Below are 515583 nucleotides of genomic sequence, written 5' to 3'. Positions count from 1 at the left end.
ATTATAATTCATAAATTATTCTTCTTGTTGCATTACCTCCTTTCGAAGGTTGGCAATCCAAATAGCAATAATAATGAAACTCAGCCAGAAACCACTTTGTTTGACAGCACCTGACTGAGGTAACCATACCACTTGCTGCCACGTGACCAGCAGTGAATGGGTCAACTAGCTTTTTTATGTATAAGGTCCCTTGATAACCACAAAGTAAACTATTTGTGAAGGAAACTTCATTCTCTCTGATTTAACTGATACTTACATAGTAAAAAACATTCCTTGTTGAAGAAAGATTTTTCAGTTGAAGCATTGACATCCAATGATTACTATTGCTCTTTTAAAATTGGTATTCGTCAATCTTTCTTTGAAGCTATGCTGCAGCCAGATGCATGGCCTGCTAGGGTCACAGCTAGAGAATTTGTGTCAAGACCTCCTCGACTGTCTCGCAATGCAGGCGGTTCACATAGTACAAATGAATGACTTTTAGGTAGTGTCAATTCTGACGAACTGAATATTTGTGGTCAAAATGTTGGAGGCCCACGTGCCAAGCTGTCTATACTAAAGCCCAGCATTTCCACAACAAATTATAATGCATCAAATGGCTATTACAGTGTCTATTATCAAAATGTTAGAGGACTACGGACCAAATTATCTATATTGAAGCGCAACATTTCCACAACAAATTATAATATTATTATTTTTACTGAAACTTGGTTAAATGGTGAATTTCATGATGGAGAATTAGGTTTCGATGACTATAATGTATACAGAAGAGATCGTTCCGCAGATACGAGTACCTACCTTACAGAGGCGGTGGATAGGTAGTGTTTATATACCGCCAAAGGCATCATTAGATGTATTTGAAACATTTTGTCAGGATGTAGACACATTTACCGAAGAATATTTTAAAGTGTTTGTTTTCATATATTTGGCGATTTTAATGTTCCTAATTGTGACTGGCGAATGAATAATCTGGCATCTGAAGCTACACCTTATGTACAAGCTAATCTTCTTGAAACTAATGCTATTGATTTATTATCAAATATGGTTGCATTCAATAATCTTTTTCAGTGCTCGAATATTGTGAATGAGAGAGGTGTTCTGTTGGATTTAGTATTTTCTCAAAGTCTTCTCATAGTCTCAAAATCAATAGATGATTTCATTACCCCCGATAATCACCACCCTCCACTTGTAACTTCTTTAAGATTTAAAAATACTAACACTGATAACATTCCTGAACAATATTATTACGATTTTAAAAATGCAAACTTTGAAGTTATTACCATTTCCAATGTGATTACCATTGTGAAGTGATTACCATTTTCAATGAGTCTTTTTATTAATGATTGTTTAGGTGCAGTTTTGTGGGATGATTTGCTGTTGGGTAAGTCTTTAGATGAAATGATTAATATATTTTACGATGTCTTATATTCAATAATCAAGATTCATGTCCCTATCAAAAAGAAAATTCTGCTAAGAAATTTCCTCCGTGGTTTACACCTGAATTAAGGGAACTAGTTATTCGGAAAAAAATGGCACCAAGAACACAAGACACTGTTGAATTTGGACAGTTACGACAAATTTTCGTGTCTTAGATCTCAGTATAAAGTACTCTCTAAACAATGCTATAATCAGTTTGTGAGTGATGCCCAGTGTTCTATACAGGCTGACAGTAGGTTGTTTTGGAAATTTGCAAATGCCAAAAAGGACCAGAATTCTCTACCTTCTGAAATGTTCCTTGATAATGTTAGGTCCAATTCTATGTCTGAACCTGCCAATCTGTTTGCTTCTCATTTTCTATCCGTGTATTGTAAGGATAATATAACTCAACATTAAATACTCGTAAATGATAGTGATCAGAATGTTTCTAATTATTCTGTTAGCATCTCCGAAGTCTATCAACATCTAACTAATCTGAAACCACTGAAAGGTCCAGGTCCTGATGCAGTACCTCCTATCTTATTGAAATACTGTAGTTTTGTATTAGCTCGTCCCTTATATTATATATTCAATGAGTCATTATCATCAGGTCAATTCCCAAGTTACTGGAAATTGAGTTATATAACAATAACACCAATTTATAAAAACGGTAATAAGCATGATATAAAGAACTATCATCCTATATCTATATTAAGCACCATTCCCAAACTGTTTGAAGCCATATTAACAGAACATCTATCATTAGTATTTAGGCACAAAATAGCATCTCAACAATATGGATTTTGCAGTGGTAGATCTACAGAAGTCAACCTTCTATATTTTATTAGTTATATAACACAAGCAATGGAGGCAGGTCATCAAGTTGATGCTATTTATACAGACTTATCAAAAGCATTTGACAGAGTTAATCATGAGCTCCTATTAACTAAACTTGAAAGTTTTGGTATCACTGGATCGTCACTAAAATGGTTTGCAGATTATATTTCCAACAGAAAACAAATTGTATGTTTTAACAGTATTAAATCCAATGAAATTTCTGTAACTTCTGGCGTACCACAAGGATCCCACTTGGGACCTTTATTGTTTAATTTGTTTATTAATGATATAGTTAAAAGTTTTCACCATGGTGTGGTACTCATATTTGCTGATGATTTAAAGGTATTTTCTGTAATAAGGTCAAGTGAAGATGCTGAAAAATTACAAGACGACTTGACTAAACTTCAAAGTTGGTGCATCAATAATGGTATGGAACTGAATACAAGTAAGTGTCATGTCCTGAGTTTTTATCAAACTAATAACCCTTTACTATATGATTACAGTATTAATACATCGGTTCTTTCATCACGAACTGTTATCAAAGATCTTGGAATATGGCTAGATACCTCACTAACTTTTCATGAGCACTTTAAAACCATCACTAACAAATCTTTGAGGCTTCTTGGATATATCAAACGAGTTACTTCTGATTTTATGTCCATCCAACCATTAAAGATTCTATATTGTTCGTTGGTTAGACCTCATCTGGAATATTGCTCTTCGGTGTGGTCTCCCTATTATCAGTTGTATAGTGATAAAATTGAGAATGTGCAACATAAATTCCTTAGACATGTTGCGTTTAAACTGGGCCAGTATATGCATTATGACGATATTTTACAGATGCTAAATATTACTACATTAAAAAGCCGTTGATTACATCACGACTTAATTCTATTATTTAAGCTGGTTAACTCACAAATTGACTGCCCAGATATGTTAGCCAAAATTAATTTCGCAGTTCCCAACCGCCAGACAAGACAATTTTTTTCATTTTCTGTACCAGTGCATAGAACAAATTATGCTCATTATTCGTTCTTATCGCGAAGCCAAAGAATTGCAGATCAATTTCAGGAACTCGACTTTTCCTACAGCTTAAACAGATTCAAGGCCGTATTGTCAAATATCACTTGACGACGGTTATTATTAGATGTAGGTACCTACTTTTTATGTTTATTATTTATATTATGTCTGTGTACTTTCATGTATAATTGTCTTGTAATTTTTAGCTTATAAATGTTTTATTTTGTTTTAAACCTTTAACATGTTAATTGTATTTTTTTTAAATTTACTATTTGACTACCATCTTCTATGGAATTAATATTATTCTGGAATATCAAAAGGTTAGTAACAGTGGGCCTACTAGATGCAAAACTGATTTTGTAGTTCCTATATCACATAGATTTTTAATGTTGATATAATAAAAACTATTGTATATGTAGTGTAGATTTTATTTAAAATCTAGTAAAATATTGTCAATTAATCACAGTCTTCTTGTAGTATATCATCCTCATTCAAGCTCACTTGTAAACCCCTAGCCCAAACTGCAGGCAGTGTGGCAAACGTAAGGTATCCTGTATGGCCAGGAAGCGTTGCAGGAGGTACAGATACTACAGTTTTTGAATATTCCTTCTGCTTTTTCTCCCGTTCATTTTCATCCCCTTCAGTTTTCAAAAAATCCAAACTAACTATTGGAATAGTTCTTTGTTGTACAGACAACTGTGTTTGTAGCACTTCCATAGTTTGAATTTCCTGAAAATTAATACTATATAATCCACATAAGTTAAAATAAAAGAATTATGAGCAATTAAAAAAGAATAGGAGCAAATACTTACTTGAAAGCCTAGCTTCAATAATATAAGACAGCTCTTTTGAACTTGCTCTATACATGGTGAGAAAGAGCAAATTCTTCCTCCAGTCATTTTGATACTTTTAAGTGCATGTGTTATGGCAAACCACGGATGAGGTAAATCTAAAAACACGGCATCAGCTTTACCATCCAAATCTTCCCCAAAACCATTTTCACAAACGTCTCGATGTTTAACTGTAACATACTCCGAAAACCCATGCTCTGAAAATTCGTCTGAGGCTGTTTTCGCTCTATCTTCATGAAAATCGAAAGTGTATAGATGTCCATGAGGTTTCACTGCCCTTATCAAAGCATGCGAAAGGGATCCACTTCCTGTACCGCTCTCAATAACTACACTACCGGGGGATAGCTCTAATTGTAAAATAATCATACTTATGTCGGGTGTATAAATAATTTGTGTCCTGTGTGGTAAAGTTATTGTCCATAGTTCAGGAGTAGGTTGCAGAGCATATCCCCAACCTTTACTAAGGGATATTTTAGTTCCGTAATTTTTACCGATGAGATCTGCACATTTTAGGGCCCCATAAGAGGTTTGGAACACATTTTCTACTTCTACACCTTTCTTGTTTATAGTCTTAGATTGCGCTTTTATTGGATATACCTGGCTTATTGTGAGATACAATATAACTGTATCACCCTCTTTGATTATATTTTGATACCCGTTAAAACTCATATTCAAATTATTTGATTATATTTTTAGACATGTGTTTACTTTTTTAAATAAAGTTTCTTAACATGTTTCTAAATTCTAACCTACACTGACAATTGACACTGACAAGGAGTAAACAAATTTACTAAAAAAGAAGAAGAATTAACCTGAAAAAACATTTTTTGGGAAATATTCAAATGTTAGAAATCCAAGATTTGCGTGATTTTTCAATTCAAAATTGGTACGACAAGCTTAAAGATGTAACTATAAAAACAATTATACTAGAGCTACCTGAGCAACTCTTGAAGAAAATTCAAAATGAAGAAATTCAAGACTCTGAAGAAGAAAACGTTTGTGACCAAAGAGAGGAAGAACTACCTGAAAAATTTATTCAAGATTTTAAAAATGCAATAAACACGCTTGAAAATAACGCCTTTGTTAGAAATAACTGGCATGCACCAGTCGACGCTAGAGTGTTTAGTTTTGGTAATGCTTTAAAAGTAGTAAATCTGGATGATGTAATAACTTATTTTATGAGTTCAAGCAAAATTCAGGAAGATTTTTCTGTCGCCAAAAACATTCCATTCTGTATAGCTTTACGCAAATGGATAAGCATCCATCCAGCAGCTGAATTCAGATGCATTGTCATTAATAACATTCTACGAGGAATCACCCCACGAGACTGGCCAACTTTTTATGCGCATTTCAAGGAAGAAGGGCCGCAGATTATTGAAGAACTAACACAGTTTTACAATGAAAATGTCAAGCTTAAATTTCCGAGGAAAAATTATATTTTTGATATTGTTTTTCAGTACCCAGAAAAACCGTACTTGCTAGACTTAGAACCTTTAAACTCCAAAACGAACTTACATGCATTTAGTTGGAAAGAGATCCAACCTCTTTTAAGTCAAGAAGCTCCAGAAGATATTGCACCAGTGTTCAGGTACTTGGAAACTGATATTGGGATTATGACTAAAGCCGATGCCTTAAAAACATTTGCTAGATGTAATTAATATTACAATTTTGTATTCCATTTTGTGTACCATACTTACTTATTAAATTACCATAATATATTCTGCGGTTTATTATCTGCGTTACCATTTGTCTTTGTAGTTCTGACACTTCTTTTGGCTTCATTTTGCCATGAACAACCTATAAGATGCTTCCTTTTGTGCAACAGTAGTATAATTAATTTTAGGGCTGCAGTAACATGGTAAAATACATAAAAAAAAAACATTGTAATACAAAATTATATACAGAATTCTAAATTCTTTAACCTACATCTAAGGGTAATAGGGGTCACCCATTATTTCGTTCTTGTTCAAAATAATCTATTACTTAGCTTAAAGATGTAACTATAAAAACAATATACTAGAGCTACCTGAACAACTCTTCACGAAAATTCAAAATGAAGAAATTCAAGACTCTGAAGAAGAAAATGTTTGTGAGGAAACTGGAAGAAATACCCGACAAATTCCTTCAAGATTTTAAAAATGCAATGAGTAATAGTACAACAAGTGAGAAAATGACATATTTTTCTAGAGCACAAAAATTTTTTGGCACAAGACGAGTAGGACCTTCAGTAATTCGCCTAGAAAATATTTATAACATATTAAAACAGTAGGGAAATCTGGGTAACAGTGAGACACTTGAAATATTTTCCCTTTTTTTCGCGTTTTTGTCATGTGTAGATATCATTACTTGTGCGTGCTTGCTGTATTCAAGGTTACTTATTTCTAATATGTTCGGGGCCGTGCAGTTTCAGTTTAGCATTTATCATGATGAGTGTGTTTGGCGGGCAGTAAGTAAAATAATACAGGTGCTTTGAGAATTTTTTATAAAAGCATTTTAATTATTAGGATTTTTCTAGTATTACTAATATGACATTGTGTGTAGATTAGTAAACATGATGCCATAGTTTAGTAATACAATGTAAGTTTTATAATAATAAAAATAATATTTTTTAAATTATATGGCAAATGGGTAACAGCGAGACGGGGTACATTGAGACATGTCTAAATGTTGCCCAGATGTTATAAAAAATTACATTTTGTATTATTTTTTCTAAAATTTTTAGTAAAAGACATGATAATATTGCCAAGGCTAGTTTGTTATGGCCATACTAAACGGCAAAATTCATTTTTCTCATTCGGGATAAATTTCAATTTAATAAATTTAAAGTAATTCGGATCACTATTTTTTTAATAAATAAGTACTTTGTAACTTAAATTTGTTTTTTTATTTGTTTTTTTATATATATAAATAAGTAAATATTTTGCAACTTTTTTATTTTTTCAATTTTTTTTGTTTTCTTTCATATAAATATTATATTGTCTCACTGTTACTGAGACAAATGACAACTTGACCTTATGTGTCGAATACAAACTAAACAAACCAAAGTATAGTATTTTTACTACAAAAGCGATATTACATAGGTCAAAAGTTTTGACGTAAGAGAACTGTCAAAACATTAGAATGTGACTTTTCATTACTGCCATGTTTATTGTAAACATGGCAATAATGAAAAGTCACAATCTAATGTTTTGACAGTTCTCTTACGTCAAAAATTTTAACCTACGTAATATCGCTTTTGTAGTAAAAATACTATATTTCCAAATGTGACTTTTTCTTGTATAATGAATTCATGTGAGAGTACAATCCTGAAGAAATTTTGGTTATACATATCATAGTAGTGGACTTATTGTTAAATGAAAAAAAAGTGTTTCACTGTTACCCAGTTTTCTCTACACGAAATTTCAGTAAAATCGATTTAATATATTTCGCATAGGTAATATGTATGTATTCCAATTTTTTTTAAATCTTGCACAACAAAAACTATATCATGTTTCTAGATATTTGCCAATTCTTTGGAAACTTTCTCTTTTTGGTAATAATGTTTAAATGTTAGGTGTAAACAATTTTTTGGTTTATAAACAATATAGAAGATCTCGGTAAATCTTTTAGTAAATTTCAATTTCCGACTTATTTCGTATGCTTTAAATGATGACGCACGGGTAAAGATTCGCGGACTCAACTGTATAATAAATTAATTTATAATGAAATTTATTATAACAAAATAAAACTACAGGGTGATTGATTATTTCGGTGAAGCTCAATAGATCCGCTATAGTAATAGATAGCAATAAAAGTTAATAACAAAAATTGTAGCCACCTTTGAGCTTTACATTACAAAATTAGTTAGAATGTTACAGGGTGTTCGATAACACAGTGACAGGCCAAATTTATGTTTTTTTTTTAATGGAACACTCTATATTTTATTTTAAATTCGGAATCCTGTTAAGTTCTCCATCACAAAAATATAAAGGTTTGTTATGTTTTACAGGGTATTTACAAAGTTATAACCAATTTTGTATGAAAATCGGAAGAAGTTCAACTCCCTGTATAAATAGAAAAAAGCACAACAGTAATGGTTTATTAATGCCATATTTTTTTACTTATTGTCAAAATTTTCAAGAATGATTGATATTGCTAATTTTCTTTATATCAAATACAGGGTGAGTCAAAACGCAAGTACATTATTTTCTCAGTAATGTTAAATGGAACACCCTGTATTTTATATCATTATTGAAAAGTAACATTACCATACTTTAATTTGTATATAACATTCCCTATGTCGAAATTTATTAGTTTTCGAGATATTTTCATTTTTCAATGCAAATTATTTTAGGTGTCTAAAATCTAAATTTTAAGTAAGCCATGACGGAATTGACAATTGACGATTACTGATTACCAATCCGGTAATCAAGGTAACAATGTAGCAAATAAAGAAATAAAAATAATTTATTAGTAATACATTTTACAAAAAAAAAACACAACCACAACATGCAAAATTTTTGAAACAATTAAAAACTACTTTTTATGTAAATGTAACAAATAAAGAAAGAAAATTAGTAATAAATTTTACAAAAAAACACAAAAACCCAAAATACAACATTTTGTGGAGACAATTTAACACTACTTTTGTATGCAAATGTAATAAATAAAGAATGAAAAATAATTTATCAGTTATAAATTTTGCAAAAAACATGTTTGAAAAAATTAGAAGCTACTTTTAATAAAATATTTTTAATATTTAATTACATAAGGTGTTCAAAATTACCTCCCTAACACATTTATGCACGCCTAAGAACGATCATTGAATGAGCTACTTACTCTATGAAGCATTTGTAAATTAACACATCGAAATACACTTTGTATTCTATTTTTCATCTCATCCCTTGTTGTTAAAGGTATTTCATAAACTTTTATTAACGTAACCCCAAAAAAATCAGTCCAGTTTATTAAATTCTGGTGATTTGGTTGGCCACGCTAATGGTCCATTGAAAAATGAAAATATTTTGAAAACTAATAAATTTAGACATAGGGAATGTTATTTAAAAATTAAAGTACGATAATGGTACTTTTCAATAGTGGTATAAAATACAGGGTGTTCCATTTAAAATTGCTGAGAAAATAATGTACTTGCGTTTTGACTCACCCTGTATTTGATATAAAGAAAATTAGCAATATCAATCATTCTTGAAAGTTTTGACAATAAATAAAAAAATATGGCATTAATAAACCATTGCTGTTGTGCTTATTTTTATTTATACAGGGAATTGAACTTGTTACGATTTGCATACAAAATTGCTTATAACTTTGTAAATACCCTGTATAACATAACAAAACTTTATATTTTTGTGATGGAGAAGTTAACAGGATTTCGAATTTAAAATAAAATATAGGGTGTTCCATTTAAAAAAAAACATAAGTTTGGTCTGCCACTGTGTTATCGAACACCCTGTAACATTCTAACTAATTTTTTAATGTGAAGCTCAAAGGTGGCTAAAATTTTTGTTATTAACTTTTATTGCTATCTATTACTATAGCGGATCTATTGAGCTTTACCCCACTAATCAATCACCCTGTATATTTCCTAGAATTATGTTGTGAAGTTTATTTTTTTGAAATATCTGAAAATACGCATTTAAGTTTCATTTAATTTTTCTAATTAGCGGGTTTATTGGTTTGAATTTGCCTGTCTATTCCATTTTATATTTTTATGTTTCAACAATTTTTTCTTTAATTTTGGACCTTGTTGGAAAATCTCCCCTATTTATTATGCAACCAATTATACATGAAATAACAAAATTTTGACATTGACATGTTTTTAATCTAACCACAAAAATGAAAAATATTGAAAATAACTCAAAATAAATGATGGAAACCCAAATAAAAGTTTCTGTAATTGTGAACAGTTTTTCATCAATCTGCAGACTTTGTCTTCGATCTGAAGACTTGTTACCATTATCCACTGTAGACGCCATTCAGATTTTTAAAGAAATTACAAAAATTGAGGTAAATGATGATGATATACTACCAAAAAATATTTGCAAGACTTGCATCAGTCGTCTGCAAGAAATTAAACAATTTGTAGACCTATGTAAAGCTAATAACACATTGTTTCTCACTGCTGTAAAAAGCTATGGTGTTAAAAATGTATCTGGCCAAGTAGGCACAATAATAATAACAGATAATGTGGAAGTGGAACAGATTTGGATAAAAGAAGAACCTGAATTAAAGAAAGAGGAAGAAGAAGCAGAGTTCTTTCAGTGTTGCATTTGTAATAATACTTTTAAAGAAAAACAATTACTTATTGCTCATAAAATTAAAGAACATAGAATTGTAGTAGAACATAGCTATACTAAAGAAATTAACAAAAAGATACATATGACAAAGAATAATTTAAAAACAAATAATAAAATTGTGAAAACAAGTGACACAGGTATCAATTTTCAATACAAAAAATTTTTGTTTTTCTATGATATTCAGCATTTTTGACAAAAATGTATATTTATTTTTCTGCTGTTTCAGTAAGTTCAACAAAACAAAAAAAAAGTTTGGTGTCCCGTAAGAAATTGCTGAAAAGTAGAAAAGAATCAGTAGGGCCATTCAAATGTACAATATGTGATCGTTCGTTGTCTTCATACAAAGTGCTGCATGAACATAAGAAAATCCATAGTGGAGTTAGACCATACAAGTGCCCCCATTGTCCAAAAGATTTCTTATGTTCAACTAGCCTTAAGATTCATATAAGGGTGCATACAGGTGAATGTTTTGGTTTTATTTATAAAATTGAGTTAGGTGAACTGACTAAATGACCAACAACGATTATAATTCAATTCACTCAATTACAGGACAATAGGAAAACATTTTACTTGAATATGACTGACATTATATTTTCTAATTTTCTTGACATTACATTACAACTTCTATACTATCAATACTGTCAATACATAGAGTATGTACAACTATAGAATAATATCTACTTTTGACGTTGTATATTGTGACACTCTCCCTCAACGTGAAAAGTAGATAAGCCAAACAATTTTGGTTTCTTTCTAACACACATATTGTAACGCTTAGATACTTGAACACCATCATCGCTTCTTTCTTCTCTATTCACTTCTTGATTTTCAATCGCACTTTCTGAACTTTCCATATTCTTAGATTTCACAATTTCATTGATACCACTTTTCACTTTTTCGGAGTTTTCAGTTCCACTAAAACATTCCGACTGATTCTGGTTCACTAATTCGGCTTACTTCAGAAATTCGCAAATTGCCTGTAACCTCAGGTTTAAATCGCACGTCGTGGCTCGATACGATTCTTCTTTCAGATGAAATCCATATTCTAAAACCATCCCTATCATTCACATAACTAACTAAATAACCATGTATCACCTTATATCATCAAATTTACTGCGAAAATTCTTGTTTACGTGAACATAACATTCAGTGCCAAATATTCTTAAATGTTTCAACTCCCAACTGGCTTTCCATACCACAGTTCATAGGGACTTTTATTCTCGATTGATGACTTTCCTGTGCGATTCAGAAGATACACTGCAGTATTTCATGCTCCTGCCCACAATTCTTTGGACAACTTGCATAGGTTTAACATGGAACGAGCACACTCTATAATGGTACGGTTTTCCCTTTCAGCAACACCATTCTGCTGAGGTGTGTAGGGTGGAGTGATACAATGCTCTATACCTCTACTCGCAAGAAGTTCAGATACTTTTCTATTGTCAAACTCTCTCCCTCCATCACATCTCAGTTGCTTTACTACATGGCCGAATATTTATTTTGCCGAAGCGATGACGGTACCTAATTTGTGTTTGCTTCATTTAAAAATTTTTCTAAGAAGGCACATACCTCACATTTGTGTTTCATAAAGAAAACTTTCCGAAACTTACTAAAGTCATCTTTAAAATATACATAATAACATGCTCTTCCCAGTGATTATATCGACGTCGGTCCATTCACATTTGCATGGATCTGCTCACCAGTGACTTGTGGCTGATTGATCCTAGTTTTAAATGGCAATCAATGCATTTTTCCAATTGTACATCCATCGCAAAAGCTTTCTTTGCACCCATCAATGCCTATATTCATTTTCTTCACGACTTTCTTTACGTGTTGCTTATGCTGATGACCAAATCTTTCATGATACACTTGTAACATATCTGTTGACTCTACTAAATCATGTTCCAACAAAAAAAAATTTAAGGCACTCGTGGGAGTGCCGATAGAAGTGAAAACTTCTTATAGTATATAAATTACGAGCTCAATGCTTTTACCCCATCCTAAAAGACGTGGTATACCTATATCATATACGATGTACGCGATGCATATCACCTATGCTATTTATGTATACATACACATAATTTATATACCTATGTACAAAATTTATTTCAACGAAGTGATGACGGTCGCAAATTCAATACTTTTTCCCCATCCAAGAAGTGCACAACGTCCCTAAAGAAGTTTCACTTTAAATATTTATTTCGCCGAAGCGATGACGGTACCTAATTCAATACTTTTCCCCCATTTAAAAAGTGCACAGCGTCTAAAGAAGTTTTCACTTCAACAATTTATTTCGTCGAAGCGATGACGATCGCTAATTTAATACTTTTTTCCATCGAAAAAGTGCACAACGTCCCTAAAGAAGTTTCACTTCAAATATTTGTTTCGTCGAAGCGATGACGGTCCCTAATTCAATACTTTTCCCCTATCCAAAAAGTGCACAACGTCCCTAAAGAAGTTTTCACTTCAAAAATTTATTTCGTCGAAGCGGTGAAGGTCGCTAATTTATTATTTTTCCCTGTCCAAAAAGTGCACAACATCCCTCAAGAAGTTTTTACTTCAAAAATGTATTTCATCGAAGCGATGACGGTCGCTAATTTAATACTTTTTTCCATTGAAAAAGTGCACAACGTCCCTAAAGAAGTTTCACTTCAAATACTTATTTCATCGAAGCGATGACGGTCCCTAATTTAATACTTTTCCCCCATCCAAAAAGTGCACAACGCTCCTTAAGAAGTTTTCACTTCAAATATTTATTTCGTTGAAGCGATGACGGTCCCTAATTCAATACTTTTCCCCCATCCAAAAAGTGCACAACGTCCCTCAAGAAGTTTTCACTTCAAAAATGTATTTCATCGAAGCGGTGAAGGTCGCTAATTTATTATTTTTCCCTATCCAAAAAGTGCACAACGTCCCTCAAGAAGTTTTTACTTCAAAAATGTATTTCATCGAAGCGATGACGGTCGCTAATTTAATACTTTTTTCCATTGAAAAAGTGCACAACGTCCCTAAAGAAGTTTCACTTCAAATATTTATTTCGTCGAAACGATGACGGTCCCTAATTCAATACTTTTCCCCCATCCAAAAAGTGCACAACGTCCCTCAAGAAGTTTTCACTTCAAAAATTTATTTCATCGAAGCGATGATGGTCGATAATTTAATACTTTTTTCCATCCAATAAGAGCACAACGTCACTAAAGAAGTTTTCACTTCAAATGTTTATTTCGCCGAAGTGATGATGGTCGCTTATTTATTACTTTCTCCCCATTCAAATTTAATAATTTTTCCCCATCCAAAAAGTGTACAACGTCCCTAAAGAAGTTTTCAATTCAAAAATTTATTTCGCCGAAGCGATGACGGTCGCTAATTCAATACTTCTTCCCCATCTAAAAAGTGCACAACGTCCCCAAAAGAAGTTTTCACTTTAAAAATTTATTTTTGCCAAAGCGATGACGGTCGCGATGACGTTCGCTAATTCAATACTTTTTCCCTATCTAAAAAGTGCACAACGTCCCTAAAGAAATTTTCACTTCAAAAATTTATTTCGTCGAAACGATGACCGTCGCTAATTTAATACTTTTCCCCCGTCCAAAAAGTGCACAGCAACCCTCAAGAAGTTTTCACATCAAAAATTTATTTCTTAGAAGCGATGACGGTCGCGATGATGGTCGCGATGACGGTCGCGATGACGGTCGCGAATTCATTGCTTTTCCCCTATCCAAAAATCGCACAACGTCCCTAAAGAAGTTTTCACTTCAAAAATGATCATTCATCGCTTCATCCTTCCGATTATTGTAACAAAAATTATAATTGTTCAGTGACAGTTTTGTGACAATTATTTCAGTAATCGGATAAATGCAATTACTAGTTGGGCTGACCTGCGCACTACGATCGCTTTTTACATATTTACATACAAATAAATTGATATTTTTTTGGCGGTCTTTTCAAAGTGTGCATTAAATAAGGGGTTAAAGAGAAAGATGATGTGGCCACACAAATTAATAGACGATTGGATCAGGTACATACACAAACGCCTTTCAGGTGGTAGATGTGGTGGCAAACTTGAATGTGTTAAATATAAATAATAATTATTTATACTTATAATCCGACAAACGATAGCTGTCGAGTGACTTTGAGCGAAAATACACAATACGAGAAGGTCAGCCGTCTGTTCTCGCTTGTCAGATTGTACATATTTATGTTAAAGATGGTCTACGCCCCAGGAAACGGAGCATTTAAAAAAAGTAAAAACTTCAACTGGAATACTTGGGAAGGGGTCTACTACTTCGTGGGTATGGGATTTTTTACTGCGTCAATGGTTTTTTTTAACATTCAAGCAAAAAAAGTAACTTTTTTCGTTTGTTTCAATATTGTGAAAAAACTACACAATGTAGATAACATTCAATAGACAGCTTTCTTGAAAATATTTACTTTTTAAAATGAGACTTTCTACATTAAAAAATGTTTATAAACAAATATTTATTGAAAATTAAACCCAAAAGTAAGCATATTTTTTTTTTTCAATTGTATCTGATTATTAAAATAAATAATAAAAATATTTTTCCACCTATCTCCACCGAAAGTATACTTTTCCGGACCTGATTGTAGGGAGCAAAGTTGTACTTTTCCTCCCTAGGGAGGAAAAGTAAAAGTGACGTCATGGTATTTCATTCATGAAATATAACTTATTGACGCCCTGTACAATATCTATTTTCTATTACGTAAGTATCTATACATTTTAACGTTTATTTATAAAACACCCTGTATTTTGCAGAATGGTAAAAACAATATAAATTGTTATTTTAATTTAACAATGTTTACATTAATAATTTGACTTACTTTGACAGTTGACAGTTATATTGTACCTACTTGTTAGTTTTAGTTTTAATAAATTTTGTTGGTTAGTTACATAAATAAATTAAGTAAAAATGAAAAAATGACTTGTTATTTGAGGAAGGTGGAAAAACCATATGTATAACATGGGAGTAAAGTGCCTTTTCCTCCCTTGAATGATTACTGCCCTCCGCTACGCGTCGGGCAGTAAACTTCATTCTCGGGAGGAAAAGTAGCACTTTCCTCCCTTGTTATACAAATAGCTATAAAACACATTTTTCAATGTGAGTTGCTGTGTTGTTACGATATGTGCAAACGATGGGCGCAATCAGTCTAGTAGTTTTTAAAAAATTATATTTGAAGTGTCACTACGAAAAACGATCAATGTAAATTTTGACCAAAATTAGGATATATGCTCCATGTTGTAGAGGTTGCCAGTTGGTTTCGAACTATAAATAGCTAGGACAAGAAGAGATTAAGGTTTGTGAGAAAATAAGGGAAATAGATATAAGCTACCGCCTTAAACAATGCGAGTTGCAACCTTAAAATCATGATTTTACAGAAACTATTAAAAATGACTATGATCGTTTTTCGTAGTGACCCTTCATTTGTTTATTCCGTTTGAGAAAAAAAGGTCAGTTTCAAGGTGCTTTGTCAATATTTTTTTTTTGTTTTGGTTTATTGGCATTGGGAAGAACCCGTTTTGCCACGAAAATTTATAACATTTTAAAGTCTAGTCTATACATATAACTGAACACAATTTGGTACAAATACAATTTTTACAAATCTATACATATAAATACAGTAACTGAATACAATTATTTGGTACAAATGCAGTTTTTACAAATCTATTGTTTACAGGCATTTTGTTTATAAACATTTTTTCATTTAGAAAATCTCATTTTCAAGAATTTCAGTCGTCTGTTGAACGTTTTTATCTACAATGTATAATTTTTTCACAATATCTAATTTACTTTTTTTTGTTTAAATGTTAATAAAAAACCATGAAGAAATAATAATTTAAGGGGCTATCCTAGTGTAAAAGTATGAAATTCATATGCCTACTTTTTTTGGGAATTTCTAAAATAAAAAGTATTTTACCAGTTGTTTTGAAAATTTGTATGAGCATTTACTATAAAAATAAGTGTATGTAAAAAAAATTCATAAGAAAATTTTTGAAATTACAGTTCACCAAGAATAGCTGAAAGTCTGAAATTCTAACTGCCTGCGCGAACAATGAAGTGAGAACGCACTCGGAAGGAAAAAGATAGCCTGTACGCGCGGGTGAACTTTAAAATATAGGTACAATCGGAGACACAAATATAGAAACGTAAAGTTTGAATAGTTTCTAATAGGTCCCGTACACAATTATTATTACTGTCATTACTTTTCTTCAGTATATTTGTAGTATTTTTTTACAAAGTGAGATGCAATAAAATAGACCCAACAAAAACCGCTTGTGTTGCTATAAATGATGGCATTATAAACCAAAAATTATATTTTTATATTGACTATTTATACTTTATATTACCATTATATTGATCAAAAGGTCTCGGAGAAAAAGGGCGTAAGCAGTAGGGTAATAAATAGAAATTAGATGTTCGGTCCCGGTGAAGCATAAATATGGTGTCTTTGTACCAGTACCTTTTGTTAAAAGAGATATTTATAACCTTTCTCGTATTTATTTCCATAGCATTTGTCGTCATGGTTTTATTCAGTCCACACAAACTTTTCACTAATTTAAAATCAAAACTGACATTTTTTTCAGCGACATATTGCTTCATAGAAGCCCATACTAACTCTATAGGATTCAAATCCGGATATCTTGGGTAACCGTAAAACTGAATGTCCTTTATCCTCGAGTATTTTGTCAATTTCTTAGGTTTTAAACAGAGGTTTGTCTAATTTTATAATGTCGTATAATTCAAATTTCAACATGTCATCTGTAAAGGAAATATTTCGCGTTGTCAGCCACTGCTGCATTTCTGCTTTCCTGGAAGACATAGTTGGACATTTCTCAGTTTGTACGTTGTGATACGGTGCATTATCAATCACTAAAACGCTGTTCGGTGGCAAATTTGGTATCAGTTTATCCTGAAGCCAGTTTTTGTAATTGTCGTAGTTCATTGCATCATGATAATCTCCTGTTTTTATAGTAGGTTTGTAGCGCAGATAAGCGTTTTTAACAAAACCACTTTCACCTCCAGCATGCACTATCACAAGCATCTGTCCTTTAGATACTGGTTTTTGTATGCCCTTGTTTGAACTATCAGACCAGCTCTTTTGGTGGGTATGAGATGACAGGACGTATGTTTCATCCATGTATATAATTGGGCGATTTTCGTTCCTGTAACGTTTCATACTACGTAAGAAATTCAGTCTAAGATGTTGAATATTGGGCTTTTCCATTAATAATTTTCTATTTAGTTCTGGTTTTTCGCCAACGAAATCCCATCTTTCTAATTACTGTTCGTAGGCTTTCTATGGAACCTGAGTAGTTGTACTCCTCTGCAAATGTTCTGTGTATGCGTTTCACAGTTGGGACTTGTTTTTTGTGTTATACAAAAATCCATTATATAACGTCGAAGACGCCCTATATCAAAATCGTCCAAGCACGTTTTTGAAGCGCTTTTTTTTCTCTTTTTGTTTGGAGTTACAAATGAGGAATATTCGCCATCTTCAATTAATTGCATTTCCCGAGCAATTTTTTGAACGCTGCTTAAACTAACACCTGTTGCCAATACCACACGTTCCTGCACTTTTTTCAAATCTCTACACGGTTCATTGTTTTTCGCTTCATTTATCATAAAATGAATCACGTTTGCTATCACTTCCCGGTCTGATTATTTAAAACTTTTCCCTTCAGATTCGATTTAAACAAAATTTGCAAATTTTAAATTGATTCTCCTTTGCGGTTCGTACTTACAAAAAATGTTTCGCAGACTGTACCGACTTGTTCACGTTACAAACGGTAGATATTAAGTGAACGCTCAGTGCGAGATCCGTCGGATGACGAATGCGCATCATGGGCGTGGTTATTTTCAGACTTTCAGCTATTCTTGGTGAACTGTAAATGATTTATGCGATTTAAAAACATAGCTCCACTGCTGCAGTGATTGGAACTAATAGAGATCCTGAAATATAAAATTCCAAAGTGATTATTTAAATATAAGTTAAATTTCTATACCATTAACTAGGAGTTTTTTGATTGGATAAAAAAGACGGTTTTTGAAATTGAGAATTTTGTAGCTAATTTCGAAAAAAATTTATCGCTTCGTCATTTTTCCAAATTTTAATATTTTTTAAAAATCCTAATTTATATTATAGAAAATAACTTATATTTCAATAATCACTTTGAAATTTTATATTCCAGGATCTCTATTGGTCCGAATCACTACAACAGTGGTGCTATCTTTTTTCACGGTCACGCATAAATCATTAAATTTTAATATTTTTACAGGTACTTACTTATGCTCTTTATAGTAAATGCTCATGCAAAGGACCCCGCAGAAACCTTATGGGAAATGGCTATCTGTCAAATGCTCTGAAACTTTGGGTTCTGGTAGTCCTTGATGTGTAGAACAAAAGACACAATGGGCGCATAGCTCCAAAAAATCATGGTTTTAAGATATAAGCCTCTGAAGTTATAGGTACAGTGAGGACGTTTGAGTTGGAATAAATTCATTTTCTCGAGAATGGGCGACTCTGGAGATAAATTACAAATCAGGTCGATTTTTTTTAATTATAATTTTTTGGCATATACAGCGTGTCTACTTAAGTTGGAAACATATGAGAAACTTTTTCGTTATTCATTTTACGAAAAAAAGTTATTCTTTATAAAAAGTTCTGCATGCTCTAAAACCTAAGGTTTAATTACAGTACAACCTGCCATATTCGGACCTGTCATATCCGGACCTCCCTATATCCGGACGGATCTACGCCATACGGATCTACCGAAATCTACCGAGAAAGGCAGTCTTGCTGTTGGACAACGCACTAAAAGAAGAACTAAAAGATTGCAAAATAATGCATTATAGAACCTATAAAACGTGTCTATCGAAGAAAGTTATTGACGGCGTTGATTACTGGAATGTATGAAGGAGAAAACGTTTCAGAGACTGTAAAAGAACGTGTAGACTGTAGTGGTCTTGATATCCGGATTTTTTCATATCCGGATCGGTCTGTCGCCACATTGATCCGGATATGACAGGTTTTACTGTATAAGATATCAAATTTTGTCAATATTATACGAGGTATGTCAAAAAATATGAACTTCGATCAAGAGTAAAGTACCTTTATTTCTCTCAATATCGAAAATTCTTATTATGAAAAGTTGTTTGGAAATAAAAACTAAGATGAAATATGCTTCTAATTGGAAAAAAAATATTTTCCAAATTTTTCTCAAATTTATTGATACCAAGTTCGTTTTTATTTATTACACATACGATAAATCTTTTATTACTTTTACGAAAAAAAGGTATTCTTTATAAAAAGCTCTGTATGTCCTAAGACCGAAGATGCAACCATCAGATATCACATTTTATTAATTTTATACGAGGTATGTCAAAAAATATGAATTTCACTCAAGAGTAACCTTTATTTTTCACAATATTGAAAACGGTTATTAAAAAAGTTGCTTAGAATTAAAAACTATGTTTCAATATGCAATTACATCCTTCTTATTGAAATATTGTGAAATATAAAGGTATGTACTAGAATCTTAAGCGAATTTCATATTTTTTGACACACCTCGTATAAAATTAATAAAAGTTGATATATCATGGTTGTGTCTTAGATTTTAGACCATGCAAAGCTTTTTATGAAGAATAACTGTTTTTCGTAAAATGAATAATAAACGAGTTATCATATTTGTAATAATTAAAAACGACGTTGGGTATCCATAAATTTGAGAAAAAAATTTTGTTTTCAATTAGAAGCATGTAATTTTATATTTGATCTTAGTTTTTAATTCCAAACAACTTTTTATCATAAGAATTTTCGATATTGAGAGAAATAAAGGTACTTTACCCTTAACCGAAATTCATATTTTTTGACATACCTCGTATAATATTGCGAAAATTTGATATCTGATGATTGAATCTTAGGTTTTGGGGCATGCATAACTTTTTATAAAGAGTAACTTTTTTTCGTAAAATTAATAATAAACAAGTTTCCCATATGTTTCCAACTTAAGTAGACACGCTGTATATCATACTAGTGACGTCATCCATCTGGGCGTAATGGCTCAATCGATGATTTTTTAATAAGAATAGGGGTCGTGTGATAGCTCATTTGAAAGGTTATTCAAATCTATATTTAATAATATAAACATTAACATAATTATTTATACAGGGTGCCAAACAATTTTTTTGAATTCAATTAATTTGAGACAAAAAGATGAATGTATATAATTTATTTAATTCGAAATACATTTTACTGTTGTCCGAAAACAGGAAAAAAATGTTTATTTGATAAATAAATATTGTTTTTCGCTTAAATTCAATATTAAAGCTGCCACCCACCTGCCTCTTAGCAGTTTGAACATTTAATTTAAGCGAAAAGCAATGTTTATTTTTCAAATTAACATTTTTTCTGTTTTCTGACAGCAGTAAAATGTATTTCGAAATAAATAAATTATATACATTCTTCTTTTTGTCTCAATTAATTTAATTCAAAAAAATTTTTGGGCACCCTGTATAAATAATTATGTTAATGTTTATATTAGTGAATAGATAATTAAATAACCTTTCAAATGAGCTATCACACGACCCCGTTCGCTTAAATTAAATGTTCAAACTGCTAAGAGGCAGGAGGGTGGCAGCTTTAATATTGAATTTATATACATTCTTCTTTTTGTCTCAATTAATTTAAAACATTTTTTGGGCACCCTGTATAAATAATATTATTAATGTTTATATTATTGAATAGAGAATTTAATAACATTTCAAATGAGCTATTACACGACCCCTATTCGTATTTAAAAAAAAATCATCGATTGCGTCATCACGCCCAGATGGATGAAGTCACTAGTATGATATATTTGCCAAAAAATTATAATTTAAAAATGAAAATCGACCTGATTTGTAATTTATCTCCAGAGTCGCCCATTCGCGAGGAAATGAATTTATTCCAACTCAAACATCCTCACTGTACCTATAACTTCAGAGGCTTATATCTTTAAAACAAGAATTTTTGGAGCTACGCGCCCATGAGTCTTTTGTTCTACACATCAAGGACTACCAGAACCCAAAGTTTCAGATCATTTGACAGAGAGCCATTTCCCATAAGGTTTCTGCGGGGTCCTTTTCAAAACAACTGGTACAGTATTTTTATTTTAGAAATTGCCAAAAAAGTATATGAATTTCGTACTTTTACACTATAATAGACCCGTAAGATACCCACGAGATGACACGCCTTTTCTATCGACTTCCCCTGGATATTCCAGTTAATAAATTGCGGGCAGCAATTTTTCAAGGGCTTTTTCTGCTTCGTTTTTCTGTGGTGCTATAGTGAGTATTGAAATGTCTTGTTGAAACTGGCAAAAATCATTTAGTATCTTTTTTCTTTTTAGGAGAAACACCATACATTTGTAAAATTTGCAATAAGGGCTTTCGCCGTGCTGGCTATCTAACTGTACACAAAAGAAATGCACATTTTGTCATTGAAGACAACACAGCCCAGTGTCCAATTTGTAACAAATTGCTTAGTAAAGTTGGGTTGAATGGACATCTAAGAACCCATAATGAGAAGAAGATACCCAAATGCTCTTTATGCAACAAGGTTTTCAAGAGAAATGAAATCTTGCATAGACATATGATAACGCATACAGGTATGTAAGTAAAATCGCCATGTAGTCCATTAAAATGTTACATTTTTTAGGCCCTAACCTTGCATTTGTTAGAGGAGTCAATTTTATTTTTTAATGTGTAGGGGGGATCAGTAGAAGCTTAAGTTCAAGTGTTTGGGGTCGCAGCCCTTGTCCCCCGGCCGCCATCTTGGAAAAGGGGTGCAAAGGGTTCTCGCGCTGTATCTCGTAAACTACCAACCCTACAGAAAATCTAATAAAACATAAAATGTTCCAAATTAAATTTTCTACAATTTTGCTTCTATTGCTTTTTATAGTCAATTGACCAACAAAAAAGATATCGCTCATTTACCAGTACAACGTGATATCACAAAAAGTACACTTTTGCAGGAGAGCACTTTTTATGTTTCAAAAAATCATAAACTGGTAATGACTAAATTAATTTGCTTGAAATTGTAATTGGAGTATAGATTAACTATTAGCTTTGAATAAAATTAGTCATTTTACCTAGATTTTATCATACCACATGTATAATACCACAGAACCGGTTTGTATACTGGAAGATGACTAAAAAACTATTTGTATTTGTATTCGTACATATTTGCCAATTCGTATTTTTGTGTAAATAAATGTTTTTGTAATTCTTTAATTCTACTTTTTTTCTGTATAGATCTATTAAAATATCTACTTATAAAAACTGTAATGTTATTAAGAGTGGTTTTTAAGGGTTGAAATATTATTATATTATATCCTAAAGTATAAAACAATCATTATTTAACCAATCAAAACCAAATTTTACCCATATTAAAGTTTACAATGTTTTTATATAATTTTTGACAATAAAGGGTAGTTTACACCCCTAAAAATAATCAACGCCCTTAAGCATGATATAGAATATGAAGTACAGGGTGAGATCATCTTAATCCCAAATTTTTATGTAAATCGATGCAAGCCGAAATTATTCTTTTAGGATAAGTAATTTTTTTATATATAGCTCCAACAAGGGTGGTTTTAAGAGTTGAAATATTATGATAGTATATCTTAAAGCATAAAACAATCATTATGTAACCAAGAAGTTCTTCTAACCAAATGTTGACAATATTAAAGTTTAAAATGTTATTTTATAATTTTTTACAATTAGGGGTAGTTTTCACCCTTAAAAAACCAAAAGCGTACAACAGCTCAATATAGAAAATAAACTAGAGGGTGTAATGTGCCTAATCCCAAATTTTTGTACAGATTGATGCTGGACGAAAAAATTGCGAGGTTTTGCCATTTTTTCAGCTTCATTTCCTCGACTAGTTTAGTCTCAACTAGAATTAACTGAAAATATTTGATAGTTCTAGTTTTCACTAGTTAAAACTAGAATTGTCTAAAGCTCATAGTTAAAACTAGTTTTTCCTAGTAAATTCGGGTTTTAACTGAAATCGGGTTTTTACGGTAGCATATACACATAATATGGCATATCCTGTTAAAATTGTATGTACATATTTGATTTTAGGTGAGCGTCCCTTTTCTTGCAGCAAATGTGGCAAAACTTTTGGCCGAGAAAGTGATGTTAAAAGACACGAAAGAGATATTCACAGTGATAAACAAGATCAGTTGCCAAAGGAATCATTTTTGTGTCCCTTCTGTGGAAAGCTATTTGCAGGAAATAACAGTCTTAAGGTAAAATATAAGAAAATAAATTGAATGAAAAATGTTTTCTTTATAAAAGGTATATTTATTTAAAAACCCCTTAAAAGTCCACAAATATCACCGAACGTTTTCGCTCTCTAAAAAGAGCATCATCAGTGTTACCTAAAATAAGTGTAACCTTATTAGTGAAGACAAAAGTTAAAGTTAAAATGTTGATCAAGGTAAAATAACAAAGTTTGGTTATACTTACAGACGTCTTACATTGCAAAATTAGTTATGAAATCCAAAGGACGGATATAATCCCTAAGGATAAGGCTTTGGGACACTATACAGTTTGGATCTTAAGTCTTACCCCCCTAGTAAACTCCGTTATTTAAGACAAATATGAAAAATGCTCGGACCCGTCAATTTTTAATTTTAATAGAGGTATTTTATAACATAAAAGATGGTCACCCCTTTCATCCCCTTCACTTGACAGCTACCCCCTCAGATTTTTTAAATAGCAATGGTGGTCGTGCGATAGTTCGTTGGAAAGGGTTTGAAAAGAAGAATTCAAAAATGTATCACACTTTACTTTAACCTCAAGGATATGTTTGTTAATAACGATTTATTGTTTGGAGATACACTTTGCGATACAACAATACAAAAGTAGGTACACTGGTTTTGCTTTAATATGGGACATTCGGTATAACAAAATTTATTTAATTTTTATTCTTAAACGTTTATACCGAATTATTTTTTTGCAGAATAAATACTTTTGTGTCCTTAAAAGATATCGTGGTTAGAACAATTTTTTAAATAATCTAGTTGGCGTGTCTAGTTTTTGACAACTGTCATAAAAACCAAGCAATTAACACTGTTGATTGTAAAGAATATTGACAAGAACTTGAGATTTGGTGTGCTTTAGTGGTAACCTGTAAATTTTTAGTATTCAAAAGTCAAAACAATCAAAATGGCACCACCTCGTATATTAGTAGACAAATGTGAAGCAATTTTAATATTTAGTGAAGCAGGCCGTAACTACCATGAAGCTGTGAGAATATTGAATGAACGTTTTCCGGATCGTCCAATTGATCGACGTTATTATAGACTGCTTGTCACCAAATTTTTTGAAACTGGTTCTGTCGAAAACAAGAAACGGGATGGTAGAAAAAAGATTTCTGAGGAAAAGCAAGTAGATATTTTGTCTCAATTTGTAGTAAATCCATCCAGTTCAACTAGAAATGTTGCTCGCGAATGCGAAGTAAGTCACAGGACCGTTTTAAACATTTTAGAAAAGCAAAAATTTCATCCCTATAAGATGAAAATGGTGCACGAATTGACAGAGGATGATCCAGATCGACGACTGCAATATTGTGAAACTATGGACAATAATATTTCACAAGATCCAAATTATTTAAGACATATTTGTTTTTCCGATGAAGCTACATTCTATTTAAATGGTCATGTACATCGACAAAACGTAAGATATTGGTCTGACGAAAACCCTCGATTGTTTCGAGAGTGTCATACTCAATTTCCAACTAAATTAAATGTTTGGGCAGGTATACTAGGGGATCACATTATAGGCCCTTTTTTTATCGAAGGCAATTTAATGGGGGAAAGCTATCTTAATCTGTTGGAGACACAAATAATTCCTGGAATTAATGATGTGCTTAGAAACAATCTAGGCAAATTCACCCAAGATATTGTTTTCCAACAAGATGGAGCTCCGCTTCATTACGCTGCTCGCGTTCGAAATTTTTTAGATAATTTGTATCCGAGAAAATGGATTGGACGTCATGGATTTATTGAATGGCCACCAAGATCACCAGATCTTACTCCTCTAGATTTTTACCTATGGGATTACCGTAAATCCAAACTGTATGGGAGCCAGTTGACGACACTTGATGAACTCCGTCAAAGAATAATCGAAGAATGTAATAGGATTGATATGCAGACCCTACAAAGGGTTAGGGAGGCAACGAAACAAAGATCTACTTCTGCCAGGAAGTAAATGGAGAACATTTCGAGCATCTCCTGCAGTAATTTAAATTTTCTTTAGGATAATTTGGCAGTTCCTTTAATTTTAAAGATGTAATTTAATACATTATTTTTTGTAATAATTTTAAATAAAACCATACAAAGTTTCAAACTTATACATTTTTGAATTCTTCTTTTCAAATCCTTTCCAACGAACTATCGCACGACCCCCATTGCTATTTAAAAAATCTGAGGGGTAGCTGTCAAGTGAAGGGGATGAAAGGGGTGACAATTTTTTTATGTTATAAAATACCTCTATTAAAATAAAAATTGACGGGTCCGAGCATTTTTCATATTTGTCTTAAATAACGGAGTTTACTAGGGGGGGTAAGACCACACACTGTATGACTCCCACGAGGCACGTGTGTTGCTAAGTAATAAATTAATGTATTAATTATATATTATATTAATGCATGTATTGTTGTTTGCCTATCCATACTCTATCCATTCATGTGTACCTTATTGATAATTAAAAAAAAATGTTGTGTGTCCATGGAACTGGCAAGAACCACACGTTCTATTCGAGCAGAGAACCATGTTGTCCTTTGAGCACTATTAGGCCCGATCTTTTCACCTCCGAATAAATAGTTAACGGGAAGTTTATCTGACATAAAAAAAGTAGCGTCTTTTCACTCTGGAATAAAGTTATCCAGCAGATAAATTGACGTTAAATATCAAATATTTAACTGCCGAATAAAGTACCGAATAAGAAGTTATCTGGAAGGTAAACTTTGCTTTTTGTATATTTCATGGTTTTTGGTTACCGCGAAACTAATAATATAACCTAAAATCTTGTAGGTCTGATGTCTGATTGAATTTATTGCAAAAGTAAAATTTTGTTCTTTCTAAAAATTCGCAATCACAAATTTTATGTTATTTTGTTTTTATACATACATACCTACTGTAATTTTTTGAGCAGAGTTATTAGATATTAAATTAAAGATGGGTTATAATTTGAGAAAATTATAATAGGTATGTATTATTGTATACCTACCCAACTATATTCATTTACAAAGGAAAACAAGTTGTAAAAAATAAAAATAGAATAGTTTTTTATGCCATCTTGCATAAGTAGGTACCTATCTTAAAGTTACCCACCAGAATATTCTGTGAAATTGGTAAAAGTTTTACCTCTAGTTTTGTTAAAAAATTGTTTATTTTTCTCATTTTTAAAAGAATGGTTTCTTTGAATTGCCAAATATTTTACAATTCCAAAATGAAAGGTATTGATATAGTAACTAGAATTATGTATGCACATGGTTCTCAAAAACAGTAGATACCTACCTTGAAAAAAAAGCTACAGAGTTCTAAGTAAGTAAGTATCCAAAAAATACTGGGTGTATCATGAAATTCTCAAAATTTTCAATAAATCTATAGAATATATTAGCAAGATTGATTTTATATTCTGACAATTTCGTAATACTCCCTGGATATGTTTTCAATGAGTACCTTCTTACTAATATAAAATTGTTGTGTTAAGCTTGTCACGCACGGGGAGCTATACTAAAATATATCTCATATCACTCACTATAGTAATGAGTGAGGCTGTATACACAGAACTATAATGTATATTATGGTTTCGTTTATGCAGGCTCACTCATTATTATAGCGAGCAATATGAGATGTAATATATCTATTATAGTATACCTCCTGGTCAGTAACAAGCTTTATGGGGAAATAGAAGGATCATTAATATACATGTATCATTTTTTATTCTTTATTTAATTGTCCTTTGTATAATTTAGTTTTTAAATTTAATTAATCAATGAATTTTTGTGTCTTTCTTCTGCCCTTTCATTTTCTCTGGCACGCTTGTGTTGTACCCTTTCCTCCTATTTCTCTATCTGAAGCGATGTTGAGTATTAGCGTTGTTCTTTCTTGTAATACGTTCTCTAGTTTATTATTGGTAGCTTACTTCTGGAACTAGCTTTTTTCTTTAAAAACGCAGGATTCCATCTTCTAGATGTTTGTCATATCTGTAACTAATTTTTTTATTTAGAAAAGTGCAAGGTATCTACTAACAAATATTAAAATTAGGTTTTATTCTTGTTATTGGGATTCTTCAATTTACCATGTAAATTATCCAATCTTTAAAAATATTGTGTTTTGATATACATAGTTGGTTTATCCCTAGTTTACTATTCAATATACCAGTTGGATGGATTATAAATCTGTAGCGTTTTGACAATGATTGATATGTCCATCTTGCCTAATTTTTCAGGAGAGCATTTTGAAAGTTTGAATCATGTTTGAGTCTCTCTTTCGTCATATAGAGTTTCCGTCAAGTGATTTACGATGACGCCATTTTAATAAAACCTCAAAAATGCAACTTGAGTAATAGAAAATCATAGCACGGATAATCCCCATCCAGATAATCGGGGTTCTACTGTAAGTTAAAAGGGGACATATCTTTTATACAAAAGCTATGTGGAACCAAGAGGGTTTTACCTTCATCATACACATACCAAACTCTACCAACTTAAAGAAATGTTACTAAATAGCATATCAAGCAAATAATCTCATTCTGGGTAAAATCAGACATAATATCAAGTTTTGCCATACCACTACAGAATAAATATAGTATTGAATTTAAATAAAAGTTTTCCTCACATTAACAAATTTTTACATCATTGAACAGTTAATAGATATTAATCATAATATGTACATATAATTATGTAAACAAAATTACCACTGCATCTGTTTCGCTAGCTAGCTCGTCTTTATTTAAACTTGTCTTTGTCTTCTTTACATACAAATCAACAGTTTTCCACTAATTTAAAATTGATTTACCTCTTGTTCAAGCTCTCCAGTAAACTTTTTCACCATAATCAATGTTTTCTTTCTAAAACAATATTGTTGTCTGATTAAAATATGGAAATATATTTCTAAACCTTAGGACTTTATATACTTATTTGTTTAAGTTTTAATTCTTTGATTTACTTACATTTCCTTCTTCCAAAATGGAAATAAAATCATCTTGATTTTGTGAATCTATTATGCTAGGTTAGGTTAAAGCTGAAATTATAAAAATAAACATAAATATCAGGTGTGTTCCGAATCCAAACTTACTTTTAAGCTTATCTACCGGATAACTAACTGGAACATAAATTGACGTGAAAAGACGGGTACATTGTATCTGGCGAATAAATATTTATCCTCCAGATAGCTAACTGCCAGATAAGAGCATATTTATTCGGAGGTGAAAAGACGGGGCCTTAATATGATATAATCTTTTAACATCGACTTAAAGTCGCTATATTTTTCATAATCTTAATATGTAAATCATATATCTCGATGTTACCACTTTTAATACCACAATCCATTTGGATGACATTTTAATAGTTTTTAATAAACTTTTTATACCATTATGCAAACGATACGGGACACATTTTTACGGTACATACATCTGTCATTTGTCAACCCCCTCCCTTCCATTTTCCCCACCCCTTATTTTTAAATAGAGAATACGGGTCGTGTGCTACCTCATTTGAAAGGTTATTCAATTCTCTATTCAGTAATATTATTTACACAATTATTTATACCAAGTAAAATTATTGTGAATTAAATTAATTGACACAAAAAGAAGAATGTATGCAATTTATTTAAATCAAAATACATTCTACTACTGACAGAAAACAGAGAAAAATGTTTATTTGACAAATAAATATTGTTTTTCGCTTAAATTCAATATTCAACCTACCAAGAGGCAGATGGGTGGCAGCTTGAATATTGAAATTAAGCGAAGAGCAATGTTTATTTATCAAAAAACATTTTTTTCTGTTTTGTGACAGCAGTAGAATATATTTTGAAATAAATAAATTACATACATTCTTCTTTTGGTGTCAATTAATTTAATTAAAATATATTTTTCTTGAACTTCTTCTTAACGTGCCCTATCAAGTCCCCTTGACGTTGGCGATTAACATGGCGAAACTGTCTCTGTGTCGAGCTATTCTAAATAGGTGTTCTGCTTTCTTTATTCCTGTCCACTCCCGGATATTCTTCAATCAAGAGGCCATTATACTAAGTTGAAGAATATTATACCGGTCTCCCCTTACTACGTGTCCAAAATAGGCCATCTTTCTATATTTGATGTTATCAAGCAGCTCGCGGGTAGCATTTGCTCTCTTAAGGACTGCCACATTTGTCAGCATAGCCGTCCATGGTATTTTCAGAATACATCTGTGCAGCCACATTTCAAAGGCCTCCAAACGGTTAATGGTGGATATTTTTAATGTCCATGCTTCGACACCATACAAGAGGACTGACCAAATGTAGCATTTAATCATGCGCTTTCGAAGTTGAAGTTGCAAGGTATCATTACAGAAGAATGACCTCATTCTTAAAAATGTCGTGCGGGCTATCTCGATTCTACATTTTATCTCTTTATCTGCATCTAGTTGTTCAGTAATATGGCAACCAAGATATTTAAAACTGGGTACTCTTTGAATTATATGACCATCAACATATAACCATGAATCTTGATGGGCAAGGGCTAAATACCATGTATTTTGTTTTTGAACAGTTTATATTTAGGCCAAACTCTCTTCCCACTGTGTCAATGGCATTTAAAAGGTGTTGTAATCCATTCATATAATCACTTAAAATAACTGTATCGTCTGCATATCTGATTGTATTTATCAGAATTCCATTAACTTTCACACCCCATTCCAAATTATGCAGCGCTTCCTTAAATATTCTATCTGAATATAAATTGAATAACAGTGGGGACAGTATACAACCCTGTTTGACACCTCTTTGTATATTGCATATTTCTGTTGATTTTCCATTTATGCAAGCTGTCGCTGTTTGACGCCAGTATAATTTTTCTATGATTCGTACATCTTGACTATCAACTCCTTTATCCTTTAATATTTTAATTAATTTTTCTTGAACATCCTGTATAAATAATTATGTTAATGTTTATATTACTGAATATAGAATCGAGTAACCTTTTAAATGAGCTAGCACACGACCCCTATTCCCTATTTAAAAATAAGGGGTGGGGGAAGTGGAAGGGAGGGGGTTAACAAATGACAAATGTATGTACCGTAAAAATGTGTCCCACTTAGATCAAAAATCGACCTGTTTCGTCATTTCCTTAAAATCTAATAAATACTGCCAAATATCGAGTTGGACTGTTTTCTTTGGCCCACTCTGTATATGTATGTATATTACAGTCTAATAAAATGTTCGCTCTTGAAATTTTTAGATTCCTAACCTGGTTTAACTTAAAATCAACCTTTTTCTAAAATGAATAACCATTTTCAATTTCGTTGCAAAACGAAAATACAGCCGAACCATATTCCAGTCCAATCAGAGAGTGCTGCAAGCACCTCTACCGGTTTCGAAACTTATTAGTCTCTCATCAGGAGGCACATATGCTGCTCTCCCTGATCCAACCAAAACAAACCCCAGCGTGCAGTCCCGAATTGCAACGAACGAAATGGCATAGATGCCCTAGCGGCAACTGCTAGCAAAAGACTAAGTTTTCACTCTAATGGCATATAACATATCCCACCAGAATGAAAACAATGGGAACCTTCTCTGGTTACACCTCCGAGGCTTCTACAATTTGCAAGCCATACGGATGCTGAGACTAAGGAAGATGAGGGAATTCTACAATTTACAATTCACGTCACATCTGCTCAGCGCGGTAAAGTTCCAACGAGAGTTTCGTTCGTTGCAATTCGGGACTGCACGCTGGGGTTTGTTTTGGTTGGATCAGGGAGAGCAGCATATGTGCCTCCTGATGAGAGACTAATAAGTTTCGAAACCGGTAGAGGTGCTTGCAGCACTCTCTGATTGGACTGGAATATGGTTCGGCTGTATTTTCGTTTTGCAACGAAATTGAAAATGGTTATTCATTTTTGATTTACATTTACTCTGTGTGGAGTATGAAGGGAACCAGTCTCGTTGGAACTTTACCGCGCTGAGCAGATGTGACGTGAATTGTAAATTGTAGAATTCCCTCATCTTCCTTAGTCTCAGCATCCGTATGGCTTGCAAATTGTAGAAGCCTCGGAGGTGTAACCAGAGAAGGTTCCCATTGTTTTCATTCTGGTGGGATATGTTATATGCCATTAGAGTGAAAACTTAGTCTCTCAACCTTTTTCTATTTTGTAAATAAAATTTGAAAGTCATCAGCTAATTGGTACCTTATCTAAAACTTAAAATTTCTTAATTGATTTAGTCTTTATTTTTAGTCAAATATTTTTCAACAATTTAGAATAACAGTAAGTAGACACAATTTTATGTAAAACCTTTTTGACAGACCCAGAAGTAAAGTGAATGTTTATATTATTTCTGTTTTATTTTTTTAATATACTATGGTAAATGTATATTGGACAACAGATACATACTTAAAATCTTTATTTTTCAATGGAAATTCATGTTTAAATGAAATACATATTAGAAAATGGCAGTAAAAAGAATGTAGAATACAATTTCTTATTTAAAAACGATAGTCCATTAAAATGTTACATTTTTTAGGCCGTACCTTGCATTTCTTAGAGGAGTCAATTTTATTTCTTTAATGTGTAGGGGGGATCAGTAGAAGCTTAAGTTCAAGTTTTTGGGGTCGCCATCCTTGTCCCCCGGTCGCCATCTTGGAAATGGGGTGCAAAGGGGTTTCGCGATATATCTCGTAAACTACCAACCCTACGGAAAATCTAATTAAACACAAAATGTAGGAAATTAAATTTTCCACAATTTTGTTTCTATTACTTTTTATCGTCAAGTGACCAACAAAAAAGATATAACCAAAAATATGTAAAATTTTTTTAACAAGTTTCCTTTTGGATGTTATAACTTTTTTTCAGTTCATTTTAAAATAAAATAACATTATAGCAATTTTGTAGAGGGTTTTTCAGCGAACAATTTCCACTATAAAGTTGTTTAATTCTAATTATTTATATAGGTTTTACAGCGCTCCAAACTTGACCAGATTCTCGAATGCTCATAGGGATACAATAAAAACAAAAGTTAGGCTTACTTTTCTATCTATATATATTTTTTATTCATACAATTTATTATGATTTTAACATTCCTATGCTATTATTAATCTGTTTTTGACCTTTCTTCCCACTATAAAACTTATAACTCTAAGCATATATAGAAAAGGCCCAAGAAGTTGTTTGATGACAAATTCGCCGCTTCAGAAGAAGAATGACGCAACCGCAAAATGCAAAATTCTTAAGCAGAGCAAAAAAACGATTTTTGATATCAAAATCATAAAGTATGATAAAAATTAGCCATTCACCACACCGTGGTCAGGATCTCGATATATAAGCGTTTTTTGGGGTGTGCCGCTTGTATATGAAGTAACATAACTTTTTTCCTATTAAATATTTTGACTTAAAATTTTCCAAAAAACCTCTTCATGAACTATATTTTATTGTTGTGTTGATTAAAATTATAAACTAAAAAGTTTGTCACTCAACTTTTTTAAGTAAACATGAAACTAACGAAATATGATGACAAAATGTTAATAAATTAACAACTCCTTTTTTAATGTGTTTAAACATTTTGGACAAATTTCATTGTTATCTACATACTTCAAAGATGACACAGTAAAATTTTTAAAAGGAAATATTTACAGCGACCAAAGATACAGCGAGGTAAATTTGAAAAATCATTAAAATTGATTTTTGGCATTTTTGTATAAAATTTATTTTTTTTAACATGTTCCACCAACTCTAGATAAAAATAAACTTCATATTCAGATTCAGCGACATCGAAAACATAAAAATATACCAAAATTGATCATTCACCTTAAATTTGATTTTCGTTGTTGGCATAACGGTTAATGCCGCTCGTCTAATATATAGATAGAAAAGCATTATTTTTCTACGAGAATTCGAGAATCTGGTCAAGTTTGGAGCGCTGTAAAACCTAGATAATAAATAAAATTAAACAACTTTATAGTGAAAATTGTTTATTGAAAAATCCTCTACAAAATCGCTATGATGTTATTTTATTGTGAAATAAACGTAAAAAAAGTTATAATATCCAAAAGGAAATTTCTTATAAAATTTTCTCTTATTTTTGTTTATAACTTTTTTGTTGGTCACTTTACGATAAAAAGTAATAGATATAAAATTGTAGAAAATTTACTTTGCTACATTTTATGTTTAATTAGATTTTCCGTAGGGTTGGTAGTTTACGAGATATAGTGCGAAACCCTTTTGCACTCCATTTCCAAGATGGCGGCCGGGGGACAAGGGTGTCGACCCCAAAAACTTGAACTTAAGCTTCTACTGAACCCCCCTACACATTAAAAAAATAAAATTGACTCCTCTAAGAAATGCACACCAAATGTAACATTTCAATGGACTACGATGATAGATACATAATTTTAAAATTCGAACAATATTACCGCTTCATTTAGCATTGCCGGATGAAAATTAAGGTTCCCATATGACGTCACGCGTTCGCCTTCCATACGTGCGAACATACCGGTTCTCGGTGTACCGTGGTTGCACTGAAGTTTCGTTCTGACATCAGATGGAAATGCTCTTAAACTTTTACTTTGTGTGCAATGTGAAGACTTGATTTTTCACTTAGCAGCCCACGTGCCTCGTGGGAGTCATATAGGGCCCCAGGGCCTTACTCTTAGGGATTATATCCTTCCTTTGGATTTCATAATTAATTTTAGAATGTAAAACATTTAGTCAACATTTAAAAGGTTTTAACCTCTTTTTTGGTGGCTCAGCATGTCAAGCCTGTAAGTATAACCAAACTTTGTTCTTTTTACCTTGGTCAACATTTTACTTTTACTTTTGTCTTCACTAATACGGTTACACTTATTTTAGGTAACACTGATGATACGTTCGGTGATATTTGTAGCCCTTTTCGGGGTTTATAAATAAATATACCTTTTATAAACAAGAAAAAATGTTTCATTAAATTTACTTGTAATTAATGTTATACAGCCAGCTACAGGAAATTCTTGTTTTTGGCAAATTTTGGCAAAATTGGCAAAAAACAAAAAAAAATTACTTACTAAAATCACTAGACAGTTGTGTCTGAGTTTAGCGAACCGGCATATCTGCTAATACTTCAAGTATGTACTACATTTTTGAAGTTTTTACTACAGTTACAAAGCATTTTTACAAATTTGCTATGCTTTTTCTCATGAGGATCTTTCAGTGCGTCACAGTTTTTCGATTTCTTTCTAACGCATTAAATTGTATGTGACAGAAAAAACGCACGTCGGTGATTACATTTCGTCGGTGACATTTATAACATTTATTCTAGTTGTCAATAGATGGCGCCATAATCGAAAATAAAATAATTTGCGAATTATATAATATATCTACGAATATAATCTGAACAATTTAAAAGACTATACAAATCAAAGAAAGAATTAGAAAAGTGGTGGGAGCAAGAAGATTAGACAAAAGAAGAAACGAAGATATAAGACATGAATTACAGGTAAAATCGCTCAACGAAAAAGTTGAAGAAAAGAAGTTAAAATGGGCTGGACACATGATAAGAATGAGTGGTGAGAGACAAGTGAAAATGACATGGGAGGCCAAAGCAGTGGGTAAAAGCAGGAGGGGCAGACCAAGGAAAAGCTGGAACACTAGTGTAAACGAAATACTCAAGAAAAGAGGAACATCGTGGCAAGAAGCAAAAGTTTTAGCAGCAGATAGGAAGAAGTGGCGTAAATTTGCAGAGAGTATTATATAAAGGAGGAATCCTCGACACCTAATATGGTAAAAGAGGCAACCGATTATGTATGTATGTACAAATCAAAGAAAATACCATTTTATAAATGCAATAAACACAATTTATTTCCAAATTGCAAATAAAATTTGACAACTGTCAGATTTAACTAAAATGTCGTGTCACTAAAATGTATATTATCATGGACTTACCTTTTTTTTCTATCATTTGTGTCGCACTGAAAAATGCTCATGAAAAGAAGAATAGTTTCGTATTATTTGCTTCGGTTTGAGTGAAGTTGGTGGATGGACGACTTCGGCGTAGGTGTTTTTTGTTACAACATGAATTCATTTATGAATGTGCATCGTAGAAAAATCTACAAACTAGGAAGAAGATACTAATGTTTTGGGGTCATTCTTTTATCAAAAAAAAATTAGTAATTCTCAAGAAGATTAACAAATAACAATAAAACGTTTTTATATACTTGGCTTGGTCTTTGTCATTATTTCACTATGTCCGCAAATTTTGAATAGCTCAGAACTAGCTAACAATGCAATATTTAACTGCTATTTTATGGATAAATCGATTTTTTTTTAAGTTCAAACTATTTTAAAAATGTGATTAATGCAATGACATTTAGATTCCATTTTTTAAAGTACAATAAAACGTCCGTTAACCGAAACCCTTTTAACCGAAACATCGCTTAACCGAAATGGCTGACAGTTACAAAAAGTTCGTGAATAAAAAGTGAATTTAAAAAAAGCAATAAAATTAAGGAAAATGAACATGTTAGAGTGTTTTTTAAAGAAATTTGCTATTTTCGTCTGTGTTTTTTTTTGATAAAGATGTTTTGCAGCTATATCTCTCCAATATCGTGTAATTTGATATAAGAAGAATACAAAAAAAAATGATATTTTTAACCGAAATTCTTGTTATCCGAAACGGCCTTCCCCCCAATTATTTCGGTTAACGGAGGTTTCACTGTATGTCAATTGTTGCGTATCTTGTTTTTATCAGACTGTTGCGTATAATTTTTTAATATTTTTAATAAATAATTAAAAGTTAATATGTTTAAAATTCATATTTTATAAGTTAATTATTATACAGTGTGTTCCAACGCGAAAATTTGACCCCCCCCCCCCCCCCGTCAACCAGAAACTCAGAAACCAAGAGTTTTTTCACAATTTAAAAAAACACGTCAATTGGAAGGGGGACGAATTTTCATGCAAAATTCATGCCCTCAAATATAACCCCCTACTGCACCCCGCCGCCGCCCCCCAGTTTTTTAAATAGCAAGTCTAGTCGAGTTGCACATCATTTTAAAGGTATTTTTTTCTGTACACGGCCCTCTAGTTTTGGATTTAACTAATTTATAATACATTTGTTAAGTTCAAAATTATCAACATTACCTTTGAAATGATGTGCCACTCGACCACACTTGCTATTTAAAAAAAAAAGTGGGGTTGATGCGGGGCAGTAGGACTTTACATTTGAGGGCATGAATTTCGCATGGAAATTCGTCCCCCTTTCATTATCAAATGACGTGTTTTTTTAATTTTGAAGAAGCTCTTAGTTTCTGAGTTTCTGGGTGGGTCAAATTTTCGTTGGAACAGACTATATGAATATTATATACAGTCCTTCTAATTTACTTACCGTTGCACGTCATTATTTACGTTAGAGATCTAAGTTGTCATTGTTGCCCAATTACAAAAAATTCTTGAATTCATTTTAAATCAAATACATCACACAATTTTTGCGGAAGTGAATTATACAGCAAAACAAATTAATATTCAATGTAAATAAATAAAAACTTTAGAAATAGAAAACAATAATTAAGTTATAATCGTTATAAACGTTAAAGTACATAATAAAAACAGTAAATATAATGAAACAAATAGATACTTATAGTAAAGAATATAAACAAATATGAAGTGTCATCACCGCAATTGTCAAATAAATGTTACCAATTTATGCCAAAATATCACCTTCGTTCGATTATAGTTGACAGTGTATTCCGAACAAATGTGCTTCATAAAAGCGCTTTATAATCCATTTATACAAATTAAATGAAACATATTATTGTGTATTTCTTTAAGTAAACATTAATTGAAATCTTTAAATATTATTTCTACGCGTATATAATAAAATATGCCTAGTGGCTGTAACGCCAGTATACTCGGCAAAGTGATTCTAAAAAAGAACACACCTACCGCCTAAATATTTCGTGTTGGTATCATGTGACGTCTCGGGCTATGACGCGGATGACGTGCAACGGTAAGTAAATTAGATGGAGTATATACCATTTTAAATATTTTCTTTAACGACGTAACCAGGATGATTCTAAGGGGGGTTACAACTACTGGATGGTCTCTACTGGGTATGGAATAGTAAGGGTATTAAGCATATAGAGCTCAAAACCCCCATGGTTACGCCTATGATGAATTTAAGGGGAACGGAGCAAAATGCAGAATTTTGACGCATGTCGAAATTTTCAATGTGTTTTAAATTTATTAATTATTTTCGAATCCTGAGAAAACTAATAAGTATTTTTGAACCGTTTAAACGCAGAATGAAAGACTACTTTATTACCGACGGCCGAAGAAATAAAGAGTTTTTTTTTTAATGAAATATTTGCAATTGAAAATTACACTAAATTGTCTCTTTTATTTTTACCCCTGTAACTTATTAAAATAAACATTATAGAAGTTTTCAGGTACTTTCGGTCCTCGATAATAATGTAATCTTTCATTCGGCGTGAAAACTTTTAAAATACATTGAAAATTTTGACATGCGTCAAAATTTTGCATTTTGCTCCGTTCCCCTTAAATCCGCTGGAGAAAATATTTCTCTAAAAAAGTCGATTACAAAATTATTTTATGACACAAAAATTTAAACAAAATAGTTTATAATTTTATATTGGCCGCTATAAATAATGAAAACGATTTATTATAATAGTTATTTATGATATAAGTGTTAAAAGTACACGTTTAAGGCACGCATGTGAAAGTTTGCAGAATGAGCGATAGCGAGTTCTGCAATTCACATGAGTGCCTTAAAAATGTACTTTTTAACACACATATCATACAATATTTTTTCTACAAACGTAATTACAGGACAATATCTACAAAAACTTTTACTTGGACATTTCATTTTTATATTTTTTTGACATTACATCAAAATTGTCTATACGGTCAATACGAACTGCAGTGGCTTAAAAATATTTTAAAGCACTAGTGCCTTAAAGTAGCATTTTTAACGCTCGTATGGAGTGCTAAAAATTGCATTTTTAACACGGTTCTAGAAAAAAAGTTATTTTTTATAAAAGTGTAATTATTTATCCTAGCTTAACTCTTATGTCTCTTCGGAATCTGAGTCACCCATTTTTACTCATGTACAATAAAATTCTAATAATTAGGTATGTAAAAAATGTGAATTCACAAATCACAAGCACATGGAAAACTAGTTCCATGATAGATTGGTGTATAGACGAAGCAACAAAGCACTAAAAAGCCCAAAACCTAGAAATGTTGTGCAGTAAGATGAATCGTCATGCAACTTTTTGCATTCAATTCGAGAGAGTGTCAGGCAATTTTGTGAACTAAATTGATCTCCGACAAAAAAATTTGTGCATGAGAAAATGCATTTTCAAAGTGCATCTCGAAGATATGTGTGTGTGTGTGTGTTTGAGCATTATTGGCTTCGGAGTCAATGTCCATTCGCCATCTTACCTTTTTGGAATTATTTGTATTATTTATGCGGAAGCTCTAAAGGAGTGCTTCCTGCTTTCTACTGATTTGTTTAGGTAGGTATCCAATCACAATCCTGCTCCAATTTTACAAAGAACTATTTTACATACCTATATCTAATTTTCAACGATTTTTGTTTTTATTTGGAATTATTTCCTTTCGTTGTGATTTTTTTTTAATCATTTTTTTATGTATTTTTTTTATTTACTTATTTTTTTTATTATTATTTTTTTGATATTATTTTTTTTTTTTAATTTTTCATTGTCTTTTTTTTCAATATAGATTGGGATATTAGACTAGGACACAATTTGACGCTCAGGGGTCGATCAGAGCATTTAGACGAGACAGGTGGACCTCGGATAGACATAGGGCTTAACACGAAGGGAAAAAACATAGGTTATAAACTTAATCTAATACATAAAATATGTTTGTACAAAATTTGATAAACATTGTAATCTTCTGCTCTTAATAGTTGAGTTAGGTTATATGGTCTGGTGATTTTGGGTATTTTGGCCATTTCTTCATTTAATAATTTAACCTCGTTTATTATTCTAGAACAGCCTAGGATCATGTGCTCCGCTGTACCTTCTTCTCCACATGAACAATTAGGAGAATCACTCAATTTTATTTTATATTTGTACTGGGGAGTTAAAACATGGTTGAACCTTAATCTGCACAAAACAGAGAAAAACCGCTTGCTTCCCGACAGTCTTGAGAACCAAGACTGACCAGGAAGCTTGATAACTATGTTTTTATAAAATTTTCCTTTTGGACTGTTACTATACATTTCTCTCCATTCTGCTAGTATTATGGGTTTTACGTGGCAGGCAATTTCACTGTGGGGACATTTATAACTTAAAAGCTCTCCTGTTCTACTTCCTTTCTTAGCATCTTCGTCCACTTCTTCATTCTCTTTTATTCCACAATGTCCTTTAATCCAAACTAATGATACATTGATTTTTTTGTTTGTAATTCATGAATTTTTATAATTATATTGGTCAAAATATAATTACGACTGACTTGGTGGATATTTTTTATTTTCATAATAGCACTTTTACTATCAGAACAAATTGCAAATGATCCTGCTGTAATTTTCATATTACTTATATACAGGAGAGCTTCTAATATGGCGATTAATTCTGCAGTATATATTGTAAGCTTTTCATTTAATTTAAAAGATCTTTTATGATTATTATGTGGATCAAATATAGCGCAACCTACTTTCTTGTTGTTCTTTGATGCATCCGTGAATATATATTGACATCTGGGAAGATACTTTTCTAAATCCTCCTCAAATATGTATTGTCTAATCCTTGGGTGAAATTTTGAATAGTCTTGGAGAAATACACAGTTAATTGGATAAATGTTATAAATATTTATGCTATATAATGGATCTATATCTGAAGAGTATATTTCTTCTATTACGCTATTTATTACATAATATGACTCAGTAATAGTTAAACTTTTTTTCGACTTCCAATAACTATGGGTAAGATCCGATGTAAACAGTATATTGATTTTTTGGACTAAGTTGCTATTTTTAGAACTTAATTTAGCTATAAAATTGGAAATCTCGAAGAGATGGAAAATGAAAAATTTAGAACTCAGGAAATATTGACGAAAATGAGTTCAATTTGTATATTTGGGGGTTTTGGAAGTCAGTGAACACAAATTTCATGACGGCGATGGTCTCCGAGGTACCTGGTGCCCAGGGTGGAGCTCGTCGCCTGGTATGTACTATCGAGTACATAATTCGCGGGACGATCGAATAATTCGCAAAATGAAGATTGAATCGAAAAACTGAAAAAAACATATATTCAATATTTTTGAAAAATCTTTCGAATGACACTAAAGACGACCCTCCACTCCACCCCCTGGAGGTGGGGTGGGGGTAAATTTAAACTCTTAAACGGAAACGGCCATTTTTTTTGTTACAGATTTGGATTGCTTGCGTAAAAATAAGCAACTTTTATTCAAAAATTTTTTTCGAATTGTCGATAGATGGCGCTATAATCAGAAAAAACGATTTATCGTGATACCATAGGTAAATTATAGAAACGGTCTAATATCTCGAGAAATACACTTCCAAATAAAAGATCAAAAAATTAATATTTTTCAAGAACCTATCGAATAACATCAAACACGACTCTCCACTCCACCCGCTGGAGGTTTGGTGGGGGTTAACTTTAAAATCTTAAATGGGAATCCCATGTTTTATTGCAAATTTGGATTCCTCATGAAAAAATAAGTATATTTATTCGAAATATTTTTTAGAATTGTTAATCGACGGCGCTAATAAATAGTGTTTTTCCGATTATAGCGCCATCTATCCATAATTCGAAAAAATGTTTCGAACAAAAGTTACTTATTTTTATGTAAGGAATCCAAATCTGCAATAAAAGATGGGGGCTCCTATTTAAGATTTTAAAGTTACACCCCACCCCACATCCAGGGGGTGGAGTGGAGGGTCGTGTTATGTGTTATTCGATAGGTTCTTAAAAAAATATAAAAGACGTATTTTTTGGTTTTTTATTAGGAAGTGTATTTCTCGAGATATTAGACCGTTTCTATAATTTACGTATGGTATCACGAAAAAATCGTTTTTCCGATTATAGCGCCATCTATCAACAATTCTAAAAAATGTCTCGAATAAGAGTTGCTTACTTTTACGTAAGCAATCCAAATCTGCAATAACAAATGGGGTTTCTATTTAAGATTTTAAAGTTACCTCCACCCCACCTCCATGGGGTGGAGTGGGGTGGTCGTGTTTAGTGTCATTCGATAGATTTTTGAAAAATATTGAATACATATTTTTCAATTTTTCGATCCAATCTTCATTTTACGAATTATTCGATCGTCCCGTGAATTATTCGGTCGTCCCAGTCGACGAGTTCCACCCTGGGCACCAGGTACCTCGGAGACCATAGCCGTCATGAAATTCGTATTCAGTGATCTCCAAAACCCCCAAGTATAAGAATTGAACTCATTTTCGTCTTCTAAATTTTTTATTTTCCATCTCTTAGAGATGCACTTTAAAGATGCTTTTTCTCATGCACAAAAATTTTTGCCGGAGATTAATTTAGTTCACGTCATGACGATTCATCTTACTGCACAAAATTTCTAGGTTTAATGCTTTGTTGCCTCGTCTAGTAACGCAGACACGGCTAACGCTACGCTTAGTAGTAAATACTTCAAGACAGTAGTAGGTACTTCTGTTTTGTAGTATGTGCTTCTCAACAAAAGCACATACTTTTATATAAACGAAAATGCTACAAAGTAGTTACTATTTGCTGAAGCAATAGTATCTACTACGTGTTATGCATTCCATCCAATGTTTATTATTTTTTGCTTTTAGATTCATCTTAGATACCATACTGGGGAAAATCCCTATAAGTGCCAACATTGCAATAAAGGGTTTAAATCCAGCGGAGTTCTAATGAACCATGTGAGAAAGGCTCATATTAGAGAAAGACGTTATACATGTTCAATATGTCCAAAGCGATTTTTACATCCTCAGGGCTTAAATAGACATACCAAAAGAGCACATCTAATCTGAATATGAAGCATGAAATTTTTGGAGTTAAAAATGTTGAAGCAATTTTACATAATTGAATTATTATTCATTAATTTGTAAACATTTTTTATTTTTTTAGGATTTTCTGAAAACGATTCTCAAATTGTCATTACAATCTATTGTGGTTTAATCCCGTATAAAATATTTCAAATGATCAATTTGGTCTTTTCTCTCTTTGCCTTTTGATCATATGGGTCATTCAACGAATATACGACTCTTGGATTATCTCGACAACGAATATTTTACTGTGCAACATAAGAAGTACGAAAGTAAATGGCTCTAATAATCAGTGGCGTAGCTAGCCTCACAGGGCCTCATATCAAAGTTTGTCGCGGGGCCCTTTTCCACGACTGATAAGGGGTAGTGCTAAAAAAATGTTCAACAAAAGAAGCAAAAACGCTCGTATAGAATAGAATCGAAATATGCTTTATTGTCACTGAAAATTTTACAATTTTATGGACAAAGCTTACAAAGAGTCGAAAAAAAAACAATAACAAATACAGTTTACTGAAATTACATAAATCGTCAATATTATTACAAACTAAAAGAATAAAATCTAAAAAACCAAAGTAGAAAAATAGATTTGAATTGTTGAGACTCATTGTTTGAACTCAGATTCAGTTTTTTCAAGCCAAGGGTCAATGGACATTGAAATTGAGCTTGTAAAATTTGTAGGGGTCATTATTCGATTATTACTCCTAGGTATTTAAAATATTTCACTTGCTCTAGTTGTTTCCCGTCTAATTCTATTGCGTGTGTCTTCCTCGTATTTGAAATTATCATTGTTTTTGTTTTCTCTGTATTAATTTTCATATTTATTAGAGCTGAGACTTCTGAGCTTCACCGATGAGGCATAAGGATGCTGAAATAGCTATATGGAGATGGTGGTCCAACTCTGAATCAAATATAAACAAAACCTGTCTTGATCTTTTTTATCTTTTTCATATTTATGTTTGATAGTTCTTCTTCTAGGATTTCAAGATTGTTCTGTAAGTCTTCTCTGTTTTCTGCTATCAATACCATGTCGTCTGCAAATAGTAGCTCCAATAGTTGAGTATATTTTAGTATATTTCAGATTAATCGAATTAAAAAAACAAAGATTTGCATGTTGAATGTGAACGCATTGTTTCAAAAATGAATATACTTGAATGACTGATAATTCAACTGTTTCGAGAATTCATGAATTAATAAATGTTTATTATCGCAGTGTTCTCTGCATTTCAAAATCACGAATACTATCAATAAATATCTGAACGGCCAACATTTCCATCATGTTTTCGGGAGCTGTTGGATAAGCAAATCGTACTAACCTGGCAATATCTAGCTGATATTCTTGAAGAATATTTAATATTCAAAATACGTTTTTAATATTCAAAATAACTCCATTTCAAATCACTCAATTTTGGAGCAAAAAAAATTTTGGACCTCCGATTTGTCTGAAAATTGGTATATAGCTTCTGCGGGACGTAAAAATAAGATATTTAAGGTCAAAAAATCTTCTTCTTCTTTTTTTCTCAAAATGTTATTTTATGCGATTTTACAGTGATTTGGTGTTTATTTATACAAATTTGCATTTTCTATCGTAAAGTATCAATGGAAAACATAATATTTTAATAGAAGGGGCTCAAAAATGTCATTATATGGCATAATAACAAGTTACTTTGATTCAAAACAAGCTTTTGATTAAATTTTATAGTGTAGAAAACGTTAAAATACCGTTTTTTACATTTTTCTCCATTCCCAAAATACATCTTAATCGATTTGGCTGAAAATTTGCCCACAGATAGACAAAACATAGGACTTTAAGTGGTGAGAAGGATTTGAATTATATTACAATACCAAAAAAGTTACATGCAATATTATAGTCAAAAATATAGGCGTCTACTGTAAGTACAATTAACTCGAAAATATCGACCTCACGACAAAAATTGTTAAAAAGAAATTGTAATAATTGTAAATACGATTTATTTGGAACAATTTCAGTTCCTACCATTTTTGTCGAAAAGTTAAAAATGGCGGAGATATTGAGCAAAAAAGGTTCTCCTTTAAAATCAAGATGGCGGCTAACGTAACGGAGGAATTCATTCGTGATTTTAAATTTAGGCTACTATTGACTCCCCTAAAGATCAGAAAAATAAAATTTTGGGCAGCTCGGCATTCAAGGTCAAATGCTATCCCGACTGGACTGATATATACTTTTGAGTCTGATATTACTGCATGTAACTTTTTTGGTATTGAAATATAATTTAAATCCTTCTAACCACTTAAAGTCCTATCTGTGGGCAAATTTTCAGCCAAATCGATGATAATGTATTTTGGGAATGGAGGAAAATGTAAAAAACGGTATTTTAACGTTTTTTACACTATAAAATTTGATCAAAAACTTGTTTTGATTCAAAATAACTTGTTATAATGCCATATAATGACATTTTTGAGTTCTTTCTATTAAACTATTATGTTTTTCATTGATACTTTACGACAGAAAATGCAAATTTGTTTAAATAAAAACCAAATCACTGTAAAATCGCATAAAATAACATTTTGAGAAAAAAAGAAGAAAAAGATTTTTTGACTTTAAATATCTTATTTTTACGTCCCGCAGAAGCTATATACCAATTTTCAGACAAATCGGAGATCCAAAATTTTTTGCCTGAGTGATTTGACATGGAATGTACCGTAGATAAAGAACAATTACACGAAAATATACCCAAACAATACACACTATTGCAAGTATTCAAAGGTAAAGCGATTACAAAATTGCAATTTGGCATTATACATTATACAACATCTCAAACACAGCCAACTGTGAATGGACAATGAAAAGTAGCTTGAAAAAAAAAGCTCGGTTGTTACGGAATAAAGGCGAGCGGCAGAAAATAGATACTTGTACATAAATAAAATTAAGATAAAGAATCCATTATTCCATTACACGAGAATGTCGATATACAAATAATATACACTGTTTCAAAGCGTTTTAATAGTGAAATAATTTTCGAATATTTTGTTCAAATTTTTTAAATGGAATTTTGCTTTGACATGCTGCTCTGGGGCCCCTGAATGTCGGGGACCCCGTATAATTGATACGGCTGATACGACGGTAGCTACGCCCCTGCTAATAATTATACTTTCATTCTTCATATTTTGCACAGTAAAATATTCGTTGTCGTCGAGATAATCCAAGAGAGTCATATATTCAAAAAAAACGCCTCTCTGATGATGACTCCAATTAGAGTCGAAAATCGTCGATTTAGAGTGCTGGTTTGCGCTGTCTGTACTAGGTGAAAAATAAGATAGTTTTGCCTTCTAGTCCTGTCGCCAGGGGGGGTACAACGGCCTCCTTAATTCAGATGGACTTACCCAAGTTTTCTTTATGTATTTTGACCCGTAGAACACGAATTTTTTGGATAACAGTTGATCCGGATGTCGATAAGTTTGTTATAAACAAAGTACTTGAGGAATTACATAACAGCGATTTTTCGCAAAACAAAACATTTTTTTGTATTTTTTGGGTGATTCTCAGCAAAAAATGGTTTTACAAGTTTTTTTTGTAGGATGCATAGTTTTAGAGATAAACGCGGTTGAACTTTCAAAAAATTGAAAAAGTGCAATTTTTGAACCCTAATAACTTTTGATTAAAAAATAAAATAGCAATTCTGCTTACTGCATTTGAAAGTTCAAGTCAATATCGGTTTTGATTATTTGCATTGCTAAAAATTAAGTTTTTATTTGTTAAAAAAAGCCATAAACACATAGTGTTTCCCGTGCCCAATGCATGCGTTTTAATGTACGTAATCTACGTAGAAATGGTTTGTATGCGCGCCTACTCGTTCGATTTTAATGGGATATGCATTGAAAACATCATTCAATCACTATGTGTTTATAGCTTTGTTTAACAATAAAAAAATTAATTTTTAGCAATGATAGTAATCAAAACCGATAGAATTGGACTTAAACTTTCAAATGCGGTAAGCAGAATTGCTATTTTATTTTTCAATCAAAAGTTATTCGGGTTCAAAAATTGCAATTTTTCGATTTTTTGAAAGTTCAACCGCGTTTATGTCGAAAACTATACATCCTACGAAAAAACTTGTAAAAACATTTTTTGCTTAGAATGACCCAAAAAATACAAAAAGATGTTTTGTTTTCCTCAAGTTCTTTGTTTATAACAATCTTATCGACATCCGGATCGACTGTTACCCAAAAAATTCGTGTTCTACGGGTCAAAATACATAAAAAAAACTTGGGTAAGTCCATCTGAATTAAGGAGGCCGTTGTACCCTCACTGGCGACAGGACTATTCGCATTGCAACTGAATAAAAATGGTATACATTTTTATGTTAAGTCACATTCGTTGAATGATCCATATTTACCTATTACAGACGACTTACTAACTAAAGGGTGATTCATTTAGAGGTACTATTTTCAAAAAGAAAAAACAAAGAAAAAAAAAATGAATTTTATTTGAAAATATTTATTATCATACAAAAGAACCATTCTTTACAATTACTTCTTACGCCTCTTTCATACTTTACGATTTTGGTCGTCACGACAAACGGTCGTACGACCGTTTGTCGTGCTCATCGGACTTTCACACTTAACGACAGTATTCATCTTATTGTCATAGAGACCACAAGGCGTAGAATGAATCGGGCAAAAATTTTGGCTTTATGGTTAATTTATCGCCGTAAAAAAAGACAGAGACGTAATCGCCTACATTGGGTGCATCCAATCAATGGAAGAAGAGAAGAAGTAGGTTTATATCATACACTTTTTGGAGATTTAAGAAATGACCAAAATAAATTTTTTAATTATTATTTCCGCATGTCAGTGACAAAGAGTTTCCTCGCCCTTCTTATACAGGGTGTCCAGAAACTCTACCGACAAACGAAGACAGGAGATTCTTCAGATAATTTTAAGATAATTTAACCCAATTCACTTAGACTTAGTCCGAAAATGCGTCAAAGGTATTCAGAGGTATATATATTGTCTGCCATTATGTAGGTACGTGCCACTGGATTCACTGGTTTTACACGACTAACTGTCGTTAAGTATGGAAGCACTGATTTATGCCCGTGGTTCACTGATAGCACGGCACGACACGACCGTCGTCCATTGCAGTGACATTGGACGACAGCCGAAGAGCAACGGCACGACAGTTAGTCGTGGTCGTCCTGTGTGAAAGGCTTCGTACATTGCTGTATTGGACTAATGGAATGTACGACAAACTGTCGTTACGACCGTTTGTCGTGACGACCGAAGTCGTAAAGTATGAAATAGGCCTTAAAGATAATTTCTTTTAAATGCTGGCCGTGACTGCCGTTAAGGTGTTTCATTCTGAAGTCCAATTCTCGATGTGATATTGGTCTCCAGTGCCTCAATTGTAGCTGGTTTATTCATGTAGACTTTAATCTTTAGGTAGCCCCAAAAGAAAAAGTCTAGAGGTGTGATGTCACAGGATCTAGACTGCCAATTCACTGGTCCGAAGCGTGAAATAGTTATTTTCCTAACTAGTGCGGAAAGTGATACTTTTACGCACGAGACTGCCGTTGACCCGAACGACGTGATAACGGAGTTCGGGCAAGCAGTCGAATGCGGGGAAGACACTTTCCGCATGAGTTAGGAACAATGTTTTTTCTAGGGCCGTACGTTTGGAAAAAAGCCACAAAAAATACGAGTTATATCAATTTTTATTTAGAAGTGAAAATACACAAATTAATTCTTTGACAAGGTTGTCAAAACCAAACTTTCAATATAATGGGTTACCACGACGACGATATTGGTTTCCATGACGACGATTCAAAACCATTGTAAATGGGTCTATTGAATAAAAGAAGTATTTGCTTTTACTTCCTCGTATTTAAGTATTTACTTAATGGTAATGGAATAAAGGATTAAAGAAATTACTTTATTCAATTACTATTAACTAAATACTTGATTTCGTGTAAGTAAAAGCAAACACTTCTTTTTATTCAATAGACCCATTGTCTACTGATCTGACTTTTAAATATAATGTCAAACTAATTTTATTTCATCGAATTATCGCGCTAATTTCATTAAAACATGAACACAATAGATAAATTTAAAATAAATTAGTAAATAATATCTAAATATTAGTTTATTGCATGTATTATATTATATTAAAATGCCATATTACAAGGTATTTTACTTTCCCGCATGCCGTGCGGGAAAGTGCAACTTTCGGAAACGAAATACGTGCGGGAAAGTGGCTCTTTTAGCACGGCCGTAGAAAAAATATTGTTCACCTAATCGTTCTTGCAGTAAAGCCATGCTTTCACGGGCTGTATGGCAAGTGGCGCCATCTTGTTGGAACCAAATGTTCCAGTTCAGCCGAAATCCACGAGAGGTGGTCATTGTGACTTTACGTCGCGAATAGGACTTTTCAACGCTTCTTATTTGTTTCGAGCTTGTGTCATATGTCGTATATTAATAGTATACACGGATTATACGACATATGACAGAAGCTCGAAACAAATGAGAACCGTTAAAAAGTCCTATTCGCGATGTAAAGTCACAATGACCACCTCTCGTGGATTTCGGCTGAACTAGTTTTCAGGCTGTTTTCAATGTCAAACGCACATGCATTTGAAACAAGTAGGTAATATTCAAATATGTCCGAGTTCGGGCATCGCATGACGTAACTGGAGACTTGAATTTGAATCCTTGTGGTTAGCTTTACAACCGGGAACAATTCAAACTAATCGGACATTACGAATTTGCAGGTCTCCAATTACGTCACGACTCCCCTTTCTTCAGGATGCGCAATATATTATCTTGTTTATGAAAAAAAAAACAAAAGATGTAGATTTTTGAAACACACTCAGTGATCAAAAGATCCACAGGTACTGGTTTAACGACCACTCGTACGAAATCAAACAAATGAAATAGAGAATGTGGAAAAATCCCCTTACGAATAACTCACACATCCACTATTTCTGGCTGGGAAAAATTTTTCGAATAGAATCAAAGATCCAAACACCAGTTCTTAGAAATGTGTTTCGCCCTCTTCAACCTCCGTGGGCTCATCGGTAAAGATGAGAGGTTGAATATCTTTAGACACATTCCATCAAAAAACAACATCCGAGACATAGACGTAACAGGAGCGTAAATCTACGCCCAACCTGAAAATGACAGTCTCAAGTTTTAATTCCCTAATTACTTTAGAGTAAGTAAGATAATGTTTATGAAAAAAAACAAAAGATGTAGATTTTTGAAACACACTCAGTGATCAAAAGATCCACAGGTACTGGTTTAACGACCACTCGTACGAAATCAAACAAATGAAATAGAGAATGTGGAAAAATCCCCTTACGAATAACTCACACATCCACTATTTCTGGCTGGGAAAAATTTTTCGAATAGAATCAAAGATCCAAACACCAGTTCTTAGAAATGTGTTTCGCCCTCTTCAACCTCCGTGGGCTCATCGGTAAAGATGAGAGGTTGAATATCTTTAGACACATTCCATCAAAAAAGAACATCCGAGACATAGACGTAACAGGAGCGTAAATCTACGCCCAACCTGAAAATGACAGTCTCAAGTTTTAATTCCCTAATTACTTTAGAGTAAGTAAGATAATGTTTATGAAAAAACAAAAGATGTAGATTTTTGAAACACACTCAGTGATCAAAAGATCCACAGGTACTGGTTTAACGACCACTCGTACGAAATCAAACAAATGAAATAGAGAATGTGGAAAAATCCCCTTACGAATAACTCACACATCCACTATTTCTGGCTGGGAAAAATTTTTCGAATAGAATCAAAGATCCAAACACCAGTTCTTAGAAATGTGTTTCGCCCTCTTCAACCTCCGTGGGCTCATCGGTAAAGATGAGAGGTTGAATATCTTTAGACACATTCCATCAAAAAACAACATCCGAGACATAGACGTAACAGGAGCGTAAATCTACGCCCAACCTGAAAATGACAGTCTCAAGTTTTAATTCCCTAATTACTTTAGAGTAAGTAAGATAATGTTTATGAAAAAACAAAAGATGTAGATTTTTGAAACACACTCAGTGATCAAAAGATCCACAGGTACTGGTTTAACAACCACTCGTACGAAATCAAACAAATGAAATAGAGAATGTGGAAAAATCTCCTTACGAATAACTCACACATCCACTATTTCTGGCTGGGAAAAATGTTTCGAATAGAATCAAAGATCCAAACACCAGTTCTTAGAAATGTGTTTCGCCCTCTTCAACCTCCGTGGGCTCATCGGTAAAGATGAGAGGTTGAATATCTTTAGACACATTCCATCAAAAAACAACATCCGAGACATAGACGTAACAGGAGCGTAAATCTACGCCCAACCTGAAAATGACAGTCTCAAGTTTTAATTCCCTAATTACTTTAGAGTATATAAGATACTTATACTTTAGAGTAATTAGGGAATTAAAACTTGAGACTGTCATTTTCAGGTTGGGCGTAGATTTACGCTCCTGTTACGTCTATGTCTCGGATGTTGTTTTTTGATGGAATGTGTCTAAAGATATTCAACCTCTCATCTTTACCGATGAGCCCACGGAGGTTGAAGAGGGCGAAACACATTTCTAAGAACTGGTGTTTGGATCTTTGATTCTATTCGAAAAATTTTTCCCAGCCAGAAATAGTGGATGTGTGAGTTATTCGTAAGGGGATTTTTCCACATTCTCTATTTCATTTGTTTGATTTCGTACGAGTGGTCGTTAAACCAGTACCTGTGGATCTTTTGATCACTGAGTGTGTTTCAAAAATCTACATCTTTTGTTTTTTCATAAACATTATCTTACTTACTCTAAAGTAATTAGGGAATTAAAACTTGAGACTGTCATTTTCAGGTTGAGCGTAGATTTACGCTCCTGTTACGTCTATGTCTCGGATGTTGTTTTTTGATGGAATGTGTCTAAAGATATTCAACCTCTCATCTTTACCGATGAGCCCACGGAGGTTGAAGAGGGCGAAACACATTTCTAAGAACTGGTGTTTGGATCTTTGATTCTATTCGAAAAAATTTTTCCCAGCCAGAAATAGTGGATGTGTGAGTTATTCGTAAGGGGATTTTTCCACATTCTCTATTTCATTTGTTTTTATATTATCTTGTTATCATGATTGAAAACGGGCCGCGGACGTTTCTCCAACTGTCATCAATACGACTAACTTCACGCGTAATTTTGATACGAGAATTATAAAAAAATATATGCATTGAAATCCAGATCCCGCAATTCGTTAAGCGTCATAAAGTGAGTACAAAGACATACATATTTCTTTCTTTGTAATCTTTGTAATTACAGCTTCAATTTACCGTACAATTCTCGTAAACTCTGCCGATAAGATAGAGTCGTGTTGGGGAAAAGTCACGCGCCCATTTTTATGGAGCACGCCAGGTTTACTCAACACGACTCGACTTTATAGGTCTGCATCCCGCGTATGAAAAAAAAGTTGATTAATAGCAAGCTGAAAATTTGTTAATAGCTTAAGGGTGTCTAGTCGGATAAACTTTGATATATGGGAACACTGTAACAGGGGCAGTTTTAATTGTGGTACAGGTTAAAAATTTGAAACGGCCAGACCACGAAAACGGCACATTTATTTTGTCCGACAGAACAGACTTAAACTCTCCGAATAGAGATTAAACTCTCATCCAAAAATCAGACTGCTATTTAACTCCTGTCATTTGACATATTATACATGTTCCACTCGTTAAAACAAATAAAACTTCCCCTGTTCCAGTGTTCCCATATATCAAAGTTTGTCCGAGTAGACACCCTTAAGCTATTAACAAATTTTCAGCTTGCTATTAATAAATTTTTTTTCATACGCGGGATCCAGACCTATTATCGGCAGAGTCTACGAGAAGTGTACGGTAAATTGATCACAAAAAAAGAAATATGTATGTCTTTGTCCTCACTTTACAGTGCTAGTCAAAAGTCCGTACCCCCCTCGTATCTTTTGAACGGTTATACCTATAATAGTGAAATTTGGAGGAAGAAAATAAACGGACGTAAGCTTCTTAACTAGTCATGACAGGTGACGTAATAGTGACAGATGACGTTACAGAGCCACTGTGACCGATAATTTTAAATGGGACCTTATGGCAAGTGATACCTCGTTTGAAAGGTATTGAAAATACCTATTCAGTCATACTAATTTTGTTTGAGTTTAAGCTAATTTTGATGAACAAATGAAATAAATATAAAATTGTAGTTTCGCATTTAATGAATAAAAATTCAAAATTCCGCCTATGATTACTTGTCAAACAGGTTGACGTTAACGTAAAAACTACTAGAGAATTAAAAAACGTCAACTTTTTTGCCAAAAAATTCATAGGCGGACATTTGAATTTTTATTAATTAAATTCGAAACTACAATATTATTTTTTTTTTTTTTTGGTTTATTGGCTTTGGGAAGAACCCGTTTTGCCACGAAAATTTATAACATTTAAAAGTCTATACATATAACTGAACAAAATTTGGTACAAATACAATTTTTACAAATCTGTACATATAAATACAGTAACTGAATACAATTATTTGGTACAAATACAGTTTTTACAAATCTATACATATATATTTAATACCTAACTGAATACAATTTGGATTGGTTGATACAGACCTAAAAGTTGAGGAAATTATAAGCGTCTCCTCGTACGACCCAAAAAGTTACAAAAAATAGCTCTTACTTCGGGATTATGGATGCACTCCAGCATAATGGAAAGATAATTTTGAGGAAACGGGATTTTTAATTTAGTTAATTCCGCAATAAGGTAAGAGGTGGCATTAGAATTATGACTGCATTGAAAAATCCAGTGATTAAAGTCGTCAAAACTGTCACTGCAGTCACAGAGGGGGGATGTGGCCAATTTCATCTTATAAAGCTTGGAGTTGACTGCTCCGTGTCCAAAGAGGCACCTAATGTATTTGGTGTTAATTTTTCTATTGGGATGGCTTCTTTTAGCAAGCTTTGTAGAAGGAAGTGTTGGAAAAAGCGTGCAGTACTGAAATGCATTGTTAGATCTAATTGTTGTCCATTTGTCTGCCCATTTAGTTCTTAAGTTTTGCTTACATATAGATAATGCGTCTTGTAGCGTTAATTCGGGGGCTTGTTTGCCATCAGTGATAGCTCTTTTTGCCAGTTTGTCAGCTGTTTCGTTTCCCGTTATGGAGGAATGCCCTTTGGCCCATATGAAGAATGTATTTATCTGTTTATAATCTAAGGCTCTTAAGGTTGTCAAAATTTCCACGATTATTGAGTTATTGTATATGGAGGTAACCGGGTACACCAGAGCTGATAAAACAGATTTCGAATCCGATATTATAGCCAAGTTTGACAAGGGTAGCAGTGAATTGTTTGCCCAATCCAAAGCCTTAAATATAGCAAGTGCCTCTGCTGTAAAGATTGTAGAGTTTTTGTTTAGTTTAAACAACAAACTTTCGTTTGTGTTTTCCCTGTACACTGCACATCCTGTTCCAGTAGGGGATTTGGATCCGTCTGTAAAAAATTTATGTACATTACCTAATTTCTCTAATTCTATTTGCATAGATATGTTATTAATTGCTGGGTTATCATTATATTCTGGAAAAATAATATTTGGTTGTGTAAGACATATATCGAATTTAGCCGTGAAGAACGGCAAACCAGAATCATCACGTAGTTCGATGTTTGAGACTGTTGCAAATGCATCAGCTAGAGGGGGACAGTTTCTGTTGTGCCAGTATTTATTAGTGTAGCTATATGCAGTTAAGATGCCTAAATTTTTAATAAGGTCGTTGTGTGTAAATCGTTTTTGTTTAACGACGAATTTTTCAGCTAGTAACTGTCGTCGAAGTTGCATGGGGGGTTCGCCACACTCTGCAAGGAGAGCAGCTGTGGGAGTGGATTTAAATGCACCAAGAACAATGCGTAGAGCCTTGAACTGTACCCTATCTATTTGTGAAAGTCTGGAATTAGTGGCTGATCCATACAAGAAACAACCATAATCTAGGATAGATCGAGTGTACGCTCGGTAGAAAATCAAGTTAATGTTAGGGTCAGCGCCCCAATGATATCTGTTAATTGCTCTTAGGATATTAAGACTTTTTTCACTTTTCTTAATGCATCTTGATATGTGATCGGACCAGGTCAGTTTGCAATCAAATGTGATACCCAAATATGTGTATGTTTTGCAAACAGGTATAGTGTGATTTTGAATTGTAAGGCTATTAAGTTCTGGCAATTGGTGTCTGGTAAAAAATACAATAGCAGATTTATGAGGTGATATTTCAAATCCCTGTTCAGGAAAGTATTTAAAGCAGCAATGTACTATATACTTAAGATTACTAACACATTGAGAGTAGTTTTTATGAGTAGTGTATATAGAAAAATCGTCAGCATATTGTAAAATTCTTGCGTTCATACCAAGGTTGTGAACATCGAGGGTATAGATATTAAATAGAAGCGGGCTCAACACCGACCCCTGTGGCAGACCCGAGTTAACCTCTCTAGGACCTAGAGTATTTGTATTGCATTTTATAAAGATCTGTCGTCTGAGGAACATATTAATAAGAACAAATGCAAATTGTGGTGGTATATGGATGTATGTTAACTTTTCATATAAACAATCCAACAGCACACTTTCATAAGCACTAGAGATATCTAAAAATAAGGCAGCTGAATAATGGTTTTCTGAAAAAGCCAACTGAATTTCCGTTGCAAGATTGGCTGCACAGTCGAGAGTACCTTTACCTCGCCGAAAACCAAACTGGGATTGGGGGAGGATGTTATTATTTTCTAACCACCATTCTAATCTGAGTTTGATAATTCTTTCCAAAGTTTTTAATACACAAGACATTAGAGAAATGGGTCGCAGAGCTTTGTTGTCACTGGCCTTAGGAATAGGAATAATTAGACACTGTTTTAGTGAGGGGTAATCCGTATCTCCTGAAAGTATATTGTTATATATTTTGCAAAGAAAGTGTTTCGCCGAGTCAGGGAGCTTTTTAATCATCATATAATTGATGCCATCTAAGCCTGGAGCAGTAAGTTTTGACGATTTGATATTAAGTTCTAACTCTCTTAGTGTAACTGGGGCTAGAAGAGAATGATCATGATTACTGGTGGGTGTGTAGTGAATGTAAGGACTAACAAAACTTGGAGCCAATTTATGAAAAAGTATTTCCGCCTCATTTTCTTCACATGGTTGGATATCATTTTTCTTCTTTTGAAATCTATTAATCCGGCGCCAAATTTCCGAGGGATTTGAATTCCTATTGAGTTGAGTACAATAGTCTGCCCAAGCCTGTTTGGCTTTAAATTTGAAGGTTCTTTTGCAGAGCGCATCTATTTTTTTTACATTGATATAATTTGAAGTTATCATATTGCGCTTGTACGTTTTGTAAGCTTCCTTCCTTTGGGTAACTAACTGTTGACATTCCTCATCCCACCAAGGGGGATGAGGAGCCTTTTTAGGAGAGAAGGGGTAAGTTTTTTTAAGAGCTGAATCCGCCGAGGATGTCATTGAATTGGTGATAAAGTTAATCATTTCGTTAGTATTGTTGAAAAGCGGAATCTCGGAGAAATCTTTATCAATTTTTGTTTGAAACAATGCCCAATCAGCTTCTCGCATAGACCATTTATGAATGGGGGTAATATTAATATTATCAATTCTGAGTTGTTGTAACACAAATGTGATAGCATAATGGTCAGAGCCATACGTATCTGCTTTAACAGACCAAGAGAATTGTGAGCTAAAGTTGGACGAAATGAGGGTAAGATCAACACATGATGGAGGAGAGCCAGGGGCAGATACTCTGGTAGGAGATCCGTCATTTGCAATGATAAAGTTGTCGAAGTATTCTAAAGCTTCCATGAGTATGTTACCGCTATGATCATTGTTTATAGAGCCCCAGGCTCCATGATGGGCGTTAAAGTCGCCACCAATAATAAAATTATGCGGAATTTGTTGAAAAAGAGAAACATAGTCGTTCACTGTGACTGCAATGCTACCTGGACGATAAATACTAACCACAGATATTTTGGTGCCATTGACATCAATATCAATGCCACAAACTTCAATATTTTTATTAAATGTTTGGTTGAATACTATATTATTGTATTTAATATTATTAGAGATAATTATGCTAACACCTCCACCTCGTTTATTACGTCTATCTTTTCTAACAATATTAAATCCCTGTAAGGACATTTCATACTTAGGTTTGTACCAAGTTTCCGAAATAAGAGCTATATCAAAGTGTTCTTCTGTAAAAAGTTGCGTAATAGAGTTTTTATTAGAGTACGCTGATCTAGCGTTCCACTGGACAATTTTTAAACCGGCCATATCAGGTAAAGAAATGTTTAATCACGCTGTTAATTATATTTTCTACATCTTGTATAGAGGGAACTGAACTATTAATCGCAGGGTTTCGAGCAGGAATGTCTGAAAAGAAATTATTGATTGAATCCTTCAAAGTAGTAGCGAATTCATTTTTAAGATGTTCATCGTTATTTTTAGATACATTTTTATTATAGTTTCCGAACTGGAATACGGGGCTAGCACAAAAGCTAAATTCGCTTGGAGCGGTAATAAGCGTAGGAGACGATGGGTGTATTTTTCGTTTTTTTCTAGTAGAAGCTGCAGTATTTGAAATATTTGCAATGGAAGGCAAATGTTTTGATGAGCTTTGAGCAATATTGGAATAGGTATTTGGCCTGGAAACTAATGAAGGGAATTCAGTAGTGGATGACAGTAACGGAGCAAATCTGTTTTTTTGAACAATACTAGTGTAAGCAGGATTGTCAATAACTTTTTCGGCCTCTTTGAAAGAAATATTAAGGTGTGCCATTGCTTCCTTAGTTCGTTTTTGTTTTTTATACTCTGAACAATCTCGATTTGTCGAGTTATGTGAATTAGAGTTACAAAAAATGCAGAAGTTATCACATTGAGTGCATTCGTTATCATTTTCTTTGCCGCAGTTTCGGCATTTCTTTTTTCCTTTACATTGAGATGCAGAGTGACCGTAACGAAGACAATTGTAACACTGCATAACAGGATGAACGTACGTGTCTACAGGACATCTCACTTTATTTATATAAATAAATTGGGGAATTTTGTTCCCTGCAAATGTGACAATTATCATTTGACGGGGGATTTTTTCAATCACTCCGTCTTTTATTACTTTTCGAAACATTCTTTGCACCTTACGAACAGAACACTCTGATTTTATAACTTTAACAAGATCATTTTCAGTCAGATATGTATCGACCGATCTCACAATACCTTTTTTTTCAGTTAAATGTGAGGGGATATAAGCTATCAGTTTATTGTCTTTGAATACCGAATTTTCCACTAATTTGTTCGCAACTAACCCTGAATTAACTTCAATTTTAAGTCTATTACGACCCACGCTACTAATTTCTAAGATCGATTTTTCGTAATCCGAAAGTGCTAACAGTTTTTCACCAAGTCTCATTGGATGCAATCTTCCCACATTCAAAACTTCGTGTTCCACAAAAATTAAGTACGGACCTGTATCTCTTGACGTAAATCGATTATTAATGGAAATATCGCGTTTGAAAGACTGGTTTGGCTGGTCTAAATTACTTGCTGTTGTTGTTAATGAGCTTTTATTGTTATCATTATCTGCTGGAAAAACTTGATTTTTGTCCCCTGTTGCAATATTATTCTTATCGGCTTCTGTAAATCCGCGAAAACCATCTTGATTAATATTTACATTTGAATCGTCGAGTTCCATGCCATCCAGAACCCTGATATCCTCGATTCTTATATTTGAAGATCGCGGCGGCTTCCCGCCGCCAGGTGAAGTTCCCGACATCCGTCCCAGACAGATGTCGGATTTTTAAGTATAATTTCCCAGGATAAATTAAGTAATGAATCGACTTACTTGTAGAAATCCAAAAAACTTAACCAAATAAATGAGTAAAAGGTAAACAAACTGTGTATTTTTTGCGGCAATTAGTGAATCGACTTTTAAATCAAACACGTCTAATCACTAAGAGACTTGACAGACAACTGAACTACAATATTATATTTATTTAATTTATTCACCAAAATCAAAATCAACCTAAACTCAAAAAAATTAGTATGACTGAATAGGTATTCTAAATACCTTTCAAACGAGGTATCACTTACCATAAGGTCCTATTTAAAATTATCGGTCACAGTGGCTCTGTAACGTCATCTGTCACTATTACGTCACCTGTCATAACTAGTTAAGAAGCTTACGTCCGTTTATTTCCTTCCTCCAAATTTCACTATTATAGGTATAACCGTTCAAAAGATACGAGGGGGGGTACGGACTTTTGACTAGCACTGTATAATTTTATAACGCTCAAAACATTACGGGATCTGGATTTGTTACTCGTGAAGTTAGTCGTATTGATGACAATTCTAAACAAATGTGGAAACATCTCAAACAGTTAGTAGGAACTAATAAAACTATATCACAATTTCAAAGTCTTGAACATGAAGGTGTAACATATAGTGTAAATTTGGCAAACATATTAAATCAATATTATGTTGATAGTATTAAAGATATTATTGTAAGTTTTGATCAAAATAGTGATATTAATTTAAATTTGCAGACAGTTGTTTCATCTGATGTAAATTTTGAAACTTTTGAGAGCATATCACTAAACCAACTATATGATATAATCAAATTACAATATAAAAAAAATAGTACGGATGAAGTAGGTCTTGATATTATCAAAAATCTATTTCATGTGTTAGGTTATCCTTTATTAAATTTAATTAATATGAGTTTAGAGAAGGGCCTGGTGCCCAAGCAATTTAAAATATCAACTATAGTTCCTGTTCCAAAAGTTCCTAATACTAATAAACTTGATCAATTACGTCCAATAAATATGCTCCCATTTTGTGAAAAAGTTTTAGAAATTGTGGTGTACAATCAGCTGATTAAATTTATTACTTCAAATAATATCCTGTATAATTACCAGTCTGGATTTAGAAATTCTCATTCATGTGAGACCGCATTACAGTTAGTTGTCTCAGATATGTGGTATATTATGAACCCTCTGTATAAATCATAATTTAAATATGATGTTATTAACCTTTAGGGTATTGAACATACATAAAAACATTAGCTTATAGTTTGTATCACATGTTTATTACGAGTGAACTTGAACTATATTTGTTATGGTTCAGATAGGTATAAAAACACGCTGAGCAATCAGTATGGATATAGATATACAAATAATTATTAGAAGTTAGTATGTAGTAAGGCGAGGCGCTATGAATCATTAATGTTATTGTTTAGATATTGGATACCAGTGAATAAAATATAGTGTATAGTAAGACGTGTTTAGTCTTTTTAATTAATTAGAACCAGAAGGCAGTAACAACACACTATTTAATACATGGCTGATCCTGCAGATTAGAGGAGATCTTCTGAAAGGAGCAGAGATGGCGGCAACAAATTGGAAACGGAGACGGCGAAGATGGACCAGGACGAAGATGGACAGGAAACCCAGAAAAAAGACACAAGTGTTAAAATGTAAGTAAGAAATTTCGTCTATCTTTATGGAAAATGCTTCCCTCGTTTTTATATTATTATTGAACATTGAATATTTATCTTTGCTGATTTTTGAATAATTTATGAAGTATCGATTTTTTTTAAGAATATCTATGAATTTTGAAACATGAAGTGATTTTTGAATTGAATATTTTTATCGAAGTTTATTATATATGCTATTCTTGAATTTTTATTGAATTTTGAATTTTTATTGAATTTATTTGAAAAATCTCTATCCGATTTCGATTTTTAGTACGGTTATTTTTGAATATTTTATGGAATATCGAATTTTTTCCAAAAATTTCTATCGAAGTTTGAGATATAAACTTTTGAATATTTTTATCTAACTTTTGCAAATGCTATTTTTTTTATTGACGAATATGTATACTATTATTGAATTTTTATTAGCCAGTTGTTTTTATTATTGATATTTATTGATTCTATAGATACATTTTCATCGATTTTTTTGTTAAATTTTATATGAGATGAACCTGAATTAATAATTTTTGTGTGACTAATGATATATAAATGATTTTTTTTTAATGAATAATGATTAGAGATGACATACAACAAACATTGCTATAAGCAAGAGATATATTTTTAACGAACCGATCTGATGAGTCGAGATAAGGAATTTGAAGAAGAACTATATAGATAAGAAGAATAACTAACAATATTATAAGCTAAATATTATGAGGCAACTAGAGACAATAAGAAACCCACTGCTCTTGTCAAATTAGGAAGGTACTAAGTGATTTATAGAAGCTTGAAAGCTTATTAGAGACCCATACTCTGTGTTTTGAAGGGTACCTATTTTATTCATGATTATTCGTGAATAAACAACGGCCTCAAAGCAAGGGATTGAGGTTGTGATATTTTTAGAAGAATTTGAACCGCATAAAATACCTATTTCGTGTTTTGAGTTAACTATACCACCTAAATGGTGCGTACAGATCAGGGCGAAAATTCGGGTTAATATTGGCGGAGAACTAAGACATCCGAGTGAAACCTCTTTTAGTAAGGTAAAACGAAGGTATCGGAGCTAGTATATGAAGTGATGATTATGATGTTATATGAAATGATATATGAGATAAATGATATATGATTGTTATATGAAATATGTATATGAAGATGAATTATGTACACTGTAGAAGTGTTATTATGTGGAGAAAATGAAGAAATATAGTTGTAGTACCAGACAAGAAGAAGAAGAGAAAAAAAGATAATTTTTTTTATTAAAATATGTGGGAAAAATGAAAGAAGACACATAAAAATTGCAAGAAAAGAAGCAAAATTAAGAAGATACTAAGCAAATAAGTAGCTAATCATTGAATTATGTCTAAGAATTAAAGTTGTAAATTTTTTTTGCTCTAAAGTAATGTAAATTATAAATAACTTATTTTTAAATGTAGATAATGAATTCAGGTTAAATTTTCGCGGAAAATGGAAGTGTTTGAATTAAGGATAGACAATATCTTACAATAGTGTTAGTAGATAGTAAGCAAAGGGACACAAAAAGTGAAATTTTTAGACATTCAGCAACAGAGATTAAATCTTTATTATAGCTACAAAAGAGTTATTAGAAGTTTAGAGAAATATTAGAAATGTTTAGAGATATTACATTTTTATTATAGGTACATTATTTTAAAGTTAGTAAGACATATATAAATAAATCAAAAGAAGACTGAAATAGGAATTATTAATAGAGTAAAGGATACATTTTTTTACTTATTCGAGTAATATTAGCTTAGCTTAGGACTTTTAGTTAGATACGAGATTTTTAGTTAGGTAGATTAGATTATTCCCCTGCTTATAGGAGATGCATATAGGCACTAAAAGACTATATTAAAAATCCCGATAGGTTTAGTCACTGTTTTTATGTGGACACTGTTTTGTGAATGGAGAAAAGACTAAAAAGCAAGACGGAACAGAAAGTGAATTAGTGATAATAATAAACAATTTTTAGGATTAAAAACAAAACTCTGAAACATACCATGTTACAGTTAGTTAGCATAGTTAGGAAATTTAATTGTTGAAAGTAGTATTAGGTAACCATAAACATTTTGTAAAAGGGAAAGAGGAATATACCGTCAGATATTCTTCTTCTCTTCTTAGGACTTTCTTTTTTAAAAACGGCGGAGATGTGGTATATTATGAACCCTCTGTATAAATCATAATTTAAATATGATGTTATTAACCTTTAGGGTATTGAACATACATAAAAACAATAGCTTATAGTTTGTATCACATGTTTATTACGAGTGAACTTGAACTATATTTGTTATGGTTCAGATAGGTATAAAAACACGCTGAGCAATCAGTATGGATATAGATATACAAATAATTATTAGAAGTTAGTATGTAGTAAGGCGAGGCGCTATGAATCATTAATGTTATTGTTTAGATATTGGATACCAGTGAATAAAATATAGTGTATAGTAAGACGTGTTTAGTCTTTTTAATTAATTAGAACCAGAAGACAGTAACAACACACTATTTAATACAAAAAGTATTTTAGATACGACAGGGGTCGGTATATGCGCAGTTTTTATAGATCTCAAAAGAGCATTTGAAACAATAGATTGTCATATACTTCTTTTGAAATTAAAGAAATATGGTTTTAACGGGACAGTTTTTAATTGGCTGGAAAATTATCTGTCAAATAGGTACCAAAGGACTAAATTAAATAGTGAAATGTCAAATCCAAAGTTAAATGATATTGGTGTGCCGCAAGGCAGTGTACTTGGACCTCTACTTTTCATATTATACATTAACTAGCTATAATACCCGGCTTCGCCCGGGAGTTGATATGAGATTACGCGGTAGTTGCAATAAAAAAATAAACTATGACGTAATAGTAAAAAAATTTATTGAAAACATTCGCTTATTTTTTACACTATTTGCTTATAAACAACGTTTTTCATTTTATTGTCTGGAGTATATATATATATATATATATATATATATATATATATATATATAGATTTTTCGGATTTCCTACCCTTGAGCAAGCTACATATAGCTGACCGTGAGAGAAGCAGGGTTCTTTGAGGTTAATGTCACAATATTTTAAAGTTTGTCCTTGCGCTTTGTTAATTGTAAAACTAAAAGCTAATTTAATTGGAAATTGCAATCTTTTAAATTGAAATGGCAATTCAGAAGAGATCAGTGGTATTCTAGGTATAAATACTGTTTGTCCTTTGTTCTTTCCAGAAATAAGTTCAGCTTCAATAATATTATTCGATAGCTGTTTTACGATCATCCTCGTTCCATTACATAGTTTTGGAGAGCTGAGATTTCTCAGTAGTATGATTGGAGATCCAATTTTCAGACGAAGGCAGTGTAATGGCATTCCTGGTACTTGTAAAGAGTTCAGAAATTCTGTGGGGAAGTTGACACTTTCCTCGCTGGATACCATCGTGTCCATCGATTTTTATATTCTCTCTTCACCAGGTATTTTCTTTAGAATATTAAAATTGATATCGTCAACAACATTATTTTTAGTAGCCAAAATTGCTCTTTGAAATAACCACTCTACGTTGGTATAGTTCTGAACAAAATTTGGATAAATTTTGTCGATTAGATCAGTGGTTCTCAATCTTTTTGAGTCATGTACCACCAAATACTTTTTATTATTTTTGGTACCACCTAACTGAAATACCTATCTAGCTCGGTGATCTAATAAACTATAATATTGGTGCTTATTTTGGCTGTTTTTGCGTTTTGTGTACCACCTCAAATAATGAAATGTACCACCAGTGGTACATGTACCACAGATTGAGAACCGCTGGATTAGATCGTTTTCAGTAGTGGCTATGTTACAGAAATCACTATTGAGTTCAATGAGGCCGGTCGTTTGGTTAGTAGGATATGTGTCTTCACCTATTTGTAAAAGTATTTTAGCAAAATGTGCTGTTGTTTCATCTTTTGATCTATTTTGTGATAAATTTGCCCCTGAATTGAAAATACATATTCAAATTTATTTCTATTAGTGTTGGTCGAAGTAACACCGAAAGAAGTCATTTGAAAGCAGGAGTTATATGATCTTATATTTTGAAGAAAGTGTTTTGATTCTTGTGTTTCCCCGGTCATGTAATGTAGAAATTCCTGTGGAGGTGCTTCCAGTGGTGGTAGTCGAATTTTTCCATTCATGCAACAGAGACCTGCTGTTTCTTTACTGAATTTTTTCGCGTGGCAAAATTGGCAAATGTTATCCATTTTTCCGGCCACAACATGTTTATGATTGTAATATTTTTTCGTCGGTTCGTAGTGGAATGCTTCCTTTGTTAAATTATCTTTTAAAATTCTCGATTCTTCTATACTTTCGTTCTCTTTTCTTTCTTCATTTTTTGTGCTTCTCAGAGTTCTCATCCTAGTTCGTTGATTTTGTAAACGTGCTTCGCGCTCTTCTTCCGTTTCATTTCTTCTATGTTCTTTTTGTTTCCGCCGTTTCGCTGCAGAACTGGCAAGATCTCCTCCTTTTTTACGTCTAGGCATTGTATTCTGTAAAATATAAATTAAATAAACATTTTATAGACAAACAATTAAAAGAAAAAGAAAAACAACCATTAGAATTAATTAAATACACTATTAATTATCTTTTCAAAAATAATTATTTTTTCAAAAATAATTAATATAAATAATTAATAATCAAACTGAGAACTTCCTTTTTCTGAAGTCGGTTAAAAATACTTACATTTGATATTTCACAATAAAGGCTCACAGACGACTTTTTTCTTCTCGGCTTCAAAATCGAGAATTAATTAAACACACTATTAAAAATACTGACACGTGATACTTCAAAATAAATGCTCACAGATAACTTCTTTCAGTTCCTTTCGCAATCGCTTTTCAAATCGAACTAACTCTGGCGGGTGATACCGGGCCCTTATATATTCAGAGAGCTAGGCTCTAGCATATTCGGAAAAGTTCGAGAGTATTTTCTTTTACACATTCTAGAATGTACTCGACATTATCGATTATCGTCCGCCGTAACAATAAGTTCTGCAGCTATAGCATAAGTAGTAAAGGCGCGAAATTTGAAAACTTAAATTTTTAAATATTTTCAGAATTAATAATTAATAATTTGAATAACTAAACTTATCTCGCTTCAACTCCAAAATAAAAGCTACTTAATGCTGTATAAATACACAAAATTTAATAACTTTATTATAGAAACAAATGTAATTTAAGACTTTGTTGAAATTGGAATTTCAAATTTCGCGTCATTGCTACACATGCTGTAATTGCCCGCAGCGCCATTCGAAACGCAACTCAAATAATCGTTGTTCTGAATGGAGTTCAACTACTCGACAACAGATGGCGCCACTACTTCACTTAATTTTCAAGTTGAGGAATTGGAAAAGCCCTTATATCTTTAAAAATACGCCCTTTAAGTTAAAACGGGAACTTACTTGTTCGAGGGGGATAAAGGGCTACGATAAAGTCCCTTTATCGTATCGGGAATCCTTTTTAAGTTTTATCGGCACACACATTTTATCAACTTAGTTTTATTATATATAATAATGATAATGATGTTAATACCGGAATATTTAAAAGTTTGGCGAAGGGGCGAAATTGGGAATATTTAAAAATTTGGTGGAGGAGCCAGGTCTAGGGCTAGCCAAGCTTGCTAGGAAAAGCCCTTATATCTTTAAAAATACGCCCTTTAAGTTAAAACGGGAACTTACTTGTTCGAGGGGGGATAAAGGGCTATTGCACTATATAAGTCCCTTTATCGTATCGGGAATCCTTTTTAAGTTTTATCGGCACACACATTTTATCAACTTAGTTTTATTATATATAATGATGATTTGGGAAACGTATTAAGCAAATGTAAAATTCATCTTTTTGCTGATGACACATTAATATATTTTTATGGGGAAGATTTTGTTGATGTAGTGGACACGATGAATCGTGAATTGCATTTATTAACTGGAAGATTTAAGTTAAACAAATTGAAAGTCAATGAGTTAATATCCAAATACATGTTTATTGGTAATAATACTCTTTTCGGGAAATTCTTAAGTTTGGATGTTCACATTAAATTAAATAATGAAAAAATTGAAATGGTTCAGGAAATAAAGTATTTGGGATTCATATTGGATAGGGAACTAACTTTTAGTAAACATGTTGATTACATTTGCAGAAAGATAGGGAAAAAATAGGTTTTTTTCGAAGAGTATCACCATTTTTGACCTTTCAAACTAAATTAACAATTTATAATTCGTTAATATTACCTCACTTTTTATATTGTTGTTCATTGATTTATACAGGATGTTCTAATTATGACAGGCTTCAAATTCTCCAAAATAAGGCTATGCGAGTAATATTGAGATGCAATCGATATACTCGAATTCAAGATATGCTGAAAACTTTAAATTGGTTAAAAGTTGAACATTTTATGTATGTCCAATCTATGACATTCTTATTTAAGATGGTAAACCATTTATTGCCTGAGTATTTGAACAGTCAGTTGGTCCCGATAGCAAATGTTCATGAGCATAGCACTAGAGCTGCAAATTCAATAAATTTTTATGTTAGAACAACCAACAAGTCCAGTTCAATGAAAAGCTTGTTTCATAAAGGAATTGTACAGTTCAATAATATACCTTATCACATTAAAAATAGCCATAATGCAACTATCTTTAAGAGATTATTAGTCCATTATATTAAAACTAAGACCTAGAAACCAATTGGCAATGTTTGTTGTACTTCCAGTGTTTTTATTTTTATTTTATTTTTTCTTTTTTTTATTTATATATTGAATGTTTCTGATTAATTTAATTTGACAATGCTTATTTCTTTATTTGTTTAGTCTCATGTTTTTAATTTTTGTAAAAATTTTTTGTAATACTTTATGATAATTATACAGCGCTCCTTGCCTTGACAATTCTTATGTAATTTGTACAGGTGTGGAGTGCAATGTTTCTGTTTTGTGTATTATCTATTATGATAAATAAATAAATATCTAATCTAGTTGAGAAAACGTGGGCGACCCATTTTTATGTGGGCACGCGAGCTTTCCCCTACACGACTCTGCCTTATCGGCAGAGTCTACGGAAAGTGTACGGTAAATTGAAGCTGTAATTATAAAAAAAAAATATGTATGTCTTTGTACTCACTTTATAACGCTCAAAAAATTAGGGGATCTGGATTTCAATGCATATTTTTTTTTTATAATTCTCGTATCAAAGTTACGCGTGAAGTTAGTCGTATTGATGACAGTTGGGGAAACGTCCGCGACCCTTTTTATGTTTCCACGTAGGTCTCCATAGTTTCCACAATTTTTTTAGTTGAAAAGCAGTGCTTCCCAAAGTTGTCTATATCGACCCCCGAGGCCGGCACAAGGAAACGGCGAGGCTCAAAAATTGCAAAAAACAGTATAAATTAATATAATTCTGATATTAAAAAAAGTACAAAAATATATTATGAAAATAATTAATATGGTTTTGTCCGAAACTGAAGGATCTAAATAGGAGGGGATCGATCTAAATTGGAAATCCTTGACTATAGCAAAGAATACATATCTCCCACTATTCGCTCCGAGCGTTAACAAAGTGTCAAAGCAAAATCGACCGACCTGCTCATGGTGGCGGTTTTTTGAAATTTTATAAGGACGCTTTGTGTATGTTTAAATGAGACATTTAAAAAAATGTCGTGTCACGCTAGTGATATTATGTATTGATATAAACAGAAAATAAAAACGCACTATAAATTCTTCACTTTCCAATATTGATTATCAGTTTGATTTTGTATGCATAACCTCACTATCGCAGTTTATGTCAATAAATATTTATTAACGAAAAAGAAAATATTTTGTTGCACTATAAATTACAGTATAAATTAATAACTAATGAATTCTAACAATTGTATTCGGTTATTATCACTACAAAATAAAATATTCAAGTTAAACAAAATAATCCCATAAGACTCAATGTTAAAACGTCCTTACAAAATCTGACAGCGTATCACGTGACTGTACGTAGAGGGGAGACGCACGGAGCCAATACGCTGTGAGCTCGTACGTAGAGGGGATATTTACAAATTCGCGAACGCCAGTAGTGGCAAGTCTGTAAACGTTTACCGGAAATTTGACATAAATGTCAAAGTGATTAATTTAAAATTAAAATTCAAAAAATTAATATTAAAAAAGATTAGTTGGTCAAAGCTGTGGTATATATTTTTACCTTAAATATACTTACGTCTTAAATAATGAATTTAAGTTTTTTTAATGTTCCGTAATATGTAATTAGGCATTCCAAATCATAGAAAAAAGTGTTGTGTGATTTGGTAGAATGCGATCTTACCCTTCAAAAAATATGTCACGTATTTCAGCACCCTGGAAAATTGGAAGGATACTACAAATCTGGCCTCCACATAAGTGGTCTGTAGCTTCAACATGATAGGTGTGAAATTTTAAACGTTCTTGCTGTTGATTGGATAGGAAGGGTAGCGTTATCTAGCCTCCACGCTAGGTACACCATAGCCTCCATACGGTACTTCCAATATTTAATATTATTTTATTCAAGTGGACAATAAAGGTAAAACACAAACAACTTTTGTTTCTTAATTATTTATTTATACAATAATGTGACATTTTACATAGAAATATGAGTATTTAATTTCGATTAAATATATGTTTACTTGTTGAATTTATCGGCTGCACACAACAGCTGATCGGCCATTAGACCCAACAACAAAACGCGAAATAAAATGTGTATTTTAAAACTGTTGGATAAACAGTACCTACAATCAGAAAAACTTACCTTTAAAAAGGTACTCGATTATGAAATAACAAAAATATCAAAAAACACGACTGAATATCAGCTTTTTATGGTGACAAACTAAACACAAACACCAAACCAACACATCACATAACCGACCATATAAAATAAGTGAACGACAACGAACGAACGAACACGAACACAGATTCACAGATAGCCCAAGATTTGTCAAAAGTCATGTTCCACCAATCACAATGCCGACATCAGCGCCTCTGACTAAACGGAAGGAAAATAAATACGATTACATGTTTTTTATTAGAGTTAGCGGGGCATGTTCCAAATCACGTGATATAATATGGCTGCTGGATGGCGAAACTGTCATCCATAGGCGTATCCAATGTTTAAACCACTTCATATTTAATTTGCTATCACAATTTCACAAATTTCGCTACACAATTAACAAAAAAACAAAACCAAACAGGATATTCTTTACAAATTTGTCAATATTCAATGTAAACATTAGATACGCCATGACCACCCCCCTTAACTATGTCTATGGCCATGTCAGTTTAGCCATCCACCGACCACCACTGACAGTTCATTGGAATCCCTAATTAGGTCATGGTCATGGCGTATCTAATGTTTACATTGAATATTGACAAATTTGTAAAGAATATCCTGTTTGGTTTTGTTTTTTTGTTAATTGTGTACCGAAATTTGTGAAATTGTGATAGCAAATTAAATATGAAGTGGTTTAAATATTGGATACGCCTATGGATGACAGTTTCGCCATCCAGCAGCCATATTATATCACGTGATTTGGAATGACTAATTATAAATTAATCTTAGCGCCATCTACACGATAATTGTGAAAGTATCCGAAGTAAGAAATTCATATTTTATCAATAGAACGTCAAAATGATTAGCAAAATCTTAAAAAAATCGATTACAATTTAATTACTTTTTTGCGTTGTAAATATTAAGCGATAACAATTAAATAATAAATTTAAAAATTACCGGTAAAAGTTGAATTAATAACCGCTAGGAGCGACACCAGCGAAGCTCACAGCGTATAGGGATGTTTAGGGGTCTTAAAAATGGAAAATAGTTTGGGAATCTCTGCTTTTGGATCATGCTGTGGGAAATTTCCCCTATTTAGTATGCAACCAATAATACATTTAATAACAAATTAGGCAATCCAAACCACGTGATTTTTAATGACAGGACGTATGGCAGGCAATTCAGCGTTGCCAGAGTTGTTAAAATTGTACCAATTTGATACAATTAACAACCAAACTTTTGATACTAAAGTCTCCTAAAGTAAAAACCTAAAATTTTGTGACATAAGAAATTTGCTTCAAATAATATTAAACGACGTTTTTTTAAGTTTTTGTACAAAATGTGTTGGTTTAGTACTTTGTGTCACTATTCCAGTCATTCCGGTGCATTTACAAAAATTTCTCTGGCAACACTGCACACAAGCGATTTTATTGGATACTTTATTTAAATTAAAATTTCAAATTTAAGATACAATGTGGTATTACTAAGTACCTAAAATAATAAAATATATATTACCCCGATGATTTTACCTAAAATCTATTTTAGGGATGCTCAATATTATTTTTTATTAAACTTATAAAACATAAAATTTGTTAACCTAGCTTTCTTCAATCTTCCAAATTACTTAGTTAAAACTTTTTAACTACTTATTAAAGTTTATTGACGTAAGCAATATTTGTTACTATGTCACAGAAGTATTTAGCAATACTTACATGGACATAAAATACGAAAATTACTTTAAAATACTAAAATAACACTATACTATCATATGCCTTCAATGTATTGCATGCCAATCGCCAGACATATTGGAATAGTTTGACAGATCGTTGGATTCCCTAATTTTGACATTTTTAACTTAACCACAAAATAAACATGAAAAATAACAAATAATATAACACAAAAAAGAAATAAATGGAAACCCAAATAAGAGTTTCTGTAAACAATTTTTCATCAATTTGCAGACTTTGTCTTCGATCTGAAGATTTGTTACCACTATGCACTGTAGGTGCCATTCAGATTTTTAAAGAAATTACAAAAATTGAGGTAAATGAAGATGATCTACTACCAAAAAATATTTGCAAGACTTGTGCCAGTCGCCTGCAAGAAATTAAACAATTTATAGACCTATGTGTAGCTAATAATTCCTTATTTCTCAAGGCTTTAAAACATCCCTGTGTTAAAAATGAAGTATCCATTGAAATACCTTGCCAAGTAGATGCAATAATAACAGAGGATAATGTGCAACATATCACACTAAAAGAACAAACGGAATCGAAGATAGATGAAGAAAATGCAGAGTTTTTTCAGTGTGGTATTTGTAATAATAGTTTTAAAGAAAAACAATTACTTATTGCTCATTTAAAAGAGCATAGAACTAGTAAAGAAATTAACAAAAATATAAATAGCACAAAGAACGATTTAATAGTAAATAATAAAATTGGAAAAACAAGTGACAAAGGTATCAATTTTCAATACAAAAAATTTCGTTTTTCTGTGATATTCAGCATCTTTGCTGACAAAAATGTGTACTTATTTTTCTGCTGTTTTAGTAAGTTCAACAACACAAAACAAAAGTTTGGTGTGCCGTAAGAAAGTGCTTAGAAGTAGAAAAAAACTAGTAGCACCATTCAAATGTACAAAATGTGATCGTTCACTAACTTCACAAAATGCGCTAAATGAACATATGAAAACTCATACTGGAGCTAAACCGTTTAAGTGCCCCCACTGCCAAAAAGATTTTTCATATATAAGTAGCTATACAGTACATATAAGGTTACATACAGGTGAATGTTTTGATTTAACTAGTTTGTAGTTTACTTCTCTAAATAAGACGGACTATCTGGGGAAGTCAATAAAAAGACTTACCATCTTGTGGCTATCGGAATTTTTACTGTGTCTTCGTTTTTTTTCATGTTCAAGCAAAAAATTTTAGCACTAGATAAAAAGTTCAACAAACTACATACTTTCTTGAAAATCCTTGCTCTTTAACCCGGCATTGGTCGCTAGGTAGGTTGTTATGCGAGTGGTCTTACATGGGATTTTCTCTCACATATTTAACTTTTACCTTTACAAAATTTTACAAAAAAGATGAGGTTTCATCAATGATAAAGCCATTTGCTTTTAAAAGACACAACATTTTTCTGTTTTATTATTATTATCTTTAAATAAAATGTGACTATTGATGCCGCCAATATTTAACATTGAAAAATATTAGGTCTGGATCCGGCGTATGAAAAAAAAGTTGATTAATAGCAAGCTGAAAATTTGTAAATAGCTTAAGGGTGTCTAGTCGGATATATATTTTAACAATATGAATAGGTTTTAACACCATGGCTGTGTTTAGAGATATTTATAAACTTATTTTGATTCTGTTACAAGGCATATATGTCCCGTAGTGAATCTTTGCTACAGTGAGTAATGATACAGTCGACGCAGCTAACCATTAGTGTAATAAGAGGTCTATTTGTCTCGTAATGCAACCAAGGTGTTACACAATTCTATTTGTTTATCCCCTTTAAGATAAAAGTATCATTTTTAAACTGCTATACAGGTGCTTTGTCAATACTTAGAAAGGCTTTTCTGGTCTCATTGTCTTCATGTCTCATTCTCTTCATGTCTCCTTCTCTTCATGAGATCTCAAATTTTCAAATTATAAACAATTAAAAAAAAAATACTTGTTTAATTTGCATAACTTTTTTGTTTATTAACATTTTTAATTTAGAAAATTTCCTTTTAAATATCAAGTATTTTCAGGAAATTAATCTGTTGAATGTTTTCATCTAAAATGCATATAGTGGAGTCACTGAAGGTTTTCACCCCCGATTTCGTTGAACCTCCATCGATTTTCATGAAATTTGGTGAGTAGTTAGAGGATACTTCAAGCAACAAAGGTGACATGATGCAAACTTGCGCTTTTACCATGGGGGTGGAAGCCACCCCTACTCGGGGGTGAAAATTATTTTATTAAAAATAATACCATAAATCGATTTAAGTGCAAATTACAAGCAAAATTTGTATATAAAGTTATTAATATAAAGCAATGCTTTTTGAGTTATTGAGGATCAAAGATTTTATTTTTTCATAAAAAAATGCATGCTTTACTTTAAAGCTGTTTTTCACGTATAACTCAAAAACTATAAGCTTTAAAAAAAGTTATTATTACCAAAATTAAAGATAATAAAAAATTGAACACACTCCTCACTTAAAGAACTAAACTAATGTTAAGTCAAAGTGAGTCATGGGTAATTTAATGTAAATTTTTTTCGACGAGTACTCAAATCTTAAGTATTCAAGCTCAAATAACGGGAAAACGGTGCATTTTATAACATTGACCTGTCAAACACTTGTCAAAGCACTTCGGATTGCCTATCAATTGAGCTTCAGAAGAAGTTAATAGCATTAAAATTAAGCAAGGTATGATGAAAATAAGAGAACCCTTTTAACATAGACTTAGATTACTAATTAGATAATTTAGGTAAGCTATATTAGGTTTGTTCTAGCATCAGTTTCAAACGGTTTGAAACCATCAGCGAATAGTGGACCAGCGCGAGTAGAGGGGATAGCACTGTTGACTGTATTATGTTCTCTCACTGACCAACTGTTTGCTGACGGTTTCTGACTAGTTTGACTGTTTAGTAGAACAAACCTATTGTTATTATGTTTATGTATGTACTACTTACTTTATTTCTGGCCGCATGGTCTTATCCTAAAGCCAATATAAAAAAAAAAGAACTTTCGAATTTTTTAGGAAAAAGTGAAAAATAAAACATCGCCATTTCCACAAAAATTAAAATTTATAGTAATCCTTGCAATAGTTTCTTTATATTAGCATAAGTAATTATTTCAACAATTTTGACCGGTTTATATTGAAAATTTTTGGAAAAAGGTATAATTTAAAAAATCTGAATTTTTAAAATGATTTTCATTTTCGTAATTTTCATTTTCTTTTGATAATATGTAACTCCAAAAATACTCAATATACGTAAAAAATTATTTATAACCAAATTTTAGTTTTTTCTGTATCAAATATTTTACCTTCTTTATTATTTCTGTAGGGTAAAAAATAACCCAGATAGAAACGTTAAAAGCTTAAATTTTAACCAGGATCATTCAGGGCCGGTTGTTCGAACGCTAATCAACAATGATCACTATCAAATATTTAAGTACTGTCACCAAAACTGTCAAAGTCAACTTTTATTGGGTTGCTGAAAACATAATTGCTTATAATTATGAGATTAGTTAATCAATTAACATAACAATTATTAACATAATTGATTTAGTAATTTCATAATTGTAATCAATTATGTTTTCAGCAACCCAAACAACAGTAATTAAATATTTGATAATGATCATTGTTGATTAGCGTTCGAACAACCGGCCCTTATTTTATTTTTAAAAAAGTAATAGTACATTCTTTCACGGTTTTTGCTCTACATTTTAAAGAACCGCTTGGATTGACATGAAATTTGGCATACGCATAGCTTACATGTCAAAGAAAAAAAGTGAGATTGTGCCGATGTGTGCTTTTGCCCTGGGGGTGACTTTCACCCCCTCTTGGGGGTGAAAAAATATATGTCCAAAATAAGTCTGGAAATAGATAAACTGACTAATTTTAAGTAACTTTTGTTCTATAGAGCTTTTTCGCCAAGTAAACAATTTTCGAGTTATTTGCGAGTGAATATGTTCATTTTTCAACAAAATAACTACATTTTTAGACGGTTTTCGCAAATAACTCGAAAAGTAAGTATTTTGTCGAAAAAAACGTTCTTAACAAAAATATAGCCTGTAAAAAAGTAAAAAAAATTGGTGTACGCGTTAGGTCTCTGGACCTCGTAGAACCAGAGGTATAGCCAATGAAAAATAGATTCATATTCACCAAATTTCAAATAGAATATTTCGCAGTGAAATATCCAAAAAATTAAGCACTTTTTGGGGGAAAATCCATTATAACTTTTTTAAAGTGTTTAAAAAAAGCTTTATTTCTGTTTTTATAAAAAGTTTCTAGCATTAAATTTAAGTAAGTTACGCTCAAAATAAAGTTGGTCCCTTTTGTTTTGGCAAAAAAAAAATCGGGAAGACCACCCCCTAATTAGCAACTTAAATGAAATTAATCGTTACCGCTCCACAAATTATTTTACTTATGTTGTGTTTATATGATCTGTAAGTTTCATCTATTCAAAGTGCTTATTTTTGAAAAAAAAATTGGTTTTAAAGTAAAATTTTTAAAAATTACTTAAAAATTGTTAGAGATAGCAAAAATCTCGAATAACAAAAAAAGTCAGCATTGCTCTTCTGAATATAATGTATTTTTTTGTTTTTCTGTTAGACAAAAATTGATTAAGATTTGGTGCTTCTAAATTTGCATACATTCGTGATCAGTGACTCGTTCAACCACTTTTAACTACAGCTGTTTCAAAAATAAGGATTTTGAACCGATGAAACTTTCAGATCATATAATGAATACATACACGAGTCAAAAAACTTGTGAAGTCGTAACGATTAAGTTCATCTGAGATACTAATTAGGGAGTGATTTTCCCGATTTTTTTACCAAAAAAAAAGGGACTAACTTTATTTAGAGCGTAACTTGTTTACTTTTGATGCTAAAATTTTTTTTTATAAAACAAAAATGAAGCTTTTTTTAAACACTTTAAATAAGTTTTAATGAGTTTTCCCCGAAATGTGCTTCATTTTTGGTTATTTCACGTTAAAGTATTCCATTTGGAATTTGACGAATATGAACCTATTTTTAATTAGCTATAACTCTGCTTCTGCTAGGTATAGAGACGTGATATAATATACACCATTTTTTTTCCAATTTTTTACAGCCTATATTTTTGCTAATAATGTTTTTTTCGAGAAGATACTTACTATTTGAGTTATTTGCAAAAAACCGTCTAAAAGCTTGGTTATTTTGTTGAGAAAATACGTATTCACTGGCAAATAACTCGAAAAGTATTGACTTAGTGAAAAAACTCTATAGAACAAAAGTTACTTAAAATTAGTCAGTTTATCCATTTCCGGACTTACTTTGGAAGAATATTTTTCACCCCCCAAAAGGGGGGGAAAACCACCCACGGGGCAAAAGAACATATCAGCACAATATCACTTTTTTCTTTGACTTGTTAGCTATGTGTATGCCAAATTTCATGTCAATCCAAGCGGTTCTTTAAAATTTAGAGGTTTTGCAATATTTTACCGCTAAAGAACGTGCTATAAGGAGTTCAAAAGATTAAATTCAACGTCGTTTATTTGCCCTTGGAATTATGTTTCAAAGGGTTTTTAGGTGAACTTGATATCCTAAAAATTAATAGAGTTATTTAAACAGAAACAATAACATTTTTTGGAAAAAATTTTAAAAGATAAATTTTGAAAAATTAGTGGAGGATAAATTTTAATGCTATCAACTTTAATGCAATCGGTGACTCATTTGATAGATATTTCTAAGTACTTTGATACATGTTTTATAAGTTTATGTTATAAAATGCATCATTTTCCCGTTATTTAAGCTTGAATACGTAGATTTGGGTACTCGCCGAAAAAAATATACATTCAATTACCTATAACTCACTTTCAGTTGCCATTAAAAGGTTTTTTTAGTAAGAGGTTTATTTCATATTTTATTAGCTTCAATTTTGGTAATAATAACTTTTTTGTAAAAACTTCTAGTTTTTGAGTTATTTATGAAAAATCGGTTAAAAACATACATTTTTCTCACGAAAAATTAAAATCTTTGATCTTTAATAACTTTTTTTTTTTTTTTTTTTTTTTTTTTTTTTTTTTTTTTTTTTTTTTTTTTTTTATGCTTTATTTAACAATCAGAATACATTAGCATCCTATAAGTTAAAGTGTTGGCTTAGGAGCTGGGCCCCTCATTGGCGTGAAGGGACTCCCTCCAATGAAGGAGTCCTAGATAGTCTTCATGTCAGCTGGCCATAATCTCTTCAACCTTCTGGCAATTGGAGCTTGTACTAGCGGCTGTAATACTGCGTTGGGGTGTGTTTCCATTTTCTCGTGGTGTTTGTTGTACCTATCTTTAATGACATCTGTGATGAATGGAACCTTCAGATCTTCATGTAATGTTAAATTCGACACGAACCAAGGTGCATCTGTGATCATGCGTAGTATTTTTGACTGGCTCCTTTGCATGATAGCAATATTAGATTTGCTTGCACATCCCCAGACTTCGATACCATACATCCATATTGGTTTGATTATGGTGTTGTATATCAGCAGTTTATTTTCCAAACTTAGTTTAGATTTTCTACCTATCAACCAGTAGAGTTCTTTGACTTTCATGTCTATTTGTTTTCTCTTCTTTGTTATGTGCACTTTCCAAGTAAGTTTAGAGTCTAGATGTATGCCGAGGTATTTGGAAGAGTTGTTTTTAGCAATAATTTTGTTATTTATGTATAGTGATGGACACTGATCTTTTCTTGTAGTAAAGTTGACATGGACGGATTTAGCCTCATTTATCTTAATTTTCCATTTTTTTACCCAATTTTCTAGGTTTGCTAAGTCATTTTGTAGGATGTTGGAAGCTTCTACTGGATCTTGGTGAATTGCTAAGATGACGGTGTCATCCGCAAAGGTTCCTATGACAGTGTGTGGAGACGTAGGAATATCTGATGTGAATAATACATATAGAATGGGACCCAGGACACTGCCTTGCGGAACTCCGGCCTTGATTGGGAATTTTTGCGAATATTCATCATTCACTTTTACAAGAAACTGTCTGTCGTGAAGATATGATTCGAGCAGTCGATAGAAGGATAGTGGAAAGATTTTAGATATTTTGTATAAAAGTCCATCATGCCAAACCTTGTCAAAGGCTTGGCTAACATCCAAGAATACTGAGGGGCAGTATTGTTTTTGTTCTATTGCTAAATTTATTGAATGTGTTATTCTGTGTATTTGCTGAACTGTTGAGTGGCCTTGTCGAAAACCAAATTGGTGTGATGGAATCCAATCCTCAGGGAGTACTTCCTTATTTATTCTTTGAAGTATGAGCCTTTCTAGTAGTTTTGACATAACTGGCAATAAGCTGATTGGCCGATAAGATGAAACTTCGTTTGGGTTTTTGCCTGCCTTCAGTATTAAAATTATTTCTGCTGTTTTGAGTTGCGTCGGCCAGTAGTTTAGTCTCAGGATAGCATTGAAAATGTACATCATGAGTATGACTCCTCTGCGTGGCAGTTCTTTTAACATTTTGGAGGTTATTTTATCGATCCCTGGAGATTTTCTTGGATTTAGGAAGTTTAGTTCATTTTGAACTTCCTTTACAGAAAGTTGTTTGGTTGCGGGTATGTTGTTTGGGATATTTGAGAGATGTCTAGCTATTTCGTCATCAACTACATCACAGTTCGGTGTGAATACATTGGATAAGTATGCACCAAATAGTGAAGCCTTTTCTTTATCGCTTCTTGCCCATATAGCTGCAGGATTGCTGGAGTCACGTACAGGAGAATTCTGCATTTGAGGCTTGTTTTTGAATTTGCATGGTTTCCAGATGGAGTTATCACTTCGGTTAAGACCCTTCAAATATTCATTAAATGAACATTCACGCAATTCTTTAATTTTTGCTTTTAGTCGACTACTGGCTCGGTTGTACACTGTTCTGTCAACAGGGGCTTGCGTGCGTTGTAATCTAGCTCTTGCTTTTCGTTTTAGAGCTATGAGTTCCTTCACTTCTTTAGGTACAGAAATGTCTTTCTTTTGGATGGTGGGACGAGGAGTGGCTTGTTGTACTGATTCTATTAGGAGGTCATTAAAAGCTGTGATCGCCCCTTCGATTTCATTGGGTTCCTTTAGTCTGATGTCGAGTTTTACTTTTTCTTCAATTCTGGTACGATATTCTTCCCATTTGGTTTTCTTATTATGTAGTCTTGTGGGAGTTTTTCTATGTAACGCTGCTGTTCCTATTGAAGCTATTATCGGAGAGTGGTCAGAAGAAAGATCATAGCTTGGTATTACGTCTAAGTAAGGAGCTGGTAACCCATTTGTCACAAAAAAGTCAAGCAAGTCAGGAGTTTTAGCAGGATCAGTTGGCCAGTAAGTTGGAGTTCCTGTTGACAGGTATGCGTAATGCTTCTCTTGAATCACTGATGCCAATTCTCTACCTTTGGTTGTTGTAAGCCTAGACCCCCATAAAATGTGTTTGCTATTGTAATCACCGCCCGCAATAAATTTGGATCCTAGTGTATCGAAAAAATCACTGAAATGTTCCTTTTTTATGTTGTGTCGTGGTGGACAGTAGACGGCGGCAACTTTTAGATTATATGAGTCCATGCAGACGTTGACAGTTGTGGCTTGTAGAAAATTTTCAGCATATTTTGGCATTTCATGGTGCTTTATTGTGTTTTTTATTAGGATAGCAGTACCAGCATGTGCAGTGTTGTCTGGGTGATTGCTGTGATATGTTGTGTAATGTGGAATGTAAAAGTAGGATCTGTCAGTGAAGTGTGTTTCGCTGATGAGAAGCAGGTCTATGGAATTGTGTTTTAGAAATATTTCAACTTCTTGTTTGTGATGTAGAATGCCGTTGGCATTCCACAGTGCTATTCTAATGAACTTAATGAATTTTATTTATTAACGTAGTAAGCATATTCATCACCATGGTGTTTTGATGAATAAGTTGCTGAAACATGGCTTTGAATTCGTCTAAGAATCTATGTAGCATATCTGTTGTGGTGTCACATTGATTCTGCTGAGTATAATTGTTGGATGCTACATTTGCATAGGTCACATTATTTCTTACCGGCGTTGTTGTTGGCTTGGTGGTAAGATTAGGATGGGCATTTGGGCAACCCTGACTGCTGACTGGCTGTACATTTTGCCTATTATTTTGATTATTAGGGCGTCTCATTATGTTGTGATAGTAGCTACAACCTTTATAGTTGGCTGTATGGGCACCTCCACAAAGTGCACATGTTGCTGGAGTGTTCCTTGTTTTTGTGCAGGTTGATGTACTATGGGCTCCCCCACACTTAACGCAGACAAAAGGTTTATAACAGTAACCCTTGGTGTGTCCATATTGTTGGCATCGCGTGCATTGAGCTGGTCCATAGTTAGGTTTTGGAGGTTCTACCTGTATGATTAAATTTTGCATTTTTTGTATTTTATATACGTCTTTGTTATTTACCGCAGGCTCTAAATCCACAAAGAACAGATTAAGAGGCTCCTTAGTTCTTTTGTCCTTGGCATTGAGGATATTTCTGACTTGATGGCCTTTTGCGTTGAGTTCTTTCACTATTTCTTTTGTATCCATAGTGTGGTGAAGGTGTCTGATCACTACTCGGAATGCACGTTCTTCTTTGAGTTGGTATGTGTGGTGTACAATTTTTTTCTCACGCATATACGTTACTAGATGCCTGTAAGACTCAACAGTATCACTAATTATTTTAATTGTATTATCTGCAAGTGTTTTTGTACTGTAGTGCACATCATCAATGGCATCTCTTAAACTTAGTATCATTTTCTGGTAATCTGTTACTCCGTACACAAATATTGGAGGAGGTTTTATAGTTTTAGCTTCGGTGATATCTATTTGTTGGTCTGTTTGACTCTCTTCTACAGTTTCTTCTACAGGAAGCTGACTATATCTATTGCTTATATCTATGTCGGAGTTTTGTGAGTTGCTTCTTCTGATCTTCCTTCTTTTTGTATTCGTTACTTGTTGCCATTCGTTCTCGTTGGCTGCGTGTTGTTCTAGCTGCTCATCGTCACTTGTAGAGGACAATCTGTGATAATATTTCTGACTGGTTGATGGTATATGTTGTGATTTTTGGATCATTGGTACCTGATGTATGTAATTTTGTTGATTAATTGGTACCTGCTGAGTGGAATTTGCTTGAGAAGCATCAAAATGTTGTTGAGATAAACAAGAATTATTATTATTCAATGCTGCTTGAGTTATTGGTTGAGAATTAATAAATTGTTGTACTTGCATATTTGTATCTGCTACACCCTGTATGTTGGTTTGCGAAACTGGCTGGCTATAAGAATCTCCAGGTCCATTACTAGCTGGTAACACATTCATGTTTTTATTTCACTTAAATTAGCACTGGGTTCAAAAACTCATTAAATTTCAATGTAAATGAAAATAAATATTTCATTAATTGTTTTTAAATTGTAGGTATCGGTTTTTAACAAAAATTCCGGTTCGAAATTTTTATCGTGGCGTACGTTGCTTGATGATTAAGGTAATACATCCGCACAGCACGAGAGGCGATTCGGTACTGATCTTTAATAACTCAAAAAGTTTTGATTTATTTTAATAACAATAATATAGCAAATTTTGATTAGAATTTGTCCCTCTATCGAATTATGGGATTAGTTTTAATAAAATAATCTTCACCCTCGAGAAGGGGTGGCACCCACCCAAGGGTAAAAGCGCAAGTTGGCACCATGTCAACTTTGTTCCTTGAGATATCTGCTAACCACTCACCAATTTTCCAGCAAATCGATGGAGGTTCAACGAAATCGGAGGTAATAGCTGATATCCACCTTCAGTGATATGCACCAATAGCTTTTTCACATTATCGAAATTAATGAAAAAATTCGCTTTTTTGCTTAAATGTTAATAAAAACCCATGACGAAATAAAAATTTTCGACACTTGCGAGATGGTACTTCTTTTCTATTGACTTCACCCGGACATTCCAGTTGAAAAATAGCATGCAGTAATTTTTCAAGTGCTTTTTCTGCTTTGTTTCATAGGGTACTATTGAAGTGTCGTATTGACACTGGCAAATCTTTTTTCTTTTTAGGAGAAACTCCATACATTTGTTCAATTTGCAATAAGGGATACCGCAGTTCTACCAGCCTAAACAAGCACAAAAGAGTTAAACATTTTGTCTTTCAAGACAATGACGGTCTGAACAATTCAAACAAAACCCAGTGTCCATTTTGTAGCAAATTTTTTGGTAAATTTGGGTTCGGTGCACATTTAAGAACCCATATTAATCAGAAGAAGATAATCAAATGCCTTTTATGCAACAAGGTTTTCCAGAAAAACTCACACTTGGAAAGACATATCAGGATACATACAGGTAAGTTCAATCGTTTTAACCCTCGTAAGACGGTGCCAACGGTTGCAAAAAAACTGTGGAATTCAACCGGACTAGTATTTGCTGACTACAAGAAAGCCTTTGACTCTATCGAGATGGTAGCCATCTTAGGAGCTTTGGGAGATTGTAGAATCGACTACCGATATTCCAACATTATTTAACATATATATGCAAATGCCACAACAGCAGTAAACCTCCATACCCAAACTCAAAAAATAAAACTAAAAAGGGGAGTTAGACAAGGAGACAACATATCACCAAAGCTATTCAATGCCGTAATGCAGCATGCATTCCAGATGTTAGAATGGAACAACAGAGGTTTGAATGTCGATGGCGAAAGGCTGAACCACCTACGATTTGCAGATGACATAGTTGTAATAACCGATGACTTAAAGGAAGCCCATGAAATGCTGCAAGAACTGCAGCGAGTTTCTCAAAAAGTAGGGTTGGAAATAAACTTTGGGAAAACTAAAATGATGACCAATTTAGTACCAGGGCCGTCTTAACCCGGGGGTGCAAGGGGTGCGTGGAACCCGGGCGCCAAGTCCAAGGGGCGCAAGCCGAACACTTGCTAGACTCAAATTTGCGCATTTTGTACATAAAAAACTACATAATAATATAACAAAAGCATACAAGTGCACTTTCGGTATTTTTTACAAGCGCTATTAAGGCCATGGGTACATAATTCGCAAATATTTTACGGCTATCCCTACTTTTTGTGTCTTTACACGGCAAATTACGTGTAGTAAAATTCACACTGGTCTGGATATGTAAACATTACTAGAATGTCATTCTACTTGAAAATGTCATCATTAACTTAAAGAGATGGCTTTTGAATTGTCTTGGATAACTGTTATTTATATAATTGCAAATTATTAATTCAGTTAATAAATGTGATTACATATTTCATTCATATGAGATTCTGACCAATAGAAAGCTACAGAAATCTGAATTAAATCGATAATTTTTGATAATTGCCCGTCGTTAAGTATATTACGTCAGATGCCCTTCGTTGCTACGAAAAAATACATTCAGTGACATTAATGACAATTAATGTTTTAAAAATTATAAAAGTGATGACTTTCAATCGTCAAATATTTATAAAAACTTTGTGTTTAATTGTACTAATTTGTACTTACATAAATAAATTACAATAAAATTTTGGTTTTGAACAGTTTTATTCATGAAATAATCGCAACAAATTGCACTCGAACTCTAAAATTAATATAGAATTTTAGAGCTCTTGTGCAATTACTACTGATAATCTTTTCACTAACTATGTATTCAGTGATTGTAATAATTTATATGTACAACAAAAACTAATACTCAATGGAGATAAGAGGAAAAGTGTTAAAGTGATTTTTTAATAATATATTGTTACTATGGAACGCTTACAATTTTGAACATCTTTAACAACAAAATACTTGGATCACAGAATATATATTATCCTGATGTATTCTCTGCTTGGATCTTCCACAAATAATACACAATAAATAACTTTTTATTAAGTTCACGTCTTAAATCAATTATTTATCAAATACACTATATATCAATATTATTTAATCAACAACTCAAAATATTCCCGATGCCATGTCAAATATTTAAAATTGTCACTGATTGTCAATGTCTGACTGGCAATATGCTGACAATATTCTATTCGACTGAGTGCGTTGTAAGACAAAGATAGATTTGGAAAATATTACCACGGACATGGTGTCCATTTTTTGCGAATCCTGAAAAAACTAATATATACTTTTAAAAAATTTAAACGCAGAATGAAAGACTAAATTATTACCGAGGGCCGAACGTTATTCAGTATTATTTTCTGCCATCCATTGTTGAAATTCAGCGTATTCCTTGTCTTACGTTTTTTTGTATCTTTTCCGTAACAGATTTTCAGTCGCTTTTTTGGCTTTTTTACTATTTCTTCAGAAATATCGAATTTCTCTTGCATTCTGACTTTTTTTTGAACAATGGGTCTATTGAATAAAAAGAAGTATTTACTTTTACTTACTCGTATTTAAGTATTTACTTAATAGTAATTGAATAAAGGATTAAAGAAATGACTTTAATTGATTACTATTAAGTAAATATTTAAATACGTGTAAGTAAAAGCAAATACTTCTTTTTATTCAATAGATCCATTGTCACAGAAAAACTTTGTTTACGTTAATAACAAATTGCTAACCAACATCACTGTGCTAGCAACGGTACTAAATACCTGCTGCGATACAATATTGCTTCTAATTAATATAAAATAAAATTAAAACTTTAATTGATGCTTCAACCGGTATGACATAAAGTTTTGTATAAGCTTGTCGCCCTTAGGGTATAAACATCTATTTAATGTCCTTGATACATAAATAACTATTTTAGCATGACAAAATTTACCAGTGAGAGGAACCTGTCAAAGGTTGTATAAATGCCTCTGCCTTGACATGGTACAATATTTTAGCAAATTTTAATATTATCAGCAGAACTGTGCAAACGAGCGATATTATTATTTCGGAAGCTGTTAAGATGCTTGATCAAGTTAGTAAAGATTTAACCAACAATCGCACTGGCACTGTGTTTGAGCAGATATCAATTGACTCGGTATCAGTTCCTAAAGAACTAGATTGCAAAGCTAAATTTTCTAAAGCTGTTCGTCCACGTCCCCGAAAAAGTCATTTCAATTAAAAGGCTGCAGACGAGCCTCTTTTTAGACCCAAAACAAAATTTTAGGGTTAACTTCTATTATTACTTATTGGACATTGCCATTGCAAAATTAAGTGAAAGATTTGAAATGTTGAGGGAACATAATTATAATTTTTCTTTCTTGGAAAGTATATTGAGCTGGAGAAACTCAGAAGAAAACTTAAAAAAACCAATGTTTACATTTACAAAAAAGAACTAGCGTATGGAAATAGATCTGATATAGATGGTGAATATCTATTCATGAGTTAGAATTGTCATACCAATATTTTTTATAAATATAGACACAACTCCACTCGATATTTTAAGTTATGTAGGGATTCCTTTAAAGACAATCGTAATAAAAGTCCGTTTGATGTTTAACAGTTTTAATTAATAAAATAGATGACTAAATTATTGATACTATTAAATTGACGAAATGTAAAAGTGTTGTGTAATTGCGACTAAAATCTTACGTGTTCTTATTCTTACAAAAAAGAAATGTATTTATAGATAATTTGCGTCTAATCAATATAATACCCGTCTTAATTCGTCTTTTTACGTCTTATTAACCCTAAGAGCACGTCTGTCGTCGCTGTGATGTTATAATCAACTGCCTGTATTCGTTCTAGTTCCCTACGCTAAAACCAACCCTTTTAGGCTAATCTCCTTTTTCCTGTGAAACAACTCAATTAAAATTGGTTCAAAGCATATACCGACATCTTCCAATAACCCAAAACTACAAAAATTAGTCAAGCTAGCTACTTCGCTACTTGTTGATCTTTAACGATCGAAAATAACCACAACGACTAGATACGCCCACACAGCTGCCCTAAGGGACGGCCGTTCGTTTCGTATTTCTACTAATAATCAAGGAAAAATGATATACAGGGAAATTTAAAATATCAGGTAAACTATTTACAATCCTACAGTTATATATTCTAATAATTTAGTCTCTGTTTTCCCAAATCTTTCTACATGTCTAAACATATATTTAACACTTCCAGTAACAATAGCTGAAGGAGAAAGGTTTTTTTCTAAACATACACTGATCAAAAATTATCTGAGCTCAACAATGGACCAAAACAGATTAACAAACAATCTATCTATTTACGGGTACAATTGTACAATATTTATTCAATTGTTAACAGCCATGGGCGCCCATACCCATGAGCAGGGGGGCCGTGGCCCCCCACTAGCTTTTCGGGTGCTTTAAACTATATTTGGTTATCCAAAGTATACAAAATATAATGTGCAACATTTTCACGTCTGACCCCCCCCCCCCCCTGAAATTTTTATATGGGCGCCGGTGTTAACAGCATCTTGCCGTATTCCCGTCATCCTTTGCCAAACCTCTCTGTTCAAGGCATCGTCTTCTTATAAATTGCGGTCATACATTGATCTCCTGATGCTCTCATTCCATGACCTTCGCGGTCTACCCCGCTTTCTTCTTCGTGGTGTCACGCTTTCTTCCAACAGATTAACAAACATGGCTTTAATAAGTATAGAAAAGCAAGTAAAAATAGATATCACCGAAGCAATAAAAACTTTTGCCAACTTAAAAGCTAGAAAAGTTGACTTTGATATACATACTTTAAAAAGTATGGTATAGTGTTATAAGGTTGATCTTTTTTGAATACTGAAACCATGTTTTTTAATACAAAATATAAAAGCAAACATACCTAATTAGTTTTAATTTTAGCGTACCTGTATAATCTTATGACAAAAGGGGGCGCAAGATGAGTCTTGCACCCCGGCGCCGTATATGGTTAAGACGGCCCTGTTTAGTACCATTGAAACTAGAAAACTGCCATATTGAAACAGTTCACAAATACATCTATCTGGGCCACGAAATATAAATAAGTAGACACAACCAAACATGAGAATTATCTATCGGCCCCACCTTGACTTTACAGTATAGGGAACATAGGAAATGCAGTCCTTGTCCTTATGAGAGTTTTTAGCGCGGTAATGCCGATTTTATTAAAAGGAATTTGTAATCGAACATTATAGAGATTAAATTAAAACTGTTTTAGAAAGAGACAATCTAAAATTTTAAGATTCGTATGAGTTTAACTTTATTTGATATACTATAGTTATTACTAAAATTGTAGATTGCCTTTCTAAAACAGTTTTAATTTAATCTCTCTAATGTTCGATTACAAATTATTTTTGATAAAATCGGCATCACCGCGCTAAAAACTCTCATAAAGACTGCATTGCCTATGTTCCCTATACTGTAAAGTCAAGGTGAGACGGACTATAGAAAAATAGCTTTAGGATGGGCAGCGTATGGCAAACTAAGAGACGTGTTCAAGGAAAACATCCCAATAAAGCTAAAAGGAAAAGCATTTAACCAGTGCGTACTTTCGGTGCTTACTTATGGAGCTGAAACACTGACATTGACTAAAGCATCAATAAGAAAATTACAAGTAGCACAACGAAAAATGGAAAGATCCATGCTTGGCCTAACTTTGAGAGACAGAATACGAAATGATGAGTTACAGTGAAGAATTGGAGTGGAAGACATCATAAAACGCATTACGAAGTTGAAGTGGAAGGACACGTCGCAAGACAGAGAGACAACAGATGGACAAAGAAGATTTTAGAGTGGCGGCCAAGGGCAGACCGGCGAAGTCGTGGAAGACTACCTACCAGATGGACCGACGACATTAAAAGAATAGCGACAAACTGGATTGCAGCTGCGCAGGACAGAGAAGGGTGGAGACATCTTGAGGGAGGAGGCCTATGTCCGCCAGTGGACAAATTTGGCTGTGTGATGCTGATGATGATGAAGACGGTGCCTAGATTCTTACATAAACAATGGTGCAGGGTGCATTTGCACCCCATCCTCATATCCATCTTTTTATATGTGAAAGTACACCCCCTCTGTGGCTCAGTGGTAAGAGCGCCTACCTTTGGATCGAAAGGTACGAATGGTCGTGAGTTCGAATCTCACCAGGGTCAGAAATTTTTCATTTATTATAAATTATTAATAAATGAAAATAGTTTCTATCCTTGTGGGATCGGTACTCACCGAAGGAACCGCAGACGTATACAATTAGCGTCTCTTTGCAAAGACAACGACATCGACTTTGCAAAGTAACAAGACACTTACTCAACACACACACTACACATTACTCCCCTGAGTTAGTGATAAGTTATAGTCTAAAAAATCATTATGAAATTGACTGGCCAGTTGGTTGTGAAAACCAGTGCCAATAAAACACAAAACACACACATATGTGAAAGTCGGGGAAATTGATATGAAAGGTAATTAAAACTTGTTTATTATTCGCTCTGTGCGTTGCCAGTATGGGGGCTACATAAAACGATGCCTGCCTGCAGGAGTAGCGGCGAAATATGACAATATTGGGGATTCTTTGTAATGTCAGTGTCATTGTTTGTATGGTGCTTCTCAGAGCATTCTTTCAGAGCGTCATTAATTATGACGCCATATAGAATGTCTTGTATACGCTCCGAGCTTCGCTGGTATCGCCACCTACCTAACGGATTACTAGTATAAATTTCGCTGGAAAGAAAAAAGTGTTGCCTATCCTCTGTGAGTTTCGCTGCTATGGCTGGTATCGCCGTCTAACGGATGACTAGTGTTCCTGTTTCGGCCGGAAATTTAAAGAGGATAGGGGAAAAGCAAGTAATTGTTTCAAACTTATTATTTAATTCTTATCGTGTAATATTTACAACGTAAAGAAGTAATTGGATTGTAATCAATAATTAATATCAGTAAGAACAGAATTTTTTTTTCATTATGATTATTTTTAAGATTTTGCTTATGGTTTTGAAGTTTATGTTCACAGTTTTTTTTTCTCTGATTCTGGCTTTGGTTTAGAACTAGAACCTTTAGCCACGTAATTGTATAACTTATCACTAAGTCAGGGGAGTAATGTGTAGTGTGTGTGTTGAGTAAGTGTCTTGTTACTTTGCAAAGTCGACGTCATTGTCTTTGCAAAGAGACGCTAATTGTTTCCGAACGTCGCGGTTGTTACAGTTAATATTAGAAATGTTGACAGTTAATATTAGAAAAAATTTATTCTGCAAAAAAGTATAATAATTTAATATAATTATAGTATAATACTTCTTAAATATTAACTTATGCATTTGTTGCACTTAAATAATTAATTAAGAGCGTAAACGTAAAATTTCGGGCCAACTCTTTTTAAATGCATTACTTTTTTTCGAATCCTGAGAGAACCAATAAGTATATTTGAAAAATTTTAACGCAGAATGAAAGACTACATTATTATAGAGGTTCAAAAGTCCCTGAAAATTTCTGTTTATTTTAATCAGTTACAGGGGTGAAAAAAGAGAAAATTTAGTGTGATTTTTAATTTCAAATACATATCTCATTCAGAAGAAACTTTTTGTTTATTCTAAGGAACTTCGGCCCTCGCAAATAATGTAACTTTATGCTTAGCGACAGGAAATCTGTCGAATACACAGTTAACATTGTAACCAGTATTTTGGCAGTCTTTAATGCAACAACTTTCGTGAGACATTTAGTAAAAATTATATGCAACTCTTAATGCAGATCGTCAAATTTCCAGTAAAAATTTACAGACTTGTCACTACTGGCGCTCGCGAATTTTTAATTATCCCCTCTACCTACGAGCTCATAGCGTATATGCCAAGAATTATTTAAGGCTATCGGTACATAATTCGCAAATATTTTACGGCTATTCCTACTTTTTCTGTCTTTACACGGCAAATTACGTGTAGTAAAATTCACACTGGTATGGATATGTAAACATTACTAGAATGTCATTCTACTTGAAAATGTCATCAATAACTTAAAGAGATGGCTTTTGAATGTTCTTGGATAACTGTTATTTGTATAATTGCAAATTATTAATTCAGTTAATAAATGTGATAACTATGTATTCAGTGATTGTAATAATTTATATGTACAAAAAAAACTAATACTCAATAGAGAAAAGAGGAAAAGTGTTAAAGTGATTTTTTAATAATATATTGTTACTATGGAACGCTTACAATTTTGAACATCTTTAACAACAAAATACTTGGATTTGGATCACAGAATATAATTATCCTGTTGTATTCTCTGCTTGGATCTTCCACAAATAATACACAATAAATAACTTTTTATTAAGTTCACGTCTTAAATCAATTATTTATCAAATACACTATATATTAATATTATTTTTCTACAACCCTGTTAAAAATGCAATTTTTAGCACTTCATACGAGCGTTAAAAATGCTACTTTAAGGCACTAGTGCTTTAAAATTTTTATGGCACTGCAGTTTGTATTGACCGTATAGGCAATTTTGATGTAATGTCAAAGAAATATAAAAATGGAATGAAAATGGGAGTGGAACTCGCTTCGCTCATTCTGCAAACTTTCACATGCGTGCCTTAAACGTGTACTTTTAACACTTATATCATAAATAACTATTGATCAGCATTCAAAATATTCCCGATGCCATGTCAAACATTTAAAATTGTCACTGCATGATTGTCACTGTGTGACTGACATTATATTCGACTGAGTGCGTTGTAAGACAAAGATAGATTTGGAAAATATTACCACAGACATTGTGTTCATTTTTTTCGAATCCTGAAAAAAACCAATAAATATTTTTGAAAAATTTAAACGTAGAATGAAAAGTTTATTTTGAATGAGATATTTGAACTTAAAAATCACACTAAATTTTCTTTTAGTTTTTCACCCCTGTAACTTATTAAAATAGACATTATAGAAGTTCTCAGGAACTTTCGGCCCTCGCTAATAACGTAATCTTTCATTCTGCGTTTAAATTTTTCAAAAATACCTATTGGTTTTCTCAGGATTCGAAGAAAATGAATCCCTATTTGAATAGCATCTATTAATGTAATTATTGATGAATCTGACAGATGCCAGGATTGTACTTAGCCACAGGTGAAAAAATTGTGGCATTAAACTAGTACATACTTTTATTGCAAGGTGGATTTTTAGTGATATTAGTAGATTTGATTTTTACACTTTTATGTTAACATTATATATTTTTTTGTAATAGGGGTAAGCCCACATATTAATAAAAATAAAAAGTAAACAATATAGTTTATCAAATTTATATATTAGTGGAGTCAATGAAGGTTTTCACCTCCGATTTCGTTGAACCTCCACCGATTTTCATGAAAATTGGTAAGTATGTAGAGGATACCTCAAGAAACAAAGGTGACATGGTGCCAACTTGCGCTTTTGCCCTGGGGGGATGCCACCCCTTCTCGGGGGTGGAAATTATTTTATTAAAAATAATACCACTAATCGATAGAGGGACAAATTATAAGTAAAATTTGTTATATAAAGTTATTCCAATAAATCAATAGTTTTTGAGTTATTAAAGATAAAAAGTTTTGATTTTTCCTGAAAAAAATCCATGTTTTAAAGCAGTTTTTCATAAATAACTCAAAAACCATAAGTTTCTTCAAAAAAGTTGTTGTACCAAAATCGAAGATAATATAAAAATAAATAAGCTCCTTATTCGAAAAATCCTTTATTACATATACAAAGTGAGTTATATGCAATTGAATGTATATTTTTTTTTCCGCGAGTACTCAAATCTTAGTATTCAAGCTTAAATAACAGGAAAACGATGCACTTTGTTAAATATAGATACTAAACATTTTAATAAAGTACTTAAAGGTAACTATCAAAAAGCTATATAAGAAGTCGATAGCATCAAAATTAAGCAAGTTATGATGGAAATAAGAGGACCCTTTCAGATTTTTTTAGGGAAGAATGAAAAATGAAACTTACGTCATTTCCACAAAAATTAAAATTTATAGTAACCCATTCAATACTTTATTTATTTTAACATAAGTAATACCTTCAACAATTTTGACCGGTTTAAAATGCATATTTTTGAAAAAAAAATACGATTAAAAAAAATTAGAATTTTTCAAATTTTCGTGAATTTCATTTTCTTTTGATAATAACTCCAAAAATACTCGATATACTTAAAAATTGGTAGAGAACAAAATTTTAGTTTTAACTTTATTTAAGCTTTTTATTTTTTTAATATTTTTTACGACAAAAAATAACCGAGATAGAAACATTTAAAACCTAAATTTTACTGCGAGAACCATGTAACCGGGGCCCTTTCACCTTGTATTTAAAAAAAAAATAAAGGATTTAGAAAATTATGTTTAATACAGTGTTATAGTCCTTTTATTTAGCTTTGTAATGGTTTTTGGATAAATCTCATATTTCAAAAATTAACGGAGTTATTTAAAAAAAACCAATAACATTTTCTTTGAAAAAATTTTATAGCGGAGATTTTGTATGTGTACAGGTTCTGGGAAGTCCAATTAGTCGTTTGTTGTAGGAGATACGAAAAAAGTTTATTTAGGTGAGATTGGGGCATAGATAATATCAGAATTTAAATACATTTCCAAATATACAGGGCCACCCATATTGACAGGGTGAAACAAAATTATCTTTTGTTTAATGGAACACCCTGTATATTTTTACATTTTTGGATTCTCCTCTATGTTTTATTTCTTAAAATATCAGGTTTTGTGATGTTATACGAAGTAGTTTAAAAGATAATTACGTTTTTTTTTCAAATTTCATAGCAATATTCACCCCCTGTATAATTGTAGTGATTTGACATCAGAAAATCAATTTATGTTCAAGTGATTTTTAATATATTATTGTCAAAACTTATTAATCTAGCAAAACGTTTAATTTTAGCTAATACAGGGTTGGTCGAAACTCAATGAGTGTTTTCTCAAAGTTTGAGAGTATGAGTTTTCTCAAACGGAGCAGCCTGTAATGTCTGTAATGAGCATTGTAATGAAATGCTATTGTATGGCACTTTATTATTTCCCACCCTGCCAGTGAGAACTGAATTTATTTTTGAAATCCCTAACTTTATATATTTAATTATTTTAAATATTGTAAGCGATTAAAAAACAATCAAATTAAATTGAAATTGAATAACCAGTGTATATCTTCCACATTTACTTCATATTTAACGTAGCCTGTACCATAACATTGCACAGATTATTATCCCTGTATATTAGCAACGATATACCATGAATGTGAATTCATACTTGAGAAATGTCCTATATCCAGTCTCGCAAAAAAAAAGGGATTCCTCAAACATAATATATACGTATGCAGACAAAATCAGCCAAAATGATTTGCGATATCTAATGAAAGGTATGTTCCGTTTGTTTGTAGAATTATATTTAATTAGATTTGCTTTAATTACTAAAATAAATAAATTTTCAATTATATTTTATGTATTTGTGGAAAAGGAAACCTAGAATTAGCGGCCACATTTCTATAACGGCCAATTGTTTTCTATTTTTAGCGGCCGTTATTGACAGGTTTTACTGTACCAATATTTTATTAAATTATGAAACATTATTTAAATAAAAAATTTATAAACTTGATAAAAGAAAGTTTGCTTAGAATTTACTCCTCTATCTAATTATGGGGTTATTTTTCATAAAATAGTGTTCACCCATGAGAAGGGGTAACATCCACCCCCAGGATAAAAGCGCAAGTTGGTACCACATCATTTTTGTTTCTTGAGGTATCCTCTAACTACTTATCAATTTTCATGAAAATTGATGGAGGTTCAACGAAATTAGGGGTGAAAACCTTCAGTGACTGCCTTTTTGGAAATATAAAAGAATAATTTTTTTCGTGATTGTCGATTTGCTAATTTTCTGATTTTTGGTTGCTATAAGGTTTGAAAAATTAATAAAAATTATAAATCATGCACATAAATGTAAAAAAATATTTATTTTACTTAATTAAACGAGATTGCTTGAGCCAGAATGCTGAAATCTGCATTTTTATCATTAAAAAAAAGGTGGATTTCACCCCTAAAATGCAGAAAGCGCAACTTGGTGCCATATCACTTTTGTTTTTGAGGTATCCTCTAACTACTCAACAATTTTCATGAAAATCGATGAAGGTTCAAAGAAATCGTGGGTGAAAACATTCAGTGACTACACTTTCAGAAATATAGAAGAATAAGGTTTTCGTGATTTTCGACTTGTTAATTTTCGGATTTTTGGTTGCTATAAGGTTTGAAAAATTAAAAAAAAATGTAATTCATGCACATAAATATAAAAAAATATTTATTTTTCTTAATTAAACGATATTACTTGCGCCATAATGCGGAAATCTGCATTTTTTACAATTTAAAAAGTAGGGGTGTATTGCACCCCTAAAATGCAAAAGCGCAAGTTGATGCTATATAACTTTTATTGCGTGAGGTATTCTCTAACCACTTACCGATTTTCATGAAAATCGATGAAGGTTCAACGAAATAGGAAGTGAAAACTTAAAGTGACTGCACTTTCAGAAATCTAAAAAATAATTTTAAAAAAAGGGGTGTATTTCACCCCTAAAATGCAAAAAGCGCAAGTTGGCACTATGTCACCTTTGTTCCTTGAGGTATCCTTTAACCACTCACCAATTTTTATGAAAATCGATGGAGGTTCAACGAAATCTGAGGTAATAACTCATATCCACCTTCATTGACTCCACTATATCTTATGTTTATATTCTTCTTTGGCAGCTCTAAATAATTCGTTGTTATTACATCCAAGCCATTCCCTAAGGTTCTTCAGCCATGAGTTATCGATATGATCGATGATCATTAACGCCAAAAAAAATATAACACTTTTCTCCCAGTCTACATCTCCTGATCCATCTCAGCCAATCACAGAAAAGTTATCAAACGCATCTTCCTTAATCTCAATGCAGATCAGCAATTTTCGGAATCAATTTCAAACAAGTGGAACAAAAACATGCTCAAGGCAATTAAGTAACTTCAACATTTAAGTATATTTTATCTCTCCCAGGTTCGTATTAATGACAAATGATTCAATTCCATTATGAAATCAAAATAGAAGATTAGTTATTGTTTATATTAAACGAAACAAAACTGAAGTGTTTCTCACGGCGTAGTCAAGATCTTATAAGCGTTTTGCGATCAAGATGGGTAAATAAACACATGAAAGAACACACTAGAACTCTATGGTATACAGGGTTGAATGAAAGTTAATACTTTCTGCATAAGATGATATTTAAAAAAAAATTGAAATCTTTTCGTATCGTTACAACATAATATGGCATATCCTATTAAAATTGTATGTATTTTATTTTAGGTGAACGTCCCTTTGCTTGCAGTTCCTGTAGCAAAACTTTTACCCAAGAAAGTGATCTTAAAAGACACAGCCTTATTCATGGTGATAAAAAAGATTTCCAGTGTCAACATTGTGGTAAGATGTTCTTTACTACAAGTTCTCTGGCTTCTCATATGCTCAAACATGAAGCATTCGCTCAGGATGTCAAGTGTAATGCATGTGAGTCCTCTGTTTGTTCATGTATTCCTCCAAAACGATCAAAGAAAGAGAATATTCCAAAGAAATCATTTTTGTGTACCATTTGTGGAAAGGTATTTACAGCAAATAGCAGTCTTCAGGTGAGATATAAGAAAATCTGTTTTAACCTTTCATTACTCGCTGCAAAATTTAGGATTAAGTGCTCGCACACAGTCTAGAATTCCGGGTTCGCTTTTTTCAGTTTCTGACTTAAATAATTTTATGAATAGAAAAAGACTGTTTGACTTGTACACACTTCTATATAAATCAAAACGGGAACTGGTGTATGTTTTCAATGACTGATAGTGTGTAAATAAATTTATTAAAATCAGCTAAGTACTTTATATACTATACTATAAAAAGACTAAGTTGAAGAATCTTATTCATAAAAAATTGTAAAGTGAAACTTACGTCTTATAGTTGTAAATACCTCAAATGAAGAGAAAACTTCGAACAAACACATTCTACTATTAAAAATTAACCCAGGGATCTAACCACTGGTCAGGGTAAAAACCCTTGAATGTATAAAATATCACATTTTTTAAAAAACGCATTAAATAATATAAAAGTAAATAGTATAAAATATCACATTTTTTAAAAAACACATTAAATTTGATATTTTATACATTCAAGGGTTTTTACCCTGACCCGTGGTTAGATCCCTGGGTTAATTTTTAATAGTAGAATGTGATTGTTCGAAGTTTTCTCTTCATTTGAGGTATTTACAACTATAAGACGTAAGTTTCACTTTATAATTTTTTATGAATAAGATTCTTCAACTTAGTCTTTTTATAGGATAGCTCTGATGATGGCATTAAAAATGCTGAAAGTACTTAGCTGATTTTAATAAATTTATTTACACACTATCAGTCTTTGAAAACATACACCAGTTCCCGTTTTGATTTAAATAATTTTAATTTTTGTCATTTTTTGTTGACTGTGCTATCTTTTTTAATTATATTAACTAAATACAAACACGAAGTAAAAATACTCTGTTATGCAGACGACTCAATACTGATAGTCCAAGATGAAGAGAGTCTGCAAAGATTAGTCCACAGATTCAGATTTACCATGAGAGCAAAATAATTCAATATGACAATTTCATCTCAGAAAACTATATAAAACAATAGTAATCAGTAAAGAACCAATCAGATGTACCTACCAATAAAAATTGATGGCATCATTATTGAGCAACTCCATCCATCCAATGGTACTACAGCCCAAATCGAGCCTTGGCCTCCTTCAATAAGCTTCTCCAATCATTTCGATTTACCGCTGTTCTTTTCCATGAACGCGTTCCCAGGAAGTTCCTGGTATCCTCATCGACTTCGTCTTCCCATCTCTTTTTAGGTCTTCCAACAGGTCTTCTTCCCTGCATTCTTGCATTCAGCAATTTTCTGGGGATTCTATTCTCATGAGTATTGAGCAACTAATGGAAATAAAATACATACCTTAAAATCCAGGTCTCCAGCTATAGAGACCTAGACAAAGAAGTGAGAAATCAAGTACAAAAAACAAATAGACTGGCAGACAGTGCCGGATTAACCATTAGGCAAAGGAGGCAGCTGCCTAGGGGCCTCGGCCCAAAAGGGGGCCTTGTAGGGCCCAAAATGAAAAAGGAATAATTAGAATTAAATAAAAACTATAAATCACATAAGTTGAAAAATTCAAATATCGCGCAATACAAATACAATACAATACAAATCCACAGCTAGTGAAAGCTGCCACCAATGAAAATGCACGTGATGAAATAGAAATAGCTGAGGGAAACATAGCCTTCGTGACTGAAGAAGATGAAAAAACATACAATGACAGTTATATACTAAGTTGGAAATTAAAGTTAAAGGTAAATTGAGCCCAGAATTCGGAAACAACATAGGAATATGGAATACCATAACTGAAGAAATTTGGAAATTTTGGATTGGGAAAAGTTCTTCAGAATGTAAAAATCTTGATGTAAGTTATTCAGCATCAAACAGAAATTTTGAGGGCATTACAAGATTTTTTACACAATCTATGGTATTTCTAAAATATACCAGTGTAACAAAAATTAAAAGCGATTGGCTAACGTACTCTCCCTCAAATGGAAATGTTTACTGCTTTCCATGTATACTTTTTTACGAACATGGCAAATATTTGGCGAACACTTGGCGAACACTCATCGATAGGCAGCGCCTTCATGGTCGAATTGACAGCTCTTTAGAAATTTAATTTAATCAAGAACGAGATTACTGGATTCACGTTCTGAAAATAGTAGTCTCCGTGGTTAAGTTTCTATTTTCTCTCGGATTAGCGTTTAGAAGTGATACAGAGATCCTTCGTTCACAAAATAATGGGAACTACTTAGGCATTTTAGAGCTATTTGCAGAGTACGATCCTCTTTAAGCTCTCATTTAGCTAAGTATGGCATAACGGTGTTGGAAAGCCTTCTTACTTATCTTTAAAGATCTGGGAAGAAATAATAGAAATAATGGGAAAACATGTTTTAAATACAATTGCTAAAGAAATTAAGGAAACCAAATACTACCCCTTAAGTGTCGATTCAATACCAGATTTGTCTCATATTGACCAGTTAACGTAAAGTGTATGATGGTAAAGTGTATGAGGGTTTTTTCACATTCATACCCATAAGTAGCCATACTGGAGAAAATCTTTCTTTTGCTGTTTTAATCATTTAAAAAGACTGTGACATTGATGTAAACGACATGAGCGGACAATCATTCAGCAAACATGTCAGGCAAATGTAATGGTATCCAGGCTGATTTATCTAAGATTAATAAACTTGCAATTTACATTCCTTTTGCCGCACACTCGCTTAATTTAGTTGGAGTAAGTGCTGCTGAAAGTTACGTTGGAGCAATATCGTATATATCTCTACCCACCGTTGGAAGCTATGATCAAATGCTTAAATGAAACTTCACTAAGAGATCCCATTCGCCACGATCTAGTCATTAAAAGAACAAGCAGCATTAGGTGGAGTGCAAGGGCTGACGCAACAAGAGCTTTGTCTAAAGGTTACAACGTCTTTAAGTCTGATGTGCATTCTCTTGCTGAAAACACTAATCCAAAGGATGAAACAGTTTAAGAGGCTAAGTGTTTGTTAAAAGAAATGTCAACAAAAAGAAACATTCGTAATAAATGAGTTTCGGGTAACATTTTAGAACGCATCAACTCTGTCAGTAAATCATTACAGAGAGAAGAGATTGAACTTAAAACTGCAAATGGAGGATGGAGATGGAGGGGTTAATCGAGGTGGTTTTGGAGGGAGAGGCGGAGGCCTTAAGGGGCCTCATAGCTTGGGTTGCCTAGGTACCTCAAGATTATTAATCCGGAACTGGGCAGGATGCCCCTTAATAACACTACATGGCGAAACGTGAAAACTAGCAAAAGCGAAAAGAGACTTGTCCAATATAACTTAACAATTTTTAGACAAAATAATAACATGAGTACTCGCACCCGGTCTACCCAACCGTGTGAGTGAGTTACTCGTACAATTTTATTTGTCACTCGTTGCCACTCGTTGATTTTCCATTTCTTGTCGGTAAAAATGACCCAAGTCAAAGGGATCACAATGATTCGCACACTTTCCACGTAAACACTTGTCCATATTTCCAACTTTGCAAATTGATGCAAACAGATTACCCGGAGGTTTTTGTGGTTGCTTAAAGTGAATACGCCACCGGAACCGACACCCATAGCACCTGGTCTCTAGGGTCACGTTATCTTCTAAATTTTCGAGGGATTTTGGCACTAAATTACTGCAAACGGATTACACGGGGGTTTTTGGTGTTGCTGAACACGAAAACTCCATCAGAACCAACCCCCGGAGCACCTCGTGCCCCTGATAACTTCTAAGGCTAAGACACGTCATCTTCTGACATTTCGAAGGTTTTCGGCACTGAGTGCATGCAAATAAATTACCAGGTGATTTTTGGGGTCGCTGAATACGAGTACGCCACCAGAACCGACCGCCGACTACCTGGTGCACATGGTCACTGCTAAGACATGTTATCTTCTGGAGTTTGGACGATTTTTGGGCACCAAGTGCACCGGGGGTTCGGTTTTGATGGCGTATTCTTGTTCAGCGACTCCAAAAACCCCCGTGTTATCTGTTTGCATCAATTTAGTGCTGAAAACCCTGGACACCAAGTGCTCCGATTGGCCTTTCTGATGGGGTAGTCGTCCTCAGCGACCCCAACAAACCCCGAATAACAAAATCTGCCCTTAATACACTTATTTTGACATGTTTATGCACTTTTGGATGCATATTATGCACTTTAAAATGCAACTGCGCATTTCCAACCATTTTTCTATTGTAGACTTTTTTCCTGCCATCATCCTGAACACAATGCAAAAAGTTGTAGCTTTCTAGGTGCTGTATTTAAAAATCGATTTATTTTATCCTGAATGCCCTGGTATATGTATTAAAAATTATACCACTGATTCATTTGTCAAAGTCGTTAAGCCAAATGTTTACGCTCGTATACTTGCCAAGTAGCCGAATAATTTTGTACTTGCCAAGTACACGAGTCGTTTGAACCCGTCTTAACATCAATCAGCCTTAAGGCTGATTTATGTTACACCCGGACGTGGACGGCACGGCGCGCAGAACAATAGAAATCGCACGTCCTCGTCTCTTCCCAGTGTCGGCCCGTTCCGTTGTAAGATAAACCAGTCAATGCTTTTCATATCAGACGACTCTTCAACGTGCCCCGTCCCGTCCACGTCCCCGTTGTAACATAGATCCGACTTAAATCTGTTTCCAGCCGGTCTCCGTGCGCGAGTACTGGAAGGTTAATAATAACTGACAATGACAATGTTTATTAAGATAAAGATAAAGGCAGGTTTTGTTTTTATTTGATTCAGAGTTGGACCACCATCTCCATATAGCTATTTCAGCATCTATGCATCTCAGCTCAGTGAAGCTATGCAGTCACAATTCTGATAGTCCAGAGAAATAATAGGTCTGGATCCCGCGTATAAAAAAAAGTTGATTAATAGCAAGCTGAAAATTTGTTAATGGCTTAAGGGTGTCTAGTCAGATAAACTTTGATATATGGGAACACTGGAACAGGGGCAGTTTTAATTGTGGAACAGGTTAAAAATTTGGAACGGTCACACCACGAAAACGGCACCTCTATTTTGTCCGACAGAACAGACTTAAACTCTTTGAACAGAGATTAAACTCTCATGCAAAAATCAGACTGCTATTTATCACCAAATGGGCGTTTTAATGAGTGGAACATGTAGAATATGTCAAATGACAGGAATTATGACAGGTGATAAATAGCAGTCTGATTTTTGCATGAGAGTTTAATCTTTGTTCGGAGAGTTTAAGTCTGTTCTGTCGGACAAAATAAATGTGCCGTTTTCGTGGTGTGACCGTTCCAAATTTTTAACCTGTTCCACAATTAAAACTGCCCCTGTTCCAGTGTTCCCATATATCAAAGTTTATCTGACTAGACACCCTTAAGCCATTAACAAATTTTGAGCTTGCTATTAATCAACTTTTTTTTCATACGCGGGATCCAGACCTATAAGATTTTTCTTGTGACACCAGGCCGAGACCAAATTTTTTGAGTAGTATGGGCATTGTATAATCCTAGGGCTCAGTGGAGGCTGTTCTTCAGATAAGGGAAACACCAATAGCAATAAAAGAATTTATTTATAAAACCGACACTAGGGTAATTACCCCGGGAGAACTTTGAGTAACGACTTGTTACTTGTACACGTTTAGTTGAAGACTCTTTGATGCTACATATTGACTGAAGTTAAAGGCACATCTGGCCTGGTTGAAGTGATTCTTGAGAATGATTCTAAAAATGTGTATTCTTTCTCAGCGGTGGCACTTAGTATTGGTGTCAAGCCACGCGCTGAGTATATTTACAAATATTGAGAACAAAGAAATATATTTGATCATCAAATTAAATAATGCAATTGCCCGAATTATTGTTTACAATTTACAATTCGTGAACTAAATTAGAAACCCGTACATGTACTATACCATAACAAATTGGCTCATGTGATATACGGGGTGATAAAAATATACTGTTCAATAGCGGATATGATGATATGAATAATGAATGTTTGATATTGGACAGGCATCTATATTAATAAGCTATATGTTTCCTGCAGCCGATTTTGATGTAATAGTTATAAACAAATTAAGATCAAAAAACGGTAAATTTTCGCTTTTTTCGTCTATTACCAAAAAGTTAAGCATTTTAAACAAATTTGAGAGTAATAAACTCATAAATCGTATAAGAAACTTCAGTATGGCGTTCGCTGAATATGTCTATCCTAATTGGTTGCTTAGAAAATTGCAAAATAAATAATAAATTTTGAGTTTTTATAAATATTCATAACTTCTGTAAAAATTAACTTAGAACCTTCTTATTACACGGAATGCTGAGACTTCTTGTGCTTAAATTATATTTTAAATTTCAAAGCAATTGGTCAAATATAAAAGTTATTTAATTTGTTTATCCCAAATTCATTTTTTTTGCAACACTGTAAGTCAGAAAATTATGAGGTTACAGTAATACTTTGGACAGTTTATGAAAGAAGAACATTCATACTATTAACTTAATTAAAAAAAATGACAAAAAGTCATTTTAAACAGTGTAAAATTATTTTGCAAAAACATGTTGATTTTTTACTTACTTATAGACAATTAAAATAACTTTTTAACCGTTACCCGTAGAAAAATTATTTTTTCATATTTAGAAAGACTGAATTTTTATACACATTTAGAAACAAAAACAATTGTCCTAGGACAATTAGGGAAGAAGTTAGCCCCCCCCTTTTTTTAATTCACATGTTCTTGCAAAATAATTTTGTAATATTTAGAAATATTTTTTGGCATTTTTTCTTAATTAAATTAATAGTGTAAATCTTCTTCTTTCATAAACTATCCAAAGTATTACTGTAACTTCATCATGTTCTGACTTATAGTGTTGCAAAAAAATGAATTTGGGATAAACAAATTAAATAACTTTTAAACTATTTGACCAATTGCTTTGAAATTTAGGGTATGATTTAAGACCAGAAGTCTCAGCATTCCGTGTAATAAGAAGGTTCTAAGTTAATTTTTACATAAGTTATAAATATTTATAAAAATTCAAAATTTATGATTTATTTTGCAATTTTCTAAGCAACCAATAAGGATAGATATATTCAGCGAACGCCATATTGAATTTTTTTTATACGATTTATAAGTTTCTTACTCTCAAACTTGTTTGAAATGCTTAATTTTTTGGTAATAGACGAAAAAGGCGAAAATTTACCGTTTTTTGATCTTCATTTGTGTTCCGTCCCTCCACATATTTTTTCTTTTATATATGTAATTATTAATTAATATTGTAAATTTTTTTTATTTGTTGTTTAATCATGTGTGTGTATGTTACGTACCAATACGGTCCTGCAGTACCCCCAGGCTCAAAGGTCACTTAAGACAGCCTGTGGAAGCGATACACATACGCGCATCCCTCAGATTCGTATAGACGTTGAGTGCGAAACCACAGTTTATCTAGTTTTAAATAAAACAAGTGCCAAACCGCCCCCCAGCCTTAGTCGACTAAGAAGAAGAAAAAGACATCATTCAAGGTACTGTACATATACATCACACACATTTTAATTGATTAATTTTACTTTTAACCCCTTTTTCACCTTTTCAAATTATCATATGACACCAGCACCTGTTTTAATTAAGTGTCTTATTTCTGATTACCTAAATAGAATCTTTAAGTATACAATTTGTTTATAACTATGTATATCATCAAAATCGGCTGCAGGAAACATATAGGTTATACTCTGGGCTAATTAGCAAAATTCATGGAAAAGTTATTTACCAGCAATTTTATTGCTGGAATCGAATTATAAGATCCTATATATTAATAATATAGGTATGCAAAGTCCGCAGATAGTGTGCTACTTTTTTTATAAACAAAATGGCGCCGACAAATCGTATTTTTTTTCAATTATTTCTCTATAACTCCAAAGATTTTAACTTTACAACAAAAACACCCAAATAAAAATTCACCGCAATTAAATTCTGCATAGAGATATGTTTTTCACGATTTGCTCCGACGAAAATTTTCCTCGGAAAATGTGGGTTTTCCTAACAAAAACTTTAATTTTCAAATAAAGTTTTAGGTAAGTAATTATTAATCAATAATTAAATAACTTAGTGACATCAAAGCTTTCTTGGTATAGATTGTAATTCCAGAAGCCGGTGAAAATTAAACGAATATTTTAGCAACAATTCAATTGTTAATTAACAGTTTACGATCGCAATAATAACCAAAATAATCATGATACAATGATCAAACTTATAAAGATTATAAAGATGAGATGCTTATTTAATATTTTATCGACAAAATATAAATTTTTCTTTTTTTTGCATAATCTTTAAATTTTGAAAAAAAAATAGTTATAATACGCTGGTATTCTTAGTAAAGTACAAAGAAAGGTTATTTACCAGCAATTTTATTGCTGGAATGGAATTATAAGATCCTATATATTATTATAATAGGTATTCAAAGTCCGCAGATAGTGTGCTACTTTTTTTATAAACAAAATGGCGCCAACAAATCTTATTTTTTTCAATTATGGCTCTATAACTCCGAAGATTTTAACTTTACGCCAAAAACACTCAAATAAAAATTCACCCCAATTTAATTCTACATAGAAGTATGTTTTTTCCGATTTGCTCCGACGAAAATTTTCCTCGGAAAATGTGGGTTTTCCCAACAAAATCTCGAATTTTCAAATAAATTTTTTGGGCCAGTAATTATTTATGAATAATTATATAGCTTTGTGAAATAAAAGCTTTCTTGGTATAGATTATAAATTCAGAAGCCGGTGAAAATAAAACGAATATTTTAGCAACAATTCAATTGTTAATTAACAATTTACAGTCGCAATAACAACCAAAATAATCATGAGACATTGATTAAACTTAGAAAGATTATAAAGGTGTGATGCCTATTTAATATTTTGTCGACAAAATATAAATTTTTCATTTTTTTGCATAATCTTTAAATGTTTAAAAAAAATTGTTATAAAAAAATGAACATTTCTCGGAAATTGTTTATTATATTCTAATTTTATAAAATACTTAAAATGCGTATTTCATAGGTCTTGAAAATGAATGCTTTAAAAAAAATTTCCAACCATTTGCAAAAAAGTTATGAAACAGCAAAGTAAATATACGTTTTCTCCGTTGTTTATAATTTGTTTTAATTGTTTCAAAGCTTAAAAGTGAGTCTATGGTATAATATAATTACTCACAAAGAATGTCAAAAATTAGTGCAATGGTTATATTTTAATCAAAGATTAAAAATACTTTTTTTTGTAATTTTTAGCGCAAAAGTAGGCCTGATACAGAGTCGGAGCTTAAATGTTCACTCGAAGCGACTGACACGCAGCATGCATTATTTATAAAAGTGTACGTCTCGCGCGGCCCGTCGTCGCTCCGAGTGAAAATTTTAGTTACAGTGCTGTATTATTCTACTTTCGCGCGTGTAAATTACAAAAAAATATGTTTATAATATTTAATTAAAATATAAGCATTAAACTGATAATCGGTATTTTTTTGTAAATAATTAGCTTGTACTTTAAACTCACTTCTACGCTTTGAAAGAATTAAAAAAAATTATAAACACCGTAGAAATCGTATGTTTATTTGCTATTTCATAACTTTTTTGCAAATGGTTGCAAAAAAGTATTAAAGCATTCATTTTCAAGATATTTAAAATGCGCATTTTAGCTATTTTTTAAAATTACAATATAATAAAAACTTTCTGAGAAACGTTAATTTGTTTATAACTATTTTTTTTTTAAACATTTAAAGATAATGCAAAAAAATAAAAAATTTATATTTTGTCGACAAAATGTTAAATAGGCATCTCATCTTTATAAGATTTCAAAGTTTGATCAGTGTATCATAGTTATTTTGGTTATTATTGCGGCCGTAAATTATTAATTAACAATTGAATTGTTGCTAAAATATTCGTTTAATTTTCATCAGCTTCTGGAACTATAATCTAAGCTAAGAAGGCTTTTAAGTCACTAAATTATTTAATTATTGGTAGATAATTACTTATCTAAAACTTTATTTGAAAATTAAAGATTTTGTTGGGAAAACCCGCATTTTCCGAGGAAAATTTTCATCCGAGCAGATCGGGAAAAACACGTCTCTATGCAGAATTTAATCACGGTGAATTTTTATTTGGGTGTTTTTGTTGTAAAATTAAAATCTTCGGAGTTATAGAGCAATAATTGAAAAAAACACGATTTTCGGGCGCCATTTTGTTTATAAAAAAAGTAGCACACTATCTGAGGACTTTGCATACCTATATTATTAATGTATAGGATCTTATAATTCGATTCCAGCAATAAAATTGCTGGTAAATAACTTTTCCCAAAAATGGCCTATTCTCCGATAATCAGCCCAGACTATTATTAATATAGATGTCCATACTACTCAAAAAATTTGGTTTCGGCCTGGAGGGGGTTGTGTCACCAACAGGATATTTTTTTCCTTATTTATCTGAACTATGAAACAAAAATCAACAATCCTGCCTATTTAAGGGAAAACATTGCGATGCAATGATTCCACCTTTTGAGACGCAAAACAGCGACATCTCTCGTAATACGAGGAAGACGAAAAGCCCTAGATACAAAGTTTACTACTTTTATACAATTAGAATAATTGAAATAAAAATATAATAAACAATATTTTAAATCCAAGACTTTTCATTAACAAACTGATTTCTGGCTGCATCCTGTATCTCCGGCTTTTACAATATATGTTTGATTCCGACAATGTTTATTATTTGCTTTTAGATTCATCATAGAATCCACACTGGGGAAAATCCCTTCAAGTGTCAACAGTGTAATAAAGGGTATAAAGCCAGCACAGCACTAAAATTGCATGTAAGAAGGGCACACACTGGAGAAAAACGTTACACATGTCCAATATGTCCAAACCGATATTTCGATTCCACAAATTTAAAGAGACATACCAAAAGAGTGCATGCTAATCTGGATATTAAGCATGAACTTTTTGGAGTTGAAAATGTTGAAGCAAATATATAATTTATTAAAATATTGAATGGGTTGCATGTGTGAGTTCATACTAAGTAAGTAATGAAGTAACAGACGTTCTGACAATCATTTATTTACATGGGACGACCGGTTTCGCTGTCTACAATGTGCACAGTATCTTCAGGTCCCCGGTAAAAGTAAATTACAAGATGCCGGTATAAGGAATGATTTCAGAGGTAAACAATGTCATACTTTTGCTCAGTTATTGCTAACAGAAGGTCAGCTCTACATCAACCAAAACCCTGTAGAAAGAGTGAGGCACTACAACTACCTCGGCACCATAATAAATGAAGAATGGACCAACAACCAAAAAACGAGGATTAGTTCGACGAAGAGTGTAGACATATTAACCAACAAAAAAATGAAGCATATAAGAGACTCCAACAGCGCAGAACGAGATCAACTCTCGAATATTATGAAAATCTTAGAAGGGAAGAAAAGAGAATGTTCAGATGAAAAAAGAGAGAATAATACGAACACGCTCTAAACGAAATTGTTAACTACCATAATGGAAAGACACACGAAAATTCTACCAACAGATAAATAGCTGCAGAAAATACTTCAAACCCAGAATAATAGCCTGTAAAAATAGGGACGGCTCTATAATTAGTAACAAGGAACAGATACTAAACAGATATTCGCAACATTTTGAAGAACTGCTTAGTGGCAATTATGAAGATGGCGAGATGGAGGATCCCATCCTTCAAATTAATGAAGATGATCGGCAGCCACTCCCCACCGAAGAAGAAATTAGAGAAGCCATCTTAACACTTAAAAATAACAAAGCCCCCGGTTCGGATAATCTCCCTGCTGATCTCTTCAAAAACGGCGGCGACACCCTCTTGAAACACATGCATAAACTGATAACTGCAATTTGACAACAGAAAGAAACACCCACAGACTGGAAGTTGGGTGTACTGTGTCCTCTACACAAAAAGGGAGACATGATGGTGTGTGATAATTATAGAGGCATCACTCTACTCAATATGGCATATAAAGTGTTGTCCAACGTATTGTACAAAAGACTTCTCCCCTACGCTGAAGAAATAGTAGGAGGATATCAGTGCGGTTTCCGTCCTAATAAATCAACAGCAGACCAGATATTTACTTTATATTCGTGGACTTCAAAGCCGCATACGACTCAGTTAATAGAGGTAAACTTCTACTTGCTATGGTAGAATTTAAAATACTGCTTCATCTTGTTCAATTAATTAAACTTGCGCTCACAGGAGCAGAGAACGTGGTAAAGATCCAGAACGATCTCTCAAGACCCTTCCATTGCAAAAATGGACTAAGACAGGGTGATGGACTATCGTGTCTCTTATTTAACCTGGCATTAGAAAAAATAATTCGAGAGTCCCAAATTAATACGAATGGTACTATCTTTAACAAATCAGTACAAATTGTCGGATACGCAGATGACATAGACATCATAGGTAGATCGAAAGAATCTCTGACTGAAGCATTTCGGACGTTAAGAGCATCTGTTAATTTTTTACCCTCAGGAGGTTTCGAATTCAAGTACAAACTTCCCAATGAGTTTTCAATTTTCTCTGCGGAATCATTGGCCATACTCGAAGCGTTGAAATATATTAAAAACTCTTATACTAAAAAAACGTTAATTCTTTCAGACTGCCTATCAGTTTTACAGAATATCAAAAATACTTTTTTGCCCAAAACATTTAGTAATCCTTACATATTTTTAATAAAGGATATGTTAAAGCAGTTAGAAGACTCTGGCTTCAATATAAAATTTATTTGGGTTAAGGCACATATTGGACTCAAAGATAATGAGTATGTAGACTACTTAGCCAAATCCAGTATAACATCAGGCACTTTATTGTCATATTCTTTATGTGTATCAGATGTTATTACTATTTTTAAAAGAAACCAACTATCGATATGGAAAGATCAATGGAATCTTTACTGCTTAACAAACCCCACAAGCTACACCACTTTACAACCAGTGATTCCACAAAATACATGGTTTAAGAGTTTTAAAGCTTCACGTAAATATATAACAACTATAAATCGATTACGTTTTGGGCATGCTTGCTATCCAAGTCATTTATATAAAATAAATGTGATTGAAGACAATAATTGCAAACATTGCGGAAAGCAGGGTGATCTTGATCATATCTTTTTTGAATGTACTAAGTTTCAACAGCATTCAAACTCTCTCTATAAAAATTTAATTCAACTTAATATGCATGCACCATTCAATATACAGTCATTGCTGGCTACAGGCTCACAACAAATATACAATATCATTATAGATTTCTTGTCAGATACACGCACAGTCCTATAAGATTTGTATGCGGGCATGAGATTTTTTATGATTTAAGTTCAGATTTGCATTTTTTTTTTGTCATAAATGTTTTATCACTTTATCAGAGTTCCATTATTGTTTTTATTGTATTATTATTGTATTGTATTATTTATTGTGTTACTATATTGTTTCTGTTTATTTTGTATTAGGATTAGGATTGTATTTTGTTTATTGCAACTGGCTGAATGACTAATGTCTATGCCATTAAATAAAAAAAAAAGAGCATCTGCACAGAGAATGGGGCTAAATATAAATGTTCAAAAGACCAAATATATGTGTTGCACTAGGTCAAGCAACCCGACACCTACAAGAATAATGATTGACGACCTAGAACTGGAAGGTATCGACACCTTCATATATTTAGGCTCGCTGCTAACTAAAGATAACAATGTCAGTGAAGAGATTAAAAGAAGAATAGTGCTCGCCAATAAGTGCTACTATGGCTTAAGAAGGCAGATGGCCTCAAAAATACCTAGAAAAATTAAATTGACTGCCTACAAAACACTAATAAGACCAGTGCTAACATATGACTCAGAAACTTAGTCACTTACTCAGAATGACCAAGAACTGCTCAAACGAAAAATTAAATTGACTGCCTACAAAACACTAATAAGACCAGTGCTAACATATGACTCAGAAACTTAGTCACTTACTCAGAATGACCAAGAACTGCTCAACTTTGAGTTGTATAGAAGTTTTGGAGAACCTGACGTTGTAAAATTCATTAAGGTAGCACGCTTTAGATGGATAGGTCATGTAATCAGACGAGAGGAAGATGCCATAGTCAGAAAAGTTTTTGACCGAAGAGGGCCGATGGGACAACGAGCAAGAGGAAGACCGAGACTTAAATGCCAAGACAACTTGGAAAATGATTTGAAATCTATTGGAATTAGAGCATGGAGAAGAGTTGGCAGAGACAGGGGCGAATGGAGGATTGTTCTGAAGAAGGCTTTGGCTCATAAAGAGCTGTAACGCCACTGATGATGATGATGACCAACAACCAAGAGATAAGAGCGCGCATCGCAAAAGCTAGATCAACCTTCAACCGTATGGGGGCCTTTTTCAAGAGCCACAACCTTTCTTTTGGTATAATAGTAAGAATGCTGAGGTGCTACGTCTTCTCTGTCCTTTTTTATGGTGTTGAATCATGGACCTTGAACGAAGATATGTACCGAAAATTTTTTGGTTGACCTTCTATTATTGTGTGCAAGTAGTAAAATTTATTAAAACCTTCGCCTGAATAGTACTAATTTTGAGGATTGAGAATTTAGTTTGGTTTTAGCTAAAAACAACACAGACCAGACTAAAGCAGACACATATTAGACAAACATAACAAATTGTTTAAAATGATGTGGAAAATTGGCAGACCAAAACACTATATTTTGCTTTTTTTTTGTAATATTTTAAGAGGACTTATAAAGTCACTTAGTTTTTTTTTATAAATTTACTTTTACCGGTGACCTGAAGCTGTTGTGTACATTGTAGACAGCGAAACTGGTCGTTCCATGTAAATAAATGATTGTGAGAACGTCTGTTATTTCATTACATACATAATTTATTAAATTAATCATTAATTTGTAAAAGATTGTTTATTTTTGGAGGATAAATTTGTATTATTTTTTTATTTAAGGATTTTTTGAAAACGGTTCTAAAACAAATAAAAATGTTAAAAAAATGTAATTTCAATTTCTCATTACAATCTATTTTGATTTAATCCCATATAAAATATTTAAAATAAATGATCAATTTAGTTTTTTCTCTCTTTGCCTTTTAATCATATTTACCTATTAAAGAAGACTTAATAATTATGATCTCCGTTTATCATATATATATTGTAAAAAGGTTAGGACGGCACGTCAAGTGGAAATGCAATTTGTCCGGGACGATAACTCCTAGCGCCACCTAGGAAAGAAACCTGAACTATCAACTGACAAACATGACTTGTCAAACTCGAGTTACGCTGGTTTTTGTACGTATACCGATTTCATAATACGAATTGGCGCAAAATTTGAACGATAGAACTTTTCAACGCTTCTCATTTGTTTCGAGCTGCTGTCATATGTCGTATATATAGGGCTTTTCATTCACAGTCATTTGTTTCGAGCTTCTGTCATGTGTCACATAATATTAATATATCTACAACATACGTTATTGGTATATACAAGAATACAAACCAAAGACGTATGACGTAGATATATTAATATTATGTGACACATGACAGAAGCTCGAAACAAATGACAATCAATGAAAAGCCCTATAGGAAAAGTCAAACAATAAATGCACGTAATTTTCCCCTTGTTGCCATATTCTCAATTTTAAAAAATATATAGGGAATAATCGGATTTTTTTGACACGCCATTCCTATTACGGCGAGAATTTCATTGGCTAGAATTAATGACGAGTTTATATGACGTTATTATTATGTGATTGTAAATGGTTATTTTTATTTAGCGTATGGCTCAATACATGGAATAAATACAATTGTAAATGGTAACTGACGTCTGACATAATATTGGAGGTTAAATATAATGTCAAATTATTTACTGTTTTCACAAACTAAGTTCTCACTCTAATAATTTATAAACTGACAATAAATATCATTCTACATGCCACCAAACTGAAAACAGGTGGAAATTGGTTTCAAATTATATTTTATTTATTTAGTTTATTTTTAACCAACTTCCCTTTTCATTCCTTATCCTTGATTGGTCGATTAGGTTTATAATAATCTTGTTCTATGGTAATTTTAAGAAATGTTGTTGGCTAAAAGGGCACAGATCCGAAAGGCCATAAAAGAAGAAGAAAAAAATCAACAAACAAAAATCTTACATAACCTTCTATGGGACAATGTCAGTTTGACACTTATAGTACAGATAGTTATCTTTGTTTCACACTCGTAAAAGACAAAGACAACGGTAGCTGCTTTGATATGTTTTTTATTTGACTACAGCGGTCTCCTGTTAAACTTGCGGTAGCGAAAAACTAATATGTGAGGAAAAATTTGTTAAATTTGTTTGCCTTCAAGTTTATACCGTTGGATTATGATGTCATTAAATCTATGAAGTGCATCCCTAATTGTTTGACTTCCAAGTTTATTAATATTATCCACGGATTATACGACATATGACAGAAACCTTGAAAAGTCCTATTATCCGAAAGTGAACTTGATCTTCACAAACAAAACCCGAGCTTTTCCTACAAATGATTTGCCAAACTCGAGCTACGCTGGCTTTTGTACGCATACCGATTTCATAATTCGCGGTGTGCGAGTACTTGGAGGGGATACGAGAAACGATCGTGGGAAAATATCGGAGAAATCTTGAAACTCTTAAATAATTCATATTGTCAATTGATTTATGATAAGATAGAAGAAGAGATGGAAAAATACCCAAAGAAGATGTTATAATTATACTAGGAGACCTCAATGCCCAGATTGGAAAAGAAGATTTTTTTACAGCAAATTGCAGGAAAACACACCGTACACAAAAACACTAATGATAGTGGTCTAAGACTATGTAACCTAGCAACAAGAACAAACATGATAATAAGCTCAACAAAATTTGAACACCCTAAAATGCATAAAGTAACATGGAGGTCACCTGATCAGAAAACGTATAGCCAAATTGATCACATACTAATAAACAAAAGAAAACAATCTTCAATGAAGGACGTGAGAACTTTCAGAGGTGCGTGTGCGGATTCAGACCACTATATGGTCGCAGCCACCATAAGACAAAAAGTTAAAATCAAAACTAAACAGAAAAATCAACAGAAAAAATGGAATGTCAATAAATTGCAGAATGCAGATATTAGAAAAAAATATGAAGAAGAAGTAACAGTGCAAATAAGAGAGAAATATAAAGCAGAGGACATCAAATCAGAATGGGACATGATCAAAAAGTCAATAGAAGAAGCTGCAAAAAAGCAGGTAGGCAAACACCAGAAGAAAACAAAAAACGAATGGTATAACAACGAATGTAAAGAACTAACAGCACAAAAGGTGCAAGCAAGAATTAAATGGCTGAGAACGGATAAAGAGGAAGACAGAGAAAGTTATGAAAAATTAAGAAAGGACGCTAAGAAAATTATAAGACAAAATAAAAGAAGATGGGCAGATGAAAAGATGCAAGAAATAGAACAGGAAAGAACAAATAGAAACACGAAACATTTCTATAAAAATATTAAAGAACAAACCAAAAAATACAAAGGTAAAACAAACGGAATAAAAAATAAAGAGGGAATAGTCATTGTAAAAGACAATGAATATGGGCAGATCACTACAGAGAACTCTTGACGGAGGAATACACTGGAGAAGAAATGCACGAAGAAGAGGAAACGGTGGACGAAGAAGCAGACGAAATACACATTGCAGTCTCAAAAGAGCCAACAATAGATGAACTCGAGGAAGTAATACAGAAGAGCAAAAATGGAAAAGCTCCAGGAAAAGACGAAATTAACATGGAACTTATAAAATATGGAGGAAAGGAACTGAAGGAAAAAATACTATCACTATTGAAAAATATATGGAAGGAAGAGAAGATGCCAGAAGACTGGGAGATAGGGCAGGTAATAACAATACATAAAAAGGGAGACCAACAAATTTGTGAAAATTATAGAGGAATAACACTACTAAGCACAACATATAAAATATTGACTTCGATAATAAGAAAAAGATTGTCAAAGATCACGAAGAAGAGAGTGGGACAGTACCAATGTGGATTCACAGAAGGAAGATCAACAATAGATGCTATACACACAATAAAACAAATAATGGAAAAAGCAAATGAATACAAACTGCAATTAGAAATGCTATTCATCGATTTCAAACAGGCATTTGATTCGATTAAGAGAAAACAACTAATGATTGCCCTGGAAAAATTAAAAATCCCACATAAACTCAGAAAATTAATAAATATGACAATGAGAACTACCAAAATTAGCATAAAGACGCAAAGAGGCGAGACAGATGAATTCATTATAAATAAAGGAGTGAAACAAGGGGATGCCTTATCCACGACACTGTTTAATCTAGCTTTAGAATATGTACTACGAAATATAAACAAAGGAAACCTAAGAACAAGAGGTGGACAAATAATCGCATATGCAGACGACATTGTTATTATTGCAAAAAATAGAAACATAATGAAAGAAATGCTAGAAGAAATAAAAGAGAAAGGGGAGACAATGGGACTCACATTAAATGAAGAAAAGACGAAAATATTAAGACTAGGGAAACCAGCAATAAAAGGAAAAACCAAAATAGGAAATTCAGAGTTTGAAGATGTAGAACATTTCAAATACCTAGGAGTGACAATAAGCAAAACGGGTGAAAGAATACCAGAAATAAAAGAAAAAATATTGGCAGCGAATAAAGCTTATTTTGCAAATAAAACACTACTGAAAAGCAAAATACTGTCTATTAAAACCAAGATGAGAATGTATAACACCATAATTAGACCAATATTATTATACGCAGCAGAAACAATGACGATGACTAACAAAGATGAAGAAAACTTAAGAATAGTGGAGAGAAAGATCATGAGAACCATACTGGGACCAATCAGAACAGAGCAAAATGATTAATTATTTATATGGGAAATAAGCCACAATTAAAATGAAAAAAATAATTTTATTAACGTTTCGACGCCCAAATCGGGTGCCGTTGTCAAAATACAAAATATTACTGTATATTTTGTATTTTGACAACGGCACCCGATTTGGGCGTCGAAACGTTAATAAAATTATTTTTTTCATTTTAATTGTGGCTTATTTCCCATATAAATAATTAATCATAAAAATGCCACAAGGAAATAGCTTCAGAACAACATTAGAGCAAAATGAATATCGAAGCCGAACAAATGCAGAGATTAAGAAAGTACTAAAAGAAGATATCGTGACCAAAATAAAGCAATGCAGAGTTAGATGTAGATGGTTAGGTCACATCTGGCGGGCAGGAGATGAAGCAGTGACATATGCTATGATAGTAGAATGGAATCCAGGAGGAAGAAAGAAAAGAGGAAGACCAAGATCAAAGTGGTTGCAAGAAGTTGAAGAAGACTTAAAAAACGCAGGAGTCAGAGAATGGCGGGGAAAAACTAGAGATAGGAAAAATGGAGAGAAATCGTTAAGAAGATAACATAAGCAAAAGGGACTGATCCTCCTAAGAAATAGGATCTAGAAAGCTTACGCGACTTAGCCCCATATCGGGGTGTACAGTCACTATATATATTGTCAATTGAAATTGTCAAATTGATGTATATTTCATACTTATTGTCATTGAAGAAGAAAAATTATATGTTGCTCCACAATGTTGATATGATATACAAATATTAGATAAAATTAAATTTAATTAATTGTATTTTGCCTGCAGTATTGCATTTTAATAATTAATTTTATTTACTACATACAATAGGGAACTTGCACATTTTTTTATTACATAATAATGTTCAGTTTTGTATAAAAACGAGATTTCCAAAATTTCACGCTTCAAAAACTCATCATAACTTACGGCCGGTTTCACAAAGTAAAGTTAACTTGTGGTTAAGAGATAACCTCAAAATTACCCCAAAATATGCGTTTCAGTTTCATAATTGTTACCCTTTCTGGCTATACCCATAAGGGCAACCCACTCCAACCTGTGTGGTTAAAAATTCTGTGAGTTAACCATACTTCGCCGTTGACCTGAAACTAAAACGCATATTTTGAGGTAACCTCTGGTTATCTCTTAACCACAAGTTAACTTTACTTTGTGAAACCGGCCGTTAGAAGTACAAATTTAAAGTCTTCTTTATCTTAAAATAGTTCAAACGACCCGTGAGGTCACAGAGTTTAACTATGTGGTTCCGTTTATGGTTATATTTACGTATATTCTTCTTCTTTAGTTTATTGGCCTCCACCTACTTGGGTATTTGCGCAGCTCGTCGTCGGGGAATAAAGGAAAACTATTTATATTCTAATGACATTTATCGTTTGTCGTTGTAATAATATATACCAGTTTGTTGAGATTGGAGTTTGATACAGTTTTTGAATTAAAGGAAAGAAGGTTTACTATTGAAAATAAAACCATTTTGTAAAAGTACTAATTTTCTATGCATAGTTCAAACGATCAAAAACACTTTTAACGTCACATAACTGTATTTTTTACTGACGTTTATAATGTCTAATTTAAAATTATATATACAATTGGTGTAGAATTAAACGAAAAGATTTCTCTGGTATACAGAAGAAATCTTTTCCGTAGCGGACGCGAAAATGTAAATTTCAAAGTCTTCATAAAAGACGATGAACGACAAAAGACACCTCTTTGTGTCACAGATTTGTCTACAAAGCCACGTTATTCGCTACACATTCGTCAATAACGGAGGAAAACCGTGATATGAAAGGAAACGGCGATTGCATTTTATTTCACTTCGACCACCACCGATATTCTACACGACGTGTTTCGAGCTCATGTCAAGCCCTCGTCAGGAACATCTAGGTGGATGGTCGAGGTGTAACAAAATGCTTTTGGCCTTTCTGGTAATAATAAAATAACCAGACTTCAGTACACTTGGTACGACATCTATATGAATTAAACGAAAAGATTTCTCTGGTGTACAGAAGAAATCTTTTCCGTAGCGGACGCGAAAATGTAAATTTCAAAGTCTTCATAAAAGACGATGAACGACAATAGATGAACGACACATATATGTCGTACCAAGTGTACTGAAGTCTGGTTATTTTATTATTACCAGAAAGGCCAAAAGCATTTTGTTACACCTCGACCATCCACCTAGATGTTCCTGACGAGGGCTTGACATGAGCTCGAAACACGTCGTGTAGAATATCGGTGGTGGTCGAAGTGAAATAAAATGCAATCGCCGTTTCCTTTCATATCACGGTTTTTCTCCGTTATTGACGAATGTGTAGCGAATAACGTGGCTTTGTAGACAAATCTGTGACACAAAGAGGTGTCTTTTGTCGTTCATCGTCTTTTATGAAGACTTTGAAATTTACATTTTCGCGTCCGCTACGGAAAAGATTTCTTCTGTATACCAGAGAAATCTTTTCGTTTAATTCATATAGATGTCGTACCAAGTGTACTGAAGTCTGGTTATTTTATTATTACCAGAAAGGCCAAAAGCATTTTGTTACACCTCGATCATCCACCTAGATGTTCCTGACGAGGGCTTGACATGAGCTCGAAACACGTCGTGTAGAATATCGGTGGTGGTCGAAGTGAAATAAAATGCAATCGCCGTTTCCTTTCATATCACGGTTTTTCTCCGTTATTGACGAATGTGTAGCGAATAACGTGGCTTTGTAGACAAATCTGTGACACAAAGAGGTGTCTTTTGTCGTTCATCGTCTTTTATGAAGACTTTGAAATTTACATTTTCGCGTCCGCTACGGAAAAGATTTCTTCTGTATACCAGAGAAATCTTTTCGTTTAATTCATATAGATGTCGTACCAAGTGTACTGAAGTCTGGTTATTTTATTATTACCAGAAAGGCCAAAAGCATTTTGTTACACCTCGATCATCCACCTAGATGTTCCTGACGAGGGCTTGACATGAGCTCGAAACACGTCGTGTAGAATATCGGTGGTGGTCGAAGTGAAATAAAATGCAATCGCCGTTTCCTTTCAATTGGTGTAGAATGTAAACATACAACCCCGTGACGTCACGACGCGTTTTGGGGTGGCTGCTATAAGTTTAATTTTTAGTCGTCTTTAGGGGCCAAACGAAAGAAAAACAAAACTTTTTTATCTTTGATACATGTTCTAAATTATGTTCTGTTATGATTTATACCATTTTTTTTTCGAAAACCTCAGTCTTACTTTTTCTTCTCATATTTTTTTGGGGACTGTTGCCTTGACGATTATCCAGCAACCAGGACTAATATAATTGGCCAATACAATTAAAAGTGCGAAAAATGTTGCTGAGCTATGAAACCAGGTGTCGCTTTTCCGAACTTGCACGGTCCCAATACGACTTGACGCAGACGTTGAGTGATTCTCCGAAAGTGACTTCAATCTACCGAGTCTTCATCAATCATATTTTGTTCTTGAAACTTGAAACGATATGGTTGATTTATTGCTAATTTACTCTACAAATTATGATGTAGATACCTACTACAAATGATATTCTTACTCGGAAATTTGACTCATCATCATCAACCCGTACGCGTCCACTGCTGGACATAGGTCTCCCTCAGCTCTTTCCATTCATCTCTATTTTGTGCGGCTTGCATCCAGTTACCGACAACATGTTTCAAATCATCGGCCCATCTGGTTAGTGGGCGTCCTCTGCTCCGTAGTGCTTCTTCTCGCGGCCTCCACTCGACAATACGTTTTGTCCATCGGTTGTCTGGCAATCTGGCGACGTGTCCTGCCCAATTCCACTTAAGCGACGCGATTTTTTCGACAGCGTCTGTTGTTTTTGTACTACGGCGTATTTCTTCGTTTGGGATTCGGTCTCTCAGGGAGACACCCAACATCTGGCGCTCCATAGCCCTCTGAGTTACGCGAATCTTGTTCACTACCTTTTTTGTTAGTGTTAATGTTTCGGCTCCATAAGTGAGTACAGGCAACACACATTGGTCAAAGATTTTCCTTTTGAGGCATATGGGCAAGTCCGATTTAAATACATAGTTAAGTTTACCAAACGCTGCCCAGGCTAATCCTATGCGACGTGGGAGTTCGCACGTCTGGTTATCTCGTCCCAACCGAATTTCATGTCCTAAGTACTTATAAGATGCAGTCTGCTCAATATCCATTCCATCAACAACAATATTACGATTTAGCACCAGATTAGTCATTATTTGCGTCTTGTTGATATTAATCTTTAGTCCGACCTCTAAGGAAGCGTAATATAATTTGTTCAACATTATTATTGCATCATCCATACGATCGGCTATAAGGACAATGTCATCTGCGAATCTCAAATGACTGAGCTTCTCTCCATTTATATTGATACCATATTCGTTTAGATCTGCCTTCTTAAATGTGTGTTCTAAAAGGGTTGTGAACAGCTTTGGTGAGATGGTGTCTCCCTGCCGTACTCCTCGCTGTATACAGAATGTATTTGTTTGTTGTTCAGACAGTCTTACGCTAGCCGTTGCCGTTTGGTAGATATATTTGATCATGTTAATGTAGCGATGGTCTATTCGGCATTCTGTCAATGCTTTTAACATTTTCTGCTGGCTTATGGTATCAAATGCTTTCTCGTAGTCCACGAATATCAGTGCCAATGGTTTGTTGTATTCCGCAGACTTCTCTATTAGATTTTTTATTACCAGTAAGTGCGGTCGTTAGTGCTATATCCAGATCTAAAAATAAAAATATCCAGAAATTTGACTACTTCATCAATAATCCATTTTTGTCGCGAAATTGCCAAAAATATTGGTTACTGTAATTTTATGGCAAAATTTATGAAGGGGTAGGCGCAAAATCTTGGTCCAATGCTATTTAAATGCATTCATTTTTTTCGAATCCTGAGAAAACTAATAAGTATTTTTGAAAAATTTAAACGCAGAATTAAAAGATTACATTATTACCAATGGCCGAAATTCCCTGAAAACTTCTGTAATGTTTATTTGAATAAGTTACAGGGATAAAAAAAAAGAGAAAATTTAGTGTGATTTTTAATTTCAAATATTTCATTCAAAAGAAACTTTGTTTATTCTAAGGAACTTTCGACCCTCGGTAATAATATATTCTTTCATTTTGCGTTTAAATTTTTAAAAAATATTTTCATTTTCACAGGATTTGAAAAAAATGAATGCATTTAAATAGCATTGGACCAAGATTTCGCGCCTGCCCCCTTAAGCAAAATAATTTAAAGTTTTATGTACCTATGTACTAAAATGAATGAGGAAGTCAGAAAAAATTAGAGAGAGAGACACGATAATAATTACACTTTTATAAAAAATAACTTTTTATAATAAAATGTTTTTATAATTTATAGGAGAAAATATAAAATAATTTGACGATATAAAATGCTTAAAATTCCAAAAATTACACTAGTACAAAAAAGTACTTTTTATGATACCACGGTTGTGTTATATGTATAGACACAATATAAAATTATTAACTATAAATATTGTTGTTTCAATCCCTTTGTCATAAAAGATTTTTGATAAAATTTATTATATTTTACAAAATTTTGGAATGTGTTTAATTCGTAGAACAATTTTAACAATTGTTTTTAATAAAGATTTCATGCCTCTATAAATAGTTTCTCATGTCTTTCGATGTAGAATAATTAGGAAAGCAGGAATTCAACAGTTTAGAATTTTACATTGAGTTTCCTATGGCCCGTTTTCCAATTCACCACCCTGTATATAATATTTATATATAATAATTAACTTATAAAATATGAATTTTAAGTATATTAACTTTTAATTATTTATTAAAAAAAGATACGAAACAGCCGGGTTTCGAACTCGGGACCTCTCGAACTGCAGTCTAATGCTCTACCACTGAGCCACCATTAATTTGTAGATATCTATTTATTAACGTACTTTAAAATGGAAACTAAATGTCATTGCATTAGTCACATTTTTAAAATAGTTTGAAATTAAAAAAAAATCGATTTATCCATATAACAGTAGCGCACCTAGAATTTTCTTCTGGGAGGGGTTGACTTGTGCCCCGAAATTTTTTTGTATTGCTTGTGAAAGACAAGTTACATTTTCCTACTATTCTTTATATATTTTGCATATGTCCTGGGAGGGGTTTTAACCCCCAAAACCCCCTGGGTGCGCCACTGCCATATAATAGCAGTTAAATGATTGATTACTTATTGAAAAGCTAAGCAAATTTGATTTTGATTGAGAAGCATGTATGTTTCTGAGGTCATACCTTTCTGTTAGGTTAAATCAAGTCAAAGTAGGGAACAGTTTATCTAAGCTATTTATGTCGACATCAGGGGTACCACAAGGTAGCAACTTGGGTCCTCTTCTGTTCGCTATATTTATTAACGATTTGCCTCAATGTGTGAAGTTTTCGACAAGCCTACTATTTGCAGATGATTTTAAGATTTTTCGAGAAATTTCAATTCTACAGGACTCTGAGATGCTGCAATGTGATCTGAACTCAGTAAGTCAATGGTTTGATGACAACAAAATGTTTCTAAACACTTCTAAATGTCATGTTTTTACTATCACTCGAAAAACACAATACGTGGAGAACCAAAACAAAATTTCTAACACTGTACTTGGAAGAAAGAACACTTGCAAAGATCTTGGAGTAATGTTTCAGCAAAATTTGAGATTTAGTGAACATTATCGGATCATCATTGGAAAGGCATACAGAACTCTTGGCTTCATAATTCGTAATTAAAATTTTTTTAAAAGAACTGAAACTCTAATATCATTATACAATGCACTGGTAAGACCTCACTTGGAGTATGCCTCTATTATATGGGCACCACAAGCCGAATTCAATGTTGATCTGATTGAAAAGGTTCAAAAACGATTCTTGAGGTTTCTTTATGTCAGAAAGTTTGGTATCTATCCCTACATGATTTCCTATAATGCTATGCTAACTTGTTTTAAAGTTCAGCGACTGGATAATAGAAGACATTTTCATTCAGCCCTTTTTATATACTATGTTGTAAATCACATTAAATATAAAGATTGCTTTTTTATAAATAATATTAAATTTCATGTTCCAAAAACACATTTAAGAATTAATAACAAACGACTGTTCTCAACTAATAAGACTGATTGTTCACCCATAAATAAGATGTTAGAAGAATGTAACCATATGATAATTAACTGTGATATAGACTTTTTAAATTCTTCTGTGAAATAAATAAAAGTTGCTTCTGAAACAAATTTCTAGTCTACAAAAGTTGTCGTAAAATTTTATTTAGATGTATTTATTTGTCTAGATGTATTTGTAGTGTTTTTTTTTACTTGTTTTTACTTGTTCTATTCTGTTTAGGTTTAGTACTTAATATAGGAATTAGTTTTTAGCAGTAGTAAGCAGTAGTTTTAATGTAATAACAATTATTTTGTGTATTAAAGGAGGTTAAATAAATAAATAAATAAAAAAATATTGCATTGTTAGCTAGCTCTGAGCTAGTCTGAAAATGTCAGGTGCCTAGGTAGCCTAGAACTATTTTTAAAATTGATTACAAAATTTATTGCTTATAGCGCCATCTATCCATAATTCGAAAAAATGTCTCGAATAAAAGTTACTTATTTTTACGATAATGGTAACATGTAGTTACAAAGACCAAGCCAAGTATATAAAAACGTTTTAAAATAGCTGGAAGTCAGAAAAAATTGAGTGGAGTGACTGTAGATGACAATTGATTGGATCTCCAGTCCTATCATCATCATTCGCACTACAACCCATGGTGGGTCTTGGCCTGTTCCAGAATCAGTTTCCATTCCTTCCAAATCATGCTCTGGGCCTGCTTCTTTTCCTCACTCCATCCGGTCTCTGGCTATAAATGTGTTTCGACGGCTCCACCTCATTCATTCACTCTAAGTGGCCTAGCCACTGCAGCCTGTTTATTTTCATAGATCTAGTAACTAGGCTCATTAATATAAAGGTGGTAAAGCTTATAGCGTCTACGCTATAATAATTCATTTTCCTGCACACCTTTATAGATATGTCTAAGGATTTTACGTTCAGGGCGTATGGAAATGGGAGAGTCACAAAGTTTCGCAAGAAAAAAGCGAATATTTCGAGAAATAAACGTCAGACCTAAAAATACGTTTTCAATGTTTTTCAAAAATCTATCGAATGATACCAAACATGACCCCCACAGAGAGGGGTGGGTGGTAAATTTAAAATTCTAACTAGGAACCCCGCGATAATTCGTGAAATGAACATCAGGATCGAAAAACTGCAAAATACACGTATTCAATATTTTTGAACAATCTATCGAATGACACCAAACACGACCCCCCTACGGAAGTGGGATGGGGGGTTACTTTAAAACATTAAATAGGAGCCCCAATTTTTTATTGCAGGTTTGGATTTCTTGGCGACCCGTTAGCAATAAATCTACAGGTCGAGCAAGTCTCGTAAATTTCACGATTGCGAGCCACGCTTCACGCAACCGTGTTTGCGTACTTGTGTTTCGAGTTGCGTGGTCGTGCGGAGTTATATTTACCAATTCGCGCAATCGTACTTGAGACGCTGTGTCAGGTGAGGTGTTTGAAAATTTGTGTAACTTGATTCTGTGGTTAAACTTTTGTTTTATTTTTTTTTCGCAGAAAATTTTTAGATGAAGTAATTGTATGATGATATGATGAAGATAACACAGAAAATACAAGAGGGCAGCATACTTTGCAAAACAACTGTTACAATTTGAAATCAACAAGTTGTTGTCTTGCAGGTAAAAAAAGTGACTTTTTAAAAAAATTATATCTTGGAAACTAAAAATTATTTTTATTTATAATTGAAACATGTAAAAGTATAGTACTCTCAAAAAAATTTCAGCCAAAAATATTCATTTTTGTAGAGTTGACTGCAATTTTTCGACAACAGCCCTTTTTTAGGGTGAGCAGCATAACAAGTCCAGTCTCATCTGAAATCAAAGTTTCTTGTAGTTTATACCTCTGGCTAGTGAATGAACAAAGGATTTTTTATTAGATGAGGTCATTTTTGTTTTATAAAAAAAAACTACTTTAAAAATGAGAAAAATTGGGGTCAAAAATGTGTTTAAACTTATGTAAAATCTTCAAATTTAATTTTTTTTAATTCCTTCGTTCATATTCTAGCCAGAGGTATAAACTACAAGAAACTTTTTGATTTCAGATGAGACTGGACTTAGTTATGCTGCCAACGCAAAAAAAACTTAAACTCTACAAAAATGAATATTTTTGGCTGAAACTTTTTTTGAGATTACCTTAAGTACTATACTTTTACATGTTCCAATTATAAATAAAAATAAATTTTAGTTTTCGAGATATATTTTTTTTAAAAAGTCACTTTTTTTACCCACAAGACCTATGTAACCCCTTAAAAAAATGTTTCGAAGAATATGTTTGATGGCCAAGATGCATACATATATTTAGAAGGAAAGTTCCTGATTTCTGTAGTATAATACATAATACCAAAGAGGAAGTAGCCCTAAGCGCCAGACTCCACTTGCGATTTGTAGTTGTGAAGATTGAACACATTCTTTCAAATAGAAGTCAATCTATGATTATTTAGTCACAAATGGATTGACTTGTATTTGAAACAATGTGTTCAATCTTCCTGATTACAAATCGCAAGTGGAGTGCGGCGGTAATAACACCAAAATATTCCATATAGGTCCATAGAAGGTACACAGACATTGAAAAATTCCTGGAATATCCCCGAAAACATGTTCCCTGAACATCCCAGGAAAATCCTGTGTCAGCATTTTAAACATTACCTGAATGTCTTATTGGAACATTCCATGAATGTCCACGAATGTTCTCTGGACATTCAAAATATATTTTGTAGACATTCCCTGGATATACCAGAAATACAGTGATGAGCGCTCTAATAACCGGCAAAATAGCACAAAAGATGTATTAAGTAGTGAGATAAAAAGACATGAAACTAGTCGAGCTGGGAAATTTAGCGATATTAACTTATACATTTAGATTGTATTGATTGTGTACCACCTTCAGACATATCAGACGAGTTTGGAAACTACCACTGTCACAGTGACAGTTTTAGTTGACATACTCCTCCGATATGTGTAAAGGTGGGATCAATATAACGTAAATTTAAAGGTTAATTTCGCTAAATTTCCCAGCTCGACTAGTTTCATTTCTTTTTATCTCACAACTAAATATGTTGCCCATATTTTGCCGGTTATTAGGGCACTCATCACTGTACATCCTTGCTGATGTGACAATACCTCCTATCTGTTTTTTCATGAGTTTTGTATGAGAGATGGAAAAACATGTTTTAAGGTCACCTCCTGTGTTCATATGTAAGTTTTGACTTGTTTTGTAGTTCATAGATAGTTTAATTTACTACAAAACAAATATCATATGAAAACAGGAGGTGACCCTAAGACAAGTTTTTAGTCTCTCTTACAAAACTCATGAAAAAAAACAGATAGGATGTATTATTACATCACTGACGATATGTGGCCATACCAAATAATACATCCTTGATAAATATAAACATTTTTATTGAACAAAATCTTTTCATACATTTTTTAATGCAATTTACTGATATTCCTAAATATTTTAAAAAAATGTGTCACATTTGCTTTGTAAACCTTTCTTTTGCCTTTCGTAGCCACATATTCCGTTTCCTTCCTGGTTTTTTGTAGACCACTTCTCTCAGCTGATTCTAAAAAAAAATAAAATAAATGGTAATTTTTCTATCCTTTACAATTAACAATCAGAAGAAATATTATTTACAGATAATGATATGCATAATAATAATAGGTTTGTTTTAGCATCAGTTTAAAACAGTTTGAAATCATCAGCGAATAGTGGACCAGCGCGAGTAGAGGGGATCGCACTGGTGACTGTATTATGTTCTTTTACCGACCAACTGTTTGCTGACGGTTTTTGACTAGTTTGACTGTTTGCTAGAATAAACCTAATAATAATGAATATTTTGTATTTTGACAATGACATCTGATGTGGAAGTCAAAACATTAATAAAATTATTTTTTCAAGTTAACTTTCACATGCGCGTCTTAAAATTGTACTTTTAATACTTATATCATAAATAACTATTAAAACTATCTTAAGAGGAAACAGTATCGATCAACAGGTAGCGAAAAGGTGTTCCAAGATTGCGGCTGTAATTTTGAATATTTTTTCGAGATATTTGGCACACATATTCTTAATATAATAAAGAATGGTGGTACAGAGCCCAATTTGAAAAATATATTAATATGTGGAAATTACTTTGTAATTAAATACAATATAAAAAAACGAGCTTGTACCGCCATTAAGAAGAACAAAAAAATACACTTTCTTCAAATACAACTTTTTTATCCGATTTTGTGTTATTTTGGAACTACTAAAATTTTTTATTTCATTAGTAGTTCCAAAATTACACAAAATCTAGGCATCGGATAAAAAAGTTTATTTGAAGAAAGTGTATTTTTTTGTTCTTCTTAATGGCGGTACAGGCTCGTTTTTTAAATATTGTATAATTACAGAGTAATTTCCACATATTAATATATTTTTCAAATTGGGCTCTGTACCGCCATTCTTTATTATTTTACGAATACGTGTGCCAAATACCTCGAAAAAATATTCAAAATTACAGTGGCAATCTTGGAACACGTTTTGGCTACCTGTTGATCGCTACTGTATTAACTTAAAACATTGTAATTTGCTAATCCAGTATATTTTACTCTACTACTACTCTACTAGCTACCTCATTTTCCACTGTTTCTAAAGACTTGTTTACATGGGTAGAGTTTTGAGGAGAGTAGAGTAGCGGTAGTACTCTACCAAAAATGGCTTGATACCATTCACATGAGGAGAGTACAAGTATAGTACTGATGCTAGTATAGTGAAACCGATTTTTGTATTTTTAAACACTCTTGATTATAAGTGCACCTTAAATTCTTAATTTTTTGCTTAAGCTCGTTTACTCCAAAGCCTCCTTTGCCATTCTTTAGACGATTTCATCCTCCGCAGCTTGCTGCAAACTTTTATTTCTGTAGTATACACTACCTAAATTCCATAAACACTGGTATTCGCCGTATTATAGCTCTACAAGTTTTAAAGTTTCATCTTCGGTGAACTTCATTTTCACTATTTACACAAAACACAATTCCAGCCAGAATGACAGCGCCCCCATGTACTCTCCTACCTACTCTATTCTGCCATAACTGAGCGTGTTCCATGGGTAGAGTGTGCAGCCGAGTAGACATTTTGGCAGTAGTGGTGGTCATAGAGTAGTTACTTTGCCATAGGTTGCTAGTCACTCTACTTTAACTCCAACTATACACTCTACCAGCTATTCTACTGTGCTGAGCATTTTTACAGGTAGAGTTACTCTACTCTATCAAGTACTTGCATCATTACTCTACCCGTGTAAGCAAGTCTTAAATCTACTGAATGAAAATCTACTTCTACTCTTAATGAAAAATGTCTAAAATCATTTACCCACCTAGTATTATTGTAGAATTTAAGACAGTCCAGTGCCTTATAAATAATTTCAATATGAATATTATTTCCTTTAATTCTCCTTTGATACCACTCCATTTTAGATTTTGGGGAACTTATTTCATTGTGTTTATAGCCCATATTTATTGAAGGAACCCAATCTGGAGATTGTTATTATCGATTAAGTCGGCTGGTTTTCCTATTTTCCTATAAGATTAAAATGTTAACATCTTCAAAAATCGTTACTGTTGTAATTGTAACTTACCAGATATAAAATGATTACAGCAGACAGGACAGGAAAATTTTCATTTCGCTAGTAAAACCTGTACATTGTATTGCATTTAACCATTGTTGTCTCTCAGATACCTTATTTAGTTCAGTTTAAAAGTGAACTTTATCTTGACTTCACAATTACTTTGCATTTCACACTTCAAAACACAACACCAATGAAGCATATTATCTTTCTAAATTAATACTTCCAGAGAAAATGTTAAATTAATCTTTGTACAACACAAAATTACAAAGAAATACAACTAAAATTATCTAAAACTCATGAAGAACAGATAGAATAAGATTTATCTTTTACACCCAGTAGCCATATTGAGAATAGTATATTATTATCAGTAGAAACGATTACATTTAAATTTGGTAAATATAACTCCGCACGACCACGCAACTCGAAACACAAGTACGCAAACACGGTTGCGTGAAGCGTGGCTCGCAATCGTGAAATTTACGAGACTTGCTCGACCTGTAGATTCTTGTTTAGCAATATCTAGTTATGCAACCAAGAATACAAGAAAATTGTAAATAAACAATGTGACCTAACCAAAAAATTCAAAAGTTAAAAATTACCGGAAATAAATAATGGAAACTCAATTGAGACTTTCTGTAAATAATTTTTCATCCATTTGCAGGCTTTGTCTTCAACCCAAAGATTTGTTACCTCTAAGCAATCTAGAGGTAATGCAGGTTTTTAAAGAAATTACCAAAATACAGGTAGGTATTTAAAAATATACTTAGTTCTACTACATCAACTCACCAATTTGTTAAATTTTGCAGATAACTGAAGATGATCTACTACCAAAAAATATTTGCAAGACTTGTGTCAGTCGTCTACAAGAAATTAAACAATTTATAGAACTATGTACAGCTAATAATAATTTGTTTCTTATGGCTTTAAAACATCCCTATGTTGAAATTGAAGTATCTATTGAAATACCTTGCCAAGTAGATAAAATAGTAACGAAGGGAACAGTGGAACATATTTCACTAGAAGAAACTGAGCCAAAAAAACATGAAGAGAACACAGAGTTTTTACAGTTAGACATTTGTAATAATAATTTTAAACAGACACAAGTATGCATTCCTCATTTAGAAGAACGTAAAATTAGTAAACAAATTAACAAGAACATGTGTACAAAAGAGGTTGATGTAATACTAAATAGTGAAATTAAGAAAACTTGTGAAGTATGTAACAAAGGTATAAATTTCATTCAAAAACTATGCTTACAGCACAATTAACTGCCCACCTCTATGAGTCTTCCACTTGTTTACATTAACTATAGCTTATCAACTGTTTTGTGTTCTGTCGAGTGGGTACGCTGGTAATAAATTGAACACTAATACTCTCATGTTCTTTCCCTAAATTTGTGTCACCAAAGGGTTTTTGGAATTTAGTCATTGTTCTACATTGTTGTTGTAGTGTTATTGTGTTAAAACCTTGACTGCGTTACGGGACAAATAGACCTCGTACTACACTAACGCTTGGCTGAGTCAACTGGGTCATAACACATGGTGGCAAATGAGGTATACGAGACATAATATATGCCTCGTAACGTAACACACCCAACGTAGGTTTATAAATATCTCTAAATGCAACCAGGGTGTTAAGTGTTAACTGTTAAAACATTTCCTGTTATTTCATCATAGTAAGCAAATATTTGTTTAATTTGAAATGTTAGTGATGATTATTTTTGTGACTATAAAAAAGCCACTCGTTGAAACTGATGCAACTAGGGCAGTGGCTTTAGCTGATGATGGGTACAGGTACAGCCAACATCATATCGATTGTACACGTGATATACCCCTAACTACGGTATTCTGGGATTCTTGGATTTTGTCAGACGATTTCAGGAGAGAGATTCATACATCCACATTGATGCACTACAATTCAAGATCAAGATTCAAGAGAATTCGCTTTTGCACCAGTCCTGAAGCTCATATGCATCTTTTTGAGGTGAGAAATGTTAGTGTGAGCGAAAGTATCATTAGAAAAAGAATGGCAGAAAGAAATTTGGGGCTTAAAATATGCTGATCGGCGTGTGGAGGAATGGAAGAACATTAGAACATCAGATAAGAGCAGAATAGCCCTAAGGGGTCCAGATGGATGTCAGTGTGTCTACAGGTGTCAAAATGAAAGGTTTGCTTTGTGCACTCTAACCGAAACAGTGGCTTACCGAGGAGGATCAATAATAATTTGGGTAGGTATCTCTGACGAAGCTCATATTGATCTTGTTGTGTTTGATAGAAGCAGTGTGAATGCTCAAACGTATGTGTAACTAGTTCTCCAAGACCATGTCATGCCTTTCGCACCATTCATTGATGATAACTTTAGACATTAGATTAATCCATGACAATGCACATTTCCATGCTGCAAGATCCACCCAATTGAATACATTTGAGACAGCCTCAAAAGATAAGTAAGAGTAGTACCAGTACCTACATCCTCAGAGAGCTCAAGATGTCTGAGGAGTGGAGTGGCACAATATCTCCTAATCAGATATCCAGGATACCATAATATAATACCAAGATTTTTAAACATATAATTTTTGCTAAGCGCATCCCTTGATAAACGACATTTATTTGATTTTATTGTTTTCTTTTTCCCAAAATCGTACCTTTCATAAAATATGGTCCGAGATTAACAATTTCTGCAAATTGAAAAAAATACAAGGTGAGCGGTTAATTGAGGGGGTTAGAAGTAAAAGGGTTTAAGTGCACTTTTCTAAAAATATGCTTGAAGTACATATTCACATACTTACTTAAATGGTATTATAACTTGGTGATAAAAGGATTCAAGCATATTTCGCCCTGCAGTCGCCATTTATCGCCATTACATTTAATTTAATGAAAATAATTGCAGTTTGCATTGGTAGTAAACGGGTGTAAGTACGCTTGAACTGTTTTAACTCAAAACTATTTTTAGTATTCTGTAAAAACAAGTAGTAGTAAACGGGTTTAAGTGCGCTTGAATCATTTTACCACAAAATTATTTTTAGTATTCTGTAAAACCCCCATGTTAATACAGGATTAATTTCAAGTAAATAAATATTAGACTTGTACCGAATTTTGAAGACTGATTATGCAACTTGTCAGTTGTAGTTACACTGTGGATAACAACTGGGATCAAAATGATTAGTAATAGTCAAAATCTGCACTTGAAACGTTTTACCAGTAACATTTTTATCAACACCATGTACCGATTCAAGTACATTTTTTTTAATAATTGAAAACAGGAAGGATATAGTAAGAGTACCTAATAATATATTTTTACTATTTTCTAGAACATGTACACTAGACATATTTTAGTTTAATGAATCCTAGAATTTATAAAACTCAAACAAATTGAAGCTGATTATCTCAGAACTATCATTACTGCACTTAAACCCTTTTACGTCTGACCCCCTCAATTGTGCCAGTTAGTTTATTTTTGATACCAAAAAATTAATCTTTATGATATCTTTTCTGTTTTAGTATTTCCAACTAAGTTAAGTTTGCTGCGTCACAAAAAACGACATAGAAATAGAAAAAAACCACCATTTAAATGTACAAAATGTGACCGGTTGCTAACATCACGAAACTCACTAAGCAAACACATGAAAATTCACACTGGAATTAAGCCATTTAGATGCTCCTACTGCTTAAAAAGTTTCTTATATATGCGTAGCTTAACAGTTCATTTAACGTTGCATACAGGTGAATTTTTTGATTTAACTATATACAGTAGAACCTCGATTATCCATGCTCCAACAGGACCGGATCTGACACAGACAATTGAAAAGCATGGATAATCGGAACATGTATTTCTTATGGTACTTAGATGTATACACACATACATTAGAGATGCGGTCGCTGAAAAGTTTACACCTTCATTTTTATATTGTAATACTATAAAATCGCAGTGTCATATGAATTGACTAAATGTCAAAGTGCTTGGCAAAAATTTTGCGTGTATGGAAAAGCAATGTAAAAAGCTATTAAACGTGTCCAAAATACCTAGAATACATTTTAATGGCGCGCAAAAAACAAGAGCCAATCATTTTTACTCAATTTTATTCAAAAATACTTCTTTCTATAATTTTCATCTTGTTATATTTTATAAAATAGATTTAGTTTATTTTCATTTTTCATAAGCACCTTGAACCGATGAAACTTACAGATCATATAAAAAATACATAAGTAAAGTAACTTGTGAAGCGGTACCTATCAACTAATTTCATTTGGGATGCTAATTAGGGGGTGATTTTTACGATTTTTTTCCCAAGAAAAAGGGACTAACTTTAATTTTGAGCGTAACATACTTACTAATTTTGGTGCTAGAAACTTTTTTAAAAACAAAAATAAAGCTTTTCTTAAGCACTTTAAAAAAGTTCTAATGGGTTTTCTCCGGAAAGTGCTTCATTTTTTCATCTTTTGGTTATTTCACGTTGAAATATTCGATTTGGAATTTAATTTAACGAATTTGACGAAAAAGAACCTATTATTCATTAGCTGCAACTCTGCTTCTGCTGGTTCTACATAATTCACACATACACAATTTTTTATGAACTGTATTTTTGCTAAGAATATTTTTTTCGGCTTACTTTTTTGAGTTATTTACGAAAATCCGTCTGAAAACGTGGTTTTTTTTGAAAAATGAACATATTTACTCGAAAAGTATTGACTTTAGTGAAAAAACTCTATAGAACAAACGTTGCTTAAAATTAGCCAGTTTACGCACTTCCGGACTTATTTTGAACGTATATTTTTTCACCTCCTACAAGAGGCACCCACCCCCGGGACAAAAGCACATATCGGCACAGTATCACTTTTTTCTTTGACATGTTAGCTACGTATATGCCAAATTTCATCTCAATCTATGCATTATTTAAAAATTTATAGGTTTTTCAATATTTTACCGTGAGTGAATAGACTAATAACCAATAGCCTATGTTGTAATAATAACTTAGTGTCTTTTTAGGAGAAACCCCATATGTTTGCTCAATTTGTAATAAACGATACCACAGTGCTAGGAGTTTACAAAAACATAAAAATATTAAGCATTTTATCCAAGAAAACAATAAACTAGACAATGACATTCTAAATAATTCAAACAAAACTCATTGTCCATATTGTAACAAATATTTTGGTAGTTTTGGATTTGGTAGACACATAAAAACTCATGTTAATGAGAAGAAGGTATTCGAATGTCCTTTGTGCTATAAGGTTTTCCAGAAAAATTCACATTTAGAGAGACATCTCAGGATACATACAGGTAGGTAGTGGTCCCGTTATTTGGGATGGCACTAATTTGCATATTATGACGCATCTAAAAATGATCTAAGAACCGCCTTTAAAGTTGGTGATTGGTTACTGACATTGAATTTTGCTACTGAGTATTGAAATTATTTAATGCCAATGCGTGGCTTAGGAAAAGACTTTAAAGTAGGACTTCTATACATAGGTCTGGATCCCGCGTATGAAAAAAAAGTTGATTAATAGCAAGCTGAGAATTTGTTAATAGCTTAAGGGTGTCTAGTCGGATAAACTTTGACATATGAGAACACTGGAACAGGGCAGTTTTAATTGTGGAACAGGTTAATAATTTGGAACGGTCACACCACGAAAACGGCACATTTATTTTGTCCGACAGAACAGACTTAAACTCTCCGAACAGAGATTAAACTCTCATGCAAAAATCAGACTGATATTTATCACCTGTCATAATTCCTGTTAGTTGACATATTCTACATGTTCCACTCATTAAAACGCCCATTTGGCCATGAGAGTTTTCGTGGTGTGATCGTTCCAAATTTTTAACCTGTTCCACAATTAAAACGGCCCCTGTTCCAGTGTTTCCATATATCAAAGTTTATCCGACTAGACACCCTTAAGCTATTAACAAATTTTCAGCTTGCTATTAATCAACTTTTTTTTCATACGCGGATCCAGACCTAACAGTGCAATAATATGCAAATTAGTGCCATCCCAAATGACGGGACCTCTAAAACCATTTTAATTTAACATATTTAGATATATGCATACATCAAACAATTAGAACTATTTATGTGAAAATACTTTAAGTATATCAGTATCATTTTTACAGTTTTCTAGCAATAATTAAGCTTTACAGACTGTAAATTATAATATGGTCTTAGATACCTAGCTGCTTCTTCTTTTTCTTGTAGGGCATATCCGTTTCGCCTGTTGGCGACCATCATGACAATCTGTACTTTGCACACTGCTGCTCTAAAAAGGTTTGTGGTTGTTGTGTTGAACCATGTACCGGGTGTCCCAATCAGAATGGCTCTCGGCCATATCTCAGGAACCGTTTATAGTACAGCTTTGAGAAAAAAATATTTATAACAAAAGTTGCCTCGGGAAAAGCCTGAAAATTATTTTCATAATTGTAGGTCCACCGCTAGAGGGCGTAATTGAATATCAAAAATCAAAATTTTACAAGATTTACCTAATGAAAGGGCACTAGAAATCCAATGATCGTATTCTTCATAAAATTCTGCGCATATTTGATTTCACAAGTTTAAGTCTACCTTTGCAAATAAGGGGTGGGGGTGAGTGGGAACCTTTTTATGAAAAGATGACTGTAAGTCCGGTTCAGCTAAATCGAATTTTGCATACATGATCTTGTTGAAAACAGCTCTTTTTCGTCAATGTAATTGTCTTATTTTCGAAATAGCCTAATAAGTAATATGCAAGCTAGGAGGCGTTATTTAATTATTTTCAGAAATCTTCTTTGGAAAATATTAAATATAAGTACCTATGCATTTTTAATCCTGTATTACAAAATTAGACCAAATTAGCAACATAATACCGAAAATCGCATGCCGATACCTTTTTTTTATCTCGAGATATCTTAAGAAATGTGTAAATGAGGTTAAAGAAAAGTAGTGTGCTATGGAAAAACAAAAAAAAACATTTTCCAGATGTAATTAAATCAAACAAGACAACACTATAAAATATAACAAAGAAATAAAAGCAACTACTTACTTAGTCTTAGTGACTGCCTAAATGTTCAAATTGTTTCCCATAATTTTCGATGCAAGCATTTACTTTTTCAAGAGTAGATTGAATAGCAACAGATTTAACTGTTTTAGACTTTTATTTATGGGGACGGATTAAAGACCTTGTTTTTGCCGCTAGGCCCACTACTCGAGAAAACATGATCTAGAATCTGGAGGACCTCTTTTCCCATGCACTTTACCTTGAAATATGGTCAGAAGTAGGTCATATCGTTGTTCATTGCGCATTATATGGCCTAGGTATTCCAGCTTGCGACGTTTTATGGTTACGACTAGTTCGCGCTCTTTACCCATTCTATGTAGAACTTCTTCGTTGGTAACTCTGTCTATCCAGGAAATCCTCAACATGCGTCTATAGCACCACATTTAAATGCTTCGAGTCTCTTCAGTGATGCTTCAGTTAAGGTCTATGACTCCACGCCATATAAAAGAACGGAGAATAATATAATTGGCCATTATAATTAAAAGTGCTAAAAATGTTGCTGAGCTATGAAATCAGGTGTCGCTCTTCCGGACTTGCACGGTCATAATTGTATTTTACTGTTATTGGGGATATTCCGTTTATAATTGAATAAATGAAAATTAATAAAATTGTATGCATTGTACCGTAGGTGAGCGTCCTTATGCTTGCAACTCCTGTAGGAAAACTTTTACCCAAGAGAGTGATCTTAAAAGACACATACTCATTCACAATGGCAAGAAAGATTTCCAGTGTCAACATTGTGGTAAGATGTTCTCCAGTGCACGTTCCTTGGCTGCTCATAATATGCTCAAACATGAAGCATCGGTGCAGAATGTTAAATTATGTAATGTTTGTGAGAGCTCTGTTTGTTCAGGCCATCATGACAAACAATTAAAGAATGATAATATTCCAAAGGAATCGTTATTCTTATGTACTATTTGTGGGAAAATTTTTAAAACAAATAGCAATCTTCAGGTGAGATATAAGAAAATCTATTTTAACAACATCATTAATGCTTTTTAGTCTAGCAGTCAAGGCTGTTTGGTGGCCTATCAAAGTTTATACGGAGTTTCAGAATTAACCCAGTCGGGTTAGACGAATAACAGGCCTAACCTTGCATTAGGAGCTGCCCCAAATTTTATTTTTTAATCTTTAGGGGGGGGTCAACAGTAGTGTAAATTTAAAATCTCGACTGAATTCCGCCATTGCGTTAGCCGCCATCGTGATTTTAAATGAGAACAGTTTTTGCTCAATATCTCCGCCATTTTCAACTTTTCGACAAAAAGGTTAACAAGCAAAATTGTTGAGAATGTAATTTTCTATCATTTCTATTTTAACAATTTTTTCGTGCCATCGATATTTTCCGAGTTATAGCGGAAAATAGTGACAGTTATATATAAATATAGAGCATAATTATTGAATTATCTCGTTTATTGTTAGTTTTACGACAAAAATGTTCCTATACAAAAATAGAGAGAATTGAATTCTACACAATTTTAGTTTCTTTCATTTTTTTGCTAAAGTTAATATTTAAGGTAGTATGTATGCGATAATGGCGCGAGCGTAAGACCTGATTGATTTTGTAGCAATTGTTTTTGTTGAATATCTACGCCATTTTCAACTTAAATTGTTCCAAATATGATTTCCTACAATTTCTTTTTAACAATTTTTTTCATGCGGTTGATACTTTTCGAGTTAAGTGGGAAAATAGTAAAAAGTGGTGGGGGGAGCATAATTACTGAATTGAATCTTTTTTCCGAGCTGCCCCAAATTTTATAATTCTATCCTTTAGGGGAGATCAATAGTAGTGTAAATTTAAAATCTCGACTGAATTCCACGGTTGCATTAGCCGCCATATTGATTTTAAAGGAGAACCGTTGTTGCTTAATATCTCCGCCATTTTAAACTTTTCGACAAAAACGGTAGGAACTAAAATTGTTGGAAACGCAATTTCCTACAATTTTTTTTCCACAATTTTTTTATGCGATCAATATTCTCCGAGTTAAGGAAGAAAATAGTGGAAGCGGAGGGGAAGCATAATTGTACATAAACAAAAATAAAGAGAATTATATTTTATACAATTTTTGAAACTTCCAATGAAACACCAACCAAACTAAGTACATAAAAGACATAAATAATAACTTATATGCATTAAGTTCACTGAATTTTATTAACCAGCGGGTTTTATTGGTTGAATTTGTCTGTCGATAATTAAGTTTCATGTCAGCTAACATATTTTAATATTTCAACAATTTTTTTTTCATTTTGAACCCTGTTAGGGGGAATTTTCCCATTCTCCCCTCTAAGACCCACCACTGGTTCTCTCAAAAATTGTAGTAAAACTTAATTGCAACAATTTCGGTCCTTACACTTTTTGTCGAAAAGTTGAAAATGGGGAAGATATTGAACAAAAACAATTGCTTTAAAATCAATGGGGTCTTACGCTCGCGCCTTTACCGCATACGTACTACCTTAAATATTGATTTTATCAAAAAAATGAAAGAGATCAAAATTGTACAAAATTTAATTCTTTTTATTTTTGTATAGGTTAAAATTTGTTGTAAAAGTAATAATAAACGAGATAATTCAATAAATCAATAATTGTGCTTTAACTGTCACTGTTTTTCCCCATAACTCGGAAAGTATGGACCGCATGAAAAAAATTGTAATAAACGAAATTATAGAAAATCGCATTTTCAACAATTTCAGTTTGTATATTTTTTGTCGAAAAGTTGAAAATGGCGGAGATATTGAGAAAAAACGGTTGTCGTTTAAAATCAAGATGGCAGCTAACGCAACGGTCAAATTCAGTCGAAATTTTAAATTTATACTACTATTGATCCCTCTAAAGATTAGAAAAATAAAATTTGGGGCAGCTCTTAATGCAAGTTCAAATGGTATCCCGACTGGGCTAAATGATTGCTTGTATACAATATGTATATGTTACGGTCAATGATGTAAATTGGACATTGACGTTAATGGCCGGGCATTGTCGTGAATGTCCATTTTCCTTGCATGGTAGTATGATAGAATTGATTCAAAAGATGACATAACCCAGACATCCAAAGTGAAAGTTATCCTCCAACACCAAATTGTTCTATGTGGTCCAAATAATGTTCAGAAAAAAGTCACACCTTTTTGAGCGTCGGGTTTGGGGGGGATAGGGGGGAGAAGTCGGTAAATTCGTAGTTTTTTACGTTTTTTGTCAATATTTCTAAAACTATGAGGTTTAGCATGAACAACCTTCTATACAAAAATGTTCTACATTAAATTTGAAACAAAAAAGTCCTATGCGTAATCCTTCTAAAATGAACGGTTCCAAAGTTACGGAGGTAGTATAGTATAATTGATCCAAAAAAGGCCTAACCCAGACATCCAAAGTAAATTGTTCAGTAAAAAAACACCATTTTAAACTTCCGGTTTGGGGGGCAGATGGGGGAGAAGTCGGTAAATTAGTAGTTTCTTTACGTTTTTCGTCAATATTTCTGAAACTATGTTTAAGCGTAAACAATGTTCTATACGAAAACGTTCTACATAAAATTTAAAACAAAAATGGTCCTATCTATAATTGTTATCAAATCAACGGTTCCAGAGTTACGGAGGGTGAAATGAGGAGGTTTTCGATACTTTTTATATTATTTGGGCAATTGATGATGATATTTTTGGGTGGTGGGGTTGACGTTTCTTCAAGGGCTTATCACTAGCATACCATCGGCCACTGAAATAGCAAATCCTGTTAAAGAAAATTTCTTTCAATCAGTAAAAATATTATAAATTGCCCAAACAATATAAAAAGTATCGAAAACCTCCACTTTTCACCCTCCGTCACTCTGGAATTGTTGAATTTATAACAATTATGGATAGGACCTTTTTTTGTTTTAAATTTGATGTAGAACATTTTTGTTTAGAACATTGTTTACGCTAAAGCATATTTTTAGAAATATTGACGAAAAACATAAAAAACTACTAATTTACCGATTTCTCCCCCCCCCCCCCAACCGGACGCTCAAAATGGTGTAACTTTTTACTGAACAATATCTGGACCATATAGAACAATTTGGTGTTGGAGAAAAACTTTTACTTTTAATGTCTGGGTTAGGCCTTTATTGGACCAATTATACTATACTGTTTACCTCCGTAACTTTGGAACCGTTCATTTTAGAAGGATTATGCATAGGACCTTTTGTTTCAAATTTAATGTAGAACATTTTTGTATAGAAGGTTGTTCATGCTAAATCGCATAGTTTTAGAAATATTGAAGAAAAACGTAAACACTACGAATTTACGGATTTCTCCCCCCTCTCGCCCCCCCCCCAAACCCGACGCTTAAAATGGTGTGGCTTTTTTCTGAACATTATGTGGACCCTATAGAACAATTTGGAGTTTGAGGATAACTTTCACTTTGGATGTCTGGGTTTGGATCTAGTTATACCATACTATGGTTATTAACGGCAATGCCCGGCCATTATTAACGACAATAACCTTAAATATTGGCCAATATTGTAAAAACTTAACGTAAAATTAGATTTTTCATCAATAACCGGTCAATAACGACAGTGGCCAGAAGCAAATGGCCAATGTTGATAAATCGATGCCGCAGAAGCCAATCGGTGTAAGTCAATAAGTGTTTAAAATGAGATACTAAGATATTTCTGAAAGTAGTTGCAGAAATATAAGTAGTTACTAAAAACAAATAAAACATCTTTATTTATCATAATATGGGTAACATATTCATAAATACAAACAAGGAAATAATAATATTTTTATATACAGTATGGTGCAAATGAAAGGAATAAATTCGTTATTTCGTAAACCGGCGACTTTAAGGAAAAATCTCGAAACAGGTCGATTTTTATTTTTAAGTTATATTTTGGCATATATGGCATACTAGTGACGTCTTCCATCTGGGTGTGATGACATAATCGATGATTTTTTTAAATGGCATAATAGGGGTCGTGTGCTTAATTTAATTTATTTAATTCAAAGTACATTTTACTGCTGTCATGAATCAGACAAAAATGTTTATTTCACAAATAAACAATGGTTTTTCGCTTAAATTAATGTTTAAACTTCCAAGAGGCAGGTGACTGGTGGGAGCTGGCTTGATCATTGAATTTCATTCTATAGTGCTTTGTTGTTTTTTTAGCACCTGGTGTTCTCAAAATATTTTTCGCTTCTTTAATTTCACTTATTCGGCTATTGTATTCGTCACAGTTTAAAAATGATTTATTGTCATTACGTTTTCACTTGACTATTAGGTTTATATAATTATTAAAACGAGTGCGCACATCGTTGATATCCATGATAACACTTATTAAATAAATTTACGAGTAATTTCAGCACGAAAACAATACATACACAATATACACACATTATGTAAACAATAGTAAACAGTAAACCTACACATAACCTATCTTTTAGTTAAAATTTCAACATTGACCGATTAACAACGGGCATTGTCGACATTGGCCGGGCAATGATAGAAATGTTGTCAAGAATTTAAAAGTATCCTCAATGTCCAGTTTCTATGGACAATAACGTTAATATCCAGCCATTGTCCACATAATGACCAATTCAACCGGCCATTGTCGATATTGTCCGGCCAATAACGTTATTGGCCGGATTTACTACGTCATTTTCCATAACATATACACTGAGCAGCAAAATTAACGCACCACCTTAAAAATGGGACATTTTTGATATGTCGAATTTCTTATACCTGTTGTCCGGTTTGAGTGATTTTTTTAGTATGTTGTAGCTTTATTCTTCAAGAATATCGATGTAATAATATTGTTGCTAAACAGGTAAGCGTCATTGCATACCGAGTGTAACAATCATAGTGTGTTTTTTCCTTAAAGTTCGGAACAGCCTGTGGAATATTCTAGCGTATTTAAAATATTGAAATTGAAATACTTAACTGTAGTCTTAGGCTTTCCTAACATTTTGCTTTTAGATTCATTCGCTTATTGTTGGATAATAAAAAAGTTAGGTACTTTAACAACTAGTAACGTTTTTCATCAATACAGGGTGTTTCTAAATAAGTGCGACAAACTTTAAGGGGTAATTCTGCATGAAAAAATAATGACCGTTTGCTTTATAAAGATATGTCCGCAAATGCTTCGTTTCCTAGATACGGGATGTTGAATTTTTTCTTACAAACTGACTATTTATTTATTGCTCTAAAATCGGTTGATATATGCAAATGAAATTTGGTAGGTTTTAAGAGGTAGTTATTGCGCATTTTTTGACATACAATTAAGAATTTTATATTCATCATTGGCGTGCATACGGGTCATATTTCCCGGTTATGTTTCCATTGATAGTTTTACACCTCCACTATAGTTTCATCTCTTTTTATTTCACAATGCTTTCCGTCTTTTCCGTTATTTTGCCGGTTGTTAGTGCACTCATTATTGTATATGAATAAACACCGAAACTCCGTAGACATTGATCAGCCAGTAAACAGCCCTGGCTTGTAGACTATTATTTTAAAGACATTCCTGTAATTTTTGGTGTCTTATTTGTCATTTGTTTTTAGACTCATTATAGAATCCATACAGGAGAAAATCCCTTTGTTTGTAAACTATGTAATAAAGGGTATAAAGCCAGTACAGCTCTAAAATATCACGTGAGAAGGGCTCACACTGGAGAAAAACTTTATAAATGTCAGATATGTACAAAGGAATATTATGATTTAACAAATTTGAAGAGACATACCAAAAGAGTGCATTCTAATCTGGATATTAAGGATCAAAGTTTTGATCGTGAAAATATGGATGAAAATATATAAAAATATTAAAATGAACATGTTGGTTTTTCTGTCTTTGCCTTTATCACATCTATCAGTCAGAGTACAATTTTGGGTGTCACAGGAATAATATATTTGATACCTATTTATACAGGGTGTCCAGAAACTCTACCGACAAACGAATACAGGAGATTCCTTAGATAATTTTAAGACAATTTAACCCAATTCACTTAGTCCGAAAATGCTTCCTAAGGGAGCTAGATCTATTTGAAGATGGCGTCTGGTAATTAGTTTTTCTTAAATACCTCCGGAACGCTTTTATTTAGAAAAACAAAAATTGGTATGCTTTTTATCTTCCAGAGATAAATCGATTCCATCCATTGCAAATTTCTAGTACCGGTCATAGGCGTCCGTTTTGGGTAGGGCAACGGTTACTTTATTGCATAACTTTTTTGTCTTTAACTTTTAACCTTTTCACTGCGGGAACCGGACATATACGTAAAATAATTTCGTGTCCGTACAACGGGAACCGGATAAATACGCGTAACCTTTTTCGGCATTCGCTGCGGCAACCGTATGAATCAGATATTGTTTGCGTATTGTATGTTGCCTATAGAAGAGAGTTAGGCATATTCATAGAGGTATATATTAACATACAGGGAGCCTACCTTCCGCGCTTCCTGACGACAAGATCTCATGGACTGGTTTGCTGCATCTCTTTCTAACACATTGTATCGAAAATCTATGATGACATTCAGTGTGAAGATAGGCACGGAAGAGGAGGACAACTGTAACAGCTTTACTATGCGTAAGAGTGAAACAGCACTAATCCAAATAAAAAAGATGGTGTCGTCACTTCGCTCTAAATGACACTCCCTCTATGCTAATATTTACCTCTATGGGCATATTAGGTAATTTGATAAATAATCTAATAAAAATAATAGTAAATAATCTGAGATTTTTGGGTTGCATTTTCAAGAAATTGTGTTTGTAAAACATGTTTGAAAAACATGTATCCGGTTTTGCCACTCCTAATAAAAGTCGGAAAAATCTTCAAAAACAAAATTACAAACAGTTGAACAAGGTCTGTTACGTTGGCAAATTATTAATTTTCAAGAATCTAATATCAACAAATGACAACAACAACAACAGTTACTTCTACAAAATTGCAATTACAGTCCTGAATACACTGTATTGATACACTGCGCGAACCGTATTTATTCGCCATAGTACTGCATCGACTGACTGCGGCAACCGGATTGATCATCACAGGCATGAAACAGCCGTACTAAAGACCATACTACTCTTATAACTAGCCGCAGTGAAAAGGTTAAGCATTTTTGACTCTGGATTATTAAATTGTGAGGTATTCTTGTACTATAAGGTACTCTTGTTTTAAGTCGATAGGATACATCGTTTTCTAGAAAAATGGATTTGAAAATTTTTCGTTTTTTAAATTTAAAAAAAAAATTATTTAGAAAAACGAAAATTTGTACGTTCAATTATATTCCAGAGATGGATCGATTTCATTAATTGCGAATTTTTAGCATCGGTCATATGCGTCGGTTTTGGGTAGGTCAACGGTTATTTTATCGCGTAACTTTTTTGTCTTTAATTTTTAAGAATTTTTGACACTAGATTATTAAGTTATGAGGTATTCTAGTAGTAAAAGTTCCTCTTTCTTCAAGTTGGTAAAATACACCGTTTTTTTTTTCAATTTTTGTTTCAAATTCAAGAAACGAAAAATTTTCAATTCGATTTTTCTAGAAACGGTGTGTCCTACCGACTTTAAATCAAGAGTACCTTTTAGTACTAGCATACCTCACAATTTAATAATCCTAAGTGAAAGATGCTTAAAATGTAAAGATATAAAAGTTATGCGATAAAATAACCGTTACCCTACCCAAAACGGACGCCTATGACCGGTACTATAAATTTGCAATGGATGGAATCGATGATTTATCTCTGGAAGATAAATATGCGTACACATTTTTGTTTTTCTAGCTAGAAGCGTTCTGGAGGTATTTAAGAAAAACTAGTTACAAGACGCCATTTTCAAAGAGCTCTAGCTCCCTTAGGTTAGGAAGCACTTTCGGACTAGGTGAATTTGATTAAATTGTCTTAAAATTACGTGAGGAATCTCCTGTCTTCGTTTGTCGGTAGAGTTTCTGGACACCCTGTATATTGCATCTGATGGACTATCTATAGAAAGTGTGTGGTTCTCTTTTGAGGTAAATTTTGTTTTATTTCTCTTTATTGATTGAGCCCTACGTTTAACAAAAACAAGATAGATTGAAAAACTAGGCATCTTTTTTAACGCTTTCGCGACGGGAGTTTTTAAACGTGCCGTGCCCCATATACGGGAGACGCATATACTCACTTACATTAAAATGTACTTCAGAGCAGGAAACGTTATATTCATTTTTATAAATAATTAATAAAACGTTTATCTTGTGTGCCTGTTTATTCAATTTTGCACTAACGAACTTGTGTGCCATAAAAGTCGGGAAATGGATAGTAGTGCAGTTATATGAAGGTGGATATGAGCTATTACCTCCGATTTCGGTGTACCTCCATCGATTTGCATGAAAATTGGTGAGTGGTTAGAGGATATCTCAAGGAACAAAGGTGACATGGTGCCAACTTGCGCTTTTACCCTGGGGGTGGATGCCACCCCTCCTCGGGGGTGAAAATTATTTTATTAAAAATAACCCCACAATTCGATAGAGAGACAAATTATAAGCAAAATTTGTTATATAAATTTATTAAAATAAATCAAAACTTTTTTGAGTTATTAAAGATCAAAGATTTTAATTTTTCGTGACAAAAATGTATGTTTTTAACCGAGTTTTCATAAATAACTTAAAAACTATAAGTTTTTGCAAAAAAGTTATCAAAATGGAGCTAATAAAAAATGAAATAAACTTCTTACTAGAAAAACCTTTCAATGTTAACTAAAAGTGAGTTATAGGTAATTGAATGTATATTTTTTTCGTTGAGTACCCAAATCTAAGTATTCAAGCTTAAATACCGGGGAAATGGTGCATTTTATAAAATAAACTTATAAAACATTTGTCAAAGTTCATAGATAACGAGAGATATATAAATCAATTATATTACAATTTACGACAAACACAAGTTCATTTTCCAATTAGTATAGAATATCTACTAAGTTGTCATAAAATGGAAATATTTAAATTACTCATAAATTACTTGAAAGAAACAAATATAATCATTTAAGTGAAATACGTAAAAATATAACAAAACTAATAAATTGAGGTAAAAATAAAATAAAAATCTGTGGCTAACTGACTCGCATCCAAGCCATTTTTTCACACACACACACACACACAAAGTTCATAGAAATATCTATCAAATAAGCCCTCGAGCAAGTTGATAGCATTAAAATTTATGCACCAAAAATGTTTCAAAATGTATCTTTTAAAAATTTTTCCAAAAAATGTTATTGTTTTTTTTTGTAAATAACTCCGTTAATTTTTAAGATAAAAGGTTCGCCTAAAAACTATTTAAAAGTTGATTCCAATAAGAGCTATTAAAAAACGTCAATTAAAAATTAGTCTTTTAAACATCTTACTTTTTAAAAATAAAAGGTTAAATGGCCCCGGTTACATGGTTCTCGCAGCAAAATTGAAATATTAAACGTTTCTATCTCGGTTATTTTTTACTCTGCGGAAATAGTAAAATGGATAAAGTATTTGGAACAAAAAAAACTAAAATTTAGTTATATTTGATTTTTTACGTATATTGAGTATTTTTGGAGTTATTATCAAAAGAAAATGAAAAGTACGATAATTTTAAAAATTCTGATTTTTTTAAATTATATCTTTTTTTCAAAAATATGCATTCTAAACCGGTCAAAATTGTTGAAGTCATTAACTATGCTAACCGAAAGAAATTCTTGTGAGGATTGCTACATATTTTAATTTTTGTATCGATTGTTAGGATATGTTATCGATTGTAATCGTCAAAATGATTTTTTGGTTCCCTCCATACCACTGGAAAACCAAATTTAAACATTTTCGTTGTCGTTTCGTCCACTGTCGCAAGTTTTCAATACAAGTTTTGCACACTACATATGTGGAGCTCAGGATTTATCTTAATCTCCTAAATGAACACCAAAATATGCCCTTTTGTTCATTTGTCCATTTGTCTTAGAATTTGTTAAGTTTGTTTATAAACATATTGCAATAGGGCTTTTCATTCACAGTCATTTGTTTCGAGCTTCTGTCATGTGTCACATAATATTAATATATCTACGTCGTACGTTATTGGTATTACCAATGATACAAACCGAAGACGTATGACGTAGATATATTAATATTATGTGACACATGACAGAAGCTCGAAACAAATGACAATCGATGAAAAGCCCTATTAGGCATTCCAAATCACGTGATATAATATGGCTGCTGGATGGCGAAACTGTCATCCATAGGCGTATCCAATGTTTAAACCACTTCATATTTAATTTGCTATCACAATTTCACAAATTTCGCTACACAATTAACAAAAAAAACAAAACCAAACAGGATATTCTTTACAAATTTGTCAATATTCAAGGTAAACATTATAGATACGCCATGACCACCCCCCTTAACTATGTCTATGGCCATGTCAGTTTAGCCATCCACCGGCCACCACTGACAGTTCATTGGAATCCCTAATTATGGTGCTGGAATATACAGAAATGTAAGAATATTGAAGTATCTGATAGTATGTTATATCTCGAAAACTAGAGCTGCTACAAAGAAAAGGTTTGTATTTTTGGAATCAGCACAGATGAATTAACTAAAATCAGTTGATATTTTTTCGGCAGCAAGACAAAAATTTTTTTTTGTTGGGCTGTGTTATTAATTAATACATAAAAAAGTTATTTTTATTATTAAAATATATATAGGTGCCCCAAAATTATGTAGTGCCTCATCGGGCCTGGGTTGAAGTAAAATAGGCTCTGGTCGTTAGAGATTTGACCTTTAAAAGTCATACGAACAAGCTGAATTTTGCTGAGAATGTTAATTTTGGGACCGCGAAAAGGATGCAAAAAGTTTGCCACTCCTATTCTGGGCTTCCCCTAGAACTGCACTATGAGGACGATTTTTATGAACGAAAAACATAGATTTACGAAGAATCTGTAAGCCGTAGAAAAAAAAAATTAAACAAAAAATGTAGCTGAGATAATTTTGAACAAAAATGTTATTAGCACTTTTTGTATAGAATGATGATGATGAATATTTCGGTGTCCAAGCCAACCCCTTAGTGGAAAATTCTCGGTGTGCCACTGTTTTTAACCAGGATATTTATAGTCTACTAGGACCCCTTTACCCTTCATACTTCATAATCAGCTGTAATAATAACTCGTTATCCTTTCTAAGAATGTGTTTTTCTCTTTTTAATGGCAGTCAAAAGTTCTCTGTGTTTTTCAATTCTGTTTCTGTGCAACATCATTTCGTTCCTAATATGATCGGTCCACGGTATTTTTAAAATTCTCCTAAAAAGGCACATCTCAAAATCTTCCAACTTTCTCATTAAGTCAACACTAACAGTCCAACCTTCGACACCGTAAAGAGGAATAGAGTTTAACATTTTGCCATCCGATATCGGATTTGTAGATTGAGTCTTTGGTTACTCAGAAATTTCCTCATCTTCAAAAAGGCCGCTCTAGACTGCTCTATTCTTGATCGAATTTCTGAACGGATTTCATTCGCGGCAAAATGCAAAAATTGTATACAAAAGTTGCACTCTTCATCATTAAAATGCATTTTGATTTTTGTCGATATCTGATCAAAGGATATCGAATTTTTACCGACGAGTTGATACAAATTTGGTTTTAAATAGATTTCGCGTGCGTTATGACATTAAAAATCGCAGGTCGTTTCAAACGTTGTTTCTGAGAAAACGGTTCATTCTATACAAAAAGTGCTAATAAACGTTTTTGTTTAAAATGATCTCAGCTCCATTTCAATTGTTTGAAACATTTTGTTCTAAGGCGTACAGATTCTTGGTAAATCGATGTTTTGCATTTTTTTTGGGGTCCCAAAGTTGACACTCTCAGAAAAATTCGGCATTTTCGTCTCTGAAGACTGGAGTATTACTAGAAAAACAGAACTTGTCATTCACGGAGGTATATTGGGTATATCATATTTTATCACCTCTTCCATTTTATAATCTTTAATAAATGCCCGTTTGCTCGGATACTTAGTCACTACCTGGGTAAACATCTGTCAAAAAAACAAAACACTTTCATAACCTTCATAAACAAACAAATAAAATGAAAATCATAGATGAGGATGAAAATCATTGAAAATGGAAGAAATTACTTTATATTATACAGATTTCCCACAAATATGTCGTATTTGTTTAATAAAACAAAACTTGCAACCATTTCCTCAAAACTTGTATGACTTTTACGTTAACTTCGTAGCAAGCGAGGTAAGTTTCCATGGCCTTTCACCTACAACTTGATAACTAAAAAATTGGAGTTTTTGAGATAACTAGTTCACAGGTTGTATTTTATGTGCCTCCATATTCCATATTGTGTAAAATCTTGGTAACTCGCTCCAAACGGGTTAAGTATTTATTTATAATTATATAAAACTTAAATGCCCCTAACATTCAGTGCTAAAAGTTGACAATCTGAGTTATCAAATTATTGTTTAATCGAAATAAGCGTGAATGCTACATACACTGAATACTACAACTAGCTAACTTTGAGCCTACTTGCCTACTACGTAATTAGTATCTGTTAATTAGGTTCATGTTAATGCAAAAATTCGAGAATTATTAGCAGATCTGGTAACCTCAAACAGGTTGTCGTTAAACAGACTAAGCACAAATTAAAGCATTGGCTTTGGCTTTAGTGAACGATAAGAGTGAGAGTGTATAATGAAGTGTTTGTTCTTGTGTCTAGAAACAATGTGGTTATGTAAACGTTATGATAAACAATAGCAATGAAGAAAAGCACTCGGCCATACTGAGAAGAACAAAAGAGGTAAACACATTAAAAAATTACTGATCCTCTTTTAGTTGAAGCAGTGAAGTGCCACATTGAAAGTTTTCCTGCATTGCTCTTCCATTATTGTGGACCAACTTCTAAATGCCAGTACCTCATCCCATCGTTAAACATAACTGTTATATACAAATGGTACAGTGACAACCGTGATGAGAGATCAGAAACTAAAGTTCCATTAAACATGTACAGGAAAATCTTTAACTGAAATTATAATTATAGTTCCACCATCCCAAAAAGGATCATTGCCGTATTTAAATGCACTGCCAGTGAAAAAAAGGAATTAACAAATGATAATAATAGTTAACATCCATAATAATCCATGGTGGAGGGCTATTTTTCACCAAAATAATGCTTAAAATATTAGTTTTGTTAAAAAGTTCACTTAGATGCAACTTGGCACAACTTGCGACATTTCCAAATGTTAACATTATTTATTTATTTAATAAGCTCAACAGAGGGCTAAAAATACAATTGATATAATACAATAGTACTATTACACATTATGGTAGTACGTAGTGCTAAAAGTTGATAGCTTTACTTTTTCATATTTTTTCCATATTGGAAAACAAATTTGCATCGTATTTCTAAATAAAACAGTAGTCAAAAGTTAAGGAGCAATATTTTAGAGCTGCAGATTGAATTTCATAATTACCAACATATTGGTAGCAGTACAAATAGCTTTAAAATCTTTAGACCGGTTTATCTCAGAACTACTAATTCCGTGTTATCAAGTTATAGTATTTAGATGACGATTTGATCAAGAATACATTTATACAGGAATTAACTTATTTTAGACAGTAAAAAATGAAGATTTTCCTCAAAATATTTGTCTTGAATGCAGTTTCAAGTTGGAAGAAATGTATTCATTCATCGAAAAATCTAAAATCCGAGAGATGATGCTGCATAAGATATCTGAAGAGAGACTTATAAAAGCCTGCAGTTCGGACCAAGATATAGCAGATAATGATACAGATACAGTAGAAGAATCTAACATAAAAAATGAACAAAGAAGGGATATCTCAAAAAAGCGGTATAAAAGTAAATTCAAAATGAAGGAACACAGTCCCTTTGAGTGTAAAATGTGTAATAAAATATACCACAGCAAATCGTCCTTTGCTAATCACTGTAGAATACACAAAAGCAAAAGAGAACCCAAAACGTTTTTGTGTAATTACTGTGGTAAACATTTTATGAAGAGTTCACATTTAGAGAGACATACACGAAGTCATACTGGAATTAAGCCGTTTAAGTGTGATAAATGTGAAAAAGATTTTGGTGATAAATGTGATTTAAAAAGGCATCTTTTAACACATACTCGGGAGAAAATCTTTCAAGTGAGTAATATTCTGAAATACACTCCTTCAATAAACATACCCGGACACTTGTGTTTTGTATGTTTTTTTTTTAATTCTGAAGGTGTAGTGGTTTAAATGGGGAGGAGGTAAGCAATAATAGAAATCTTTTATTTAAAACACTAAAAAAATAATAGGAACAATAAGTAAACCAAAAAGAAAGTAATAGCATTGTTTATATAGGGAGATAGTTGGTCAGCCCAATAGGAAAATTTGTTTGATTCAAATTGAGACAGTCACCAGATGTCCCCACAATTTCTGTCAGGGTCGCAACGTAAAAATGCATATACAGCAAGTTGGATACAATCCTATTCATAACACCACAACTCACATAATATTAAGAAAAATAAATATGCAGGGTGTCCCCGAAAATAGCGCGTTCCTTTAAGGTATGGATATAATACACCATGTAGAACAAAAAAGTCCTATAACATTTTTTTCTAAAGTTAACTGTTTCCAAAAAAAATTACATTGTTCTCCATATAAGCGAACTTTTATTTTCATAAAATTAACCAATCTGACATCACTGTACAAGAACTGTTTGTTACTTGGGTTATTGACACCATAAATGTAGGTCAGACAGGTACACCTGTAAAATAATTATACCACCCCATGTTTGAAATTCAAACAAAACAAGAATTTGTTTGTTTAGGATGACGACAGGGTCTAATGTAAACACTTAAGGCTAATGCTGCAACTATTTTTGAATTGTGATTGTCTAATTTTAGCTTTTTGTATACATAGTTGTCAGATTTCAATTTGCATACCAAAATGTATTTTGGTTTTCTGGCCAACGGTTGAATTTAGAAAAAAATGTTATAAGACTTTTTTGCTCTACATGGTGCCTTCTACCTATAGCTTTAAGGAACGCACTATTTTCGGGGACACCCTGTATATGGAAGAATATCTGTATTTAGAAATTGAATTAATGATGTTATGCTACTATGCATTATATATTATATAATAGCATGACATCCTTAATTCAATTTCTAAATATATTCTTCCATATATATTTATTTTTCTTAATATGTATGCGAGTTGGGGTGTTATGAATAGGATCGTATCCAACTTGGTGTCTATGCATTTTGACGTTGCGACCCTGACAGAAATTGTGGGGACATCTGGTGACTATCTCAATTTGAATCAAACAAATTTTCCTATCGGGCTGACCAACTATTCCTATATAAACAATGGTAATAGATAAGGCAAAAAAACTAACATTGTTTGAAAAATTCAACAAAAGAAAAAATAAAATTTTACTTGTCCATGCTTGGCTGTTCTCTAGGTTTAATATTGGGTATTGCCTCTCCTACATCTGGGAAGGATTTCAATACGCCTGTGCATATCTTCTTGCATTAAGTTGCTGAATTTTTTCTTGCAGTACCTATATGTTCCTATTCTTCATTGAACACTATTTTCAGCTCTTGAATTGTTTCTGGCAATGGTTGCCTCTTTTTTTTTATTTACGGGCAAGCCCAATTCAGTAAATATTATTACAAAAAGAAAATATTACAAAGACAAAAGTAAAACCATAAACAGTGTCAACACAAAGAACAAACATTATAATATGTATTGGATAACAAAGCTAATAAGTTAAAAGAAAAAAAGAACATTATGATATAAAAAACAAACAAAGTTTAAGCTTAAAAAATTGCTGATAGAAATTATATCACTAACATTGTATGTTCAACAAATGATTTTTAAATCTATACAAGGAATTGCAGAATATATTTTTAGGTGAAGTCGAGTTCGCTCCACTTCGTTCAGGTATATTTTAGAAGGGTACGAATTGGCTCCTGCATGAATGCGGGTAGGCTCTCATATAATCACGGAAACATTAGACATTGTTGCCAAATCGTGTAATATTTATACTGCTTAGGAAATTTACATAGTGATATAGACTTTTTATAGGAAAATTATACTTTTAGACAAATACTTTTAGAGTTTGTTTTAGTTCAACATCGGCATATGTGGCAATTTTAACACAAATTATCGGTGTCGGCCGGTATGCGCTCGACCGTTTTGCGCTCTTACCTGAAATCGGCCGGTTTGCACTCTACACTCTAATACCCGAAAGTTAAGTTAGGACCGAAGGGTTAGGTCTTCCTCCTTTCCCATAGATATTTCTAGGAAGGTACCTGTTTCTAACAAAAAGAGAAAATTTGAAAGAAGTGACAACGCTGGGTGATATTTTTGACATGTTTAGGTAAAATAAATTTTGTCTATGGGAGCCAATTCGGACTCTACCTTTTTTAGTTCAGGTAAAATTCTTACCATTGGGAGCGAACTCGACCCCGTCCATATTTTTTAATATATATAATGTCAATGCAGTGGTTTTCAATCTTTTTGAGTCATGTATCACAAAATACTTTTTAATATTTTGGGTACCACCTAACTGAAATACACTTCTAATTAGGTAATGTAATTAACTATTATAGTGGTGCTGATTTTTGCTGTTTTTGCGTTTTGTGTTCCACTGCAAATGATGACATTATGTACCACTGATTGAGAACCGCTATTGTAATGGATTCATGTCAGGATAACAAGCAGGCCAATCCAAAACGGGAATTCCAATAGAATTTAGGTAGTCCATGACAATTAGTAATCCAACAGTAATCATTTGTAAATCTCCTCCTGATACCTCAATGAGCTGCTGTTAATTTAGGGCATGCGGCATGCTACTGGCTTATGAGAATGTAATCCACTTTAATTCAGGCTTCTTTTTACAGTTCATGCAGAAATATGAGTTTCTCAAGGCAATAAAAGATACAAAATATCTGTTAATAGTAAATAAGATAAATTATCATTTTTTAATAATATTTTGTTTTTATGGTAATGCGATCATTTAAAAACATTAAAAGAACCGTTTTTATTGTTATGAATGAACGTTTTTATTATTAATGTTTATTTTCTCCCCATTAAGAGCATAGGCGCAAAATTTGCTTGCAATGCATTTTAAATGCATTCATTTTTTTCGAATCCTGAAAAAATTAATAAATATTTTTGAAAATTTTAAACGCAGTTTGAAATATTGCATTATTACCGAGGGCTGAAAGGCCCTTAGAATAAACAAAAGGTTTCTTTTGAATAATATATTTGAAATTAAAAATTACACTCAATTTTCTCTTTTTTTCGCCCCTGTGACTTATTCAAATAAACATTATAGAGATTTTTAGAGACTTTCGTCCCTCGGTAATAATTCAATCTTTCATTCTGCATTTAAATTTTTTTAAAATACTAACTAGTTTTCTCAGCATTCGAAAAAAATTAATCCATTTAAAAAGCATAGCAAGCAAATTTTGCGCCTTCCCACTAAACACTGACAAAATTAAAAAAACATACACATTACAGGTGTTCAGAAGTGTAACTTTGTGCTGATGTTAATTTTATTTTATTTGTTGAGGAAGCCAATTTGATCATCTAACTTTCGTGTTGCAGTGGATTTAATAAAAACGCAGTACCTTCAATGTCAGCTTAATTTTTTTTATGTTTTAGTGTACCCATTGCAATAAAGGTTTTCATCAGAAATCTTGTTTGGCCAATCACATTATGACTCATAGCAATGAAAGAAATTATTCTTGTAATTTTTGTGATAAAAGATTTACATTAAAGACTTATCTTAATGTTCACTTGAGGATACACAGGACAAAAATGGTTTCAGGTAGGCATTATGTTAAAGGAAATATATCTTATGGTGCTACTATAGTATGCGGTGTACCTATCCCTATCTATTATAGTGTGCAAAATAAGCCAATTTTGTGCTTTATTCCCAACTAAAATAGTAAATTGATATAAAAAAGTAATAATTTATAAAATTAAAATAATAATTCTTCTGATTTAAGTATTCCTTTTATTCACTTTGTAAAGATTGTTTTGCTGGCACTGTATACCTACCTATGTGGCTAACCAATACCAAAATCTTTTTAATCTTTTCTCAGAAGGGTTTGCAAACTATAATGAAAATCTAAATCTTTACAAAGTAAATAAAATGCAAAGTCAGAAGAATAACTTTTTTTTAATTTACAAGTTAATCCTTTGTCATATCAGTTTATTATTTTAATTGGGAAAATAAGTCACAAAATTGGCTTACTCCCAACTAAAATAGATAGTAAATAAACATATAACAAAGGATTATGTATTTGTAAAATTAAAATAATCATTCTTCTTATTTATGAGTTTATAAATTGCGTACTATAGTAGCATCTATTTTTGCTACTAAAAGTGAATTAAATTGATATTGATGAATATATTTAATTTCAAAATTAAAGTCATTAAATTTCCTTCACAAAAAATTAAAGTAAACCGATAAACTCAGATTTTTGTGGTCTTTTCAAATGTGCAAACAAATTTTGAAAATTTCAATATACAGGGTGTTGTTTCAAGATCACAATTACCTACTTTATGTTTTTTTGTAAAATAGCGTACAATTTTTGTAAAGCGCTATAAAACCTAGATAAATAAATAAAATTAAACAACTTTATAGTGGAAATTGTTCGTTGAAAAACCTTCTACAAAATTACTGTGATATTATTTTATTGTAAAATAACTGAAAATGTTATATTCTAAAAAGGAACAGTTGGTATCATGTGACGTCACTTGCTATGATGCGGATGACGTGCAACGGTATTTTATACTGTACGTATCGGATTTATTATTTGTCATTTGTTTTAGATTCATCATAGAATCCACACAGGAGAAAATCCCTTTGTGTGCCAATTGTGTAATAAAGGGTACAAAGCCAGCACAGCTCTAAAGTACCATGTGAGAAGGGCTCATACTGAAGAAAAACTTTATAAATGTCAGATATATCCAAAGGAATATTATGATTTAACAAATTTGAAGAGACATGCCAAAAGAGTGCATTCCAATCTGGGCATTAGGTATAAAAGTTTTGATTCGGAAAATATTGATAAAAATATATAAATATTAAAATAAATGTTTGTTTTTCTTTCTTTACCTTTATCGTTTCTATCAGTGTACGATTTTCGGTGTCACAGGAATATATATTTGATATTTATATATTGCAGCTGATGGACTATCATAGGCGGTGTGTGGTTCGCTTTTGAGGTACATTTTTTTCTTCCTGTCGCTCTATTGATTGGGCCCTACGTTTAACAAAAGTAAGATAGATTGAGGAACCGGGCATCTTTTTTAAATTAGGAGCTGTAAAATGGAAGATGCAGTATATTGCGACACACTGAATTTTGCTGAGAGTGTCAATTTTGGGTCTTCAGAAAACATGCAATAAAGTTTGTTACTCCTACCCCAGGTTTCCCTCTAAAACTCCTCTACCAGGACGGATTTACTCCCGGGGAAATTTTATGAACGGATAACATCGATTTACTAAGAAATCGTACGCCGTAGAAAAAATGTTGCAAACAACAATATTTATTATGGTGTATTCCACGAATATACGACTGTTATTTTGGATTATCGCGACAACGAATATTTTAGTGTGCAACATAAGAAGTACGTATTTTGCTCTAATAATTACTCCAATAAACAACTACATCATTTGCAATTTACTTTCGTTCTTCATATTTTACACAGTAAAATATTCGTTGTCGCGATAATCCAACAGGGTCGTATATTCGTGGAATGGGGTATAGCACCTTTTGTGTAGTGTGAACCATTTTCTCATAAACAACTGTTGAAATGACCAGCGATTTTGAATGTCGTCTTAACTTTCACATTGAAAGTGATCTAATAAGGCATTTAAAAATGTGGAAGCATAATGCTTCGTGCAGTGGCAGATACGGGGGGGGGCAATCAGCCCCCCTCCCAAACCAACTTTTATAAAAACATTTATTTTTTATAGAAATTTAGCCAATCAGCCCCCCTTTTGACAATGCCGGATTCGCCACTGGCTTCGTGGAAGAATTTTGCGTGACGAGAGATCATTTGAGTAATAATATTTCATTGTGTTTAAAAACACATGACAATTTGTAATGTGAAAGTTTAAATTCAGCGTTTTTAGGCATATTTCAAATGCCCCAATATTTGTTGAAAAAAAAACTTAAAATCCAAATCCCAATTACGAGTTTTGAAGATTATAGGCTCTATCATAACACTACAAATTCTATAGCGACCATAAAAAGAATCGTAAAAAATGGCAAAAATCACGCAAGGTTTATTTATTTTAACAACTTTATTGAAACTGACCTCATTTTGCAGCAAAATGTAAAAATTGCATATGCAATGCTTCACTCTTCATTTTTTAAATGCGTTTTTATTTTTGGCGGTAGACATTCTGATCAAAGCATATCTATCGAATTTTTACCGTCGAGTTTATACAAATTTTATTGATTGCGCGCGTAGCTGACGTTCAAAATCACCGGTCGTTTCAAGCGTTGTTTTTGAGAAAACGGTTCATTCTCATTTTACACAAAAGTGCTAATAAACGTTTTTGTTTAAAATGATCTCAGCTACATTTCTTGTTTGAAACATGTTTTTGTACAGCGTACATATTCTTGGTAAATCGATGTTTTGCATATTTTTTGGGCTCCCAAAATTGACATTCTCAGAAAAATTCGGCATTTTCGTCTCTGAAGACTGGAGTATTACTACAAAATTTATAGAAGTTGTAATTCGCGTAGGTATTTTATCACCTCTTCCATATCACTGACACAGAATAGGTAACAAGGTAACAATATAATAGGGAACTTGCATAAATTTTTAAATTAGAAAAAAATGTTATAAATCACAACACAACATAATTTAAAACATGTATCAAAGATAAAAAAGTTTTGTTTGTCTTTCGTTTGGCCCCTAAAGACGATTAAAAATTTAAATTAAAACAGGTGGTCCAAAACGCTTAGTGACGTCACTTGGTTTTACATTTACATTTTTCCAATAAAGTAAACAGAATTTTAAATTAGACGTTATAAACGTCAATAGAAAATACATTTATGTGACGTTACAAGTGTTTTTGATCGTTTGAACTATTCATAGAAAAATTCGTACTTTTACAAAATGGTTTTATTTTCAATAGTAAACCTTCATTCCTTTCCTTCAAAAACAGTATAAATTAACTACAATTTTAACACTGGTATATTATTATTACAATGACATACGATAAATGTCATTAGAGTATAAATATTTTTGACTTATTCCACGACGATGAGCTTGCCAAATACCCAAGTAGGTGGAGGCCAATAAACTAAAGAAGGAGAAGAAGAATATACCTAAATATAAGGTTGTGTCTAGGTATACGTTACCGTGGACGCAAATAAAAAAGAGTGTCAGTGATTTCTAATATTTTTTATTTGTTTAGTGTTTGTTTTTAAATTAACTACGGAGTGTGGACATTTATTTAGTTCTTTAATGAGTTTAAGAACATTTAAAAACAGTACGAAAAAGATAAGAGACTATAAATTAATATATATTTTTTTAGTTATAAATGAAATAGTATGTATTCCCGTAAAAGATTAAAATAAAAAGAAGACCTAAAGCTTTCACAATAATAATTAACTTGTTCTGAAGCTATTATTCTTGTGGCATTTTTTAATCAACTATTCTAAATGGGAACTAAGCCACAATTTAACCAAAAAATGATTTTATTAACGTTTCGACGTCGTTGTTAAAATACAAAATATTATTAAATTAAACAAAAATGGTGTTGCTTAGTAAAATATTTTTCTAATAATTTATTTAATCTGACTAATTTTTGTATTTTGACAATGACATCCGATTTGGACGTCGAAACGTTAATAAAATCATTTTTTTAGTTAAATTGTGGCTTATTTCCCATTTAGAATAGTTGATTATAATAATAAACTTACGTATAAAAATTATTTTAACAATATTTTGTACGTGTTATGTCAACTAAATACATATATTTATTTTGCTAACCTAAATATATACTTTAATATATACATTGATTTATTACAATTAAGTTTGAAACATCTGAATAGTTCTGCTTCCCTTCCTTTAACAAATATTTTTCTAAATATCAAACACACGCTAAACATATCAAAATAGCATGTACCAAAATATACAGTCACTGCGCCCGCTAAATAATAACGTCACTGGCTTGATGAAGTTTAATTCGCATGTACATACCTAACTTTTTTAATTGCGTACACGTTAGCGTGTACCTAGACACAGCGAAATATAACCATAATATTATAATAACTAATGTAAAACTATGTGACGTCACGGGTCGTTTGAACTATTTTATACCGCTGAAGACTTTAAATTTATTTATTTATTTCTACGGTAGAACCATTTACAAAATACAAAAACAAAAAAAAAATAGAATAAGTAAGATCATGTATAAAAAACAATGAATATAAGACAATTAACCAATAAAATTTGTAAAATAACACAGTACATATATCAAATCACAGTTAGAAAATGAAAAATATACATATTTAACTCATCAAATTCTCAAGTTGCCTCTTGAAGTCATTAATGCCTAGACAGAATGGATCAAGTTTCATGTCATTGCAAAAACTGAGCATTCTCGACAAGGGAAAATGACGAGAATACTCAGTTCTATGAAAAGGAATATGAAAGAGTGCAGTGTGTCGAGTTCTATGAATTGTATTGAAGTACACATTATCCAACAACGAGGGACAATTAATCCCTAATAGCACAAGGACGTCCAATGGACGTCCATTGGACGTCCTTCACGGACTTTAGGGACGTCCGTTTTCGTCCGAGGAACGTCCTTTATACGTCCTATTTTGGTCCAAATGTCGCGCTACCGAACGTCCATTGGACGTCCATCTAAGGTCCGAGGGGACGTATATTGGACCTTAATCGGACGTAATTTGGACCTTGATCGGACGTCCTAGGGGACGTAAATTGGACCTTAATCGGACGTAAATTGGACTTTAATCGGACATAAATTGGACCTTAATCGGACGTAAATTGGACCTTAATCGGACATAAATTGGACCTTAATCGGACGTAAATTGGACCTTAATCGGACGTAAATTGGACCTTAATAGGACGTAAATTGGACCTTAATGGGACGTAAATGGGACCTTAATCGGACGTAAATTGGACCTTAATCGGACGTAAATTGGACCTTAATCGGACGTAAATTGGACCTTAATAGGACGTAAATTGGACCTTAATGGGACGTAAATGGGACCTTAATCGGACGTAAATTGGACCTTAACCGGACGTAAATTGGACTTTAATAGGACGTAAATTGGACCTTAATCGGACGTAAATGGGACCTTAATCGGACGTAAATTGGACCTTAATCGGACGTAAATTGGACCTTAATCGGACGTAAATTGGACCTTAATAGGACGTAAATTGGACCTTAATCGGACGTAAAGGGGACCTTAATCGGACGTAAATTGGACCTTAATCGGAAGTAAATTGGACCTTAACCGGACGTTCTAGGGGACGTGAATTGGACCTTAACAGGACATCCAATTTTGGTCCAAATGCAACGTTGCCAAACGCCCAATGGAGGTCCACTTAACATCCGAAGGGACGTTCGGTGGACGTCAATTGGGCCTTCATAGGACGTCCCAGTTTGGTCCAATGTCTTGCTGCCGAACATCCATCTAATGTCGTGGGAAATAAAAAATATATTTTTTAAGGAACTTATATTACATCTTATATTAAATTACAATTATTGGATATTACATTATTTACATTAAATTACAATACACTTCTCCAAGAAATTAACGCACCACCTTAAATATGGGGTATTTTTGATGTCTCGTATTTCCTAAACCTGTTGTTTCATCTAAGTGATTTTTTTATAATATTATAGCCTAGGCTATAGGTTACCTCCTTAAGCTTGTCATGCACAGGGAGCTATGCTGTAATATATGTACATTATATCATATCGCTCTCTATAGTAATGAGTGAGCCTGCAGACGGAAAACAAATGGTTCCATATGTGCAGGCTCACTCATTACTATAGAGTGCGATGTGATATAATATATATTACAGTATAGCTCCCCATGCATGACAAGCATAAGGAGGTACTTAACCTATAGCCTAGGGCCTAGGCTAGAATATTATAAAAAAATCACTTAGATGCAACAACAGGTTTAGGAAATTCGAGACATCAAAAATGCCCAATTTTTAAGGTGGTGCGTAATCGGCTGTATATAGAGGGTGTAACAAAAATACACGTCATAAATTAAATCACATATTCTGGGACCAAAAATAGTTTGAATGAACCTAACTTACCTTAGTACAAATATGCACATAAAAAAAGTTACAGCCCTTTGAAATTACAAAATGAAAATCGATTTTTTCGATTATATCGAAAACTATTAGCGATTTTTTATTGAAAATGGACATGTGGCAGTATTATGGCAGGAATATCTTAAAGAAAAATTATGGTGAAATTTGTGCACCCCATAAAAATTTTATGGGGGTTTTGATCCCTTAGATCCTCCCAAACTTTTGTGTATGTTCCAATTCAATTTTATTATTGTGGTACCATTAGTTAAATTCAATATTTTTGTTTCTTAGTATTTTTCAGATAAGGCAGTTTTTATCGAGTTGCGACTTCTTTTTTAACATGTCTACATAAAAATTTTATGGGGGTTTTGTTCCTTTAAACCCCCCAAATGTTTGTGTATGTTCCAATTAAACTATTACTGAGGTACCATTAGTTAAACAGAATGTTTTTAAAACTTTTTTGCCTCTTTGTATTTTTTCGATAAGGCACATTTTATCGAGATCTGGCTTCTTTTTTCTGGCTTCTTTAAAATGTAAAGCATAAATAAGTCTGCATATTATTACCAAGTCTCCATAATCATACTTAACCATATACAAATATGTGGTGGATTTGACAAATATTCAAAATATTTCGATAAAAATTGAAAGAGGCAAAAAAGTTTTTAAAACGTTGTGTTTAAATGGTACTACAATAATAATTAAATTGAAACGTGCACAAAAGTTTGGGGGGGTTTAAAGGAACAAAACCCCCATAAAATTTTTATGGGGTGTCCAAATTTTACTATAGTTTTTTCGTAAGATACTGCTGCCATAATAATGCCACATGTCCATTTTCAATAAAAAATCTCTAATAGTTTTCGATATATTGGAAAAAATCACTTCATCTTGTAACTTCAAATGAATGATAAAGGCACAGAGACTTAGATGGCGAGGTCACATTGAAAGGATGCCAAACACGAGGACTCCAAAAATGGTACTAAACTACACTACAGCTTCAAGAAAGAGAAGAGGAAGGCCGAAAAATAGATGGAAGCAAGAGGTCGAAAAAGATTTGGAAAGAATGGTGCTACAGGGTCAGAAAAGAAAAATGAATAACAGGAAGGAATGGAGAAAAATCACATATCAAGCCAGAGAAGATCTCAGTACATAAAGAAACGTGAAAATGAAGAAAAAAAAACAAACTTTTCAAGCCATGGGCCTCTAAGACCCTTGGTGCTATTATATATATATAACTTCAAAGGGCTGTAACTTTTCTTGTGTGCACATTTGTACTAAGGTAAGTTAGGTCCAATCAAACTATTTTTGGTCCCAGAATATGTGATTAAATTTATGACCTGTATTTTTGTTACACCCTGTATATATCTACATACTTCGTCTAATTTACTAACTGTTGCGCGTCATCCGCGTCGTAGCCTGTGAGGTTGCATGATACCAACACGAAATATTTAGGCGGTAGGTGTGTTCTTTTTTAGAATCACTTTGCCGAGTACACTGGAATTACAGCCACTAGACATATTTTATTATATACGCGTAGAAATAATATTTGAAGATTTCTATTAATGTTAACCTAAAGAAATACACAATAATATGTTTCATTTAATTTGTATAAATGGATTATAAAGCGTTTTTATGAAGCAGATTTGTTCGGATCACACTGTAACTGTAATCGAACGAAGGTGACATTTTAGAATAAATAGGGCTTTTCATCGACTGTCATTTGTTTCGAGCTTCTGTCATGTGTCACATAATATTAATATATCTACGCCATACGTCTTTGGTTTGTATCATTGGTATATATCAATAACGTATGACTTAGATATATTAATATTATGTGACACAAGACAGCAGCTCGAAACAAATGACTGTGAATGAAAAGCCCTATTGGTAACATTTATTTGACAGTTACGGTGATGACACTTCATATTTGTTTATATTCTTTACTATAAGTATCTGTTTTATTTATTATATTTACTGTTTTTATTATTTACTTTACTATAAAAAGATCCTCTACTATAAAAATATAAATTTCACCTAATTTTATAACGACTTGGAATAATCGAGGTATCTGACAACTTTTTTAGTTGTTATTGTAGACATACTTATACAAAGAAACCTACCGGCTTTTTGCCAAGAGTTCGGAGCCGTTTTTTAATTATTAACAATGCAGTGCAAAAACTCTTGCACTGCAAATCTTAAACGATTATAACTTAATTCTTGTTCTCTATTTCTTAAGTTTTTACTTATTTACATTGAATATTAATTTGTTTTGTTGTATAATCCACGTTTACAATAATTATGTGACATATTTGATTTAAAATGGATTCAGGATCTTTTTATACTTTGGCAACTATGTCAACTTAGATCTCTGGCGTAGATAATGACGTGCAACAGTAAGTAAATTAGATGGACTGTAGGTTATATTTGGTTCTTGGGACATCAAAGTATATTTTTTAGACATTCTTAGTCACTGATGTGACATACCTCCGATTTGTTTTTTCATGAGTTTTGTAAGAGAGACTAAAAACTTTTTTTATAGTCACCTCCTGTTTTCATATATTTTTTGACATGTTTTGTAGTAAATTCAACTATCTATTTACTACAAAACATGTCAAAATTTACATGTGAAAGCAGATGATCCTAAAAATGGTTTTTCGTCTCCTACAAAATTCATGAAAAAGCAGATAGGAGAATTATTGTACATTACAATTCTCTGATGTTTGGGAAAAAGGGCTTAAGTCAGAATTGCACATCGATAATGTTTGGATGATTTCTACAGTACTGTAGTAGATTCTACTGTACATACAGTTTACATCTACAACAGTTTTTTTCTGGTCCAGAAATCATCAAAACATTATCAATGTGCAATTCTGACAAGTCCTTTTTGCCAAACATAAAAAAACAATCTGGTCATAACTGACCAATGAGCAATTTTAATTTAACCTAAATTACTACTGTTTCTTAAAATGAAGAGCTTACCCCATAGCGTCTCTTATCTAATCAAACAAGATCTAGCACTATTCTAACATACACAGGCACAGCACACAAGCACTATGCTCCGTTTTTCACTATCACCTATCACTCAAACTAGTTCAAAAGGATTTGTCCTCTTCAATCTTCTAGTTTGCCCAGTAGTATCGAGGAGCTGGATTTCCTCGATATTCTTGAACTTATGAAGTTGATGCTCGTGACCCTGCTATCTTCTTGATATTTGTTGATAAAGTAATAACTTATTATGCATGGACAATGTGGACTTTCTTCCAACTAGCCAATACACTTTTTATATCTCTCTTTTGCCTTTCATAGCCACAAGGCTATACATTTCCTTCTTGGTTTTTTTTTGTAGGCCACTTTCAGCTGATTCTAAAAAAAATTAAAATGAAGGGTAATTTTTCTATTCTTTACAATTAAAAATCAAAAGAAATAGGTACCTATTTACAGGTAATAATATGCATGTATAAATGATTCGTTTCATAAAGAATAAAGAAAATTGAAAACAGATTTTATAATACTTACAAAATTGTTTAAACAAGAGATCTAGCCAGAGCCCAGAGCAAAAACTAGCAGACAGTACAGCAAAAAAGCCACTAATTTCCATTTCCCACACCCCCTTATCGATGCATTTTTTTCCAATCAAAATTTTTACTTTACTAAATTTTTAGGTTATCGGTTATGTTATGAAAATGAAATGTGATGACCAATGACAATGACCACGAGACCCTACATAGATACTCGCGCGGCAAATTTGAAAATGAACGCAAATTGAACAGTACAATAAATGGCCTCTCTTAAAATCTTGTAATGGAAAATTTTACCCCTCCAGGAAGACATTGTACTATGTTCATAGAATATCTTGTGGTAACTTTCCACCCATAATTTAATCAGATAGATGTTCACGGAATAGAACGGTAGTACCTACATTCCTGGAATGTTTTGTGTTGTTAGGATTAAACTTTTATTTTATTTATTCTTGAATATTTCCTATTGTTAAACATTGTAACCAATAATTTACAAATAAGATTTTCATTACATTACATAAAATCAAAAACATTTTTTGGATATTAAACTATATAGTTTGTTTATAATTGTAATAATTGTATATACAATTTTGAATTAAGATTTAATCTTTTCGATTTAAACTACAGTAAAACCTGTGTTACCGGCCCCCTGCAAACACCGGCCACCTGTACTAACGGTCAGTTTAAAAATTCCCCAAACCAATTACAGTAAAACCTGTCAGTAACGGCCACTAAAAATGAAAAAGCTATTGGCCGATATAGAAAGGTGACCGGTATTGCCAGTTTTTGTAGTCTAGATATAATTGGTTTGGGGAATATTTAAACTGGCCGTTAGTACAGGTGGCCGATTTTATCAGGTGGCCAGTAACACAAGTTTTACTGTATATCTAGACTACAAAAACTGGCAATAACGGCCACCTTTCTATATCGGCCAATAGTTCTTTCATTTTAGTGGCCGTTACTGACAGGTTTGACTGTATTTCATTAACGTAAAGTTAACGCGTAAGTTAATATTTTATTGAATTATTTTGCTATTTGATCCCGTAATTGGTATAATGTGTCCAATATAATATATACGCGTTCATAAAACGTCCGTATTTCGTCCAGTATGGACGTCCAAAGGACGTTCAACGTCGGACGTCCAAAGGACGTCCATATTTATTCCGTCCGAAGGACGTCCAACGTCGGACGTCCAAAGGACGTCCATATTTATTCCTTCCGAAGGACGTCCAAAATGGGACGTCCAAAGGACGTCCGTTTATAGTCCATGGACGTAAGGACCAAAAATGGACCTATTTTGGACGTCCAAAGGACGTCGTGTGCTATTAGGGATATCATTGTTTAGAAGTTTAAATAAAAACAACATATCAGCTCTCAACCTGCGGTTCTTCAGTGTAGCAATGTTAAATTGAGACATTATTCCAGAATAATCTATGACAAAATTTTCAGTATTTCTTATATTAGTATGTGCTTTATAAGCCAAAGATCTTAGAAACTTCCGCTGAATGCTCTCCAATCCATCAATGTAGACTTGATGAAATGGAGACCAAACAACAGAGCAGTATTCAAGTCCTGAGCGCACTAGAGAGCAGTACAGTAATTATTTGAATACAGTAGGTGAGAGATCATGACTGTTGCGATAAATAAACCCAAGATTGCGAAATCCTGTTTCCTTAATTTTAAGATAATGGCTTCTAAATGTCAATGCACAATCCAATAATACACCCAAATCTTTAATCTCAGTAACTGAATTCAATGATGTACATCATTAAGAACATATCTATTAGCTGTTAGATTATTTATACGACCAAATGAAATACAAGAACATTTAGTCGGGTTTAGGCTTAAACCATTTTGTTTCGACCATAAACATATATTATTAACATCATCTTGCAGTATGTAACGAAATGACTTAAGATCATCAGCAAATAGTAGAAAGTGTGATACGTAAATACGTATTTCTAAGTTATTACGAGTTTTTGAAGCGTGAAATTTTGGAAATCTCATTTTTAAACAAAACTGAAAATTATTATGCAATAAAAAAAAATTGTGCAAGTTCCCTATTCCTATTCTGTGGCACTGGTTTTTAATAAATGTCCGTTTGCTCGGATACTTAGCCACTACCTGGGTACACATCTGTCAAAAAAACAAAGCATTTTCCTAACCTTCATAAACAAACAAATAAAATGAAAATGGAAGAAATTACTTTACATTATACAGATTTCCCACAGATATGTCGGATTTGTTTAATAAAACAAAACTTACAACCATTTTCTCAAAACTTGTATGATTTTTACGTTAACTTAGTAACAAGTGAGGTAAGTTTCTATTTGATCAGGAATACATTTATATTATACAGGAATTAACTTATTTTAGATAGTAAAAAATGAAGATTTTCCTCAAAAGATATGTCTTGAATGCAGTTTCAAGCTGGAAGAAATGTATTCATTCATCAAAAAATCTAAAATCCGAGAGATGATGCTGCATAAAATATTTGAAGAGAGACTTATAAAAACCTCCAGTTCAGACCAAGATATAGCAGATAATGATACAGATACAGTAGAAGAATCTAACATAAAAAGTGAACAAAGAAGAGATATCTCAAAAAAGCGGTATAAAAGTAAATTCAAAATGAAGGAACGTAGTCCCTTTGAGTGTAAAATGTGTAATAAAGTATACCACAGCAAATCGTCCTTTGCTAATCACTGTCGAATGCACAAAAGCAAAAGAGAACCCAAAACGTTTTTGTGTAATTACTGTGGTAAACATTTTATGAAGAGTTCACATTTAGAGAGGCATATACGAAGTCATACTGGAATAAAGCCGTTTAAGTGTGATAAATGTGAAAAGTGTTTTGGACAAGGCAATGATTTAAAAAGGCATCTTTTAACACATACACGGGAGAAAATCTTTCAAGTAAGTAATATTCTGAAATACATTCATTCGATAAACAAATCCGGACACTTGTGTTTTGTATGTTTTTCTAAATTCTGAAAGTGTAGTGGTTTAAATGGGGTGGAAGTAAGCAATAATTTTTGAAGTTATACTTCTTTACGGGCGTAATGACGGTGAAATTTTATATGGGAAAACCTAGCGACCGGGCGCATGCGCATTATAACTTTGTTCTGATTGGATGTTCAAATGACATGACAAAAATTATCCGATATGGCAGCTGTGACACAGCTGTGGGACTGTGCATGGTTTGGTTATAATGTATGCTTGTTGCGTTTTAAAATTTGTAGGAAGAGAAACAACAAACAAAAAGTTAGTTAATGGTTATACTGCCTTTTTAAATAGTTTTCATATTATATTTTTGGACTTATTTACATAGAAGAGATGATTGTTGCATGCCAATGTGAAAGCTCATCAAACTGTGCCTAGTATGAGTGCCGCAGATCTCGCTTATTCAAAGCTAAATAATCTTTCACTGGTAAGTGTTTTATAAATAGTTGATCAAATTTTGTTATGATATTTGAACATAGCCACTTCGCACGACGCAATTGATTGCGAAATTTATTAGTCGTTATACGGGCTCCGATACCTACCTTGAACCTACCAAAATACATAAGTAGTATGTAATACTTTTATTTTACACCTTAATATTCACCTAATATATTGTCTTCTTACCCTATGTTTTGTTGTATTTTTTCAATTCTAAATCATTTCAATTCAAAATCAAAATAATTTGATTTACATAAGTTAAAAATGTCAAAAGGTTAATCTGTTTAGTTAGACGATCTTCGCACATAATGACAAGCTGTGTCTGTAGCGCAGTTTTAATGCGGGTGAATCCCAATACAACGCAAATACCAGCCGCGTGGTAAGTTGGTTCGAATCCCAATAGAAACTTTTATTTTTTTATTTTTTTTTTATACATTTTATGATTGTAAGTATATTTATTATATAATTTTATTTTCAGAAAATACGTATTTAGTTAAAAAATTTTCCGACAATTAATGTTCAGAAATCATTTGTGGCATTTTTAATGTGTTTGTGTGTGTTTTATTTTTTTATTATTTTAATTTTTGGCACTGTTTTAATAAAAATGTTTGAGAAGTATTAAGTATAAATTAATTTAATATTTAAATAAAATATAAATAAAAAGTATATTAATTTCGTTTATAATCATATAATCATATAATAGAAGTATAACTTCTTACGTGCGTACAAAGTACACACACATTCTTTTTTTTTTATTAACTCCATTGAGTACAACAATCTGCCCATTGGGCATTAAGCATTTGTTATGGTAAAAAAATACAGACATGTAGAGAGTTACTCCAGTGAGTAACCTCTTTACAAATAAGCAATAATAGAAATCTTTTATTTAAAACACTAAAAAAAAATTAATAGGAACAATAAGTAAACCAAAAAGAAAGTAATAGATAAGGCAAAAAAAACTAACATTGTTTGAAAAATTAAACAAAAGAAAAAATAAAATTTTACTTGCCCACGGTTGGCTGTTCTTTAAGTTTAATATTGGGTATTGCGTATTGCCTCTCCTACATCTGGGAAGGATTTCAATATGCCTAGGCATACCTACTTGCACTAAGTTGCTGAATCTTTTCTTGCAGTACCTATATGTTCCTATTCTTCATTGAACACTATTTTCAGCTCTTGAATTGTTTCTGGCAATGGTTGCCTCTCTTTAATATATACAGTGAAACCTCGATTATCCGTCAGGGCACCAGACCAAGGGTATGATGGATAATCGAAAAGATGGTTAACAGAACATTAAAAAAAAATAAAAATTCATAGTACAACTCTCAAATTTCATTTGTATGGTTTGTTTGACAATATAAGAGGGATTTGTGTTCATACAATCAAATCAATTTAAAATATTCTGAAATCTTTCTTTGTTTTACTGTTGCTTCACATTTTGCGACGGCTGAATTTCTTAATCAGCATCAGATCATGCAATCTACTTTATTGGCTTCTTCTTGTTGAGAATACCACTCAATGAATTATTGCATATGCGATGCAGCTTTTCTAGATTATTTACGCAAATCTTTGTCAGTTACAATAGGTTCATCAACATAGCTACAATCAAATTCCAAATATGTGTCAGCTTCTGAATCTGTTTGGTCCCCCTTTGTTGCCATTTCAACAATTTATTTATCTGTCAGCAATGGATAGCCGTTTGTGTCCTCATCACAAATTAAATTAACTTTTTTTTTATTTTTTTCCATTAAAATTTTTGCTTATGTAGTCAATACAATGTCTGTATGTACCCTGACAGTTAACAGAGGTGACGGTTAATAGAGAGATGAATAATCAAGGTTCCACTGTATACCTAAAATGTTCTAATGCAGTGGTTTTCAATCTTTTTGAATCATGTACCACAAAATACTTTTTAATATTTTGGGTACCACCTAACTGAAATACCTATCTAACTAGGTAATGTAATTAACTATTATAGTGGTGCTGATTTTTGCTGTTTTTGTGTTTTGTGTACCACCGCAAATGATGATATGTATCACAGATTGAGAACCGCTGTTCTAATGGATTCATGTCAGGATAACAAGCAGGCCAATCCAAAACGGGAATTCCAATAGTATTTAGGTAGTCCATGACAATTTACACAGTATATGGATGCTCATTCTTCTTCTTCTAATGGCGCTACAATCCTTTGTGCGTCTTGGCCTGCTTAACAATGTTCTTCCATTCTGCCCTGTCGGATACTTTCCTTTGCCACTGCCTGATGTTCATGGTTTTAAGATCCCTTCTACTTGTCTGTCCATCTTTTAAGGGGCCTTCCTCTTGTCCTATTTCCTTAGGTGCATGTGGATGCTCATTATTCTACATAAATAAGAAATTATCGCCAACGAAAGTACTGTAGGGCACAACAGTGTCTGGAGGACACTGTCATAATAATATGTATCTATCTCCTGTTAGAGTTGCATGTTTGATAAAAATTAGTTCGGCGCATCTGTTGATGCTCGCCCATACCTTAAGTGCCGGATTCCACTTGTGATTTGTAGTCGCGCGATTGTTTTGTCGCGAAAATTGAACACATTTTTTCAAATACAAGTCAATCCATTTGCAACTAAATAATCGTGGATTGACTTGTATTGAAACAATGTGTTCAATCTTCGCGACTACAACATCGCAAGTGGAGTCCGGTGCTAACACCTTTGCAACCAAACAGCATCTGGGTGAAATACAGCAAGGTGCAAATCGTTCTCCGGGTTTCCTCCCTACACGTTCGCATCTGTCAGGAGATCATAAACAAAAACGAGACATCAGAAAACATTACAACACTACATTGCTGAACAGCCCAGTGATCATTTGTAAATCTCGTCCTGTTACCTCAATGAGCTGCTGTTAATTTAGGGCATGCAGCATGCTACTGGCTTATGAGAATGTAATCCACTTTAATTCAGGCTTCTTTTTACAGTTCATGCAGAAATATGAATTTCTCAAGCTCCTGACAAATAACTAGTGGTAGGGGAGCAAAGTATGCTAAATGTGCAGTCACTCAAGCGTTATGGGGACCTATTGGGTTGTGAAGAGTAGGTCCTAAAACCAAAAAAAGTTAAGTAAAGTTTATCATTTTAGTGGGGACTTTCCATTTTTAATTTAATTTTCCATTTCCAACAATCGTTTTTTTAAATTATAGCACCATCTATCCATAATTCGAAAAAATGTCTCGAATAAAAGTTACCTATTTTTACGTAAGGAATCCAAATCTGCAATAAAAAATGGGGGCTCCCATTTAAGATTTTAAAGTAACGCCCCACCCCACCTCCGTGGGGGGGGGGGGTCGTGTTTGGTGCCATTCGATAGATTTTTCAAAAATATTGAATAAGTGTATTTTTCAGTTTTTCGAGTTGGTGTTCATTTCGCGAAATATCGCGGGATTGGTATTTAAAATTTTAAATTTACCCCACACTCCTCTCCTTGGGAAGTCATGTTTGGTATCATTCGATAGATTTTTGAATATTTGAATATTAAGCACGTATTTTTTAGTTTTTCAATCTGTCATTCATTTCGCGAAATATTCGCTTTTTTCTTGTGATACTTTGGGACTCGCCCATTTCCTTACTCCCCGCTCAAATCGTCAGATTTTTGAAATATACACTGTTTTGCATGTACTTAACTTACCAAATCTTACGATTTCGAGTTTTTTTAAGGATAGATTTTTTTTCGGCCCCCCTTAACGAACTCCCCTGCATTAAGAGCCAATATGGTAGAGGTACATTTTCAGGGTACAAGGATTCTCCACATGTAATAATCTGACGCGCTCGAGTAATTGCAAAAATCTCCGCTTGGGCTCCCCTACCATGGCAAGTTGCTTGTTAACTTAAGGAGATCTTAATAAAAACGTTGATCACGCTGCTTTCTCTGCCTGATACTGGTCTTCTAGTGTATTCTCCAGTCCGACGATAATTCGTAAGAGCATCATGGACGGTACTTTTGGCAATATTCAAATGATTTGCAGTACAATTTATACTGCAACCATCTTCACGTAATGCCACAACGTTTGCATTATTTTCGGGAGTCATACTAACACGATTTGAAAACGCCATCTAATGAACAATGATCTGAATTTATCAGAATAGATGTAAAACTTAACGTAAATGCAATAAAAAATACAAAATATCTGTTAATAGTAAATAAGATAAAGTATAATTTTTTGCTGAATGCTTTTAAACATTCAGCAAAATTTTGTTTTTATGGTAATGCGATGTTGTTCTGAAGCTATTTTCTTGTGGCATTTTTACAATTTTAACTATTTAGAATGGGAAATAAGCCACAATATTATTAAAAAATGATTTTTATTAACGTTTCGACGCCCAAATCGGGTGCCGTTGTCAAAATACAAAATAGTATTTTGTATTTTGACAACGGCACCCGATTTGGGCGTCGAAACGTTAATAAAAATCATTTTTTAATAATATTGTGGCTTATATCCCATTCTAAATAGTTAAAATGGTAATGCGATCATTTAAAAACATTTAGGGCCGGTTGTTCGAACGCTAATCAACAATGATCACTATCAAATATTTAATTACTGTCACAACTGTCAATGTCAACTTTGGTTGGGTTGCTGAAAACATAATTGATTATAATTATGAGATTAGTTAATCAATTAACGTAACAATTATTAACATAATTGATTAACTAATTTTATAATTGTAATCAATAATTATGTTTTCAGCAACCCAATCAAAGTTGACATTGACAGTTATGACAGTAATTAAATATTTTGATAATGATCATTTTTGATTAGCGTTCGAACAACCGGCCCTAAAAGAACTGTTGGTATTGTTATAAATGAACGTTTTTATTATTAATGTTTATTTCCTCCCCATTAAGAGCATAGGCGCAAAATTTGCTTGCAATGCATTTTAAATGCATTCATTTTTTTCGAATCCTGAAAAAACTAATAAATATTTTTGATTATTTCATTCATAGGAGTTTTGACCAATAGAAAGCTACAGAAATCTAAATTAAACATAATTTTTGATAATTGCCCGTCGTCAAGTATATTACGTCAGATGCCCTTCGTTGCTACGAAAAAATACATTCAGTGACATTAATGACAATTAATGTTTTAAAAATTATAAAAGTGATGACTTTCAACCGTCAAATCCATATTTATAACAACTGTGTGTTTAATTGTACTAATTTGTACTTACATAAATAAATTACAATAAAATTTTGATTTTGAACAGTTTTATTCATGAAATAATCGCAACAAATTGCAGAATTAATATAGAATTTTGGCCCTCGTGACACTTTTGACATAATTTCACTCGCCTTCGGCCAACGAACTGTCAATACTGATGGAATAGGCATGAAGAAAATTAATGCCGCAAACATACAAGAGAGAGGTCCTAGAGAGACAGAGAATTTTTCAGGTAAAATTTGACAGGCCGTGTAATTTCAGTTGCCTATATCAACTTAAATCGGGAAAATAGACCTCATATTTTTTTAACTTTATTAACTTAACTTCATTTTTAAATACTGCCTATCAGCCCTGATACCAAGTTAAAAAAATATGAGGTCCATTTCCCCGATTTAAGTTGATATATTATACGGCCTGTCAAATTTTACCTGATTCTTTTCTGTCTCTCTCAGGACCTCTCTCTTGTATGTTGGCGTCAATCTTGCTTCACTATTTGAATGGGACGGGGCCATTCCATCCGTATTGACAGTTCATTGCCTTCGGCTCGTGAAATTAAAACTGTCAAAGTGTCACTCGGGTAAAATTCAATAATGTTAGAGCTCTTGTGCAATTACTACTGAAAATTTTAAACGCAGTTTGAAATATTGCATTATTACCGAGGGCTGAAAGGCCCTTAGAATAAACAAAAGCTTTCTTTTGAATAATATATTTGAAATTAAAAATTACACTCAATTTTCTCTTTTTTTCACCCCATTGACTTATTCAAATAAACATTATAGAGGTTTTCAGGAACTTTCGTCCCTCGCTAATAATTCAATCTTTCATTCTGCATTTAAATTTTTCAAAAATACTAATTAGTTTTCTCAGCATTCGAAAACAATGAATCCATTTAAAAAGCAAAGCAAATTTTGTGCCTACCCACTAAACACTGACAAAATTAAAAAAAACATACACAATACAGGTGTTCAGAAGTGTAACTTTGTGCTGATGTTAATTTTATTTTATTTGTTGAAGATGCCAATATTTGATCATCTAACATTGTGTTGCAGTAGATTTAATAAATACGCAGTACCTTCAATGTTAGCTTAATTTTATTTTTTTATGTTTTAGTGTACCCACTGCAATAAAGGTTTTCATCAGAAATCTTGTTTGGCCAATCACATTATGACTCATAGCAATGAAAGAAATTATTCTTGTAATTTTTGTGATAAAAGATTTACATTAAAGACATATCTTAATGTCCACTTGAGGATACACACAGGACAAAAATTGTTTCAGGTAGGCATTGTGTTAAAGGAAATATAGCTTTTGGTGCTACTATAGTATGCGGTCTACCTGTCCCTATCTATTATAGTGTGCAAAATAAGCCAATTTTGTGACTTATTCCCAACTAAAATAGTAAATTGATATGAAAAAGTAATAATTTATAAAATTAAAATAATAATTCTTCTGATTTAAGTATTCGTTTTATTCACTTTGTAAAGATTTTTTTTTGCTGGCACTCTATACCTACCTATGTGGCTAACCAATACCAAAATCTTTTTAATCTTTTCTCAGAAGGGTTTGCATACTATAATGAAAATCTAAATCTTTACAAAGTAAATAAAATGCAAAGTCAGAAGAATTACTGTTTTAAATTTACAAGTTAATCCTTTGTCATATCAATTTATTATTTTAATTGGGAAAATAAGCCACAAAATTGGCTTACTCTCAACTAAAATAGGTAGTAAATAGACATATAACAAAGGATTATTTGTAAAATTAAAATAATCATTCTTCTTATGTATGCGTTTATAAATTACGTACTATAGTAGCACCTATTTTTTCTACTAAAAGTGAATTAAATTGATATTTATCTTTTTCAAATTATGAATTCTGTCTCAAAATTTCTTTAATATTGCAACAACAAAATTACTTCTTGCGATTTTTCAAATGGAATATCTGGAGGAAATCAATAAATAGGCGTACCTCAAGTATGCTGAAGTATCTTTTAAAGACATATTTAATATTTTACGATAATTACTACATTTCACATTAAGAACGGAATGTCTGGTTTATGCAGATCAGTGTTGCCAAAAATCTCAGTCACGTGTTGCTAATAGACTGCCGATATACGATTCATTCTCGAAACGATAGAAGCGGCATCAGCGCGCTTCTATCGTCCATAAGAAATATGTAGCCCTATCTACGTAATGTTCCGTTCTTAACGTGAAACGCTGTATAGTTTTTTTATTTAGTACTGTTTTACTTTTTAGTGTCCACATTGTGATAAACAGTTCCCTCAAAAAGGTGGACTGAACAACCACATTCTGACGCATACTGGTGAAAAACCTTTCAAATGTAGTCAATGTGAGAAAACTTTTGTTCAATCCAATCATCTAAAAGAGCATGAAAGAATCCACAGCGGTGAAAAGCCATACATTTGCTCGTTTTGTGGTAAAACTTTCGCTTATAGTAGTACTTTAAAAGTCCATCTGAGGCAGCATACAGGTGAAACGCCACACATTTGCTCATACTGCGGGAAAGGGTACAGGGATGCTAGTAATCTGAGGCGGCATGTTACAAGACATCATGCTAGCAACAACAAAGTTGTGAAAAAGGAGATTAAGATTATTAAAGCAGAAAATATCGTCAGTCAATACTGATAAATTAGAGATTGTGCATTTTAATTTATTAATATAGGTGTATATTATTTTATATATAAATACAAATCCTCAAACAGCAGGATTAGAAAAGACATAATAACAGCAAAAGAAAGATGGTTAACTGAACAGTGTCACGAAATAGAGGAATATGAAGAGAAATATGATAGTTTCAATATTCATCGGAAAGTGAAGGAAATGACGTCGGGAAAACAAAATAATATACATGTTATAAATGACTAAAACGGTAATATTCTCACAGATATAAAACAACAACTAAACAGATAGACAGAATACGTAAGAACTATTCGGGGATGACAGACAACAAATCATAGCTGAGGAATCTGAAGAATCGGGACCAAAAATTTTAAAACAAAGGGGAAAACGGGGAAAATGCTACAAGTCCGGATGAAATACCGATTGAGTTTCTTAAACTGATCGATGAAGAAATGATAGACATTTTAGTAGAACTATATGATCATATTATATATCAAACAGGTATTTTACCAAAAGAATGGTTAGTGTCCGCATTCAAAATTATTCGTAAGTAGCAAAATGCAAAATAATGCTCAGAACACCGTACAATTACATTAATGAGCCAGCTTTGAAAGTATTTCTACAAGTAATCCACAACAGAAAGCTGAATGATGAAATTAGTGATAACCAATTAGGGGAGGAAAAGTACTTTCTCTCCCTAGGGAGGAAAGTACGACTTTGCTCCCTACAATCAGGTCAGGAAAAGTATACTTTCGGTAGAGGTAGGTGGAAAACATATTTACCTATTGGGCTGACCAACTATCTCCCTATATAAACAAGGGTAGAACTATATGATCATATTATTTATCAAACAGGTATTTTACCAAAAGAATGGTTAGTGTCCACATTCGTAATTATTCCTAAGTAGAAAAATTCAAAATAATGATCAGAACACCGTACAATTGCATTAATGAGCCATGCTTTGAAAGTATTTCTACAAGTAATCCACAACAGAATTTACAGAAAGCTGGATGATGAAATTAGTGATAACCAATTAGGCTTCAAAAAATGGCATGGGAACCAGGGAAGCATTATTCGATGTAAATGTGCTCATGCAAAGAAATCTAGACATGTACACATGCTTTATTGATTTTGAGAAAGCATTTGATAAGGTGCAGCACGATAAACTAATTAATGTATTAAAACTGAAAAACATCGACAGCTGCGACATCATGGTAATTTCAAACCTAAATTGAGGATCCACTGCTGTTTAATATATATAGCGAAGCCGTCTTCCATGAAGCTTTAGGAGGGTGTAAGGATGGAATGATCATAAATGGTGAAATTCTTAAAAATATAAGACATGCCGATGACACTGTCATATTGACTTCAACTCTACAAAGTCTGACAAACATACTGGAACGGCTGAACGAAAAGTGTACCATATATGGTATTAAAATGAACCTAAAGAAAAAAAATTTCATGGTCATTACAAAACATCCAAAAAAATAACGAGACACTCCATATTAATAATATCCCGATAGAAAGGGTAAATAAATACAAATATCTAGGAACATTGCTTAGTCAAAACGCAGAACAAACAAGAGATTAAAAGCCGTATAGAAATAGCAAGGACAAAATTTGTGAAAATGAAACATCTATATTAGGTTTGTTCCAACATGAACTTTTGGACGGTACAGAAACCGTCACGAAACTGCTTGTACCATTTATTGTGCGCATGTTCGTAATTGTATCGCCCAGTTATCGTCCCATGACGGTAATTTGGAAACCGATGTTGGAACGGTTATCTGACTGATAACTGATTTATCTATCATTATCATTTGTCAATTTTGTTGGTGACAGCTTGTGTGCTTTTAGTCGATCACGATTCCCGCTTTCGATTTGCAAAAAGGCTCAAAAAATTTAAAGAATTAAATCCTAGTGCGCTGGTCAGTCCAACCAGCACATGTATTTGCCCGATTATGGTCCGATTACTGAAATGGTCATCACGAAACCGTCACTGAAAGACCACAATTCTTGTTGGAACAGTGGGAAGGACGATCCGATGACGATCATATTTTTGTTGGAACGGATTTTGTTTACTGCGCAGGAGCGTTACCGTTTCGTGACGGTTCTCGGTCGTGTTGGAACAAACCATATGTAGTAGAGACCTAAGAATGGATCTAAGGATACGGTTGTTGCGCTATTACGTTCTTACAACTTTGCTCTACGGATCTGAGGCCTGGACATTGAAGCAATTAGAGATTAAGAACTTGGAAGGTTTCGAGCGTTGGTGTTATCGAAGAATGCTGGAAATATCATGGGTAGACAAAACTGACACTATTGAAAGAAATACAGACAATTAATGAGGCGCAAGCTTGATTGTTTGGGTCATATAGTAAGAAGTCCTCTTTATAGTCTGCTGTGTTTGATTATAGAGGACAAATTAAAAGAGATGTAGAAAGAACTCTAACCTCCTTGTTACGAAATCTAAAGGCTCTGATCGACAGGCGAGTAAAACCGCGGTTTTGTGGCTCGTCGGTAAAGCTCGCCAGTGTATCATTGCAATACCGCGGTTTTATTTACCGACAAGCCTGGCTCGCGGCTCGTCAGTTTGGTTTATTTTTTTACTTTGGTCGTTCAAAACTGCGCGTGTATCACGGCTGGCGAGCTAAGCCGGCAGTTTTCGGCGACCGTTGAAGTGAAAAGACCAGTTTTTAATCATGGATATGCGAACTCTCAGCCACAATTTTTTATTAGAATTTATATATTGCTTACGAGACTGTTATGGAAATGTACATCCCCAGAGTACAAAAAGAAAGCAATTCGACTTACTGTATAATATGTTAAACTCTTAAATATCGTAAAAAACATAAACCCAACTCAACTAGAGCCGATTTCAAGAAAACAATTCAATCATTGCGAGCTTCCTACAGGAAAGAAGGTTACGATATGTTGGCTGTGGACGGTTGACACGACTGTTTTGATCGCTAGTCGATCAGTACCAACGAGCCGCAAGTAAAACCGTCGTTCTTAAAAGGCGCTTTACAGCTTGCAATTCTACCTGCAAGACGCAAGAAAGTTGCCTAAAGGCATGCGCAGTATGTCGTCAGTTGATTATTGCATGCAACTTCTTGCAATTGAGCGATAATCGGTTTGGTGCCATTTTTTCTGCAAGTTTTCATGCAAGTCTAGGGAATTTGATTTTTCCACAATATCAAATGTCATTGACGACACGGATTCACGAATACATGGCGATCAGCTGTTTTCTGTTTGTGAAATATATCAACGATGGAAATGAATGAATAATGAAATGGCACTTTCTGAGATTCTATAATTATTGTAAATTGTATATTAAGCTACGGAAGCTCTCTCTCCTCTAGCTAAGTACCTTAGGATAATAATTAATTTGTGTTTCGCAGAAATAGTATTTCAAATATAGATTTCTTTGTAATTGTTCAATTTTTCCCAAGGGTTTATTAAAATGTACATTCATTCCTAGAAAATTAGAGTCATTTTCATCATCTACTTGGATAAATTCTTCTGTTGGAGATACATTATTACCCCTCTTCTTGTTCACCATCTCCGATCTCGGCGTTCTAAATTAGTGACTAAAAGGCTGGCTGCAGCAATAATAATACTTAAAGTTGCTGCTACCGTCTTTTTCCTTTTATATTTGGTTATTTCTGATAGTCTTGGCATTTCGAAATTTACCAAGTTAAATAAACAGCAATAAAATAATTAAAAAAACAAAAGTTTATCAGTTAGGTTAAGGGTAAAACTTTCAAATTGCATATAATAGACTTGCATGAAAGTCTTGCATGCAAGAAATTGCAGCAAGTTTTCTTGCAAGCTGTAAAGCGGTCTTGCAATTATACCTGCAAGACGCAAGAAAGTTGCACAAAGGCATGCGCAGTATGTCGTCAGTTGATTATTGCATTCTTCATTGCAACTTCTTGCAATTGCGCCATAATCGGTTTGGTGCCATTTTCTCTGCAAGTTTTCATGCAAGTCTAGGGAATTTAAATTTTTTCCACAATATCAAATGTCATTGACACGGATTCACGAATACATGCCGATCAGCTGTTTTCTGTTTGTGAAATTAAAATATATCAACAATGGAAATGAATGACTAATGAAATGGCACTTTCTGAGATTCTATAATTGTAAATTGTATATTAAGCTACGGAAGCACCTTCCTCTAGCTAAGTACCTTAGGATAATAATTAATTTGTGTTTCGCAGAAATAGTAGGTATCTTTAATTTTAGATTTCTTTGTGATTATTTGTTCAATTTTTCCCAAGAGTTTATTAAAATGTACATTCATTCCTAGAAAATTAGAATCATTTTCATCGTCTACTTGGATAAATTCTTGTGTTAGAGATACATTATTACCCCTCTTCTTGTTCAACTAAGGTCTTACCCACCATCTCCAATCTCGGAGTTCTAAATTAGTAACTAAAAGGCTGGCTACAGCAATAATAATACTTAAAGTTGCTGCTACCGCCTTTTTCCTTTTATATTTGGCTATTTCTGATAGTCTTGGCATTTCGAAATTTACCAAGTTAAATAAAGAGCAGTAATAAAGTAATTAAAAAAAAACAAAAGTTTATAAGTTAGGTTAAGGGTAAAACTTTCAACATTAATTGCATGCAATGCAAGCCGGTTTGCAAGCTGTAAAAGACCATGCAATAGACTTGCATGAAAGTCTTGCATGCAATAAATTGCAGCAAGTTTTCTTGCAAACTGTAAAGCACCCATTAAAATCGCGGTATTATGGCTCGCACGTCGATCACCCACTTAAGGGAATGGTTTAGTCTGAAATCTAACCAACTATTTAGAGCTGCTGTAAGTAAGATAAGAATTGCCATGTTGATATCCAACCTTCGATGGAACCTTAAGAAAAATGTTAGATCTTAAAAAAAAACGGTTTATTTGATATCCGTTAGAAGGTGCATTAGACACGTCTAATCTATTCTTTTTCTCATGATCATCTTTCAGTGCGTCACAGTTTTTCGATTTCTCTCTAACGCATTAAATTGTATGTGACAGAAAAAAAGGCACGTCTGGGAATACTTCGGTAATTATTCTAGTTCGGTGATTATTCTAGTTGTCGATAGATGGCGCCATAATCAAAAAAGAATTATTTATTAAATAAAATAATAATATTATCAATATAATCTGTACAATTTATAAGACTATACAAATGAAAGAAAATACCATTTTATAAATGCAATAGACACAATTGATTTGGTTTTATTCCAAATTGAAAATAAAATTTGACAACTGTCAGATTTAACTAAAATGTCACGTTAGAATAAATGTCATAAATGTGTATTATCACGGACTTACCTTTTTTTCTATAATTTGTGACGCACTGAAAAATGTTCATGAAAAGGAGAATAGCAAGTTTTCCAGCTCATAAATGACAATTGACAATATAACGTCATAACTTTGTAAAAGACGACAGCGCAAGCACATTCTGTCAAATATACAAAAGTGTGGACATTTTGAGGCGTATTTTCTTTATTAGTGAGGTATTCGCCTATTCTTAAAAAATCGACTCACTGAAACAATTTTTGGCGCAGATTAGAAATTTCAAAATTTAAATCCGTGTGTTGATAAAAATTATGCCCAGGCCAAGGAATGTGTACCAAGAAGGGACAAAACTTAAGTTAATGTGCAGGGTTTGTTTGACTCAAAGTAAAAGTGTAATGTATAAATTAACTGATTATATGGAAAGCTCAAATATTCCTGACGCAGAGACTTATTTAGAGGCATTGCAGAAAACGACTTTTTGTGAAGTAAGTAGTTTGGAGTATTGGATTTTGATATCAATAGTTTTAAATACTTAAATCTAATTTTAAGGTTAAAATGGAAGAAAACTATCCTGAAAGTATTTGTCCAGTTTGCGTTAGTATCTTAAAAATGTGCTATCAATTTGTAACACAATTCGAAGAATCCCAAAGAAAACTGGAACTAATGTTCAAAAAATCTACTGTTGCTTATTTTGACTCTGAAAAACTTGAAAAGGAAAAAGTAGTTGAAGCTGTAAATCTAGCTAGAAAACAAGGGGGATTTAAAGAATCAAATGTTCAAATTATTATTAAGAATGAAAAATATAGTCTGACTGATTTAGTTGTTGTGGAAGATCCAGAATCTGAGGAACATAATTATGAAGGTTTTATGAGTAAACTAGGTAACGAACTTTCAGCTTCTGTTATAGATCCATCAGAAGAAGAGATGTTTAGTTCGGACAAAGTTGAAAATATTAAAATTGAAGTAGAAGACATTGATTATGAGATTGAACATTTAGAAAATGAATTTAATACAGTCAATGAAAGAAGTGACAGTCACACTGAAACCATAAGTAGCAACAATGGTCACAATGAAACTATAAGTAGCAATATTGAATCACTTGCCACTTCCGAGCCACAAATAAAGGATAATGCATGTGAAATAATTTTTGAAACTGATAAAGAAACCAATGATTCCCAGGGTTCACTAGAGGATATTAATGGAATGATAGATAATGGTAGAGTTGAATTTATCATAGAAGATTTTATCAACATTGAAGGTGATACTGAAGAATGTGATAATGTTGAAGATAATACTGAGGAATCTATAGAGACAAATAGTGATGGAACTTGTGAAGCACCAGAGGATGAAGGTAAATTCCTTTTATACATTATTTCCTAACATTTTTATTTTTCTTTTAAAGTTGCCTCCATATTTCTATCACTCATCCAAAAAGGGTCAGTATACATCTTTGGTACATATAAATGGGCACGTTCACTAGACCAGTGTGCTGTGTCAGCACTTTGAAACTGTTTAAGTTTTTCTGGTAAATGTCACTGTCAATTTAAGCTAAACTTCAACATGTTGACTAAGTGGTCACCATTTTATTCAGCATAGGATTTACATCACTTAATAGTGAATGTGTTTAGGAAATATATTGTAATGGCGTGCTTATTTGAAAATATTTACTTTTACAATGGATTTAATTATAAAGTGATTGAAACTGAGGAGATATAATTGTATGTGCTCACGAAATTGTAAATCTGTGTATTAAGGAACAATATTTTCAACATAATTCATATTTCTAGTGACATCATTTATTTCCTTCTGGTGGGAATACATCATCCAACGGTTCTGCCAAGTCCAGCACAGCATTAACAGCACCAAAAATTATTTCTTGTTCATTATTAGACAACAATAAAGATAGTATATTATCCATTTTTGAATTAAATTTGTTTAAGACACATCCAAGTTATCATTGAACGATTGCACGATAGTTATAATTTGTTATAAACAAAAACAACGAATCTCGTTTTAGGTTAAGTTCATAGAACAGGTGAGAACACAAAACAAAACCAACTATCAAAGTGTCGAATGGAATAATACCATTCACCAGACTGAAACGCAGTTTTAAAGAGCTGAAACACAGCTGTTTAGTTGAAATGTAAACCGATTATTTCTGGTGAACACACGTGATTATTTCTTGTGAAACATCATTAACGTAATTATTTATACAAGGCGTTACAAGAAAAAAAATTATTAAATCAATTGACACAAAAAGAAGAAGGTATGTATTTTATTTAATTCAACATATATTTTACAGCTGTCAGACGATATTAAAAAAATGTTTGTTTTACAAATAAACATTGCTTTTCGCTTCAATTAAATCTTTAAACTGCCACCCACCTGCCTCTTGACAGTTTAAACATTTAATCTAAGCGAAAATCAATGTTTATTTGGACGGCGTTATGCATAACTCAACCAAGCGCCATTTCTTTAATATCGAGATAACAGCGGATTCTGGTGACACATAGCTAAAACTATCTTGGAAAAAATCCCTGTTATTGTCACGTTAACGGTTACTAAGAAAAACAAAATTAAAGCAAGCGACATTAATCCACTTACCATTAAGCGACCATTAAGCAACCAAGAAACGAAAAACTTTGAAGCCATTTATCTCAAAACTATGTTTTGGCGCTTGGTCGAGTTATGCATAACGCCGTCCATTTGTCATATATTTTTTTTTCTGTTTTCTGACAGCTGTAGTGTATTTTGAATTAAATAAATTACATACATTCTTCTTTTTGTGTGAAGTAATTTAATTAAAAAATTATTTTTTTGGCCACCCTGTATAAATAATTATGGTAATGTTTATATTACTGAAAAGAGAATTAATGCCTGGTTGCAACAACAAATCTTCAGCGTCAGTTTAGCTTAGCCCAGCTCAGCTTATAGATCCATAATTTCCAATTTTTATCTAAGCATGTCTTAACTGAGATGAAGTTTAAGATGCAATTTACATGGCAATCCATTGTGGCAAGCTGAAAATTGATCTAAGACTCAAAAGTGCAAAGCGTATGTTTAGTAAGCTGAGCTTAAGGCACGTCTTAAGCTTAAGATCTGGTGGTGCAACCAGGCATAAATAACCTTTCAAATGAAATATCAATTGACCCCTATTCTCATTAAAAAAAATCATCAATGACATCATCACATCTAGATGGATGACCTCACTAGTATGATATATATCGCTGCTTCGCAAGAACCTAGGCGTAAGTAAAAAAATACGATTTTAGAGGAGAGCCATTTTAAAATTTAATAGACATGATTATGGGCATCTCCGAATAAGTTGGTACTTTAAAGAAATTACCTATACAATTTTGTTGAAAATATATCTAAATACAAACTGTGATAACTAGATAAATTTATAAAGTGTTAAAATGGTTAAATTTTATCATTGTGTTACCCCTATTAGAGTTGAGTATTTTTTCCTAAGAAACATTTACTTCAACTTTGTTAAAACGCTGACGTAACTACAAAAGGGTCCTTATTTTAGAGAGAATTTTCACAAAAACTAATCGTAAATATAAGAGCAGTCGTCCTTGACAAGAAGTAAACACACAAATTGGTTTACATTCAGCAGCATAACTAACTTGGGTCTGTATTCATACGAAAATGTTAAGTATTTAACTAGTTTCGCGCCAAACAAATATAGACAATTGTGCCATCTTTTAGCAACTATTATTAATTATTATTAACGTCATAGGTCTTTATTCACGCATAGATAGATACTTTTATTTTTAGTAGATCTGCATTAATAAATTAATTTCGTCAAATTTTGACTTAAGCCACGTTCTTGCGAAGCGGCGATATTTACATGCCAGAAAATTATAATTTAAAAATAAAAATCAACCTGTTTTGAGATTTCTCTCCAAAATCTCCCATTCTTGAAAAAAATGAATTTATTCCATAATTTTGCCCCTCGCTATTTAAAACTTGCAATAGGCTCAACTATGGAGACCTGTAAGAAGGAGTGGAAACGCATTGAATTGTTTGTGGGCTAACTTTTTAACATCTAATTCAGCTACCAGCAATCGCCGTTAGAGGCGCAAGTGTTCGAATAGGTGCTACAAATACATTAGTTCTTATGGACTACCCTGTATAATATTATAAAATCTCATATTTTAAGAAAGAAGACATCGAGCAGAAAGCAAAAATGTAAAAATATACAGGGTGTCCCATTTAAAAAACGAAGTTACAATCAACTTCCGGTATAACCGGAAGTAGTAAAGAGACCAAAATATTTTCATTAAATAGTTCATACCTCAAAATCCCTGTATTCCAATTTTCATGATTTTCTTACCTTTAGTTCTCGAGATATTTCTAATAGGCCCTTTATCTGCCTCACCCTATATACAATATATGTTCCCTATGTCCAGATGAATGATTTACATAGTGTATATGTTACAGTTCAAGTTGATTATCCAGTTGGAGTTGACTTTTCCTAGCTATAGTCGACTCAAACGGCTGGTTTTAGTAAAAGTTGATTATAAATATAAAATGAAGATTTTTATTCAACATTTACTAGTAAAAGTAGACTCCAACTAGTTAAAGTATACTCTTCCCAATGCCATTTAGTAAAGGTTGATTCACACAAACAACCGATTCTAGAAATTAAATGTTACTGTATATTATGTTCAAATCGTGATATTTATAGTCCAGGCTGTATCGTCGCCCCCGTTAGGTAAATTATTCCAGTTCGATTTTTTTGCACAAACTTACTCAAAAAGAGTTCCTTATAACGAATCCACAGGGTGTCAGGTGGTCGTAATCGAAAAATTGTTTAAACAATTTTTTTAAACAAATTCACAAAAAAAATTCACTTCGGACATTTTTTTACATCATTAATTTGGGTCATTCGGAGCAAAATGTCTTTTGTGATTTTTCTGTAAAATTTATTGTTCTCGAGTTATACGCGATTTAAAATTTGAAAAATGCGAAATTGACCATTTTCAAGGCTTAATAACTCAGTTAAAAATTATTATGAAAGTCAGAAAGTCACCAAATCAAATTTTAACGACCCCCCTACAAGGTACTGAAGAAATATTTGTCATTATTGTATTATTAAGCTGTTATTTATTTACTAGGCTGTCAATGTGAGTGCGACTGAGATGCACCATTGGACGGTCGGAATGGAGGATCTTACTCGCACTCACATTGATGGCCGCCTCAATACGCTTTTAGCGCTCATTGTTGATAATTAAAAATAACAGCTTAGTAATAAAATAATGACAAACATTTCTTCAGGATCTTGTAGGGAGGCTTTAAACTTTGATTAGGTGACTTTCTGACTTTCATAATAATAGTTATTAAGCTTTAAAAATGGTCATTTCGCATTTTTCAAATTTTAAATCGCGTATAATTCGAAAACTATCAATTCAAGAGAAAAATCACAAGAGACCTTTTTTGCTCCGAATGACCAAAATAATCTAAAAAAAATTGTCCGGAGTGAAATACTTAGTTATTTATAAAACAGTTCGTGAAGTATGCTTTTTGCGCACGCACGCGATGTTTAGAGCACGAGCGGCCCGAGTGCTATACATCGCCTAAGTGCGCAAAAAGTACTTCACGCACAGTTTCATACAATATTTTATCTACCAAAAAACAAATAAAAAAAACTGCAACTCTTCGTCACTGGAATACATTCCTATTTTACAATTTTTTAGAACTTTGACATTTAAAAATTGAAATTTCTGTCAAACCACAAAACTGTCAAAACTTTTTTTGCAGTTAAGGATATTTGATTATATGAAAGTGTGCGAAAAAGTAAATCCCATTTAAAATACATTATTACTTCAGGCACACTTTAAACCCTTCATGTATGCTATCTATATTTACAATTTTCACACAATAAAAACTTATACATAATATGAGGTAGAGTAGATAAGAATTATTTTTGTGAATTTGGTTAACAAAAATTGGTAAAACAATTTTTCGACCGCGGTACCGCCTGACACTGTGTATTTGTTATAAGGATGTATTTGTTTGAGTAAGTTTGTGCAAAAAAATCGAATCAGAATAATTTACCTAACGGGGGCAACGGCGACGTTACAGCCTGGACTAATAAGTAGTTGAAACGGTCAAAACAAAGAGACGCACACTCATCAAAAATGCATGTGAGATTATACTCGTATAAATTGTATAATCTACTTTTACTAACAAGAGTTAGGAAGAGTCAACTTCAACTAGTAAAAGTTGATTTAAATTTTTCAAATCAACTTTTACTGCTCGTTTCAGTTGGAGTTGACTCGAACTAGGAAAAGTCAACTCTAACTGAGAATCAACTTGAACTGTAACATATACGACAAGTCCAATTAAGTCGGCATCATATGGGAAACTTTTTTATTCTTAGTTTTAGGAAAAAAGTTATTCTTTATAAAAAGTTGTGCATGGTCTAAAACTTAAAATACAACCATCAGTTATCAATGTTTTTAAGCTGTATACGAGGTATGTCAAAAAATATGAATTTTACTCAAGAGTAAAGTAGCTTTATTTTTCACAATATTGAAAATTGTTATAAAAAAAAGTTGTTTGGAATTAAGAACTATATTCTAATATGCAATTTCATCCTTCTAATTGAAAAAAAAATTGAATTTTTTTAAATTATGGATAAAACCAACATTATTTTCAGTTATTTCAATTATGATAACTGTTTTATTATTAATTTTACGAAAAACACTTATTCTTTGTAAAAAGTTATGCATGGTTAAAAACCTTAAATACAACAATCTAATATCAAATTTGATAATTTTATACGAGGTACGTCAAAAAAGATGAATTTCCATCAAGAATAAAGTACCTTTACAGCTCAGAATATTTCAATAAGAAGGATGGAATTACATATTAGAACATGGTTTTTAATTCTAAACAACTTTACATAAACACAATTTTCAATATTGTAAAAAATAAAGGTATTTTATTTAAGCACTCTTGAGCAAATTCATATTTTTTTATATACCTCGTATAAAATGGACAAAATTTGATATAAGATGGTTGTTTTTTAGGTGTTAGACCCTGCAGAACATTTTATAAAGAATAACTGTTTTTCTTAAAATTAATAATAAAGGAGTTATCATAATTCAAATAAATAACTAAAAATAATGTTGGTTAGTCAAATTTTCAATTTTTTTTTTCTATTAGAAGTATGAAATTGCATATTAGAATATAGTTCTTAATTCCAAACAACTTTTTATTATAACAATTTTCAATATTGTGAAAAATAAAGCTACTTTACTCTTGAGTAAAATTCATATTTTCTGACATACCTCGTATACGGCTTAAAAAAATTGATAACTGATGGTTGTATTTTAAGTTTTAGACCAGGCACAACTTTTTATAAAGAATAACTTTTTTCCATAAAACTAAGAATAATAAAATTTCCCATATGATGCCGACTTAATTGGACACGCTTCGAATTTCGTAGAAATTTCGTTTGTACCTTTATATTATTGTTTCACTAATCCACTTTTTTTCATTTAAAACTTGAAAATTATTTAATCTTAATTATTATTCTATTACGATAAATATTTATTGTAGGAAATGAAGACAGTGAATCGGAAAATTTTCCTCTAGAACATATAGATATAGACATACTTGACAAAGACACAATTGAATCACTTATTATAGATAGAGAAGAAAATGAAGATGATCTCGAAGAAACTTCACAGCCAAGGAAAAGAGGGAGGAAGAGAAAAATCGTGGATACTCCCAGAGAGGAATTCAACCAGGAAATCAGTTTGCCTTGTGGCATTTGTACAAAGATTTTTTCTAGTCAGCGTGCATTAAAACATCATATAAAGAGGAGCCACATCAGTGCATATGATCATGCTTTTACTTGTGAGATATGTGGGCATGTTTCTGGAACTAAGTCAAGTATGTTTTTTACAAACTATGATAATTTTTTTTATTGTCGTTAAGGGGCTATCCTAGTGTAAAAGTACGAAATTCATATATTTTTTTGGGAATTTCTAAAATAAAAAGTACTGTACCAATTGTTTTGAAAACTTGCATGAGCATTTATTATAAAAAGAAGTACATATAAAACAATTTTCATAAAAAATGTTGAAAATTAAACGATTTATGCGCCATCCACTGGCACCGTGAAAATAAAAACATTGCTCCACCGCTGCAGTGATTTGGACTAATGGAGATTCTGAAACATAAAATGGCGAAGTTATTATTGAAATATAAGTTATTTTCTATACCATCAACTGGGGGTTTTTGGATCGGATAAAAAAATGTCAATTTGGCTATTTTTGAAACTGAAAATATTTTAGCTAAGTAATTTTTAAAAAAAATTTCAACTATTCGTCATTTTTCCAAATTTTATATTTTTAAAAAATCCTAGTTGATGGAATAGGAAATATCATATTTCAATAATCATTTTGACATATTATGTTTCAGGATCTCTGTTAGTCCCAATCACTGCAGCAGTGGAGCCATGTTTTTATTTCACGGTGCCAGTAGATGTCGTATAGATCGTTTAATTTTCAAAACAATTGGTACAGCACTTTTTATTTTAGAAATTCCCAAAAAATATATATGAATTTTGTAATTTTACACTTAGACAAGGCGAAAACGGCGGGTTCGAAGGGAAAAATATTCCCATGAGATTTTTTTGCATAATCACATTCGTGAGACATACCAGAATAAGGTTCAAGAAGTCGCCCACTTGAAAAGTGGGCCAATTTTTTTTTAACAATTTTTTTTTTTAATCAAATTGCAAGAATCAATATTTTCGAACAATTTTTTCTTTAATTTTTTGGACCATTCTGGACAAAAAAGGTCTCTTATAATTTTTCTCTAAAGTTGATCGTTTTCGACTTATAAGCAATTTAAAATTGAAAAAAACAAAAAATGGCGATTTTCAAGGCTTAATAACTCGGTTAAAATTTATTATTATGAAAGTCAATACATGACTAAATCAAAGTTTAAAGCCTCCCCTACAAGATCCTGAAGAAATTTTTGTCATTATTGTATTACTAAGCTGTTATTTTTAAGTAATAATAATAAGCGCCATGCACGTGTGCGGCGATTGTAAATGCTGAGTGCGAGAGAGAAGCCATTCTAGCAGTCCAATTGTGTATCTTACTCGCACTCACATTTACAGCCGCTTCAATGCGATCTAACCGCTCATTGTTATTAATTAAAAATAACAGCTTAGTAGTAAATTAATGATACAGATTTCTAGTCACTTTCTGACTTTCATAATAATAATTTTTAACCGAGTTATTAAGTCTTAAAAATGGCCATTTTCGCGTTTTTCAAATTTTAAAATGCTGATAACTCGAAAAAGATCAACTTTAGAGAAAAATTATAAGAGACCTTTTTTGTCCAGAATGGTCCAAAAAATCTAAAAAAAATTAGCCCGGGCCAAAAATATTGATTTTTGCAATTTGATTAAAAAAAAATTGGCCCACTTTTCACGTGGGCGACTTCTTGAACCTTATTCTGGGATGTCTCACGAATGTGATTATGCAAAAATATCTCATGGGAATATTTTTCCCAACGAACCCGCCGTTTCCGCCTTGTCTAACTAGGATAGTCCCTTAAGTAATTTTTATTTTATTGTCATTAATTTTTTCGGATTTTACCTACTTCTTGCGTGTTCATTTTTGTTTTAAGAGCTTAGGCGCAAAATTTCGGGCCAAATGCTTTTAAAATGCATTCATTTTTCTTTTCGAAAACTAATCATTATTTTTGAAAAATTTAAACGCAGAATGAAAGATTATTACCGGGGGCCGAGAGTCCCTTAGAATAAACAAAAAGGTTCTTTTGAATGAGATATTTGAAATTGAAAATCACACTCAATTTTCTCTTCTTTTTCACCCCTGTAACTTATTAAAATAAACATTATAGAAGCTTTCAGGAACTTTCGACCCTCGGTAATAATGTAATATTTCATTATGCATTTAAATTTAAAAAAAAATACTTATAGACTAAGAGCCGCTATAGATAGGTGAAAATTCTTAATCATTTTAGGCACGACGGGATCCTATAACTTAAATAGTAGAACCTAAAAGAAAACGTTTGAGCACTGTGCCGTCACTTTTCAGTGGCACATGCGTCTACAGTGGCGCATCAAACTTTCCACTTATGGACGGGGTACATAAATTAAAAAATACCCTCCCTCATTACCAGAATTTAATTTTTTTCATTTTTTTTTAAGTTTTTTGTGATTAAGACATAAGATTCATCGTAATTTTAACCCACCACCCCCTTCTCCCTGCCCCCACCATCAAAAACTTTATTTTTCGATTTTATTTTTTTTTGGTGGGATGCAATCAATTTTAAAATTTCAAAAAATTTACACGCATAGTTAAGGCTTTTATAAAACACGTCTATTTTTTATAGACCTGTAGGTTGAGTGTACATAACCTCAAAAAAAATTTAAATTTTTTTTTTTTAAAAGTATATAACTTTTTTTTGGGGATAGCTGCAGATCTAATTTTTTCTTAGTCTTGTGTATTTTATCAAACACTATATTTCTAATTTTTTTCAGATTTTTCTGTAACGTTAGTCACCTTCAAAAATCCAAAAAACTGTTTTTTAAGGGGGTTTTGGGGGGTTTGAACGTGTTTTTCTGATTTTTAAATATTCTAAAGAACTCAGTTACTTCAAGTTACATATAACCTATAAAAACAAAATTGATTTGATATATTATGAAGTCTATAAAATAGGGAAAATCCCCCAAAACCCCCCAAAAACAGTATTTCGGATTTTTGAAGGTGGGGAAACTTACGTAAAAATCTGAAAAAAATTAAAAATATAGTGTTTGATAAAACACACAAGATTAAGAAAAATTAGACCTGCAGCTATTCCTCAAAAAAAGTTATACGCTTTTTTGAAAAAAAAAATTTCTTTTAATCTTTTGAGGTTATGTACACTCTACCTATGGGTCTATAAAAAATAGGCATGTTTTATAAAAGCCTCAACTATGCGTGTGAATTTTTTGAAATTTTAAAATTGATTGCATCCCACCAAAAAACAATAAAAACGAAAAATGAAGTTTTTGATGCTGGGGGCAGGGGGAAGGGGGTGGTGGGTTAAAATCACGATGAATCCTATGTGTTAATCACATAGAACTTAAAAAAAATAAAAAAAAAATTAATTCTGTTAGTAAGTTCTGTTAACTTTTAATTTATTTATCCCGTCCATAAGTGGAAATTTGATGCGCCACTGTCGACGCATGTGCCACTGAAAAGTGACGGCACAGTGTTCAAACTTTTCTTTTAGGTTCTACTATTTAAGTTATAGGGTCCCATCGTGCCTAAAATGATTAAGAAATTTCACCTATAGCGGCTCTTAGTCTATTACTAGTTTTCTGAGGATTAAAAAAAATGAAGGCATTTAAAAAATTGCATTGGCCCTAAATTTTGCACCTACGCTTTTAAATGTTAATTTTTTAAAGCAATACTTACTTTCTATTGGCGACGTTAAGTCACAATGACGACCTCTCGTGGATTTCGGCGGAACTAAAATTGAGGCCTTTTTTCTTTTTATTGCCCTGCTATAATGGGGGTTTTTAATGTCAAATCGTTGTCAGTATTTTCGAAAATAAATAAAGTGAAAAATTTAGTAGTCCCATCGATTAATCTAGCAGCATCAGTAGAATCAAAAAGAATGTGTTCCTCCTAAATTTACTCCAAATCTTCTGCAACACAACATACAAATAAGAACACTTTTGATAAAAGGTTTGTAAGCTTTTAATCAAATCTTTTGTATTAAAATTTATTAATTATATTGATTTTCGAAAATACTGACAACGATTTTAACATTAAAAATTCCCATTATAGCAGGGCAATAAAAAGAAAAAAGGCCTCAATTTTAGTTCCGCCGAAATCCAAGAGAGGTCGTCATTGTGACTTAACATCGCAATGTTTCCAACACCAACTTTAAATTCTCTACTTCCAATAGTTGGCCACATATCAGGTCACAATTAGGCCTTCTTCAGGTCTCTCTCATCTCTCTGAATGATAGTAGATTATGACTATTCTGAACCGCGTCATGGTCACAGGTACCATCCTCCTGGTATCCCCATTTTTTCAGGTTACTAGCCAAACGTGAAATGCCAGTCCGTTATCTGTTTAGCACTTTCCATGTCAGATATAGCAAATTGTGTCCAGCAGTCATTTCCTCGTATGTTCAGCGACAAGAAGATACGAGAACGACAAAGAAGATATTACAGTGGAAGCCGGTAGGAAGGCGAAAAAAAGGAAGGCCCAGGACAAGATGGTTGGATGACGTGGAAGACGACCTGAAAACCATGAATATAAGACAATAGAGAAGAAGGGCTCAAGAGAGATCTGAATGGAATGACATAGCCAGACAGGCAAAGACCCATCCAGGGTTATGATACCAAAAGAAGAAATCATTTCCTCTCAGGGGCAAAATGTATTGTGGTAGCTGATGCTTGCCATAGGCGCTTCGGAGTGGATATTAATTCTTTCAGAAACCTTTTCTGAGATCTTAGTCTACTGGCTGAGCCTGCTGGTCATACAAGGCGTGTATTCTATCCATCCCCTGTTTCTTTCGTTCTAACTCTGATGTGAACTGTCTTCAGATAGGTGGTGGAACGATTCCAACTATAGGTTAGACCTCTTTGATAGTAGTATCTTTTATTTATGTATTTATTTTTTTTTAGTTATACCTCTTTAGGCGCGATTGGAAAAAATGTTGATATTGAGAGTAAATGTATGATTTGTAAGCGAATTCATCAAAAATTGTTAGCCCTACGCGCAGATGCGTTATAGGTTCGCTCTGATTGGGCATTCCAATGACATGTCAAAAATTATTCAATATGGCGGCTGTTGTTAATGAATGTGTTGTTCTCATTTTTATTTATACTTATGGTTATTAAGTTGTGTTTTAAACGTTGTGAGAACAGAGACAAAAGTGCGTTTATAGTTGTACTGACTTTTTAAATACATAGTTGTTATATATATTTTTGGACTTATTAATATAGAAAAAAAAGAGTGTGTGTACTTTGTACGCACGTAAGAACTTACACTTCTATTATTATGATTTCAACGAAACAACTACCTATATTTTAAACATTTTAATTGTATTTTTATTTAAATATTAAACTAATTTTAATACTTAAAGTAATAACAAAAATTAAAAATAACGTTAATACGTCATTTTTATGAACTGTATCCTCCCCGCAATTGCTTTTGCCTTGAGAAATCGTAGGAAATCTAAAAAAACGTCAGATTTTGTACACAAATGATTAATTTTAATAGAAGTATAACTTCTTACGTACGTACAAAGTACACACACATTCTATTTTTTCGTCTTTTTACTTTAACTTATTGATGTTTCTTCCCTGAGCTCCTAGCATCAATGTAAATAAATTGTCTTGTTGTTGGTTTATGTGTTGGTCGTTGGATTATATAATGTTGTGTAGAATAGGCACACTTCCCCATGGTAATCCATTTTTCCGTCCCTCAACCAACTGTTCTTGGACTGGAGCATTACGTAGAAGCGTCTATTCTGGAGAAGACATTTCACTTACATTGTAAGTCAGAAATCCTTTGTAGAGTTTTGCCAGCAGCTGTTGATGGTTAACTGTGTCATAGGTGGCAGATCGGCCCATGAACGCCTTTCTTTCTGTACAAAACCATCTTCAATATGTTGGGTGAGATTAAGGATTTGACTGCAGCAGCACTTTCCGGATCTGAATCCTGCATCCTGCTTGTTCTGGAATATTAGACCTGGATCCCGCGTACCAAAAAAAGTTGATTAATAGGAAGCTGAAAATTGGTTAATAGCTTAACGGTGTCTAGTCTGGCAAACTTTGATGTATGGGAACACTGGAAATTTAATTGTGGAACAGGTTAAAAATTTGGAACGTCAGACTAAGAAAACGTTCCATGTATTTTGTCAGACAGAATTTCCAATTGATTTGTTACCATTTCATTAAACTTTCATTTCAACCAGTCTCATTAAAAATCAGACGGGTGTTTATCACCAACTGGGCATTTTAATGAGTGGAATACGAAGAACATGTCAAATGACAGGAATCATGTTGGTTAGTAATAGCAGTCTGATTTTTGCATGATAGTTTAATGAAAGGGTAACAAATCAGTTGGATGTTCTGTCCGACAAAATACATGGGACGTTTTCGTAATCTAACGTTCCAAATTTTTAAACTGTTCCACAATTAAAACTTGCCCTGTTCCAGTGTTCCCGTACAAGTTTGTCCGAGTAGACACCGTTATAGACCAGGGCGGATCTGTTTTGAGGTGGATGTGAGAGGTGGCTTTCCGATTTTTGCAGATAAAGTTAGGTGACAACTTCAATAATTATAATTGACTAACAGCCGGTTTCCGAAACGTTATTCAAATCTCCGATCGTCTAATCGGCTGTCAGATTTGATACTGTTAACCAGTGATGGGTTTCTCAAACGCCAATTATTGTAAAATTACACGATCATAGATCATGTAATCGATGATCTGACATACAATTTGTTATCGATACTGTCACAATTGACTGTTATCCTTCAAAATTTCAATTATATTAACCTCTAAATCCAAACTTGTATCTTTGTATCTCTAAAGGTGCATTCTCTCTTACGTACTGTCACTTTTGTTTGGAGCAAGAATTGAATGATAGCATTTTAAAAATGAGGCTAGATAATTTCAAAAAGAATAAAACGCATTAAATTTATGTGATGAGATTTGGAGATATAAAACAGTTTATTTATGATCTATAATATTTTATACTCATATTTTTATTTTTGGTCTATATAATTACTTTTTGTATTTATTTTTAATTTATTTACCGGCTGTTTTATTGTCTTCAAAGTTAGCTGCTATAATTTCACACACGTTTTCCCTCTTATTTACATCGCTATTATCATTATGTTCTGCTTTTTAGAGCTCTGGCCTCTCAAAAAATAGCTCTATGAGTCTAGCATCGTTGTTATCTTACATTTTTAAACGAAAAAAATATAAATTATATAATCAAATATACAAAAATGTCCGAGATATCCATGTTCTGCAAGTTAAATAAATTTTTTAAATGATTTCTTCCATAAAAAAACTTATGTTTATTGAATAATATGATTTATCTCATTTATATAATATGTGTTATTTGACAATTTTTTCCCGGTATTTGTTAACTACAGTAATTAAAAAACTAAAAAAACTCTTAACAGCCCGTTAATCGACGGATAATCTCATATTAGGTAACAGTACATTTTTACCGCCGTTTGACAAGCGAAACTGGTTAATCGACCTTTCAGAGACTCAAAACACTTATGATCGGCTGTTATAACAAGCGATTAATCTTTTGTCAGGTGATCTACTGTTGTTAAAACTAGTTTGTTTGACGTTTCTGACGCATTTAATCCATTGTTAATCGTCGATTACATAATTTTTGAGATGATCATCCTTTCGGAAACCGGGCGTTATGCTTGCTCCTTCTCAAGTATGCTTGGAACATTAATAAAAAAATTTAAATACTTAAAAATTTCGAAAAATATCGATTTATTTTCTACTTTCATTGCTTATAACTTTAAAAACGATTCATTTTGAAAAAAAGTTGTAGGGAAAGAAAATAAAGATAATTGAATTTTGTATAATATACAACTTGTTTAAAATGTCTTAAATTATTACCCCTTCTGCAAAATAGCAATAAATACAAAATAAGGGGGAAAAATAAGCCTGTTTTTATTCAATGTTTTTCAACCACTTTGGTTGCACTTAGAACCTTCATAATTCGCTTAGAAAATTCTTACAACATACTTAAACCGTCCACCAAATTTCATTCAAATCGACCTTATCAGATTTTCCATAATAATTTTGCAATCTAAATTTTTTTAAAAAAGTTAAAAATTTTTAAATATTTTCTGAACAAAAAGTAGACCATTTAGAAGTTTGCTAATTTTTTACATATATAGAGGTTCTCTACCTATCTAATACACTTTACAGAATTAAAATCGGAATATTTAAGCGGCCTCAGCACTGTTTTAAAGTTATAAACAATGTTTTGGCTTATAAACAAATACAGTGAGGACATTTGAGTTGGAATAAATTCATTTTCTTGAGAATGGGCGACTCGTGGAGATAAATCCCGAAACAGATCGATTTTTATTTTTAAATTATAATTTTTTGGCATAAATATCATATTAGTGACGTCATCCATCTGGGTGTGATGACGTAATCTAAATATTAGAATTAATTTAATTCAAAATTGTTTTTTTAATTCAAACCCTGTATAAATAATTATGTTAATGTTTATATTAGTGAATACAAAAACCTTTCGATTGAGCTATCACACGGCACCTATTCTCATTTAAAAAAATCATCGATTACGTCATCACGCCCAGATGGATGACGTCACTAGTATGATATATATACCAAAAAATTAGAATTTAAAATTAAAAATCGACCTGTTTCGGGATTTATCTCCAGAGACGCCTATTCTCGAGAAAATGGATTTATGCCAACTCAAACGTCCTCACTGTATTTGTTTATAAGCCAAAAAATTGTTTATAACTGTAAAACAGTGCTGAGGCTGTTTAAATAATCCGATTTTAATTCTGTAAAGCAGCGGTTCTCAAACTTTTTGAGTCATGTACCACCTACAGTTCTTTTTATTATTTTTGGTAAAACATATACAGGGTGTAACAAAAATACAGGTCGTTAATTAAATCACATATTCTGGAACCAAAAATAGTTCGATTGAACCTAACTTACCCTAGTACAAATATGCACACAAAAAAGGTTACAGCCCTCTGAAGTTACAAAATGAAAATCGATTTTTTCCGATATATCGAAAACTATTGGAGATTTTTTAATGAAAATGGACATGTGGCATTACTATGGCAGGAAATTATAGTGAAATTTGTGCACCCATAAAAATTTTATGGGGGTTTTGTTCCCTTTAATCCCCCCCCCCCAAAACTTTTATGTACGTTCCAATTAAATTATTATTGTGGTACCGTTAGTTAAACACAATGTTTTTGAAACTTTTTTGCCTCCTAGTATTTTTTCGATAAACCCGTTTTAATTAAGATGCGACTTCTTTTTTAATATGTTACAAAACAATTTTATGGAGGTTTTGTGCCTTTAAACCCCCCAAATGTTTGTGTGCGTTCCAATTAAACTATTATTGCGGTACCATTAGTTGAACACCGTGTTTTTAAAACTTTTTTGCCTCTTAGTATTTTTCCGATAAGGCACCTTTTATCGAGATGTGGCTTCTTTTTTAACATGGTTAAAAATATACCTCAATCTGTAATTTACAAATAAATTTTCATATTATTATCGGGTCTCTATATAATAATCGTACTTAACAATATACAAATAATAATATGTGGTAGATTTGACAAATATTCAAAATATCTCGATAAAAACTAGCTTTTCGAAAAATTACTAAGAGGCAAAAAAGTTTTAAAAATATTGTGTTTAACTAGTGGTGCCACAATGATACTTTAATTGGAACGTACACAAAAGTTTGGGGGGGGGGGTTTAAAGGAACAAAACCCCATAAAATTTTTATGGGGTGCACAAATTTCACTATATATTTTTTAAGATTTTCGTATGTCCGTTTTCAATAAGAAAACTCAAATAGTTTTCGATATATTGGAAAAAATCGATTTTTATTTTGTAACTTCAAAGGGCTGTAACTTTTTTTATGTGCCCATTTGTACTAAGGTAAGTTAGGTTCAATCGAACTATTTTTGGTCCCAGAATATGTGATTTAATTTATGACCTGTATTTTGTTACACCCTGTATTTTTATAATGTATTATGAAGGCTTACTAAGTACTACTATTTTAATTTTTTTTGTGTTTTGTGTACCACCGCAAGTAATGAAATGTACCACCAGTGGTACATGTACCACAGATTGAGAATCGCTGCTGTAAAGTGTATTAGATAGGTAGAGAACCTTTTTATCTTCTAAATGGTCTCCTTTTTCTTCAGAAAGTTTTTAAAAAAATTAGATTGCAAAATTATTCCGCAAAATCTATCAGGTCAATTTAAATGAAATTTGGAGAACGATTTAAGTATATTGTAAGAATTTGCTAGGCGAATTACGAAAATTCTAAGTACAACCAAAGTGGTTGAAAAACATTGAATAAAAACAGGCCTATTTTGCCCCCTTATTTTGTATTTATTGGTATTTTGCAGAAAGGGTAATAATTTAAGACATTTTTAACCATCATATTTCCCTACGACTTTGTTCCAAAAAGAATCGTTTTAAAGTTATAAGCAAAGAAAATAGAAAAAAAAAATCGATGTTTTTCGAAATTTTTAAATATTTTAATTTTTTTATTAATGTTTCGGGCATATTTGAGAAGGAGCATAAGTCAATTATTATTGTTGAAGTTGTCACCTAACTTTATCTGCAAAAATCCGAATGCCACCTCGCACATCCAAAAATAGACGTTTTTCACAGATTCGCACTGGTCTATTAAGCTATTAACAAATTTTCAGCTTGCTATTAATCAACTTTTTTTAGTACGCGGGATCCAGGCCTATCTTCACAGATTCAGCAATTTGGTTCAATGTCATTCTTTCGAACGCATTTAAAAGTTGACATATGATGATGACTGATTAAAAGAGAGACAGGTCTAAAACTTTGTATCCGCCGGATTCTTCCCTGGTTTTAAGAGGGCCACCACTCTAGCTTTCCTTCAGATGTTGGGGTTTTGTAATGTACGGATACAGTAATAGGTCTGGATCCCGCGTATGAAAAAAAAAAGTTGATTAATAGCAAGCTGAAAATTTGTTAATAGCTTAAGGGTGTCTAGTCGAATAAACTTTGATATATAGGAACACTGAAACAGGGGAAGTTTTAATTGTGGAACAGGTTAAAAATTTGGAACGGTCACAGCACGAAAACGGCACATTTATTTTGTCCGACAGAACAGACTTAAACTCTCCGAACAGAGATTAAACTCTCATGAAAAAATCAGACTGCTATTTATTACCTGTCATAATTCCTGTCATTTGACATATTCTACATGTTCCACTCATTAAAACGCCCATTTGGTGATAAATAGCAGTCTGATTTTTGCATGAGAGTTTAATCTCTGTTCGAAGAGTTTAAGTCTGTTGTGTCGGACAAAATAAATGTGCCGTTTTCGTGCTGTGACCGTTCCAAATTTTTAACCTGTTCCACAATTAAAACTGCCCCTGTTCCAGTGTTCCCATATATCAAAGTTTATTCGACTAGACACCCTTAAGCTATTAACAAATTTTCAGCTTGCTATTAATCAACTTTTTTTTCATACGCGGGATCCAGACCTATAATTCTTTATTTTTACAAGTCCCTCTACGGTTTTCACAAGCCACTCTATGAATGATAAAATTAATATCATTTTCAGTTATTAGTGAAACTTTTTTTTGGTAATTAACAATGTTTTTCTAGAATTTATCACCCACAAGTTGCGCCATATGGAAAAGCAATTCAAGTGCAAATTGTGTAATAAAGCCTACGCTACAAAAGCACATCTGAAAGTTCACATGAGTATACACGAAAACAACAGACCTTTTCTCTGTAATGTATGTGGTAAAGATTTCAATTATGCGAATGCTCTAACATATCATATGCGACTGCACACAGGAGAGAAGAATTACCATTGTGAATATTGCCCTAAAAGATTTAGAATGATCAATTCCCTCAACAGGCATGTCAGGACACACACTGGAGAGAAACCGTATAAATGTCAATATTGTGGAAGACAGTTTTCTTCAAAAGGAGAGGTAAATAATCTTTTTAAAACGTTTTTATATACTTCACTTGTAGTCCAGGGTAATAAGGTTTTTTCCATGACACTTCAGCAGCCAGGGTACTGATGCGTTTTTTCGGTAGGTAATACCTATATAAGCAGATCACTTTTTTTTCAAATCAATGGAAAATAGGAAAACTTATGGTTTTTTTAGTACAAATATCTTCGAGATTATGGAAAAAGCTTTAAAATGACGTATACAGAGAGCATTTTTTTGCAATAACATAAGTCAGAAGAAAATGACGTTAGAACCATTCCACAGGTGTTAAATGAAAGGGCATGAGCTATATTTTCAACTTGGTTTAAAAAAAAGAAAATAAAAAATGCATTTATTAGTAATAAATAATTATGCAAAAGTATCGTAAATATTTCCTTATAAACTTTTTATTTTATTATATAAGAAATTATACATATTTATTACAATTTTTTATCAATTATGATATAGATAACATTACTTGGTAGTTGTGCACTTAAAACAGGGTAAAAAAGTTAATTTTTTTGGAAAAAGTTATTCAAAAAGTTTATAAAGAAAAATTGACGCTACTTTTGCATAATTATTTATTACTAATAAATGCATTTTTCTTCACTTTTTTAAACCATGTTGAAAATGTAGCTCATGCTCTTTCATTTGACAAATGAGGAATGGTTCTAAGGTCATTTTTTTCTGACTTATGTTATTGCAAAAAAAATGCTCTCTGGGATAAACAATTTGGATAAAATTTAAACAATTGAATGAATCGCTTTGAAATTTTTATCACACATTAAGCACCCAAGAACCCTCATTTGACAAAAATTTCAAAGCTGTACACTAATTTTTACAACAATTATTGAGAAAATATGTTTTTTTGCAATTATGACCTTTTTTCGCAATTATATTAACAATAAATCAGTATATCAAACTTTGTAATACGTCATTTTAAAGCTTTTTCCCATAATCTCGAAGATATTTGTACTAAAAAAATCATAAGTTTCACTTTTTTTCGTTGATTTAAAAAAAGGGGAAAATACCATTTTTTGACAGTTAATTGTTTATAAATAAAAATGGCCGCCAGCTCCTACGCAGGAAATAGTTATAATTTGTTCCTATAGGTATTACCTGTCGAAAAAACGCTTCAGTACCCTGGCTGCTGAAGTGTCACGAACAGGGTATATTTTTGTCTTATTACCCTGGCCTATTGTTCTTTGTCTGTCTCTTTGTCACTGTGTCCGAAAAATCTTGTAATCGATTTTAAACATATGTACACTTCGCGTCATATAAAACTGGTACACTTTTTTTTCCCAATGTAAACCTGTATTCAGACTGACAATTATTGTTCGTGAATCACTTCGTTGTTGCCATCACAGATAACGGAATTGCACTAAATCTAAATACAAAAAAATAACGTTTAAAATGTATACATACATATATTTAAATTCCATACTTGTTCAATGTAAAAGTTATTAATTTTGTATTAATTTCAAATAAAATTTTTAATTTTTCCAGTGTGTTTTATTTATTCTACACAACTGAATTCAGTTTTGTCCTGCACTTTACGAGAAACCAATCACACCTCTCGATTTGACATTAAACATAATATTTTAAAGTCATGTCAAGATTTATATCTATCATTATTTTTGAATTGAAATATTTTCATAAATTATAATAAAACACGAATCAATGTATGGATACTTAATTGAGATGACGGAAAATTATCATTGTTTTAGTTTTTAGTATATTAAAAAATGCAGTATGTCGCTCAGTCCCGTTTTTACCTAGTTTGATATATTTTCGTTGAACTGGCAACGTTGCCCTAGAAATTAGAATGACACTTGTGACAAGATCAACTTACACAACTTGAAAAACACGATTTTCGGTTATAAGAGTTGTACCAGTTTTTTTTGACGCGAAGTGTACTTCCCGACTAGCTACAGACCTGAAAAGACCCCGCAACACTCCTTATGGAAAAGTAGTACCCCGGTCAAATTTAACGAAACTTTAATCAATGATAGTTCTCAGTGAGTAGATTAAAAGAGTCCATGGCACCTAGGTCTGAAAAACTATTATTCTCGAGTTACAGCCTACTGAAGTTCTTAAATTCAGGTATAATACTCAGTTTACGTTAAGTGCACTAATTCACGGTCAAATGAATGAAAATATCTATTATATTCTCATCATCATTGATGATTTCTTTATTAATTTTCCATTTTTTTTTTGGTGTTTCCGGGGAAAATATGGGGGTGCATTATACAAATTTGTAAATAACACATGGATAATCGCTGGAAGTTTTTTTACTCTAGCATAGGCGGTTCAGATGTTATAAAAAGGGGTTTTTTTAAAATGTAACTCACTGTAATTAAAAAATTTGCAATTTCCCTTAAATCCCTTTATCAAAAAATAAGCCACTTATTTGTGATTAATTGCCACAGGGTTTCTTCTTAATTTTCATTACAGTTAGGGGGAAAATATTTTTTTTAAACATCTTTTTTTAAAATTTGTCAACTTTGGGGCGCCACCCCCGCTAAACGGTTGGTAATAGACATATGCTGTCGGGAAATAAATAGTAGGAAATATGGTCTTTTTCATTTTACTATTAAGCAAATTTTTTGCAAAACGTACAGGGGTTCCGGGGCGAAATTTTTTAAGAAAAAGTTAGTATCATAACAAGCACCCCTTGATATACCAGAAAAAAAATAAAACTGGACTTGTGAGGTTCCATTTTGTGAGGTTCAACTTCTGTTACCTACACTAATAGTTAATAATCACTAAATAGTTAGTAATTTTGCCAATTTTGGTAAAATTGGCCAAAAACAAAAAAATTACCTACTAAAATCACTAGCCAGTTGTGTCATGAGTTTAGCGAACCGACTATAGTATAATTTTGTTGCACCCTGCTATTTATTTCTGGTTCAATAATTCCTTGTCCATTCATTGCTGATATAGATACTTGAAGTCCTCTACTTGTCTAATGATCTCATTATTTAGAAGACTGAGTTTTCAATCCAATGGTATATAAAGACCGCGTCCCACCATCAAATAATTTGATCAAACTGGTTTGAGCAAACTGAAAGTGACAGTTAGTGACGTCACATCCTGAGTGTTCATTGTGGATAATAATGAAAAATTTTAATTTTAAATAAAGTACAAACAAGTTAGACAACTCAATACAAAAAATTTGATCAAACTAGACTGATAGTGAGAGCACAGATTTTTAGAATTTCAAAAAAACTGCAATTGTGACGTCACTTTGACGTACTTCCTCAAGTACGTCAAGTTTGCTGAAACTGTTTGATCAAATTATTTGATGGTGAGACGCGGCCTTAAAAGAACATAATGCTATTCTACATCCCACCAGACTGAAAACAATGGGAAACTTCTCTGTTTACACCTTCGAGGCTTCTACAATTTGCAAGCCATAACGGATGCTGAGACTAAGGAAGATGAGGGAATTTTACAATTTATAATTCACGTCACATCCTCATCTTCCTTAGTCTCAGCGTCCGTTATGGCTTGCAAATTGTAGAAGTCTCGGAGGTGTAACCAGAGAAGGTTCCCATTGTTTTCATTCTGCTGGGATGTAGAATAGCATTATGTTCTTTTATATACCATTGGATTGAAAACTTAGTCTTTTGCTAGCAGTTGCCGCTGGGGCATCTATGCCATTTCGTTAGTTGCAATCCGTGACTGCACGACGCGGTTTGTTTTGGTTGGATCAGAGAGAGCAGCATATGTGCCTCCTGATGAGAGACTAATAAGTTTCGAAACCGGTAGAGGCGCTTGCTGTACTCTCTGATTGGACTAGAATATGATGCGGCTGTATTTTCGTTTTGCAACGAAATTGAAAATGGTTATTCATTTTTGACTCATTATTTAGCTTCACATTTATATTTTCTTGAGTTTTCGATATTACTAAAACCTCTGTTTTTTCAATATTTATTTTCATCTCGAATTTCCCGAAGTTAAGCGATTAGGTATACAAGTAACGGTTATCCAAGAACATTCAAAAACTGAACGAAATAGTCATCTCTATGTTAATGATGACAGTGTCATTGTCAACTAATCTTTACATCTCCAGACCAGTGAGAATTTTACTACAAGTAATTTGTCGTATAAAGAAAGAAAAAGTTGGGATAGCCGTAAAATATTTACACTAAATCCTAATTAAAAAAATATACAGTGCGTCCATAAAGTAACGCATAAATTCATTATTTCGTAAACCTGCGATATTAAGGAAAAATCCCGAAACAGGTCGATTTTTATTTTTAAATTCCGATTTTTTGGCATATATATTATACTAGTGACGTCATCCATCTGGGCATGATGACGTAATCGATGATTTTTTTAAATGAGAATAGGGGTCATGTGATAGCTCATTTGAAAGGGTATTCAATTCTCTATTCACTAATATAAACATTAACATATTTATTTATACAAGGTGTTCAAAAAACATTTTTTTAATTAAAATAATTGAGACAAAAAGAAGAATGTATGTTATTTATTTAATTCAAAATACGTTTTACTGTTGTCAGAAAACAGGAAAAAAATGTTTATTTGACAAATAAATATTGTTTTTCGCTTAAATTCAATGTTAAAGCTGCCACCCACCTGTCTCTTGGCAGTTTGAACATTTCGTTTAAACGAAAATCAATGTTTATTTGTCAAATAAAATTTTTTTCTCTTTACTGACAGCAGTAAAATGCATTTTGATTTAAAGTAAATGATATATATTCTTCTTTTTGTCTCACTTATTTTAATTAAAAAACGTTTTTTAAACACCCTGTATAAATAATTATGTTAATGTTTATATTATTGGATAGAGAATTAAATACCCTTTCAAATGAGCTATCACACGACCCCTGTTCCCATTTAAAAAAATCATCGATTACGTCATCACGCCCAGATGGATGACGTCACGAGGATGACATATATGTCAAAAAATCGTAATACAAAAATAAAAATCGACCTGTTTCGGGATTTTTCCTTGAAGTCGCCGGTTTACGAAATAACGAATTTATGCGTTACTTTATGGACGCTCTGTATATAAGCAGAGGGGTTCCTACGGTCTCCTCCGCATCCCACATTTCGCACGCCATCATTTTGTATCCACCCACTTGTTTTCTTCTATAGCTCTACCTGCCATATATTGTTCTATGCCTTTCTTCCATGTTTCTGTAGGCCTTCCTCTTCTTCTATTTATGGGTGTGTAATTTAATGCTCTTTTTAGCCATCTTTGCTCTGACATTCTCATAACATGACCATACCTTAGCAATTTATTTGTTTCTATATATGGTCAACCGTGGAATATAAACTCTTTGTCCGTCGTCTATTTCCTCATTTGGTACGTGTTCTAATCTAGATGCCGTGCATGCTCTACGTAAGTAATGCATTTCCGCTACTTCTATATTTTTTCTTTCCTTTCCTGCAAGTTGCCAACACTTTGTCTCATAAGTTATAATAGGTTCCACAATTGTTCTGTAGATTGTTAATTTTGTGTTCATCTTCACCTTATTAGACCATTTAAAATACGAGTTGCTTTCCTTCCCTGCGGTATCCTGTATCCTATGCTGTATGTCTCTTTTTGTAGTTCCTTCTTTTGATATTATGTTTCCTAAATATCTATATTCCTTACATTTTCTTATACTTCTTAACTCTAATTCTGGATCTTCGGTTTCCTCTTCTATTCTCAAATATTTCGTTAAAATAATAATACTAATAATAATAATAAAAAACGACGAGATCTCCGAAGAAAACGTATATGTTTTCTTTTTATAGATCTATAATATCCTCATCATTTTATAGACCTATAAAAACAATCATATGCCTAGATTTGTCACAGTACCGAAAGAAATCTTATTTTCCCGAGCTACTTGTAATAACAATTGTTATGTTTCAATTTGTTTTAGGTTGTTTGTCACGAGTATATTCACACAGGCTATCGCCCCTATCACTGCAGCTACTGCAAAAAGGGTTTCTCAAAAACACACAATCTAAAAATACACTTACTGTCCCACAGAGGCCCTCATCAATGTACATTTTGTAATAGGAATTTTATAGAACTGGAAATTTTGAATATGCACCTAAGAATAGCTCATAAAGATCAAATAACTGAAGGGATTCAATACTATGGAAATAGCGAGAGTAACGATGGCAGTCAAGATGAGGCATTTCCCGAATATTTCGAGTTTGTTCAAACTGAAGCGGATGAAGACTTGACTGAAGACTTCACACTTCAGCCTGAAGAATTTACACTGAAGACTGAAGCAGAGTGTATTCGAGGCGACTGATTAATATAAGTTCTAATAAAAACAATGTTTGTTACACAAATTATTAATGATGCATGTTTTTAAATAATTAAATTGATAAATATACAGTTTTTACTTAATGCATGATTTGAGTACATCTGTATTTTTCTATTAAAAGTCTTCCTTTGTTTTTCCGTTTTTAACTATACTACTACCCCTACCTAAAGGACGCATTTTTCATTCATTTCAATATTGTGAAATGTAAGCATTTTTTAAGTGTTTATAATTATTAAAATAAACAAAATCTAAACGGTACAGTCGGAAACAACAACAGCGGAATAGAGGAGTGCATGGGAAAAGAAGGAGAAGAAATACTAAACAGAAATGGTGAAAGAATAATAGAAATATGTATGGAGAACAAACTAGTTATAACAAATACAAAATTTAAACATAAAGAAGTACACAAATACACGAGAGTACAAGACAGCAGAAACGAAAAATCAATCATAGATTACATACTTTTTGGTAAGCAGCAACAAATGGAAAAGAGTACAGGATACAAAAGTGAAAAGAGGCTAAGAGATTGGCAGTGACCACCATCTAGTAATAATGAGAATGAGAACAACAGGAAAAAGAAGAAAAAAGAAGAAAGGTAGTAAACGAAAAAATAAAAAGTTACAAATTAAAAGAGGAAAGATATAAGAAGAAATTCCAAGAAAAATTAGATAATACTATGAAAGGTAGGGCAAAAAATACAAATATAGAAGAAAAATGGGAATATCTAAAAACCAGTATAATCGAAGCAGCTGAGGACACTTGCGGGAAAGCAAAAATAGCAAATTAATACTAACATGAGGAGAACGGAATGGTGGACGGAAGAAATACGAGAGAAAATAAAGAACAAAAAAGACAAATGGAAGAGATACCTAAGCACAAAACACCCGGAAGATTACGAGGCATATAAAGGAAAGGTCATGGGAGAGATTTGGACAAAAAATTATGGGGAAAACCAAAAACTCTTCTGCGGCGCATTAAAACAACTCGGACAAAAGAAAGAGCAAACGATGCCGAATATAAAAGACAAGAATGAAAACGTACTAACAGAACAAAAACAAATAATGGAAAGATGGAGAGAACATTTCAAAGAGCTAACTCATGTAGACACGAACAACATAGGGGAGATACAAGAAAGGAATGAAGAACAAGTGGAATCCATAACAAGAGAGGAATTAGAAAAAGCAATAGAAAGTAAAGTTGGGCAAAGCACCAGGCAAGAATCATATCACCCCGGAAATGATAAAATTCATGGAGACAGAGGGAATGGATAGCATGAAAGAACTAATGAATTATATCATAAATAGAGCAGAATTACCAAAGGACTGGAAGAAAGACATGATTACCAATACACAAAAAGGGAGACAAGAGAAACTGTAATAATTACCGAGGTATCACCATATCAAGTATCCCTGGGAAGGTATTCGCAAGAATAATAGAGACAAGAATAAAAACCCAAATAGAAACAACTATGGAAGACACACAGTGTGGATTCAGGAAGGACAGAAGCACGCAAGACCTAATATTCACATTAAGACAAGTAAGTGAGAAGGTAATCAAGAAGAATAGAGAGATACATAATATGTGCTTCATTGACCTGGAAAAGGCGTTTGACAGAATCCGAAGGACGTATGGAAGACACTAAAAGAAAGGGGAGTCGACAGACACATAATAGAAGTAATAAAAGGATATGTACAAAAATAATACAAATAAAGTAAGAACCAATAACGAGGAATCCAGAGAATTTACTACAAGTCAAGGCGTCAAACAGGGATGCGTGCTGAGTCCACTGCTATTTTCAGTGGTACTGGATGAAGCGATAAAGAAAGCCAAGAGAAGAATGAGAAAACTAACATTAGGATACTGGCAAATGAAACGGACTCGACTATCGGAGCTACTATTTGCAGACGACATGGTATTGACAGCAGAAAACAGAGAAGACTTACAGAACAATCTGGAAATCCTAGAAGAAGAACTATCAAACATAAATATTAAAATTAATACAGAGAAAACAAAAACAATGATAATTTCAAACAAGGGAAAGACACACGCAATAGAATTAGACGGGAAACAACTAGAGCAAGTGGAATATTTTAAATACCTAGGAGTAATAATCGAATCAAATGGTAAACAAGACATGGAAATAAACGAGAGAATGGGACGAACAGGAAGCTTATTTAACACTATGAAAACAACATTTTTGGGTAAAAAAGAGAAACCGGAGAAAGTAAAAACGGCAGTCGTTAAATCAGTAGTTAGACCAACAATCATAGGCAGCTATATAGCAGCGAGACATGGACATTGACGGGAAGACAAAAATCCAGAGTCAATGCTATGGAAATGAGGTTCCTTGAGGAAAATAGCAAACAGAAAGAGGACAGACAAAATACGAAACGAAACAATTAGACAAAACCTAAAAAACTAGAACCAATCAATGAAAAAATATTAGGGGGACAACTTAGATGGTTCGGGCACGTGTGTAGAATATCGAACGAGAGGCTAACAAAGCGAGAGTGCAGGGGAAAAACAAAAGAGGAAGACCAAGAGTTATGTGGGTAGATGAAATCAGGAAAGAAGTCGAGAAGAAGGGATTGACATTGGAAAGTGCAAGAAACCTAACGCAAGATCGGAAAGCTTGGAGACTACAATGCCAAACTCAACTCTACCAGCCTTACACCTAAATGTAGAAAGGCTTAGGACTAAGTAAGTAAAATAAACAATAAAGATATTTAGATAATAACTTGATAAAAACACCTTTCACAATATTGTCATGTTCATATTAAAGTCATTTCCAAATGTCAACATTGGACCAAGAAACAAATTCAACACAACACCGCTAACATCAACACGGCGAGCATGAGACTTTTATGGGTCCTTATATTCTACTGTGCATAGGGTACACAATCAGTAAAAAGGAATGCTATAAATGCTTTATTTTTTCATTTATTATTCACAGTTCAAGATCTACATTTTAGTATTTTTGAAGTTACTTTATATAAAAATAATCCGTCTCTGTTGACCGTCAAGTAAAAGGTTTTAAGAAATTTAGCTGGTGGTCTGCAGGATTCTTTCTGGTGCTGTCCTAGGTTATTTACAGCTTAAGATATTCGGGAGGCGTCAGGTGGTAGTTCCTAATAATGTACTGCAGCAATTTAGTACTCTGGTTGTTGCCTCTGGAACTGTTAACCTTTTATTGAACCCATTCGGGTGATTGTTTGGGGAACTGGTAGCTTTTCATGGATCCATCGGGTGGTTGTTTTGGGGAACTGCTACTTTATAATTGAATATGTGGTTATTTATCTGGGGAACAAACTCGACATGTTAAGGCTAGGGCCACGCCCTTCTCCTGGGTGCCAACTAGGTCTGTATTTAGGTTCTACGTTATAAAATTGAAAATGTATATACCGGGCGGACAAAGAAAGTATAAATGGGCTGAGTAACAAATATTTACTAAAATGAAAATCAACACAGCTAAATGAGAGGACTTCTAAATGCAGAGTGGGTCTATGAAAATAAATTATAAAAAGTAGCGGATTTGCACGCTACAATATGAGTTTTTATTAGTCCAGAAAGCCACTGATGCGCATCCGCTAGGAAAAATATTCTGATTCGGGATTTTTTGCACAATCTTACTCAAAAAGGACCCCTTTTAACAAATTTGCATGTTGTCAGGTCCAAAACTGAGTCAACAAATTTTTAAACGTTTTTTTTCCTAAAACTATTTTTTTTTGCATCAAACAAAGTTTTTTAGGTTTCTTGGATCATTCCAAACAGAAAAGGTCTTTAGTGACTTTTCTCTAAAGTTGATAGTCTTTGACATATAAGCGATTAAAAATTGCGAAATCGGTAATTTTTAACCATCAAAACTATGTGAAAAACTGAAAATTTCAATGTTGCCAAAGTAGATAGATATTCTTTAAACATCGACTGATAAAATCCCGAAGAGCATTTTGCAATACAGTATCGAAAACCCCTTTGTTTTTTAATTGGTAATCAAGCGGGCGCGATAATAATATGTGCGGAAAAATATTCTAATTCAATTTTTTTTCACCATCTTGCTTGAAATGTCTCCTTTTAACAAATTTTTATGTTGCCAGGATCAAAAGGCAGTCAAAAATTTTTTAAACGTTTTTTTTTTGTTTTTTCCTAAAACTAATTTTTTTGCGTCGGACAATCATTTTTGGTTTTCTGGATCATTCCAAATCGAAAAGATCTTAAGTGACTTTTCTCTAAATGTGACAATTTTCGAGATATAAGCGATTGAAAATTTAAAAATTGCAAAATCGGCCATTTTTAACCATCAAAAACTATGTGAATAACCGAAAATTTCAATGTTACCAAGGTACGTAGATTGAGCATCGCTTGATAAAATCCCGAAGAGCTTTTTGCAATACAATATCGAAAACCCCTTTGTTTTTTATTTGCTAATCAAGCGGGCGCGACACTATTTTCAACCGTTGCATGTAGATGTGATCGAAAAACATTATTTGAAATTAAAAAAAAATTGTTTAAAAAATATTTTTACCCATTTTTGACTCTGGCAACATGCAAATTTGTTAATAGGAAATCTTTTCAAGCAAGATGGTGAAAAAAAATTGAATCCGAATATTTTTCAACAGATATTTACGCATATTACATATACAGTGGAACCCCGATAAGTCGACCCCCGATAACCCGGATCCGGCTAACCCAGACCGATTTTCATCAGATAAACATTTTGATTTTCAGTACATATTTTGTATTTTGACAATGACACCCGTTCTGGGCGTTGAAATGTTAATAAAATTATTTTTCCACCTACCTCTACCGAAAGTATACTTTTCCGGACCTGATTGTAGGGAGCAAAGTTGTACTTTTCCTCCCTAGGGAGGAAAAGTAAAAGTGACGTCATGGTATTTCATTCATGAAATATAACTTATTGACGCCCTGTACAATACATATTTTCTATTACGTAAGTATCTATACATTTTAAAGTTTATTTAAAAACACTCTGTATTTTGCAGAATGGTAAAAAACAGTAAATTGTTATTCTGATTTAACAATGTTTATATTAATAATTTGACTTATATTTGACAGTTGACAGTTATATTGTACCTACTTGTTAGTTTTAGTTCTAATAAATTTTGTTGGTTAGTTACATAAATAAATTAAGTAAAAATGAAAAAATAACTTGTTATTTGAGGAAGGTGGAAAAACCATATGTATAACATGGGAGTAAAGTGCCTTTTCCTCCCTTGAATGATTACTGCCGGCACATAATACTTGAATAAAAATGACTCATGGCACAAGCCGGCAGAAACAACAGGCACCTGTCTGTAGTATTCCTTTATTTTTTATTTCAAACTGTGTTAGCATTGTTTAAGAAAGACTATTTAAAAAATTCTTTTTTAATCAATGGTCTTAGTTTTCACTGTTCTTAATACATAATAACAAAAGATCGCTCCGATTGTGACTGTAAGAATACAGTATTGTATTGTTCGCTTCCGTTTGCTTAGGTTTGTGTTTGCGTGTTTTTAGTAATTTAGATGTGTAGATACTGTGCATATTTAGATATATTTCATGTTATTTCAATTCTAACGGAGTTTATCTGTAAGTATACCGTATTTTATTAATTTTTACCATATTCTCCGGCTAACCCGGATCGGCCGCGGTCCCGATTACTCCGAGTTATCGAGGTTCCACTGTACATGCAACGGTTGGAAATAGGGTCGCGCCCGCTTGATTAGCAATTAAAAAACAAAGGAGTTTTCAATATTGAATTGCAAAAAACTCTTAGGGATTTCATTAATCGATATTTAAACGATATCTACCTACCTTGGCAACATTGAAATTTTCAGTTTTTCACATAGTTTATGAGGATTAAAAATGGCCGATTTCGCAATTTTTAATCGCGTATATGTTAAAAACTATCAACTTTAGAGAAAAGTCACTTAAGACCTTTTCTGTTTGGAATGATGTGGAATCCAAAAAACTTAAAAAACTTTGTTCGACGTAAAAGAAATAATTTTAGGAAAAAAACAAAAAAAAAAGTTTAAAAAATTTTTGATCCACTTTTGGACCTGGCAACATGCAAATTTATTAAAAGGGGTCCTTTTTGAGTAAGATTGTGCAAAAAATCCGAATCAGAATATTTTTCCTAGCGGATGCGCAGTGGCTTTCTGGACTATATGTAGTTGTCACATATGAGAAACAAAGGTCATTTTCAAATGGCGATACAGGTGCTTTGTCAATATTTATAAGGGCTTGATTTAAAATCAAGTTTAGAAAAACAGATAGTTGAGTAAAGAGAGAAAAGTTAATGCCCCAACTTCTTTATCTAACATTGTTTCAGTAACTAATATCAAATCTGAACAACCAGCCCCATCATCTTTCATAGTTGAACCAAGCACCATCAGAACTAGCAAAATTTTAGAACTGCACCCACATTTGTTGGTCAAACAACACGGGAAACATCGTTTTCAGTTAGAAGCTACACCTAGAGCAAATGGGTGGAATGAGAAAGAAAAGCAGCTTCCTCAGTGGTGTCGCTTCGAGGACAGGCATCAACCGTCTTGCAATTTCTTCCCCAGGATGCACCCAATTATAGCTCTCTTGTTCAAGATATGGCCAGTAGCATCTAAGTATAGGTTTAAGTCAGCTGAAAGTTAGATGTCAAAAACATAATGAAAGCCTGCAATAATTTGAAGCTGATATTAAAAGATTATTGGATTTTGGCGTACCCTCAGGAACCTAAACATTTTCTGGAACAAATTAATTGGTATACACTATACTGCTTTCCGATTACAACACCATAATTGGCGAGGAACCGCAAAATGGGCGACGCCTGGTGGCGAATTTCAAAAGCATCACCTCAAGGAAAACATTGAATTTGTCATTAATTTGTGTACATATTTGCGGTTGTCAGTTTATATTGTAATTAACAATGATTTCGACTTAAAAAAACAGTGTTCCTCACTATGCATTCCTATTTTATACTCTACGTAATGAAGTAAACTAACCAATGCCAAATTACACATTTTGTTAATTTAATGTTTGTATTAAACGTAGTATTTTTTAATGTTTAAACGACTAAAATTAAATAAATAAAATGTAGCACCTATACATGAGACCACCTCATAATAATTTCCAAAACAATTATTATTCACCTGTGTAGTTTACAGTTATTTAATTAAAAATTGTTATCTATTATGGTAAAATAAATTGTAGTGTACCTATTAATTAAATTAAAAAACAATATTAGAAATTGTAAGATAGATTCATAATTTTTAAAACGCTGTGTAATTATCGGGAAGATCTTTTGTTGGACTCTATCGAGCAGGATAACCAGTAATGGCGACTTTAATTTTATAAAATGTTTCTTTATAAAGAAATTGAACAAATATATCGATAGCTTAATATGAAAGCATTGTAAGAGTTCCTTACATTAAATTATAATTATCACAGATGCAAATATTTGAATTGTTGATAGTTTCTAGTTAATAAAAAAAAAAGGTACAAGCAAATCGGTAGTTACCATCAAATTTTAAAGAATGCATACAGATGAAACATAATTTGAGTCTTCTTTAACCTATAAGATGTTTTGGTGCGGTGGTAAAACTTAGTGGTTACTTTGGCAAAAAAACCGTGTACTTAAATGATTTATATTCAACGTTTAACGACTTCAAAATCAAATGACAAGTTCATTGATTTCCTTTGGTTATCGTCAATCTTTGAGATTTTGCGCGCCCTCTGTCGGAATTTAATTTTGCGAATACGCTGGATGAAGCACTAATCTCAGCCCAGGAGTATGAAGCGGCAAAAAGTATTTTCATATCGGTCAAATGTTACAGTAAAAAGTTTACCACGGGAACCTGATTATTACAAACGAAAGAATAAATTAGTTTCAAATAAAAAAGAAACTTTTTATTTGTTGAAAAATTGTTATAAATAAGCAGGTCAACTGTGGGAAAAAATTGTTGCTGTAATGTTGAAGTATCATATTCTTTCGATTAAAATAAGAGCACGGTGCTCTTTTACGGGGGTTCTACTGTATAAGTAAACAAGTTATCAAATATTTTATACATTCCTAATATGTACTTACTCCGGGGCGTCACCCTTGCCTCCATTCTTCTGTCTTGAGCAATATCCATTCAGTTCTCCACGCCCATAGCTTTCAGGTCTCCTGCTATATTTTCTCGCCACCAGAGTCGAAAGCGTCCACGTAGTGTTGTTCCAGTTAGGACTTCTTCCAGTACCAGCCTTTCTGTTCTTTCGTTAAAATGTCTTTTGAGGTGTCCTGCCCATTGGAGTCTTCTGAACTTTATTTCTTTTATTGTGTTCTAGTTCTTCGAGCTCTGTTAGTTCTTATCCTATATTGTCCTGCAGCTTCTTCAAGCACAGGCCCAAAGATCATCGTTAGAATTTTTCTTTCCCGTTTGCCTTTGTTATTGTCCACGTCTTGCTACCATACATCACTACAGGTTGTATGGTTGTTTTATATGGTTGTATCTTTGTACGTCTTGTTAAGTTTTTTTCGGAATTTAATAGATTCCTAATCCTTCAGATTATTGTAGTGCAACAGATTAATGTATTAATACTGCAACAACTGTAATTTGTCTATACCGGGTTGGGATAAAGTATGGAACCAAGCAAATATCTTTGAAACGAAAAGAACAATATTTATGAAACTTTTCATGCAAGTACAGTGACTCAAAAGGCATCTGTTGCCATATTTTTGTTACTATTCCATTTCCGGTTTCACCGTAAATACCCCTAACTTATTTAATTTAAATGGGACACCCTATATATTTTTGTGGACTTTAAAAGAACTTGTTATTTTTAATTCATACATACCAAATTTGGTAGAGAAAATTTGTTAAAAAGTGTCTGTAGATAATTTTTCGTATTAATAAAACGTAATAGGAAATAAACGAGTACCATCTATACTGTAGACTAAAATTGTTGTTTACATGCACTGCATGACTTATTTGAATTTAGTATAGTAGGTAAAACTGTTACTGAACTAATTGACAGAAATAAGTTGTATTAAAAATGGTTCATTTAAGTGGAAAAGATCGTATTGAAATATTAACGATAATAGGTTATGGTGAATTTTCATTTTTTGGAAGTGAATTATCCAAATCCATGGATTGGACGTAGAGGATTCATAGAGTGGCCCACTCGTTCTCCGGACCTCAACCCGTTAGATTTTTTTCTTTGGGTTATCTAAAATTACGTGTTTACGTTAGGCGACCAACATGCTTGCAGGATTTGAGACAAAGAATAATAATTGATGAATGTGAACTAATACGTGGAGAAATCTTGCAAAAAGTGACTCACGAATTTATTTATAGGCTTCCACGTTGTCAGGAGGTGAACAGCAAACATTTTCAACATTTGAAATTATTTTTTTTATTTTTAATATCATTGGTCTAACGTAAAAATAAATGAACCTATTTTTTAACTGTAGAGATTTATTTCTTGTTTTAATAGTTTTTTCTTCCAAACTTGGTATGTTTGAATTAAAAATAACAAGTTCTTTTAAATCTGCAAAAATATACAGGGTGTCCCATTTAAAGTAAATAAGTTAAGGGTATTTTCGGTGAAACCGGAAGTGGAGTAGTAACAAAAACATTTGCTTGGTTCCATTCTTTATCCCAACTCTGTATATGGCGCAACCGAGTCCAAAATGATATTGCTGTTTTTTTTTTATAAAATATTGAGCTTTTGAAGGAACAACAATGTATAAAGTGATAACAGTTTATCTGTCTGCAAAACTAAAATGTAAAACTTACTGGCAATAACATTTTGCGCATTGAATAAACACAAGAATATTAGTTCCTCATGACCAAATAGAAGGAGCAACATTAAACAAGTTAAAAGGTAAAAATATTTATTTAAAACTACCGACATATATACAACAAAAAAATAAATAACATTTTCATGATAAATATACAATCTTCAAATTATATATTTCTAATATAAGTACATACATACAATGTTATTGAAATGAATGCTAAATTTCATAAATCACAAAATCTCTACACCTCAAGTTTTATTATTTCATAATAAAAAAATGAAGGATTCGAATTCATACAACTTTTCATAGTGTACTGTTAAAAATAAAATTAATTTACATCATTTTTTTTTCTCTGGTTCTGGCTTTGGTTTAGAACTAGAACCTTTAGCCACGTAATTGTATAACTTATCACTAAGTCAGGGGAGTAATGTGTAGTGTGTGTTGAGTAAGTGTCTTGTTACTTTGCAAAGTCGACGACATTGTCTTTGCAAAGAGACGCTAATTGTTTCCGAACGTCTGCGGTCCCTCCGGTGTGGCTAAAGGTTCTAGTTCTAAACCAAAGCCAGAATCAGAGAAAAAACAATTTACATCATGGAGCCTTTAGGCGCCACAAAGCAATGAATCAGTGGTAGTTAAATTGCAAATTAAATATTATGGATCTGACCAAGTGGTGATATTATAAATATTGGCATCATTGTACAGAATATATCAGTACAGTTTATCCCAAACCCTTAATGCAGGGGTGTCCAACTTGCAATGCCTCAAGGGCCAAAACTAAAACCTTTGATGTTTTCGCGGGCCATATAATAATTTTGTTACAAGTAATAACAAAATAAAGTGAGGTATAAAAATAATCAAAACAAAAAAGAGTATTATTTCTTTTATTGCTCAACAACTACATTTTTTTATAAACGGAAAATTTATTGATAACACTTTTCAATAATCAAGACAAACATTGCAAAAGCAACGAAAAAGATGTATCCAATTAATGTGGTCGATCGGCTTTATCCACCAATGAAGAAATGTCCACCTCCAGTTCAGTTGTAGACAGTCTCATAAGATGACGTAAGGAAGAATCGGTAAGGTTGCTTCTGTTTTTGTTTTTTTATGTATTTCATGGAGGAAAAGGCACTTTCACATGTATATGTGCTTCCGAACATTGACGTCATTTTCAGTCCAAAATCTCGCAGGTTTGGGAATTTCGCCTTTGACAGTAATTTGAAAAATTCAGGTCCCTTTTCTTGTCTGGTGATTAGGAACATGTCTGCTTGAAGATCACATAACTCAAGCTGTAAGTTGGGTGGTTGATCATCAATGGTTGCTCCAAGAGGGTTATTATAAAGTAGTACACTGCTTTTGAGACTTTCAATTTCTTCAAATCTTGTATTGAATTCATCAATAACTTGTTCAATTTGTGAAATGCAGGATGAAAACTCAATATTTTCCTCACCGTTGAATTCTTCTGCTATTTGCAGACAGCTAGGGAACTGTGTCAGGTTGTTCTTTTCCAAAGCACGTTTAAACACTTTCAGCTTATTCCGGAATCCGTTTATCATTCCGATCAAATCTGAAACCGTCTGGTTTCTTCCTTGAAGACTCAAGTTTAACATGTTAAGATGATTAGTCAGATCTGTTATAAAAGCTAACTGTCTTAAGAATTCTGGATCCTTAAACTTTTCTTCCAGTTCAGTTGTGTCAGATGAAACGTATTTGTTGAGGAATGCAGGGATTTCCTTTCTTATGGCAAAAAATCGTTCCATGCACTTTCCTGCACTCAGCCACCTTACATGGTTGTACATTAGCAAGTCTCCATACTCAGCCTCTGTTTCCACTAAAAACTGCTTAAGTTGCCTGTGTAAAAGAGATCGATTTCTACCTCTAATCATATTTATAATCTTAATCACGGTTTGGAAAACTTGATCTTCCTTAACTGATTTTCCACATAAAGCTCCCTGATGTATAATACAATGAATTATTGGGCCAGTGACACCATTCTCTCGAAGCAGACCCACTAATCCAATTTTATTACCTGTCATTGATGGGGCCCCGTCTGTTGCTATGGCTGAACATTTATCAAAGCCTCCGATTCTGTTTTCTTCACAGCCTCATAGATGTCTTTTCCTTTTGTTGTTCCATAAAGAGGACAAATATCAAATAACTCCTCTTTACTGGTAAAATCATCAAAAGTAGTGCGCACAAATATTAACAGCTGACTAATATCGGTTTGATCAGTGCTTTCATCCAAACAAAGTGAGAAATATGAACTTTTCTTAACCAGGCTAAGCATAGATTTTTGTACTTGCTCACCCATAGCAACAATCCTTCTTTGTATGGTTTGATGTGAAAGTGGCACTGATTCAAATTTCTCCGCCATTTTAGAATCATCGAAAGCTTTGGCCATTTCAACAGCACATTTTTTTTTATCAAATTGCCATCAGTGAAAGGTTTTTTTGCCTTTGCCAGCTCAAGCGACACGGCATAAGATGCATGCAACGAATGCGTTTGAGAGTGTAATATTTTACTGAACATATCAGTTTGCTGTTTAAGCTTTTTCTTCAAATCTGCAACTAGGGCACGCCGACTTTCATTTGTGTACGTAGCATACTTATTTTCATGCACTGTTGTGTAATGTCTTCTCACATTATATTCTTTAGGCACTGAAACGACATTCATGCACACTAAGCACTGCAACTTTCCATTATTGTTAGCAATCAAGTAATCACTCTCCCAACTTACTTTGTAAATTCTGTTCTAATTATCAATTTTCCGTTTTACTGGTTTTACACTCATTATTGTATAAGAGGAATCAAGACAAAGAATTAATCAAGTTCACTGTTCACTAGCAACGTAATAGATTAGCCGACTAGCCTACGTGTCAGTAGCACACTGGCACGATGGCGGCTTGCGACGGATGGTAAGCAGTGGGAGGTGTGGCCTGCGTGAACTGTGATGCGCAGTAATCAGTGCAGTTCTCATAGTGGTGGAGGACGATTGTGTTCGTTACACGTCCGCGAAGCGGCACGCGGTACAGTACTTGTGATGTAAAAACACTGCTAAACCATAAAACATAAATTAAAAAATCTTTTTTCACAGTGGCAGCATTTAAAGAAAATATATGCTTTTCGAAAATCTTACGTGGGCCACAACAAATAGCCTCGCGGGCCAGATGCGGCCCGCGGGCCGCCTGTTGGACAACCCTGCCTTAATGCGTCATTGTTTGTCGATTTCGCTCTAACGCATTAAGCTCGAAGTAACAGAAAAACGTACATCAGTGATTATTATACATAGAACTTCGAAAATTATGTATTTGTTGAAGGGTATTTCCATATTAAAGCGACTTATACTTCTGGACCTCGGATGTAACCTAAACTATGTCGACATGGTGTTTTTTTGAATAAGTTTCTTTAATCCACTTATTTTATTAGTTGGATTATACAAATTGGTTATACATTATCATTAAAAGATAGTCATATTGTCGTTCAACCAATTATGGGATATATCAGATTTTTATTAACATCCTAAGTGCTCTAAACTTTTTTGCAAACACACGCTAAACACAGTTGCTAGAAATGACATAGTGTAGTTTACCTCCGAGGTCCAGACTTGTAGATATATAATTGGTTGATAATTACACAATACTCTAAATAGATAACCAATCCATGATACGAATAAAGATAATGTGAAACAAAAGTAATCTATCGTGACAGTACTTTCACAATGTTAACGGATAAAATGACAATTGTAATTCTAGGTTAGAAATTTGTCAACGACGTAAATATAAAATATTTTATGACATTAGTATATTCGGACAAACATATACAATCGAACCCGCTTATTAGAGTACCGGTTATAGGAATATCCCGGTTTATGGAATATAAATTCGAGGTCCCGAAACGTTTCCATTTACCCTTTAATAAATTTATCCGTTTATTGGAATATGGTTTAGTAACCCAATACCGCTTTTTAGAATAATTTTTTCAGGTCAACAAATAAATTTTTACATACAATTTCCTAAAAATTTCAAATTTGCCTGATATAATGGTTTATCAGTAAGAGCTTCGAAAGCCTGCTGTTTTGGATATTATTACGGTTTGTCAGGTACCTAATAAACACTTTATTACTGTTGAGTAAACGCTCCTTTCCCACATAAAATTCAATCCTGTGCCGACAAGGTCATAAAATAATTTCATTTGTCTACAAATTTCTATAGGTACATTGCCACACACTTGGCTGTTTGTAGAAACAGCATTTTTCTGTAAAATTATTTATTACCAAGCATTTTCGGTAAAATGAGAAACAAAGTTACATATTTGTTGTGAAAACAACATTTAAATTAATTCGCTTTTATGTACATATTTTGCCGATGTCCAATTAGACAAAAGGGAATAATTAACCCCTTTTCGCCACGGTGGGGTGAGATTTAAAATAAAATACCTCCCCAATATTCATTGTTTTCCCCCTTGCGTCCAATCTTGTGACGTGTTTTTAAAACAATTCCCATCGTTATTTCCCCTTGGCCATTCACATGTTGATAGTGCTCTTTCTAAGCTAACATATTGCACAAAAATCGCAAAATGACCAAAAATTGACATTCATCGTTTTTCCCTCTGACCCTTCATATATTATGTATTTATTTTTTCCTTAAAATATTTTAAGTAAGTATTAATATTCTGGCAAATATTTATATGATGTATTGATATAAACATAAATATAAATAAAGTAAGTTATCAATGGAAATAGCACAGAAAACGACAAGAAATATCGTTCCCATAACACCAGATTGACAACAGGTGGAATACTTTCTTTGGTTACAACCTCCCGAGATTTTCAAAAATTATAAATCATACAGGATGCCGAGGAAATTAAGATGAGAGATTTTAAATAATTCACAACCCATCTGCTCAGCGTGGTAAAAGTTCTAACAAGAAAGATTCCTTATTAGTACTCAACAAAAGAGTAAATGAATTAAAATGTATAAACATTTTCAATTTCTTTGCAACACGAAAATGCAGCAGCTGCATAATACTCTGGTTAAATCGGTGAGTGTAGGAAGAGTCTATACCGGTTTCGGAGGTTTTCCCCCTCATCAGTAGTCCCATATCCTCTTCTCTCCGATTTTCCCAGGTCTTATACTTTGGGCCTTTCCGAATTGCAAAGAACGAAATGTCACGGATGTACTAGAGCCATCTACCGAAAATCAAAGTAAGTTATCAATCGAAGTAGCACAGAAAACGACAATAAATATCGTTCCCATACTACCAGATTGACAAGAGGTGGAATACTTTCTTTGGTTACAACCTCCCGAGATTTTCGAAAATTATAAATCATACAGGATGCCGAGGAAATTAAGATGAGAGAATTTTAAATAATTCACAACCAATCTGCTCAGCGTGGTAAAAGTTCCAACAAGAAAGATTCCTTAGTACTCAACAAAAGAGTAAATGAATTAAAATGTATAAACATTTTCAATTTCTTTGCAACACGAAAATGCAGCAGCTGCATAATACTCTGGTTAAATCGGTGAGTGCAGGAAGAGTCTATAGCGGTTTCGGAGGTTTTTTTCCTCCTCATCAGTAGTCCCATATCCTCTTCTCTCCGATTTCCCCAGATCTCATACTTTGGGCCTTTCCTAAATATAAATATAAATACCTATTCTGACCACTGTCAGATTTAACTAAAATGTCATGCAGTGATTCGCGTCATTCTTAAAATCTTATATGACGTCAAAATTAATGACGCACTGGAAAAAGGGTTTGGGATAAACTGTTAGAGTATTTTGAGTAATTTAAACCCAGTTTCACAAAAACACGGATTTTTTTAGACATTTAACGAACACAATAGATGATTGACAACTAAAAAAAACAAAACAATATACAAGATAATGAAACCAGTACTTTAAAACATTTGCCGTCTTGCCTCTGTACATGCGAGCTAATATGAAAAGTAATATGAACTATATAGATTTGATTAACATTGCTTTAGTATGAGCCAATCAAAGACCAATAGGAAACTTGCATAAAATTTTAAATTCGAAAAAAATGTTATAAATCACAAGAGAACATAATTTAAAACATGTATCAAAGATAAAAAAAAGTTTTGTTTGTCTTTCGTTTGGCCCCTAAAGACGATTAAAAATTCAAATTATACCAACAAGCCCAAAACGCGTCGTGACGTCATCCGGTTATATGTTTACATTCTGCACCAACAAAGTAAACAAAATTGTATATAATTTTAAATTAGACATTATAGACATCAGTAGAAAATACAGTTATGTGACGTTACAAGTGTTTTTGATCGTTTGAACTATTCATAGAAAATTTGTACTTTTACAAAATGGTTTTATTTTCCACAGTAAACCTTCTTTCCTTTCCTTCAATAGCTATATCAAACTTCAATCTCAACAAACTGGTATATATTGACATATATACCATAATGTATAATGACATTTATCGTATGTCATTGTAATATAAATACAGGGTGTCCCGGAAAATAGTGCATTCCTTAAAGGTGTGGGTAGAATGCACCATTTAAAAGAAAACTTTCTTATAATTTTTTTTTCTAAAGTCATCTGTTGCCTCAAAAAAAATAAAATAATGTCTTTTTTACTAAAATTTACATTTAGCAACCCGGCATTTTTATTTATTGTGACATAGCGAAGATATTTAAAATTGTAAACACAAACAGTCATATCATAATTACCTGTAACCCGAGAATACATCGTATTGTTGTGGTATTGTCATGATTTCGATCGCAAGTATCATGTTAATTACGTACCTATAGCGTATAATTAGTGCAAGATTTAGGTACACCAAGGCGATTTACCTCTAAGTTTAAGGATTTGTAGATGGTTTCAAAACAAAATGTGTAAAGAGTTGTGTGCAAATAAAGCTTGTTTTACGAGAAATGGTGTGTGTGTGTTTTACTTTAATAATGCCAAAAGTATTAATGTATGGGCTGGGATTATTAGTAATAATCTGATTGAACTTCCCAGAAGATTGAATGGAGAAATGTAATACTCAAATTTGTTGTAACATGTTCTACCGATAGGTAGATACTTCTGGAAGACGTAGCTTGATTCTGATTGTAATAAAAATGTTTCATGTAAGTTAAAACACTATACAAATTTTATTTATTAGATATTTAATAAACACAAATATTATGCTGTTTTTCTATCACTGTTATCAGTATTTTATCAATACATAATATTATGCCTAATGGTCGATGATTCATGATAGTTGAGTTACAGCAAAATTATTTTTACACAGAAGAAGAAACGCAGCGTTGCCGGCTGTATTTGCATTTCTGTGGACATTAATCAAATGCATTAAAATGAATAAATTATTTTTTTGAAAACGTTGACTGTACAAAAAAATTTTATCACTCTTTTTTGGTCTAAATGGTGCACTTAGCCCGTACCTTAAAGGAACGCACTATTTTCCGGGAGACCCTGTATTTTTCCTTTATTTTGCGACGACAAGCTGGCCAAATACCCAAGTAGGTAGAGGCCAATAAACTAAAGAAGAAGAAGAATATACCTCAATATAACCATAAACGGAACCATATAGTTAAACTATGTGACGTCACGGGTCGTTTGAACTATTTTAAAATACAGAAGACTTTAAATTTGTACTTCTGTTATTATGCGTTTTTGAAGCGTGAAATTTTGGAAATCTCGTTTTTATACAAAACTGAACATTATTATATAATAAAAAAAATGTGCAAGTTCCCTATTGTACAAATTTTAGTTTTACTGCGTCTTAGTAAAAACATGGTGCAAATTATATGTGTCAATGTGTGGTATGCAAACTCAAAGAGTTCTCTATACCGCCAGTTTCCTTACTAAGTTCAGAAGTGGTTAAAAAGTTCTGCATATCTCCCCCCAACATATTTACTGGAAAGTCATTGGCTACATTTACATATTTAAAATTATTCTCACTAGAGCTCATATTTACACCTACGGATACTAGATTTGCACTACTGCTATTGCTGTTTTTCCCTCCGGTGTGAACCAGAACGTGGTTGGTAAGAGACTGTTTCCTGTTGAACTGTTTGCCGCAGTGTTGGCATTGAAATGGTTTTTCTCCACTGTGAATTAACATATGGTCTCTGAGAGTGGTGCTGCGAACAAACTGCTTACCACATAAACTGCATTCATAGGGTTTGACTCCTGGAAATAAATACTCATTATAAAATGTTTATATGAAAAGAAACTACACTTGCAAGCAAAAAATCGACTCACTCGATGAATTGTAGTTTACGCCTAGGAATTTAATGTTGTCTTCTTTGCAACTGAAGACACAAGTGCATGAAGGGTCTATGTGACAAATTTTTCAAAACATGTTTGTTATGTTAAAAGTAAGTTGTTCGAACCTAAAAATCTTTCAAACAAGCCAAACACGTTTTAAAATTAATATTTTCTAAGTTACTAGAGTGCAAAGGATCTATGTACACAGTAAATTTTAAAATGTAAGTGCATCAAGGATCTATGTACACTTTTTATATATATAGGGTGTCCCAAAAGTAGCGGAACGATCGAATATTTCTCGAAATAAACATAGTATCGAAAAACTGAAAAATAATTGTTCAATAATTTTCAAAAATCTATCGAATGGCAAAAACACGACCCCCACTACACCCCATAGAGGTGGGGTGGGGGATAACTTTGAAATCTTAAATGGAAACCCCCAGTTTTTATAATTGAAAAAACCATTTATCCTGATGTTTTTTTTTTCTTCCTTATTGGCTTTGGATTACTTGATCCATTCAGCCACGATAGATAATAAATTACTGTTTGCTACAATATTCCAAATATAATACATTGCATTACATAATACATTAGGTACATGTGCGCACATATAATACTTATGCACGCACATACATACATACATATGTAGAAGTGGAAACATTTAATTGACCAGTAGGTATACTCCTCATTCATGGCCCTAACCAACTTAAATTAATTTACAAATAATTAAATCGACAAAAAAAACTACATGCTAATACTAAATACTAATACTAAATGCTAATAAATATATGTTTTTTTTACACAGCGATAAGGCTTCAACCCGGATCAACCCCGCGGAGGTTTACACCCTCTTTGTGTTTTTAATTTTTTTTTTCTCTTTTTTATTTTTTTTATAATTTATTATACTTTTTTTTATTTATTTATTTTTTTTTTTAATAAGATTTAATTTTTTTTATACATTTTTTTGTATACATATTTTTTTGTATATTTTTTTTTTTTTTTTTTTTTTTAATTTTTTCAATATAAACTTTTATACAATTCTATTCTTATTACCTCCCTGCAAAATCTACTTAATGAACTTTCACAGGGAGACAATATTACATAATAAGGATAAACATAAAAAAACAATAATTATTGCTAAACTCATTCAACCGGACTCATTCAGTGCAAGTTAAATTTTCCTCTTAGTCCTTTTTAAAAACTCCCAGATGATTTGTTTAATTTTAGAATTTCTACGAGACAAATATAAAAGAGAAGCATTATTTTGTGGGAAAGGTATTTCTTCTTGAACCAGATTGTTCATCAAAAACTTAATTGCAACATCATTATGTTTGCATCCAAACAACCAATGATTAATATCGTCAACATATCCATTGCAATCGCAAAGATCTGATTCGGATAGGTTAAATCTATAGAGGTATGACTTGACAGTGGCATGATTAAAGAGACATCTAATAAACATGGCATATATATTTCTATTGGGATAACTTCTGATAGCAAAAGGCTCAGTAGGTAAACTAGGATGAATTTTGGTGTAGAAATTGTTGCTTCGATTGCAGAAAGCGTGCCACTCAATATCCCAATTTTGTTTCAAACTTTTCTTGCGAGTAGCTGTTAGATCGCTTCTATCTAGCCAAGTTATTTCCGATCCTTTTAAGAGTGCCTCTTTAGCAAAAAAATCTGCTTTTATGTTACTGGAAATACCAATATGTCCTTTTACCCAGACGATCCTGATGTCATAGGTAAATAATAGAAACGGTCTAATATCTCGAGAAATACACTTCCAAATGAGATACAAAAAAATACGTGTTTAATATTTTTCAAAAACCTATCGAATGGCACCAAACACGACCCTTTACTCCACAACCCGGAGGCGGGGTGGGGGTAACTCTTAAATAGCAACTTCCAGTTTTTATTGCAGATTTGGATTCGTCATGAAAAACTAAGCAACATTTATTCGAAACAATTTTTAGAATTGTTGATAGATGGCGCTAATAAATCGTCTTTTTCCAATTATAGCGCCATCTATCAACAATTCTAAAAATGTTTCAAATAAATGTTGCTTAGTTTTTCATGATTAATCCAAATCTGCAATAAAAAATATAGGTTGTCGTTTAACATTTTTAAAGTTTACCCCCACCCCACATGTAGGGTGTGGGGTGGAGGATCATGTTTGGTGTTATTCGATAGGTTTTTGAAAAATATTAAACATGTGTTTTTTCGTTTTTCATTTGAAAATGTATTTCTCGGGATATTAGAGCGTTTCTATAATTTCACTATGGTATCACAATAAATTGTTTTTTCCGATTATAGCGGCATCTATCCAGAATTCGAAAAAATGTCTCAAATAAGAGTTGCTTACTTTTACATACAGTCGGAAAAATGAAAGAATACCCATGAATTTGTATTTGCTATCTTTTTCTATAACAAACGTTTGTTATTTATAGAAAAAGACAGCAAATACAAAATAAGTGATTGATGTGATGTTCATGGTATTCTTTCATTTTTCCGGTTGTCAGGAATCCAAATCTGCAATAAATACTGCGGGTTTCTATTTAAGATTTTAAATTTACTCCCCACCCCACCTCCAGGGGGTGGAGTGGGGGATCGCGTTTGGTGTCATTGGATAGATTTTTAAAAACTATTGAAAACATGTTTTTCAGTTTTTCGATCCGATGTTTAGTTCGCGAAATTTTCGACCGTTCCGCTACTTTTGGGACACGCTGTATAAAAATATATAATAAATATTTTTTTAAGTTTTTTTTAAGTGTTAATAAATATATTAGTTTTAGCTATAAATTTAGTCCATTTAGATCTTGTAGTAAAAAAGTTCTAGTATAAAACTTTAACTTCATTTTTCTCAATAACTTGCAAATGTCACATAGACTGATAGACCCTTCATGCACTTGTGTCTTCAATTAAAACAACTAATGCAAAAAAATTGGCATTATAGAGCTTCTAAAAAATAGTTGTTTTATGCAAATTGGCAAGGTGTTGTAAAATTTTCCTACTTCTGTATGGCATAGGGAATGCAGCAAACACTGCAAGGGACATGTTCTACGTAATTTAGACTCTATGAATTTGCCGGTGGTTGTCTCAGTCGCTTTTCAAACATTCACATGCATGCACACTTCGAAGTGCAGTAAGTGAATATTTTATAAATAGATGCTTCACCAGTGAAGGCGGCCCAGGTAATTGCATAATTACGAGAGAGCTATATGTAATCAGAGGACTGTCGCCCGTCGCCTCCTTATGACGCAGTCTGTAGTCTCAAGGGCTTACCGTCGATACCAGGAGAGCGGTGGCTATAGTCGACGACCAGGTTCGGGTCAGCGCGCCGTATAATACCAGAGTCGATTCATTGTCTAAGTGCCTTGCGGAATCGGCACGAGACAGGAGTTGAGCTTCAACAATCCGTGAGGAATGTTCGACGTGTCAATGTCACTCAGTGGATAGTTAGGAGAACACTTAAGGCTGTGACCTTCAACTCCCAGACAAGCTAACATAGGGCACAAATTGAACGCACGTCAGAAACAAGCTTGTAAAGTAATGACAGAAGACGACGCCTCCATCGGAAGCCCTGAGAACCATTTGCTCAGTGCTGCAGTGTCAAAACAGTGAACTATAGAGGTGGTTCGTGTATGTTTTGGGGTGGAATATCTTTGTAAGGAAAAACACAGCTTGTGTTCGTGCCCGGTGAGGGTCGCGGAGAGGGTTTGGCAGCGGATCGTTACATTATGAATATTCTATAAGATCATGTTGTTGCTTACGCCGATCCGGCTACATAAGCTAGACGGCTTCATGCTAATGCATGATAATGCTCGATGTCACCAACACCAATATTACAACAATGGGCTGGCTTTTTGAATTGGCATTAACTGTGGATATGAATTCCATCGAGCACCTATAGGATGAGCTCAAACGCAGGGTTTGGGTCCGAAATCTGGCATCAGCAACAGTGACGGAGCTAAAAACTGCATTAAATGAAGAGTAGGAAGCTATTCTTCACGAATCAGTCACAAACTTAATAAGCTTCTTAAAATCTCGCATGGAAAGGGTTATACAACGCAGAGGAGGAAATACCCAGTATTAATTTTGATTTTTTATGTTAATTTACTTTTATATTCATTACATACAGACTTTAATTCATAATATGTTTTCTCGACTACAATATTAAGTTGTCTTTGTTATGTTCTTTAGTTACTAACTTTACAAATATTGGTGTCATTGAAAGGACCCCGCAGAAACCTTATTAGTCCAGGGCGCATCTGTTTTGAGATGGACGTTGAGAGGTGACTCAATTTTTTTTGCAGAAATTGCTTGAAAATAAATAAAATAATAATATTTGAGTTACCTTTCTCTCAAAAAGGTCCGGAACATTGTTTAAATAATCAAAATGTCAAAAATTAAGGAAAAATTCGATTTTTTTCTTCGTTTTTTGATTATAACTTTAAAAGTATTCATTTCCGAGAAAAGTTGTACTGATATAAAAGTTGCGTAATTAAATTTCCTACAATATAGATTTGGTTAAAAATTTAAAAAATAGTCACCCTAGTTGCAAAATAGCAATAATTGCGAAAAAAACCATACAAAAACAAGTATTCGCATTTTACGTTTTCAACCATTTATGCTAAACTTAGGACCTTCATATTTCACCCAGAAAAACTGTATAATACAGTTAAATAATACTGTAAATTTCATTAAGACCGGTTCAATAGATTTTGAAATCCAGCTGTCGCAAAAAAATTCATTTTTTCAAAATGTTACAGGACTGAAAATAAAGCAGATAGTAAGTTGAAATTTTTTTTGCTTATAGAAGTTTACTGTACCTTTCATTTGCAATTTACAAAATTAAAATCGATTAATTACCACGGCGTCAGGAAATTTTTTAAATAAACATTAATTTTTGGTGCTACGCGCAGGACAGCGGTGTTCGATTCACACAAGTTGATTTCCACCAAAATTTCTTCCAATCTGTATCTAATATATTATTTTCTTACTCTATATTTTGTTGTATTTTAATATTTTAATTCCAGAAAAATCAGACTAATTTTATTACTGTTTGTGAAATATTGTTTAAACAATTGCATATGCTTAAAAATAATAAACTTTTATTCTCTAAGTTAAAATATGTGAACAAAAAAAGGTTTTGCTAATAAAGTTATTTCAAAGGATAGAGTATGTGTTTTTATTTTGCGATAAACAAATTTATTTATTTATATCGAAATGTAATAAAAATTAAAATGTATCAATCATTATCAATATGCCCAATCAGAGCAAATTATCCGCTGTCCTGCGCGTAGCACCAATAATTAATGTTTATTTAAAAAAATTCCTGACGCCGTCGTGTTAATCGATTTTAATTTTGCAAAATTGCAAATGAAAGGTACAGTGCACTTCTATACGCACATAAAATTTCAACTTGCTATTTGCTTAATTTTCAGTCGTAACATTTTGAAAAAATGAATTTTTTTTGCGAAAGCTGGATTGCAAAATTTATTTTGCAAAATGTATTGAACCGATCTTAATAAAATTTACAGTATTGTTTTACTGTATCATAAAGTTTTTCTGGGTGTAATATGAAGGTCCTAAGTGTAGCATAAATGGTTGAAAAACGTAAAATGCGAATACTTGTTTTTGTATCGTTTTTTTCGCAATTATTGCTATTTTGCAACAAGGGTGACTATTTTTTAAATTTTTAACCAATTCTATATTGTAGGAAATTTAATTACGCAACTTTTATGTCAGTACAACATTTTTCGGAAATGAATACTTTTAAAGTTATAATCAAAAAACCAAGAAAAAAATCGAATTTTTCCTTAATCTTTTGACATTTTGATTATTTAAACAATGTTCCGGATCTTTTTGAGAGGGAGGATAACTCAAATATTATTATTTGATTTATTTTCAAGCAATTTCTGCAAAAAAATTTGACTCACCTCTCAACGTCCAAAGGTACTAATATTTTTACAGATGCGCCCTGGTCTATATGTGAAATGGCTCTCTGTCGAATGCTCTGAAACTTTGGGTTATGGTAGTCCTTGATGTATAGAACGAAAGACTCAATGGGCACGTAGCTCCAAAAAATCATGGTTTTAAGATATAAGCCTCTGAAGTTATAGGTACAGTGAGGACGTTTGAGTTGGAATAAATTCATTTTATCGAGAATGGGCGACTCTGGAGATAAGTTACAAATTAAGTCGATTTTTATTTTTAAATTATAATTTTTTGGCATATATTATATCATACTAGTGACGTCATTCATCTGGGCGTAATGGCGCAATCGATGATTTTTTAAAATACGAACAGGGGTCATGTGATAGCTCATTTGAAAGGTTATTAAATTCCCTATTCAATAATATAAACATTAAAAATATTATTTATACAGGGTGACCAAAAGATTTTATTAAATTAAATTAATTGAGACAAAAAGAAGAATGTATCACACGACCCCTCTCGCTTTTAAATGTTCAAACTGCTAAGAGGCAGGTGGGTGGCAGCTTTAATATTGAATTTAAGCGAAAAACAATATTTATTTATCAAATAAACATTTTTTTCTGGTTTCGGACAACAGTAAAATGTATTTCGAATTATATAATTTATTTAATTCGAAATACATTAGTAAAATGGACTTGGATTCGAAATACATTAGGACAACAGTAAAATGTATTTCGAATTAAATAAATTATAATATAATTATAATATATAATATAATTTATTTAATTCGAAATACATTTTACTGTTGTCCGAAACGAGAAAAAAATGTTTATTTGATATTTATCAAATAAACATTTAATAATTTAATGTAATTAATAATAATTTAAAATAATAACAAATTATAATATAATTTATTTAATTCGAAATACATTTTACTGTTGTCCGAAACCAGAAAAAAATGTTTATTTGATAAATAAATATTGTTTTTCGTTTAAATTCAATATTAAAGCTGCCACCCACCTGCCTCTTAGCAGTTTGAACATTTAATTTAAGCGAGAGGGGTCGTGTGATAACTCATTTGAAAGGTTATTTAATTCTCTATTCACTAATATAAACATTAACATAATTATTTATACAGGGTGCCCAAAATTTTTTTGAATTAAATTAATTGAGACAAAAAGAAGAATGTATATAATTTTAATTCGAAATACATTTTACTGCTGTCAGAAAACAGAAAAGATGTTAATTTGAAAAATATTGCTTTTTGCTTAAATTAAATATTCAAACTGCTAAGAGGCAGGTGGGGGCAGCTTTCGGACAACATTAAAATGTATTTCGAATTAAATAAATTATATACATTCTTCTTTTTGTCTCAATTAATTTAATTCAAAAAATTTCTTTGGGCACCCTGTATAAATAACTATGTTAACGTTTACATTATTGAATAGAGAATTGAATCACCTTTCAAATGAGCTATCACATGAACCTCTATTCTTGTTTAAAAAAAATCATCGATTGCGCCATCACACCCAGATGGATGACGTCACTAGTATGATATATATGTCAAAAAATTATAATTTAAAAATAAAAATCGACCTGATTTGTAATTTATCTCCAGAGTCGCCCATCCTCGAGAAAATGAATTAATTCCAACTCAAACGTCCTCACTGTACCTATAACTTCAGAGGCTTATATCTTAAAACCATGATTTTTGGAGCTATGCGCCCATTGAGTCTTTTTTTTCTACACATCAAGGACTACCAGAACCCAAAGTTTCAGCGCATTTGACAGAGAGCCATTTCCCATAAGGTTTCTGCGGGGTCCTTTGGTAGGTGACTTCAATGTTAAATTTTGTACAAATGATATTAATACAACTAGGGTACTGTGACTGTGGGGTTACAATTTAAATCGAGCAATTTTTGAGCATACTCGAGGAGAAAACTGTCGATAATATTTCCCTGGATTCTGGAACACAGTGGGAGATGGCCGGAATATGTGAACTGAGTTTCTCTGACCACAGAGGACAACAGGTTTTTCATTGCATCAAGTAGATAAGTATTAGGAAGAAAACATTACTTTCAGGCCAATTACACATGGCGGTCTCTTTCTGTTTCATAATAAAATGTCTGAGACTTTGTGAATGTTAGAGAAATGGGCTCGAATGAGAAGTTTAATAACAGATTTATGAAAGTTCTTAACGAAAAAAATTCCTGTAGCTGGCTGTATACCATTAATTACAAAAATTGAAGAAAAAATCTTCTGTGTAAAAGGTACATTTATTTGAAAACCCCAATAAAGGGCTACATTAAGAAAACAGAACGTTTTCGCTCTAAAGAGAGCATCATCAGTGTTCTAAGCAAGCTCTACATGTTAAGCCACTAAAATGTCGACTAAAATCCTTACACTAACGTGTTGTTTATTAAATCCTGGCGATGGATGAAATTTAGAGAGATACCTCAAAGCATCATATGACTATACCCTAAGCACGTGGGTGATTGAGTCGATTTCTCTGTCTTCACAAAGAGAAAGGTGAAAGCCAACTTCAGCAACTCTAAATTTCATCCATCGCCAGGATTTAATATACAACACGTCAATGTAAGAATTTTAGTCGACATGTTAAGGGTTTTAACCCATGTATTTTTGGTGGCTTAACATGTAGAGCTTGCTTAGAACACTGATGATGCTCTCTTTAGAGGAAAAACGTTCTGTTTTTTTAATGCAGCCCTTTATTGGGGTTTTCAAATAAATATACCTTTTACACAGAAGATTTTTTCTTCAATTTCTGGAAGAAACTTATTCAGAATATTTCCCAGAGAAACGGTGTAAGTTAAGGTTCAATCAAATTAATAAAATTAATTGGTTTAACAATGACTTAAAAATTATCAAAAAAATTCCTAGAAAATTCTTGAAAAAATGTTTATTTTTGGCTTTCTAAAGTGTACGATAAAAGAAGGCAACTGAGAAAAAAAAGTGATTACCTGTGTGCATTAGTTTGTGCCTTTCCAGATGATAGCTAGACAAAAATGCTTTTCCACAAAAAGTACATGTGTGTGGCTTTTCACCTTTATGCCTCCTCATATGATAACTTAAGTGACTTGATTGTGTAAACGATTTTTGACAGACCGTACACTTATGTGCTTTGATACCTGTATGGGTTAAAAGATGTGTCTTTAATGTATCCTTTGTTATATAACATTTGCCACATTCCTTGCATTCAAAAGGTTTTATTCCTAAAATATATCAAATTTATACATATTTGTTAGTAAAGAACCCGATATAAGATCGACCTGCACTCATCTAGTTAATGGATAAAAATTATTTGATATGTAATTTAGTATGTTAAAAAACATAAAACACAGGGGTGCTCGATATAATCTTGCCTGACTATAATTAATTAATAATTAAAAAATTACATTTTTATAAATGAAAACAAAATCGGCCTGGGTAGATATTATTCTGGCAGGACCTGGAAAAACTGAAGGTCCAGGAATGTAAAGAGAAGTTCGAACAAGAAGTCGTAAATGAGTTAAGGACGCTAGAACTGCACCCATAGGGCTTTTCATTCACAGTCATTTGTTTCAAGCTTCTGTCAAGTGTCACATAATATTAATATATTTACGTCGTACGTTATTGGTATTACCAATGATACAAACCGAAGACGTATGACGTAGATATATTAATATTATGTGACACATGACGGAAGCTCGAAACAAATGACAATCGATGAAAAGCCCTATAGAGGGCAAATGGAGTAATATCAAAACAGCAGTACTGACAGCAGCAGCGTCCACCCTAGGAAACAAGAAAAAGAAGAGAAAAGGAGCATGGTTTGATGACGAGTGCAGACAAGCAATAGAGGAAAGAAATGAAGCACACAAAATGTACATAACAAGAAGAACACGGGAAAGACGAACATTATTTGAAGTCGCAAGAGGGAAAGCAGACAAGATATGTAGAAAGAAAAAGAGAGCCTATGAAAATAGACAAATTGAAAAAATGGAAGAAAATTTCAAAAACAACGAAATTAGAGGGGCATACGAATACCTAAAAAAGATAAGAAGTGGGTATAAACCTCAAACAAATCTATGTTAAGATGAAAGTGGGCAAATAATCAGTGACCAACAGAAAGTCACAGAACGCTGGAAGCATTATTTTCAGACCCTACTTGGAACACAAGTAGACATGGAAGATGAAATGGGTATGAACTACGTAGAAGAGAATGAAGTAGATAATGGAGTAGAAGCTCCAACTATAGAGGAAGTTCTCGAAGCTATTAAGGCCCAGAAAAACAATAATGCTCCGGTAGTTGACGAAATACCAGCAGAACTGTATAAGGTAGGTGGCGACCACCTAGCAAGTCACATCAACGTGCTCATCAAAGACATATGGCAAGAAGAGAAAATACCCGACGACTGGAAGAAAAGTATAGTATGCCCGATCTATAAAAAGGGAGACAAACTCCAGTGCAAAAACTACCGTGGAATCTCTCTACTATGTACAGCATATTATAAAGTCCTCACGTATATTATAAACCAGTGGCTCCAACCACTAGCAGAAAATATTATTGGAGAGTACAGACGGGCTTCCGACGGGAAAGATCGACACTGGATCAAATATTTACAGTCTAAACAGATCTTGAGCAAATCATGGGAACACGATATTGATGTTCACAACGTGTTTGTAGACTTCAAACAGGCATACGACTCAGTCAAAAGGAACAAACTATACTATATATTGGCTGAATTGACAATACCACACAAGCTAATAAGACTCATTAAAGCCACAAAGGATGAAACTCAGGCATGTGTACGAATACAAAACCACCGGACAGACTTTTTCAAAATTTCGCAGGGACTAAAGCAGGGAGATGGGCTGGCCCCAACATTGTTTAACCTGGCACTGGAGTATGCGGTTAGGCAAATGCAAACTGGACGAGGAAATTTACTGACCAACCGAACGGTTCAACTGGCCGCTTATGCTGATGATATTAATATTATGAGTAGAACATCAACAGGAGCACAGGAAACATACGCAGAGTTAAAAGCACAAACAAAAATGCTAGGTCTGGAAATTAACACAGAAAAAACAAAAATAATGACTCAGACGAGAAGAAATATAGTTCCACAAAACATTATACATGAAGATGACATTGAAACGGTTGAAAAGTTTACATACCTGGGAGTAGAAATATATGCCGACGGATCAGAAGATGGAGAAATACGGAAGAGAATAACGTAGGCAAACAGAGCTTATTTTGCCCTCTCCCATATATTTCGGTCTAAAAGTGTCCACCGAAATACACAGATGAGAATCTATAAAACTTTAATTCGACCAATAACATGCTATGGCAGTGAAGCCTGGGTCCTGAAAGAAACATCCAAAAACAAACCGACACATTCGAAAAGAAAGTACTGAGGAGAATACTAGGACCTGTGAGGGAAAACGGAATCTTCAGAAGTTGCTACAACAACGAACTTTATCAACTTTATAAGGAAGCACCCTTGTCAGACTTCATTAGAAGACAAAGATTGCAATGGGCTGGACATGTGATAAGAATGGGAGAGGATAGGCTACCAAAAAGAGCACTGAATGGTAGAATGCAGGGAAAGGGACCGGTTGGAAAGCCAAGAAAGCGCTGGGAAGACACAGTAAACAGCGACGCACAAGCCCTTTTAGGAGTCTATGTATGGAGAAGAGCAGCCACAGACAAGCAAGGGTGGAGGCAAAAAATAAAAGAGGCCAAGGATCAATTTGGGCTGTAGTGGCGTGGAAGAAGAAGAAGATATTATTCTACGTTTTTTGTGTCGTTCGAAACAAAAAAGGTCTTTTGTAATTTTTCTCTTAAGATGATCGTTTTCGAGTTAATAAACAATTTAAAATGAAAAAATAATGAAAGATGACGATTTTCAAGGCTCAAAAACACAAGTAAAAAATATTATTCAATATGTTACTACTGTCAAAGACTTGGGGATTATATTTGATGAGATATTGACATTTATAAATCATATTAATTCATTAGCTGTAAAGAGTAGTAAAATGCTTGGTTTCGTTCTAAGGAATTGCCAACACTTTTCAGTTCATACTGTAAGGGTTGTTTATTGTTCTTTGGTCAGATCAATTTTGGAATACTGTTCAATAGTTTGGTCTCTTTACTTTCAAAATCACATGATTTATTTAGAAAGAGTTCAACATAGATTTTTAAATCTGCGTTGACATTAGTCAACTGACTTGATCAACTCACTTAAATATAAGTGAATTGGACGCTTTTTGAACGTTAAAACCCCCAATTCATCTGAGTTGGGGATTTCAAAAGTAGTTTCATAGTTTCAATTGAGTACATACTTCGTAATTTCAAAAATTGTATTTTTTACTTATGTTTTGGAGCCTTAAAAATCGTCATCTATCTTTCTTTTTTCAGTTTTAAATTGCTTATAACTCGAAAACGATCAACTTAAAAGAAAAATTGAATCAGTTGTTTCAGAAAACCGACATATCCAAAAAAGCAAAGTTGTGGAAAAGGACAAAAACATCTTGAGGTTGGCGGGTTTCTCTTGATACAGAAAAATTTTCTACACTCTTTAGGTTCATTTATAATGTTAAATCGGGTCGGGTTTTTCTTGAAACATGTGACTAGGTATCTCAGGGTAGTAAAAATGCAAAAAACGAAAATCGATTTTTTTGGACATATGTATAGGGTTTCTGAAACGACCGATTCAATTACAAAACACCTTTTTTGTTTCGAGTTATCCAAAAAATCTAAAATAATATCTGTCCGGTCCGAAATTTTTTTTAATTCATAAAAAATGTCATTTTTTAATTAAGTATTACTGAATTATAATCAGGACAAAATTATATCTGACACCGCTTATTTTTTATAATTTTTAACATACTAAATTACACATCAAATAATTTATATCCATTAAACAGATCAGTGCAGGTCAACCTTATATTGTATCTTAGACTATATGATTTGTACTATAAAAAGAATTAGCAATATACCTGAATGACTTAAAATATGCCTTTCTAACCCATTTTTTCTTGTGTAATTCTTTCCGCAGTAGTTACATAAAAACCTACGCTTTCCTTTCAGTACCCTTCCTTTAACAATCTCCACCTCTCCATCACTTTCTTCTTTTATTTTCTTTTTCCCCCTTCTTGTTTTCGGTTTTTTTAAATACTCAACAATATTACAAACTTCCTTTTTCTTTGAATCCTTTGGATTACAATTAGGAAACTCTTTGTAATGTTCATTTAAAGCTGCCACAGAATTAAAGTTCTCACTGCAGTTCTCACACAGCAAAGAAACTTCTTTGTTTATCTAAAGAAAAAAATGTGTTAGTAGTTGTTAAAATAATAGAGCAAGATATACAGGGTTGCTAGATGTTCCTCATTTCCTCACAATAGAATACCAGCTAGCTTGGTCTGACGGCCCATTCATAGTTACCAGATGCTAAAGGTAAGATAAGCAGTCCTAACTTTTCTTATAGTCTCAGAACTTATTTTGACATTTTTTTTAGAAAATATCGTTAAAAATTAATAACCAACACTGCTAGTCTCATTTCATTTGCGGTAATTTTTAGCAGATACTTTAAAGCTTTAAAAAAAAATAATGTACCTTTCCTTATTTTCTCAAGGTTGATTTATATATGATATTCAGGGAACAATAATATTCCAATAATGTATGAGATATGAGAAAAATTGATCCTCTTGATACTCTATTAGTATAAATTTTTTTCTTGATCTAGGCAAAAACCCTCCGTTAGCCACGTCTCATAAAGTTACATGAGTGGACACACTGCGGTACTTAATGCCACACATATAAAAACGGTATTAGATGGTAAAAATATCCAAAATTTGTTAGAATAACAAAAGAAAAGCGTTATTTTTAACATTATATTCTATGACTTCAACATAATGTAACGACTTGGGCACAGAATAAAAAATACAGTAGTCAGTCTTACAATGCAATCTGAACAAAGAAAACGTTTACTACAAAAAAAATTTCACAAACATCCCAAAAGTAAAATGTCTAAATACAAAATAATTGAATTAGTCTTATAAACACACATTTCACTGATTTTTTTTTCACCTTGATTTGCAAAAAGATATTGAACAACTCTCACTTCAATGCTCAATATCAAACTGATAAACACTTCAAAAAATGCAATAGCCGCAGGTAGTATTTTAAAGTTAGTCACTTGCACATATCTAAATCAAAAGTGGTTTGTACAAAAAAAAAAAGGTAAAACTTATTAAAACTTTAAAATGCCACACAGTGTGACCACCGGAGGGTTAAATAGCACGTTAAGCACTAGACAAAGTATTGAAAAAATGCCAGTTGGGCCAAGTAGCAGTTTCATCAATATGGGGTCATATTTCGTGTATGGGGAACTTCCTATACTGGTCTAACCGGTCCCTGTAGGGACCGCCATGCAGCTTAACGTGTTAAGGTTTACGAACATTTAAGACCATCATTAAATCATCACTTGCCAGGATTTCATGCAATCACCGGATGTGATTACAATCCTGCTTTTTTGAGAAAAGCTAAGTAAAGGTCATTCAACATACTGAAAAAGTGAAAAATAAAAAGTACCACTAAGTTCCACAACTAAACAAAAGCAACTATTAACAAAAGCAGTAAAAGCACTCTACAAGAATAACAAAGTAGCTATCAAAACGGGAAATAAACTGTGTATGCAGTCCATTTAAAATACCAAAGGAACTACTACAGCATTGCTCCACATCTAGCCTATTCAAAATATTACTGGAAAAAACCCTGAAACTATGGAAAAAATAAAGTGTGAAGGATTGGTTAAATAGTGGTTACACAAGACGAAGATGACCTCAGCTTTATGACAAGATAACTGGAACAGGAATATACAAACAATGGAATGAAAATAAACCTAAAAAAACTGAACACCTAACAACAGAGAATACAGAAATAAAACAGCTAGAAATAGACGAAGATAAACAAATCAAAGGAACAGGCACGTAAAAATATTTAGGTTTCATACTATCAAAGAAAGGAATAACTGAAGAAGATATAAAAAATAGACTAGATAGTGTTGGAAAATTCTCGAGAATGAAAAATCAGAGAATATTCTCAAGAATATTCTCAAGAATATTCTCGAGAATATTCTCAATATCGAGAATTTTCTGAGAATGAACTGTACGATACACTTAGGGATATTGTTGAAGATGAAATAGGGTATTAAAAATCATGAAATCATATATAAAATTATGAGACAATAATGTTCTTTATATATAAACAAAATACAAAAACAACAGAGAACACAAAATTTATTTGATAAAAAAATGAAAGTTTCTTCTTAACAAATAATGCAAGTAATGGATGTGGCGATTTAATCAGAAAAACATGAGGTCTCAGGTTCAGAATCTATTTCTATCATTAGCTCATCCTGGTCATCTACATTCTGCATTTCAATGTACTGATGAGAAGTTGTGGGATTTTATTTTTCACAAGTCGTCAGGTCAGTCATGGTCTACGTCTAAAGGGGCATTTAGACGGGCTAGTTTTTGAAGTAATATGTTGCCGAAAATATATATTTGGTATGTTTCTGGCAACATTACAGCCATCTAATAAAAATATCGCGGTTTGGCTGAGCCAGGTGGCCGAAATTTTACTGGTATTTGGACACTATTGCAGTGTCTGATGTGTTGCCGATAAAGTCAAACAGCTGTCGAAAATTTTGCATGTTGCTCTGTATTTCCTCTTTATTTCCTGTACTCTGTTGAAATTTAATTTGATTTTGTCAAAACATACAAAGAAAAGATGAATATGTGGTCAAATGAAATCGCAATAAGGTTTATTAATGCAGTACATTTACGTCCAGAGTTGTGGAACTTGGCATACTTCTGGAACTATGAGACAAATGGAAAAGTAGTGCACCCTGAATAAATACATTAAACTAAAACTGTTAGTATATATAAATAACAATTGCTAATCTTGTTGAGATTGGTATTGCATTTCTCATGGTTGATATTTCTTCTCTATTCTTGGACCTATCATTATTTATTAATAGTAGAATATCGAAATAACTTTTTGACATTCTTGTAAAATTCTTAAACAAATAATTGTCTAGCATTATTTCCATAGTTAAATTACTCATTGTTTTGTGTTTACTTAGAAAAGCCGTATCCACATTTTCCATTTTTATGTATCGTCTTAGCACGATTAAGGACGCAGCAATTCTCAAGAGAATATTCTCTTCTTACATCACTAAGACTAGGACAAACAAGAGACTGCATAAGAAAATTGAACCTGGTCCTGTGGGATAAGAATATCAGTATAAAGACAAAAAGAAGGATATATGACAAGAAGTGTTCTGACTTATGGGTGTGAAAATTGGATAATAAATAAGAAATCTAAAAACAAAATAAGAGCAACAGAGATGTGTGTGTGTGTTCACAAAGAGGGGATGGCATTAGATGAACTTTTTGCCACAGATATTTGGAAGTTGAAGATTGAAGATGTCATATTAAATTTTTATTTTAAAATCTTGTAAGAAATTGTATGATAATATCATTAATAGTTTTGGTGTTGAAGCTTAGTAGGTGTGAAATATTCAGCGGTAAATTACATTCTGCTCCTGAAGTCTAGCAATTAGTGCTTTCGTATGGTATTTATTAAGTTCACAATTAAAGATTATATGATTTAAATCTGCAGTAGAGTAGTTATCACATGAACAGAGAGAGTTGATATGTATTCCTATTTTAGCTAAATGTGCAGGAAAATTGCCATGGTTTAATCTTAAGTGACTTAGGGATGTGGAATAAAATCGAGTAACGTGATAATCAAATATATGTGGGATATTTTGTGGAAGTTGTGGGTATATGTAAGTGTATGGATTCCTCGAAGTTTGTACAAACTTAAACCAAATAGTTTCTTTCCTGATACCATTTCTTTCTTAATTTATTATGCAATTCTGGAATGTAATCGCTGGAGATTGTTAAATCTACTATTTCATTTAAAGTTGCTGAATTCTTTGCCATTTCATCTACTATCTCATTTTCTTTGATTCCGGCATGCCCTTTTACCCAGATAAATACCAAGTCACTGCTATTATTTTTAAATCGAGCGATTGTCTTTTTAATATGGCATAACAACTCATTGTTGTATTTTTTGGTTATTGGTTGTGATATTGCCTCAAGAGCAGATAAATAATCTGATAGTATAACCGTGTCTCTAAAGTTCTGTTCAACCACGTAAGTTAGAGCTCTTTCAATAGCATAAAGTTTGGCAGTAAAGATAGATGTAAATTTAGGTAGTCTAAAAAAATTACCACTTTTTATATTAGAAACATAATAAGCGCTACCTACACTATTACATGTTTTTGAACCATCTGTATAGATAGATGTATTTATAATTAGAAAATTCAGATAAAATTAATTTTATAATTTTATTGTTTTGGCATGGTAAGTTTCTGTATGTACTGCAGGGGCGTCCAGGGGGGCATTTGCCCCCCCTGGCCCTTAAAAATGACTGAAATTTACAAAAAATACATCAATATTCATCATAACATCATATATAATGTATTGTATATATAGTGCTTGCCCCCCCCCCCCAAACAAAATTTCAAATGATGCTCCTGGTATGATGTAGGTTTTATGAAATTCCTAAGGAAGAGAAGCTGCAGAGTAACAAGAGATAGAATAACATGGATATTAAGAGAAGAATGGGAATGCATTCAAAACAGACTACATAGAACAGAAGAGATTAACATGGTACAGACATGTCAGAAGAACAAATAAAAAACATTGGATAAACAGAGTGGAGCCCAATAGGAAGAGGGAAGGTAAGTAAGGTATGCTTTATTGTCATAAAATTTTGCCAATTTGGGGACAAAGCTTAAACAAAATAAAAAATATAATAAAAAACAAAAAATAATAAAAAACTACAGACAAAACAAAAACAGAAACAGACACCAAGTAAATGGCGTGAGTTATACTACTTAATATAATTTTAGTTATTAAGTCCACATTAAAAAATTAAAAATTTTGCAAACAATATGTATACAACGGCAGAGCAAAAAGAAGGCGAACAAGGAAAAGGGAAAGGGAAAGTAAATCAAAAGTTCTATGCCGCTGCAAATATGTACAAAAGTACTCGAAAGTAATAATCCTGCAAGCAAGTCAATTTGCTGAATTCAAATCGTTTATAAAAAAGTCATTCACTGTATAAAAAGCTCTCTCTAGCAAATAAGCTTTCAAGACCTTGCGAAAAGCGGGAAATGCTGTAATGGATTTGATGTTAGATGGCAGGTGATTGTGCATTTTTCTCGAATTGTATAGTATAGAGCACTTAACCAGCTCAGACCGTGGGATTGGCAGATAAAGATTATGCTCCACGTTTCTAAGGGGATAGTTGTGAGTGGGTCTCTCTGGACCTTCTGATGCATGTTTGCGGATCAAACAAACGGATTCAAAAACAAACAAAGAAGGAAGAGTTAATATTTTAAATTTTTTAAAGAATTCTTGGCAATGAACTCTGCTATTGAGTCTCAGGGAGTAGTCTCTAGACTGTTGTTATTAAGTACTAAAGGTTGCATCATACTGTTGTAAGGTAGGACTTTGGTTTTAGAAACGTTAAATAACAGGAGATTCGAATCGCACCACGATTTAATGGTGACTAGGTCTGTAGCTGTGGTATTGCGAAGATCAATAATATCCGTGTTACTCCAAGTAATACTAGTATCATCTGCAAAGAGACATATTTTACCTTTAATGGTCAGACTAGAGATATCATTTATGTATATCAGAAACAATATAGGGCCTAGAACTGAACCCTGAGGTACCCCACATTCTAATGGCATGCAAGAAGATGTCTTCGTGTCAACCCTTACAAACTGACTTATTTTATTAAGATATGATTTAAGCCATTTAAGAGCCTTTCCCCTAAATCCATAGTGCTGTAATTTGTCAGTCAAGATGTTATGGTTTACACAATCGAATGCTTTAGAGAAATCACAGAAAATTGTTGCTGTAGAGTGATGGTTGTTTAGACTGGAGTAAACATGATCAAAAAGGAAGAACATAGCATCATTTGTGCATTTGTCACTCAGGAATCCAAATTGATGTGGAGTAAGCAATTTGTATTTCAACAGAAAAGATAAGATTCTTTTTTTTACCAGACTTTCAATTATCTTCGACAACGTGGGCAGGAGTGCAATAGGGCGATAATTCGAAGCAAGATCTTTATCGCCTCCTTTGTGTATAGGAATAATTATCGCTGTCTTAAGGCAGCTTGGAAAAACTCCAGTTTCGAATGACCTGTTTATTAAGGTAGTAAGATGGTTTAAAGTGCAATCAGGTAGAGCAGAAAACATTTTAAGAGTGAGGCCATCAGTCCCAGATGACGATTTATTTTTAATGTCATTTATTGTAGAGCGTAGTTCACCTAATACTATGGGTGTAAAAAAGAAACTATTTACATTCTTATGCCTGAGAAGGAGGTATAGTATTTGTTAAATTTTTTGCCACATTTACAAAGTAATTGTTCAGGGTCTCAGGAGAAGTCGGGATTGTGGTGGGAGAAGAAGTCTTATCTCTCAGTTCATTTACGATAGACCACGTTTCCTTAGCAACATTACCTGATTTAGCCAGCCTCGCATTATAATAAATTTCCTTGGCGGCCTTTATGGCTTTATGGTAAATTATCCTGTAAAGCCTAACGTAATCATTGAAGGATATGTTGTCCAAGAATTTTTTTAGGTACGATAATGGGCGCATGTTCTTTGCAGATATACGTAGACCTCTAGTTGACCAGGGTTTACGATATTTAGTTTTGATGGGCCTAAGAGGAAAGGATTCGTATGCCAGACCAGACAATAGCTTTATGAATCTAGAAAACTCGATGTCGACATCAACAGAGCGGAAGCCCCAGTCAGTTGTTTGACATAGGTGTTTAAATGTTAGAAAATTTTGTTCTCCAAAGATACGGAACAATTTTCTTTGCATGTTTTCACTATTATTTTTTGATTTTAACCAAAATGTAGTCAATACTGCTTCATGATCAGAGAAACCTGAGTTGAAAACAGTACAGTCAGTAGAATAGAAGGGAGGGCAGACCTCAAAAATTCTTTCAGAGATGAAGTAGAAGAAGCAAGGGAAAGAAAAAATCAACAGGAGGACTGTCAAAACAAAAAGGACTGGAGAGAATGGTCGAGTGAAGGAATACAGTGAAAATTGTGGAAATCCTTAGTATATATACGTTTGTATGAATTGTCGTTTGATTGAATGAAGTTTGTTTGAATGTATGGGATCTTGCTATAGCCGTGTTCGTGCTGCATGCCCCGAGTATGCCCAGAGGGAGAACGCCTGCGCATTACGTTTTCGGAGGGCAATATTCGACCTTATTGAACGTCCAATTTTGTAATGTGGGCATGCTCGGGGCGTGCTCGGGGCATGCTGCACGAACACGGCTTATATTACAATAACTATCTAAATATTACTTAATACCTACCTCTAAAAGTATATCTGGTTCTAATTCGACAATTTCTTCTTTAACATCCTTTAAGTAGAAATCGTCTTCATCTTTCACATCATCGTTATCGTAACCATCACTCACTACATCCTCTTGTTCTACATTTTCCTTTTTTTCTAATTCTTTTGAAACCACTAATTTCAAGGCTTCCTCATTTATTTTACACTTCGCTATAAAGTTATATATATCCTCTAATTGTTCAATACATTTCAGGCACACATTATCTGGCATTTTAACTTCCTCTTTTACCTACAATACAAAAATAATCATGATTTTCTGTTTTCTATTCAAATGTAAACACTGAATATACCTTAATGTCCATAAGTAACCTAAACAATTCTAATTGTTTTAATTCCTGTATGGGTTTTAACTCTCCATGGGCTAAACATAATCGGCAAATTTTCGGAAAATCTTTCAAAACCACTTTAATACTCATGTTTAAAATTGTTACAAAATAAGGTAAACAATTTCAACATGGAGGTTAATTACACCTGTCACGTTGGCAGTTGTTCTGGGAGTAGCTACAAGTCCGACGAGTAGGAAAATTATTTAATGACAAATGTGATTAATAACCATGAACATGAAATTCTTTTCTTGTAGGAGAGTTAAAAAGATGTACGTATTTATATTTATAAAGATAAAAACGGTTTATTAAAAAATTTTCCTTATAGAAACTGCTGCACTTAATTATTCCTTGGACTTTGGACCGACTTCCTAAACATTTCACTAAAATTCGGAAAAATTGATTAAAAGAGGTAGCACCTACGAACAAAAGCATGCTTTAGGCAACTGGCGAAGCGTCCATATAACCACTGTTAATACCATTGGTAACAGTTAAAAATCTTGCAAATAAATATTTTATGACGATGAATAATTCCATTTATCTATATTTATCAATAGAAATATATTGTTATATTATGTGTTAATAGTATCTAATTCAGTAAATAGCCAACTAGTCGTAGACACATGAAAATATTGGCGAGTATATGTGACTCACTTGCACTTTATTATATTCTGTTACCAGTCTCATTTGTGGTTACAATGAATGGTTATCTCGCTGTCGCTCGGGCGGCTCGGGACCGGCTATAATATTAGTGGCTATTATTGGCTATAATAGTGTCTGAAAATTTTGAATGAGCGACGGGCGTAAGCACGCTGTGTATATCAGTAGGGCTGTTATCAGATTTAAATTTGGTTACAGTACCTGTAAAGAGTGTTCACCACGGATGAGTGTCGCTGCGTAATCGATCAACTGCTTGAAAAGTAATTCCGATTGAAAAAAAAATGAGATTATTGAAAATGAAAGACCTATTTTAAACAATTTAAAAAAGGAATCAAAAAAAGTAGTTCGATATTTTAAATTTAGTTGGTACAGTGAAAATCCTTGGTTATGTGGTTGCAAGAAAAATAGACTGTATTGTTGGCCATTTGGCCATGTCTTCTGGTTTCTACAGAAAAATGGGTGGACCAGGTTCACGATTTAAATAGTTTTAGAGTTGTAAAAAAGAGACATGAAATTTCTCCGTTACCTACATGTAAGATGTATACCTAATTTGATTCAGTTTGGCAAAACAAGAATCGAAAATTCTCTTAACCAAGCTTTTAAAGCAAATATTGCTAAACATAATGAGTGTTCGAGCCATTTTAAATATCATATTAAGTGTTGCTTGTTTTGTGTGACCCTGTATACAAAACCATTAGTTATTATATTAGGAGTTTCAAAAACGCTGAATGGACACATTCTTCTACTCAGATATATACGTTCTGTTTTGATAATAATTACGTCAGATACATATCATATTGTTTTATTGAATCAGCAGAATCGCTTGTATGATGGGAAGAATTTACCCTTGAAATGCGTAACGAGAATTTCAGAATCAGAGATCAGAGCGTCGTAAAAGATTTTAGTATTCAGAAGAATATCACTGATATCGGTTAGATGTGCGTGGTTTTTTTTGCACCGCCGGTAAATAGGGAACCTTTTTAAGATACCGTGTAGTGGTAATAATAAGTTCGACAAGAATTACTGTAATGCACGTTTGACATTCCGGATTATGGTATTAACTAACAATTTAATTATACACGGTGTGTTAGAACTATCCATTTTAGAGATATACGGTTAATTTTTCGTCATTTAATAATTTTGCAAGCTGTTAACTATTTTAATTTAAAGCTAATTTTAGAAGATAAAAGTACAAAGGCTTCTATTTCATTTCGAATCTCGGGGGTTTGTCTTAAGATCGGGGAGATTTTTAGAGGCCCCCACAATGAGTTTGTTAAAAAATAGATGGGTATTATGGGGTTAGCTTACTTATAATAGATACCGTATGTTTTTTGGCCAAACAAGAATTAGCGTTTCGTGGTCATTTTAAAGGGCGACGGCTCTGACATTCGAGGTAATTACAGGGAATTGTTAACATTAATTGCCAAAAAAGATCAAAAATTTTGCCAACATCTAGAAACATCAACTGTTTTTTCGAGAGTTTCAAGTGATATACAAAATGATATTATTGAAGCTATAATATACATTTAGCCATATCTTCATTTTTTTAAATAAGATTTTTTGCATCTGGTTTTGGTAACACTTTAGAAAAAGTCACGCGTCGCCACTGCTTTAGGCTTTAGTATTCTAAACAAAACTATATTAATATTCATCCTGCGTCCTATTCGCGGTGTGCAAGTACTTGGAAGGGAAACGAGAAACGACCGTGCGCGAGTCGCGGAGAAATATTGCAACTATCTTAAATAATTCATATTGTCAATTGAAATTGTCAAATTGACGTATATTTCATACCTTCTGTCATTGAAGCAGAAAAATTATATATTGCTCCACAATATTGATATGATAAGCAATTATTATATAAAGGTAAATTTAATTAATTGTATTTTGCTTGCAGTACTGCATTTTAATAACTAATTTTATTTATTACATACAATAATTTACGTTTGCATAACATAACCTGCATCTTATTTTTTCTTCTTATTATTTTTTTGGACTATGGCCTTGACAATTATCCAGCAACCAGGACTAATGTTATTGGCCCATATAATTAAAAGTGCGAATAAAAGTACAGAGCGTAGAAATAGAGGTCGCTTTGCCGAACTTGCACGGTCCCAATATTTGACAGGCTGATGTCTTTGAAACTTCTAATATTCCGGTCAGGAGATTTAGTGAGCCATGAATTAATAATTTATTTTAAAGTCGTGGCATATTATCATTGCCGAATCGTTTCCAGCACGTAGCGTTTATTTTCCGAAAAATATTGATTTTAATGGTTTTAAATATGTCTGGAACGTATCGTATCGATCGTATCAGACATCTCTTTGTAAAATCAGGTATTTCGGAGACTACACTACGTGCTGGAAACGATTCGTGCATGAAAATATGCCGCGACCTTAACAACTAAAACTAAGGATTTCTAAGAAATAAGAAATATAACTATATACAATATAATATAACATAATATAATATATAACTATAATTAGTCCAGAAAGCCACTGTGCATCCGCTAGGAAAAATATTCTGATTCAGATTTTTTGCACAATCTTACTCAAAAAGTACTTCTTTTAACAAATTTGCATGTTGCCAGGACCAAAAGGTGGTCAAAAATTTTTTAAACGTTTTTTTTTTTGTTTTTTCCTAAAATTATTTTTTTTGCATGGAACGAAGTTTTTTTTAGGTTTTTTGGATCATTCCAAACAGAAAAGGTCTTTAGTGACATTTCTCTTAAGTTGATGAGTTGAACCCTCAAAAACTATGTGAAAAACTGAAAATTTGAGTATTGCCAAGGTAGGTAGATATTCTTTAAACATCGATTGATGAAATCCCGAAGAGTTTTTTGCAATACAATATTCAAAACTCCTTTGTTTTTTAATTGCTAATCAAGCGTGCGCGACACTATTTTCTACCTACAGTATGGTGCCAATGAAAGGAATAAATTCGTTATTTCGTAAACCGGCGACTTTAAGGAAAAATCCCGAAACAGGTCGATTTTTATTTTTAAGTTATGATATTGTGGCATATATGGTATACTAGTGACGTCATCCATCTGGGCGTGATGACGTAATCGATGATTTTTGTAAATGAGAATAGGGGTCGTGTGCTAGCTAATTTGAAAGGTTCTTCAATTCTCTATTCCCTAATATAAACATTTATATAATTATGTATACAGGGTGTCCTTCAACTTCTTTTTTTGTCAAATAATTTAATTTAATAAAAATTTTTTTGGACACCCTGTATAAATAATTATGTAATTGTTTACATTACTGAATAGAGAATTGAAGAGCCTTTCAAATGAGCTGCCACACGACCCCTATTCTCATTTAAAAAAATCATCGATTACGTCATCACGCCCAGACGGATGACGTCACTAGTATACCATATATGCCACAATATCATAACTTAAAAATAAAAATCGACCTGTTTCGGTTTTTTTCCTTAAAGTCGCCGGTTTACGAAATAACGAATTTATTTCTTTCATTTGCACCATACTGTATACCCATGCAACGGTGGAAAATAGTGTCGCGCACGCGTGATTAGAAATTAAAAAACAAAGGAGTTTTGAATAGTGTATTGCAAGAAACTCTTTGGGATTTCATCAACCGATGTTCAAAGAATATCTACCTACCTTGGCAACATTCAAATTTTCAGTTTTTCACATAGTTTTTGAGGGTTAAAAATGGCCGATTTCGCAATTTTTCAATTTTTAATCGCTTATATGTCAAAAACTATCAACTTTAGAGAAAAGTCACTAAAGACCTTTTCTGTTTGGAATGATCCAAAAAACCTAAAAAAACTTTGTTCCATGCAAAAAAAAATAATTTTAGAAAAAAAAACAAAAAAAAAACGTTTAAAAAATTTTTGATCACCTTTGGGTCCTGGCAACATGCAAATTTGTTAAAAGGAGTCCTGTTTGAGTAAGATTGTGTAAAAAATCCGAATCCGAATATTTTTCCTAGCGGATGCGCAGTGACTTTCTGGACTAAATATAACTTATGTATTGTGTATTTGTAACTATTATAAGTAAACGGAAGGTTGGTTTCGTAAGAACTTCTTTTTAAAGAATTTTAGCCATTTTTAGGCAATACTTTATACAGCAAAGTAGTTAATGACAGAAGTGACACTGACACATTTGATGTCTGAGTCATAAATTTTGACAGGTGGTACCAAAACAATTTAGATAATTTTGCCATTTGCGAAATTTATTAATATTATTTTATAAAAATGGACGTATTTAACAAAGTAATTAATCAAGTCAGTAGTTCTGTTCATAGTACGGTATCCCAGTTATCAGGTGTTCTACCAGGTAATCCAGTAACTAGAGAATTTGAGTCTTCTGCACATATTGCCTCTGCAGGTCCAGGTAATAGGTAAAATCTTATCAACTATTTCTAGAATAATAATGTATGATTATGTTTAAGGGTTGCTTTGGAAAATTTATAAAGGAAATAAACGATCTACTAGACAAGAAGCTTCAATATTTGTATTTGAAAAGCGCCAGCTAGATAGATACAGTAAAACAGACAGGGAGTTAATTTTAGAAGTACTGCGAAGAGGAGTAGTACAGTTAACAAAGATACGCCATCCGAAAATTCTGACTGTTCAACATCCTCTAGAAGAAAGCAGAGACAGTTTAGCTTTTGCTGCTGAACCAGTGTTTGCTAGTCTAGCAAATGTCCTGGGACAAACAACCAACATGCCTCAACCAGCAAATATGTCAGACTATAAATTATTCGATATAGAAATTAAGTATGGAATACTGCAATTAGCTGAAGGTTTAGCATTTTTACATAACGATGTTAAACTTCTTCACAAGAATATCAGTCCAGAAAGTGTAATAATTAATACGCAAGGGGCGTGGAAGGTTTTTGGCTTTGATTTTTGCGTGATTAATACCAATCCTGCTAATATGCCGCCTAGTTATGTATTTGAAGAATACAGTGCTACTGTACCACCAGTTTGCCAACCAAATTTGGACTACCTAGCTCCTGAACATGTATTGTCTTTGGTACAATCCCAAGCTAGTGATATGTTTTCTCTAGGAATGTTAATCTATACGTTATACTCCCCAGATAGGAAATGCTATAAACCAGTGAGGGATCTTCAGCAATTCAGAGCAAGAGCCCAAGACTTAAAGAAATTTACCACAGGAAAGATTCAGTTTGTTCCAGAAGAACTCAGGGAGTTCATCAAATTGCTATTAAATGGTACTCCAGAAGTGAGGCCAGATGCTCATCAGTTTGTTAAGGTAAAATACAAAATCATTGTACTGGTTATATAAAATTAATAAAACAATAATTGTTAAAATGAAATAAAAATGTAAATAGTTAGCAATGGAATGTTCACGTAGATAAAGTTAACATATCTATTGTATAAGGCCAACTTCAGACCAATACTCAAATTTATTGCTAATTTAATAAAGAAAGAAAAAGATTATTGCTGTAGCCATTTTTGAAAAACAATACTTACATAATATGCTAACTTTATCGTAAATCTAAAATAGCCATGGTTATATCTTAGCAATGAAAAGAGCTACAGGGCCCATCTTGGCACCATATTTTATTTATTTATTTATTAACGGGCCTTTCCCACTTTTAGTACAATTTACAGTTTAAAAACCTCAATAGAATTAGTCAAATAATAAAATCCTAACATAAAATCAGTCTAAATACAGTCTAAAAAGTGCTTAGAAAAATAAAGTTAAAATAATAAAACAATACAACATTGATAGATGAAACTGACAGGCACAAAATCATTAGTTACACGTTATTACAATATTGCTACACAATTACGTTGAAAATTTTATATCACAGTTTGCTTTAACAGGCTGACAAATTTACTAAAGCTTTCATTAAAAAAATCCAAACTGTCAGCATAAGAGTTAGCCATTCGTGCCACTCTAGGTATATGAGAATTAAGGCCAACATTGGTTCTCCTAAATGGCTGATGAAATATGTTAACTAATCCGGTGTTTCTAATTGGAACTTTCATAGTAGGCAGGAAAAATGTATTTGTAATAATGCAAAATCATATGAAAACTCATTTACATGAGGTATATTGGATTGATATGCTATGTACCTAAGGAACTTTCTCTGCACCTGCTCAATTCTGTGAATATGTGAAGTATAATGGGGGCTCCAAACTGAAGAACAATATTCCAACAAAGGCCTGACAAGACTAGAGTACAGCAATCTAATAGCATTAATACTCCTAAAGTCATGTGTGCTTCGCTTAATGAATCCAAGCATCCTAAGTGCTCTAGAAACTATGATGTCAATGTGATTGACAAAAGATAGTGTGGAGTCCATTGTGACTCCAAGGTCCCTAATAGATGAGACTTGGGACAATGGTGTCCCTTTAATACTGTATTCAAAATTCATTTTATTAAGTTTTTTAGTAAAAGTTATGGAGTTGCACTTAGTGATGTTTAGATCCATGGCATTGATCTCACACCACTCATCAAGTCTGGCCAGATCTGACATAAGTTTAAGACAGTCCTCTGGGGAGGAAATTATAAGGTAGCATTTCAGGTCATCTGCAAAACACAAGAATTCGGCAAATCTAAAATAGTCCAAAATATCATTGACAAATAATACAAATAATAAGGGTCCCAGGTGGTACCCTTGTGGTATTCCAGAAGGATTGGGAATATTTTTAGACATGTAATTATTTACCTTTACAGTTTGACATCTTTCAGTTAGATAACTGGCTAGCCATTCCAATATTGTTCCCTGAATACCAGCAGTTTCTAGTTTGTTGAGCAAGATTTTGTGATTTACCCTGTCGAATGCCTTGGAAAAGTCTGTGTAGATCGCATTAACCTCCCCGCCCCCCATCCAAGACGTCTGACAGATAGTTAGCAAAAGTAATTAAATTTAATTCTGCAGATTTTTTGCTAAGAAACCCAAACTGCTCTTCTATTACTGTCAAACTTAATTTTGATCTTAAATAAGCCGCTACTTTTTTCTCGATTAATTTTGGCTGGAATGGAATTAAGACTGCATACTGGTCTATAGTTGGATATATCAGCTCTGTTACCAGACTTATAGATAGGCGTAAGATAACTCGCTTTCCAGAAATCTGGAAAGATACCTGAAGCAAGAGATTTATTGAATATCACATGAAGTGGATGTGAAAGAACAACAACATTTTAGATGGAAATCATGCTGCTGATGATGAGAATTTTCAAATTATTGACAATGAAACAATAATATTTTTCAATGAAAAGTAAATTGTATATTAAGTATTTAATACGTCTTTATAAAAGTAATTATTAGAAATACATTTTTTCTTAAAAAATTGCAAAATATTTTTATTGAATGTTTTAAAGTAAACAACGATTTCACATTTAGTGGTAGACAGCTCAAAAGGCATATTCGAAATATTTCGAAAGAAAAAGTGTTTAATTCAATGAGATACGCCTTGCCTAAAAGTGATTTTCGAAGAGATTCAGTGAAATTGGTTTTCTGTATATAAATTATTTGTTAATAGCAATTGCCGGCACACTTGGAGATATTAAAAAAATTAAACTTAGAACATGGTAAAAAAGGTTTGGTGAAAAAAAGGTTTGGTGCATTAGAAATGAAAAAAGGAATTTGATTGACGGATTCAACCATTGTTTGATGTAAGTTCATTTTATCTAACAATGAAACACTGAAAACTTTTGTTTTCAATACCTCCACAAAATTTATTTTAATTATGATTTATTATTATTTTTATTACTCTGCCGAAACAGCTGCAGTGACACTAATTTGTAATAAATTTTGTGGAAGTTTTGAAAGCAAAAGTAGGTATTCAGTGTTTTATTGTAGATAAAAAAGTTGGTATACAGTGATGAGCGTGCTATTAACTGGCAAAATAGCGCAAAAGATGGAAAACATATTAAATTAGCGTTAGAGTTGTTAAATTTAGCGATAGTAACCTATAAATTTATATTATATTGATTGTCTCCCACCTTTAGACCTATCAAAGGAGTATATCAACTAAAACTGTCACTGTGACAGTGGCATTGCTCAAATTCGTCCGATACGTCTAAAGGTGGGAAACAATCAATATAATGTCAATCTATAAGTTACTATCGCTAAATTTAACACCTCCACTAGGTTCATCTCTTTTTATCTCACAACTTAATATGTTTTCCATCTTTTGCGTTATTTTGCCGGTTATTAGTGCGCGCTAATAACCGGTAAAATAGCACAAAAATGGAAAACGTATTAAGTTGTGAGATAAAAAAAATGAAACTAGTCGAGCTGGGATATTTAGCGATATTAACCTCTAAATTTACATTATATTGATTGTTTCCACCTTTACACATATCAGAGAAGTATGTCAACTAAAACTGTCACTGTGACAGTGGTAGTTGCCAAACTCGTGCGATACGTCTAAATGTGGGAAACAATCAATATAATGTAAATTTATAGGTTAATATCGCTAAATATCCCAGCTCGACTAGTTTCATTTCTTTTTATCTCAAATCTTAATACGTTTTCCATCTTTTGTGCTATTTTGCCGGTTATTAGCACGCTCATCACTGTATATTCTGTTTCTAAACATCTTATGAGGGGTTACCCGCCTATTTTACTCTATTTTTTTATGTATTCTCCTAGTTCATCAACTGCTTTCAAGGTAAACTTGAACATTAATTTAATTGGACAGTAGGTATAATAAACCAAAATTCTTTCATCTGTTTACCACCATAAATTTCATTACATCCAAAAAAGGTTTAAATGTTGATATAACCAGTTTGATCTCAAAAGTGTTTATAATAAAAATGTTTATTTGGTCTTCTTCTTTTAGACATGATGCATTTCTGGTATTGTTGACACCTATAGGTATACATTAAATTTGTTTTGTTTGTTTGAAAACCAGAACTGTTTATTACTTACAATAATTACTTTTAAGTATGCGATATAAAAATAAAGCATTTTTTATAAAATAAGTTTTAACAAATAGTAGATATTTTTAACACAGCTTTAATTTATTTATAGCCATTTAGTCTTTAAAAACATCTTTGCTAATTTATGTAATTTCGGTAACTTATTAATTAAGAAGATTCCCACCTCCAAAAAAAAACTTATTAATACAGAGAAATAAGCAAAAAAGACTGTCCAGGACCGTGATATATCCACGTATCTGAAATTTTGATTAGCGATTACAGGCCTTATAAAACAACCTATATTTATGTTCTCTGCAGATATTTCGACGTCTTTTTTAATTATTAACAATTTAGTGTAAAAAATGAAACCTTTTCGATTTTTTTTGCTTACCATTAAAAAGCTTGATATTCAAGGTAAAATTACAAAACTTTATTTTTTAAAAGATATACCTAAAAGCTTTCGAATGCCTTTGCTAAAAGTTTGCTATTACTCATAGCAGAAATATTTTTAGGCCATGAACCGAAGCTTTTCACCTCGCAATTTTTACAGAATGGATCGATTTGCTTGAAAATTTGAAAATAAATAGTGGATAGTCCAAGGATCAACATCTATATGATGCCGAAAGGCGCTTTTACCATGGGGGTGGTTGCCACCCCATCTCGGGGGTGGAAATTTTTTATTATATTTTGACCGCAAAAGTTGATAAAAACATTCATTCTAAGCAAAACATATTCTATACATTTTTTTGATAAAATGAATAGTTTTCGATTTATTCGCTATCGAAATTGTTAGTTTTGTATAGAAAAAATCAATGTTTTTTGATATACTCATTTACGATTCACTCAATTTTTGCCGTAGAAAAATTTTTTCAAACCAAGTTGTTGGGAATTAAATACCCTACAATTTTATATTGAAACATTTTTTCATATCTCTGATGCTAATCTTTCTACTCTGAAGAAAATGGCATTTTTTACCAAACTACAAAAATTCGTTATTCGCTTAACTCCAGTTTTTTAAAAACTAATCATTCTAAGCCCGTCAAACTTTTAGAATCTATTAATAATAGGTACATAAATAAATAAGAATGAATAAGGCCAAGGACTAAAAACACCGTCAACTTACATTATTATGCTTCCAATTGGATTTCTCCTTTTTTTTTTCAAAAAAATATATTGATTTTTTAACCGTAACTTTTTTACATTATATCTTAGAAAGTTTGGTAAAAAATAATTTTGTAGGTTTTTGCAAGATCTATAAGCCTATTAGTATTAAATCTTTGTAAAACCCTCAGTCGCAAAAAGAAGTGACTTTGAAAGGGTTTGTAAAGGTGGTTTTTGCATGTTATTACAAGTTTTAATTCTCAATAGCTCACTCAATTTTTGCCGTAAAATAAATTTTAGCAAACCAGGTTCTTGGTAATTAAATAAGCTACGATTTCACATGTAAACATTTTTTCGTATCTCTGATGCTAATCTTGCTATTCTGAAGAAAAAGCCATTTTTTCCAAACTACAAAAATTCATTATTAATTAGCTTTTAACTCCATTTTTTTAAAAACTAATTATTCTAAGCGGGTCAAACTTCTAGAACCTATTAATAATACATGAATAAAAAAGACCAAATAAGCTTAATGGCTAATTTTAATTAGGGTGGTGATTAGGGGGTTCCTTGCGATCACTTTTTCGCTGAAAAAAAATGGGGACTGACATTATTTTCATTATAATTCACTAGATTTTTGAGCTACAGACTTTTTTTATTTCTGGAGATAGATATTTATAAGTACTTTAAATTAGTTTGAACAAGTTGTCCTCGAAAAATGCATAGTTTTCCCGTCTTTTGACTTTGAAACTACAATATTTAGCATTTGACGAAGAAGAGCCAACATATAAAAAACTGTTTTGTTTATTTTTTCAAAAGGTACATTTTTTTTTAATTAAAGTTGTTTTAATAAAACGAAAACTTTTGGAGTTATTAGCAGAAAACTCATTAAAAACATTAATTTTTTCGATATAAAGCTAACACTTTCGATAGCAAATAAATCGAAAACTATTAATTTTATCAAAAAAATGTATAGAACGTTTATTGCTTAGAATGAACGTTTTTACCAACTTTTGTGATTAAAATATAATAAAAAATTTCCACCCCCGAGATGGGATGGCAACCACCCCCATGGTAAAAGCTCCTTTCGACATGATATAGATTTTGATCCTTGGACTATTCACTACTTATTCTCAAATTTTGAAGCAAATCAATCCATTCTGTAAAAATTGCGAGGTTTTGTCCTATTTTAAGCTTCATTACTTGAACTATTTTTCATATTTAAAAAGCTGACAGTTTTACAGGAATTTAAACAAAAATCCATTAGGAACAACAGAGGCGGCTCTAGCCCATGTAGCGCCCGTGTGCAGTCGATGCCCTGGCGCCCTTTGGTAGACGCGCAGTCAAAATGGAATAGTTGAATAGGTACCTACCTAGTACTTGTACATAGGGTATTAGGTACTCTTATAATGTAAACAAAAATCCAGATGCAAATAGTGCAATATTAAATGATGTCGGGAGCCAATAGATATTCACAGCGTCAGAACAAAATCTGTTAAAATCCCAAATCTGATTTAATTAAATCAGATTTGGGATATATATTTATCTTTATTTGATTTTATTTAATATTTAATTAAAAATGAACTTTTTATATATGAAGTAAGGTTGAAAATTGGTTGAGGTTGTTAAAATGATGAACTACATACTACGTATTTTCAGTATGACTTAAAACACCAACAACAAATTGCTAAAAAGGATAATTTTTGAGGAGCTGTGACTCCGCTGAAAGTCGCAATAATTGTAGTAGTCTTCTTCTTAGGGTGCCTGTCCGTTCCGAACGTTGGTGATCATTCTGGCTATGATGACTTTGTTGGTTGCTATACGGAATAGTTGTGTTGAGGTCTTTCTATACCATGCTCTCAGGTTAGCAATCCAGGATATTCTTCTTCGTCCTGGGGCCCTTTTTCCTTCAATTTTACCTTTTAAAATGCATTGGAGTATCTCGTATCTGCCTCGATTTCTCATTATATGTCCCAAGTACTGCAGCTTACGGGCCTTCACGATATTGACTAAATCTGCGGTTGTGTTCATCCTCCGTACTACTTCTTTATTGGTGAATTTGTCTGTGTCCATGGTATCTTCAGGATCCTTCTATACAACCATAGCTCGCAAGTCTGAAGTTTCGATAGAGTTTCTGCCTTCAATGTCCACGTCTCTATTCCGTATAGACGCACTGAGTACGCATAACATTCAAGGAGCCTTATTTTTGTTTTTGGGTGAGGTCATGGCTCTTGAACACAGAGCTCATAGTCAAGAATGCACTTTTTTCCTTTCCGGTGCGACATCTAATCTCTTGAGTATTGTCCCATGACTCATTGATTATAGTTCTAAAGTAGTTGTATTGTGAGACACGTTAAATTCTCATTTGGTTCATACAGATTTGCTCCAGTTATGTTTTGCTTGCTGATGATCATTAGCTTGGATTTGCTGGTTTTTATATCTAGTCCATATTATTATGTTCTACTTGTTTCCGTTATTTTGTTCATTAAGTTTTGCAGTTCTATGGTATTGGAAAACACTCTTGTATCATCTGCATACCGCAGGTTACTCAGCTTGATTCCATTTTTATTGAGATGCCTTCATCAATATCTTTTAGAGTTTAGAGCCTCTTCAAAAATGTGCTTTGAGTACAGATTGAACATCAGCGGTGAAATTATGCCTCCCTGTCTTACTCCCCTTAAGATTTTGACCTGATCTGTATATTCTCCATCTATTCGAAACACTGCTGATTAATTCCAATACAGGTTAGCTATTATTTTCAGATCTCTTCCGTCAATCTCTGTCCTCTTCAGCACTTCCATCATTTGTTCATGCCTGAATCTATCGAAAGCCTTCTTGTAGTCAATCACGCATGCAAAAACATCACAGCTGACGTCCCTACATTTCTTAAAAATAACAACTGCACGCTAAATAAAGCCTCCCTCGTACCAAAAGCGTTCACAAATCCAAACTGATTGTGCGCAATTTGTTCTTCGCATCTTCGGTAAATTGTGGTAGTAATAAAAGAAAATCTTCCTTGTAAATAATTTTAATCAAATGAAAAGCCGCTTTACTTTATTATATTTACATGTTAACTTAAATAAAATACTTAATCCATTCCGTCAAAGCTTATTTCGCAAAGTTATCCCGCGACACCTGTACAAACGCCTTTGAAAAGTCCCAAGCAATACGACCTTTATAGGTTCCACAACAGATTTCGGAACCATTGTCGGTATGTCTTTAAACGAATCAAAAGATCGCCGTCCGTTCGTTGGACGGACAGTCGGGCGGGCGGCAATCTATAAATCGCGCTTAAGTGCCAATGTAATTTTTCATTAATCGTTTTAAAGCATATTTTATGTTGAAACAAAGTAAAGGACCCGCTCTTTGGCGATCGGCGCCCCCAACATCCCGGCGCCCGTGTGCACCGCACACCCTGCACAATAGGTAAAGCCGCCTCTGAGGAACAATTAGGTAACAGTAGGGATACGATTAAACTTAGACAGCATTGCCTGTGAGTGTTAAAAATAATAGGTCTGGATTCCGGGTAAGAAAAAAAAGTTGGTTAATAGCAAGCTGAAAATTTGTTAATAGCTTGACTGTGTCTAGTCGGACAAACTTTGTTATATGAGAACACTGAAACAGGGGAAGTTTTAATGGTGGAACAGTTTAAAATTTGGAATGTCAGATTACGAAAACGTCCCATTTATTTTGTCGGACCGAACATCCAATTGATTTGTTGCCTTTCATTAAACTCTCATGCAAAAATCAGACTGCTATCTATCACAAATCATCATCATTATCTTTGTCTTATCCCTATGCGGGGTCGGTTTCCCTAATTGCATTTCTCCACACAATTCTATCTTTGGTCATATCAATGCTAATCCCCTTTACCAACATGTCCTGCCTTATCGTCTCCCCCCAGGTATTCTTTGGTCTTTCTCTCCTACTCCTTCCAGGAATCTGCACTTCAGCTATTCTTCGTATTGGGTGATTAACGTCTCGACGTTGAACATGACCAAATCATCTTAACCTATGCTCTCTCATTTTGGCATCAATTGGTGCCACACCTAGACTTCCCCTAATATACTCATTTCTAATTTTATCCTTCTTTGTCACTCCACTCATCCATCTAAGCAGTCTCATTTCTGCCACATGCATTCGTTGTTCCTCTTTCTTTTTCACTGCCCAACATTCAGTTCCGTACATTAGTGATGTTGATTATAGTTACTTTCGAGTAATCGTTACAAATCGTTACTTTTGTATAAAGTAATCATTTACAGTATTCGTTACTTTGATTACTTTTGTATTTGAGTACCGGTAATCATATCGAGAATTGCATTTCTCAGTATTTTGTATAAGATCCGATATAACAACGACCTTCACCGATCTATTTAATGGATAGAAATTAAATGATAAGTAATCTATTATGTTAAAAATTATTAAAAACAAGGGGTGACCGACATAATTTTTCCAGACTAATTAATAATTAATAATGAATTTTTTTTTATAAATTCTACTAATTTTTTGGCCCGGGCAGATATTATTTTAGATTTTTGGATCATAACAATAAAATAGACATAGCCAAGTCATTTAGGAAAAAATAAATGATTTTTAGGGAAATAGTGAAACAGGAAAAAGTTTTCAATAAAAAAATGGGTGGAAATGCATAATTGCAGTATGAAATGCATGCAAAAGTACATAAACATTCATCCATGATTGAATTGAAGAGCATAGGACTCAATGAGTCTCCTTGTCTTATTCCGCTGCCTATATCTATAGATTCTGTAAGTTGTTCATCTATACTGACTTCCATTTTGTTGTTATGGTAGATTTTTTCAATAGTTTTTATGATATCTAAGGGATGAAATTCTCTATTATACAGAAGATGGATTACATCTGTGAGTCTTAACTCTACTCTGTCAAATGCTTTCTTCAAGTCAATCAGACATAGAAATTCTGGTCTATTATACTCTATTGATTTCTAAGTAATTCGCTTTATGACGAATATTGCATCGTTACACGATCTTCCAGTACGAAAACCCTGTTGTTCATCTGCTAAACTTATCCTCTGATTCATTAGGTCTTGTAAAAATTTAGTTGTTAGTTTTAGGGTAGTATTTAACAAGTTGATACCTCTGTAGTTTTCTTGCTGCTTTTATCTCCTTTTTGAATAGTAGAATTAGTTCGCTTGTTCTCCATTATTCCGGTATTTTATTGTGTTCTGTCATTGTCTGTTATTGTTCTGTCATTGCTGCTCCACAATATCAGTAATCTCGAGTAATCTGTTTGCATCAATTAAGTGCCAAAAACAAACCCTCGAAACTCTAGATGACGTACCTTAGCAGTAACCCTAGGCACCCAGGTGCTTCGGAGGTCTGTTCTGTTTGCATATTCGTGTTCAGTGACCCCAAATAGCACGAAATAAGAAAATCTGGCCCTTAATATATTGATTTTAACGTATTTATGCATTTTTCGATGCGTTTTATATACTTTAAAATGTAATAATGCATTTCCACCCATTTTTCCATTGTAGACTCTTTTCCAGACGTCATCCTAATCCTAAATACAATGCAAAAATTGCAAGTCTCTAGGTACCTACTATATTTTAAAATATATTTATTCCTGTGTTTTTAGTGTTAAATGCCCTGGTCTAATAAAAACAATGCCATACCTACATGTAAAATTAAAGTTGATGATCACAGTCTAAAATATTATCATTTCTACATTTTTTCCGGTCAAGCTAGGTATTTTTTTCTAGGCCTGATAAGAATAGTGTGTATTTATTATTAAAATCTAATGTGTTGCATTTTTATTTTCAGAGGAACAAACATCTGTGAATTATCTACCTCGACAAATCGTATTTTATCGTATAGACAGACATCTGTTTCTGTTTCTGGGTACATGCTTTGTTACATGATTTACCTCCCTATGTTTCAGCTACTTCTCAGCGCCCTGTAATCCTGTAAAACTCTTCATAGCCTTCGCCCTTCATAGATAAAATTTTAGTTAACTGTACTGATACTGAACACTCGTGGAATACCGGTCCGATTCCGATATCAATCGATTGTAGATACAATACTCAAATAGGTACTCGCTCTGATACGACTGGTACGAAGTAACGAAGTAATCAGAGTAATCAAAGTAATCAAAGTAATCAAAGTAACGATTTGCCTCTCTGTATAGTAATCGTTACTTTCGGTTTTCGTAAGTAACGAGTACTTTGTAACGAATAGTTACTTTTTCAACATGACTACCGTACATCTTAGCCGGTCTTATGGCTGTTTTATAGAATTTTCCATTCAGCTTCATTGGAATTTTTCTGTCACACAACACACCACTCGCTTATTTACACTTCATCCATACAGCCCTAATTCTACTGCATGCATCTCCATTTATTTCTTCATTACTCTGTAATACCGATCCTAGGTACTTAAAACTATTGCTTTTCACAATCATTTCACCATCCAAAGATACCATTTTATTAGTAGTAACTCCATCGTTAACTGAACATTCCAAATACATACTCTGTTTTTGTCCTACTAAGTTTTAAACCTTTTTCCTCCAGAGCTTGTCTCCACTGTTCCAGTTTTTGTTCCACGTCTCTTTCACTATTTCCTATTAACACTATGTACATTAGGCACCATGGAATGCTAAATGCTACCCTGTAGTTTCGCTGTTATCTGGTCCAAAACTAATGAGAATAAATAAGGACTGAGCACCGAACCTTATTTTTAATATTTGCTATCTATCATAAATATTTTTTTATTCTGTTCTAATTATTTTTCTACTGTATAATAAAACTTTGCGTGTTTCTTTGAAATGAAATTAATTTAAACAAATTAGCCGGGAATTTAAAAAAATCCTACTTTTTATCTAATCGTTACAGAATAACTATCTATTTCTTATTTCTTTCAAATTTGTGTAAAAATTATCAGCTTTTCGAATATGAAAAAAGATTTTATCTACGAGGAATAGTTTAAATGTTTATAAATTAAAAGTAACCGGCATTTTGCAGAAAGGTTTTGCGTTGTAAAAAATTGTTTTCACTTTTTTTTTACACAAATTGATAGTTTAACTCTTAAATTTTCATTTTGTGTGCCTATAAATATCGTATCTTCATTATTTTCTGACTCATATTATTACAAAAAAATAAGAATTCTTATTTCTCCCTACACTTGAGTCCAGGGATCTTTACCCGTGCGTCATTAATACCTGGCGAGATAAAACACATACTTTTTATCTAGCATCATTCTCTTCCACACATGAAACTAAAGACAAACTAGCTACCGCCTGTTATTAAGTAAAAACATATGTTTTCATTTTATGAACGTTCTAGACTCAGTGCATTGGAAAGAGATGGGTACAGAAAAATACGTTTGGGCAAGTTTTCAGATTTTGAGTACAATTTGTGACGTTTCTGGTTTGTTTACTTTTGTGGCTGTCAGTCTGTTGAATTTTTTGCTGTTATTTTTTTTGTGGAATTTTTCGCATTTTGAAGTTTATTATATTACACAAACAGTTGTTTTCACAAGTAATTTTATATTGGAGTTTGAAATTTTATGGTAAGTTTTGCCATTCATTTTTACAACATACAAAGCTAACCTCATTCACACAGTTAAGAAATGGCTGTGTTTAAGTTTCCGCCAAAGTGAATAAAATTACAAAAAGAAAATATGTTACTGAATTTTTTTATAAATTATTTATTTAGTAAAAAAAATTCTTCTAATAATTTATTTAATTTGACTCATTCATATCGGCAATTCAGATATTTTCTTGTGGCATTTTTATAATCAAGTATATTCAAATGGGAAATAAGCCACAACTTTACCTAAAAATGATTTTATTAACGTTTCGACGCCCAAGTCGGGTGTCGTTGTCAAAATACAAAATAATATTAAATAAACAAAAATGTTGTTGCTTAGTAAAAAATTCTTCTAATAATTTATTTAATCTGACTCATTTATATCGGCAATTCAGACACGTATTATACATTTTAAAGTAGACGACTTTAAAAATGATATTGCGAATATTGATGAGTTGCGTTCCTGAGACGACTTTACTAAAAGATAGTTCATTCGATTACATGAAATCAATCCCAACTCAAGAATAGCCGCCACAAAAAATCATAGCATGTGATCTGTCTTTAAAAAGACAACCAAATGCAACGGTGGTACTGAAATTCTCGCGTTAGAGATTCCATAGTAAATCACGAGGGAAAACCAGGAAAAACCTCGTGATACTATCCCGACATCGCAAGTATTTGGGTTTACATTTAGTTTACTCTCAAAACTAATACCAAATTCTGACTTGATATTTTAAATTTTAAATAATACTAAAATACTAAATATGTACTAACTCGATATGTTACTGATTTACTAATTGTGGTATTTTCTTTCTATTGACTTCCTCCTTTAGTATGGGTAACCACATCCTACTGCATTCTACCGAGGAATTTGCGACACAATTGGTTTCATTTAGCATAATTAGAGCCGCTTCTTTGATTTTTCTCTTTTTACTATCTGCTTCTTTTATATGGTTACCCATACTAAAGGAGGAAGTCAATAGAAAGAAAATACCACAATTAGTAAATCAGTAACATATCGAGTTAGTACATATTTAGTATTTTAGTATTATTTAAAATTTAAAATATCAAGTCAGAATTTGGTATTAGTTTTGAGAGTAAACTAAATGTAAACCCAAATACTTGCGATGTCGGGATAGTATCACGAGGTTTTTCCTGGTTTTCCCTCGTGATTTACTATGGAATCTCTAACGCGAGAATTTCAGTACCACCGTTGCATTTGGTTGTCTTTTTAAAGACAGATCACATGCTATGATTTTTTGTGGCGGCTATTCTTGAGTTGGGATTGATTTCATGTAATCGAATGAACTATCTTTTAGTAAAGTCGTCCCAGGAACGCAACTCATCAATATTCGCAATATCATTTTTAAAGTCGTCTACTTTAAAATGTATAATACGTGTCTGAATTGCCGATATAAATGAGTCAGATTAAATAAATTATTAGAAGAATTTTTTACTAAGCAATAACATTTTTGTTTATTTAATATTATTTTGTATTTTGACAACGACACCCGACTTGGGCGTCGAAACGTTAATAAAATCATTTTTAGGTAAAATTGTGGCTTATTTCCCATTTGAATATACTTAAGCAATTCAGATACATATGATATATTTTAAAGTAGAAGACTTTAAAATGATATTGCCATAATTATTTATTTATTTAATATTGTAATAAACAAAAGCAAGACCAAAGTACTACAGATCGGTGAAGAGAGACAGGAGCTAAGAATAGAAATAGAAGGAACACAAATTGAACAAGTGAAAACTTTCTCTTATCTAGGTGTAATAATTGACCAGGCAGGCACTCAAGATGCTGAAGTTAACAATAGAATAGATAAAACAATACAGCTGTACCACGCAATGAATAAAAAATTTATCAGTAGAAAAGAAATCTCAAGAGAAACAAAAATAAAAGCATTCAAATCAATTTATAGACCAGTACTAACCTTCGGCAGCGAATCTTGGGTCTTAACAAAGCGACAAAAAAGCAAGATCCAAGCCATGGAAATGAAGTTCCTGAGAAGAGTAAAAGGCGTCACAAAATTAGACCGACTGCGAAATGAAGACATAAGAAGTGAGTTAAAAATAGCATCTATATTGGAGTATATAGAGCAAAGACAATTATGTTGGTGGGGACATCTACAACGAATGAAAGAAACTAGACCAGTTCGAAGAGTATGGGAAGCAAAAATATCAAAAAACAGGAAGAGAGGAAGACCCAGACAAACATGGGATAAAGCAATAGGAGCCATTCTGCAAAAGAAAAGATCAAACTGGATAGATGCCAAAGCGATAGCACAAGACAGAAAAGAGTGGAAAAAATTTTTGTATAGATAACTGATATTTTATAGAATTAATGAAATTAATTAGAAATGTAGAATTAGATGTAAAGGTGTAATTTGAATATTTGTAATAGTCCAGGGTAATAAGGTTTTTTTCCATGACACTTGAATAGCCAGGGTACTGAAGCGTTTTTTCGACAGGTAATACCTATAAGAGCAAATTGTAACTATTTCCTGCGTAGGATCTGGCGGCTATTTTTATTTATAAACAATTAAGTGTCAAAAAATGGCATTTTTCATTTTTTTTTTCAAATCAATGGAAAACGGAAACTTATGGTTTTTTAGTACAAATATCTTCGAGATTATGGAAAAAGCTTTAAAATGACGTATTACAAAGTGTCAATTGCGAATTGTGACGTATAATTGCGAAAAAAGGTCGGAATTGCAAAAAATAGCTATTTGTATAACAAGGGAGGAAAGTGCTACTTTTCCTCCCTAGAATGAAGTTTACTGCCCGACGCGTAGCGGAGGGCAGTAATCATTCAAGGGAGGAAAAGGCACTTTACTCCCATGTTATACATATGGTTTTTCCACCTTCCTCAAATTAATAACAAGTCATTTTTCATTTTTACTTAATTTATTTATGTAACTAACGCAACAAAATTTATTAAAACTAAAACTAACAAGTAGGTACAATATAACTGTCAACTGTCAAATATAAGTCAAATTATTAATGTAAACATTGTTAAATCAAAAACAATTTACTGTTTTTACCATTCTGCAAAATACTGGGTGTTTTATAAATAAACGTTAAAATGTATAGATACTTACTTAATAGAAAATAGATATTGTACAGGGCGTCAATAAGTTATATTTTATGAATTTCACTTTTACTTTTCCTCCCTAGGGAGGAAAAGTACAACTTTGCTCCCTACAATCAGGTCCGAAAAAGTATACTTTCGGTAGAGGTAGGTGGAAATAGTACATTGTTTACCGGGTAGGAAAAGCTTAACATTCCTGGACGACTGTGAAGATTGCTAAGTCGAGGCGCAAGCCGAGACTTAGCAACACAGAGTCCAGGAATGTGGCTTTTCCTACGAGGTAAACATACTATTTTTCCGCAAATCGTTTAAAATTCGACAGATATTGATTGATTTAAAAAAAACGCGATAATTTTATTCCCAAATAAATGGTGCTTTGAAATTCCTAATAAAATTACTTGGGTTACTATGGAAACGTATTGAGGTTGAATTATCATTTATGTAGAACACTAACAACTGTACGGAAATATCATTTCCTTACAGTAAGGAAATGAAATTTCCTTACAGTAAGGAAGTCCTGACTTTTTCTTCAAGAAATTTTGACAGGAATGTCAAAATTTCCTGGCGATTTGCGGAAAAAATATTTTCGCAATAACTGTTATAAAAATTAGTGTACAGCTTTGAAATGTTTGTCAAATAAGGGTTCTTTGGTGCTTAATATGTGATAAAAATTTCAAAGCGATTCATTCAATTGTTTAAATTTTATTCAACTTGTTTATCCCAGAGAGCATTTTTTTTGCAACAACATAAGTCAGAAGAAAATGACGTTAGAACCATTCCACAGGTGTCAAATGAAAGAGCATGAGCTATGTTTTCAACTTGGTTTAAAAAAAGTGAATAAAAAAATGCATTTATTAGTAATAAATAATTATGCAAAAGTATCGTAAATCTTTCCTTATAAACTTTTTATTTTGTTATATAAGAAATTATACATATTTATTACAATTTTTTATCAATTATAATATAGATAACATTACTTGGTAGTTGTTCACTTAAAACAGGGTAAAAAAGTTAATTTTTTTGAAAAAAGTTATTCAAAACGTTTATAAAGAAAAATTGACGATACTTTTGCATAATTATTTATTACTAATAAATGCATTTTTTATTCACTTTTTTAAACCACGTTGAAAATGTAGCTCATGCTCTTTCATTTGACACCTGTGGAATGGTTCTAAGGTCATTTTTTTCTGACTTATGTTATTGCAAAAAGATGCTCTCTGGGAGAAACAATTTGAATAAAATTTAAACAATTGAATGAATCGCTTTGAAATTTTTATCACATATTAAGCACAAAAGAACCCTCATTTGACAAATATTTCAAAGCTGTACGCTGTACACTAATTTTTACAACAGTTATTGAGAAAATATTTTTTTTTTGGCAATTCCGACCTTTTTTCGCAATTATATTAACAATAAATGAGTATATCCAACTTTGCACTAAAAAAATCATAAGTTTCACTGTTTTCCGTTGATTTAAAAAAAAAGGGAAAATGCCATTTTTTGACAGTTAATTGTTTATAAATAAAAATGGCCGCCAGATCCTACGCAGGAAATAGTTATAATTTGTTCCTATAGGTATTACCTGTCGAAAAAACGCTTCAGTACCCTGGCTGCTGAAGTGTCACGAACAGGGTATATTTTTGTTTTATTACCCTGGCCTAAAGTACCTATGCAAAACTAGATATGTTAAGTTGGTAGATTAAAGTTGTAACCTTACACCATTGTATAATAGATGGAATATGATTATAAAAAAATAAATATTTATTTATTAATTACTAAGGATATTAAAATTATTTATTAAGCTACTTTAAATGTAGCTGTAATTCTACACCAAAATTTTAAAGCAAAACTTACATTTTTTGACATTATATTTATTTGATAACGTCAAATTTTATATATGTATAATGTATAACCCGTGATCGGAGCAGTAGCAACTTTCTGTCACTTGCTGTTGCGTTTATTAAATTTCCGACATATTTCGTATACTTTAAATGATGACGCACGGGTAAAGAACCCTGGACTTAACTGTATATATGTTTAAGAAATTTTAAATTTCTGGTGTAATAATTTACACTTTTCTATTTTAGATCCCGTTTTTTGATGACATTGGCATAAAAACTCTTACATACCTAGACTCCGTCCTCCAATGGGACAATCTTCAAAAATCGCAATTTTATAAAGGACTACCAGAGGCTTTGACCAAACTACCCCACAGAGTGAAGCTTCAAAGGGTGGTAGCTTGTCTAGCCCATGATCTAGGTCAGCCTGCAATGGTGCCTTTTATTTTACCCAGTTTACTAGAAATTGCCCAAGGCTGTACTCAAAAGGAATTTTGTAGTTACATTTTGCCACTGATTAAGCCTCTTATGACTCTTTTGGAACCTGTTCAGGTGAGTTTATTTATGTTTACTATTCATTTTCTTCATTACTGTTATTATTGTAAAGATACTACTTAGTGTAGTCACTGCAGGTGGATATGAGCTATTACCTCCGATTTCGTTGAACATCCATAGTTTTGCATGAAATTTGGTGAACAGTTAGAGGATACCTCAAGAAACAAAAGTGACATGGTGCCAATTTTTATGAAAATCGATGAAGATTCAACGAAATCAGAGGTGAAAACCTTCAGTGACTGCACTAACTAGAATTTTTTAGATTTTGTTAGCAATTTGCGTTAATTGTTCCAGGTATTGTTAATAATGCTGCAACATATGGAACTACTACTAAAACTTACTCCTGCAGAGGATATCCAGCGACATGTACTACCAATGCTCTACAGAGGTCTCGACTCTGATACTCCTCAAATTCATGAACTTTGTCTATCAGTTCTACCAACATTTGCTGGTCTTTTAGACCACTCAAATGTCAAGAACAGTCTTTTACCTCGCATCAAGAAACTTTGCCTTAATACTTCTACTCTCTCTGTTAGAGTGAATTGTTTACTTTGTGTTGGTAGGTTATTGGAACACCTTGATAAATGGTTAGTGCTTGATGAGGTATTACCTTTTTTGCCGCAGATACCTTCAAGAGAACCAGCTGTTTTAATGGGAATTTTGGGTATTTATAAGCTTGCCTTAACTCACAAAAAATTAGGTATTACTAAAGAAATAATAGCGTCTAGGGTACTACCATTCCTGATCCCTCTATGTATAGAAAACGGACTAACAATTCCCCAGTTCAATGCTTTGACTGCTCTGGTCAAAGATATGTTCCAGATAGTAGAGACTGAACACAGAACGAAATTAGAACAGCTTAATTCAGTCAAAGATGAACAGAAAACATTGGCAAGCACTACACCAATTGTAATGCCAAAGTCCAAGCCTATAGAATTAGATTCTGCATTCTCTGGATTGGGTCTAGATAACTATGTGCCTGGTATGAGTCTTAAGCAAAAGCAACAATTGGCGCAACAACAAGATTCGTTGAAAGTGTTTAGCAGTCAGCCTAGTATAGAACCTAAAAAGGTGGATAATGCTCCTAAGAGTGTCCCTAAAGATTTATCTTCGTCTTTGCTTGACGATTGGGTCAGTAGCACTGCAACAAGTTCTAAAAATCAATCTTTTAATGCTTCGAATACACAGAATCTGAGTTCAACTGACCAAACTTCGAAGAACAGTCCCTCTAATACATCTACATTTGTGGGAAACACTGGATTTAATCAAACGGCGCTTATGTCTTCAAATTCTAACACACAATGGCAAATGGGCAAACAAAACAACTCGACGCCAAATTATTCCCCTTTTACTACACAAAATCAAAATTTCATGAACAACAATTTAAGTACAGCAGGTTCCAATCCATGGTCAAGTTCTCATAACGCAATAACTTACAATAAACCCCAAAATGACACTTCTCAAAACTGGAGCGCTTTCGATAATCTGCTCCCTGGCACCAACTCTAATATTAACACAGGTAAAGTACCCATGAATAAAATGATGTCTCATAATGTACCCTTGCTGCCAAGTTCAAATACAAACAGTGGAGCAAAGTCAGGCGGTTTGTCCAATGACGATATTATGGATCTTTTAAGTTAAAATAAATGTTTTTTTGTAGGTGCATATGTATACATAATTTTCGTTTAAGCCCCTTGCATGTTTTCAATGACATTTCTATGTCGTCGCAGTATAACCAACTGCTTAAAAATTCATAACATTCATTTTGGAATTATTATATGACATAAATATAATATTTACAAACATGTTTAAATTTAGAATTCAAAAAACAATAATTTAAATCAAGTATCATTTAAAAACAGTATACTAATTAATCTTTAATTTATGAAGTGTAAATGATTGTTAGTCGTCTTCTTTTCAGAGTTGCCAAATCTATAACATGAACTGGCTCATACTTTTAAGTCATATCTTTCAAGTCTGTCATATCCTATAGAATACAAATGATATAGAGATGTATAGGACTTTTCAGCTCTTCTCATTTGTTTCGAGCTTCTGTCATATGTCGTATAATCCTTGTATAATAATAAATATAACATAATATAACAGAAGCTCGAAACAAATGAGAAGCGTTGAAAAGTCCTATTAATTGAAAGTGGTATCTTCAATTTATCAATGAATTTGTCATATAATTGTACGTTGTCAGTAGCAGTTATGTCAATATTGGATGATGAGCCATCCGCTGTGAGCTCGTACGTAGAGGGGATATTTACAAATTCTCGAGCGCCAGTAGTGGCAAGTCTGTAAACGTTTACCGGAAATTTGACATAAATGTCAAAGTGATTAATGTAAAATTAAAATTAAAAACATTAATTATAAAAAATATTAGTTGGTCAAAGCTGTGGTATATATTTTTACCTTAAATATACTTACGTTTTAAATACTGAATTTAAGTTTTTTTAATGTTCCGTAATATGTAATTATAATTTAATCTAAAAATCTTAGCGCCATCTACACGATAATTGTGAAAGTATCCGAAGTAAGAAATTCATATTTTATCAATAGAACGTCAAAATGATTAGCAAAATCTTAAAAAAATCGATTACAATTTAATTAATTTTTTGCGTTGTAAATGTTAAGCGATAACAATTAAATAATAAATTTAAAAATTACCGGTGAAAGATAATTCCAGTAATCCGCTAGGAGCGCCACCAGCGAAGCTCAGAGCGTATAGACATATTAAGGATAGACAAGGCATACTGAACAAAAAAGCGTAACGCGCGGGCAGTCGGTCGTTGGTCTGTCTATCTCTTTTTACAAAGCGATCCCAAGCATGTGACAGACAAAGATGGCTAGACCACTCAAAGTGAATTGATATTGATATTGATATGACATTGATATTGGCGTTACACCTTGATGCACAGAGCGGCCATACCTTGCCTGGTCTACCCTTTATTATGTCTATGTGATGAGCAAGGGGTTTATTTGGAAATAATTTATGTAACATAGAGTTATATATTAGCATGGAGAGAGTGTCATTCAGAGCGAAGTGACGACACCATCTTTTTTATTTGGATTAGTACTGTTTCACTCTTACGCATAGTAAAGCTGCGACAGTTGTCCTCTCCTTCCGTACCTATACTCACACTTAATGTCATCTTAGTTTCTCGATACAATGTGTTAGAAAGAGATGCCGCAAACCAGTCCATGAGATCTTGTCGTCAGGAAGCGCGGAAGGTAGGCTCACTCTATGTTAATATATACCTCAATGTTATGTAATAGGGCTTTTCATTCACAGTCATTTGTTTCGAGCTTCTGTCATGTGTCACATAATATTAATATATCTACGTCATACGTTATTGATATAACCATAGAGTTATATATTAGCATAGAGAGAGTGTCATTCAGAGCGAAGTGACGACACCATCTTTTTTATTTGGATTAGTGCTTTTTCACTCTTACGCTTAGTAAAGCTGCTACAGTTGTCCTCCCCTTCCGTGCCTATATTCACACTGAATGTCATCATAGATTTTCGATACAATGTGTTAGAAAGAGATGCCGCAAACCAGTCCATGAGATCTTGTCGTCAGGAAGCGCGGAAGGTAGGCTCCCTCTATGTTAATATATACCTCTATGGATATAACCAATGATACAAACTAAATAGGTATGACGTAGATATATTAATATTATGTGACACATGACAGAAGCTCGAAACAAATGACAATTGATGAAAAGCCCTATTGTTTATGTAAATGGCGTACTAAATCTCCAGGCCGGAAAGTTAGATGGGGCAGTTTATACTACTTGTAGAGATCATATCACTCGAAGAAATCGCATATTAATCTACTCAAAGTTACACGAGGGGTTCAAATATGGACTTTCGGTCAGGTTGGATGAGTCCAATTGCTTGTTTTGTTCAAAATCATTCCAGAATTAAAAAGTTCGGACACTATAAACCTGTATATGACATTTAGAACACATGATATGTTATAAATATGTGTTCACACATATGTTCATTAAAATCACTTGTTCTGATCGTAGTCGCTGTTGCCAAATTTTAGTGTTCTGGCCTGGATGTAAAGAAAACCATGTAAATGTAAAAATTAAGTGATATAATATTAGAGCACGAAAAACGAGTTAAAAATTTGTTTTTATCAATACAAATGTACAAGGATTGCAAGAAAACTACATTATCTCAAAGAAAGCTTCTGGACTTGTCGCATTTGTAGAAGTAAATATTTAAAATTAGGCCAGTGACTGTTATTAATTATAAATAATAAATATCAACTAATTAGGTCCGTTATCAAGCAAATTTTTAGCTCAAATAACTCCTCTAACAATTAAAAATCCTAGGAGTATAATGTAGTTTGGTTTAAATTAAAAATGAGTGTTTTTTCGAATAGGGTATTTAGTGTAGATTTTTTATTGATCGTGTAGATGTTCGAAAATTCTAGTCTTTTGCGAAAACATTTGAGTAGGTATTTGAGAAAAATTGAGTATTCCATTCTTTCATTTTGTTAAGCCAGGGGCAAGGGCTTGTTTAGTGGTTCACGGGGTTTCAGAGTGTATTCTTTTGTATTTTGGCCCCCTGAATTCGAACTTGCTTTTGGTATAATTCGTGAACTAACAAATAAAAATCATTTTTACAAAATGCAATTAGTTCCGTTACAAAAATCTACAAAAGTGATTCCAATTGCCAAAAGGGAAAAGACGAAATTTTTCTAGACGAAAAGAAAGTGGATAGGTGACCGTGTCCTTTCCGCTTTCTTCTATAATCGTCGTCTGTTGTGCTTATGGGTGATTCCATTTCAAATCACTCAATTTTGGATCAAAAAAACTTTTGGATCTCCGATTTGTCTGAAAATTGGTATATAGCATCTACGGGACGTAAAAATAAGATATTTAAGGTCAAAAATCTTCTTCTTTTTTTTCTCAAAATGTTATTTTATGCGATTTTACAGTAATTTGGTGTTTATTTAAACAAATTTGCATTTTCTATCGTAAAGTATCAATGGAAAACATAATATTTTAATAGAAGGGACTCAAAAATGTCATTATATGGCATTGTAACAAGTTATTTTTATTCAAAACACGTTTTTGATCAAATTTTATAGTGTAGATAACGTTAAAATACCGTTTTTACATTTTACTCCAATCCCAAAATCCATCATAATCGATTTGGCTGAAAATTTGCCCGCAGATAGCCAAAACATAGGACTTTGAGTGGTTAGAAGGATTTGAATTATATTACAATACCAAAAAAGTTACATGCAATATCATAATCAAAAATATAGGCGTTTACTGTAAGTACAATTAACTCGAAAATATCGACCTCACGACAAAAATTGTTAAAAAGAAATTGTAATAATTCATTGTATCATTGTTTTTGTTTTCTCTGTATTAATTTTCATATTTATTAGAGCTGAGACTTCTGAGCTTCACCTATGAGGCATAAGGATGCTGAAATAGCTATATGAAGATGGTGGTCCAACTCTGAATGAAATATAAACAAAACCTGCCTTGATCTTTTTTATATTTTTCATATTTATGTTTGATAGTTCTTCTTCTAGGATTTCAAGATTGTTCTGTAAGTCTTCTCTGTTTTCTGCTATCAATACCATGTCGTCTGCAAATAGTAGCTCCAATAGTTGAGTGTATTTTAGTATATTTCAGATTAATCGAATTAAAAAAACAAAGATTTGCATGTTGAATGTGAACGCATTGTTTCAAAAATGAATATACTTGAATGACTGATAATTCAACTGTTTCGAGTATTCATGAATTAATAAATGTTTATTATCGCAGTGTTCTATATTGTTTCAAAAATGAATATACTTGAATGACTGATAATTCAACTGTTTCGAGAATTCATGAATTAATAAATGTTTATTATCGCAGTGTTCTCTGCATTTCAAAATCACGAATACTATCAATAAATATCTGAACGGCCAACATTTCCATCATGTTTTCGGGAGCTGTTGGATAAGCAAATCGTACTAACCTGGCAATATCTAGCTGATATTCTTGAAGAATATTTAATATTCAAAATACGTTTTTAATATTCAAAATAACTCCATTTCAAATCACTCAATTTTGGAGCAAAAAAAATTTTGGACCTCCGATTTGTCTGAAAATTGGTATATAGCTTCTGCGGGACGTAAAAATAAGATATTTAAGGTCAAAAAATCTTCTTCTTCTTTTTTTCTCAAAATGTTATTTTATGCGATTTTACAGTGATTTGGTGTTTATTTATACAAATTTGCATTTTCTATCGTAAAGTATCAATGGAAAACATAATATTTTAATAGAAGGGGCTCAAAAATGTCATTATATGGCATTATAACAAGTTACTTTGATTCAAAACAAGCTTTTGATTAAATTTTATAGTGTAGAAAACGTTAAAATGCCGTTTTTTACATTTTTCTCCATTCCCAAAATACATCATAATCGATTTGGCTGAAAATTTGCCCACAGATAGACAAAACATAGGACTTTAAGTGGTGAGAAGGATTTGAATTATATTACAATACCAAAAAAGTTACATGCAATATTATAGTCAAAAATATAGGCGTCTACTGTAAGTACAATTAACTCGAAAATATCGACCTCACGACAAAAATTGTTAAAAAGAAATTGTAATAATTGTAAATACGATTTATCTGGAACAATTTCAGTTCCTACCATTTTTGTCGAAAAGTTAAAAATGGAGGAGATATTGAGCAAAAACGGTTCTTCTTTAAACTCAATATGGCGGTTAACGTAACGGAGGAATTCATTCGAGATTTTAAATTTAGGCTACTATTGACCCCACTAAAGATTAGAAAAATAAAATTTTGGGCAGCTCGGCATGCAAGGTCAAATGCTATCCCGACTGAACTAATATACTATTGAGTCTGATATTATTGCATGTACCTTTTTTTAGTATTGTAATATAATTCAAATCCTTCTAACCACTTAAAGCCCAATGTTTTGGCTATCTGCGGGCAAATTTTCAGCCAAATCGATTGTGATGTATTTTGGGAATGGAGGAAAATGTAAAAAACGGTATTTTAACGTTTTCTACACTATAAAATTTGATCAAAAACTTGTTTTGAATGAAAATAACTTGTTATAATGCCATTTAATGACTTTTTGAGTCCCTTACATTAAAATATTATGTTTTCCATTGATACTTTACGATAGAAAATGCAAATTTGTTTAAATAAACACCAAATTACTGTAAAATCGCATAAAATAATATTTTGAGAAAAAAAAAAAGACGAAGATTTTTCGACCTTAAATATCTTATTTTTACGTCCCGCAGAAGCTATACACCAAGTTTCAGAAAAATCGGAGATCCAAAAGTTTTTGCCTGAGTGATTTGACATGGAATGTACCTTATAAGTTGTAAAAGTCGGGGATTTTGGATGCTGCCAGAACCAGAAAGCAGTATCTTTTAACGAAAAGTCTTAGATTTAAAATATTGTTTATTATCTTGATTTCAGTTATTTTTAATTGTTTAATTATAGTAAACTTTGTATCTGTAGCTTTTCGTCTTCCTCTTTTTATAAGTTTCGTCTTCCTCTTGATTCAATTACCCTTGATCCAATAATTAAAACCGGAGATATTGCAAAATTACTGCAAAAACTTTGCAAAATTACGGAATTGCAGCTTATGAATATCGGGAGCATACAGTCCCTAATGTATAATGTTCAATTTATAATTTTTCGTCATACTGGAACTATTTTGGAAATCTCAATTTATCAGCTTTGTCATTTAATGCATTTATTCATTTCGACTGTTGTTTAACCCGGCACCTGCCACGTGGGGTGCTACCAGCACCCCATAACACATTTTTATCAAATATTTGGTACTTCAAGTTTGGTAACCGAGCTGTGCGTCATAGTAGCTTTCTATAATATTATATAGCATATATGTATTAGTGTTTGAAGTGGTAATTTAGTGTCATTCTGAACTTATAGCTCTAAAGTCGAATTGGGGTGTCATCATCTGGCACTTTAAGTTTTAATTTTTTTTTGTATTTTTGATAAACAGGTCAAATTTAGATTTTTTATTGAAATACCTGATTTAAATTATTAATATAGACTCTATATTTACTAAATCTTAATTTTTTTAGATATTTTACTTGACTTCATTTATTATGGCTTGGTACTTGCTAATTTGCTTATAACACCTTTTTCATTTTATTTTTTAACTTTTATAACATATTAGTGGCTAATAAGTTAATAAATCATGTTTATTTATATTCTTGTGTTACTCAACACATTATTTTGTTTTTTAAACAAGTAGATCACAGAACATTTTTAAGGGGTGCTGTGAGCACCCCACGTGGCAGTTGGCGCCTTGCGAAGCCACGTGGCAGGTGCCGGGTTAAAGACTATCATTCCATTTTTATTGACATATATATTTTAAATCGTTGTTAATTTTATTGTAATTTGTTACTTAGGTTGTTAATTAAATATGTATGAATAAAAAAGGCTGCAATAAATTTTCTTAATTATTATTGTTTATTTAATACAACTATTGAATTAAAAGTAGATGAAACAATAGTAAGATAGTTGCAACAGAAGTGGAATACTTTCAAAAAATATTTAAAGCAATGTTTTTCGATCTATCTATGGAATTATTACTGCCATCTAGGACACTAGCGACAAGTTTTTAAATTTGTTCCACTACGTGTAATATCAATTTGAAATCACACACGTTTCACAATAACACAAAAAACAAACAATACGATTAGTCTCGCAATAAGTGCTCTTCAAAAGTTAGGGATATAGAAAATTATGCTCATTTTCATAATTGATTTTTTCGTTAACAAATTAACGGATTCCGGTATTTTTTTTTATTTTATATTTTTCTTAAGTATATATTTATACAGTTGTGCAAGGGTTTACTCACACTTCGTTTTTTGTACTTATACCGGGTGGAAGAAAAGAAATGTTTTTGTTATATAGTGCGAAAGGAATAAACTCGTGTTCAAAGAAAAAAATTTGTGTAATGTACCTCTCGCTATTTAAAGAGCCTCCACCCACATAGACACCAAATCCGTATTATTCTCAAGAAAATTCCACCCCAAACATCACACAGCCTCCATTAAACAATCTCGTCTCTCTTATGTTGCAATGTGCATACCGCTTACCTGGTCGACAAATAACTCTTATAGGTGTCAATAAGAACTGCTTACCATATGTGCCTTTCTGTTTTTAAAGTTTTGTTAACTGTTATTTTTTCTTGTTAATTTAGTTTTGTTTCAGTTAAAACACATCTTAAAGAGTAAAACCACATATTTTCTTTATTTCTAAAGATATCAGGGATATTTAAAAAACAAAATTTTCACAAAACGTAAAACTACAATACGATTCCGGTGTATACTAACATTTTTGTACCTCGTCCGCCTTACAGGTAGGGATGGCAAAAACAAATTATACATCGATATATCGTATCATATGATACATCGAATGAAGATATCGATATACGATATATATTCATCATCATCATCATCATTTGGCTCTACAACTCTATGTGAGTCTTGGCCGCGTTTACTATTTCCCTCCATTGTTGTCGGTCCTGAGCAGCTATTTTCCATTGCTGTACTCCCATTTTGCGTATTGGAAAAATATATCGATATATCCTTGTGTAATTGATTAACAAATAAACTAACTCTTGTGAAGATTATTTTCTTGTGGCATTTTATGCAATTTACTACGTTCGTCTAATATACTTACCGCTGCACGTCATTATCTAAGTCAGAGATCTAAGTTGACATTGTTGCCCAATTACAAAAAATTCTTGAATTAATTTTAAATCAAATATATCACATAATTTTTGAGGAAGTGGATTGTACAACAAAACAAATTAATATTCAATGTAAATAAATAAAAACTTAGAAAACAAGAAATAGAAAACAAGAATTAAGTTATAATCTTACGTTAAAGTAAATAATAAAAAGAGTAAATATAATAAAACAAATACTTATAGCAAAGAATAAAAACAAATATGAAGTGTCATCACCGCAACTGTCAAATAAATGTTACCAATTTATGCCAAAATGTCACCTTCGTTCGATTACAGTTACAGTGTCTTCCGAACAAATGTGCTTCATAAAAACGCTTTATAATCCATTTATACAAATTAAATGAAACATATTATTGTGTATTTCTTTAAGTTAACATTAATAGAAATCTTCAAATATTATTTCTACGCGTATATAATAAAATATGTCTAGTGGCTGTAATTCCAGTGTATTCGGCAAAATTATTCTAAAAAAGAACACACCTACTGCCTAAATATTTCGTGTTGGTATCATGTGACGTCACTGGCTATGACGTACTGGATGACGTACAACGGTAAGTATTTAGACGGAGTATATTTTAGTTGGGAACAAGCCACAATTTAAGTTGAAAATTAAATTTATTTGACTTTTCGGTTTCCAAATCGGAAATCGTTATCAAAATACAAAACATTAATATATTAAACAAATTTTGTTTTTGTTGCTGATTAAAAAAAATCGTCTCTAATTATTTAATTTTATCTGATTCATTCATATTGACAATTCAGACATTATATTGTACATTATAAAGTAGATTTATTTATTAAGTTTATTAAAATGCAACCAAACATTATTGCAAGCATTAAATAAAATGCAGTTATAAAATTTCACAGAAATGTGAATTTTATGATGGTTCAGATAGACAGTTTGTCATATTGTACTACAACGGTACTATAGTCCTTTTCATGACCATTTTTCAGTGCGTAACAGTTTTTCGATTTCTCTCTAACGCATTAAATTGTATGACAGAAAAAAAAGGCACGTCGGTGATTACTTTGGTAATTATTCTAGTTCGCTGATTATTCTAGTTGTCGATAGATGGCGAATAATCAAAAAAGAATTATTTATTAAATAAAATAATAATATTATCAATATAATCTGTACAATTTATAAGACTATACAAATCAAAGAAAATACCATTTTATAAATGCAATAGACAAAATTGATTTGTTTTTATTCCAAATTGAAAATAAAATGTGACAACTGTCAGATTTAACTAAAGTGTCATGTTAGAATAAATGTCATAAATGTGTCTTATCACGGACTTACCTTTTTTTCTATAATTTGTGACGCACTGAAAAATGGTCATTAAAAGGGGAATACATGTATATATGTATTTTACTACTTGAAATTTCGGAAACCATCTTAAGGGTTATACAGGGTGTCCCGAAAAGATTGGTCATAAATTATACCACAGATTCTGGGGTCAAAAATAGTTCGATTGAACCTAACTTACCTTAGTACAAATGTGCTCATAAAAAAAGTTACAGCCCTTTGAAGTTACAAAATGAAAATCGATTTTTTTCAATATATCGAAAACTATTAAAGATTTTTTATTGAAAATGGACATGTATCATTCTTATAGCAGGAGCATAATTATAGTGAGATTTTTCCACCCCATAAAAAATTTATGGGGATTTTGTTCCCTTAAACCCTCCAAACTTTTGTATACGTTCCAATTAATTCATTATTGTGGTACCATTAGTTAAACAGAACGTTTTAAAAACTTTTTTGCCTCCTAGTATTTTTTCGATAAGCCATTTTTTTAATCGAGATGCGGCTTCTTTTTCAATATATTTACGTAAAAATTGTATGGGGGTTTTGTTCCTTTAAACCCCCTAAATGTTTGTGTACGTTCCAATTAAACTATTATTGTGGTACCATTAGTTAAACACAGTGTTTTTAAAACTTTTTCCTCTTAGTCTTTTTTTCATAAGTCACCTTTTATCGAGATGTAGCTTCTTTTTCAAAATATACCTAAAAATGTAAATTATAAATAAATTTTCAGATTATTAACAAGTCTCTATAATCGTACTTAACCATATACAAATACGCGGTGGATTCGACAAAAATTCAAAATATCTCGATAAACACTGGCTTATCAAAAAAGTACTAAAAGGCAAAAAAATTTTAAAAACATTGTGTTTAACTAATGGTGCCACAATAATAATTTAATTGGAACGTACGCAAAAGTTTCGGGGGGTTTAAGGGAACCAAACCCCCATAAAATTTTTATGGGGTGCACAAATTTCACTATAATTTTGTTTTAAGATGCTCCTGCTATAAGAATGATACATTTACATTTTCAATAAAAAATCTCTAATAGTTTTCGATATATTGAAAAAAATCGATTTTCATTTTGTAACTTCAAAGGGCTGTAACTTTTTTTGTATGCACTATTGTATATAGGTAAGTGAGGTTTTTTTTTGAGTGAATTTGATGGCCTTGGCCGGGCCAATTAGCCAGACATTTTGTTATTTTAAAAACAAACAAATTTGATTTTTCAATCAGAGGAATTTTTTCTGTATTTCTAACTCTAAATACATAACAAACTAACATTATTATCTACAATTATTAGCTAAATAATACTCTGTTTTGGTTGTTCATTTTTATTTGTAAATTTTTATTTTTTTTTGTATTTTTTTGCATTTTTTTTTGCATTTTTTTATATTGTTAATTTGTTTTTTTTTATTAATTTTTTATAAATTGTTTTTTTTTACTACGCTAAGACGTAAACCCGATTCATCCTCGCGGAGGTTTACATCTTCTTAGTTTTTTTTTATTTTTTCTGTTTTTTTCTTTTTTTTTTTTCTTTTCTTTTTCTCTTTTTTTTTTGTTCTTTTTTCAATTATAATATACAATAATTACTTAAATCTACAGGATTTAAAACAAAATAACAACAAAACAAACATGTTTGTTTTGTTTTAACAAACATGCCTGCTTTGTTTTAACAAAATTTCTTAAATACAGGGTAAATTTTATTGTGAGGTTCAATCAACCTATTTTTGACCCCAGAATCTATGTGGTATAATTTATGACCAATCTTTTCGGGACACCCTGTATTATTCAAATTATGTAGATACAACTGGTCGAAACATCTTGTTTGTAACGATAGTATACAGGGCATTCCAAAAATGTAAGGATTTAATTTATATTTTAAGATTTTATTATAATAATTGTATATCGTGACAATATGGTATATAATAGGTCTGGATCCCGCGTATGAAAAAAAAGTTGATTAATAGCAAGCTGAAAATTTGTTAATAGCTTAAGGGTGTCTAGTCGGATAAACTTTGATATATGGGAACACTAGGACAGGGGCAGTTTTAATTGTGGAACAGGTTAAAAATTTGGAACGGTCAGACCACGAAAACGGCACATTTATTTTGTCCGACAGAATAGACTTAAACTCTCCGAACAGAGATTAAACTCTCATGCAAAAGTTAGACTGCTATTTATCACCTGTCATAATTCCTGTCATTTGACATATTCTACATGTTCCACTCATTAAAACGCCCATTTGTTGATAAATAGCAGTCTGATTTTTGCATGAGAGTTTAATCTTTGTTCGGAGAGTTTAAGTCTGTTCTGTCGGACAAAATACATGTGCCGTTTTCGTGGTCTGACCGTTCCAAATTTTTAACCTGTTCCACAATTAAAACTTCCCCTGTTCCAGTGTTCGCATATATCAAAGTTTGTCTGACTAGACACCCTTAAGCTATTACCTAACAAATTTTCAGCTTGCTATTAATCAACTTTTTTTTCATACGCGGGATCCAGACCTATAATATATCCTATGTGGGCGATACATTGAATCTCAAATATCGATATATGTTCCGATATATCGAAAGTTGAATATCGATATAAAAATATCGATTAACTTTTAAAATATATCGATATATTTAATAAAAACATTTATTTTATTCCACCCGGTATAAGTAAAAAAAAGAAGATTGAGTAAACGTTTGCACAACTGTGTAAATACTAAAGAAAAATATAAAATAATAAAAAAAATTTAGCGGAATTCGTTAATCTGTTCACGAAAAAATCAACTATGAAAATGAGCATAATTTTCTATATCCCTAACTTTTGGCGAGCATTGTCAATGACGATTAAATTAGTCTGAAGTGAGAAAAGTATACCTATGTCAATTTGTTCATTTTTTTTAGTGCAAGGATCACTAAAGGTCGGGAAAGCACTTGGGCCCGAGTTATACCAGAAATTGTGAAGATAATCATAGAGGAAAAGCATCGTGGGTGAAAGAAATCATGAATGACCTGAGAAAGCAAAAATTCTCAGAAGCACCTTTTACGTATTCCCAAACCCGGGAAAGAACTTAGGGAACCTGGAGCTTTTAGACATATCTGCCTATTAAACACAATGGGCAAGATCTTGGAAGTACTTATAAAGACGAGACTAGAAAAAGAGGGCTTGTCTGAACGCCAATATGTGTTTCTTCTTCGTCCTATCCGTTTCGGATATTGGAAATGATATTGGCAATCATAACCTTGCTCGCTGCGGCTCAAAACAGTTCCGTTGAGGATGTCTTAAACCATGTTCTCAAATTCCTCAGCCATGACATTCTCCTTCTACCGGGTCCTCGCTTACCTTTGACTTTACCTTGCAATACGCCCAGCAGCACGGAGTAACGGTGCTGATTTCTCATAACATGTCCCAGATACTGCAATTTTATGCGTTTGATGGTAAACACAACTTCCGGTTTTTTCTTCATTCTTCCTAGAACTTTCTTGTTCGTGATCCTTGCAGTCCATGATATTCTCAGCATTCGTCTATAAAGCCACACCTTATATTCTTCCGTTGACTGTACTCGTTGATTCTGTCCATTATCCTCTGAAGTCCCTCTAAACTATGTGCTATCACCATGGTGTCGTCGGCATATCTAATATTGTTTACTCTTTTTCCATTTAGGAGGATGCCCTCGTCTACTCCGTATAGAGCCTCGTTAAAAATTCCCTCTGAGTATCTACATATTAAATATCAACGGCGATAGGATACATGCCTGTCTAACTCCACGTAGTATTTTTATGTGATCTGTTTCTTCTCCGTTAATTTTCATATATGCGGTCTGATTCCAGTAGAGTTATGAATTTATTCTGAGGTCTTTGTCATCCAAGTCTGCTTCTTTTAAAATGTTAATCATCTTTTGGTGTTGAACTCCACCTTGAATTTAGAATATGTGTTAAGGTAAGAGAAATTTGCAATAGGCGCAGTTAATTGGATTACATAATTAACTGCCACATGTAGAATGTCGTTGGTGGCCTTCCTTCTGGACATAAATAATGTCATCAACTATGCGAGCTGGATAGTAATAACTGATGGTCTAAGTCTAAGAGCTATAGCAACGTTTTCGAGAAAGTATTTTAAGACAGCTGATTCTTTAATATATTGTTCCCTATGCTTCCTCGAACACCGTACCGGCCATCTGGCTGCTGATACAGGTTGCGTTGATTACTGTGCAGCACACCTGTACAGGTAAATACAAAATCAGGGTGATTGATTAGTGTGATAAAGCTTAGTAGATCCGATATAGTAATAGATAGCAATAAAAGTTAATAACAAAAATTGGAGCCAACTTTGAGCTTCACATTACAAAATTAGTTAGAATGTTACAGGGTGTTCGATAACATAGTGGCAGACCAAACTTTTGTTTTTTTGAATGGAACACCCTATATTTTATTTTATATTCGAAATCTTATTAACTTCCCTATCACAAAAATATAAAGGTTTGTTATGTTACATAGGGCTTTTACAAAGTTATAACCAATTTTCTATGAAAATCGTAACAAGTTCAGCTCCCTGTATAAATAAAAATAAGCACAACAGCAATGGTTTATTGGTGCCACATTTTTTTGTTGATTGTCAAAATTTATAAAAATGGTTGATATTGCTAATTTTCTTTATATCGAATACAGGGTGAGTCAAAACGCAAGTACATTATTTTCTCAGTAATTTTAAATAGAACAGTCTAATTAATAACTTGCTCTGAAAAATGAAAATACATATCTCGAAAACTAACAAATTTAGACATAACGTAAAAAGTTAAAAAAATTAAAGTACGGTAATGGTACTTTTCGATAGTGGTATAAAATATTTAAATTTCTGAGAAAAGAATGTACTTGCGTTTTGACTCACCCTGTATTCGATATAAAGAAAATTAGCAATATCAACAATTCTTAAAAATTTTGACAATAAATAAAAAAATATGGCACCAATAAACCATTGCTGTTGTATCTTTATGTTGTATTTTTATTTATACAGGGAGCTGAACTTGTTACGATTTTCATAGAAAATTGGTTATAACTTTGTAAAAGCCCTATGTAACATAACAAACCTTTATATTTTTGTGATAGGGAAGTTAAGAGGATTTCGAACAAAAAAATAAAATGTAGGGTGTTCCATTAAAAAAAACATAAGTTTGGTCTGCCACTATGTTATCGAACACCCTGTAACATTCTAACTAATTTTATAATGTGAAGCTCAAAGTTGGCTACAATTTTTGTTATTAACTTTTATTGCTATCTATTACTATAGCGGATCTACTGAGCTTTATCACACTAATCAATCACTCTGTCATCAATTATTTAAAATTATTTTAAGACGAAAAATTTTTTTGTCATTACTTTTTAAACCACAGAAATGTCTGGCAATTATAATTCATATTTCTAATAATGTTTAAAGAGTAATGATAAAAAAAATTTTCGTTTAAAATAATTTTAAATTCGATATAGTTATCTGTACAAGTGTGCTGCGTAGTAATGAACGCAACTTGTATCAGTAGCCAGATGGCCGGTACGGTGTTCGAGGAAGCATAGGGAATAATATATATTAAAGAACCAGTTGTCTTAAAATACTTGTTTTTCCGACGTTGCTAGCTCTTGGTCCATGATATACTTGAGAAATGGGTCTAGGACGTTTCATCGCCGCCGTTTCGATGCCGCCAGTTCGATGCCGATGCCGGCCGATTCATCGCCAGTCAATTAATCGCTATCTGATATATTTCCGAATTTTCGACAGTTACAATTATTATTTATTTTTAGTATTAATTAAGAATTCTAGGAAATGCGAGATATGACGGCGATGAAATGGACTGGCGATGAACCGGCGGCATCGAAACGGCGGCGATGAAACGTCCCATTCCGTGAGAAATTGGAAGTATTCTCACATCTACAAAACTTTCAAGGAATAGATACTTTCAAGTAGGCGTATTAACATAGCGAGTGGAGATGTTATGCAGACATCGGCAGGATGCCACAGGGCTAGGTCCTAGAATGTTGCTCTGGAGCATCCTGTACACTGTACAGTGATATACCAGGAGATTTAGGAGACGGGACACAGGCTATAGCTTACGCGGATGACCTGGACTTCCTAGTAGAGCACAATGAAAACAGGCTTATAATGAACATAGCCAATTCTGCACTACAACAATAATTATGCCAACTGTAGGCGGCCTACAACAATAATTATGCCAACTGTAGGCGGCCTAGGTGCAAGAAAAAGAAGAATTCTGATGAAAGTGGTACACTCCACAATTCTATATGCGGCATCAAGTAACGAACAAACAAAAGTACAAACAAAGTTTAGAGAAGGGCTAAAGGTACCCCCTTCATGTTTAGCTGGGATACCATCAATACATCTGCGCAGATAAAAGAGAGAGCCAAAACATAGGCTGCATAATATTCACCAATGGACTGGAACTCACAGAGTAGGTATCTAGTTATAAAATTCTTCGCTTGCTGCTAAAAATAGAATTATTTAATCCTGACTATCTAACATCTCTATGTACTAAGAAGACAGCGTACGGTGGATGTTTGCACAGAAATGCACGACACCCTAGAAGAATATCACTTTTATATTATGTAGGTAAAGTCCTTTTCATGAGCATTTTTCAGTGCGTCACAAATGATAGAAAAAAAGGTAAGTCCGTGATAATACACATTTATAACATTTATTCTAACATGACATTTTAGTGAAATCTGACAGTTTTCACATTTTATTTGATTTGTATAGTCACAGAATAAATAACCACATCTGGTTATTTATTCTGTGGTATAGTCTTATAAATTGTACAGATTATATTCGTAGATATATTATATAATTCGTCGTTAATTTTTTTTTATTATAGCGCCATCTATCGACAACTAGAATAAATGTTATAAATGTCTCTAATCACAGACGTGCCTTTTTTTCTGTCACATACAATTTAATGCGTTAGAAGGAAATCGAAAAACTGTGACGCACTGAAATATGCTCATGAGAAAAAGAATAGAGTCCTTTTCGTTCGTGAGCATTTTTCAGTGCGTCACAGTTTTTCGATTTCTTTCGAACGCATTAAATTGTATGTGACAGAAAAAAGGCACGTTTGTGATTACAGACATTTTTTATAACATTTATTCTAGTTGTCGATAGATGGCGCTATAATCGAAAAAAAATATTTACGAATTATATATAATATATCTACGAATATAATCTGTACAATTTATAAGACTATACAAATCAAAGAAAATACCATTTTATAAATGCAATAAACACAATTGATTTGTTTTTATGCCAAATTGCAAATAAAATGTGACAACTGTCAGATTTAACTAAAATGTCACGTTAGCATAAATGTTATAAATGTGTATTATCACGGACTTACCTTTTTTTCTATCATTTGTGACGCCCTGAAAAATGCTCATGAAAAGGACTTTATCTTGCATACCTACTACATTTTGAGATAGGTACATAATTTTATATTTTTAATTATATGGTATTTCGATTAGGTAGTCACGATCATTCAAAACTATGTGACACCATTTCACTTTGTGGCAATTTGTTTGTGGTGATTGATACCTACAAGTAATTTCATTCGTGACTTGAAATTAATTTTGGGTACATATACATAGGTACATTGTTTCTAAAACAAACTCTGAAAGATAAATTTTAGTCCATATACGGTTAGTGGGTAGTCTTTCACAAGTATTTTAACAGTTTCTCTGGTAAAGTTTAATATTTTAAACAGTTTTGTTTGTTCCATAAAAGAACACAATACCTATAATTAAGAAATTAAGTACCTAGGTTCTTGAAGTTATTTTCAATAAAAGAAACAATCTATTTTTTCCGAAACCATGAATCAACAAATTTTTTTGTCATATTTATATATTGATTTTTATGTTATAAAAATCCCCTTTAGACCTGAATAAAAGCGACACACATATTAAAATTGTTTATTAAAAGGATAACTGGTTAATTTGTTTGATGAAGACAGGTTTCACTAAGACAGGTTTAAATAACATGAATTATCAATATTTTATTTTAATTTTTAAATATTAAACGTGAGGAAAATAAATTCAATTTGAATTTACTAATCATAATGGTTGATTAGTGAATATATCTACCTAATCTCCCAATCTATGAAATAAGAGACAGACAAACACAAGTTGCAAATATATATAAAAACGAAATAAGAAATGCGCTAAAAAGAAAGCAGAACTGCTAAAACACGCTCTTATTCGACCTCAATGAAAGATATAAAGCAAATATTTAACAAATGTTTATTTAATTGAAAAATATCGAAGGAATGAAAAATGACCATTATTGATTGTATGATTGCTTTTATTATTTCTTCCTTTACAATAACAATATTTCAGGTATCTTTCATTGAGATTCATGTAAACCACTCTTTTTATATAGACTTCTTGTAATATAAGATAATTAGTTATCAAATGACGACTGAAAAAAAACATTTTCGTAAATAAAACCTATTAATCTTATTTATGGTTCTTCTCATTAAAGATTAACATCTTCAGCAGGTAAAATACATTCCAACGAATTCTTCTTGTTATATCTAAAACAAGTTTGGTATTCGCACTGCTTTTTTGGGGATTTTTGCTGACGTAGGAGATGCAGTTTTTCGGGTCAGCCGTGACCTACAAAAGATTCACTTTTAATGCAGGCAGGTAACTATGTACCTATATTTAACTGAAGAGATAGGGGAGCAGGGGGCTAGTTGTAACAATTTTCATAAAATCAAATATATCTTAACAGCCATTTTCCCAATTTTCACTAATTAAACACTAAACGCTAGTTTAACTCTTTCTGAATAAAATTGAACTGAAGAAAAGTTAAGAAGACTGTTATTTTTTAATCAACTAGCATTTTACCAAAAAAAGTGCATTGTTATAACTTACCCCGCGCTTGGGGCTAGTTGTAACATCTATTGGGGCAGGCACAGAATAAATAACCACACAGAAGCGAAACTCCTGCCGAAAACGTAGCATAATTTTTCATGCTCATGTTGTCAACGTAACTGGTGCAACCTCACTTTTGCGACTGACGTGACAGTAGTTGTTTATAGTTAAATTTTATATTTATATATGTTTTATGTTATATTTTATAGTTAAATTTTATATTTCATATTTAATTAATAACTACTTGTCAAAAATATTACCTAATTTGGAATGGTCTATTCCTTAGAACATCAATTTCTATTCTGTGACTGTGCACAAGGTCAAATATTTCGGTCCCAACAAAATCAATGGAAACGACAGTCAGATTCGCTTCTGTGTGGTTATTTATTCTGTGGGGCAGGTTGTAACATTATGAAAATTCGAATTTTTTGGAATATTTCGAAGAAAATACCAACGTTGGTCGTGTTGAAAGATGTTGCTCGACTTAATAAGGTGGCTTCTGGTGTTCTTAAATATAAATATAGATTTCTACGCATAAAATTTTAGACCCAATCTGGACCAACTGTATAATTTTGATACCAAGGAGAAGGAAGTTGCTTAGCACTGAGTTTCACAGCATATTGGTAAGGCAGTTTTCGCATCTTCATGGGAATTAGTCCAAAATATACTTCGGTGCACTTCAGAATATACGAAGCCATTGTACTTTCTTCTTCGGCTGTAAAAACTATCCCTGGTTTAGTACAGCCTACTTAATGTTTTCCTTTTTTTCTATATCGTTATAAAGATACATGACACAGTCCGTGTTGTTTTACTTGATTGCTTTATGCTACATTGATTATCTAAAATTTCCGCTGAACCTAACTAGTAGACTTCACTTCCTGGCTTTGAGTTGCTCTTTCTGATTTTCTTTTATGTTGTCTCGTTCTGAACTATTACTAAACTAAATGATACGTTTTTATATTGTAGAAATAAATTTAGTAAGATTCGGCGCAATTTGTAATATGTTACAACAAGCCCCAACGTTTTGTTACAACATACCCCGTAGCACACTTTTGTATATTTATTAAAATAACTGTTACCCGTTATTTTAATAAATAAACTGTAAAAATATCTTGTTAATCGTAAAATCGTTAAGCAACATCAAAGTATAACTAAATTTAGAAAAGAAATGAACACCGAAAGATTCATTTCCGTTTAAAACAATAGCGATAACCAAAAATTTTATGAGAGTCAAATTTTAAATTACCTCATCCAAATGAAGCACGGTGCACAAAACTACTATTTGCAACTATCGGAGGATGGTTGGCTAGACGGTGTCATTTGCAGGGCGATAAGAGAATAAAATTGAGTCAGCTGAATTAGTTAAAAACGGTCAAATAACCTATGAAAAAGCCGTGTAACTACTTACCCCTGTTACAACAAGCCCCTTGTTCCCCTACTTAATCGATCCTCTGTGACAGAATAACTCTTTTAGATATAAAATTTCAAGTTGTTTTCGTTTAATATTTATAAGACTGATACGAAATTCACAGTAATCACAGAGACACGTTGTTTCTCTTACGTCGCGTCTTTTTTGTTGTTGGAGGATCTCAAATTTTTTATTGCCAATCTCGTATAAAAAAGGTTTTAAATTCTATCTGTCCAGTTCATAGACCTTATTTTATTTAGCGTATGGCATTTTGACATATTTAAAAGTATAACAAGTATCAAAACTTTATTATTCAGCCAATCACGTTCACTGTTGGACGTAGGCCTCTCTCAGTTTCTTCCAATGTTCTCCACACTGCACAACTTTTTTTTATTAAATTTTGCAAATTTACAATCTGCTATTAAAAGCTATTAGTAAATGTGAGTATTGCAAATACATGAGAGGAGAAATCCCAGGCAACCAAATAACGTTTACAAAACGTTAAAAAGACGTCATAATTATTACCAAAACACGTGAATTTGTCACACCATAATTGACGTCATTTTAACCGTTTTAAATACGTGATATCAAAAACGTAGTTTTTAGGTCGTTTTTTAGATTTGTTTTTCATTTTATAGTTTTTAAAAATACACATTAATTATTCGTATGGGCATTGTTGGCATTGCAATTTTTCCATTTAACTGTTTTAAATTTAGCGCATAGGCTAAAAACCAAATGGAAAACTCTAAAATGCATACAATTATACAATTACAAAATACCCACAATGCAATATTTTACATTTTTGATATAGGTATACTTACTGTATAAAACTGAAACAACATATAAACTAATAAATAATTTATTAACAAATTATCCAGCATAATATCTTAATTAAATGCTGTACATTAAATCAAAAAGAATAATGAACAAATTGTTGGGAATACCTACATACAGTAGTACATGAGCATCATTTTTCTTCACCATCTCATAGCTATATCTTGTAGACTGCTAAAGCAATCTTAGACGGCTAAAAATTAATTTAATTAGACTCGGTAACACATAATTAGTTCATTAACAGAAAATAACCCAAACACATAACCTCAAAAGTTAGCAAGAAGAATTACCTACTGCGTGTATTAAACTAACTCACCTGAGCAAAACGAATTAACATCTCTTAATTAACACGCTTCTTCAACTACATAATTATCTAAATGAAACGTCTTATTTTACCAAACAAAGTACGTAAACAATTAATGAAAAATTTCTTATAACCATTTCACGCTATAAACGAAATCGTTTGGAGTCAAAGTCAATAAGCTCCTCCCAATTTTGTGACGACAGATTAGGCTGTCTGAAGAAAACGTTTTTTTAAAACGTATTTTAATGTCATTAATCTTACGTATTTAAAATCACCTACAAAAGACGGCTATATGACGCAATTCAAACACGTGTATATATTCAACCAAAAACTGACGTTTCCTCGACGTTATTGACGTCACTTGGTTGCATGGGATCCACTGATAACACTCCCAATACTAACATACTAACAGCAAGTTAAATTAATGTTTGATTATAATTTGAAAGGAAAATTGAAATGAAAATTAAAATTAAAGAATAAAATCTGTTGGCCAATGTCTTTGCAATCTTCGTCTGACTTCTGGTTGGAGATGTAGTTGTCTTGCTTCCTCGTTGGGGTGGGCTGGCAGATGTTCTAAATAATTTCTTGTTAGTCTGCTGATTTCGTTAGCATCAACTTGTAGCCAGTTTCCCGCTACTTTTTTCACGTGTCGATTCATCTAGTCTGTGGTTGTCATCGGCCCCTTCTATAGTTTCTGGGATTCCATGATTCTTCTTTTCCATCGTATATCTTGTGTTTTACTAAGTGCTCTGTCCAGTTCCACTTAAGCGTCGTGGTTTTCCGATGACGTCTTGATGATTCCTGATTTGTTGGTTTGTTATGTGGTCTCGAAGGCTCAGGTACGTCTTGATGATTCCTGATTTGTTGGTTTGTTATGTGGTCTCGAAGGCTCAGGTACGTTCAGACCTTGTAGGTACGTTCCACGGCTCTAATTACCTACTGCATGTGACAATGGAGATCCCATGGAATGGAGATCACATAGAACATGTGCATTGAGGCTTACAAGAATCGAGCTCTGTATGATTCACAGATGCAGCTAGGTTTTCTCTCAATCCTAATTCAAGAAGAGTGAGAGTTTGGAGGGAACATGGTTGACAAAAGAGAGTCAGACATGTGCACTGTGCAGGGTGTTCGTTCATATAGTGGTTTACAAGTTATGATGTGGGATGGACTAATTTTTTATATTCTCTAACTGTTCCCGTTTGTGTCGAAGACACTTTCTTCTTCTTCTTTTGTATAGACATGACTCTGTTCCTTCAATGTGCCTCTAGTAAGTTGTCGTTCCATCATTTCCGTGGTCTTCCTACTGATCGTCTTCCTATTGGGGAACCGTCTCTTGCCGTCCTTACTACTTTATTTGTTGACATTCGGCTTATATGGTCATTCCATTCTATTCTTCTGTTTCTTACCCAGTTATTAATGTTGTCCACCTTGCATCTCCGTCGTATATCTGTACTTCTAGCTCTGTCCCATAGAGTCTTACCATCGATTTTTCGGAGGGATTTCATCTCCGCTGTCTCGAGCAATATTTTTGTCCTCTCTGTGTCGGGTCGTGTTTCTGCCGCGTAGGGCGTAGGTATGTCATTTGGTCTGATGACTCTTTTGTAAATTCTGCCTTTCATTTCTTTTTCGGTATTTTTATTTCTCCATATTGTGTCATTCAGGCAACCTACGGCTCTGTTTGCTCTATTCAGTTGATCTTCCACTTCTATTTCGAGCCTTCCGTAGCTAGATAGTGTGATGCTTAGATATTTAAACTGTAACGATACGAAAACACTTCAATTTTTTATTAGCTTTCAGCTGTTGCAGAAAGCATTATCTTTCATTTTACCCTGTATATCATACACGTAATATTCGTTAAAAAATTACGCCGTCAAAAATTCCTAAGTAAGAATCGTAATGTTCCTGCGCTTTAGCGTAGATTGATTTGTGTGTCATTTTTCTTACAGTCTCAAGAATGTTTATGCGATATGGACTATTCGAGAATTTAGGTGTTTACACAAGTGTCTGTTCCCTTGCGGTAAACAAAAAATACGACTGAACCTTGAGTGGGTCATTAGTGTTCACCATAAATCTGATCGACTTTAAGATTCTCTTTAGAGTTAATTCGTTTTCCGTGTCAACTCGCATCCAAAGTAAACATTGAGAAATTGATCGAGGTTATCCAATAGCTCTGTTTGTTGTTCGTATTACTTAAGTCAGCTTAATTAGGAATGAATTATGATCAATCTTTTGGCGTGATCTAATGGAAACATCTAGCAAATGTAAACACTTTAAAACTTATTTATTTTCCAAACTAATAATTCGCATACTCAGGATTTAACCAAAAGAATGACGACGCAAAAATATAAATCGTCGTATTCTGTTCTGATTTGCTAAACATTGTGTCATGCAAAACCACAGGGCTTAGCATTGGTTAATATTTGTCATCTGGAATCACGGTATCTCATTTTTGATTGGCTGGACTAACGTTTTATGATATATTTGGGAGAGATGGTGCTTTTCAGGGCTGTTCTTGTTTCTGTAATTGGTTTTGGATTCGTCAATTATTTTGTCATGAAAAGGACAATATTTTCTTGATTGGTTGATCGGATCATGAGTGTGGGCTGGAGGAAAGGTGGTATGTTTTCTGGGGTAGGAGCGTTGAGGAGGTAGCTAGGATGATCATTATCGATCAGCCAACGATGTAGAGAGGTCGAACTTCTGATTGTGCAGTGTCCAGTGATGTCTTCGTAAAACACTGGGAGAGTTTGCACTTAGGTGCAATTATGGAGATCGTCGATTTAGCTACAAAGTTTGATGGTCGGTAGTCAACGACCTTCATTTCGGTCTGGAGGACGCCCCTGTTCCTTTTGGAACACATTTCATATTGGTCAAGCAGTTCTTATTAGTAATCATGATGAAATGAAGTCGTGCTTTTACGTCACAACAAGTTATATAAGTTACAAAAACAAGTAAAGCATTGCTGAACTTTTCAAACTAAATACTCCTGTAAATTCGAGATTGTACCACATCAGTATTGTATTTTTGTAGTAGTAAAGTGAAAAGTGCTACGACCGTATATCTGGACTTTGCGTTGGAAGCTGCAGAACATTAAAGCAGAGACACAATGGTACCTACTTAATATTGTATTTATTTGTATTTGTGGACAATACCTCTTAAAAATGTAAAAACCAGAAAGAGGTCAACCTTAATTTCTTTTTTTATAATTTTGTTTGTTTAATAAATAGCATTAATTTTTAATCATGTTGGCTTGTTACTAATTATCCATCTCCCTTCTCTCTGGTCAACTGAGTGGGAAATAATAAGGTAGGTTTTATTTATCTTTTTTATCTTTATTACATATCTTTATATGAATTTATATTTATCTTGAAATGATTATTTTTATTTAGTTACCTTTTAATTTGTTTGGTTTATTTAAAGAGTTTTTCTTTGTCTTCCCTTTCAAAACTAAAAGATCAAAGTAGCGCCCTTTCGGCTTTATATTGATTAATTTTTTTATTAAATTTTTTTGTCCATTGTGTCCTAGTTTAGCTCTAGTAGCTATTTGCCTTTTTTTTTGTGTTTGTCTATTTTTTGTCTCTATTTCCCAGCTAATAAGAAAATGTAAAGAACCACACCCACATATCTACCCGATTCTGAGCAACGGAGCCTTCGTTCATCCCTTATGTGTTGACAACTTCTTCTTCTTTCCATTTTATTGCCACACATATTTATGGCACCCAACTTTAGGGCTTTGCCTTCTTTTATTTGTCCACCTTGTTCCTTGTTAATGTCACACATAAATATGTCGCCCAAGCTAGGGGCCTTAAGCATAGTCTTATTAGCTTTATTGTAGTTAATTTTTTATACAAATTTCTGTCTATTTATGTTACGAGGGGATATCGGAGTTATACAGTTTCGTTGGATTTAATTTAACAATAAATCTCTGTTTCCTCTACTTCTTTGCTTTCTGTTTGTGAAAATAGTTATTATTTTCAAAATTTACTGTTTTTTAATGCTACCTTAATTATTTATTTCTTACGACTAAGAGAAGGGATAATAAATATTTGTTTTTAATTGTCTTTCATATTTACTTTTATAATGTTGTACACATGTTTGGTTTAATTGTTTAAATTTATTATGCGTAACAAAGAATTTTTGTAAATGGCTTGTACATTGTTATGCATCTTATAAGGTATATTGAAAATTTCAGCAAATTTTAATTCTGGATTTACTGTCAATTTATACCGAGATTTTTTTAAAACCTTTTTATTGCTAAAGACTGCTTAATTATTAATTTTTTAATTAAATTTTTCAAAAAACTGAAACGGTTTTTCAGATTTAATTTTTTGTCTCCCTTTGTCAATCCCAATTGACATTTGATTTCGTCTTGTTACTTTATTGTTTTTAATCTTTTGATATACTAATATGAGGTTCATTATTTGTTTGTGCTTTTACCGAACTAAATTAACGTTTCGTTTAGAGATCGTGTATTACCTTTTAGTAGGTCTATTTTTATTCTAATATGTTTGCTTTTGTCAATTAGTTCAATGTGTAGATATATAAATATTTCGTCACTTACGTAAATTGACCCCTGTTTATGATATCATCAGAATTCGTAGACTCTCATTGATAGTACGAGAGCTTGGGAGAAATTTTTGGAATTTATTTTACATCCGTATGTTTTTCAATTATTTTGTTGATACAAGAATCTGACGATAATTGTCGTTTATTTCATTGTTTTAGTTGCAATTTGTTAACTAATTACAACGGTGAAACCCCTATGATTTTTCTATCAGTTAATTTAGTGTCTTTTTTGGGTCATATATCGTGGTAGATGTTTGTTAATTGGTGCTTGAATATTTCTTTGTGGTTTAATTTTTTTTGTTTTCTTGAGATGCTCTCTGAAACATACAGGGGCCGTGACTCTCTGATTTGTTGTATCTCAGGATATATTTGTTGTTGATTGATGTTGTTGATTTGAGTTGACATTTTTTTTGTGGTCCTAATTATATTTATTAGACCAATTTTTTTTGGGTATAGCCCATTTTGAGTTTGTTTTTTTGTCAACCCAGTTTTTAGACCACTTTGATAGTTCTAGTATGACAGCCCTGGGCACTAAGGCTATCTTCTCCCGGTGAGGGTGGTTATCCCTTATCCGAGGGGTGGAATAATTGATACGCTTACTTGTTGAGTTGGTTTATTTACACTCGCATTAGTATAAGCTGGTAGCACCGCACCCAAAGAACATCTCGTGTAGGAAGAGACACTATCTTTAATGTCGAAATATTACGTCTGATCACCAAAATAGAATGACGAATGTCTCATATAATAATAAAGAATTCCCTTGTTATAGTTTAACTGTTTATATATTTAGAATTGCCTATTCAGCATCGACCATGAAAAGTGTTTATAATTGACTCTGCAATTATTAGTGAATCGTGATCTTGGCTAACAATATTTATATAATCGAATGAAGGTTGTAATGTTGTTATGGTGACATAAATACTGAAAGTAATTATCGTAGATAATTACAGGGTGTTTTTAAGATATATCTACTGAGTACAGATGAATTCTTGTACACCTTCCCTTTTTAGGAATTTTCCGACTACGGGGAGGGAAATTTGCAAGTCGTACTACCAACCCATACTGTGTTGTAATCAATACAAAAAATTTATTTTATATACAAACTTCCTAAGCCTACGCAAATACATAAATAATATAAAATGTTCGTTTAACAACATTGTTTCGTAACACTTGTCACTCACTGTGTTTTCGGATTGTAAGCATATAATCTATTCTTATGTATTTCCTTGATTTTATTGTTTTCTATTCTGATTTTACAATTAACGTTATTTACTTCTGTTATTGTGAAAGGACCTACATAAAGACTATCAAACTTACCATTCTCTTCCCTTTTTACAAGGACTAGGTCTCCTATTTTAAAGTGTTGTGGTGTCGCTTTGAGCTTATTCTTTTCTTGCCGCTCTTTTTTGTGTTTTAATAAGAAGGTTCTGGCTCTCTCGTGTGCGCTTTGTAGTTTGTATCGTAACTCATTGTAGTAGGCATCTATATTGTAACATGGTTGAATCTCCTGTGTAAGGTCTTCCGGTAGATTAACCTTCCTGCCATATAACAGTTCGAACGGTGTGTATCCATGATACGCGTTAGGGGTTGTATTGTAGCAGTATGTGAACATTCTGCAACACACATCCCAATTTTCTCTGTCTTCGTCTATGAATGCTCTTACGTACTCGTTCAACGTTCTGTGTAGTTTTTCACAACTTCCAATGGACTGTGGGTGGTATGCCGTTGAAAAGTTGTGTTCTATTTTTAATAGCTTTGTTAATTCCTGCATTACTTCGTTCTTATACTCTGTGCCTTGGTCTGTTCTTATTTGCTTCATGAGTCCGTATGTTGGTATGAAATGATCAAAGATTCCTCTTGCTATTGTCTCTGCTTCTTTATTGCACACTGGTATGCTGACCGCGTATTTTGTCAGTTCGCACAACATTGTGATACAGTATTTATTACCTTCATTACTTCTCGTGAATGGACCTATTGTATCTATGTATACTATGTCCCATGGTTTGGAAGATGTGTCCGATATCACGAACTCTTCGACATGTGTTCTTTTCGGTTTGTTAATTTGACATTTGTGGCATTGTTTTACGTATTTTCTTACGTCTTTTTCCAAATTTTTCCATCGGAATCTTGCCTTTAGCTTCTTAATTAGTCTGTTATTCCCTACGTGTCCTCCGAACATCGGGTGATTATGGTATTCTTCTATCAATCTGTGTTTTTCTTTGTCATCTTTTATTGTTTCTGGTACTTCACATATGTATATTTCTATATTCTTCAATTTTTTATTTCCTTCTTTAATAAATTCATCAATTGTGCACATTTTAAAAATAATATCATTTACGTATATTTTTACTTTACGTACTGCATTCTCTACCGCCAGCTTATCAAGCTGTACCAACGCTTGGTTTAAATCGAAACGATTCAATCCTGTGGCTATGCTTTTGCTGCATTTTATTTTGTTTTTGGCCCTAATGCTCAGTCTTGGTGAGATTAGTTCTGCTCCAAAGGACAAAATTGGTAGTCTATGCGCCTCTAAATTATTTAGTACCTTCCTTACTGTCTGTTTGGTGGCTTCTGGCTGTAGTGCGAGTTCACTTTCAGCCTTTGTTTGTCTTGCTTCTTTCTCCTTTTCTTTTGCTTGAGCTCTTGTTATAGCTAGTATATGGGCGTTGTCTATGTATAGGTTTTTTAGTTAATGCAATGTTATTCTTGAAAGGCTGTCTGCGTAGTTACTTTTCCCTGTTATATACTCTATTTCGAAGTCATATTCTTCTAGGTCTAATCTGATCCTCGTGAGTTTTGAGGTTGGTTCTTTCATTGCAAATAGGTGTGTCAAAGGTTTATGGTCTGTTTTTACTTTGAATGTTGGTGCTCCATATAGATAACATTTAAAATAATTAATTCCCCAATGAATCGCTAGTAATTCCTTAACGATTATAGGTTTATTACATTCTCCTTTACTAAAACTTCTTGATGCATATGCTATAGGTAGGTCAATTCCGTTGTAATCTTGACTTAGGATTGCTGAACAACTCTCATTGGATGCGTCTGTTGTTAAGATAAACTGTTTGTTGAAATCAGGATATTTTAAAATTGGTGGTTTCGTCAGAGATGCTTTAAGCTTTTTGAATGCTTTTTCACACTCCTCGGTCCACGAAAATTCTACTCCTTTCCTCGATAATTTGTTGAGTGGTCTGCATATTTCCGCAAAATTTTTAATAAAACGTCTGTAATAGTTGCAAAATGCTACAAATCTCTTTGTTTCTTCCGCTGTCTTAGGTGTCGGATATTGTTCAATTGCTGCATACTTCGCTTTGTCTGGTGATACTCCCTCTTGAGAAAGATCATGTCCTAAATATGTTACTTCCCTTCTAAAGAATTGACATTTTCCTGGGTTAAGTTTCAAATTGAATTTTCGACATGTCTCGAATGTCTTTTTCAGGTTGTCTAAGTGATGTTTTTCGGATATTCCAATTACTACGATATCGTCCATGTAAAGAAATGCTTTGTCTGGTGTTAATCCTGAAAATGCTATTGACATCATTCTTGAAAAGCTATTTGGGCTTACATTTAATCCAAAAGGTAATCTGGTAAATTGAAATGCTCCATTTTCTGTGCTGAACGATGTGTATTTTCTCGATGATTTTTCTAATGGTATCTGGTGAAAGCCTGACATTAAGTCTATAACTGAAAACCATTTTGCTCTTCCTAGTTGATCTAATATCGAATCTATTCTTGGTAATGGAAATTTGTCTGTAACTATCTTCTTGTTCAGTTGTCTAAAATCTATGCATAATCTCCATGCTTTTCCTCCATCTATAGCTTTTTTCGGTACCAGTACTACTGGGCTGTTGTACTCGGATGTAGATGGTTCTATGATTCCTTGGTCTCTTAGGTTTTGTACTTGTCGATTTAATTCCTCTGTTTGCGCATGAGGTGTCCTATAATTCTTGATATATACCGGAGTTTGGTTTTTAACTCTTAGTTTTTGTTCGTAGAAATTGTTACAGGTTAACATATCATGCCTTAGGGCGAATATGTCTGAATATTCTTCGCATAACGATACTAAGTTGTCTCGTATGTATTCTGGTATGTCTAATTTCAGTGATTCTCGTAATTCTTTTTTTCTGTCCTTGCTGTCGTTGACTAGCCTATATATATTGAATAGTTTAATATCCAACGTCCTGATTGTGCTTGCGTCTACATTTACTGTTTCGTACGTTGTGTTCAAAATTTTGATGTATGGATTATTACTTGAAATAATTGCTCTTGCTATGAATATTCCTGGTTGTATTTCTTGCTGTTCCACTATCCTGTCTTTCTTTAACGTTTGAAAAATTTTTACGATTCTGTAAATTTCACATCTAGGCGGTATTATTATGGTGTCATTGTCTATATTATCCAGAATTTTCGTACTAATGTAACAATCGTTGTCCTCTTTAATGTGCATTTTAAGGTTTGCGTAATCTAGTATACATTGAAAGTTAGAAATAAAGTCTCTCCCAATGATTCCGTCTGTTGGAATTGGAAAGTTAGGTTCTACCAATTGAAAGATGTGTTCGAATCGAGTTCCTTTTACTTCGAGTGTTGTCTCAACTTCTCCCATTGTTTGCAACTCTCCTTTAGTGACTCCTTTTATTTTCGCCTTTGTGTTTGGTTTCACCTGTTCCTTCATAAAATCTTGTGAACATTTTAGTATTGAAATGTCAGCTCCTGTGTCTATGATAAAAGTGCTTGTGTTTTCAAGAATTCCTGTTTTCATTCGTACAAAGTTCGTTAGGTTTAGGTCGAAGTTGTAAATGTTATATTTTATTTCTGCCTGTGTGCTTCCAACTTGTTGTTCATTCAAAACCCCAACTGCTGGTTTTCTTGCTCTTCTTGACTGTCCTCTATTTCTAGTAATCTTACGTTCCTGTTACGTCCGCCTCTCTGGTTTCCTCTGTATGTTTGATTGTTAAATTGTCTGTATCCTCTGTTCGAATAATTTCGTTGATTGTCCGTTGCTTCTCCTTCGTTCCGTTGTCCGAAGTTATTTCTTCTTCCTCTGTCATATTTGTTATGGTATCCTCTTCTGTATTGCTGCTGTCCTCTCCTATTCTCGTAGTTTGTCCTATAATTTAAGACTCTTCCTTGTGCATTTTCTTCAGTCGTATCGATCGACAAAAATTTAGATACTACTTCCTGCGGTGATGTAAAGTTACCTGCTTCCAGTATTATCTTAGCTTTCTCTGCATTAGCGTTTCGTTTCATTGTTGTTACTACAGCTTCCGTCGTATATTTCTTTGCTAAGTCAAGTGGCATTCCTTCCGCTATGTATGCTACTTTTAATTGTTCTGCTAACTCTTCCACTTCAGATGCGTACACTGCTGCATCTCTATGCCCTTGCCTTTTTTTGGCTAATTTGGCTATTAAATTCTTCGGATTATCACCTTTTAATTCTTTCTTTAGTACTTCAGCTATCCGTGGAATTGTATCTTCTGTGGTTATTAGGTTCCTAGCCTTATTGGTGAGTCGCGTTTTTATTAGCGTTACAGCTGTGTCTTCATGACCTTCTGCCAATTTTCCAAGTAGTTCTAATGCGTCTAAAAATGGTTGTAATTTCCCTGCGCTTCCATCGAACTCGTTGGGCAATATCTTGCTTGCGATATTCAAAAATTCATTGATTGTCAAAGCCATGTTTAATATTGTTATATCTTGTTTTATGTCACCTTTTTTCTCTTTTATTTCGTCGTTAATTATTTCTTCTTCTCCTTCCTCGTCGCTTTTTCCTTCTTCTATTTCCTCATCGCTTTGTTCCTCTTCAACTTCCTTGTCGATTGGTTGATGTATTGAACTTGGAACCACTGTTCTCACATTTACTGCTTGAAATGATCGTATAACTTTGTCTCTGATTTTTCCAAAATATTTGTTGCACGATTCCCTTTGTTTGTCCGAAATTGCTTCCCAGTTTTTCCTAGTCAATTGTGTGAACTTGTTATAAGCTTTAATTAGCTGTGTCGTTACTTCTTCCTTTATGTCCTTAGATTTCGGAACTTTTTTCTTTAAGACTCTTCTGCTTTGCCTGTCTATTTCTTGTGCAATTTCCTCAACTATTTTGACAAAATCTTCCCAAGTAACTTTGTTGCTACTCATTTATACATAATTTTTTTCTTTCTTTTTTTTTCAGCTTCTGCACTTCTTAGCGAAAATATAAATTCGATAGTCTTACGGTGTATATAGATATGTAGTATATAGATATATAGTAAAAAATATATAGAGATAAAATAATACGTCAATATATGGTAAAAATATGTAAAAATTGCAGTAGTAATAAAAATTCAAAAATAAATAACGTTATATTAACCCTTGTAAATAAGTAGTTAGAATAATAATTTAAATGTATTATGCATATAGCGTATATTTGTTATATCGTATATTTATTTTGATAGGTATATTTACGATAGCAAATATTAAGATCATAAAAATTGCAAAAATGTACTGAAAATCAGTAGTCAAATAATAAATGAATAAAAGTCAGCAAGGATAAAGTATACGTTGATAAATATGTAAAAAATCATATAAAATTGTATCATTGCGTCCTATAATAACTTAATAGGAGGGTAAAAAAATCTTTTTATATTGATAAATATTGGTAATAGAATAGAATAATTAAGTAAAAATAGGTAAACTTGAAACATATATTAATGTAATTAAGGTAGCACATAATGTTTATACTTTATACTTTATATTAATCAGGAAATACCATAAAAATAGCTAATATGGACTTACCACTTTTACGCGTCTTTGTTCGTATCACAAGTCCTCGCTGCACGTTCCATAGCATTGTCCATTTTCCATTGTCCCACGATGTTCCATCTCCATACTATTCCATTTTCAGCTCCGCGTCGGCCTGATGTCTCCATCCATTTTACATATACCACACTGTTGTCTAAGGTGGTCTAGGTGCCTGAACATTGACGTGTTTCTTCATACCTGTCCTGTTCACCAGTCCTGAGTTCTTCCCTGATCCTGGCAGGGTCGCCATATGACAGCCCTGGGCACTAAGGCTATCTTCTCCCGGTGAGGGTGGTTATCCCTTATCCGAGGGGTGGAATAATTGATACGCTTACTTGTTGAGTTGGTTTATTTACACTCGCATTAGTATAAGCTGGTAGCACCGCACCCAAAGAACATCTCGTGTAGGAAGAGACACTATCTTTAATGTCGAAATATTACGTCTGATCACCAAAATAGAATGACGAATGTCTCATATAATAATAAAGAATTCCCTTGTTATAGTTTAACTGTTTATATATTTAGAATTGCCTATTCAGCATCGACCATGAAAAGTGTTTATAATTGACTCTGCAATTATTAGTGAATCGTGATCTTGGCTAACAATATTTATATAATCGAATGAAGGTTGTAATGTTGTTATGGTGACATAAATACTGAAAGTAATTATCGTAGATAATTACAGGGTGTTTTTAAGATATATCTACTGAGTACAGATGAATTCTTGTACACTAGTACTACAGTTGAATGACCCAATAAGAATTTTTATTATTCTTTATTTTATTTTTATCTCTTGTGTAGTTTTGCTGATGAATGGTAAATATTTTTCTTTGTTATTTGGTAGCGACCGTATTGGATTCAATTATCATCTGTAGAGTGATAGTCAATTTCTTAATGGTTTCTTATTTTCTTGTCCATCTGTGTTTTGACCTTATTAGTTCTCATGGCTAGGATGATGAGTTGGGATTCGTCCGCCATGGGGTAAGCTTATGAGAGGAACGGCTAGGGCAATGAACTGGGATTTGCCCGCTAGGTGACCTGTTGAGCTTATGAGAGGGACGGCTAGGTCGATGAGGTTTGGATTCGTCCCCTGGTAAACTCTTAACTTTTAAGGAAGATAAACATTAGTTCTCTTTTGTAAATATTTTTCTTCTCTTTTGACTATCTTCTTGCCATTGAGATTGAGATTTGTTTTTTTGCAAGTTGAATTCAATCAGGTACTGAGAATTTTTTACTATTCAGTCTGTACTACTATATTTTTGGTATGTTTTACGTCCAAAATCACCTTTTTTTTTTTATTAAACTACGGATTGTAATGACTTTTCTTTTCCTTTGGAGGATGTTAAGGATTTTTCTCTTCCTTTGTGAAGACTTTTTGCTTTTGTTTTTGAGAAAGACTGCTTACATATTTCTTTTTTTTTGTTTATTCCCGTTGGAATATCCGTTCATCTTTGACTAATGAACTATTTATGTGTCGATTATGGCTGTAAGCCATAATGTCTTTGTTTATTTTCGGTTTTCAACCTTCGAGTTGATTTGTTTGAGTCTAGAGATGGCAATATTTTTCTGTTACTTTTTCCTCTTCTTATTCGTGTTGAGTCTCGCTATCTCGCTGACTTTTTTGTTTACTCTATTCCCATACAAGTGGTGTTGGTGGGAGTAGCATTTGTTTTTTTTAATTGCGTGTAACGTATTCGCATTATCATTTTTGAGCGTACATCTCCTCGTTATACGTAGTTCGGTTGAGTTTATGTTGGTTGTTCCCATACAAGTGGCGTTGGTGGGAATATACCCTTTATGTTGGTTATTTCCATACAAATGGTGTTGGTGGAAATATACCCTTTATGTTGGTTATTTCCATACAAATGGTGTTGGTGGGAGATATACACTTTATCTTGGTTGTTCCCGTACAAGTGGTGTTGTTGGGAATAGGCCTTTGTTTGGAATTACTGGTAACAAATTCGCCTTAAAATATTTGAACGTACATTCGTGTACTTGTTATACAGTAAGTTCCCTTTATGTTGTGTTGATGTACTTGATTAAAAAATGCTTCGTCCTGATCAGACAAAGTAAATCAAGTCAGCATACCACTAGCTATGACTAGTGCGTGTGTATTTGTTGGATCCGTTGTGTTGATTTTGTCGATTAGCACACCGCTGGTGTGTGAGTCACGTGATACAAAAATAAATCCGTGACATTGTTGATTTCGACTGTGTTGCTTAGCATACCTCTGGTATACTGGTATGTATGTCCCGGACCGAAAATCCGTGACATTGTTGATTGTGGCTTATGTAAGTCCCGGATGAGATACTCCGAGGCATTTTTGTTTTTAATTTTCGAGAATGTAGTCTTTGTGTCAAATTCGTTTGCACATTGCTTTGTGATTTTCGAAAATTATTTTATTTGTCCTGGATGAAATATTCCATGGTACTTTTGTATATAGTTGATATAGTTGATTTGGTTTGAGTTCTTTTGTTATTAGTGGACGCACTATAACAAATGTTTTTTGTATTATGTTAGCTTTTGTTAAGCTTTCTTTTGTATTTAGTTTGCTTTGATTGAGTTTGCTTTTGTTGATTTTATTTTAGTTAGGTAACTTTGTATCTTGAGATTGCAAGGAATTGGTCTTCTTCTTTTTTTGTATCGTTCCATTTTTTTGTATGGTTCCTATTCCGATTTCAAGCTGTGGTTTACACCAAGTTAAAATCGTGGGGGAGGCTGTGTAACGATACGAAAACACTTCAATTTTTTATTAGCTTTCAGCTGTTGCAGAAAGCATTATCTTTCATTTTACCCTGTATATCATACACGTAATATTCGTTAAAAAATTACGCCGTCAAAAATTCCTAAGTAAGAATCGTAATGTTCCTGCGCTTTAGCGTAGATTGATTTGTGTGTCATTTTTCTTACAGTCTCAAGAATGTTTATGCGATATGGACTATTCGAGAATTTAGGTGTTTACACAAGTGTCTGTTCCCTTGCGGTAAACAAAAAATACGACTGAACCTTGAGTGGGTCATTAGTGTTCACCATAAATCTGATCGACTTTAAGATTCTCTTTAGAGTTAATTCGTTTTCCGTGTCAACTCGCATCCAAAGTAAACATTGAGAAATTGATCGAGGTTATCCAATAGCTCTGTTTGTTGTTCGTATTACTTAAGTCAGCTTAATTAGGAATGAATTATGATCAATCTTTTGGCGTGATCTAATGGAAACATCTAGCAAATGTAAACACTTTAAAACTTATTTATTTTCCAAACTAATAATTCGCATACTCAGGATTTAACCAAAAGAATGACGACGCAAAAATATAAATCGTCGTATTCTGTTCTGATTTGCTAAACATTGTGTCATGCAAAACCACAGGGCTTAGCATTGGTTAATATTTGTCATCTGGAATCACGGTATCTCATTTTTGATTGGCTGGACTAACGTTTTATGATATATTTGGGAGAGATGGTGCTTTTCAGGGCTGTTCTTGTTTCTGTAATTGGTTTTGGATTCGTCAATTATTTTGTCATGAAAAGGACAATATTTTCTTGATTGGTTGATCGGATCATGAGTGTGGGCTGGAGGAAAGGTGGTATGTTTTCTGGGGTAGGAGCGTTGAGGAGGTAGCTAGGATGATCATTATCGATCAGCCAACGATGTAGAGAGGTCGAACTTCTGATTGTGCAGTGTCCAGTGATGTCTTCGTAAAACACTGGGAGAGTTTGCACTTAGGTGCAATTATGGAGATCGTCGATTTAGCTACAAAGTTTGATGGTCGGTAGTCAACGACCTTCATTTCGGTCTGGAGGACGCCCCTGTTCCTTTTGGAACACATTTCATATTGGTCAAGCAGTTCTTATTAGTAATCATGATGAAATGAAGTCGTGCTTTTACGTCACAACAAGTTATATAAGTTACAAAAACAAGTAAAGCATTGCTGAACTTTTCAAACTAAATACTCCTGTAAATTCGAGATTGTACCACATCAGTATTGTATTTTTGTAGTAGTAAAGTGAAAAGTGCTACGACCGTATATCTGGACTTTGCGTTGGAAGCTGCAGAACATTAAAGCAGAGACACAATGGTACCTACTTAATATTGTATTTATTTGTATTTGTGGACAATACCTCTTAAAAATGTAAAAACCAGAAAGAGGTCAACCTTAATTTCTTTTTTTATAATTTTGTTTGTTTAATAAATAGCATTAATTTTTAATCATGTTGGCTTGTTACTAATTATCCATCTCCCTTCTCTCTGGTCAACTGAGTGGGAAATAATAAGGTAGGTTTTATTTATCTTTTTTATCTTTATTACATATCTTTATATGAATTTATATTTATCTTGAAATGATTATTTTTATTTAGTTACCTTTTAATTTGTTTGGTTTATTTAAAGAGTTTTTCTTTGTCTTCCCTTTCAAAACTAAAAGATCAAAGTAGCGCCCTTTCGGCTTTATATTGATTAATTTTTTTATTAAATTTTTTTGTCCATTGTGTCCTAGTTTAGCTCTAGTAGCTATTTGCCTTTTTTTTTGTGTTTGTCTATTTTTTGTCTCTATTTCCCAGCTAATAAGAAAATGTAAAGAACCACACCCACATATCTACCCGATTCTGAGCAACGGAGCCTTCGTTCATCCCTTATGTGTTGACAACTTCTTCTTCTTTCCATTTTATTGCCACACATATTTATGGCACCCAACTTTAGGGCTTTGCCTTCTTTTATTTGTCCACCTTGTTCCTTGTTAATGTCACAAAACTCCATCACTTGTTCTATAATCTGGCCCTCCAGCCTAATTTATATCTTATTGGATTTTCTGTTATAACCATGCATTTTGTCTTTTTTGGGGAAATTCTTCTTCTTCTTCTTTCTCGAAACTCCTGATGCCCCTCAGGGGCGTCGGAGGTTTTATTCATCTTCTATCCATCTCTTCCATTTCTTGCGGTCCTTTGCTAACTCTTTCATTTGTTGATGTGTTTTTCCTTTTTCCTGTCCAATTTTTTAATCTGATCGATCCATCTCTTCCTTGGCCTCCCTTTCCTTCTTTTACCATTTTTTTTTCGATTCCATCACCTGCTTTGGTAGTCTTCCCTGATCCATTCTGTTAATGTGTCCATACCATGTTAATTTTCTTTTTTGTATCTTGGTTATTATTGATTCCTGTTTCAGTCTTTGTCTAAAAATCTTCATTTCTTATTCTGTCCAATTTCGTTTTTCCTGCTATTTTTCTTAGCTGCTTCATCTCCGCTGCGTTTATTGTACTGACTATTTTTGCATTGTTTACCCATGTCTCACTTGCATATATTAAAGTTGGTACAGAGATTGCGTTGTATACCTTCAGTTTTATTTCTTTATCTATTTCTTCCTTTCCAAATATTGTTTTATTTAGTGCATAGTAGATCTTATTTGCTTTTTTCGCTCTGTATGAGATTTCTTGATCTATCTTTCCATCCTCTGATATTATTACTCCAAGGTATTCAAACGTCGAGACTGCTTCTATTATTTCGTTTTTGCACCTAAATATCGTTTGGTTTATTTCTTCCCTTTTCTTTTGGGTTACTATCATGGTCTTCGTTTTCTTTACATTTACCTCCATTTTCAAATTTTCTATTTCGTCCACCCAGATATCGATTAATTTTTGCATTTTCTCTTTATTGTCTGCTATTATTACTAAGTCATCTGCATATTAGTAATCCCTCCATTCTCACTGGTACTAAATTCCTGTACCCTATTATCGACTGTAATTGCCTTCACCTTCTTTTAGCGCTCTTCATTACTCTATCCATTACTAATATAAACAAAACTGGGCTGAGACTGTCCCCTTGTTTTATTCCTTTCCTTAGGTTTATTATTGGCGATCTGTTTCCGTTTATTTGTACTTTAGCTAGTACGTTTCTACAGTGCTAGTCAAAAGTCCGTACCCCCCTCGTATCTTTTGAACGGTTACACCTATAATAGTGAAATTTGGAGGGAGGAAATAAACGGACGTAAGCTTCTTAACTAGTTATGACAGGTGACGTAATAAGTGACAGATGACGTTACAGATCCGCTGTGACCGATAATTTTAAATGGGACCTTATGGCAAGTGATACCTCGTTTGAAAGGTAATCAAAATACCTATTCAGTCACACTAATTTTTTTGGGTTTAAGTTAATTTTGATTTTGGTGAATAAATTAAATAAATATAATATTGTAGTTTTGAATTTAATTAATAAAAATTCAAATGTCCGCCTATGGTTTTTTTGTCAAAAAAGTTGACGTTTTTTAATTCTCTCGTAGTTTTTACGTCAACGTCAACCTGTTTGACAAGTAACCATAGGCGGAATTTTGAATTTTTATTAATTAAATGCGAAACTACAATTTTATATTTATTTCATTTACTCATCAAAATTAGCTTAAACTCAAAAAAATTAGTATGACTGAATAGGTATTTTCAATACCTTTTAAACGAGGTATCACTTGCCATAAGGTCCCATTTAAAATTATCGGTCACAGTGGTTCTGTAACGTCATCTGTCACTATTACGTCACCTGTCATGACTAGTTAAGAAGCTTACGTCCGTTTATTTCCTCCCTCAAAATTTCACTATTATAGGTTTAACCGTTCAAAAGATACGAGGGGGGTACGGACTTTTGACTAGCACTGTATATGTATTTTTTACCACGCTTACTATCTTTTGCGGGATTTGCAGATCTTCCATTATTGATCATATTACTTCTCTATTTATAGAATCAAAAGCAGCTTTAATATCTATAAACGTAATATATAAGTCTTCTCCTATTTCGTTTTTCCTTTCAATTATATTTCTCAGTATGTATATATTATCTGTTGTTCCTCTTTCTTTCCTAAAAGCCGCTTTTTCTTCTTCTAGTTTTCCTTCCATTTCTTTCCTGAGCTTCCTTTCTATTATCCCGGTGTAGACTTTATATGCCACTGATGATAAGCATATAGCCCTATAGTTATCACATTCCGCTTCATCTCCTTTCTTGTGTATTAGTATCAATAAATTTTCTTCCCAGTCTTCCGGTATCTTTTCTGTTCTCCATGCTTCTCTCATTATTTCCAGTAGCCAAAGCTTGCCTCGTTCTCCCACTTACTTCATCATCTCCGGATCTATGTCATCGGCACCTCCCGCTTTTCCAATCTTTATTCTTGCCAATCCTTCTTCAATATCTTTGATATGAATTTCGTCTACTCGATTGTCTCTATCCACTTCTCTTGCCTGCTGTCCTCTCTCCTCATTTTGTTGGTTACTTGCCTCGAATTTTTCTTTATAGTGCTTATTCCATATGGTTAGTATGTCTTGTATGTTTGTTTTCAATTCATTTCGCTCATTTCTAATTCCTCTTATTTGTTTATATTTTGTTCCTTTCATGCTTCTTATTTTATTCCAAAACTGTTTATTGTTATTCCCAAAACCTTCGTTCAATTCTTCACCGAATTCCTTCCAGCTCTTCTTCTTCGCATCTTTTACTAGTTCTTTCACTATATTTCTCTGTCTTCTGTATTCGTCTCTGTCTTGCTCTTCATTTGTGTTTATGTATCGCTTCCACATTTCTTTCTTCTTTTTTACAGCTTGCTTTATTTCCTTATTTCACCATCCAGTTCTTTTATTATTCTTCCCATTCTTTCTTATTCCACATACTTGTTTTGCAGTGTTCCATAACGTGTCTCTCAATTTTTTCCAGCTCTCTTCCATATTCCATATTTCCTCATTGTTTTCATGCTGTTCCAGTATTTTATCTGTCTCTCTTTGGTATAACTTCCTCATTTCCATATTTTTCATCTTATGTATTGCTATTCTTGTATATTGAGGACTAATTTTTGGGGAAATTAACATGTTATTTTAAGTTGTTTTTCTCCCGTTTGGTATCATTTTTTAGTTATTACTTTTTTTATTATTTCATCCATGATCAGGTTGAACAATAAAGGACTCGAGGAATCCCCCTATTTTATCCCATTGCCTACTTCAATTGGGTCAGTTAGTTCATCTTCTACTTTTACTTTTATTGTGTTGTTAATTATTCCTAGAGGTACCTCTCATGAGTATACCAAATGGATAAAGTCCTTTAATTTGACCCTGTCAAATAATAAACATAAATACAATATAGATAAATTATAAACATAAATAATAAACATAAATACAATATAGACAAAATATAAATATGCTGGTTTGTTGTATTCTAACGATTTCTCTTGAACCTGCCTCATTATAAATATAGCATCAGTGCATGATCTTCTTCTGGAAGACACTTTGAATCAATATATTGATCATATCTTAGAACCTGTTGTCCTTTCATTTTCCACTGCTGCAAGTCATGATTTATGTTAGACGCAGGATAGTACAGGACAGAGTTACATACTGCAGCAACGGTCAGAGATTTGTTTCATAATAAGGATATTACATTTTTACAGTGACCAGCTCAATCGCCAGACAGGGCCCCCGCAAGGCTGAGCGGGACCCGCGTGCGGGGCATATTTTAGCGCTCTTTAAATCTGCCACCTATAATCTAATTATAAAATAAACCTATCATTTTTTATTTTTTACTCGTAATAAAACAACAGAAATTGCAAGAACATTTGTTATTTTTCTTGTAACTAATTTACGGGTGATGGCAAAAAAAAAACAAACAAAAACGTTAATACATATATTAGTTAAAACTAGAAATCGATATCTTAAATCTAAATTGAATTAAATGGGTGTTTTTCTAGATTTGACTGCAGCAAATTTTTTGATAACATCTTCAAAGTCAATTTTATTGACGAGCTCTTGCTCTACAGCTAATATTGCCAAACCAGATAATATTTTCTGTGTCATAGTAGACCTCAAATAATTTTTAATTAACTTTAATTTTGAAAATGATCTCTCACCAGAAGCAAGATACTCACTCATAAGGATGATTCTTCACGAAATAGTGATATTTGGTAAAGATGAAGTTAGATTATTTTCAAATATACACATATTGAAGAATATCAAGAGAATTGATGAGTTAGGGAATAAAAGTACATATGTACATAATTATATAGCTTTTATTTCGCTAAATAAATCAGTTGCATCAATCTTTACCCTCGCCTCCGACTTTACTAGATCAGTTATCTTTTGTTGAAGGGCAAGACAGTTTTTTAAAATATCATTGTCATTTAATGTAAAAATATCTCTAACAAAACCAAAAAAATCATAATCTAACATCATATCAAATCGACTATTTAACGAACTTGATCAATTTTATTCAAAAAAAAAGATAATATTTTAAACGCGGTTTTTGGATCTCTCATCTCTATGTTCATAATCGAAAGATCTTGGTTTATATTTTCGTCTCACAATATTTAACGAAGGAAAATCTTGTTCCATTTCAAGATCAGCTGATAATTTTTCCGCTTGAGCAATGTTTCCCTCAAAAACATTTTCATCTCTGAAATGTTTAAAATGATATGTGTTTTAAATAGTTCTGGCATAAGTACTTTAATGTTAATTGTTACACTTTGCGTCATTTTGCTTACAATATAAATCTGTAATAAACATACCAAATAATCACACTATTTACAAATAAATTTAAATGATTAGATATTTAATAGTAACGAACTTGCTTTAGAATTGTTCTGCTCTAGAAGTCTACTTGCTTATAGAATTTAACAAATGGTAGTTAGTTTAGAAATTAATATAGTGGTACCTACATAATATTTTTATATTATTTTCTATAACTTTTTATACAAATACGCCATCAATTATTTATCAAATTGGGTGTTTCTATTAAACTACAATTTATTTCACCCAAAACCCAACCTAACCACCGTTAGGTTTTTGAAAATTTAATGTTCAAAATTTTAATTTCTCCCCTCGAAAAAAAACCCAATGCCAAATGTTTATGAAATTATTTCATTTTCAAAAATCCACGAAAGATTCCAATCTGGACAGAATATTACAATCCAAAAAGTTTTGACCTCTAAACAAATTATAACAATTTACAGATACCTACTGCAAAATAGGTATTCGCATATTATATTGTTTTAAAAATACAATAATAGGTAATTATTAACACCAAGTATAAAATAAGATTTTAATTTTTTTTCAGTAATAACGGAATATTTTATTTTTGAGATTTCTCTAGGTGTTCATCAAAAATTTAAAATTAAAATTGTATAAAAAATTAATATCTGGTTAAAATAAATACTTCTTGTTTTGCCAAACCTTCGGTTTTGGCGCCCTTTTGGGGTTGCGCCCACGTGCGTCGCACGCGTTGCACGCACGGTTACGGGGGCCCTGTCGCCAGATACCTACATACATGAGAAAAAAACATTGTGTTCCTTACACATTTAAATGAAAGTTTAATGTTTTGTATAAACGATGTCATTTTTCAATAAAGTTTGTAAATTATGCGTTAAACTATGCCCAAATAAAAACGGTCGTCCTCGAAAACTCTTCCTTTCTCTTTAGGTACACTCTTTAGGTACTGGTTTTTCGAGAGGACATCGATTATTATAAGTAATTTTCCTACAATTACTTTCCCTTTCTTGTATCCTCGAAGTTAAAGTGACAATGACGAAATAGAGATAAATTAATTAGTCTATGTTGTGAGACCGTTCCCGTATGAAAAAATTTTCTGACTAGGTTTCTTTGTAGATTCCTGTTCAAAAATGTCCAATTTTTGGGACATTTAAACTTTTTTGGGACTTTCATTTAAACAAATCAGAAGGATGCGGGTGAAATTTTTAAGCCCACAAATAATCGTTCTTCTTCTCTCGTTAAGTGTCGAGGGAGATACCTACTAGCCTTTTGATGAATGTTCTCCATTCTTTCCTGTTCTTCGCTATTTGTGAGCCCGAGTTCAATCTCGGTATTTGCGGGACTACCAATTTTCAATTCCGCGGGATCTCGGTATTTGCGAGATCCCGCATATTGAAAATAGTCATATTTGTACAAGGTAAATAAAACAATGAATTAATCAACTCACTCCACATTTATGTATCTAAGTATTACTATTAGTAGATATGAGATCAATCAAATTACACCATTTATTCTTCACAAAAAACAGTAACAAACACTGAAAAACCAAAAAATCTATCTTCTTCAAAAAACACACCAAGTTTTAAAAATCAACAAAAAAAAACATATTTTCAACTGAAAATTGACATAGTTTACTTATTTAGTTGCTATATTACTTTAAAGTACGAGTCTGGCTGGGTTGACATACCTAATATCTAATTACATGTAAACAACAATGCATGAGGATGCCATGCTAATATGAAAGTAGTTCGCGCATGAGTGTAATAATTCTTCGGTGCGCGCGCACCTTGGATTGATAGTCAGAGAGCTGGATACATTTCACTCCTCCCTCCTAAATGAATTTACTCATCATAGTCCTCCAAATACTTTGGAGGTTTTCTTATTCGAGCGGGTGGCTTCTTGACTTCAGAGACCTGCTCTCCAAGTTCTGGTTCTGGATCTACCAAATCGTTAGGATGCGGGAAAAGCTGTTGCGGAGTTTCGCGTATTCCCGCTTCCATCGAGGTTGACGGTGTAACTTCGTCTGTGGTTTCCTGGTCACATACACGAGTTCTTATTTGGTCAGAATGACGACGTAAAATTTTACCATCAGGTGTTTGAACTTTGTAGCTTAATAGTCCGGTGGTTTCAATTATTTTGGAAGGAAGCCACTTTTGACCAGGAGTAAATGACCTTGAAAATACAGTCTCGTTTTCGTGAAAAACTCTGGGCCTTGCTTCCTAAGGATATTTGATCTCTTGTTTGGATAGCATCTCTTCCCTAAAATCAGGCTGTAGACGATCAAAAAGTGAGCCTAACTTCCGCCCCATTAATATTTCGGATGGGCATCTCCCTGTCGCACAATGGGGTGTAATGTGCTGAGTAAGGAGATATCTGTGCAATGCTACTTGTATGTTGGTTTGTTCATTGCTATCTGTCATTTTCTTAAGTGCATTTTTTACATTTTGTACCATGCGTTCTTCTTCTTCTTCTACGGCACTACAGTCCAAATTGAGCCTTGGCCTCCTTTATTTTTTGCCTCCACACTTACCTGTCTGTGGTTGCTCTTCTCCATACACGGACTCCTAAAAGGGCTTGTGCGTCGCTGTTTACTGTGTCTTCCCAGCGCTTTCGTGGCTTATCTCTTATCTTGCATTCTAGCATTCAGTGCTCGTTTTGGTAGCCTATCCTCTCCCATTCTTATCACATGTCCGGCCCATTGCAATCTTTGTATTCTAATGAAGTCTGACAGGGGCGTTTCCTTATAAAGTTGATAAAGCTCGTTGTTGTATCGACTTCTGAAGATTCCGTTTTCCCTCACAGGTCCTAGTATTCTCCTAAGTACTTTCCTTTCGAATGTGTCGAGTTTGTTTTTGGATGTTTCTTTCAGGACCCAGGCTTCACTGCCATAGCATGTTATTGGTCGAATTAATGTTTTATAGATTCTCATCTTTGTATTTCGGTGGACACTTTTAGACCGAAATATATGGGAGAGGGCAAAATAAGCTCTGTTTGCCTGCGTTATTCTCTTCCGTATTTTTCCATCTTCTGATCCGTCAGCATATATTTCTACTCCCAGGTATGTAAGCTTTTCAACCGTTTCAATGTCATATTCATGTATAATGTTTTCTGGGACTATATTTCTTCTCGTCTGAGTCATTATCTTTGTTTTTTCTGTGTTAATTTCCAGACCTAGCATTTTTGTTTGTGTTTTTAACTCTGCATATGTTTTCTGTGCTCCTGTTGATGTTCTACTCATAATATTAATATCATCAGCATAAGCGGCCAGTTGAACCGTTCGGTTGGTCAGTAGATTTCCTCGTCTAGTTTGCATTTGTCTAACCGCATACTCCAGTGCCAGGTTAAACAATGTTGGGGCCAGCCCATCTCCCTGCTTTAGTCCCTGCGAAATGTTGAAAAAGTCTGTCCGGTGGTTTTGTATTCGTACACATGCCTGAGTTTCATCAATTGTGGCTTTAATGAGTCTTATTAGCTTGTGTGGTATTGCCAATTTAGCCAATATATAGTCTGTTCCTTTTGACTGAGTCGTATGCCTATTTGAAGTCTACAAACACGTTGTGAACATCAACATCGTGTTCCCATGCTTTGCTCAAGATCTGTTTGACTGTAAATATTTGATCCAGTATCGATCTTCCCCGTCGGAAGCCCGTCTGATACTCTCCAATAATATTTTCTGCTAGTGGTTGGAGCCGCTGGTTTATAATATACGTGAGGACTTTATATGCTGTACATAGAAGAGAGATTCCACGGTAGTTTTTGCACTGGAGTTTGTCTCCTTTTTTATAGATCGGGCATACTATACTTTTCTTCCAGTCGTCGGGTATTTTCTCTTCTTGCCATACGTCTTTGATGAGCGCGTGGATGTGACTTGCTAGGTGGTCGCCACCTACCTTATATGTATAGTACCATGCGTTCCGCTTGCCCATTACTACTTGGATGGTACGGTGCAACCAATGCTTGTCTAATAAGGTTTTTCTTTAAAAAATCTTGGAACTCAGTCGACGTAAAACTAGTTCCGTTATCCGATACGACAACATCTGGGATGACATGAGTGGCAAATAAACCGCGTAAAATGACTATGGTCACAGTACTAGAGGTATTTGGAACGATTTTTACCTCCAACCACTTTGAATATGACTCTATGATTACCAGAAACATTTTCCCTTTAAATGGACCGGCAAAATCGAGGTGTATCCTTGTCAATGGAGCTTTGGTCCACTCCCAAGGATGAATTGGAGCCTTTTTTTGGCATATTTCTAGACTCCTGGCACTCGTTGCATGTATTTACTAGGTGTTCAATTTGCTTGTCGAGATTTGGCCACCAAACATATGAGCGTGCCAGTGACTTCATTTTTACGATTCCAGGGTGTGCTGAGTGTAGCAAATTCAGTATTGTTTTCCTCACTCCAAGTGGAACTATTACCCTTGTACCCCATAACAGGCAGTCTTGATAACAGCTAATTTCGTGTTTACCTTGTAGATAAGGAGTATATTCGTCTGACAATTTAATTTTCTCCTCAGGCCAGCCTTTCCATGCCCACTGCAAAACTTTAGATAACACTGGGTCTTTCTTAGTTTCACTAGCGATGTCTTTGACACAGATTAGTTTTTCTGGGATGTTCTCGAGCATCAAAACGTCATCTGAGTTTGGCGGTTCTGGCGCATTTACCTTTTGTGGCAACCTGCTCAGAGCATCTGCATTTTGAATTTTTACACCCGGTATGTAGCATAATTCGTAATCATACGCAGATAACATAAGAGCCCATCTAAGCTTTCTGGGTGACAGTATATCTGGAACACCTTTTTTTGGATTAAAAATACCCAGTATGGGTATCACTGTATTTTGATAATCGCGTAGAATAACACTGGATTGATTTAATTTAGGTCGATTTTTACTAAATATTTTATGGTAGGTCGATTTGCTAATCACTGAGAAACTTGCGCCCGAATCAACCTCCATTTTCACATTTTGGTCATTGAGTAGCACGTCTACTAAATATTTACCGGTAATGCTATCAGACGTCACGTTAAATAACGAAAAATTATAGTCGCTACTTAGATAACAAACACTTTGAGTATTTCCCGAAACCGGCTCGGTATTTTTTATCGATTCCTCGGTAGTCTGATGCACTTTGCGTCTTCGATTTTGGCTTTTCTGTGGCGAGCAACTTTTGCTGTAAGGTGTCATCCAATAAACCACAGACTAATCTATCTCGTAGCATTGCGTACAGGCCATTTCCGAAACCACATGGTTCTGCCAATTTTCGCAATTCTCTTAGATACACAGAAATTGTTTCACCAGTTTGCTGATTTCGCCTATAAAATTTGAATCTGCAGACAATTTCAGACGTTTTTGGCGCAAAATGTTTTTTCAACTCGGCAGTGATCTGTTCGTAGCTCGAATCACAAACTTTTGCTGGTGTAACCAAAGACCTTATAATTTCATAAGTACTTGCCCCACACAAACTCAGAAATGTAGCTCTTTTCTTCTCTGTGTCCGTGATATTATTGGCCGTGAAGAAAAAATCCATTCGTTTGGAGTTTACTAACTTTGTCTTATTATTTATCTCCGGGATGAATAAAGAACAAAGCACTTAAATCCCATATTCGTCGCCAGTTTAAAGTACAAGTCTGGGTTGACATAATATCTAATTATATGTAAACAACAATGCATAATGCATGAGGATGCCATGCTAATATGAAAATGGTTCGCGCATGAGTGTAATAATTCTTCGGTGCGCGCGCACCTTGGATTGATAGGCAGATAACTGGATACATTGCAATTACTTAGCTATAAGTTACTGATATTTAGCTAAAACTTTCAATTCGAAATGTTTGCGAAGGAAACACAACATATATAAACTGCCATTTGCCAAACTACTGCGTGTTTTACAGGGAATATAGCCGGCAGCAGAAAATGTTCTTTCGGCTTCCACACTTGTCGACGGTATTCCTTTTAAGGGTTTATATCTAAATGTAAGATATTTTCCCATGGACCGCCCAGATTCATCGAGTCATTTCTTTGTTTATAATGGACTCGAATGTATTAGCTCGATATGGTGACGGGCAAAGTACATTACATGCTGGCGATAAAGTTAACTCTAACTCCTTTTGCAATGTAAGATCAGGATTCCCCATGACGGAACCTCTACATTGACGTTTCTTACTTGATCAGCCTCTTCGTCATCAATCAGTTCTACGTTGTTGTAAAATATGTCGGCGCAAAGACAAATCTAATTCTGAAGCTAACGTTGAATGATTATCTTCCAGTTTCTTTGCAATAAATTTGAGCGTAGCTTCAGCAGTAATGAGATTGGCATCTTGACGGCAAAGGAGTTCGACAGCAAGTTTTACTGGCTTCAAGATATTTTTTAGATTTACTAAAGTACGCTTTTTTCAGTCCCGCGCCTGTAATAAATCTTAAGAATGCGAAATATGATAAGATACCTATGAATATGAAAATGACAAGATACCTGTTATGATTGAAATGACCCAAAAAATTTGAAAAAAGTATTTTTCCGGAGCAAAAAGAGGTGATCTTTTAACTTATTTAAAAAAAATTGTTTAAGGGTGCCCGGCACCCTTCTTATTTGTTTAAACGGGACCTTTTTGAATAAGAATCCGTAATGAAACCGAATCATAAAATGTTTCATACGAGAACGGCCTCACAACATGGACTAAATGACCTTACAGCTTAAGTAAGTACATACCTTATCAATAACGGTAATGTTATGAGTATTGTATTATATAATATATTTTTCACTGATCATTCAGAAAACTTTTTTTACATAATTTGTTTATATTTACATATTTTAGTGTGTATAAATATATGTAAATAAGGCAACAGATTAACTGACGACGTCTAACAATACTTAAAAAATAATTGACTCCATTTTAGTAAACTTCTTTATATTTTGACATAAGTAGATCAATAATTATATTTTTAATACACAATACTTTATTAAAAAAAAACATATTTTGAAATGTTTTATTTCACAGATATCAGATATAGCGCCACGGTTAAATATAATGGATTATTTTAATATAATTTAAACTTATAAAACTATTGTGTTCTTCCTGGAAGAAATAGACAGAACAGTAAAAAAATATGCAGTAAACGATCTTTAAAAATGGCCATCAATGTATAGCATTCGCAGACGATCTAACAAAGGAAAGGACAACATGCATACATGATAATGAGAGAAACAGATACCCAATTAGAAAGAGGAACCGAAGCTTTTCACCTCGCAATTTTTACAGAATAACCGTTTTACAGATTTGACCGTTTCGAGGCCTTTGAAATGTGGCTGCACAGACGTATACTGAAAATACCATGGACGGCTATGCTGACAAATGTGGCAGTCCTTAAGAGAACAAATGCTACCCGCGAGCTGCTTGATAACATCAAATATAGAAAGATGGCCCATTTTGGACACGTAGTAAGGGGAGACCGGTATAATATTCTTCAACTTATTATGATGGGTAAAATCGAAGGACGCAGAGGAATTGGTAGAAAGCAGGCCTCTTGGTTGAAGAATATCCGGGAGTGGACAGGAATAAAGAAAGCAGAACACCTATTTAGAATAGCTCGAGACAGAGACAGTTTCGCCATGTTAATCGCCAACGTCAAGGGGACTTGATAGGGCACGTTAAGAAGAAGAAGGATCGATTTGCTTGAAAATTTAAGAATAAGTAGTGGATAGTCCAAGGATCAAAATCTATATGACGCCGAAAGGCGCTTTTACCATGGGGGTGGTTGCCACCCCATCTCGGGGGTGGAAATTACCGCAAAAGTTGATAAAAACATTCTAAGCAAAAATGTTCTATAATTTTTTTGATAAAACGTAGATAAAACTAATAGTTTTCGATTTATTCGCTATCGAAAGTGTTAGTTTTATATCGAAAAAATCAATGTTTTTCGGTAATACTCATTTATGATTCACTCAATTTTTGCAGTAGAAAAAATTTTTTCAAACCAAGTTCTTGGAAATTAAATAACCTACAATTTCATATTTAAACATTTTTTTCGTATCTCTGATGCTAATCTTTCTATTCTGAAGATAAGGCCATTTTTTCCAAACAACAAAAATTCGTCATTCGCTTTTAACTCCATTTTTTTAAAAACTAATCTTTCTAAGCCGGTTAAACTTCTAGAACCTATTAATAATTCATAAATAAAGAAGACCAAATAAGGTCAATGATTAATTTTAATTAGGGTGGTGATTAGGAGGTTGCTTCCGATCACTTTTTCGCTGAAAAAAAATAGGGACTGACATTATTTTCATTGTAAAGTCACTTAATTTTTGAGCAAAAAATTTTTTTTATTTCTAGAGATAGATGTTTTTAAATACTTTATATTAGTTTGAACAAATTATCCTTGAAAAATGCATAGTTTTCCCGTCTTTTGACTTACTACAATATTCAGCATTTGGCGAAGAAGAACTAACATATCATAAAGTATAGCTCGATTACTATTGGTTTTAAAGAAAATTAAAAAAGACGGTTTTGTTTATTTTTTTAAAAGGTACATTTTTGTTAAGTAAAGTTGTTTTGATAAAACGTAAACTATTAATTTTATCAAAAAAAATGTATAGAACGTTTCTTGCTTAGAATGAATGTTTTTACCAACTTTTGCGGTCAGAATATAATAAAAAAATTTCCGCTACCGAGATGGGGTGGCAACCACCCCCATGGTAAAAACGCCTTTCGGCATCATATAGATTTTGATCCTTGGACTATCCACTACTTATTCTCAAAATTTCAAGCAAATCGATCCATTCTGTAAAAATTGCGAGGTTTTGTCCTATTTTAAGCTTTATTACTTGGACTAATGAGACAACTTCACATTAGAGATACCTAAAAGGAGAAAATATTTACATACATATTCAACAATAGTCTCCCTTTTTAAACCGCTCACGCGGCTTTGGGATTGTAGCAGGGTAATCTGCTATATCTAGGACCTACGGCATACAAGGGAGGTAACAGGGCCAGTGCTACGCTTCAACCGCCTATTATTACCCAAGGTACCTACTCATTTTATTTAGGCTGAATTGACATGGGGCCTATAGATATTTTAAAAATGTTAAGATGTTCTCACGCGGCGCTGAGATTCGATCCCCGGCTTACTTGTGTGGAATTCAGGATTTATTTTTTCTAATCTCCCAGAAAATGTCTTAGAAGTTCTCATCTCACTAATTAATGATCCCTTTGAGAAAGGTAAATTTCCAGAGTGCCTGAAGACAGCCATCATTATTCCTCTTCATAAGGGTCGTGAAATATTTAATACCTGCAATTATAGACCTATTGCACTACTACCGGTACTCTCCAAAATTATTGAGAGACTCATAAAAGCCCGACTTATGTCCTTTCTAGTTGAAAACAACATTTTACCACAAAATCAGTTCGGCTTTTTAAATAATAAATGCACCACCGATGCCATGTTTTCTGTACTACATGAGGTTTATCAAGCACTGAATAATAATCTTCACACTGCCACCGTATTTTGTGACTACGCCAAAGCTTTTGATTGTGTAAATCACAACATTTTGATAAAAAAACTAAATTTCTACGGAATTCGAGGTATTTCTTTAGATTGGTTCCAATCTTACTTGGATGATTGGAAACAACTGGTTAGAGCAAATGATACAGACTCTAGTCTCAAAAACATTGTATGTGGGGTACCTAAAGCAAAGAATACATTTGATTCTGTAAAATTTCTTGGTATTTTTTTAGACAGCAACCTTAAATGGTCCCACCATATCGATTTGTTAAGGAAGAAACTAGCCTCAGCTTGCTATGCTATAAGATCTGTTTCGAATGAACTCAATTTAGCATCTTCCAAAATAACATATTTTTCTTTGTTCGAGTCACATCTTCGTTATGGTCTTCCTTTTTGGGGTTCTGGTACAGCTGCCCAATTCGATGTTATTTTCAAATTACAAAAAAGAGCAATTAAGATATCTGTTTGGCCTCAGAAGAACAACTCATTGCAAAAGTTACTTCAAAGATCACGGAATTTTAACCCTTTCATCTTTGTATATTTTAGAATCTGTTTGCTTAATTCGTAAACATCTACATATCTTTCCACCAAGACCTAATCATTACTTCACGAGAAATTCTACGTTTGACGTCTATTTGCCGACCCGTCCTCTGAGTTAGTAAAGAAATCCATATTCCGCAAAAAAACTTTACAACCATCTCCCTCTACAACTTAAATCTGCAGCATCTTTTCCCAAATTCCGTAAAATGACAAAAGCCTACTTATCTGAAAGACCATATTATTCAGTAGATTTTCTTAATAAATAACTAAGAAATTACAGTACCCTTTGCACAAGTAGTATTTTTATTATTATTTTTTGTCTATATTTGGGTGTCATATGCAGCAGCTTAACTTTTAAACTTACTAAGTAGGTAGACTATGCATTTGCAATTTATTTAAATTTTGCAATTGATTATATTCTGTTTAACTTCATTATTATTATTATTGTAAATATATTGACGATTTATGTAATTTTAGTAAATTGGATTGTTATTGTTTTGTTTTCTTGACTTTTTATAAGCATTGTCGATAAAATTGTACAATTTTTCATGACAATAAAGCATATTTCGGACATCCTCCCGCCTGAGCTACCCGGTCTTATAAATATTCAAGAGTTTCAGAATTTACTGGGTATAAAATTAGATGAAAAGGGACATGGGGAAGGGGAGATAAAGGCAAGAATAGCAAAAGGAAACAAAAGCATGGAGCATCGCGATCATTAGTGAAGTCCAAAAATGTCTCAAAAAAAAAACAAAAAATAGATTCTACTCGTATAAAACAGTTAACAGTCCTAAGGCTACCTACATATTATGCATGCGAAACACGGTTGCTTAAGAAATCAGAAATAGACCTTTTAGAAATATGGGAGATAGCCCGACAGGGAACACAAAATTTTACGAAAACCTCCAAAAAAATAAAGGAAAGATGAAAATTTGGAAATAGGTAGTTGAAATTGTCTATTATTATATAAGAAAAAGTTTACAATTCTACATCCCCTCCATTTTACAAAAATTGGGAAATACGGGGTGAAAAATATTTTCTCGTGAGTGAAAAAATATACGTTCAAAATAGGCCCGGAATTGGATAAAATGACTAATTCTAAGCACCTTTTGTTCTATAGAGTTTTTTCACTAAGTCAATACTTTTCGAGTTATTTGTGAGTGAATATGTTCATTTTTAACAAAAAAAACATGTTTCTGGACGGTTTTTCGCAGATAACTCAAAAAGTAAGTACTCTAGCGAAAAAAGTATTCTTAGTAAAAAATATAGCTTATAAAAAATTGAAAAAAATGGTGTACGCGTGAGGTCTGCAGACCCAGTATAAGCAGAGTTGTAGCTAATTAAAAGTAGGTTCTTCTTCGTCAAATTCCAAATCGAATGAGAAATAACCAAAAAACAGAGCACTTTTCGGGGAAAATTAATTACAACTTTTTTAAAGTGTTTAAAAAAGGTTTATTTTTGTTTTTTAAAAAAATTTCTAACATTAAAAATAAGTGAGTTCGCTCAAAATATTGTTGGTCCCTTTTATTTTTTGGTACAAAAACCGCAAAAATCACCCTCTAATTAGCTTCCCAAATAAAATTAATCGTAACCGCTTCACAAGTTACTTTACTTATGTATTGTTTATATTATCTATAAGTTTCATTGGTTCAAAGTACTCAGTTTTGAAAAAAATTGGGTTTAAAATAAAACATTTTTTTTAATTTTGAAAAAAAAAGTAATTGTTCATGGAATTAACTTAAAAATTATTAGTAATACCAAAAATCTCAAAGAGTAATAAAATGTACGTTTTGCTTTTCGGAATATTTTTCCTTTTTTGTTTTCTTGTTATAGTAAAATTGATTATGCTATGGCTGTTCAAAATTTGCCTAAACTCGTGATTAGTTACTCGTTCAAGCCATTTTAACTACAGCTTTTTTAAAAATAAGCACTTTGAACCGATGAAACTTACAGATCATATAAATAATACATAAGCAAAGTAACTTGTGAAGTGGTATATAATGATAAAATTTATTTGTGATACTAATTAGGGGGGTGGGGGTGATTTTCGCGATTTTTTTACCAAAAAATAAAAGGGACCAACAATATTTTGAGCGTAACTCACTTACTTTTAATGTTAAGTTATTTTAAAAAACAAAAATAATCCTTTTTTTAAACACTAGTATTGACTTAGGGAAAAAACTCTATAGAACAAACGTTGCTTAGAATTAGTAATTTTATCCAATTCCGGACTTATTTTGAATGTAAATTTTTCACCTTCGAGAGGGGGTATTCCCCTCTATTTTTGAAAAATGGAGGGGATGTAGAATTGTAAACTTTTTCTTATATAATAATAGACAATTTCAACTACCTATTCCCAAATTTTCATTCTTCCTTTATTTTTTTTGGGGTCAGATTGTTCTTTGATCGGGCTAAGAGGGAAATACAACTAGCAATATATGGAGGTATGAAAATAGTTGGTCAATGGGGAAGAAGGAATAATAAAAAACTTGAATATACAACGAACCAAAAGTAAACAGGACAATCAAAGCACAGAGACTAGGATAGTTACGACATTTGAAATAATGGGAAAGGAAAGAACGCCGAAAATGGTATGATCACCAAAGCCAATACAAAAAAAGAAGAAAACGCAGACAAAGAAAGAGGTGGAAGTACAGCGTATTCAGCCTGACAAAAAAGTAATGCTGAGAATTTGGAAGGAAAAAGCATTGGACAGAAAACAATGGAAGAAAGTGGTTAAGATATGGAAAGACTATAGGAAATATTAAATGTATTTAATATAGACTGGGGTGCAAAATTAACCGGACACCTTAAAAATGGGTCATTTTTGATGTCTGGAATTTCCTAAACCTGTTGTCCGATTTAAGTGATTTTTTTAATATATTATAGCCTTATTCTTTAACAATATCGCTGTAATAGTATTGTTGCTAAACAGTTAAATTTTCATTGTATACCGGGTGTATCAATCAAACTGTGTTTTTTTCTAAAAGTTCGCACCACCCTGTGGAACATTCTCTAGCATTTTTAAAATACTGAAATTAAATTCCAACTATAGCCTCATGTTTTCTCAACATTTTGTTTTTTTATTCATTCGCTTACATTGGACCATAAAAATGTTAGGTACTTTAACAACTAGCCATGTTTTTCACCAATACAGGGTGTTTTAAATAAGTATGGACAACTTTAAGGGGATATTCTGCAAAAAAAAAATAATGAGAGTTTGCTTTATAAACGGTATGTCCGAAAATGCTTCGTTTCCGAGTTAGGGGTTGTTGAAATTTTTATTACAAAATTACGATTTATTTATTGCTTTAAAACCGGTTGAGATATGCAAATGAAATTTGGTCGGTTTTAAGACGTAGTTATTGCACATTTTTTGACATACAATTAAACATTTAATATTCACCATTGGCGCGCATACGGGTAATATAACCGCTCATATTACCCGTATGCGCGCCAATGGTGAATATTAAATTCTTACTTGTATGTCAAGAAATGTACAATAACTACGTCTTAAAACCCACCAAATTTTATTTGCATATCTCAAGCAGTTTTAAAGCAATAAATAAATCGTCAGTTTGTAAGAAAAATTTTAACACCCTCTATCTCAGAAACAAAGCATTTGCGGACATAGGTTTATAAAGCAAACTGTTATTATTTTTTTATGTAGAATTACCCCTTGAGTTTGCCACACTTGTTTAAAAACACCCTGTATTCATGAAAAACATGGGTAATTGTTAAAGTACCTAACTTTTTTATGGTACAACATAGCGAATAAAACAAAAAACAGAATGTTGAGAAAACATGAATCTATAGTTGGGTTTTAATTACAGTATTTTATAGATGCTAGAATATTCCACAGGGTGATGCGATTTCCGAGAAAAAAACACACTGTCATTGGTACACCCGGTATACAATGAAAATTTACCCGTTTAGTAACAATATTATTACAGCGATATTGTTAACGAATAAGGCTATGATATATTAAAAAATTACTTAAATCGGACAACAGGTTTAGGAAATTCGAGACATCAAAAATGACCCATTTTTAAGGTGTCCGGTTAATTTTGCACCCCAGTGTAAATAAATGTAAATAGTAATTGTAGTGACCACCAAATTATAGAGCTAACAAAAATTCTTTAAGTAATCTCTTTAACCAACTTGGTAACCGTTTCCTGGCAGGTGGAGACTATAACGCCAAACATACTAGTTGGGGTTCAAGACTGTGCGCTCCTGGAAGAGGCAGGGTACTACTACATCAAATCATATCAGAACAACACTTGGACCATTTGTCTACGTATCAGCCTACATACTGGCCATCAGACCAGCAGAAAGTTCCCGACTGTTTAGATTTCTTTGTTACAAAAGGGTTCTCAAGGGGGTATCTAAGTATCGAATCAAATTTTGATATAGAGTCTGATCATACTCCTGTAGTAGCAACTGTACATTCAGGAATTAAAGAAAAGAGCCTCTGCCCAAGTTGCACAATTACAAAACCAACTGGCAAGCTTTCAGAGAAAAGGTTGAAGCAAATATTGAACTAAACGTATCACTAAAGTCACCAGAAGAACTAGAAAAAGAAATCCAAAATTACACAACAACGATTCAGGAAGCTGCATGGAAATCAACACCTCCACCAACAAAAGCAAAACAAAAAATTAATTGTCCAATAAATGTCAGAGAAAAAATAATTGAAAAAAGGTATCTGAGTAGAACTTGGAAGCAAACTAGACATCCAGATGACAAGTTAAGGCTCAATAGAGCAGCACGACAATTGAAGGAACTACTAAAACAACTAAAAAATAACAGCGTTCAAGAATACCTAGAAAATTTAACGCCGTCAGATGCCAGCGATTATGCGCTATGGAAGGCTACAAAAAAATTAAAACAGCAACATCGTCATATCCCACCAATTAGAAAATCCAACGGAACATGGGCCAGAACAAACAATGAAAAGGCAGAAACTTTCGGCGAATACCTAGAAGAAGTTTTCAAACCTATACCAGCTGCTGCAACAAATAACGATCAAGAAATCTACACTTTCCTACAGAACCAAACCCCGACAGGAGAAAACACACTACACGCTTCACCCAAAGAAGTTCAAAACATAATCAACAATAATCTAATAAAAAAGAAGGCACCTGGCTATGACTTAATCACAGGTGAGGTAATTAAAAATCTATCTACCAAAGCAATTAAAATGCTAACTCAATTGTGTAATGCGGTACTAAGGCTAAAACACTTCCCAATGCAATGGAAAATTGCGGAAATTATCCTTATACAAAAATCAGGAAAACCTCCAAATGAGCCCACTTCATATCGGCCAATTAGTTTAATGCCAGTAATGTCTAAGATCATGGAAAAAATAGTAGAAAAAAGACTTCTACAAATACTAACCGACAGAAATATGATACCCGACCACCAATTTGGCTTTAGGAAAGAGCATGGCACCGTTGAACAAGTTCACAGAGTGGTCAACGTTATAAATAAAACATTTGAAGAAAAAAGTTACTGTTCAGCAGCATTCCTCGATGTTAGCCAGGCTTTTGATACAGTTTGGCATCAAGGACTGTTGTATAAACTGAAAAAGAACTTATCAGAGGAACTATATACACTCCTTAAGTCGTATTTATCAGAAAGATACTTTCGAGTGAAGTTTGAGTCAGCCTATACAAAACTATATCCCATCAGATCAGGGGTACCGCAAGGAAGTGTTCTGGGACCGCAACTGTATCTGATTTACACAGCCGACTTACCCACAAATCGTGATACAACGACCACCACCTTTGCAGACGATACTGCAATCCTAGCAGTACACAAAAATCCCGTCGAAGCTGCTGCAAAACTCCAGAGAGTATTAAATCAAATAAATACATGGGCACAAAATTGGAGAATTAAACTGAATGAACAAAAATCAAACCATATTGTTTTTACAAAATGTCACGGTGAATCACCTACAGTAACAATAAATAATAAGGTAATTCCCTCTGTTACCTCTGTAAAATATCTGGGCATGCACTTGGACAGGGGATTAACCTGGAGAACCCATATATGGAACAAACGGAAACAACTGGGCATAAAATTTAGTAAGCATTATTGGCTTCTAGGGCGTAAGTCTAAGCTCACGACAAGAAATAAACTGCTAGTCTACAACACAATATTCAAATCAGTCTGGGCATATGGTCTGCAGCTCTGGGGAACAGCGTCCAAGTCGAATGTATCCATAATTGAGAGATTCCAGTCCAAGGTGTTACGTTCAATAATCGATGCTCCGTGGTTTGTTACTAACGGGGATATTTACAATGATCTGGAAACCAAAACCGTCAGTGAAGTGATAGTGGAGTTAAGTGCAAAATACATCGTACGTCTTGAAAGCCACGCGAATGTGCTTGCAATTAATTTGTTAGACAACAGTCAGGAAACAAAACGGTTAAAGAGACAGACACCATTAGATTTACCGCACAGACATTAATATTGTTACAGTAGCTAAGTTAATATATGTAATACAGTAATTTAATATTATCTCTATAGAGATGTGTGGCGCTGGTCACAATCTCTTCATGTCATTATTTCTCAGATAAAATGTGCCTATTGTTATATGTTATAACAGATTGCCTAATAAACATTAAAAAAAAATTGTAGTGAAAAATTAAACTTTTCAGCCCTAGGCCTTCAAGGCCTGTTCAGATTTATAAATAAATAAATAGTGTTCTCAAATTTTTATGCCTTTCCCTTCTTATTTTCATATAATGATATCTTTTCCCCCATTGTGAGGCGTGGTAAGGAGCGTCCCCCTAGTAAGGAGTGAGGTCCTGGAGGGCTGTAAATAAAACAAAAAATAATTCTTTACAATTTCATTTAATTTTCTTAATAATAAAGATAACCAAAACAAAAACAGTTTTTTATAAAACAATTATTTTCCCACCCTCTGTTCACATTTGCTGTACTTTTCCAATTTTTCCACAAACACTGGGAATGTGATGTTGTTGACTTTGTTGACTTTAAAGAATTCTGTGAGTCTTAACTGCCAAGGAGGATAATTATAAATGTTCAGTTTCTTTCCACAAATAATAGCCATTTCTGGATCTGGAAATTCATACTGCCTTAATAGTAATTCACTAATTTTTTCTTTACTAATGTCTTTTTCTTTATTTAGAGCTAATTTTTTAGTAACATTTACTATACTTTGCTTTCCGTCCGCGTGTGTTAACACTTTTACGTGGATTTTTGGACCCAAAAATCCATTTTTATGCCTTTGTTCTGCATGGGTGTGCCAAATTATGTTGATATTCTCTGATTTTCTGGATTCTACAATTTGTTGCAACTTCTCTTCATGCTTTTTTAAATTACCTAAAACAAAATATTAGGATTAGCAAATTCCATAAATAAAATATTAGCATTTATCGTTCATCAAAGAATCAACAATATAATAGACAAAACTCTCAGAAAAGAACAAGCGGGTTTCAGAAGGGGAAGATCCTGTATAGATAGGGTTACCATAATTTATTAAGGCCAAATCCGGACAGGGGTAGTCCAAGGGGTTGTAGAAAATGTAAAATGTGAATTTGACTGTGTTGCTACCTCTACATTGTAATATATTCTAAATGCTTAGTCTGTACTGGGCCCAAGGATAGGATGTTCTTCAACTGTTATTCTTTCGTACTTTTCAGAAGACATAATTTTTCTCAAAAGTGGCTTGTCATTTTTTATTTTGTCATGGGAGTCGGAGCATGACATTACAGAATTTGCTTTAATATTGAGAAGCTTCTTTACAACAGGCAGAGATAATGTTCCTCTTTCAGCCGTCCATATAAAATGCATCATCGAAAAGATACGTTCAGTAGGAGCCGAAGTACTAGGCAGACAAAAGATGAATTCTACCATTTTAAAAATATTTGTAAAGGAAACGCTGCTTTTAGAAAATGCTGCAAATATTTCTTGCCATTTTTAATGAGTGTTTGGGGTTTCTTCTTTAGGTAGTAATTCCATTTAGGTTTCAGCTTTTTTAGAACTTGAAGAAGTGACGAGCGCTCATCAAATAATTCATCCACATCGACAGAATTCGGTACAACGCTGACTATAGTTAAAGCACTCTCTTCCATCTCTTTTCAGGTAGGATCACCTTGTAGCCTTAACCATTTGATTTAGCGCAGAATGAAATTTCCCACCGTTGGGCCAAGTGTTTTCCATTTTTTTTTTGTAAAGAAAAAATCCGGACGCCAATCCGGACATGTCTTTCAAATCCGGACTGTCCGGACGAAATCCGGACGTATGGTAACCCTATGTATAGACCAAATTTCGACGGCAAGAATCATCATAGACGAAACTATAGAGAAGAACGTGTGACGTTCCGCCCCTTATAGAATCGATTATTGATGGGAAGATATTATTTAACTATCCAAAATATTATTTAATTATTTTCAGAATTATTTTCTTTCAATGTTTATTCAAATAGAACTTAAACCCATCTCAGAATTTTTAAATGCTTGATGACGTCACATTTAAAACGTGGCAACATTGGTTTCCCCACTTTGACAGCCAATGCTTAGTAGAGGGGTACGAAGGATTCAGCTGTGAACGTGAGCCTTGGATTGCCATTGTTTCTCGAGTGTTCGGTCTGAATCGTAGTGTGCGGGGTCATTAGACTCAATTATTCACCTCTAATTCTCAGTTCCAAATTGATTAAATATTACAATAAAAGTATAGTGAAGTTATCCAGCAGCAGTGGATTTGAAGAATTTTAGAGCATACTATATCCAATGAGTTCTACCCCGGTAAATACACATTTTATTAAGTATTTTATTCAGCCATTTTGGAAGTCCTTGACATTTGCTAACTAAGTTTCACATAGTCTATTTTCATGGTTTTTATGTTTTATTTTCATGGATCAAACTCATCTAGAGATAATTCAATATTCGTTGTTAATTTGTGCTTCCAGTTGGAAAATAGAGCTAATTTAAACTCCATTTTTTATATTCCTTTCAAGTCTACAGAACTCCTATCTTTTGAACGATGATCAAATAAGTATCCATCGCTTAGTCTTACTATATTTCATCCTTGTATAATATATCTATATACCGGTGTATATATTATAATAAAATATTCTTTCACAGTAATTATATTTTGTATTTCAATTGGAAATTACTTGTGTTATTTGACCAAGGTCATCTGATAGCAACCTGATAAAAGGTCAAGCTGTCTAGTCATTCAAGTTTTTGGACTTAATGACCTATTTCTTCTTATTCCCATAGGAATAAAAACACCTCCTCGTATCTCTTGCTTCTTTTTTTTGACATTGGTAGATTGGTAGTAACACCACACTGTGTTTTTTTTAGCACCTACCATGAAATCTTAAAGCCACCCTACAACAACACCAAGGCCAGACCACACAGAGAGAAACAATCAATAGGCGACCAGCCTGGATTATTTCCACATTTTCTTTTTTTGAGTACCTCCAGCTGCTTTCCAACAGTTTTGAGTACCTTCAGCTGCTTTCTACCAGTCTTCCTCTCCTGTACCTCCAGCAGGACAGCTGCTAGCGAGAGTTAGCACCCTTGGGTGCTCATTACATCAACTTCAAGATTAGGAAAGAGTGGTTTGTTTGGGAACATTTACTGTGCTCTTATTAAAGACAGACTGGTTTTGTGATATTTAGTACATTTTTTTTTATAGTTCAATTGCACACACATTTTTCCTGCTTTATATTTTTTATAGGGTTTTTTTTTCTTTACAACATAATATTTAATTGATAGCGTTCCCCAACACTCTGCAATCTATAAAGGTATAAATTTCTGAGCTCAGATATTTTCCCTGATAATAGTAGTCGGTACTCTTATCTTGATTATTTTTAGGCTGTGTTCCACTTTTGTATAATTATTTAAACTCATTCCATTATTTTAGTATATGTTTAATTAAATTTTTAAAAATTAACTTCACATATTAGTCAAAATTGTAATTATTAACTTTATTTAACTTGAACTTATTAACTTTACTTAACTTTAACTTATTAACTTTATTTAACTTTAACTTTAATTTATTAAATTCATATGAACTTCTGGATTCTAATCCCTCAGATTAGTTTTTGGTTTCACTTGTTATTATTACTATTATAAACCACGAGTTAGGAAAAGGATCTGTGTATCCACTCGTAGGTTTATTTATTCAATAAGGCTTGTGCCTGTCCCACTCACAGTGAGGTATTTATATGTTATATATAGTATCAGGTAGTATTTAATTAAGGTGTACGTATTATAAACGTACAATTATTATTTGGTGAGGGTTCTACTAACCTAGTTGTAAGTTGTACTTCCTGTATTAGAGGTACCCGTAGTCAGTTTTTCTAACCTTATAAAGAGTATTCTTAGATCATAGTTGTATGATGATTTTGTAATTGACTTTCACTAGTATCACTTTTTCCTGTCATGTTAGAGTTACACACTAGTTACTTGTCCTAACTCAGAGATTGTTAAAAAGATCTAGTAGTTACATTCAATAAATATACATTTATTGTGATTTTTTTTTTCTTATTACTCCTTTATTTTTAGTAGTATATTTTATAATTTAATAATCTTTAATAACTTTTCACATACTTGTACTACAAATTTAACATACTCTATAGCAGCGTAGAATACCTGGAAGAGCGTTAACCTAGTTATCCTTCTTCTGGCGCCCAAAAATTCATTCTATTTTCAGTATATTATTATATTTACTCTATCTATTTTCTGAACATTATCTTCATATCTTCTTTTCGAGCCATCATTGTCACTTCCTTTAATCTATTGTCTGGCCAAAAATAGCCGTGCAAATTGGCCGAATCCTTCCTTGAGTGTCAAGTGGCCCTTCTCATACATATTTAGCTAGCCATTCAAGTTATATCTATCTATTAATGATTTCTCATCTCTAGTCCTGTATCAATTCGATATTCTTTGTCTTGGCATCCTTCCATACAAATACTACTACAAAGTTGTATTTTAGTTACTCCAGCTTCTTCAACGGAGAAGCCACACATTTTTGTCCTTTGGCTACATTAAGTAGATCTTCTTCTTTTTACTACTTCTGTTGGAGTTTACCACTCCCTTTTCATTCACTCCAACAGAAAATCATCAGCTAGTTGTTACATCGGCTTTCCAACGTGGTGGCTTTATTTTTGGTCTGAGACAGTATTCATTTAGGTCAATTCTTCTCTTTTATCTGAAATCTCTTTGTTATTTCCGTTTGGTATCCTATACACATATTGTTACTTATTTATTTTATTTTTAATTTCTGATACATATCAGGTATTCTTAAACGCTGTTTTGATTTTTGTTTATATTTTGGGACCTCATTATAGTATATGTTTGTGCAGCTTACATTCTGGGTTAGATTTTGAATTTTTATTGGGAACTTATATTTAATATTGCTATTAATAATATAATTCATATAACAATTTTATTTCTTCAGTCAATAGTGGTATAGTTGGAGGTACAACTAAGTGTTGATTATTATTATTATTATTATAGATATATATTTTTTCTAGAGTGGTGGTAAGTTACATATAAATAAAAAAATTTACTTCCAGTATTTAGGTAGTAGGTTTACTTGAGTATACAATATTTATTGGATTATTTATCCATTTATTTGATCTTATATATTTATTTGATCTTATTTATTAGATTATATACTGCATTATATATATATTTTTTTTTTGCTGGCTATTTTGATTTTGTTGGTGTGTTGCTGATATTTTCTCGGTTTATATTATATATATTTTGCGTGCAAACTTTCATATTTTCATATTTTTCATATTTCTGTTCTTTGGACTATTTGTCAATAACTTTGCTCTCATCATGTGTGCTTTTAAAGCTGAACATCTTCTGGTGGATGAATTGGATTATGAATTAAAGATTCGGGACATAATGCCAGAGGAGTCGACAACTGTCGATAAAAAACGCAATCTTTTGAGAGGTGCTTTGAAACAAGAAGCTGGCAATAGAAGTTTTCTCCAAATTTCAGCTGTATCCCTTCCTTTTGAGGAACAACAAAAAGGAATCACTGAAACATTGGACAGCTTGTCTAAAAAAATCGAAAAGTTTAGGGGAACTGTAAAGGATACAGAGTATGCGCGATTAACATCTCGTCTAGGCCATATTTCTGCCCGTGTACACTTGCTACACTGTCCTTCTGAAGAACAGGAACCGTTCAAGAGGTCTGTTTCTCTTAAAATATTAACACTAGAGGGTGAACTTGATTCTAGAGTTAACCCCATTGCTACCTCTACTCCTAATGCTTCAGTCAATGTACCTAGCTTTACGTACTCCAAACCTGTTCAAGTACACAAATGGGGTATTTCATTTTCAGGTGAAAAACAGCACACTGATGTGATGTCATTTTTAGAAAGGGTTGAATGTCTTCGAATATCTAGAGGTGTTTCTGAAGAGGATTTGTTTGCTGCTTCTGCTGAGTTGTTCACCGGGACCGCTTTTACATGGTTTATGAATAACAGGGGTAATTTTTCTTGTTGGTCTGATCTGATTAAAAAGTTGAAGTCGGATTTTCTTCCGTATTCATTCCAGGATGATTTATTAGATCAAATTAAGAATCATAAGCAGAAACCTGGGGAATCTGTTACTATGTTTATTAATACTATATTAGGTATGTGTAGTCGTTTAGACACTCCTTTGTCAGATTTAGCTAAAATTAAAATCATCCTTAAATGTCTATTGCCCTTTTATCATCAACAATTAGCTCTTATGGACATTCAGAACATTGATGACCTTACTATAAAATGCAAACGTTTGGAGGAAACGTTATCCTGGTCTTCTCAACCTCCATCCACATCTCGATCCTCTTCTAACTCTTCTTCTCAGCCAACTTCCTTTAGGCAACGTTCTTGGCTAAATAAGGGTCATGAACATAATGTTTCGGTTGTTAGTTCTCTTGTCTGCTGGAATTGTGATCAGCCTGGTCACCCATTTTACAATTGTGGGATTCCTCAAAATCGTATTTTCTGCCATGGTTGTGGCCGAGAGAACACCCTTAAAAGAAACTGTTCTAAGTGTTCGGGAAACGACACGTCGGAGGTCCGTCCCCTGAACGTTTCTCCGTCCAACATCCAATCAGGGAATCAAACCCCATCGTCAAACGAAACTGCTGGACCCAGCACATCCAGCAACCCAAACCCATCTTCACGAAAAGGGAAAGGGGTGTCGTTCAAGAAAGCAGCACACACCACAAAACAAAATTAAACCAGAAATTTATTTCTATAGATAATACGTTAGATTCGCTTGATTCAAATGATCACAGATGGTCATTTACAAACGCTTCTTTGATTGGTAGTGTTCAACGTAACAATAATAATTGTGATAGTAATGTGGTTCCATTATCTATATTAGATTCTAGTTTTGTTAATGATGATGATACGTCTGGGTTAGTTCCATATAACGGTTGTAGACAACCAAATACTTTAGATCTAGATATTAATTCGTTATTAGTTAGGAAACAAAATGATAATAGGCCATATCTTCCTATTCAAATTTTAGGACAATCGTGTTTAGCTTTGTTAGATAGTGGCTCTAATATTTCATTGATAGGGGCACATTCGTTAAATTTATTGAAAAATTCTAGTATTCCCATTATGCCCATTTCATCTTTGCAAGTATCTACTGCAGATGGTACAGTTCAGTCCATTACGGGCAAACTCCAAATTAAAATCACAGTGGCAGATTTATGTAGGGAAATTACATTTTATGTTATTCCTTCCGTGCAGAATTCTATAATTTTAGGTATGGACTTTTTCAATGCTTTCAATAGTACCTTAAGTTGTTCTGATTTTTCTTTTTCCATATCTGAATTTAATTTATCTACCCTTAGTGCTATTCACGATTTTGCTAGTTTATCAAGCTCTGAACAAAGGCAATTAGAGAGTATGATCTCTAAATTTACTACTCTTTCTTCAAAAGACAAACTAGGTCGTACGTCGTTAATCTCTCACACTATCGAAGTGGGAAATCCCACTCCTTTCAGATTATATCAGTACCCCATACCTCAAGCCTGGCAGGCAGATTTAGAAAAGGAAGTAGATTCGATGCTTGCTTTAAATATCATAGAACCTTCAACATCGTCCTACTGTTCTCCGCTCTGGTTAACGAAGAAGAAGGATGGATCCTTCAGGATCTGCTTTGACGGTCGAAAACTAAACAGTATCACAACTAACAGGGATGCTTATCCTATCCCCAGAATAGATGTGATTTTGAGCAAACTTCAGAATGCCAAATACATCTCTTCTATTGATTTGTCTAAGGCCTTCCTACAGATCCCACTGAGTGAAGAGAGCAAGAAGTATACTGCTTTTGCTGTCAGTGGTAAAGGATTATTCCAGTTTGTCACCATGCCTTTCGGTCTTGTTTCTGCTCCTCAGACAATGTGTCGTCTGATGGATTTAGTCATTGGTCCACCGTTAGAGCCCTATGTTTTCTATTATTTAGACGATATTTTGGTTGTCACTCCTGATTTTTCCCTTCATATGGAAATTTTAGATAAGTTATTTTTACGTCTTAAGGAAGCTAATCTAACGGTCAATCTGGATAAATGTCAGTTTTGTCGCCCTAGTCTTAAGTTCTTGGGTTATGTTGTGGATAACCAGGGGCTGAGGACTGATCCTGAGAAAATAGTTGCTATCAAAAATTTTCCTATACCAAAGACCACCACCCAAGTCCGTAGGATATTGGGAATGTGTGGCTATTATCGGCGATTTGTACCGTCCTACTCCACTTTGTTGTCACCTCTTACTGATCTTTTGAAGAAAAGGAAAAAGGGACAGACCATTACTTGGACTCCTGAGGCTGACGAAGCTTTTAGGCGCGTTAAAGATGCTTTAACGAGCGCTCCGGTTATGATGTCACCTAATTTTGATGAGCATTTTTATCTAATGACAGATTGCTCTAATACAGCTTCTGGAGGCGTATTATTTCAGTTGAAAGATGGCTCCGAACACCCCATAGCGTACACTAGTAAGAAGTTGAACAAGGCCCAGAAAAACTATTCAACTACGGAGAAAGAACTCTTAGCTATCATCCATGGGTTAGAAGCTTTTCGTTATTATCTGGAAGGTCGTAATTTCACTATAATTACTGATCATAGTTCCTTAGTATGGCTTCATAGTATGAAAAACCCTTCACAGAGGCTTTCTCGATGGATATGCAAACTGGCTGCCTATTCATATAAGATTGTCCATAGAAAGGCAAACGGGGTAGTGGTCGCAGATGCTCTTTCACGTGTCCATGATATTAATGTCCTAGATCTGTCCTCTTTAAGTCCTGATATGTGGTATCAGAATATGATTGATAGGGTCACTCAAGACCCACAAAAATATCCTGATTTTAAGGTAGAGAATAATATTCTGTACAAACACATCTTAAGTCCGATAGAGTCCTTATCCAATATGTCGGAGTGGAAAATAGTTGTACCTACGCCAAATAGGGAAAATATTCTGCATATGTTTCATGATGAAGTTACGGCGGGTCATTTTGGTTTTTATAAGACTTATCACCGTATTGCCGAATTATATTATTGGCCTGGTATGCGGAAGTCTATAAAAAGGTACATTTCTAAATGCATGGTTTGTGCTACTTGTAAACCAAGTAACCTACCACAGGCTGGACTTATGGGTTCCTTCAGGAACATAAATTTTCCTTGGCAGATGATCTCAATGGATCTCATTGGACCTTATCCTCGGAGTTACAAGGGTAATACCTATTGCCTGGTAGTTGTGGATTATTTCACTAAATTTCCTTTAGTTTGTCCCCTTCGCCAGGCCACAACTCCAGCAATTTTAAAATATTTGGAGGAACAAGTCTTTTTGGTGTATGGTGTTCCTCAAATTGTGTCATGTGACAACGGTCCTCAGTTTGTATCGAAGGCCTTTAAAGATCTTCTAGCTAAATATAAGGTTCAAAAGACCTTTTATAATGCTGCCTACCATCCACAAGCAAATCATACTGAGAGAGTAAATCGCAGTATTGTCACAGCTCTAAGGTCCTATACTTACCCTGATCACAGAGCTTGGGATCAATATATTCATTCCATAGCTCAAGCCATAAGGACTTCTGTCCATGAAGTTACCCAGTGCTCTCCAGCATATTTGAATTTTGGTAGGAATGTGGCTTTATCAGGTGATTATTTTGGTGTAATTTCAGACAATTCCGAAAATCTTCCTCAAATATCTGAGAAACTTCATCGCTTAGATGATCTCCAGACGTTACCTCATATTTTCGCAGACATTAGGAAGAAGTTAAAAACTTCTTACCTAAGGAACCAGCAGCACTATAATTTGAGGAAACGAGATCTGCGATTCTTTGTTGGTGATCGAGTCTTAAAGCGCAATTTTGTCAAATCCAATAAGGGTGATGCCATTTCTGCAAAGTTTTGCCAGAAATATGTCCCATGTACTGTCTCAAGGGTAATATCTCCTTTGATTTATGAATTAAAGGACAATTCGACTAATAAGCGAATTGGTCAATTTCATGTAAAGGATTTACTGCCTGACAACACCATGGACGATGTGGATTCTTCAACTTCATCGGAAGAAGATTAGCTTAACAGGGTTGTTTAAGCTAATATCTTCCTGTGTTTGCCTTTAATTAGTTTTATTATGGTATAGTATTTTAGTTTAAATTGTTAATCACCAGATAATGCCTGACCATAGCAATTTTTATCCTTCGGCATGGCTTGATGATTTCTCACGTATTAGTTATTAGGTACCGAATTCTTGTGTAATACCGCTTGTATGAGTTTATTATTATTTTTTTGTATTATAGATTGCATTTGAGTCATTATCGACAAATATTCTCAAATACTAATCCAGCCAGTAGTATTACCAAGTTAATAACCTCCACTTGTACTCTTAGTTTTGTACTCAACCTCTCAGAATAAAAGGGCTGTTGATTATTATATATTAAGATATTTGGATGTGTGGGCTCATACAAGTATTCTTGCTTAATATAGATGGAGCTATGTTACACTACCATATCTTAGATTATGTGTTATATCTTGGATATTTGATTACATACCTATTATTTTTTTTTATTGTTTTTATATCATGTCATTGGATTTGCCATATTGGAAAGAAGTTGTGGTTGTTAATTTGTTATTGGGTTACTTTATTGATATTTGTCACAGGTACCTTAAATACTTTATATTAATTCGGATTCTTACTTCCTCCACAGGATGATTCTGGAATGAATTTGGAATTTTGATTTATAAATGAATTCTTGAGTCCTTCATATTTCTTCTTATGAACTAGTCTGTTAATGCTCAAAGTTGGTGAATACGTGGGTTCGAAGTTCAGCAACTGATCACTGCTATCCGATTTCGTAATCCATGTCTTTCTTGTCAGAGTAGGCAGATGTTTATCCATGATAATATTTCTGGTTGGGAAATGGTGTACAACACTTCCTAACCATTCTTGTGCAATTGTTCCAAATATTCCAGGCACATTTTCACACGATAATAGGGAAGTCTAGTTTGCTTATTTTATGTCTCTTAGTTCATAGTATATAGATGCTTGACTTTCCATAGACGTAGAGTCGTAATGTTAGTGATTAACCCACTGGGACAAATTATTGATTTTCTTTTTAGTAGATTCCCTCTTCTTTCCTTAGGCATTAATTGTTGCTTAGATTCAGGAATATCTCCTGGATAATCCTATGTATGTTCACATGAATATACAGTCTTATGAAAGATTGGGAGCTCGTTCCCGTCATATTTTGTATTTACCATGGAGTCATAGAACTTATAAGTTCATCCTTTATTTTTACTATTTAGTTTCGATAGGCTCATATTACCGGATGAGGGTAGATCTAGAGCTAATTTAGTTAGTTATTTAGTATTAGTGAGAATTGGTCCATAAATCTTCCTGATCGTTCTTCTTTGGATATGCTCCTATAAATCTGGTGTCCATTGCTAGTCCGATTTTGGATTAAGTGTCCGATTCTTCACTTATTTTGTTTATTTGGTTGTATAGGTTCGTATTACCGGATGTGGGTGTACGTAGACCTAATTTATTTATATGATTTAGTATGGATGTGAATTGGTCCATAAATCTTCCTGGTCGTTCTTCATTGGATATGCTTTTGTGAATCTGTTGTCCATTGATAGTCTGACTTTGGATTGAGTGTCTGATTCCACATTTATTTTGGTTAATGTGTTTGCATTCCTTTGGTATGTTCACTATTTATATTAGTTGGTATTGGTGAAAATTATTCTATAAATATTCCTAGTTGTTCTTCTCTGGATATGCTATTACGAATCTGGTGTCCATTGCTAGTCCAATTTAGGATTGAGTGTTTGATTCTTCACTTATTATAGTTATTGATTTCATTGGTGACTTTAGTATATGTACTTGCGTTATGGTATGAATTGGCTCTCACCTTTGCCTGGTTGTTCGTCCTTGGATATACTCCTTATAAATCTGATGTCCATGGATAGTTCAACTTTGGATTTACTGCCAATTCGACACTTATTTGTCATTATAAATTATGTCTCATCTTTAGCACTTTTACTAGGACTTCGGGTCATATTTTGCAATTTCCGTTATTTGCTGCAGTGACCATCCTACTTTCCCTTGATTATTAGTGGTGATTATTTGTAATCTTGCGAATCAACGGGGAATGATACACTAAGCACTACTACTCTAGTTTAATATTTTGAAAAAAAAAAAAAAAAAATTTTTTTAAATAAAATTTTTTTTTCTGGTGGTTGAAAGGGAATGTGACGTTCCGCCCCTTATAGAATCGATTATTGATGGGAAGATATTATTTAACTATCCAAAATATTATTTAATTATTTTCAGAATTATTTTCTTTCAATGTTTATTCAAATAGAACTTAAACCCATCTCAGAATTTTTAAATGCTTGATGACGTCACATTTAAAACGTGGCAACATTGGTTTCCCCACTTTGACAGCCAATGCTTAGTAGAGGGGTACGAAGGATTCAGCTGTGAACGTGAGCCTTGGATTGCCATTGTTTCTCGAGTGTTCGGTCTGAATCGTAGTGTGCGGGGTCATTAGACTCAATTATTCACCTCTAATTCTCAGTTCCAAATTGATTAAATATTACAATAAAAGTATAGTGAAGTTATCCAGCAGCAGTGGATTTGAAGAATTTTAGAGCATACTATATCCAATGAGTTCTACCCCGGTAAATACACATTTTATTAAGTATTTTATTCAGCCATTTTGGAAGTCCTTGACATTTGCTAACTAAGTTTCACATAGTCTATTTTCATGGTTTTTATGTTTTATTTTCATGGATCAAACTCATCTAGAGATAATTCAATATTCGTTGTTAATTTGTGCTTCCAGTTGGAAAATAGAGCTAATTTAAACTCCATTTTTTATATTCCTTTCAAGTCTACAGAACTCCTATCTTTTGAACGATGATCAAATAAGTATCCATCGCTTAGTCTTACTATATTTCATCCTTGTATAATATATCTATATACCGGTGTATATATTATAATAAAATATTCTTTCACAGTAATTATATTTTGTATTTCAATTGGAAATTACTTGTGTTATTTGACCAAGGTCATCTGATAGCAACCTGATAAAAGGTCAAGCTGTCTAGTCATTCAAGTTTTTGGACTTAATGACCTATTTCTTCTTATTCCCATAGGAATAAAAACACCTCCTCGTATCTCTTGCTTCTTTTTTTTGACATTGGTAGATTGGTAGTAACACCACACTGTGTTTTTTTTAGCACCTACCATGAAATCTTAAAGCCACCCTACAACAACACCAAGGCCAGACCACACAGAGAGAAACAATCAATAGGCGACCAGCCTGGATTATTTCCACATTTTCTTTTTTTGAGTACCTCCAGCTGCTTTCCAACAGTTTTGAGTACCTTCAGCTGCTTTCTACCAGTCTTCCTCTCCTGTACCTCCAGCAGGACAGCTGCTAGCGAGAGTTAGCACCCTTGGGTGCTCATTACATCAACTTCAAGATTAGGAAAGAGTGGTTTGTTTGGGAACATTTACTGTGCTCTTATTAAAGACAGACTGGTTTTGTGATATTTAGTACATTTTTTTTTATAGTTCAATTGCACACACATTTTTCCTGCTTTATATTTTTTATAGGGTTTTTTTTTCTTTACAACATAATATTTAATTGATAGCGTTCCCCAACACTCTGCAATCTATAAAGGTATAAATTTCTGAGCTCAGATATTTTCCCTGATAATAGTAGTCGGTACTCTTATCTTGATTATTTTTAGGCTGTGTTCCACTTTTGTATAATTATTTAAACTCATTCCATTATTTTAGTATATGTTTAATTAAATTTTTAAAAATTAACTTCACATATTAGTCAAAATTGTAATTATTAACTTTATTTAACTTGAACTTATTAACTTTACTTAACTTTAACTTATTAACTTTATTTAACTTTAACTTTAATTTATTAAATTCATATGAACTTCTGGATTCTAATCCCTCAGATTAGTTTTTGGTTTCACTTGTTATTATTACTATTATAAACCACGAGTTAGGAAAAGGATCTGTGTATCCACTCGTAGGTTTATTTATTCAATAAGGCTTGTGCCTGTCCCACTCACAGTGAGGTATTTATATGTTATATATAGTATCAGGTAGTATTTAATTAAGGTGTACGTATTATAAACGTACAATTATTATTTGGTGAGGGTTCTACTAACCTAGTTGTAAGTTGTACTTCCTGTATTAGAGGTACCCGTAGTCAGTTTTTCTAACCTTATAAAGAGTATTCTTAGATCATAGTTGTATGATGATTTTGTAATTGACTTTCACTAGTATCACTTTTTCCTGTCATGTTAGAGTTACACACTAGTTACTTGTCCTAACTCAGAGATTGTTAAAAAGATCTAGTAGTTACATTCAATAAATATACATTTATTGTGATTTTTTTTTTCTTATTACTCCTTTATTTTTAGTAGTATATTTTATAATTTAATAATCTTTAATAACTTTTCACATACTTGTACTACAAATTTAACATACTCTATAGCAGCGTAGAATACCTGGAAGAGCGTTAACCTAGTTATCCTTCTTCTGGCGCCCAAAAATTCATTCTATTTTCAGTATATTATTATATTTACTCTATCTATTTTCTGAACATTATCTTCATATCTTCTTTTCGAGCCATCATTGTCACTTCCTTTAATCTATTGTCTGGCCAAAAATAGCCGTGCAAATTGGCCGAATCCTTCCTTGAGTGTCAAGTGGCCCTTCTCATACATATTTAGCTAGCCATTCAAGTTATATCTATCTATTAATGATTTCTCATCTCTAGTCCTGTATCAATTCGATATTCTTTGTCTTGGCATCCTTCCATACAAATACTACTACAAAGTTGTATTTTAGTTACTCCAGCTTCTTCAACGGAGAAGCCACACATTTTTGTCCTTTGGCTACATTAAGTAGATCTTCTTCTTTTTACTACTTCTGTTGGAGTTTACCACTCCCTTTTCATTCACTCCAACAGAAAATCATCAGCTAGTTGTTACAAACGCAGCCTTGATAATGGCCTTTATAGACTTTGCTAAAGCCTTCGACAGCATAAAACATACAGACCTGTGGAAAATCTTAAGGCTAAATAAATTACCTCCTAAGATCATTGGAATAATCAAAATGATGTATCAGAAAACAACATGTCAGGTATTGCATAAAGGGCAAATGACAGATAAAATACCAATTGAAGTAGGTTTAAAACAAGGTTGCATACTGTCACCTTTGCTCTTCAATATATGTCTTAATCATATAATGGAAAAAACAATTGAAAGAAAAAATGGAATCACTTGGAACTACCTTCAGAACAAGAAACTAGCAGATATGGAATACGCAGATGATATCTGTTTCGTAGCGAACACAAAAGATGATATGAAGAGCATGCTGCTAAGGAAGCTAGAGGTAAAATCGGCAGAAGTGGGTCTTAAAATCAACACGAATAAGACAGTAGAGATGAGAATAGGAGTAACTAACTGTGATAAACTATACATCAACCAACAAGAAATAAAACAGGTTCAAGAATTTTGCTTCCTAGGCAGTATAATCGGTGCAAAAGGTGGAGCTCAAGCAGATATTAAACAGAGAATCCGAAAAGCACAACAAGCCTTTGGAACCCTCTCAAATATATGGAGATCAACACAGATCAGCCAAAATACTAAAATAAGACTATTTAATAGTAACGTGAAAACTGTGCTACTTTATGGGAGTGAAACATGGGCAATAACTGACGGAAATGTAAATAAAATCCAAGTTTTTGTAAATAGATGTCTACGTAAAATTCTAAAGGTATATTGGCCCAATACCATAACAAATGTAGCACTATGGAGGAAAACCAAACAAGAACCCATCAGAACCACAATAAAGAGGAAAAGATGGAACTGGCTGGGACACACCCTGAGGAAAGAAAATGCAGACATAACAAAACAGGCACTCAAATGGAATGCAGTTGGACGAAGAAGCAGAGGACGCCCGACCAAAACATGGAGGAGTACCATTGAAGAAGACCACAAAATTATGAAGAAAACCTGGGGAGAAATAGCAACCATGGCCAGAAATAGAGGAGAATGGAGAAGCTTCTTGGATGCCCTATGCTCCTTACATGCTTTATATCCTCATCATGTAAATAAAATAAAGAAACTACTGTTATGAATTTGTGAAAAACAGAAGACTTGTTTCAAAGCCAAAATATTTTTTGCGTGCAGTATACTTCAGTAAGTCTTTGGACCCACCATTTTAAAAAAATTATTGCCTCAACTTTTTGGGAGGGGGGCATTTCGTAAATATAGAGGGTTCTAACTTTGGTGCATCCGACAACTGGAGTACCCTTAAAAATTTGTCGGACAATATTATCGTTAAATTTTAAGTATTTTTATCAAACAGTCCTGTGTCCCCCATAGGGGGCACACTTTATGACACATTTTATGACTCTTTACAAAATTGCGACTCCAATGCTTTTTAAATGCATTCATTTTTTTCAAATCCTGAAAAAACTAATAAGTATTTTTGAAAAATTTAAACGCAGAATGAAATATTACGTTATTACCGAGGGTCTAAAGTCCCTGAAAACTTCTGTAATGTTTATTTTAATAAGTTACAGAGATGAAAAAAAAAGAGAATATTTAGTGATTTTTAATTTCAAATATCTCATTCAAATAAAACTTTTTGTTTTATTCTAAGGGACTTTCATAATTCGGTAACAATGTAATCTTTCATTCTGCGTTTAAATTTTTTAAAAATATTTATTAGTTTTCTCAGGATTCGAAAAAAATTAATGCATTTAAAAAGCATTGGAACAGAAATTTTGTGCCTACGCCCTTAATAAATTGTTGTTAGGTATCAATATTTCGTATGATGGGACATTAGACAAAGCCATAATAGAAAGAAATATGTCAGTTAGAAAAACATCACAAAGTTAAACATCATTTTATGGGACCAATCCATCAGCAAAGAAAATAAAAAGAGATATATCAGACTATAGTGAAAAGTGCCACTCTATTCAGCATTGAGGTATGGCCACTGAAAGAAAGAACACTCGCAACGCTGAGAGCAACGGAAATGGATTTTTGGAGAAGACCAGCAGAAAGACCTAGAAGAGAAAGGATTACCAACGAATGCATTAAAGAAATAATGGGAATCCAACGAACAATCGCAGGTGACTTATCAACAAAAGACCTTATCTGGTTCGGACATATACAAATAATAGATGAACACTGAATACCAATAGAAATACTAAAATGCCAACCAGAAGGAAAGAGAAAACAAGGTAGACCGAGAAAAAGTTGGAGCGAAAGGAATAGATAAAGAGCTGAGAGAAAGAAACGTAGAAGAGGACATATGGAGCAACCTGACAAAGTGGCAATTGGAAGTTGGAAAACAGCAGAGAATGTTATAAACCGATATGTAGTACCTAGTAATAAATTGTTATCAGTCTTAAAATGATAGAAAAAATAAACCAAGGGTTTATAGTCCTGTCGCCAGTGGGGCACAACGGCCTCCTTAATTCAGATGGACTTACCCAAGTTTTTTTATGTATTTTGATCCGTAGAAACAAAGAACTTGAGGAATCACATAACAGCGATTTTTCGCAAAACAAAACATTGTTTTTTGTATTTTTTGGGTTATTCTAAGCAAAAAATGTTTTTACAAGTTTTTTCGTAGGATGCATAGTTTTCGACATAAACGCGGTTGAACTTTCAAAAAATCGAAAAATTGCAATTTTTAAACCCGAATAACTACTTTTGATTGAAAAATAAAATAGCAATTCTGCTTACCGCACTTGAAAGTTCAAGTCAAATTCTATCGGTTTTGATTACTTTCATTGCTAAAAATTAATTTTTTTATTGTTAAACAAAGCTATAAACACATAGTGATTGAATGATATTTTCAATGCATTTCTCATTTGAAATCCAACGAGTAGGCGCGCATACAGACAATTTCTACGTAGATTACGTACATTAAAACGCATGCATTGGGCACGGGAAACACTATGTGCTTATGGCTTTGTTTAACAAATAAAAACTTAATTTTTAGCAATGCAAATAATCAAAACCGATAGAATTTGACTTTAACTTTCAAATGCAGTAAGCAGAATTGCTATTTTATTTTTTAATCAGCAGTTATTCGGTTTCAAAAATTGCACTTTTTCCATTTTTTGAAAGTTCAACGGCGTTTACAGTAGGAAAAATGAAAGAATACCCATGCGTCATCGATGATATGCATACGAATTAAATAAAAAATTTCTAGTCAAAACTACGTCTAAACGAAGTTAATACTGTAAAAAAACGGATGTGACTACTACCCCACCAGACGATTTTTCGCTGCGTAAATGTGTCAAAAAATTTTTGTGATGTTATACTTTTTCTGATAATACCTATATATTTATTGGTAATACTTGTTACTTTTACTACCGTAATTAATTATTTGATATAGATTAATAATACAAAAATAATGAGTAAATGTTAAAGTTGCCGGACGTAAATAGTAACAGGAATTTAAAAAATGTCGTTTATGTCAGCTGCATTAAGTGACTTAAATGAAAGTAAACTTAATGAATTCGGATCATTAGGTTTCCAGACATTGTCTGCAAATAAATGTACATTCGTAAAAATATACTAATCTGTAATTTTATACACTGTGATTGAAAAGTCAGAGTAATATGTACACGTTTGGCAAACTCATAGACAGAAGTTAACCATATTACTTACAAATTTTATTGACTTATTTTAATTAAATAAATACTTACCAAACCAAAAATATAATATATGTAATATCAAAATAGCTTTTAAAAGAACTGAGTTTATTCAAGTAAATACGACTGATTATTAAAATTTATAAAATCTACCGAACCTAACCCAGTTTCACTGTCAAAGTGACAGAAATCGAATCAGTCAGATTATAGTTGACCAGCACGATTACTCGAATAGTAGTTTATACAATCATTATCCATACATACTGATGTTGAATGTTTTTCTAAGAATGACATTAGAAGTACAGAAATAGTCAAGTGCGAGTTTAAATTTTCTACTCAATTAATATAACTACGTTGAACAATTGAATCGCCGTCTCACTCTGCCAATTATAAATATGTAACTGCGTATGTCTTGGATAACGTTTTTGTTAGTAGACAACACTTAATAATCTATCTCTCCCGTTTGTTATTTATAGAAAAAGGCAGCGAATCCAAAATATGTGCTTGATATGATCGTTCATGGGTATTCTTTCATTTTTCCGACTGTATCTCGAAAACTATGCATCGTACGAAAAAACTTGTAGTAAGACCATTTTTGCTGAGAATCACCCAAGAAATACAAAAATAAAGTTTTGTTTTGCGAAAAATCGCTGTTATGTAATTCCTCAAGTTCTTTGTTTATAACAATCTTATCGACATCCGTATCAACTGTTACCCAAAAAATTCGTGTTCTACGGGTCAAAATACATAAAAAATGTGTGTGTACTTTGTACGCCCGTAAGAAGTTATACTTCTATTATATGATTTCAACGAAATAAATATACTTTCAACAGGTTATTTGTATTTTATTTAAAGATTAAACTAATTTTTACTTACTATTTTCCAAAAATTTTTATTAAAACAATATCTACCAAAAATAAAAAAATAAAGTTAGATAACACACGGATTTGAACTGGGGATCTCTCGATCTCCGGACGAACGCTCTTCCACTGAGCTATACTCCCTTTGTTTTGACAGGTTACAAGATTTCTCATACATACTGACAAATTTAATAGACCCAGTGAAGTATAAAAATACTTTAAAATTTAAAGTAAATATACTTACTATTAAACTGCTCGTCAAAAGTTAGGGATATAGAAAATTCTGCTGATTTTAATAGTTGATTTTTTCGCAAACAGACGGATTCCGCTATTTTTTTTTTATTTTAGCCTTTTCTTTAGTATTTACACAGTTGTGTAAAGGTTTACTCAAACTTATTTTTTGTACTTATATCGGGTGGAAGAAAAAATATGTTTTTCTTGTGTTAAGTTTGAGACACCCTGTAGGGAGAACGAGGTACAAATGTGAGTATATATCAGAATAATATTGTAGTCTTATGTTTTGTGAACATGCTGTTGTTTGAATGTCCCTGATATCTTTAGAAACAAAAAAAAATAGACGGTTTTGTAATTTAACATGTGTTTTAACCGAAACAAAAGTTTGAGACACCTTGTAGGGAGAAAAGGCAAAAAGGTGAATATACCCCGATATTATGTTGTAGTCTCATATTTTTTGAATATTTTATTTTTTAATTTCTCTGATATCTTTAATAACAAAGAAACTAGACGGTATTACTCTTTAATATGTTTTTCTGTTTCACACATGTCGTCAGTTAAAGCACATATTAAAGAGTAATATCGTCTAGTTTCATTGTTATCAAAGATATCAGAGAAATTAAAAAAATAAAATATTCACAAAATATGAGACTACAACAAAATATCGAGGTATACTCACCTTTGTGCCTTTTTCTCCCTACAAGGTGTCTCAAACTTTTGTTTCGGTTAAAACACATGTTAAATTACAAAACCGTCTATTTTTTTTTATTTCTAAAGATATCAGGGACATTCAAAAAACAAAATGTTCACAAAACATAAGACTACAATACGATTTCGATATATACTGCATTTGTACCTCGTCCTCCCTACAGGGCGTCTCAAACTTAACATAAGAAAAACATTTCTTTTCTTCCACCCGGTATAAGTACAAAAAAAAGTTTGAGTAAACCTTTGCATAACTGTGTAAATACTAAAGAAAAGTCTAAAATAATAAAAAAAATTAGCGGAATCCGTTAATCTGTTCTCGAAAAAATCTACTATAAAAATTCAGCAGAATTTTCTATATCCCTAACTTTTGACGAGTTGTTTATTATAAAATATTTTATTCCAGAGGAAGACAAATCCAAAGACACAAAAATTATGATAAATAATACATTTACTAAAAACACTAATATATTCTTTTAATGTCTTATTTGCGCTGATACATACATAATTTGGAAGATTAGCAACGAACTACATACTTTCTGTCTGCGCATGCGCCAGGGAATTATAAAATTTCACTCTCGTTCTTAAAGAAGTATAGCTTCAAAAACTTGGGTAAGTTCATCTGAATTAAGGAGGCCGTTGTACCCCCCTGGCGACAGGACTATTATACAGAATAAAAACATACAGAACAATATTTTCCAAAAACAAAAAACGATTTTATTGGAAAACAATGAGTAGTAAGAAATAAATTTTTTATCGTAAATTAATTGGTTTTTATTACTTATTATCTATTGTAACAAAGGGAAAAATAATAGACATAAAAAGATAATTAAAATTATTTTGCCATGACTTAAAATTAGGAAAAATATTAACCCTTTAACGTTGGGAACCGCATAAACGCGCAAAAAAGTTTTCTTGCCTCATATACGGGGGCTTTTGGGCATTGCGCTTCTGTTTAACACTTCCGCGCATCTATACATTTCCCGACTTTTGTGGTAAACAACTTCGTTAGTGCAAAACTGAATAAACAAGCCCACAAGATAAAAGTTTTGTTAATTATTTATAAAAATGAATATAACATTTCCTGCTCTGAAGTCAAGTGAATATATGCGTCTCCCATATGGACCAAGAGCTAGCAACGTCGGAAAAAAATCATTTTAAGACGGCTGATTCTTTCATATATTGTTCCCTGTTCTTCCTCGAACACCGTACCGGCCATCTGGCTACTGATACAGGTTGCGTTCATTACTGCGCAGCACACTTGTATAGGTAAACATATCGAATTTAAAATTATTATAAGACGAAAAATTTTTTTGTCATTACTTTTTAAACATTATTAGAAATATGAACTGTAATTGCCAGACATTTCTGTGGTTTAAAAAGTAATGACAAAAAAATTTTCGTCCCAAAATAATTTAAATTCAATATACAGGGTGATTGATGAGTGTGATAAAGCTCAGTAGATCCGCTATAGTAATAGATAGCAATAAAAGTTAATAATAAAAATTGTGGCCAACTTTCAGCTTCACATTACGAAATTAGTTAGATTGTTACAGGGTGTTCGATAACATAGTGGCAGACCAAACTTATGTTTTTTTTAAATGGAACACCCTATATTTTATTTTATATTCGAAATCCTCTTAACTTCCCCATCACAAAAATATAAAGGTGTGTTATGTTATATAGGGCTTTTACAAAGTTATAACCAATGTTCTATGAAAATCGTAATAAGTTCAGCTCCCTGTATAAATCAAAATAAGCACAACAGCGATGGTTTATTGGTGGCATATTTTTTTGTTGATTGTGAAACTTTTTAAGAATTGTTGATATTGCTAATTTTCCTTATATAAAATACAGGGTGAGTCAAAACGCAAGTACATTCTTTTCTCAGAAATTTTAAATGGTACCCTGTATTACACCCTGTATTTTATATTATTACTATTGAAAAATATCATTACAGTACTTTAATTTTTGTATAACATTCCCTATGCCTAAATTTGTCAGTTTTCGAGATATGTATTTTCATTTTTCAGAGTAAGTTATTAATTAGGGTGTTCTATTTAACCTTTAACTACCCGCGCATCAAGTTATAACATAACTACACGCGTGGCGTACTTTGTACGCCACAAGAAAATACACTTAAAAACAGCGGATTTGTTTAATTTTTTTTGAAAAAATACACTTAGTTGTTTGTTATAAACCTTATTCGGCATCAGTGAATACTTGCGAGTTCCTTTTCAGTAAGCCAATTGGGATTTATAACTGGAATCATGGAATAACTGGATTCCATGATAAATAAAATTACTAATAAAAAATTTTTTTATATGTGATTTTTTACAGGAGAAAAAGTATTGTTTACAAAGAAAAATATATTTTTTGCCATAATGACTAAAAAACAATTAAAATATGTACTTATATTACGACTTATAGTAATATAATCCTGGGGTATATTGTCTACCACCGGAAGCAACAAATAATAAAATGTAAATTACGATCTTTCCAGAACGCCGATTATAACGAAACTAAAACCAAATTGTAAAGCACATTCCAGTGATAGGTTAGAAAAATAAGCAAGGTCAAAAATTAAATTTTTAAATATATTTCCAGTAGAATTCTTATATCTGGCGTACAAAGTACGCCAGCGCGTGTAGTTAAAGGTTAAAATCACTGTGAAAATAATGTACTTGCGTTTTGACTCACCCTGTATTCGATATAAAGAAAATTAGCAATATCAACCATTTTTATAAATTTTGAGAATTAACAAAAAAATATGGCACCAATAAACCATTGCTGTTGTGGTTATTTTTATTTATACAGGGAGCTGAACTTATTACGATTTTCATAGAACATTGGTTATAACGTTGTAAATACCCTGTATAACATAACAAATCTTTATATTTTTGTAATGGGGAAGTTAAGAAGATTTCGAATATAAAATAAAATATAGGGTGTTCCATTCAAAAAAACAAAAGTTTGGTCTGCCACTAAGTTATCGAAAACCCTGTAACATTCTAACTAATTTTGTAATGTGAAGCGGAAAGTTAGCTACAATTTTTGTTATTAACTTGTATTGCTATCTATTACTATAGCGGATCAACTAAGCTTTTTAACACAAATCAATCACCCTGATTTTGTGTTTACCTGTACAGGTGTGCTGCACAGTAATGAACGCAACCTGTATCAGCAGCCAGATGGCCGGTACGGTGTTCGAGGAAGCATAGGGAACAATATATGAAAGAATCAGCCGTCTTAAAATGATTTCTCGAAAACGTTGCTAGCTCTTAGACCAATATATGGGTCACGGCACGTTTAAAAACTCCCGTCGCGAAAGCGTTAATAAGCAATTATATCGTCGCCTTAGTATGTACTATAACTTGATAACTACAAAATTTAAGGTTTTGGGATAACTAGTTCACAAGATGTATTTTGTTTGCCTCCATATTGCGTAAAAACTTGATAACTCGCTCCAAACTGGTTAAGTATTTATTTATGATTGACGAAAGTTGATAAAACTCAAATGCCCCTAATATTCACTGCTAAAACTTGACAAGATTAGTTATCAAGTTATTGTTTAATCGAAATAATCGTGAATGCGACATACACTGAATGTTACAACTAGCTAACTCTAGTTATCTAGTTCTAGCACGTGTTTTTCTAAAAACATTGAGCCTACCACGTAATTGCTATCTGTTAATTTGGTTCATGTTAATGCAAAAATTCGAGAATAGGGAACTTGCACATTTTTTTTATTAGATAATAATGTTCAGTTTTGTTTAAAAATGAGATTTCCAAAAGTTCACGCTTCAAAAACTCGTAATAACTTAGAAATACATATTTAAAGTCTTCAGCGGTATAAAATAGTTCAAACGGCACGTGACGTCACATAGTTTTGCATTAGTTTTTATTATGGTTATATTTCGCTGTGTCTAGGTACACGCTAACGTGTACGCAAATAAAAAAGTTAGGTAGACGCGAATTAAACTTCATCAAGCCAGTGACGTCATTATTTAGCTTGCGCAGTGACTATATATTTTGGTACATGCTATTTTGATATGTTTAGTGTTTGTTTGATGGAAACATATTTGTTAAGGGAAGGGAAGCAGAACTATGCAGATGTTTCAAACTTAATTGTAATAAATCAATGTGTATATATAAAAGTATATATTTAGGTTAGCAAAATAATTATATGTATTTAGTTGACATGACATGTAGGTACAAAATATTGTTAAAATAATTTTTATACGTAAGTGAATTATTATAATCAACTATTCTAAATGCAAAATAAGCCACAATTTAACTAAAAAAATTATTTTATTAACGTTTAGACGTCCAAATCGGACGTCATTGTCAAAATAAAAAATTAGTCAGATTAAATAAATTATTAGAAAAAATTTTTTACTAAGCAACAACATTTTTGTTTAATTTAATAATATTTTGTATTTTGACAACGACATCCGGTTTAGAAGTCGAAACGTTAATAAAATCAATTTTTTAGTTAAATTGTGGCTTAGTTCCGATTTAGAATAGTTGATTACAAAAATGCCACAAGGATAATAGCTTCAAAACAAGTTAATTATTATTGTGAAAGCTTTAGGTCTTCCTTTTATTTTAATCTTTTACGGTAATACTATTTCATTTATAACTAAAAAAATACATATTAATTTATAGTCTCTTATCTTTTGCGTACTGTTTTAAAATGTTCTTAAACTCATTAAAAGAACTAAATAATTGTCCGCACTCCTTAGTTAATTTAAAAACAAACACTAAACAAATAAAAAATAAGAAACCACTGACACACTAACTTTTTTATTTGCGTACACGTTAGCGTATACCTAGACACAACCTTATATTTAGGTATATTCTTCTTCTCATTCTTTAGTTTATTGGCCTCCACCTACTTGGGTATTTGGCAAGCTCATCGTCGTGGAATAAGTCAAAAATATTTATATTCTAATGACATTTATCGTATGTCATTGTAATAATATATACCAGTTTGTTAAAATTGTAGTTTTATACTGTTTTTGAAGGAAAGGAACGAAGGTTTACTATTGAAAATAAAACCATTTTGTAAAAGTACAAATTTCCTATGAATAGGTCAAACGATCAAAAACACTTGTAACGTCACATAAATGTATTTTCTACTGACGTTTATAACGTCTAATTTAAAATTCTGTTTACTTTATTGGAAAAATGTAAATGTAAAACCAAGTGACGTCACGATGCGTTTTGGACCACCTGTTTTAATTTGAATTTTTAATCGTCTTTAGGGGCCAAACGAAAGACAAACAAAACTTTTTTATCTTTGATACATGTTTTAAATTATGTTCTGTTGTGATTTATAACATTTTTTTCGAATTTAAAAATTTATGCAAGTTCCCTATTGTTAGCAGATCTGGCAACCTTCATGGCGGAGGGCTAATTTTCACCAAAATAATGCTTAAAATATTAGTTTTGTTAAAAAGTTCACTTAGATGCAACTAGGCACGACATGCGACATAACCAAAATATTAACATTATGTTAACTTTACTTTTTTTATTTTATTTTCCATATTGGAGAACAAATTTGCATCGTATTACTAAATAGATCAGTAGCCAAAAAGTTATGGAACAGTATTTAAGAGCTGCAGAGTGAATTCCGTATTTACCAACATCATGGTAGCAGCACAAATACCTTTAAAACCTTTAAACCCGTTTATCTCAGAACTACTAATTTCGAGTTATAAAGTTATAGTATTGAGGCGACAATATGTAAATGTGTAACTATAGTGAATATTAGAGCAATAAATATTTTTCACATACAAAATATTTTAACTTGAAATAACATGTTTAAGCTTAGTAGTCTGATTTATTTCGAGGACCTACATCACCCTTCTTTTAAGGGTGCAGGGGGGTCATGGTTTGAAATCAACATTTCAAGCACATTTTTGTGAATTTTTATTTATGGTAGTTTTATTTAATTTTTAAATTAAATAAACATATTCAATACAATTCAGAGAATATTCAAAAAAAAAATTCAAGGCAAAATATGCCAACACTGGCGGATTTTTACAGACACCTCCAAAAAAATTGATTTTGCTGTGGACATCAGGACTCATCATTGGTTCATTGCGAAACAAAAAATTCAATGTTCTGAAGCTATTTTCTTGTGGCATTTTTGCAATTAACTAGTTGTGATGGGAAATAAGCCACAATTTTACGAATGAACTATCTTTCAATAAAGTCGTCCCAGGAACGCAACTCATAAATATTGGCAATATCATTTTAAAGGCTTCTACTTTAAAATGTATAATATATGTCTGAATTTCCGATATAAATGAGTCAGATTAAATTAATTATTAGAAGAATTTTTTTACTAAGCAACAACATTTTTGTCTAATTCATTTATATTTTTTGTATTTTGACAACGACACCCGATTATTGTTCCTTGTTTAATAAACATCATTAATAATAAAATCATTTTTTAGTAAAATTGTGGCTTATTTCCCATCAAAACTAGTTAAAAAATTCAATAACATTTTATTAGCTCATTAGTTTGTCAAGGTAATGCTGTCAAGTTTTTTTAGTTTTATTTATTTATTTATTTATCAACAGGCAATCACCCAATTAAAATACAGTGTAAACATTAATCATAGGAGATTTATAACCTAACCTAAAGTAAATTTAAAATTTTAATCATACAAACTAGGAACATTAAATAACAAACATTAACAAAAAATGTACAAAACACAAGGACATCAAGTTATCACACACAGTTTTTAAGCTGAGCTTTAAATTCTTTTGGAAAACTATAACAATCTAAACCTTCCGAATTTTGGTTAGCAAACCTAGGTGTTCTGGACATAAAGGAGTTGTGTCCCTAGTTAGTGCAATGGGGTCTAATGTAAAAGGGTTGATTTAGCCTCGTTTGTCTACTGGGAACATGGAGGCTAATTTTCTCCAATAGTTGAGGACCAAAATTATTGGTGTGAAGTATATTATAAAACATTGTGAGATACTTATGCATGTGTCGGATTTGAAGAGAGGTTATGTTGAGAGACTTTTCCATATTAGAATAGTTAATTTCATCAACCCTCTGGTTTTGTTTAAATGCAACAAATCTTAAGAACTTGTGCTGAACTCTCTCAATAGCTAGAATATGGGTGTTATAGTGTGGAGACCAAACACATGAACAGTAATCTAGGTGAGGTCTCACAAGTGAACAATACAATATTTTTATGGATGGGATATTTAGAAAGTCTTTAGCACAACGTTTGATAAACCCTAAAACTTTAAGTGATTTTGAGACCATAGATGAGATATGGGGGATGTAGGATAAGCTGGAATCGAGCACAACACCTAGGTCTTTTATCTGAGATACAGAGTCTAAAGAACAATCCTTAATAGTATAGATATGATTTGTAGAAGTTCTATTTCGACCAAAAACCATTAAGTGACGCTTTTTAACATTAAGTTCTATTCCGTCGCTATCACACCAATAGCTCAACTGATACAAGTCAGATTGTAATTTTTGATAGTCACCATCATTCTCGATTTTCAAATATAATTTTAAATCACCAGCAAACATTAGGAAAAAAAGCAAAGTGGAAACAGGAGGTAATATCATTAACATAAATATTGAATAGAAGGGGTCCCAGATGTGACCCTTGTGGCACTCCTGAAGGTACCTTAATTTCAAGCGATTGAAAACCCTGAACACATACTACCTATTTGTATTCTTTCAGATAGGTAGGATAACAACCATTCTAAAAGTTCACCCTGGATACCCAAACCTATCAACTTATTGATTAAAATCTTGTGATTTACCCAGTCAAACGCCTTTGTAAAGTCTGTGTATACAGCATGAACCTGGAAGCCACCTTCAAGAGATTCCACAAGTCGGTAAATGTCAATAAATCAAGTTCAGTTGAAGAAATCCAAATTGCTGGTCGATAAAACAGCCTTTTAATTGCTGACAAATAGTCACAAACAAGGTTCTCAAAAACTTTGGGAATACAACTCGGAATGCTAATTGGACGATAATTGTTCACTTGAGACATCTCCAGATTTTAGTATTGGGGTAATAAAGCTAGTTTTCCAGTAGGCTGGGAACATCCCTGTCTTTAATGACAGGTTAAAAATGTGAAAAAGAGGTCTAGAAAGTAAAAAGCTTAAGTGTTTAAGAAAAGAGGGTGGAAGATCATCTGGACCTGGCCCCTTGTTGCTATCCAAAATGGAAAGTTTTTCATATATAGATGAAATAGAAATGCCAAATTGAGATATAGTAAATTGTGATAAGTTGATGTCACCAAAACTAAAATATTATCATGCAAAAAACAATTTCTATCACTGTAAGTTTTTGAAAAGTTTTAACAATTTTTGAGATTTTGGCATCACTCAGAAGTTAAAATCTAGACAAAAAATATCTAGACATTGATACCTCACGAAATGTCTAAAGAAAAGCTATGCAAAACTTCAGATGGATCAGTCAAGTAGTTTTTGAGTTACAAAGTCCCCACATTTAAAAAAAGCAGTTTTGAGAAAAATGTATTTAAAGTTGTGACAACTTTATTTTCAATTTCTCTTTTGTCTTTCAAATCGTAAAGTGATGCACACAGGAATATACTTTTAAATCACGGAGTAGTTTACAAAAGAGCAAGGGAACAGCTGTTGAATGTTTCTCACTATGCTTAAGCGTGCTTGAGTGAAGTTGCTACAATGTGAGTCAAAGGTATATTCAACATGCTGTATTTCTAGTAATTTTGCTCTGATTAATCTGAAATTTTCGGAGAGTATTCTTGAAGTTATGTACTCTCATTTAAAATAATTAAAAAATAAAAAATTTCAAAATTTTAAAACTACATATACCAACCAACCATTTTCAATTTAAAGCAATTAGGTAATAAATTGTTGTCAGTCTTAAAATGATAGAAAAAAATAAGCCACCTGTTTATAAGGAATAAAAACATGCAAAACAATATTGTTCAAAAACAATGTATGTATTGTAAAACAATGGGTGGTTCTTTATCGTAAATTAATTGTTTTTTATTGCTTATTTATGTTACCTATTTTATTATCAATACTATTATAACAATAGAACAAATAATGTATTTAAAAAGATGATTAAATAGTTTTGTCATAACTTGACAAAGTAAATTTTAATTTATAAAAACTAGAAAACATATTGATAAGCAACTATACATTTATAAGTATGGTGAATATATTGATAATTAGAGCAATAATTATTTTTTTTTCTACAAACGTGTTAAAAATGTAACTTTTAGCACTCCATAGGAGCGTTATAAATGTTACTTTAATGCACTAGTGCTTTAAAATTTTTAAGGCATTGCAGTTAAAATTGAAATGTCAAATTTTTAAAACAAACGGTCAAAATATTTTTTATATTTCATTTATTAACATTAATATTAACAGTATTAACATATTAATATTAACAGTACAACTTGCGCAATTTGAAAAAGGTTTTTTAAAATTTAATTTAAACTGTATTATTGCATTTTTAACACGCTTGTAGAAAAAAACTATTAAAATTTGTTAGAATATACAACAATAAAAGTAGATGTTATTCTATAGTTGTTATGATTTACGTATTGACAGTATAGGCAGTTTGGATGTAATGTCAAGAAAAATATAAAAATGGAATGTCAGTCAAGTTCAAGTAAAAGTTTTTGTAGGTATTGTCCTGTAATTGAGAATGAATAAATTATAATTGTTGATATACAGTGAGCACTTAAAGGTTGGAATAAATTCATTTTCCTAAGAATGGACGATTTTGGACAAAAATTCCGGTCAATTTTTATTTTTAAATTACGACTTTTTGGCATATATATCATACTAGTGATGTCACCCATTGGGCGTGATGACGTCATCGACGACTTTTTTAAATGGGAATAGGGGTCGTGTGATAGCTCATTTCAAAGGTAATTTAATTCTCTATTCAGTAATATAAACATTTACATAATTATTTGTACAGAGTGTCCAAAAAAAATTTTTTTTAATTAAATTTATTAAATAAAAAGGAGAATGCATGTAATTTATTGAGTCCAAAATACATTTTACTGCTCTCAAAAAACAGAAAAAATGTTTATTTGAAAAATAATCATTGCTTTTCGCTTAAATGAAATGTTTAAACTGTCAAGAGAAAGGTGGGTGGTGGCTTTAATTTTGAATTTAAGCAAAAAACAATATTTATTCATCAAATAAACATTTAAAAAACATTTTGAGTTAAATAAATTACACACATTCTTCTTTTATGTCAATAAATTTAATTAAAAAATTTTTTTTTGACACGCTGTATAAATAATTATGTTAATGTTTATATTACTGAATAGAGAATTGAATTACCTTTCAAATGAGTTATCACACGACCCCTATTCTCATTTAAAAAAATTATAGATGACGTCACTTGTATGATACATATGCCAAAAAGTCGCAATTTAAAAATAAAAATTGACCTGTTTCGGGATTTTTTTTTTCAGAGTTGTCCATTCTCGAGAAAATGAATTTATTCCACCCTTTACGTGCACACTGTATAAGACCTTTGTAGAAAAAATATTGTATGATACACATGTTAAAATTACATTTTTAAGGCACTCATGTGAATTGCAGAATTCGCTTCACTCATTCTGCAAACCTTCACATGTGTGCCTTAAAAGTGTATTTTTAACACTTATATCATAAATAACTATTACACATGTAAAATATTTCAATTTAAAATAAAACTTTGGACTCAAGCATGTCATTTGCTTTAAAAATGCTTGGGTTGTTATAATTAACTAGCAAAGAAAATTAAAATTAAAAGTTAACATTGATACCTAACAATAAAAACTAATGTACAAAATATTAAATGTTTATGATAAAATCATGCCGATAATACTTAATTTTCTAAAAAAAAATTATTTTGTTTTCATTATTTTACAAAATACAGCCCAGTATACAGGGTGCAGCATTAGCATGAGGAAGTCCAATTAATCAATCTTTTTGCAAATTTTTGAACAACAGAGGTTTTTTAGGTTTCTTTAATTGGGCTATACTTAGTATGTTTATTATTTGTTAAGCTGTTAATATTAAACATTTTACTGTTTGTTCTAATATTTAAATTCACAAAAATGTTAAGTACCTACTTAAATTTTATAATACGATGTAATAATGTTCACTCATTTATATAAAATAAATGTGATTGAAGACGATAATTGCAAACATTGCGGAAAGCAGGGTGATCTTGATCATATCTTTTTTGAATGTACTAAGTTTCAACAGCATTCAAACTCTATAAAAATTTAATTAAACTTGATATGCATGCACCACTCAATATCCAGTCTCTGCTCGCTACAGGCTCACAACAAATATACAATATCATTATAGATTTCTTGTCAGATACAAGCAAGGTCCTATAAGATTTGTACGCGGGCATGATATTTTTTATGATTTAAGTTCAGATTTGCATCCTTTTTCATCATAAATGTTATATCACTTTATCAGGAATCTATTATTGTATTTATTGTATGGTATTATTTATTGTATTACTATATTGATTCTGTTTAATTTTATATTAGGGATAGAATTGTATATTCTTTATTGCAACTGGCTGAATGACTAATGTCTATGCCATTAAATAATAAAAAAAATAATGTTCACTATTTCTTTTGGCTTGTCAAAAACAAAACTATTTGGTATGTTAGTCAACAAATAAATTTGGTCAACACATAAATTCTATTCTATTATGTTACCTTCTTATATAGAGGAAATCTGATTTGTTTTGAAGACCTACAACATCACTAGCAACTTTTCTTTCAATTATCACAAGGCATTTATTTGAACTCAATCAGTCTGGATTAACAAGAAAATGTTGAGAGATGGTTTAGATTAGAGCAATTAATAAATTGTTCTCAGTCTAAATCATAGAAAAAATAAACCACCTGTTAATATAGAATAAAAACATACAAACAATATTTTTCAAAAACAATGTATTGAAAAACTTTTGAAAAAGTTTTATCGTAAATTAATTGTTGTTATTGCTTACTTAGGTTATTGTATTATTAATACTATTAAAACAATAGGACAAATGTACCTATTTAAAAAGATGGTTAAAATTGTTTTGTCATGACTTACCTACAGTAAAATTTGATCAATAATAAATAGAAAAAATATTATTAAGCAACTATAAATGTACCTATAACTGTGGTGAATATTATTAGAGCAATAGTTGTTATTTTTTACCCTTAAAATATTTAAATTTGAAATAAAACTTTGAACTCAAGCATGCACTTAAATCTTGCACAATAAAAATGCTTGTGTCGTTATAATTAACCTGACAAAGAAAAAATAAAGTAAAAAAGCTTACCTTTATAATCATAGAAACTAACGTACGGAATATTAAGACCTAAACACCAATATACGAGGTTAGCCAAATCTACCAATGAACATTCTTCCACACCAATAATGATAGTTAAATGTTGAGGCTTTTTTGTTAGTCTAGACAGTCTTTTCTTTAACTGGTCAGCATCATCGAATGTAGATTCAGGGTTTATAACCCTTATACAATTTTGATAAATAAATAAAAGAGTCCTCCAAATATTTTCAAAAATTGTATATAAACTGTGTAATAAAATGTAAAGTACTTTATAACCATCAATGACCGGCATTTTGATGCTATTTTGACTGACTAACACGTTCACATTTTACGAAAAAAATCTGTTTTTGTTGGAAGTTGCATTAGCACCTGATGAAACTCATGATTCTCATTACTCCACACCTCACCGTGAACTCACTGACAGATGAACACCAAATAAAATTGTTCTTTTCATCACTTCTTTTATGTCAGTTTCATTGGTTGCAAAGTTCAAGTGTAAATTTCTGATTGGTGGATTGATTGGGTGTTCCATGCCATGGTGTAACTTGACAAAAAAGAAGAAAGTAAGGCATGTTTTAACGTTAAATCTTTACATTATTTCAAAAGTCCAAAGTTTACATAGAGCCTATGCTAGAAAATAACTGTCGAAACAATTGTAAATCCATCTAAAAGTGTAATTTAAACAAAGTATACTTGTTATTTGTCCCTCTTTGTTTTTGAAACATAACAAACTAAATTGTTACAAAATAATTTAAATTGTAATTTAAACAAAACATACTTGTTATTTGTCCTTCTTGGTTTTTGAAACATCACAAACTAAATTCTTACAATATAATCAAATCAAATAATATGACATCATTCACAATAGTCCCGGATGAAGATAGCCTCAAATGAAGCTGCATAGAACGAAATATTGGTGTTTGGCGGTGTTGCCATTTACTGGAATGTAATTTGTGTACAATGTTCCGTCCTGGAATATGCAGTCCGTGTAGTCGGCTTCGCAAAAGCACAGAAGGGCTTTTCATCGACTGTCATTTGTTTCGAGCTTCTGTCATGTGTCACATAATATTAATATATCTACGCCATACGTCTTTGGTTTGTATCATTGGTATATATCAATAACGTATGACGTAGATATATTAATATTATGTGACACATGACAGAAGCTCGAAACACATGACTGTGAATGAAAATCCCTATAAGGAACAACTTGTTTCCTATTCTGTGGCAAAAGTTTTGAGCTTTGACTTTGAGTTTGAGTTGAGCAGAGGATTTGACAGACAATTAAATGTCACTCACATAACCTTAAAATTTGTTTTGATTTTTGAATAACTATTTTTTAATCCCAAATGCCCAACAATTATGGATAAAACTACTATTCCAGAAATAAATTCTCAACATGATCTGTATTTACAAGAAATCGAAGGAATAGATGACTACTGGGGTCCTACTTTTAGGTATAGATAATGATCCACCCATTTTTTAGACTAATATATTTCTTATATTTATAGGGCGATTTTCGATAATGAAGAACATGATGAATTTAAAAAGAAATTAAACGAACGCATTAAACATCACGATAAGGACATCGAAAGACTCTGCAATGTGTATTATCAGGGTTTTATCGAATCTGTAAGGGAACTTTTAGAAGTTAGATCTCAAGCTAACAAGTTAAATGTAAGTGTAATCTATTTTACAAGAAGTAATAGTCATCATCATTTCATTGCCATTATCCCTATGCAGGGTCGGCTTCCCTAATTGCATTTCTCCATAAGTTTCTATATTGGGTCATATCAATATCAAACCACTTTACTGACATGCCCTGCCTAAGCGTCTCTCCCCAGATCTTCTTTGATCTTCCTCTTGTGCTTTTTCCAGGAACTCATAGTTCAGCAATTCTTTGTATTGGATGATCAACATCTTGACGTTAAACATGACCAAACCATTTTAACCTATGCACCCTCATTTTGGCATCTATTGGTGCCACCCCTAGACTTCGTCTAATATACTCATTCCTAATTTTATCCTTTTTTATTACTCCACTCGTTCATTTAAGCATTCTCATCCCTACCACATTCCTGCCTTGTTCTTTTTAACTGCCCAGTATTTAGTTCCGTACATCATAGCTGGTCTTATGGCTGTTTTATAGAATTTTCCCTTCGGCTTCATGGGAATTTTTCTGTCACACAACTCACTACTCGTTTCCTTCCATTTCATCCATCCAACCCTAATTATATTGCATGCATCCCCATTACTCTGTAAGACCCATGCCCATACTATGAATTTAAAACTCTCACTTTTCACAATAATTTCGCCATCCAAAGATATCATTTTATTTGTAGTACCTAACTCCATCTTTAAACCAACATTCCAAATACTCTGTCTTTGTCCTATTAAGTTTTAAATGTTTTTCCTCAAGAGCTTTCCTCCACTGTTACAGTTTTTGTTCTAAGTAGCCTTCACTATTTCCCACCAACACCACATCATCAGCATACATTAATCACCAGGGAATGTTACCCAGTAGTTTTGCTGTTATCTGATCTAAAACTAATGAGAATAAATAAGGACTAAGCACCGAGCCTTGGTGAAATCCTACTTTCACATGAAAATCAGTCTCTCCCACACTTGTCCTAACACTAGTTGTTACTCCCTCATACATATCTCTCACAATCGTTACTTATTCACTTGGGACTCCTTTCTTATTTAGTGTTCACCACAAAATCTCTTGAGGAACTCTATCATATACTTTCTCAAGATCAATAAATACTGTATGAACGTTTGTTTCTTCATTCCTGTATTTTTCCATCAAATGCCTTATAATAAAAATTGCATCTGTGGTTGATTTGCCCTATATAAAACTAAATTGATTATCGGATATTTCCGTTTCTTCACATATCCGTCTATGAATTACTCTTTCCCATATTTTCATGGTGTGTCGTAAGTAGTTTTATGGACCTGTAGTTTGTACATTGTTGTATATATCCCTTGTTTATGTAAACAGATACTAATATACTACTTCTTCATTTGTCTGGCAATAGTCCAGACCTTCTCCTACAAAAATTAATAGTAGTAATCTAGTAATGATGAAAATTTTTGTAGAGTCAAGTTATTACATTAGATAAACAAGTGCATGATGCAGCAGAAGGTATTACAAAGTCTGGATCTGATTTGCTTCAAGCTAGGAAAGTGCAAAGTAATATAGCTGTTGTTATCGCACAGCTTAATTTATGTCTACCAGTTTTTACAACGTATTCCAAACTACAGAAACAGATTGCAGAAAAAAGGTAATTGCCCACATATGTATTAATGACATAATAATTCATTAAATAGATCTAGAATGATGTTATGGTGTTTGTATATTGTAAAATAGTGTCTTAACATCGTACAGACCACTTTTTGGTAACAATAAAAAGGCATATGCTCTGATGGAAAAAAGACATCAAACTAAAACAAACTAATAAATGGAACCTAAAAGCATTAAAGAAACGGAAATAAGAGACAAATTTGAACAACTGAATTAAGATATGTATATATATATATATATATATATATATATATATATATATATATATATATATATATATATATATATATATATAAACTTATGAATTAACCTATAAACATAAATCATAAAGGGGTAGAATTAAAAAGCAAAATATATCAGAATAACCTAGTTGAGTCCCAGAATTTATAATCCGTCTTTCCAATAGCCGAGTTGAGTCCCGAAGATGGGTAAATTGAGTCCCGTGTCTACCTGGGGCTTAGTGTACGTAATGATTTCTAGGAATGAGAAAACAATAATTTATTTTATAACATATAATTTTATTACAAAAATGTATACCTAAAATATTTACAGTAAACAATATAACATACATTTACATGCTAAGTAAGGTATTTAAATGCCAATCTATGTACATGTATGTTTTTGTTTTCAAATAAATGTGTAATGTAATATTCAAAAGTTCCATATAAGTATATAAATGGTGTCCAAACCTGCTAAAAATTGTAAATTGTTGTTGTAGGAAAACATAATAATTTGGTTTTCTATGTCGTTTACCATTAGAAAATCCTCGTTTTTTGTTGGTTTTCACTGAAAATGTTTTAATGTTCATGAGCTTCTTCCATACTTTTTGGCAATTTAAGCAGAAGAGATCGTCGGGCGTTATACACATATTTTTCAGACCAATTCCACATCTTTGGTAGTCAACGTACTAATATCGCCATTTCGTAATTCCTCATGCAAAATTTTCATATCACCCATTTTTATAGGTCGTTCACTGATATCTTTTACGGTCTTTCGCTTCAAGAAGTTACTTAACATTTGACAATTGAGTACATCTTCGTTTAATTCACTATGATTGTGGTCATTCATAATTTCCGTCACTAAGTTGTCCCCTTGGGTTTTAAAAATGCTTTACAGTTACATTTTTCTTTCGTCTGCGCACAACAAATCCAACGCTTGTCGTCATTTTTGAAAGATTTGTGAAAACGATATTTGAAGCCAAGCCATTCAACATAATCAATTGTTGTTTTCCTTTTTCACTAAGAACAATTATCACATAACTCATTTTGACAATCAACTTAACACCGTATCGTATATGTACAGATACATCGCACTCTAATAAATATTTTGTGGTGTACATATTACTTTTTGTATTTGATTACCATAAATGCAGAACCAATAAAATACTTACAAATTAAAAAGCTATTAAAAGGTAATTAGAAGGATTACGATGCCCGGGACTCAATTCGACCATCTAAATATTTTGACCCTTCTTAATTCAGGTATACGGGACTCAATTTACCTATGCCCAAATATATTAAACAAGTGAAGGAATAGAAAAAAAAAATAACAAAAAGAAGTAAAGACTAGTACTTACAATCAAGGGAACAGAGAGAACACTAAAAAACTCTGCCAGAATGACCATGATCAATAATCCGTTAGAACAAAACAGGGAAGAAGATGGAAAAAATCATAAAATAAAACAATTTAATAAAAGTCAGAGCAACAAAGAATATGCCCAGCATTAAAACAAAATAACTAAAAAACCAAAAAGGAGAAACCATACTTGAAGATAAACAGATCAGCAAAATATGGTAAGAATAAGAAGATGCCACTTATAAGATAAATTGAAACATTAGATAAAGAAGCAAAGAGAATAAATAGGGCTAGAGATAAACCAGCACAAATCAAAATACATGACTATAGGGAAGGACAACACAGCTCAGAAATATCTAATAACACAGACCCATAAATTTTAAACTGTACCCACATTTAACTACTTGGGAGTAACAATAGGGAAAACCAAAAAATATAGAACAGAGGAAAGAATTCTTAAAGACAAAAAATATGGAATGAATAGAAATTTGCTGAAATTCAAGACTAAGTAAGAGAACAAAGATGAATCTATATGACCTTAATAAAATCTGTTGTTACATTTTGGATGGAAACAAGAAAAATTAATGGGTAGGCACAAAATCTTATAAGAACTCATAAATATTTTTGCAAAATTTAAATGTAGAATGAAAGATTATATTATTAACGAGGGCCGAAAGTCCCTTAGAATAAACAAAAAGTTTCTTTTGAATGAAATATTTGAAATTAAAAATCACACTAAATTTTCTCTTTTTTTTCATCCCTGTAACTTATTAAGATAAACATTATAGAAGCTTTCAGGGACTTACGGCCCTCTGTAATAATGTAATCTTTCATTCTGCATTTAAATTTTTAAAAAGTAGGTACTTATTAGCTTTCTCAGGATTCGAAAAAAATTAATGCATTTAAATAGCATTGGACCAAGATTTTGCGCCTACCCCTTAACAAGAAAGAGGAAGACAGCCTTCTAAAATTTGAAAGAAAAATAATGAGAACGATACTGGACCCCAAAGTAACAAGATAGGGAGAAAGAAAAATGTAAACAAATGGCGAAATTGAAGAATGATTAACCTTCTGATGACCAACCTTTTTTTGTTACACGGATGACCAACGGGGGTAAAAAATGACCCCAGGCCAAAAATGACCTGGAATGAATGTTTTCAGCTAACAATACATCTAACAATACATCCTCGTTTTCTGATACTATTTCGTCTTCTATATCATCATAAAAATCACTAGCAGAACAATTTCCTGTAACTCAGCCTCAGTAAGATATTTGCGGGCCATATCTTATATGTACACGAAATAGTAAGAAACTATAATAATATACGCCAGGAAATAATAATAATGACTAACTGTAGCAGACAGGAATGTCATGATTCGTACATAACGGGCACCACAGTCTAAAAATAGATTTTGATAACGCAGTGTAAAACTACTTGGAATTCCACATAATAGACGGTATTTTACTAAACATCAACTTCAGAATATATTTTTTATTCGTAAAATATAGGGAATTTTTTTGTTTTAAAATATGAGGATATCTAGAATGATATTAAAGTCAAATAAAAAAATAATGAGTTAAAAATTGAAAATACTTTTGAATTTATTAAAGAAAAACATACGCTGGGGTCCAAATTTACCCCCCTTGATCATCCGAAGGTTAAAGGGAGAATCTTAGTCAGAAACATAAAATATCTTTGCTTAGAATGGATAGGACATATACAGAGATACCCACATCAGATATGCTGAGAAGGATAACTAACTAGAACTCACTATGGCACTATGATGGCCCAGGTGTAGAGGAAGGCCTAGAAGAAGATGGCTGGATAATGTAGAAGAAGACATAAGAGCAATGAATGTGAAAGACTGGAAAGTTCAGTGCAAGGACAGGAAGAAATGGAAAAGAGTCACAACAGCAGCAAAGACACACAGTAAGCTATAAATGACAGAGCAATAATCCACCTCCCCCAAGAATAGGGTTTTGAATGATGGCATTTGCTATAATCCCTAGGGATTTTAACGCTTAACAGGTTGACTGTCGACGCAGTGTGTCAGCCTCCATCGGTAACGCCTACTACTCGGTGAGTCTTACTTTGATTATGAGATTGGTAGTCCGATCGGAGTAGCCGGCATCAGCTAAGGAGGGCGGTACACTCCGATCGGAGTATGTGGCAGTCAACCTGTTAATGAATGAAGAATATAGTAAACTAGTGTTTATAATTTTGATAAACAAATTGTAGATGGTAGGGAACAAATAGGGAACTTGCATAAAATTTTAAATTCGAAAAAAAATGGTATAAATCACAAAAGAACCTAATTTAAAACATGTATCAAAGATAAAAAAATTTTGTTTGTCTTTCGTTTGGCCCCTAAAGACGATTAAAAATTCAAATTATACCAGCCAGCCCAAAACGCGTCGTGACGTCATCGGGTTATATGTTTACATTTAGCACCAACAAAGCAAACAAAATTGTATATAATTTTAAATTAGACGTTATAAATGTCAGTAGAAAATGCAGTTATGTGACGTTACAAGTATTTTTGATCGTTTGAACTATTCATAGAAAATTTGTACTTTTACAAAATTGTTTTATTTTCCATAGTAAACCGTCTTTCCTTTCCTTCAATAACTGTATCAAACTTCAATCTCAAAAAACTGGTATATATTATTACAATGACATACGATAAATGTCCTTAGAACATAACGCTGGTAAATATGATTAATGTGATACTTAATACATTTCCAGTGAAAATAATAACTCTTTGATAAGTATTGGCGATTACAATTTTTTTTATTTGCGTGTCCGCGAAGATTATAACTCCCAAAATATTTATAATGAAAAGATTTAGTTCATAATAGATGCCGACGAAAACAATTATTTCCCTTTCTGTTTCTGCCGACGAAAAGAATTATTTCTGAGAACGTTTTACTAATTATAATTTTCGTGGACCCACAAACAGAAATGATATTTTTTGCCGATACTCCTCAAAAAATAAATTTTTTCGCTAACACTTTATTAGGGATTATAATTTTCACAATCATATAATCGAAAATAATATTTTTCGCGGCGTTCATTGAAAGTTCTACTCTTAACGGCATTTTTCGGAGTTATACTTTTCGTAGGCGGCGGCGATAAATATTTTTCCTTTATTCCGCGACGACGAGCTGGCCAAATACCCAAGTAGGTGGAGGCCAATAAACTAAAGAAGAAGTAGAAGAATATACCTAAATATAACCATAAACGAAACCATATAGTTAAACTATGTGACGTCACGGGTCGTTTGAACTATTTTAAAATACAGAAGACTTTAAATTTGTACTTCTAAGTTATTATGAGTTTTTGAAGCGTGAAATTTTAGAAATCTCATTTTTATACAAAACTGAACATTATTATGTAATAAAAAAATGTGCAAGTTCAATATTATGTAGATCAAGTAGATATTTTATGAGAAATATTGCAGTTTGGGGAAAATGCTTTGTTTAATTCTAGATACTATCCTGCTTTAAAAACTCTTGAGGAATTAGAACATCTACATTTACCCCATGTGGCAAACTACAGGTTTTCTAAGCAGTTGCAAGAAAATATTCCAAAGTAAGTAAATACTTCAGTTTTAAAATAATATCTTCTGGTATTTAATCTATGTATTTCATACTGTTAGTATGTGCATCTTTGTATTTTAAAGATTGATTTGTTACTTTGAATGTATTTTTATTCAGAATTTATATCTAGAGATCTTAATAATCAGTTGTTTGTAATAACCAGGGCCGTAACTACCAGGTGCCCCTTTTTTGACCGTGCATAGAGTTTAACGAGAAAAATAAAAATATGTATTTTAAATGTGAATCGCAACGAAATATTTTCAAATGACACAATTTTAAAAAGACCTTACAGGGGCACCCTAGAACTGAACATAAAATTTTAATTTTTCACTGGAGAAATTAGTATTTTCGACTAAAATGCAATTGGAACAGAACCCTTAGAAGGGGCCCCTGAGGCCTGAGCTGAGCTGTGGCTCCTAAGACCTTAACATAAAAATTTAAATAATACTTAGAAATTAGTTATTTCGGCGTAATAAAACCTAAAATGCCATTGGAAGAGGGCCCCCATAATATATTTATATAATAAAAGCTGCCTTTCGTTAAGATATACAGTGCGTCCATAAAGTAACGCATAAATTCATTATTTCGTAAACCGGCGATTTTAAGAAAAAATCCCGAAAGAGGTCGATTTTAATTTTTATTTTCCGATTTTTTGGCATATTATCATTTTAGCGACGTCATCCATATGGGCGTGATGACGTAATCGATGACTTTTTTAAATGAGAATAGGGGTCATGTGATAGCTTATTTGAAAGGGTATTCAATTCTCTATTCTCTAATATAAACATTAACATAATTATTTATACAAAGTGTTCAAAAAAACATTTTTTAATTAAAATAATTGAGACAAAACGAAGAATGTATGTAATTTATTTAATTTAAAATACGTTTTAATGTTGTCAGAAAACAGGAAAAAATGTTTATTTGACAAATACATATTGTTTTTCGCTTAAATTCAATGTTAAAGCTGCCACCCACCAGCTTCTTGCCAGTTTGAACATTTCGTTTATGCGATAATCAATGTTTATTTGTCAAATACATTTTTTTTTCTGTTTTCTGATAGTAGTAAAACGCATTTTGAATTAAATAAATTACATACATTCTTCGTTTTGTCTCAATTATTTTAATTAAATAAATGTTTTTTTGAACACCCTGTATAAATAATTATGTTAATGTTTACATTCTTGAATAGAGAATTGAATACCCTTTCAATTGAGCTATCACATTACCCCTATTCTCATTTTAAAAAAATCATCGATTACGTCATCACGCCCAGATAGATGACGTCACTAGTATGATATATATGCCATAAAATCGGAAATTAAAAATAAAAATCGACCTGTTTCGGGATTTTTTCTTAAAGTTGCCGGTTTACGAAATAATGAATTTATGCTCTACTTTATGGACGCATTGTATATTGTTACTGAGGAAATTAGTTATTTTGGTGAAATAAAAACTAAAATGCAACCGGAATAGCGACCCCCCGGTCCCAGCTACTTTGTCTTAACTTTAACCAGTTTACCCAGACCACATCTTGGTACGTGAACGAAACCACATGGTACCACATATTGAAAAGAAAGGTAAGGATAAGATGGAATGAGCACATTGGAATTAGCCCTACCAGTACCACAGCATAATAAAACAGCAGTGACGGTATTTGCCTTCGAGAGTGTCACTGCTGAAGGTACCGGATATCGTTTTCTAATATCCTCGTAAATAGGATTCTGCTCTCATTAGAGCTGTATACAATTACTTCCTGGCGGTCTCCTCATTTTTGACATTTTCCTATCTCCGTCAATTTTTCTTCCACTTTTTCCATATCGAATTTTACCGCATTCTTGAATTTTTCTTCCACCTTTTCAATTTTCTGTATCTCCTCAGCAATCTGATTTTCCTCTTCCTGTCTTTTCTCTAAATATCTTCATATTTTTCCATTCGGTTTTGAAGTTTCAAGAAATTTTCCTTTTATTGTTTCATTATATTATCTCATTTTGTTTTACTATCTGTTCATTTTGTTGTTTTTCTTTTAAATTTTTTAAAGCTAATAAAAAATAAAGTGATTTCAAAACTTTTTTGTGTTGGTCAACTAAAATAGCAATATAATATGTAGGTTCAAGAAACTTCAGTCATAAAATCCATTAAAATGCGTTTTCAAGGTGTTAAATATCAAACATTTTTCCGGACCCCGCCTTCCGCTGGGGGGTAAAGCCCCAGACCCCCGGCAGGGGGCCCCCAGATCACCTTTGCCCCGGGGCCCCTAACATCGTAGTTACGGCCCTGGTAATAACAGTATCATTGTTCTATGGAACACTCTTTTCACAGTCCTTTGGATGTTAACTATAAGTTAGGTAGAATGTTAGTTAAATTTCACTGAGTTCAATTAGTTTATCATCAACAGATGATTAATTACAAAAACAGTGTGGCTATGTTTTTAATTCTCTCTAAGAGCCTTTTTAAATGTATTCAAAATAATATGCATACTAACTTACTGCTACTAACTAACTAACTGATACTAACTGATACTAACTTACTGCTTACTAACATAGAGGCAGAAATGTTAAAACTGAACTTTGAAGCAACAAAACAAAGGAAAACAATAACTGTAGTGTGAATTAAAGGGCACTCAGGAATAAAAGGTAATGATGCAGTGGATACACTAGCCAAATCAGCCACTGACACAGGCTACCATCTAACCACCAATATTGTTCCATATACAGATCTTACCTCCAAGTTTACTTCACATTTAAAACAATTGTGGCAGCAAGAATATAATTCATCAGTCACAGGGCTTAACTATGTCGGCCACCAAAATAACATACCATTGAAAAGCTGGTTTCATGAATTAACCAAACGAAACTTCATTGTTACAATAAACAGAATAAGATCCAATCATGCTATGACTCCTTTGTACAAATATAAAATAGGACTGGATGAAAACCCATATTGTCCATGCGGAGAAGTTGGTGATATGAACCATGTAATCCTAGAATGTTCAAGAAATAAGAAGAGCATTGAATCATTTTTCGAAGAAATGGTAAATCTCAAATTCTGTTTGCCAACCAGTCTAAATTGTATAATTTTTAGTAATAATATTAACTTATATCAATGTTTGTATAATCATTTAATTCGTTGCAAAATGAAATTGTAAAAAACTAACACCATTGTAAGCAATTCTGCGATACAAAATATTATTGTAAGTGTGTTCACGAAAAAATTAACATAAAAAAAATAATTAAAAAAAAGTTAAAAAAAAAGTAAAATAATGATAAACAAATAAAAAAAAAACAAAAAAAAAACAATGAAAAAAAAGGAAATAAAACTAAATAACAAAAGACTACATAAATAAAGCATTAAAAAAAACAAAAATATAATTAAAAAAAATAATCATATAAAAAAATGCACTAAACAGAAACACACACACATTTTACTAACACAATAACATTTATCGTAGGGTGTGAGAATTTGAAAAATCAATTTATTTATATTGGATCAAAAAATGCTCCCTTTATATTTCATAAATAAAAAATAAGTCTGGCTAATTGGTTCATGCCGAAGCCAATTATATATATAAAAAAAATAATATGCATTTTCAAACATTAGTTTGTGTGTGAATTTAAGGAACTATGTTTAGTAGATAACTTTGTTATTAACAGTAATTAATATAACTACACCTATTATCTGTTTCGATCATATCTATTAACTGGCTATCTTTTGTTTACTTCAATAATAACCTTCAGTTTGTTTAAAAAGTATATATTTCAATTCATATTGTTTTGAAGCTATTTCTTTGTGGCATCTTATACAATTTGCTATTTTATTTGGGAAATAAGCCACAATTTAAGTTGGAAATTAAATTTATTGACGTTTCGATTTACACTTCAGAAATCGTTATCGAAATACAAAACGATTTATTAGTTTATTTATTTATTTATTTATTTATTTATTGAAAAATTAGTCTTATCTAATGTCATATTTGTAAATAAACTGTTTATGTCAAAATTTACTAAAATAATTATTTGTATTAAATTCAACATTTAATAGATTATTTAAAAAATGTTGTGTATTTTTTATAAATATATCACTATTATTTGCAAATGGAAAATTCATTGCACTACAAATTGGCCATAAAAGTCCATAAAATGGGGTGTCTTACTGTAATGAAGTGTAATTAATTTTCTTTGATAATATATGTTAAATCATTTTTAAACTTAATTAAAGTTCTATATATCTTGTTTTCCAAAATTTTCGTTGGATCCTTCGTTAATGTGGTATAAAATATTAGATATGTAATTTTATCCTCATATTGTATTTCGATAACGATTTCCAAAGTGAAAGTAGAAACGTCATTCAATTTAATTTCCAACTTAATTGTGGCTTATTTCCCAAATAAAATAGTAAATTTCAATTCATGGTTCACAATGAAACTTATTTCAATGTATAAACATTTTCAATTTCTTTGCAACACGAAAATGCAGCAGCTGCATGATACTCTGGTTAACCTGCAGTTTAGTCTAGTTAACCTAATACTCTGGTTAACCTCTGTATTGTGTAGCTGCTGCATTTTCGTGTTGCAAAGAAATTGAAAATGTTTATACATTTTAATTCATTTACTCTTTTGTTGAGTACTAAGGAATCTTTCTTGTTGGAACTTTTACCACGCTGGACAGATGGGTTGTGAATTATTTAAAATTCTCTCATCTTAATTTCCTCGGCATCCTGTATGGTTTATAATTTTTGAAAATCTCGGGAGGTTGTCACCAAAGAAAGTATCCCATCTGTTTGTCAATCCCATCTGTTTGTCAAAAAATTTTGTATGGGAACGATATTTATTGTCGTTTTTTGTGCTACTTCGATTGATGACTTACTTTAAACTTATTTCACTTAAAAATATTTCTGATAGGTACAGAGAAAAAATCGAAGCCGCTTCCATGTCAGACTTGAAAGATTTTTTGGAAAACATAAGAAAATTCTCACCAAAAGTGGGAGAAGTTGCAATGAAGCATGTGAGTTCATATTTATTTTTCAAAGTTTCTGACAAAATATAACGATTATCTTAATTTTTAGACCAGTGAACAATTGGCCAGTGATCCTACAGTGGTGGGAAGGAAAAAGAAAAGAATTGCGCCACAACCACCAGGTGAGATGTTGAGTCTTTTTTTACATATTTTCTTCTACATTTTTCTAGGTTATATTTCTATATTCAACAGGTAACAAATTAGAATGCCTAGTCATTACCAAGTTAATAAACAAGTATAGCTTGCTGCGTTAAACATTTACTAATATTTTCCTCAAAATTATTGCACAATCACCAATTCTAGTCACTATATAAGACCTTTATACAAAACGTAAACAAACATATACAGTATGGTGCAAATGAAAGGAATAAATTCGTTATTTCGCAATCCGGCTACTAACCTTTAATAGAGAGTCACATGTTTCAGGAGAAATCCAACCCTGTTTAACATTTTAAATGAACCTAGAGAGTTGCGAAATTGTTCTGAATCAAGAGAAATCCGGCAACCCCGAGATGTTTCTTGTATTTTTCCACAGCTTTGCTTTTGTGGACATGTCCGGTTTCTCAAACGACCGATTCATTTATATTGCTTAATAGAGAATTGAATAACCTTTTAAATGAGCTATCACACAACCCCTATTCTCATTAAAAAAAATAATCGGTTACTTCATCACGCCAAGATGGATCATCGCCATCTTAGGGACCTGGGTCTTAGGGAACCAGATTCCCACTTGACGTCTTTACCTCGTGAAGTCCAAGACAGCGTGAGACGCGGTCTTTTTTTATTATACACTTCATGTATTTTGTATGTCCATTGCTGTAGTTATAGCCAATATTTAGTAATGGAGAAGGCACCTTAAGAAGATTGCCTGGCTTTTATAACGTTTTGTTAGTATTACAGCATGAGATAACCAAACATGCGAAATAAAAAGAAGATTAAACACTTGCTTGGGCAGCCTAAAAATATGACTGGGGGTAACCCTACGGGATAAAATAAGCAATGAAGATCTCAGACAAAGAACTGGTATTACAGATGTGATACCTGTTCGGTATCGGCCATCAGCCGAGGTCATTAGTATGATATATGTGACAAACAATAGTAATTTAAAAATAAAAATCGACCTTTTTTAGGACTTTTTCTTAAACGCCGGCGTACGAAATAACGAATTTATTCCTTTCATTTGCATCATACTGTATATTAACTGTTTATATCAATCTTATATGTTTCCTGAGGCCCATGATACACATCCTTGTGTCCATCCATATTGTAAATTTTTACTTTTTGCAGGTCAGTTTTCTGATGAAGATCGTAGTGCTCAAGAGCTCATAGATTTCTCTCCAATATACAGGGGATTACACATAGCTCATGTCCTTGGCAGATCATCAACTTTTGAAACTTACTACAGAGCCGAACGAACAAAACAAGTCAGACTTGTTCTGCAACCTCCTACAAATATGGTAAATATTGTTTGTTTTTTAATTTTACACTAATTGTCTATGTTCTTATTTGTTTAGCACGAATCAGAAGAAAGTTATCGAGCCTACATACACGCAGTACTTGGTTTTTTCATACTAGAAGATCACGTGTTAAATACTGGAAGAGGTTTGATAACAAGAGCATTTTTAGATGAGATGTGGGCGATGGCATTGTCGAAGATTGTTACTGCTTTGCAAACTAATTCGGTAAATATATTCATATTGCGATAGTGTTTTTAATCTCATTTGTTGTTATCATTAGCACAGTATAAAGAGGGACAGTAGAACCACTCTCCGAAAAATTTTAAGTAAAATCTGTAGTCGCGCATGGCGACCGCGCAATGTTGGCAGTCGCTTTTGCCCCACTCTCGCATTGCTATGCGCATAGAAACGTACGGCTTTTAACAGGGAAAACCCGCATCCACCACTGGTGAATTACCAATTGCGTACTGCCGGTATTACTTCCTGAGATCAAAGCGCCGACAGAAGAGTGATTTTACTGTGGAACCTCTATATACTGTTTCATTAGTAAGAATTTTATTTACTCTTTTTTTACTACTATTTCATTTACTCTTTTGTTTTACTTTTTAAGGGGACTCTTTACTTTCTAAATTGGAAAAAAGACAATTTTTAAATATTTTAAAGAAAAAACTGTATAAACTAAAAGTCAAACAATTAGGTATGCACGTCATAGATTTAATGACATCACAACCCAATGGTACAGACTTAGGGGCAAACAAATTCAACAAATTTTTTCTCACATGTTAGTTTTTTTCGTTACCGTCAAGTTTAGCAGGAAAGCGCTGTTGCCAAATAAAAACATATATGTATTTACCACAGTAACTACCGGCTACACTGTTTCTCTTTGTCTTCAAGAGTGTGAAACAAAAAGAACTATCTGTAATATAAGTCATGTTGTCCTATAGAAAGTTATGTAATATTTTTGTTTGTTTATTTTTTTCTTTTTCTTTTATAGCCTTTGAGAGCTGTGCCCATTTGGCCAGCAACATTTCCTAAATTTAACCCCTTTGGTACGGTGATGCACCCGTGTGCATCATGCTTGACTGTCCACTCAGTACGGTGATGCACACGGGTGCATCATGAGTTTTCGTTCGCCATATACGGCGGGCCACCATCTGAATCATATTTCAGGTATTTTTGTTCCGTCCGAATTACCTTATTCAAATCTAAAAGTGGGGAAACCACGCCCAAAAGTGGGTGATGTACAGGAGATTAGATTTAGTTAATTTGATTGGTGATTAAGTGATAAGGTTGTTTGGATGTTTGACTGATGGGATTGTGTGGGAGGTGAAGTTACTGTGCTGCTGTTTACAACTTACCTTACTATCCCTTGCAAGATAATTCGGATGGAATTTCTCAGATTAGGAGACTGGGGCGATATCAAGCACAAAATAATGTAATAAAAGGGGAATTCCATCCGAATTATCTTATTTATTATCTTTTTTAATAATTTTTGTTTAAAATAGTATTTTATGGATAAAATTTAATTTAATTCACATACTATGTAGAATAATACAAAAAATAGTTTTATTTCTAAAATTAGTGTTATTATTCCATTAACTTTAATTAGTTGTACTGTGATACTGTATTTTAACCGACCGCGCGAAGCCGCCCGGCATGCGCTTGAATCCGTATATAGGTGCCGACTTGTCGAATGACGATCCGACACGAAGGGGTTAACGCCTTATTATTAAACCTACCATATAAGAATATTACGAACCTAAACGACCAATCAAGGATAGGGAAGGGAAAGTGAAATTGGTTAACAAATAACCTGTGGTTAAAATATAAACTAAATAAATTCGACAAATATAATTTGACAACAATAATTTGACATTATATTTAACCTCCAATTTAGTTACCATTTACCATCTCACCAAATATAATAATGATGTCTTGTCATATATACTCGTCACTACTTCTATCCAATGAATAGGGAACTTGCACATTTTTTTATTACATAATAATGTTCAGTTTTGTATACAGATGAGATTTCCAAAATTTCACGCTTCAAAAACTCATAATAACTTTGAAGTACAAATTTAAAGTCTTCTGTATCTTAAAATAGTTCAAACGACCCGTGACGTCACAGAGTTTAACTATATGGTTCCGTTTATGGTTATATTTACGTATATTCTTCTTCTTCAGTTTATTGGCCTCCACCTACTTGGGTATTTGGCCAGCTCGTCGTCAGGGAATAAAGGAAAAATATTTATATTCTAATGACTTTTATCGTATGTCATTGTAATAATATATACCACTTTGTTGAGATTGGAGTTTGATACAGTTTTTGAAGGAAAGGAAAGAAGGTTTACTATTGAAAATAAAACCATTTTGTAAAAGTACAAGTTTTACATACATTTCTATGTATAGTTCAAACGATCAAAAACACTTGTAACGTCACATAACTGTATTTTCTACCGACGTTTATAATGTCTAATTTAAAATTATATATACAATTGGTGTAGAATGTAAACATATAACCCCGTGACGTCACGACGCGTTTTGGGCTGGCTGGTATGAGTTGAATTTTTAGTCGTCTTTAGGAGCCAAACGAAAGACAAACAAAACTTTTTTATCTTTGATACACGTTCTAAATTATGTTCTGTTGTGATTTATACCATTTTTTTTTCGAATTTAAAATTTTATGCAAGTTCCCTGTTGCTCGCTGTAATAGTTATGGCATGTAAAGAAAATCTGATGATTCTCTATATATTTTTTCAATTTTAGAATATGGCAACAAGAGGAAAATTGCGTGCGAGCCTTATTGTTTGACTTCGACCATATTTATGTCTCTCTGTCTGTATATTCTCTGTCTCTTCCCATTCTGTGCAACACCATTAGATCTTGCGTAATCCTGACTCGAAAAGTATTTCAATTTGTCCACTTGTTCAATATCTTCATTTTTTATGTGGATTTTTGTTATGACTTAATATAATGGACCATATTTCTTTAAATATTACGTGACATATTTTACTGGACACAAATTGTTCGCATGTACATCAAAGTAAGACAATTTATTATTACTATTATCTATTATTAACAGTCAAATTTCTTTCTCTAAATGCTTTAAAATAATACCAGTATTTTTGTCAAAAACATTTTTTTCAGGGAAAAAATTCCACCAAAAATATTCGCGTATGCAGAATGAATTTTCCATCGAATTACATGGTTAAAATGTAATAAAAAATTCTCACCCCCGAGATGGGGTGGCAACCACCACCAAGGTTTTAGCGTATGATAGCGGCATGATATAGAAAATGATCCTTGGACTATTCCCTACCTTCTGTGAAAATTTCAAGTAAATCCATGCTGGACGAAAAAATTGCGAGCCAAAATGCTTCATTTCCTCAATCGACTATTGGGGCCGACCGACCGGCTCTGTCCCGTCATACAGCTGACCGACTATAATAACTTTTATTTATATTTAATTTAGAATGTGTGTACTAATTTTCAGCCTTAGTAAATGGAAATAATTACCTTCGTAGGAAAGAAACTTTGATACCCTCTCAGTAACCCCTGTTCTACGTTTCGCTTGACCGACCGCAGTATTTTTCTCTACACACTCACAGTAATCCACTGTGAGAAATCTAGCTTTAGTAAATTCAAATAGATTTTTCAGCGCTGCCTCTCCGTCTATAAGGGATGTTTTTACGTAATAAAACAAATATTGATTTTTTAATTTAGAAAGTAACAGTTCCCTCAAATAAAGCTTCAAAAATATACATTGTTTAGTATATTCTCACTTCGTTTATGATTTTAGGCGTATTGCACGGACGCTACATTAATATTAAGAATAAAAGACTTGATTATGTTGTTCTGTACAACATTAAGAAACTACGGATACTCAGTAAAGCCGCTGTGGGAGTTAGTAAGAGAGCTGAGAGATCATTACACGGAAGTTTTGATGCAAAGATGGGTGCAGGTGTTTAGAAAGATTTTAGCTGAGGAAGATTTTCAACCTGTACAGGTAATTGAACGCCTCACTATTTTCTGGTATCATAAGTATCAAGAATATAATACTTTTTGGAAATATTTATTTGTTTTTGGAATTATTATTGTAGGTTGAAAATCCAGAAGAACTAAACGAACTGTTATTGTCTTTTCCTTGGGAAGGTGACCTACCAGACGACATGGACTATCCTTATAGCTTTCCCTTTTCCAGCATGGTACCGAAAATTTACAGAGAAGTCAAAGAATTCATTTATGCTTGCGTTAAATTTTCTGAAGATCTTAATTTAAGGTGAGGTTAAAACCTGCAGGACATCAGAATTTTTTACTTTTTAGCAATTTTGGCAATGCGTGGTTAAACCACTATGATCCAATTCAAACCATTAGGAGTGCATGTCATAAATTTAATATCTTCATAACCCAATGGTACAAGCTGGACGGCAAACAAATTGAACACATTTTTCCTCATATATTAGTTTTTTCGCTACTGTCAAGTTTAGCAGGAAAGCGCTGTTGCCAAATAAAAACCGTATATTTATACAGCAGCTACCGGCTATACTGTTTCTCTTTATCTTTATGAGTGTGAAACAAAGATCTGCACTATAAATGTCAAACTCATGTGATCCTATAGAAATTTATGTAAGATTTTTGTTTATAGATATGATGTTAGTTAAAATATAAGCTGTGCCATGAAACTGTCTACACACTAAATTCTGTTACTTTATTTTCTCTATTATTGATATTGATTCAAATTGTTGGATATTTCTTTATCTGTATTTCATCTTCCCCGATTATAATTTGAAAAGAATATTTTGACATTATATTTACCTTCCAATATTATGACAGACGTCAGTTACCATTTCCAATTGACCGTTCCTGGTCACGTGACTTTGACAGCATCGCTGAGAGACAAGCAAACATTTCTTTGAAGTTTTCATTGTTCGTTACGTGTTTCAGTATTCTTTTTGCCTTTTCTAGTTTTATTAATAAAAATTTGTGGTTTTAACTGCAAAAATATCAAATATTGGATATTATGACACCCTCAGAGTGATGTAAAGACCAAGTATAATCAGAAAATCGGTATTCTTAAAGATAATCTTTCTTAGGTTTATTTAGTACAATTTTGTGTGCTTACCTTTCATAAAATTTCTGGAACATATTCTCGCATTCTTCAAGAAACGTTCGGACAAGACAAAGGGCCCCTTTTTAGAGCTTTGAGCCACAACTCTCGTCGTTCTTTTGACAGTGCATTTAAAACATGTCATCGATCTTTAAATGCGGCAGTTATTGTAAAAAAACTCACTTTATCTCTTTCACCTCTACTAGAACACTTTGCAACTGAACAAAACGCTTGCATTTTAATGATATTCTTAAATTAAACACTGGTTTTCTGCACTAAACGTACTTGTTTACAAATGATGTTTGCCCCTCAGACGCTGTCAAATGACGTCACCCTGGAATATTATGCCTATCCATAGACATAATAAGAATAGACCAGGCATACTGTGCAAAATAGCGTAACGATCGGGCGCAGTCGATCAGTGGTCTATCTATCTCTTTTTACCAAGCGATTCCGCGCATGTGACAGACAAAGATAGCTAGACCACTCAAAGTGAATATTGCCCAATGACGACCTTGATATTAGCGTTACTCCTCGATGCACAGAACGGTCCACACCTTACCTGGTCTGTTTTTATTATATCTATGGGTATATCTCACCAAATGTAATAATGTCATATAAACTCGTCACTAACTCTAGCCAATGAAATGCTTGTAATAGTCATGGCATGCCAAAAAATCGGATTAGTCCCTATATTTTTTTTTTCAAATTTAGAATATGGCAACAAGGGAAACATTACATGCAACCTTTATTGTTTGACTTTTCCTTTATCTTAACTATTTTTTCCTTTCAGTCAAGTTGAAGTGGACGAGATGATTAGAAAATCCATGAATTTGCTGCTGACCAGAACGTTTAACGGTTGTTTGTCTTCCACGTTTCGCAGTCCTCATGTCAACTTAAAAGAAATCATTCAAATTATTGTGGATACCGGTTACCTAGAAGAAGCCAATGTATATTTAGATGAATTTATATCGAATATTACAGGGTGAGTTTCGTTTAATATATTCTATTCTGCTGCTTTTTTACGGTATGCGGCAATATAAACAGAACTGAAATGAAAACGACTGAAATTCTTTATAAAAGGTATATTTGTTAAAATCCATAAAAAGGGCTACATCACGGAACTACACTCCTGGCCAAAGAAATTGGGACACCTTAAAAACGGGTCATTTTTGATGTCTCGAATCTCCTAAACCTGTTGTCCGATTTTAGTCATTTTTTTTAATACGTTATAGCCTTATTCTCTAAGAATATGGATGTAGTAATAGTGTTGCTGAACAGGTAAATGTCATTGTATACCGAGTGTAACAATAATACTGTGTTTTTTCCTGAAAGTTCGTAAGACCCTATGGAATATTCTAGCATTTAAAAAATATTGAAATTAAAACTCAATTGTAGCCTTAGCCTTTCTTAATATGCTGCTTTTTGACTCATTCACTTATGTTGGATAATGAAAAAGTTAGGTACTTTAACAACTAGCCATGTTCTTCATCAATACAGGGTGTTTCTAAATAAGTGCGACAAACTTTAAGGGGTAATCTGCATGAAAAAATAATGACCGTTTGATTTATAAACATATGTCTGCAAATGCTTCGTTTCCGAGATACCGGATGTTGCATTTTTCTTAAATACTGACGATTTACTTATTGCTCTAAAACCGGTTGAGGTATGCAAATGAAATTTGGTGGGTTTTAAGAGGTAGTTATTGCGCATTTTCTGACATACAATTATGTATTTTATATTTACCCTTGGCGTGCATACGGGTCATATTACCCGGTTATATTACCTGTATGCACGCCAATGGCGAATATAAAATTTTTAGTTGTATGTCAAAAAATGTGAAATAACTACCTCTTAAAACCTACCAAATTTCATTTGCATATCTCAACCGGTTTTAGAGCAATAAATAAATCGTCAGTTTGTAAGAAAAAATTCAACATCCCCTATCTCGGAAACGAAGCATTTGCAGACATATGTTTATAAAGCAAACTGTCATTATTTTTTCATGTAGAATTAACCCTTACAGTTTGTCGCACTTATTTAGAAACACCCTGTATTGATGAAGAACATGGCTAGTTGTCAAATACCTAACTTTTTCATTATCCAACATAAGTGAATGAGTCAAAAAGCAGAATGTTAAGAAAGGCTAAGGCTACAATTGAGTGTTAATTTCAATATTTTTTAAATGCTAGAATATTCCACAGGGTGTTACGAACTTTCAGGAAAAAACACAGTATTATTGTTACTCCCGGTATACAATGATATTTACCTGTTCATCAACACTATTACTCCATCCATATTCTTAGAGAATAAGGCTATAACATATTAAAAAAATCACTAAAATCGGACAACAGGTTTAGGAGATTCGAGACATCAAGAATGACCCATTTTTAAGGTGTCCCGATTTTTTTGGCCAGGAGTGTAGTTTTCGATCGGTTGACCGATCATCATCAGTGCTTACGTGATTCTAACATGCTAACCACCAAAATGCAAAAATAGGTGGGTAAAACCGTTTAAAATTGCCCCGAGGAAAAAATTTTCCTGTAGTTGACTGTATACCATTACAAAAACATAAAATCCTTTATAAAAGGTATATTTGTTAAAATAAAGGATTTTATGCTTTAAAATTGATCCGTCATGGAAACATAGATAAAATATGTGAACTTAAACATGGATGTACAAAATATCCCATGTATTATGCTTCAGGTCAATTTGTGCCCAAAATTGACTTGTTCACATGTTGACTATATGGTGGCAAGTGGGATTTTAGTCGTTTTTTGTAATATATGGTATACAGTCAACTACAGGAAAACTTTTTCCTCGTGGAGAACTGAAATGAGTATGCGCCTTTGTATGTGTCATGCGCCGAAACATACAGAATGGTTTCCGAACGTCGTTATAACGTATATGAATGGCGTGTTAATGTTAGGTGCTTAAGGATGGTTCTCACTGTTGCAGACAAATTTTTATCGTCGAGTATTATTTCGTCATATGGAAAAGGTCGCAAAAACGGTCCAAGGCAAGGCCGGATTTACCACTAGGCCAACAAGGCACTGGCCTAGAGCGCCAAATTTGTTAGGGCGCGGAACGGGCAGATTTTGTTCGCATTGCCTTGCTCCAAGTACCTACACGCTGGAACAGTTTACCACACATTAAAAGTTTAAAAAATATAAGAGCGATGATTTAACATACCACTTTTAAGCATAACCGTGACAATATATTATTTACTAATTCTGTTACTAATTCTGTCTTTCTTTACGTTGTACCTGTAGACCATGTCACAGCACAGGTAAGATCTATCCCTCTCGCTTTGCTATTTTTCGCCTATTATCTGTCTCATTAGTCATCGCCCCCTCCAACCCCCCGTTAATCAACATGTCACTGCCTGCAGCTCAGGAAATGGACTTAGGACAGTGTACGTGAATGATCTTGAAGAGTCACGCATTTAGGCTTAAGTTTATGAAACAGCCTCCGAATCAGTGGCGGCTCGTGACCTCAGTATGCGGGTAGGCTACACATATACTTCGGGTAGGCGACAAAAAATATCCTACAATTTGTAATACATTTTGAGCCGTCTTGCAATACTAAATGTAATCTATGAGCGCAACAATGTGTAAAAATTGCTTTTGGAGCATCTACTTTAATTTTTGATTGTAATCCGTTTAAAGAGCCAGTCATTACACTTGCACCATCGTAAAATTGAGCAATTAATTTATTTTGTAATCATATGGCTCAAGCACGTTTGAAATTAAACTATATAGAGCGTCTGCAGATCTATTCTCGCTAACATCAAAAAACCCTAAAAATCTTTCTGTTACCTGACCAAATTTGTTAACAAAACGGATTGTTAAAGTACACTGTGATTTTTCGGTTATATCAGTAGTATCGTCCGCTAGTATAGAAAAAAATTGACTTTCATTAATTTCTGTTGAAATTTCATTTTTTACGTAATCGGCAAGGCAATCTATTAAATCATTTTGTATTGTTTTTGACAAACCCGTGAACACCCCTTCTATTTCTTAACATGATCCTGGATTTCCTGATCGCGTTTAACTACTAAATTAAAAATTTCTTTAAAATTACCCATGTTTGAAGAATTATGGCTCTCATCACGACCGCGAAATGCAAGTTCTTGTTTTACTAACAGAATTGTAACATCAATTTCTTCAACTTCTTCAATCTTTTTCAACTTCTTCATTATATATCTTATTAGATAGAGAAATTTGTCCAGCTAAAGAACTGTCAATAGTTTGTTTATTTTTTTCTAACCGTTTTAAACCTAAGCAATTGTTTAAATGTTCTTTCGAAGATTCATGTTTTTTTACACTAGCTGATAAATTTTTCAAATCTGAATATCCCTGACTCACCCAAACATTTTGCTTCAAATTTGAGAGCAACAGACAAGGCCAACAGAAAAGTGAATTTTTAAAATAACTTCCGCTTAGCCATTTATGATTTTCATACCATATTGTTTTTAACGATCTCGAAAATGGTCGATTGTCTTTTGTCTTATCTGTGGATAAAATTGTTAAATTTGGTAAAGGCCGGCCCATTGAAATAATTTCTGATCTTTCTTGATTTTGGCGCCTTGAAAAAGGCGTCTCGATCAAACTGCATATTACATCGTTTAAAATATTCATATTCGATGACTTAAGTTTTTCCACCAATAAAACTAACACACCTACGTTTCAATAACGTCAAATATTACTTATTTTATTTATGTATCAAATAATAATTTACTCTTCGAATAAATTGATAAGTTAACAATTAACCTCGCTTTAAATTTTTAATTATCTATATAATCTAATAACACAATTCGTCAGTTTAACTTTAAATTATCCAAATTGTATTGAAACACAATAAAAATATAATGGACGACTGACAAATAAGTATTCACAGATTTATTTGTCGTTAGTGAATTATTACTAAATTAATATAAAATTAAAATGCCCTTCAATAGACCGATCTCAAATTTACCTGTTTATTATTCAGTTTTCATAAACAAATTTAAATTGTCCTACCTAGTTTTATTCAATACTTAACCTACTAATAACAGCCAAAATCAAAAAACAATTATTTAAAACAGTTTCACAAGACACAAGAGAAGCAACTGATAAAATTTTGTAGGTCCGGCTATAAGAGTCTGTGCCTATCCGCCCTTTCAAAATCGGTCGCTACCTGCAGGCCTGCTCGCGTAAACAGAGAGAGATCGCACGTCAATTCGGTGTTGGCGTCGTTCTATTTCAGGCTACGTTTTCAAGTGCCTGACCAAGGAAGAATATAGAATCTTATACAGTACTGCTGATACTACAAGGAGCGTACAATAATTATAACTACGGAGAAAATTTTTTGGATATTTTTAAAAATAATTTGGATAATTCTTGCTATTTTATTGTAGGTATTGTGTCAAAATTTATAAATTACAATTTTGAAATAAGTAATTTATATTAATAACTTATATTATTGTACATACTACATTTGAAGAGGGTAGGCGGCGCCTACCTTGCCTACCCCGACGGGCCGCCCCTGCTCCGAATATCAACATTATGTTAGCAGTTGTTGAAAAGTTTCGTAGAATGAGAAGTGTGCTTTGCCAACGTAAAGGTCACGTGGGTCGCCCAATGACAGTCACAACCAATACGAATCACGGATGTGTTCTTAATCAAGTGTTGTAGTCGCCGAAACGAAGCCTCAGAAGAACATCATCAAAATTGAATATCACTGATTGATCGCTTCGTCGAATGTTCAAGAAAATTGGTGGGTTTGTATAAAAGATACAGACCGGACAGCTTCTGAGTGCAGCTGATAAGCGTGTTGGCTATGGATTATCGCGTCGTTTTTATCGAATATTTAGTTTTCCGGTGAGAGATGAACAAGCAGACAACACGGCTTCTGAAGAGTCAGTGGATCAAGAATGTTTACATCTTAAATCTTTTTTGTTGGATTTGGAGCAAAGTGACACGAAAAAAACTGATGTAAGCCTCTTTGAACTGAATAAACTATTGAGGAAGGAAGATGTAACTGATGTCTACCTGAATGTTGAAGTAGCATTAAGGATGGCTCTTAATACACCAGCTACAAATTGCACGGGGGAGCGGTCATTCTCTACACTTCGCCGAATAAAAAACTTCGCAGTACTTCGCAGTACTAATAAATTAAATTTTCTTACAAATTTCCTCATTGTTTATGTTGTCGTTAATAGTATGTGTAAGTAATTTTGTGTCTTTTTACTAACAATTACCAGTTGTTAGTTTTCGAATATACTTAATAGAAATATATTGTCAATAGTGCAAAAGATCACTAGGGTATAAGTTTTTATTAAAATAATCAGCAGCGAAACCCAAAAGATGGTTTGGATAGGAGGGGGTGGAGGGGGGGGGGAGATCAAGGCCTGGGGCGCCAGAAATATTAATGCCTAGTCGGCTTCAACATGTAAATCCGGTCCTGGCCCAAGGTTAAAATAAGTTGCCGACGCATTTAGGCTTAAGTTTATGAAACAGCCTCCGAATATCAACATTATGTTAGCAGTTGTTGACAAGTTTCGTAGAATGAGAAGTGTGCTTTGCCAACGTAAAGGTCACGTGGGTCGCCCAGTCACAACCAATACGAATCACGGGTGTGTTCTTAATCAAGTGTTGCAATCGCCGAAACGAAGCCTCAGAAGAACATCATTGAAATTGAATATCGCTGATTGATCGCAATATTGGTGGGTTTGTATAAAAGATGCAGACCGGACAGCTTCTGAGTGCAGCTGATAAGCGTGTTCATCATCATCAGTAGCTCGACAACCCTTTTTGGGTCCTGGCTTGTTCTAGGATTTTCCGCCATTCTGTTCTGTTCCTTGCTTTGTTCTTCCAGTGAGTAATCTCAAGTGTTTTCAGATCTTGTTCCACTTGTTCCAATATATCTAAGTTTGGGTCTTCCCTTTGACCTTCTCCCTACTGGTGTTTGCCTCATTATATGTTTTGGTGTTTCGGTCTCCAACATCCGTTCAACATGGCCCATTCAGCGCAGACGTCCGATCTTTATGCATGTTATGACGTCGGGTTCGTTGTATGCTGCGTATAGTTCAAAATTATATCTTCTACGCCATACGTCATTTTCTTTCACCCCCTTATATATGTGTCTGGGGATTTTTCGTTCAAACGTACCTAATAAGTTCGCATCGTTTTTCGACAGTGTCCATGTCTCTGATCCATATATAAGGACCGGTTTTATCAGGGTTTTGTATATTTTGCATTTGGTTTTTCTCGTGATGTTGTTAGATCTTAGATGTTTAATTAGTCCATTATATGTTTTATTAGCAATATGTATTCTTCTCTTAACTTCTTCGCTGACATTGTTATCTGCGGTAACTAGTGAACCTAGATATGTAAAAAAATTTACGCTTTCGATGATAGTCTCCTATTGTCAGATTCTATAGGTTTCTTTGGCCTGTCGATTTGCTGGCCTTCATGTATTTGGTTTTTATTTTATTAATATTTAGGCCACTGTTTTGTGCCGCTCTTTCTATCGCATTAAATGCTTCTATCATTTATCTTTTGCTTCTAGCTATGATATCAACATCATATGCAAATGCCAATATTTGTACACTTTTTGTTATTATTGTTCCTCTGGTGTTGACTTTTGACTCTCTAATTATTTTCTCTAATGTGATGTTGAATAGAATACAGGATAGGGCATCTCCCTTCGTAGCTGATAAGCGTGTTGGCTATGGATTATCGCGTCGTTTTTATCGAATATTTAGTTTTCCGGTGAGAGATGAACAAGCAGACAACACGACTTCTTCTTGGATTCGTACGCCCCGACGTAATCTTCGAGCTCCCCCTTCATAGTGACTGTTGTACCATTTGGTGTCCTACATGTCATATTGAGCCCGTATTTCATTGAAGCAAACGATGGAACGCCGCTAACTGTTAATCAGGAGCACTACAGAGAACATATTATCACGACATTTTTACATGATCTTTAGCGATTTTGTCGTGCCAGGAACCTATCAATTAGTCAACAATGGTTTTAGCAGGACGGAGCAACCTCTCACACGACCAGGAAAACTCTTCGAGTGCTGCGCAATAATTTTGGAAATCGGCTTATTTTGCATGACAGTGATTTTCCATACCCATCTCACTCGCCAGACGTAACGCCATCTGATGCGTATACAGAGTGAATCTGTAATTTAGAATAAATTCAATAGTTCAAATACTAATTGTTTTTTTTGAAAAATGCTCAGACCTGTCGATTAGTATTTCAAATTGAAATTTTTTACTTACAATAATAATGTATACAGGGTGTCCTAATTTAGACATATGACGTCATCATTGTTTTTATTCAATGGCAACACTGTCATTTTGATAGTTATTTTGATAGGGTGTGTAAAGTTATACATAACTGCAAAATATCAAACTCTTATTCCCTACCATTTAGAAGATAATGAATAACAAAGTTATGTCTGTAATTTGGAATAAATTCAATAGTTCAAATACTAATTGTTTTTTTTTTGAAAAATGCTCAAACCTGTCGATTAATATTTCAAATCTTAATTTTTACACACAATAATAATGTATACAGGGTGTCCCAATTTAGACATTACCTAAATGATATTTTTTTTATTATCTTGTTAATGGTAGGGAATAAAAATTTGATATTTTGTAGTTATAAATAAATTTACACACCCTATCAAAATGACAGTGCTTCCAAAAATCAACGTTGACGTCATGTCTTTAAATTGGGATACCCTATATACATTATTATTCTATGTAAAAAATTTCAATTTGAAATACTAATCGACAAGTCTGAGCTTTTTTCAAAAAAACAATTAGTATTTAAACTATTGAATTTTTCCAAAATACAGACATAACTTTTTTTATTTTTTATTATCTTATAAATGGTAGGGAATAAAAATTTGATATTTTGCAGTTATGTTTACTTTACACACCCTATCAAAATAGCTATCAAAATGACACTGTTGCAATTTAAGAAAATCAACGATGACGTCATATCTCTAAATTGGGACATCCTGTATACATTAATATTGTATGTAAAAAAAATTGATTTGAAATACTAATCGACAAGTCTGAGCATTAAAAAAAACAATCAGTATTTGAACTATTGAATTTATTCCAAATTACAGACTCACTCTGTATATGGTGAATGCTGAAGGTGGCTGTTTTTCGTAACGATTTACCGTCTGACATTCCGGAATTGTGGACTAAAATTCAAGATTTTTTTCGTGTCATTTAACAATCTTTGTTCATAGACATGAGAACCTTCGTGAACGCTCCAAAAAATGCTTGAAACTTAATGGAGAGCATCTTGAACATCTGTTTTATCGAGAATGTCGCACAGTGGTTCCAAATGCTGAAAACGTAGTCATGAGGCGAAATAAAAAGTCCCTATCTAGGGATTTTCATGTTTACAGTTGTTTTCCCATACTATCGTAGAGTCCTAATACGCAGATGTAAGGATCAGACTGGATGTATTCTGGTTCATAGCTCAGGAACAAGCGAGCCATATCTGAGGTTCTTTTGGCCTTCAGAGAAAGTGAAAAAGAACGCGTATATTGAAAACGCTAGAACGTTTTGTAGTTTATCAATTTTATCGCTGTAAAGCAGATTCTTCTTTTTTAAGTATGTAGTAATATAAAATGTAACTTAAGATTTAGTAACAATAAATGCCTTAAATTTGTTGATGCATAAATAGTGAAAATATACTTGAAATAATCAAAATTTTGTAAAGAAACATTCAAAAAGTACAAAATTCTGCATAATTCTGCGACTAATGTTTGTTGATCTTAAAATAGATAATAAGAAGATACAGAATCACTTTGGTTTAGCTGCCTATAACTGCCTATGCATTACTGGCAGTTGTTTGAATACAAAAGTGGGAAATGACGCATATTACATGATTCTGGTGATTGTTGAGTATGTATGGGCGGTTGCACATAAGCAATAGGTTCTGAATATTGTACTTCATAAAGAAAATATATTGGTAATCAGCAATTTCAAAAGGCACTTATAATATAAAATTTTAAACAAATATGCGTTTATAATCACATTTTCGAATTTCTTTAGGCCATATTGGATCTGCCATTCTGTTTTAAAAAAAGTAATGTTAGATTTGTAATCAGCGACCTTAATCTACCAAATTTTACAAAAAAATTTGCGTTTTGATTGATACTTTTAATTTGTTTCCGCCAGGTTTAATCCGCCATTTTGTTTTTCAGAAAAAATAATGTCAGATTCTTAATCGGCGATGCCAAAAACCCTTAGGAACGAAAATAATTCCGAAGTGTTTAAACAATATAATTAAAAATTCGCGAGCGCCAGTAGTGACAAGTCTGTAAGCTTTTACTGGAAATTTGACATAAATGTCAAAGTGATTAATTTAAAACATTGAAATTAAAAACATTCATAGGAAATAATATTAATTGGTCAAAGCTGTGGTGTATATTTTTACCTTAAATATATTTAGGTACGTTTTAAATACTGAATTTAAGTTTTTTTTAATATTTCGTAATATGTAATTATAAATTAATCTAAGCGCCATCTACACGATCATTGTGAAAGTATCCGAAGTAAGAAATTAATATTTCATTAATAGAACGTTAAAATGATTAGCAAAATCTTTAAAAAATCGATTACAATTTAATTACTTTTTTGAGTTGTAAATATTAAGCGATAACAATTAAATAATAAAATCCACGAGGAAAATAAACTTCCTGTAGCTGGCTGTATACCATAAATCACAAAAATACCAAGTTTCTTGTAAAAGGTATATATTAAAATACCCTAAATAAGGGTCACAATACAAAACGTTTTCGGATTAAGGAATCCATCATCAGTGTTTAAAAGCCCTAAAATTAAGTATAACCTAATTAAATGAGATAAAAGTTAAAATTGACAGAGGTTTTCAAGAACAAGAGGCCATACTTACAAAATTTGCATGCCTGAGCCACCAAAATGTATTGGGTAAAAACCCTTTAAATGTAAATGATAAAGTTATTTTACATATTTATATAAAAATCATCCGATGTTAAAGATAAACCTTGATGTTACCCAGGGCAACACAGGACTCTCCCCACGTGGTTGGAACTTTTTTTGGAGAAAACCTCACATATTGGATTTCAATGGCCAACTGACACCTGAATTCAAAAGCAACCCAAAATGACATTAAGAACTGTCAATGCAACCTAGTTGTAATATTACTTCAGCCACAACGTTAAAGATTGTTTTGAACGTTGTAAGATAAAAAACAGTATCGAATTTACATATATTAAAATTAAAGGTGTTCGCAAAAGATGAAAAATTTCCTTGAAATAATCCATTAATTAAGTATTCAAATATGAAAATAAAAATAAATAAATATTTGAATACTTAATTAATGGATTATTTCAAGGAAATTTTTCATCTTTTGCGAACATCTTTAATTTTAATATATGTAAATTTGATACTGTTTTTTATCTTAAACATTCAAAACAATCTTTAACGTTGTGGCTGAAGTAATATTACAACTAGGTTGCAATGACAGTTCTTAATGTCATTTTGGGTTGCTTTTGAATTCAGGTGTCAGTTGGCCATTGAAATCCAATATGTGAGGTTTTCTCCAAAAAAAGTTCCAACCACGTGGGGAGAGTCCTGTGTTGCCCTGGGTAACATCCAGGTGTATCTTTAACATCGGATGATTTTTATATAAATATGTAAAATAACTTTATCATTTACATTTAAAGGGTTTTTACCCAATACATTTTGGTGGCTCAGGCATGCAAATTTTGTAAGTATGGCCTCTTGTTCTTGAAAACCTCTGTCAATTTTAACTTTTATCTCATTTAATTAGGTTATACTTAATTTTAGGGCTTTTAAACACTGATGATGGATTCCTTAATCCGAAAACGTTTTGTATTGTGACCCTTATTTAGGGTATTTTAATATATACCTTTTACAAGAAACTTGGTATTTTTTTAATTAAATAAAAAATTTAAAAATTACCGGTGAAAGTTGCATTAGTAATCCGCTAGGAGCGACACTAGCGAAGCTCAGAGCGTATACGCTTTTAAAGGTTCGTGACCACGTTTTCGGCATTTGGAACCACAGTGCGTCGCCGTGAATAATGTTTGCAATGCTATATCATACAGTACTGTTTATTTTGCCGCATACTTTTGTAGTTGCTGTCACATCTTCTGATTTATTTTTATATTTAGTGAGGAATCACGAGGAGTTAGTTCCGGTATGGTTCACGGCCAATCTGCTCTATTTTCTGTATCTAGAGAAGACGCCGTGCGGCAAATTTGCGAAAAGTTGAAGCAGAAATTGAACGAATTCTTAGAATTAGAAAATTACGACTGGCTGTTAGTCGAGCCGAAAGGCCACGCTTCTAGTTACATATCAGACATTATCGCTTTCCTTCAGACTACATTCCAAAGCTTCACGAATATTCCGGTAATATTATCTGGAAGTAACATTGGATAGAAGTGTTAAAGCGTTTTAAATTTTAGCTCGAAGCTGCTCAAATAGCCTGTAAGTCAGCGTGTGATCACATAGCCAAGTCCATGTTCGTCATGCTTATGAACGAGGAGATTAAGCAGATTTCAATGGGGGCTTTAAATCAAATTAATTTAGATTTACTTCAGTGTGAACGTAAGTATTAATCCATATTTACCATTCTAAAAAACTTTTCTTTGATATATTTATGAAGAGCTTCTTCTTCTTTTTGTGTAGACTGCTGTGGGTAGCAGAGCATCACAGTATCTCTCAGCGTTACCCACAACATCTCTTTGAACGTCACAGCTACCCACAGAATCTCTCTGAGCGTCACAGCCGTTACCCACAGCATCTCTCTGAGCGTCACAGCATCTCTCAGAGCGTCACAGCATCTCTCTGTTCTGATACAGCCCCTAAATCGTAACCCACGACCCCCCTTTTCATGTCACAGCCGAGGGCAACAGAGCGTCACAGCATCTATTTGAGCGTCGCAGCTACCCACAGCATTTCCCTTTCGCTATTCCATCGGTTCAATAGCATCGAAGATTCGATATAATGCATTTTGAAAATGCTACCATATTTGCTTTTTGTTTCAACATATTCGCTACCCCCTCCCCTTTCATTCGACGTCTCGTACGTCACAATCGGACTAATAATAACGGAGATACGATATAGTGCCCGTTTGGCAATGTTGCAATCCTTGTTTTTATTTTGACGTATTCACCATCCCCTCCTCTTTCATTTGACGTCTGGTACGTCACGATCCGTTGAGCCGTTTCCGAGTTGTACGACTTTCCGACCAATTTGCTATTTTGGACCATGGCATTTTTCAATGTAAATCTCCATACTGGTACTCGTAGTGATATAGCTCCCCTCCTTTTCCATTATGCCAGATAGCAATCGAAGGAGTTAACAGGGATGAGAAATGTATCGATTAATTTACACAACCATATTTGAATCTAAACAACGTCTTTTTTGTTCTCTTAAGGTACTAGTACACTTTAGAACACCAAAAATAAGCATTTTTTCAAGATTTTTTTTCTCCGAATCTTTATTAAAAATGAACATAAAACTTTTTACATATTAATATCTAACTCTTAGAGAATACAAAAAACATATCTTTTTTCATAAACCATAAGCTTTCATGGTTGGTCACTTCGAGTAGAGAGCAGCAGGCCTAGGCCTTTCCGATGATGACTCCAATAAGAGTCGAAAATCGTCGATTCAGAGTGCTGGACTGCGCTCCCTATTCTAAGTGAAAAATAAGATTGTTTTGCATTCGCATTGCAACTGAATAAAAATTATATACATTTTTATTTTATATTAGTATTACTCCTTTAGAGTAACTAGGTCCATTTTCCGTTGGAACTTTACCAAGCTGCAGACGGGGGTTGTGAATTGCAATGTTTAGAATTCCTTCCTTTTGTCTTTACTGCAGCATCCATTTGGCTTGCAAATTTTAGAAGCCTTGGAGGTGTCACCAAGGAAATGGACCAATAAGTTTTCAATTTAAAAATATTTTAGTAATGTTTTTAATATTTTTCAATATTATTAATGCTGCTATTAGGATTGAAAACTTTACCTTTCAATTGCCAGGTGACGCTAGTCACCTAATCCATACACGTCAGTTGCAATGTGGGGATAAGCTTTCATGGTTGGTCACTTCGAGTAGAGAGCAGCAGGCCTCTCCGATGATGACTCCAATAAGAGTCGAAAATCGTCGATTCAGATTGCTGGACTGCGCTCCCTATTCTAAGTGAAAAATAAGATTGTTTTGCCTTCGCATTGCAACTGAATAAAAATGGTATACATTTTTATTTTATATTAGTATTACTCCTTTAGAGTAACTAGGTCCATTTTCCGTTAGAACTTTACCAAGCTGCAGACGGGGGTTGTGAATTGTAACGTTTAGAATTCCTTCCTTTTGTCTTTACTGCAGCATCCATTTGGCTTGCAAATTTTAGAAGCCTTGTATGTGTCACCAGGGACATGGACCAATAAATTTTCAATTTAAAAATCTTTTAGTAATGTTTTTAATATTTTTCAATATTATTAATGTTGTTATTAGGATTGAAAACTTTACCTTACCTTTTTATATCTTTTTTCATTTATGCACATACACTAATATTGTAGAGGGCGCCAAAGTCGAGGCATCAAAAAAAAAGGAGTTTTGATGGCGGATAGTTAATCTCAGGATTGGGATCTATAAAACAAAAATATCGTACGGCATTTGAAAAAGGAAGGTTTCTTACATGACAATTTACCACCGTTAGTGAAAAATTCCGCAAAAAAAATTTTGCGGAAATTCGAAAAAATTTTGTGAAAAATCGCCCGTTTTTCTTCAGTTTTTCATGGTTAAAAAATATTTATTTTTTATTTTTTGGTCAAATTGTGGTAAATTGTCACGTAAGGAACCTTTCTTTTTCAAATGCAGTACGATTTTTTTGTTTCAGTTATCTCAATCCTGAGGTTAACTGTCCGCCATCATTTTTCGAGGCCTCAACTTTTGCGCCCTCTACAATATTAGTGTACGTGCATAAATGAAAAAAGATATATTTTTTGTACTCTCTAAGAGTTAGATATTAATATGTAAAAAGTTTTATGTTCATTTTTAATAAGGGTTCTGAGAAAAAAATTCTTGAAAAAAATAATTATTTTTGGTCTTCTAAAGTGTCCTAGTACCTTAATCGCAAAGATCGCGAGTTTAATAATAATAGATGTAGATAATAAATGGAGAGTGTAATTTATAATTTTCCTGTTCCTTTGTGCAACAATTTTAGCTTTTATGCGACCTAATATTCAACATATACAAACACATTGCCAATAAATAATGAAGCCAAGTTGAGACCAGGGTACTGCCTAGCGATAAATTGAAAAGCGATATTATTTTTTACAGAATTTGGTGCTTCTGAACCCGTACAAGGTTTGCAAGAAGGGGCGCTTCTGTCATATTTTGAGGGTTTAAGAGAAATACTCGACTTATTTATATCCTGGGATTGGCCCACTTATTTCCACGATTATGCACAAGATACCAGTAAATATAAGAAAGTGAATCCAGATGTTGCAATTGTACTACTAGAAAAGTAAGATACCTATTACTAAAACAATCTGATAATATTCTTTATCTTTCGTTAAGTTATATACAGTTTGTTTTGTATTGGGACCGTGCAAGTTCGGCAAAGCGACACCTATTTCTGCGCTCTGCAACTTTATTCGCACTTTTAATTATATTGGCCAATTATTTGTCCTGGTTATTGGATAATTGTCAAGGCCATAGTCCAAAAAAATAATAAGAAGAAAAAGTTAGGTTCAGGTTATGTTATTAAAACGTAAACAATTGTATGTATTAAATAAAATTAGTTATTAAAATGCAGTACTGCAAGCAAAATACAATTAATTAAATTTACATTTATATAATAATTGCATATCATATCAATATTGTGGAGCAACAAATAATTTTTCTTCTTCAATGACAGTAGATATGAAATGTACGTCAATTTGACAATTTCAAATGACAATATGAATTATTTAAGAAAGTTGCAATATTTCTCCGCTCTTCGCGCACGATCGTTTCTCAATTCCCTTCCAAGTACTTGCACACCGCGAATATCTACCTATACGTTTATTAATAATACCAATTTCTCATTTTATTTCATTATTTTTGTCCTTTATACTTTTTATGTACCTCTTAAGGGGGCGGTATGGTTTGAAATCAACATTTCAAGCACATTTTTGTGAATTTTTTTGAAACTGTGGTAGAATTATTTTATTTTTAAATTAAATAAGCATATTCAATCAAATTCAAAGAATATTTCACAAAAATTTCAAGGTAAAATATTGGAAAATAAGCCAACGGTGGCAAATTTTTACAGACACCTCAAAGAAAATGGATTTTGCGGTGGACATCAGAACTCGTCATTGGATCACGTGAAACAAAAAATTCCAAACAATTTTATTAGCTTATGAGTTTCTCGTGGTAACGCTGTCGAGTTTTTTAGTTTTAACGATTTTTGAGTTTTTGGAATCACTCAGAAGCCAAAATAACGATTTTTTTTGTAAAAAACAGCAGGGTGAAAATCAGCAATTTTTTATTGTTAAACAAAAATAAGCATAAAATAAAAAATATCTTGACAGCGTTACCTCACAAAATGTGTAAAGAAAATCTATGCAAAATGTCAGGTGGATCTGTCAAGTAGTTTTTGAGTTACAATGTCTACTGCCTTTGAAAAAACAGTTTTGTGAAAAACGCGTTTTTAAGTTTTAACAACTTTGTAGTGGTGTAACAACTTTGGCGCGGCTGTAGTTTCATGTTGCAACGAAATTGAAAATGGTTATTCATTTTTAACTTTTATTTTCAATTTCTGTTTGTCTGTTAAATTGCAAAGTGATGCACCGGCTGGAATCGCTGAGTAATTTACAAAGAGAAGGGGAACAGCTGTTAAACGATTCTCACTACGCTCAAGCGCTAAGTGAGTCGAAGGTAGGGATATTCAACATGCTGAATTTCCGATAATTTTGCTCCAATAAATCTGAAATTGTCAGAGAGTATTCTTGAAGTTATGTACTTTCATTTAAAATCACAAAAAATCGAAAATTTTAAAATTTTCAAACCATACCCCCCTCTTAATAGATGAATTTATAATAATAACTTCATAAAATGATGAATGGGTTGCACATATGAGTCTCTTTCAAAAGGGCTGTAGAAGCAAAATTAAGATTGAATCACAATATATTTTATTGAACCTAGAACGACTGGTTTCGGATAGTAAAATTTGCTCTATCGCCGATTTGCCTACAGAGAAATGAGAAGTCCCAGATCTAAACAATCGATAATTATTTTTACAATTCTGCTTAAATAGGCAGCTTGATTTAGTTTCGATTCAGAGATGTTCGTGTAGCCCCACTAAAGTCGTTTGGAGACACAGAAACATACGTATGGGGATGCTGGATCACCTCTGACGAATTTGGTCAGAGGACATTCATTTGGATGAATTTTTCCTAGACGAATAGACGGAATGTGATTGCATATTGTAGAGTCCGTTTCGTCTTCTTTATTCGTCGTCTCCTTGCCTTATAAATTGTAAAATGCAGAGATTAAGGCCAGGCGCAAATTGAACCTAAGCCAGACACAACCTCCGCCGGTAGGACGGGTGACCCGTGCATTTATTTTTCTAGCGTGCCGCATATTGAATACGAACACGAACCGTTGGCTATCGACGTGGCGAATAGAGACGGGCAAAATCAGTGCAGACATGTAACGGTTACTTTTGATACCGGTTCTCAGTGGTACTGAGTACAAATAATGATTACAAAATACTGATGTATCTGATCCTTGATCCTTGTACTAAATTGAGTAGGCAACTTAAAATCGGTATTTCCGTACTTGTAACTAGTAACGTTTTAAAAATATCTTACACGTCCCTAGTAGTCGTAGCGGTATGACTTTCGAAAACATCGAATTTGATCATAAGCGGGTGCATAAAAAGATATCTTACACTGAGTATTTTATTTCTGCACATAATACCTACATATTTAAAATATTCTCTCCCCTACTGCTCGGTCATGTCATAACTCATATTCCTCAATTTACTGCTCGGATCACAATAATTTACAATTACGGCAGGATCGTAATCATTTACAATTACTGCAGGTCATAATTCATAATCACTCCGCTACTGATCGGTCATAAAAAATAACACTATCTGCATATTTCGTTTTTAATCTTTAATCATAAAAAATGTAATATGTAATAAACAACAATGTAATATGCCGACAAGTTGAATTTGAGGGTAATACGATATTTTTATCGATCACGGTTTTAAGTAACATGAATAATTTTTTATCTTATTTTTCTAATAATGTGTTTTTGTAAAGGCATACCTTTGATTATTAATTTCGTATCGCCGCTTATTTAGTCTACCAAAAGTTATCAGAATTTAATGACAAAGACAACGCAGTTTTCACTTGGGGTGTTGACTATGCTAATATTTTTATTTATCATAATAAATTGTACTTACGTACCGTCCGCATTCATTTCAGATAAGTCCATCTCGCAAACAAAAACAAGTAAAAATAAACATCTGGCGGTGAGTCACGTGCCTTACGGCCCAAGAAAACTGGGACATCTTGGATATTAAAGCACCCTATGTAAAGCACAGCTGAATGTGGCTGAATTTTTATGTTTGTGGGTTACAGTGTTGCCATGCTGTTTTCTATATATTTATTTCATAATTTCAATCAATGTTAAATGTACCTACAAGAATAATAGAATAATAACGTTTACTTCTCCGTCATTATACTAGATAAAATGACAAATGAGGTGTCAAATGAAAGCTTATAATCCAAGGATAGTACTAAATGTGAGAAATTAGACCTAGATTGTCTGTCCCTAAAAAAATAAGCGTTATATTGGGGATTTCTAATGTTGACATTAAAAGTTGCACTATTTTTGATCTATAAAACATTTTGATCTAAAACTTACCAAAAAACTTCTTTGTACTCTTTACTTTAAAATAAACGTGATTGAGAAGCGAAATTTTAAACTTCGTCACACAACTTTTGCGATTAAACTTTGCAATGCACAAATCCGCACCTTTTTCTTTGAAAAATTCATAACCTTTATCATGATAAGAATAAAAACTTGAGGCAGATACCTTTGTCTTCAGAAATGTTACAGCTATATAGTGTAAAAATTTCAGAAAAAAATATTAAAATGGAACAGAGTTGTAGCGAGGTAAACGCAAAAAAACGTGATTTCTTTTTTTTTATTTTTAGGTTAAAATTGCGATTTTGACAATGTTCCCCCACATAAAATTCAAAATAAACTTCATTTTCGTTTTCAGCACCCTCGAAAATATAAAGTATGAGGTTGTCACGCTCGTGTATAATATCACAAAAATTGTAACGTGATAATATGAAAAAATAGAGGATACGGCAACGATGTCCCAAGTGATGGTCGGATCGAACGCCAAAATCTACACAGACATATTAGGGTGCTTTAATATCCAAGATGTCCGAAAACTGTACGTCGATGACAAACGTTCCCAAGCGAGACCCCCGAATGAATGAACTGATCGTAGGATGCGCAGAACTGTCTACGCAGTTCGCCGACGTAGGTTGTGTCTCGCTTAGGTTCAATTTGCGCCGGGCCTAAGGATGTTACCAGAAAGTGGTTCCAAGAGAATTTTCAGATTTATTTTTTACATCTGGGACCATATATATTCCCTGAAATAGTTAATACAATTACATAATATTGCTAAAATATAAATTTTGTATAGCCGTATAGCTAATCCTTACAAAAAACGTCTGAATTTTTTTCTATATATTGATTTATTTTTAGATTGAGAGAAGGTGACAAGAAAACCATGTTCACAGTACTTAAAAAGAGCGAAAGGGATAAAAAGAAACTTCTTGATACTGTTCTAAAACAACTGAGGCAGTTATCTCAAATACCCGCAGGGAAATAGTTCCCTTTACCTCAATCCACGGAAGCTTTAAATATTTGTATTATTTTTATTTACTACCAGGTGTAAAAACTACAACAAAAAATATTTTATTTCATTTTATGTAACAAAAATTTTAATATTTTCTTTACATAACCATTGTGGTCTTTCAAATATTTATTTTGATTTATATGATTCTGTTAATATTTATAAAACAAGTAATTATACGCAGTTTTATTTACCTGTTTTTTTTTCTGTTTCATCTACCTAGTCTTCTTTATATCTTTACCTCGTCTCGAAAAAATAAAACTTGTGATCTGTATGATTGTTTCATATGATTAATTATTGTAGGCATTAGGCCTAATCGGCATTAAAAAAAAAAGAATGTGTGTGTACTTTGTACGCACGTAAGAAGTTATACTTCTATTATTATGATTTCAACGAAATTAATATACTTAACAGGTTATTTGTATTTTATTTAAATATTAAACTAACTTTCTTTACCTACCACTATTAAAAAATTTTTATTAAAACGATACCAAAAATATAAAAAAAAAAGAATATGAATCGTCCGGGATTTGAACCCGGGACCTCTTGATCTCCGGTCACACGCTCTACCACTGAGCTATATCCCTTTTGCTTTGACAGGTTACAAGATTTCTCATACATACTGACAAATTTAATAGACCAAAAGTGAAGTATACAAAAATATTTTAAATATACTTTCTATTATTATAAAATATCTTATTCCCGAGGAAGACAAATCCAAAGACACAAAAATTATAATAAATAATACATTTACTAAGAACACTAATATATCCTTTTATATGATATAATATGACTTATTTGCGCTGATACATACATATCTTGAAAGATTAGCAACGAAATACATACTGTCTGTGTGCGCATGCGCCCGGCATTATAAAATTTCCCTCTCGATCGCAAAGAAGTATAACTTCAATAAACTGGAAATGCATGACACACAAGAATAAAACATTAACATTTGGATGTTTGGTAATTATACTGTTTCTACATCATTTTTCCGATTTATAAACGATTTTCACAGTAATACAATAATTATTAATTGTACATTAAGTGTACCTCATAAAATATATTTAAAAAATGTATAGCTTCTAATTGGCCAGAGATGTGATCTCTAAAACGAGATGAACAAGCTGAATTTTGTTGAGAATGTTAATTTTGTGACCCCAAAAAGATGCAGAAAGTTTGCCACTCGCTACTCCTACCCCCGGGCTTCCCCCTAAAACTCCCCCGTAAGTGGAAATGTAGCTGGGATAATTTTGAACAAAAATTCTTATTAGCACTTTTTGTGTTGAATGAATCATTCTCTCAGAAACAACGCTTGAAGCGACTAACGATTTTAAATTTCGGTTCTCTCTCTCCCCTATATCACTACAGCCCAAGTCAGTGAGGCACCCAGGGTAGGCTTTTGGTGGTTAACCCCCTCCCCCAGGGCATATACAAAATATATATAGGGTGTCCCAAAAGTAGCGGAACGGTCAAATATTTCGCGAAATGAACATCGGATCGAAAAACTGAAAAATACGTATTAAATATTTTTCAAAAATCTGTCGAATGACACTAAACACGATCCTCACTCCACCCCCTGGAGGATGGGTGGGGGGTAACTTTGAAATTTTAAATAGAAACCCCTAATTTTTTATTGCAGATTTAGATTCCTTATGTAAAAGTAAGCAACTTTTATTCGAGACATTTTTTCGAATTGTGGATAGATGGAGTTATAATCGGTGAAAACGATTTATCCTGATACTAGGTAAATTATACAAACGGTCTAATATCTCGAGAAATACACTCTCAAATGAAAAACCAAAGAACACGTTTGTAATATTTTTAAAAAACCTATCGAAAGACACCCAACAGAGCCCCAAGACACCCCACTCCAAACCGTGGGGTGGGGGTAACTTTAACATCTTAAATAGGAACCCCCATTTTTTATTGCAGATTTGGATTTCTCATAAAAAATAAGTAACATTTATTGGAAATATTTTTTAGAATTGTTGAGAGATGGCGCTAATAAATCGCATTTTTCCGATTATAGTGCCATCTATCAACAATTCTAAAAAATGTTTCGAACAAATGTTACTTATTTTTTTATGCGAAATCCAAATCTGCAATAAAAAATGGGAGTTCCTATTTAAGTTTTTTAAGTTACCCCCACCCTCACCTCCAGGGTGTGGAGTGGGGGTCGTGTTTGAGGTCGTTCGATAGGCTTTTGAAAAATATTAAAAATATGTTTTTTGGTTTTTCATTTGGAAGTGCATTTCTTGAGATATTAGATCTTTTGTGTAATTTACATATGGTATGACGATAAATTGTTTTTACCGATTATAGCGCCATCTATGCATAATTCGAAAAAATGTCTTCAATAAAAGTTGCTTACTTTTACGTAAGGAATCTAAATCTGCAATAAAAAAGGGAGGTTTCCATTTAAGATTTTAAAGTTACCCACACCCCACCTCCAGGGGGTGTTTAGTGTCATTTGATAGATTTTTGAAAAATATTAAATAAGGTGGAGTGGGGTAAGTTCGAACCGGTTTTCGTTAAGTTTGACTTTATAATTTTTTTTGTAAATTATATTTCAAATATATCACATTTTTTTTTGGTGTCTACGTGAAGTACCTAACATTAATATGCTATAATTCGTATTGCCAAAAACACCAATTTACATTGGAAATTAGAACTTTTGTAAAAAATTATAAAAAACAGTAACTATTCCGAACTTACCCCATACAAGTTCGTAAACAGCTATTTAAAACTCAATGAAATGTATCTTCATATGCTATGGGACAAAATCGGAATTACTAATCCGTCATTTACGAAATGCTTTTTGCCAGGATAAAATAAGTTGCTTAGTTTAAAAGTTACACATTTAAATATAAAGAATGGTTTTTTGCTTGGCATCTATGGCCTGCCCGAATTTCTATCAATGCTCGTTTAATTGTTTCTGCTGATTACGCTCTTCGCGGTTCGTTTTTCTAACATAATATCTAACCATTTTGGATCTAAAAAAGGTTATAAATAAATAAATTGAGCAAGAAACCATAAAAAGTACAAAAAAAAACCTTTAAAATTGACTGGAAAAAGCACAAGTCTGGTCTTACCGCGCTACATGCTCCGAACTTGGGTTTACTGTAAAGAGACCGAAATCATTAGACCGAAAGCAGTAGACCGAACTCATTAGACCGAAAAGCACTTTACCGAAACCTCACTAGACCGAACAGCAGAAGACCGAAAAGCAGTTCTTTTTTACTTGTCGCAGTAAAACAGATAAGACTAATGTAATTACAACTAAATGTTATTTGGATGGTTATTATAAACAGTTAAAATGGTGTTAACGTCACTCTACCCTTAATTTACCCAATTTACAGTATTACAAAGACAGGTATAAAAAATCTTAGCATAATGGCATAATTTACTGCAAACTTTTTAAATTTATTTACCATTTCGGTCTAATGCTGTTCGGTCTAGTGAGGTTTCGGTAAAGTGCTTTTCGGTCTAATAATTTCGGTCTAATTGTCGTGTACCCCTAACTTGCCCCGTGCAATAATTTTTGCGTAGCAAGACCAGCGTGTAGTGCTTTTTCCAGTACCTAAATTTCAAATAATCGAAAGGAATTATTTCTTTAACGTAAACTTTAAGCAATGTTCTTAATAGTTATCAAAAATAAATGCACAAGACACCAAATTTGCTGTAAAATACCGGCACTTCCTTCAACAGCTCTAGGTTAGATAGTTACTGTTACTACTCATGTACTCACATTTTATAAATGGCAAAATAGTGGTAGAATTACTTCTGAGTGAGATACATCTATGTCAATCAGTTCATACTAATCTAGTAGAGATTTCTACTTCTTAACTTGTACAATTAAATGTATCTTATGATAAATTTAGAGCTAATACGAACTTGCCCCGTTTACGATCTTACCCCACTCCACCTTACGTATTTTTCAGTTTTTCGATCCGATGTTCATTTCGCGAAATATTTGACCGTTCCGATACTTTTGGAATACCTTTATAAAAACTCCGTTGCTGATTGGTGTTCCATATGGGCGTTACCCATTAACGTGGAAAAGTGTGTCGTCCTTCATATTGGAAAAAACAATCCGGTAGTGCCGTATCTATTAAACGGAATCAAGACTCACTGTGGTTGATTCTCATAAAGACTTAGGTGTGATCATAACAAAAGACTTAAGCTGGTCAAATCATATAAATTACATCTGTAATCAACCCAACAAAAATTTATTTTTACTTAAAAAGTCCTTCAGCTCGGTTTCTTTTCGAACTTTTATAAAACTTTACACATCATACGTCTGACCAATACTCGAGTACGCAGGGCCAGTGTGGTGTCCAGAACTTATTTGTGATCAAAACAGACTAGAAAGTGTTCAACCGAGTTCAACGTCGCGCTACCCGCTTACCCTACGGTCGTGTAATTAGTCCAGAAAGCCACTGCGCATCCGCTAGGAAAAATATTCTAATTCGGATTTTTTGCACAATCTTACTCAAAAAGGACTCCTTTTAACAAATTTGCATGTTGCCAGGACCAAAAGGTTGTCAAAAATTTTTTAAACGTTTTTTTTTTCCTAAAATTATTTTTTTGCATGGAAAAAAGTTTTTTTTTAGGTTTTTTGGGTCATTCCAAACAGAAAAGGTCTTTAGTGATTTTTCTCTAAAAATGATAGTTTTTGACATATAAGCGATTAAAAATTGAAAAATTGCGAAATCGGCCATTTTTAACCCTCAAAAACTATGTGAAAAACTGAAAATTTGAATGTTGCCAAGGTAGGTAGATATTCTTTAAACATCTATTGATGAAATCCCGAAGAGTTTTTTGCAATACAATATTCAAAACTCCTTTGTTTTTTAATTGCTAATCAAGCGTGCGCGACACTATTTTCCACCGACAGTATGGTGCAAATGAAAGGAATAAATTCGTTAATTCGTAAACTGGCGACTTTAAGGAAAAATCCCGAAACAGGTCGATTTTTATTTTTAAGTTATGATATTGTGGCATATATGGTATACTAGTGACGTCATCCGTCTGGGCGTGATGACGTAATCGATGATTTTTTTTAATGAGAATAGGGGTCGTGTGGTAGCTCACTTGAAAGGTTCTTCAATTCTCTATTCAGTAATGTAAACATTTACATAATTATTTATACAGGGTGTCCTTCTACTTCTTTTTTGTCAAATAATTTAATTTAATAAAAATTTTTTGGACACCCTGTATAAATAATTATGTAAATGTTTATATTACTGAATAGAGAATTGAAGAACCTTTCAAATGAGCTAGCACAGGACCCCTATTCTCATTTAAAAAAATCATCGATTACGTCATCACGTCCAGATGGATGACGTCACTAGTATACCATATACGCCACAATATCATAACTTAAAAATAAAAATCGACCTGTTTCGGGATTTTTCCTTAAAGTCGCCAGTTTACGAATTAACGAATTTATTCCTTTCATTTGCACCATACTGTCGGTGGAAAATAGTGTCGCGCACGCTTGATTAGCAATTAAAAAACAAAGGAGTTTTGAATATTGTATTGCAAAAAACTCTTCGGGATTTCATCAATAGATGTTTAAAGAATATCTACCTACCTTGGCAACATTCAAATTTTCAGTTTTTCACATAGTTTTTGAGGGTTAAAAATGGCCGATTTCGCAATTTTTTAATTTTTAATCGCTTAATGTCAAAAACTATCATTTTTAGAGAAAAGTCACTAAAGACCTTTTCTGTTTGGAATGATCCAAAAAACCTAAAAAAAACTTTTTTCCATGTAAAAAAAATAATTTTAGGAAAAAAACAAAAAAAAAACGTTAAAAAAATTTTTGACCACCTTTTGGTCCTGGCAACATGCAAATTTGTTAAAAGGAGTCCTTTTTGAGTAAGATTGTGCCAAAAATCCGAATTAGAATATTTTTCCTAGCGGATGCGCAGTGGCTTTCTGGACTAAATATCGTCATACTAGGAAAGACTTGCTATGAGTAACATATCGAAGTATTGTGATCTAAGAGTTTAGACTGAGAGGTGATTTGATAGTGACTTATAGAGTGTTAAACTATGCATTTGAGGTGGACTTATCTCATCTATTTACTCCAGTGGTGGTCTCAAGGGGGGCGACGGGGGTGATCGCCCCCCCCCCCCCCGGAAACCTTAGTTTTCTGAAAAATTGAGAAGTTAATATAGTTAATATACATATTAATCCGAAGTGTGAGATCGAACTAATGCATTGCTATTATTGGACAAAATAATCTAACAGTGTGAAAACGTCCGTAGACAGATTATTTTAATAGCCTACGGTTAGTTTTGATATAACGTAACAACATCAAATACGGTACAGTGACGTTTCTGTAATGTTGTCGTTGAAGTCACAGTGGCAGTGGCAACACTGTATAAATCACGTAGAATAGAACAAATCTTCTTCAGTCAGACGTTGCTTGCTAGCCTTGCTAGTTGCTACATATTGGCCGTGTATCAATGCCTGGCAAAGTCAAAGGGCTATAAATAAGTGTCAGTTTGCTCAAGCGTTTCCTTTTCCATGTGCAACTGCAAAAGACGACATCGACATGGTAAGTTTGTTTTGCATGCATCCAAGGCGAGAACCTTGATTTGTGCCTTACTGAACAGTACTTTCATTATCACTGTAGTGTGTATGTGCAACATATTTTCACTTACACTGCCTTTTAGCAAGCTACTTCAAAAACCTGATATTGACTTGAAATGTGCATTGAAACATTTTACGGACATGACCAAAGCACTTGCCAATCAACGGAACACAGCGATTGTTTGCTTTAAAGATTTGTTCCAAGAAGCAAAGGACATCGCCGAGAAGAAATATTTTGATATTAGTATTCCAAGAATATCACAAGTGCAGAAGAATCGAGCCAACCAAGCAACTAAAGACCCAGAGACATACTTTAGAGTATCAGTGTTCCTTCCCATTCTAGACTCTGTAATAGAAGACACAAAGTCTCGTTTTCCTGAAGAAACATTGGAGTTGTACAATCTTCACGTATGCATGCCTGAATACCTGATAACCAACTCTGTTCAGGACATGTCTGAAAAAATTGAGTGTTTAGTAAGGAGGTACAGTGAACTTTTTGATATGTCTCAAGCTGAAATGAAATGCTTATTGAAAGGTGAACTACAGCTTTGGGAAATGCAATGGAAAGACACGGACGAATTTCCAAAAACAGCGCTGGACGCGTTAGACAGTTGTAACAGAGATTTGTTCCCTACAGTCAGCAAGCTACTTCTAGTCTTAGCTACACTTCCCATCAGCAATGCTTCTGCAGAGCGTAGCTTTCAATCTCTAAAGAGAATAAAGTCGTGGCTAAGAACACGGATGCGTCAAGACAGGTTGACTGGACTTGCTCTACTCCATGCCCATCGAGACATCCCTGTAGACCCAACGAAAGTTTTAGAACGATTCGCCAAAAGTGGCCATCGAAGACTTGAATTCGATTTGTAATTACATTCTTTTTAAAACCTTATAACTTGTTATTTTATTACTTATAACCTAATAAAACTATTACAATGTATAATGTGAACCTCCTTTTTTCCATTCTAATAGACTAATTTGTATGTATATTTATTGTAAATTTTAACATTTTAAAAGGTAAAATGTGTTTTGAGCTCTTTCAATTCAAGCGTAAAACTAACATTGTCAGACCAAACCTCTGAAGTTTGACGTTTGTTCGTGATAAAGTAAAACCACCTAAATCGTCAAAGGTTTAGAAAGATGAGACTTGCTTCAGAGGCTTGCCATTGAAAAATACTATCACCCACAAACCTTTTCTATTAGACTTTGAGTTGTTTTCAATAGTTCTAAATTGGTTTTTGATACAATCACAAGAATTCAAAATATATTTTGAATATTTTATTTGTAAGTTAGCCGAACAATATTTACAACAAGCTTTAGAGGCTAGCTTTTTTATTTTTGATTATAGTGTAAAACTGTTTCCACTCATACTAATTGTAATAATAATAAGTGATTTTCCTTTTTCTCCGTTCGTCACAACCACTAAGTGACAGTCAGTCCATATTCGGTCCATCAACTGTTCAAATGAATAAAATGCCTTTAAAACTCTCAAAATCTTGCCATATTTTTAAAAATTTTCCGGACCCCCTTTCCGGCTGGGGGGCTGCACCCCCAGACCCCCTGCAACAGACCATCGCCCCTCCCAAAATCTGACTCTGAGACCGCCACTGATTTACTCTTAACACAGATGAAAGACTTAAGAGAACATACGCTCAAATTGCGCAGAGAAAATTTTCACACACGACCTCGACAATTCTTTTGTCAAACAGGATTTTCACTACCTGCGAACAGCCTCCCTACTAAAGTTGTTTTAGATTCTACAGTGAACGCCTTTTAAAAATAGTTTGGACGATCTTTATTAGAACTGATGTTAAATTTTTATATGAATAATTTTTATGTATTCTTTATGTATACGATTTGTTTTTCCTTTTACGTACCTACTCTGTATTAATTGTAATATTTATTTTTCTTGGGCTTTTTTAGTTTCTGCCGTTATTTATAATAATAATAATAAATTATAGGAAAATGTAACTTGTCTTTCACAAACAAATTCGGTGCCCAAGCCAACCCCCCAGAAGAAAATTCTGGGTGCGCTACTGGCCCAAGTCGGGCCCTGGCCTCCCTCGGGTTCCACCTCCAAGTATTTCTGTCCCTAACTGTTCTCCTCCAGTTGTCCACCCTCAATATCTTTTTAGCATCGGTTCTCACTTCGTCTATCCACCTCTTCCTTGGTCTTCCTACTCTGACGTTCCACGCTAGTTCCGCAAATCAGTCTACTGGGTGTTCTGTCTTATCCATTCTTATAAGGTGACCTGCTCAGCGGAATCTTTGTATTTTTGCATAATTTTTTAAATTTCAGTCATGCGCATGAAATAAATTTTTTTATGTATCAACTCGACAATAAAAATTCGATATTTTTCTATTAAAGTGTCATATCGATAAAAACCAAAATGCGTTTTAAAGGCGAAGAGTGCAGCTCCATATTTAATTTTTTCCATTTTGCCTCAAATGAAGTCATTTCTATAAAGATGTTAAATAAATAAACGTTACCCAATTTTTGCCTTTTTTTACAATTCTCCATGAGATCAATAAAATTTATCACGTCCATTAAACGGTCGGTATGAAAAGAATCCCTGGCGTAGGAGTAGCATCGCTTTTGGGATTCCAAAAGTGACATTCTCAGCAACATTCAGCTTTAGTCTAGTCGCAACATAGGGGGTCCCGTGGGCACTTTTAGCTCGCCGCGATTTGATAGTGGTATTATAGGTTTTTGGGTCGCTGAATCCAATGGAAGTGGTCTGGAAGCCCAAATGTGGTGCGTTTAATTGTTATTAACAAATTATGGTAAAATTAGGTGTTTTTCAGGAATTATTAGAAGCCCTGTAAATAAATTGATAGTGTTGAGGTCTTCTCTGGTGTATTTTTGGTCGCTGAATCGAATGCGACTAGTCTCAAGACACTCAAAATGTGTTCTTATTTTGTTAATAACAAAATAATTGTTTATTCGCCGAAAATCTCGAAATGCGTTATCTATAGCAAGTTTGTAGTCTTTTTTATAGTATTTTTATACGCTAAATCGATTGTCACTAGTCGTGTTTATAGTACGTTTTACTCACGGTTTTTGCTCTAAATTAAAAAAAAAACCCCTTGGAATCACATGAAATTTGGCATACCTACACGTAGCTAACATGTCAAACAAAACAAGTGATATTGTGCCGATGCGTGCTTTTACCCTTGGGGTGAGTTTCACCCCGTTTCGAGGGTAAAAAAAGAAACCTTTAAAATAAGTCCGGAATTGGATAAACTGGTTAATTCTAAGCAACGTTTGTTCTATACAGTTCTTTCAATAAGTCAATACTTTTCGAGTTATTTGCGAGTGAATATGTTCATTTTTCAACAAAAAAACCAAATAACTCAAAAAGTATTGACTTAGTGAAAAAACTGTACAGAACAAAAGTTGCTTAGAATTAATCAGTTTATCCACTTCCGGACTTATTTTAAAGGTTTCTTTTTTCACCCCCGAAAAGGGGTGAAACTCACATCCAGAGTAAAAGCAGACATCGGCACAATATCACTTGTTTTCTTTGACATGTTACCTACGTGTATGCCAAATTTCATGTCAATCCAAGTGTTTTTTTTTAATTTAAACCAAAAACCGTGAGTGAACGTACTATAAACCGTTATTTTTGCAATAATTTATTAATAACAAAGTCGGAACGTGGTTTAAGCTCTCACGACTAGCGGCAATCGATTTAGCGTATAAAAATACTATGAAAGACTACAAACTTGCTGTAGATAGCGCACTTCGAGCTTTTCGGCGAATAAACAATTATTTTGTTATTAACAAAATAAGAACATATTTTGAGTAATCGCGACTAGTCGCATTCGATTCAACGACCAAAAATACACCAGACAAGACCTTACCACTATCAATTTATTTACAGGGCTTCTAATAATTCCTGAAAAACACCTAATTTTACCATAGTTTGTTAATAACAATTAAACGCATCACATTTGGGCTTCCAGACCACTTCCATTGGATTCAGTGACCCAAAAAACCTAGGTATAATACCACCATCAAATCGCGGCGAGCTAAAAGTGTCCACGGGACCCCGTATGCTGCTACTAGACTACTCATTTGTATGTTTTTTAGAAGTTCAGTGGCATATTCATGTCTCAAATTCAGTCAGGAGTCCCACAAGGTAGTATACTGGGTCCTCTACTTTATGTACTGTACACATTAGCCTGGGCCGAAATGGGCAAAAAAAATTTTTTTTTGTAAAAGTGGAACTCCGTATAGTAAAAAATTTGTCTTTTGTAATAAAAATAAGACAGAAAAAAACTCAGGCCGGTATTCGCATTTTTAGCCGCGCACCTGGGGCCCCCAAGGGCCCAATTTTTTTTTTCGTTTACTGATTATTTTCGTAGTGAAAAAATCCTTTCAAATATTGTCAAAAGTAAGCTGTTAAAAAATAAAATGGATATCTGAATTTTAAACTGCGCCCCGCACAGTTTAAGTGTAGTGAAAACATCAAAGAGAGACTAGTTTGTGTAGCATTTCGCTTGATTTGATCATTTAAATGTACTGTTTGTAATTAATTTTTATTTGCATTGCAAAAAAATACTTTAATAGATCAAACCAACCCAGAGCTTACCACGTGGAGGTAGCTACACCTCAAGCTCCTCCCTCCCACCCACCTGTCTTATTTTTCTATTTTAAATTTTTTGTTTTAAAATACTGATTTTTGTTTTCAAATTCTGGTAACTTTTTTCTAGCATTTAGTTTCGCCCTAATATAGCCGTCTCTTGTCGTTTCTCCACATACTTTTTCCGAAGCCTCTGTTACGATTTTCACACACCGTTCTACGGCTTGTGTGTGACATGGGAATTTGTCAATAAAGTCGGGTGCCCTTTTATCCTTGATTATTAGCTTAAGAAGGAAATCGTCAGTAAGCTTCGTTGTTAAAGGAGGCTCTGATAAAAAACACTTTTGCCAATCAATTAAAAAAATATAATCATCAGCGTCAAACTGTATGTCTGGAATTTTAAAATATCGTACAACTTCTGTTGATTTTTGTTTTCTAGCTTTAATAATTCGACGCACTGCTAGTTCTCTAACATGGTCACGAGAATCAAAAAGCATGTGCTAAGAGTAAATTTTCAGGGTGCAGAAAATGAGTTGGTTGAAATTACCCTCTGAAATATATTTTGCACATTACCTGGAAGTTCTCTTGATGCTTTAATCGCATTCCATAAATGTATTGCACCGTATTCTATTACGGGTTTAGATTTAACTTGGAACCACATTGGCGCATATACTTTTATAATGAACTTTACAAGCACTCTTAAATTTTCGGAGGGGTCATTTGTAGACACATATAACCGTAACAACCTATTAGCTGTTGTAAGCCAGCGAGCATGACTAATTTTTCCAGGTGTTTTATTCGCTAAGCTTTCTTGGCAATATCCCGCGTTAAGTGCCAGACAAATGTTATAAAGGTATTGTTGATCATTACTTAAATCTTGTTGTATCACAACTGGGAGCACACAAGAAATTGATTCAAATTTAACCACGGACCTTGTTTCACATTCTTTAAGAAGTGCGCCTATCGGACCTGAAAATGTGTAAGGTCCTTTTTGTGATGCCATCTAACTCTTGCAACAAATGTCTTAGAGGGAGCTCATTGGCGTGTAGCAAACAAATACTCCACTGCAATGGTTTGCCAATGTGACTTTCAATTTTGCGAATGACTCCGTTTTTCCATCCTGTATTTACATTGGTTCCGTCAGAGCCGATTACTACTACTTCATTAAGATCTGTGTTCTGTTTTTCTAAGGATGAAATTAGTCCATTAAAAATATGTTCTGCAGTTCCGGAAGTCTGTAAAGTTACGTGTCCAAAGTAAATACTTCCTGGCTCTTGTATTATTGAAATATGTTCTTCAAGTTTCGTAGTTCGTCTTCCGTCAACTTGATGCAGTGTCTTATCTTTGCGACCATCAAAGTATAACCCTTTTACTGTGATAGCGAGAGGTATCTGCTGAAGAGCTTTTCGACTTTTTTCTATTTCTCTACGGACCTTGTTTTTATCTATCACGTTAGATAACTTATCCGGAGCAATTATTTTCATATCTTCTAGTACTGCAGATGCAATTTTAGCTACAGTTCTATTAGATGCACCAGTTAGGTCCGCTATTTGTGCAGTACAAGGCAATGGCGTTCTCATTTGCTGCTTTGTTTTTAGTATTTTAAGCCTCTTAGGTTTATCAACATAAGGACATTTAAATTCTTCTTCGCTATCTTCAACAAGAGAAGATTCTGAAGAAGTTTCATTCAAATCAGAATCCGTAATAATGTCAGTTACCTTTTGTGTGCCGCTAGTACCAGGTAAGGATTCCTTAATAAGAAATCAGTTTCATTTTTAGTGTATCTCTTTTTCTTTTCTTAACATTTGTTTGTTAAGTTGTGCAGTTTTAACTTTATCAATACCTCCTATTATCATTCTTCTGTCATTTCGTTGATCGGTAATAAATTCCCACTCTACTTCTGGTATTTTACGTGATTTATCGCACTTGCAATTCTTTAAGTTCACACATTTACAAGCACAAATGTCAAAAATTTTAAGGGAGTCTAATTTAAACTTGTTTAACTTTTCATCGAGAAATGGGGTTTTTCTACTTTTAAAAGGTTTAAGAATAGTCCGATATTTTTTATTGTAAGCTACAATCATCTCGCAAATACGCGTATGTCCTAGAACTGGAAGTGATGCACGAATCCATATGTCTTTCACTTTTTTTGCCACGGTATTAGCGATTTCACTTGCAGAAGGTTGTTTGCTACCTTCCCCTTTAAGTTCACGACGAACACTTTCATAACACTGTATATTATGTCCTGGTAAGTCGGAAGTTGAACGGAACTGTCCACACAAATATCCTTAACATTTCCGAATGGAGGACAACTGTCACTCGCCCGGCTTTTTATAAAAGACATTTTAAAATATAGTTTTATTCTTATTTCACCAAAGCTCTCACAACGACGACTAATTCGAAACTGATAAGGAACTCGGCTGATCGGCTCTAGTGCATTTATGTGAAGTTGTGTAAGAGGGACACTAGGAGGGACTGACAAGTCTAAGCCGGCGTGGCGCGGCGTCTTCTAACACCGAAAATAACGAGATATGCGTTGCGCTATTTATAGATGATTGAACTTGAAAAGTGCGTCAGCAGTTACGCCAACAGCATAAAGAGGACTCTTTTGAAGGGGCGCGGTTAAATATTCGAATATTAATGTTATTTTTTGATATGATACTACAAATATTACTTACAACAATTTTTTTACTACGGAGGTGAAAAAAAAAGAACAAAAAAAGTTCGGCCCAGGGGCGCGGCTAAATATTGGAGTAAGGCCCCAATTTTTTTTAGGATGTTTTTTTTGCACCAAAGACATATTTTTAGCACTACGGTAAGTTGAATTTTAGAAAACAGTTTTTTCGGCCCAGGCTAGTACACATCCGTTTTACCAATCTCTCCACAAACCACCATTAGAACTTTCACTGATAGAACAGCAATATTTGCCACTGAAGAGGATCCAATAACTGCACTATTAAAACTTCAAGAACACCTAGACCAAACCAGATAGTGGTTAAAGAAATAAAAGCTAATTAAACTAAGTCAACACATAACTTTCACGCTGAGGAAACACCAATGCCCAAATATTAGCCTTAACCAAGTCAACATACCCCAACGGAATATCGTCAAATACCTGGGACTTCATCTTGATTCTACATTCAACTGGAAACAACACATTTTAAAGAAGAAACAAACTAAGTTGAAAGTGAAAGAAATTAATTGGCTATAGGTCAAAAATCTTGACTATCAATTGAGAACAAACTGCTCATTTATAAAACAGTCATCAAACCAATATGGAATTGAACTATGGAGTTGTGCCAGCAAATCAAATACATCAATAATCCAAACAACCTAATCAAAAATTCTAAGCACCATCACAAATAACCTGTGGTACATTTCTAAAAAAAACACTTCTTAGAGACCTAAACATACAGTTAGTCAGCACAGTTATTCAAGAAAGAGCAGACACTATGAAAAATTGGAATTCCATGCCCAGCAGTTAGTATCTATTGCAGCCACTAAACAACAGAAGATTGCGAAGATTATGGCACATAGATCTTCGCTGAAACTGCTGGGTGTTGTACCTTGTAACAGCATATTAGTGTACATTATACTTTTTCTAAGTTGTGCTTGTTTGCAACATGAACTTATAGAATGTTTAATTCTGATTATTAATAAATGGTTATAAAAAAATATTCATCTCTGACGACTGAACTAAATCGTAATAACCTAAAGTAGGATTCTCAGCAAAATTTATCATTATTGAAAATCATGCAACACTGACCCACATTTTCATTGTAATTGTGTGACTCTGTGATTGTAAATATAAATGTACCCATATTTTAAAACCAAAAATAAAGCAGTTAACAATTAGGTATTATTTTATTTACAGTTAAACAGTAGTTTTACATAGGTTACGTTATAGTCAAATTTTCAATCTGCTTGATAAGATCTCCATGCTTAAACTTATCTGGCTCATTGGTGAACTGTTCCAGAAGCTTCTTCTTTTCTGAATCTTCTTGTACATAATACATTTGTAGTTGATTTGCCAAACATTGTGCCTCCTGTGCATTCATAACATTCTTATCATATTCTCCTCTCATAAGCACAATCCCTTTGTCACCTTCAAATTCGTCATAGTGGGTGATGTGTAGACATTCGGGTGCATTTTCTTTATGAACTTGATAGTACAGTAAGGGTGTGAAGTGAACAGTGTTTTGGGCAAATTGACACATAATAAACTCATAGCCCTGGGTGCGAGGAAGGGCAAAGAGAAAAGTTGGATACTTTTTGGAATTTTCATTTAATTTTACAAAGTCCCCTGAAGGAATAGTGGCTGCTATACAATATTCTTTATGTTTATGGTATTCTTCCCAAATTGACTTAATTTCTTCTGCGTTTTTGTCCTTTATTAAATTTGTTTTCATAATCTTGTCTAACGATTCTTGTTTAAATTGACCTGTTTCTGCTAACTTTTCTTTTGGTGTCAACAATTGGGAATACTGCCGTTCTGGTTGCTTGGGAGGATCAAATTTCTTCGTCTTCTGGTTAGCTTTTTCAATGCGGGCTTTGAATTCATTTGGGTCTTCTTTATGTAATTTTGCTATTTTTTCAGCATACTTGTCATAATAGGGATTACCTTTTAAGTCATCCACTACCTCTTGAAGGTTTCTTGGTGTTGTCATTATCGATTTTGTACAAATTCTAAAAGATCCTCTATATAAGACAGTGTGCATTAAAGACGTTAGATGCATTTTAGAACATCTAGCATATTTCTAAAAAAAAAATGTCAAATTAGGTTTAATAAGAACAATAATCGTCTATACATACCAGCTAAAACAATTTTATGCTGCTTTCTTTCTGCTGCAGCAAATTATTTCAAAAATTCAAGATATAACCTAGAATTAAATTCTTCATTCTTCTTCTTCTTTTTAATATGTTAATTTAATTTGGCGCTGTCAGGTACACCAATTTCAAAGTTTTCCAAAGACAGTCCTTTTTAACTCTTTAATTTGTTAAAAAATTTATAAACACATGGTTTATATTTTCTAAATTGTATTATTAGCCTTAAGCAACATATAAATTACAAATAGATATGGAAATAAAGACTTATTGCAGTTATGCAATATATTACCTTCTAGTTATGCAACAAGTAATACCAAATTAAATTATGTTAATATTAATTATTACTTATGTGGATCTAGATAAAAAGCAAACTTACTCGATGTATATGTTAGTAATTATTTTATAATTTAGCAGTTAATAATAAATCTGGGACGCATCCAACAAAAATTTAAGACTTGTTCAAAATTGCAAAAGAATGTGTTCTATGAGTAGTATGACTTTGCTTCCCATAGTGTTCTGTTTTATATCCACAGAAGTTTCTAAAAGTCCAACTGTCAAATAATTCTTTTCGAGGTTAGGTCAAAGTGAAGGTAAAGTATAAATTTGGAATGTTATTTTATTTAAGAATTCCAATTATTTCTAAGGCTGTAAACGTAATTTGTAGAATGTCCGGCAAGGGAACAATGGAACGTATAAAACAAAATGCCCAACTTGCTAAACAAACAATAGAGGAATTAAAAAATGAAGTAAGTTATTTATTTATGAAACAATTTATTTTACTTGTGTTGGTAGTTAGTATTGCAATAAATATCAGTATTTTTTATTTTAGCTGAATATAATAAACAACGAATATAACACCCTGTTAAGCAGGCAGTTACAAGAAGAAAATGCTAAGCTTTTAGCAGCTGTGGAAGATGCGAAAAAAAAGTTAATAAAATTGGAGGTCCAGAATGGAGTGAAACAAGTGCCAGTTCCAAATCAAACTGTCAATGTATCAGCAGTTGAAGCCCCCCAAGCTGACATAAATAAGGATGAACCTAAAGCCCCAGCTGAAGCACCCAAGCCCAAGAAAGAAAAGAAAGCACCAAAAGAACAAAAGGTTGCTGAAGAACTACCGATAGATGTGGGAAGATTAGATTTGCGCATTGGTAAAATAGAGGACATTAAAAGGCATCGTGATGCAGATACTTTGTATGTGCTGCAAATCAATGTTGGTGAAGAAAAACCTAGGACTGTTTGTTCAGGATTAGTTAAACATATTCCTATGGAAGAACTTAGGGATAAAACAGTGGTTGCCCTTTGTAATTTAAAACCAGTTAAGGTATTTACTTATTGTATTTTCAAGGATTCTATTTATTTATTCGTTAATATGTCAAGGATGTATTGATAACAAGGGAGGTGATCAGTTTAGAGAAGTCCCAGTTTATTGGCCAATTCCTGGTGAATAATGTTTCCTACTGAGTCATGTTGATCTTTATAATCAGTACCTAATGACTAACATCTGGAACACCTGTGGTAAGATGTTGGATAGTTTCTTTTTTGCTTGACATCCATATCGACACTTGTCATTTTGGACTTAAGGCTATTTGACTATATTATATTTCAGGTAATTTTTAGTTAGAATAACCTAATCTTGAATGCCCAGTAGGATAACATCTGTTTCAGCAAACATCCTTCCTGATGTCAACTAATAATTTGACACTCTATCACCTACATATTCTTGGCTTATCTCATTGAGATGTCGCCCATGCAGAGGGTTACTCATCCAGGTTTGCATTTTTTTCTTGCTTTGAAAGTTGGCTCATTACTTGTTCCAACAGTTTAAGCATAACTGTTTCATCTACTGCACAATTTAAAGTAGATGTCGCAGCCTGTGTCTGACAATAGGTTCTTAAATTAGCAGCCTACTTGTCCAGTTGCTTGCCTATGCCCATAAGTCCTCTTCCTCCTAGATACCATGGTAATGTTCTCTCTACTGTACTGAGTGTGATATGTATTTTTGTGCGTTTGTGAGAAGTGTTCTTGTTTTCTGCTGAAGATTTTCTATATCTGTTTTTGACCACTTTGTAATTCCAAATGAGTAGGTAAGGGCGGAACAGGCGTTATTATTATTATTATTTCAGATTTAACCATACAGCTCTTGCTTCCTTTAAGGGGAAAATTCACTCATCTCAGATACTTACGGTATCAAAAGGATTGAGTTCTGGTGGGGCTCTTTTCATGCTATCGAGCCCTATATTCACACTCTTCTTTTCTCACATCCTTATCAGTAATCAATAATTTATTAAAGTGTTTCTTGCTTTCAAACGATTATTTAAATGTTTAATATCATTTTAGATGAGGGGAATAACTTCAGAGGCTATGGTCATGTGTGCGAGCAGTGAAGCTGGAGTAGAAACCCTAATACCCCCTGCAAACAGTGGACCAGGAGATTTAGTTACTTGTGAAGGCTACACAAGACAGCCTGATTCAGTGATGAATCCCAAAAAGAAGATTTTCGAAACAGTTGCTCCAGATTTACACACCAACGATAATCTAGAAGCTTGTTACAAAAATATTCCCTTCAAGGTAGAAGGCAAAGGAGTGTGTTACTCGAAAACATTAAAAAATGTACCAGTTAAATAAAAGTCTGGATATATTTTAAGTTTATTTAAAGTGAAATAAAATTATTAACTATTAATACAGTACTGGGTTTTATTCAAACTGACTCGAAACATTAATTCAATAGGGAACTTGCATAAAATTTTAAATTTGAAAAAAATGTTATAAATCACAACGAAACATAATTTAAAACATGTATCAAAGATAAAGAAGTTGTTTCTGTGTTCCGTTTGGCCCCAAAGACGATTCTAAATTCAAATTATAGCAGCTAGCCCCAAAACGCGTTGTAACGTCATACAGTTATATGTTTACATTCTGCACCAATAAAAGCAAAATTGTATATAATTTTAAATTAGACATTATAAACGTCAGTAGAGAATACAGTTATGTGACGTCTCAAGTGTTTTTGATCGTTTGCACTATTTTAAATACATAGAAGATTTTAAATTTGTACTTCTAAGTTATCTTTTATTTTCCATAGTAAACCTTCTTTCCTTTCCTTCAAAAACTGTGTCAAACTCCAATATCAACAAACTGGTATATATTATTACAATGACATACGAGAAATATCATTAAAATATAAAGATTTTTCCCTTATTCTACGACGATGAGCTGGCCAAATACTCAAGTAGTTGGAGGCCAATAAACTAAAGAAGAAGAATATAAATATAAACATAAATAAAGTATAACTATGTGACGTCACGGGTCGTTTGAACTATTTTAAATACACAGAAGATTTTCAATTTGCACTTCTTTTATGTTATTATGAGTTATAAGTTATTAGGCCAGGAACCGAAGCTTTTCACCTCGCAATTTTTACAGAATGGATCGATTTGCTTGAAAATTTGAGAATAAGTAGTGGATAGTCCAAAGATCAAAATCTATATGATTCCGAAAGGCGCTTTTACCATGGGGGTGGTTGCCACCCCATCTCGGGGGTGAAAATTTTTTATTATATTTTGACCGCAAAAGTTGATAAAAACATTCATTCTAAGCAAAAAATGCTCTATACATTTTTTTGATAAAATTAATAGTTTTCGATTTATTCGCTATCGAAAGTGTTAGTTTTGTATAGAGAAAATCAACGTTTTTCGATATTACGATTCACTCAATTTTTACTGCAGAACATTTTTTTTCAAACCAAGTTCTTGGGAATTAAATAACCTACAATTTTATATTGAAACATTTTTTCGAATCTCTGATGCTAATCTTTCTATTCTGAAGAAAATGCATTTTTTACCAAACTACAAAAATTCGTTATTCACTTTTAACTCCAGTTTTTTTAAAATTAATTATTCTAAGCCAGTCAAACTTCTAGAATCTATTTATAATACATAATTAAATAAGAATGAATAAGCCCAATAACCAAATACACCGCTAACTTACATTATTATGCTTCAAATTGGATTTCTCCTTTTTTTTTCAAAAAAATATATTGATTTTTTAACCGTAACTTTTTTATTTTTAATGTTAGAAAGTTTGATAAAAAAAATTTTGTAGGTTTTTACAAGATCTATAAACCTATTAATATTAAATCTTTTCAAAATCCTCAGTCGCAAATAGAGGTGACTTTGAAATGGTTGGTAAATGTGGTTTTTGCATGTTATTACAAGTTTCAATTGTCAATAGCTCACTGAATTTTTGCCGTAAAAAATTTTTTTGTAAACCATGTTCTTGGAAATTAAATAAGCTACAATTTCATATTTAAACATTTTTTCGTATATCTGATGTTAATTTCGCTATTCTGAAGAAGAGGCCATTTTTTTCCAAACTACAAAAATTCGTTATTCGCTTTTAACTTCATTTTTTTTTAAATAATCATTCTAAGCCAGTCAAACTTCTAGAACATATTAATAATACATAAGTAAAAAAGACCAAACAAGGTCAATGACTAATTTTAATTAGGGTGGTGATTAGAGGGTTGCTTGCGATCACTTTTTCGCTGAAAAAAATAGGGGCTGACATTCTTTTCATTATGTCACTTAATTTTTGAGCTAGAGACTTTTTTTTCATTTCTGGTGATAGATATCTGGTGAAGAAGTACTTTAAATTAGTTTAAACAAGTTGTCCTCGAAAAATGCAGTTTTCCCGACTTTTGACTTTGAAACTAGAATATTTAGCATTTGACGAAGAAGAGCCAACATATAATAAAGTATAGCTTGATTACTATTGGTCCTAAAGAAAATTAAAAAAAAACGGTTTTGTTTATTTTTTCGAAAGGTACATTTTTGTTAAGTAAAGTTGTTTTGATAAAACGAAAACTTTTGGAGTTATTAGCAGAAAACTTATTAAAAACATTGATTTTTTAGATATAAAACGTAACACTTTCGATAGCGAATAAATCGAAAACTGTCAATTTTATCAAAAAAATGTATAGAACGTTTTTTTCTTAGAATGAACGTTTTTACCAACTTTTGTGATTAAAATATAATACAAAATTTCAGATGGGGTGGCAACCACCCCCATGGTAAAAGCGCCTTTCGGCATGATATAGATTTTGATCCTTGGACTACTACTCCCACTACTTATTCTCAAATTTTCAAGCAAATCGATCCATTCTGTAAAAATTGCGAGGTTTTGTTCTATTTTAAGCTTCATTACTTTAACTATATTATGAGTTTTTAAAGCGTGAAATTTTGGAAATATCATTTTTAAACAAAATTGAATATTATTATGTAATAAAAAAAATGTGCAAGTTCCCTATTGATGGGAATCAACATTTGTATCTATTTTGCTTTTGTTTGAATCAAACATTGACAACATGTTTTGTTTAAATAGTAAAACTTGATTCCTACGAATCTAACAAAAGACATAATATTATACAATAATTTTAAGAAGTCTAAAAACTACTTTAAACCTAATTATTAAAATGTGCACTTGTAATTTATATAATAATATACATAAATATCACCATTGAACTGTCATTCTGAAGAGGCACTTCCCAGTGCTCACATGACACCTAGATAAACAAGAATTTAATCAATTTTAATTTATTCTTTACCAAAAATATGCAAACGAGTAGTATTTTAGCTGTTTCTAGTAACTGGGTCGTGAATTGGTAACATAAACATTTTTATCATAGTAACATAACGGTCCATAGGAAACTCGATGGGAAATTCCAAAGTGTTGAATTCCTGCTTTCCTAATTATTTTACATCAAAAGTCATGAGATACTATTTGTAGAGGACTGAAGTATGTATTGTAAAACACATGTTCAAAGTTGTTCTACGAAAACGCATTCCCAAAATCTTGCAAAAAATATAATACATTGGTCAGAGTATTGTAAAATTTAGGCCACACGTAGTACAGAATATGTTTAATGGGTTGCATTCGCTTACAATGAAATTAGATAAACAGTATTTTTTTATTTAGCTTAAAAATGCCTCGACAACTAAGACCACTGGGATATGGTACAGTTAACTTCGCAATTATTTTATAGTGTAATGTGTTGAGTAAAAAGGTCTTCATCATTATCATCATGCAACCTCTTTCGTCCACTGCTCGATATATGTCTCTCCCACTTTTCGCCACACTCCACGGCTCTGTGCGTCTTGTTGCCATTTCTTGGATATTCGTTTAATGTCGTCCATCCAGCGTGTTGGTTGGTCGCCCTCTGTTGCGTTTGTCTTCTCTTCGGCGCTAGTCAATTAGTTTTCTGGTCCATCTTGAGTCTTTTATGTCTCAAGTTGTCGTTTACGTGGCCTGTCCAATTCCATTTCAGCTTAGCTATGTATTCGACGACACCAGTGATACCTGATTTGTTTCCTCAGGTCTTGGTTCCTTAGTTTGTCTTTTTTTGTCACGCCGAGAATCGATCTTTCCATGCGCCTTTGTGTCACTTGCATTTTTTGTGAGCGTGAGAGTTTCTGCTCCATATGTCATAATTGAAGAAGAAGAACGCATTGGTCAAATGTCTTCCGTTTCATAGCTATCAGGATCTTGTTCTAAAAGATGTCCTTAGTGAACCATACGCCGTCCAAGCAAGTGTGAAATGTCTTGTTATTTTAAAGTCTACTTTATTGTTGAATAAGAAATAAGATAATAAAAATAAGAAATTATTTTTTTTTATTAATTTTTAAGAATTGTCAATATTTTATTGTATGATTTAGAAAAAGCAATATAGTTAATGACATGTACTCAGTTAAGGAAAAATAAGCAATAATGTTTTATTCAGGCAATAGTGTGAGCAATGCCAGATCTTTATTTAGCGTAAGATATTCTAATAGATAGTCCATTTGGTGAGACCGCTCCCGTCTGAAAAACATTTCTAATTCGGTTTCTCTGCGGATTCATATTAAAAATGTCCCCTTTAAACAAATCTGAAGGGTACCGGACGGAATTTTTGGGCAGAAATTGTTTAAACAATTTTTTTAAACAAATATATAATATCACCTTTTATTGCTCCAAAAAATATATTTTTAGGTTTTTTGGGTCATTCTAAACAAGAAAAGTATCTTGTGATTTTTCTCAAAAATTGACAGTTTTCGAGTTATAGGCGATTTAAAATCTAAAAAATGCGATCATACGCATTTTCGAGGCTTAAAAACTCATATTTAAATTAGTATTTTTAATGGTGCCACTAACTTGGATTAAAGTTTAAACATTCCTTTTCAAGATTCCGAAGAGTGATCGGGTCTAACTTCAATTTAGACCGTAGTTTTTTAATTGGTAATTATGCGAGTCCCTCCGGTTTTTTGCCAGTGCGGCACGCACTCTTTTCAAAAATCTCCTATTTTCCCCCTAAAATATTTTTTCTAGATTCTTTGGGACATTCTAAATAAAATAAGTTTCTTGACATTTTTCTCAAAAGTGAATAGTTTTAAAGTTATAAGCGGTTTAAAGTCCGAAAAATGACAAAAAAACACATTTTCGCATTTTAAATCGCTTATAACTTTAAAACTAGTAACTTTTGAGAAAAATGCCAAGAAACTTATTTTATTTAGAATGTCCCAAAGAATCTAGAAAAAATATTTTTCGGGGGAAAATAGGAGATTTTTGAAATAGAGCGCGCCGCACCGGCCAAAATATCGGATGGACATGCATAATTAACAATTAAAAAACTATGGTCTAAATTGAAGTTAGACCCGATCACTATTCGGAATCTTGAAAAGGAATGTTTAAACTTTAATCTAAGTACTTGGTAACCTCAAAAATACCGAAAAAACCGAATTAGAATTTTTTTTCAGACGGGAGCGGTCTCACCACATGGACTACGACCAATCCCAGGTTATACAGAAGAACCCGCTTATTAGAATAGCGGTTATAAGAATGTCCCGGTTTAAAGAATAGACATTGAAGATCCCGAAACGTTTCTAATAGCCACCGATGATCGGTTATTACAATATGCCAGCTATAGGAATACTTTTGTTTGGCACGAAGGCAATTCCAATAAGCGGGTTCAACTGTACAACAATTCAAAGGATTTAAAAAAAAGTTTGAAAATACTGTGACCATGATTTGTAATTGTAAGTGTACAGTTTTATTATTTAAGAACAAATAAGAAGTAATTTATGATAATTTCTAACATTAAAAGATTAAAACTATAATAAATGTTAGAACAATCCGCCATTTTGTACTAAGTAGTATCTCAATTGATTGTAAAAACTAACTTTCGTCTAACATTAGCCAGAAAGTGTGGCGTTATTTTTGCACACTATTTATTAATTCGCATTCTTAATGCTTCAATATCTGTAAATTTTTGGGCACACCAAATGTTGTATTTTAGATGCTCCCAGATAAAATAATCGTTTGGAGCTAGATCTCCCGAGTTTTTAAAGGAATTCCTTAACCTTCTGGCTATTGTGCGCAGGGCACCCATACATTTGAAACCAAAGTTCTTCTTTATCTCAAGTTATTTCTGCAAGTTTAGGTAAGATCTCTTATTGACTGTCTATTACATTGTTTTATCTTCATTGTTGTATCTTCATCATGCGACAATTAGTTGAGAATTCAATAGAATTCGACGAGCCCATGTTCACATGTTTTGTTTTGTAGATCTGAAACAGGCATTCAACAGAGTACGACTGAAGGACGTGCTCATTACTTGGAAAGAAACACCTAAGTCAGAAATATAGAAACATAATCGAAGAGCTCAATAGATCCAACCAAACACGAATAATAATCACACACAGGCTCACGGAAAAAATCAAAATCAATGTCGGCATTAGACAAGGTGACAGCCTCAGCCCATGAGTATTTAATTTGATAATGGATGTTGAATGGATGAATGAATGAGAATACTTTGCTACGCAGATGATGCTTAATAGCCGAAAACGAAGATGACTTACAACGCTTACTACAAAAATTTAAAATAACCGCTGAAAAGTATAACATGAGACTATCAACAGAGAAAACTCAATCGATGCTAATATCCAAGAACCCAATTAGATGTAAATTAGCAATGAACGACCATATAATTGAACAGGTAATGGATTGTAGATATCTGGGTATGGAAATATATAGCGACAGGGGGTCTACCCTAAAATCCCGACAGCCACAATCCCGACGGCCAAAATCCCGGCACGCCAGAATCCCGACAGGTTTGATAAGTTTCTTTTTAACATATAATTACATTTATTTCTTGTTTTTTTGTTTATGGCCATCTGTTTTTTATTTTTTGTTACTAAACAAAAGTATGTATTTACCATTTAATATGAATATGAACTAATTTTCTAAATAAAATTTTTAACATGGGTATATGAATTTAATTATTTTTTTTGCCAATATATGTATAGTCCAATAATAATATATAATCAAATCCTGCATTCAAGTTTACTTTCATATAATAGATATCATGTCACTTACAACCTTCCATTTCAGTAAGTATAGCTTTTATATTATAAAATGAAGTGTTTAAATAATTTTTTCTTTTAAAATACATAATAATTAGTACCCGTACGTACTAGTAAGCAATAATTTTTCAATTTCAATACTCTATAATATGATTTGGTATTGCATTTGAAAAGGAAACAATAAATATTAAAAATGTAGTGGTCGGAATTTTTACTTATGCGAGGATTGTTGCATGTCGGGATACTGGCGTGTCGATGTTTTGGCCGTCGGGATTTTGGGCGCACCGAGCGACAGGCATCTGTTTCAAGAAACAAAACAGCACGCAACGAAAGCAGCAAGAATATCTGGTTTTCTGAGGGATATAATCTGTCGGAATAAATAAGTATATGAGCACTGAAAGCAAAGTCCGCAATTATGACATGTGTTAGACTCGTACTGACATACGCAGCTGAGACAAGGACCGAGACAGCAAAAACCAAACAAATAATGAGAATAACAGAGATGAAAACCCTAAGATCCATAAGAGGTATCACACTCAGAGATAGGATATGGAACGAAGACACATTGAGAGAGTTCAAGACGTAGTGAGATGGACAAGAGCATGTGGAGAGACCACATAGATCGGATGGACCCTGAACGTATGGCAAAATGGGTGAAGACACAGAAGTCCAACACCAAGCGACCCATAGGAAGACCTAAAAACGATGGTACCGAATCGCAGCAGAGACTGTAAAACAAGAAACAGGACATCTTCTTCTTCAGGTGACATCTCCGCTACGGAGGTTGGCAATCATCATATCTATTTTAATTTTTGAGGCAGTAGCTCTAAATAGTTGTTTTGAGCTGCATCCAAACCATTCTCTCAGGTTCTTCAGCCATGAAATTCGTCTTCTTCCGATGCTTCTTCTGCCATCTATCTTTCCTTGCATCATAAGTCGCAGGATGTCATACTTCTCGCCCCGAATCACATGTCCGAGATACTGTAGTTTTCTTTCTTTCATTGTAAGTTCAACTTCCTTTTCTTTAGGTAAGTGTTCCTAGGTAAGTGTACTTTTTTACTCTTTCGATCTGATGGCCCTCTACGATCAAGATTTCGTTATTATTATGGTTGTTTTTACTAATTTTCATAAACTTCGTCTTTTTGATATTGAGAGAGAGTCCGTACTCCCTACTACACCTTTCTATTTTCCTCATGAGTCTTTGCAGGTCTTGTAAACTATCGACTATTATTACTGTATCATCTGCATATCTGATGTTGTTAACTAAGACTCCATTTACTCTTATGCCGACTGTTTCATCTTTCAGAGTTTCTCGCATTACGTCTTCAGAATAAGTGTTAAATAATAGAGGTGATCGTATGCAGCCTTGCCTGACTCCTCTCTTTATTTCCATTTCTTTAGATGTTTCTTTTTCAATTCTTACTATTATACTATTGCTTGCTGATTGTAATAGAGGTGTGTTATTAGTCTTAAACCTCTTTCATCTAGGTTTTTAGTTTTCAGAATTTCCACGAGTTGATCATGGTTTACTTTATCAAACGCTTTATTGTAGTCTATAAAACAGACGTAAAGAGGACGGCTAACATCCAAACATCTCTGTGTCAGCACGTTGAAGGAGAATAATGCCTCTCTGGTACCCATACCATTGCGGAACCCATATTGAGTGTCACTAATATCCAGCTCCAGTTTAGAGGGTATTCTGGCGTGGATAATTTTCAGCAAATTTTCAAGGTATGTGACATTAAGCTTATGGTTCGGTAGTCTCTGCATTCTTTGGCAAACACACAAATGCTGATGTCAACATTTTTCTAGGGATGATTCCCGTAGTATAGATAGCATTGAACAGTTCTACTATTATGTCCAGGTTTTTCATCTGGACCAGCAGATTTATTGGTTTCCATAGAGTCTATTGCCTGACTAACCTCTGATTTGGTTATCTCTGGGCCCACATCTCCGATTTGGCTATCTACGGATGTACTAGCTTCTCTCTGGTCATGAAATAGTTCCTCGATGTACTCTTTCCATCGTCGTAGTTTTCGTTCTGTCTCCATTATAATATTTCCATTTTTGTTGAGCAATATATTTGAGGTTCTTCTATTTCTTATTCCGGCTAGTTCTTTGACTTTTTTACGTAGGTTGAAGTTGTCATATCTGTTTTGCAGTTCTTCTATTTCTTTACATTTTTCAGAGAAGTAGGTTTCTTTAGCTTCCCTAATTTTTCTTCTTATTTGGTTTTGAAGCTGTTTATATCGGGTCTTATTGATGGTTTTGTTTTTCAACGAAAACTTTTCGTTTATAAATTCGCAAAAGTGTGTGTGTGTTATTGCGTTGCCGCTCCTGTAATACTCAGATCAGATTTATCGATGGATTCATAAGTAGTTTTTTCTTCTGAATCCAAATCTGAAAACGGCATTTCGATATCTCTAACCGTCTTCGAGATAATCGACCTCAAAGCCTAAAATGTGACGTCACAATCCATTTATTTTCTGCCGACACACTACACCTCAGTTGAAATCGTTGATAGTAAGTAGGATAGTTTTTGATCTCGATTTGTTAAGCAAAGCATAGGTTATTTACATTTGAGTTTGACACTTCGTGAATGTCAAACTAAATTTTAAATTAAGTATTAATAAAATATCAATGACATTTGATAGTGAATTTAATTATTATATAAAATAAATAAGATGTTCAAAAATACAATTTGAGTATATTTTAAAAGCAATAATTTATTAACAGCTTTAAAAAGGTTTATACGAGTATACGGCCTCCCCTTTAATGATAAATGGACTGTTCCATTCGTTATGAAATGAAAATTGTTATTATAGTCGGTTCGCTAAACTCGACACAACTGGCTAGTGATTTTAGTAGGTAATTTTTTGTTTTTTGACAATTTTGCCAAAATTGGCAAGATAACTAATTATTTAGTACTTATTAACAATTTAGTCATTATTTTTTTTGCCAAATTGGCAAAATTATTGACTAAAATCACTAGCCAGTTATGTCTGAGTTTAGCGAATCGACTATATGAAATAATATTGTTTGGAATAAAAAATTATGGTCTGATATGTGCAATTACATCCTTCTAATGGAAAAAAATATTTGAAGATTTTTCTCAAATTATGGATACCAACAACATTTTCGTTTATAACTCTTTTATTTTTAATTTGACGAAGAAAAGTTATTCTTCATAAAAAGCTCTTCATGCTCTAAGATTTATGATGCAACCATCATATATAAAATTTTATTAATTTTATACGAGGTATATAAAAAATATGAATTTCGATCAAGAGTAAAGTGCCTTTATAGTTCATAACATTTAAATTAGAATGATATAATTGCACATTAAAACATAATTATTAATTCTAAGCAACTTTTCATAATAGCAATTTTCCATATTATGAATTAAAATACGTAAATAAACAAAGTTTTCGTTATGATAACGCTCGTATTTTCAGCTTGTTCTTCTTTCATTCATCAACTCTAGAATTTCCTCCGTCATCCATTCTTCTTTCTTACATTTGGTCAAACAGGACTTAGTAATATTAAAAGAAGAGGAAGGCATTGTTTGGATCGGTTTGTCAATTAGATACATTAGCCATGAAACAACTACTCTTTGCATATTTTTCATCTTAAAAAGAACCTTAAGAATTGGTAAAAATATACAACCTTTTGGGATTCGATTGTCGATCAATGTCTGTGAGATCGCTTACCCCTACTGCTACTATCTGACCTTGAGCGCCTCCTCCTCTTTCTATCTGATCTCGAACTAGAAGGTGATCTTTTTGAATATCGGCTTCTAGTCGAACTTCTCGATCTTCTCGATTTGTCTCGCGATCTCGATCTTTTTGATCGTCTGTACGAAGACGATCTAGACCTGCGCGATCTGGAATATGATCTAAAAAGTGAAAATAGTTTTTTTCAATTCATAGTATGGTATAATTAGGCTCAAACCGTGACATCCAAAGTAAAAGTTATCCTCCAACACAAAATTGTGCTATATGGTCCACATATAGTCCAGTAAAAAGTTATACTATTTCGAGCGTCGGGTTTGGGTAGGAGTTGAGGGAGAAGTGGGTAAAGTAGTTTTTACGTTTTTCGCAAATATTTCGAAAATTATGCGGTTTAGCGTGAAGAAGGTTCTATACAAAAATATTGTACGTCAAATTTAAAACAAGAAAGGCCCTATGCATAATTGTTCTAAAATCAAAGGTTCCGGAGTTACGGAGGGTGTAAAAGTTGAGGTTTTCCAAAATTTTGATAAATATCTTATGCTCAAATTATAAAATTATTATTGAGGAAACTAATTTTCTTTAACAGGATTGTGTTTTATAAATGTAATTTGCTATTTCAGTGGTCGGTTGTATGCTAGTGATACTTAAGCCCTTGAAGGAACGTCAACCTCACTACCTTCTCAAGTAGTACTTTCTTTAACGGTAAAATATTGCAAAACCTCTAAATTTTAAAGAACCGCTTGGATTGACATGAAATTTGGCATACACATAGCTAACAAGTCATAGAAAAAAAGTGATATTGTGCCGATGTGTACTTTTGTCCTGGGGGTGGGTTTCACCCCTTCTCGGGGGTGAAAAATATACGTACAAAGTAAGTCCGGAAATGGATCAATTGGCAAATTTTAAGTCTCTTTTGTTCTATAGTTTTTCATTAAGTCAATACTTTTCGAGTTATTTGCGAGTGAATATATGTTCATTTTTCAAGAAAATAACCACGCTTTTAGACGTTTTTTCGAAAATAACTCAAAAAGAAAGTATTTTGTCGAAAAAACATTCTTAGTAAAAATATAGCCTATAAAAAATTGAAAAAAATGGCGTATATATTAGGTCTCTATACCTAGTAGAAGCAGAGTTATAGCTAATGAAAAATAGGTTCATATTCTTCAAATTCCAAATGGGATACTTTAACGTGAAATAACCAAAAAATAAAGCCCTTTTTGGGGAAAACGTATTACAATTTATTTAAACTGTTTAAAAAAGCTTCATTTTTTGCTTTATAAAAAAAATTTCTAGCATCAAAAGTAAACAAGTTATGCTCAAAATAAAGTTAGTCCTTTTTTTTTTGATAAAAAAAATCAAGAAAATCACCTCCTAATTAGGATCTCAAATGAACTGAATCGTTACCACTTCACAAGTTTTTTTACTCGTGTATGTATTGTTTATATGATCTGTAAGTTTCATCGGTTCAAAGTCCTTATTTTTGAAAGGGTTGTGGTTAAAAGGTATTGAACGAGTCACTGATCACGAGTGTATGTAAATTTAGAAACACCAAATCTTAATCAATTTTTGTCTTACAGAAACATAAAAAATACAAGATTTTCAGAAAAGCAATGCTGACTTTTTTGTTTTTTGAGAATTTTGGTATCTCTAACAAATAAAAGTTATACTATTTCGAGCGTCGGGTTTGGGTAGGAGTAGGGGGAGAAGTCGGTAAATTAGGAGTTTTTTACGTTTTTCGCAAATATTTCGAAAATTATGCGGTTTAGCGTCAAGAAGGTTCTATACAAACATATTGTGCACTTCCCGTCATAAAAAACTGGTACACTTTTTTTCCCAATGTAAACCTGTGTTCAGACTGGATACAATAGTTCGTGAATCACTTCGTTGTTGCCATAGCAGATAACGGAATTGCTCTAAATCTATTAAATACAAAAAATCACGTTTAAAAATGTATAAAGGTTTTAGATAGGTATTATTTTTATCACTACCAATTGACCATCATTGAAGAAACCTGGGAAAGCTTGGACGGAGATGAAAATTTATAACTAAATTTACTTCTCAGTGCCCAGAAGATTACAAGAAGTGATTAATAATAACGGAGCTATGACAAAATATTAATATTTCAGCAGTTTCGAATTGTAATACATATATTTAAATTCCACACTTGTTCACTGTAAAAGTTATTCATATTTTATTAATTTCAAATAAATTTTTTATTTTTCCCGTGTGTTTATTTTAGTATCCCACAATTCAATAGAGTTTTGTATTTACAGTACAATTTACGAGAAACCAATCACGGTTCTCGATTTTAATTTAAACATAATAATTTAAAATTATGTCTAGATTTATTAACTATCATTATTTTTGAATTGAAATAATTTCATAAATTATAATAAAACACGAATCAATATATGGGTACTTAATTGAGATGACTGGCAACGTTACCCTAGAAATTAGAATGACACATTTGACAAGATCAACTTACACAACTTGAAAAACGCGATTTTCGGTTATAAGAGTTGTACGAGTTTTTTTGACGCGAAGCGTAAGTCAAATTCAAAACAAGAAAGACCCTATACATAATTATTGTAAAATCAAAGGTTCCGGAGTTACAGAGGGCACAGAATAACTAACCACCCAGAAGCGAATCTGATTGTCGTTTCCATTGATTTTGTTGTGACCGAAATATTTGACCTCGTGCAGCAGTTACAGAATAGAACTTGATGTTCTAAGGAATAGACCATTCCAAATGATGTAATATTTTTCACAAATAGTTATTAATTAAATATGAAATATAAAATTTAACTAGAAAAATAAATAAAATATAAAATAAAGCATATAAATATAAAATTTAACTATAAACAACTGTCACTGTCAGTCGCAAAAGTGAGGTTGCACCAGTTACGTGACGCAAGAGCATGAAATTTATGTTACTGTTTTCGGCCTTAGTTTCGCTTCTGTATGGTTAGTTATTCTGTGCAGAGGGTGTAAAAGTTGAGATTTTCCATATTTTTTAATTTTATGTTCAAATTATAATATGATTACCGATGAAACCAATTTTCTTTAACAGGATTGTGTTTTGTAAATGTAATTTACTATTTCAGTGGCCGGTGGTATGTTAGTGATAAGCCATTGAAGGAATATCAATCTCACCACCTTCTCAAAGAGCGCTATTAAGGGAAAAAAGGCTTCCACAGACCTAGGCCATTTAAACCTGTGGTACGGAGAAATCCACTCAGAACTTTCTATGGACAATATCGCATGAATATCTTTCCAACAATTCCAACAAAATAATTTTAAATACCCCCAATATTTCTTGCATATTAATGATGATTATAATGCAATGAGTTTCAAGTAAACTTATTCATCAGTTTCAGTCCTCTTTAAATATAACATCGTCCTCTTCTACATCTTCGTATGTGATGGTTGTGTCCTCATTATCACATCCTAGGCCTGAGCAATTGCTGCATATTATGCTAGAGCAGTTTAGACCACTCTTTCTACACCCACAGTTACGGATGCATTCGTCTTTGCAAGTACACACTATGAGGGAAAGTAATTCCTCGGGAGATGTAGCATGTACTGTTATGATGGATATCAGTTGTTAGTTAATGTTCTTCCAACTCCACTCGAGCGATTTTTTCTTCTCATTCAGTCACTGTTGTACCTGGTGGTAGGTTCTGAACGAATGCTGGCTGGGAGCTTCTGAAGTGGGGTATAGTGCAGCTAATTTGAGCAAAGAATGTATAGGCTGCTTTGCAATAATAGCCTTCAAGTAAAACTGGTAGCGAAAACAATCTAGATCTTCCATGTTCCTAGATCTTTCCGGCGTCAGATACTGCACTGGGGTCAGTTTTGGGGTCGTTGAAGACTAGAAGTTTTCTACGAAGTCCGTCGTTGACTTGCACTGTCTTATACGGTATAATTTTCCCATTCTTGTAGATAGCTTATACCGTGTCACATCCTCGCGTATTTTGCATCTCGGTGTATATTGCAAGGAGTACATCCTTTATATTCCCAATGCATCGCTGAATGTAAGAGATTACTGCTGATTGCCTTTCTTTGGTATCACCATTTTCAATTTCTTCTCTGATGGCGCGTGGACAACTGTCCGTGTCATCACCAATAACACAAGATTCAACGGCTTTCTTAGCTTCATCAATAGCGGTTAAAACCACATGTGCAACCACATCTTTGCCAGTGCACTGCAAGAAGTGAAATAAGGTCCATTTTCTTGTTAGCGTTAGCTATGCAAAATTCACTTTGGTTTATATTTACATGGATTGAGTCTTCAACTTATACTTCAATGGTAGAACGAAATCTGCGTAGGCGTTCTAAATACAACATGATAACTGTCTGTTGGGCATCTTATCCTCTATTGAACAACAATATGATTGCACAATATTATCCATTAGTTATTTCTGTTCAGCTTTATTTTACTGAAAAATCAAAAAATTACAATAATGTCTACATGTACACCCTCCGTAACTTTGGAACAGTTCGTTTTAGAAGGATTATGCACCAAACCTTTTTTGTTTCAAATTTAATGTATAGAACATTGTTCACGCTAAACCGCGTAGTTTTGGAAATATTGACGATAAACGTCTAATAAATGTCGTAAAAACTACTAATTTACCGACCCCCCCCCCCCCAACCCGACGCTCAAAATGGTGTAACTTTTTACTGAACAATATATGGACCATATTCGCTGCGAGTTTTGCGGACCATATTGTATCCCGAAATTGCTGCGGACCATATTGTATCCCGAAATAACCAAAGTACGTGCCTCCTAGCGGCGGGATACGGGCAACAATACATTGGCTTATAGGGCACTCCTTACAGTAGGGATCCTGGCCTATACAGAAAAATGCAGGCGGGTGTGGGGTAATACTGCACTTTGGTTGCATTGGTGGTGTATTGGCTAAACGTGCAGGGCAGGGTATGGTGCTGATAGAAAAGGCATTCAGGCATCAAATATCCAAACAAAATCTTTTCAGGCCATAATAATGAAAAGACCTTTCTCCAAACGCAATAAAAACTTATACTGAAATGATGGCATCTCCTGAGGTAAAATGTTCCGGAAGTAAAATGAGCCTCCATTCGGATCTCCGGGTGAGGACTATCTCAGGGGGAACACCATTGCAGGTTAGAAAAATCAGGATAGGGTCTTGGAATCTTGGTAGTCTTACAGGTAAGAGTCTGGAGTTAGTGGATGCGCTCAAACGAAGAAGAGTTCAAATTGCTTGTATTCAAGAAACTAGGTGGAATGGACAAAGGGCGAAAGAACTAGGTGATGGATATAAATTGTGGTATGTAGGGAGTAGTAACACTAGAAATGGAGTTGGTATAATTGCTGATAGTGAAATGAAAGATAACGTAGTAGAAGTTGTAAGAACGAGTGATAGAATGATGTCAGTGAAATTTGTAATTGATAAAGAGGTATTGAATGTTGTGTGTGTGTATGCTCCTCAAACAGGTCTGGGTGAGAATGAAAGAAGAGCTTTCTACGACCAATTAGGAGACGTACTGAGTGATATTCCAGCAGAGGAGAAAGTTATAATAGGAGGTGATTTCAATGCACATGTGGGCCAAGCCAAGATAGGATATGAAACAATACATGGGGGATTAGGCTTTGGAACTAGAAATGAAGCTGGAGATGACATGCTAGAATTAGCTACAGCATTGGATATGGCGATTGTTAACACATTCTTTAAAAAGAGAGAAACTCAACTTATTACCTACAAAAGTGGACAACATCAATCCCAAATAGACTACTTCATGATAAGGAAAGAAGACATACGTGAATGCAAGGACTGCAAGGTAATAGTTAGTGAGACAGTAAGCCAACAACATAAGCTGCTTGTTCTGGACATCGAAGTAAAAAGCGAAACTAAACAAAAATATCGGAGAGGACCACAAAAAATCAAGTGGTGGCTGCTGAAAGATGAGAAAGAAGGTCTATTCAGGAGAAGAATAGTAGAAAAAATATGTTGGAACATGAAAGGAAGCCCTAATACAATTTGGAGAAAAATGGCCAGTAGTATTAGAGAGACTGCTATTGAAATACTTGGGAAAACGTCTGGAAAAAAGTTTGAGGATAAAGAGACTTGGTGGTGGTCAAACGAAGTACAAGGAAAAATAAAAGAGAAGAGAAAATTATATAAAAAGTGGCAAGAAACCAGATCCGACACAGTTCTTCAAAAGTATATGGTCGCCAAAAAGGAAGCGAAAGTAGCAGTAGCAAAAGCCAAAGCAGAAGCGTATTCAAACCTATACGATCAACTTGATACCAGGGAAGGCGAAACGAAGATATATAAAATCGCCAAACAGAGAGCAAAGAAAACAAAAGATTTTAATCAGATTAGATGTATCCGAGATGAAAATAATAAAATACTAGTTCACGAAAGGGATGTCAAAAAGAGATGGAGAAAGTACTTCGACAGCTTATTAAATGAAGAATTTGACAGACAGCCTGTAGAGTCAACGGAGACAGTAACAGCAATGGTCACCAAAATAACCAACGAGGAAGTGGCTCAAGCGCTTCAAAAAATAAAGAAAGGAAAAGCGGTAGGACCAGATGATATTCCTGGGGAAGTATGGAGAGCATTGGGAGAGACAGGAACAAGGTGGCTAGCAGGTCTATTTAATAGAATTATGGAAGTCGGACAAATGCCAGACGAATGGAGAAGCAGTATACTGGTACCTGTTTACAAAAACAAGGGAGATATACAACAATGTACAAACTACAGGGCTATAAAACTGCTTAGCCACGCCATGAAAATATGGGAAAGAGTAATTGACAGACGGATACGTGAAGAGACCGAAATATCCGAGAATCAATTTGGCTTTATGCAGGGTAGATCAACAACAGATGCAATTTTCATTATAAGGCAGTTGATGGAAAAATACAGGAGTAAAGAAACAAACGCTCATATGGTATTCATTGATCTTGAGAAAGCATATGATAGAGTTCCTCGAGAGATTCTGTGGTGGGCACTCAATAAGAAAGGAGTCCCTGGTGAATATGTAAAGATTGTGAGGTTATGTATGAGGAAGCAACAACTAGTGTTAGGACAGGTGTGGGAGAGACTGATAAATTTCATGTGAAAGTAGGATTGCACCAAGGCTCTGTGCTTAGTCCGTATTTATTCTCATTAGTTATGGACCAGATAACAGCGAAACTACAGGGTAACATTCCATGGTGCTTAATGTATGCTGATGATGTCGTGTTAGTAGGAAATAGTGAAAGAGACTTAGAACAAAAACTGGAACAGTGGAGACAAGCTCTGGAGGAAAAAGGTTTAAAACTTAGTAGGACAAAAACAGAGTATTTGGAATGTTCATTTAAAGATGGAGCTACTACAAATAAAATTGTATCTTTGGATGGTGAAATGATTGTGAAAAGCAATAGTTTTAAGTACCTAGGATCGGTATTACAGAGTAATGGAGAAATAGATGGAGATGCATGCAGTAGAATTAGGGCTGGATGGATGAAGTGGAAAGAAGCGAGTGGTGTGTTGTGTGACAGAAAAATTCCAATGAAGCTGAAGGGAAAATTCTATAAAACAGCCATAAGACCGGCTATGATGTACGGAACTGAATGTTGGGCAGTGAAAAAGAAAGAGGAACAACGAATGCATGTGGCGGAAATGAGAATGCTTAGATGGATGAGTGGAGTGACAAAGAAGGATAAAATTAGAAATGAGTATATTAGGGGAAGTCTAGGTGTGGCACCAATTGATGCCAAAATGAGAGAGCATAGGTTAAGATGGTTTGGTCATGTTCAACGTCGAGACGTTAATCACCCAATACGAAGAATAGCTGAAGTGCAGATTCCTGGAAGGAGTAGGAGAGGAAGACCAAAGAAGACCTGGGGGGAGGCGATAAGGCAGGACTTTTTGTTAAAGGGTATTAACATTGATATGACCCAAGATAGAATTGTGTGGAGAAATGCAATTAGGGAAGCCGACCCCGCATAGGGATAAGGCAAAGAGAATGATGATGATGATTCGCTGCGAGTTTCGCAGGTGTCTCTCTCTCGCGGTTTGGTACTTTTCTGGTAAAATTGGTGTATGTAAAATATTACAAAACGAGAAAAATAGATATTTATCTAGAAAAACACAAATTATGAACTGAAATACTACTTTGAACTGATTACAGAACGACTACACAGTATTAATAGATTTTTCATTTTATTCATTATAATTAAAATATCTAATATATAAGATCCTGCTACTTGATGACTGCTTACGCAAGAGGCCATTGAGAAAAAGAAGAAGTTTATGTGAAATTTAAAGGTTACCTTTGTCTTTATTCGCTGTGAGTTTCGCCGGCTCTCTCGCGGTTTGAAACGTGTACTCTTCTGGTAAAATTGTTTAAGTTAAATGCACAAAACTGCCGCTAACAGCGCTGGCGAAAACTATTTAATCCCCTCTACTCATAGGCTCACAGCGAATAGAACAATTTGATGTTGGAGGGAAACTTTTACTTCGGATGTCTGGGTTAAGCCTTTTTGGTCCAATTGTATCATACTGTTTTTGCATGTGAAGCGCGTGTCATCGTAATAAATATAACTAATGATAAATAAGTTGTTATCATAATCCTTACCTAGACCTCGATCGCTTAGAAGACGTCGTCGATTGCTTCCTTGATCCTCTAGAATCTCTTCTGATCGGGCTACTCGAGTCCCGTCTAGTAGATCTCCTCGATGGAGGGGACTTAGACCAACGAGAGGAAGCTACTCGTGAGTGTCTTCTTTCGGGTGTGGGCGACCTCTTTTTTGATCTTTTGTAGGAATTTTTCGATTCATCCGAAGAAGAGCTATCTTCTTGCGAAGATGAAGAACTGGATTTTGATTTGTGTTTTTCATACACGGGGGACGCGTCTCTCATATCGTGTTGGGAATATCTGCGATCTGAAAAACAGAAGGAGCATGATTCTGTCGCTTTTTACTCAGACCTTGCAGTTTGTCGTTTCTCAAAAAACGTTAAGTTACAACAACTTTCAGAAATATAATTCGTAGTTGATTTTAACTCCCCTGGCTTAGATTATCAAAAGTATATCTCTGTCCATCTTCTGGAATAACTTCAGGGTGTACCTTGTTTCAATAATCACGATATGCACCAGTCGTAAACCTTGTGCTTAATTTTTTATTTAACAGCTTTGCTTTTGAGCCCATATGATGATTGTCTTTTTAGTTTTACATATAGCCGCTTAGAGGACGCCACAAATAAAACATTCCAAAACAAATGTAACCTCAATCTTTGGTCGACATAAAACCAGAGTTTCATTGCGATACAAGTCGTGTACAGTTGAGTCCCTGAATGTTTACGCGTGCGTCATCATTTAAATCATACGAAATAAGTAGATAATAAGTCGGAAATTGAAATTTACTAAACGCAACAGCAAGTCACTTACTGTCACTTGCTGTTGCGTTTAGTAAATTTCAATTTCCGACTTTACATCTAAATATTGGTAGAAGAAAAAAACACCGTTATGAGTTGAAAGTTTTATTACCGATGTACACAGATATGAACAACTTTATCAATCCAATGGTATCCCTTTATGGAATTATTCCTATGAAATGTTTCTATATCCAGTAAAGACTCATATTAATGTTAGATACTTGTGTCAAAACAGTGATATTATACAAAAAGAATATTATCGGGATTGTACAGTTAAGTGGAAGGAGTATGAAAAAATTTATACTGATGGATCTAAATCGGAACATGGAGTTGGTTGTGCCGTTTATTACCCTTCTAAAAATATTAAGTTAATATACAAACTACCAGAAATGTTGTCAATTTTCAGTGCAGAGCTTATTGCCATAAAACTAGCAATTAGTTTGTGTTTAGAACAAGAAGATGATAAATTTGTTATATTCACAGACTCTAAAAGTTCCGTAGAAAAACTTAAAAACCTTTGTTTAAATCCTAATTTAAATTATATACTGTTTGATATTTTGGAATTGTATCACAATGTATTAAGTAGGGTAAAACAAATTTATATTTCATGGATCAAAGCCCATTCAGGTATAGATGAAAATGAAGAAGTGGATTGTTTAGCAAAAAATGGTGCGAAAAATGGAAGAATACTCCTGACTTTATTCCAACTTTTCGAAAGGAACTAAAGGAAAATTGGCAGCTAAAATATGAATTAGGAGAGAAGGGATAGTTTTTTAAGAATATACAACCAAAAATAAGGGACAAACCATGGTTTGAGAATATATATAATCATTCATTTATTCGGATTATAAGTCGAATGCGCTGTAACCATGCCTTATTTCCAGTGTATAAATGTAAAATAGGTTTGTTAGATAATAATAAATGTCTGTGTGATGAAATTGCCGATTTACAACATATTCTTTTAGAATGTCCTTTAAAAAAATTAGAAATTGACAAAGCTTTATCAAAATTTAATATCTTACAACATGAAATTTCCAATAAATATTTCAAATCTATTGACATTAGAGGATAATAGTATTTATAATACTTATTATATATCAGTATGTAAAATCTACTAACATTACTTTGTAAGCAGTATTGCGACAGAAAAAAAAATATTGTAAGCCTAAAACGAAAAAATAATTAAAAAAAAATAAATAAAAAAGGAAGCAAACAACAACAAAAAAATATGTACTAAAAAATAAAAAAATAATAATAATATAAAAAAAAAAACAAAATAAAAAAAATATACATAAATCCTGATAAAACGAAGAGAAATAAAAAAATTTAAAAAAAAAGAAAAAAAAATATATAAAAAAATAATAAAAATACGTAAACAAAATCCTTAGGCATTTACTAACACACTATTATTGTATTATATACAAATTATTGTTACTCAATGTACCACGTATATACGAGTAAATGTAAGTAAGCAATGGTTGATAAAACTATAAGAAAACATGACTGGCCTTTTGGCTATGCCAGTGCCATTAACTTGGTTAAAAAAAGACTTATCATCGACTTATTTCGTATGCTTTAAACTTTAAATGATGACGCACGGGTAAAGATTCAACTGTAGATACAGTGCCGAGAATATTTTCGAGCAATAATTTTTTACAATTTTCGGAGAGGATTATCTCAACAGCAATCTCTCGCTGAAATGGTTTCTTTCTATGTTTGGGAATAACGCATCACACCAGTCAACTACTTGGGAGTGACGCAGCACACTCAGCGATGAATCCAAGCCAGGTCCACCCAAAACAGCAGTCACACAGCAAAACATTGATGCGGTTCGTCAGCGAATTAACGATGACCACCGTGTAACATACTGGGAGATAGAGGCATCTTTGGGCATTTCAAAGACCTCGATCCAAAAGATCCTACATGAAGAACTGGGTGTTACGAAGTTGGTTTCCAGTTAGATCCCTCATTTGCTCATAAAAGAACAAAAAGCGGATCGCGTCAATTGGTGTCGAAAAACATTGGAACCGTTCAACAAAGGAAGCTCAAAAACGTTTATAGTAGGAATTGCTAGTGGCGATGAATTTTGGATTTGCTCCTACGAATCGGAAAATAAATGTCAATCCGCTGTGTGGGTGTTTCATGATAAAAAAGAAACCAACAAAAGTGATCCGTTTTCGAAGTATGTCAAAGAGAATAGTAGCTAACTTTTGTGTCAAAATCTGGTCATGTGGCAACAATTGCTTTAGAAGATCGAAGAACGGATACTTCTGATTGGTATATATAACCGTTTGTTTACCAAAAATTATGGCGAAACTCCGACAATGCAACACACAACGGCGCATCATCCTACATCAGGACAGTGCCCAAAAGATGATAAAGCTTCTAAACATCGAATTGTATATCCATCCACCGTATAGCCCCGACCTAAGTCCCAACGACCTCTTCACGTTTCCAAAAATCAAGAATTCAATGCGTGGGCAGTGATTCCAGTCGCCAGAAGAAACCATCGACGCATTTAAAACAGCGACTTTGCAGGTGCTAACTGAAGACTGAAATAACTGTTTTACCAATTGGTTTGAACGTATGCAAAAGTATATCGATCTTGGTGGGACATAAATTTGAAAAGCAATAAAGTGCTTTAAGTTTATATATTTTTGTCTTTACACTTTTTTAAAGTTGCTGCATTTTAATTGAGCCGTTTTATGATAGTTATTATCAGAATGGCTCCTTAATATTTCACACGCTTGAGGTCTAAGGGGCTTAGTAACTAAGTTTTGTAACGCGATTTTGCTTTGACCCCCTCTTTAGATCCGAATAAAACACACACACACACACACACACACACACACACACACACACACACACACACACACACACACACACACACACACACACACACACACACACACACACACACACACACACACACACACACACACACACACACACACACACACACACACACACACACACACACACACACACACACACACACACACACACACACACACACACACACACACACACACACACACACACACACACACACACACACACACACACACACACACACACACACACACACACACACACACACACACACACACACACACACACACACACACACACACACACACACACACACACACACACACACACACACACACACACACACACACACACACACACACACACACACACACACACACACACACACACACACACACACACACACACACACACACACACACACACACACACACACACACACACACACACACACACACACACACACACACACACACACACACACACACACACACACACACACACACACACACACACACACACACACACACACACACACACACACACACACACACACACACACACACACACACACACACACACACACACACACACACACACACACACACACACACACACACACACACACACACACACACACACACACACACACACACACACACACACACACACACACACACACACACACACACACACACACACACACACACACACACACACACACACACACACACACACACACACACACACACACACACACACACACACACACACACACACACACACACACACACACACACACACACACACACACACACACACACACACACACACACACACACACACACACACACACACACACACACACACACACACACACACACACACACACACACACACACACACACACACACACACACACACACACACACACACACACACACACACACACACACACACACACACACACACACACACACACACACACACACACACACACACACACACACACACACACACACACACACACACACACACACACACACACACACACACACACACACACACACACACACACACACACACACACACACACACACACACACACACACACACACACACACACACACACACGGCAGTAAGCACTTTCATCTTTCTTTCTGTAAGATAGCCACGGGAATTTATTTAACCACATAAGCTGTAATTGTCACGATTCTAATGTCTTTGGAAATCTGTATTCACTTTCAGAAACCCAAGGATCAGTTACGACAAGATATTTTAACTGTAGGTGTTAAGATTAATCTTTCTACTGTCAATGGGTACACCTGGATTATCCAGATCAAATTCAAGTTTTTCAAGATTCAAATTTTTATATCTTTATTGTATCCCAAATTTGAGACTTGACTTTTTATGAGATAAAGTTTATACCCAGTTTAACGTACTTACCTATTTACATTTTAAAATATAATTTTTGTTATTCTTTGAATTGAGAAAAATATAGTTCCATCAGTACCCAACCAAATGCGCCTGCAGTTTATTTTTCACAGAAGGCTGCTTTTACTGGATTTTATGACTTCTTGCAATTCTTTGGAAGAGGCTGTCGTGTATAGCCTTATAGCCTTCATATTTTGTCTAGAAAACCTCTATAATAGTACGACCGAAACGTGTGCTAAATTTGTTAGGATCGGTTTAATAGTTTTTGCATAATAATTTTGGAATTCAGGGCCCGCAAAAAACATTACAAATATGCAAAAAAATTTCAAAATTTTGTTTTAAGAAAAAATTAACCGCAAGGTTTTCGAATGGCGCATATCTTTTGATTATTGATACAAAGTACATCCTGTACAAAGTACATCCATTGTACATCCTGAAGTGATTCCAGAAAAAAGTAGACTCTTATGGAAAATGTCCATTATGGTCTGCTTTTTGACAGATCTCTCCTGGAATATTGGTCAATTATTGTCCGATGTTTTGTATGATTTTAAAAGTTTATGTTTATGCAAAAAATCAAAGCAACAACTCAAAAACCGTCTAAGTATTGTTTTATTCGGACGTTAAAACTTTATTTAAATTCATTTTCTATTAAAACAACAAACTGCAATAGAGAAAGATCTACTAGTAAAGAATCACTAATATTACTTTACCTTCAAGGCAAAAGTCAATAAGTCTATACACTAAATCAAATAAAAGCCTCGTTTACTTGCTCTAACGAATTTTCACTAAGTTATCGACATCACTTGTCAATTGCCAATTGTTTTTAACTCTGCTCACAGTACAAACACAATCGCGAAAGTTGTGTCTCACTAAAATACCAGTGGACTTGTACACCAAGGCGTTATCCAATACGCAACATGAAACACGCAATATCTAATAAATATCGCTGGTTAATATGTCTCTCCAACAACTAATTGACAGGGTCGACAGCTACACATACCTTGGTACCAACATAAACAGCCAGTGGGACCACTCAAGTGAAATAAAACAATGCATAGGAAAAGCGAGATCAGCGTTCATAATGATGAAGTCTCTTTTCAGAAGCCACGATTTACCTCTTGCTAGCAAAATCTCTATCATTAGATGCTATGTATTTTCTACGTTATTATACGGAATAGAGGCCTGGACACCTTCCGAGGCTTCTTTGAGAAAACTCGAGGCATTCCGAGATGTGGTGTTACAGGCGCATTTTGAGAATTTCGTGGGTGGATCGTGTGACTAATGTTGAGGTTCTACGTAGAATAGCCAAGGAATGCGAGATTATTAACACAATCAAAGAGCTCAAATTAGAATATCTTGGCCATGTTATGAGGAATGAACAGAGATATGGCTTCTTGCAACTCATTCTTCAAGGCAAGGTATTTGGAAAGAGAGGACCAGGGAGAAGAAGAATACCTTGGCTTCAAAACCTGAGAAAGTGGTTTAATACATCGACAACCGGACTATTCAGAATAGCAGCAAGCAAAGTTAGGATAGCCATGCCGATCGCCAACTTCCGGAACGGATAGGCACCTTAAGAAGAATATGCCTCTCTTTAACGCATTTAAAACTACCTACACTCCGTTTCAAGCGTTAGAATCAGTATGGTTGTATTAGCGGTGTGCAAGTACTTGGAGGGGATACGAGAAACGATCGTGCTCGAATAGCGGCAAAATGTTGCAACTTTCTTAAATAATTCATATTGTCAATTGAAATGGTCAAATTGACGTATATTTCATACCTACTGTCATTGAAGAAGAACAATTGTATGTTACTCCACAATATTGATATATGGTGTGCAATTTTATTATATAAAAGTAAATTTATTACTTGTATTTTGCTTGCAGTACTGCATTTTAATAATTAATTTTATTTGATACATACAATTGTTTACCTTTTAATAACATAACCTCAGTCTTACTTTTTCATCTTATAATTTTTTTGGGCTATGGCCTTGACAATTATCCAGCAACCAGGACCAATATGATTGGCCAATATAATTAAAAGTGCGAAAAAAGTTGCCGAGCTATGAAACCAGGTGTCGCTTTTCCGAACTTGCACGGTCCCAATATAATATTGTAATATTGTAAGCGGGTTTGTCATTCTGTGAATTATAAATAAATCCTCCTTTAGTATTCCACAGCAGTTAACAGCGAAAATCCTCTACAAGTACCTGCTACTACTACCTTTCACGGCCGCTGTCGTGCAGAGCGGCAACGTTGTTAAGAAAATTCACATTTAGTTTGCATGGAGCTATCCTTGTATTCTTTTCGTCAAGATATAAGAAATTTGACCTGACGCTGGTGGGATGTCCCTACCGATTTAGTATCATAATAAATAGTTGACGTTACTATTCCCTCAATTGTCTTTGCGACGGGTGGCAATAGTTTTGGAACAGCTACTAGGGCCGTACTATTTACAGAACTGACTCGTTACCTATCAATGCAAATAAATTATTAAAATTAAAATTTCTAGACAATGTATTAAAAATTTGGCTGGCTTGGAGGGGAAAGTTTTTTACTATCGGCAAAAAACATTAAAGATTCAAAGCTGGACTACCATGAAAATATGACGAGTAGCTTGTTTAAGGAATGGTTTGAAAAGAAGGTGTTGCCAAATTTGCCTCCAAAAAGTGTAATTGTAATGGATAACGCAACGTATCACAGCGAACAAATTAGAAGAATCCCCGGTGTAGGTTCGACAAAAAAAAAGATATCTGATTTTTTGTATGACAATGATTTGTACTTTGAAGAAACATATATAAAAAAAGAAATGTTGGAAGTTCTTCACACAAAAGTGTTTGAGAAACAATTTGTTATAGACGAATTAGCCAAACGTGATGGGCATAATGTATTGCGATTACCTCCTTACTACTGTGTCTTCAACCCCATTGAATTAATCTGGAGCCAACTTAAGGAAAGTTTACGGCGAAACAACTGCTGTCCCAAATTTAGTAGTGAATCGGTGTCACATATTGTAGAAGAAATAAAAAGATTTCCCCAACACTGTGGCAAAATTGTGTTTCACATGTTATAAAAACGGAAGATCATTACAGAACATTAACCTCACATATTAAACCAATAATTATAACATTAGATAACGATTCTAGTGAAGATGACAGCGATAGTGACATAGAGTTGTAATTTGTATTTATTTTTTTCCGTCTAAACTTCAAATTTTATTTTTCTATATTATTTTCTATGTTATTTTTTATTATGTTATCAGTAGTAATTGCACAAGAGCTCTGAAATTATTGAATTTTTCCCGAGTGACACTTTAACAGTTTTAATTTCACGAGCCGAAGGCGAGTGAAATTTGGTCAAAGTGTCACGAGAGCAAAAATTCTATATTAATTTCAGAGTTCGAGTGCAATTTGTTGCGATTATTTCATGAATAAAACTGTTCAAAACCAAAATTTTATTGCAATTTATGTATGTAAGTACAAATTAGTACCATTAAACACACAGTTTTTATAAATATTTGACGATTGAAAGTCATCACTTTTATAATTTTTAAAACATTAATTGTCATTAATATAACTGAATGTATTTTTTCGTAGCAACGAAGGGCATCTGACGTAATATACTTAACGACGGGAGATTATCAAAAATTATCGATTTAATTCAGATTACTGTAGCTTTCTATTGGTCAGAATCTCCTATGAATGAAATAATCTTTTTAATTCTGATTTTTGCTACCACTCTTTTAATCTTTTATTGTTATCATTAATTTCCTTAATTTCTTTAATTTGTTCATTTCTCTTATTTCATTGTACATAATAATATACCTATAACTACATAAATATAAATACGTAATAAATATAATGATATGATATTTAAATTTATATTTATTATTCTAACTCCATTGAAATATTATATCTACTTGAAGACTTGAATTTTTTTTGTTAAGGGGATGGGTACGAACTTTCGGCTTTAAGCCGTTACGTTATTACCGAGGGCCGAAAGTCCCTGAAAACTTCTAAAATGTTTATTTTAATTAGTTACAGGGGTGAAAAACTAAGAGAAAATTTAGTGTGATTTTTAATTTCAAATATCTCATTCAAAAGAAACTTTTAATTCATTCCAAGGGACTTTCGGCCCTCGGTAATAAAGTAATTTTTCATTCTGCGTTTAAATTTTTCAAAAATACTTACATATTAGTTTTCTCAGGATTCGAAAAAAATGATTACATTTAAAACACATTGAAAATTTTGACAGGCGTCAAAATTTTGCATTTGTTCCTTTCCCCTTAATTTTAGCGAATCCGCTCCTGGAGTGTTTGTTGTTTGTTATTCGCGATGAAAAACAAAGTAGCCGACCTCTGGTGGAATAAATTTAAACTACTATAAGTGGTATAAACAAACCAGAAAATTGTTGATTTGAATGGAATTTGGTCACTATTAAGAAATTTTTAGTAAATTTGTATTGTTCTATTCCTCAATTTAATGTTTGTTTATACCATTTATATCGGCCATTTTCTTGCATTCGACCTGCCCTCTATATTCCGTTTCAATCGCGAATTATGATACTAAATCGGTAGGGACATCCCACCAGCGCCAGGCCAGATTTCTTATATCTTGACGCAAAGATTACATTGCATCGCATGTTTGAAATACTCTGTAAGTTTCCTAGAACTGTCGTTCACTGAAACAACGGAGATAAAGATCGTCCAACCAAAATCATATGCCACATTCCGTGCATATCTTACCGCAATATATTTCCGATTCTTGAGATATTTCTTAGAAAATGACAGTAGCGTGTGCCGATAGAGATCAGCAAGTCGGGTCGGAATTTGTAGGAATTGGCATTCTGTAACTCATGTCGACCTCTACTATTGGAACGTTGGGTAGAAATTGAATACCTATTTACAAAAACAACATAACTGTATTTTTAAGATTTCTGTAATTTTTTAGTGCAAAAATACAATTTCTATGAAAGAATTGAAAATTTTAATGATATTATTTATAGATATTATATCTATAATATTTATAAATAATATCATTAAAATTTTCAAATTCTTTCATAGAAATTAGGTTTTTACACTAACAAATTAAGAAATCTTAAAAATACAGTTATGTTGTTTTTGTAAATAGGTCTTCAATTGATTTCGACTAGACAAGCCTATCGAGTTCACATTTCGACATCGTAATTGGTCTTGATGCTTGCGTATTGGCATTATTATTGTTGTTTTGACGTTGATTTGTTAAATTAATTAGCGATTTTAGCCTGTGTTGTTACTTATTTAGATAACTGCATATATAATTTTATATACCAATAATTATACAACATCAAGGTTAATAGAAATCCTTAAACATTTTAAGAATTGCTACTCTAAATAATTTACTGGTAGAATGTGTAGATTTGAACGTATCTAGTGTGTTTCAAACGAAAAACCAAAATTTTTCTTAGGGAAAAAATTTACTTTTACCGTGTAATAATATTTTATCTTCAGAGAGTCTACTATGTAATTTAAATGGTCAGCAGATGTTTTTTCTTTGGTGTTCGTGTTCCTAATCGGTGTTCCACTTGTCATTTTTTATTCTTGTTGTGTTGAATTTGCCAAACTTAACCAAAACTATCCAAAACAATCAAACTTTCTTCATTTTTTGATAAATTCTTCGCACACAACACTTATTACACTTTGCAGTGCGGTGTTGTCACCTCCTCCTGAGCGCGTCAAATAGAAGTTGGCGTTTTCGATTTACACTGATTACGATGTGAGTTACGGAATTCCAATCCAAACATGAAAACGACGAGATAGATATCCAACATTACGATTTCGGGTAATTACTATTCGACTTGGGCATTTCTATTAGATTTGTTAAAAGTTACAGAATATTACTGAATATGTTAAATTCAAGTAGCAGGTGAATCCCATATCGCCCAATTTTTCTCTTTTTTTTCTGACGTCTCCTTAGGAATTGCCATGTTACAATTACATCTTCACTAGAAGACGTTACAAATACTGATGTTCCAGAATTGGTACGCTCATGTTGCGACATTATCTCATGTTGCGTTTTCAAAACCCTTTCAGCCCGGTGACGCGTACGCGCGACCAAAAATTACTATTGACCAGTGCTGTTGACGCGTAAGCGCGTCCAGGCACGTAAGTATTCAAAGGAAATTATTTCTGCCGCCACAGGAGCCGAGGCTGGAAATATTACAGCGGAGCTGAAAGGGTTAACAGATGTACGCTATTTATTATGAAATATGCAAAATTTATCGTATGTTGGATGTTGTATATTGCATATTGGATATCGCCTTGGTGTACGAGCATTCTAAGACACAACTGGATGGAGTTTTAAAATACTGACCTTGACTTCGAGCGTCTACCTGTGAATCATTATCGTTGGATTCCGGACTTGGTGATCTGCTAGCGCTGCCTTCCTTCCGCCTTTCAGCTTCGTCTAATTTCTCTTCTATCTCCCGTTCGGTCTTTTGAAATTCGCTCATTTTTCGCTTGATTAAATTCTGAAATATATTTTATTTTAAATTCTATCTATGACAACTGATCTAAAAATACAAAAACTAATGCTTTAAGCAACGTTTTAACAATTTTTGTGATCATATACCAAAGTATACTCATTGACATTACGTGTTACGCAGTGTAACACCCAGAAGGAATAATTTCTTGAACTTTTGTATTCAGTGTAAGAAGTTGTCGTATAGCGAAATTGGCTGTCGTGTTAATTTTACGACAATGACGGGCATGCGTGTGTGGACAAACGAAGGTAGAAGAACACTAAGAAGACCAACCGGTCAACCGCGGCGTACCACACAAGTTCAAGAAAGTATTACTTCTGGGTGTAACACTTCTAATGCCACTGAGTGGTTGAAGTGAAGAGTCGAAGGTTGGACTTTAACGAACACACCTCCCAAGAAACTGAAAGCCTTTGAAATCTGGGTGTATCGGAGAATCCTACAAATAAATTGGGTGGATAGAGTTAGTAACGTAACAAAGTTGTTTTGAATCGGATGGAAAAGTTACGAAAGTCGTCAGAACAGTTAAAAATCGAAAACTTAAGGGTGATTCCATTTCAAATCACTCAATTTTGGATCAAAAAAACTTTGGATCTCCTATTTGTCTGAAAATTGGTATATAGCATCTGCGGCATGTAGAAATAAAACATTTAAGATCGAATTGTCCTTTTCTTCTCTTTTTTCTCAAAATGTTATTTTAAGCGATTTTACAGTGATTTGGAATTGATTTAAACAAATTTGCATTTTCTATCGTAAAGTATCAATACTATTTTAATAGAAGGAACTCAAAAATGTCATTATATGGCATTATAACAAGTTATTTTGATTCAAAATAAGTTTTTGATCAAATTTTATAGTGTAGAAAACGTTAAAATACCCTTTTTACATTTTCCTCCATTCCCAAAATACATCATAATCGATTTTGCTGAAAATTTGCCCACAGATAGCCAAAACATAGGACTTTAAGTGGTTAGAAGGATTTGAATTATAATACAATACTAAAAAAATTACTACATGCAATATCATAGTCAAAAATATAAGTGTCTACTGCTAGTACAATTAACTCGGAAAATATCGACCTCACGACAAAAATTGTTAAAAAGAAATTGTAATAATTGTAAATACGATTCATTTGGAACAATTTCAGTTCCTACCATTTTTGTCGAAGAGTTAAAGGTGGCGGAGATATTGAGCAAAAACGGTTCTCCTTTAAAATCAAGATGGCGGCTAACGTAACGGAGGAATTCATTCGCGATTTTAAATTTAGGCTTGTACTGACCCCCCTAAAGATTAGAAAAATAAAATTTTGGACAGCTCGGCATGCAAGGCCAAATGCTATCCCGCCTGGACTAATATACTGCCCTGCTAATAAACACCGCCGTATCTCCAAAATTTTAAAAATTGAGATTTTTGCACCATATGAATAATTATGATTTACAGTCGGAAAAATGAAAGAATACCCATGGACGAACATATAAAACACGCTGTATTTTCCTGTCATCGTGTCATACAAAAAATTGGCCAGCGCAAGTACATGTAATAATTATTATTACATGTACTTGCGCTGGGCAATTTTTTGTATGACACGATGACAGGAAAATACAGCGTGTTTTATATGTTCGTTCATGGGTATTCTTTCATTTTTCCGACTGTATATAACATATTCACATAGAAAAAAACCCGTATTTTACATTTCTAAATATTTTATGAAATAAAATAGTTTCCTCGTAAACGCCAAAAATGACTATTATGCTTAGTATAAACCTGGCAATTAACGCTTCATAGTAAAATCCTGGTATATGCTCAGCAGATACGGGTTTTTAACGTAGGATAAAACGATATGCGAGGTTTTTTCTAAAGAACAGAGGTTGACTTTTTGCAGAGCAGAGTTAAAATCTGGGATAAAGGACCCCACACCTGTGACGACACCTGGGATTCCTAGGAGTAGAAAGGACCAAATAATAAAAAACTTAGGTGAAATTATACCGGAGAACCGCCATCAATTTTGGGACGAATTACTAACTTCCGATTAAAAATAATTTTCATTTTGTATTTTTAAATACTAATGTAAATTTTTCGTAAATACTTATGTTTTATTCAACAAATCTTCATAGATTACTAAAATATTTGAATGCGTTGCCTCTCGAGGCAGTTATATAAATTTTATAATAATTACATTGTTAAAACCAAGCTTAAGACAAATTTGGATTATACGTGGTTTTAGCTAAGTAAACTTGACATAATTCTTTGCGTTCTTAGACCGTATGTCGCAAACTAATGTCCATATTATAATTTTGCAATTTTTTTTTTGAAAAAAGTTAACTATGACGCTACACACTCTACCCTAAATAATTTTATATTATTATTGTACCAAAAGCACAACGGATTAAATAAAAATCTTTAATCGCGTTTTTCTCAAAACTCGATATCGTGGAGATACGGGGTTCTCTCTTAGTAGGGCAGTATACTTTTGAGTCTGATATTATTGCATGTAACTTTTTTTGTATTGTAATATAATTCAAATCCTTCTAACCACTTAAAGTCCTATATCTTGGCTGTCTGTGGACAAATTTTCAGCCAAATCGATTATGATGTATTTTGGGAATGAAGAAAAATGTATTTTAAAACGGAGAAAAAACGGTATTTTAAGTTTTCTACACTACACATTTTGATCAAAAACTTTTTTTGAATCAAAATAACTTGTTATGATGCCATATAATGACATTTTGAGTTCCTTCTATTAAAATATATTATTTTTTCCATTGATACTTTTCGATAGAAAATGCAAATTTGTTTAAATAAACACCAAATCACTGTAAAATCGCATAAAATAACATTTTGAGAAAAAAAGAAGAAGACTTTTTGGCCTTAAATATCTTATTTTAAGTCACGCAGAAGCTACCAAGTTTCAGAAAAATCGGAAAACCAAAAGTTTTTGCCTGAATGATTTGACATGGAATGTACCTTAAATATTTTGGCCATGTTATGCGACACCCAGAGAGATATAATATATTCCACTTAATAATACAAGAATGTCATGGTTTAAAAACCAGAGAGGATGGTTTAACAGATCTACATTCCTTTTACGAGCTGCCGTCCTGTCGTCAACAACATTACTATAGCCAACACTCGATAATCGAGCAAGGCATATGAAGAAGTTTAATAGGGAACTTGCATAAAATTTTAAATTCGAAAAAAATGGTATAAATCACAACGGAACATAATTTAAAACATGTATCAAAGATAAAAAAGTTGTTTTTGTGTTCCGTTTGGCGCCTAAAAAAGATTCTAAATTCAAATTATTGCAGCTAGCCCAAAACGGGTCGTGACATCATATGATTATATGTTTACATTCTGCACCGACAAAGTAAACAAAATTGTATATAATTTTAAATTAGACATTATAGACGTCAGTAGAAAATACGTTTGATCGTTTGAACTATTTTATTTTATTTATTTATTCACGGGCAAGCCCTATTCAGATATAAATGTTACAGTGTTCTAAATTATCATAATATAACATAACAAAGTGGTTTGAGAAAAAATAATTCTATGAGTAGTACAGTTATAAAAAAGAAAACAGAATAAGATAACATATAGGTCAGTACAATTACAAACAAAAGATAACACATAAATCAATTCAGAAATGTTCCAAGGTATAACGGTTTTGAGTTATCTAATACATACAGGTCATGTAACACTAATCACAATACAAAAGCTCTGGCCGAAAGTATTAAAAAGTTAGGGAAGAAATATGATTTTTAAAGCGGGAAACTGATATATTAAAAATTTCGAGGTTATTTAAGGAGTTTGCTAATCGAAGAGTTCTAGGAATAAATGTGTTGTATAATTGAATCTATGAAAAGAAACATAAAAGGTTTGCACCTGCCTAGTCGAACGACTGGGGAGAAATAGAGATATTTTGGAGAGAAGCTCGGGGCAGTTACACAGCCCGTTGATAATTTTAAATAAAATTATTAAGTCTCTTTGTTTTTTCCGTACCTCAAGAGGAGGTAAGTTCAGTATGCGCTCTAATGCATCTTAGTGGCAATATATCTCAGAAAATTGTGTTGGACAGCCTCAGTTTATGAGTAAAGTAATAGTGGGGCCAAATTGTGGAACAGTAATCAAAATGAGATCTACCAGGGAGAAATAAAGGGATTTTAAATATATAGAAAACTTGTACTTTTAGAAAATGGCACTAAACAACACTTATGGTGTTTTCTTTTATTTTCCATAGTAAACCTTCTTTCCTTTCCTTCAAAAACTGTATCAAACTCCAATCTCAACAAACTGGTATATATTATTACAATGACATACGATAAATGTCATTAGAATATAAATATTTTCCCTTATTCCGCGACGATGAGCTGACCAAATACCCAAGTACGTAGAGGCCAATAAGCCAATAAACTAAAGAAGAAGACAAGAATACACCTATTAAATATAACCATAAATATAAATATAACCGTAAAGTTAAACTATGTGACGTCACGGGTCGTTTGAACTATTTTAAAATACAGAAGACAAGCTTGTACTTCTAAGAGTTATTATGAGTTTTTGAAGCGTGGAATTTTGGAAATCTCATTTTTAAACAAAACTGAACAATATTATGCAATAAAAAAATGTGCAAGTTCCCACATTTTGTTTCAAATTTATGTAATATAGAGTGTGCAAATGTCAGCGCAGATAATAGAGAGATATCGCAAATGCATTTTTATCGCACGCTAATAGCGGAATACGCTATTTTGACATGTACGCAAGCGCAGAATGAATGTTACGCTAATACCGGATAGCGTGTCCCGCTATTTAGGTTGAAATAAGGGACGGTAATAACGTTAACGCTAATTTGACATTTGGGATGAAACATAAAAATAATGTATAGAATACAAATTTTATAAACTAAATACTGTGAATCATCTTATGTTGAGAAATACGTGCATTTTTATTTTGTCTACAATAGACTACTTTTTGTGGTTAGGATATTATTTATTCAGATATTTTATATTATTTTTATACTAACTATTTATATTTATTGTTGGTTAAATCATTAAAATTAAAATGCATGTCAACCAGCTCAATATCCAAATTCATTTTTCAAAAACAAACAATTACAGTATTCCTCAAAATTAATTTCTAGGTTACATTGTAATACCAAACGTCGGTTGTCATAATAACGTTAAGCCCCGCCCCAGAACATTTGCGATAACTCTCTTGTTGCCTGTGCTGAAATAGAACGTTATACGTTATTTACGTCTTGACACGATATTATCGTTTGCATTTGCGATATCTCTCTACTAACTAATAGTCCGAACAAAACTTTTGTCAATATAATAATCTGTATAAATAAAAACATTTTTATCCAATTTCATTATTTTTGTGTACTTACCCTCAACTCATCATCAGAATCTCTGTAACTGCCTCTATCTCTCTCATCCTCTGAACTACTTCCAGAATCGTCTCCTCCGTACATACCCAGTCCTATCATTTGTATTATTGTTGAGAAAACGAGATATGACATGTCGTAAGTAAAGTTAAATAGCCCAAAGACTAAAATGGGCACATCCAAGTACAGGTAAACAGAACTTTTAACATTTTTAATTTACAAAACCACTCAATCCTTAGAAAAAAATCAATTATGTGATTCTGACGTTTGCTGAGTCAACCACATACTAATTTAGAGGAAAAAACCAGATGTCAATTTTAGGAGGTATTTGACATAAATTCTTTCTTTCTTCTTCTTTAAAAGGATACTAGAAAAAATCCCTTAGACCACTGATTCCCAAAGTTGATTAGTCCTATAAAAACTTTCAAATCTGGGACTTAGTTGTCTTAAGAAAAAACAGGTATAACTTTACGAAGAACTCCAAATATGAACAAAATTCTGTGTATCAGTTTTAACGACTTATCCATTATCTATATATAAAAATAATTTGTTTAGGAAAGATTAGAAAATGCAATACGCGATAAAAATATGATCTATTTTAGTTGAGCTCGAAGGAAAGAGAAGCCATGAAGCCCTGACAGATGCATATCTCAATTTAATCGCAGAAATTTTTTTTCCAATTAGCTAATTGGTAAACATTGCAACTTTGGTAGCCAACAAAGAGGGGAAAATGGTCGGGTTAACAACAGTTTTACTAACTATAGAAAACACATATTATAAAACTAACTAAAGTAGAGTATTACAAACTTAAACAATGGGAAAATTACATTACAAAGATATTACCTATTCAAATACGATAGAATTAGTTGACTTTTGGATATTATTAACTGCGACAAACCCCTAATAACACGCTTTAAGGTAATACAAGCTTATAAAATGATAGCAATGTTTTAGAACAGTGGTTGTCAACCTGCCGTACATGTACCACTGGTGGTAGATATCATTTTTTGCGGTGGTACACAAACTCAAAAACACAGCCAAAATCGGCAGGCTACGATGTTCCGAAATGGGAAGTATTCATGATAGTTTGCTCCTACATACAGAGGTTAGGTGGCTTTCAAGAGGAAAAGTACTATGTCGATTATTTGAGCTTCGTTACGAAGTTCAAATATTACTAGCTAAACAAAATCATGGACTGAAAAACAGGTTTACTGTTTGTAATAAAAAAATTTTACTCTTGTTGAATTTCATTTTATCCATTTCTTAAAATTCCATCATATAAATTATTGTTAATTAGATTACCTATCTAGAGAGGAATTTCAGTTAGGTGGTACCAAAAATAATAAAAAGAATTTGGTGGTACACTTCGCGTCAAAAAAAAAACTGGTACAACTCTTATAACCGAAAATCGTGTTTTTCAAGTTGTGTAAGTTGATCTTGTCACAAGTGTCATTCCAATTTCTAGGGCAACGTTGCCAGTTCAACGAAAATATTATATCAAACTAGGTAAAAACGGGGCCGTGCGACAGACCGCATTTTTAATATACTAAAAACTAAAATAATTGTAATTTTCCGTCATCTTAATTAAGTATCCATACATTGATTCGTGTTTTATTATAATTTATGAAAATATTTCAATTCAAAAATAATGATAGATAATAAATCTTGACAGGACTTTAAATTATTATGTTTAATGTCAAATCGAGAGGTGTGCACATTAAGTTGTGTAGAATAAATAAAACACACTGAAAAAATTAAAAATTAAATTTGAAATTAATACAAAATGAATAACTTTTACAGTGAACAAGTGTGTAATTTAAATATATGTATTACAATTCGAAATATACATTTTAAACGTTATTTTTTTGTATTTAGATTTAGTGCAATTCCGTTATCTGTGATGGCAACAACGAAGTGATTGACGAACAATAATTGTCAGTCTGAACACAGGTTTACGTTGGGAAAAAAAAGTGTACCAGTTTTATATGACGCGAAGTGTACGTGACTCAAAAAGGTTGAGAACCACTGGTTTAGAGTCTATAACTTCATTTTTCGACACCACTGATACCAGCAGACACCTACCTAATGTTTGGTACAATTTACTGTTCATAGCTCTACCTAAGAAGACAGCAGCAAAAACCTGTGCTCATTATAGAAACATCAATTTGTTAAGCCATTTATTGAAAATTTTTCTAAACGTAATACATGGCCGTATCTATAATAAATGCGAGGAATACCTAACATGCGTGACATACAGTTTGGTTTCTGTAACGGGAACGAGAGAGACATTGTTTGGGATGAACATACTTGCTCAAGATGTCGTGATATACCTGTAAACATGTACTATTGTTTTATTGACTTTCAAAAGGCATTTGAACGTGTTAAGCCCTCTATATTGATCGAAGCTATCAATAATTTGTGATATTCGGACTACACAGTGCTTCTAGCGTCTTCTCAAGCAGATCTGAAAACATTACTTGACAGTGTCACTGAGAGCTGTAAGGAAGCAGGCCTGGATCTGAACATATGGAAAGCCAAAATACAATTAATAAACAACAGCATATAAAACCGTCTTTATATGTAAATAGTACCAAACTTAAGTTAAACTGATCAAATTGTTTAAAAACCATGCAGAATATAATATTAATACTAGATAAAGAAGCAAAGAAGAGGGGGCTAGTAATAAACCAAAGCAAAACGAAATACCTCAAGTTCTCAAGAGAGAATACGAACATCGAGAAAGAAATTAAGCTTGGTGCATATACATTTGAAAGAGTACATCCTTTCAAATACTTAAGAGTGATGGTGAATGGCAGAAACGATAGAACGGATGAAATAAATGAACGCATCCTACTGGGTAATAAAACCTACTTGAACTACCAAAAATTCTTGAAAGAAAAACACATTAGTAAGACAACCAAATTAAAAATTTACAAGATTGCAATCAGACCAGTGATCACCTATGGTGCAGAGACGATGTGCCTAACACAAAAAGATGAAATGAGGTTAGAAATCTTAGAGAGAAAGATAATTCGACGAATAATGGGACCGGTGAGGATAAGTGTAGGCTAATTTAAAAGACTAACCAATGAAGAAATTAAAGAAGTCATCCAGGGTGAAGACATAATCAAGTTCGTGAAGGCGCAAAGGCTCAGGTGGCTGGGACACACAGAAAGAGCTAACCCAGACTCTACGCTAAAGCGAATAACTGGCTGTAGACCAACAACAAAGAGACCAAATAGAAGACCCAAAACAAGATGGAGAGATCAAGTCTTAGGGAGACATAAAGAAGCTGAGAATCTACAATTGGAAGGAGCGTTGTAAGGACCGGAAAGAATGGAGGAAAATTGTAGACAAGGCCAAGTCACACACGCTGCTATAATAATAAAAGACAACAGCGGACTGATTCTCCGCAACAAATGAATCAGAGAGCCCAAAAGGGCGGCAAACACTCGCCAGGAGCGAATAAGCCATGATGATGATCAAATTGTTTACCTTGGATAGGTATCAGTTAAATTCTAACGCAGAGTCACGGTGAAATTAGATCCAGAATTGATCAGGCCAGAGCCCCTTTTAAAAGGATTCCAAGGTATTATGTAACAGTGACCTAAAATTGGCATTGCGGAGCCGCCTACTTCGCTGTGTGATCTAAATCACCTTGAGGCTTTCAAAATGTGGTGCTATAGAAGAACTTTAAAAGCTTCTTTGGTGAAGAAGATTCGAAACTCTACAATACTAAAATGTCTCAGCAACCTGAAGTACCTACTTCGGACCTGTAATGAGATCCCAAATATAGATGGCTACAAAATATTATGCAAGGGAAAATAGCAGGGAAAATAGCAGGTAAACGCAGTCTACAACTACATTGATACAAGCATGCTATTTAGGGTGGCCATGAATAAAATTAAGATAGCTATGATGAATAGAATTAAGAAGAAGAAAACTAACTATAGATAAAAGAAAAGTAAAAAAGAAATCATTGTATATAAAATATATCGAGCAGCTCTTATCAAAATTTGTTTTACCCAAAATGAACATATCTGAATTATTATTGCCAAAGAACTGTGTAGCTGTACTTGAAAATATCTCAAAAATAAAACTAAAATAGATTACTCACCGAGTCGACCTCTAATGGTGGCACCACTGCTGGGTGCTGTGGCTGCTTCTGAAGCTGAAGTTAACAACAAATTTAACAAACTTATACCATATATACCCTGCTAACAATCTTACGAAATTGAAAAAAATAGCCATCTGGATGAAACACACCCTAAACATGTTTTTATTAAAACAAGTAAGAAAGATACAAAAAATAAAAATGCCCTATATTGTACAATACCTTTGCGATTTTTAACAAAACGTTGCAATTCCTCTTTACACACTGCCTCTATTTGGCGATTTGTCACATTTAGTAATATTTCAGTCATTGTCCTTCTCACTTTCAACATCTAAAAATATTAAAGATAACATTATGTGACATTTAAAATATAGCTTTTCTTGTACCAATTCCTCCTGTGTTAATGGCACTGGTTCTGGAGACTTATTCTTTTTTTTAACTTTGTTTTCATTATCAGAGTTTTCTCCATCACTTTCCTATAAGAATAAAATTACTGTATTTAAGACCTTAACAAGATTTTTAAAATTGATTGATTTAAAATTGATTTCTTTAAATAATTCAGTCAATTTGTACTCTACGAGCTCCCTAGTGGGAAAGTTTTGGGGTAGTTCTGATTTCTTTCATTAAATATGTATTTTGGGCCGCTGAATCCGAATATGAGGTTTGCGGACAAAATTTCTTGACGTAACATTGAAAAACTAGCGAAAAAAGCGAAAAATTTCTGCTTTTTTCCGCTTTTTTGCTCAAATCTCGAAAACTATTAACTTTTAGTAAATGGTCTGTTAACAGAAATTAAAGTATTTAAAATTATCTATAAATATCACTATTTACTTTTTTTTCAGACGAACCATCCCAGATAGCATGTAAACTTGTGGCAAGTTTGATTCTTCTTTGATTTTAAATTGCTGCGACAAATATGACGATGCAAGTTTGTGTCAAGTTTGCTGCAATATTGTTATGACAAAGATGATGATTCAAGTTTGTAGCAACTTTGCTGCAAGCGTACAGTTGCAAAGTCACCTACGTCACGCGTGCCATCTATTTGGTTGACTTACAACTTACAACTTACACGTTACGGTCGGTTCGGTTTCGTTCGTTACCCTGACTGATGTCATACCCACGAAAACGAGAGTGTTGCCACTGGTGGTAAATTTCCCTTTCTGCGAGAATTTTCAACATAAAAGGGAAAAAGTTAACTTAATAAGGGAATCTCTTTGCTCCAGTCCAAATTGTAAAATATTTATAAAAATCAAAATATTTGAAAATAATTCAACATATTTTCACAGATTTTTTAAATAGGAGCATAGGAGGGAATTTTATCATAAAAGTGGGAATTTTTAAGGTAGGTTGAGGGGAAAAAGCTTACTCGACAGCTGGCAACACGGGAAAAGTGACCTGCCATTGCCATCCTGCCAAGCGGTGATAATTTGTGGTTAGGTATATCCTATCCTATGTTGATATTTTTCTTTGATTTTTTTACATTTACCGTACAATTCTCCGAGATTATTACTTTAATTACTAAGCTGAAGCTTGTTTTCTTCAGTTTTTCATAGACCCACCTGCTTGTGGTGATTAGGATTAGGTACAGATTGGTATTCTTTTTGCTTTGGTGAAATTGAGGTAAGTTTTTTTTGTTTTTTGTAGCGTCTAACTGTATTTACATACATACTATCTAAAATAAACATATTATAATATATTATTTATAAATAAGTTTTAGGTTTTATTGTAAAATTGTTACTTTAACATGTTTTTATCTCTTTTAATAGCAAATATTAATTCTGTTCACAAAGCAAGACTTTATAACAATTTCTTTTATTTGTTTCAGAGCTGAGACAAAACTGAGCATCGGAATCTGAAGCTAGCGCTAGCGGGTTTAATGTAAGTTCCAATAAATAATTTTAGACAATAGATTGTATTTTAGTTGAGTGATTACTGAATAAATAGTTATATAAAATGGTATTGTATTTTTTATTCACATTGTTTTATTCAAATTGTGGCTAGTATGTCAAAACAAACCTTAAGCAAGTTTATATCAAGTTTGAAAAAACAAACTTCATGCAACAAAACAAAAACAAACCTTCAGCAAGTTTATTATATCAAGTTTGTATCAAGTTTGAAAAAACAAACTTCATGCAAGTTTGTCACACACCAACTAGCAAGTTTGATTTAAACTTGCTGCAAGCTTGCAAAGTTGCCATGGCAAACCTGCAGCAAGCTTTCATGTTTGATGTATCAAACTTGTTGCAAGTTTGAAACAAGTTTATATTGCTATCTGGGATTCGGTCTAAACTGTAAGTTGAAAATTGCCAATTTTTAACGGTCTCGGCAAAACCCACTTTTTACATTCCAAAACTTTATTTTTTATTAGAATTCTGTCATTTGATAAATTTCTCCTAGTTTTCTGTACAAATAATAAATGTTAGTGCATAATATGAATATGGTATGTCTCTTGTCACAGCTTCCATGAATCCATTCCATCCTAAAATACCGAGAATGTCTCTGCTTTTCTCTTAGAGCCACAGAAGAAGATCAGGCACAGATGCGAGTCACAGTTTCAGTTGGTGTGAACATTCACTTCGGATCTGTTATCTTGATTTCTGATAAACCTTGAGGGTTTGTCCTTTCAAAATGTATTAGTTGAACAGCTCCCTGACTTCCATAAACCTCAGGCGCGGGTTTAGCTTTTAACCGAGGAATGAATGGATTGGTTAGGAACTACTGCATGTTTTGGTGCAATACCTGGTGTCCACTTATATTTCCCCCCATTTTAACTGCCTATAACTTCTAAACGGCTCAAGATAGAAATATGCGGTTTTCGCTGAAATGTTTTTCTCTCGTAAAAGTTTTGTCTGAATTGATTGATTTTTTCATCATCATCATCATCATCATCATCATTGGCTCGACAGCTCTTTCTGGGTCTTGGCCTGTTCCAGGATTCTTCTCCACTCTGATCTGTTTCGTGCTTTTTTTCTCCAGTTTTTTATTTTTAAGGTTTTTATATCATTTTCTATTTGTTCTAAATATCTCAGCTTCGGTCTTCCTCTTGTTCTTTTTCCTACTGGCATCTGTTTGAATATTTTGTTTGGTATTTCGCCTTCTTCCATTCTTTCTACATGTCCCATCCAACGCAGCCGTCCTATTTTAATGAATGTTATGATATCCGGATCCTGGTATATTTCGTATAGTTCAGTTTCGTATAGTATTGATATTTTTATATCGCTTTCAATTACGAAAAAAAAATGGCGGATTTTTGAAAAAAACTTTGTTGACTTTTTTTTAATGTAACACCCAGTATATTTTTTGTAAATTGAAAGAACGGTCATTCACCTATCCAGCGATATAAATTTTTTAAAAATCGGTTGTCAAATCGCTGAGTAATTAATTTTTAAAATGAGAGGTGCAACGTGGATATCACATACCTAAATAACATAACTAAGCAAATTGATATTATGTTATACGATTTCCACATTGCATCTCTCATTTTAAAAATTAATTGCTCAGTCATTTGACAACCGATTTGAAAATTTTTTATATCGTTGGATAGGTAAATGACCGTTTGGGTCATTTACCTAAATCTATCGAATGATACCAAACAGGACTCCCACGGAGAGGAGTGGAGGGGAAATTTATAATTTTAAATACAAACCCCGTGACTGGCTGAGTAATTAATTTTTAAAATGAGAGGTGCAACGTGGATATCACATAATTAAATAACATAATTAAGCAAATTGATATTATGTTATGTGACTTCCACATTGCATCTCTCATTTTAAAAATTAATTGCTCAGTCATTTGACAACCGATTTTAAAAAACTTTATATCGCTGGATAGGTAAATGACCGTTCTTTCAATTTACAAAAAAATATACTGGGTGTTTCAATAAAAAAGTCAACGCTTTTTTTTTAATCCGCCATTTTTTATTTAAAAGCGATATAAAAAATTCACATTCAAACAAAGCTTTTACTAAAATAAAACATTTCAGCGCAAACCGCATATTTCTATCTTGAGTTTTAGAAGTTATAGGCCGTAAATATGGGGGAAAATATAAGTGGACACCTGGTACAAGAAATGCCACCCATGACGTGAAAAGTTGATTGTATGTACGTTTAAATCAGTGTCATCGTACACGTGTTGTGTAAAGCACGGCTGGTCAATTTTCTGCGGATCGCCTGCGATTGCTGACACTTCCAGACAAGCAACGCGCTTGTTCAAAGTCTTGTAGCGGCAGTAAGGCCCATATAATTCGTCTCACCATTCCTTGCAGGGTTGGCCGTTTTCTTTACAAAAAGTACGGCTCAAGAAAATAGGTTGATATAGTTTCCTCTTTGGGATTTTGTTCATCCTATACAGAAGCTGTTCGCCTGGAAGTGTCAGCATTCACAGACGATCCGCAGAAAATTGACCTGCCGTACTTTACACAGCAGGTGTACGATAACGCCGATTTTAACGTACCTACATGCAATCGACGGATACCACACTTTTCACGTCATAGGTGGCATTTCTTGTATTGCACCAAAACATGCAGTAGCTTATAATCAATCCATTCCTCGGTTAAAAACGAAACCCGCGCCTGACGTTTATGGAAGTCAGGGAGCTGTTCAAATAATTCATTTTAAAAGGACAAAACCTCAAGGTTTATCAGAAATCAAGATAACAGATCCGAAGGAAATGTTCACACCAACTGAAACTGTGACTCCAACTGTGTCTGATCTTCTGTGGCTCTAAGGGAAAAGCAGAGACATTCCCGGCCTCTTAGGATGGAATGGATTCATGGAAGCTGTCACAAGAGACATACCATATGAACTAACATTTATTATTTGTGCAGAAAACTAGGAGAAATTTATCAAATGACAGCATTCTAATAAAAAATAAAGTTTTGGAATGTAAAAAGTGGGTTTTGCTGAGACCGTTAAAAATTGGCAATTTTTAATTTGCATTTTAGAGCAAACCGTTCGCCTGAAAAAAAAGTAAATACTGATATTTGTAGAGAATTTTAAGTACTTTAATTTCTGTTAAGAGACCATTTACTGAAAGTTAATAGTTTTCGAGATTTGAGCAAAAAAGCGAGAAAAATCAGAAATTTTACGATTTTTTCAGTGCTCCGTCACGAAATTTTATCCGCAAACCTCATATTCGGATTTAGCAGCCCAAAATACATATATAATGGAAGAAATCAGAATTACCCCTAAACTTTCCTAGTCAAAGCACAATTTTATTGAATTAAAAACTCTAAATAGGCCAGTTGCCAGAAAAAAAATGCCACTGAAACTCTAAAAATAACGAACAAGCTGAATATTGCTGAGAATGTCAATTTTTGACATTCTCAGCAATATTCAGCGAAGTTGAGTAACAGTTAAGCAATGAAACAATTAAAAATTAAGAAATTAGTAGCTTTTGAGCATTGGTGTTACCGAAGAATGCTACGAATATCATGGGTAGACAAGATTAGCAATATTGAAGTACTTGAAAGGTTAATTTTATTTATTTATACTGCACATTTACAGCAATGATGCCAATTATAAACGCACAGTTGGTCAATACAAAGAAATAAGAACATACAATAATTTATACAATACATACAATAAAATAAATACACTTTAAAACAATAAATAAGGGTATCACAGTTTATGCAACATATTACTTTTTTTCATATTATATAGGTGAAGGTCTTCACTTATGATAAAATCGTTCATTGCCATTCAGCAGTTTGACATGGGGGAGTTTGCATATTCTGGAGTTATTTTAAATAAAGTGTGTTTACATCCAAGTCTTTGGTCTGGTACATTAAAATTTATAAATGAAAGAATCGTAGAAGAATCTATGATTTGATAAACTATATTAAATATGAAAATGAATTGGGCATTTCTACGTCTTTCGCTCAATAACACAATGTCAAAAAGCATTCTCTGCAAGTTATAGGAAACCTTAAAAGGACAAATCCCAAATTTCTTTAGATATAAAGACCTTAAAAATTTTCTTCTGAATCCTCTCTATCATATCACCAGTGATATGGTGGAGGGACTCCATATGGTACAACAATATTCAAATTTTGACCTCACATATACATTAAAAAGCTTAATTGTAGTGTCACAATAAAATTCTTTACTGGATCTTAGGATAAAGCCTAACTGTCTATAACAACCATTAGTTAGTTTGAGAATGAGGTCATTAAAGGAGAATGTGCTAGTGAATAACACCCCTAGATCTCTGATTTTTGTTAACCTTTCAAGTTTTACTTCGTTAATAAAATAATCTGTTCTTATGATTTCTCGCTTTCTAGAAAAAGTCAGTAGTACATTTTGATTCATTTAAGTTCAAATCATTATTTTTACAGAATGTGGATATACCTTGAATATCTTGTTGTAAATTAATACAGTCATGTTCGTTTTTGATTGTAAGAAATAATTTTAAATCGTCTGCAAATAGAAGAAACTTGGCAAATTTTATATAATCGGTGATGTCATTTATGAAAATAACAAAAAGTAAAGGCACAAGGATGGAACCTTGCGGTACACCTGACCCGGTCATAAAACTGTCTTGAGTAGCAGTTCCCAAATTTGACTACATTAGTACGGTTGGTAAGGTAAAATTCAAAGAATTTTATAAGTTTGCAAGAAAGTGCATAATATGACCTCAGTTTTTTTAATAGTACTGAATGATTTACTCTATCAAAGGCTTTTGCTAAATCAGCAAAGATAACATCAACTTGAGAATTATTTATGGATGAAGCAATATAGTGACTGAAAATGCACAGATTTATTTGAGTTGATTTTTTGTTTATGAAACCATGTTGTTCTTCCATTAAAGTTTTTGAAACATGAGTATACAGTCTATTGTACATAATTTTTTCCAAGATTTTTGAAAGGGAAAGCAATACTGTTATAGGACGATGATTTGATATTAAACTCGTATTTCCAGATTTGTGGATAGGAGTTATTCTACCTGTCTTAAGCGCATCCGGAAACGTGCTTGTCTCCAAACATTTATTAAATATCATTTGTAGGGGATGTAACAGGACTTCTGAATACGCCGAATTCTTAATAAGAGGGAAGAAATTATACAGAATTATTAAGAGGCGGAAGTTTGAATATTTCGGTCATATAGTCGTAGGTCGTCGTCAATGTCTGCTGCGTTTGATTATAGAAGGGAAAATAAAAAGTAAAAGAGATGTAGGAAGAAGACGAACCTCCTGGTTACGAAATTGTGACGATAATATAATTTTGTCGTCTAGAGCAGGGGTCACCAATTATATTTCCTGAGGGTCCGTTTCGAAAACCTAGGACACTTCCGGGGTCCGGAACACTACCTGTCTGGTTGTTCCAATTCGGTAAAGAAATCAGAAGGGTGTGTGCAAAATTTTTAGGCAGAAATTGTTTTTTAACAGATTTTTAATAAATCCAAAACATCACCTTTTTTGCTCCCGAAAATATATATCGTCGTTGTGCGGGTAAAATCTGCTATGTATATTTTTCATTTTTTGGTGAAATTGAGTTATGAGTACAGAAATTCTCAAAATTTAATTATTAACACATTGGTATAATCTGCTATTTGGACCGTGCAAGTTCGGCAAAGCGACCCCTATTTCTACGCTCTGTACTTTTATTCGCACTTTTAATTATATTGGCCAATTATATTAGTCCTGGTTACCAAGGCCATAGTCCAAAAAAATAATAAGAAGAAAAAATAAGATGCAGGTTATGTTATGCAAACGTAAATAATTGTATGTAGTAAATAAAATTAGTTATTAAAATGCAGTACTGCAAGCAAAATACAATTAATTAAATTTACCTTTATATAATAATTGCATATCATATCGATATTGTGGAGCAATATATAATTTTTCTGCTTCAATGACAGAAGGTATGAAATATACGTCAATTTGACAATTTCAATTATGAATTATTTAAAATTTAAGATAGTTGCAATATTTCTCCGCGACTCGCGCACTATCCTTTCTCGTTTCCCTTCCAAGTACTTGCACACCGCGAATAGGCTATGAATAGAATTAACCAAGTTATAAACATTTTGTTAAAATCTGCTATGTGTTCAGGTGAGGTAAAATCAAGGTTTTATGTCTCCCCTGTAAAATTTAGTTTTTTACACATAGCAGATTTTGCTCGCGCAACGACGATATGTTTCTAGCATTTTTGGATCATCTTAAACAAAAAAAAAAAAAATTTCTGTCACTTTTTCTCAAAACTTGATAGATTTCAAGTTTTAAGCGATTTATATACTGAAAAATGCGAAAATAAGTATTTTCGATGCTTGAAAATTCATGTGTACATTATTATTTTTGCGGTTGTCAACTGCCTTCAATTATTGAAGTTAAACATTCAATTTGAAGATTCTGATGAGTTATCGGGGTTTATTTCAATTTCGACCGTTTGTTTTTATTGGCGTTTTAATTAGCACATTGGCAATAATTAATTGAATAAATAAATAAATAAATCATTAGGAAAAAAATATGTTAATAATAAATTATAAAATCTTAATAAATGTGAAGTATTTGTTGGACATTTTTTTCATAAGTACGTATAATATGTATAATAAGTGCGACAGAGACGCACCATAAATTGCGATGTGCGGCGACTTAAAAGTCGAGTGGACTCGAATAATTAACAATTAAAAAACAACGGTCTATATTAAAATAATTAACTATTTATATGGGAAATAAGCCACAATTAAATCGAAAAAATAATTTTATTAACGTTTCGACAGTAGTATTTTGAATTTTGACGACACCCGATTTCGGCGTCGAAACGTTATAAAAATTATTTTTTCAATGTAATTGTGGCTTATTTCCCATCTAAATAGTTAATCATAAAAATTCCACAAGGAAATAGCTTCAGAACAATATTGAAGTAAGTCCCGATTACTCGTTAGAATCTTGAAATTGAATTTCTAAACTTCAATTTAGGCACTTGGTGACCTGAAAACTAATAATTTACATATGAGTTTTCAAACATTGAAAATGCGTAGGTATTTTCACATTTTTCAGATTTTAAATCGCTTATAACTCGAAAACCATCACTTTTGAAAAAAATGGCACGAGACCTTTTTTTTAAATACAATTTTCGGAGGTAAAAGGTAATTTTGAATTTGTATAAAAAGAATGTTTTGTTCCCTTCTGATTTGTTTAAGGGGACATTTTTGAACAGGAATCCACAAAAAAAAACCGAATCAGAAAATTTCTCATTCTTTACAAAATTAAATTATCACTGAGAAAAATGACATTTTTTATTATGTACAACCTGTCTGAAGTTTGGAGTGAGTTTGGTGCAACTGATTCTCATTGGGGAGTTGAGATATTCATCTGTTAGCTGAGATCTGTACCGATTTTTAATAAAGTTCATAAAGCGGCTTCGCACACATAAGTTGAGTCAAACATAATATTATACAATTTCATGGCCGAACATTTTCAAAATTGCCAAACGCTACATTCTGAATATAATGACGGTCCGCACAAAAGTAGCTCACGGTCCGGATGCGGACCGCGGTCCGTTAATTGGTGACCCCTGGTCTAGAGTACGCCAATGAATTAAGTAAAACGTGTTTTTGTACCGTCTTGAACGATATAAAAGTCGGATAGAAAAGCCTAGTTGATTATTATTCTTGGAGCGTTGATCGAAGAATAATAAACAACAGCGAGGTATAAGAGGTGAGTTTATGTAGGTAGTATTTCCCGACCATTTTCCGCTGTCGTTTTGGCGGGCTGAGCGAATCCGACAATTTTCCTCTTACCTATCCTTATACGAGCGGTGATCGTATATCCCTAATATGTCTTTTCATCTGGCGAGCTGAGCGAGATTCCCTTTCTTGCCTGTCCTTATACATTCATGTCGTATTAATAAAAGCAATTCCTATTTCACGCGATCGTCAAAATCATTCATTCATATACAAAATATCGTCATAGCGGCCAACAGAAAGCTCGATGCGTAGATTATAAATATATTTTATTAAAGAAATTAACGAGTAATTAAGGCTAATTATCTTATCTTTTGTATGTTTTGATTCCAAATAAAAATGTCTTAAAAAAGAACTCGTTTTCTTCGACTGATTTATTTACCTAGAGCAACAACGCAACTACCTCGTTACACTGACGCCCGAGCATTTATTTTAACAGGGTTTAAGACATTTAAACAAATATATTATAAATATGGCGGAATCAGAAGGTACGTTAGGCTTAGAAATATAGGATGAGACGGTAGGCTAAATTAAAGAAAGAGGAATTAAGGAGGGGATATGGTTTGAAATCAACATATCAAGCACATTTTTGTGAATTTTTTTCGAAACTATGGTAGAATTATTTTATTTTTAAATTAAATAAACACATTAAGTACAATTCAAAGAATATTTAAGAAAAAATTCAATCCAAAATATCGAAAAATTAGCCATTGGCGACAAATTTTGGCAGGCAGCTCAAAAAAAATGGATTTTGCGGTGGACATCAGAACTCATCACTGGATTATACGAAACAAAAAAGTCAAAAGATTTTATTAGCTTATGAGTTTCACGAGGTAACAACGTCGAGTTTTTTTTATTTTTAATGATTTTTGAATTTTTGGTATCACTCAAAAGTCAAAAATACGAAATTTTTGATAAAAATTTTGTGAAAACCAACAGATTTAATATTGTTGAACAAAAAATAAGCACAAAACGAAAAATATCTCGACGTTGTTACCTCACGAACTGTCTAAAGAAAATCTGTGCAAAATATCAGGTAGATCGGTCGAGTAGTTTTTCAGTAGGTGGACACAATGTCCACCGCATTTGAAAAAGCAGTTTTGAGAAAAATGCGTTTAAAGTTTTGACAACTGCATCTTCATCTTCTTATTTGTCTGCCAAATCGTAAAGTGATGAACATTGGAATATGTTTTTTAAATTGGGGAGTAATCTACAAAAGAGAAGGCGAACAGTTGTTTAACGTTTCTCACTACGCTCCGGCGTGCTGGCGCGAAGCCGCGGCAAAGCGAGTCGAAGGTAGGGATATTCAACACCCTGTATCTCTGGTAATTTTACTCCGATTATTTTGAAATTTTCAGAGAGTATTCTTGAAAGTATGCACTTTTATTTGAAATAATAAAAAAATTTAAATATTTCAAACCATACCCCCTCCTTAAGCAATGTTATGGCAGAATTTAACTTAGATACGACAGGTAAATTAGACGATCTTCGATCAAGAATGGTCTTACACTTACGCTCAAAAAAGACCGGCACAGTTACCAATATCGAAACTGAGGTTCCTAAAACAGACGACACACAAACGGAAAATGAACACAGTCTAATAATGGACACAGTTAGAAAATGGGGCTTACATTTTGACGGATCCAAAGACGCCACAGTATTTTTGGAGAGGCTATACGAACTAAAAAGCTGTTACCGGATTCGAGACGATGCTTTATTGAAAGCACTACCATAAGTATTTAGGGGAAAAGCGACACTAGGGTTCCGAAACACCGTAACGAGGTCGTTGCGTTGTTGCTCCAGGTAACTAAATCAGTCGAAGAAAAAGAGTTCGCGTTTTAAGACATTTCTATTTGGAATCAAAACATACAAAAGATAAGATAACTAGCCTTAATTACTCGTTAATTTCGTTAATAAAATATATTTATAATCTACGCATCGAGCTTTCTGTTCGGGCCGATGTGACGATATTTTGTACATGAATGAATGATTTTGACGATCGCGTGAAATAGGAATTGCTTTTATTAATACATGAATGTATAAGGAAAGGGAAGAAAGGGAATCTCGCTCAGCTCGCCAGGTGAAAAGATATATTAGGGATATACGATCACCGCTCGTATAAGGATAGGTAAAAAGATAGGTAAGAGGAAAACTGTCGGATTCGCTCAGCTCGCCAAAACAACAGTGGAAAATGGTCGGGAAATACTACCTACATAAACTCACCTCTTATACCTCGCTGTTGTTTCTTATTCTTCGATCAACGCTCCAAGAATAATAATCAACAAGGCTTTTCTATCCGACTTTTATATCGTCCAAGACGGTACAAAAACACGTTTTACTTAATTCATTGGCGTACTCTAGACGATAAAATTATATTATCGTCACAAAATCTAAGGCACTGTTTTAGTCTGAGCTCTAACCAACTATTTAGAGCTGCTGTAAGTAAAATAAAAATTGCCATGTTGATATCCAACCTTCGATAGAAGATGGAACCTCAAGAAGAAGATTGTTTTTGCCAAAATTCAAATCAAAATTTCATGTTATAGGTTTTGGACATTAGACTTAACAATGGAAATTGCACAACGACCAGTCAATGGAGATGATAAATTTTATTGATCTCATGAGAAAAGCAAAAAAAGGCCAATCGCTCGTTTATTTATTTAAGATTTAAGAGCTTTCTAGAAACTGACTTCATTTGCGATAAAATGCAAAAATTGCATACGAAAGCTGCACTTCACCTTTAAATCACATTTTGATTTATACTGATACGACACTCTGTCAAAAGATATCGAATTTTTGTCGTCTTATCTTTTGTCGTCAAATTTTATTTTAAAAAATTATTTCTCGTGCGTAAATGACATTCAAAATCGCCGGTAGCTTCAAGCGTTGTTTCTGAGAGAACGGTTCATTCTACACAAAAATTCTAATAAATATTTTTGTTCAAAATTAGCTCAATAGGGATGTTCACTAATTTTTAAATATAGATATATTCAATAGATTATAATATAAAGATATATAGATTATAATATAAGCTATATAAAACCGTAGCAATCATAAAACTGTTTAAAAATGTATATTTTTCAAGATAAATGAGTTCATAATGTTGATTTTCTTGGAGACTAGAAAAACGGTACCCTGCAGCGAGGCTACGGTCTGTGACGTCAACAGTCGTATCGTCTTTGATCGACGACTAGTTTTGTATACTTATTTACGAAGTGTATTTGAATGTGTGCAGTTCTTTACGTATTTAATTAGTAAAAATGAAACCAAATAAGTGGTGTTTTATTCCTTGGTGTGTAAATACCTCTAAAAACAATTCTGACAAAATTTTTATTACAATTCCAGCTAATTTAAATCGTAAAAAGAAACGTAAAAAAGAAGTAAATACCTATCAATAAAAACCGAGCTTTTCTCTTGCCAAGATCACTTCTTTATTGTAAGTTATTTTACCATTTTTAAGCATTTTTACCCAATTCTATGATATGTTTTAGATTCAAGTTAGCTTGGTTAAAAAAAAAATAAATTATAAAAATGATTAATACCTACAGCCGAAAACTTCGTATTTTGGACTTCTAAATATCTGTTTCTAAATATTCAGGCAACGAAATGAGTTAGCAAGAAAAATTTTTACAAAAATAAAAAGTACCTAGTTATGAAATCTAATTTAATTTAACAATTTTAAATTTGTCTGGAGGTTTAAAAGACTTGGTGTCCATAACGTAGTAATAAAGTACATATTTATTACCGACAGCCCCTATAAACTAATAGACATCATTTAAATTAGTAGGGCAAAATCTGGGGCAAATGCTATTTAAATGCATTAATTTTCTCGAATCCTGACAGAAATATTTGAAATTAAAAATCACACTAAATTTTCTCTTTTTTTTTCACCCCTGTACCTTATTAAAATAAACATTCCACTACTCTGTGGTTGATTTCTTTCTTTACAAGATGACAAGAAATCAGACATCATTCATCATTGTTACATGTACAGTAGGTAGGTTAAGCGAATCAGCTATTTTAAAACCTTCATTTTATTTATTTATTTGTACTACCCAAAATATGTCCTTAGAAACAGTATCCACTTTAAACTAAATAAATTCCACAAATGTGGACCTGAACTAACGTAAACAGGTACCTAAAGAATAACACTATGGACATGACGCGCGCTGGGGAATACGACTAGTGACGTCAGAAGCGATTTCTTGAAAAAAATAATGCTAGATTTATAATGAAGTTTTTTCATAGACAGGCTTTTTTAATTTTCTTAATATTTTAGACAATTATTCCTAGGGTGTTTCTTAATCGTTTTACATGTTTAAAATGACTATTAATTTTTTTGTGAACATCCCTATTACATTTTTCTTTTGAAACATGTTTTTCTATGACATACACATTGTTGGTAAATCAATACTTTACATTTTCCCCTCTAAGGTAGGGGTTTAGGGGGAATCCTGGAGTAGGAGTGGCAGACATTTTTACATCAACTGAATTGCCAGAATAAAAAAATTTCAAAGCAATGTTAAGGCAAAGATGACAAGACGCTGGTGTATGGAAGAAGTTAACTTTAATGCATGAGAAACTTTAAACAAAGTTAAGTAATTATAATAAAATAAAAGAAGACAGAATATATTTAAAAAATAGTGCAAATATCACGTGAAGCTCGAAAGAAGGGCAGGGATCCATAAAAAATCACGAAATATCACAAGGGTTGAGGGGTCTATAGTAATATATCACGTTTACTGCTTTTTAAATGCATTCATTTTTTTCGAATCCTAAAAAACTAACAAATATTTTTAAAACATTTAAAGGCAGAATGAAAGATTACATTACAATTACCGAGAGCCGAAAGTCCTTTAGAATAAACAGTTTCTTTTGAAAGAGATATTTGAAATTAAAAATCACACTAAATTTTCTCTTCTTTTTAATCCCTGTAACCTATTAAAATAAACATTATAGAAGTTTCCAGGGACTTTCGGCCTTGTATTCCGGCCGGTAATAATGTAATCCAACGTAGAATGAAGTAAACACTTCTGTTGTATGTAGGTATATAATTTATTAAAAAATTCTTAAAATTTATCCACAAGGGAGTGGAAGTACAACAAAACGTTTTCGGTCAAACTGACCATCCTCTGTGTAAACGTCCAGTGTACAAGTAATTGAAACTAGCCACTTGAATAGGTGTAAAACCTCAAAATAACATTATTGCTACAGTATGAGCTGTGTAGTAATCGACAATAAGTCGATGTCTTAAGATTAAAAATATATCACATGTGGATGTATGTCATCCTTGCTCGGAATTTACACAAGGTTGTGATCAGGTGAGAGGTTAACAACCAACTCTAACCTCTAGTTGGTTGTTAACCTCTCACCTGATCACAACCTTGTGTAAATTCCGAGCAAGGATGACATACATCCACATGTGATATATTTTTAATCTTAAGACATCGACTTATTGTCGATTACTACACAGCTCATAATGTAGCAATAATGTTATTTTGAGGTTTTACACCTATTCAAGTGGCTAGTTCCAATTACTTGTACACTGGACGTTTACACTGAGGATGGTCAGTTTGACCGAAAACGTTTTGTTGTACTTCCACTCCCTTGTGGATAAATTTTAAGAATTTTTTAATAAATTATATACCTACATACAACAGAAGTGTTTACTTCATTCTACGTTGTCTTAACAAAGGTATACAGCCAACTACAGGGTTTACCCTTTTAAAGTTTTAATAATGTAATCTTTCATTCTGCGTTTAATTTTTGTTCTAGGATGTGTTTCCTAGAACAATTAAGAGCGTCGGCACAAAATTTCGGGCCAATGCTTTTTAAATTCATTCATTTTTTTCGAATTTTGAGAAAACTAATAAGTATTTTTAAAACATTAATGGCCGATTTCACCAACGACAAATAGTACTTTATTCTATGAATAAAGTTATTCGACCAATAAACTGACGTTTCTCCATTTAACTAACGTCAAATAAGATTTATTTTATATATTAACCGGACCTTAGGTCCGGTTTCACCAACAACAAATAAATCAATGAATAGTTATTCATCGAACATAATTTATTAGACGTTTATATTTTTATTTTGTTTCAATATAATTTTGATAAAGTTAAACTGATGAATTTACTTTCTTATAGATATTTACAGCTAGACTAACTTGCCAACTTATTCAAAAAGTAAATATTTATTTGATAAATAAATAAAATAAGTCTTACTTGACGTTAGTTAAATGGAGAAATGTCAGATTATTGGTCGAATAACTTTATTCATAGAATAAACTACTATTTGTCGTTGGTGAAACCGGCCATTATTGTTTCAAAAATACTTATTAGTTTTCTCAAAATTCGAAAAAAAATGAATGCATTTAAAAAGCATTGGCCCGAAATTTTGCGCCGACGCTCTTAATTGTTCTAGGAAACACATCCAAATCAAAACATATATAAAAATTAATAATGTATAGTATAAAGGATGCATAACTTTTCTGATATTATGCTTCTTACTGTATCAAACAGGTTTTAAGCCAGTCATAATCAGTGAATAAATCTTGTTTATGATTAGCAATAAACAATAATAACAATTTGTTATAGCAAATCCATAAACTACTATAATAATATTGTATTCTAACTGTGTTTAGGAATACTATACACCAATGATACATAAATTACATAATTACTGCAAGATATAAATAACAAATTACTTTGATAAAAACCATTGATAATTCACAAATGAATAAACATTGTCATTAAAAATTGATTATTTTGGTGGGTATATTGAATTTTTACTGTGGAGTAGTACAGATTCTTTGTAAATCGATGTTTTTCATTCCCCCACCTACAAGGGTGGGTTTTAGGGGAAAGCTAGGGGGTAGGAGGGGCAAACTGTTTTGCATCTCTTTTGGGGTACCTACCCCAACAGAGATGCAAAATAAAAAAAATATTTCAAATAAAACATGTAAATTTAAATAGGTAACAAGAGCACTAGAAACTCATAAAGTGTAACTTACAAATCTACTTCTTTGTCTTTCTTTCATCGTGGATTTTAAAATTTCCATAGTTTCTTTATTAGAATGTTTAGTTTGTTCCATATATGTTTCCCTCTCTTCTTTCTCCTTCTGCTTTTCCATTTGCTTTAATTTCTCCTTCTCCATTTTTTCCAAACCTATTGTTCAAACAAATATTAAAACACTCAATACATTTATAAAGACAACTACAATCAATCAGCTGGAAGCTTTAACTATGATTATAGGTCCCTCGTGATTTGGGGGACGTTTGTATGTGTATGCTTTATGTGTCATTTACAATAACAAGAAATTATTTAAAGTTAAATAACAAATTTTCTTTAAATACTCATCATCTATATGGTAGAAAATGTTTTGACGTAAAACATAAATATAGTTTAAATATAGAAAAACATTAACATTTTAACGTTAACTTGTGTCTATTTAGGGGCAATGAACATAATCCAAGATATATTTGACATTCAATGTGGGCTGAACATATGTCAGTGTTGCCATGTCGTCAATTATTGCATACTCTCACATCCAATGCCAAAAATATTTTGCAACATTAGATGAAATTGGAGTAAAACAAAATATTTAATGAATGCTGTTATATAAATTCAAAAATTATAGCTTCTCATAACAAAAAATATGATTTCCTAAAAGTGTATATTTATATTTCATTTTAAACATTCGTATACATTAAACAAAAAAAATGGCAACACTGTGCCATAATTTATTATTCAACAAAGCTATAATCCATTTTTTTCTTTGATCCAACCTATTTTTGGATGTAAAAAAACTAAAGAATATCACTCCACTATTTCTCCACTTAATAAACAATCAATAATGAAACAAAAGCCGTGATCTGACCAGGCATTTTTAAAATATAAATGTAATTTTAATGTACATACAATAGTGATGTTGAAAAAGTAACTATTCGTTACAAAGTACTCGTTACTTACGAATACCGGAAGTAACGATTACTATACAGAGAGGCAAATCGTTACTTTGATTACTCTAATTACTTCGTTACTTCGTACCAATCGTATCAGAGCGAGTACCTATTTTGAGTATTGTATCTACAATCGGTTGATATCAGAATCGGACCGGTATCCCACAAGTGTTCGGTATCAATACAGTTAACTAAAATTTTATCTCTGAAGGGCGAAGGCTATGGAGAGTTTTACAGATTACAGGGCGCTGAGAAGTAGCTGAAACAGAGGGAAGTAAATTATTTAATAAAGCGCACCCAGACACAGATGTCTATACGATAAAATATGATTTGTCGAGGTAGATAATTCACAGATGTTTGTTCCTTTGAAAATAAAAATGCAGCACATTTTAATAATAAATACACATTATTCTAATCAGGCCTAGAAAAAAAAATACCTAGCTTAGATTGACCAGAAAAAATGTAGAAATGATAATATTTCTAGACTGTGATCATCAACTTTAATTTTACATGTAGGTATGGCATTGTTTTTATCAGACCAGGGCATTTAACACTAAAAACACACGAATAAATATATTTTTAAATATAGTAGGTACCTAGAGACTTGCAACTTTTTGTATTGTATTTAGGATTAGGATGACGTCTGGAAAAAAGTCTACAATAGAAAAATGGGTGGAAATGCATTATTACATTTTAAAGTGTATAAAACGCATCCAAAAATGCATAAACATGTTAAATCAGTATATTAACCCTTAAACGCCCAAGGGTGGGTAAAAAATGTCCACCTAATGCGTATTCCCTTGTAACATATTTATTACGTGTTTAAAATTTTTTTAAAAATTATTTATTGTTAAAAAGACAGCCCTTTATCGAATATTAATTTGGTTCTACCGATATTTTTGAAAATAAAAGTAGCATCTTGAGTTAAATATGGGTGGGCATAAAAAGTACACCCTTGGTAAAACTTGTTACTAAAGGTTTCTATATAATTTCTCGTTGGTAGGAAGATAATTCATATAATTATCGACGTATAATTACAGAATCTGCATAATTATCCACCAATGAGGAGGTTGAAAGGAAGAATGTGGAGAACATTGACAAATCTGAATTACTGGCTTTTACTGGTATGTTAATTTTGATGTACATTGTAATTTTGTTGTAAGGTTTGTAAATTGTTTATATTAATATTTTAGAAGATGCTGTGTTTATTAAGCATAAGAATCTTAAGTTTAATCCATTTCCAACAACTCTCAATAAATATATTAGCTATTTTCGAGGTGGACATTTTTTACCCACCCTTGGGGGTACATGGAACCTAAAAAAGGTTGGGTGTTTAAGGGTTAAGGGCCAGATTTTCTTACTTCGTGGTACTTGAGGTCACTGGACACGAATATGCAATAAGAACCGACCTCCGAAGCACCTGGGTGCCCAGGGTTACTGCTAAGGTGTGTCATCTAGAGTTTCGAGGGTTTGTTTTGACGCTTAATTGATGCAAACAGATTACTCGAGATTACTGATATTGTGGAGCAGCAATGACAGAACAATTAACAACATTAATTAACAAAATCATAAAACACAATAAAATACTGGAAGAATGGAGAACAAGCGAACTAATTCTACTATTCAAAAAGGAGATAAAAGCAGCCAGAAAACTACAGAGTTATCAACTTGTTAAATACTCTAAAACTTACAACTAAATTTTTACAAGACCTAATGAATCAGAGGATAAGTTTAGCAGATGAACAACAGGGTTTTCGTACTAGAAGATTGTGTAACGATGCAATATTCGTCATAAAGCAAATTACTCAGAAATCACTAGAGTATAATAGACCAGCATTTCTATGTCTGATTGGCTTGATGAAGGCATTTGACAGAGTAGAGTTAAGACTCACAGATGTAATCCATCTTCTGTATAATAGAGAATTTCCCTTAGATATCATAAAACTATTGAAAAAATCTACCATAACAGCAAAATGGAAGTCGGAATAGATGGACAACTTACAGAATCTATAGATATAGGCAGCGGAATAAGACAGGGAGACTCATTGAGTCCTATGCTCTTCAATTTAATCATGGATGAATGTTTATATCTGCCCGGGCCAAAAAATTAGCAGAATTTATAAAAAAAAATCATTTTTAATTATTAATTAGTCTGGACAAAATTATGTCGAGCACCCCTTGTTTTTAATAATTTTTAACATAATAGATTACATATCATTTAATTTCTATCCATTAAAAATATCGGTGAAGGTCACTGTTATATCGGATCTAATACGAAATACTGAGAAATGCAATTCTCGATATTATTACTGGTACTCAAATACAAAAGTAAACATTGTAATCAAAATATCCTAATACAAAATATGTACATACTGAGAAATGTGATTCTCAATCAAAGTAATGAATACTGTAAATGATTACTTTATACAAAAGTAACGATTTGTAACAATTACTCGAAAGTAACTATAATCAACATCACTAACATACAACCGTCCCCCACAATTTACGTCACCATGAGAAGCGCTGTCGAAATTTCATATCCTCTCTATGTCAACCCTCCCAGCGGATATGAAACTCACAGGCTCTACAATATCCAAATAAAACTGCTTACCTTCCCTGATCCAGGCTGGTAATTGCTTTCTTTTAGCTGTATCCAAAGATGCAGGAGTTAATGTGACTGGATCAACTGCTGAAACTGGCATAGGGGGAAGGGCTGCAGATTGTCTAATAGGCACATTCACTTTGCTGTACCTTTTGTTATGTGGTTTTATGTGTTTTGAAGAAGTTGAAGAGCTGTTCCAGTAATGAGAACTATTAGAATTAGCGTTACTGAAATATAATATTTAATAGTCAGAAATTGATTGACATTCACATTCAATTACATCTAAACAATGTTACAATCCTACCAATTATTAATATTTTTATTTTAAGTCCTTGCCAAATACAACGTACAACTCAGCAGCTTTATATCCTCTAATACTAATATATGATAATGCAATGATGCCAAATACAAACTAAAGTATTGTTTTCAAAAATTTTGTCAGTTTTTAGAATTGATTGATTATATACTTTAGAAAGGAACCATGATTTTAAAGGTTTTATTGTTTCATATGATCAATGGACCCTCAAATATGAAAAAACCGTGGAGTGCTGCCATATAAAGGAGTGCATTTTTGAGAAAGGTGTGAGTAAGTCTCTGCACACTAAGGTGCATTAGGGTGAATTCTATGCACATTTCGTACATATACATCTACAGAAAAGTTGTTCAAAATTAATTTCCTATTGAAAGGTCACTTTTTAAAATCAAAAATAATCTATTTTGATAAAAATATATTCAAAGCTAAGCAAAACAAAAACACAAAAAAAACGCGATTTTTCTTTTTGCCCAATAAAAAAGTTATATGTTTGTAAACAATGTTTGTAAAAAAATAGTGAAAATTTACCCAAAAATAGTGTGACTGGAAAACTAAAAAATCATATCGACCCTTGCAATGAATAACATTGTAACCAGCATTTATATCAGAAATGATAAAAAAGATACCAATTTGTTTGATTTCTTTTTTTATATGCATGTGACATTTATTCAGTGTAAGAAGTAAGTAATTACATATATAAATGTTAAATTCCTCTTTTAGAATAAGTTAGAAATAGAACAAGTCATGGAGTTTAAATATCTAGGCATCACACTATCTAGCTACGGAAAGCTTGAAACCGAAGTGGAAGATCAGGTGAATAAAGCCAACAGAGCAGCACACTGCCTGAATGACACAATAAGGAGAAATAAAAATACTAGAAAAGAAGTGAAAGGCAGAATTTACAAAACAGTCATCAGGCCTATAATGACATATGCAGCAGAAACACAACCTGATACAGAAAGGACAAAAAAAATACTAGAAACAGCAGAAATGAAAACACTTCGAAAAATCGATGGCAAGACACTATGGGATAGAGCTAAAAGTGCAGATATACGACAGATATGCAAGGTGGACAACATTAATAACTGGGTGAAAAACAGAAAAGTAAAATGGAACGACAACATAAGCCGAATGACAACAGAGTATAGTAAGGACAGTGAGAGACGGTTCCTCAATAGGAAGACGATAAGTGGAAAAACCACGAAAACAATGGAATGGCAACTTACTGGAGGCACATTGAAAAACAGACAGAGGCATATGTACACAAAAAGAAGAAGAAGAAGAAGAGGATAGTTTTTTGAACTGTGATAGTTAAGGTAGGGGAACCCAAGTGGGATTTTTGCAGTTATTCGAGCGCATCAGATTATCATATGGGGAGAAACCTGGTGCCCTGCAGATGTAGCTCTACCATATATTAGCTCTTAACACAGGGGAGTTCGTTAGGGGGCCCGAAAAAAAAATCTATCCTTAAAAATATTCGAAAATGTCAGATTAAGATAAGGTAAGTTAAGGACATGCAAAACAGTGTATATTTCAAAAATCTGATGATTTGAGCGGTGCATCAGGAAATGGTTGAGTTAAAAAGTTTCACAAAAAAAAGCGAATAATTCGCGAAATGAACGTTAGAATCGAAAAACTAAAAAATATGTGTTCAATATTTTTCAAAAATCCATATGATACCAAACATGACCTCCCACGGAGAGGGGTGGGGGGTAAATTTAAAATTTTAAATACAAATCCCGCGATATTTCGCAAAATAAACATTCGATTGAAAAACTGCAAAATACACTTAATCAATATTTTTGAAAAATCTATCAAATATTACCAAACACGACACCCACGGAGGTGGGTGGGGGTTTACTTAAAAATCTTAAATAGGAGCCCCAAATTTTTATTCCAGATTTGCATTCTTTACGTAAAAATAAGCAACTTTTATTCGAAACATTTTTTCAAATTATGGATAGATGGCGCTATAAGCGGAAAAAACGATTGTTGGAAATGAAAAATTAAATTAAAAATAGAAAGTCCCCACTGAAATGGAAAACTTTACTTAACTTTTATTGGTTTTAGGACCTACTCTTTACAACCCAATAGGTCCCCAAAGCGCTCGAGTGACTGCAATTTAGCATACTTCGCTCCCCTACTATTACAGTTTTTGATATAAATATAAAGTTAATCGATTAATATTGTAACTGCCACTTATGATGGTTTTATCTGACACACCTGTAGTATCTACCTGCACAAAATTATCAGAACTTAGCAGCCAGTACGGCGAATAAAATTGTAACAACTGTAACTTACAGCTACAACATTGGCAGATAAAGCATAAAAAGTTGTACAAGAAGAACACTATAACTCAAAATCGCCAAAAATGTTAGTTAGGTTATTCTATGCAGGGGGTCGATATCTTAGATACCAAAAATTCTAAAGGTTTCTACCAAACGTCCTTTTAAAAAGGAAGGTTAAAGTCTTTTCTGTGAAGTCATACCTATACGTAGGTATATACCTGTAAAAAAAGTTATGGAGCAAAAAGAAAAAAATCATGTTTTTTAAATCATTTTTGGCATAAGAAAGTGATATTTTGATAGGAAATTTAATTTTGAACAACTTTTCTGTAGATGTCATCATCATCATTGGCTCTTCAACCTATATTGGGTCTTGGCCTGTTCTAGAATCGATTCCATTTCCTTCCTATCATATCTGTAGATGTATATGTTTAAAAAGTGCATAGAATTCAACCCTATCCACCCTAGTGCATACGGACCCTTTCTCAAAAACGCACTGTTTTAAATGGTAGCGTAACACTCTGCGGTTTTTTCATATTTGGCGGTCCATTGACCATATAAAACAATTAAACACCTACATTACAGTTCCTCCTAGCCATCTTTTTTTGGACATAATCAATAGCCCTTTTTTTAGGTGAAATTTCTTTTTTTTTGTCAACTGGCAATCACCCAATTAAAATACAGTATAAACATTAATCACAGGAGATTTTTAACCTAATCTACAGTGAATTTAAAAATTTTAATCATACAAACTAGGAACATTAAATGACAAACATTAACAAACAAAAATGTACAGAACACAAGGACATTAAGTTATCACATACAGTTTTTAAGCTGAGCTTTAAATTCTTTTGGAAAACTATAACAATCTAAACTTTCCGAATATTGGTTAGCAAACCTAGGTGTTCTAGACATGAAGGAGTTGTGTCCATAGTTTGTGCGATGGGGTCTAACGTAAAAGGGTTGATTTAGCCTTGTTTGTCTACTGGGAACATGGAGACTAATTTTCCCCAATAGTTGGGAACAAATTTATTGGAGTGTAGTATGCTATAAAACATTGTGAGATCCTTATGCATACTTCGGATTTGGAGAGAGGTTATGTTGAGAGACTTTTCCATATTAAAATAGTTAATTTCATCAACCATCTGGTTTTATTTAAATGCAACAAATCTTAAGAACTTGTGCTGAACTCTCTCAGTAGCTTGAACATGGGTGTTATAGTGTGGAGACCAAACACATGAACAGTAATCTAGGTGAGGTCTCACAAGTGAACAATACAATATTTTTATGGATGGGATATTTAGAAAGTCTTTAGCACAACGTTTAATAAACCCTAAAAGTTTAAGTGATTTTGAGACAATAGATGAGATATGGGGGATGTAGGATAAGCTGGAATCGAGCACAACACCTGGGTCTTTTATCTGAGATACAGAGTCTAAAGGACAATCCTTAATAGTATAGATATGATTTGTATGAGTTCTATTTCGACCAAAAACCATTAAGTGATAGTTTTTAACATTAAGTTCTATTCCGTTGCTATCACACCAATAGCTCAACTGATCCAAGTCAGATTGTAATTTTTGATAGTCACTATCATTCTCGATTTTCAAATATAATTTTAAATCATCAGCAAACATTAGGAAAAAAGCAAAGTGGAAACAGGAGGCAATATCATTAACATAGATATTGAATAGAAGGGGTCCCTGATGTGACCCTTGTGACACTCTTGAAGGTACCTTAATTTCAAACAATTGAAAACCCTGAACACATATTATTTGTATTCTTTCAGATAGGTATGATAACAACCATTCTAAAAGCTCACCCTGGATACCCAGACCTCTCAACTTATTGATTAAAATCTTGTGATTTACCCAGTCAAACGCCTTTGTAAAGTCTGTGTATACAGCATGAACCTGGAAGCCACCTTCAAGAGATTCCACAAGGAAGTCAGTAAATGTCAATAAATTAAGTTTAGTGGAGCTGGAGAGAAATCCAAATTGCTGGTCGATAAAACAGCCTTTTAAACTTGCTCACAAATAGTCACAAACAAGACTCTCAAAAACTTTGGGAATACAACTCAGAATGCTAATCGGATGATAATTGTTCACTTGAGACTTATCTCCAGATTTTAGTATTGGGGTAATAAAGGTAGTTTTCCAGTAGGCTGGGAACATCCCTGTCTTTAATGACAGGTTAAAAATGTGAAAAAGAGGTCTAGAAAGTAAAAAGCTTAAGTGTTTAAGAAAAGAAGGTGGAAGACCATCTGGACCTGGCCCCTTGTTGCTATCCAAAATGGAAAGTTTTTCATATATAGACGAAATAGAAATGCCAAATTGAGATGCTACATTTCTTTCAGAAAATGTAGAATTTACCTGCCAAAAGGTACCGCATTATCAGTAATAGTTTCAGGAGGCTCAGCATATGAATTAACAGGAGTAGGTAACAATGGTGCTTTCAATCCACTAATACTAGGAGCCGGAGGTGGAACTGGAGAAGTCCAACTATTATTCCAATTCCACGATTGGTTTTGGTTATTCCAATTCCAGGCTTCCGTTCCTGGTGCTGGAGCAGTCTCATTAGAATTCCACGTAGGTGGAGGCGGGGGTTCTTTGTCGTTTCCTGAATCTGGTTCCTTTTCACGGTGAGGTTTTTTCTTGCTAGAGACTCCGGGGGGTTCAGTGGGCATCGGAGGCGGACCTGCCTCCTTCATCATAATCCATTGCTGTGCTAAGACTGCCCAATCAACTTGTTCACCCGGTACGTTTTGAAAAGATGCTGGATTAAGCGGCCACTGAGACTGAGCATACTTTTGGGACTCGTTAGAATCGCTTCCTGAATACATGGCAATTTCGGTAATTCACAGTTTGTAATGCCAAGAAACCTATTAATAATGTAGTATTTGAAAAAGAATCATTTCATTGAAATGGAAGCACTTCTACAAACCCCATCGGCAAAATTCTATTTTTTCAATTTGACATTTGACACTGACAGCAAAAGAGCAAAATGTTCAAAATTAATTTAAATGTGGTTTAAATTAAAAACAAAGATGATAGGAATTTTAGAAGGGGTTTTTGAATTATTTGCAAATTTAAATTTATTTTCATAAATATTGTGCTATGATTCCTATGATTATTGAAATGATTATTGATTATTGAAATTCGCTTAAATTTCAAGCTCGCCAAAAATCAGCTTTTATCAGTAGAGCCAGTAGAGCCAACATTACAGGAATGAAAATAATTAAACACTCAAAAACTTACCGCCCAACTAACCCTCATCTTATTATCGATCGTAGATAATTTTAAACGTAAATATTTCTGACGAAGACGATACAAACATTAATCGCACAATGTTGAAAATGAACGTTTCTTTAACCTTCGAAGTATTGCTTTACTTAAATTCCTACTACTTTGGATTATTCGCCATTTGTGAGATATGTATGATATCCGTAAAGTATTTTAGCTTTATTGGTTTGGACCATTATTCTACCGATTTTGGTGTATTAATAGGAGTATGTTTCATAGAAATCTTAAGAGTATTACTAGCTAGTAGAGGGAATCTGACAGAGAGAAGTAAGTGTTTCATTGTTAATTGTTATTAGCACCTATTCGTAACTTGAAAATATTTCCAGAATGGCCAGTCATTGTAGCTATTTTATTAACAATTCCGTCAGTATTGGGAGTAGTCTATTTAATGATATGGCAAAGTGAGATATTAAGATTCGAATATGTTATTTGTGGGATGCAATTAGGATTTTGTGTAGCCGAAATTGTAACTGGAATCATGTGTCTTTTTTCCTGCTGCCAAACGCCAGAATATTATTAAAACAATTTTATATGTATATTTTTATTAATAAAGAAATATTCAAATAATCTGTATGCAATTTTTTATTACTTAATTTACGATTTGTCCTTTAATTTTAATTTCAATTTAATTAACTACGGCCTTTATCCCATTAAGGTTAACAGCTACCAGCTGTCAATGAACATATTTTGAGGTTAAATATTACAGTTGTTAACACCTAGACAAGGAAAAAAGATCCTTGTCTAAGGTTAACACTGACATAGCCACCTTTACTTAACAAGCCATGAAGTTGAAACTTGGCAACATCTATTGGTAGACCGATTAATTCTGACAGTTCTCATTTGTTTTTAAATAATTTCACTGTATTTACAGAGAAACTGAAATATTTTACAATATTTCGTGCTCTAAATTATAAAGAACATTAAAAGGTATGTTATTAAGATGATTTTAGTTCAATATAATATATTTTTATATAAACTTGCGTGCATATAGAAATCCGTCCACTTAAAAATTTTGTCATTTTTAATGTCTTATATTTCCTAAAACTGTTGGCAGATTTAAGTGATTTTTTTAATATGTTATAGCCTAATTCTTTAACAATACCGCTATACGCTGTGAGCTCGTACGTAGAAGGGATATTTACAAATTCTCGAGCGCCAGTAGTGACAAGTCTGTAAACGATTACTGGAAATTTGACATAAATGTCAAAGTGATTAATTTAAAATTAAAATTAAAAACATTAATTATAAAAAGTATTAGTTTGTCAAAGCTGTGTTATATATTTTTACCTTAAATATACAATACGTTTTAAATACTGAATTTAAGTTTTTTTAATGTTCCGTAATATCTAATTATAAATTAATATATTAATCTTACCGCCATCTATACGATAATTGTGAAAGTATCCGAAGTAAGAAATTCATATTTTATCAATAGAACGTCAAAATGATTAGCAAAATCTTAAAAAAATCGATTATAATTTAATTACTTTTTTGCGTTGTAAATATTAAGCGATAACAATTAAATAATAAATTTAAAAATTACCAGTGAAAGTTGATTAGTAATCCGCCAGGAGCGACACCATTACTAACCAGTTAAATTTTTATGGTGTACCGGGCATTATTAAATACTTAAATTAAAACCCAACTATAGACTCCGGTTTCCTTAACATTCTGTTTTTTTTTATTAATTCGCTTATGTTTAACAACTAGATTTGTTCTTTATCAATTCAGGGTGTTTCTAAATAAGTGCGACAAACTTTAAGGGGAAAGGAACACAATGCAAAATTTGGCGCCTGTATTTTAAATGTAATCATTTTTTTCGAATTATGAGAAAACTAATAAGTATTTTTGAAAAATTTAAACGCAGAAAAGATTACTTTATTACCGAGGGCCAAAAGTCCCTTGAAATGAATAAAAAGTTTTTTTTTAATGACATTTTTGAAACTATCACACTAAATTTTCTTATTCTTTCACCCCTGTAACTTATTAAAATAAACATAGAAGTTTTCAGGGACTTTGGGCCCTCGGTCCTAACGTAGTCTTTCACTCTGCGTTTAAATTTTTGAAAAATACTTATTAGTTTTCTTAGGATTCGAAAAAAATGAATCCCGTTTATAATCTTGTTATTGTTTTTTTTGTATAATAAACGTTACTTACAAGGAATTACTTTTAATATTATTTTGTACAAACTTCTAATTAATAATATTTTCTTGTTCGACTCAAAAAATACTATAAATTTTACCAGAATTTGTACTTTAAAATCGTAGTTTCGAAAGCGGTAGTCCGAAAGTCGGACTACGGACGTCATCAATTGCGACGTTGCCTTTTTCTCTTCATGGCTTGTAAAGTAAAGGTGGCTATGACACTGACCACAAAAATAATCAATAAACATCAGTACAGCCAACATACAACATTGTAGAAATGTCAAAATAGTAAACAATCACATTATTTAAACTATGTGATTTAAACAAAATCCAAAATGTGTTCAAATGTTACTGCTTTGGATTTTCCAAGGATATGTCGACTCTGTTTAAAAAAGGAATATTCGAGGGACATATTTGAAGTACCTGAGTACCTAACATTGATCCAGAACATAACTAATTTAAAGGTACAAGGTTTATTATAATTTCCTGATTTACTTAATGTATAAATCTACTTAGAGAAATAACAACAATTGTTGAAATAGGGTTATAAGAAATTAAAGGCATTTTATTTCAAAACTAACACATATAAGTCTATATTTTGGTTTCATAGAATCAAATTAAGAAGTGTTTCTCCTATATGCTATTATTTCGGCTTCTGCCTTCTTTTCTCTTCATAATTATCACCTATTCTGAAATTCTATGATATAGGGCATTCCTTTTTAGTGCCTGATATTTACACAATCTTAGAAAGTATAAGTTTATTTTTTTAAAATGAAAATGAGAGACACCTTTTATATCAATTCGTTCAGAGAGGACCATAGACCTCTTACATACATTTCACCCTCATGAGGGGTATAAAGGGTTCTTTTCATTCAGTGGTAACCATATATACCTTCCCCTCCAATGATATCTCATCATCAGTGGCATTACAGCTCTTTATGAGCCAAAGCCTTCTTCAGAACAATCCTCCATTCGCCCCTGTCTCTGGCAACTCTTCCCGATGCTCTAATTCTAATAGATTTTAAATCATTTTCTAAGTTGTCTTGGTATCTAAGTCTCGGTCTCTCTTGCTAGTTGTCCTATCAGTCCTCTTTCGGGTATAGACGTAATAGATGGGCAGTGAAGTGCAAATTGTAGACTTCCCCGAATCTTGAGTCTTCTTTCATTCATTTTTCATTTGGTTTGCAAATAGTAGAAACCACGGATACAGACGTAACCAGAATCTTTTCCCAAGAGAAGTGTTTATTTCCCTGGAAATAAAACTTCAATTTGTTGTAATTAGATGTGCTATAGTATCCAAATCGAGTTATTTGTTGTAATTTGACATTGGGAGACATACTATTTTTCATTTAGTTCCGAGGTAACCATATATATCCCCTCCGATGATCGCTAATGAAGGTGAAATGTATGTAATACATTGTATGCAATACATGTATGTAATACATACATTTTTTTTAATGATTGGATAAATGTAAATTGTAATCTTTATTTGCCATTTGACAATTTTGTACAATTAACTTTGAAAGAGTTAGGTTCATTTATGAATGTGTTGGATAATAAATATTCTAACTATGAAATTTTAAATGGTAGAACGTTAAAGGAAATTTATGAGACAAGTGGTCACATCATACTAAACTTAATTAATACGTCACTGGATGCTGGTAAGGTGCCAAATCAGCTTAAAACTAGTACAATTATTCCTATCCAAAAGATCAGTAATACAAATAAGGCTGAGGAATTTAGACCTATTAATACATTACCGACAATTGAGAAACTCCTGGAGCTATTTGCTTATGAGCAATTAATGGAACATGTAAAAAGGAATTCAATTTTAATAGAAAATCAATCTGGGTTTAGAAAGAACCATTCTTGTGAAACTGCATTACAACTAACAATCTGCAAGCTAAAGAATGATATAAAAGATGGTAAATTATATACTATTGGAGTTTTTTTGGATCTGAAAAGAGCTTTTGAAACCATTGATAGAAACATTTTATTAGCTAAAATTGAACAATATGGAGTTTCCGGTAAGGTTTTAAGTTGGTTTGAAGATTATCTAAGCAATCGCAGGCAAAAAGTATGTTTTAATAATACAGTATCGACTGAGAAAGACATTTTGGTAGGGGTACCTCAAGGTAGTGTCCTTGGACCACTCCTCTTCATACTGTATATAAATGATATAGATTTGTTTTTGGATTGTGAATTTATCAATCTTTTTGCTGATGATACTTTGATAGCATGTAGTGATGTTAAGTTAGAGAATGCTGTAGAGAAGATGAACAGAACACTTGATCGAGTTAATAAATACCTCAACATGAATAAATTAAAACTAAATATTGATAAAACCAAAGCTGTTATTTTTACTACTAAATATAAGTATAGTTTAATAAATTTAAATCTGATTAATTTACACATTAACAATGAAGAGATCAAAATTGTAAAAACGGCAAAATATTTAGGTTTTCAGCTTGATAACGTGCTGTCATTTGATGGACATTTTGAGTATATAAGTAAAAAGATTTCAAAAAAATTGTACTTTTTCACCAGAATAGCTCAAAATCTGTCGACTGAGACTAAAGTAACTGTATATAATACAATAATACAGCCACACTTTGATTACTGTGCATCGATTGTATATTTATTCAGTCTTAATAAAATTAGTCAGTTACAAAAACTTCAAAATAGAGGGATGCGCATCATATTAAGGACTAGTAGAATAACGCCAATATTGATTATGTTAAAATCACTTGAATGGTTGTCAGTTCGTCAACGTTTGCATTACCTAACCATGGTTTTTGTGTATAAAATATTGAACTCGTTGGCTCCATCTTACTTTCAAAAATATGTTTCTTTTCAGAAAGATGTACATGATTATAATACAAGGGGTACAAATAATCTACATATTGTTGAGTTTAAAAATAGCTTTATGATGAATTCTTTAATTTGCAAAGGGTTTAGAGAATATAATGAACTACCTCTCGATTTAAGAACTTGTAGAAACATTAATACATTCAAGTACAGTTTAAAAAAATATGTTATAGAGAATAAGATGTGTTGAATGTATTTGTGTTGCCTTGTATGTATACTTATTGTGCTTACATTAATCGCATTGGTATTTTATTCAAATGTTTGTGGCTTTCGATATTGACATTTTAATTAGTTTCAGTTTTTTACTTTTTAAATTTTAAATTATCAAATGTTTGTGACTTTAGGTATTGACATTTTAAATTAGTTTTAGTTTTTTACTTTTTAAATTATGTTATGGACTATATCAATACTTGTATTGTTTTGACTATATGTACTTTAGCATGTTTATATTAGGTTATCCTATTTCAAATAAAGTATTATCTATATTCTAAGGGGTTTATGGTCCTCTCTAAATGAATTCAAATATAAGATGTCTTTCATTTTATATTAGTTTACAGGGACTAAGAATTCGTTTGAATTTTTACCTTGATGAATAGACAGGTAGTGAAGTGCAAATTGTAGATTTCATCAAGTCTTCTTTCATTCATTGTTCGTTTGGTTTGCAGAATCTGGTCCCAAGAGAAGTGTTTATTTCTCCGGAAATAAAATTTCGAATGGGATTAGTGCTAAAACCAGTCAACTCAATTTTTTTTTGGTCGATGTTGAGTTAAGTGCTCTTTTGGACTTCAAAATTCTTAACAAAATGAGACAAGTCCAAACAGATTTTAAATGTGAGAAACAGAAGGGGTTAAAAAAACTAAGTCCAATAATGACAGTGGATTCAGCCAAAAACAAATACCTGTGTGCAATTGTCTGTTAAAAAATAAAATAATATTTTATTACAATACAGTAGACTCCCGTAAGTTGGGCCACCTCGGGACCGGACCCTAGGCCGAACTTAAAAGTGGCCGAACTAACTGATGCTTATCTAAAAAATGCCCATTTATTGTTTGTATGGATCTAGCAAAAACAAAACACTTGTACATTAAGTAGAAGACAACACAGAGGAATACTCTGACATATATTTAACATATATGAAAAGATACACTGTTACAAATATACTATAAAACAATACTTACAAAACTCTAGACCTAATAAAATTTAAAAATATTATTACACATTGGTGGTTTGGCTTCTTAAACACTTAAAAAAAGTCAGTAATTTTTTTCTGAGTTTTCTTTTCTAATGATTTTTGACGTGCAAAGTGAATTATGGTGCTATAACCCCAGAGGTCAGCGATCGCAATCAGCAGTTTTACCTTTTATATTCAGCATTTTGATTTTATATAAAAGTAATATCATTGTAATTAATTTCAGTTATTTTCGATCAATTTAAAGTGAAGTATATTTGTAAAAGTTAATAAAGGGTCTTTTTAAAAAGTACCTTAGTGAGTTTAAACCTTTAAGTAGTGTGTGACTAATGCTCAGGGAGCCGGCCGGACTAAGCGGGGACCGAACTAACCGAGGCCGAACTTACGGGAGTCTACTGTATTCTAGTTCTGCTAAAATAAGACTAATGCCAGTAAGGATCATCATCATTCTCTTTGCCTTATCCCTATTTGGGGTCGGCTTCCCTAATTGCATTTCTCCATACAATTCTTGAGTCATATCAATATTAATCCCCTTTACCAACATGTCCTGCCTAATCATCTCCCCCCATGTCTTCTTTGGTCTTCCTCTCCTACTCCTTCCAGGAATCTGCACTTCAGCAATTCTTCGTATTGGGTGATTAGCGTCCCGACGTTGAACATGACCAAACCATTCAACCTATGCTCTCTCATTTTGGCATCAATTGGTGCCACACCTAGACTTCCCCTAATATACTCATTTTTAATTTTATCCTTTTTTGTCACTCCACTCATCCATCTAAGCATTCTCATTTCCGCCACATGCATTCGTTGTTCCTCTTTCTTTTTCACTGCCCAACATTCAGTTCCTTACATCATAGCCGGTCTTATGGCTGTTTTATAGAATTTTCCCTTCAACTTCATTGGAATTTTCCTGTCACACAGCACACCACTCGCTTCCTTCCACTTCATCCATCCAGCCCTAATTCTACTGCATGCATCTCCATCTATTTCTCCATTACTCTGTAATACCGATCCCAGGTACTTAAAACTATTGCTTTTTATAATCAGTTCACCATCCAAAGATACCATGTTATTTGTAGTAACTCCATCTTTAAATGAACATTGCAAATACTCTGTCTTTGTCCTACTAAGTTTTAAACCTTTTTCCTCCAGAGCTTGTCTCCACTGTTCCAGTTTTTGTTCTAAGTCTCTTTCACTATTTCCTACTAACACGACATCATCAGCATACATTAAGCACCATGGAATGTTACCCTGTAGTTTCGCTGTTATCTGGTCCAAAACCAATGAGAATAAATACGGACTAAGCACCGAGCCCTGGCGAAATCCTACTGTCACATGAAATTTATCAGTCTCTCCCACACCTGTCCTAACACTAGTCGTTACTGCCTCATACATATCCCTCACAATCTTTACATATTCACCAGGGACTCCTTTCTTATCGAGTGCCCACCACAGAATCTCTCGAGGAACTCTATCATATGCTTTCTCAAGATCAATGAATACCATATGAGCGTTTGTTTCTTTACTCCTGTATTTTTCCATCAACTGCATTGTAATGAAAATTGCATCTGTTGTCGATCTGCCCTACATAAAGCCAAACTGATTCTCGGATATTTCTGTCTCTTCACGTATCCATCTATCAATTACTCTTTCCCATATTTTCATGGTGTGGCTAAGCAGTTTTATAGCCCTGTAGTTTGTACATTGTTGTATATCTCCCTTGTATTTGTAGACAGGTACTAGTATACTGCTTCTCCATTCGTCTGGCATTTGTCCAACTTCCATAATTCTATTAAATAAACCTGCTAGCCACCTTGTTCCTGTCTCTCCCAATGCTCTCCATACTTCCCCAGGAATATCATCTGGTCCTACCGCTTTTCCTTTCTTTATTTTTTGAAGCGCTTGAGCCACTTCCTCGTTTGTTATTTCGGTGACCATTGCTGCTACTGTCTCCATTGACTCTACAGGCTGTCTGTCAAATTCTTCATTTAATAAGCTGTCAAAGTACTTTCTCCATCTCTCTTTGACATCCTTTTCGTGAACTAGTATTTTATTATTTTCATTTCGGATACATCTAGTCTGATTAAAATCTTTTGCTTTCTTTGCTCTCTGTTTGGCTATTTTATATATCTTCGTTTTGCCTTCCCTGGTATCAAGTTGATCGTATAGGCTTGAATACGCTTCTGCTTTGGCTCTTGCTACTGCTACTTTCGCTTCTTTTTTCGCCACCATATAGTTTTGAAGATCTGTGTCGGATCTGGTTTCTTGCCACTTTTTATATAATGTTCGCTTCTCTTTTATTTTTCCTTGTACTTCGTTTGACCACCACCAAGTCTCTTTATTCTCAAACTTTTTTCCTGACGTTTTCCCAAGTATTTCAATAGCAGTCTCTCTAATAATTTTGGCCATTTTTCTCCAAATTGTGTTAGGGCTTCCTTTCATGTTCCAACATATTTTTTCTACTATTTTTTCCCTGAATAGACCTTCTTTCTCATCTTTTAGCATCCACCACTTGATTTTTTGCGGTTCTCTCCGATATTTTTGTTTAGTTTCGCTTTTTTACTTCGATGTCCAGAACAAGCAGCTTATGTTGTTGGCTGACTGTCTCACTAACTATTACCTTGCAGTCCTTGCATTCACGTATGTCTTCTTCCCCAAAAACAAATACCTGTGTGCAATTGTCTGTTAAAAAATAAAATATTATTTTATTACAATATTCTAGTTCTGCTAAAATAAGACTAATGCCAGTTAGGATATTTTCTCTAAACTGTTTTGGTATAAATGCACAAATTTCATATGATGATTATACTTAGCTCTCAACATAGCAGTACCATATTGTTCTTACTTAGATAATAATTTGTAGAGTAGTAAATGAACATATGAAGTTTAAACTGAATATATGGATACATTGTTTTTTAATGTTGTAACACTATCTTTTTCTTATTCAGGTTCAAGAAAATGATGGCTTTCCAACAAATATATGCCAGCATTGTTTAAACAAACTAGGAGATATTTCTGAATTTGTTCAAATGTGCGTAGGAAACTATGATGTTTTACTACGTATACATGAAAATAACAAAATTAAGACGGAGTTACTGGAAACAACATTGAATACTAGTGTAATGTTGAAAGCAGAAAATGGAAATGATAGTGATGTGTCATTGAAATCTGACCTGTGTTACCCTGATCAAGTTTATTCAGATTCAGAAAATGAAGAACCTAAGCCAAAACAGGTTACCTGTAAACTATGCCAAAAATCATTTAAAACTTGGTATAAACTACAAGTTCATCAAAAGAAAGGATGTCCAATGGCCGATGTTAAAACAGTGGCATACATATGCCTCATATGTGATTGGGAGGGCGGTACAAAATCTGCGTTAAGGAACCATGAAAGGAAGGAGCATACAGAGATTGTGGAGATTTCCGAAGGCGTAAGTAAAAAGAAGTGGAAATGTGCAATATGTTGCAAATTATTTACTAAAAAAATTGATTTACAAAGACATAGAAGGGTACACACAGGCTTAAGGCCGTTTATTTGTGTCCTTTGCGAGAAGGGCTTTACACAAAAAAGCACACTTGAGAGGCACATGAGTTCTTTACATTCGAATCAAGAAGAAAAATACAATTTTGAGTGTTACATTTGTGAAAGGAAGTTTGTGAGAAAGGACCATTTAGAGGCACACATGCACAATGTGCATATCAAAAGACAGAACGATGAACCGTTGGAAATTGAATATTATACAAGCTCTAAAAGTTGTAAATTGTGCTCCAAGTCATTCAGCATATTCTCTTATTTACATAACCACCTTATGATAGTGCACGAAGAAACAAAACCTCCAAAACCGAAACCGAGAGAAAAGAAAATAAAATTCGAACATTCCTCAAATCTGTGTAGTATTTGTGGAAAATCATTTGAAAAGAGAAAAACTTACCAGATGCACATGAATAGAAAACATTCAGAGAAGAAATACGAACAGAAACCTAGAAAAGTTGTAGCGAAAAGGGATAAATTTCAGTGTTGGCATTGTGGGAAAATATTTACTACTCAGTCTAATCTTACAGTAAGTACCTAAAATATGTAATGCTGTAGAAGTTATTGTGCTACTGTGCTTTTTTACTGCATGTTTTGTGATTTTTCTTCCTTTAAACTACAGTAGGACCTCTACAAGAGGAAAAGCTGCCGGAATAGACAATATTTTTGCCTCTTAATTAAAGCAGACATCGAAACCTCCCCCTCCATACTGTATATACTTTAAATAAAATTTGAAAAACTGAAGAGCTACCCAGAGAATGGAAGCAATGCTTAATTGTAAAAATTCCTGAGAAGAGCGACACATTAAAATGTGAAAATTGGAGACCCATCACCCTGCTATGCACAATAAGCAAAATAATGACAAAAATCATGCTTGAAAGAATGAAGAAGGAATTTGATAAGAGAAAACCAAGCTGGATTCCAGGCACGAAGATCCTGCATTGACCATATTTGTACAATGAGAACGATTATAGAGCAACCATTAGGGTAACAGAATAAGCTATATGTGATCTTTATAGACTTCGAGAAATCTTTTGATCATGTAGATCGCAAAGCCTTATGGAAATTACTAGAGAAATACGGAATGCCTCCCAAGTATATCAGAATTATAAAACTGTTCTAAGGGTCACTGTTCAAATTCACCAAGAGAAATGGGAATATCACTGGAAGGCACGGAATTAGAAACGGTAGAGAAACTTAACTACTTGGCTAGTCTTTTGAACAACAAAGGAGGGACGGGGGAGGACGTAAAATGGAGAGTAGGAATAGCTCAAAATTCGTGTAACATACCGGCTTTTCGAATATGTAAAAATATTTTTTCTACAGACAATATTTTTAAAGTTGTTCTAAATGATTATAAACTACAACATTTCAAAAATTTGGCATTAGGATTTTTTACTATATTAGATATTTTTTTTTATCTTTTTTTAGTACTTTTTGAGTATCACTTTTCTACTCTCATTTGGCATACGCAAAATTGCCCTATTTTCATTATTTTCTGTCTTATGTTATTACAAAACAAAGCTCTCTGGGATAAACAAATTGAATAACTTTTAAACTAATTAATGGATCGGTCTCAAATTTTGAGGGTTTGTTAAGTAGCACAATACCCAACTTTCGGCGAAACATTAAAATTCTAAGTTAGTTTTAGTAAAAGTTACTAACAAATAACAATTTTCACTAATTTTGCAATTTGCGAAGCAACAAATATACTTTTTAACTTTCAAAAATCGGCATTCTGAAGGTTTTTCAATGTTCTAAAAAAATTAAATTTTGTAATTTTATGTCAACTACACTCTGGGCCAAAATTAACCGCCCACCTTAAAAATGGGTCGTTTTTGACTCCTCATATTTCCTAAATCTGTTGTCCGATTTAACTGATTTTTTAAATATATTATAGCCTTATTCTTTATATAGCAATATCGCTGTAATAATATTTTGCTAAACAGGTAAATTTTCATTGTATACCGGGTGTACGAATCAAACTGTGTTTTTTTTTCTCAAAGTTCGTATCATCCTGTGGAATATTCTAGCAATTATAAAATACTGAAATTAACACCCAACTTAGCCTCATGTTTTCTCAACATTCTGTTTTTTGATTCATTCGATTACGTTGGACCATAAAAAAGTTAGGTACTTTAACAACTAGCCATGTTTTTCATCAATACACGGTGTTTTTAATATGGGTATGGCAAACTTGACAGGGTAAGACAAAGTTACTTGTGGTTAGTAAACAAGACGTCGGCCCTATGCAACTAATTGTCAGTGATGAATCAATAACAAAAGTTAACCATTTTAAATACCTAGGATGTTGGATAAACGAGACACTAAATCCGGATGAAGAAATTAAAACTCGTATAGAAATTGCAAGAGGAGCATTTATGAAACTTAGATCTATTCTGAGCAACTCTCAGCTGAACTTACAACTAAGACTCAAGTTCCTAAAATGTTATGTGTATCCTGTATTACTATATGGATGTGAAACCTGGATCATGAAGGTTAACATGATGAACAAATTAGAAGCCTTTGAGATGTGGTCATATCGTAGAATGCTCAGAATATCTTGGGTTCAACGCATTTCTAACAGAGAAGTCTTAAACAGAGTAGGTCAAGGCGAAGGTGACTTAATGAAGATGATAAAAAAGAGAAAACTTGAATATCTGGGGCATATAATGAGAGGTAGCAGATACAGGATGCTGCAGTTAATACTCAATGGAAAGATCGACGGAAAAAGAGGAATTGGTCGAAAGAAATATTCATGGCTCCGAAACCTTCGTCAATGGACTGGCTTATCAGCAGATCAATTGTTACATGCTGCACAAGATCGAGAACGATATCGGCAAATTGTTATGGAAGCTACCCACGCCTAAAAATTTGGGCACGGTACTTAAAGAAGAAGAAAATGGCAAACTTTAAGAGGTAATTCTGCATGAAACAAATAATGACAGTTTGCTTAATAAACATATGTCCGCAAATGCTTCGTTTACGAGATAGGGGTGTTAAAAATTTTCTGACAAACTGACGATTTATTTATTGCTTTAAAACCGGTTGAGATATGCAAGTGAAATTTGGTGGGTTTTAAGACGTAGTTATTGCACATTTTCACATACATTTAAGAATTTAATATTCACCATTGGCGCGCATATGGGTAATATGACCGCTCATATTAGCCGTATGCACGCCAATGGTGAATATTAAATTCCTAATTGTATGTCAAAAAATGTACGATACAACCATCAAATACAACCCATCAAATTTCATTTACATATCTCAATCGGTTTTAAAGCGATAAATAAATCGTCAGTTCGTCAGAAAAATTTTAACGCCCCCTATCTCGGAAACAAAGCATTTGCGGACATATATGTTTATAAAGCAAACTGTAATTATTTTTTCATGCAGAATTACCCCTTAAAGTTTGCAATACTTATTTAAAAACACCCTGTATTGATGAAAAACATGGCTAGTTGTGAAAGTACCTAACTATTTTAAGGTCCAACATAAGCGAATGAATAAAAAAAACAGAATTTTGAGAAAACATGAGGCTATAGTTGGGGTTTAATTTCGGTATTATATAAGTGCTAGAATATTCCACAAGGTAGTGCGAACTTTGAGAAAAAAACACAGTTTGATTCATACACCCGGTATACAATGAAAATTTACCTGTTTAACAACCATATTATTATAGCGATATTGTTAAAGAGTAAGGCTATAACATATTAAAAAAATCACTTAAATCGGACAACAGGTTTAGGAAATACGAGACATCAAAAATTACCGTTTTTTAAGGTGGGCGGTTAATTTTGGCCCAGAGTGTATTTAGCTTTTAAATGGAGTGCAAACAATTGGAAAAATCGCGATATTTGCACTAAATTGTTAATAATTAAAAAACGGAGGCGAACTCTAGGCAGCAAACAGGTAGGTTTTCATCCTATAGGTCTACAATAACTAAAAAATTGTCAGCTACCTGGATATTTCAGTGTTCCGAACATGGTCTATTTCTTGCTGATTTCCCTGGAGTAATTGTATTATCCCTAGATTTGATTTATATAGAAATTCCTAACTTGTATGAGGTTTGGATGGTGGTTGATATCTTTATTGGCTATTCCAAATTATATGATTTTACTTTTGTGTTTTTTCAGGTACATATCCGGATCCATACTGGGGAAAAACCATACCAATGTGGATTTTGTGCTCAAAAATTTGCTGCTTATTCCAGTTGGCACGAACATGAAAATATTCACACTGGAAAAAAACCTTTTCAATGTGTGCACTGCAAGAAAGCTTTCAAACAAAGAGGATCGCTGAGGAAACACATGAGGTCCTCTGTACATAGAAAACCAGTAGAAGAATTGATATCACCGGAAGTTCATAATATAAGACAAATGAATTCACTTGAAAATAACGTAAAAGAGGATTTTATGCAGGCTAACGAAAACGTAAGACAGATACAAATCGCGCATTCCGTTCTAAACTGTAGCAACTCAAAATATTAAAATTTTACACAAAAAAGAGCGAAAACAAAATATTTTTTTGTAAGCATTTATTAACAATCAGAATTACATATTCTATAAGTTAATTTGATAACAAGTACAATAACTTATATCAACTATAGTATTGTACTCTAAAATGGCGTTATGAGGTACATCACCCAGCGGTTTCACCTCAGTTTCAGCGAAGATCTATGGGCCATAATCTTCGCAATCTTCTGTTGTTTAGTGGCTGCAGTAGTGGTAATATTAATTGGTTGGGGTGGCCTTCCAATTTCTCGTGGTGTCTGTTGGCTCTTTCTTGAATTACTGTGCTGACTAACGGGATGTTTAGGTCTCTATGAAGGGTTTGGTTGGAAATGTACCACGGGGCCTTTGCGATGGTGCGTAGAATTTTTGATTGAGTTCTTTGGATAATTTTTGTGTTTGATTTGCTGGCACAACTCCATAGTTCTATACCGTACGTCCATATAGGTTTGATGACTGTTTTATAAATCAGCAGTTTGTTCTCAATTGAGAGTCGAGATGTTCTACCTATAAGCCAATTCATTTCTTTCACTCTCAACTCAATTTGTTTCTTCTTCTTTAAAATGTGTTGTATCCAGTTTAATTTAGAATCAAGATGAATCCCCAGGTATTTGACGATACTCTGTTGTGGTATGTTGACTTGATTAAGGCTAATATTTGGGCATTGGTCTTTCCTTAGTGTGAAAGTTATATGTGTTGACTTAGTTTCATTAGCTTTTATCTTCCATTTCTTTAACCACTGTCCAATTTGGTCTAGATGTTCTTGAAGTTTTAATACTGCAGCTCTTGGATCCTCTTCAGTTGCAAATATTGCTGTGTCATCAGCGAAAGTTCCAATGGTGGTTTGTGGAGAGGTTGGTAAATCGGATGTGTACAGTACATAAAGAAGTGGACCCAATATACTACCTTGTGGGACTCCTGATTGAATTTTGTTACGGTTTGATAGTTCATCCTCCACTTTAGTTTCAAATTCTCTGTGATTTAGATATGATTTTAATAAGTCAAAGTATTTGTTGGGTAGAGATTTTTTGATTTTATAAAGTAATCCTGGGTGCCATACCTTATCAAATGCTTGGCTGATTACCCCAGGCTGTGGGTGAAAAAACGTGATATAATTCAGGAATTTTTGAAACCTATCAGGTGTTGTAAAGGACGATGCCAGGAATAACTTCTACTAAAATGTAACCAAAAATATTGTGCGCTTTTTTTTAATTGCGATTTTCATTTGTTAAATTTGCAATTTTTAATGATTTTTAATTTTGCAGCTTAGGATATTGATTTTAGAGAAAAACTTTTTAATAGAAAGTTGTAGTAAATTAAAAAACCTACAATTTGAGATACGATGAGTTTAATTTTGTTAATTGGTTATTGCAAAACAGCCTGCGAAAGGTTCAAAATGGTCGTTTTTTACAATTGCATTATTTATTGTACAAATAATTTTTTTTTATTTTTTAAAGCTTTAAAATGAAGACCTCTCAATTCCAAACATAAAAAAATTGTAAAGTCAGATTAACGAATTTGTTGCTCAGATATTATAAATTGTTTATCCCAAGAGGTCAAATGTCGAAGGCTATAACTTTTTGAAAAAAAAATCATAGATAGTTGGTGAAACATCCAATCTGCTTCTAAAGAGTTATATTTTCATATTCTGATGTAAATAAATGCGTAAAACATTTTTAAACCTCTAATTTTTGGGTTTGAAAATAAGGGGGCAAATTTCGTTATAAACATTTAGAGCTGAAGCGGCCCTGTACATCCTATGAGTTTTTAACTTACAGATTATTGTTGCTGAAGATGAAATGAAGATTTATAAAAAAATAAAAAATTTCTACGACCAAGTGAAGCCGAGATTATTTTTAGGTTTGAAAATAAGGGGGCAAATTTCGTTATAAACATTTAGAGCTGAAGCGGCCCTGTACATCCTATGAGTTTCTAACTTACAGATTATTGTTGCTGAAGACAAAACGAAGATTTATAAAAAAATAAAAATTTTCTACAACCAACTAAAGCCGAGATAATTGTTTTTTTTTTCTTAAATCGTAGTGCCTTTATTTATAACAATTAAGAAATTATTTTACAGTCATTGACTAAAGAAAGACTTATATTATTTTAAAATAAAAATTATCATAAAATATAATTACATTTAATTATTAAAAATTATTTTTAAAATCGGTGCTTTTGCAAGCGGCCCATTTTGCAAATCGCCCGGCTCTCTTCAAATCCGCGCACTCGGAAAATTTTTACGTAACTTGTATTAAATTTTGATATTTAATAATATTACCATTATAATATACAGTCTATTTACCACTGTATTTGTTTTTCTTGATAAACTTTTATATGTGAAATCCAAAACGAATAGTCACTACAAGAAGAAAAAGTTTTATATTGTATATTATAGTAAGAAGTAACATTATTATTATTATAATTATATAACAATGAAAAAATTAAAAATATAGTTATATATTTCATATATATGTATCATTTTTGTAATATTATTTCTTCAGAAATTAAATTTCACATATAAAAGTTTATCAAGAATAACAAATACAGTGGTAAATAGACTGTATATTATAATGGTAATATTATTTAATTGTTTTCTGTCAAAATTTAATACAAGTTACGTAAAAATTTTCCGAGCGGGTGGATTTGAAGCGAGCCGGGCGATTTGCAAAATTCGGCCGCTCGCAAAAGCACCGACTTTAAAAATAATTTTTAATAATTAAATGTAATTATATTTTATAATAATTTTTATTTTAAGATAACATAAGTCTTTCTTTAGTCAATGACTGTAAAATAATTTCTTAATTGTTATAAATAAAGGCACCACGATTTAAGAAAAAGAAAACAATTATTTCGGCTTCAGTTGGTTGTAGAAAATTTTTATTTTTTTATAAATCTTCATTTTGTCTTCTGCAACAATAATCTGTAAGTTAGAAATTCATAGGATGTACAGGGCCGCTTCAGCTCTAAATGTTTATAACGAACTTGCCCCCTTATTTTCAAACCCAAAAATTAGAGTAGGCAATTATACATGGCAATGGAAACCAACAACCTTAAATACATATCTACTGGCGAACCCACATACTGGCCCACAGACACAAACAAAATTCCAGATTTGGTTGATTTCTGTGTGACTAAAGGAATACCACTTGAATCCCAGACAGCACAATCTTGTTTCGATCTTTCATCCGACCACTCTCCTGTCTTGGTCATGATATCTACGAATATCCTCGAAACACAACCTCCACCATATCTAAGTAGTAAATATACCAATTGGATTAAATTCCGGGCTATCCTTGATGAGAGACTGGACCTAAACATCCCACTAAAATCGGATGGCGAAATTGACGAAGCAGTAAATCAATTAAGTAGGATAATTCAGGAAGCTGGCTGGCAGTCAACACCTAAACAACCAAGAACAATCATACACAAAGATTTACCCAACGAAATAAAAGAAAAAATCGCAGAAAAAAGAAGACTAAGGAAAGTATGGCAAAGAACCCGTGCACCCCAGGATAAAAATAGATTAAACCAAGCTACAGCGCGACTAAAAACTTTGTTAAACAACAATAAAAACAACGACATAAAACGATATCTACAAAATCTATCTGCTACGGAAACCTCCGAATACTCGCTATGGAAGGCAACACGAAAGATTAACAGACCACAACTCTCTAATCCGCCTATCCGGGCCAGTAACGGACGATGGGCTAAAAGTAACAACGAAAAAGCTACAGTCTTTGCCAAATACCTGGAGGAAGTGTTCCAACCACATGCCCAAAACAACAACTCTGATGCAGAAGATAATATTCAATTGTATTTAGAATATCCATACCAACTAGAAGCACCGTTGGAGAAATTCACAGCCAAACAAGTTTTCAACAAAATCCAAACAGATATGAATCCGAAAAAGTCCCCAGGGTTCGACTTAATCACTGCAAGAATTTTAAAAGAACTTCCCAAGAAAGGCGTGCAATATTTGACACAGATTTTTAACGCAATCTTAAGAACTGGTTACTATCCCCTTTTGTGGAAAGTGGCACAAATCATCTTAATACCCAAACCAGGCAAGCCTGTAGAAGAAGTTAAGTCCTATAGACCTATCAGTCTACTTTCAGTGATGTCAAAGGTTTTTGAAAAACTCTTACTAGACAGATTACAGCCAATCCTCGTGGAAAAGCAGCTAATACCCAACCACCAGTTTGGATTTAGACAACAACATGCTACCACCGAGCAAATTCATCGAGTCTGCAATTCCATAAACAAAGCCTTAGAAGAGAAGCAATACTGCTCTGCAGCCTTTTTGGATGTCTCGCAGGCTTTTGATAAAGTCTGGCACACTGGCTTGCTATACAAAATAAGAAAAGTCCTTCCTCTCAACTACTTTCTAATCCTCAAGTCCTATCTCTCCGACCGCCATTTCCTTGTAAAAGTTAAAGATCAGTGCACTAACTTATATCCAATCAACGCTGGAGTACCTCAGGGTAGTGTCCTTGGACCAGTTCTCTACCTACTCTACACAGCAGATCTTCCTACAAGCCAAAACATCATCACAGCCACATATGCAGATGACACAGCAATCATTGCAGCTCACTCAAACCCGTACATCACCTCGCAACTGCTCCAGACAAATCTCGACAGTATAAATATCTGGTTACAAACATGGCGAATTAAAGTAAACGAAAGCAAGTCAGTACATATAACGTTCACTAATCGAAAAGATACGTGCCCAACCGTCTCAATAAATAATCAAGTACTACAACAAAAGGATGACGTAAAATACCTAGGTATGCACTTGGACCGCAGATTAACGTGGAAGAAACACATATTCACGAAAAGAAAACAGTTGGGTCTGAAACTCAATAAAATGTACTGGCTGATAGGAAAAAGGTCACAACTGAGTTTGTACAATAAAATTTTAGTATACAAGGCAGTGATTAAGCCAATATGGAGCTATGGTATCCAACTGTGGGGATCTGCGTCGAGATCCAATATCGACATCCTGGAGAGATTCCAATCGAAAACCTTGCGCATTATCACAAATGCACCGTGGTACATGCCCAATGAACACATCAATCGTGATCTCCAAATGAAGACTGTCAAAGAAGAAATTGCCAGTTACGCCCAAAAATACGACATCCGACTACAAAACCACCCCAACAGGCTAGCGAAGAACCTAATGAGACCCCAGGCAAACAGAAGGCTAAAGCGCCACACTCCAAGCGATCTACGAACAAGATTTTAAATTTTAAATTTTAAATTTTCAAAAATATTTTATTTATTATAGAGTTTTATTTATAGGGTTTTATTTATTAGTCACAAATAATTTTGTTAAGTACTAAAATTATGATTTTATAGGTTATTGTCACTGGACAGTCTCCTGCAAGTCTCTTTTAATTGTTAAACAATTTACTTATTGTAATCATTATTACAGATTGTAAATAAATGGGATGTTAAAAAAAAAAAAAAAATTATTAAAAATTATTTTTAAAATCGGTGCTTTTGCAAGCGGCCCATTTTGCAAATCGCCCGGCTCTCTTCAAATCCGCGCACTCGGAAAATTTTTACGTAACTTGTATTAAATTTTGATATTTAATAATATTACCATTATAATATACAGTCTATTTACCACTGTATTTGTTTTTCTTGATAAACTTTTATATGTGAAATCCAAAACGAATAGTCACTACAAGAAGAAAAAGTTTTATATTGTATATTATAGTAAGAAGTAACATTATTATTATTATAATTATATAACAATGAAAAAATTAAAAATATAGTTATATATTTCATATATATGTATCATTTTTGTAATATTATTTCTTCAGAAATTAAATTTCACATATAAAAGTTTATCAAGAATAACAAATACAGTGGTAAATAGACTGTATATTATAATGGTAATATTATTTAATTGTTTTCTGTCAAAATTTAATACAAGTTACGTAAAAATTTTCCGAGCGGGTGGATTTGAAGCGAGCCGGGCGATTTGCAAAATTCGGCCGCTCGCAAAAGCACCGACTTTAAAAATAATTTTTAATAATTAAATGTAATTATATTTTATAATAATTTTTATTTTAAGATAACATAAGTCTTTCTTTAGTCAATGACTGTAAAATAATTTCTTAATTGTTATAAATAAAGGCACCACGATTTAAGAAAAAGAAAACAATTATTTCGGCTTCAGTTGGTTGTAGAAAATTTTTATTTTTTTATAAATCTTCATTTTGTCTTCTGCAACAATAATCTGTAAGTTAGAAATTCATAGGATGTACAGGGCCGCTTCAGCTCTAAATGTTTATAACGAAATTTGCCCACTTATTTTCAAACCCAAAAATTATCTCGGCTTCAGTTGGTCGTAGAAATTATTTATTTTTTTTTATAAATCTTCGTTTCATCTTCAGCAACAAAAATCTGTAAGTTAAAAACTCATAGGACGTACAGGGCCGCTTTAGCTCTAAATGTTTATAACGAAATTGCCCCCTTATTTTCAAACCCAAAAATTAGAGGTTTTAAAATGTTTTACGTATTTATTTACATCAGAATATGAAAATATAACTCTTTAGAAGGATATTGGATGTTTCACCAACTCTCTACGATTTTTTTTCAAAAAGTTGTAGCCTTCGACATTTGACCTCTTGAGATAAACAATTTATAATATCTAAGCAACAAATTCGTTAATCTGGCTTTACAACTTTTTTTTATGTTTGGAATTGAAAGATCTTCATTTTAAAGCTTTAAAAAACAAAAAAAAAATATTTGTATAATAAATAATGCAATTGTAAAAAACGGACATTTTGGACATTTCGCAGGCTGTTTTGCAATAACCAATTAACTAAATTAAACCTACCATACCTCAAATTGTAGGTTTTTTAATTTACTGCAACTTTCTATTAAAAAGTTTTTCTCTAAAATCAATATCCTAAGCTGCAAAATTAAAAATCATTAAAAATTGCAAATTTAACAAATGAAAATCGCAATTAAAAGAAAAGCGCACAATATTTTTGGTTACATTTTAATAGAAGTTATTCCTGGCATGGTCCTTTACAACACCTGATAGGTTTCAAAAATTCCTGAATTATATCCTGAAATCGACCTATTTTTCACCCACAGCCTGGGGTAGATGTCCAAAAAGGCTGCTGTGCAATACTGTTTATTGTCCAAAGCTCTATTAATTACATTTGATATGCGATGGCATTGTTGCACTGTAGAATGAGCTTGCCGGAATCCAAATTGGTGTTCTGGGATCCAGTTTTGAAATTCTAGGTCGCTCATAATTCTTTTAAGTAACAGCTTTTCAAGAAGTTTTGACATCATTGGCAGTAGACTTATTGGGCGGTATGATGAAACATCCGTTAAAGCTTTACCAGGTTTCGGTATCATAATTACTTGGGCAATTTTTAGTAATACAGGCCAATAATTAAGTCTTAATATTGCATTTAATATGTACAATAACTTCATTATACCTTTTTTAGGAAGTTGTTTTAGCATTGTTGCTGTTATGAGATCAGTGCCTAGTGCCTTCTTTTCATTCAAATGATTAATTTCATCTTTGATCTCCTTCGGTGTAATTAAAGTTAGTCGCTCTCGTTGATTAATTGGTAAGGCTAGTTCCTGCTCTACTTCTTGTACTTGGTCATTGTCGTGTGGCTTAAAGACTTCAGTTAGATGTTCAGCAAATAAATCAGCTTTTTCTTTGTTGCTTTTTGCCCATGGTCCTGGTGATATTGAGTTTTTCCGAATTGGAGGGGAAGTATTTATTGGTTTATTTTTATTTTTGATTGGTTTCCAGATCTTGACGCGTTTCCTTGATACATAGTTTTCGAATGAGTTGTTTCTCATCTGTTCTAGAGCTGTTTTTAAGTTTCTAGTTTTGTTATTATAAATTGTCCTGTCGTCTGGTCTGTGAGTTCTTTGTGAAATTTATTTGGCTTTTCGTTTTTCTGCTACTAGTCTTTTTACTTCAAGAGGAATGTTGGCTGAAATTTTTTTTTGTCCAGGTTGAGGGGTAGACTGTTTGGCAGCATTTTGAAATAAGTTGATTAGATTACTAGTTTCTGTTTCTATTTGTTTGGGAGTTTGCAATCTCACTAGTAGATTTACTTCCTGTTCTATGATTAGTCGGTATGTGTCCCAGTTTGTTTTAAAGCTATGCAGTCGAGGTGTTGGTTTTTTGATTATCAACGTTGTGCTAATTGTGGCAATTATGGGACTATGATCTGATGATAAATCAAAACTTGGTACTACATCTGTATATGATTGAGATATTCCGCTTGTAAGACAGAAATCCAATAGGTCTGGTGTTTTATTTGGATCGGTTGGCCAATATGTCGGTGATCCCGTCGATAGGAATGAGTAGCTTTTATCCTGGATAACTTTTGCTAGCTCTCTGCCTTTAGTGGTTGTTAGGCGTGAACCCCATAGCGTATGTTTACAGTCGTAATCTCCACCTGCTATAAATTTTGGCCCTAGCAAAATATTTGCTTTCATTATTTCCTAATATATTTTTTATTTTAGTTAGTAGACATTTCGCCCATCCGGAAGAAAAGTGTCCCAACTCAAAAAACAACTTTTTTCAGGGGAGACAAAAATAGATTTTGTAAATCTTAATTTAACTGTAAGTTTTAAACGGTAACTGCTAAAGTTTATAAATTAAAAATAAAGAATGTGGATAACTGAATGTTTCTAATTGTGTAAGAGGCAAACAAAAAAAAAATATGATATCTAAAGGCGCATTCTCACGGTTCGATTTTAGTTGATCAACTTTAGTGGATCAACTAAAATCGGTCAAGTTTATTGTTCATACATTTCAAACAAAATTGAAGCAATTAGTTTTAATAAAATGGCAGCAAGTGTAGTTATACGCAAAAGTATAAATTAATATTATTAGTAAAAACGTAAAAAACGTATCTGTATACTAAATTGGATTGAAAGAAGGAATGAATGTGGTGTTTCAGAACATAACACTCTCTGACCACTTTAAACTCATTTTGTTGATTTGAAGGATAACTTTTTAGGCAAACTGACGAGATAATGGTGATTCAAGTCGACCAACAAATGTTCATATGCTTCAAACACGATTCAACTCGTCTGAAAAATGTCGATTGACTCATAACTTGAACGATAAAGTTTGACTCGATAAATCTTTTGTGGAATTAACAAAAGTTAACCGACTAAAATGGAAACATATGTTCTCACACCTATTCTCATTCGATTTTAGTTGATTCACTAAAGTTGATCAACTAAAATCGAACCGTGAGAATGCGCCTGTATTTAACAAAGAAAAAAGATCAACATTTTGCGTTATGTCACTTTTCTTTTAAAATTATTGGTCACTTTTTAAAACTAACGACGCCAGTCAATGGGAGCAAGAATAGGATATTACCTCCGAATTCTATCCTACTGCATGGATTTTAATGAAATTTTGGAAATAGCCCCTACTTATCTCACAATTCAAAGTTTACCCTATGCCGATGTGTGCTTTTATCTTGGGGGTGGTTCCCACCCCTTCTCAAGGGTGGAAAATTTTTTGGTTAAAATTACCACGGAATTCGCTAGAGAACCTAATTCTAAGCAATAACTGATCTATAATTTTTTTTAAACCCAATACTTTTTGAGATATTCGTGGTTGAAAATTGGTCATTTTCATTGAAACATAACACCTTTTCGAACGGATTTTTGCGAATACCTTAAAAACTATGCATCTAACTAAAAAAACTGTATTAAACATTTTTATAGGTTATAAAAAAATAAAGAGCCACTTGCCTTCATAAATCTTCTAATTATAATACAAAAAGAGATATGGTAGGTTAAAATAGTTTGTTTTTTGGTACATTCTCAAATTGGTGTATTCAACTTGAAATAACAGAGAAACGGTCGATTTTAGGTGTATAATGCTACTAATACCTTTTGTAGTGTTTGAAAAGACCTTTAAAATGAGCTATATTAAAGGTCCATTACATTAAACTAATAACTAATGTGTTTTAAGAAAAAATAAGAAGTAATTTTAATACCCATCCACCAAAATGTAAAAGAATCTTTTACTATACAATACCTTTTACTATAGTGTTATTTCTGTGTTCAGAAAGTTAGACGGGTTTAAAATGAATGGTTTAAAAAAAAAAAGATCAAATTATAAAGAGCACTTTTAAATTTCCTCAAAAATCTTCCTTTTTCTCCATGTAACTTGAGAATGATAAGAGATACAGTAATGAAAATAAAAAGGAAATTTTTATTTGAAAAAACCCTACATTTTTGTGTGGTATATTTTTTCGTATCTCTTATCATTTTCGAGTTACATGGAGAAAAAGGAAGATTTTTAAGAAAATTTAAAAGTACGCTCTATAATTTGATCTTATTTTTTCAAAAACCATTCATTTTAAACCAGTCCAACTTTTTGAACATATAAATAATAAAAAGTATTGTAGAAGGAAAACGATGTATGTATTTAAATTCTGATGGATGAGGGGTTAAATATACTTCTCATTTCTTCTTAAAATACATTAGTCATCAACTTTTTTGCAGAATATCTCGCTTAGTTTAAACGTAATCGACATTTGGTATTGCTCATTTTAAAGATCTTTTCAAGCACTATAAAAGTTGTAAGTATCATTATACACCTAAATTCGACCGTTTTTCTGTTATTTCAAGTTGAATACACCGATTTGAGCATTCAGCAAAAAACAAACTCTTCTTACCTACCATGTCCCTCTTTCTATTTTAACTAGAACTAGAAGATTTATGAAGGAACGAATTTCTTTGTTTTTTTATGACCTACAGAAATATTTTATAGTTTTTTTGTTAGATGCCAATTTTCAACCACGAATAACTCAAAAAGTATTGAGTTTTCAAAAAATAATTATAGAACAGTTTTTGCTTAAAATTAGATTCTCTAGCCTCTTCCGTGGCTATTTTAACCAAAACATTTTTCACTTCCAAGAAGGGGTGGGAACCACTCCCAAGATAAAAGCGCACATCGGCATAGGGTAGACTTTGTTTCATGAGCTATTCCCTACTTACTGTGAAAATATCAAGTGAATCGATGTAGTAGGATGGAATTCGGAGCCAAATACCCTCATTGACTGCCCTACTAGGACACTTCTCGAAATACAACGGTTTTTGTGATAAATAACAATAAGTTCACGTCGAATGTCAGAGCATAACTGAACAGTGTCATTATTCCGGAATAAAAACATTCATTTTACCGGCAAAGGAATAATGACACTACCGCCATCTTTCGAAGTTGGAAGTAAACATCTATGTGACATTTTTCCTGATAAAAGAATAGGATATTTGGTGTCAATTTAACAAGCTAACTCGATTTATGCATTTTTGAGTTGTGTCACTTTTCTTCCGGATGAGCGATTTAATGTTTGTATCAATATTTTATCTGTTACATTGGCCTAAAATAAGATAGGAAAAATATTTGTTAAAAGAAAATAACGACTAAAAAACAACATTTTGATTCGAAATATGTAATACAGTTTTCCTCAAAAAATTAGATTTGCGACACTTTTTCCGGAAAGAAGTGTTAAACACATTGGTATTAATACATTTTTAATACATTTTTCACCGAAAACTAGAGCACCTCTTGTCAAAAGTTCCAATAATACTATTTTTACCTCACCATGAGCTTTAATTTTTGATTGTGACATATCGTTTTGCTCTTTTTACTTAAATATTTTTATGGTTGCGATATCACAGTTTTCTGAGGAAAAAGTTAATGCATAATGCATTTTGTTGGTGAGATAAATACAAAAATGAAATTTTTAATACACTTTTGAACGGGATGTGCGAAATATAGTGTCTTCCAAATGTGAGAAAGGATCTGTTGGAGTTAATAATAGAGAGCTATGGAAGAATTTTTATTTTTTATTACAAGTAACGCAACGATATTTTAATATGAGGCAGTAATGTAAATTCATAATCTGCCATTTTGTAATAAGGCTGTACTTAATAGTAAGTACTTCAATTTATAATACGAAAAGTATTTACACTTGAATTTTTTTTATTTTATTAGACTGCATAAAAACTACCACTGTAAGAATTATATGGCAAGGAATACATCCCAGTTTTGTGTATATACTTACTTTGTGTGTATGCTTTGAGTATTACTTTTTGACACCAATTTTTTTTTAATTTTTATTGTGGATTGTGATTTATTTTAGATTTTTATTGTGATTTAGATAATATATTTTATATTTATTGTAAAAAATTATATACCTATATACAATTATTTATTATTTTTGTGTCTGTGTATGTTTGGTTGTAGAAATTGATTAATATAGATTATTAAAACGATCTTCTTCTTTACGTGCCCTCTCCGCGACGAAGGTTGGCAATCATCATTGCTATTCTCACTTTTGATACTACAGCCCGAAAGAGTTCAGTTGAGCTGCATCCAAACCATTCTCTGAGATTTCTCAGCCAGGACATTTTTCTCCTACCTATGCTGCGCCTTCCTTGAATCTTTCCCTGCATAATTAATTTTAATTCATATCTGTCACCACGTGTTATATGACCCAAGTATTGAAGTTTTCTTATTTTGATGGAATCCAGTATCTCCCTGCTGTTCTGTATTCTCCTTAGTACTTCCTCATTGGTTATTCTGTGTGTCCAGGAGATTCTCAGCATTCTTCGATACGTCCACATCTCAAATGCTTCCAATCTATTGAGACATTGTTTATTGAGAGTCCATGTCTCCACACCATACAAAATAACAGAAAATACATAACATTTTAGTATGGTTTAAGTGGAAATCGGTGGGCTGTACATTTTATCAATGAAATAAGATATATCTCAGACACTCTAGAAGCCGCTAACGATAAAATGTTTTAACATCGCATTAATCATTGTAAATTACTCGGCGGAAATTTGTACAGTGGAAATAATAAGACGAGAACAGGACGATAATGATTATAAAGAATAAATTTTAAAGTTTTTATACTTTAATGACAAAAAAAGCAAGCTCATTAGCAGAAACCAATTCAAAATTATTTTGCACATCATATGTGAAACATTATTTGGTTGAAAAATCTCATTTTTGTTGGCACAAAAATATATTAATTTGTCTTGGCTAAATTACAGTTCTGTTTATCTTGTTACTATCAACATTCACAGTGTTGCCAAACTGAATTTTGTTATTTTGGGTGTAAATTTTTTCCACGGATCTCCGAGGGTACAATACTCGCTTTCTAAGATTTAGGCTGAGGTCTCTACTACATAATATTTGTTTCGATTAAAACGATGTTGTATTCCTATTACCAATATAACAATAATCTGGAATGGATGGAACCATCACCTCTTACTTGATGGAACACAAGGAAATACTATTGCATATTCAGTCAATTCATTTATCGTGTTGTCACGATTCACAGTGAGGCGAAATGTTAAAAACGTGGCCAAAAGTTCAGAAAACAAAATTTTTTTATAAAGATTTTGGACTATTAAGGGAAAGTGGGGGAATGGTGCGCACTTAAGCAGAAATCGATTCTGTTGTAAATTCTTTCAATCTATCATAACATCCAGTACGTTAGAGTAAGCCCTAACTATTCTACTTTGAATATGTAAAATAAGTTTTAGAGAAATACAAAGTGCAAAAGCATAATATTAAAAAAAGAAAAGAAGTGCGTTTGCGCACGATTCCCCACCCGTGAGGGTAATCATGCGCACAGATTGGGAAATTGTGCGCACTAAATTAATGTTATAAAAAAAACATTAATTTAAAATTAATGTAATAATAACACTTCTTTCAAAAGTATAAAAATATTATGAAGAAATAAGAATTGTACGGTATACTTGAATGACATATTTTTAACGTAAACAAAAGTTGCATTTATAATTTTCTGGGGTATTTACAGCTGTACATTCTGCGTGATTTCCCGAGGCACAAACACACATGTATATCATAATCCTTTTTTTCCCTCTTTCCCCACAAATAGAGCATGGCTCGTTACGTGCAGCTGGTTTTTCTAATGGTGGTGGAATGAAGCTTCATTCAACATCATCTAATAATTCGTCTTCATCGATAATATCTGACAAATAACCGTCTGTTACATCAGATGACTCAGGTGTTAGCTCTTTCTGCACTGTCTTCTTTTTTGTTTGCCTTTTTTTGTTTTTTTCTTTTCTCTGTGTGGGGAGATATCGGGCGATTCTTTATCAAAACATCTACAGCAGTTGCCTTTCTTGCTGCTTTCTGTTCTTCCTTTCTCTTAAGATTCTCGTCCATTAATCATCTCTTTTCATGGGCTTCCTCTAATTTTGTCTTCATTGGTGTGCTTGTAATTGTTGTCTTAATGTTATATCAGGACTCCTTTTGGTAAACCCATAAGGCGAATCTTTGCTAGCTAACTTCTTCTCTTTATTAAAATTATTTAGGTAATTATTTTCTTCCGCATACCTGAATACCAATCATCTAAGTTTTTATGTTAAGCCATAGAATAATTTAGCAACCGTTAACACAACATTCTCTTAATTATTTTTCTACTTCACCTGAAATACAGCTGTGCGGCCTAAACGGGGTGGCGTGTGCAAACCTGTTAATCTTTTTTTTTAAATCGATTCGGGAATATTGAAAGCTCTCCCGTTTCTTGTATTTTCTGCCATCATTTCTGATTACATCCATTTTTAAATCTTCGTCAGTATATTTAAGAATCGTAGATTTTCTAGAGTAGGTTCGTGGCATCTGGCAATAAAAATGGTCATTTTTATATTTACCATTTCATTGTTTGTGGGGTAGTCGTGCGCACTCCTGCGCACTATTACCCCTTTGTGCCCTAAATACTAATCATCATCACAAACGGAAAACTACTGAACCATATAAACCAACAGATGTACCAAAATACACGTTAAACGACATTATTTAAATCAATAATAAGTCCAAAGCAATTGAATAAAGCCTAAGGACTTACCGTCCTATTGTTTGGAGCAAAAAGACTAGAAGAATTCTTGCAATTTTCAATAATCCGATCTGACTTAGTCCACGTGCAATGGTTGACTGAAGATAATGGCGTAAACTGTTCATGAGATCGGTTGAAAGGTGTGGGACTGGTTGGGTTCGTAAAATCTTCCACGGAATTTGAAATACAATGTAGCGCACGATTACCCGCCGCGCACCATTCCCCCACTTTCCCTTAATTCTTTCGCTGCGGCAGAAATTACTAATAGTAGGTACGATATGTGCGGTTCACTTTTTTTTTTCTTCAAACATACGTCCGTTTCGGTCTCTAGACCTCTTCAGTGGGGCTACATGGATACCTGAATTGAAACGAAACCAAGCCGCCTATTTAAGGGGAACGGAGCAAAATGCAAAACTTTGACGCATGTCAAAATTTTCAATGTGTTTTAAATGTAGGTACAGTCGGAAAAATGAAAGAATACCCATGAACGAACATATAAAACACGCTGTATTTTCCTGTCACCGTGTCACACCAAAAATTGGCCAGTGCAAGTACATGTAACAATAATTATTAAATGTACTTGCGCTGGTCAATTTTTTGTGTGACACGGTGACAGGAAAACACAGCGTGTTTTATATGTTCGTTCATGGGTATTCTTTCATTTTTCCTACTGTATTCATTTTTTTTCGAATCCTGAGAAAACTACTACCTAAATATTTTTGAAAAATTTAAACGCAGAATGAAAGATTGCATTATTACCGAAGGCCGTAATTAAGTCACAAGTCACTGAAAACTTCTATAATGTTTATTTTAATAAGTTACAGGGGTGAAAATAA

General features: G+C 33.0%; 15 protein-coding genes and 3 long non-coding RNA genes across 23 annotated transcripts; 12 read left to right on the top strand and 6 right to left on the bottom strand.

Annotated features, from left to right (window-relative positions):
* Positions 1-3677: 3677 nt before the first annotated feature.
* LOC114331668 (tRNA (adenine(58)-N(1))-methyltransferase catalytic subunit TRMT61A) lies at positions 3678-4895 on the bottom strand. Its single transcript, XM_028281288.2, has 2 exons — positions 4083-4895; positions 3678-3999 (listed from the first exon to the last, which is right to left on the bottom strand). Exons 1-2 carry the CDS (start codon positions 4788-4790, stop codon positions 3727-3729), a joined length of 981 nt encoding a protein of 326 aa, XP_028137089.1. The 5' UTR covers positions 4791-4895; the 3' UTR covers positions 3678-3726.
* Positions 4896-4900: 5 nt separating this feature from the next.
* LOC114331669 (cell division cycle protein 123 homolog) lies at positions 4901-5839 on the top strand. Its single transcript, XM_028281289.2, has one exon. The coding sequence runs from the start codon at positions 4964-4966 to the stop codon at positions 5777-5779; it is 816 nt and encodes a 271-aa protein (XP_028137090.1). The 5' UTR covers positions 4901-4963; the 3' UTR covers positions 5780-5839.
* A 4101-nt stretch (positions 5840-9940) lies between these two features.
* LOC114331666 (zinc finger protein 675) lies at positions 9941-42859 on the top strand. Its single transcript, XM_028281285.2, has 5 exons — positions 9941-10551; positions 10641-10874; positions 21819-22076; positions 23554-23720; positions 42483-42859. Exons 1-5 carry the CDS (start codon positions 9984-9986, stop codon positions 42681-42683), a joined length of 1428 nt encoding a protein of 475 aa, XP_028137086.2. The 5' UTR covers positions 9941-9983; the 3' UTR covers positions 42684-42859.
* A 27726-nt stretch (positions 42860-70585) lies between these two features.
* LOC114328515 (zinc finger protein 721-like) lies at positions 70586-140683 on the top strand. The gene is made up of 11 exons (XM_028277378.2): positions 70586-71477; positions 71569-71802; positions 81785-82066; positions 94909-95225; positions 105973-106221; positions 127490-127624; positions 127688-128108; positions 130382-130603; positions 131868-132161; positions 134538-134863; positions 140427-140683. The coding sequence occupies exons 1-11, from the start codon at positions 70931-70933 to the stop codon at positions 140676-140678; spliced, it is 3279 nt and encodes a 1092-aa protein (XP_028133179.2). The 5' UTR covers positions 70586-70930; the 3' UTR covers positions 140679-140683.
* LOC126879841 (uncharacterized) lies at positions 124661-127495 on the bottom strand. 2 transcript variants are annotated; one of them, XR_007696309.1, is made up of 3 exons: positions 126891-127478; positions 126630-126832; positions 124661-124841 (listed from the first exon to the last, which is right to left on the bottom strand). It is a non-coding gene; the product is annotated as an uncharacterized LOC126879841 (long non-coding RNA). The 2 variants fall into 2 exon arrangements; XR_007696308.1 differs by having other exon boundaries at positions 126630-127495.
* Positions 140684-146875: 6192 nt separating the features above from the next.
* LOC114328517 (gastrula zinc finger protein XlCGF52.1-like) lies at positions 146876-173980 on the top strand. 2 transcript variants are annotated; one of them, XM_050643133.1, is made up of 4 exons: positions 146876-147086; positions 148461-149000; positions 172437-172604; positions 173582-173980. In XM_050643133.1, the coding sequence occupies exons 1-4, from the start codon at positions 146961-146963 to the stop codon at positions 173969-173971; spliced, it is 1224 nt and encodes a 407-aa protein (XP_050499090.1). In that variant the 5' UTR covers positions 146876-146960; the 3' UTR covers positions 173972-173980. The 2 variants fall into 2 exon arrangements, with proteins under 2 accessions (XP_050499090.1, XP_028133182.1); XM_028277381.2 differs by lacking the exons at positions 146876-147086; positions 148461-149000 and adding exons at positions 164826-165012; positions 165071-165610.
* LOC126879840 (uncharacterized) lies at positions 159983-163169 on the bottom strand. The gene is made up of 2 exons (XR_007696307.1): positions 162693-163169; positions 159983-162539 (listed from the first exon to the last, which is right to left on the bottom strand). It is a non-coding gene; the product is annotated as an uncharacterized LOC126879840 (long non-coding RNA).
* Positions 173981-179204: 5224 nt separating the features above from the next.
* LOC114328514 (zinc finger protein 239) lies at positions 179205-205448 on the top strand. Of its 2 annotated transcripts, XM_028277375.2 has the most exons (5): positions 179231-179748; positions 179813-180614; positions 186836-187171; positions 198679-199013; positions 204920-205448. In XM_028277375.2, the coding sequence occupies exons 1-5, from the start codon at positions 179575-179577 to the stop codon at positions 205298-205300; spliced, it is 2028 nt and encodes a 675-aa protein (XP_028133176.1). In that variant the 5' UTR covers positions 179231-179574; the 3' UTR covers positions 205301-205448. The 2 variants fall into 2 exon arrangements, with proteins under 2 accessions (XP_028133177.1, XP_028133176.1); XM_028277376.2 differs by lacking the exon at positions 186836-187171 and having other exon boundaries at positions 179205-179748.
* Positions 205449-218291: 12843 nt separating this feature from the next.
* On the bottom strand, positions 218292-244430 carry LOC114328519 (zinc finger and SCAN domain-containing protein 31-like). The gene is made up of 5 exons (XM_028277384.2): positions 244086-244430; positions 243755-244024; positions 236272-236590; positions 232251-232502; positions 218292-223257 (listed from the first exon to the last, which is right to left on the bottom strand). The coding sequence occupies exons 1-5, from the start codon at positions 244209-244211 to the stop codon at positions 222878-222880; spliced, it is 1347 nt and encodes a 448-aa protein (XP_028133185.1). The 5' UTR covers positions 244212-244430; the 3' UTR covers positions 218292-222877.
* Positions 244431-248918: 4488 nt separating this feature from the next.
* Positions 248919-362154, top strand: LOC114328520 (SCY1-like protein 2). 2 transcript variants are annotated; one of them, XR_007696306.1, is made up of 5 exons: positions 248919-249138; positions 249197-250023; positions 267503-267805; positions 268103-271407; positions 362107-362154. XR_007696306.1 is itself a non-coding variant. In XM_028277386.2 (4 exons), exons 1-4 carry the CDS (start codon positions 249000-249002, stop codon positions 269447-269449), a joined length of 2616 nt encoding a protein of 871 aa, XP_028133187.1. In that variant the 5' UTR covers positions 248919-248999; the 3' UTR covers positions 269450-276308. The 2 variants fall into 2 exon arrangements, 1 of the variants encoding a protein (XP_028133187.1); XM_028277386.2 differs by lacking the exon at positions 362107-362154 and having other exon boundaries at positions 268103-276308.
* Positions 329551-334499, top strand: LOC126879839 (uncharacterized). The gene is made up of 2 exons (XM_050643132.1): positions 329551-330016; positions 330578-334499. The coding sequence occupies exon 2, from the start codon at positions 333068-333070 to the stop codon at positions 334463-334465; it is 1398 nt and encodes a 465-aa protein (XP_050499089.1). The 5' UTR covers positions 329551-330016; positions 330578-333067; the 3' UTR covers positions 334466-334499.
* On the top strand, positions 361813-400816 carry LOC114328523 (exocyst complex component 6). Its single transcript, XM_028277388.2, has 15 exons — positions 361813-362052; positions 362107-362272; positions 363695-363879; positions 368966-369067; positions 373976-374078; positions 374140-374212; positions 375378-375547; positions 375605-375772; positions 379350-379556; positions 379651-379829; positions 381451-381642; positions 392854-393091; positions 393148-393289; positions 396030-396216; positions 400473-400816. Exons 1-15 carry the CDS (start codon positions 361958-361960, stop codon positions 400597-400599), a joined length of 2334 nt encoding a protein of 777 aa, XP_028133189.1. The 5' UTR covers positions 361813-361957; the 3' UTR covers positions 400600-400816.
* A 14841-nt stretch (positions 400817-415657) lies between these two features.
* LOC114328525 (ATP synthase mitochondrial F1 complex assembly factor 1) lies at positions 415658-416767 on the bottom strand. Its single transcript, XM_028277392.2, has 2 exons — positions 416625-416767; positions 415658-416569 (listed from the first exon to the last, which is right to left on the bottom strand). The coding sequence occupies exon 2, from the start codon at positions 416546-416548 to the stop codon at positions 415709-415711; it is 840 nt and encodes a 279-aa protein (XP_028133193.1). The 5' UTR covers positions 416549-416569; positions 416625-416767; the 3' UTR covers positions 415658-415708.
* Positions 416768-417206: 439 nt separating this feature from the next.
* On the top strand, positions 417207-419323 carry LOC114328524 (aminoacyl tRNA synthase complex-interacting multifunctional protein 1). Of its 2 annotated transcripts, XM_050643131.1 has the most exons (4): positions 417207-417228; positions 417302-417385; positions 417469-417960; positions 418977-419323. In XM_050643131.1, the coding sequence occupies exons 2-4, from the start codon at positions 417305-417307 to the stop codon at positions 419262-419264; spliced, it is 861 nt and encodes a 286-aa protein (XP_050499088.1). In that variant the 5' UTR covers positions 417207-417228; positions 417302-417304; the 3' UTR covers positions 419265-419323. The 2 variants fall into 2 exon arrangements, with proteins under 2 accessions (XP_050499088.1, XP_028133190.1); XM_028277389.2 differs by having other exon boundaries at positions 417218-417385.
* Positions 419324-421278: 1955 nt separating this feature from the next.
* On the bottom strand, positions 421279-485281 carry LOC114328526 (arginine/serine-rich protein PNISR). Its single transcript, XM_028277393.2, has 11 exons — positions 484671-485281; positions 479710-479927; positions 476150-476304; positions 459837-459926; positions 459673-459781; positions 459454-459507; positions 455340-455431; positions 449785-449941; positions 438370-438676; positions 429698-429926; positions 421279-422199 (listed from the first exon to the last, which is right to left on the bottom strand). Exons 1-10 carry the CDS (start codon positions 485138-485140, stop codon positions 429719-429721), a joined length of 1860 nt encoding a protein of 619 aa, XP_028133194.1. The 5' UTR covers positions 485141-485281; the 3' UTR covers positions 421279-422199; positions 429698-429718.
* On the top strand, positions 460502-461409 carry LOC126879838 (uncharacterized). The gene is made up of 2 exons (XR_007696305.1): positions 460502-461070; positions 461276-461409. It is a non-coding gene; the product is annotated as an uncharacterized LOC126879838 (long non-coding RNA).
* A 254-nt stretch (positions 485282-485535) lies between the features above and the next one.
* On the top strand, positions 485536-486173 carry LOC114328527 (transmembrane protein 80-like). The gene is made up of 2 exons (XM_028277394.2): positions 485536-485867; positions 485927-486173. Exons 1-2 carry the CDS (start codon positions 485645-485647, stop codon positions 486118-486120), a joined length of 417 nt encoding a protein of 138 aa, XP_028133195.1. The 5' UTR covers positions 485536-485644; the 3' UTR covers positions 486121-486173.
* A 1799-nt stretch (positions 486174-487972) lies between these two features.
* On the top strand, positions 487973-499879 carry LOC114328528 (gastrula zinc finger protein XlCGF26.1-like). Its single transcript, XM_050643130.1, has 3 exons — positions 487973-488208; positions 494750-495862; positions 499473-499879. The coding sequence occupies exons 1-3, from the start codon at positions 488080-488082 to the stop codon at positions 499824-499826; spliced, it is 1596 nt and encodes a 531-aa protein (XP_050499087.1). The 5' UTR covers positions 487973-488079; the 3' UTR covers positions 499827-499879.
* The last annotated feature ends 15704 nt before the right edge of the window (positions 499880-515583 follow it).

Source organism: Diabrotica virgifera, chromosome 2 (assembly GCF_917563875.1).
Source record: "Diabrotica virgifera virgifera chromosome 2, PGI_DIABVI_V3a".
NCBI lineage: Eukaryota > Metazoa > Arthropoda > Insecta > Coleoptera > Chrysomelidae > Diabrotica > Diabrotica virgifera.
This window is presented reverse-complemented; position numbering and strand designations above follow the sequence as displayed.

Excerpts from the sequence above, each read along its gene's own strand:
- LOC114328528 (XM_050643130.1), top strand. The coding sequence starts at position 488,080 with ATGTGTTCAAATGTTACTGCTTTGGATTTTCCAAGGATATGTCGACTC. Across the intron at positions 488,209-494,749 it reads AGAACATAACTAATTTAAAG|GTTCAAGAAAATGATGGCTT; the intron begins GTACAAGGTTTA and ends TTTCTTATTCAG. Across the intron at positions 495,863-499,472 it reads CTACTCAGTCTAATCTTACA|GTACATATCCGGATCCATAC; the intron begins GTAAGTACCTAA and ends GTGTTTTTTCAG.
- LOC126879839 (XM_050643132.1), top strand. The coding sequence starts at position 333,068 with ATGTGTGCTTTTAAAGCTGAACATCTTCTGGTGGATGAATTGGATTAT.
- LOC114328514 (XM_028277375.2), top strand. The coding sequence starts at position 179,575 with ATGCCCAGGCCAAGGAATGTGTACCAAGAAGGGACAAAACTTAAGTTA. Across the intron at positions 179,749-179,812 it reads AGAAAACGACTTTTTGTGAA|GTTAAAATGGAAGAAAACTA; the intron begins GTAAGTAGTTTG and ends TCTAATTTTAAG. Across the intron at positions 199,014-204,919 it reads AGTTTTCTTCAAAAGGAGAG|GTTGTTTGTCACGAGTATAT; the intron begins GTAAATAATCTT and ends AATTTGTTTTAG.
- LOC114328519 (XM_028277384.2), bottom strand. The coding sequence starts at position 244,211 with ATGAGTATTAAAGTGGTTTTGAAAGATTTTCCGAAAATTTGCCGATTA. Across the intron at positions 244,025-244,085 it reads GGTTACTTATGGACATTAAG|GTAAAAGAGGAAGTTAAAAT; the intron begins GTATATTCAGTG and ends TTTGTATTGTAG. Across the intron at positions 236,591-243,754 it reads AACCAGATATACTTTTAGAG|ATAAACAAAGAAGTTTCTTT; the intron begins GTAGGTATTAAG and ends TTTTTTCTTTAG.
- LOC114328515 (XM_028277378.2), top strand. The coding sequence starts at position 70,931 with ATGGAAACCCAAATAAGAGTTTCTGTAAACAATTTTTCATCAATTTGC. Across the intron at positions 71,478-71,568 it reads TGGAAAAACAAGTGACAAAG|TAAGTTCAACAACACAAAAC; the intron begins GTATCAATTTTC and ends CTGCTGTTTTAG. Across the intron at positions 95,226-105,972 it reads CAGCAAATAGCAGTCTTCAG|ATTCATCATAGAATCCACAC; the intron begins GTGAGATATAAG and ends ATTTGCTTTTAG.
- LOC114328527 (XM_028277394.2), top strand. The coding sequence starts at position 485,645 with ATGTTGAAAATGAACGTTTCTTTAACCTTCGAAGTATTGCTTTACTTA. Across the intron at positions 485,868-485,926 it reads AGGGAATCTGACAGAGAGAA|AATGGCCAGTCATTGTAGCT; the intron begins GTAAGTGTTTCA and ends AAATATTTCCAG.
- LOC114331666 (XM_028281285.2), top strand. The coding sequence starts at position 9,984 with ATGATGGAAACCCAAATAAAAGTTTCTGTAATTGTGAACAGTTTTTCA. Across the intron at positions 22,077-23,553 it reads ACATATGATAACGCATACAG|GTGAGCGTCCCTTTTCTTGC; the intron begins GTATGTAAGTAA and ends ATTTGATTTTAG. Across the intron at positions 23,721-42,482 it reads CAGGAAATAACAGTCTTAAG|ATTCATCTTAGATACCATAC; the intron begins GTAAAATATAAG and ends TTTTGCTTTTAG.
- LOC114328526 (XM_028277393.2), bottom strand. The coding sequence starts at position 485,140 with ATGTATTCAGGAAGCGATTCTAACGAGTCCCAAAAGTATGCTCAGTCT. Across the intron at positions 476,305-479,709 it reads ACCAGCCTGGATCAGGGAAG|GTTTGGAAAAAATGGAGAAG; the intron begins GTAAGCAGTTTT and ends TTTGAACAATAG. Across the intron at positions 459,927-476,149 it reads AAAGACAAAGAAGTAGATTT|GAAAGTGATGGAGAAAACTC; the intron begins GTAAGTTACACT and ends TTATTCTTATAG.
- LOC114328524 (XM_028277389.2), top strand. The coding sequence starts at position 417,248 with ATGTTATTTTATTTAAGAATTCCAATTATTTCTAAGGCTGTAAACGTA. Across the intron at positions 417,386-417,468 it reads TAGAGGAATTAAAAAATGAA|CTGAATATAATAAACAACGA; the intron begins GTAAGTTATTTA and ends TTTTTATTTTAG. Across the intron at positions 417,961-418,976 it reads GTAATTTAAAACCAGTTAAG|ATGAGGGGAATAACTTCAGA; the intron begins GTATTTACTTAT and ends ATATCATTTTAG.
- LOC114328523 (XM_028277388.2), top strand. The coding sequence starts at position 361,958 with ATGGATAAAACTACTATTCCAGAAATAAATTCTCAACATGATCTGTAT. Across the intron at positions 374,213-375,377 it reads AATTGCGCCACAACCACCAG|GTCAGTTTTCTGATGAAGAT; the intron begins GTGAGATGTTGA and ends TACTTTTTGCAG. Across the intron at positions 396,217-400,472 it reads GCAATTGTACTACTAGAAAA|ATTGAGAGAAGGTGACAAGA; the intron begins GTAAGATACCTA and ends ATTTATTTTTAG.
- LOC114331669 (XM_028281289.2), top strand. The coding sequence starts at position 4,964 with ATGTTAGAAATCCAAGATTTGCGTGATTTTTCAATTCAAAATTGGTAC.
- LOC114328520 (XM_028277386.2), top strand. The coding sequence starts at position 249,000 with ATGGACGTATTTAACAAAGTAATTAATCAAGTCAGTAGTTCTGTTCAT. Across the intron at positions 249,139-249,196 it reads TATTGCCTCTGCAGGTCCAG|GGTTGCTTTGGAAAATTTAT; the intron begins GTAATAGGTAAA and ends ATTATGTTTAAG. Across the intron at positions 267,806-268,102 it reads CTCTTTTGGAACCTGTTCAG|GTATTGTTAATAATGCTGCA; the intron begins GTGAGTTTATTT and ends TAATTGTTCCAG.
- LOC114331668 (XM_028281288.2), bottom strand. The coding sequence starts at position 4,790 with ATGAGTTTTAACGGGTATCAAAATATAATCAAAGAGGGTGATACAGTT. Across the intron at positions 4,000-4,082 it reads TATTGAAGCTAGGCTTTCAA|GAAATTCAAACTATGGAAGT; the intron begins GTAAGTATTTGC and ends ATTAATTTTCAG.
- LOC114328517 (XM_028277381.2), top strand. The coding sequence starts at position 164,881 with ATGAAAATGGAAGAAATTACTTTACATTATACAGATTTCCCACAGATA. Across the intron at positions 165,013-165,070 it reads TTAACTTAGTAACAAGTGAG|ATAGTAAAAAATGAAGATTT; the intron begins GTAAGTTTCTAT and ends AACTTATTTTAG. Across the intron at positions 172,605-173,581 it reads CAGGACAAAAATTGTTTCAG|TGTCCACATTGTGATAAACA; the intron begins GTAGGCATTGTG and ends TTTACTTTTTAG.
- LOC114328525 (XM_028277392.2), bottom strand. The coding sequence starts at position 416,548 with ATGCATCTAACGTCTTTAATGCACACTGTCTTATATAGAGGATCTTTT.